Source organism: Gopherus evgoodei, chromosome 1 (genome assembly GCF_007399415.2).
Source record: "Gopherus evgoodei ecotype Sinaloan lineage chromosome 1, rGopEvg1_v1.p, whole genome shotgun sequence".
In the NCBI taxonomy this organism is placed as follows: domain Eukaryota; kingdom Metazoa; phylum Chordata; order Testudines; family Testudinidae; genus Gopherus; species Gopherus evgoodei.
The window spans coordinates 125,674,037-126,211,120 of record NC_044322.1 but is presented as its reverse complement, the minus strand read 5'-3'; the positions used below and the strand labels follow the sequence as shown (position 1 = coordinate 126,211,120).

At 42.5% G+C, this 537,084-nt stretch overlaps 2 protein-coding genes and 1 long non-coding RNA gene across 15 annotated transcripts; all 3 read left to right on the top strand.

Moving 5' to 3' along the window:
- Positions 1–147,201: 147,201 nt before the first annotated feature.
- On the top strand, positions 147,202–175,398 carry ZBED1 (zinc finger BED-type containing 1). Of its 6 annotated transcripts, none has more exons than XM_030571993.1 (2): positions 147,202–147,223; positions 171,250–175,398. In XM_030571993.1, the coding sequence occupies exon 2, from the start codon at positions 171,301–171,303 to the stop codon at positions 173,386–173,388; it is 2,088 nt and encodes a 695-aa protein (XP_030427853.1). In that variant the 5' UTR covers positions 147,202–147,223; positions 171,250–171,300; the 3' UTR covers positions 173,389–175,398. The 6 variants fall into 6 exon arrangements, with proteins under 6 accessions (XP_030427853.1, XP_030427816.1, XP_030427844.1 ...); XM_030571956.1 differs by lacking the exon at positions 147,202–147,223 and adding an exon at positions 164,335–164,421; XM_030571984.1 differs by lacking the exon at positions 147,202–147,223 and adding an exon at positions 165,152–165,225.
- DHRSX (dehydrogenase/reductase X-linked) lies at positions 163,471–397,020 on the top strand. Of its 8 annotated transcripts, XM_030572041.1 has the most exons (9): positions 163,471–164,421; positions 165,088–165,265; positions 208,014–208,121; positions 233,585–233,653; positions 319,066–319,167; positions 339,587–339,794; positions 356,809–357,016; positions 362,126–362,205; positions 396,558–396,638. In XM_030572041.1, exons 1-8 carry the CDS (start codon positions 164,104–164,106, stop codon positions 362,198–362,200), a joined length of 1,266 nt encoding a protein of 421 aa, XP_030427901.1. In that variant the 5' UTR covers positions 163,471–164,103; the 3' UTR covers positions 362,201–362,205; positions 396,558–396,638. The 8 variants fall into 8 exon arrangements, with proteins under 8 accessions (XP_030427901.1, XP_030427892.1, XP_030427882.1 ...); XM_030572032.1 differs by lacking the exon at positions 362,126–362,205 and having other exon boundaries at positions 163,472–164,421; positions 396,536–396,732; XM_030572014.1 differs by lacking the exon at positions 362,126–362,205 and having other exon boundaries at positions 163,475–164,421; positions 396,558–397,020.
- Positions 397,021–470,892: 73,872 nt separating this feature from the next.
- Positions 470,893–472,099, top strand: LOC115646256. Its single transcript, XR_003998975.1, has 3 exons — positions 470,893–471,021; positions 471,498–471,500; positions 472,072–472,099. It is a non-coding gene; the product is annotated as an uncharacterized LOC115646256 (long non-coding RNA).
- The last annotated feature ends 64,985 nt before the right edge of the window (positions 472,100–537,084 follow it).

Here is a 537,084-nt window from a genome sequence, read left to right as displayed (position 1 = left end):
AAGAATATAGTCCTTTACTCCTGCCTGCTTTCCCAGATATTATACAATATTAAAAGCCTATCCTGTAATGTGCACTGCCATACATCAGTAATCCCACTCGTCACTTGCAGTTGGGAGGGATAGCTCAGTGTGGGGAGCATTTAGGGAACTGGGGTAAAAATCTGTCTGTGGATTGGTCCTACTTTGAGCAGGGGGGTGGACTAGATGACCTTCCGAGGTCCTTTCCAATCCTGATATTCTATGATTGAACCATATCTCTTTCCAAGTAGAGCTAACAAACAATATGGAAGTCTTTGTGACAAAATAATTATATTAAGATAAATATCAATGTATAAAGATTACATTCAAATAAGAACAGCCATTGCCTCTGCTGAAACTACTTCTGGCACAGATTCAGGCCTCTAATTATATTTATTCCTCTGTGCAACCAGGCTGTAGGGACTCCCATGTTTATAGTTTACTGCAAGTAAATTTTAAAATAAAGACAAAGCTGGACTACAATAATTTTCTCTTTTTTAAAATTTATTTATTTAGGAGTGGAGAGAAAGGGGATAGACAGATTTTGCATTTTGATCTGCTAGCAGAGACCCCTGTGCATGTGCAGAATCTTGTTGACTTCAGCAGGACTCCCCAGCAGTGGATCCAAATGGAGTAGCTGCGACACTTCAGTCAGTATATGCCCCCAGGATATTGAAGGTCAGATCAGCAGCTGGTCCTTGAGGGCAAGACATAAAACATATATTGCAACATAACTTACTTGTAAACAATCCCCTTCCCTCGCTTTGGCAACAGAAAAATTGTGACAATTGTATTATCTTGTCAGACAACTGTACTGTGGGAAAAACTGCTAGTTCTAGGGGTGCATACAGAATGGAACCCCTGGCCAAATTTTGGACTGAATTGTTCCAACCTTGCTAATCTTTTGTTTCTTCTAGTGGTCTCTGCCTCATGACCTCAGACATATTAAGACACTACAGCTCAAGTGTAGTTCACAAAGTAAGCAGATCTGATCTCTCTACAAAAGCCAGGACTTTGTAACTACATAGTCAAAGTTCTATTAGGAAAAATGTATGCACAGGAGTTATAGAAAAAGAGTAACCCACCTATGTGAATGCAGAATATCAAGCCTACAGAAAGTTTCCCACTGTTGCTACCAACTGTTCCACTCCCCCAGGGGTAACAACAGCAGGAACACTATTGTACCCAAGGCACCGGTGTACGTAATGCAATAGAAAAAACATCTGTGGCCACAGAAACCTTGTTTTCGTTAGTGTTCCTACTGTTGCTGTATCTGCTCCTAAGGCTGTGTCTACACTAGGGAAAAAGGGTATATTTGAAAGTGGTGTTAGTTAATTTGTTTTCTCCACTAGGATTTTAACATGGAAGCTAAATGTCATTCTGCTGTAGACATAGCCTTAGTGTGTGTCCCCTTTGTCCTTCTCCACTTAAAGTCTATTTGTTTTTTTTCCATGCTGCCCCTTACACCAGAAATGTACTCTCTGATTCTGAACACCACAACGTCTTCTGATTCCTTCTTGAGACCACGTTTTTTACACAGCTTTATAAATGATCCCTGAGTTCCCTTTAAAAAAGTGTAATCTTTTCTTCTGTATGTTGTCCTTTTATGATCCCATTGTATTGGCGTAAGTGACCTATCATTTCAAAATCACCTAGAACACATCTAGGTGAACCATATACAATAGGAATTTTATTAAGAACTTAATTACCATACTGCTTTATGAATTACAGTGTTAATTAAATGAAATAGCTTGCCAACACTTTTCTCACAAGAAATATATCTCCATACCACAATGTCACTTTATCGGAAGCAAGATGGTTGCTCTTATAGGAATTGCTTTTCACTTTGCTTCCTGTTGTATTGAACTATAGTTTCCACGCTGTAAGTAATTTAAGCTGCTCTGAGATATGTCTCTCTGAAAACAAAATACACTGGGCTTGATCCTCAGTGGATGCAAATTGCCGTAGCTCCATTGACAGCAGTGGTGTTTTATACCAGCTGAAAATTGTTCCCTCATTGGCTAAGATAAGAGCACCATGATGGCACGATAATACGCTGCTCTCTTTTGCCATCTATTTTAGTACGTAACATGACCTCAAGTATTATTTGTCAAACCACAGTACATATTTAAATAGAGATTCACTTGCTATTCCTACATTCAGGGTATGATAAACGTCTGGGGATTACTAAAGTCAGGCACTCAATTAAATTATTTCTTTACCATTCCAATTAAACTGCCAGTTGCTGTTGGTTCCTTTAATACACAAGACAAGTAAATAAATAACAGAGGCAGAAAGATCTAGCATACCTCTAGAGACTGGTGATGCAGCCCATACATCCTACTCTGCCACAAAGTATTATTTTTAATGTAATAAATCATTTCAATTTGAACGTAATTAAATATCTGAGAGTGACTAATATAAGAGGAAGAAAGAATTTGGAGTTGCTTTTGTTTTTGGCATGGTGTTCTTTCAGTAACAGGATATGTTCCCCGTTCTGCAAATCTGTAATGGGCACCAGAATTAGAAATATATAGTATAGCTATATAATAGAATTTTAACATGAAACAAATTGCTAACTTAGCTTACTGTGCATGTGTCTCTTCTCTCCAACTCTGCTGTTAAATTATATTTTTCTTCCTCTTTCCTTCCTACTTAAACACTGACATGTTGCTTAAAAAGAAAGCTTTACACATAGAATTTGAGTCTTGGCACCTGCCTGTGGTAAGGTGCCTAGACTCAAAGTCTATGTGAAAGTTGCAAATGTTTAAGTAGAAAGAAGGAAGAAGAAAAGTAACCATCACCAGAGAGAGAGAGAGGCAGAGAACACATTGTGTAAAAGAGAACCCTCAGAGTATATATTCTATCTGCTTAGGTACTTATCTGGCTCCCATTACCATAATATCAGAGCAACTCCTGACTCCTTAAAAAGGAGCAACAATAACAATCTCTAACTTCTGTGCCAGTCTGTAAGAGAAATTGCTTGATTTTATAATTTGTGTGTGTGGAGAACTTACTGAGGGAAAACTGAGTCAGAAAGAAGAGTTCTGCGTGTATTTCTGAGAATGGTGAAGCCTTTACTCATACTTAACTTTCCAGGGAGTGAATTAGTCTGTCACTCTCTCTCTCTGTGCCTCTCTTTACTGGTTGACATTGATTGATTTTGTGATTCACCTGCCACACGTGCTGCTTATGGGGTAAGATTTTTCAGAAGTGCTGAAGACCCTTGACTTTCACTGGCACTTAGGTGTTATTGAAAATTTTTCCCCCCTCAGCTGTTTCTTTGTGGGTTTTTTGATTGATTGGTTTTTGTTTTTTAATCTTAATGTCCTAAGGTAAAGTTATCTGGAAATTTCTCACCTGTAAAAACTGGGCTACAGGAGTCTTAAATCTCCCACTGGCATCCACTCCTCCTGTGCAATCACTGCATTTCATTACTAGCTTCCAAAGTCGCTTTTGAATCACACCACAGAGGAGGCCTCCAGTAGATCATGCAACAAGCTAGCCTGAGGCCCACTTCAGCATGCTTCTCCAGATGTGTGGTGATAAGGATATACAATCTAATTTGAACTGTATGCAGAATATCTTGGTTTATGACCAGGAGTCTGAACTGTTGATCCAGTTAGGCATCCTAAGTACCAGAAAGTGGTGCTGAGAGAAGATAAACAGTCTCAAGGTGCTTTACCTAAGGCCTAGGCCATAAACGGGCACTCCAGTGCAGGGAGGAAGGCCTGATCTTTTTATATTGTCTAATGAGAGCTGATTTTTAGTGCACGGGATCCAGTCTTGATTGTGTCAATCTGTACCGTATAGCAGAGAGAACAGGAGGCAGAAGGCACTACCACCGAGTGCCAGAACAAGAACTAGGATGCAGCTGAGATTATGACAAATGTCCCCAGATCTCTTCTCACAGATATGGTGAGGAATGAGTTGGGGAGGAGAAGGACTGGGGAGATAATGGAGCTTTTTACATAGGTCATTTTACTATTATTTTTACTGATTTTCTCTGTGTACTTAGAAGTGGGGGAACAAAGTTCCCGGTTTCCATAAATGGCGCTGTTATTGTTAGATGGGCATTTGCAGCATCACATGAGGGCAAAATCCCCCGCTCCTCTTTGTCTGCACTGCTGTAACAAAAAACAGTGGCACTTTCCCCCTCAAATCCCCCATATAGCAACTCCTCCCTATAGTTTCCTGGCATGGGACACTAACAGTGTGTATTGGACTTCTGCACTATTGCCTCTTCTTTCCTGGTCAAGTCCACAGCATTCCCCCGATACCCTAACCAGGAAGAGAACAGAAACCCAATCACAGTACACTGCATAGCCTGGTAATGAGCCATGTTTTGGTCTGTGTGTGCTTTTTTTTTTATTGCCGTGCTTCGATCACTCCATATATGATTATATATGGCAGTTGGCCTGCACATTGTGTATTAAATAAACTTGGTTTTCACCATTCATCTCTGTCAACATGTCATTAGGTAGAATACCATTAACCTTCCAAACTTTGTCATATTAGATTCTGCTGGGTGCTTGACTACTTCACTATCTCAAACTTTCTCCCCAAAGTCATGCATAATCAGATTATTACTTCATAAAAGACATGCATAGATACTACCTAATATCAAACCTGTCATCTGCAAGTAACATAAATCATAAGCAGCAACAACCAATGAAAAAAAATTATAGTCTTCTGCCTTCAGGGATCTCCCACATTTACAGTCCCCTGCATTTGTGTAAGGGGACTGTTATCCCCTTACTAATATTCAGTGAGGGTGTTTTGGTTGGCTAGCTCCCAGTTCCAAAAGGGGAAGGGTTGATGGGAAATCAGGACCCTGAGATTGACAGTCCCCAAGGGCAATGGGGAGAGGCCAACCCCACAGGTCAGCCTGATTGACAGGACAGGCAGGCTAATCAAGGAGTCAGGAGGCCGGGGGGTCCCATCCTCCATGTGAGCTGGAATTGCCTGGATCAGACAGAGTGGGCTGAGCTCAGGAGAGAGCAGAGCCCCAAGCTAAGCTGCTAAGAGCAGAGCTGCAGCCCAAAAAGCCAGAGCACAGCCCAGAGAGCGAGACCTGCCCTGGGAGGGGAGCTGCAGCAACCAGAGCCAGAGGGGCCAGACAAGCAGCCCAGGGAGCTGGAGGCAGAGCAGCAGCAGCAGCTGTGCTGAGGCAGAGTGGAGCAGTCCGGAGCTGGGTGCGGTGAGCAGCTGGGGAGAGCCAGAGGGACCCTGGGCAGCAGGCCCAGCACAGGGAGATGGCTCAGCCAAGAGGCCCTGCAGGCCAGACTTGGAGGGGGATTGTAACCCTGACAAGGCAGGGGTCGATGCTGAGGAGAAGGGTCCTGCCACCTAGAGCCTGAGAGCGTGTGGCCACCGCCAGAGCAAGTGTCCAACCTGGAGCATCCCTGTAGCACAGCCAGACCCTGAGAAAGAGACCTCAGACTTACAAGGAACAGACTGTGAACTGCCCTGACATTCCAGAGACACTGTTTGTGATGTTCCCTGCCACAGAGCGGGGTGATGTGTTTCCTTTAATCTTTCCCATTTTTCCTTATTCCTTTTTAAACTAATTGTTAATTAAATAAACTGTATTGCTTTAAATCGTATGTAATGATCAGTGGGTCAGGAAAGCATCCAGTGCAGAGAGAGGACCCCGGAATGAGGACACCCTAGCCCCTGACCTCAGTGACCACAGCAAGGTTGGGGGTCGAGCCCCCCAGGAATCCTGGGCCCAGCCTTGTTGGGGTTATGAGGACTCTGCCAGACAGGAGAGTGCAAGGGGAGTCCTTGAGGGTAGGGAGGCCTCTGGGTAAAGGAAGTGGGAGAAAGGACTCAGATCCTTCCGCTTGCCCATTTCACTGGGGTAGTGCAGAAGCCAGGAAAGTTCCCCAGCTGCAGGAAGCTCTGTGGTTGCTAGCTAGGAGCCCAGCTCTGAAGGTAGTGTTGCTTCTGGAAGCAGAGGGTGGCATGGAATTGCCACCTTTACGTTTGCGCTGCTGCTGGAAGTTGCATTGTCTTCAGAACTGGGCACCTGACCAGCAGCTGCCCTCTGGCTGCCCAGCTCTGAAGTCAGCAACACAGAAGTAAAGGTGGCAATACTATGATCCTCCTACAAGAGCTTTACGATGCCGCCACATCACCTATTTTGGGTCAGGACCCCCATGGTTACAATACATGAAATTTCAGATTGAAATATATGAAACTGTGAAATTTATTATTTTTAAAATCCTATAACCATGAAATTGACCACAATGGATTGTGAATTTGGTAGAGCCCTACACATAAGAGACTCTCCTAATTGGCTAAGTCTGCTCTAGTGCTGGTAGACACAAGAAGAAGCTAGCAGGTGAGGTAGTGGAATTTTTAAATCTAGAATAGTTGAGGTATGTTTGACAGAATGGATTAATGGTATGAGCTGAGTGGCTGTTGATCTTGATATCATAATTGAATGTAGAAGAAGTCAAGCAAATACAAGTTTTAGATTACCCCATAATAAATTTATACTGAGCAATGACATACATGAACATAGATAGACTAATGGGAAACCTTGGGCCCCAGTTCTGTTTTGTGAGAAAAGTGCTGTCTACAGATTAAAAGTCAATTAAAGAAAGGAAGAAGGACTAAGCTTCCTGTCACATTTTTCAGTCTATTAATACCAGGAAAGGAAAATAGTTTTCCTCCAATTCACAGCTAATGATGGCTTCTTTGTGTTATAGTCTGTGCCCTCCCAGTTTGATTTGGAAAATCCATTCATTTGTAATAATTGCAGCTAGATCCATAATTTTTTACTTACATACATTTTACCTGTTTTGTCTGTGGACTTGTTGCTAATACTGGGGTTGAATAAAACAAATCTGCAGTAATCTGCTCAGCAAAAGAGTCATAATGCTGTATTCTTTTAATGTTGTATTCTTCTGGTGTTTTCATTCTTCTCTCTTCCCCTACCCAAAAAACAACACAAAAAACAAAAACCCAGAAACTTAATTCCAGCTTATTAAGAAGTTACTATCCACACTAGACCACCCCTAGCTTCCTGAAGGCAGAAAAGTAACTGCTATGATAAGACAGAAAACAAAGCTATGTATGTGAAACACAAGTTATATAGCACATACTTTTCCTGTTTTCAAGTTCAAAAAGAGTGGGGTGGAAAAAGTGAGTAAGGCAAACAATACCATTAAAGTTCTCTCAGAATTTGTGTAAAGAAATACAGACTATCATTATTTAGGCTCTGTTTCTAGCTGCCTGGGGACCACAATCTGAACAATTTCCCCTAGGAATAAAAAGGGTGCATAGTAAGTGTCATCCAAGAAGCAATGATACAAAGAAAAATCTAGCAGAATTGAAGGGCTTGCCTCATCGTCACACCCTTTTTCCTTCCCTTTTTATATGTTGTTGCGATGTATCCCACAGTACTGTTAGTCATCCCCCCCACACCTGTTAAAATTAGTTGGGGTGGGTATGATTTATTGCTTTGAAATCACATTAGTTACAAGATATTTTGATAACAATGGGGCCAGATTTTCACTCATAGTTCTTAGTACTGCCATGTCTTATTGTTTGTTTCTCTCTACTAATCTCTGTCCCTTTCCTTTCCCTTATCACACCTCTGTCCTCTTCTTCCTTTCCTTTCTCCCCACTCCTTTTTTCCTTCTTCCTCTCTTCTTTTTTCCCATTGTGTTGGTCAGGCTCAGTAGCAACATTAGGGTTCGGAAGTGGCCCAGGGAAGTGGGTCTTGACTCCCTGCCAGGAGGGAGACTCCATCTCCCCTGTTTGGGGGGGAGGGTCAATCTATATAGGACCCTGGGCTGGGACTCAGTAGAGAGGGAGGGTCTGGGTCCCCCTAGCTCCCCGCACAGACTCAGAGAACAGCAATCTAGCAACTAGGCTGCCCAGCCACAGAGGACCCTATTACACTTGATGAATTTGCACTAATTTGCCTGCGTATCTGTTTTTTATTTTTACACTTTTATTAGCCACTATTGATCTTTTGGACTAAGGTGTGATTTTTGTGCATTGCATTAAGTATATGTAATGCCCAGGTCCTGCAGAAACCTATGAGTAGTTCTAAAGGGCTAAGCATGTACTTAGATCTCTGCAAGATCAGAGACTAAAACTGACTTTCTACAGGATGTAAAAATGTGAATTAGAAAAAAAAAATTGGACATGGATCAGAAGTCTGTTTGTAAAAAGAATTACAGAAAACTGGATCTGAAATCAACTCTTTGGAAACCTTTAAAATGGTGTATTAAGGTTTACCTATGGCAAAATTAATAAAGCAGAAAAAGATTCAGTACAGAGAAATGTAGATAATTTAAAGACTTTAAGAGAGACAGAATTATGACAAATAGCAAAGCATTAAAATGAAAAAAAAACTATATTGGAGTTATTTAGGGCCTATTGAAGTCAATGAGGCCGAGATCCGCAAAGGTATTTAATGGAAATCAATGTGTGTTGGACACCTAAATATCTGTGAACATATGGGTCTGAGAGTCTTTCAATTGACTTCAAGGGGCTTTGGATCAGGCTCAGGATCTCTATATTAATCTAGGGTGTTCTAATCTTTGGACACTTTGTTCATATAAAGGAATGTCTATTTTTTTCCAGTGTGACCTATTGAAAGGAAATAACTGAAGAAAATATTAGACTGGTAGTCAATGCCATGTGTTTGGGGAAAGCAGTAGGACCCAAGCGCTATCCCACAGAATTTTATAAACCATTGGCAGGGAAGTTAAATCCTGTTTTGAAAAGACTGTTCAGTTCAACAATCTTTCAGAATCATTTTATGAAGTGAAACATGCAATGCTCTTTTAAGGTAATTTGATGAAAATGATGTAGTTTTAACTTCTAAAGAAGGTTGACCTAATGACTAATGTGCTAGTTACTGGCCAGATTTAAATAGTTTAAATTGGCGAACAGATTTAAAAATAGTCTTAGTGATGTATATAGGTCAACTTGGATTTAAGGTGCATAGTTCTGTATTTGCCAAGAGTCAAAATAAGCTAAAATTATGTACTGTCATTAAAGCCTTTAAAAAGTTTGAATTAAATTGGGATTATTTATGTTGAAGCATTGGATTTTAAAAGGTAATTTTTGTAATAAATTCATACTCTATATAGTATCGGAGTGGTAGCTGAGTTGGTCTGGATCTGTAAAAGCAGCAAAGAGTCCTGTGGCACCTTATAGACTAACAGATGTATTGGAGCATGAGCTTTCGTGGGTGAATACCCACTTCGTCAGATGCATGAAAGCTCATGCTCCAATACATCTGTTAGTCTATAAGGTGCCACAGGACTCTTTGCTGCTTTTACTCTATATAGATAGCCTAAAGCTGCACTCAGAATAAATGAAGTTAAAAAAAACCCTCACCTTATTTTGACCTTCAGTTAGATACTAGCCAGGGCTGCTCTCCTACAATCTTGACTATTCCTTAAGGTTTTAGGAATTTAGTGTATAAACTGAGATTACATACTCTTAGGCCTGGTCTACAGGCCTATCTTGAATTTAGCAGCATTAACCCAAATTAACCCTGCACCTGTCCACACAACGAAGCCCTTTACTTCGATATAAAGGGCTCTTAATATCGATATCTGTACTCCTCCGTGCCGAGGGGAGTAGTGCTGTATACAATTCAAAGGAGGGCCGCCACCACTACCCCACCCCTGACCGTGGTTTCCGAGGATGGGGTAATCCGAGCCATACTTGAGGATTCTGTGGACGGGGAAGATGAGAAGGAGGAGGAGGACAACGAGCTTGTGGAGAGCACACAGCACTCTGTTCTCCCCAGCAGCCAGGATCTTTTTCTCAGCCTGACTGAAGCACCCTCTCAACCCTCCCAAGGCATTATCCCACACCATGAAGCCATGGAAGGGACCTCTGGTGAGTGTACCTTTGTAAATACAAAACATGGTTTAAAAGCAAGCTTTTTTTAAATGATTAATTTGGCCTGAGGACTTGGGATGCATTCGCAGCCAGTACAGCTACTGGAAAAGCCTGTTAACATGTCTGGGGATGAGTGGAAATCCTCCAGGGTCATCTCCATGAAGCTCTCCTGGAGGTACTCCAAAAGCCTTTCCAGAAGGTTTCTGGGCAGGGCAGCCTTATTCCATTCTCCATGGTAGGACACTTGACCATGTCATGCTAGTGGCAAGTAATCTGGTATCATTGCATGATAAAGCCTGCAGCGTATGGTCCCAGTGTTTGCTGGTATTCGAGCAACTTCCATTCTCTCTCTCTCTCTGTGTTATCCTCAGGAGAGTGATATCATTCATGGTAACCTGGTTGAAATACGGGAATTTAATTAAGGGGACAGAGGCGGCCGTTCCTACTGGGCTGTTTGCCTGTGGCTGAAAAGAAATCCTTCCCTGCAGTTTGCCAAGCGAGAGGGGCGGGGGGGGGGGGGAATTGGTGCTGAGCTGTTCGCATTTGACTAGCAGGGATCTTCCCTGATACCAGCCATGCGATGGGGGGAGGGGTAAAGCAATATCCCAGAGAATTGGATGGGGGGGAGGTTAGTTTGGTTTCTGCTGCTGCACGTTAACAGGAAAGCCGCAGCACTCAACGGGCTTTGCTTGGTACGTGGGAAAGGAGGGTGCTGGTTTTATGAAGGTTGCAGAAGCCAAAAGACAATGGCTTACCATGGCCACATGCAAGCCGAATTCTGTTGCCCGGACCTGCATCTGTGCTCTCTAACACCAAAGCCTCAGGCATTCAATATTAAGATGCAAAATGCAACCTTGTACTGAAATCACATGTGCTATGTAATGTGAATGGTGTTGTTCACCGTGAAAAAGAGTACAAGCATTGCTCTGTAAAATGTATCTTTTTAAATACTTCTCTCCCTTTTTTTCCTTCCTCCAACACCTGCAAATTTTTCAAGCCTCCCTCCTCCATCCCAAAGGCTATCTCAGATAAGGCGGCAGAAAGAAAGGATGCGAGATGAAATGTTCTCTGAAATCATGGAATCGATCTGCAATGAAAGAGCTCATCTGAATGAGTGGAAGGATGCTGTATCAATGTACAGGAAAGATGCCAGTGAACATGAGGACAGGAGGGACCAACGTGAGGACAGGAGGGATGCTCAAGATGAGAGGTGGCAGAAGGAAGATCAGAGCTGGTGGGATGCAACACTGGGGGCTGCTGCTTGATCAAACTGACATGATCCGGTGTCTGATGCAGCTTCAGGAACGGCAGCAGGATCATAGAATGCCGCTGCAGCCCCTGTGTAACCGCCCTCCCACCTCCCCAAGTTCCAGAGCCTCCTCATCCAGATGTGTAAGAACATGGGGTGGGGGCGGAGGCTCCATGCACCCTCCCACTCCACCCTAGTGGACAATCCAAGCAAAAGGCTGTCATTATTTTCAACTTCTGAAGTGGCCTTTTCCTTCTCTATTCTCCTCCCAAACCCTACCCAGGCTACCTTGTCAGTTCTCTCCCTCTTTTTATAATCAGTTAATAAAGAATATATGATTTTTAAATGATAGTGACTTTATTTCCTTAGAAAGCAAGCTGTGATCGAAGGTGGAGGGTGGGTTGCTTACAGGGAATGAGTCAATCAAGGAGGTGGGTTTTCATCCAGGAGAAACAAAACAGAAGTTTCACACCGTAGCCTGGCCAGTCATGAAACTGGTTTTCAAAGCTTCTCTGATGTGCAGCGCTTCCTGGTGTGCTTCTCTAATCACCCTGGTGTCTGGCTGCACATAATCAGTGGCCAGGTGATTTGCCTCAGCCTCCCATCCCACCATAAAGGTCTCCCCCTTACTCTCACAGAGATTGTGGGTATATTGGTTTGGCTGAGGTCTGAGCAAGTCAGTAACGTGCGCCAGCGTCCCTTTAAACGTCCAAATGCACATTCTACCACCATTCTGCACTTGCTCAGCCTGTAGTTGAACAGCTCCTGACTACTGTCCAGAGTGCCTGTGTATGGCTTCATGAGCCATGGCATTAAGGGGTAGACTGGGTCCCCAAGGATAACTATAGACATTTCAACATCCCCAACTGTTATTTTCTGGTCTTGGAAATAAATCCCTTGCTGCAGCCATTTAAACAGAGTAGTGTTCCTGAAGACTCGAGCGTCATGAACCCTTCCTGGCCATCCCATGTTGATGCTGGTGAAACGTCCCTTGTGATCCACCAGTGCTTGCAGCATCATTGAAAAGTACCTCTTGCGGTTTATGTACTGGCTGCCTTGGTGCTCCAGTGCCAAGATAGGGATATGGGTTCCATCTATCGCCCCATCGCAGTTAAGGAATCCCATTGCAGCAAAGCCATCCACTATAACCTGCACATTTCCCAGAGTCAGAGTCACTACCTTTGGCAGCAGCAGCTCAGTGATTGCTTTGGCTACTTGGATCACAGTAGATTTGGCCACTCCAAATTGATTCCCAACTGACCGGTAGCTGTCTGGTATTGCAAGCTTCCACAGGGCTATCGCCACTCGCTTCTCAACTGTGAGGGCAGCTCTCATCTTGGTATTCTGGCGCTTCAGGGCAGGGGAAAGCAAGTCAAAGTTTCATGAAAGTGCCCTTACGCATGCAAAAGTTTCACAGCCACTAGGAATTGTCCCACACCTGCAACACTATGCGGTCCTACCAGTCTGTGCTTGTTTCCCAGGCCCAAAAATCGGCGTTCCATGGCTAGAACCTGCCCCATTAACAGCATGATCTCCAAAGCACCAGGGCGTGCGGTTTGAGAGAATTCTGTGTCCATGTCCATGTCCTCATCGCTCTCGTTGCCGCGCTGCCATAGCTGCCTCCTCCTCATCTGGTTTTGCAGGTCCTGGTTCAGCATAAACTGCACGAGAATATGTGAGGTGTTTACATCCGTGACTGCTGTCTTGAGCTGAGCGGGCTCCATGCTTGCCGTGCTATGGCATCTGCACAGTTCACCCAGCAAAAAAGGCGCGTAATGGTTGTCTGCTGTTGCTTTCACCGATGGAGGGGTGAGGCTGTACCCAGAACCACCAGCGACAAGTTTTTTGCCCCATCAGGCACTGCGATCTCAACCCATAATTCCAATGGGTGGGGGAGAAGCGGGAACTATGGGTTAGCTATGGGATAGCTACCCACAGTGCAACGCTCCGGAAGTCGACACTAGCCTCTGTACATGGACGCACACCACCGAATTAATGTGCTTAGTGTGGCTGTGTGCACTCGACTTTGTACAATCTGTTTCCAAAAATCGGTTTCTGTAAAATCAGAATACCATAGTGTAGGCATACCCTTAGAAAAGGAGTGTGAGTAGGAGATTTGGCCCACTTAATTTTGGTTCATGAAGTGTCACCAAGTACTCTGTTCCTTCAGTGCTTAAAGTCTTGGGTCCTGAATTTAAGGTCAGCATAGGAAACCAACTCTTATAACTGAGAGAAGGAAATTAATTATTGTAACTGAGGAAAGTTAACAGAAACAAATATCTCAGAGAGACACTACCCTTTTTAGACTGTTGGTAAGAGTTTCAAATGCTTAGGTGTTATATTAACCTCAAAAGTTAAGAACTTATACATAAATAATTATATTCCTCTGTTGGAAAGGACATCTAATGAGCTTCACAAATGGTCTAAACATCTGAACATAGCTGATTGGGAAAGATCAGTAAAAATTATAATTTTAATCAACATTATCTTTTTTTCCTTTTTACCTATTCAATTACTTAATTAAAAAGCGAAACAACGTGAATAAAATCATTTAAAAGCTGGAAGGACAAGTACTCGCCTATCAAGTATGGAACCATGCTAAATTTTGAAGATCGAGATGGGCTATCTTGCCTCAGTTGCAATAGCAGAATCAGATATCTGAACTATGTATGTAAACTTTACAAAAAAGGGAACACACTGCGCTGAATACTTTTGTCAACCTGTCAGAGCTAAGGTTGGTTGTGAGTAGCCTATTCATAGGATTTTTTCCTCTATTCGCAATATATTCTGGCCACAATTCTATTTCATACTCCTGTAGATTTATAAACCATAAGGCAATCTTTTTGAAAGCATCAAGGGGTTTTTTTGGCTTTTTTTGCTTTTGGTTCAGTTTCTACTCTCCTTTTGTTCATTACAAAGAATTATGACAATTTCTACCGTTTGGGACACAAATGCGTATTTGTCATCTCCCCTTGTTCCCTCCAGATGCATCCTGTTACTATAAGTCCAGATAAGAGAACACTATAGAAACAGACAATTTGAATGACTGTGGCCAATGGGTTAGATGGGCTTTGGCAGAATTGTTGGGAAGGCTGCATTTAGCCAATGTGACATGCTTTGAGTCTAGGCAGTATTCTAAATAAGGTTAAACAAGTGACACAAAGAGACATGGATTTTATTAAACTAATTAGTTAATTCTATAGTGGATGGTATGCAAAATATTTTTTTCTGTTTTGGTTAAATATTCAGAAGAGGGGTTCCCACATTATTGGTGAAGTCATGACAGTGATTAGAACTGGGGACTTCAGAATCAGAAATCCATAGTTATATTCCTGGCTCTGACAGTGGGGTGTGGCATTCTCTTGGGCATGCCACTGACTCTCTTCCTTCTATGCCTGTTTCACTAATTGTAAAAAAGGGTTTAATAGGGGCCTACCCTCATGACACCACAATGGGAGAACTTCCTGCAATGCTACAGTGTTTTAATTTACTAAAAATACTTAGATATACTTAAAAGACATGCTCTGGGAATTATTTTGGAGAAGTTCTATGGCCCATGTTATACAGGAGGTCAGACTAGATGATCACAGTGGTCCCTTGTGGCCTTGGAATCTATTAGGGCTGGATCCCTGAGGCCAGTCATGTTGCATCCAGTGCAGGACTGGGGAGGGAATGCATGTGCTGTAAAGGCGGGTGCCCCCTGATCCTGGGGGCAGCTAGATGCTGGTTCAGACCTTGGCATAAGTTAGAACAGTTTTAAGGTTGGTCTGCTACAATGGCCTTCCTAGGGAGTGTTCTGTTAGCTGAGGATCACTAAAGTGCCACAAATTCCTGCCATGCTCCATCACATTCCTGTGCCGTGGGGCACTATATTCCCTAACTGCCAATTGTGTACAGGCCAGTAGCCTATGGATGAGAGAGTGAGTGGCACAGAGCCAGCTCCACCAGCTTTATATCCACTTCAACATTTTCCTACACTAGAGAAATCAAAACATTTTCATGAAATTTTATTTTGTTGAAATTTTATGAAGTGTCAATTTAAAAACTCTTCAGCCAGCCTTACCTTCCAAAAGCACCCAGCTGGCTTTTTAAGTAAGCATTTCTGCTCCTTTTATGTTTACAGAAAGGCAGCAATGGGATGGAGTAGGGCTGAGAATATCTCCCTTACTGTCTACAGTTTGGTTAAAAATCATCTGAAGACTGATCCTAGTTCTTTTTTCTGCTTTATACATCTTTATAACTTAACATTAATGTTAACAACTTACACCTGCCTGAGGAGGAGAATAGACCCCTTAGGATTTTGTTTGTTTGCCTCTTTGTTTTGCAGTAATGAATCTTAAGTTTCTGTATATACTTTTTTCCCCTCTTTTCAGGAGTGACGGAGGGCGGGGCATTAGGAATGTAAAACAACAAATAAACATGCATCAGAATTGACAAGCTCTGTTCCAGCAAAATGTTTAAAAGTTCACTGTATAGACTACACAATTGAATTAAAAGGAAGCATTGACTCAGCATACAAGTACTACTGTCATTTTGTCAGGCTATAATGAATCACTCAGTGATGGATAGATTCAATCTCACTATACCCTGATCTTGCCATATATTTGTCACTCTTCAATTATATTTTTAATTTATATTTTATGTAAGAATTAATCAAGCTGTTGGGAGACACAGACTGTGTTTTGGTGTAGAAAATTAATGGTTTTAGTGAATCACTTAATGCTTTTAATCCATTGTCTCCTTATCCATCATCTTCCCTGTTCCTGTTAGATTAAGGACAAAGGTCATTACTTTAGTTTACAGTATAATTAGCAAATTATCTTCTCTCCAATGCCTAACATTCCCCCATTGAGTCATCATATAATTATGTAACAACATCTGCAAAGTGTTGTGATATTTGTTTGGAATGTTGCATATAAATTCAAGTTACTTTTATTCATATCTATATAAATAGATAGCTATAGATATAGTTAGTAACACAAGACTGAATGCAACTCCACTTGCTAGCATTTTAAAATTATATAATGGTTTAAAACAAACAAAATGTGATCAAGAGTTCTAGCAGTTGAGCCACATAGGAAATTAAAGTGAATTCACGTTCACTACTTGCCAAACCTGTCATCCATTGGCTGCTGGCCCATAGCCCCTTGAGAGACTGTTATTCCGCTTTCACTTGGCAACATTTCTTTATGGTGGAGTTATGTTCAGTCCTAAAAAACTCTGCCTTGCTGGAGAGTGAAGAAGAGGAGGAGGAGGAGGAAATGATTAACCCCCAAAACCAAGGGAGCTTAAAGTTACCATATATTCCTTCATAAGCCTCAGTGGGCTTCTCCTCCCCCCCCCCCAGAGACTTAAAATCTATATATATTAAAAGCTTTTGAGCTGCATAATGAAAACTGCTATTTAAAGTAATACTGATATTGTCGTAGATACAATCTATCTTGAAGCAAAATTAGTTGGTATTGCCTATTTGTTGTACAGTTTGATGAATGTCTCAAGTTTTAAAAAACTTCTTGTATTTCTACACCAGAAATACCAGGTCTTGATTTCTCAGTGCTTGCCTACATGGGAAGTTAAGCCAAATTAACGAAGGGCTTGTCTGTATGGAGAAATTCAGGCTACGCCTACACTACAAAGTCTATGCCCGCATAGCTATGCTGGCAGAGCACCCTAGTGTAAATGCAGTGTACACTGACAGAAGGAGTTCTGCCATTATAGACACACCAGCTCCCCAACTGATGTTAGCTATATCAGCAGAAGCCCTCTGTTTTTGGCACAGTTGAGTCTACACTGGGGCTTTTGTCAACATAGCTATGGCAGTCAGGGATCTGGTTTCATCACAGCCCTGACTGACATAACTATGCAGACATAAATGAAGACCAGGCCTCAGGAATGCTAACCCTAATTAACTACAGGTGTTAAGTCAATGTGGCTAAATCAAAGCATGTTAAACCCCTGCATGGATGCTCTCATTCAGAAGTAAAGTGACCTTAGATCTGGTATACACTACAGACCTATATCAGTATAACTCCGTTGCTCAAGGGTATGAAAAATCTACACCCCTAAGTGACATAGTTATACGGACCTATGTTGGTGTCACTAAGCATAACCCTACGTAACTCGGGAGGGTGGAAGGCCACAAGAGTATGGAGCCTTCCTGGTTTTAGGCCTCAGCAGACAAGAGTCCCTCCATGTTTGAACTTTAATCGACCTAAAAGGCCAGGTGTAACAGCCGTTATCAGTTGCAACAGTTCTAACTGGTCTAAAGCAGAAATAATGAGGCCTGTGCACCTTTAGCAGAAGGACAAGATAACTTGCAGAAGGAAAACTTACTAACGAGCTGCCGCGGCCAAGATTACTTAATGCACCTGCGCTTACGTAATTGCTACAGGGGGAGGAAGGAGGAGGAGGGAGGAGAAACGGGGGATTGCTAGTCAGTGAGAAAAGTTCTCATGGATATAAAGGAACAGACTGCTTGTTTTAGGTGTGCTTGATCTGAGTCAATCTCCCTGCACCGCTTTGAGATCTCAAATAAACTTGGTTTGCTTCTCCACCCTGGTGTGTTTATTGGCGCGGCACACCAGGCGACGGACCTCCCCGCTGTTGCTTGGCCTCAGGCAGTTATCTGCCGGCAACACCTAAACCCCCATGATAGGCTTCTCCTGCCAACATAGCTACTGCCTCTCACGGAGGTGGATTAACTATGGCCATGGGAGAGCTCTCTCCTCTGTCAGCATAGAGTGTCTTCATTAAAGCATTACAGCGGCGCAGTTGCATCAGTGCAGCTGTGCCAATGCAGTGTTTCAAGTATAGACCTGCTCTTAATCTCCACAAGGAGCAGAGAGAACTGCAGCTCAAGTTTGAATTGAAGATCCAAAATACCAAATAAGCAAAACATAACAGATATTGTATGCATTAATTTTAGTTATTCTTAAAATTTCTAAAATAAAACTATAGGTGCCCAATCCAGTGAACTCAGCATCTATTCCATAGATTTAAAAAACCACAAAACCAGACCAATGCCTGCCCATAAATACATCCACCTCAGGTTGTACCCTCCTGGATAGCCTTAGAGAAGAGAGAAAATGGGATTTGAATCATGCCTAGAAGGTTAACAGATCTGGGCTGTGGTGGGCCAAGGTGGGGAATGAGTTGCAAAGCAGAGGACCTCTTACAGAGAATAATCTGCCAGTAACTGTCTCATTTATACTGAGGGAATTCCAACGTGAGTCCCTCAGCTGATCTCAACTGTGGCACTGTGTCACAGGGGCAGAGACAGTCTCTCATGTAAAGAATACATGCATCTGTGTACCTGCACACTTGTAGACTGACGATTTCTCTATGCAAAGGATATTTTACACCGCTAGGTAAAAGAGGCTATCATAAAACATACCAAACAAAAATATCTGACTCATTAGTTTATGAAACTATCAATAGGACTTTAACCAGAGTAGCAAGTTTTAGCATGCAGCAATGCATAAATGAGGTCTCAGATAACCCCCTGCACATTGAGCAAATGCTGTGTTCAATTGTGGTTATGCTTACCCTTCTTCAGACTTTGAGACATGATGTTCTGGGAATTTACAAGTATCTGTGTTTCTTTAAAAATGCTTTTCCAGATTTAGCCAATGGTTGTGGACAAAAGAATAGAAAGCTGTGGGCTTTTTAATAAAGATATCTACTGCTTATCACATCTGCCTTGTGCAATTGTCTGGAAAAGGTCACACACACTGTGCTGCATTTCTCTTCAAAGTGTAACTTGCCAATCCCCCTCACCCTGCATCGGTTTGTAATCCTTTGCTACAGCTAGGAGATGACAAAAGAAGCTTAAAATGAAGGACCTCCAGCCTCATGAACACTCTGCATCTTTCTTTGATTAACAAAATCTAGACATGAAATTGGTGCCAAGATGACTGTGTTGGTTGCAAAATGTATACTCTATAGACAAAAATGTGATTGGAAATGGCGGTTTTAGATTTGGGGCCAGAGCCATGTGTTATTTTGCTGGAATCTTAGAAAGAATTCAGGGTTATAACATCTTCTCTAATTGTTTTCTGTTTTGAAGGTGTTTGTAAAAACAGCCATCTTAGACAGCAATTTTGATGGTAACTGCTCCTTTCTATTTTTGTAAGTTCAAACCATATTCTAAATATGGAGTTTAGCTCAAATCAGCTGTTCAGCTATTTAAGTAGACAGCCACATCAAGACAACTGTTTTGAATTTTGGCCCTTTGCTCCACATCTTGGAAGACTTACACATGTAGGCCCAACATTTAGAAGCATTTATGCATTACATATTTGTATGCATTACAATAGATAGGTAGATATGACACACACAAATTGAAATAAAAAGTGGAATTTGTCAGTTTATTACCTGAACTCTATTCCATTTTGGGTACAGGAAAGAATCCTGACTGGTCTCCACTTTTCAGCCCCTGACTAAGCTACAGAGCGTTTTCACTGCAATGTGGCATGATGTGCACAAACAGAGCATTGGCGTGAGTCTGTCTTACTACCTAGGGAGTTAATGTTGTTGAATCCTGACTAAGAGCCTGTACTGTATAACACTGATTAGGCCATGATGGACTATATAGACACTGAGGAAGAATTGTGGACACACACACCATCACGTGGGGAGCTAAATTATGAAGCAAGAAAAAGAATAATGCACAGTGGCATTCAAGAGTACCAGCAAGTGGCAAGATGGGTTTTAGGAGTCCATCCTGGTATGGAAGGGTATTTAATTGTAGGAACAGAAAATATATTCATTTCAATTAACTAATTAAGCACACTATTATGATGCCTTGCCAATACCTTGCTTTTCTGTGAGAACACTCATTATCTGCATATGTTTTGGGCCAACCAGATTCAATAGTATTTTGCCAGGGCCATACTAGGTCAGACCAAAGGTCCATCTAGCCCAGTATCCTGTCTTCTGACAATGGCCAATGTCATAGATTATTAGGGTTGGAAGGGACCTCAGGAGATCATCTAGTTCAACCCCCTGCTCAAAGGGGAACCAATCCCCAACTGGCCCCCTCAAGGATTGATCTCATAACCATGGGTTTAGCAGGCCAATGTGCAAACCACTGAGCTATCCCTCCCCCTGTCAGGTACCCTGGAGGGAATGAACAGAACAGGTAATCATCAAGTGAGTCATCTCTCATCACTCATTTCCAGCTTCTGGCAAACAGAGGCTAGGGACACCATTCCCACCCATCCTGGCTAGTAGTCATTGATGGCCCTATCCTCCATGAATTTATCTAGTTCTTTTTTGATCACTGTTATGGTCTTGGCCTTCATAACATCCTCTGGCAAGAAGTTCCACAGATTAACTGTGTGTTGTGTGAAAAAACACTTCCTTTTATTTGTTTTAAACTTGCTGTCTATTAATTTCATTTGGTGACCCCTAGCTCTTGTGTTGGGAGAAGGAGTAAACACCACTTCCTTATCTTCTTTCTCTACACCAGTCATAATTTTAGAGACCTCAGTCATATCTCCCCTTAGCTATCTATCTCTTTTCCAAGCTGAAAAGTCCCAGTCTTATTAATCTCTCATACAGAAACTGTTCCATACCCCTAATCATTTTTGTTGCCCTTTTCTGAACATTTTTTCAATTCCAAAATATCTTTTTTGAGATGAGGTGACCATATCTGCACACAATATTCAAGATGTGGGCATACCATGGATTTATATAGAGGCAATGAGATATTTTCTGTCCTATTATCTATCCCTTTCTTAATTATTCCCAGCATTCTGTTTGCTTTTTTGACTACCACTACACATTGAATGGATGTTTTCAGAGAACTATACACAATGACTCCAAGATCTCTTTCTTGATTGGTAACAGCTAATTTAGACTCCATCATTTTATATGTATAGTTGGGATTATTCTTTCCCATGTGCATTACTTTGCATTTATCAACATTAAATTTCATCTACCATTTTGTTGCCCAGTCACCCAGTTTTGAGAGATCCTTTTGTAGCTCTTTGCAGTCTGCCTGGGTCTTAACTATCTCTAGTAATTTTGTATCATCTGCAGATTTTTCCACCTCACTGTTTACCCCCTTTTCCAGATCATTTATGAATATGTTGAATAGGACTGGTCCCAGAACAGAGCCCTGGGGGAAACCACTATTTACCTCTCTCCATTCTGAGAACTGACCATTTATACCTACCCTGTGTTTTGTATCTTTTAACCAATCCATGAGAGGATTTTCCCTCTTATCCTGTGGCAGCTTACTTTGCTTAAGAGCCTTTGGTGAGGGATCTTGTCAAAGGCTTTCTGAAAATCTAAGTACACTTTATCTACTGGATCCCCTTGGTCCACCTGCTTGTTGACTCCCTCAAAGAATTCTAGTAGACTGGTGAGGCATGATTTCCCTTTACTAAAACCATGTTGACTCTTCCTCGACAAATTATGTTCATCTATATGTTTGACGATATTGTTCTTCATTATCGTTTCAGTTGGTTTGCCAAATACTGAAGTCAGGCTTACAGGCCTGTAACTGCTGGGATCCCCTCTGGCGCTCTTTTAAAAATTGGTGTCACATTACCTATCCTCCAGTCATCTGGTACAGAAGCTGATTTAAATGCTAGGTTACAAACTACAGTTAGTAGTTCTGCAATTTCACATTTAAGTTCCTTCAGAACTCTTGTGTGAATTCCATCTGGTCCTCGTGTCTTATTGCTGTTTAATTTATCAGTTTGTCCCAAAACCTCCTCTAATGATACCTCAATTTGAGACAGTTCCTCAGATCTGTCACCTAAAAAGAATGGCTCAGGTTTGGGATTCTCCCACACATCCTCAGCTGTGAAGCATTCATTTAGTTTCTCCATAATGGTCTTACTGTCCGTGAGTGCTCCTTTAGCAGCTCGATCATCCAGTGGCCCCACTGGTTGTTTAGCAGGCTTCCTGCTTCTTATGTACTTAAAAAAAAATTGCTATTACTTTGAGTCTTTGACTAACTATTCTTCATTCTTTTTTGGCTTTCCTAATTGTATTTTTACACTTCATATGCCAGTGTTTATGCTCCTTTCTATTTCTCTCATTAGAATTTAATTTCCACTTTTTAAAGGATGTCTTTTTGCCTCTCATTGCTTTTTACTTTGTTGTTTAGCCACGATGGCTCTTTTTTGGTTCTTTTACTATGTTTTTTAATTTGGGCTATACATTTGAGTTGAGCCTCTATTATGGTGTCTTTTAAAAGTTCCTATGCAGCTTGCAGAGATTTCACTTCTGGCACTGTATGCTTTAATTTCTGTTTAACTAACCTCATCATTTTTGTGTAGTTCCCCTTTCTGAAATTAAATGCTACAGTGATGGGCTGCTGTGGTGTTTTCCCAGCTACAGGGATATTAAATTTAATTATATTATCGTCACTATTACCAAACAGTCCAGCTATATTAACCTCTTGGACCAGATCCTGTGCTCCACTTAGGACTAAATCAAGAATTGCCTCTCCTTTGGTGGGTTCCAGGACCAACTGCTCCAAGAAGCAGTCATTTAAGGTGTCAAGAAACTATCTCTGTGTCCCGTCCTGAGGTGACATGTACCCACTCAGTATGGGGATAGTTAAAATCCCCCATTATTATGAATGAGTTTTTTATTTTAATAGCCTCTCTAATCTCCCTAGGCATTTCACAGTGACTCTCACCATCCTGGTCAGGTGGTCAGTAATATATCCCTATCACTATATTCTTATTAGAGCATGGAATTTCTACCCATAGAGATTCTATGGTACAGTTAGATTTATTTACGATTTTTACTTCATTTGATTATATGTTTTCTTTGACGTATAATGCCACTCCCCCACCAGCATGACCTGTCCTAGACTACCCTAAATGTCTTAATGCCTTAATCTGGCATTGGCCTAAGGACTTTAATAGGCTGACTCTCCTCTCTGTTACACCAGTGTAAATCAGGAAAACCTCCACTGAAGGCAACAGTTGTGAAAAAAGAAATGGGCCCTAACTCTTGTGCAAAAAAAAAAAAAAAAAAAAAAAAAAAGAAGTTATACCCATTTGGCTTTAATTAGTACAAAATGACTCCGATATGAGCACTCATGTTTCCTGCTTGCACGGAGATGGAAATCTTAAAGGTGCAGCTTGCTTTTTCCAGTTACAATGCAGACTGCTCTGGATTTCATTTCAGCAGCTCAGTGGACAGGCAAAATGTTCTGAAGAAAGCAGCACAGATGTCTGCTCAACAAAAAACAAACAAAGCAGGGTAATAGAAGTTTAATTGAAGTACTCTTCTATGCTGGGCATTTGTTATTGTGCATCAGTAAGCCTATTACCAAAGACATTTCAGAAGTGGTTAAGAAAACGCAAGATGTTTAATTGTCTCTGATACTGCCCAAATTTTGGGGTGAGGAGGAAAGTGAAGGTACTTCCAATGAGCAAAAATAAACTGGTGAAAACTCATTTTTCATTATCATCTTGGTGATAAATCCACTCCTTCTACCAGCTAAACCAGTGTTTCTCAAATGCTGCCATTAGGGGCAAAGTAGTGGCCCCACCCCTGTGCTCCTAGACATACTACCTCAGTTTTAGTTGCTCGGGCTGCCAGTGGGGTTGGGCCCTGCCCCCCTCTGGAGACACCTGGGGCACAATGCTGGAGAAGCAAGCAGCCGGTGTGTTCCTCACCTTCCCAGGGTGGTGGTGTTCAGGCTTTGGGCTTCTGCCCCAAGCTCCAGCCACATGGCTTTGGGTTCCATCCCTGGGCCCCATCCTCCAGCTGCAGGGCTTTAGGCTCTGCCCATGGGGCTTCAGGCTCTAGTCCCACACTGCCCCCCCTCATCACCCCTGCTGCCTCCTCCAGATCATCCATCCAGGGCTTAATTATTCAGCCCTGGCAGGCCTGGGGACAAAGTCTGCTATGAAAAGTGATACTTGTATGTTTGTTAATATCACTTTTCACAATAGACTTACTAGCAAGCAATAAATCAATGACAATGATTTGGATGTGCATATTTATTTGGTTCGCCTAAAGTTAATTAATTATTTTAGGAAACAGTGTGAGAGCAGCCACCAGCCAGTTGGTGGCCACACACTGAGGACACCAAAAAATGTGTCCTGAGAACCCTGAGCTAAACTCACGGAAGGGGAGTCTTACTCAAAAGAGCAAGCTAGCTTGTTCATGAGGAACTAGTGCAGCATTCTCTATATGGGAGGAGTGGTGGAATGTGTAGATCCAGGGAAGGAGTTATTGCTATGGAACCATAAGAAGTCTTAGGCACCATGGAAAATGCTGCATCTCACCAATGGCACCTGGGAGATCTATTTGGCATCCTGCTACTCTTCACTCCTTCTAGGCATCCCTCCCTCCAGCAGCATTGCCCACAGGGTGGTGTTACTGCCCTTGGATCCTTGCCTATGAAGTAAATCTCTCCAAGACAGATGAGAGGCATGAGGAGGGAAAGGAAAGTTTGTTAATGCTACATGGAATGTCATGCACCTATATGGCAATTTACTGGCTACTTACTTCTAATGCCCACAGCACAACAAGCTCCTTTTAAGGTTGCCACATACCTTCCACAAAACCCTGTTTTTAGTTGCTCATAGCTTTGCCATTTGGGCTGAGATTTCCCCATGCTCAGTGTCTGCCTCAGAGTGAGTAAATTTTTTAAGTTTTCAGTAAAAAAATTATTTGAGAATGAGACTGGTGAAAAATATTGTTTGGCTTAATTTCTTAAAAATTCCTACACCTGTATCACTAATAAGATCTGGAGCCCCCGGGCTTTGGAGAAGGGACTTTAAATTTGTCAGACTGTGCCTTTTATGGTGAAAATCCACCCAAATTTGGCTAAAATGTAATCCTTTGAGCATCTGTGAACTGAGATTTTTCAGTCAAGACTTTGTTAGCATTTGGAAGCTAAATCTTCTGAAGATTCTGCCACCAGTGAGCATGCTCCAGCCCCACAAAACTCCTACTGTTGACCAGAACACTCATGTGCCATCCCACATAGCAACTGCATATGCTTCAGCCCAGGTCTGAGCAGACTTTTTCCTGAAATTGCTCAAGGCTGCCCGAGACCACAGGACCCAAAACTAGGAAGACACTACTCCCTGACATAGGGACAGTGTCTGTGTCCTAATGTCCCCCATTCTCTTATTTGTGCTTAGTCAGTCAGTGTGGACAGGAAGGAAATAGCCTGACTCTAGCACAGACAGAGGAGGAAGAATGTGACAAACAGAAGCCAGGCAGGAGAATAGACAGAGAAAGAGCTAGAAGTGGTCAGTTTTATTTTATGGCAGGAGGAGCAGCTCTGTAACCAACAAGAGTTCCCTCCAGCACCTTGAACTGAACCTAACATTTCAGTTTCAACATTCCTCACCTATAAACAAACAGTTGTGAAGCCCAATGGCAGAATGTGTATCTTATGCCCCTCCAATGCTGGCCCACATGAAGGTTAACAACCTCCCACAGGTGCTGATTTTTGTCTTAGCTGATGGGTGCTCCTCTCTTCCCTCTCCCCTGCTGTTGTGTGTGGGGCCTTGGGGAGGGGGGAAAATAGGCCAAGTGGAGGCAGGGCATCGAGGCAAGACCACAGTCCAGGTGCCAGGGCTGACAGAAGACCAATCTGGACCTGCAGGTGCTGAGCACTCCCTATATTTTTTCTATGGGTTCTCAAGCCCAGGAACACCCACAGAGTCAGTGCCTATGCAACCTACAATTGCTATCAGTTACTATAAAAGCAGACAGCTGTGGTGTAGACAAAGGTTCCAACCTTGCTGATGACCCCTATTGGGTCAGTATGCTTCCACTTGGGGTATTCTTTTACAGTTGATGTTTTTAAAGTAGAAAATTACATTAAAATGACATAGGCTAAAATAAACAGTACAGTTGTTAAAGTCAAGTGCTCAAAATTTAGGACATGGCAGAATGGGGTTGCCTGTGCAATCCCAGTTAGGTCCCCTTGATCACATACTATTATGATACATATGCACATATAATTAAAGACTAAGTTTTTCAAAAGGTCCTTACTTCATTCTGCAAGATGGACAGTAGTCACTGGATGGAAAGCATAAGCAGCGTGTGAACTACCCATTCAGGGAGACTAGCCCCCTGCCCCACCCCAGGCCCTATCCCTACCCTAGGCCCTGCCCCACTCTTGCCCACTAGGGTCAGAGGAGCCCCAGGCCACTTGCCCAAGCTTCAGCCGGAGAAGCCCTGAGTCCTGGTCAGCTGGCCCTGAGACTGTGGCGGGGAGCATTAGCGAAGGTTTGAGGGGGGGAGCTTAACCTCCATTACACACCACCCATGATAGGAAGCCATTAATCTTCAATATATCCTCATTATTCAGTGTGCAACTCCAGGCCTTATGTAGTGCCCGCTGTTCAAACCCTTCATAGTACAGATTTTTAAAAAATCCCATGAGAAAAATAAGGTATCGATCAAGATAGTTGCTGAGCACTTCACAAATCGTAATGAACTCATCTTCACAACACCCCTGTGAGGTAAGGGCATGGTATTGTCCCCATTTTACAGAAGAGGAACTGAAACACAGCTTAAGATAAAGTGTCCATTAATTTTGGGTGCACAATTTGAGATACTCAAGACCTGTTTTTTCAGCTCCCATTGAGTTCAGTTGCAGCTGTGAATGCTTAGTATTTTTACAAGCCAGACCCCAGGTTTCACAAATTGAGTTGTCAGAAACTGAGGAACGGGATCAGTGGCCATCTGTGAACATTTAAGTGACTTGCCCACCACCATACAGGAATGTGATGACAGGGGCATGGACTGAATCCAGTTCTCCAGAAAGGCATTTGAGTACTTTAACTATGAGACCATCCTTTCTCTTCCTGCAAGTCCCTCAACCCTGCTAAGTAGGCAGAGGTCCTACAGACAACAGCCTCTTTCACTATACAACCCTCATTTATTCCCTAAATACAGTCCATTCTTTGCCCTGAATGAGATATATTTTCCACAGAACCCTAGCAGGATTAATGTATATAAAGGGGGCTAAATTAAAAGTTGCAGAGGAAAACTAAATTATGGTATTTTCTTATTTTTAAGTGCTTGACATTACAACCTTTACAATCATTTAGCAGTTTTAATATGTAATTTTAACATTATTGCTATAGATTAAGTCATCATCTACCATAGGGCACATTTTCCACTCCTTATACATTTATTGGCCCTATGTGTTGTGCATTTTGTCTATGTCGTGCAGTGATGAGGAGAAACTAGCTTTTAAGCAGAGAGTGGCACTCAAGCTAAATAGTCTAAAACAGGGATTGGCAACTTTTGGCATGTGGCCCACCAGGGTAAGCCCCCTGGCAGGCTGGGGTGCTAGAGGGGGTTGTTTACCTACCATGTCCGCAGGTTTGGCCAATCGCAGCTCCGGCCAATCGCAGCTCCAACTAGCCATGGTTCGCCGCTCCAGACAAATGGGGGCTGCGGGAAGCAGCGCGGGCCAAGGGATTTGCTGGCCACTGCTTCCCGCAGCCCCTATTAGCCTGGAGCGGAGAACTGCAACCAGTTGGAGCCACAATTGGCCAAACCTGCAGACACAGCAGGCAAATAAACTGGCCAGGCCCACCAGGGTGCTTACCCTGGCAGGCCACCTGCCAAAGATTGCTAATCCCTGGTCTAAAATGAACCACAACTCCCAGTGTCCCCAGAGGACAAGCAGATCAGAGAATCAGACCTATAAGCAAAGTATAGCAAAACTGCATGGAAGATCTAATTCAGTTATTTGATAGTTTTTTTAAAACTGACAGTGACATAATGCACCTTATTGCTATATACCAAATCTCACTAGTATATTAGTGTAAGTTTGGAAGTACCCATTAGCATTTTGATGGTTTATTCCAGATCAGAATTTGGCTAATATAATCTTTTCAAGATGCTAACAGATTCCCCAAAAAAACCAAGAGTAAGTGTTCCATATTTGTTATAATCTTTATTGTAAACGCATTACTAATGTTTGATCTGCTGATGTATGAAAGGGCATGTGAGATAACTGCTAGTTTGACTATTCAATACACTATTTTGATTCCTGATCATTTATATTAGAGATATATTACTGATGCTTTCCTACAAGAGGAAGCACTGAAATTTACTGTTATGATCACTAAAACTAAACTGTAGTATTATCCTTGCAACTCTATTGTTTTTCCAACATGTGAAAACTCTAGCTAAGTTACTACACAGTAGACCAAAGAAGGCAATTTTAGAGTGATAAGAATTCACATAATTATTTTTGTACTCAGAACAGGCTTGTCATGTTGTGGTTTTCTCTTGATAAGTGATCAGTTGTTTTTTTTTTTTTTAAAGACAATTCTAGCAGTATAAATGCAGTAATGTAAAATTGTACATATCAATAGAGCAAGATGAGGTTGCTGCAATTCAAGATGCTGAATTACATAAAGGGTATTGGATGACATTACAAATGCAGCACTTAAAAGCTAGAAAGCCTGTAAATGTGTGCCTGTTGTGACAGCTGATTTGGATTCATGTTGTATATGGGTTATGGTTAAGTATTGCATTGCAGAGAAATTAAAAATAAGATCATGTGCATGCTCACTATCCCAACCTAACTCTGGACATTCCAAAAGTGAATGGTGCTCTCACTACATGAACTCAGCCATTGAATCACAGATGCGTCAGACTGACAGGAACCTTGACAGGTCATTTAGTCCAGTCTCTTGCACTCAGGAAGGACTATCATGTTGCACTTCCATTTGCTTTGTGGCATGCATCCAGTAGTAAGGTTTACAGTTATCACAGAAAGAAAACCACATTGCACAGGTGGTATTATGCTAACTTTGTATAGGAACTTTAAACAAACAAAACTATTATTGATAACAGCTTTGCATAAAAAAACTGAAGGATTGGGGCTAGTTTTTTTTTTAAATTCCCTTACATATTTCAAAATAAGAATTTTACTGTTGCTAGTAGGACTTGATTATTTGAATTTAGTTTCCCTGTTTTTAAGAGGAGGAGGGAAGGGAAGGAGGGAATCTGCAGCAATGAACAAGCCAACTGTTATTTGTTCAAAGAGCATGAGAATTCTTTGACGCTGCACATGTGCTACAGGTTTTTTGAATTATCAGCCCTCCCTTCCTAACTTTTTTCTGTTCACTCTTGGTACTTGGGCTCTACCAGAGCAATCCTTAATTGATAAGTCCTTGACATTGTGCCTTTTTGGGCAAGGAAACACCTGCTTAGTTGAGTTTTCAAACAAACATGATTGGTTGTGTTTTTATAAGGGAATTGGCAAAACTCTTACCTCAGGCCAGCTGCCACCTGGGCATACCCTCAGGGTGGCCCTGAAGGTGCTCCCTGCTTTGATTTCTCATATCCCAGGAACTTCACACAAGCTTTCCAAATATAAATATACTTTTGTATTGTTAATTGATTATAAGAATCCCACCCCCATAATCCAGAATGTCCCAGCATAGTCCAGACAGTATATTCAAATTTTCAATTCTCAACAGCTTATCAGCACATCAGGTACAGCACTTCTTACACAGCTCCAGCTCTTCAGTATCCTGCACCACACCTCATCCCAGCCCTTTTAGCTAGGATGCTTGTTTCCTTCCAGGTATGGTTCTAGCTTTCACACAGAGAACACAGTCTTACCCCTACATCATTCCCCAGCCCTTTCTGACTCAGAAGGCTTCTCTCTCACTTATCTCAACCTTCAGCTATCTCTGGCTTGCAGACATTTGTGGTGACCCTCCTGAGTGCCTTCTGCTTTCACCAGCCTGATCTGGCTCCACACCTCAACAAGGCACCACTCCCTCCTTCTGGGGAATCCCCTCCCTCAAGTTTTCAATGTAGCTTTGTTCTAAGTATACTCACTTGTTTTCATACAACCAATACTTTCACTCATTCTCTTTCCCCAGTTCTAGGCTCTTTCTTGCTACTGGGCTATCTCTCATTTATAAGTCTCAAAGGCTGTCCCACCCTCCTCATTACACCAAAACTAGGGCACACCTGAAATGGGACAGTAGCGCTAGGCCCAGTTGCATTTAAGGGACCAGCTATCCTGTTACATAAGTGTTTTGCCCTATCAACATTTTCTTTATCATTTTATCATAAGTTTGATAAATTTGAGCATTAATTTTGTTGACTAGGATTTGTTTTCTTTTTTCTGCAGGCTTCCTGACAGTAGGTAATACAGGGGTTCTCAAACTGGAGGTTGTGACCCCTCGGAGGGTCACAAGGTTATTACATTGGAGGTTGCGAGCTGTCAGACTCCACTCTGCCTCCAGCATTTATAATCGTGCTAAACATTAAAACAGCGTTTTTAATTTATGAAAGGGAACATACTCAGAGGCTTGCTGTGTGAAAGAGGTCACTAGTATATAAGTTTGAGAACCACTGAGGTGATGTAGAAAGCAGATTGCAGTGCCTTTTTCATGAAAGAGAGGTGTTGCAGGGTGAGCACCTGCTCCAGTCCTGAAGGGGTTGGAAAAGCCCTGCAGAGGGCTTGGGCTGGGGAAGGTAGCAAAGCCCTGGCTGACTGGGGGAAGTGGCTGCAGCTGGGGCCATGCCCCAACCAGACTAACTGGGCCTTATAAGAAGGCCAAGACAGCCAGAAGCTCAGGAGTTTCTTAACTGTTTGTAGTGTGAGAAAGGCCTGGCTGCTAGGGAGTTGAGCAGGGTACTGAGAGTGGAGCAGGGCTGGGAGAAGGTTAGAGGAGCTGGGGAGCTCTGGCCTGGAAAACCCCTAGGCTGTGGGTCTAAGACCAGTAATGGGGTTGCAGAGGGGCAGCACCAGGGAGTGGGTCTAGATAGTGACTGGTAGTTGCCTTGTACTGAGGCTAGGTGAGGTTAGTGGGTGAGGGTTCCCCTGGGTGGGGAGACCCAGAGTGTGAGGGTAATACCAGGGGGGCAGCAACCCAAAGAAAGGTGTACTGGGGTCCTGGGAGGGAGATAGGGGCTAATGGTAAGGTAGATCACCAGCCTGCAGGGGGTGCCCTAGGATGCTGGAAGAGCTAATTCCCATAGACAGCCAGCAGGAGGTGCTGTAGGGGTGAGTCTGCTCACTTACAAGAGGGTATCTCACATGTTGCATTTGAATGAGATTTCCTGTTTTCTGCTACCCTCCATCAAGTACTGTGCATTCTCAGGTATGCTCCATAAAAGCTATTTAACATCTAAAGACTTCTCAGGGTTAAGTATAGTATTGTTAAAAATAAATAAATAAATCATCTGAACCAGTGTCAGTATAATTTATGCAATCACAACTGTTGAATGTTGCTAGGTTCTTTTTTTGTTTCCATCACAATCTGCACATAGAGGAAATACTGTAGAGAGCCGATTTAAAGAGGATGTGGGCTGCAGAGTCATCATTTACATTGGCAGAAAATTGCCATGATAAGTGGCATCCAGAACACAACAGCAATTGTGAGGATAAATATAAAAATATACCTCGCCTTTCCACAATATCCAGCAGTCTAGCTATTAAAGAGCTATAATGGCTATTATACAAGCAGATTAGTGGATGGTATTTAGACAATGAAAAAAATGTTTTGGTAACTTATTGATTTTCATCCTATAGAAGATGCAGTGAAATGATCACCAATGCTTTAGTGTAGTCATACTCTCTCAAGTTGAATTTCTATAGCTGATCAACTAAGGGCATGTATAGACAAGGACACTCAGGAACATGTGAATTTAAACTGTATTAAGCCACTGTGTGGATGTCTCATTCAGAAGTAAAATGGGCTTAGTTTAGTTTGTTAGTTTAGTTTGCTTTAGTTTAAATCAGCAGTGGCTTGTCTAAACTTACAGTGCTGCATCAGTGCAAGTGCACAGGTACAGCTGTGCTGCTGTAGAACTTAAGCTATTTACAGCTTTCATTGGTATAAGTTACATCATTCAGGGGTGTGTATGTTACACTGAGTGATGTATGTTACACTGATCTAAGCACCACTGTGGGCAGCACTATGTTGGAGGGAGCTTCTCCCATCAACATAGCTACTGCTGCTTGTGGGAGCCAGAGTAATTCAACAGGAGAGCTCTCTCCCATTGGCTTAGAGTAGTGTTCCCCAAACTGTGAGGTGGCCCCCCAAGGGGGGCACAGAAGAACATTTGGGGGGAAGTGGTGGGGCCTGGGCCAGCCCCCGGGGGGGGTGGAGAGGGAGCGCCACTTAGACACTTTCTGCTCCAGCTCAGCTCCTGCCCCTCACTGTGGCTCGGCTCTCAGCTGTGGCTCCCGGTCCCGGTTCTGCACCCACCCCTGGCTGTGGCCCTGACCCACCCCACCCCTGGCCCAGCCCAGCCACAGCTCCACTCTGCCCCCTACTTTGCCCTCATTCCCTCTCTGCCCCCTCACCAGTTCTGCCCCAGCTCCACATTCAGCCCAAGCTCCTCTGCTAAGCCAACTGTGCAGTAATGTAGGGCATGAGGACACAGACAGATTCCATTACTGGTAAAGGGGGAGCCGTAACAGAAAAAGTTTGGGCACCACTGGCTTAAACCTTCTGCATTGCAGCACTACAGTGGTGCAGCTGCACCAGTGTAAGCTCTGTAGTGTAGCCATAGCCTTAGTGAAGACATAGGTACTCCACCTCTCTGAGAGGTGGTAGCTATGTCAACAGGAGAAGTTCTCCTGTTGACGTCACTCTGTCTACACCAGGAGTTAGGTCAGTATAATGGCACTGGATTTTCCACACCCAAGCAATGGAGTTATACTGCCATAAGTTGGTAGTGTAAACTAGGGCCTAGTGACCTCAGCTAAAGCAAACTAAGGCCACTTTAAACCTGTGTGTATGCTCTCACTCAGAAGTAATGTGCTTTAAATTCATCCCTTTAGTTAACTGTCCTGAATGCCTTGTACACACATGCCCTAAGATTCCATTTTATTACAGTCAATTAGTGTCAGGGAATGCATCCCACAAGTTACCAGGAGAAAACATCTCCCTTCATTTTCACACCTACATCACATATTTTACTACACTTCAAGTTTGTTCCCTGTTTGTGAAGTTTTGAGAAAGTTCTGAGAATGCCTTAGGAATGTTCCCCTTTGTCATTGACTTGGCAAGATTAATGAAATGTCACGTATCTACCGACTCACATTATCTTTCTAAGGCAGGTACTTAACAGAAAATTTAGGTTGCTCTTTATAACATACCTAAGCCGTTATTCGCATAGACTAGATTGGAGCAAGGACCAGCTTCCTTTTGTGTTTGGAAGGTGCCTAGCATGTAGTGGGTATTACCAAAAATAAACAGGATAGATATTTCTGTATTAGATCTTTATTTTACTGTTTAATTCAACATATTGTTATATTTCTGATAGGTACATCTTATAATGTCAGCTAAACTCAACTCTATCAAAACCATCTTAATACATCTGCATGGATATGTACATCTGTATTGTAGCACCTGTCTTCAGCTTCCCTCCTTCCCAAAAGACTTCAACACATAGCCAAGGCCTGAGTCATAATACTACCCTTCTCAGGGACTAGTTTATTAATATACATATATTTATTTAGAAAGTCTCTCTCTCTCTCTCTCTCCCTTCCCCCCAGTCTTTCAATGGGGACACAGATCTTCCTCTGAGGTCTGGCTGCTTCACAGTTTCAAAACACAATCTCTCTCTTCCCACTCTTCCACCAGACAGCTCCTTTTTTGGAGGTCTATCTTCAACTGTCCCCAGCCAAACACAGAATTTCCACCTCTCTAGTGGCTTCCCCCACTCTCTCCCCTTTAGAGTCCTCAGTTATCCATCCCACCTAGCCTGGGACTGTGGTCTCACTAAACTTTCACACTGCTCCTTGAAGGCATACCAAGTGCTTTCAGGAGTTCAACACCAGTTCATCCTAGTTGTATCTACCAGCACCACTCCTAACTGTCCTTCTGAAGGCTCAGATCTGTTTATATAGCCCTTCCAAATTCCCTCTGCACAACTGGAGTCAGTTATTATAATTAAACTACCCACACCTTCAGCTGGGGTCACTAATTATCACTGGCTTGACAGATAATCCAAAAGGCTAAGCCCAGTTTACCTTAAAGTGCTAGCCGGCCTGTGACAATTTGACTGCCAACACCAGACAGAGCCTCCAAAATCATGAAACTGGTTTAGAATCATGACACTTATAACAGCAATAGAGCTGGATTTCGTTTTATTTGCTTTCTAGTTTTTGAGCCTGCAAGGGTTCATGTTTCAAGATTTCTCTGCAAATAGGAAGGCTAGAAAAGTTCATTTAACAAAAGTAAACTGAGGTTCTCCCATAATCAGGAGCTAGGATTTTAAGAATAACAATACCTCAAAACTCGTGAGGGTTGGGAAAAAATCGTGAGGGTTGAGAACACTGAATACTAATCAGTCAGATGCTTGAATATATAAATGAGTTGTATACTTTTGCCCTGAAGATCAACAAACTTCTGGACTGTAAGAGGAAATGAATTTTATAATTAAGGACTGCTCCTGAAACCTCCATGGTACGCTTCAGTCTTAACCCACCCGTGCTCTGCTCCCAGAGTTCAAATCTAGGGACTGTTAGCAGAAGTGCCTCCAGATGCTCTCATCTGCCATAATGGCATCTAGGGAGAAGGTCACATAAAGAGCTGAAGATAATTTAGGGAGTTAAATTAATAGCTTTGAAATCCTCAGATGGAAGAAGACGTAAGTACAGACGGTTACTGTTCTTAATTACTCTTTGCTTCCCCCTTCTGAAAGGGGGGAATCCTTAGTAGGTCATCTTCATTTCCTTCAATTTTTCCATAATCTGCACTCTTAGTCCCTCATGATTTAGACCCACCTCCTGTTTATGTATCATAATTAGCAACTGTTTTCTTCCACTGACCCTCAAAGACTACCGTTCATCTTAAGAGGACATCTACACTCGCCACTTGATTCTTCAATCCAGGTCCTCCATGAAGGATTCTGGCTTCTCCTTCCATGATCAGGATGCTGTGGATGACATATGAGGCAAAGAGAACTTGAACAGGATAGAGTCTCCTATAATTAACCTTTGGAGTCAATCTCTTCCTTGTCTCCATCAGCACCACACTAGAGGTAAAACTAGAGGTTGATATCTTTTGGAAGAGCCCGTGATAAATCCAAAGTGGTCTGCATGATACCAATCCTTTCAGAGGCCACGGAAGCCAATTGTCCCTTGAGCTATTCTGCAGACATACCTTGTCCCTTCTGAGGAGGCTGACAATATTTTGAAGTTCCTAGGGCCATCACAAATGACCTCTAGCTCACCTCTAGAATGACCTTTCCTGTGTACTATTGCCAGTCATCAGTAGGCTTTAACTGAAGGCTCCTCATAGGTCTATACAGGGTCCTATTCCCTTTCAGAACTCCTTTTTTCTGTACCTTTCTATTTTCCTCAGCAGGATTTGACATCCAGTTTTTAAAAGATGTCTTTTTGTCTCTAACCACCTCTTTTACCCAGTTGTTTAGCCATGGTGGCATTTTTTTGATCCTCTTACTTTTTTTTTTAATTTGGGGTATTGTCACAGGGTATACAAACCCCACAGTACAGAACAAGAGCAGGTGTCTCAGACTAGGAGTCTCAGCACGAGTAACCTAATGCTAACCCATTTTCTATCACTAATGATACTGAGTAGGGCTGCGTAATTGGTCCAGTCCTGTGTGGTTTCTTCTATGCAGCAATGCTTGATGACTCTGCAAGGGTCCTGAATGTCAAAATCCAATCCTCTGAAAAATTATTCAACCTGAACAGGCTGGGATTTTCCACATCTTTGAGGCAATTGTTCATGAGCTGCTGTATGCTGATGACTGGGCTCTAGAGACACATACTCAAGAAGAGATACAATTGATTATGGACAGATTTTCAGAGTCTGCAAAAAGGTACAGGATAACAATCAATCTAAAAGAGACAAACGTCATGTATCAACCTGCACCAAGAAAACCCTACCTGAAACCAAAAATCATTGTCAGCAACACAGCTGAATGCTGTTACAGATTTCTGCTATATTGGCAGCACATTGTGGAATGTTGCTACTATAGACAACGAGCTGACAGGTCGCATCAACAAAGCCAGTTCATCATTTGGCAGACTATCTGACAGTGTGCCAGCAATATAGTATTAAGCTTCAAACAAAGCTAAATGTTTATAAAGCGGTTCTGTTGTCCAGTTTGTTGTATGAATGTGAGACCTGGACCTGTTACAGCATCGCACCAAGCTTCTAGACAAGTTCCCTTTATGACATCTGCGTGCCATAGTGCACATCAGATGGAACACAGCCACTCCCCAAGGATTGAAGCCATGCTCATCCCAGCACAGTTATGCTGGGCTGGCCATGTATTGAGCGTGAATGACATCATCAGATGTTGGCAGTGTGTGTGTGTGTGTGTTCTCTCTGTGTGCTGTCCCAGCTCTGCGCGGACATTTGGCACAGCAATCCTCAATCGAACTGCCCAATGAGACCACAAGACCCATTTCAGTAGCAAAGGAACTCAGTCAGGTTTATGTCAACAAGGCATGGTATTGGTGTCCTATACTTGCTACAAATACACTCAATACATGTAAGCCCGTGACAATGGACACAGCTCAGTGAATGGTGGGACTTTCCATTCCCCCCCTAGGCTGGCCAAAGACACTCCCCCTGAGACTCCATGTTATATACCAACACAAACAAGTTATGTATTGCCCCTCTGACGTGGTTTGTTACCACCCATTACCTTGTACCTGTTCGTTTGATCAAAACATCTGCATCCAATACACTGTCATTCTGACCTTATCTTTAAGAGAGGTCAGTGTGTTCTTGTTATCTTTGGGGAATGTGTTTGTACCATACGTAGTATTGGGGTGTTCTGGTACAACCCTCCTGGAATGGGTTTGTGTGAGTGTCCTGTGCCTAATACTTCCTAGGAATGTGTGTGTTTTTGCAATACCAACCCTGTTTTTGCCAGGTTCTGTGAGCTTGCAAGCAGGCATGTTTTATAGCAGGACCTGTCTTCTGCTCACAGCCTGACTTTTGCTAACTTTGCTTTATATCAGCAAAGCTTGCCCACTACTTTAGTTCAGGCCTTAGGCCTCACACCTTAAAACAAGGCCTTATGTCTCAGGGTCTCTTTCTACTACAGATGCCACCAGAATGCCAAAGCAGTTGTTGTCTGGCAAACTGAAAGTGGGTAACCACACACAAGGAGGCTGGAAGAAATGCTTCAAGGACTTACGGAAGCAGAACAGTGCAACCCTGACATTGACAGCTGGGAGTACACATCATGCTGGCAAGCAGAAGTCGACATTGGGGTTACTCAGTTCGAGATTAATCACCCTATGGCTCTTGAGGCACAGAGACTGAGTCACAAACAGCAGCAGATTTAGTGGGTACAGACTGTAATTTCTTCCTCACTATCGAGTTACATATGCATTCAATAATTAGGTCCATCAATAGCAATTCTAGGCTCCCAGGGCCATGCCTGAGAGGGTGGGGCCCGGGGCGGAAGTGATGAATCTGTCACTTCTGGGAATGACCGTGCTGAACTATTGCACCAGCCTGTGGGGCCCCCCAAAGGATCGGGCCTAGAGTGGTTACACACACCTAGAAGCCCTGCAGCCCTCCCGGGTGATTTAAATGGGCCCGGAGCTCATAGCCACTGCTGCCGCTACTGCGGCAGTGGTGGAGGCCAGGGGCCCCCAGGCCCTTTTAAATCATTGAGCTCCTAGGCAATTGCTCCCTTTCCCCCATCAGTGGGCCTGCATTCAATGCAGAAAGGATGGCCAGTCGCACATCAGTCTTTTTAGCCACAATTGTACTCAAAAGACATAATACCATCATCAGCATCATCTTTGGTCACATAGGACAACAACACACTCCCACACACATTTAGCACTTACAGAAAACAACATTGTAGAGCTAATAACCTTTAACTGGCCTCCCAGCATGTCTGTAAATGTCAGGGAGGAGATGCATCATACAGAGGGGTTTTCTCCAAAGACAGAAGTCACATGGTACCATCAGCACCTGATAATTGGCATTTCTTGTAAACAGCATGGCTGAGGCATCAGTGATATTTAAATTTTTTGGCTCTTTGTCCTGTCAAGCTTGTATTAAAAGTTCATCCCTAAGCATTTCTGAGGCTGCCAAGACACTAAGCAACACAAGGGTAGGATGATGGAAGAAAATAATTGTACTTATGTTGTGGAGATTGAGAAAGGTGATCAGTCTTCCAATGAAATCTGGGTGTTAACAGCTCTCCTCAGTCGGATATAGGATTAGGCATCCTTCATTTATTGCATTTATTCTTCATCTTCAGTACATCAGAGTTTGCAGACTATATCCTGGACTAAACCCCTCATCTTCCCACTCGGGAAGGAGTAATTTCAAGAAGGAGAAGCTAGGACATAGGTTCACAGAAGCTGGAGACAGCTGCTTCTCCACTCCCTCTCAAGTGGGCAATATGCCTTTCTGGAGGCCTCATCTAGTCTTTTTTAGCCCACCAGCTACATGTCTTTCATCATGACAACCACTGTGGTTGAGGCTGCCATACCAGTATGTGACAGTGGATTCCCTGTGACGGGAAACTGGTGAGTAACACCAACCACCAATTAGCTCCTCATCACCCTACTGCTTGCCCGCCCAGCTTCGACCTGCCACATCATCAATGGGCCCTTCTTAAGCTATTTCAGACTGGGCAACACCTCTATGCAACAATCAGCACTGTTGGGGTCTTTGAGACAATCCAAGCTACAGCTGTGGCACATATCGAATGATACACATTGTCGAGGAGTGCCTGCTAACTAAATTCAGCCATGGGCTCTGAGAGCTCCACTTGGCCACTGAGAATGCTATTGCTTGTGTGGCAAGGCACCTTCTCAGTCTCTCCAGCCTCTGCTGCTTTTAGCCCTAGGGAGACAGGCTTGGGTAATGCAGTCCCCCTTGGGACACAGGGGAAGTCTGCTCCCCGTATCTCCACCAGTCCTATTTAGAGTATTTTTTTACTCCCTTGTGGGAGAGGGTACTGCCTCTCCTCCTGGTGAGGCTCGCTGTCTTGCTGCTCCTACACTCCTGGCAGCAGGGCTCCTTCTCTCTCTGCTCTGCCCTCCTCCTTCCTCCTAGGGAAGGGTTTAAAAAGGTCTCAGGCAGCCCTAAGTTGGAATCAGCTGATACTAATTAACCTCAGGTAGCTCCCCCTCAGCTGATTCTAATTGCTACCTTGGTAATCCTTTCTCAGTTGAACCTGATTGACCTGTAGCAGCCTCCCAGTTGATAAGGAGGAGTGCCTTTTAACCCTCTGGGGGCTTGTCTACATCAGAAAGTTGCAGCGCTGGTGAGGGAGTTACAGCGCTGCAACTTTGAAGGTGTACACATCTGCAGGGCACCACCAGCGCTGCAACTCCCTGTTTGCAGCGCTGGCCGTACTCCCGTTTTGTCTCGGGTGTAGAGGATCCAGCGCTGGTGATCCAGCGCTGGTAATCCAATGTAGACAGTTACCAGCGCTTTTCTTGACCTCCGTGGAAGGAGGAAGCCTCTGGTAATCAAGCTGGTTTCCTTTCCCGGTTTGCTCTCTCGGTCCCGGAGCCAGCCAGCAAACCGCAGGGAAGGAGACCTGCTTGCTCGGGGTTCCGGGACCGAGAGAGCAAACCGGGAACGCCGCGGTTTGCTCTCTCGGTCCCGGAGCCAGCCAGCAAACCGCAGGGAAGGAGACCTGCTTGCTCGGGGTTCCGGGACCGAGAGAGCAAACCGGGAAAGGAAACCAGCTTCGCCGCGGTTTGCTCTCTCGGTCCCGGAACCCCGAGCAAGCAGGTCTCCTTCCCAGCGGTTTGCTGGGTGGCTCCGGGACCGAGAGAGCAAACCGCGGCGTTCCCGGTTTGCTCTCTCGGTCCCGGAACCCCGAGCAAGCAGGTCTCCTTCCCTGCGGTTTGCTGGCTGGCTCCGGGACCGAGAGAGCAAACCGCGGCGTTCCCGGTTTGCTCTCTCGGTCCCGGAACCCCGAGCAAGCAGGTCTCCTTCCCTGCGGTTTGCTGGCTGGCTCCGGGACCGAGAGAGCAAACCGCGGCGTTCCCGGTTTGCTCTCTCGGTCCCGGAACCCCGAGCAAGCAGGTCTCCTTCCCTGCGGTTTGCTGGCTGGCTCCGGGACCGAGAGAGCAAACCGCGGCGTTCCCGGTTTGCTCTCTCGGTCCCGGAACCCCGAGCAAGCAGGTCTCCTTCCCTGCGGTTTGCTGGTTGGCTCCGGGACCGAGAGAGCAAACCGCGGCGAAGCTGGTTTCCTTTCCCGGTTTGCTCTCTCGTCCCGGAACCCCCCTTGAAGCCGCCCAACAGCGCTGCAGTGTGGCCACATCTAACACCACTTGCAGCGCTGGTTGCTGTAAGTGTGGCCACTCTGCAGCGCTGGCCCTATACAGCTGTACTAATACAGCTGTAACAACCAGCGCTGCAAAATTTTAGATGTAGACATGGCCTGGGACTGATGCCTACCCCTCCCTTGCAGCTGTCTGTCCTGAGTTTATCACACTTGGCTTGGCGAATAAGCAAATGCTAAATAAATAAATAAACCTCTTCAGTGCCCTTGTGTTTCTGCAGGAGACATCTTCCCTTATATCCCCTTCTCAGTAACTCCATCACGCTAGGGCATGACACTGTCTTACGACACTGATAATTTATCCTATGTGCCGCTGGGGGAGCCTGCTCAAGCTGACAGCAGAGTTCTGAATGAGGGACAACACAGCGAGTGAGTCTACTCCTACCACCTGTTCCCTTCCTCCACCCAAATTCTTCTGTGATGTTGCTGGTTGGTTGCTGGCAAGAGCATGACTGAGAAGGGTAGGGTGAATCTGTTGTGCTGAATTTTTTTAAAAGGAGAACAACCAGCCCCAGGAACTGGTTTATGTTTTCGTTGAACGTCACCATGACAATAAAAAGGGCTGTGTGCTGCTTCAGCAGCTGTTGTGGGAGTGGATAGATGGATAGGAGGTCAGCTTGAAAAACTGAATCTTTGCAACTTCTGAGCTGAAGCAGCTTTCTGCAGGAAGGACTGTGATTAGGCAACTCTCTCAGCCCCTGCTGGATCCTTGTGGCCTGATTCATCACTGCCCTGCACCTGGTGGTGTCATGTACACCAATGCAAAGTACTGGTAAAATACTGCTATTCTGATCTAGTAGCACTTTACACCAGTGCAAAGTGAGTTTAAACAACTATACCAGGTACAGGTTAATGGTGAATTAGGCCTTCACTCTCCCCTTGCCAAACAAGGAAGCAGAGGAGCAAACCTATTAGTGTGATTCTCCTCTTTCCTCCTGGATTGGTGGAGCCCTAAGCTGCACTCCTAAAAATGTATGTCCTGTTTTAAGTGCCTTAATGTATGTGATCATTTCTCCTTCTAGTGGCTGACCCTGTGATTAACAGCCTGCTACTTATATTTCTCCCTCTAGTGGCTGGCCCATGTTTTTGACGATGAGGGTTCTGAGTCACCAATAATGACTGTAGTGTACGTAGTTATTTTTCATACCTGGTTGGACAATGCACTAAAGAATAATTCTAAATAATCTTGAGGTTTTTTGTTTTACACTATGAGTCATCCCAGCTCCACTGGCTGAAGGGGAAAACTATATCAAGGATCAACTCTGTAAGGATCTGCAACAAATAGTTTTAATGACCTAGCTCGCTGAAAGATTTAAACCACAAGCAAAGTGACAGAGGGAGGAAATAACTGTTAGAGTTCATACAGCAAAATCTTAGTATGAGGCAATCCCCTCCAAATCAGAGAACATGAAAACAATATAATTATTTTATATTGAACTGAATCATTGTGAATCCAATAGACGATATACAGTCTTTCCCAGAAAGTACAGGAGAACCAGCTCTTAATAACAGAATTCCTCCTATCTGTCTTCATCTGTAGTGGAACCCTCAAAAAGCCACTATGGAGAGATTTGCCAGAATGAGACATCATATTAATACTAACTCCAACTCCTTGGAGAGTACAGAAAGAGCAAGAGTGCTTGCATTCAGAATTTGTACACTTGCTGAAAGGCAATGATGAATGTATATTGCCAAGAGAAGCATTTAACAGTCCACTTTTTTTACTGTTCCACAGTACAGAACTATGGATAGACCACATACCACAGTAGTACAGCTGGAAACCAGCTGTTCTCAACTTACAGAACATACATCTTTGAGTCTGTAGCTCCATATAGGACAAATAGTTGCCCCCATAGTTATCCAAATGGGGCAGATGCTTCAGTAGAACTGTCTGTGTTTATAGGGAAATTGTTTATAGGGAAATTGTATCTGGCTCTTACCAGACCTTCTAGTCCTTGTCTTCAATGCAAAACAAGGTGTGTTCTTAATACAAGTTAGCTAACTCAAGCTAAAATCCTAATGAAGACAAAGCAGTTTCTCCCTCCCAGATAGGTTTTAACTCGACCTATGAACTCATGGGGAAACTGCAAATTGACTTGTCTACACTAGGATTTTGAACTAGCTAATTTGTAAAAAAAGGCATGTTCTTAACTCAGTGAAGTCAAGGCCCTAGACTGCAGCAGTAGCTGTATACTCTAAGCCTTCCTGAGCAGCAACAGAGGCATGATTCAAATTACAGACTGGTAATTTATACCCACGTCTTTTCCTTACAGCTTTAGCAACAGCCTTTTTCACTCAGGAAATGGCTTTTGGGTGACAATTTCTCACTTACTGCTTCCATACAAATAAATCCTCCCTTTTTAACTGCAGTATCATAACTGCCAGATTACCTCCTATGCTCTCATCTGTAACATGAATCAAGATATGTATGCTGAAAGAGAAGTTTATTGTATATATGCAACATTAATTTCCCTCCCTCCCCAAAAAGAACCCCAACAACACTGATCTAGGCTCTGTAGCACTGACAGAGCCATGCCAGCGTAGCCCCCTGTAGACACAGTGTACACAAACAGGAGGAGTTTTTCTGCTAGCTCGGGAAAGAATGACATTAACTAAACTGATAGATGCACCCGCCTGTCAATATAACTGCAGCTACTCTAGGGGGTTTGTCTGCATAGCTGTGATGCTAGAGGGTTAGGTTTTTTCACACCCCGATAGACAGAGCTGTGCTAGTATAAGTTTTAAGTGTAGACCAGACTTTAGAGTTAAAGTTGCTCAAATAAATTTCCTGTCAAGGCAATCACTTAAAAAAACCCAGGAAATCACCAATTAAGTCAACATTAACATAAACACTAGCTGAGTTTGTGTCAGTTTATTCCACAGGGCCAGAAAGGAGAAAGATAGGCTTCTCATGCTGACAAAAACAGAAGTGGAGCATTTGCAGAGGTATCTTTTCCAGCAGAAACATGTTTACCACAGTGGAAAACTATAGAGAAAAAGAACCAAGGAAATATGCCATGTGTATGGCTTCTTGCCCTAGTTTTACCAATAGTGTACTTGTGTGACTGGCTTTGAAAACCCAACTACAAACTCACATTAAACTCAATGGAGTATATGTAGCTTAATCCATTAATTGGCTTTAAAATCTCAACCTTTTTGTACGCATACACTAATGTGAACATCCAATAGATGCCACAGTATGAATCAAGGATGTTCCTAGTGAACTACTGTGTCTGGATGTTGATACTTTGGAAATGCTTCTATTATTAACTTGTTACTTCCTTATGTGCTGATCCTACAAACCCCACTTTCACACTGAAAAAGAGTATATGAATAATTAAGAGTCAATCATCCGGAGGTAGTCAATGTCTATCTAAAAAAGATTACTTTTGAGACCAAGAGTTGTTTCAAGAATAAAAAAACAACTGATTCTCACTTTTCATTGGGCCCCAGTTAATGGGTAATTGCTGCCTATCTGGCATAGTTAGGCAAACAAAGTTAGGGAGGGGACAGCTAGCTCAGTGGTGTGAGCATTGGCCTGCTAAGCCCAGGGTTATGAGCTCAATCCTCAAAGAGGCCACTTAGGGATTTGGGGCAAAAATCAGCACTTGGTCCTGCTAGTGAAGACAGGGGGCTAGACTCAATGACCTTTCAAGCTCCCTTCCAGTTCTAGGAGATTGATATATCTCCTATTATTATTATTATTATTAACATTACAGGCCTTTCAAAATCCCAGCTGCTCCATTGGTAATTTCCCTCTGACAACTGGACATTTAGAAAAAAAGTGTTGTGCTTGGCTGAATTTTTGTCTATAGAAACATATCTGATATTAATAGAGAACTGAATTTAGAACCTGACTTGAAAGTTCACTTAGTAAGTGAGGCCTTACTTGAATCACAGGATGATAGTCAAATAATTGTGACTGAGTTGCAGACAAGACATGCAAAATCATAAAAAAGTAATAATGGGCCTTTATCCTTTGCAGTAATTTGGAAAAGTCAGAGAAGACCTATTTGTTTAAGAAAAATTGGCTGGAACAATACAAACACTCAAGTATTATGTTATGCCTGCTAATTTTTTTGATAACCAGGCATTTTGCTACAACCGTATTACAGTTATTAATGCATGGGGCTGACAGCAGGAGCCCCAGCCGCCAAGGGCTGACAGTTGGCAGCCGGGGATCTTGCTGCCCGGCTGACAAAATTGCTGTGGAAGCCTAATATTGTGGAATCCACAATTTCTGCAATATCACAAATTAAGAAGGGGCTTATTTATAAGTTAAATGGTATGATAACGCTATGCGAGTGGTATCAAAATCTGTTGCATTCAGATAGCTCAGGTATGAACTCAAGGTAAGATGGTACTCAGCACAATGTCAAAGTTCTGAATGACTTTCCAATAACTACACCATTAACCAGTTACAAATTGCAATACGCCCTGCAGTATAATAAAATGGGATAATAAAATGACTCTAATTACATTAAAGTATAATCTCATTAGTAATCAAAATATTTGGATGAAAGAGGTATTTTTCTTCTGTTCTTCCTGATAGGTAGTACTTTTCTCCAAATGCTATAAATAATTGTTTATAAGCAAATTTCTCCTAATGGTCCTAGATGTAGGAAAAAAAGGACATTCTGTCATTGAGCATGGGAATGCTCACAGATAGGGGCCAGGAGCCAGTTAATCAGTGTGCATCTGATCTTAATTTCCTTTTGGACATGACCCAAAAGTGCAATTGTGATTATTGACAGAACATAAAAAGCCTTACATAGCGCTGTGCTGACTACAACTGGAAGCATAGCCCTGATAAGGAAAACATTAATTTTTAGATCAGTGGACAGCCTTCTAAAGGGAGCAGTGGGGGCAAAAAACCTAACTGGCTTCAAGACTGAGCTTGATAAGGTTATGGAGGGTGTGGTATGTTGAGACTGCCTACAGTGGCATGTGCCCGATTTATGACTGCTAGCAGCAAATGTCTCCAATGGCTGGTGATGGGACACTCGTTAGGGAGGGTTCTGAGTTACTACAGAGAATTCTTTCCCAGGTGTCTGGATGGTGGGTCTTGCCCACATGCTCAGGGTCTAACTGATCACCATATTTGAAGTTGGGTCAGATTAGCAGAGAACCTAGAGGGTTTTCTCCTTCCTCTCCAGCATGGGGCACAGGTCACTTGCAGACACAGGGCTGGAGCACCCACAGGAGAAAAATAGTGGGTGCCTCTGACTTTAAAATCTATCAGACTGCCATGAAAGTTTTAAAGCTTATTTTAATCAAATGAATCTTATTTATGTTTCAAGAGGAAAATATGCAGTCTTTTTGTATATAAAATTAGGGCTGTCAATTGTAGTTAACTCACACGGTTAACTAAAATTAATCATGATTAAAAAAATTAATCACGATTAATCACGCTCTTAAACAACAGAATACCAATTTAAAATTATTAAATATTTTTGGATGTTTTTCTATATTTTCAAATATATTGATTTCTGTTGAAACACAGAATACGAAGTGCACAGTCCTCACTTTATACCATCATTGTTATTACAAATATTTGCACTGTAAAAATGTTGAAAGAAATAGTATTTTTCAGTTCACCTCATACAAGTACTATAGTGCAGTCTCTTTATTGTGAAGTTGTAACTTACAAATGTAGATTTTTTTTTTTTGGTTACATAACTGCACTCAAAAACAAAACGATGTAAAACTTTAGAGCTTACAGCATGGGTCGGCAACCTTTCACAGTGGTGTCCCGAGTCTTCATGTATACACTCCTATTTAAGGCTTTGCGTGCCGGTAATACATTTTAACATTTTTTAAAAGGTCTCTCTGTAAGTCTATAATATATAACCAAACTATTGTTATATATAAAGTAAACAAGGTTTTCAAAATGTTTCAGAAGCTTTATTTAAAATTAAATTAAAATGCAGATCTTGTTAGTTTAGTGTGATCCTTGCCCTTGCTTTTCCTTGCTGACTTTTCCAGTGTCTGCTGGCACTTATTTGGATACTTTAAGCTGCACACAGGCTTCTGAGTTATAAGCTGATAACCAGCTGGCAGGAGGTTAGCTGCTGGAACCCCAGATCGGCAGCTGAGGTGAGTGGAGCTGGCGGCTGGTAGGGCTGAGCAGGGCCAGAAGCCTGGACGCTGTCTGGCAGGGGGCCTGCACTGTAACTCCAACTGGAAGCAAGGTGAGTGGGGCTGTAGCGGGGACCCTGGCTGGCAAGGGGCCAGCAGCCAGAACCCCAGAGCAGCAGCAGGCTGAGCCGCTGAGCCCGCCACCACTCTGGGGTTTCCACTACTGGCTCCTGTCAGCTGGGATCTCAGCCCACCGTCAGCCTGGGGTTCCTTCCCCCAGGCCAGCAGCGGGTGCTGAGTGGGGCTGTGGCGGGGAGGGACTCATATAACTTTCCTACTCAGATCTGAACCTTAGAGTTCAGAACATGAGAAGCTAGCATGAAACCTCCAAACTGAATTACCAGCTTGGATCTGATATCGCTGCCACCAGCCAGAAAATTCCAGTGTCTGGCTCACTCTGGTCTCCCCAAAACCTTACCTGGGGGACCCCAAGACTCAGATGCCCTGAGTCTCACCACAAAGGGAAATAACCCACTTCCCTTCCCCCTCTTTACCTCCTCCCAGATTTCCCCGCCCTGGGTACTCTAGGATATTCCCTGCTTCAAGTCCTTGAAACACAAGTACCGAGAGATCAAATCTCTCCCTCCCCTCACCCAGAGAGTATACAAAGTCAGGCTTAGTAAATCTAACACAAAGAGATTTTCCCCCTCCTTAACCAATGAAAAAAAACCTCAAACAGGTCTTAAAAAGAAAACTTTATATAAAAAGAAAGAAAAAGGACATAAAAATGGTCTCTGTAACAAGGTGACAATATGCAGGGTCAATTGCTTAAAAGAAAAAATGAATAAACAGCCTTATCCAAAAAGAATAGAATTTAAAACATTCCAGCAACTACACACATGTAAATACAAAAAAAAACCAATATCAACCTATTGTCTTACTATCCTTGTACTTACAACTTGGAAACAGAAGATTAGAAAGCCTGGAGCTAGAGAGATCACTCTCAGAGCCAAGAGGGCCACCGAACCAAGATAAAGAACACCCACCCAAAAACTTCCCTCCCTTGACATTTGAAAAATCTTGTTTTCTGATTGGTGCTCTGGTCAGATGTTTGGTTCCCTTTGTTAACCCTTTACAGGTAAAAGAACATTAACCCTTAGCTATCTGTTTATGACAGGGACCCCAGCTGGCAAGGGGCCAGCAGTGGGAACCCCAGAGCAGTGGTGGGCTGAGCGGCTCAGCCTGCCCCACATGCCATCAAAAATCGGCTCGCGTGCCACCTTTGGCACGCGTGCCATAGGTTGCCGACCCCTGGCCTACAAGATCACTCAGTCCTACTTCTTGTTCAGCCAACTGCTAAGACAAACAAGTTTGTTTACATTGGTGGGAGATACTTCTGCCTGTTTCTTATTTACAGTGTCTCCTGAAAGTGAGAACAGGCATTCACATGGCACTTTGTAGTCGGCATTGCAAGGTATTTACATGCTAGATATACTAAACATTCCTGTTCCTCTCCATCGTTTGGCCACCATTCCAGAGGACATGCTTCCATGCTGATGATGCTTGTTATATATATTTTTAAAACTGCCAAAAGAAAATTAAAGGTTGCAGAGTCAAGTACTTAAAAGTTGGAGCACCCACAGAAAAAGAAAGCCACACACTGATCAGCTGTTCAGAGGGCCACACACTGATCAGCTGTTCAGAGAGCTCTACCAATCACCTCCTCCCCCTACCCCCCAATGCCTCCTTCCCATTACCGATCAGCTGTTCGGTGGTGGGTGGGAGGCACTGGGGGTCTGGGGTGGGAAGAGGTGATGAGAGGGCAGAGCATCAGGGGGAGGGGAGGAACAGGAAGAGGTTGGGCCTTGGGGAAGGGAAAGAATGGGGGCAGCACTTCAGGGCTGAGTGGAGGTGGAGCACCCCTGGGGAAAGCTGAAAGTTGGTGCCTCTGCTGAGGATGAGAATATGATCGTATCATTCTGTCTTTAAGTTGGTATACATTTAAAAATCACAATGTCTTGATTACATTTGTAAAGATTATGATAGTGTGGTAATACTTTGTAAAAATACTGCATTGTTCTAACAGTGCATTCAGTGACTCAGTCAACTCTGTTACGACACAGAATAGATAATGTATGAAAAACAAATTACAACCTTCCTACCACATTTATAGAAATTTGCTCTAGATCTGTTGCAGTGAGAACCAGTCTTAAAACTGAGAATCAAGCTGTGAGGTCTCTCTCTTGTGCCCCATTTGCCCATACAATCCTGCCTCTGGCTCTCACATTTATCATAGCTATTGTAATTATTAGATTTACTCTGTACCCCAAACCTAGGGTACCAGCAGCATGCCCAGTGTACCATGTCTCAAAGGCAAGCACCATAGGTGCTTCAGTAGCTAAGCCTTGTAGGCGCTAGTCCTGGTGGCTCCCAATAATTATTCAGGCTAAAGGAAAGGTTTTTACTAGGTCTGGCAGGAAATGGGAAAGATTGCGAATATCCTGTGTACAGAGGTTTAAACAGTTACTGTTCAAACTGAGCAATGGCAGCTTTTGTTTGGGTCTCTGGGGCAGTCCAATTGAGAGTCAGGGCTCTGCAGGCCTAGTGCTTGAGGTGCCCTCTCTTGTCCAGTCTCGGTTCAAGCAAATAAGCATTTGCAGGTCTCCAAGCTTAGGCTCAGTCAGCGTTTCTCCCTGGGACTCCTTTGCACTGGTTTCCTGCCCAGCTGCTGCTGCTCCCCTATAAGTCCCACACAGCCCTGCAACCAGCTCTGATGTCCAGCAGTCAAAGACTGTTTCACATGTGGCTCTGTACAGTTCCAATTCCCTGCTGCCATGCTGCTTGCACTCCTGGACAGAGCCTGGCCACTTCCTGGTTCAAGACTTTTCCCCTTACCTATTCAGGGGAAGGTGATGTACAGCGGGGAGGGGACTGAGGGAACTTGTAGTCCCCTCTTTTGCAGATCCCTCACGCCGCCCTCCACTCTGAAAAAGGATGTATCCTCACATCCAGCACTAGTTCATGTGGAAATCTTTGTGCCGTGGGGACTCTGCACTCTCTCTCTGTGGCTTCAGGTTCCTCCTTCGCTCTGGATCTCTGATAGAGTCACCTCCAATCTGTGGAGTAGGATCTGTTGCTAGGGTTGACCCCTAGTTGTTCTGTCTCACCTCTCTTCTAAAGGCACACCTGGATATGCTGTACCAAGGTGTGGCCCTGCTCAATGGGACACATACCAGCGCTCACCCTGGTCTGGTCCTTTCCACTGCCCTGGGACTTGACCTCTTAGGGTTTTCTCAATCATTGTCCAGGTCCTGCTGTGGCATGTTGGGCATACCCTCAGTTGGGTCAGGACCCAGGTGGGGTTTGAACCTGTTGAAGTGTAGGACATAACTGGTCCCACTCAGGACAGGGGATAGTTCATAAAGCATCTTTAACACCCAGCTGAGCACCCTGTACAGCCCCCGGTACTTCTGTTGTAACATAGCACTCAAACTCCTCTTCCTCCTGTGATCCTTGACCCAAAACAGCTCACTTTTCCTGTATATCTGAGCAGACACTCTTACATCATAGTGTTCCTTCTGTCTCTGGGTTGCCCTGCTCTGGTGTCTGCTGTACTGCTTGGCTCACAGTGCTGAGGATGCCTGCCAACTGTGTTAGGTACTCTGTGGGATTAGCATACAGTTGTATCACACAGCAATTCTACCGAGGGGAAGTCTTATGCCCAAACATCACTGTATGTGGTGTGTATCTGTGGTCCTGTAGGCCATCATGACATAGGGAAGCAAGCTGGCCCAGTTCTGTTGATTTTCATCTATGATAATGATAACATAGCTGTCAGTATGTGGTTTAGACATTCCACCAGCCTATATTATTGTATGTAGTAAGATGTAGTGCACATCTTATTTATTTCAAGCAGGTAACACATCTCTCCGAACAACTACGACTCAAGTTTTGCCCTTGGTCGACGTGCAAGGAATGAGGTGTGCCATACTGGCAGATAAACTGCTGAACAAACCTCAGCAACCATCTGTGCCTCTCTGTCAGGCAGTGGATGAGTCTCTGCCCACTTAGAGAAGTAGTCTGCTGTCATGAGGAAGTACTGAGTGCCTTTCTCAGTGCCAGGTAGGAGTCCTAGAATATCCATAGCTACTTCTCTAGAGGGCTGTTCATCTGTGTGGTAACCATAGGTGCTCTTGGTGTAATATGAGCTGTCTAAGGCACCCCACAGGTATAGCAAGACTTTACCCACTCCTTAAAAGATTTTAGCCATCCAGGCCAGCAATACCAACTTTGACCACTTTGGGTAAGCTTCTCTACCCCCAGATGTCCCCTAGTTTTGCTTCTATATAACACCTTCAGAATCTCAGGGACCGGTCTCCTTGGGACCACTAGTATAATGTAATGGTAGTGTAATGGCCCATGTACTCCACTGCCTTTAAGTGCTTAACCAATAGCCCTTGCGCTATGTATAAGTCAGGCCAGGCTTCTCTGTATTGGCGTATACCTGTCTCTTCTGGCAGATCTAACAGCCCTTCTTTCTTCCAGCACCACTACTGGAAAACTATTGGGTCTGTGGCTTGTGGCTCCTTCAAAGTTGTGACTTCTTCATCTTGCATCACAGCCTCTACCCGATTGTCACTGATCCTTTCTTCTGGAGTCAACTGTCCTTGGGGCAATTGTCCTTGGGGTTCATGGAAATTATGCAGCTGCTATGAGTGAATGGTGATCTGTCCTTAACAGGAATTCTTTCCCCAGACGGAAGTGCTGGAAATGTTTGGTGAAGGTCACCATTGCCCACAGCTCTTTCTTAGTTGTGTAGTATTTCTGTTCTGCTTTGTTCAGTCTGTCTCAGTGACTCTCTCTTTTTCCCAACCCCCTGCTGTACTGCTAGTACTTCGGGCAACATTTCTGATACAGTTACCTCTGGATGGATGGTACCAACCTCCATACCCTGGTATGTGACTTGGGGTTCCACTGTCACATTAGCAACTCTCACGAGGACACAGCCACTCATATTTTGCCCAGAGTATTATGTCTTGGAGGCAAGCACTGAAAGTGGTTCAGTGGCTAGGCCTTGCTGGCACTAGCTCTGGTGGCTCCCAATAACCACTCAGACACATGGCTAAGGGAAAAGATTTTTACTAGGACTGGGAGCAAAGTGGGAAGACTGCAAATACCTTAGGTACAGAGGTTTAAACAGTTACTGTTCAAACTGAGCAATAGTGGTCCTGTTTGGTCCCCTGGGGCAGTCCAGTCAAAAGCCAAGGCTCTTCAGGCCTAGTGGTTGGGGTGCCCTCTCCAATTCATTCACTGTTCAAGCAAATAGGCATTTGTGGGTTATGAAGCCAGACTCAGCTGGTATCTCTCACTGGGACTCCTTCACTCTGGTTTTCTGCCCAGTTGCTGCTGCTCCCCCATAAGTCCCACACATACGTGCACCAGCAATGATGTCCAGCAGTCACAGCCTGTTCCACACACAGCTCCATCCACCATTCTTGCAGATTCTCTCCAACTCCCTGCTGCCATGCAGCTCCTGCTTCCAAACAAAACCTAGCTACTTTCTGGTTCGGGATCTTTCTCCTTACCTGCCAAGGGGAAGTGCTGTGGAGAGGACACTGGTGGGAATTGTAGTCCCTGGTTAGCCAAGAGGAAGGGGGTGTACATTGGAGAGAGGGCTGATGGGAGTTACAGTCCCTTGCTTTGCAGATCCATCACACTATCAAATGTAGGAGTTTAGATTTGGGACACTGTATTAAATGAGACAGCATTCAGACAGTGTCTTGTAAAAAGAAAGTTAAATTGCTTGTTGAGTGTAATAGACAAAACGGGACATCAATAATTTAAGATCTATATAGAATATGTCACTAAATTATTCTTAGCTTTCAATGGCTATGCTCTTAATGAGTTAGGGTCAGTCTTTTACTTGATTAATGCTTGCCAGATTTATAGCATTGTTGTGTAATGTTCAAGTTCTCATCTCCACTTGTATTATTTCATTGGATTTGGATGTATAATTGTGCAAACCTTTTGAATCAGCCGTCTTCTCATATGCATTTTATCTGGTCCTCTGCTGACCCTCACCCCCAAACAATCCATTTTAACAAAACAATCTTTTTCTCTTTTATAATTATTTGAGTGGTTCAATGAATTACTAATGGGGAATTGCATGGGATGCTTCCATATTCTGAGAATGCTGCAAGGGCCAATTGTGTTTAATAGAAGCTTGGCAATTACTTGCTAAATTGAAGAGTTTTGTCATTGCTAAATAAGGAGAAGACTTAATAGTGAAAAATCAGCACCAGTACAGTCTGCCAGAGCAGGGTTTGAAAGACATACCTGACACCTATTGGCCCCAGGACTAAGCCTACCAGTTAAGAAGAGACTTATCCCATGACACACCATTTAGGCTACCACCTGTCACTTAAAAGAATAAAGAGTTGAGTACTACTTATTGAGTAATATTATATTGTCACATTGTCAGCTTTCTACTGAATGCATGTTCAAAATGTAATTTATTATATCTTGCTTTTGTTTTACTTTCTTTTCTTTTCTGACTTCACTTCACTCTTTCAGTCCTTTCTTTCTTTTTGTAGGTTATTGTATATCTTTTCCTGCCTTATTTTCTGTCTGTTCTTTCCTCTTTCCCTTCTCTCTCCCTCTGCCCATTATATCTCTCCAATTTTACTTAAATTCTCTACCTCCTCTCTTATATTTTGTCTGACCCCTGTTTCCCCTGTGGTGACATTCTAGCCCCATTAAAGTCAATGGCAGAACTTCCATTGACTTCAGTGATGCTGGGATTTCACCTTCTCTCTTGTAAATACATTTACTCACTTGTGCCCCTTCCCTCTCCCAATAAGACTTGAAAAATTTACCTAATATCCCAAGGACTAAATTAAAATGAAGGCCCTCACAGTTTAGGGACAATACATAGGTCTTTCTTAGGTACTTATATAGAAGCTGGTTCTTTCAAATCCCCAGAATGGTGTGTCTGGAAAGAGTCTGGGCAGATGCTCCCTAGAAACGATGATTTTTTTCTTATTGAATATTGGTGCTACATAGTATACAGATGGAATAGGGAATTGCTGGGAGGGAACAGTTTAGTCTTTTACTCATAGCACCAGATACTAAAAATAAGCTTAGTGAGTTTAGCACCTGCATAGCTTTCACATTTTGCATATGTATGCATACATACACAGAAACATTCTTTTGTTCAGCTCTGCATCTACAGCTATATTAAGACTGTTATTAATGAGCTGTGAGGAGAATCTCATTCTGTCCTCTTCGGCTGGAAAGATGTTGACCATGATGACACTTTGAGGTCGGATATTTAAGGTAAAGAAAAATGAGGGACAGGATTCTCAGAAATCTGACAGCGACTTCCCAGGGTTGGCTTTAGAACCAGAAATACAAGACTAGACACATGGGTTTTGATTATTATTACTTTGTGGGAGGCAGAAAAACAGTAAAAGGAAACAAAATAGGATTAAATATTAGTAGGTTGCTAGATTGATTATAGCAGCAACAATGAAAGGTCAACTCAGCAATAAATATTGCACATTTATGTGGCAAGATGTTACTCAGAAGGCATCAGCTGTAAATAAATGATGACAACAAAAGGGATGTAAACTCTGATTCTCTGAGATTAACTAGATCATTTGCTGAACTTGCACCCTGATTCTGGAAATCAAACCTTAAATTGCTCAATATAGAGATTAGAACAGGGCTCTCAGATTCATTCTTTGCGGAATGTAACATTACTTCATGCCAGATTGCCCCTTCCATGGAAAAACCCTCAAAGGGGATCAGGGCAGAATGAAAGCACCGTGATGTTCACCTCAGAGTTTCCTGCATACCATCCTCTCAAGAGGGAGGATTTGGCGTTAATGAAGCCTCTGAACTGCTGCAGGAGCAGGACCTCTCTAGAATCTTGGAGGTAGGAGCTGTGATGAGTTGAATCACAGAACCCCCCTTGGGAGCTGCCACCTGATGTGCCAAGACTACTTCTGCCCCTGCTTTCCTTGCCAGCTCGGGACCCCAGCACCTCATCCTGCTGAGCCAGACATGCCAGTCTGCTCCAGTGCAGACTCAGGGTCTGAATTACTTGCCCCGCAGCTGCAGACTTAACTGAAGCAGCTTATAGAAGTGTTCTTGTCTTTAACACTCAGATGCCCAACTCCCAATGGGGTCTAAAACCCAAATAAATCCATTTTACCCTGTGTAACCCCCAAGGAGATTACCTAGATTCCTGAAGCTCTGTCTGCTGGCAGCTCAGGGAGGGGGAGCCAAGGCAAACTCAGAGTCTGCCTGGCAACCAGTAGGGAATGAGATGCCCCTCCCAGGGAGTTCAGGAAAGGGGAGAAGCCATTTTGGAATCAGTCTGGAGCCAGCCAGGGCAAGGGCAGGACTGGCTGCATGGGGAGCTATTATCCAATGCCTCCTATGGTTCATGAGCTGTTCCGTAAGGTAGAAACTGTTAAAGAGGGAGAATCTGGGCCTCCTCTAGCTCAAATACTTAACCCTGAAGCTGCACCATTTGTCCCCCATCAGAAAGAAGATACACCCTGCTAAGTGGGTGGCGGAATCCAAAAAACCCAGACCTGTCCATCAAAACCTGTAAGCGGATTGGTATTAAAGGAGGTAACCAGGTGGAAAGGGGCGTTACACCTATATAAAGCTTATACAAGGTAAACTCATAAATTGTTCACCCGCTATAACACTGCTAGAGAGATATGCACAGCTGTTTGCCCCACCTCCAGGTATCGATACATACTCTAGGTGAATTAATAACTAAAAAGGGATTTTATTAAATACAGAAAGTAGGATTTAAGTGGTCTCAAGTAGTGAAAGACAGAACAAAGTCAAATAAAATAAAATACGCCAGTCTGTCTAATCCAACTGAATACAGATAAAATCCTCACCAGTTCCAGAATGTTTCCTTTTACAGACTAATCTCCTTTTAGTCTAGGACCAGCAATCACTCATACCCCTTGCAGTCACTGTCCTTTGTTCCAGTTTCTTTCAGGTATCTTTGGGGATGGAGAGGCTCTCTCTTTAGCCAGGTCAAGACAAAATGGAGGGGTCTCCCATGGCCTTAAATAGACTTTCTCTTGTGGGTAGAGAGAGACCCCCTCCTATCAAAGTCCAGCTCCAAGATGGAGTTTTGGAGTCACATGGGCAAGCCACATGTCCATGCGTGTCTCAGAACTACAGGTAGCAGCCATTGTTCACATGCTACCTTGAACGTCCTCAAGTAAACTTCTTATGTGGATTGGAGCATTCCAAGATCTATTGTTCCTTAAGTGCTTCTCCATTGAGCACTTAACTTTGCAAATTCCTTTCTGAAGAAGCTGACCAAATGCCTCACAAAGCTTACTTAGAAATCAAGCAAGTATACAGCCAATATTCTTAACTTCAAGTACAAAAATGATATATGTGTGCAAATAAGATGAACAGATACAGTAGACCATGACCTTTACAGAGATATGTTACATGGCACCAGTAGCATAAAACATATTCCAGTTATATCATATTCCCATAAAGCATTATGGGGTACAGCGTCACAGGAGCCAACCCGCATGTCTGCACAGGTACTGATATGGGTCACAGCACAGTAGTATTTAAGCATCTCACACATATAAAAACATCACAATCATTTTACAGGTGGGAACTAAAGCACACAGAGATTAAGTGACTTGTACAAGGTCATACAGAGACTCTCCAGGAGAGCTGGGAACTGAACCCAGATCTCCTGAGTCCCACTCCAGTGCCTTAACCACAAGAACATTCTTTCACAAGGGATGGCTTTTTGGGGGCAGTTCTGATGATGACCCTTCCTTATTGGCAACAAAGTTCCAGCTTGCCTCATGTTGCCATTGGCTGGGCCCCCCTCCCTCTGCATGGAGGACACCCGGAAGGCATTAATACATCTCCAGGTTGTACATATTCTCATCTGCATTTCTTCATGGAAGGCAGCTATAACTTACACCTGTTACTCGTGGCCACAAGATTCCATTCTGTCAGGCAGAAATAGCCAGAGCACAGAAGTTGTTTTCCCAGCAACATCCCCTATATTTGGGGCTAGCCTAGAACTGCCACACAGGCTCTACACCACCTAGGGATTCCCCTTATGCAAAGGGAATTTTCCAGCTTAACGGTTGATTTACGTTGGTGGAGCACCATGAACAGCCAGAGCAGGGGCCAGAATCTTGGTGCTCCATTAAGTTTTCCTTTCCAGTTAACTTGGTATGCAAAGGACTAAAGTATTGCTTCTGCTGTCAATAGTGAAACAACCTGCAGTTCAGTTTTAAGATTACAGGCGGTCTGGAGGAATTAAACAAGTAGGTTGCATACAACCTGTGAGCAGAGGGATTTGTTAACACATCATTTTGTTTTAGTTCCATCCCAGTATAGTGCCATCCAGTGGTTATTGGGGAAATGCTTAGAAAGCTGGAACATTAGAAGCTGGAAACTGCTGTGGTTATTTTTAAAACATTAGAAACCGAAAATAAGTCACCATAAAATGCTGCTGATCTTAGAAGAGATACTGAATAAGCTATATATTTCAGTGAATAGTTCATCTAAGCATCTAAATCTAAGAACTAAATACTAGAATAACTGTGATAAGAGTCTATGCAGTATTGTAGTAGCTGTGTTGCTCTGGATATTAGAGAGACAAGGTGGGTGAGGTGATATCTTTTATTGGACCAACTTCTGTTGTTGAGAGAGACAAGCTTTTGAGTTCACACAGAGCTCTACTGGAGGATTCAATTCAAGATCTTTCAAGATGCTTAGCTATATAAACAACTATAATTCAAATCTGAAGTACGTGAGTGTCATGAAAAACTGGGGGAATAGGAACAATTTCTCAGTCCTTAGTATTGCCATCAATAAAAGATCACTACAATGTAGTAGTAACCTGATTTCAGAAGACTTTTAGAAACAGTGGTCACTTTCTTCAGATAAACACTTCCTATTTGCAGCCAAACTCAATCTTGCCATAGTATTAGTTTGACTGGAATCAAGGGTGCTGGAATGGAGGCTGGGGGGGGGGGGTGCGGTGGTCCATGGCCTCATCACTTTTAAAAGTGAGAGGGCATAGCCATAAGGACGAGTGAGGGAAAGAAAGGAGTGGAGAGGAGTGAGCAGGGGATGAGCTCTGGGGGGGTGGGGAGGCAGCAAGGGAGGGCCTTGGGGGAAGGGGAAGTGTGATGGAGGAGGCTCAGGGAAATGGGCAGTGCGAGGATGGGGCCTCGGGACTAAAGGATGGCATGGAGACAGAGCTACATTTCGGGCACTGGTGGCACCCTCACTTTTAGGGAGCTTCCACTGCTCCTGACCAGAATCCATAATAAAATGTAATAATCTCTAACCACAATCTTCTAGTGTTTACTTTTGAATTTTAAAAGAGACGAGGTGGGTGAGGTGATAGCTTTTATTGGATCAACTTCAGCTGGAAAAAGAGACAAGCTTTTGAGCTACAAAGAGCTCTTCATCAGTTCTCAGAAAGATAATGAGAGTGCCACAGCTAAATACAAGGTGGAACAGATTGTTAAGCATCAGCGGTTAACACATGTTGCAAGGGACACATTCAAGATGAAGTGGGCATTTAATACCTCTGCAGTCATAAGACAAAGACCTGGTCTACACTACGCGTTTATACCGATTTTAGCAGCATTAAACTGATTACACGCTGCACCTGTCCACACAACAAGGCCCTTTATATCGATATGAAGGGCTCTTTAAACCGGTTTCTGTACTCCTCCCTGACGAGAGGAGTAGCGCTGAAATCGGTATTACCATATCGGATTAGGGTTACTGTGGCCGCAAATCGACGGTATTGGCCTCCGGGAGGTATCCCACAGTGCACCACTGTGACCACTCTGGACAGCAATCTGAACTCGGATGCACTGGCCAGGTAGACAGGAAAAGCCCCGCGAACTTTTGAATTTCATTTCCTGTTTGCCCAGTGTGGAGAGCTCACCAGCACAGGTGACCACGCAGAACTCATCAGCACAGGTAACAATGAAGTCTCCTGAGAATCGAAAAAGAGCTCCAGCATGGACCGCATGGGAGGTACTGGATCTGATCACTGTATGGGGAGAGGATTCCGTGCTAACAGAACTCCGTTCCAAAAGACGAAATGAAAAAACATTTGAAAAAATTTCCAAGGCCATGATGGAGAAAGGCCACACCAGGGACTCAGTGCAGTGTCGTTTGAAAGTTAAGGAGCTCAGACAAGCCTATCAGAGAACCAAAGAAGCAAACTGAAGGTCTGGGGCAGGGCCGAAAACATTCCGCTTCTAAACTGAGCTGCATGCAATTCTAGGGGGGTCCGCCACCACTACCCCACCCCTGTCCGTGGATTCCGAGGTGGGGGTGGTAATCTCAGCCATGGCTGAGGATTCTGCGGACGGGGAAGAGGAGGAGGAGGAAAAGGAGGATGAGCTTGCCAAGAGCACACAGCACTCCGTTCTCCCCAATAGCCAGGAGCTTTTACTCACCCAGACGGAATTATCCTCCCAGCCCGCCCAAGCCACTAGCCCAGACAATGAAGCCATGGAAGCGACCTCTGATGAGTGTACCTTTGTAAAGATAAACCATGGTTTAAAAGCAAGTGTTTTTTAATAATTGATTTGCCCTGAGGACTTGGGATGCATTCGCGGCCAGTGCAGTTATTGAAAAAGTTTGTTAACATGTCTGGAGATGGAGTGGAAATCCTCCAGGGACATCTCCATGAAGCTCTCCTGGAGGTACTCCAAAAGCCTTTGCAGAAGGTTTCTGGAAAAGGCAGCCTTATTCCGTCCGCCATGGTAGGACACTTGACCACGCCATGCATGTAGCAAGTAGTCTGGTATCATTGCGTGACAAAGCCTAGCTGCATATGGTCCTGGTGATTGCTGGCATTCAAGCAACATCCTTTCTTTATCTCGCTGTGTTATCCTCAGGAGAGTGATATCATTCATGGTAACCTGGTTGAAATTCAGGAATTTAATTAAGGGGACAGAGATGGCCATTCCTACCAGGTTGTTTGCCTGTTGCTTAAAAGAAATCCTTCCTTGCAGGTAGCCAAGCGTGGGGAGGAGGGGTGATTGGCGCTGATCATTTTCACGTTTGGCTAGCAGGGATCTTCACTGCTACCAGCCACACGGTGTGGGGGAGAGAAGGAGGTGATTAGCAGTGATCTTCCATGATACCAGCCACGCGGTGGGGGGGAGGGGTAAAGCGATCATCCCAGAGAATTGGATAGGGGGGTGGTTTCTGCTGCTGCATGTTAACAGGAAAGCAGCAGCACTGAACGGGATTTGCTTGGTATTTGGGAAAGGAGGGCACTGTGTATATGAAGGCTGCAGAAGCCGAAAGACAATGGCTTACCATGGCCGCATGCAAGCTGAATTCTGCTGCCCGGACCTGCGTCTGTGAGATCTCCAACACTAGAGCTGCAGGCACTCAATATTAAGATGCTAAATGCGACCTTGTAGTGAAATCACATGTGCTATGTAAGGTGAATAGTGTTGTTCACCATGAAAGAGTATAAGCATTGTTCTGTAAAATGTATCTTTTTAAATACTTTTCTCCCTTTTTTCCCTCCCTTATGCAGCTGCAAATTTTTCAAGCTTCCCTACTCCATCCCGAAGGCTATCTCAGATAAGGCAGCGGAAAAAAAAGACGTGAGACGAAATGTTCTCGGAAATCATGGAAGTAACTTGCAATGAAAGAGCTCATCTGAATGAGTGGAAGGACATGGTGGGAAATTACAGGAAAGATGCCAGTGAATGTGAGGATTGGAGGGACCAACGTGAGGATAGGAGGGATGAACATGAGGAGAGGAGGGACGCTCGAGATGAGAGGTGGAGGCAGGAAGATCAGCGGTGGCGGGATGCAACACTGGGGCTGCTGCATGATCAAACTGACATCCTCTGAAGTCTGGTGGAGCTTCAGGAACAGCAGCAGGGTGCCGCTGCAGCCCCTGTGTAACCATCTTCATCCCTCACCATGTTGCATATCTTCTTCACCCAGACGTGTAAGAACGCGTGGGGGAAGGCTTCATGCACCTGCCCACTCCACCCCCGTGGACAGCCCAACCAAAAGGCTGTCATTACCTTAAAATTTTTTTAGTGGCCTTTTCCTTCCCTCCTATCCTCCTCCCAAACCACATCTGGGCTACCTTGTCAGTTCTCTCCCTCTTTTTATAATGACTTTTTAATAAAGAATACATGATTTTTAAACGATAGTGACTTTATTTCCTTAAGCAAGCGGTAATCGAAGGGGGAGGGTGGGTTGCTTACAGGGAATGAGTCAGTCAAGACGGGGGGGTTCATCAAGGGGAAACAAACACAACAGTCACACCGTACCCTGGGGTGGGATGAAACTCGTTTTCAAAGCTTCTGTGATGCACACCACTTTGTGGCGTGCTCTTCTAATCGCTCTGGTATCTGGCTGTACGTAATCAGCAACCAGCTGATTTGCCTCAGCCTCCCACCCTACCATAAAGGTCTCCCCCTTACTCTCACAGAGATTGTGGAGCACATAGCAAGCAGCAATAACAATGGGGACATTGATTTGGCTGAGGTCTGAGCGAGTCAGTAATGTGCACCAGCGTGCCTTTAAATGGCCAAATGCACATTCTTCCACCATTCTGCACTTGCTCAGCCTGTAGTTGAACAGCTCCTGACTACTGTCCAGGCTGCCTGTGTATGGTTTCATAAGCCATGGCATCAAGGGGTAGGCTGGGTCACCCAGGATAACTACAGGCATTTCAACATCCCCAACTGTTATTTTCTGGTCTGGGAAGTAATTCCCTTGCTGCAGCCGTTTAAACAGATTAGTGTTCCTCAAGACGCGAGCCTGGCCATCCCACGTGGATGTTGGTGAAACATCCCTTGTGATCCACCAGTGCTTGCAGCACCATGGAAAAGTACCCCTTGTGATTTACGTACTGGGTGCCCTGGTGCTCCGGTGCCAAGATAGGGATATGGGTTCCATCTATCGCCCCACTACAGTTAGGGAATCCCATTGCAGCAAAGCCATCCACTATGACCTGCACATTTCCCAGAGTCACAACCTTTCGTAGCAGCAGCTTAATGATTGCTTTGGCTACTTGCATCACAGCAGCCCCCACAGTAGATTTTCCCACTCCAAACTGATTCCCGGAGTAGCTGTCTGGCGTTGCAAGCTTCCAGAGGGCTATTGCCACTCGCTTCTCAACTGTGAGGGCTGCTCTCATCTTGGTATTATGGCATTTCAGGGTAAGGGAAAGCAAGTCACAAAGTTCCATGAAAGTGCCCTTATGAACGTGAAAGTTTTGCAACCACTGCGAATCATCCCAAACCTGCAAAAGTATGCGGTCCCACCAGTCTGTGCTTGTTTCCCGGGCCCAAAATCAGTGTTCAATGGCTAGAACCTGCCCCATTACCAGCAGGATCTCCAAAGCGCAGGGGCCCACGGTTTGAGAATTCTGTGTCCATGTCCTCATGACTCTCATTGCCGCTCTGCTGTAGTCGCCTCCTCCTCGCCTGGCTTTGCAGGTCCTGGTTCAGCACAGACTGCACGAGAATGTGCAAGGTGTTTACAACGTCCACGACTGTGGTCTTGATCTGAGCAGGGTCAATGCTTGCTGTGCTAAGGCATTTGCACAGTTCATCCAGGAAAAAAGTCGCGAAATGGTTGTCTGCTGCTTTCACGGAGGGAGGGGTGAGGCTGTACCCAGAACCACCTGCAACAATGTTTTTTGCCCCATCAGGCACTGGGATTTCAACCCAGAATTCCAAGGGGCGGGGGAGACTGCGGGAACAACGGGATAGCTACGGGATAGCTACCCACAGTGCAACGCTCCAGAAATCGACGCTAGCCTCGGTACATGGATGCACATTGCTGAATTAATGTGCTTAGTGTGGCTGCGTGCACTCAACTTTATACAATCTGTTTTACAAAACTGGTTTATATAAAATCGGAATAATTCCGTAGTGTAGACATACCCAAAGGAGAGTTAGCGGGTTACAGAATGTTGTAACAAGACATAAAGCCAATGTCTCTGAGTCCATGATTTTTAGTGTCTAGCAATGTTGTGAATTTAAGCTCCCCTGCTCGTCTTCTAAAGGTGTTGTGCAGGTTTCCTTTGAGGATGAGGAGTTAGAGGTCAGATATGTAGTGATCATTCTGTGAAAAGTGTTCACCCACCGAAAATAGGGTGTTTTTGTCTTTTATCATTTTCCTGTATGAGTTCATGCTAGAGTGTAGTGATTGTCTGACTTCACCCACATAGTTTTTGTTGGGGCATTTGATGCACTGGATGAGGTACACCACATGTTGTGATAGGCATATGTAGGACCCGTGGATCTTGAAAAGTGTATTGTGGGGGATGCTGATCATCGTAGCAGTGGAGATATGTCTGCAGGTTTTGCCACTGTTGTTATGGAAAGGTCTGGTGCTGCTTTAAGTTAATGTGTCCTGGTCTGTGGTGAGTTGGCTTTTGATAATGAGCTTGGCAAAGATGGGCACCAGAAGAGGGGTTTCAGGAAAGATTTCTTTCAGGATATGGTCCCCATCAAGCATGGGTTATAATTATTTGATTATACTGTATAAGGGTTCCAGTGTGGGGTGGTAGGTGACATACCATAAAGTTGGTGTGGTTTTTTTCCCTCTTGTTTTGAAGCAGATTCTCCTGGGTTATTTGAGTGGCCCATTTTATGAGGAGACCTGCTTCTCTGGTGGAGCATCCTTGTTTGGTGATGGTGGTTTTAAATGTGTTAAGGTGTATATCCAGGACTTTCTCCTCGGAGCATATTCTGTGGTATCTGAGTGCCTGGCTGTAGAGAACAGAATTCTTGGTATGTCTAGGGTGGTTACTGAACCTATGAAGGTAGGTGTGATGATCTAGGGCTTTATTGTATATAGGGATGTGTGGGGTTCCTTTGCTGAAGCTGATCGTGGTGTCCAGGAAGTTGATGCTAGTGGGAGTGTCCCAGAGAGAGTTGATGGAGGGTGGTAGTTGCTGAAATTGTGGTGGAAATCTAAGAGGCAGTTTAGTCATCTGTCAGAGTATGAAAATATCATTGAGGTATCTAAGATATAATCATTGGTGCATTTTTCCAGAATTTCTTTCTTAAGGTGATTCATGAAGAGATAGGTGTATTGGGGAGCCATCCTAGTACCTGTAGCTGTTCCCATGGTTTAGAAAAAGTGTTTGTTGTTGAATGTAAATCTGTTATTGGTGAAGATGAAATGGATACATTTGACGATGTGTTTGTGGTAGATATCTGAGCATTGTCCACTGATGATAATCAAGGCAGGCAGCAATGCTGTCGTGGTGAGGGATTTTGGTGTGTAGGGAAGTGACATCCATGGTGGCCATGCATACAAAACCCATACACTTTTTAAAGATTCACTTTCTTAAACATGATCCATGTTTGCAGAATCCTAACTCATAAATGTGATGACTAAATCCATTAAGACAATTTTCTTCATTTAAGCTTCTGATGAGTCAAAGAATAGACGTAATATTCTTGGAAAAAATATCTGAGGCCAGTACAGTATAAGTCTGGTTGACACTATTCCAGTTTTTGTCTTGGTGGTCTGTTCCCTTGGTCTCCACTTCTATCTGATATTTTTTTCACTTATTACTTGAGACACTTTGAACAGGTTTGATTTTCAGAGGCCAGGTACTGAAGTGGGCTACCCAAAACTTGAGTCACCCAAAATCTTTAGTCACTCAAAGACCCCTGAAAAATTTGGATTTCAGACACTTATCGAACTTGCCAAAGATCCAAATCATCCTGTTACAGGCCTCATGGGTTATGTCACAGAGAGGATACTGGAGCTCCAGCCTGCAGAGTTTCCTCTTTAATCTCCCATTGCTGGAAGCGTGTGTGGGTGCGCAGTGTGAGAGAGTGGAGGTGTGAGATTAATTGTTGGTCTTCATGGAAGATTCTGGGACACCAACCCATCGATTTACCTGGAGCCCCATGAATCTTGAGAGATCCTCTCAAGATAAGGGGCTTTCATACGAAGGCTGCCTGCTCCTGCATTGTCACATACAACCCTCCACCTCACACCACCCCTAATAGCATAAATCCACTAGCAGCTGCTGCCTCTGGACCCAATGGGACTAAGAATATGTTTAAAGGTAAGAACGTGTGCAAGTGCATATAAGATTGTTTCAGACTGGTGATCCTTCTACCATCTTTAAGAATGAATAATGTTTTCCTTCATAATTATATAGTCACATATATATTATATATATATTTTATTAACGTGATTTTAAAATAGAATTGTTCCACTTTCCCATAAGCATCACAATTGCCATATACAAAAACTAATAAAACAATGATTAGTTTTTGTATATAAGTGCCTTATTATCCTTATTTCGCTTTTTGCTAGTTCCTGGACTTGCAGACCATCATGTTCCCTGACTTTGAAGTGAACAATATGTGCCACTGAGTGATGTTCTGTGACAGCACAACTAATACAGACCAATGCTGTGTTATGCTGCCTATATATGGAGTAAAATAAGCCCTTTCTTTTTCCTGTACTACATAGTTGCTTTAGGTTTCGATACACTTAATATTTTATGTGGCAAGTACTGGTGGAACACATATTTCAGAAATCAAAATTGTGTTGGCAGACGTATCAAAGTGTCTTGGAAATTTAAATGAATACCTCAGTCATCCAGTTACTTGTATGTATTCCCAGCACGGCCTTTACAAATCACTTTCTACTCTTTAAAAAACACTAACATCAACAGCGAGGATAACAAGCAATTACCTATTTTTGTAAAAATGAATCATAAAGGGAGTGCTGGGAATAAATTATGATGCATAACATGTTAAAAAGAAAACATTGGATAGGTGTGCAGTAGTGAAAAAAACAGTGGACTGGTGAAATTAAGAGTCAGTTTCTAAACAGCAATGTATTTTGTCATCAATGGATATTTAGTATATTCATTCCATTCAATCCTTTCATTGTCTTTCAATTCAATTGTATGAAAAAGTGATAATATCCCTTCTAAGAACCTAATCCTTTAAGCACTTGCTCAGTGGGGAAATTCTGACCTGGTTGAAGTCAATGGGAAAATGCCCATTAACTTCAGTGGAGCCAGTGACACTAATTCATATATGGGTTTTGCCTAATTTCCTGCTTCTCTAAACAGATTCACTTCAAAGAAATATGATTGCCATCCAGCATACTACACTGATCATTGCAACTTCTATTAAAACTAGTAATCTAAGGCCTGGTCTACACTGGGGGTGGGGGGGATCGATCTAAAATATGCAACTTCAGCTACGAGAATAGCGTAGCTGAAATCGATGTATCTTAGATGGACATAGAATCACTTAGTTCGTGTCCTTGAGGTGCGGGATTGACGGCCACCGTTCCCCCATCAACTTTGCTTCCGCCTCTTGCCGAGCTGGAATTCAGCAGTCGACGGGAGAGCCATCGGGGATCAATTTATCGCGCCTACACTACATGAGATAAATCGATCCCTGATAGATCGATCGCTACCCGCTGATCCGGCAGGTAGTGTAGATGTACCCTAAGTGATCAAAAATAGTAGTAATAATGATATTCAACATGTTCCATTTTCTTAAAGAACATCACAAACATGAACAAATAATCTATAATCCTAATTATTATCCTTTGCATAGTATCTAAATTATAAGAAAATGAAGAGCATAAAGAATAGTTTTTTATACAGGGATACAAAATTATTTTGAAGATATTTATTTTTGTTCTAAGTTTAAATGTAGCAGATAAAACTTATTTGCAGAAAACAGATCCAGCAACAGCTAAAAGATCAATACAGAAAACAATGTCTTTCAGTGCAGACAAGTATACATATGCATATGTATGGAGAGAACCATAAGGTGGGTTATCGTGTACTCTTTGGATATAGACATAGCTGAGATCGGGGCACTGGAACAGGGGAGGGCGTATCAGGGGGCCATGACCCCATAACTTCTTACTGGCCATAAGGGTGAGCAACAAGGGGAGGCAGGGGCAGAGAGGAGTGAGCAGGGTCTTGGGAGGAAGACCCTGGGAGAAAGAGGCGGCATGAAGGCAGAGCCTCAGGGGAAAGGAGCAGTGTGAAAGCAGGACTTTGGGGAGAAGGGGTGGTGTGAGAGGGGGATTCTGGGGGGAAGGGCTGGCACGGGGGCAGGGCCATAGTTCAGGCACCGGTGGCCTCTCCACTTTTAGTAGCTTCTTTTGCTCCTGGCTGAAATCAATATTAAACACTAGTTATAGGATAAATAACATATGTTTTGCCTCATGTCTATCTTGGAAGAATTCAAATTTCAGTATAAATCATAGTATATGCACTTATGCAGCTCTAGATCATATCATCTTATTAGCTCACACTGAGTTGCTACAAAACCATGTTTTTACTTGTGATAATCTAAGATCAACATGGAAGAACTTCATATTCATATCTATCCCTAACATTTGCTATCCCTGAAAAATAGCTGTCTGACTGCCCTCTGAGAATGTGAATTTGTCCCTGTGCTGGGCACTAACACAAAGCCTTTGTGCCTTTTAATACCTGATCTGAGTGGGTCTCAAGAGATGATTAGGCCTCACACTTGGCCTCTGTACAAGAGTGAATTTCACCCTCTGTGTAAAACTGATATGCGGTCATTGTGTCCGCTGCTAATTAACTTTAGCAATCACTGGTATCTTTGCTTTAATTATCACTTTGTAACTGTAATTTCCATTCTAACCCCATTTTTGGTCTTATATAATCATTCAAATTTGTTAATTTTGTTCTTGTCAAAGGAAGTTACTATCAGTAACTTAGCAAGCACACATCATGGCAACTAGTATTCCTGCTCTGTGAAAATGTAAGTTTCACCCTTGGGCTAGATCTAATTTAGAGATCTTAAAGTTGTTAATGATTTTCAATATTTTAGCCTAATTGAATGCACAGTGCTTTTACATTCAAATTGGAATGCACAGCCTGTTGGTAGTTGAACAGTTGTGACAGTGGAATGCAGATCTAGAAATACTAACATTTCTGTGTGTTCACAGACATCACATGATGCATCAATAATGTCCTGGCTTTATTCCACATTGGCCCTAATAGCACAATTCATAGTCAAAATATTCCAGAGTAATGAGTGGCATACCAGTATGGGTGTGATTGCAGATAAACAAATGCAGCAGCCATTCTACAATGCAGAACAGTTCACTGATGGCTGCTTTGGTCAGGGGGTGGGTTTTAAAAAATACTCAGCATTGGCCTAATTCCGCTTCTGTTGGATTCAGTGATAAAACTCCCACTGGCTCCATGCAAGCAGAGTTAGGCTGATGCTGAGTGCTTGTGAGAATCTCACCCTCAGAGCTTTTTTAACTCGAAAAGTAAATATCAACCGGGATCCTGCCACTCTCAGAAACTGCCAGTCATGGCCAGGTTGTGGGTGGTCAGAACTAGTAGTTAGAGGCAGAGTCCACAGTCACGAGATAGGAGTCAACTGGGGCAGGACACCAGGGGATCAGAGGCAGGAGACAAACTGAAGCTTAGAACCACATGTCAGATGCCAGGAGTCACGCTAGGTCAGAATGTCAGAAAATCCAGGAAATGCAGGAAGCTCCAGGCATACAGTCAAAGGCAGGGTGGAACCCAGTTATTCAGATAATTTCCTGAAAATGTAAGTTTCACCATTTATTCAGATAATTTCCTGTTCCTGCTGTTGGCTAAAGGGATTGTGCCAATCAGCCCTCAGGAACGGAATCTCACAGAGGGGCTGGGCTTCATGGGTCCCAGGTAAGCCATTGGAGTACAGCTGCTCCTGTGGGCCCAGGTTCAAGACCTATGGGTCATGACATTGTGCTGGACTATTTAACTTTGATCAGAGTTGGGTACATGGGAACTCCATCTAGCACCTTCTTCAGAAATGCTCTAATAGTTCAGCACCACCTTAGTGCTGCACAGTAGTGTCATTATTGGGTAAAAACATATGCACTGGTGTGGAATATGAACCCATGATCTTCTATTCCAGAGCCAAGAGGGGGACGAATGGCCTTATGAAGGTTATATTAGAATTATCCAGAAACTGGTATTTAATCCCTAGCACAATAGATAGGATTTGTTTCTGTTACTTTAAAGAATAAATATCTGCATCAAAACTGCTGATGTATTTAGGACATGGTAGCATCTTAATCTTAGGCAATTATTGTCTTTAATTCAGAGTAAATAATCTAATCTGATTTGAATGCTTACATTTCATGTTTTCTGAGTTACTAAAGCTAAAATGCACTTCCAAAAGTAATTTATAATCATTAAACCATTGTAGTGTAGGAAATACATTCACAGATGACAACTGAGGAAAGCTATTCTATCATTTCTGCAAGGTGGCTTTCATCAGGGTGATACAATATACTTTTGCGTCATCTTAATTGGTTCAATCTCATGAGCCATTAGCAGGAAAATTTTCCATTTATATCAATGAGAGTTTTGCCTGAGCAAGAAAATATGGGATTGAGCAGCAATGTCTGATCAGACTTTCACTGAAGTCAATTCGAGTTTTATCGAGTTTACTGATGGCAAAATCAGACCCCTGCATGGTATTTCAGAATATGTTGCAGCTTCTGGAGAAGGGACACCAATTTCAGGAATCACTCAGGTCCATGTCAAGGGATAGATCATGCCTCTGGCAGAAAAATCCATGTGAGTGGTCATGAGAATCAGGGAAAACTCCCCTTGTAGAGTAGCCTGCACAGCACGGAGGGGCTTTAGGGCCCCTGGAATTTGCAAAGGGTCTTCCAATCCTCTGGGTCTTAATGATCCACAGTGAGAAGCACCACCTGATCCATGGAGTAAGGAGACACACATGTAGATGGCTGTCCCTGTGTACAGCTCCACTGCTTCTTCCGTTCCTTAGCAGTATAGCTTCTGCTGAGTCACCTTACAGCTGCATAGTGGCTGTTGGAGAGGAGATCCAGACTGAATTAATACAGCTCCACTGAAATCCATCTAGTCTGCAGGAGATGGTGCCATGGAGACCAGCTAGCCATCTGCTCCAGCCCTTCTGACCCTGGTACTAACTACCAAAACCCTATGGAGCCTAACCAGTGACTTCACAGGGAGCAAGGAAAGAGGGATGGTGCACAGCACTCATCAACCCATCTGTACATCTGCCAGATTAGGGAATCCTTCATGGACAAAACCACATGAGATGATCTGGCTCCACGTCACTGGAAGTTTTTGTCTTCAGTTCAGTACAGTAGCTACCATATCAAATAAAGAGATCATCTAGTACAATATTAATCCACAATGAACAAACATGAAAATGACTACTTACAAGAGAGGAGCAAATAATACACAACAAATAACTTACGCAATGAATTCTGCTTTTTTTATAATGTTAAAAAATTCTTAAATTTCTTTTATTCAAAATTCACCACCCTCTTCCATGAATAATTCTGTGAACAATCTGCAAATGAAAACAGATCATTGCAAATATTCATAATTCATGTAGACTATGTGGCATTGTTTCTGTTCTATAACTGGATGATTTATGTAACTAACCAACACAGCATGAATTGTGAATTTTACAGTTGAATCTACAGTTCAAAATTTGCATTTTATCATTCAAGTTAAAATGTTATTAGTGTGAGTACCTGGCTGGTAGAGCCTGAGCCTTCCAAAATTTTCAGAATATGATTTCAATGATTAGGAATGCAGCTGAATCGAAACCTTCTTTTAAATTTCAACAAATATTTGCAGACCCCCCCGCCCCTCCACAGTGCTTGCTCAGCACTAATGGTTACTATTTTAGCACTTAATCCTGCAGTCAGTTACTTTGGCAAAACTGCCACTGGACCAGGCGCTCAGTGGCAAAAGTGCAGTTTAAACGGACATCATGCAAGAACAGTTTGTGTGAAGATGAAGGAACAAGACTACTCTGCAATTTATTTGGTCTTATCTGTTTCACTCTTGAATTAATTTGATCATCATTAGGTCAGTATTACAACCCAAATGGTTTTTAGAGCCTTAATAGTAAACAAACATACACAAAGATCAGTACACCACAACACGCCTGTTCTCTGTGCAAAGATGTACAAGAAACTGAATCTTATAATTACATATTTGTGATTTAATGGCCCACACTTCTCATTTGACCTGAATTCAAAAGTTGCATGCCTCTGCTTTAATGCAACCCCCAAAGGATACCACGCAAACTGCACACAGACCAGCAGGTGCTGCAACACACCTAAACTAAGCAAAGCATAAGGAGAAAAAAGCCCAGCAGGGAAAATGGATGAAAAGCAAGGCATAATACATGGTTAAATTCAGAAAAGCTGGAAAAGGGGCTGCTGTAGGCACCACAGCAGACATAGCAGGTAGAATTAGAAGACGGTTGCAGCACACATAAAAACATCCTAAAATTACTTTTATTTCCTTTTTGAAGGTACTGTATTTCCCTTGGGGTAGCTCTCTGAGGCTAATTGGTTCTTTCCAGGAAACAAAATATTTCAATTCCTAGGGAATTTAGTAGAGTATCAGAATAAACACGATTGTCCTCCTTTTCTAATGTATCCATTTTGTGGCTGCATGGCTTCAAAGCAGCAGACACAGCCTAGCTCCAGATTGTGCTCTCTAGATCAGTGCACAAATCTAATCCTATTTTAGTGCATTGAGAAGGTGCTGCCTCTATGGGGAGGGAGCACAGCATGTCTGGGAGAAACCACTGGGAAGGAAGGTACAAGATTTGGTGCGGGGAGGGAAGGATGGAGGCAAGGCAGAGCAAAAGCTAAATGTATTTCCTCAGCCACAGACAGTAAGTAAGTAAAAAGTTGAGGTGTGGGTTCAGTCAATGGAAAGATTCCCACTCCTTCAAATGAGCATTGAATCAGACCCTTAATGCAGCCTCCGCTTTGCTGACTTTTCCACAGACCTTCTCGTCTTAAAAGCCCCCATTTACAGGAAGTTCCAGGGGCAGAAATCCCCAGTGCAAGTGCAGAAACGTGAAATCTATGCACACAAAACTAGGACTGCCGAGGGTCTTGGAGAATCTGTAGGCTTTGAAAGCAGGATCTTCTGTTTGTTCCATGTGGGTCAAATCCTACCCCCAACAGAATGATTTGAGGAAAACTCTGTGGTGAACCTCACAGTATCATGCTCCTTATTCTTTCACCAGGGTAGCTTTCATTTGTTTTCCCCAAGAGAGAGAATTGTATTTCTTTTTTATTCTGCATTGTAAGGATGGTAGCTGTAGTCATCATGTTGAATAATATTAATCCTCTAAATGCATATGCCAGTCTAAATTTAGATTCCTTGTTCTTCAAAGAGAAAGATTAATCCAGAAGTTAGTATTTCTTTGTCCAAAAAGATGTGGGTGTAGCTGAATTAGTCCTCAGTCTATATTAAACCGAAGTTTTAGAAGGGGTAGGGGGAATAAGAGCCTATTGGGAAAATAAACATAGAATATTATGTAGAAAGAGTGTTTTAGAGTGGATTAAATAGTATTGGATTAAATACTAGCATACATTAAATTTATTTATAGACACCTTTTTTTGTTTGACAGACCAGAGTATACTACATTCTATAAGATCATGGGATAGACAATATAGATTGCACTTCAACTACATTTTACCATCATCTATTTAAAGGGACAATGACAATCTGTTTAGGCCTATAAGCATCACTTATGGATGCTAAATGTTATGCTTGAGCTGCTAAAGAGTCAAACAATACACAAAATATATACACTATATATAATACAGATTTTGTCTTTACCATGGTTATTTTTCTGACAGTTCCCATGGGTTAAGACTATAAGCAAATTTTTAAATATTGACCTTATTTTATACCTGCAATATATGTCACCTAGATATCTAAGTACACCTCTACCCTGATATAATGTGACCCGATATAACATGAATTCGAATATAACGCAGTAAAGCAGTGCTCCGGAGAGGTAGGGCTGCGCGCTCTGGAAGATTAAAGCAAGTTCCATATAATGCGGTTTCACCTATAACGCGGTAAGATTTTTTGGCTCCTGAGGACAGCGTTATATTGGGGTAGAGGTGTACTTGATTTGTGGGGACTATTAGGTACTAAAATATTAGCAGAAATTCTGCACGTAAATCATTGCAGGTGAAACCAGAAGCCAGGATAAAAGCCAGACTGAAAACTTTGGCCCTATATCACCAGAGGTGCATGACTATTCAGGAAATAGTCCATATTGTTAAGAATATTTGGTATCTGTCTTCATTACTATTGGTTGGTGTTTGTTCATGTGTGGATGAGAGAGAGCCAGACAGACGGAGAGAAACTGGAGCTGACTGTGGAAGCTGGAGGGTGACTGTGATAAGTGACATCAGCTGCAGCTCCTTCTTTCTCTGGTTTCAAAATGAGAGTTACTGGGGACACACAGTAGTGACTGAGATGTCTCCATACGAGACAGTGTCCCTAATCCTTCTCTTCCTCTCACCTGACTCTGCTCCTACTTTAGGGGTGGTGGTGACAGAAAAGGACTCAAAGTTTGTATAAGCCCTTGAAACTTTTCACTTCCCAAATACTTCTTCTCCTAAAGGGGCGCAGAGGCACTCACACTCACCTCAAGTATAAAAAAAAAAAAAATTCCTCTCATAAAGCCTGCTACTACACATGGGACTTAAAACTTCTCCCACTATGAAAAGCTGTTCCCGTCAATGGAAGAGGTTCCAGATACTACCAAGTCTCTCTTAATTATGGCTCCTGACAAGGGGAAAGAGATTTCCCTACTGGGGTGGGGAGGAAAGGGAGGAGAGAAAACAATCCTCAGATTTTAATAAAACAAATGCCGTTCAGTTTGGAGCACCATAGCTGTTTAAAAATTTTCTCTTAGATTTAAAAAAGAAATTCCAAAGTAGTTTTGCCAATTCTTGCCATTTTATTTCAAGTCTTATGATGTTTGATGTTTTTTCTTAAAGCCCCAGCTGTTGGAGGTCTGGGATTAGGGAAGAATTTCAGCTTTCATTAGAAAAATAAGTACACTTCTAGCCTTCAAGGTTGCATAGCAAAGCTTGAAAACATGATCTGAGTGCACCCTAAACAACTCAAATACCAAATGGCAATTAAAAAGAACCCCAGATCTATTAATTTAAAGCCAGTCTCATCCATGGTAGTGCATAATTTCAGGAGCTATTTGCTCCTTTGGGAATGTTTTGCTTCCATTGCCTCACAGCCTAGAGTATTAAGTAAGTTGACCCCACTACAGTCACATTACTTATATGAAAATGTTGCATGTCCAGGGATGCTGCACGGAATTTGACTTCCTTTAAGAACAGCCTATCCAAAATGTGGTCCCTGATCCTGTAAACTGATCCATATGGGCAAACCCCTGTGCCTGTGCAGAGCCTTATAGTCTGTCCATGCACAGCTGCTTGCAAAATGACTAGGGACTTGAAGTTTAAACAAACTGACTGTGAATAGGAGGATGCAAATGTAAAATTGGGTAAAACATCTCACATTTAGTTCACTTCAGCGTTCATGGAGCAGCTAACACGAGTAGCCCTTAGTGAAATAACATTGCACTCATGTTGTTTGGGGCTGTATTAAAATAAGAGGAAGCTGAGTCATAATACAGAAAACCTCTGTAGTGGCTGTTCTATATTCAAAAAACCTAGGGATTCGCTTCTGTCTACACCATCCCCATGACACACATCACCCAAAATAAAAAGAAACAGGTACATAGTGGCTGTTGGTGAAAAACCTTAATGGCAGAAGCAGCAAAGAATCCTGTGGCACCTTATAGACTAACAGACGTTTTGGAGCATCCAAAACGTCTGTTAGTCTATAAGGTGCCACAGGATTCTTTGCTGCTTTTACAGATCCAGACTAACACGGCTACCCTCTGATACTTAATGGAAGATTTATTCCTTTTAATCCCATTAGGTGGAGCCATCTGACAAGAGGAAATGGAGTAAAAGTCAGCACAGCAGGCATTGTTTGGAAATATTAGTCCTGTGTTATTCACATATTTTTCTCTGCTAAGAGTTTTCTCCTTATGATATGGTCCATTCTTATCCCAGTAAAAGCTTATCACATACAACTGATATTATTATTGTTCTTTAACCTTCCTGTACAGCTAAGTTTTCATTAGCTTAACACACTATTGAGACTGAGGTGTTCAGATACTCCAGCAATAGGAGTGATATAAGTACCTAGACAAATAGAGAAATAGACATAGAAACAGAGAACTAGTGCACACAAAGAATTAAAGAGAATTAAAAAAAAACAGAATCTCACTAAGGGCAAGAGCTTGCTCCTACTGAAGTTAATGACCAAAGTCCCACGGACATTAACAGTGAAGGATCAGGCTGAAAAGGGGTAATGCCAACATGGTCATAAACAAGTTATCCATAATAGCAATTTTAAATAAGATGTTTAAAAAATGAAAATGAGAAAAAAATTCTGAACATTTCCTGCTTTTAAATTCTAGCTTCCTACATGACTGAACATGAAAACCCACTGAGTCAAAGTATTATTTGATTTATTATTTGTATTGCAGTAGCACCGATGAGCTCTAGTCATGGATCAGGATTCCATTGTACTGGCGCTGTACTAACATGGACCAAAAAGACTGTCCCTGCCCCAAAGATCTTACAATAGAAGTATTGTTTTATACCTGTGTATGTTTTGTATCTTGAAGCTTATTGGTGGTTAAATTGATCGCTCATTTTTCTACAATAAATAGGTAGTTTTCAGTATTTTTGTCAGCTAAATAGCTGTAGTCTACTAAGGGGGCAAATATATATAGTTGACTAGTGAGGCAACGAGTGATTTGCAGATTGTACAGATATGTATGGCAGAAAAAAATCTGCATTGGTTCCTAGAAGACTCGATACCTTATTTAAGGGGAATGACTAACTTAATTTAATCACTTCAAGTGTGAGGAAAGCCTATTAGTTTTATCTTTGCCTTATGCAAATATAACACTTTCATAATGGACCATTTTTCAATGGAGTTTAGCCACTCATCAGGATTTAATTTCTCCTGGGTAAGAAAATCTGATCATTTCATGACCATTGGTCTGTGATGTTTGGAATTATTGTTATTTATATGAATAGAATCTGGCTTATTCCAGTTTTTGCACTTAAACAGTCAAAATTCCTGTTCCATTTTTAGCCTTGCTTTTAGTTTGCATTGCTTTGTACCCAAAGTAAACACTATTTAAGCTTTGTGTTAAGAGAAGACTTATCCAGCAGTTGTGAGACATGAGAACTGGCAATTTTGGTTGTGTGTTGAAATCAGCAGCCCTTATTACCAGGGGGGCTTCGATTTGTACACAGGGTTGGATTTACCCTCATTAACATGAGGAGATGACCATTTCTTCTATCAGTTGGGGCTGGGACACTGCAAGGGGAATTCCCTTCCCCCACCTTAGGAACAAGCAATCTGTTTTACTAACCTCCTTCAGAGTTTTTTGTGGTCAAGCGCCGCTTTAAATTTCCCCAAAGGCTCATCCCTAGTGTCATGGTACAATTCCCCACTCTGAACCTTAGCGTCCAAAAGGTGGGGTACCAGCATGAATTCCTCTAAGCTCAATTACCAGCTTAGGACCTGTAGCGCTGCCACCAACTAGGAATTCCAGTGCCTGGTACACTCTGGTCCCCCCAAAACCTTGCCCGGGGAACCCCAAGACCCAGACCCTCTGGAACTTAACACAAGGAAAGAAAACCCTTTCCCCTACCGTTGCCTCTCCCAGGCTTCCCCTCCCTGGGTTACCCTGGAAGATCACTGTGATTCAAAACTCCTTGAATCTTTAAACTCAGGGCTTGTCTACATCACAAAGTTGCAGCGCTGGTGAGGGGGTTACAGCGCTGCAACTTAGGAGGTGTACACATCTGCAGGGCATCACCAGCGCTGCAACTCCCTGTTTGCAGCGCTGGCCATACTCCCGTTTTGTCTCGGGTGTAGAGGATCCAGCGCTGGTGATCCAGCGCTGGTAATCAAGTGTAGACACTTACCAGCGCTTTTCTTGACCTCCGTGGAATAAGCAGGTATCCCAGCATACCTGAGGAAGCCTCTGGTAATCAAGCTGGTCTCCTTCCCCGGTTTGCTCTTGCGTTCCCCGAACCCCGAGCAAGCAGGTCTCCTTCCCTGCGGTTTGCAGGGTGGTTCGGGGAACGCGAGAGCAAACCGCGGCAAAGCTGGTCTCCTTCCCCGGTTTGCTCTTGCGTTCCCCGAACCTCCGTGCAAGCAGGTCTCCTTCCCTGCGGTTTGCAGGGAGGTTCGGGGAACGCGAGAGCAAACCGCGGCGAAGCTGGTCTCCTTCCCCGGTTTGCTCTCGCGTTCCCCGAACCCCCCTTGAAGCCGCCCAACAGCGCTGCAGTATGGCCACATCTAACACCACTTGCAGCGCTGGTTGCTGTAAGTGTGGCCACTCTGCAGCGCTGGCCCTATACAGCTGTACTAATACAGCTGTAACAACCAGCGCTGCAAAATTTTAGATGTAGACATACCCAGAGAGGACAATTCACCTTCCTCCCTCCTTCTCTTTCCCCCTCCCAGACTCTTCCTGAGAGAGAAAGTAATCCTGACACAGAGAGAAATCAGCCTCTTTCTCCCTCTTCCCTCCTTTCTCCCCACCAATTCCCTGGTGAATCCAGACCCAGTCCCCTGGGGTCTCACCAGAATAAAAAACAATCAGGTTCTTAAACAAGAAAAGTTTTTAATTAAAGAAAGAAAAAACAGTAAAAATTATCTTTGTAAATTTAAAAAAAATGGAATAGGTACAGGGTCTTTCAGCTATAGACACAGGGAATACTCTCCCAGCCTAAGTATACAAGTACAAATTAAAATCTTTTCAGCAAAATACCAATTTGCACTCCTTTCAGCCAAATGCACGTTTGAACTCCTTCCAACCAAATACACATTTGCAAATAAAGTGAACAAACAGAAGCCTAACTCGCTTTATCTACCTAGTACTCACTAGTCTGAACTTATAAGAGCCTGTATTGGAGAGATTGGAGAGAAACCTGGTTGCACGTCTGATCCCTCTGAGCCCCCAGAGTGAACAACAACCAAAACTAACAGCACAGCACAAAAACTTCCCTCCCTCAAGTTTTGAAAGTATCCTGTCCTCTGATTGGTCCTCTGGTCAAGTGACAGCCAGCCTTACTGAACTTGTTAACCCTTTACAGTCAAAGAGATAGAAAGTACTTCTGTTCTATTAACTCTTACTTATCTGTTTATGACACCTAGCAATGCCTCTTCCTTACCTGCTGTTCTAATACGGGTGTGACAGACAAAAGTGTAAAGGCTGAGCTCTATTTCCTGGCTCATATGAGCATAAGTCAGGTTTACTCTTGTCACATAGCAGACTGCTCCTTCATCTTCCACCCACTGTTTAGACAACTGAGGCCAATGGGAGCTAGAGTTGTTTTCAAATTAAATCTGATCTGTAGTATCCACCTGAGTTATTCTCAGGACGATATGAGTGACTATGCTGTGTACTCAGTTTTCCTTTCAAATTTCCTTCTCCAGAGTCATTTCTCTTTCCTAATTATAATATCTACCCAAGGTACTTATATGGCCCCTGTTACTAATCTTTGATGTATGTATCCTCACAACACCCTACCGAGGTAGGGAAATGTGATTATCTCCATTTTAAGATGGAGAGCTAAGGCACTGAGAGGCTAAATGCCTTGCCCAAGGTTACACAGGAAGTCTGTGACAGAGCACAGAACTAAACTTGGGTTTTGTTAATCTCAAGTTAGCACGTTAACTATTGCATCAGCTTTCCTTTCTAATGCATGTTAACATCACAGAATTAATACAGGTCCATTGAAAGCCTCAAAAAATTAACTGAAGGTTATGTCTCAGTCTTAATCTATCCTTCTTTATCTACTGCAGCTGCTATAACCCTCTTCTGGGGAATTCACTTTGTATTGCATACTATCTTATGAGTGAAATTCACCCCTGAGCAGAGTGGTAGCATAGGGCCCAGGCACCTTGAAGTTCCACATAAGTCTTATTTTGTGGCTTTTGTGGTGTGTGCATCTTGTGTTGACCTTCTGAATGGGATGAATTTCACTTTTACATGAGCTGCAATATTTAGGTAAAATACAAAGTGGTTTAAAGACAGAAAACCAGCCTTTGCCTCAGTTTCCACATTTTTCACTAAAATTCATCAAGTTATCATGACTAGGCTTATGAGAAGCGGATGAAAAGCTTTGATGTGAAGAAAAACAGGTGAAAATTGTGATTTTTTGCTTGTTTCACAGTATAGTGGAAAGGCATAGTAAAGTTTTGGAAATCTAACTGCTGTATGTACACAAACTTTTTAGCCATATTTTCCTAGTTTGCATCAAACCAGCAGTGAGCAGACTCCTAACAGGAAGACCCTAGAAAGAAGGTGAACACAAGGTCTCATGACCCACAAGAAAAACGCAACATGAAATGGAGAAAATAAATAAATAAAAACATCAGATCTACAGAAGGACTTTGGAAAATCTGAGGAACCACTTACTGCACCTCACATACTCCAGAAGGGCCACCTCAAACAAGAAATCACCACATGCTGCCACACTCCGGAAGAAAAATATTAGGAAACTTACCTAGAAATCATGCAAGAAACCCAAAATAACTATCAAAAAAACCTGATGACAGCCATCCAACACAAAAACAAAAACTGGAACCAACTACAGCAATTCTACCACCCACAGAACACCAGCTCTAGGGAAACCATGGCACCGGGTTCCACCACATGGATACTACATGACACTCCAACATCATCATTTTATCAGGACTACTCCTAACCAGAGCTGAATAAGCTATTCTTTCCTAGGGACTGAAGTTCTGGCCCACCACAGAGCCTGATACCATACTGACATGTGGAGAACGAGAAGAATTCTTCAGCCAACTCCACCTCAAGAAATCATTTCACAACAATGGCAACACAACCAACAATTACCACATCTCCAACAACAGTCATAAGAAAAAAGAGGCATCTGACTGGATAATCCCACAGTGCACAAAACCACACTTTTGATCATTAAATTGATTGATTCAGGAAAAAAATTGACTGTGAAACCCTTAACAAACTTTGCATCCATCACAATTTCTCCACCACCAAGAGGACAACTAAATAGTTCCAGAAATCTAACCATCGGATAGTGGTCAAAGAAGGCATCACAATAGTTCTCAACTGTAATGACTAAGTTAATTAGGCCAGCTCTCCAACACCACCAACTATAAAGAACACAAAGAAGACTCCAAACCACTATTTACCCATGAATTTAAGGATATAATCAAATCCTTTCCCCAAACAACTCCAAGAGAAACTCTACAACTTAATCCCACATGAACCCCTCCCAGGGACCTTCTACATGCTTCCTAAAATACACAAACAAGGGAACCCAGGCAGACCCATCATATCTGGACATGCAACTGTTACTGAAGGAATATCAAGATTCATAGATATCAATACTCAGATATCCACCCACCACATCCCCAAACACATCCACTTCATCCTTACCCATAAAAATCTTACATTCAACAACAAACACTTTGTCCAAACCATGAGAACACCTATGGGTACTCGGATGCCTCCCCAATATGCCACCATCTTCCTGGGCCACCTTGAGGAAGAATTTCTAGACAAAGGTACCTCAAAATCAATTATATACCTTGGGAGTATCATCAAATGGGGTATCATCAAATAAAATACATTTCTGATATTTTAATCCTCTGGACATTTGACTTAAACTCCATCATCGATTTCTACCAGAACTTCAACAACCACCACCCAACCATTAAAATCTTTCTAGAACACTACTATATTAGCATCTGCCTGGACACCAGAATCAGCTTCAACAATGGAACCCTACGAACAACTACATACAAAAAAACCCATGGATTGCCACACCTACCTTCAAAGATCCAGTAACCACCACAGACACACAAATGAAATCTTTTATCCACAGCTAATCCTGTAGATACAACAGAATATGTTCCAAGGAGAAAGTCTTGGATATACATGTTAACACATTTAAAACTGCCTTTACCAAACAAGGACATTCTACTGGAGAAGTAGAACACATCATGTAATAGGTCACGCAAATACCCCGAGATAACCTGCTTCAAAACAGAAATAAAACTCCCTCCAATCACACACTCCTAGTTGACACCTACCACCTCACACTGTAACCCATATGTGGTTACAATTACAACCCATAGTTGATGGGGACCACATTCTGAAATAAATCTTTCTCTAACCCCCTCTTCTGGCCTTCAAACAACCCCCCAACCTCACCAAGCTCATCATCAGCAACAATCTCCCCACAGACCAGGACACACCAACACAAAGCAGCACAACAGCTGCAAAACCTGTAGACATAACACCATTACTATGATGATAAACAATCCCCTACCCCAAAACACATCTTTCAGGATCCAAACATGCCTATCACAACATGTGGTGTGCCATATCTCATCCAGTGCACCAAATGCCCCAATAGCAATAGTGTTTCTCCCCTCATGACCACATAACATAAGGTATTACTGGGCCACTTCACCTTGAATGTTCCCTTGTACATTAGCAGGAATTTTTTTCAACTGTTTAAACAACAGCTTGATTGTTGATTCCAGTTTCCATCAGAGCACAGTTGTTTATCCAGATATGTGTGCGAGTGGAGCTCTTAACCCTAAAGATCTATTACTTGATTGGTGTCTAAAGGAAAAAAAATACCTTCAGTTGAATGGGGCCTGTGTTGATGTCCACAATATCCAAAATCTGATCTCAAATGCTGTGCTGGGGACATTCCCAACACACACAAATGAGAACACTTCTCACTCACATCCCTTCTAGCATTGGGTTGGAAAACACAGATTATATTTCCTGTAGAAAAGAAGGAATTGAACTGTGCTATGCAGGATCCTAATCAGTAATGTATAATCTTGTAAGAATCTGCCTTACTTTGAGAATTATCTTGTGCATCCAGGTCCATAACCATTTTTTCCTTCCACTCCTGTCTTGTATTTATCACCTGTGTACTCCACCAGGCTCCAAGAAGTTTAGAAACCAGCTCAGCCCTGAAGTTTACTTCCAACAGAGATTTTTTGTCCAAAAGAATGGTGTAGGCAAATAATCTCTAGTTCTCAGTGTAGATCTAAAATTCATAAACATAAATACCAATAGTAGGAAGTACTGATACTCAGGAGTCTGTATCTAGGGTGAATTTACTATTTGGTTCCTCCAATGTGAGAAGCTCTTTGTCTTAAAACAAATGAACAAACAATCCCCCATACCTCCGAAAAATGAATAATGGACCCTTATTAGCTCATGATTTGATTTCCCTTTCCTACACTAAAGGAGGAAAATCTGATTAGCATATTAAAAGTCAAAAGATAAATTTCTCTCTTATTTAGAGTTGCCACGTTCTGAAAATTGTGCCAAATAGGAGAGAGAAGAGGCTATCAATAATTCCTTTTTGAAATCTAATGGTGATGAAGAGTTGGGTGCGTAGAAGTCCATCTGAAGGGCTCTTTATCTCCATACTAACTCAAGCAATTTTGTTCTCTCCTCTCATCCACTGTGCCAAAAAGTATGAAGTCCAAAGCATTAAAATAAACTTGGCAAAACGTCACTCTTCCTCTTTCCTTAGCATCTAACCTTGCTAAATTTAATTCATGTTTTCCAGGCCATGTGGATAAATCTTTCCTAATTATATTATCTTACACTTCTTTAAACTTCACTAACATCTTTTGGTCACTACTGGTTTGCGATTGATATTAACCAATGGGGTGGTGGTCAAAGGTTCCAGAGCTCATTACCAATCCTTTAAGCCATCTACTGCTACTTCCCCATTGTTTCCTTTTCACATTCAGTTATTTATATCTTTTATAGGATTATCTTCAAGACAGTATTTCACTTTTCCCTAAGTTTACTGTGCATTACTTCATTATAGGGTAAAATCCTGGCTCTGCTGAAGTCAATAGTAAAACTCTCATTGATTTCAACGAGGCCAGGATTTTACTTTTAGTCTTATTGTTGTTATGAAAAGAAATATAGGAACATATGACATGTACGTTCATTGAGTACCTTAGACATGGTTATAATACACAAGTGATAACACCCTATGTGGAGTTCTGTTAGTCTCAAAATCATTTTAATGAAATAGATATCTGTTATATTTCTTCTCCACACAATCTCATTGAAACCGAGGAAAACAAAATAACTGAGGTGGATACTATATATATGGAAAGCCTGTAACCAAAGCAAATTGGACCTGATCAGTTCTTGTTTGATTCCCTGGACCTGATCTTCCTCTCATTTACACTCGGGTAACTTCACTGTTGTCAGTGGAGTTATACATGTGCAGACTTTGTAAGCAACAGAGGAATCAGGCTCTTTGAATGTTATTTTAAAACAATGACTGCAGACATTCACCACACCTTTCATCACACAGCACAGCCCAATTTTGAGGATGTACTGACTTCAGGCTGCCCAGCAGAGAGGGGGTCGCGTCTGCTTTGGAGGTACTCTCCACTTGAATATATCCTTTATTGTGGTGATGTAGACCAGCAAAACCCAGGTTTGTATTAGATCCACTGGCTTTATCACGCACTCAAGAAATATTTTTGTTTTGTTTTTTGTAACTGATGCCATTTACGCCTTAGGACATTGGATAAGAAGTGTATTAGAGATAGAGCAGGAATAGAGTTTGGATTGTGTTATTTTGGCTAAGACTCACTATGACATCAAGAGATATTTCAAGCAGCCTATATCAAATGGCTGTCTTGTGTAAGCACATTTTGTTTGGATTTAATTTCAGCACACCTAAAACTACCAACACTACCACATCATTTGCAATTTATCCACACATTTTTGTATGGGTAAACTGTAAACTTTTATTTGCTGTAGCTCAGTCTCATTCTCAAACATAACAAAAGAGAAAATTAAAAGGAGAATGATCAATAGTTTACATCACTACTCTCCTTTAATTTAATATCATCTTACAAGATGGAAATTAAAACTTTTCCTGTCAATGTTGACTTTTTCTAATGAGTAAATATTGATTTCTCTTGCCACTCTCTCTTACTTATAAGGGCTCTGAGATGACTTTTCTGTTTACTTCTTTACTTGTAAACCAGCTTTGTCAACATAAATCAGGATAGTTTGGGCAACGAGTTTGTTAGTCAACTTGTGCTTTCTCTATTTGCTCACTCTCCACCAATGACAGCACATAAAACACAGACAAGCTATATTTTTAATTTTTCAGTGATGCTGTAATATACATATACATATATATATATATATATATATATATATATATATATATATATATATATATATATATATATATATATATATATATATATATATATATATATATATATATATATATATATATATAAATGTGAATTATATGTGTAGAATTCAAAAACTATTCCTACCCAGACTGTTCAAGTTACATTTGGAGGATAAACAGGGTGATGGTGTCCCTTTTAAAACTATATGCACTGCTCTGGTTCCCCCTCTGACAAGTTCTGTAGTATTAAACAAACTGTTTTGTTACTACTATGTCAAATGCTGCTAAGTTTGGTACTACTTGCTGGAGTGCTGTCAAGTTAAGAAAGGCTTCTCCAAGGACAACATAGAATAATGCTGAATGCCAGACTGTGAAAAACAGCCATTCTATGGAACAACTAATTTTCTTCTTATAGTGGAATCTTCCACTAAACAAACTATTACAAGGCCAAGATGAGTTTTAAAGATGCCTTGTTGGTATTAATAGCTGTATGTCCTAAATCTCTAGAATATACCTATTTTTTGAAATAGCATCTACTGCCAGAGTTATCTGTGATAAAGTAATGAGTCATGGTGAGCATGGAATCTATGCTAGATTTCATGAACACATATATTATTTGTATCACAGTCGCACCTGGAAGTGCCAAGCAGTTCATTTTGCAAAGAACTTTATGAATATCCAATCCCTACCTTGAAAAGTTTACACTCTGAAGAGACAAGACTGAGAATGGAAGAAAGGAAGTATTATTGTCATCCACATGTTGCAGGTGGGGAACTGAGGCACAGACAAATTAAGTGACTTGCCCCAGGTGACACAGGAACTATATGGCAGAGGCAGGAATTGTGGGTATTCCCAGATGGCCTGAGTCACCGTCAGGTGCCTCTCTCACAAAACCATCCTTCCTAGATACAAAAAGGGAAGTTTTAAAAATGCCAAGTATCCTTGCTGTTTGCACCCATCAAATATCTGTAGAGTATTCTGATGTCTCCCCAGTTTTTCCTTTATCCAATTACACATATTTGGCTTTTAAGCTTCCCTTCTCCCCCTTGATAACTTGTGTTGCTCTTCTGTGAATGCCTCCCCTTTGGCAGGATATTTCTAATGCCAACCTGTCGTGGACAGAACTGGACAACTGCTAATCCCTTCCGGGGAGGGTCTCTCCGGTTCTGACCTCGCTGGGTGGCCACAGAGGACAACCGCATTCCTGCGTGGGTGGGTGGGTGTGTGTGGCGTGCGTCACCCTTGGCTGGTCAGCAGACTGGCTGAGGCAGGGCGCGCTTGTCTGCTCTCTGCTTTGGTGGGGGCTTTTTTCTTGAGGGCCTCTTAACAAATCCCCCAAGAGACACGGTCCCATGGCATAGCCACAGGGAACCACAGGGCCCCCTTGTCTCAGTTCAGCTGCTGAGCAGCACCTAATACCCCTCCCTCGCTTCACACCCCACTGAGACCCCTTCCCCTCCCCACAAATCCGGGGTCATTTGACGCGGGCCGGCGAAGAGGGTCGATCGCCTCACCTGATGTTCAGCTTCCCGCCTTATTATTGCCAGGGCTGCGGTGCGGGGTTTTTGCCACAACCCCTCAGGGCCTCCCAGCTTCCCGTCCTTTCCCTTCTTTGCCCTGTTCGGTGGCAAGCAGCAGGGGCAACCCTCCGCTAGTCACAGCAGCAGGTCGCCAATGAAGCGTAAGGGCGGCGGGGACGTCAGTTAAAGGGAGGAGGATGTGGGGGGAAAACCCCACTGCACGCCACCCTCTCATTATAGGCACAGCCGCGGCCGAGGTTTCCCTTGGGGAGCAGGGGCGCAGGCGAGAGCAGGAGGAGGGAGCGAGGGGGATGCAGCGAGGGGCGGGAAGGCTCTGCTGGGCGGAATACTAATCAGCTGGGTTCCCAGTCTGCAGCAGCCCCGCGGCCGGCGCTGCAGACACACACACACACCGCGCGCTCCGGCTCTCACACGCACAGCGCCGGGGGAAAGCACCGTGCTCCCGGCAGGCAGACAGGGCTCCCGTCACTTGCACCCCCAGGCTCGCCTCTCCCCCTCCTCTCCTCCCTTCCCCACTGCCCTTTGGTGGCTTTCATTAGGGACCTTCCCAGGAGCCGGGCTTTTCACCCCTGCCCCCTCCGGGCTGTCTCCGCGCCTAAGTTTGAACGCCCCGGGTGCAGCGCTCGCGCCTCCTCCTCCGCGCGGGCTTGAAGAAAGAAGCGAGTGCAGCTGGAGCCCCTGCGGCGCCCATGGCAGGATTATCAGCGTCGCTCCATTCGCCCGCTCTGGCCCCTCTTCTTCTCAACGGAGCGCTGATCTTCCCTGCCGGAGAGCCGCAGCGGGGGCATGTGAGCGCCTCACTGTGCCCCGTGGAGTGAGTGTCTCCTTCGCCACACTCACACGCACACAAGGAGAAGAAGAAGCCCGTTGCTAAAGCGCTGGCAACTCGGCACGAACCAATGCAGATGCACCACCGGTTTTAGTGGGGGCTACTGCTTGCCTGGCAGGGTGGGAGGGGGGCTTCTGCCAGAGACCATCAGGATCGTTGCAATTACTAACTCTTCTCCGGCTGCGGCTCCTGCTGGGTGACATGCAGTCCCTCATTTCTCCTGTGACCAAGGCTATTCTGGTAGCTTTGTTCATCTTTGCCATCCTCCTGATCCTCTATGTGATTCTCTGGTACATCTGCCGAGATGTGGATTGCGATCACGGAATCTGAGCTGGGATGCTGGGCAGCGGCTTAACATAGCAAGTGACAGACACACGAGCCAAACCAAAATCGAAGCCAGCCAAAAGAGCCCAGGGGAGAGAGCCACAGCCGAGGCATAACCTGAGATTGACCTTCAGAGATCAGGGTGACCCGGTGAGTCTCCCCAGATCTTGTGTACAAACGCGGGAGGGGGCGGGAGGGAGAGAAGAGAGAACTTCTTGTGCTTAATTAAGCAATGATTGTACAACAAAACCTTCCAGCTGCACTTCTGATCTCAGAAAGTACTGCAATGTCAGATTGCCTGGACTGCCTTCCACAGCTGTTCCATGGGTGGGTACAGTTACCAAAAAGAAACTGTCCTTTTGTTTTTTCCCGCTGGTGCGGACAATGTTTTCTGTCATTTTTATTCAGAGAACATTTTTTATTCGCGGGGTCTTTCCGCTCAGCCTGTTCTTGCTAGGTCCACCGTTTCTGTTTGATCGTGGGGCACTGTAGATATATACAATAGTACCGAACTATAATGGGATCCATGTCTTTATCTTTGCGGCGAGAACTACTTTTAAAAATGCGTCTGGTTGTTGGTAGTAGGGAAAAGGCTGGAAGGAAAGTAAGACGGATGTGGTGGTGCCTTTTGCAGCCCCACATTGGTATGCAGGAGGTAGCTGCAGTGCTAAACAGACCATAAAGGTGAGTCCATGCGATTGAAAAGCAAACGCTTCATCAATTTGAAGGAGAAAATCAAGGAAGTAATTGAAAATTAGGGAGAACATATATATGATTCACAGGGCAAAAGTACACACGTTTCATGGCGAAAACAAGTTTTTTTCCTCTTTTTTTTTCTTTATTTTTTTCCTTCTTTTTTCCTTTTGTAATAGATTTACCAAAAGAAAAAAATGTGCACTGTAAATTCTGAATGGCAAAAGCATTTGATTTGGTTTCCCCGCGTTACCCTGCGCATGAGGGTCAATGGCTAAGGGTTAAAAACCAAGCAAACCCAGCAGTCTCAGCATATGTTGATAAAGTGTGTAATTGCAGAATCGGTGAGCGTATATTTGAGGTGCACGGAGAACACTCCAGGAAACACATCCTGCGCTATTATTATCCACACCTGAGTGATTTTCATCCATTGATTGCTATTGCTATTATTGTTGTATTTTGTTTTGCTACAAGGTACTATCATACTGGAGTATCAGCATATTTAAAGGCATAGATACATTATCTTTAAAATGAGAAGCCCTTTAGAAATGAAAAAGGTACTAAATGTTCAGACTGTGATGTTTCTGTCCTTGACCAAATAGCGTTGAAGAATGCGAATACACTGCTAACTACAGTATGTGTTTCTTCTGACTGGGATATAGTCTGGCTCTGAGTATATCTATGTCTGTGTGCTGGGGAGTAAGAGAAAACTGAATTTGTTCTTAAAGAAAAGATACACAAGTGTAGTTAAATGTAACTGTGCAATTCAAGGTGATTTGATGCTGTCTGTCTGTGATGGCAAGATAACTCATAAGAACATAAGAACATTAAAAATAGCCCTACTGGGTCAGACCAACGGTCCATCTAGCCCAGTATCCTGTCTTCCGACAGTGGCTAGTGCCAGGTGCCCCAAAGGGAATGAACAGAACAGGTAATTATCAAGTGATCCATCCCCTGTCACTCATTCCCAGCTTCTGGCAAACAGAGGCTAGGGACACCATACTCTTACAACAGAGTTTTTATTTGAAAGGCAATCTGTTGCAAAGATCCTATTTTAAAGTAGATTCGTTTCTCATTTTCAGTTGTGCTCAAATTGAAATTGCATCTCAAAGATCTCCTGATTTGGGTACTGGATCTGCCTGGACATTACCCTTAACAGATCCTATTAATGTGATTATAGCAGCAGTGACATCAGTGTTTACTTACTCTGCAACTACAGTAGCAATGCATTTGTTTACTTCGCTCACATACACAGTGAAATGTCTGTTGCGTAACAATTCTGAACAGCAAAAAGATCATAAATGCATTTTAAATGGTGATGGGTATGTTTTTCAAATGCATCTAATTATTTAGAAATAAAACAATTCCCACTGTCTCCCCTCAAAACTCTCCTCATGTAAATATTGCAGTTTCACTATTAATAAATTAATTCCTACCTAAATAGCAAAGAGCTTTTCATACTTTAACATGCCAAACCATATTACATATCCTCTCCAAATGACAGCAATGCACACATTCTGCCTAAACCACAATGGAGAAAAAATAATTCAATCCAATTATAATAACTCTGTCATTCAGTGTTAATTATTTTACAGGAAATCAATGTCTAAATCATCACATGCAGGGTAGGATGGAGTGGGGCAGATTAAAAAGTTTAGTGACATCTGTGTTAAACATGAATATATGTGTGCATAAATAATAAATATTGAGTTCAAACACTATTAATTATTCATTTACCATGTTTCATAGGTCTGCTCATAACCAGTGTTAATCAGCCTCATGTTTGTAGAGGTTCTGGTAAAGCATCATTGTCTTAGATTTATAGTTGCATTATTCAAAATCACTAGCTACATTTAAGAGCTACGCTTGTTGTCTATTATAATGTATTAACAAATGACAGATTACAAGCAACATCCTAAGAACATGAAAGTCACCCTTGCTATTTCTACAGTCTGACAGAGGGTGAAATTCTGGCCTCACTGAAGTCATTGGGAGTTTGACCATTGACTTCAATGGAACCAGAAATTCACCCCAAATATAAGTTTGTAATAGGAAGGAATAACTACAACTGAGAGAACTGTCAAAAAGGTGGGGAAAAAATGTCAGTTGTAGTGGAAAACCTAAGAGGGATTTATTTTTTTGTTGAAAAGTCTAGAGAGAGTTTGATTTCCATTTTAGTTTTTTGCTAGCAAAAAGTACCCCGGACTTCCTTTTTCCATTTGCCCAACCCAGCAGTCATTACCCAATTATTCACTCCCTGTGTTTTCCTATATCCCCCCAAACTGACATCTAAAAATTAATTTGTTACTGACTGAAGTATTAAGTATATTGAAATGAGATGGATAAGAAGTAAGGCACAGACCTTCAAAAGTATCTAAGCATCTAACTTCCATCCATTTCAATGGGGCAATTAGCTGTCTAAATATGTGCGAGGATCTGGGGGTAACTCCATATTTATCAAGCTCATAAAACAGCTCTTACAACTTCATGATTAGTACCAAAGAACACCTCCTCTGATGGTTGGCTAAAATTCTGATTATGTTCCCATTGAAGCCAAAGGAAATGTTACTGTATTACAAAAGCTGTAGTGTAATATGTTAGAACTGTGTCATTATCTAAACAGAAGTGTAATATGCTATAGAAACAAGTTTTTAAAAGAAAATATTTAGATACATTGCTTAGTTAGTATAAAAATATTTTGAAAATTATCATATATTTTACAGTGAAAGTACAAATGTTACTGAATTTTACCCTTTAACTATTATGACAGGATAGCATGAGTGGTATGTCCCAGGAATGCCAGAGTTCTAATCTCAACTGTCACTCAGGCTTGCTGTATATCCTTGGACAAATGGCTTAGGATCCTATACAACATTGTTTACTCACTCCTTATCCAAGAAAAACCCAGTTCAAGTCTGTGGGAATTTTGCTTGAAAATGAATGGGCCTTAACCTTTCAGTTTTGCCAGCTCTTGGTTTCCTTTTCTGTAAAATGGGGTTAACGTAGGCCAGATACTCTGTGGTGTGCCCATTTAGCATTGCCTGCATAATCCGGTTCTATAGCTGTTTTAACAAACCCATTAAGGATCATACAAGTGTAAAGTGATCAGGATGGAAGCATTAGCTTAGGGGCTTTAATGCCATTCCTCTCCCTGATCTGGCAGAGCAGGGAAAAGGAGCCAAGACCAGAAGAAACAGTGTATGGCCAGGGTGCCTCTATCATACCGATCCTCAGCTGTGTTTTTGGCCCCCTGTGGGCATTGCAGTCATGTGCAAATTGGAAGACCGCAAAAGTGAACGTAAAGCTACCTTTGCACAGTTCCAGCCCAGAATTTATTTATGAGTTCGATACAGGAACCATTTAGTGAAATTCTATGGTCTATGTTATGCAGGTCAGACAATATGACCATAAGGGCCCCTTGTGGCTTTAAAATCTACAAACACATGCATTCTGACAAGCATTTAGTTTTATTTGAGGATCTGGCTTTATATATTTATAAACTGGCTCATGGGGGATTGTGAGTATTAATTAGCTAATGCTTGCAGAGCAATTTGAAAATGCAGAAGGGCCATCTAAATATCAAATATTCTTCTTATTCATGGGAGTAGAGTGCTACATGCTCAGATATATCTATGGCACATTGCATCTGCATCCTTTTCTCCTTCTCCAACACGAATAATGATGCCGCCCTAATAATGTTAGTAAAAATCCCACATGGCTACACAGCGTTCTAAAATGCATCTATAAGTTAGACCACATCTTACTGAAGTCCCACATCAGTTACATACCACTGCTTACTTTTCTGGTGTGTTCTCTATACACCAAATAGTTCTATACTGCTCCACAGAGGGAACATTTGATAAGAAGTATGTTGAAAAGTTGTACTGCCATTTCTCAGCAGATAAAGAATAGCTACATTTTCAGTTTCTTTGATGACTTTTTGTTTGTTTGTTTGTTTTCTGCTTTTTCTCCTAAGATATAATATTTTGAGATTTGACTGCTTAGGACATAGTTTGAAGACAAACTGCACAAATTGATTTTCCTGAAGTGTGCTGATAGTGATAAGAGTATTAGAGAGCTTTCCATACAAATCTGCACTACAACATTTGTAGTAGATAACTTTATATTTTTATTCATAGTAAACTGCTTTTCCTTGTTCAAATAGAGATCCTTTAAAGTAAAAATAGCTTTCTTGTTTTAGCATTCTGCTTTTTGTCTATGTTTTAATGTGCACTAGGGCCCAGATTTTTAAAGATATTTAAGTGCCTAGTATCCAGGTGTTTAAAACTCATTTAATTCAATGAGTGTTAGGCATTTAGGTGCTTTTGAAAATTCCAGTAGCCACCTAAAAACATTAAAAAATCTGGTCCTAAGTGAAAAGATTTGAGTTTAGTCCTGCTACATTTTCTGTGGTTGAGAATTATATCTCTAATTCGGATACTTTGTTAGGGTATTGTGGAATCCTGGAAATACTCTTTGGTGTTACAGCATGTTATTGTTAACAAATTTAGATACAAAAGGGGCATATATCAGTAGAGTGGTTTTTTAAAAATATAAAAATATAATGAATTTGAATCATGGTTGAGGTTTGGATTAGTGAGACACGGGTGGAAAAGATTGCCTGATTGTGTGTTTGTACAAGAGGGAGAAAGAAATGGCAAGAGAGAGCAGAGAAGAATATATCATCAAGAGGAAAGTAGAGAGACTCTAGAGAATTCAAATTCTGAAAAGTGCAGCGAATGTAGAGCAGAGTGCTGGTTTCAACGGACATGAATTGTAACTTCTGTTTAAAAAAGTATTTTTAGATAACTATGGGATTGAGATAGAAACCCATATCACTACAGCTACCTGAGATTTTTTATATGAATGCCTTTGTTCATTTAGGCTTGAAATTAGCTCTCATATACATAAATGAAGTTAACATTGGCAGTTTTTCAGCTACTTCATAGAGAATAAAAGAAAGATGATATTATACAATGGCATTTTAAATGAAATACACTCATAAAGGGAGGACATACATTGTAAACATACTATCCTCTTTCTTTAAAAATGAGTATAGATTCCATTTGCTACAGAAGAACATTGGTTGGTAGTCCATCGCTGCTGCTGGTGATGATATTGTAACAATTCTCATCTATAACTATTCATATGACTCTGAAGTTCAAACCCTAATGCAGAGCTGGTCTCACTGAGGACATGGGAAGTCCATATCTGTGATGTCTGACAATGCAGCTTTGCAGCACCTTTCACATGCAGCCCGAAGACAATTTAATCGATCCCGCTCAAACATGCTGATCTAATCAGAGACTGCCAGTGATTCCTGTTCTGAGCCATTTGCTTGAATTATTTGAGATTGATGCCAGCCCACTCCATACTGCTCTTCTGATGATCTTTTAAGTGCTTATAGGGATGACTCATTTTTCTTTTGTCCTGCCTCAGCTCCCCATACAAGATCTGTTTTAGGAGACGGCAGTCTTCCATTCTGATGACATGTCTAGTCCACCTAAGTTATACTCTCAATAGCATTTCCTCAATTCTGATTTTATTTACTCTCTCTAGGACCTTAATATTGTTCACTCTGTCCTGCCAGTGAATGCTCATTATTGAGAAGAGGAGGTGCATGTGAAATTACTCAAGCTATTTAATGTGCTGTCTATAAAGAGTCCATGTCTTAGATCCATACAGGAGAGATGTTAGAAGCACTGCACTGAAGATATTCAATTTGATGGAGAGACATATGTTGTGTTGGTTAAAGACTTTTGTTTGGAGTCGCCAGGCTGGCCTTACTGATTCTGGAGGCAATTTCCTTATCAAGGGAACTGTCACTTGAGATGATGCTGCCCAAATAATTGAACTGATCCACATTTTTCACTGTTTGCCTTAGTTGAAGATGGCTGGCACTGGGACATTGGAATGAGGAGCTGGTTGGAACAAGAACTCTGTTTTACCGAGACTGATGGTGAGACCAAAGAGCTGAGATGCTTCAGAAAATCTATCAGCGATGACCTGAAGGTCATCATGTTTATGAGCCACCAAGGCGCAATCATCTGCCAAAAGTACCTCAATGAGAAGTCTCTCCAGAATCTTGGTCTTAGCATGGAGCCTTTGAAGATCAAAGAGGTAGCCATTCAGCTGGTAGCAGATGTATATCTCTTGATCCAAGTCCCTTGTGGCATAGCTGAGCACACAGGCAAAGAACAAATTGAACAGCACTGGAGCAAGTACACAGCCTTGCTTCACTCAATTCGAGATTTTGAATGCATCAGAAGAGTCACCATTTGAGAGCACTTGCACTGTTATGTGGTCATGGAACCTTCCTTGGCAGTCCAGTTTATGTAGAATAGCCCATAGACCCTCTCTGTTGACTGTATCGAAAGCTTTGGTCAAGTTGATGAAGATTGCATACAAGTCCATGTTCTGCTCCAAACATTTTTCTGGACCTGTCTTATGACAAAAATCATGTCTGTAGTATTATGACCTGGTCTGAAACCACACTGCGCTTCTGGCAGATTCTCCTCAAGTATGTTTGTAATGAGTCTGTTCAGTATAATGTGAGTTAGTATTTTCCCTGCTGTACAGAGGAGAGAAATACCTCTGTAATTTCTGTAGTCAGCTTTACTGCCTTTGTTTTTGAACAGTGATACAATAATAGCATTTTTTCTTCCTCCCAAATGCTATTCAAGATGTCATGGAACACCTCAATAGCCTTTGGGTCTGCTACTTTGTACAGTTCTTTCTGGACACTTTGACAGAGTTCAGTTGTTTGATGGCTTTCATGACCTCTTCAATTGATGGAGAGAGATTGAGATCCTCTTTGAAGGTTTTCTCAGGTAATAGATCAAGGACATGCTGATTGATTGTGGATGGTCTCTATTGAGTAGACTATTGTAGTGTTCAGCCTAGCTTTGTATGATTCCCTCCTTGTCTTTGATGAGGGTTATGCCATCTGCGAACTTCAGGGGAACTGTGCCAGAGTTAGATGGTCTGTAGGCTGCTTTGAGAGAGTTAAAGAACATCTTTGCGTTGGTCGTATCTGTGTAATGCAGCCTTCCTCTCCCACCACTCATCCTGCATTCTCCTCAGTTCAAACTGGGCCTTGCTCTGTAGGTATTTAAACCTATATTTCTTTGAGATGGAAGTGAGATCATTCTGCCATTCAACAAATGCTTTCTGATTGTCTCTTAGGAGTTTGGAAATGTCCTTATTGTTCTCATCGAAGCAGTCCTGGTGTACACTTTTCTTTGGCCCCAGCACTGGTTTAGCTGTGTCAATAATCACATCTTTAAACTGATTCCATTTTCTGTTGGGTTGCCAGTGATTGGTGGGCATGAAAAAAGCTTGTTATCAAGTGACTGCTGAAACTGCACCTGATAGTCGATGTGCTTGTGCTTTGCTATGTTGAAGGCTGTTTTGTTGAGCTTGGGGTGCTTGCAATATGAGGGGATAATACGCAGGTTGAGCATTGCTCTTACCAATCTGTGGTCTGTCCAGCATTCTGTGCCACATATGGCTCTGGTAATTCTGACATTGCAGATATCTCATTGGTGGGTGATACCAGAGTCTATCAGGTGTCATTGTATGGTCCGTGGGTGCATCCATGGAAAAGTATATTGATATCAAACAGATTTTTATGCTTGATCTTGTTCCCAATAAATTCATTGGGAGCTTTGCCACTGACTTCAGTGAGAGAAGGGGTAGACCCTAGGGTGCTGGGGGAAAAGGTATTAGATAGTTAACTTAGTACGACCATGAAATAAACATATGTACAGAAAGTAGGAAGGAGGGAGTAACGGAATCTTAATATTTATCCTAAAAAAATCAAAGTCTGCACACAAAGGAACATACTTTTCATATTTTCTACATCGTATGTTTATGATGAAAAAGAAGGAAATCTCCTAGAAGACATGAGAGATTAAGGTTATACATAATGAAGCCTGTTGTACAATTATTGTACTTGGTGTATGGTTATATCTCTAAAAAGAACAAACTGTTTGGATATGATTCCTATAAAATCTGTCTGACAAAATGGTTTGATGTGATTGGAACAAGAGAACATATGTGCTAAGTGCAGAAAAATACATTATCTTTTGTTCAGTAGCATCTTTCAGATTAATTGTATTTCAGGATAATAATTCAGTAGATGATGATAAACTTTATCTGCTAATTCAGTATCCATTTCTGTTGTAGGTTGTATGTACTGTGAACTCTGTTAAATGAGTACTTGACAAACCACTTGGAAAATAGACTTATAATGCCTATAGTAATAATTAAGTAAGGTCTTCAGGGAAAATATATTGACACAGCTGACTTGTAGGACACATTTCTTAAAACATTTATTTCAGTTAATGCATTTCTGAAGATTAACATCATCACCCTTGTGAGATATGTGTATCTAGCAGGGATTAAAACTAACTAAAATGATAATCAATTTCTGTTCTAATTACTTTTTTTTATTTCATACTGTAATACCATTCTGGCAAGCCTACTAGGGATTACAACTAAGTGGAAGATTAATGGAATGTTGGTATCAGTGAAGATAAAATAAAGACTCTGTGAGCATACAGAAAGACACACATTGGTATAAGTGGCTGAAAAAGTGTAAATGATCTGGAGTAAGAATTAGGAACTGAGGAATGTACATTTACCCACTGAAAATGGAGACACAGAAGGATGAGGTATTGCTAGACCAAATCTAACCTCCCCTCCCAAAAAAAATCACTCTGTAATATAAAGATTATGCTGGAGAGAGAGACAAGACTGTTGTTGGAAATCAAGGACTTGGCATGTCATGATGTGTGATGAAGGTGAAGTTTGTATGGCCAAATCTTACAAATGCTAGATTACTTCCTGTGAATTCCTAGGAGCACACGTGAGCTACTTCCAGTGAGCAATCAGTTGTATTCAGTGAGGAAAATAATAATTCTTTGCTCTTATATAGCATCTTTAGTCCATAGATCTCAAAACACTTTACAAAGGAGGTCAGTATCATTTTACAGATGGGGAAACTGAGGCATAGGGTGGTTAAGGACTTGCCCCAAGTTCACACAGCAAACAAGAGGCAGTACCTGGGACTAGAACTAAATTCATCTGACTTGGGATCCGGTACACTTTTCACTAGGACACACTGGCTTTAGATTCTCCTACTAGAATACTAGCTGGCCTTAATGTCCCTCTGTCGGCTCTCACGCCTGGTCTACACTACGCATTTAAACCGATTTTAGCAGTGTTAAACCGATTTAACGCTGTACCCGTCCACACAACGAGGCCCTTTATATCGATATAAAGGGCTCTTTAAATCGGTTTCTGTACTCCTTCCCAACGAGAGGAGTAGCACTAAAATTGGTATTACCATATCGGATTAGGGTTAATGTGGCTGCAAATCGACGATATTGGCCTCCGGGCGGTATCCCACAGTGCACCATTGTGACCGCTCTGGACAGCAATCCGAACTCGGATGCAGTGGCCAGGTAGATAGGAAAAGCCCCACAAACTTTTGAATTTCATTTCCTGTTTGCCCAGCTTGGAGCTCTGATCAGCATGGATGGCGATGCAGTCCCAAATCCAAAAAGAGCTGCAGCGTGGACCGTACGGGAGATACTGGATCTGATCGCTGTATGGGGAGACAAATCTGTTCTATCAGAGCTCCGTTACAGAAGACAAAATGCCAAAGCATTTGAAAAAAATCTCCAGGCTATGATACAGAGTCCACAGCACAGTGCTGTGTGACAAGCGTAATGGAAAGCCAAAGAATCAAATGGATGCTCATGGAGGAAGGGAGGGGGTACTGAGGATCCAGCTATCCCACAGTCCCCAGCAGTCTCCGAAAAGCATTTGCATTCTTGGCTGAGCTCCCAATGCCTGTAGGGTCAAACACATTGTCCGGGGTGGTTCAGGGTATAGTTCGTCAATTTACCCCCTCTTCCCCCCCCATGAAAGAAAAGAGAAAAAAAATCGTTTCTTGACTTTTTTCAGTGTCACCCTATGTCTACTGAATGCTGCTGGTAGATGCGATGCTGCGGCAGTGAAGAGCAGTATCCACTCCTCTCCCCTCCCTGGTGACAGACGGTACAATATGACTGCTGTCCGTCAGCCCATGAGTGCTCCTGGCTGGCCTCAGGTGAGGCTGGCCGGGGGTGTCTGGGTAAAAATAGGAATGATTCCCGGTCACTCCCAGTAGATGGTACAGAACGGCTGGTAACCGTCTTCATCATAGCAACTGGGGACTGAGCTCCATCAGCCCCCTCCCTTTCCTGTGTAAAGAAAAGATTCCGTACTGCCTGGACTATCATAGCAGCGGGATGCTGGGCTCCTCTCCCCTGCACCGCTTAATGTCCTGCCTGGACTAATAGCAGCTGGAGGCTGCCTCCCCCTCATTTTGTCTCACTAACAAATCAGTGTTTCTTATTCCTGCGTTCTTTATTACTTCATCACACAAATGGGGGGACACTGCAACGGTAGCCCAGGAGGGTTGGGGGAGCAGGGAAGCAACGAGTGCGGTTGTTGCAGGGGCACCCCCTAGAATGGCATGTAATTCATCATTTCTGCGGGATCTGACATGGAGCAGCTGTGCTCTCTGGTTCTCTAGTACACTTGCCCCATATTCTAGGCAGAACTGACTCTATTTTTAGATACAACATAAAGGAGGGAATGACCCGGGGAGTCATTCTCATTTTTGTCTTTGCGCCTTGGCCAACCTCAGCTGGGGGCACCCATGGCAGCAGCAGACAGTACAGAACGACTGATAACCGACATTTCATTGCCAATTTACGATGGCACAGCAGACGGTACAGAACGACTGATAACCGTCTCTGCTATCATGCAAAGACAAATAAATGCTGCTGTGTAGAGCTGCAGTACTGCCTCTGTCAGCGGCATCCAGTACACATACGGTGACAGTGACAAAAGGCAAAACGGGCTCCATGTTTGCCATGCTATGGCATCTGCCAGTACAATCCAGGGAAAAAGGGCGCGAAATGATTATCTGCCGTTGCTTTCCCAGAGGAAGGAATGAGTGACGACATTTACCCAGAACCACCCACGACAATGATTTTTGCCCCATCAGGCACTGGGATCTCAACCCAGAATTCCAAGGGGCAGAGGAGACTGCGGGAACTATGGGATAGCTACGGAATAGCTACCCACAGTGCAACACTCCAGAAATCAATGCTAGCCTCGGACCATGGACGCACACCGCCGAATTAATGTGCTTAGTGTGGCCGCGTGCACTTGACTTTATACAATCTGTTTTACAAAACCAGTTTTTGTAAAATCAGAATAATTCCGGAGTGTAGACATACCCTCAACCTGTTCCAGGCCAAATAGCCCAAACAGGAGAGATGTCAGCTTTCAAAAGAGTGTGGGTCTGGACCCAGTGACAGGACTTCCTAACCCATACTTGATCAAACAGCTATGCAGCAGCCTTAATCATCCTGAGAGCTTACTCTGTTCAGCAATTCACACATGCCTATCACCTACATAACTCCTCACCTCTGCCATGCCTGAATCTAGAGCTGAAGTGATCTAAATATATAGAAGTGTATCACTGGAAAACCTGAACCACTATAATGAGATATGGAGGGAGAAAGCTGGCTCCAAATACAATACTAGTTCTGGAGTATAGGGTCTAGAATCACTAGGCCTGTATATTTTGTACATCTCCTATACCTCCAGTGCAACAGCTAACACACTTTTGGCACTACAGAACAATAAATCATAATAACTCAGATCATTATATTTTGTGTTGGGCATACTCCTGTGTATTACTATGAGTTTTCTTTAGTGTACCTAGTGTTCTTGCATCATTACTGCATTCTATTAAAGGTGCACATTACTTCTCAAAATACATTACACATACTATAGTTCCCAGGTCATTTGGGCAGTACAGTATGTGTAACCATTTGTACTGTAGGGTTTGCAAGCAGGTAGCACTCAAATCTGACCTGCTTTGAGAAGAGGAGCAACTACATGGGAGTTACCATGAGAAACCAGTGCAAACGACTGCAGTGTTTTACTCCCTTATGTAGATGGAATGTTGGGAATGGTGTAACTTTCTCAGTTGTGCTGTTCCCTTACTGCACTGAGCCAAGAGTGGACTTTAATGAAGATGGGAGTCAGAATAGAGTGGATTACTAAGCTTTTAGCGGGGGAACCGTATACTTCTCTGCCTACATTACTATTTACTCAGAAATTGCAATATCAAGCTAAAAATGGTAGTCATTTTCAATACAACACCAAAATACTGTAAATTAGAGCTGCAGTGAACTAATCATCAGAGATTAAAACTCTGATTCTCTCGGAATAGTTCACAGACTCACTGTCATTCACCCATTAGACTCAAGAAAAGCAAGGCAGAGATGACAATATTTATATTTCTTATTCAATTTATTTTATTTGCAATTATGTCAGATCACAATGAAAGCTGTTTTGAGCCTGGAACAAAATGACTTTTCCATATGTGAATGCTTACATTGTTTTCTTGGAAGTTGACTCTAATTTATCCCCATACAGGCTTGCAAGCCTGGAGAGCTTTTAAATAAAATGAGTAAGAAAAGAGAATGTGAGGCTGCTAGGTGGATTTGTATCAACCCTCCCAGCTCTAAAAACAAGTCATACCTCAGCTAGCAAGAACATATATTGTACTATAGAATTATATAAAGGTCTTTTTTTACATTTTACAGTGTGATAAAATAAGTGGATCAGCTATGAATAATACAGATTTGTAAGCTGTGTTCAAGAATTTATGTGAATTTACCAGACTGTGAGGAATCAAGTTTCTATCTCCTTGGACTATCCTGTTCCAGACACCAAGTTGAGACCAAATTCATTTAACCTGATTCTGCCAGTGGGACTGAATATGGGATCCAGAGATCAAAGGTTAGTATATATAAATTACAAACCAACTGTTGCCATTTTGCTTCGAAAAGCTCTCAGTGTTACCAATGAGGTCAGATGCAGAGTAGAAACATTTTTGGCAATTGCAAGCAGGAATCAGGTAACAAATTCTGAAAAGATTACTTCAAATACTTAAAGTTATATGTGTCTTTCATGACAAAATCTGTTCCCAGTCACACTGGTAAAAAGGCCATTGAATTAAATGAGTTTGCACTGGTATAGCTGAGACTAGAATTTTGCCCACTTTTGGACAGCTCTTTAGCTGATGTAAGTCAGAATAGCTCCACTGAAGTCAATGGAGCTATGCAAAGTTACACCAGGTAAAGATCTTGTCCTTTGTGTAGGAGTATGCATATATGTATACATATTGCATATTTAATTCAAATAACATCTTTAGCTTACAGATAGAGAGAAGTGCTTCTTACTACTTGGTTTTAACTTTTAGAATGGTGTGCTGTACAACATTGTTAGTCAGATTTAGGGCAGATGTTGGGTGACTCAAGCTTGTGCATACATTGTAACTCCTGTTTCTGTGATGTACTAGTATAGTAACACTAAAGTTGCCTTAGATACAGTTCTGAAGAGATATAGAGTTCCTTAGAAATACAGTTCTGGAACAGGTGTTTGAATCACATAATCCTTTATTTTATCAATTGGTTGAATTGATATATTCATGTAAGAAGAAAACCCTATTCACTTTCCTCACAAAATCAGTGGGACTACTTGTGTGAGGAAGATAAGCAGAATTTGCCCTGAAATGTTAGGACAATTGTGCTAGTTAGGACGACTGGTAGCTGTGTTGAATCCTGTAAAGTCTTTATGCACAGAATTCTCATTGAGTCAATGGGAGTTCCATATATGGAATGCATGTGGGATGGACCTCACAGTTTAGACAGGATTTTGGCAATCTTACTTGTACAACTTAATTCTAATATGCAGCCGTACTCCCGCCACCCCAGCTATCTAACAGCCTCGTCCTGCTCCCTTTGAAACTGTTTCTGTGGAAACATGATCAGGCCTGAAGCCTGTACTTATGTTTGTAGAGAACCATAAAGTGGTTTTGTGCTGTGGAGTAGACTGATCTCTGCTAGGGGATAGGTTAAACTTCCCAAAATTATTTTAATTCACAGTCTAATCTTGATTTGAAAATGAGTCTTTGGATTTAAAAGATAAATGCATTAACCCAATGTACCAATAGTTCCCGTTCTCTTGCTGTCACTAGTCAGTGTAGTTCACAGACCTGAATGCCTTCTTTTGCTAGATGGAGAACACTAGTAGAGGAATGCTGAACCTTGCTGTTTCAGCTGTAAAAAGTTAGAGAATTTATGCAATAGCAGCAGCAAATCTCAAAATAAGCGACCCTCCCAGACATTTATATGGCTGTTTATTTCCTTTTTTTGTTTGTTTTTAAAAATGTTTATGTGATACATTTTAAAGGTTTATCACCCAATGTACTTGTCAAAAAGAATTTTTAAAAGTCGAAAGGAGATATTGTCAATTGTCTATTATACATTTCTCTCCCCATTTTTCTATCTCCATTAAAAAAGCCTAGATTTTCCCCTGTTATATTATCTGTTTTTCTGCCTTTCATTATAGTGTTTCTAAAAGGGAATATAGATTGACAGTGCTGAAAAAGGAAAGGTTAGATTCCCCAGCTATTTCAAAGCAGTAGTTAGTGCACCTGATGATATGAAACATAGGTAGCTTTATACTACTTATTCACTCTTCCTTCTGTCTCCTCCAGGGACACTGCTAGAATCTGAAACAATCTCTGTCACAAATTAGAGCAGCCTCAGAGTTGCTCTAATTCTGCTGCTGGATAATGTCCTAGAAAGGTTGCTCCATTGGCAAAAATCACTAGAACACATCATACAATTCTCATTATCTCTCATATCTGACTACATCCCTCCCCGACCCAATCCCTTGCTAAAAAAACCTGTACACTGGGGAAGGGGGGAGGAGCAAAGTAGAAATAACTAACATAAGATTCCCCTACACCAGGGGAATCCTCAGCTGCTGCCTTAAGGCAGTTTTAAGACCCTTTAGCACTGCTGTAGCACAATGATGACTAAAACTGCCTTAAGATGTCAGTAGCTGAGGAAAGCCCTAATGTTGGGGAGTCCTCAGATGGGACAGACATTTCAATGAAGTGTCCTAATTTTAGACATGTCGAACACTTTCATTTTTATACCAATATATGGTTTTAGATGACAAAGAATTGTGGATTAAATCTTTCTGAAATCATCACTTAAAACCTTGTTGAATAAATGGAGAAAATATTTAAAGAAAAGGGAAAATTATTTCGTTTACTGTAGCTTGTTTTCCAGATGTTTCCCTGAAATATCCCTCTGTTTTATTGTTTAGCTGTGCTAAAGGGACATTATATCACAGAAACATGAAAGGCCAAGAAAATCTATGGACAAAAAATGCACTCTCAGAGTAAGAAAGGTAAAGAACAAGCAAAGGTGAAAATGTATTAAGAGTTTCTATGTCTTGTTCATATCACAACTTGTGAAAGCACAAGATCCTTCCTAACAAGCATCTCACTGGCACAGACAATTGCATACTTCGATTTAACAGTCTTGTAGGATTTGCCTTTTTTCAGCTTTTTGTTTACAATGTTAGGGCCAATTAAATGAGGCCCTACTCAGTGCTCAGAGCAAACTACTAATACTTTAATAGGAATTTTGCCTGAGTCAGGATTGTAGGATAGCTTGGAATAAGTAATGCCGGCATGAAAATTTTGAAATGATATTTGTGATATATTTTATGGTGTAAGCTGTACTGGGTAGCATACATTGTGAGTAGTACCAGAAACAAATAGTAAAATAAAGATGATGGTGATGCTTATGTCTATAACTGAGAATGTAGTAGTAACAGGTGTGCATACTGCTAAACCATGGTGCCTGTCCCATTTGATGTCATTTTCTAAACATCTATAAATAATTCTGTCTTTCAGGTTGGATGTGGCACCTCAAAGTTATCTTATCACATCTCCTTATCTCTCCACATGCAAGAAAGCAATAACAACAATGCTAAGATATTATAGTAATTCAAGAAAATAAAATATTTTTGAAAGTGAATGATATTTGAGTACTATTCTTTGTCTCATAATGTCAAAGTAAAAGCACAGCTAATAAAATGACTAATAGCACTTAGAGGAGTTTACTGACACTGAAAACCTTTTCATTTTTAAAGAAGAATAAAGGCAATTGCTAACAGGAGAAAAGTATGTTGTTGGGCAGCGAGGTTAGTCTCCTTGCTGTGAGCAATGTAAGTGGCATGCCTCTTAAATAATATCTCATTCTTTTTTTTTAATGTAAAAGTGAGAGCCAATCCTTTCAATGAAAGAAGACAGTGTCTTTCGACTCAGTTTTAAAAAACCCAAATCAAAAGCCAAACTGCAGATTATATTTTATTAAAATGTGAAAGCCAGAAATGTTTGAAGATATCCCTGACCTTCAAGCTCTTTTCTGAAATATGGGAACAACAGATGGGGATTGTGAATGTTTAAAATTGCATGAACGAACAAATTTAGAAATGGATGGAGTGCTAATGAAGTCTAGAAACATTCTTGTTGGGTTCAGATGGCAGAGCTGCCTAATAAATTAAGGAGCTGCCCAACAAAGGCAATGATCAACCATGGCATGTTGGCAAAGATAAACACAAAGGTCCTTATTAGTGATACAATATAAAAGCAACATCAATTTAACCCCCCTCCCGTGTCAGTAGGCTAAGCTAATTATTTGCCCTTTTACACTTGGAGCACCCTGTTACATAAAGGATCTCCAATCACCTGGACTGGATGTAAAAAACATGACCTAAATGGAATGATGTGGCTATTGTACACTAACTCTTCTTGCTGAGAAATTTGGAAGATAACATATGTGACATGAGAAGGGCTATAATCAATTTAAATGGTCTATTAGAAAAAAAAGACATTTCAATGAAAGCTCTAGGAATCCTTTGTTTCATCCATACAGATATTAATAGTCCATCATCATGTAAGCAACATGGTTTTATGTACTATTTTATTTATTGGGACAGAAGAATGTAAATAAAAGGTTTAACAGGGATTAGGAGTTATTAATATTTTAAAAAAATCTACCTATATTTAGAAATGGTCTATTTGCTGTAGAAATCTAAAGTACTGAAAATATTGCCTCATCTTTTAAATAATGAAAGGCCCTGAATTGATAAGAACAATCCTTCTTGCCTTACTCACGCAAAAGTTCCAGTGAATTTTGCAAGAATAATATAGTCAGGATTTGCTTCCCCCCCCCACCCCCGCCAGTGCATTTATTCAGAAACTATTGCTAAAAGAACTATAGCTGGAATCCTTAAGCGATAAAAATTAAAATTACATCCAGGCTTGCCACCAGCATGCACTCTATTACAAAGGAGTGCAAAAAACTAGCCTTGTCGGTACTATATATGTAAATTATTTTCTAAATGGGAAAAATACCTTTAAAGTGTTTTCATTTCATTCCATCTTGCCTATCCGACAAAATCATATTTGGAAACCTGTTTGCTAGATCTTCGAAATTTCCCTGTTTGTTAAAAGGACACAATTAAGTGATTATTTTTATACCTCTTTGTAGAAGCTCCATTTTCTGTTATACCTCTAGGAAACTTGAAAATGATTGTTTTCCCTACCAATTTTGCCATGGAAATTTACATCAACATTTACAACTTTAGCTTATGATTGTGCCTTATTACCTAGCCAGAATATCTTTGTTTATGCACGAGTATCACTGATGATGAAAACATAGCTCTCAGAATAGTATGCATTAGTGAAGGGTTCCTGCAAAGTTGGCAGAGTGAATACAAAATAAGGGTACAAATGCATCCCTCGGCTAATTCAATTGGCGATACCCTATCAATGAATTTGGCCCACTGTGTTTTTATAGGCATGACATCTCTTGCATTTTATTGTTTTGTTTTTTTTTGGGGGGGGAAGGCTTATGTATTTTTCTATTTAAAAATATACATACAGCCCCTAATGTAACGGGGTCCTGGTCCATGACTAGGACTCTGAAGCACTCTGATAATACAAATAATAGTAATAAACGTAGACAATATAATCAAGTCTAGATGGTACATATTTTATCATGCCTGTGTATCACTGCTATTTTACTGAATGGAATTGAAACCACTAGACTGTGTGCCATAAGACCTGACTTCTGACAGCTAACAGAGATTCTCTTTTAGCTCATGTTGTAGAGACCCAATCTTTTGGAGCAAATGGATCAGAGGTCTTTTTCTGCTGTTGTAGGTAGCCACCAATTTATTTACGATATTGAAGTAACCAAAGTCAGACAGTTTAATCTGATGCAAATCACAGAGTAGAGAATAAAAAGTTAAAAGGTCCAAGCAGTACTATATCATATTCCATTCAGCTGAGGGTCACAGACTCAATGGGTAAAATCCTGATGCCATCGAAGTTAATTGCAAAACTTCAGTAGGGCCAGGAGTTCACCCAATGTATTTATTTATTTTGGTTTTCAACATACAAACATTACCAAGAATGCCTAGTTCAGGCACTAACATATAATCAAAAATACAAAACTAAACCTGTCAACTGGCAGTTGCAACCATCTCTCTCAACGCAAAAAACAACAGCCTACACAGAAAATCCAAACTTCCCTTCTCCTTAGCTCCTGCAGAACACAGATCACTACAATTAAATAATCCACACTCCGAGATAGATTCCTACATGCCAGCCCAAATAGATGGACTTTACAGTGTGCCATAAAACAGTGGTTCTCAACCATGAGTACATGTATCCATGGGGGTACGCAGAGGTCTTCCAGGGGGTACGTCAACTCATCTAGATATTTGTCTAGTTTTACAACAGGCTACATAAAAAGCACTAGCAAAGTCAGTACAAACTAAAATTTCATACAGACAATGACTTGTTTATACTGCTCTATATACTATATACTGAAATGTAAGTACAACATTTATATTACAAATGATTTATTTTATAATTATATGGTAAAAATGAGAAAGTAAGCAATTTTTCAATAATAGTGTGCTGTGACACTTTTGTATTTTTATGTCTGATTTTGTAAGCAAGTAGTTTTTAAGTGAGGTGAAACTTGGGGGTGCACAGGAAATATCAGACTCCTGAAAGGGGTACAGTAGTCTGGAAAGGTTGAGAACCACTGCCCTAATGGTTAATAAAGTTGGATTATTTCAGATGGTGGGAAAGAGTTAATTCCAAAGTGGAGGGGCCCTCGTTGACAGCAGCTCCTCATAAGCTCCCTCTCTTTGCCCTGGACACTACAACTCAAGCACTTCTGCTGATCTCAACAATATTGCATAGCCAGAGATTTGATACAAGTACAATGAAAATAGAATGCACCTATTATTAAATGAGATGTTATAATGAACAAGTTGTAGTCTGAGAAAGAAATATACCAAAGCTAACCCAAGAACTCAGTGTTCATCTTATAGAATATGAAGGTATGTTTCCTGGAAGCATAGATGACATTTTAAAGTTTCAAGTCATTAAATTTTGCTGTTGTTATTGTACTGCAGATCTTCACAATATGGAACAATGTTCACCCCTGGCGGCTGTTTGCAGTCTCCCTGCCATCCTGTTGATGTATCCAGATTTTTCTGTCCACCATATAGTGTGAATCACCAGATCCGCATTGTGCAGGTAGAACTCCAAAAAGGGGCACAGTTTAACCAAATGTAGCTAAATTCATAAAGTTGTGTTGTGCTGTACTCATCTGAATGTGTCAGATAAGGAGCAAATAAAGTGAGCCTAAGATGCTGACGACATCAATCTTACCTTAAGTGTATGAGCCTGCATAAGTATGCAAACAATAGGGAGCCATCTGGATACAAACATGTAACATCTTTATCCTATCCTTCTCCAAAATAATATAGGTTTCAGAGTAGCAGCCGTGTTAGTCTGTGTCTGCAAAAAGAACAGGAGTACTTGTGGCACCTTAGAGACTAACAAATTTATTTGAGCATAAGCTTTCGTGGGCTACAGCCTATGCATCCAAAGAAGTGGGCTGTAGCCCACGAAAGCTTATACTTAAATAAATTTGTTAGTCTCTAAGGTGCCACAAGAACTCCTGTTCTTTTTGCAAAATAATATATGCACACACGTGCTTTGAAATTGATGACCAGTGTTTCACGTCTCTGTGACATGGCTGAAAAAGAGTGCAGCCCACTGTGCATTTCTGTTACAGAGCTCTCATGATTACAATCAGTTGTTCAAAACTTCCTTTATGCCATCAGTACCTCCTATACACTCGCATGTTCAGATCTGAAGGGTGTTGGTTTATTCAGATGTAGACAGCAAGAGACCATATCACACGACATAGCAGACTTGTTGTAGAGATAGCCTTCCCTAGATGATAAAACATCAAAACAAATGTGGCGTAATGCAAATCCCTTTATGTACTCCCAGTGGAAAAATGTCTTGAGTAAGAAAGAGACAGCATGTGGGGCAGGATGCGGGAAGAAAAGCCATGTAGAAGCAAGAGGACTTGAGGAGAACCAAGGGTCAGATGGAAGGGGTGGAAGTTAGTTTGAAGAGCAAGGAGGAACTCAAGTATTCAGCAACATCTGGGAATTCAGGGGATAACTTAAGGGGTGAAGAGTCTGGGAGAGGAATAGTTAGATGGAGGAAGCCTAGAAGATTGCTAGGTGGCAAAAGAGTGAGATGCAGCCTGGGGGAGTTGTGAAAGGGAGGCAGAGCAAGAGGGGTGGCTTGTGGGGGCAGTGGGAGCCTGCAAGGCTTTTAGGGATGTGGGGAGTTTTGGGGTCACCTCTTTCATTCTGTCCCCTTTCTGCCTCTGCACTCTGATCCCTCTCTATTGAGTCGCTTCCCTATCAGCAATGCACAGGGCAGGAACTGCCACCTCCTAATTGCTGAGGCTTCATACTGGCATAGGGACAATTGAGAAGAGATCATGGGGGCAGAGGGAGGTGGCAGAGAGGAAAGGTCAGAGAATCCAGGACCACAGCATAGCCATGGTGGCTGGGAGGCGGAACTACAGTTGCAGTCCAGCTGACAGCATGGTATTGTACATGGGCAGCAAGCAGGTATGACAGAGCTGGCTGCCTAATGTGAGCATGTCTTGTGAAAGACAGATGATACTTGTGTTCCTAGTGAAACCAAAATATGTTGAGGAAACCAAAAGCATAGAATTCATAGCAAATAATTTATACATTTAATTTAGCCCCTTGTCCTGATAACAAAATATCTGTGGTCAAATTGTTGTGCTCTTGAATCTATTAGTTATACAATTAATGTCATTTTCACTGTTTTACTTTATGGATTGATCACAAATACCCATTCCAGATGTGTTGCTTAGATTTGTTTGGTCATGTTGGTCATGTGACAGGGAAAATATTGATGCATACAAATTCAAAATTTGGTTCCTACAAATTTGCAAGTCTCTTTGAAATTCACTTTCTGCGAATATTTGTAAGGTAGTAAAACTTTTCTCCAATTTTCATGGGAACAAAATGTATTTGAAGTAAAATCACGCATTAACTGTGCCAGTCATACATACCTTCCAGAGTACTATCACATGCTCCTGCTCCTAAAGTCTCTTATTTAGTGGCTCAAATTTTAATATATTTTGAACCTACTTTGCATTTTCTTTAGGAGACAAAAGTGTCCTTCTCTGAATGCTGCAGAACTAGCTGTTCCAAAAAGCAATCACTTAAGGTGATGAGAAACTGCTTGTCTAAACCCTATCCCATTGTAACATTTGGCCAGTTTATATGAGGGTAGTTGATGTTCCCCATTATTACTGTTTTATTATCTCTTGTTACTTGTTTGATTTCTCTCAGCAGTCTACCCGTAGTATCATTTTATTGATCTGGAATCTAATAGTACAATACAAGCCTATTGGTATATTTGTTTTCTTATGATATGGGACTTGTGCCCATACACGTTTTGTTGTGTGATGCTCTCCCTTCAGAGGGTAAAATCCTGGCCCCATTCAAATCATTTGGAATTCTGCTATTGACTTGAATGGGCCCAAGATTTCTCTTTCAATTTTTATTTCACAAGATGCAATGGAGTCATGTATGTACATAGCATTATCCCTCCACCTCTCCAATCTAACTCTTTTCTGTATAATTTATAGTCAGGTATTACAGTATCCCATTGGGTTTTTTTATTCCATCATGTGAACTTATTATACTCCTACAAAGGTACAGTTTATGCTTGGTATGATCAAAGGAGCAGAAGAGAATTAGGACTCAAATCCCATTGAATTTCAATGGGAGTTGCACACTTAACAACCTTAGGCACCTTTGAAAATTCCAGCCTATAGTGCAAAATTCTAAAACAATGATGAGGGAGAATAAATTAATGATGACTTTAACAAGACTATAACACTGATCTTCTTTTTCTTTTAAATTTAGAAGGATAAGGAAATAAGATAGAGACTGAAGACAGCAAAGATCTTATAAACAGAGTTATTTAGAAAAAGCAAGTAAGGGAAAAAAGGGAATAAAATCTGCAGGACCAAATGATATGCATTCAGAGTGTTAAAAGAATCAGTTAATAAACTTGGAGAAGTTATCACAAGTTGGGAATGTACCCAAGGAGAAATATATGTTCTATCTATCTAGATATGGATAATTTATCATCATATATTTATAAAAGGATAAATGATAAAAACATGACTTTATAAAAACAAATTCAAGTCAGATAAACCTGATCACTTTATTGGGATAAAATTACAAAATTACGGAGTGCTGTAGATGTAACATAGCTGGACTTGATAGTAAAGCATTCAATATCATCTCCTAGAACCTTAACTTGAAAACATAATGACTGGAACTGATTGTCACATGGACTAATGACTTGCAGATGGACTGTAAAGAAAGGATAGCGAGTAATAAAAAAACCCAAAGTACTAGGCTGAGGAGGGTTTCCAGTGGTGTACCACAGAGATCAGTATTAGGCTCTGCTTTAATATCTTAATTAAGAATCTAGAGAAGCAGTAAACAACATTGAGTGAATTGAAATATGAATGTCTGTATTTTGGCTAACTGACACCAAAGGGAAAATGTGCTTCCCAAACAGCCTACCATGAGGAGTATAAAGAGCACAGAGGGAAAGGAATTATTCAGGGTGCTTTTAGGACAGAGGATCAAATTTATAAACTGAAGAACAGGACACCTGACCCCAGAGAGGAGTTGAACAGGTGAGCAGTTAGGTTAGAGATAGTCAGGGCTACCAGGCTGCTGTGAGCTGGGTTGAATGATATATTGCTCCCTCTCCATCTCCCTCTCTATTTTCAGAATAAAAACTCAAGCATTGTACAGTAAATGGTGAGGTGGGAGAAAACTGTTTGTCCTTTTAATGGTCCTTTTTTGTCCCAACCTCTAATGGTACAGAAAAGCTTTAGCTGAATATCAGGCAGGATTGCCTAATGATGAGATGTGTCTCCAAAACCCTCCTGGAGTAAAGCTTGCAGGATTAGGTCCTGCGAGATCCATTAAACTGAGAAATGATCTTGTAGAAAGTGCTGAAAATCTCATCTGAACCTGAGAGATTTAAAACTGGACTGATCAAATAATTCAGAATGTACTTAAGGTAATTATCCTGAATTCTAAATACTATACGAGTCAATAGCTTTGGTACTCTCCCCAACCCAGCCATTCATTTCTATGATTATATAACTTTAACATACCACGTAGCACTAATTGGGCTAATTTAATAAAAAAATCCTAAACATTTAAAAAAGGCAACCACAATTTATAATTACCTGCTTCTTGTCTCTTTGTCTTTAATTTCTTCCATAGCTAAAACATCCACTTATATTTGATATTCATTAAAATATAACGCTTGTCTCTTCCTATAAAGGGCAAATTCTGTTCTCAGATGCACACAGGTCTCATTGACTTTAGTGAGAATTGCACATCCACCATCTGATGGCAGATTTTGACCCTAAGAAATGATTGATTAAAGCTCCTTCCTCAGCTTGAGACATCCACATAGTGGTGCTATCAATAGTATGAATGATGGGCTGTAGTGACTTTTTTCTCTAGTTAGCTACATGAGTCAGTGGTTTTAAGGTGATTTTCTTAGAATGTCTAAGATTCATTAAATGGCAATATGCCAGACAAAGGATTCTTGTTTTGACATGCATCTGACGAAGTGGGTATTCACCTATGAAAGCTCATGCTCCAATACATCTGTTAGTCTATAAGGTGCCACAGGACTCTTTGCTGCTTTTACAGATCTAGACTAACACGGCTATCCCTCTGATACTTGTTTTACATAGTGTTTTGCTTCTCTGTTACAATGGTACTTGACATTTTAGCTGCCATTTCACAACTTAAGAGATCCTTTACCCTAGGCCTGTTCTCACTGTAAATGCATACCAATGTTCTGTGATTTTCCATAAAAAAGTTAATAACAGTAGCTCTGATCTTGTGATGAGAATTGTGCTGGGGGAACCCTGTGCCTCTGTGGAGATCCACTGAAGTTAGTAGGGTTCTGTGCAGACAGAGGAGTCTTCCTCTGCAGTTCTCTTTAAATGTTTCTCTTCTGTACTTGGGGAAAAAACAGATTATATAGTCTCATCATAGGGTGATAACACTCTTTCCATTCCACTAATAGCTCTGGAGGTTGGTAAAAAGAAGATACTAAAGTTAGCCATTTTAAAATTAGCAAGTCCAAATAACTTGCATCCAAGAGTTTTAAAAGAGCTGATGGGAAGCTTGCTGTATTTTCAATAAGTCTAGAGCACTGGGGAAGTTGCAGAAGACTGGAAGAAATCTAATGTTGTGTCAGATTTTTAAATAAAGGAATGACCTGGATAATTATAGGCCTGTCAGCCTGACATTGATCCTGGGCAAAATAATGGAGCCACCAATATAGGACTCAATTAATAAAGCATTAAAGGAGGGCAATGTAATTAATGCAAATCAACATGGGTTTTATGGAGAATAGATCCTGTCAAACAAACTTGATATCTTATTTTCATGAGATTACAAGGTTGGTTGATAAAGGGAATAGTGTTGATGTGAAATACTTAAGACTTATATAAGGTGTTTGACTTGGTACCACACAACATTTTCATTAAAAACAAAAACAAAAAACCAGAATGGTATAAAATTAACATGACACACATTAAATGGATTAAAAACTCTCTAACTGATAGATCTCAAAATGCAACTGTAAACAAGGAATAGTTATTGAGAGAGTCTGTTTCTGGTGGCATTCCACAGGGATCAGTTTCTGGCCTTATGCTGTTTAAAATCTTTATTAATGACTTGGAAGAAAACATAAAAATATCACTGATAAAGTTGGCAAATTACTCAAAAATTGAGAAAGTTGTAAATAATGAAGAGGACAGCTCTTAGATTCAGAGTGATTTGGATTCAGTAGTAAACAGTATGGGCACAAGCAAACAATATACATTTTAATATGGGTAAAGGTAAATGTATGCATCTAGGAACAAAGAATGTAGGCTACACTTACACAATGGGGGACTCTATCATGAGAAACAGTCACTCTGGAAAAGATTTAGGGGTTGTGGTGGATAATCAGCTGAACGTGAGCTCCTAGTGTGATGCCAAAGCCAAAAAAGCTAAAGTGATCCGGAGATGCATAAACAGGGGAATCTCAAGTAGGAGTAGAGAGATTATTTTACCACTGTATTTGGCACTGGTGCAATTAATGCTGGAATACCATATCCAATTCTGGTGCCCACAATTCAAAAAGGATATTGAAAAATTGGAGAGGGTTCAGAGATGAGCCATGAGAATGATTAAGGCAGTGGTTCCCAAACTGGTTCCGCCACTTGTGCAGGGAAAGCCCCTGGCCAGCCGGGCCGGTTTGTTTACCTTCTGTGTCCGCAGGTTCAGCCAATTGCAGCTCCCAGTGGCTGCAGTTTGCTGCTCCAGGCCAATGAGGGCTGCTGGAAGTGGCCTGGGCCGAGGGACTTACTGGCCGGCACTTCCAGCAGCCCCCATTGATCTGGAGCAGTGACCGCGGCCCCTGGGAGCTGCGATCGGCTGAACCTGCAGACGCGGCAGGTAAACAAACCAGCCCGGCTCGCCAGGGGCTTTCTCTGCACAAGTGGTGGAACAAGTTTGGGAACCACTGGATTAAAGGATTAGAAAGCATGCCTTCTAGTGATAGACTCAAGGAGTTCAATCTATGTAGTTTAATGAACAGAAAATTAAAGGGTGAGACTATTTAATATTTGCTTCCTATGTAGATTCTTATAATGGGCTCTTCAATCTAGCAGAGGTATAAGTCAATCCAATGGCTGGAAGTTGAAGCTAGACAAATTCAGACTGGAAATAAAGCATAAATTTTTAACGGTGAGAGTAATTAACCATGGGAACAATTTACCCTGAGTTGTGGTGGATTCTCCATCACTGACAATTTTGAAATCAAGATTGAACGCTTATCTAAAAGACATGCTCTAGGAATTACACAGGAGATAGATGATCATAATGGTCCTTTCTGGCCTTAGAATCTATGAATCTTGGGAGGATCCAATGTTAGGGCCTGGATTCTGCAGTCAGAACTTCAAAGGGGCTCTGTATGGGTGCAAGGCTCTGTACACATGGATCAAATTACAGGATCAGGACCTAAAAATTTGACTTCACCAAGAAGTACACTTCGATATCCAAAGAGATTAAACAGGAAACGTGAGTCAATAAAAATTTAAGTGGGATGACAGTGAAAGATAAAATGTTAGTGAAAACCACGGCTAACTTTTATGATTTTATCTTACAATATTTGGTGTTTTTCTTAAAGCCCCAGCTTCTGGATTCATCATAGCACCAGACACCCAGCTTTCACTTTAAGGAAAGCAAGTTTCTAGCCTTCATGATTGCAGAAAAAAAGCATGAAAACATGAACCAATTCCACCTAAGGGGATCAAAACCCAGAAGACAAATACAAAGGACCTAAAACGTATATTTTTTTAAAATAATCTCATGATTTTAAGATAATCTCATGGTATTTTGGGACCTGACTCATGATTTTTGAACATTTGGGGTTGGCACTACTGATGTATTTATTATATACATTTTAGGTTACCTTTTTCACATTTGTGTGTTTGCCACTTCAGGTGCTGTTTACATAGATTTCTTGACATTTTGATGGCTTTCATTAAATCAGTAAGCTTTCTGCCATGCATCCAAGAGTTTAATTTTTTAAAAAATCTGTTTTTAATTTGTATTCATTTGTGATAAAACTGATTCAGGTACTGCAGGCCTGTGCAAGACTTCCTGAGACTTTTAAAATAGGGTAGTTCGTGGAATATCTCTATATGAGAGGAATTTGCATTAACTGAGTGCCACAGGATGGGCTTCTGTCTGGCTTATTGGCCAGGCTTGGCCAGTTTTGGAGCCAGTGGATTTTTGCAAGTGTTCCCAACTGCTGTATCCACATAAGCAAAGGGGTTATAGAGGGGTTACAGCTGCTGCTGTGCAGTAGCTTCCCCACAGGCAGTCCATTTATTTAGGCTCTGTAGAGAGGTGTGAATGTCACTTGATATTTGGCTGTTCAGTAAAACACGGAAAATTCCACCACGAGCAATCAACTTCTCTGTGTGAGCATGTCTCAGCTAACTACACTCTCTCAGATAAGCTCATTAAGCTATGGAGACTGACATTCGCTCTTTTAGAAAGTTATCAGGTATTAGAGAGATTCATCTGCTACTTCAGGACAGCAGTTCAGTTCTATTTCAAATCAAAACCAAACGGAGTTGCATTTGTCATGGAGAAAAGGGAAGGCAGGCAAACTGAGAGAAAGGACACCATGATACTGTAAATCAAACTAGATCTGATACCATGTTACTTGGCAGTTGTGAAAGAAATAGCATTCATTACCTCCTGATGCTTAAGCGCAGTCAGCAATGCTCAGCAGTGGCAAAATTGCTTTGGACTAAGTAACAGCTTGCATTTCAGTAGGAGGGTTAGCTATATAAATATTTGAAACTGTAACCATACATGTTTTAATCTTAACTGGCAAAATAATCTTCAAACAGCCAAAAGTTCAGTGTGTGTCTCAAAGAACTGACATTGGCATAGTCACGAAGTGGCAGCTGACCTGGACGTGTGATGTTGCCTAGCAATCCCGCACTATCACATACAACCCAAATGTGGGTAAGAATGATTTACACAAGGAGAAAACAAAATGCTAATTTGCACCAGAAGGTTCTAGTTTTCTGTTGTGATTAGGAATTATATTAATTTACAACACCTCTTTTTTTGCCCTAACACTTTGTAACACATGAAACTGGAATCTTCTGTTCAAAGTCTGTAAACAGGTGAGTTATTTTGTCTTCAATGCATTCAGTTAATTTGTTTCCTCTAGGAGATAACCTTTTTTGAAAAAGGTAAATGCAAAGGAAGGGTTATTCTAATACCATCTGAAAGGCATTCTAGATGCTCAGAATTCTGGATATATCATTCAGACCCTGATCTTGCTGTGAGCTCTGAACATTGACCCCACGTGCAGCCCAGTTGACTTTCAGTGGAGGTTCGTCCACATGGAACTCGCTGCATGGTCAAACAAACAGTTTGGGCAAAATCTCACTCCACAGGGAAAGCCCACAGTCCAAGAGAAGTGTGGAGCTCATGTGTCATCCTATCATTGCTGAAGCAGAGATATGCAGATTTTGGACCTTTGGAGGAAGGTGTTTTGAGCAGGTTTCTCAACCCATGGGTTGGGACCCAAAATAGGGTCACCAGAATATTTCAGCAAAAAGAATGCTCCTCTTCCCCAGGGCTAGCTGGGCTCACCTCCCTGCTCCAGGCACTGCAACCTCTGGGGTCGCAGCAGCACTCAGGTTTGGCTCAGCTCACAGGCGCTGACTCTGTGAGTGTTCCAGGGCTGGTGCCAGGGCTGAAAGTAATAATAAATTCTTACTGGTATGGGGGCCGATTCTGGCCCCTGGAAGGGGCAGGGCCTTGGGCAGAAGGGGCAGGACCTTGGGAAGAAGGGGTGGGCCCCACTGATCAGCACTTCCCCCTATCTCCCTGCACCTCCCATTGATCAGCTGTTTTGCAGCATGTGGGAGGCTCTGGGGGGAAGGGGAGAGGAGAGAGGGTGCAGCATGCTTGGAGGAGGTGGCAGGAAGGGGTGAAGGTGGAGCAGGGACGAGAAGAGCAGGGTGGTACGGGGGGGCAGGAAGAGGTGGAGCAAGGGTGGAGCCTTGGGGGAAGGGGTGGAGTGGGAATGGGAGTGGGGCCTGGGGCAGAGCCAAGGATCAAGCACCCACTGGCACATTGGAAAGTTGGTGCCTGTGGCCCAGTCATCATGATGGCGAGAGTCCAGGTAGGCCAACTGAGTGAGTAGCACTGCAACCCCATGAGCCAGGTCACAACTCCACTCACACAAAGTCGGGGGGGTGGTGGCAAACCTAAGCAAACTGTAACCCCAGAGGTTGCAACGCCCAGAGTGGAGAGCCACACCAAGCCAGCCCCACAGCACAGGAACTGCAGGAGCTGCCATTGTGGGGTGAGTGCCAGGCAGGACTCAAGCTCACTGGAGGAGGCTCTGATTGAAACCATCCCAGGGACTCTACCCTCAGACTATTTACTGGGTCGTGACAGGCCATAACATTTACAGATGGGTTCTGAGCCCAAAAAAGTCCTGAGAACCTCTAATTTACAGGGCCTGGGGAGATCCTTTCTCCCCATACACATACTGCTATATGGTCCATGTCTCATCATTGAATAGTACGAGATACAGGGGCTGTTGCAAAGTTTGATTCAAGGGCCTGATCCTGCTATCTTATCAGCTAAAACTCTCATTGTGTGTTATGAGTGAGAAACAAGAACGTTTTGTCTGCATAGAACTGTAGGATGGGGAGAATGGAACAATGTATCTTGGAACCCCAAGGCCTCCAAAAGGAATATCTCCGCTGTACAAAATAAAGGTGCTGTCCTCTCTGTGCCTGGTGCTATCCTGCCTATTATGTCTGATGGGGAATGTGGGCAGAGCTCCATCTTCTGCCTACCCAGTTTGATATAGCTTATGTCCTGACAACCACTAGGAGAGGAGTATTCTTTGTACTTGTGGACCACAAGGACTGAGACTATGCCTGAACACTTTGTGAGAGTGCTATAGGGGAGATAAACTTCTTGCATTCTCCTCCACCCCCACCTTTGTGTAATGACCACACACAATTTCACCTTTATTGTACTAAGATTTTAGTGTGAGGTCAGTGTTGCATTTGGCAGGTTTAGCTTGTCACACCCTATAAATACTTTTATCAGAGTGAAAGGTGAAGGAGGGGGGGCGGGATAGCTCAGTGGTTGAGCATTGGCCTGCTAAACCCGGGGTTGTGAGTCTAAACCTTGAGGGGGCCATTTAGGGAACTGGGGTAAAAATTTGTCTGGGGATTGGTTCTGCTTTGAGCAGGGGGTTGAACTAGATGACCTCCTGAGGTCCCTTCCAACTCTAATATTCTATGATTCTATGATAACCCTACTGTTGCCTGTGACGTGCCAACTGTGTTGTGCAATGAACTACTAGCTTGGAGCACAGCATTGGTCAGGCTAGGTGGCATGCAGCAATACACAAGCAGGTTTGTGATATGCTGGACACATTATGAATTTCCATGCAGCATACTACCAAGCACTGTAGTTGCCTTTCCAAAATGAGCACAGAAGCTTTTATTTGGTTGAATGCTTTAACATAAGGTGGTCTAAGAGTGAAAGGATTTTAGTACCATACTGCTTAATCCAGAAATCTGACATTTCTAAAGGCTGATGCCAAATGCTTTTCCAGACACATTTCAGAGTTTATTCAAGCTGAGAGGTACCTGTTATCTTTCTGAAATGTCAGACTGCTTACCTGAGGAAAACAGCATTAACCATATGGGAGCAGCACAATGAAACCAACAAGGGCAAATAAAGAGCCTTTGTACAATAAGCAACCACCTAGTCATATATCATCACTTTATATAAGTATCCCCAACATTTCCAGTACACTTTAGTTTGACCTTTTGTTAAAGACTACAGGACTTCTGCTTGCTGGGCAACTGATTTTTGCTAGACTCTTGGGATGTTAATAGGGAACAGCAGTGATTTTTACTACTGCTTTAAATGATTGCAGAAAGAAAAATAAGTAATCAGAATACATAGCTTCAAGAAATTACCAAGCAGTAGTACAAAAAAAAATACCTGAAAACATTTGAGAATCCCCCCGATATGAACTGGATAGCTGTGTGTTCCCTTGAGGCTACCATTTGAACAATAATTTTAACAGGAAACAGCCTGATATGTATCAGGACAGGAAGATCAGAGTTGCAGACAGAGACAGACAGCAAATTGCAGGCAGGAAGCAGCAGGAGATTTTCACAGTTCCATTTATATAAGAAACATAAATAGCATACGGATACATAAACAAATAAAACCCTGGCCAGACAAAACTCCCACCAACCTCCCGTCCCCTGAATAAGCTGTGGAAATATGATACTCCTGTGTCGTGAGCTGCAGCTTCCTGCATCACTGGCATTTAAAAAAATACTTATTAGTTACACTGGATGAAGTGATAGCAAGTGTCTTTCTAAATAATTGCATTTTGCCTTTATTATAGCCAATTTTGCTAAGCGCTGCTTCAACTGTCATTGAAATCAATGACAAAACTTCCATTGATTTCAACAGGAGCAGGAGTAGGCCCTCATTTCAAGACTCTCTAAGGCAGGCCTGCACAACATACGGAGGCTCACTGTGCGGCCCGCGGCCGGGATAAAAAAGGCTCTGAGCTACCCGCAGCCGCGGGGAGCCCAGAGCTCTTTAAATCTCAGCCGCGGCCGGGATTCATAGGACTCTAGGCTGCCCGTAGCCACGGGGAGCCCAGAGCCCTTTAAATCTCAGCCCCAGCCGGGATTCAAAAGGCTCTGGGCTGCCCACAGTGGTGGGGAGCCCAGAGCCCTTTTAATCCCAGTTGCGGCCGGGATTCAAAGGGCTCTGGCCTGCACGCAGAGATTCCCGTTGGTGGCTGAGATTTAAAGGGCTCAGGGCTCCCCGCGGCTGCAGGCAGCCCAGAGCCCTTTGAATCCCAGCTGTGGCGCCAGCGGATGGGCTGGGGCTGGGATTTAAAGGGATCGGGCTCCTCTCAGTGGCAGGAGCTCTGGGCCCTTTAAATCCCTGCCCCGCAAAGCTCCGGTTTCCCCAGCCGCCGGAGCCCTGGTCCCTTTAATTTGCCCTGAGGGCTCCCAGCCACCTCTTCAGCTGAGAGCACCGGTTGATTTAAAATCAAACATCACCTCCCCACCCCCAACCTTCCTTTTTGGCCCACAGCTGTTTTGGTGGGGCGGCACTGGGGAAGGAGGGTTTGTTTCTGCAGAGCTGGGCTGAACTGGGTCGGGGTGTTTCTGTTGGGCCGGGTGGTTTCGGCCCTCAGCTGTTTTCTTTGGAGTAATGTGGCCCTCGCCACTTTACAAGTTGTGCAGGTCTGCTCTAAGGGTATGTCTACACTACGGGATTATTTGGATTTTACAGAAACCGTTTTTTAAAAACAGATTAAAGTTGAGTGCACGCGGCCACACTATGCACAGTAATTCGGCGGTGTGCGTCCATGTACAGAGGCTAGCGTCGATTTCCGGAGCATTGCACTGTGGGTAGCTATCCCATAGCTATCCCATAGTTCTCGCAATCTCCTCCGCCCATTGGAATTCTGGGTTGAGATCCTAGTGCCTGATGGGGCAAAAAACATTGTCGCTGGTGCTTCTGGATACAGCCTCACCCCTCTCTCCGTGAAAGCAGCAGCAGATCATGGTTTCGCGCCTTTTTTCCTGGGTGAACTGTGCAGACGCCATACCATAGCAAGCATGGACCCTGCTGAGCTCAAGACAGCAATCATGGATGTTTTAAACACCTCGCGCATTCTCGTGCAGTCTATGCTGAACTGGGACCTGCAAAGCCAGGCGAGCAGAAGGTGGCTATGGCACAGCGGCGATGAGAGTGATGAGGACATGGACATAGAATTATCTCAAACTGCAGGCCTCGGTGCGTTGGAGATTCTGCTGGTAATGGGGCAGGTTCTAGCCATGGAACACCGATTTTGAGCCTGGGAAACAAGCACAGACTGGTGGGACCGCATAGTGTTGCGGGTGTGGGATGATTCCCAGTGGCTGTGAAAATTTTGCATGAGTAAGGGCACTTTCATGGAACTTTGTGACTTGCTTTCCCCTGCCCTAAAATGCCAGAATACCAAGGTAAGAGCAGCCCTCACAGTTGAGAAGCGAGTGGCAATAGCCTTCTGGAAGCTTGCAACGCCAGACAGCTACCGGTCAGTCGGGAATCAATTTGGAGTGGGAAAATCTACTGTGGGGGCTGCTGTGATGCAAGTAGCCAAAGCAATCACTAAGCTGCTGCTACGAAAGGTTGTGCCTCTGGGAAATGTGCAGGTCATAATGGATGGCTTTGCTGCAGTGGGATTTCCTAACTGTAGGGGGGGAGATAGATGGAACCCATATCCCTATCTTGGCACCGGAGCACCAGGGCACCCAGTACATAAACCGCAAAGGGTACTTTTCAATGGTGCTGCAAGCACTGGTGGATCACAAGGGACGTTTCACTAACATCAACGTGGGATGGCCGAGAAGGGTTCATGACGCTCACGTCTTGAGGAACACTAATCTGTTTAAACGGCTGCAGCAAGGGAATTACTTCCCAGACCAGAAAATAACAGTTGGGGATGTTGAAATGCCTGTAGTTATCCTGGGGGACCCAGCCTACTCCTTGATGCCATGGCTCATGAAGCCATACACAGGCAGCCTGGACAGTAGTCAGGAGCTGTTCAACTACAGGCTGAGCAAGTGCAGAATGGTGGTAGAATGTGCATTTGGCCATTTAAAGGCGCGCTGGTGCACATTACTGACTCGCTCAGACCTCAGCCAAACCCATGTCCCCATTGTTATTGCTGCTTCTGTGTGCTCCACAATGTCTGTGAGAGTAAGGGGGAGACCTTTATGGTGAGGTGGGAGGCTGAGGCAAAACACCTGACCGCTGATTACGTGCAGCCAGACACCAGGGTGATTAGAAGAGCACACCAGGAAGCGGTGCGCATTAGAGAAGCTTTGAAAACCAGTTTCATCGCTGGCCAGGGTACAGTGTGACTGTTGTGTTTGTTGCTCCTTGATGAAACCCACCACCCCTTGATTGACTCATTTCTTGTAAGCCACCACCCCCCCTTCGAACACAGCTTGCTTTCTAAGGAAATAAAGTCACTCTTGTTTAAAAATCATGTATTCTTTATTAATTAATTATAAAAAGAGGGAGAGAACTGACAAGGTAGCCCAGGTGGGGTTTGGGAGGAGGATAGGAGGGAAGGAAAAGGCCACTAAAAAAATTTCATAATAATGACAGCCTTTTGGTTGGGCTGTCCACTGGGGTGGAGTGGGCAGCTGCACGGAGCCTCCCCCCACGCGTTCTTACTCATCTGGTGGGTGAGGAGGCTAAGGAACATGGTGAGGGGGGAGGGTGGTTATACAGGGGCTGCAGCGGCACTCTAAGATCCTGCTGCCATTCCTGAAGCTCCAGCATATGCCGGAGCATGTCAGTTTGATCACGCAGCAGCCCCAGCATTGCATCCTGCCACCGCTGATCTTCCTGCCGCCACCTCTCATCTTGAGCGTCTCTCCTCTCCTTACGTTCGTCCCTCCTGTCCTCATGTTCATCCCTCCTGTCCTCATGGTCACTGGCATCTTTCCTGTAATTTCCTACCACGTCCTTCCACTCATTCAGATGAGCTCTTTCATTGCGGGTCACTTCCATGATTTCCAAGAACATTTCGTCTCGCGTCTTTTTTTTCCACCGCATTGTCTGAGATAGCCTTCAGGATGGAGTAGGGAGGCTTGAAAAATGTGCAGCTGCATGAGGGAGGGAAAAAAGGGAGAGAAGTATTTAAAAAGATACATTTTACAGAACAATGGTTATACTCTTTCACAGTGAACAACACTATTCACCTTACATAGCACATGTGATTTCACTACAAGGTCATATTTTGCATCTTAATATTGAGTGCCTGTGGCTCTGGTCTTAGAGATCTCACAGACACAGGTCCGGGCAGTAGAATTTAGCTTGCATGCGGCCATGGTAAGCCATTGTCTTTCGTCTTCTTCAGCCTTCATATATCCAGTGCCCTCCTTTCCCAAATACCAAGCAAAACCCGAGGAGTGCTGCTTCTTTCTTGTTAACGCGCAGCAGCAGAAACCACTCCCCCATCCAATTCTCTGGGATGATCGCTTTACCCCTCCCCCACCACGTGGCTGGTATCATGGAAGATCACTGCTAATCACCCCCTTTCCCCCCCCCCCCGCCCCCTGTGTGGCTGATAGCAGGGAAGATCCCTGCTAGCTAAACGCGAAAAAGCTCAGCGCCAATCACCCCTCCTCCCCACGCTTGGCTACCTGCAAGGAAGGATTTCTTTTAAGCAACTGGCAAACAACCTGGTAGGAATGGCCATCTCTGTCCCCTTAATTAAATTCCTGAATTTCAACCAGGTTACCATGAACGATATCACTCTCCTGAGGATAACGCAGCGAGATAAAGAATGGATGTTGCTTGAATGCCAGCAAACACCGGGACCATATGCAGCTAGGCTTTGTCATGCAATGATATCAGATTACTTGCTACATGCATGGCATGGTCAAGTGTCCTACCATGGAGGATGAAATAAGGTTGCCCTGCCCAGAAACCTTCTGCAAAGGCTTTTGGAGTACCTCCAGGAGAGCTTCATGGAGATGTCCCTGGAGGATTTCCACTCCATCCTCAGACATGTTAACAGACTTTTCCAGTAACTGTACTGGCCGCGAATGCATCCCAAGTCCTCAGGGCAAATTAATCATTAAAAAATACTTGCTTTTAAACCATGTTTTATATTTACAAAGGTACACTCACCAGAGGTTGCTTCCATGGCTTCATTGTCTGGGCTAGTGGCTTGGGAGGGCTGGGAAGGTAATTCTGTCAAGGTGAGAAAAAGCTCCTGGCTGTTGGGGAGAACGGCTTGCTGTGTGCTCTCTGGAAGCTCGTCCTCCTCTTCCTCCTCCTCCTCTTCGTGGGCGCAGAATCCTCAGGCATGGCTGAGATTACACCCACCTCGGAATCCACGGACGGGGTGGGGTAGTGGTGGCGGACCCCCCTAGAATTGCATGCAGCTCAGCGTAGAAGCGGCATGTTTTTGGCCGTGCCCCGGACCTTCCGTTTGCTTCTTTGGTTTTCTGGTAGGTTTGTCTAAGCTCCTTAACTTTCACACGGCACTGTACTGAGTCCCTGGTGTGGCCTGTCTGCATCATGGCCTTGGAAATTTTTTCAAATGTTTTTTCATTTTGTCTTTTGGAACGGAGTTCTGTTAGCATGGAATCCTCTCCCCATATAGCGATCAGATCCAGCACCTCCCGTGCAGTCCATGCGGGAGCTCTTTTTCGATTCTCTGGAGACTGCACTGTTACCTGTGCTGATGAGCTCTGCGTGGTCACCTGTGCTGGTGAGCTCTCCAGTCTGGCCAAACAGGAAATGAAATTCAAAAGTTCACAGGGCTTTTCCTGTCTACCTGGCCAGTGCATCCGAGTTCAGATGGCTTTCCAGAGCGGTCACAATGGTGCATTGTAGTATACCTCCCGGAGGTCAATAGCGTCGAATTGCGGCCACACTAACCCTAATCCGACATGGCAATACCGATTTCAGCGCTACTCCCCTGGTCGGGGAGGAGTACAGAAATCGGTTTTAAGAGCCCTTTATATCGTATAAAGGGCTTCATTGTGTGGATGGGTGCAGGGTTAAATTGGTTTAACGCTGCTAAATTTGGTATAAACGCTTAGTGTAGACCAGGCCTAAGACAGGAAGGAAATAAAATCTCTCAAATTAAATAAAATTTCCCCAACCTCCATTCATACAAAATCAAGATATATTCCTGACTCCACATGTAATGAACTCTTGGGGGGTTCACATTAGCAGATTTACGTATGCAAAGCTATGTATCTGTACATCTGCCTAGTAGTGAACCCTCTGTGGGCAATGTGAAAGTTTAAAGGGCAAGATATTTTTTGCAAGTGTATTCCACTGATCAGCATGTATTACATGTCCCCCTCTGTACCATATCCACAGAAAAATATTAGGTTTCAGAGTAGCAGCCGTGTTGGTCTGTATCTGCAAAAAGAACAAGAGTACTTGTGGCACCTTATAGACTAACACATTTATTTCAGCATGAGCTTTCGTGAAAGAAAAATATTAGGTTGTTACAGCTGCTTGAAAGGCTGGCTTTTTGGCTTAAGATGTAGTGCCTGATTAGTTTAAGATCCAGAGGTCCACAGTCCAGCCTTTGGTTTGTTGCCCAAGATGGAGACTGTCATATAAGTAGGGACTTGTCTAGGATTTAAACTGCTGAGAGCCTCCAAGGCAGGTGATGAGTTTCCTCTGTCCAGAAGTGTGTAACCCACGGTCAGTGTGCTATGTGTCCCTTATCTATAGAGGATATGGGTCTGTTATAGCCAGGGCCGGCTCCAGGTTTTTTGCCACCCCAAGCAGCGAAGCAGAGGGGAAAAAAAAAGCTGCAATCGGCGGTACGTCCGCTGGAGCTCATTGTGCTGCTCCATTCTTCAGCAGCAATTCAGCGGCTGGTCCTTCAATCCCTCTCTTCCTATTTGGCGGCACTTCAGCGGAAGCTTAAAGAGGAAGAGAGGAACTGAGGGACCTGCCGCCGAATTCCCGCCGCTGACCCAGACGTGCTGCCCCTTTCTTTTAGCCGCCCCAAGCACCTGCTTCCTTCGCTGGTGCCTGGAGCTGGCCCTGGTTATAGCTTTAGTTTGAAAGCCCACCTCAAGTTATAGAGACTCATGTTTCAATCCTCAGTGTGTTGGTCAAGATGCAGCCATCACACAAGATCATTAGAAACTTGTTTTCCCTTACTGTCAAAGGGAGAGGAGCCTTACTTGCAGCAGAACTTTACCTGCAAACAGGTAGTAGAATGTGGAGTACGTTTTGCCTAAGCCATCCTTTTTTCCTACCAAACTGCACAACCTTTTAATGCTCAGTGAATACTAACGTAGAGGAACTGTGGAGCAGGAAATGTTCATTGTGTCAGATTGTGGTCAAAACTACCGTACTCTACTAACATGTGAAAAGTCATCTGACATTAGCCAGCTGTCACAGAGCCATATCTCAAGATTGGAATAGGCCCAATGCCCTTTTTTTTTTAGTTTTGGTTCCAGTAGATGAACTCTCTCCTTACTGTAATAATAGTTCATCATTGTGCTATAATTAAGAGCTTTTCATATGATCATCCCTATTGCTGATTATTTTGGGCTACCTCCTACTGACATTGAGCTCAATGGCAAAATGTCTATTGATATTAGTTGGAGCAACATTGAACCTTCCCTTAGCTAGCTACTTGAAAATACTGTATTTATGATATATTTACTTTTGAGAGTAATAATATAGATCATAATACTGACAATACTATAATACCATTATATAAATGGATAGCATGCCCTTTCCTGGAATACTGTGTCAGTTCTGCTTATTATTTCTAAAAAGACTACATCAGGCCTACAGTACTAGGTGCCCAAAGCTCCAGTTTGGGCCAGTGGGAGCTGTAGGTATTCAGTACCTCTGAAAAGTAGGTCTTTAGTTAGTGACTTAGGTTAATAAACATGAAGGTTTATTTCCCTTATAAATATTCTATATTTGTAACTGTGAATGTTTTTAATACTCATATACATTTCCAATCCTTTCTGAAATCATAAAAAGCTCTTGGAGAGAAATCCAGGGTGCACTGAAGTCAATGGCAAAACTCCCAAGGTTATACCCTTGGCCTCGATGATATGCAGTGGCAATGAGGTTTTTATGCAACATATAATTTGTCTGTGGACCTCCTTTCTTTTATATGTCTTGTTGGTGGTGTGTTTTCCCAGTTTAATTTAATGTAACTTTGTTTTTGGATTAGGAGAAGAGGCAAATAGGAGTGACCAATTCACTTTTGCTATACCATTCATCATTTGATCTATATCTTTCATCTCCGCTCCTATTTTTTCCTGTTTTAACAGGCCTAATCTCTTCAAGCCTGGTTTTAGGCTGACCTCAGGATTGTGAAAAATTTTGTGCCCCATGTGATATACTCAGGTCAGCCTAGCCCCCACTGTAAATGTAGCTAGGTCAACAGAAGAATTCTCCCATCAACCTACTACCTCTTCTTGGAGACGTGCATTACCTATTTTGATGGACAAACCCCTTCTATCGATGTAGGAAGCATCTACACTCTAATGCTACAGCAGCACAGTCCACATCCCAGTCTTTGACACTCATAACCTCTAATTCTAGCTCTTCCACTTTCTCAGTGTTTGATCGTGGATCAAACTTCTCTGTGTCTCATTTCCTTCTTTGTAGAATTGAGGCTTGTAATACTTACCTACTGCACAAAGGTATTGTAAGGATTAATGAATTATTCTTTGTGCAATACTTTAAAGAAATGCTATACAGTATTACTATCAGGTGCTGGGGAATAAAAAGCCAGACAAATGGCATGACCACTTAACTGGAAGGTTGCCATGTGGACTAATATATCATAAGAGGAGATTACTTACCTGTAACTGAAGGTTCTTTTTGATGTGTGGTCCCTATTTGTATTCCAAACATAGATGTGCATGTCCACCAGGTGCCTGAACTAGAAGGTTTTTCTAGAAGTATCTGTTGATCTGCATGTGCACCATATATCCCCTTGTGCTCACAACCGAGGGTATAATAGGCTATGTGGGTTGATGCCTCTCCAGTGACCCTCTTACTACTGAGTAGTCTAGTCCGCAGCAGAGGGGATGGAGTATGGGTATTGGAATACAAATAGCGAGCACACATCTTGAAGAACCTCCAGTAATAGGTAAGTAACATCCTCTTCTTCGAGTGATGGTCCCTATATGTATTCCAAATGTGGTTGAGTAACGAGCTGTGATCAGTGTGGAGGTGAGTGCGAGGATGCGAGAAAAAGTGCAGTCTGTAGTAGGGTGCGGCCCACTGCAGCATCTGTAGCCACCCATCTGAAGGACAAGTCAAATCTCCAAGCGGTCCCTCTTGTGTGTGTATAGATAGAGAGGAGCCAGATTTGGAGGCAGCGCATGTGCAGATAGGTGTGCAGTGTCACAGAAGTACAGGCTGTGTATGGCCAAGGAGGGAAATATAATGGCTGACAGTGGTGCCGGGTTGTGGTGTAGGGCTGCCATTACAACCATCAGCATTGTGAAGTAGTCTGCTGGAAGAAAGGCTCACGCCACAATAGAGTTGAGTTATGTCCCAATAAAGTTGATTATCTGTGTAGGTATGAGTACCAACTTCTCCTTGTTGATGAAAATGCCTAAAGACATTAGGAGTATGCAAAAGGCCAGGATGATGGAGATGAATTCTTGCTGGGATAACGCCACAAGAAGCCAGTCATCCACATAAAAGTACACCGTGTGGCCGAGGTGGCGTATTTGCCCCATGACAATGGCGAAGACCTTTGTGAAGACTCATGGAGTTGTCCCTATGCTGAGAGGGAGGACCTGGAATTGGTAGTGGTAGTGTCCTAGGCAGAAATGGAGAAATTTTCGGTGGACCGGGTGAATGTCAATGTGGAAGTAGGCGTTCTTCATGTTGAGCACTGCAAATCAGGCCCCACGGGGAAGAAAGGGGATAATCAATGCCAGAATTACTATGTGGAATTTGGCTTTCCTGATAAATGTGTTTAACAGCTGAAGGTCAAGGATGGGGCAGTTCCGCCGTTTTTCGAGATGAGGAAGTATAGGGAATAGAAGTCTGTTCCCCCGTAGAAAGGTGGTACCTGCTGTATGGCACGCTTTGCAAGAGGGGCATTTGCTTGTTCTTGGAGAATACATTGATGGGACGGATCCCCTGGAGCTGTCTGGGGGCAGGAGGGCTGACGAGGGGGAAAGGAGAGAAATTCTATGGAGTCTGTGATGAATGATCTGCAGTACCCAACTATCCATGGTCATCTCACCTCAATTGTGAATTGGTCAAGACAGCCCCCAAAGATGACATGGGGTACCATGGGTGACATTAGGGGAGGTTATAGGTCTTGCTAGTTGCATCAAAACTGAGGCTTCAGGTTTTGGTGTGAGGGGGCAGAGGAGATGAGTATAACAGAAGTGGGGACGTGCGGTTGCTGGGAACGATGGCAATGGCGTGGGGTTCCTGCTGGCATTGATAATAGGCCCGGTAGGGTGCATGTGAGTGAGGACATAACTGCTGCCCGGTTGTCTGCAGTGTGAGGCTGGGTATATATCCCCAGGGACCATAATGTGGCCTTGGAGTCCTTCAGAAAATGAGGGGACTCATCAGTCTAACTGGAAAGTGGCTTCTCTCCATCAAAGGGGAGGTCCTCAATCGTAGTTTGGATCTCCCTGGGAAACTAGAGGACTGGAACCATGAGTCCCGGTGCCAGACGATTTCTGTGGCAAGATGATTCTGTGTCAGCCGCATTCACAGCCGCTTGGGGGCCCACCTTGGTGACCAGGCATCCCTCATCCATCAGCGCCTGAAACTGCTGCTGCTGGTCTAGTGGCAGTTTGTCTCAGAACTCCGCTAGCCGCACATAGTCATTGAAATCATATTTGGCTAGCAGAGCCTGATAATTCACTATGTGAAATTGTAGTGCTGCCGAGGAATACACCTTCCTCTCCAGCAGGTCCAAGTGTTTCACCTCCCAGTCCAATTTCTGCAGCTGTTGGCATGCCCATTCAACTATATGAGGGCACAGGAGGCTGGGGCGTGCCACACTGTCCAGGCTGGATGGAGGATGGCCTCGTTAATGGGGAGCAGCACCCTTCATGGTCCCTGAGGCTGGAGAATATCCAGAAGTTGGTGTTGCTGGTCCTGAACCTTGTCCAGTGGTATCCCCAGGTCCACTGCCACCCTCTGGAGCAGGTCTGGGTACTGGCAGTGATTGTCTGGCAGAGATAGGGAGGGAGGAATGAGCACCTTGTCTGGTGAGGAGGAAGCAGCTGTAAGGACTGGCAGAGCTGGCAGTACTGACTCAAGTTCATCCTCTCCCTCTGAGACTGACAGTGCTGGAGAAGGAGCCTGGATGATTTGAAAGTGTGCCTGGGAGGACTGGTAGCACTGTCAATAGGGATCCCAGGTCTCCCAGCACAGATAAAGGGAAGGTTCCTGGGGGTTCAGTGGGCCCCAGGGTTACTGTTAGCAGATGCATTCCACTGGGTCATATGTTGGCAGGTACTGTGGTCGAGGATGTGTGTCTGACCTTTGCCAAGACACTGGGGAGGAGAAGGGTTCTGGCTCAGAGAACTCTTCCAACTCCGAGGATGGTTCCAGTAGCAGGGGAACTGGCAGAATTGGCAGGTGCCAGCAGGGACCTGTCTGGCAATAGCAAGACCTATTCATCTGCCAGAGTGGGGACCTTGTGGGTGACTGGAGGTCCAGAGAGGATCAGAGAGAATGGTTAGGGGAGCACCAGTTCTGCTACCCAGAGACGAGGCTCCAAGCATCTGGGAATCTGAGGGGTGCCTGTGGAAACACCTGAGTCCAGGTGGCATCTGCAAGTCTGGCTGGTCCAAATGGCGAGGTGGTAGCGGTGGGATGGGTGGTACACGTGCTAGTGAGCTCACCAGATGGGCTGGGTACCGAGGTGGCTGCCAGTACCACCGGATCCATTTTGCGCAGAGTCTTTCCCTCCACCCAGGGAAGCTTGGGTGCTGGTGTGGTCATCTCCCTGCACAACATCTTACCCAATCTGTCATGGCTCGGGGCGGAAACATTGTGCTTACTAGCAGTTCACTGAAGGACCTGCTTTTGTGACTATTAGAGTGCTTCTTGCTCTCATGTCAGGATTTGTGTTTAACTGCTGGTATCACCAAATCCAAGGCACAGGAAGTGGTCAAAGAGGCACTCACCACCAGTGATGGTTGCTTTACCGGAAGCTCTGACAGCCCCCGATCCGAATGTGCATGCAGCCGCATTGCTTCCTTCATAAGGAAATTACAGAGGCAGAACTCTTTAGCTTCCTGGGCCCAAGGCAGGAACGACTTACAGACTGAGCAACATGCTGTGATATGAGTCTCACCATTTTATAGAAGCCCTGTGTGTTTCTGCCCAAGTGAGTTTCATCCCCAATTAAGCCTCCCTGCATCCTAGCTCCCCTCCAGGAGCAGCCTATGGCTAATTGGCCTCTCTCGCCTATATTAACTCCTCCAGGGCTAGTGTGGGGTGCCCCATCACGAGACAGACATGACATCTGACAAACTTGCTCAGCTTATCGATAAAAAGGTACTTTGATCTATTTGCCATCCTAGCAACTCAATCTGGTCTCTGAAAGTCAACTGGATTTTTTTCCCCTAGCTCCTGTATCCTCACCAATATTTAAGATTCTGCAGGCCAAATCATTCCCTCTGTTACACCTGTGCATCCCCACTGATACTTAATGGGGTTGTACAAGTGTAATTGAGAATATAATGTGGCCTGCGGTAATAGGGAACCACATGATGCCATTTTTTCCAAAGTCGCTTTTCAAAGTAGAACCACAGTTTAACTATAGAGAAACAGTTAAACAGATATATTGTGAAATGGATTTGGGACATACGTCAATGCTGCTGCACTTTACTGACATAGTCAAAACAACCCCAGTTCAGGGAGAAGAGACCCCAAAAGCATTCCCACATAATGCCTTTTTTTGTTCTTTCCATTGTTAGAATTATAACACCTGCCTTGAGAGGGACTGAGCTAGTCAGTGGGGACAATGGAAAAAATCCTCAGAATTTAAGAGAAAGGAGACCCAACTCCAAATCCTACCAAAAAACAAAACAAACAAACAGCGTAGAGAAACAGCACTAGCCCTTCTCCTCTGAAAATCATATTGTTTCATCAGTGGAATATGATCTCATTGCTCCTGTTTATTTTCTCCTCCTCACCCATCACTGTTGAGCCCACCAGGAGGTCAATTAGCTCCAGCTAAACCCCAACTGCATTCTCAGAGCTGCCTCGGCAGGATCATTACTCAGTCACATCTCTGCATATGTGCAAGAAGGGTCTGATCCAAAGCTCACTGAAGTCAGTGGGAATCTTTTCATGGTATTAATGGGCTTTGGTTCAGACCCTAAGTGAGTAGCTGATGGAAAGGCTCAGTTTCACCTTGTTCATGGACTTGTTACAAATGGCACTGCTATACTGAGGGACAGCATGATTGGTAAGGTTGAAGCTTCATTTTAAACCCATTATTTCCTGTGTCAGTCCAACATACCATAATGAGTATGGTCATTGTCTTGGTCCCTTGCTGTGCTGGGGGAGAGAGACACAGAGAGAGAGAGAGGAGTGTCTCATATTGGTGTCAAACTGCATTGTTATTATTCAGACTGGTAATGATGGCTTCCACAGTGACCTATGCCCAGCCCTCTTTGACCAGAGGGAAGAGGACTGTAACACACCCTGTTGCAGTGAGCACTGAAGAAATCCATGTAGGGAGAGAAGGAAGTAAGAGGGAGAATCTCAAAGAAAAATCGCTTTCTCACAGAACCGGGATTGGTTTGCACTTGCCATTATTATTTAGAGCTTTTCAAAGCAGTGCATGGGAATTTTGTCACATGATTCCCATTGATATTGGTGGATATTTGTCAATGCCCTTTTGATGCTTACCCTTTAATATACAGGTACTTGGAACTCTTTAGTGAGTTGCCACACTAACTAAATGAAAATAAAGGAATATTGCCAGTTTGTTACAGCTCACAATTTTACTATACCTAAAAACACCACAAAATAACAATGTGAGGACTCCCTCTGCTGTCTTGACTAACAAATACTATTGCCAGAGCAGTGTTGGTAATTCAAACTGTTCTTTATTCTGACAGTTATGTTTCTACAGAGTCTGTTTCCCTGAAGAAAAAGCAGACTCCTTATGTGAAAAACCAATGGCTAGAATTCAGATCTTCCTACAGTATGTGTTACAGATAGGAGGCTCATGGCTGTGGAAGAAGTAGAAGACATAGAGAAAGGATAAACACATGCTTTGAGGATTAAAATAAGGAGACGCTATATAAAATGACCAAGTGAACTTTAAAACGCTCACCTTTTGTTTGTGATTTTCAAAATCTGAACCACAGCAAAGGGAATTTTATTAAACAAAACTAGTCAATCTCTTGAGTGACTCTCCACAGAGAAGATATTTGGTAGTTTAGTGTGAAAGTCTTGAAGGAGTTTAACGTATGCATAAGGAAAGATAGCAAATCTTACTGAGGGAGTCTGTGTATATTGTATGCAACATATGTGATATTTCATGCAATCCTTATATTATTTGCCATCAATTTTTTCAAACAAAATTAATATTTGTGAAAAATGTGAAGTGCGTGACAGGGGAAAGCATTTTCTACTACTAGTTAGAGAATAGTTACAATATGGGGAGTAGAAGTGCAAGCCTCTCTGCTAATGTGCCTCAGACTTGACTGGAAGACCATCTTAAATGAGAGGATAGTGCAGCCTCCATGCAAATCCAGTCCTTGACCTTTCAGATGAGCTTTCTGACAAAGGTGTCAGTTGTGAGGACAGTTTATGTAATGTGGACATGTGCTTTAGTCACAGGACTCAGATGACTAACTCACTTCACATAAACCACTTAACAAATATCAGCTATAGATAGCAATGATTTTAGGTAACCAATAATTTGGACGGGTTTTGATTGATGGCTTTTATACAGACTTAGTTGAGAACATTGAAAACAAGGAGGAGGATGCTCTCCTCATTTGTAAATCAGGAACACAACTTCACTGAAGTCAATAGTGTTCCGTTGATGCATAACCAGCTTAAATAAAGGGGAAATAATTTATATTTATACACAATTATAATGCTGAAAGGACAGCATATTCAACTCTGTGCAAAAGGCCTGTATAGACCACAAAAGTCCCACTTAGACACTAAGTAGTGACCCTCCGTTTAGGGGTGAATTTCATTCACAATAAGGAACAAAGCAACAAAATATAAAAAGATTGGAGTTGCTATGACAGATCCACAACAGTGTGTATACAAATGGAAAATAGTCTGGGAGCACCAAACTAAGTGAGGGAATATGTACTAAGTGGTACCATCATACAGTGCACTGATCGGGAAATGGAGCTGAAGGCTATTAAGGGAAAATCATTGAAACCATCAGCTGAGTGCATAGCAGCAATAAAAAGGCAAACAAGATAATAGGTTGCAATAGCAGAGGGATAGAATACAAAATAAAGAGGTAATACTCTGTGATCAAGAACACAAGACTATGCATTTGCCTCTTAATACATAGTAGTAGGAACACTTTCGGTGTGCTGCTGCAAAAGCTCAAATGACTGAATACGCAAGAGGTCTGTGCATTTTCACTAATGATGCTGTTCCTGGAGTGTGTTACATTGTACTTATCAAATGTTTTCTTTTAAAAAATTTGCTTTTTTTCCCTAAAGAAAAATGGATTGAGATGCATATTATCGGCTGGTGGAGTGACTTGGCAGAAATCAGACGGAAGTAATCAGCAAGTTTCCTTCCTCCAGCAGGAATAAATCTTTTAAATCATAAATCAAAACAAGTTATTACAGAGCTCCCACTGCTCTGAAAATTCCATGTAGCAGTAGAAGATAATTAAAGGGGAAAGGTCTGAGCTGAGAACAAGCCTTACATTTAAAATGTTTCATGAATTAATTGTAAAACCTCTCTCCTTCAAGTAGCAAAATAAATAAATCTGAAATTTCAAAGTGTGAAGAAAAATTATTGGAAAAATATGCTTAGTGATACAGTGATCTAACAGGTGAAGAGAGTATGTAGTCCCAAGGTGTGAATAGAAAATAACATGAGTTCAGAACCCTTTCCCACTCATCAGATGGCAGATGGTATCCAAGCCATTTTGTAAAATTAAATAAAGCACTTGTTAGACTCCATCTGGAATACTGTTCGTGTTGTTATTAGTCACCACATGGACTGGCCTCACCCTCTAGTATCATTAGCTGGATGGCTGGAAATAATATACACATGCTATCAAGTGAGAGTTAACAGATTCTTTAAAGGAAAAATAATATTAGGAAAATACTTATTGTATTGTATCTGTCCCTTAAGGTGAAACAAGGACGTGGGCCAGCACTATGTGGCTAGTGAGCTCTCTGCAGAGACTAAGAAGAACACCAGTAGCCCATGGATCACAGCTTAAGAATGTCTGATTTTACTTAACACTAAATATTTTAACTTAGTCCTAGCCTGTACTTAGAATCAAGGCAGAGTTTGGTACTGAAAATATGCAAAAAAATATTTATACCAGCCACTATCTATCTATACCTATTTCAAATTTATTTTCCAGGGTAATAAACATTATACAGTAGGCTTAAATATAAGCTGTCTAATTAAGACTAGATAGCATGTAGATTCTTGTGTCAGATATACAATGCAAGAATATCTACCTGCAACACTTTAAGATCTTCTTAACATGCACAGCGTGGCTCAGGTGGCACGTGGCCAGGATTCATCATCGAATTTGATCCACTGGTTGGATCATTAGTTTCCCCAGCCCGGGTCAGGCACTGACAGGGAGTACAACATGAATGCTGATTACCATGGCTTTTACCAGAGACTTGATTAGCACCCTCCAAGATATTAACCAGCCTAAACTGGAAGGAAGGAAATGAAGAGCAGAACAAAAAGCCATGTATTGGACAGCACAAATTGATCTGCCCTTATACCTTATTGATTTATAAGAATACTGTAACACGGTATATATTTGTATTATAGATTTAGTAACAGATTTCAAAGAATTCTGCCACATCTATATTTTTGAGATCTAAACATTTTTACTGGTGGATGCTGTGCTGGAGCTTCAGAACAGTCAGTATCTAGGATCACAGCTGCTTCCGAAACGAACCAGCTGCTTCTTCTGGCTTATAATATACTGGCTCATAGTACAATTTTAAGAAGACAAAGGAGCTGTGCACAGTGCTTGAAATGACCAGCACGCCTCCTAAACTGAATAGAACATATACAATACTTATAGTCGACAATGTAGTGAAACCACAGTGGTCAGGGCTGGTGCTCCAGCATTTTTGTATATGTCTAATATGAAAGAAACCTTTCCCCATCCATCCTTGCTTTGTACCTTACTCATTCTCTATCTGCAGATTGGAGTTAGTATTAGTGTGGAGCTTATGGCTCATGTTTCCATCAGACCAGTGCCCAAACTGCCCTGGCTACTTGGAATGCTGTCAAATTGTTCCAAAGCTTGAGCATTGTAGCAGTATTTTTCCTGTGAAAGGCATTCTGGGGGGCTTCAGACTGAAGGCAGAGTAAATCATGGAAGGATACAAACACTGGCTCCAGGCTGCTGCATATGAGAGATGGACCATAGTGATGGGTAAAGAGAGGTGCTGAACCAGCACAAGGAAACAAGATCAGACCAAAGCACAGTATAAACACTGAGAGGCAAGGAAGAGGTGCAGATGGAAGAAAACAGGGTTGTGACATATGCTGGAGATGGAGTTGCTTGGGTAGGAGGAGATTGCTGAATGTGTGACTGGGATATTGTTAATTCAGATCAGTATCTTAGGGGAACTGATTTTCAATTACATTAAGCCCCCTTTAAGCTGTTCAGCTCTGATAGTGTAAAGAGGCTTAAAGGGGGCTAAATTGGCCCCTTCAGAATACTCCCAATGCGGGGAACCTCTGTAGCCACTGACAAGCCAGTGTAAGGGCACTGCATCTGTGCTGCTTCCATCCCCATCATAGGATGTGTTAGGGGAAAGGCGAGAGCACACCACTATGGCCCTGGGTAGACCATAAGTTAGAGCAGCTGTGTGGCTGCTCTTACTCAAAAAAAAAAAAAAGTGGGTAGGTCCTTGGCTTCATAAGATAGCTTTTCAGTGGTGCTTAGTCTGTCTCTTCATAAGAACATAAGAGTGGACATACTGGGTCAAACCAAAGGTCCATATAGCCAAGTATTCTGTCTTCCAACAGTGGCCAATGCCAGGTGCCCCAGAGAGAATGAACAGAACAGGTAATCATCAAGTGATGCATTCCCCGTCACCCATTCCCAGCTTCTGGCAAACAGAGGCTAGGGGCACCACCCCTGTTCATCCTGGCTAATAGCCATTGATGGACCTCCCCTAAGATACTGATCTGAATTAACAATATCCCAGTCACACATTCAGCAATCTCCTCCTACCCAAGCCACTCCATCTCCAGCATTCGTCACAATCCTGTTTTCTTCCATCTGCACCTCTTCCTTGCCTTTCAGTGTTTACACTGTGCTTTGGTCTGATCTTGTTTCCTTGTGCTATTGATGGACCTATCCTGAAAGAACTTACCTAGTTCTTTTCTGAACCCTGTTGTAGTCTTGGCCTTCACAACGTCCTCTGGCAAAGAGTTCCACAAGTTGACTGTGCGTTGTGTGAAGAAATATGTCCTTTTATTTGTTTTAAACCCGCTGCCTATTAATATCATTTGGTGACCCCTAGTTCTTGTGTTATGAGAAGGAGTAAATAACACTTCCTTATTTACTTTCTCCACACCAGTCATGATTTTAGAGACCTCAGTCATTTCTCCCCTTAGTCGTCTGTTTTCCAAGCTGAAAAGTCCCAGTCTTATTAATCTCTCCTTATATGGAAGCCGTTCTGTACCCCTAATCATTTTTGTTTCCCTTTTCTGAACCTTTTCCAGTTCCAATATATCTTTTTTGAGATGGAGCCACCACATCTGCATGCAGTATTGAAGATGTGGGCGTACCATGGATTTATTACAAATATTTGCACTGTAAAAGGCAAAAGAAATGGTATTTTTCAATTCACCTATTACAAGTACTGTAATGCAATCTCTTTATCATGAAAGTTGAACTTACAAATGTAGAATTATATTCAAAAATAAAACAACGTAAAACTTTAGCACCTACAAGTCCACTCAGTCCTACTTCTTGTTCGGCCAGTCACTCAGACGAACAAGTTTGGCAACAATTTGCAGGAGATAATGCTGCCTGCTTCTTGTTTACAATGTCACCTGAAAGTGAGAACAGACTTTCACAGGGCACTGTTGTAACTGACATCACAAGATATTTACATGCCAGATGCGCTAAAGATTCATATGTCCCTTCATGCTTCAACCACCATTCCAGAGGACATATGTCCATGCTGATGATGGACATTATCTGCTTGATAATGAGCCAAAGCAGAGTGGACCGATGTATATTCATTTTCATCATCTGAGTCAGATGCCACCAGCAGAAGGTTGATTTTCTTTTTTGCTGTGAAAGTGCTCTTAAAACGAACGGGCTGGGTCATCATCTGAGACTGCTATAACATGAAATATATGGCAGAATGCGGGTAAAACAGAACAGGAGACATGCAGTTCTCCCCCAAGGAGTTCAGTTACAAATTTGATTAATGCATTATTTTTTTAATGCGCATCATCAGCATGGAAGCATGTCCTCTGGAATGGTGGCCAAAGCATGATGGGACATGCAAAAGTTTAGCATATCTGGCATGTAAATACCATGCAACCCTGGCTACAAAAGTGCCATGCAAATGCCTGTTCTCACTTTCAGGTGACGTAAATAAGAAGCAGACAGCAGTATCTCCCGTAAATGTAAACAAACTTGTTTGTCTTAGTGATTGGCTGAACAAGAAGTAGTATTGAGTAGACTTGTAGGTCCTAAAGTTTTACATTGTTTTGTTTGAGTGCAGTTATATAACAAAAAAAAAATTACATTTGTAAGTTACACTTTCACGATAAAGATTGCACTACAGTACTTGCCTGAGAGGTACTGAAAAATACAATTTATTTTGTTAATCATTTTTACAGTGCAAATATTTGTAATAAAATAATATAAAGTGAGCACTATACACTTTGTATTCTGTATTGTAATAGAAATCAATATATATTGGAAAATGTAGAAAAACATCCAGAAATATTTAATACATTTCAATTGGTATTCTATTGTTTAACAGTGTGATTAATCATGATTATTATTTTTTATTTAATCACGAGTTAATTGCAATTAATCAACAGCCGTGGTTGGGATGATGTTTTCCAATGTGCATCATTTTGCATTTATCAACATTGAATTTCATCTGCCATTTTGTTGCCCAGTCACCCAATTTTGAGAGATCCTTTTGTAGCTCTTTGCAGTCTGTCTGGGACTTAACTATCTTGAGAAGTTTTGTATTATCTGCATATTTTGCCACCTCACTTTTTACCCCCTTTTCCTGATCTTTTATGAATATGTTGAATAGGACTGGTCCCAGTACAGACTCCTGGGAGACACCGCTACTTACCTTACTCCATTCTGAAAACTGACTATTTATGCCTACCCTTTGTTTCCAATCTTTTAACCAGTTACCAATGCATGAGATGACCTTCCCTTTTATCCCATGACAGCTTACTTTGCTTAAGAGCCTTCGGTGAGAGACCTTGTTAAAGGCTTTCTGAAAATCTCAGTACACTGTTATCTGCTGGATCCCATTTGTCCATATGCTTGTTGACCTCGTCAAAGAAGTGTAGTAGATTGATGAGGCATGATTTTTCTTTACAAAAACCACATTGACTCTTCCCCAAGAAATTATGTTAATCTATTTTTCTGGACAATTTTTTTTTTACTGTATTTTCAACTAGTTTGCCTGGTACTGAAGTCGGGCTTACCAGCCGCTAATTGCAGGATCACCTCTGGAGTCCTTTTTAAAAATTGGCATCACATTAGCTATCCTCCAGTCATTTGGCTCAGAAGCTGATTTGAATGATAGTTTATAGACTACAGTTACTTGTTCTGCAGTTTCACATTTGAGTTCCCTCAGAACTCTTGGGTGAATACCATCTGGTCCTGGTGACTTATTACTGTTTAGTTTATCAATTTGTTCCAAAACCTCCTCTAATGGCACCTCAATCTGGGACAGTTCCTCAGATTTGTCACCTAAAAAGAATGGCTCAGGTTTGGGAATCTCCCTCACATCCTCCGCCATGACGACTGATGCAAAGAACACCATGAGTGCTCCTTTAGCATCTCAATCATCCATTGGCCCCACTAGCTGTTTAGCAGACTTCCTGCTTCTGATGTACTTAAAACATTTTTTTGCTATTACTTTTTGAGTCTTTGACTCACTGTTCTTCAAATTCTTTTTTGACCTTCCTAATTTTTTACACTTCATTTGCCAGAGTTTGAAGGATGCCTTTTTGCCTCTCACTGCTTCTTTTACTTTGTTGTTTAGCCCTGGTGGCTCTTTTTTGGTTCTCTTACTATGTTTTTTTTTTTTAATTTGGGCTATACATTTAAGTTGAGCCTCTATTATGATGTCTTTTAAAGGTTTCCATGCAGCATGCAGGGATTTCACTTTTTGCGCTGTACCTTTTAATTTCTGTTTAACTAACTTCATCATTCTTGTGCAGTGTCCCTTTCTGAAATTAAATGCTACAGTGTTGGGCTCTGGTGTGATGTTTTCCCTGCCACAGGGATGTCAAATGTAATTATATTATGGTCACTATTACCAAACGGTCCAGCTATATTCACCTCTTGGACCAGATCCTGTGTTTTACTTGAGACTAAATGAAAAATTGCCTCTCCTCTTTTTGGTTCCAGGACTAGCTGTTCCAAGAAGCAGTCATTTAAGGTGTCAGAAAACATTATCTCTGCATCCCGTCCTGAGGTGACATGTACCCAGTCAATATGGGAATAGTTGAAATCCCCCATTATTATTGAGCTTTTTAATTTAATAGCCTCTTTATGCTCCCTGAACATTTCACAGTCACTATCACCATCCTGGTCAGGTGGTCGGTAATACATCCTTACTGCTATATTGTTATTATTAGAGCATAGAATTACTGTCTATAGAGATTATAAGGTAGAGCTTGGTTCATTTAAGATTTTTACTTATTTGATTCTATGCTTTCTTTCACATACAGTACCAGTCTCTTAACAGGATGATCTGTTCTGTCCTTCTGATATATTTTATACCCTGGTATTACTGTGTCCCATTGATTATCCTTATTCCACCAGGTTTCTTGATGTGTATTATATCAATATCCTCATTTAATACAAGACTGTCATACCTTTAGTCCCAGATTTGGACCTTAGCATCCAAAATATGGGGGTTAGCATGAAAACCTCCAAGCTTAGTTACCAGCTTGGACCTGGTACTTGCTGCCACCACCCAAAAAATTAGAGTGTTTTGGGGCACTCTGGTCCCCCTGAAAAACCTTCCCTGGGGACCCCAAGACCCAAATCCCTTGAGTCTCACAACAAAGGGAAATAATCCTTTTTCCCTCCCCCCCCTCCAGGTGCTCCTGGAGAGATACACAGACACAAGCTCTGTGAATCCAAACAGAGTGACTCCCCCTCTCCGTTCCCAGTCCTGGAAACAAAAGCACTTTCCTCTTCACCCAGAGGGAATGCAAAATCAGGCTAGCAAATCCAACACACACAGATCTCCCCCTGATTTCTTCCTCCCACCAATTCCCTGGTGAGTACAGACTCAATTTCCCTGAAATTTCCCAGAAAAGAAAACTCCAACAGGTCTCAAAAAGAATGCTTTATATAAAAAAGAAAGAAAAATACATACAAATGGTCTCTCTGTAATAAGGTGACAAAATACAGGGTCAATTGCTTAAAAGAAATATGAATAAACAGCCTTATTCAAAAAGAATACAAATCAAAGCACTCCAGCACTTATATTCACGCAAATACCAAAGAAAAGAAACCATATAACTTACTATCTGATCTCTTTGTCCTTACACTTAGAAACAGAAGATTAGAAAGCAGAAACTATTTCTCCAAAGCTCAGAGAAAGCAGGCAGACAGAAAACAAAGACCTCAGACACAAAATTCCCTCCACCCAAAGTTGAAAAAATCCAGTTTCCTGATTGGTCCTCTGGTCAGGTGCTTCAGGTGAAAGAGACATTAACCCTTAGCTATCTGTTTATGACAAAGACACTCTAGTTCACCCATTTTATTATTTAGACTTCTAGCATTTGTATATAAGCACTTTAAAAACTTGTCACTTTTTCGCTGTCTGCCACCATAATGTAATTGAATGGGACTTTTTTTCATTTGACTGTTTCTCATCAGATCCTACCTGTATTTCATCATTGTCCATCATCTTCTCCTTATTAGGACATAAAGAATATCCATTAATAGATCCTCCCCTAAGGGAAGTCTCTGTCCAAACCATGTGCTCCTCTACACCTCTTGGTTTTCTCCCAACTCTTAGTTTAAAAACGGCTCTACGATTTTTAATTTTAAATGCCAGTAATCTGGTTCCATTTTGGTTTAGGTGGAGCCCATCCTTCCTGTATAGGGTCCTCCTTTCCCAAAAGTTTCCTCAGTTCCTAATAAATCTAAACTCGTCCTCCCTACACCATCATCTCATTCATAGATTGAGACCCTGCAGTTCAGCCTGTCTAACAGGTCCTGCGCGTGGAACTGAAAGTATTTCAGAGAATGCTACCATTGAGGTTCTGGACGTCAATCTCTTACCTAGCAGCCTAAATTTGGCCTCCAGGACCTTTCTCCTATCCTTCCCTATGTCACTAGTACCAACATGTACCACATCCAACTATGGGATCATTTCCCCGTGCTCCAGTTGGATGTTCTTCCCTGAGACTTTCATCCTTCTCAATAGCACAAAGGATGTCAGACTGGGGGTGGGACCTTTCTACTGTGTCGGAAAGTCTCATCTATGTACCTTGGTGTCTCCCTTAGCTCGTCCAGCTCAGCAACCCTGTTCTCCAAAACCCATACATGGTCTCGGAGGACCAGGAGCATCTTTCACTGAATGCACACATATGCCACCTGCCCATAGGGCAGGTAATCATACATGCCGCATTGGGTGCAATAAACTGGATTACTCCCACTCTGTTGCTGGACTGCTGCCTGCATTTTTTTTTATTCCTGAAGCTCATTCCTTTGTTGTTGTTTTTTTATCAGGTGGCGTTTTTGGCTTTAAATTTAAAGAATGTTAAGTGTATCAACTTCTTCACAAAACTCACCTGTTAGCCACTGCTGTTCACTAGCTCCTTTGGTCACTTAGGAGCAGGCTTTTTAAAGCTCTGGTCTTCCTGAGTAGCCCCACCCCCTGGTTAAGGGTTCATGGTGCTAAAGGGCTTAGGGATCAAAGCCTCATTAAGAAGCTCACAGCCTTGCCTGGCAGGCTGCTAGGTTCAGCACATGGTTCCCCAAACAAACAGACCACACGGTATATTTCAGTCAAGCAACAAGCACACCACAAACACACACACTACAGACAACAAACTTACCCCAAGGGTCTTTGTAGCATCTTTCCATTACAATCACTGTGTATTTTAGTGCCTTCAGACTTGGTTCCATATTTATCCCAGATACAAGTTTACTGTTTTGCTGTAGTATCTCATAGTAGCTGGTGCAAAGTACGTTGATGCAGTGATGGACAAGCCTTCTAAAATCTGGTGGATCATTTCAAACAAGTTCCAACATGTTTGGAAGCCTTTTTAAAGTTTGTGATTGTCTCTTCATTGTCACTTCACTTTGCCCCAGGGTAGCCAGCTTTTTCTCCATTCCTGCCAATCTCATCTTCCTTTCCTTCAGACTCCGCCAATCGCTGTTTCTCACCATCTGAATACAATCAGTCAGTGCCCCATTCTTCTGATCATATCTGGTTGTCAGTTCTCTAAGAAGATTATATATACATTGAATTTTGAATTAAGTCTTAACTTGAGGTCCCATTACTTTAATAAATGAATGGTTGCCCTGTTATATAACTTGGTTGTGTTTTGGATTACATAGCTAGTGATTTGGATTTGAGGACTCCTACATCTTTCCATTAATAAATTAAATGCAAAACAACTGTGCAAAAATGGAAGACTGAGGGATGAATGAATAGAATAAGAATGCCTGGATTAAAAAAATTTACTGTAAAACTAATGGGCAACCAAGAGGAAAGAGGAGGCTGGCCAGCCAAAAATCACATGACATGACAATGGTAAGGAAAGAAATTTGAGAATCTGTAGCTTCCTTCCTGGCCTCAGGGAGAAGTAGGTCTCTCTGGACACTGGTCTTTTCATTTGTTATGCTACTTCTGTCAGTATAAAGAGAAATCATAATGTAATCACAGTTCCCAAAGAGCCTTAAAAATAACAGCAAAGAAGCTTCAGCAAGACTCAGATCATGAATGTCTTCGCTCTGACACTTGACTATGAGGAACCAAGAAGTGTTCAGAGAATATAGTTTGACCTTTCAAATATCTGCAGTACAAATAATTGAAGAATATTCAGTTCACTGGATAGATTCAAATAGAATGCTGCAAACACTGGAGAAAAGTGGCAGCAAACTAGGACTATTGCTAGAACATGATTCTCTAAGATCCTTAAAGACTTTTGAATCCAAATTGAAGTATGTGATATTTGTCTTTATTTTTTTCAAAGGTGCAGTGATTAAATTGGCAATTAAGTATTACACCTGTATTACTGCTTATGCTTATTTAATTACAAAAGCAATTAAAAGACAATAGTTTAATTCTGATCCAATGTCATGATCGTATCCCACTATGTTTAGATATTGTAGAATGAAAGATCATTGTTTATTTTAAATCTCAAGCTACAAGCCCATATAATATATAATAGGGTGGTGAACCTGATCTGTTCTTAATGCCTTCAATTCCCACTGGCTGCATTGGAAATAGAAGGTACTCAGCACCAAATAGGCAGCGTATAGCAACTGTCAGGCCCAGGGCCAACTGGTCTGGGCAGAAAATGGTAAGTTAAAGATACTATACTATGTCCTTGGTTTCAGAGCTGTGTACATCAATATCAAATAGTTACATTTAGTGACTTTTAATTTGGTGATGCTAACCCTCAAGCAGCTGAACAGGAGATAGCAAAGTTAATTACACAATGGACATAGTTTTTAGTGTTGCTATGTATTTTTTTTCATCATTGATATGTCATAATTAAAAATATTATAAAAAAGCACAGGGAGTGCATGTAACTAAAAAGCTTTCAATATTAAAAATGCAGTCTGCTTAAACAAGTATTTTTCATATTGAAAAAGGCCTTAGTCCACATTAATCAATAACTCTAAGTAAAGTTAGTTTTTTAAAACTAGGCCATGTTGTCTTGAGAGTTGCAAATGAGCAATCCTATAATGATTCACTGCTTTCTATTTTGGAAAAAGGGCTTTTTCTAGATAAGCTTCTTTACTACTGCAGAACATTTTATCCCACAAACCCAAACAGAAGATGTTTTCTCCATCCCCTGAGTATACTTCAAAGCAGATTTATCTAGGACCTAAATGGTAAGTAACTATAGTACAACCTAACTTATTTTTAATGAAAAAAGAACAGGGTCAAAACAAATTTACACATTGACAGCGTAGTGCTGTCAAGATTAGTTAAAATTTTGAAACTCTACAGTATATGGAGATTAGGGTGGAAATACCTGTTAAATTCCTTTTATGCTGCTCATTCATTCTCTATTTTTGAGGCTCATTATGGAAGAGTTTAATAGGGTTTGTGTCATACTGTCACATCTACTCTAAAAATGAAGATCTCCTGTTTTTCTTGTATGATCTATTACTGTAGTTTGCTGTATTGTTATGGCTGTGTTGGTCCCAGGATATTAGAGAGACAAGGTAGGAAAGGTAATATTTTTTATTGGACCAACTTCTGTTGGTGAAAGAGACAAGCTTTCAAGTTGTCACCTACAATCCCACATTGAATCATAGAATCATAGAATATCAGGGTTGGAAGGGACCTCAGGAGGTCATCTAGCCCAATCCCCTGCTCAAAGTAGGACCAATCCCCAACTAAATCATCCCAGCCAGGGCTTTGTCAAGCCTGACCTTAAAACCCCTATTGGAACCCATATGGGGTTTCATTAAACAATTACAATCCATACTTAAGGGGGACCCCCTCCTGAAAGAAATCTTTCCTGAATCCCCTCTTTTGGCCTTGAAATAACTCCCAGTCTCACTGAGCTCTTTATCAGAAGCAAGCTCCCCACAGACCAGGACACAGCAGATCAAAGCAGCACCAGATCCTGCCAGAACAATAGATGCAAAACACGAAGACATATTGTCACTGCTACAATGATCAGTGCAGCCTGCCCAACACACCTTTCCAGATTCAGGGGTCTTACACATGCCTATCACAACAGGTGGTGTACATCCAGTGCATTGAATGCTCTAATAACAACTATGCAGGTGAAACCAGATGATCACTATGCTCTCAAATGAACTGTCACAGAAAAATGATAAAAGACAGAAACACTATATTACCTGCAGGTGAACACTTTCCACAAAATGATCACTCCCTATCTGAATCTCAGTCCTTATCCTCAAAGAAAACCTGTACATTTTCAAAAGATGAGCCTGAAAGCTTAAATTCATAACTTTAATAGACACTAAAAATCATGGTCTTAATAAAAACACTGGATTTATGTTTTATTACAACAATCCGTAACCCACTAATCCCCGTTTTTTGTCCTATTCCTGCAGAGGTGTTAACGGCCCACTTCTCCTGGAAGGGTCCCTTAAACTGTGTGTTAACTACTTATGCTAAACAATCTGTTCTACCTTTTATTTAGCTGTGACACTCTTGAGTACCTTTCCTAAACCAAGAAGTGCTCTGTGTAAGCCCAAAGCTTGTTTCTTTCATCAACAGAAGTTGGTAAAGATACTGCCTCAACCACCTTGTCTCTCTACTACTGTATTGTTACTTCCACAAGTGAAAAAAAAAGAGTTTAACTAGGCTCTAAAGAGTACAGATTTCACTTCCCCCAACCTCCTTCAATTTAACATCCAAGTGGACATGACTTTTCTCTGTAACATCCTACTGTGGTGTTTAAAATACCAAAATACCCACATGAAATATACTTGACTTGGAAATACTTGAGTATGACTCTGATTACAAGTACAAGTCACACCAAGGTGCTGACCCACAAAACATGGCTAAGAATTGGTCAGACTCATTTATTGTTTCAGTTTTAACTAAGCTATATAGCGAGGGGAAACTTTGATGAATTAAAAAAGTTATTTAAATATGTGTGTGCTACTGGAGATCAAAGTATGGAACACAGGAATTGCTAGTCTGGATCAGACCCAAGATCTATCTAGTCTAGTATCGTGTCTCTTAAGTGGCCAATACCATATGCTTCAGAGGAAGGTGTAAGAACCCTCCAGTAGGCAGGGATAATCAGCCACCCTGTTATCCCAAAAAATAGGTTTTTGGGGGACCCCTAGAATAACCTGCCTATCGCCACCTTAATCTGTTTTTCCTGAGGTATGGGTCTCCAGGGTAGTTAAGGAAACACTTAAAAGACATATATATAACCTTCCAATAAAAAGATTGACACAGGCAGTATTTTCCCCCAAAACAAAGTATCTTTTTATTAATGTAACTAATAAATTCCTAATACAACATAATCTAAAAACATGAATCAGGTGCAAATTCCTTATTGCAAGTTGAAGAGCATTCAAACCACAATAACATACAGTTTAAATGATTTTAAGTGTGTGCACTCTGTCACAGATGGCCGGTCTCTAACAGATCGCTGACAGGAGTTCTTAAATTGTACTTTTAAGTTTCAGATAAATAAATTACAACTAACATTAATACACTCATACATCACACAGATTCACATACTAATACTATACTACACTATCCTATATTAATACTATAATTAAATAATAACTGGCAGGCTCGCTTACTCTGTCTGTTGACTTTGCTCCAGGACTCCCCCAGTTGCTACCACTTAGTCACTGCCACTGATGCTGCCGTTGCTGCTTCTTCAGGTCTGCCACTGCTGTTACTGTTGCTTCTTAAACTATCAGCTTGGTCAGATCTCTTCAGCAGCTGTACACTTCTTCTGTCCTCTTGGAACTCCCTCTATCTCCAGCAGTTCTTCTTGCTGGCTCCTAACTGAAAACTGCATGCTGACTGTTTGCCTTTTATGCTATCAGACCTCTATTGAGCATGCTGTCCAGCATGCTCAGCATACCTCATTCCAGTTTATCTCATGCTACCAGAAAAAGCAGCCTCAAACCAGTCCAGTGTAGAGCTGTTTGACCTCTCTCTATCCTTGTATCACACATGCTCATTTCAAGCATTACCTCATTCTGCACATGCTCACTGCCATTGTTTTTACCTCAGACTCATGAATACCTCATCCAACTTTACTGCCTTTGCTCCAGATGTAGCCTACTTCTTAGCCATACTTCATTTAGTAACCTACATTCCATTGGGCATGCTCAGCCCAGAAATGCGTCATGGCCATACCTCATTTTACTCTCAGCTCTGGTCACGTGACCTACAGCATGCAATGGTAAGTGACCTACAGCTTTCAATTAGTGAAGTGACTCCTGCTTATTTGAAATGAAAGCTAGGAACACAAATTGGAGTCTGAAGGAGTCTGGGGAATTTTTCCAGTATCAACCCATATTAGATCTCATCCAGATCTCTAATAGTTATTGATTAGCTTAAACTCTGAAGCATGAGATTTAATATCTCTTACAAATATTTTTGTTATTGTTAATATTGACAAAAGTGGATATTTTTATATAAAAAAATCTAACCCTCCCTTTTAAATCTTGCTATATTCTTAGCATCAACAGCTTCCATTGGCAGTGAGTTCCACATCTAATTACACATTGTGTGAAAAAGTATTTCCTTGTATTGGTTTGGAACGTCCTAACTTTTAAATGTCTTCTTGTTCTTGTATTATTATGAGAGAGAGGAAATCTACCTTCCCTTGATCAGTCATTGCATTTACATATTTTTATCTGGTACCTTCAGTCTTATTTTAAGATAAACAACCCCATTCTTTTCAATCTCTCTTAATATGAAAGTTCTTCCAAGCCCTTGATAATCCTCTTGGCTTTTCTCTGATCCTGTTCTAATTCAGCAGTATCCTTTGGCATAAGGGGTGACTGTATTAGTGATGAGGGTACCCCACTCATTTATATAAAGGCATTGTAATATTCTTTGTATTATTCACCATCACATTCCATGTTAGCTTTTATGACCACAGCTGCACATAATTGGCAGAAATCTTCACTGAGCTGTCGACAGTGTCACTGAGTTTGTATAGTTAATATAGAACTCTGTAAGGGGTATAAGTAGTTTAAATTTTTCCCTCCAAAGTGCATAATTTTGAGTTAATCAACATGGAATTTCATTTGCCATCATGTTTCCTATTCACCTAACTTGTTTAGGTCTCTCTGAACTTCCTCAGTCTTCCACTAGACAGGGTATACATTACTTATATTAATCTAAATAATTTTGCCATATGCAAATTTTGCTATCTCACTAGTCACCTGGCTTTTCAGGGCATTAATATATTAACAACACAGGACTTAGTACAAAACCTAGAAATATCCCACTGTTAACCTTTAGCCATGATGAAAATTGACCAATTAACCGTTTCCTAGCCAGTTTTTGATCCATGACAATATTTTGGCTATCATGCATGACTACTTAGCTTCTTCAGTAGTGCCTTGTGCGGGACCTCATCAAAGGCCTTATGGAAGTATAAATAAATTATGTTGACTGGTTCTCCTTTATCCATTGTGTTAGGGGGCTTATTCCTTCACCCTTGCACTTCCCTGGTCCTTCTCACAGGAACAGAGAGTAACAATACCCAAAGTCCAAAGGTGCAAACAATTCGATGTTTATTGGGGTCAACTACCAGCAAGCATGATTCCAGTTTCCTTCCTCAGTGTCCCTCTTCCCAGCTCTGACACCACAGAGCCTTGCCTGTGTCCCTGTTCTCATTCCCTGTTCCCATCTCCCCCTTAGCAAAACATGATTTCAGTTCCCCCACCCTCATTCCCTGTTCCCATTCTCCACCCCGACTTACTTCCTGATTGACTGCAGACTATATAAAACTTGAGTTCTGATTAGATGTACCTTAACCAATCATTTTACTACAATTTAACTAACCAATCCTACCATATTGTAACATGATTATTTAACCAGTTATATCCCACCGCCTTAATTGGTTTACACCCAACAAAATTAATTATACAGCAGACAGAAACAATCACAGAACCAGACAGAGATTATACAGGCAAACAATAGGGAAGTGAAGACTACAATGATAGAACAATACGGAAATGAGGATTTCACATTCCAGCTATTGATGAGTGAGTTCTTCCCAGACAGGATGCTATCAAACTAAGTTTCCTTTTATATCTTCTAAGCTCTTGGCTTTCTCTGGAGGTGATAGGAATATCAGGACAGGATTGTATTCTTAACAGCCCAATAGCACCTTATTGCAATGTGACTAGTTTGGAATGTAAGGATGTGACTGTACATTTCCCAGTTTATGGCTGGCCTCTGCTACTTAGCCGAAGGCTTAGCCTAAGAACAAGGCCTCAGACTGTCACAGTAAGAGAAGGCGCTTACACCGGCAGACAGTGATTTTGATTCTTTCTTTTATACTTCTATAACTAGCTAAGTGATAAGAATACACCTACATTCTTAAAGTATAGGCCTTTGCAGACAGAATATCTATATCCTAACACTCCACCCTTTTCTTTTTCTTTTGGGATCTTCCTGCCCAGGTATCCCTGGAAAAGCATAGGACATATGGCGACACATTTCTCAATAGGGCCAGGCATCAAGGTGGAAGGTGTCGATATTCCATTTGTCCCACTGCCTCTTGTGTATTATAGTGTCCTGCACCTTCTCTTGTACCACACCAGACTTCCCATTATATTGGTCCCGAGAAGGTTAGGTCCGAGTTGTCTTGCACACTGCGGGGTGGAGAGGGCTTACCACATTACTTATAGGTTATCTCCAAATGCAACGTAACACAAGTACAGTTAACAATTGACAATCCACAGCAACACTGAGTCCTGACCACTGCAGTATTGTCCAACATCCAAGCCACCACCAAAATGCTGCCTCTCCCCCTTTGACAGGGTTAAGATCTTAATGTGTCCAGTTGCTGGCAGTTGCAACAAGTTGCCCCTGCAGGTTTTACATGCTTCTGTCCACATCATAAGTCCATTGAATGTCCACAGAGAAATGAGTTATTGTCCAAACCAACTTAACCACTTGGTATGGAATCAGGCCATATTCCCCGGTTCAATTATTCACAGCAATAAGATTTACAGATCCATTTGTGCACTAATGTCCAGATAGCAGCATGTAGATGTGTGTAGTTTGGTTATGGGCTGGTGTAATTGTGCTCCCTAGTAATATGAACATTTTCAGCAAAACACCTCATACACAGTACACCCAACTGTTCACCCATAGGCCATTGATCCTGCTCCTTCACAGTCATAGGAGAGGGGCACATCCAAACATCTTCTCTGGATAGTCACCATTTCACACACCCCTCCATTGCTTCCCAGTGAGCTCCTCTCCTTCTCATTATTCCCATAGGGCTTTTGGGGCCCATCTTAGTTGCCGTTCTATTTCCATACACCATGGTAGCTATTACACAGGTACTGGCCTCCTAGTTGAGCATTTTGCATTCCCATGCACATCTCCCCCCCCTCCCCAGGTCAGCCTTCTGAAGCCATCCTGCACCCACGTCATGAGGTTTTTTGTTCATTGAAACACAACAATGCTAGCAACAAGACAAACACCACAGACAAACAACACAAAACACAGATCCATGGTATTCTGGGTTATTCTTCTGCTGGCACCAGCATGCTTGTAGAGTGTCTGAAAAACAAAAGAAACAATTTCCACCCCCTAGACAGATTATTGCTTAATAATAATACCAATTTCTTTTACAACTTTCCTTGCTAATTGCAAGAAAAATGGAAGAATTACCTCCAGGCTGTCCTTATTTTGTTCTATAGTCAGGCTAGTGAATTACTCCACTCACTGGTCATTTACGAAATTCATGAGGTGGTGTGCCTCAGTTTCTCCTCTTGTACAACAGACCAGGTTTGCAATAGTTTCTCTGCTGTACCAAGTGTCATAAACAGATAGTTAAGGGTTAATGTCTCTCTTACCTGTAAAGGGTTAACAAACAGGGACCCCAAATACCTGACCAGAGGATCAATCAGAAGACAAGCTACTTTCAAATCTCTCAGGGAGGGAAGCCTTTGTTTGTGGGTTTTGGGTTTGGCTTTGTTCTCTCTGAGTCCTGGACGGGCTAGAGGTGTAACCAGGTTTCTGCCAATCTCCCTGCTACAGTCTCTTATCTGTTCAGAATTGTAAGTAGAAAAGGCGGTCATAGTCTTTTAATTTGTTTTCTTTTTCATTTGCATATGTGTACTTGCTGGAAGTAGCTTAAATTGTGTTTCTGCTGGAGAAAGTTTCTTTCTATTGTTTATAAGTTGAAAGACCCTGTAACTTTTTACCATCTAAGTGCAGAGACAAGTTTTATGTTTTTCTTCTTTTATTAAAGTTTCCTTTTTTTTAGAATCTAATTGATTTTTTCTGGTTATCTTTTGTAAAACTCCAGAGAAGGGAGTCTGCACTCACCAGGGAATTGGTGGGAGAAAGGAAAGGGGAGGAGGGAAGGAAAACCTGCTCTCAGCGTTTATCTGTGTATCTCTCTCCGGGGAAGAAGGGAGGGGGAGTGGTGATTCAAGGAGTTGAATCAGGTGATCTTCTAGTGTTCCCAGGGCGGGAAAAAGCTGGGAGGAAGAAAGGAGGGGGGAAGGGAAATGGTTTATTCCCCTTTGTTGTGAGACTCAGGGAATCTGAGTCTTGGGGGTCCCCAGGGAAGGGTTTGGGGAGACCAGAGTTTATCAGGCGCTCTAAATAAGTCTTGATTGGTGGCAGCCTAGCAAATCTAAGCTGGTAATTAAGCTTAGGGAATTTCATGCTAATACCCATATTTTGGACGCTAAGGTCCAGAATTGGGAATTATATTATGACACCAAGCTTTAAGTTTATTCTCAGGTAATAGCTCAGAGACAGCTTTAGATTTCTGCTCTGTGTACTCTCACACTTAGGGTTAACCTGTCCTCCTTATTTTCAGGCTTGACTTGTTTTTTCACCTCCCTTTTCTGGAGGGCCATAATCTGAGTCTTCTGGTCGCTTGTTTGCAGACCAGATGTATTTATTATTTGCAGGTTCTTTGTGCAGCTACTTATGAGTAGTTTCCTCCTTCCCCCGTTAGCTAGGTAATTTGCATCAACACAGAGGCTTTCTTGGCTTGCTTTTGGATCCAAAGCTATCAGCAGCTCAGAGACTGTCTTAAAAGGGACACATTTCACTTTCACCAGAGTTCTGTTTGCTTTTCATTTTCATCTCCTGATCCAAAACACACAGAGCTCTGAAAAAGAAAGCACAATCTATTGTAGCTCTTTCTGGAGCCCTATTAGGATTTTAATTAAGTACCATAGATTCATAGATTCTAGGACTGGAAGGGACCTTGAGAGGTCATCAAGTCCAGTCCCCTGCCCTTATGGAAGGACCAAATACTGTCTAGACCATCCCTGATAGACATTTATCTAACCTACTCTTAAATATCTCCAGAGATGGAGATTTCACAACCTCCCTAGACAATTTATTCCAGTGTTTAACCACCCTGACAGTTAGGAAGTTTTCCCTAATGTCCAACCTAAACCTTCCTTGCTTCAGTTTAAGCCCATTGCTTCTTAGAGGCTAAGCTGAACAAGTTTTCTTCCTCCTCCTGATAACACCCTTTTAGATACCTGAAAACTGCTATCATGTCCCCTCTCAGTTTTCTCTTTTCCAAACTAAACAAACCCCATTCTTTCAGCCTTCCTTCATAGGTCATGTTCTCTAGACCTTTAATCATTCTCTGTTGCTCTTCTCTGAACCCTTTCCAATTTCTCCACATCTTTCTTGAAATGCAGTGCCCAGACCTGGACACAATACTCCAGTTGAGGCCTAACCAGTGCAGAGTAGAGTGGAAGAATGACTTCTCGTGTCTTGCTCACAACATACCTGTTAATGCATCCCAGAATCACGTTTGCTTTTTTTGCAACAGCATCACACTGTTGACTCATATTTAGCTTGTGGTCGACTGTAACCCCTAGATCCCTTTCTGCCGTACTCCTTCCTAGACAGTCTTTTCCCATTTTGTATGTGTGAAACTGATTTTTCCTTCCTAAGTGGAGCACTTTGCATTTGTCTTTGTTAAACTTCATCCTGTTTACCTCAGACCATTTCTCCAATTTGTCCAGATCATTTTGAATTTTGACCCTGTCCTTCAAAGCAGTTGCAATCCCTCCCAGTTTGGTATCATGTGCAAATGTAATAAGCGTACTTTCTATGCCAATATCTATTTTTTGCATTTCATTTACCCTTTTTCCAATATACACTGCACATGTCCTGGAAAACAGTTTAACCTCCATAACATTATATTAGCCATATTAATTCTACACAAGGTGTAACTGCCTCCCCTATGCCCACAGTTTTCATGCACCCCCGCCAAAGTGACCTCAAGGCTCAGTGTTCCCATCATTGCTCCCCTTTTCCTTTTTTTTTCCCTGTGCACACACACAAAACATCCCTTGCACTGTGATTACTCTTTTGCCTAACATCCCTTGCACTGTGATTACTCTTTTTTACACAACTGTATCCCAATTACACTCCCATCTTGTACAACCAGAGACAGCCAGGGACCACCAAGTTAAGTTACAATAGAAACCCCTGACATTACTTTAGTGATTTTGATTACACTACCCAGCAGTCAAATAATTTTGATCAGATTATTTCTCCGCCTGCTGCCTGCAGCAGTCCCTTATAGACCATTTTTGTGGGGAAAGGGCCCATTTTCCCTCAGAATAGCTGTAAAGGCTTCTGGGGACAGTGGTGGTAGTGACCACTGTACCTGACCTCCTGGTATAATTTAATTACCAATCTTCCATCCAATGTGACTGCACAGAGTTGCACATACAGTTACATTTATATAACTGGGTTTTATTATCAAACCAAAAACTTGCTTCTTAGAACACCACAATTGTTACCTTTTATCATTTCCACAACTCCCAAATGTTTACTTTCCTCCAAACCCTGTATTATTAATTTTTGCAAAAGGTATTTGTAACTTTTCACTTGCTTTTTTAAATCACTGACTCCTACATTTAGTTCAAGGTAGTGCAATTTGTCTGTAACAACTTAGCCACCAAGTACAATTATTGCCACACAGCTGCCTTAACCTGTGCTGTCTTTACCTTGAGACTGTTCAAAAGGCAGTAAAACATTTGTCTCCATGGTTACCCATGGATCTTTTACTCCAAAAATTCCAGTGGAATACAGCAGACCTTCATCATCCGTCGTTCCAAACAAAACAAAAAACAAAACAAAAACCAGAAACATTTCACATAAGTATCCAAAGTATCCTCCATTAAAACTTCAGAAAAGTTCAGAAAATAAAAGTGTGGAAAGGCTGGGAGATCAGAGTGGGAAGAGGTGGAAAGAAACCAAATTAAGCCTGCCAGGTCAGTTTAAAGTAGAGGCTACCAGCAGCAAATTAAGAAAAATGAGGAAAAAGAAGGAGGAAAAGAAGAAAAGGATATAATTAGCTCTGAACTAAGAATAAGCTCCCTGGGTTGAAACAGTTGGGAACCCTTACCCCCAGGTTCTCATCCTGGCTCTGGGAGAAGAATGGGGGTTTTTATCTGCTCCTGCAAACCCTGTCATTTTTCACTTTGAAACTTTTTTTTTTGAAGGTGCAAACAATTCGATGTTTATTGGGGTGAACTTCCAGCAAGCATGATTCCAGTTTCCTTCCTTAGTGTCCCCCTTCCCAGCTCTGACACCACAGAGCCTTGCCTGTGTAGCTGTTCTCATTCCCTGTTTCCATTCTAAGAGATTAGTGAGACATGATTTTCCTTTGCTGAAATGGTGCTGGTTAGTACAGCTGGGCAAAATTTTTCGGACAAATATTTTACTCACTGAAAAATGTAGTTTCCAGTCGACCAAAACTATTTGTGAATTCTGCAAATAGACTTGGATGGAAAAAATATTTTTTTTCCAAAAAAAATCCCTGTGTGTTTTAACATTTTCAAAACAAAATATTTTTACCTTTCATTTCAAAATGACATTTCATTTAGAAATTTAGTTAGATTTATAGAAAGAAAGAAACAATTTATTTATTTAAAGAAACAAACAAAAAGGATAAAAGACACCTGAAAACTAAATGAAAAAAATATATAAATATCTTTAATAAATAAATAAATAAATAAATACACATTTTTTTCCCCACTTTTTCATATTGGCAGAAAAAACATCAAAAATCTGTTTGGGTCAACTTGAAACAAATGTTTTTGTGGATTTTTTTGTTCAGCCACAGTTCAAGTTGTTAATCCCTTTCATATAATGATCTTCAGGTGTTTCATTATTCTGTTTTAAATGATCATTTCAGCCAGTTTCCCAGGTGTAAAGCACATCTATCTATAAACCCCTACATATTGATTGATCCATTCCCTATTGTCCAATCCCAGCTTCTGGCAGTCAGATGGACCTAACCTCCATGAATTTATCTAATTCTTTTTTGAACCCAGTTATACTTTTGGCCTTTACAACATCCCATGGCAAAGAGTTCCACAGGCTGACTGTGTGCTGTGTGAAGAAGTATTTCCCTAAGTTTGTTTTAAACTTGCTGCCTATTAATTTCATTGGGTGACGCTTATTTCTTGTGTTATGTGAAGGGGTAAATAATACTTCCTTATTCACTTTCTCCAAACAATTCATGATTTTATAGACCTCTATCATATCCCTCCTTAGCCCTGGTCCACACTACAAATGTATGTTGGTATAACTACGTTGCCCCTGACCGATGCAGTTATATCGATCTAACTTCCGGTGTAGAAGATGCTATGTCAACATGAGGGCTTTTCCTGTTGTCACAGCTACCACATCTCAGGGAGATGGAGTACCTACACCAAAAGGAGTAGGTAGTATCTTTACTAAGTACTGCAGCTACACCGCTGCAGCCCTATAAGTGTACACAAGCTCTTAGTTGTCTCTTTTCTAAACTGAACAATCCCAATCTTCTTAATCTCTGCTCATATGGAAGCTGTTCCATATTCCTAACCATTTTTGTTGCCCTTCTTTGTACTTTTTTCTGATTTCAAGATATCTTTTTTTGAGATGAGGAGACCAGAACTTAATGCAATATTTAAGGTGTTGGTGTAACATGGATTTATATAATGGCATTATGATGTTTTCTGTCTTATTATCTATCTCTTTCTGAATGGTTCCTAACATCTTGTTAGTTTTTTTGACTGCTGCTGCATATTAAGCAGATGTTTTCAGAGAGCTATCCATGATGACTCCAAGATCTCTTTCTTAAAAGAAAAAAGAAAATTTTTTTTAAAGACTTCTTAGTTAAATATACTGCTAAAAGTCTATCTCTATTGAAATTATTGTGATCTTAATTCCTCATGTCATAATTTCTTGTTATGTAAACCGGGAATGACCCCTATATTTCTAAAGCAACTTGAGATCTGTGGATGAAAAATGCTAAGTATTATTATTAGGGCTGTCAATTAATTGCTTGAGTTAACTGTGATTAACTAAAAAAAATTAATCACGATTGAAAAAATTAATGAGATGAATCGCAGTTTTAATTGCACTGTCAAACTATAGAATTTAATTTTAATCTATTTAATTTTATTAAATATTTTGGGATGTTTTTCTACATTTTCAAATATATTGCTTGCTATTACAACACATAATACAAAGTGTACACTGCTCACTTTATGTAATTATTTTTTATTACAAATATTTGCACTGTAAAAATGATAAACAAAAGAAATAGTATTTTTCAATTCACCTTATACTAGTACTGTAGAGCAATCTATCATGAAAGTGCAACTTACAAATGTCAATTTTTTTGTTACAAAACTACACTCAGAAACAAAACAATGTAAAACTTCAGAGCTTACAAGTCCACTCAGTCCTACTTCTTGTTCAGCCAATTGCTAAGACAAATAAGTTTGTTTACATTTATGATAGCTAATACTGCTCACCTCTTATTTACAATGTCACTAGAAAGTGAGAACAGACATTCACATAAGACTTTTGTAGCTGGCATTGCAAGGTATTTATGTGCCAGATATGCTAAACATTTGTATGCCACTTCATGGCCACCATTCCAGAGGACATGCTTCTATGCTGATGATGTTAGTTAAAAAAAAATAATGCATTAATTAAATTTGTGACTGAACTCCTTTGGGGAGAATTGTATGTCCCCTGCTCTGTTTTACCTGCATTCTGCCATATATTTCATTTTATAGTAGTCACAGATGATGATAGCTCAGTGGTTTGCATATTGGCCTCCCAAACCCAGTGTTGTGAGCTCAATCTTTGAGGGGGCCATTTAGGGATCTGGGGCAAAAATCTGCCTGGGGATTAGTCCCGCTTTGAGTAGGAGGCTGGACTAGATGACCTTCTGAGGTCCCTTCTAACCCCGATATTCTATAACTCAGCACGTTTGTTTTAAGAACACTTTCGCTGCAGATTTGACAAAACGCAAAAAAAGGTACCAATGTGAGATTTCTAAAGATAGCTACAGCACTTGACCCAAGGTTTAAGAATCTGAAGTGCCTTCCATAATTTGAGAGGGATGAGGTGTGGAACATGCTTTCAGAAGTCTGAAAAGAGCAACATTCCGATGCAGAAACTACAGAACCGGAACCACTAAAAAAGAAAATCAACTTTCTGCTGGTGGTATCTGACTCAGAGGATGAAAATGAACATGTATCGGTCTGTGCTGCTTTGGATTGTTATTGAGCAGAACCTGTCATCAGCATGGACGCATGTCCTCTGGAATGATGGTTGAAACATGAAGGGACATATGAATCTTTAGTGCATCTCGCATGTAAATGTCTTGCAACACCGGCTACAACAGTGCCGTGCAAATGCCTGTTCTCACTTTCAGGTGACATTGTCAACAAGTAGCAGGCAGCATTATGTCCTACAAATGTAAACAAATTTGTCTGAGTGATGGGCTGAACAAAAAATAGGACTGAGTGGATTTGTAGGCTCTAAAGTTATTTGAATACAGTGTACAGTTATTTGTTGTACATAATTCTACATTTGTAAGTTCAGCTTTCATGATAAAGAGATTGCAGTAGTTTATTTTGTTTTTTACAGTGCAAATATTTGTAATCAGAAATAAATATACAGTGAGCACTGTATACTTTGTATTCTGTGTTGTAATCAAAATCAATATATTTGAAAATGTAGAAAACAAACAAAAATATTTAAATAAATGGTACAGTATTCTATTATTGTTTAATTGTGTGATTAATCATGATTATTTTTTTAATTGCTTGACAGCCCTAATTATTATTATTAATTTAAGACTTCTGATTAGCTGCTCCCTGGAACTTAGAATGATAGGAATATAGGCTTTGTCATTCTGTCTCAAGTGATGATCATGTAAAAAAAATTGAAAACTGAGGACAACTTGCAGCTTGCTTCTATGAAATGCGGTCATATTGAGATATTCTGGTCACATGGCTGCAATGAAATTTAGTCATCTGTTGTGACAGAAACTTGTGGGTAGTGATTCAAAGCTATGTAGTACTCAAATTAGAAGGCAAAATAAATTAACAGATTTATATGACTACTTGGGCTGCTGCAGTAAGAAAGCTAACTCAAGGGTGTCTGGTTTCAGAGTGGTAGCTGTGTTAGTCTGTATCAGCAAAATGAACGAGGAGTTCTTGTGGCACCTTAGAGACTAATAAATTTATTTGGGCATAAGCTTTCATGGGCTAAAACCCACCTCATTGGATGCATGCAGTGGAAAATACAGTAGGAAGATATATATACACACAGAGAACATGAAAAAATGGGTTTTGCCATACCAACTATAACGAGATTAATCAATTAAGGTGGGCTATTATCAGCAAGAGAAAAAAAAACTTTTGTAGTGATAATCAGGATGGCCCATTTCCAACAGTTGACAAGAAGGTGTGTGTAACAGTAGGGGAAAATTAGCATGGAGAAATAGTTTTACTCATCCAAATTTTGCCTGAAACGACCAATGTTTTTTTAATTGAGACAAAGCCACTAACTTGTGTTTCAGAGTTGTTTACTAATGAGGTAACTTGGTAAACCGTTTTTAATCAAGCAGCAGATTTATCATGAAGATGTTGGTTTAGCTTAGCATAAGCTATGCCCATTCATTCTACCAGGTAGATATTTACAGTAGATTCCACAGTGATGGACACTGTATTAAAAACAAAACAAACAAAAAACCCCAGATCATTGGATTGATTCAAAAAAAGCTCCTATTTCAGATACTGAGAACTCTTGTTGCTTACATCTTTGGCTTACATGATTTACAGAAATTCCATTAGGTGAGATTGGGAGCAGAACTGATGTTAAACTTAACATGGCAAAAACTTAAGTCTTGCTCTTTCCTCCCAAATGTTCTCTACTCTTTTCTCTGTCACTGCTGACACCACTGCTATGCTTTCTGTAACTGAGGCTTGTAATGTGAGAATCATCTTTGATGCCTACCTGTACCTTATCCTACAAAGCCAGACTGTGTTCAGTTCTTGCCACTTCTTCCTCCAAAACACTTCTACAATGGACCTCTTCTTTCTGTCCACACAGCAGGACCTCTTGTGCAGACGCTCTTCATTTTCTGTCTTGATTACTGTAACGTCCCCATCTCTGAACACCCTGACTCTGGTCCCCTGAGCGCTCCAATCCCTTTAAATAGCAGCTGCTTGGACTAGATCAGGGGTCTTAAACATACGGCTCGCGGGGCTCTTCTGTGTAGCCTGCCAAGCTCCCCACACCTCCCTGCCCCCCTCCAGGCCAGGGGTGGGCAAAATACAGCCCGCGGGCCGAATCCGGCCCATGGGATTGCCGCCCGTGGCGCCGCAAGCCCTGCACTGCTCCCTTAAGCGGCTGGCAGTACGTCCCTTTGGGCCGGAGGGGAGGGGAGAGGAGGCAGAGGGCTCTTGCATTGCCTTGCTTCAAGGTACCGCCCCTCGCAGCTCCCATTGCCCAGGAACAGGGAACCGTGGCTAATGGGAGCTTCGTGGGAGGTACCTGGAGCAGCAGCAGCAGAGCCCTGTACTCACCCCCGCTCCCCCGGGGCCAGTGGTTCCGGCTGCTTCCTAGAGCGGAGCAGCATGACATGGGGCCAGGAGCCTGCTCTGGCCCCGATGCGTGCCGCTGCCACCCCAGAGCTGCTCTAGGTGAGCAGCACTGGGCCAGAGCTCGCACCCCGAACCCCAACTCCCTGCCCTGAGCCCCCTGCCGCACCCCACCTCCCTGCCCTGAGCCCCTGCTGCACTCCGCATCCGTCCTATACCCAACTCCCTGCCCTGAGCCCCTGCTGCACTCCACACCCCTCCTCTACTGAACTCCCTGCCCTGAGCCCCCTGCCGCACCCCCTCCCCTCCTGCACTCCAACTTCCTACCCTGAGCCCCCGCTGCACTCCACACCCCTCCTATACCCAACTCCCTGCCCTGAGCCCGCTGTTGCACCCCACGCCTTTCTTGCATCCCAACTCCCTGCCCTGAGCCCTCTGCTGCACCCCACACACCTCCTGCACCCAACTTCGTGCCCTGAGCCCCCTGCCACACCCCACACCCCTCCTATACCCAACTCCCTGCCCTGAGCCCCCTGCTGCAACCCACACCGCTCCTGCACCCAACTCCCTACCCTGAGTCTCCTGCCACATCCCACACCCCTCCTGCACCCAACTCCCTGCCCTGAGCCCCATGCTGGATCCCACACTCCTCCTGCACCCAACTCCCTTCCCTGAGCCCCCATGCCGCATCCCGCACTCCTCTTGCACTCCCTGCCCTGAGCCACCTGCTGCACCGACCCGCTGCCACACCCCTCACCCCTCTTGCACCCCACACACCAATTCCCTGTCCTGAGCCCCCTGCTGCACCCTGCACATCTCCTGCACCTCAACTCCCTGCCCTTAGCCCCTGCCATATCCTGCATCCCTCCTGCACCCCCTGGTGACAGGGAAGGGGCAGCGTTGGGGTGGGGACTTTGGGGAAGGGGATGGAAAGGGGCAGAGAAGGGGTAGGAAGAGATGGGACGGGGCAGGGCCTCATGGAAGGGGTGGAGTGGGGGCAGGGCCAGGGGCAGTGAGGGTGGGAGTGTCAGTGATGTGGCCCTCAGGCCAATGCTCTAGACCTCATGTGGCCCTTGTGGTCATTTGAGTTTGACGCCTGGACTAGATGATCCTGGAAGTCCTTGACAATCTTGTTTTCGTGAGTATGATGTATAAGATCATAAACTCCAACATTATAATATGTCATGATGGAACATACGGTCACAAATAGAGGCAAAAAGGAAGGCGCAGATGGGGGAGGTGCATGGATAAGGTGATGGGGGCAGCATTGTTCAGTTTCACTGGGTCACATAACACCTAAATTCTGTACAGTAACTCCTCACTTAAAGTCGTTCCAGTTAACATTGTTTCATTGTTATGTTGCTCATAGGTGCCAACTCTGTGCATGCTCCAGCCCTGGAGCATCCATGGAAAAAAACTGGTGGGTGGCAGCTACTGTGGCCCCACTTCGCCCCCCTGCTCCAGCTCACCTCCATCTCCTCTGCAAGCCTGCCGCCGGGTCCTGCTTCTCCCCCCTCCCTCCCAGCGCTTGCACCACAAAACAGCTGATTTGCGGGGCAGGAATGGAGTGGTGAGAAGGGGGAATGCGGCGTGCTGTGGGAAGAGGCAGGGCCGGGATTTTGGGAAGGGATCCAATAGGGGCATGTCATAGCATTCCCTCTCAGATCTGAACCTTACAGTTCAGAAAATGAGATACTAGCACCTGAATCCTCTAAGCTTAATTACCAGCTTAGATCTGATAACACCGCCACCACCCAAAAATATAGTGTTTTGGGGCACTCTGACCTCCCAACCTTCCCTGGGGACCCCAAGAACCCAGATCCCTTGGGTTCTTAAAACAAGGAGAAATAAACCATTCCCCCACCTTTCCCCCTCCCAGAATTTCCCTCCCTGGGCTATCCTGAGAGATACTGATCCAACCTCTTAAATCACCATACAGAGAAGCATCTCCCTTCCCTTCCACCAAGAGGCAAACAGATTCAAGGAAAACAGAGAGAGATTCTATCTCTCCCCCCTCCCGTCTCCCCCACCCGTCCTGGTGAGTTATCTCAATCCCCTGGAATAAAACAAGGGAAACAAGAAAAAAAAATCAATCAGGTTCTCTAAAAAGAAATCTTTTAATAAAAGAAAGGAAAAAGTAAAGAATTATCTCTGTAACTTCAAGATGTAAATATTACAGGGTCCTATAGCTTACAGACACCAGAGAAACTTCCCCTCAGTACCAATACAAATCAAAAATTCCCAGCAACTACACATATAAACGTTAACCAGCCAGATCCACAATTGCAAATAGAGTAAAACAATCAAAAAGCCTAAACGGCCTGTTTTTACTTACTATTTGAAAAGAAACTTAGAGAGCCTGTAGTAATGTCTGGTCTCTTTCACACCCTCTGAGAGAAGAGCACATAATGGACAGAGAACACACACAAAAACTTCCCTCCACCCAAATTTAAAAGTATCTTGTCATCTGATTGGTCTTCTGGTCAGGGGTCCCGTTCCCTGCTTGTAACCCTTTACAGGTACAAGAGACATTAACCCTTAACAATCTGTGTATGACAGGGCAGGGAGGGGGCAGAGTTAGGGCAGGGACTTTGGGGATGAGGTTGAAATGGTGGTGGGGCCATGGATGGGGACAGGGTGGAGTCGGGTGCGGGGGCATGGGCACCCATCTGCACTGGAGAAAGTTGGCGCCTATGATGTTGCTGATGAATTTGAGAACATGCTCGTTTAAAGTTGCACAATGATCCTTTATAACGTTGTTTGGCAGCTGGCTGCTTTGTCCACTGCTTGCAGGAAGAGCAGCCCATTGCAGCTAGCTGGTGGGGGTTTGAAACTAGGGTGGACTGGCAGCCCCCCTATCAGCCCCCACCCCCTTAAGTTCCCTGTGCAGCAGCTGCCCAGCAGGCTATCAATTGCCAGCAGTTCAGCTGTCCCTTTCCACACTGCCATGTGCTGCTCCTGTCCTCTGCCTTGGAGCTGCTCCCAGAAGCCTCCTGCTTGCTGTGGGCGGCAAGGAGGGGGGGACTAATGTCAGGGTGTCCCCCTCCCCCCTGCTCATGACCCATGCTTACCCCATCTTCACAAAGCGGGGGGGGGGACACAACAGGGCTCAGGACGGAGGGAGTTTGCTGACAGTAGCTGCTATCTCAACTTGCTGATCTACTTAAAAAGGCAATATACTCAGAGTGGGATCAGCGTACTTAAAGGGGCAATGCATGTCTCTCTCTGTCTCTCTCACACAAAGGGTGTGTGTCTCTGAGATGCTGGCTTCCACCCTCCATTTGTGCTACCTTGTAGCATGTGAAGCTACATAAATGTGTTAACCCTTGATGGCTCAGCCCAGTGCTAGTCCATCATTTAGCTGAAAGGCATTTTCTAGGAAATATCCCACCCTCTGATTTCACCACCTCAACCAAGCTTCACAATCATTGCTGTGTACAGTATTGTTTGTTTAAAACTTATACTATATATATAAAAAATAGTATCTTGGACGGTGAAAAAATTTCCTTGGAACCTCCCCCCTCCCCCATTTGATTCTTATGGGGAAATTAGATTTGCTTAACATTGTTTCGTTTAAAGCAGCATTTTTCAGGAAAATAACTACAACGTTAAGCGAGGTGTTACTATATTATCACACATCCAAGGGTAGAAGGGACCACTGTGATCACCTGGTCTGACACCCTGCGTAACACAGGCCTTGGAACTTACCCAAAATAATTCCTAGAGCATTTTTTTTTAAATCCAATCTTGGTTTAAAAGTTGCCTGTGATGGAGACTCCACCACAATCCTTGGTAATATTGCTCTTAGGGTTTATTTCCCTGCCTGTTAAAAATATGTGTCTCATTTCCAGTCCACGCAGTTTATAATGTAAGGGCAGCAGGCCCTGGCCTCATTTTCATGGCTGTGGGGGCCCAGGATCAGCGCTCCCTTTCAGGAGGCACCCACAGGGCCCCATTACTTTCCAGCTGCTCAGTTCTCCAGCCTGACTCTTCAGCAAATTCAAAAACAACCCGGTCCCCGGCCAGCTGGGCCCGGCACCTCCCGCCTCCGTGGCATCTAGCGCAGCCTTGGCTGCGTCTCTTCCCCAACTAGAGTGGCACCGTCTCCCCCCGCCCGCCCGGCGCCTAGGGCGCTGCCGGAGACATGGGGCTCAGGGGCCGCTCTCCCCTTCCCCCGCCCTGACGCTGGGTGGCGGCGCACATGCCCAGAAGCGAGCGGCGGAGCGTCCGGGCCGTGCAGCCTGTGACAGCGGCGGCGCTCTCCGTTCTGCTGGGTGTGAGCGCTGCAGCAGCGCCGCGCCCGCCCAGCCCGGGAGCGGACGGACACACACACACACACACACACACACGGAGGCGCGCCGAGGCCCCGTCCCCGCTTCTCCCCGCGCCGAGGGGCGGGAAGCAGCCATGTCGCTATTGTCCCGGGCGCTGCCCGCGCTGCGGCTCTATTGCATCGGCCTCGCCGTCGCCCTGCACCAGCTGCTGCGCCGCCTCCGCCCCGGCGGGCCCCCCGCGCCAGGTGAGAGCATCGCGCCCCGCGCCCGCTGCTGCCCAGCGGCGGTCGGGGCCGCCCCGTGCGGAGCGCTGCTGGCAGGCCCGGGAAGCCGCGCAGTGGCACCAGGCGCGGACCGCCGGGCACTGAGCCTGCTCTCCTAACGGGGCAGGGGGAAGAGCAGGAGGCCGCTGCCTCTCTATCGCCTCCCCCACCCGGGCCCCGCTCTCCCCGGGGGGGCTGGGCCATGACCTTGGCCCCTGCGCACAGGGAGGCTCTGCAGCGCCGCCCCCGGGCTCCGGCTCCTGCGTGTACGCAGCCTGCCCTTCGGCCGCACGGGGGGCGCCGCTCCCTGCCAGGGCTGCAGCACCACAGGGCCTGGCCCTGGCGCTCCTCCCCCGGGAGCTGCACACGCCGCGGCTGCTGCTGCGCCGGGCCACCGAGCTGCGCGCTCCAGCCTCCCCTGGGCCGCTGCGCTGGCGCCCTCTGCCCGCGCCTGGCTGCTGGGCTGGGTCCGCTCCGGGCTGCTGGGCCCTTTCCCCTGCTGGCTTCGCAGGCAGTTCGTGGGCTTGAGCCTGCCTGGTTAGTGCTGGCATACTAGGTTACTGGGAGACACCTGCACACGCCCCCTCGCTGCTTGAACTGCATCCGTTCCAGTGCTAGACGCATAGTCTCCCTCTCTCCCCCCACCAGTTTCTGCACTTGCCCCAGGCCGCTGCGTTAGGCCCTTGCATCCCTCTCTGTTGCTGGACCCGAGTGGCCTTGTGCTTCAGTTGCTGGACAGACTCCGGAAATCTGGTTTCAGCTCCCTGCATTGCCTCAGATTCAGGCGTGAGTTTTGATCTGTTTGTGCCTCAGGTCCCAGCCTCATGTGAGTGTTGAGGATTGATCAGTGTTTGTGATGTGCTCAGATACTGTGGTGATAAACCTATAAGAAATCAATCCCCTTACTTCTCCTGCTGAACAAGAACTGTCTGCTTTGCCTGGCTACCTTCCTCTGTCCTGATCCTGCACCTAGATACTAGGCTAGAATCCTCCCTGTTCTCCTTGCCCGCTTTTGAATTCTGCAACTCAAGTAAATTCCTCCATCTCTGCTAAACTTGGGCACTGGAGTTTATTCTTCCACACTCCTGGCCACTTGATTACATCCTCTCTAAAATCACTCTTCCAGTATTGATAGTGATGAACTTCTTCACTGAATCCAACTCTCATAGACTGCTAGTCTTTTCTTCCTACGCAGCCATTGGGGGGAGAGTTGGTGGACACATTCTATATGCTGAATATATATTGTTATTAATTGCCAGTATTTCAGGTGACAGTTCATTTGTGTTACATTTTTAAATGATTTTTGTGGTCAACAGAAAACTTAATGATGTTCTGTTTCCCCACATTAGGTGTCTATGAAGGAAGCTTGAGGTTTTAAAAAATGATTAGTCTGAGAATCTCTTCAGGCCAGACAGCAACACAGCAGAAATCTTAAATTTAGGACACAAATTTTTAAAAACACTTCTTAATTTGTTGGTGCTTCTAACAGCTCCCTGCAACTTGGGAGGGCCTGAAAACCATGTAATGAGTGACAGCATCACTGCAGCTCACTGGTTCTGTTTATTTTCTCTGACTAGCTTCAAATGTGGCTCTTATGGAAGTGATGATGGCTTTAACAAGAATAACAACAGAACTGCAGGTATAGGGATGCAGTTCAGTGAGATTATTTAAAATATGAGGCCCAAATCAACTTATTGTATAGTTGAGGTACTAGGGAGGAGTGAAAATAAATTTCTGTGTCAACCATTAATTTTTGTAAAATTAATGCAAAGACTGGACAGCACAGATTTTCACACATGGATTCATTGGGTAATGTTCTTCCATACTAATAATTCTAATGCAGATTTGAGTTTTGCTCTCATTCCCAAAAACATATAACATGCCAAAAAGAAAAAAAAAGCAGATGTGTGCCTACAGTTTTATGTCAGCTGAGCATTCTTCTAGCATTAGTTTTTCTTGGCAGGGTAAAATTGTGGATTATGCCTAGGGTGTGTAATGCTGTCAAAATAGTTTAAAACTGAACAGAAATATTATGACAAAGATTGACCCAAACATTTTATTTTATTGTAATCTTAAATATAATTAACAAATCAGAAAATATCAAGAATGTATTTGAAACAGTGTGATTAAAAAACAAACCAGCTTGTGAACAGGGGTGTTTTGATATGGACGTTAGTCTAGTCTAGGTAAGATTTCAAAGTAGTGATCATAGTATGACAAAAACAACACTTTAAAATGTGAAAGTAATTATATGTGTTGTAGAATGGACATAGTTAATCTTGGATCAGTAATCTGCTACTTTTATTGGAATAAAGATGCAACAATTGTGTCAAGAAGTTAGTAAACTAAAAATATTTTAAAATACAGAAGCTGAAAGCTTTTTTTAACCCTTGTAGTCCTCAATTCTCAAAAAGATATGGTTACTGGAATAAAAGGTGCATAAATCAGGTATCAATGAGAAACATTTAAAAAAACATTGGGGGGAATAGGAGAGAGCCAAAGATTTGTAGTTTAGCTCCTCAGGTCTCCATGTTCTGGAATTTGGACCTCAAACCTACTTGGCCTTATCTACGCTGGCAAGCCACATAGCCATAATTCAGCATTGGTGCAGCTCCATGGTGGAAGCTATATTATAGAAAGCCATCTGGCATCCAGTGATTGATCTGCCCTGTGTTGAATTAAGGGTCTTAAGTGTACTAGTGTAGCTGTAGCCCTTATATCGTCAGAAGCTGCATTCATTTAAAAAAAGTTTGTTATACTATTTCACAGAAATATTCAGGAGCTGCAGTCTAAAGTAAACTAAATTAAATTAGTCCTCTTTTCCTGAATTAATCAAGGTTGTATGCTGTTTTCACTCCACAATTTAACTTGTCTTTCTAAAAACTAACTCCTCTCCTGCTACATCCTGCTAATATTTGTCTAATTTTAGAGATATTGTTTAGGATGGTATGTATGGAAAGGACAGTTTGAACTGTACAGATGAGCGGCTCCAGGGGCAAAATATATTGCAGTAGTTTTGATTTGTGAATTGAAAACACAAAGGTATATAACATGAAGGTGCAGACATGAAGGTGTAAATTTCACAGCATTCCAGGGTAGGAATATCAGGAAGTTTGCTTCAGACTCTGAAACTGAAACACAGAAGGAGGAATTTCAATGCAGGTTGTGAATTTAATGTAGACTTCACAATTAAGTGCAGTGCTGGATAGTAAAGGAGGAAGAGGAATAATATGAATTAATATTTAAACATTTCTCAATACTAATTGTATAAAATAGTATAATTAAAGATCAGTATGGTAATATATATCTGTTAGTGCTGTGTGTACAAAAATAATTAATTATTCAAATAGATGCACTGCATGCATATTCTTCTCCCACTGCTTAACTTTAATAATTAAAATAAATGCTCGTACTGATATTTTAATGTAAGGTGTGACTTTGCCTCAAAATCAAGTTTTAAAAACAAAAATCTAATCAGTGAATTTACAAAAGATGAGCTAGCTAATTGTGACACCAGGAAGTTAATACAGCAAATGTGGTTCCAGCCCATTGAAAGTCATCTAATTGTTTTTTATCTTTTTAAAATCATGCTCTGTCTGACACTAATTGTTTCACAGAATACGATTTTCTGTGATCATGTTGAAGAGTTGTCAGAAAATTTTTGTTTTTTCTCATGCTGCATTTGATCTTTTATTGCATAAATCGTTTCACTGAAATTTGGCTTCAGACATACTCGATGCTGCATGTTTTGTACTTGTAGAGAAGACTTGTTAATGTTTATATTTGGTACTTGAGAGATGTAGAAAGTGACTTAGAACTGAGTGCTAATATTACTCATTCATGTTTTTAAAAACATCTTTTAACCTGAGATAGACTTTAAATGTGCCCAATTTTCTTTTTCTAATTAATCTAAATGAAATTATTTTCTTCTGGCTTTCATTATAATTTACAAAACTATTAATAATAGAGAACTTGGGTCCCCCTCAGTTTTGATTCAAGTATTAACATCTTTTATTTCATACGGAGAACGTATTATAATAGATAGAGGATGCTGTACTTCCTGTCTTAAACGTATGTTTCCCAGTTGTTAAAATGGTTTCACTCCAGAGACAGTTTGTGATCCATTGCTGGTGAAGTGATTCACATATATGAGAGGAACAATATCTGGGATCCATCAAGATGAAAGGAACTATATATAATGTACATGTAAGATATTATTAAATTATATTCAGAAAAAGTCTACATTTAAAAGAGAGCAATTTAGATAGCAAAGTTATGTGTGGTTCAGTATTATAATTAAGGTGGTGGTATGCTGATGTATCTTTAACTGTGGCAATGCTACGGTGTACCGCTCTAGTTAAACGTTGAGTCTATATACAAATGATAGAAAAGATCTTACAATCATAAAATCAGGTGGAGTGAGCCTGGACACTCATTCACTTTGAATGAATGTGTGTTTTCTTGTTCTATGACAGGATCTGTAGGTTGTAGAATTTCCCTCCTTAATTTTAAATATTAAAGGCACATCACCTGTTTTATTATGCTACTTCCTCTTTGTGTCCAGGAACCTCTGTGTTACAGTAAAGGATACTCTGGGATAAAATGAAATTTGTTGAGTCTGTATGTGTATCAGAAACACTGTGACATGGCTTGAAATAGAGGTATCTGAAGCAATAATAACAGCAAATACTGATATGGTACATCATGCCGTTGCATAAGATGAAGCTATTAAAACCATCATCTGTAACATTATACTGTATATACCTCTCTTTCAAATTTATATTTTCATACAATGAGAATGCATAACATGGAGTTATTAATATAGATCTTTGGAATGATACAGCACAATCATGTTGGGTCAGTATTTCATACTGATGACTGAAGCACTGAAAATAGTTATAGCAAAGGACATACCTAAATTCAGAGCACATTTTAAAAAACAGAATAGTTTTACCTCCTGATGCAAAATGTTCAGATGTAAATATTTAAAGAAATCAACCAAACCAGAAGAATCTGCAACTCCCCCCATCTGTTACCTTCAGTAACCTTGTCTTACTATTTTATTAAAAAAACCCAAAATATTAAAAAATAACTAGAATAGTTAAAAGGAACAAAAGTCCCTTACTCCATAAAGTCAAGTATCAGAGGAGTAGCCATGTTAGTCTGGATCTGTAAAAGCAGCAGAGTCCTGTGGCACCACCTTATAGACTAACAGAAGTATTGGAGCATGAGCTTTCCTGGGTGAATACCCACTTGATTGTATTGGTGCATGAGCTTTCGTGGGTGAATACCCACTTTGTCGGATGCATGTGACATGCATCCAACAAAGTGGGTATTCACCCACGAAAGCTCATGCTCCAATTCATCTGTTAGTCTGTAAGGTGCAACAGGACTCTTTGTTGCTTTTCTGCATAGAGTAAGCCCACAGGAGCAACTGCACTGAAAAGATACGCACAAACATTCCTGCAGGTCTGCAACAATGTCATGAAAAGCCTACTAGCTTGTTTTACTCATCCAGAGCTTTCTTTTTCTGTTTTCTGGCATGGTGCTGCCACTGACAGGGAATGATGGGTACATGTCCTCTTCCCCCAACTTACTGATTTGTTGACGTCCCATTCTCAGTAGAATGCATCATGAATGTATTCTCAACTCTGGTCTTCTCAAATTTTTGTATGTGCCTGCACCACTGTTCCCTGATGGCTCCCGTACCCTCTCCTTACTGATCTTTTTGTTACCCATTTACTAGGCATTTCAAGAATGGGGCTATTTGTTGTTCTGAGGGTCTGTTGGCAGTGATCTGGCTAGATTGCAGCCATGGTAGAGGTAGACAAAGCAACATCTACCAATGCAGTCTCAGCCATGTGTAGTGGTGCACTGGTGCAGAGAAATGAGCTCTGGCAGGTAGTTGCTTGAAGGGAGACTGGTGGCTTTATTATACTTTTCTGGGAAAAATATTTTGCCCCATGCAAATCTGTAGGTATAATTTTCCAGAGCACACTCTGTAGAAAGCTCTTACATTTGTTCTTCTGAACAGCTAAAAAGAATGTTCAAACTGACATATTTCAATGCATTGATAGAAGTTCCCCTGCGTGCCTCTCTTCCTGTAATTATAAGGTGCTGATATTCCAGGAGCCAAGAGCTCTGAGCAGTAATTCCACAAAGAGGCAGGCAGGAAAGTCTTCAAATGTATATTGTTGCTGTGCATGAGGGCTCTGATCCTACTTTAACTGAATCCAGTTGGAAAATGTCCTTTTGATTTGAGCAGAGTAGGATCAGTTCCATAGTTGTGATGTATAACTTAAAAAATTAATCTCTAACAAGGTCAAACCAATTTAACAAAATTGGTTTCAGCACATTTATTCCTTGTTTATCAAATTTCTGCTGAAATAGCAGAAACAGCAGAGTTCAATAATTCTTGTGCAAAGGGATGTTGACTCAAGCTTAAGTATAATTTCAGGATAGGAGACTACTATAACAAATGTCTAATGTACATGACGATAACGTTCTTAAACTCTACAGTGATTGTTATACTTTCTCTACCAAGAATTTTCGTGTTACTCAAGAAACTCAGTTTTTCTTGGTTGTACTAGCTCAGTCACAGCATCGCTTCACATATTAAAACACTTTTATTTTTGACATTCTAATGGGTCTTCCTATAGGTCACACTTCCTGTAAACTTCATCTTTAATTTTTCAAATGTAATTAGTAAGATAGGTTTCTTGGTGTATTCACAAAAGCACTGATATCACATACTTGAGTGTGCTCGACGTGTGCTTTCTCATTGTATCTTTATCTTACTGCCTTTATCAGGTACTCATTAATGAGTGAAGGATCAAAAGGTGGGACGGTGGCCAAGAAGCAATGGAGAATAAAAGCTTAGAAGGCTCGCCATCAGATCTAAAGTTAGTGGCTCATCCAAGAGCAAAGAGTAAAGTATGGAAGTACTTTGGGTTTGATACCAATGCAGAAGGATGCATATTACAGTGGAAGAAAATCTATTGCCGCATCTGCATGGCCCAAATTGCCTATTCAGGAAACACGTCCAACCTTTCATACCACCTTGAGAAAAATCATCCTGATGAGTTCTGTGAATTTGTGAAAAGTAACACTGAGCAAATGAGGGAAGCGTTTGCTACTGCATTTTCAAAACTGAAGCCAGAATCATCACAGCAGGTTGTTCAAGACACTTTAATTATGAAGACCAGCCACAATTATGAAAACAAAAAGCATCAAGAATTGACTGCTGCTGTGATTAGCCTAATTTGTGAGGGCATGTATCCTTCCTCCATTGTTGATGAACCCACATTCAAGGCACTTTTGAGAACAGCAGATCCTAGATATGAACTTCCTAGCAGGAAATATTTCTGCACAAAAGCAATTCCTGAAAAATACAATGCTATTAGAGAAATTGTGTTAAAAGAACTTACTGAAATTCTATGGTGTGGCATATCCACTGATATGTGGAGAAGTGAAAACCAGAATAGATCGTATGTAACACTTGCAGTTCATTTTCTGAACAGTAGCCCTTCTAACTGTCTGGCTGTTAACTCCCGGTGTTTAAAAACATTTGAAGTGCCAGAGGAAAATACTGCAGAAACTATTACACGAGTCCTCTATGAAATCTTTATTGAATGGGGGATCAATACAAAAGTCTTTGGTGCTACAACAGATTATGGTAAAGACATTGTGAAAGCTTGCTCTCTCCTAGATATTCCAGTACAAATGCCTTGTTTGGGGCAGACTTTTAATGCAGGAATACAACAAGCTTTTCAGCTTCCAAAACTGTGCAGCCTCCTTGCCAGGTGCCGAAAACTGGTGGAATATTTTCAGCAATCCACAGTCGCAATGTACATGTTAAGTGAGAAGCAGAAGCAACAAAATATTCTCCACTGTATGCTTGTAAGTGATCGTGTTTCCTGGTGGGGAAGCACACTTGCCATGTTGCAACGTCTTAAGGAACAGCAGTTTGTAATTGCAGCAGTTCTTGTGGAGGACAGCAATAACCACCATCTGATGCTGGAAGCCAGTGAATGGAATACAATTGAAGGCCTGGTGGACCTACTTCAACCCTTTAAACAGGTTGCTGAGATGATGTCTGCTTCAAAATATCCAACAATAAGTATGGTGAAACCCCTCCTCCACATGCTTCTAAATACCACATTGAACATCAAAGAGAATGATTTGAAAGAAATTAGCATGGCCAAGGAAGTGATAGCCAAAGAGTTATCAACAACATACCAGCATACACCTGAGATAGACATGTTTCTCAATGTTGCAACTTTTCTGGACCCTAGGTACAAAAAACTACCTTTCCTTTCAGCATTTGAACGGCAACAGGTAGAAAACAGAGTGGTGGAGGAAGCAAAAAGCCTTTTGGAAAAAGTAAAAGAAAACACTTTCAGGCCTGAAGAAAAGTTCTTTACAGTGTCAGAAGAGCCACCTGTGAAAAAAATAATCATCTCCTCTACTCCTCCCCCTACCAGCGCAATCAATAACATGCTTGCGGAAATCTTTTGCCAAACAGGAGGGGTGGAAGACCAAGAGGAATGGCATGCTCAGATTGTTGAGGAATTGAGCAACTTTAAGTCACAAAAGGTTCTTGGTCTAAATGAAGACCCACTTAAGTGGTGGTCTGACAGACTAGCATTATTTCCTGTTTTACCAAAGGTACTTCAGAAATATTGGTGTATTCTAGCCACAAGAATCTTCCCTGAACGCCTTTTTGGTTCCTCTGCTAATGTTGTAAGTGCTAAGAGAAATCGGTTAGCCCCAGCTCATGTTGATGAGCAGATCTTTTTGTACGAAAACACTCGCAATGTGTCTGAAGCAGAACCTGAAGATGAGGATGAAGGCGAGTGGGGCTTGGAACAGGAACAGATTTTTAATTTAAATGACACAGTAAATGTAAGCAGCAATTTCTTTAATATCCGAGACAGTGGGTTCATTTAACAGGAATACTATGGTACATTAAATAACAAAGAAAAGGTATTTGTCTTAAGTTACCAAAATTGTTCTGTTTGATGCTATGAATACTGTAAATACTGAACAAGCGTAAAGACTTGGTTTAAGCTTTTATTGTATATGTCTTGCCCACTATCTTAAAACATGAATAATGTGTGATTATATAGCACTGAAATGAACAAGGAAGTAATTCTGCAAAGACCATAACTCCTGACTCTGGCCCCAATTTCAGGAAAGCACTTATGGATGTGTTTAGTTCCTGTGTACTTCAGTGGGACTTGAATGTGCTTAAGTGCTTTCTGTAATAGGAATGTGTTCTGAATTTGGACCCTAAACAGAGAAGTTTTAAAGATGTACAAATCCACTTCTGAAGCCAACATGGGTTAGGATTTCAAAGTTTAAATTCCTAAATTTAAAGTTGATTTAAAAATCCGTAAGTCAGATCTTCAGAGACTCTTACAAAAATATTAGGAAGAAACTAGACAATAAATAACTTTGAACCTGATTTTGTCACTACCTCATACTTTTGGCCTCGTCTACACTGCAAGTTCTACTGGTATAACTACATCAATTAGGGATGTGATTTTTGTATTGACATACAGGTATAGGCTCTAGTGTGGATGCAATTATACCGATATAGATTTTTTGCTTCCCAAACCCAATAAGCTATATTGGTATAAGCACTTTTATGCCAGTATAACTGCATCCACACCGAGGGACATTTTGTCACTTAGTCATATTAGTATAGTTAAAGTGGTAAAACTTTCTAGTGTAGACAAGCCCTGATGTCACCCTTACATTTATACTAAGTAGATGGAAATCACAATCACATCAGAATTGTGGCATTTTACACTCACTTCGTGTGACTCTAAGTCAATGGTTCTCAAACTTTTGTACTGGGGACCCCTTTCACACAGCAAGCCTCTGAGTGCGACCCTCCTTGTAAATTAAAAACTCTTCAAAAAGTATTTTACACCAATATAAATGCTGAAGGCAAAGCAGGATTTGGAGTGGAGGCTGACAGCTCAAACTCTCCATGAAATAAACTTGTGTCTCCCTGAGAGGTCACAATCCCCAGTTTGAGAACACCTGGTCTAAGTGGTGGCTGCACAAGGTGTAAAGCAGCAAAGAATCAGGCCCCTGAAGAATGGGGGAAGTAGGGAGATTGGAAAATGGCAAGGATCATAGTTGTTTTTATTTGTTTTTATACAAATTGTTTTAATGGACTTTGACCAGGGGATTAGAAAGATCTTTGGTAGAAAAAGCCTTTCAAAAAAGTAAGCTTTAATTTTTTGTAAATGTATTTAAGCAGGGAAAACAACCCTCATACAAGTTGTTAGACTTTGATAATGTTTCTTGTTATGTCAGCACTTAAAACTTCCTTTTCCCCTTCTTCCCTTTAGAGTCAGTTTGTAGAGGGCTTTGGTCTGGCCCACCTCAATACTAGTTCTGATTAATCATTATGTGTACTGCAGTAGCTCCCCCTGTGTCTCTATGCCTAAATATTTTAACTCTTTTTGAGTACTTAGCAAAATAAAATATTAAAATGCATCTCTTAGGAAGAGCTGCATGTCCAAAACAAGTCTATAGTCCACTTTTTGCCTGAGAGTGGGGAGGCAGCCAGCATATTTTGCTTATGCACAGGGGGACTTTTGGAACTACCATATTATAGGCAAAGTTTTTTTTTCTTTTTTCATTTCCCAATTGGAAATGTTCTGGGAATATCGCTCTTACCGAATAGAAGACATATTGTCATTAGTCTACAACAGAGATCGGCAACCTTTGGCATGCCCTGACAGGCCGGGCCGGTTTGTTTACTTGCCGCGTCCACAAGTTCGGCTGATCGCAGCTCCCACTGGCCGTAGTTCGCTGCTCCGTGCCAATGGGGGCGGTGGGAAGTGCAGGCCAACACATCCCGCACCCCGTGCCGCTTCCTGCAGCTACCACTGGCCTGCTGCATCCAGTGGCAGCCGTGATCGGCCGAACATGTGGACGTGGCAGGTAAACAAACTGGCCTGGCCCACCAGTGCGCTTACCCTGGTGAGCCGTGTGCCAAAGGTTGCTGATCCCTGGTCTACAATGTAGCATGAAGGCATAGGTGGGACTTCCCCTGAAAGTCTGTATATCATGTGATCTTGGAAATCATTCAGCTGTTGCAGAGATCAGAGACATTCACTCTGTTGTCTTAGTCTCACTGACTATGCTATAAAATGTATGTGTACATATAGCACTCAGATACTGCGATGATGGACAGCAGTATAAAATGCTAACACAACATGTATATGTGTGTGTCTGTGATTGTCTTACGCAACATTGATTTGGAGAGATGTTCACCAGAGACAGTTCAGTGTATTATTATGGGATCATTATTTGGAATTCATAATCATAGATGGTTTTATAAAGGGGCTGGTCAAAAGTAACACAAAAGTGAGATTTACAGTGATATTTAATATGCTGTGTCACTTGTACTATCAAGCTGTGTATGTTTACATTTTGTTTTTATAGTTCTCATCAACCGATGCACAGTATGATCATTTGGCAGTAGGTGGGGAGAGAGATTAGAATCATGAAACAAATCAAATGGTGTAAATTATCCTGCAGCCTTTCATTAATGAAAAATGACTGTAAATGGTGGTCTAACTTGTACAGACTTAGCATTCAGATGGCTCAATTCTTCACTACCTTGCATCTTGTGTAATTATTTATACTCCCGGAAAGTGCATGTAAAATGCACCATTCTGATATGATATCACTGTACATCCACTTTGCACAGATGTACATGACTACAGAACGTGCAAGGCTGTAGGAGATTGGGCCCAGAGAATGTGCAAAACAAGTGTAGCTTACATGTGTAGGAAGCATAGTAGAATAATTAATTAACTGGAGGGAGAAAGTTAAAGCAGGCCTCTTAGCTGATTTTCCTTTTACACCTGCTCAGTGTATAAGTTACCCTTATTTTACACATTGATTGCCAAGCTGATGTAACTTACACTACCACATCAATTTTAAGAGTAACTTTTACCACAATTTGTCACCTAATGAATTTGTATCTAAAGGAGCTGAAGCTATTAACATAGAGCTTAATTTGTGCCAGGGTTGAGCCCCAGCACCTCTGGGCTTGCCACGTGAGGAATGAAAGTAAAAAAAAAAATTCTTGAGACCTGGCAATTCTTTCATTAAAAACTAAGCAGTGTGTTAACACCAGAGGTTTGAATCTCCTCTTACACTACTGTAATTAGGAGTAGCTTAACTGAAATCAGTGGAGTTACACCAATGTAAAAAAAAAAAAAAAAAATCAGCCCGTCCTCTCCCCCCCAGGTCTGAATTCAGCTTCTCCAACCCGTGTTTCCATGTAGACCATCTGAAGGCTAAAATTATCATGCAGTGCAACCTGTTTTCTCCCCAAATCGCTTTCACCAATACCAGTGCAATGCACTGTTTTGCTCCTTCTGGCCTTTTAATTTTTGGTATCCAAAATAAAATGGTAATTGGTTCAGTTGACATGTCTCATTGTTCTAAGACAAAGCCGTTGTTAATCCTACCCATTGTCTGTGAGTTTTTATTTAATGTGCTAAGCTTAGAATATTGTTAAATAAACCAGAGAAATAAATTAGCTACTAATTTATTTGTCTGATGTGTGTTCATATCTTCAGCACTTTATGACATTGAACTCTCCAGCACCAAGGCCACATTTATATTTCAAGTTTTTCAAACTATGTATAACCCCTCTGTAACTTACTGAAGTATACTATACAAATTGTTCTGATAAAAATATATTGAGATCAATAATACCTCTCTTATTGAAAAGCTTAGACAATTTCTCTTCATGAGAATTACATGCCATTTTCAGGCAACAGTACTGCCATGTGGGTGAGCCAAGTTGCAACACTGTCCAGCATGCTGCCACAACATGAGTAAACGGTTCATTATTACTGTGGTGGGACTAGAGTTTGTTACTGAATTGTGCTATAGCCCTAGCTATATGAACTTAAGTCTCTTAAATTCTATATGAATGTACAATCTGGAATTGTTTGTTTTGTGACACATGAAGAAATGGTGATGCGGGAGGGTGACGAGCAGGGATGCAACTTTGGATTTTGCTTCTTGTCTGGAAAATGATTTTAATTTTAACTTCCTTAAAAATTATATTTATGATAAAAGAAGACAAATTACCTTGAAATTACACATCTAAATGTCCTAAACTCAACATTAAGACGTCATGATAGGAATCAGGATTGAGAAGGCAACTGATAATTTAAGTGCTTTTGGAGACAACCCATATTTAAACACGTTATGACCTAGAAGGGTAAAGGGCACTATGAAGAACCTACAAGTAGAAAACCATTTACATTTTTAGCAGAATATATTTGTTTCCTAGTTTTAAAAGTCCCACTTACAGATTAGAAAAAACTACTCTATGTAAGATGTAATAGAATTCCCCATTTTGAAAGTATAGAACACCTCTGAAAATGGTATTATTACTTTGTATTACTATAGGGCCTAGAGGGCTCAACTAAAATGAGGGCCCCTCCACAAGACATTCCCTGCCCTGGAAAGCTTAGACTTTAAATACTCTTTCAAGCCAGTGGATCTTTGTATGGGCAGCCACTGTAGTTTTTCTGTTTAGCTTTTACATGTTTTACGTTTTTTTCTAAAAGTTTCACATTAGTAAAAGGAGTGTTGATTTAGTCTTTAGGTTGCACAATGTCTCACTTGTCTTTAAGATACAAAACATAATTAGAAAAAGGATGGTCTAGTGGTCAGGGAGTTAACTTTGGACTCCATAGTCATGGATTCTGTTTCTTGCTCTGAGACAGACTTCCTGTGTGACTTCAGGCAAGTCACTGAGGCATGAATCCACAAAGATATTTAGGCTGCTAACTTCCACTGAATTCAGTGGAAGTTAGCAGCCTAAATACCTTTAAGGATCTGGGCCTTAATGTTCTGTGCCTCTGTTTTGATCTATAACATGAGGTTAATAGTTTTTTCCTACTCCTGAGAGGCGTTGTGAGGCTAAGTACATTAAAAATTGTGAGTTGCTCTGATACTGCAGTAATGCGGCCCATAAAAGTACTGCAGAACAAAGTACTCTATATATAGACCACATGGTACCATATCACTTTCACTGGTAATTCCACTGGTCTTGAGACTGTACTGTCTTGCACCTTGTGTCTTGGTGCACCCAAAGATAAACTTAAAAAAAGTATTTCCCATCAGTTCGGATGATGAGAGCCTTAGTATAGACAAGGCTGCTGTGACACACCCTGGTTTTACCGCTGTATTAATTAAACCTGCTAAAAGTAAGTCTGACTTACGCAGTGATAAAAATGGTTTTGCTGTGGGACTTCGTTTTATGTTATGGCATTCGCTGATTCAGCTGAAGAGGTGATAACACGAGTGGGAATTTTTTTGTCTGTTTCTCAACTGTAGACAAGATGGAAGTAGTCAGTTGTACCCGGGTAAAGAGATTGTACAATGCTACCAAATCTGAATAGTTCAGTGGTTCCCAAACTTGTTCTGCCACTTGTGCAAAGAAAGCCCCTGGCGGGCCAGGCCGGTTTGTTTACCTGTCACGTCCGCAGGTTTCGCTGATCGCGGCTCCCACTGGCCGCAGTTCACTGCTCCAGGCCAATGGGAGCTGCTGGAAGCGGCGGAACAAGTTTGGGAACCACTGGAATAGTTCATTCAAACACATGGTACTTTATTAATACTAAAGTGCAAAGCAATGGAGAATCAGATCTATTGATTTTCACTGAGTCAGAATGAAGTCCCAAATATTAACCCCCCCTCAAAAAAAACATTACCCATGTGTTTAATATCTTAGTTATTAAAACTGAAGAAAATAATATTCTGGTTTACTTTTCCTTTGTGTTCTCAGTTTACCCACCTTAGGGCACGTCTACACGTACAGCAGCACAGCTGTACCAATGTAGCTGCCCTGATGCACCGAATCTGGTGAAGATGCTCTCCCACTAACATAGAGCACACCCTATTGTGTGAGAGGCTGTACAAATTGAACAAAGGTGGACAAACTTGTATTGATATTTACTTTGTAAAATACTTCTTTTGCAGACCTACATTTTAGGTCCAGTTTGACATACCTTCTTATGCTAGTAGGATAATGGTAACAGGGTGTCTGAATAATTTTAATGACGGAATCATAGAGATTTAGAAGACTTTAGTTCTAGATTAGAGTTCATAAGTTTTCTCATCTCTTTAGAGAATGATTTAAAGTACAGTGCATAGTCACACTTTTTAAACAGGTGTAACACATGTTAAGGTATACTTGTACATGTTAAGTTATATGTGTATTGGAAAGAGAATAATATCCTTATGCAAGCTCCACATATTTTACTCCCTCCCTGCTATTCTTTCCATTTTAATATTTCCTTTCAGAAGATCTTGTGATCTGGCTTTTCAAGTTACTACAAGGCTAAATATACAAACCAAGCATGGGTTTTTTTGTTACATTGAGAAGGCTCAGTGCATCTGGCTCTCTTTCCTGGGATGGTTTTTTTTTTTTTTGGTCAACTAAGATATAGTTTGGTGTCTCGTCTTATTACCTCTGGGCAACTGCTTTTCTGCTAAGGTTAAAATTTACTTTATGTGATGGAAATGGGCGAAATTATAAAATAGTTCCTCCTCTAATATAAATAATATTACTAGTGCACATTTTAAATTATTTTAAAGGTACAGTGTCATTTTAAATATTTTATATTGAAAACACAGTTCTTTACCTGGAATACTAATAGCTACTTAGATTATTTTTAATTTTTTTTCAGTATTTATACATTCACTATGTTGTGGTTAGTTGACACAAGTAAGCACTTGCTTCAGCATGGAGAATAAAAATCAACTAAATAATCTTTGCTTTTGATTTAGGTCTTGTCATTTTCAGGCTCAGTACTCATGTGATTGGATTACTAATACAACAGGGAATTTTAAAACAATGTCCACTGTAATTGCAAAAAATATGGAAATATTTCCATTGATCTTGGAGGTTTAAATACATGTTTTAAAAATTACTATAAGTAAAATATGAGTTGTCATAAATAGAAAGGAAACTACAGAGATTTTTTTCAAGCAAGGTTTATTCAGAGTCTGAAATGTCAAAATGACGATTTTGAGCACAGTATTCCTGCTTCTCTGTTTCCTTTTAGGATGTAATATCTTATCTCCCTGTCATACGTAAAGGTCAGTGTTCAGAAATGAGGACACTGCTTTCTGTAGCATTTCGATGCGATAATCTGGCCTATTTTCTTGGGTATGTTATTTCCCATTGCTCTTCCAATCCTTTTTTGTTTCCATTGAGGTTAAAGAGTCCAAATCTGCACTGCTTTGCATCTTGTGTAGTTATTTACACTTGTGCAAAGTAGATGCAAAACAGCACTGTTCTGATTTGGTAACAGTTTTACACCTACTTTGCTCAAGTGCAAGGCCCTGATTAAAGAACATATTCTTAGTCTGAGGAATGGTGCTTAAGCACATTCATTTCAATGAGATGCAAGCATGTGCTTCAAGTGAAGGGATGAGATTCTCATCCCGCCTCTGGTCCCTTTAAGCCAAGTAAAAAGGACCCCAAAAGCCCTGTATCTGGCCTGGGCAGGATTAGCCTGACACAAACACTGTGGGAAACAGATATAAGACTGTTACAAGGACCCCCTCGAGAGCCTTGGCATTGGAGCAGGATGTATGTGTGTGTGTGTATCTGGGTAGGGCTGCACCATGCAGTAATTCCTGCTAGAGCTGTAACCCACTGGGACACTGTTGTAATTTAAGCCCCCTATGCTTTCTAAAGTAAGGTTGCCACCTGTCCAGGTTTTCCCAGGATCATCCCTTTTTTGACATAGCTTCTCCTGGGGAATCTGTAAGGGTGATCAGTATATGCTGCCAGCTGTCCAGTTTTATGGGCTCAGGATCATCCTGCATGTCGTGTTTTATTTTGTACCTCAGAGATGGCAACCCTCGTCTAAGAGCTTGTCTACATGGTGGGGTAGTACGCTCTACCGGGGTGTGATTTCTAAAGTGCACTAATGTGGTGCACATCGATTGGTCCTATGAGTGCACTTAAACTAGTGCTCTTGGAAGGAGTACTACGTAAAAGCACACTAAAGAACGTAGGGTCTACACAGACCAGTTAATCTGCAACGTGTTATGCACTTCAAAAATCGCACCTCCATAGAGTGTAATACCCCACCTTATAAACAAGTGCTTTATTACATGGTGGACCTCTCCAGCCACTGTAGCAGAGTGCAGTGGTGGCTTAAAGCCACCGCAGTACATCTTCCCTCATTCCTACTCCAACTGGGCTATACATTCTATGCTGTACCTCTTAAAGGCACATCACAGAATCTCACCCAAGGAGTTAAAAAGCACATGCTCTAGTGCTTCCCTGACCTGGGCCCAAATTACTACACAAGGGCAATACTGAGAGTAGGAAACAAAACAACAGTAAATCAATTCATAAGGCAAGTTGATCATTCTTCATACAATTGTTTTATGTTAAAATAATTTTTACAAGTACTCTTTAACCTGCCCTCTTGCTGAAGTCTCTCATCCAGAAACTTGGTGCTTGCATAATTGCTTTTATATTTTCGATTTCACATGACAGGCAGCTTTTTGTGACACTTGATGTGTAGACGCTAAGTGGGTACTGTAACTTCCACTCTGCTCACTGCCATGACATTTACTATTTTGATGCATGATATTGCAAGCATTTTGCTTGTAGCGGTACCATGGACTTTAATACATAGAAAGGGTTTTCGGAACCAGGTTAGGCTAACCTTTTTTCAATTTTTAGTCATCCCTGGAGCTGGAGATAGGTGCTTTTAATTAAACATGAAATAAACCCAGTAATGTTATCTTAGTTGTGTATGTGTAACAGTAATTCCCCAGACTGCAAAATGTGTGTTTTAAAAAAGTGTCCTCTATAATTAAGCAGCTTTACTAAGTTCATAATTTCACATTATGTAATTGGTCAAAATATTTACTGTCTTGAACCATAAATTCATTTTGTCATTTTATTTTATGGGTTGGTGCAATTAATTAAAAAAATTCCACATCTTGCTTGTTTTTATTCTAAAAAATATTATTATAGGCCTTTTGTTTGAATTCTATTTGTGAATATATATATATCCTGACTGGTGGAAAATAGGATTGACAGTATTTTTTCTTTTTTCTTGCTATATTTTTGAGAGACAACAGTAGTGTTTTTATAAATAACAACATAACACTTTTACAAGGATAAGATGTCAGAAACACTCACTTCACAGACAGCTTTATTCCGTACCTTAAGCAAGATGGCCCATTTGCAAGCTCAATTTTTTCGTATTCACAATGCATCTGCACCTTAAATTAAAAAAGGTGCATATATTTTTTTTAAAGGATAAATAAGAATTTCTAAACAATGGATAATTCTGTTTTGTGGGTGATTTAAGTAGGCTACTAAGATTTCTTGTAAAGGAGCACAATTAAGGAGTTTAGGCCCAGTACTTAAATTCAGTAAACATACGATGCTACAAACCCTAATGTAGAAATAGTTACAAATATAGTGCTTTGTTAATTAGAACAAAATGTGAAATTAAAAAGTCTAGTTTCTCTGTGCAAGCTGAATGAAATGTAAAAACCAGTAAAAATATTGAAAGTAAAATTATATTTTAAAAAGTTTCTTCAGTTTTCATAATATAAAGTGTTATAAGTGAGGAATTAAAGTAAAACTTCTGTTTAAACAGTGATTGTTTTTAAGATTCTTGGGATGGGAATCCCATCAGCTCTTTTCCTGAGTTCTGTGGAGCTTTTTTAAAAAAAAATAATTTCTATCAACATGTAAGTGTCATGTTGTATGCTGACAGGGCATTAACACGTGCTTTTATATTTGCATGCTTAAATAGATTGGGCTTGCAGGAAGTGGTTAGTACTTCTAAAACACACTTTCATTCAGTCATTACCACAATATATTGTCTACTTTATCCCTTCTTTTGCCCTGTTCTTGCTGCAGAATGCAAACTGGGTTCTCTCATTTTTTCCCACCTGCAAATACACTGATTGTCACCGTAAAGTAGGAATGTTCCTGTCCAGAATACATTTATGTTTGTGTTGGAAGACCACAGTCTCAGTGCCTGATAGTGATGGCTTTAATGTTACACACACTGTGCCCATAAAACAGTCTGATATGTTTTTATTATTGGATAACTGTTTACTGTAATTCTGACATAGCAATACAATATGCATACTTGACACTTTATAGATCAAAACATTATTTATGAGGTGCACTATTTTTCAGCATCTGCCATGTGTCAGGGCAGTGAGATTCATTTTATATAGTTGCTGATTAGTTGTGGTATGGTCCCAAAGCTGTGTAATGACACCAGAAACTTGTGTGGTAGAAAAATGTGTGAGCCATGGCTAATTGTCACTGATTTTTCTTCATGACAATTAATTTATGAATAGGGAAGATGGCTGTGTCACTGAAGTAAGATTAAAACCAGCCACTGTGGAAGAAAAAAATTGAAGCTCTAATTCATTTGATATCTAGATTTGTTAGCATATTCTTATTTACAAAAATGTTTCTATACAACATTGCATGCATAAGGACTAATATTTCTGCTTTAAGAAAACTGACCTGAATAAACCTGTTAATCAGTATTATTTGCTAAGTGAAAATGTATTTACAATTTCCCCCATCCCCCCCCCCCCCCCGCTCCCCGAGCAACTGGGCTCAATTATTATTTTAGTGATATTAGCACTGATAAGCCCCAGATCAGATCAGAGCACCATTGCAATAGGCACTGTATGGCCACACAGTAAGAGAGAGTCCCTGCCACGAAGAGCTTGCACTCTACATAGACAAGACAGCAGAGGGTGAAAGAGATGCAGAGAAGTGAGGGGAAACAGAGGCATAGAGAGGTGAAGTGATGTATCCAAGGCCACATAGCAGGTCCATGGCTGAGCCAGAAATAGAACCACCACAAAGACAAAATGTCACTAGACTACAGCTGCCTCTCATCACCAACTGATCGTGATGGCCTCTGAGTCTAACCAACTTTCTGATGCGATAACTTGCATACTTCACCTGTACAATTGCAGAAATCATGAGGCATTTTGAGTGCTACTGAAAAGTGTTATCAGGGCACACGCACAGGTCTGTGTACTGGTTCTTTCATTTGTTGAGTGTTGTATTTCCTTTACTGGCTTTCAAAGGGCCCTTTCTGAATCTTGTGTATGTACCTGTGTTACTGTGCACATGTATAGTAGCTAGAACAAGCTTCATTGACAAGTTTGTGTAGTTTCTGACTACAGTACATTAGTTATGAATGCCAGAGTGAAGAAAAGTCACTGGGGGGTAAAAATTCTGGAGCAAATGAGTACAGATGAAATTAGTATGCTATTTCTAAATTTTTTTTATTTGAGCTCTGCAATTTTTCCATCCCTCTTCCCTGAAAAAGCTATTTCTCTTGTTAACATATTTGCTATTGAAACAATATGGAAATACCTGAGCTGCTGAGGAAATAATTCAGTTTTTCATGGTCTACAAGTCAGACATTCAAATTTACAGTATATATTTATCTAAAGATATTTACACTTGCTGATTAAATGTGTATGAGTTAGGGTTGATATTTATTACCAGGCACAACTAATGAATGTACTGTTGACAATTCTGCTAGTACGTATTTAGGTGTCTGCTGAGAGGAAAAAATAATGCATCTGAGCCAGCATAAGAACATAGGAGGAGTTCCTTTGGTGAATGAGATCAGGCATCCTGTCCTCAGTAGTGGTCAAAAACTGAAAGAAAGTTTTAAAAACGAACAAAAAAACCCAAACCGACTCCCCTACACTCTCCCCCTGTAATTAACTCCTCTGGAAATATGCCAGATACTCTGCCAAAGTTTGCTGACATTTTAAACAAGACTTTTTTTTTTAAATGCAAGTTGACAAAATATTAACTATTGGGTAAATTTTAATCTTTAGTTTTACATATGCTTTCATGGTTCTTTGTGCAAAATTAGGCTTTGTGAGGATCTGCATTAGGGTTGATGGGAGATTCTTCCCTAGCTCAGAGCCTCCGAGGTATATTAGCAGCCGCAGCATGGTATGCTCCCTTTGAGAGGAGTTGTTTAATTTGTACTGCAGACCATGGGCTATGCTACTGGCCTATCTCCAAGCCCTTATTTCTCTTGGTTTGTTTGCAGTCTTTGGAAGTGCAGCAGTGCTTATTCAGAAGGCTGCCCATGCACAAACAGAAGGGGTAGCGAGTGCCTAATACGGTGGTTAGGAACTCTAGTTTTTCATTAGAACTTGTGCAAGTAAATCATTAATTCACTTCAGAGCTCAGGATTACACCCGTTGTGGGCAAGCCTCAATCCTATCTTTCTTGTCCTATGCCAGTGGAGCATGCTGATGCAGGGCCAGCCCTGCCAGCCTGTACAGCTCAGTGAATGATACAAACATAAAGCTGCTCCTGTCCTTGCTGCACTCCCTCCTGTAGTTGCTGCTTTCCCTATGCAGTACTTTCCAGTTATATCCTCTCTTCTCCTCTCCATCCAGGTGTTCTCCTTCCTCAACATAGGATGAATCACCTCTGTTCCTGTGATTTGCCCAAGCCTGATCAGATTTTCCCCTCCATCCTTGCTGTCAGTCTAAACTTGAAGAGCCCTCAACTCTCTTCTGACTGCCATGCACTAATTAGACTTCAGTGGTTCAGGAGCCAAATTAGCAATGTGCATTACCCAAAAGAACCACAGTAGTGTGAATTCATTCTTTTCATTTTCTTTTTCTCTCTTTCTTTCTCTCTCTCTCTCTCTCTCAAATTATAATTTAGTGATACTCAGACTGAGGCTCCCGAGCTGCAAGTGGCTGTTTAATGTGTCTCCTGTGACTGTTAGCAGCACATGATATTAAAACACTTTGATTTAATTATTAACCAGTCAGGATGCTTTCTCGATGTTATGAACCAATTGTAGTTGATAAAATAATAATACTTAGTCATTTTGCTATGAGAATATATATATGACTAAGTATTATTATACCTTGCCTAACTAGAAGTGAAACATTTGGACCATGTGAGTGCAAACTTTTTCAAGTAACATATGCAAATGTTACCCGGGGTGTTCCAGAACCCAAAGCAATGATAGATAACTTAACTGTTTCTCTCCAGGTGGTGTCATGAATAAATCAGTGGAAACATAGCACGTCTGTCTGATAAAGAATTGATACAAGCAAGTCTGCTCTTATCTAAAACTACTATTTATTAGATGGTAACCACACGCGTGCACATAGGCAATAGGTTTAGGACATTCCCAGATATAGTTACCCACAGTCTGAGATGGTTTCGAGTGATCACCATCTGGGCTTCCAGGGACCCTCTTTCCATCAAGCTGATGGGGCTTTTCGATGTCAGCTCCTTGTCGAAGAAAAGTGCCCTCATACTGCTCCGAGGCATTTACTTTACCTAATCTTTTATAGCTAGCTAACAGTCATATAGCTGTCTTTGTTAAATTAGCAAACTCTGTGAATTCAATGTTAAAATTAATAGGGAAAAGGTCAATAAAGGAAAAAGGTAAGTTTTCTACAGATACATTGATTCAGTCACATTGGGCAAATTGTTGATTTTGATATTGAAAGGGAAATCAACTTAAATCACACTTCTCTCTGCAAATTTTGTACCTACTATAACATGGGAAGTCATAAGAAACGTTCTCATAGCAGTTTATATATGCATTGGGTAGCACTTTATCTCAAGTCTGGTTCTCCGGTACATTTGCAAAGTCAGTTTCGTGTGTGTGTGTCCGTCCGTCCAGCAGCAAGGAGGAAAGAATTTATTTTAAAACACAGGAAAAGGTTATTGTTAAAACAGATGGGGAGTGTCTGGCAGATATACCTAAAATTACTTAACTTTTTTAACAGACTACATTTCAAGTCGGCGCTGGCTCTTAAACAATGTAATGAGTTATGATTACCCAATCATATGAATCCTTGTGCCAGTAGTTTGATGACTTTCCTGGAATGGCTCTGGGTCAAACAAGAATGCGAAATATATTTTTGTAGAGTAATATGTTTTTTCCACCTCCCCTCTCCCATCCTTAAAAAACCAAAAATCTGAAGGGATTTTCCTTGAATATCAGTTTGTTTTTAAGGTCAGACTGCAACAAGAGTGAGGGGGAGAGGTGTTTCCAACCCTTCTCTCACTGGCCTCATGCTTGCAGTTGGCCATTTTATTCTTCTTGAGGAGTATACTTGCTATGGAATGGAACAATCAATTTGACCTTGTAGTCACTGGGAAGATTGTGTGATGGCTGGAGTGCTGAGCTGCTGTGCACAGTCAGGTTTCTGCATTCTGAACCAGCTGGAGCTTTTTGGGGGCAGGCAATGTCATTCCAGTTGCAATGTATTGCAGTCATAATTTGAAGGGCACAAAAGCGTGAGTGTCAGTGTCATAATCTGCATACACTTGGAGGAAAAGTATTCCTGTGGCTAGGTGGGATTTGGAAGAAAGGACACTAGGAGCTACTCGTCCATGTCATAGCAGCAAAGAGTTAGGGTGACCAGATAGCAAGTGTGAAAAATCGGGACAGGAGGTGGGAAGTAATAGGAGTCTATATCAGAAAAACACCCCAAAATTGGGACTGTCCCTATAAAATCAGGACATCTGGTCACCCTACAAAGAGTTCAGGAGGAACCCGAGACTTTGAGCTGTCTTCACAACCTGAAGACAGACCTCCCCTTCTCACATGATAGTGATTGCATGGGTTTGGCTAGTTCTTCAGTTTCTCTCCTCATACTAGCATCACTTCCATCTTGCCTGGGTTTGGCTTTAGCCAGCTACTTTTCACCTAATCACTGCTCTGGCTTAGGCACTGGGACAGCTGTGAAGTGGTGCTGTGACATTTGATCCCTCCCTGTCCTTCCTCTTTCATGATTCCAAAGATGCCTCTTCATTCCTCCTTGCTACTTTCCTTCTCCCTTGCTCACAGCACAACTCCCAGAGCCAGATCCTTTCCTTATTCTCTTCTGTACACCTTCCTTCCTTCCACTCCCTCTCCAATATTTGATTTTTTTCACTATTTATTTAAAATTTGAGTCAAACTAATTGGCAGAACTCAAGATTCTTCAAAACTCCAAACACTGTATAAGTTTCAGAACTTGTCCCTGTTCAGGGCCGGTGTGGGAGGAGGGGAAAGGTCCAAAAATGTACTTGTTTATAGATTCTAATAACTACCACCATAGCTTGGAGGTGCTCAAAATTTGCACCCACCATGAAAATACATCTCTTGTGCCACTATACCAGAGCTCTAAAAATGCCTGTCATCTTGTTGAGAGATAATACATTGAAGGGTGATAAAACAATGCCCAAGCTTCCTGACTGGATATCAAATAAAGTATAATTGAATTAAATATTCATTGCACATCACTTTGCAAATGATTAAAGTAGAGTTTGAATTGTAAGGGAATCTAAAAGTTAGGATTCTAAGGCACTACATCTTTGGGTGACATCTTTCAAATTATCAGGGAAAACTCAATATGTGATGCAAGGCATACATTTGAAGTGCAGCCACATGACATTCATGGAAAAAGCCCTGAAGAGAGAGAAATTGTGAACAGCAGAGAGATACTGTAGCGTACAAGCCAGTACAAGCTCTCAGCCTCGTTTCCTCAAGCTTTATCATGCTTGTTTTCTTGCTAAAATTAAATTGCTTTATGTTGCCTACCAGACAGCGTCATTCAAATCAGGCTAATTATGTAGCATCAAACAGAAGTTGTGTGTATTTTAATATAAATATTGTAGGCAAGGATGCACTGCATCAGGTTTGCATATGCTTTCCTCTAAGAAGTGTTCTTGGATATCTAGACTGCATGGGAAGTTGGTCATGAGTTTGATGTATTTTAAAAATTGGTCTTCAAGGACTGATTCTGGTAAAATAAAGATTGTGCTACAAAAAAGGCTTAAAAGAAATCATTCCTTGAATGGATAAGGGTATTGTACAGATTGTGTTGCAGGAAGGATAGTTTCAAATGTAGTTACAACAGAGTCATCTGTTATGGGTTTGATCAAAAACATCTGGGCTGAAATCCTAGCCTCTGGCTGGACAAAACTCCAGTATATTTTTGAGGCCAGAATTTCACCCCTTGCATTTGTGTTCTAAAGTATGGAAGGGGTATTAGATTCCATTTGTCAAGAAAATGATGTATTATTTAGAAAATTAATCAGGTCTTTAAACTTTGGAAAGATGTTTATTGGAGAGATTTAGAATGAGGAATAAAGACAGGAATGGAGATTATGTCATATTCCTTGAGAGCATTGCTCTTAGTGCAGTCTTTGGGTTTCATTTAGTAAACAGTTAAATTTCTTCAGATCAGAGTGATACATTCTAACTAAAGCATTAATAGGAGGTAAATGTTACTATAGACTGATAGCCTCTCATGTCAAGACCAGAGGTGGCTCTAGGCACCAGCAAAGCAAGCAGGTGCTTGGGGCAGCCGATTTGTAAGGGTGGCAGCCAGCAGGGATCCAGCCTGGGAGCTGAGAACCAACAGGGGGGCCTGGGAGCTGTAGTTCCTTGGTTAGCTCACTGCCAAAAAACCAGCCCTGGAGCAGGGAAATAACTACATTTCCCAGCATTCCCTTGGTCGCTATCAACAGGAAAGGGAGTGGGAGGGAGTAGGGTAGCTCAAACCTCATCCTGCAGCTTGCTGTGAATGGAGAGCGCACCACTAGAGCGGGATGGCACTGTGAATGGGGAACAAGTGTGCCTACGGAGCAGAAGGCTTTGGCCCAGATATCCCTTTCAAAAGACGTCCCCAGACTGGATTAGGGATACTGGTGTGACTTCACCTTGCAGCCTTCAAAGAAGAAATTGGGTGGACTAAATGGACAGTGCCGCTCTCTATCTGAATCCTAGCAAGGGAGGTATGTGGATCCCACTAGCATTTAAAATGAAAATAAGGGAGGGGAGGCTCTACTGGACCTGGGCAGCTTTAGATACCGTACCAGGCATGTAGGAGGATTTCCACTTCTGAGCCAAGAAAGCAGAAATTGACTTTTCCATTCCAGATTTAGGTAATATTCAGAAAGGAAATCTAGAACCTGCCTTCCAGATTTGAACACCTCAAAATTCAGAAGTGCTCAAGCTCAATTTGGGCAGCTGTTACTTCATTTCTCCCAAATCAAATACACTGATCCACAATTTGCTGTAGAAAAAGTAGGATAAAATTGAACAAGAAATACAAGAAATGGTTTTTAGGACTGGAATTGCTATTTTCAACAGCTATTGCCTTTTTTTTTTTTTAGTTTTTTATTTGTTTAAAAGGAAGCCAGTGGTATTGCATTGGCAAATTCCCCATAGAAACAAAGGGTGGAACAAAAGAATAATAAAAGCACCTCAACTTTTCCTCATTTATGGAGGACAGTCTTATAATATGCATCCAGATATCCTCCAATCACACAAGCTGAAAATTGTTCCACTTTACTACAGTTCTGTAACCATATGGAAACCAATCCTGTCTATGTTCTGTGCACATCCAAAATTTCCGCTGAATGACCTGCCATGGGAGCAAGTTACCAGTGACCCATGGCTGGGGCAGAAGGAGGGTGCAGGTGTGTGTGTAGGGGGGAAGCCCAGGGCTGGGGTGGCAGGGGGTGCAGGTGGAGGGGGCAGAGACCAGGGATGGGGCGGCAGGGTGTGGGTGGGTGGGCAGGTGAGGGGAAGGGGAAAGCCCAGAGCTGAGGCAGCATGAGGTGTGTGTCGGGGGAGAGCTTAGGGCTGGGGTAGCAGGGGGGTGCGGGTGTGGGGTTAGATCCCAGGGCTGGGGCGGCAGGAGGTGCAAGTTTGGGGGGGGGGAGAGATCCCAGGGCTGAGGTCAGGGCAGCCAAAATTTTTTTTGCTTGGGGTGGCAAAAAACCTAGAGCCGACCCTGGTCAAGACACAGCTGAGGAGCTTTTAATCTGCATAGTAATTCTACATATTAAAAATCTTTTACAATTTTGATGAAAAGTAATTACAGGGCATGCACAATAGTTGTTTTTATAAGCTAAACAATTCATCAAACCCAATGAATCCACATTAGACTAATGGCCTATAGCATTTCATCATACAAGTGAATGTTCATTTTATTAAAGTGATACAAATGTCTAATTTTTAAAGCCTCCAAAAACTACTTGCACCACAACCTTGTGAGGGAAGAACATTCTTCATTGAAAACTAAATGCATGCCCTCAAATGGCCAAGGAAGGTAGAAGAAAAGTGGAAGGAGTATTGGATTCCAGGATAGCTTCAACAAGTCTTAAAATAAATGTTTAAGAATGTTCTAAGAGACCATGACTTCTCACATTAGAGGACTATCACCTCAAGTGAAGGAAACAAAGAAGAAATTGGTATCTATTTTTAGAAAACAATTTTTTGAGTCATAATTTAGATGGATATTTTTAAGTTTCATGTAGCTCACCAAAACAAATCACTTTTACTCATCAGAGCTTTTGTGCCAAATTCCAGGTTGGTGAAATTTTACAGGAGAATTTCCACTAATAGTTAAAGCACTGACGACCACAGTAAATGAGAGAATAGCAAGTCCAAATTCCATGACTAATTCTAATTCTTAATAGTCCTTGTTTTGCATTTTCACTAATCAGTGTGAGCACAGTTTACGTTAATCCACTTAAATGCCCCCAAAACATGAATCCACTTAAATAACCTCCCACTATATCGATATCAAATATCCAGTTTTTCCATTATTATGTCGAAAGGTACAACCAGCAAATAATCATTGCATAATGTTATCAAGATTCAAGTTGGTCCTTCAGTAATTCTCTCCATCTGTCACATACATATACAAAAAAGTATTTAGGCAAAGCTGAGATGTTCAGTTTTGAACAGAAGCTGTTATATAGAAACTAGCACTCTTTCTATTTATTTTATTAGTATTTTACCAAATACAAAAGAAAAAGGAAGCTTTCCAAAGCTAAATCTCAAATTAGGCAGCTGAAACTTCCTTCTTGCTGAAGGGATGATAGATGTGACTGTGATATGGGTGGGTTTAATCTTGGAGAGACAGTATGCAATTGGAAATGAGCAAATGTATTTTATTTTCTAAAATGTATAGACAGAGGGATTCTTAAACCTTTTTTCTGTGCAGTTATGAATGGCTAAGCTGTTTATGATTATTTTGTCCTTTTTTTTCACACCACGTTGTCTGCTTATCAGGGTTCATTGTGATATCTGAGCACCTCACAAATGTTAATGAATTTATCCTCACAACACCCCTGTGAACGATCAGAGTATTAATTCTGTTTTAAAGATGGGGAAATGGGGCACACAGATTCAATAACTTCTGAAGGTCTCATAAGAATTCTTTATTGAATTCTTGGCTCTGCTACAGATCTCATCAATCCCAGTGCAATGTCAAACTCACATGATCATCCCTTCCTTTCTCACACACTGCTTGCTTGTTATGTGCACCTGAATCCAAGATTTGGGTAGCCCACGTAGAGAGAAGGGAGAGGCTTACATTCCTGGGCCCCACTATACGGGTGGGTAGGCTAAGAGACAATTGAGCTCGAAATGAGATGAGCTGTTAAATAGAAGAGAATGTTATAAAGCACCATTTGAACATTTTACCAGACACCTGCTTGCTCGAGAGCTAAATTTATTAGCCAGAGATAAATTTGAAGGATAGGGTAGTAAGGCTGAGGAGCAATATAGTTGAAAAGACTGTGGGGAAGGAGGACAAAGGGGAAGGTGGGAGGAGGTGATGGGATTCCAGTTTCATCTTCTGACAATCTGGTATCTAACTTCTACCAATGTTTTATATTGTGGCAAGTTTGGACTTATTAGCCTTTTGATGCTTTTAATAACATAAGGCCTTTCTGGTGTTTAAAGATGAATTTGATGTCAAAATATCTCCCCCTCACTTTTGAATACTGATTGTTTCCTATACTAAATTTCCACTTATCTTACTTTTCCCAAGAATATTGAATCATTTGCACCATTTATACTGACTAATTATTGGAGCTGTGTATATTTCAACATGCACTTCAGTTCAGAAGTGATTGCCCCAATCTTGTAAAGTGAAGTACTCCAGCAACTTTCAATCACTTAAGGTTGGATTCCTAAATTGTAACTTTGTAAAAATGAAAATAGTTTCACTCTTAACAAGGTTTGCTTTAGACAGATTGAGTGATAACAGAATGTTCTGCTCTTTAGGAGAAACAGGATGCTCTTGGTCTGATTGGAGTATGGAAGTGCAATTTCCCCATCTTTATGAAGAGAGAGGATGCAATTTACACTGATCGAAAACAATCTTGCCCACCTTTCAGATCGGAATGGAATTTTAGCCACAGCTTCCTAAATGAAAGGGGCTTTGCAGGCTTTTGCTTCCTCTGAATGGTTATAACACTACTAGGTGGGTTTTGTGCAAGCACTCTTTGAGAAGGGTGGATTTAGCTATAGAGTCTGATTTTTATTCTCAGTCTCATCTGTTACACCAATCAATATAAGTACTCGGTGCCGAAATACCTTACAGAATCGGCTGAAACAGCCTACTAAGCCATGGTATGGCTACGGTAGAGTAATAACTACAAATTCAGGGAGACCACTGATATGTGAAAACAAAGGAGATCAAAAAACAGACCCTTTTAGGTTACAGGGCTCCTGAGTTGGAGACAACTGACAAGCACAATTCCTTATATTAAGGAACTCAGTCTGTGGCATATTGCAGGTATTCAGATAAATCTATTACAGTAAAGGGTTTTCTGAACTGAGGAAGTTGCAGAAAACACTAGTTTGTACCTGTCTTTGAGTCCAAACTGGTTTTCAGTTGAATTAAATGGCAAAACTGACACTGAATTCAGTGGGAGTAGAAAGAACATGGTTGTGCATGTAATTGGTAGAAATACCGTAAGTAAAGGAGGAAGGCTTAAGGTTAAAAAGCCCTGGTACAGTTGAAATCTGCGAGAGTCTTTCAGTTTATTTTATTGGGAGCTAGATTCAGCTTGAATAAAATTTTATCTGCCACTCCCATTCCTGGAACTGAAATCAGTTGGCTTGAATGGGAATGTATGGCAGTGATTCTCAAACTTTTGTACTGGTGACCTCATTCACATAGCAAGCCTCTGAGTGTGGCCCCCTACCCCCTTATAAATTAAAAACACTTTTATATATTTAACACCATTATAAATGCTGGAGGAAAAGCAGGGTTGGGGTGGAGGCTGACAGCTCCTGCCCTCCCCCGCCATGCTCCTCCATGTAATAACCTCACAACCCCCTGAGGGGTCCCAATCCCCAGTTTAAGAACTCCTGATATACCGTGTTTCCTTACATCTTCCCACTTACCTCTTGTCACCTTGATTTATGAATGAACTTTGTGAGATTAGTATCTGAACTGACTGAAATTTCAACTGAGTATCAGCTAAAGTTGGACACATTTTTAAAAAAAACCTGATCCATCATATATAAATTCTTCAAATTACTCTCTCCCTCTCAGCCTCATTGAAACACTTTTACCCAGAACTTTAAAGGTACACATCCACTAACATTACACATCCTCCACTAACATTCTGCTGTTTCTGTATACATTTTACTTGACACTTACTTCTCATATGCATTGGTTGGTAATCTGTATATCTCCCTCCACACTCAGAGTGAAAAACGATTGACTCACTACTGGAACCTTTTAAATTTTAATAGCTAGTGAGCAGAAAAAGGAAAGATTTTAAAACGTAAAGGCAATAAAACAACTGAAGAGAGGATATTTTGTGGAATATTTAGAGTTTGTAATATATTTTAAACTGTCAACAAATGTGGTAATAGAGCCATGGAAATTAGAGAAAATCTGTTAGCTTCTGTTAGATCTTTAGTGCAGGATTATTTCCTAAAGTATAATTTATAGTGTTTTGTCCAGTTCTGTTTTAAATCACTGTAGTAATAATGCTAAAGCATAGATAGCCATCCAGCTGTATTCCTGGTTCTGTCATGGATTTCTACTGTGCAACATTAGACAAGTCATTTAATCATTCTGTGCCTCAATTTCCATGCCTGAAAAATGGCAGTGATAGTATTTACCTCAGAAGTATTATGAGTCTTAACGTTTGTAAAGCGCTATGAAATTTCTGAGAAAAAGAGCTAGGAAAGTGTTGTATTTTAGCTTAGTGCAGCTCACTGTGTTATCACGGTTTGTCTGCACTACATCTGGGAGCATGCCTCCTAGTTCAGGTAGACAGCCGTATTAGATCTGCTTGAGCTAGTATTCTAAAAATAGCAATATGGACACTGCAGCATTGCTGGCGGCACAAGCCCATCTGACCCCCTGGGTCTGTAGTCTGATAGCTAGCCCGTGCCGCTGCCCCAGCATTCACATTGCTATTTGCAGTGTGCTAGTTCAAGCTGAGCTAGTGTGTGTCTGTCTGCCTAGGCTGGGAGGCCCTTTCCCAGCTGCAGTATAGACATACCCTTAGTCATAATGGATCTCAGAGCAAGACAGCATTTCCTGATACTGATGATACATTTTATTGTATTTGTTGTTTGATTTGTAAAATGTGACAATTGCTGGGGTTTCTGGGCAGAGATGATCCCATTACCCCATGTTATATCACCTGGGACCAAGCTCGCTCTTCAGCTCCTGTTTTTACAATGGGAAAGACATAATTACAAGAGGACATGACTTGCAGAGCAGAGAGAAGTTTTACATAAAATAATTTCATTTAATATGTACAATACATGGGGTAGCTCAGTGGTTTGAGCATTGGCCTGCTGAACCCGGGGTTGTGAGTTCAATCCTTGAAGGGGGCCATTTAGGGATCTGGGGCAAAAATCTGTCTCGGGATTGGTCCTGCTTTGAGCAGGGGTTGGACTTGATGACCTCCTGAGGTCCTTTCTAACCCTGATATTCTATGAAAAGGGTCTGGTTGTGAGAGAGAGCATCAGTATGATATGTTCAAGAGAAAACTACATGATATTTCTTATTGAAAGATACACCTGTATAACATCACTAACCTCAGTAGAGTTACTCCTGATATATATCAGGGTAAGGTGGAAAAGAACCAGGCCCACAGAGTGCAGATATCATAGATAAATAAAAAGAAGGATGAAAAGTAAGCGGGACAATGAATAGAAGGCACATAGAGCCTGTGTCTCTTTCTGTGTACTTGGGATTGTATTTTCTCATGTAAGGAAAAACAAGACTGTTAAATGCACTGTTTCGATAAATGCTTATGAAGGGAGCGGTTACTTGTTGGTGTTAGTATCAAATTTTCTTTCTTCACCTTTTCAGCAAATTTCTGAAAACCTTTAGCATATAAGGTGTTGATTTGCTGTGTACGGTAGGTAATTACCAGGCTTTCTTCACACTTTTAGCAACACCTCCTTCTCCTTGTCCTTATTTCACTTGGCTGGGTGTTAGTTTTTTGTCAAGTGCTTTTCCTGTGCCAACCTATGGCTGCAGATACCTCCAGGAATCCCTTTAGTACAGTGGTCTCCAGTTACTTCTCAGGAGCAAGATGGTGCAGTGGTCTCTGTGCTCTGCAAGCCTGTCACATCTGGAGGCATGGCTACAAATTCCTTCATTCTCTTACAGCTGTAAAGGAGTTAGTTGGCATTTGTCCACGTGACAAAAACATTACTGTTCCGCAAAATTTCCCGTCTCTGGCATAATGCGAGCATAGTGCTGTGCAAGCCTCCCTTCAACCTCAGTCCTTATCTGAGACATCCTTTTTTCTCCAGCCTCTCCTAAGCAAAAACTAGCTGAAGAGTGGAATAGCAGAGATGTTTAAGACTGGAGGGCAATGGGAGAGGTTGCACGGTGTCTGCCTGCACTCTACCTAGCTTTCAGAAACACTAACTTCACTCACAAGATTAGAGTATAAAACAATTTGTCCCTTCTCCTGTTATTCTTTGACTGTTTCTGAGGGCCTGCCCCTATCACTCTCATGCAGGCAAAACTCGCATTGACAGCATAACAATAATGAGTATGGGATCACCTGTTGTCCTGTGGAGCTGTTAACATTTTTCCCATTTGTCTGATTTCTTTAATAGTATATTCTGTTTCTCTTTTGGGCAGTTCTAAACATACAGGTTAGACTCTCCAAGCACCATACAAGCCTCGGCTAAAGGAAGAAGTAAAATGGAGTTAAGGTTTAAGGCTATATTACAGCTTAGGAGTGTACAACTGTATCTTAATGTTTGCTCCCTTTTTTCGAGGCCTCTCCGTATTTGCTGGGCCAAATTCTCTTCCTTAGTAGCTTAGTCTGAGTCAAAGTCACCGTGGATTTGCATTTTGAAAAGATGGGATCTATGATGCTGGATCAGACCATTGTTCCATCAAGCCTCTAATGCTGTTGTGTAAGGGCTTGTCTACACTGGCACTTTACAGCGCTGCAACTGTCTCGCTCAGGGGTGTGAAAAAACACCCCCCTGAGCATTGCAAGTTTCAGAGCTGTAAAGCACCAATGTAGACAGTGCACCAGTGCTGGGAGTTGTGCTCCCAGCGCTAGAAGCTATACCCCTCGTGGAGGTGTTTTTTTTAAAGCGCTGGGAAAGTTCTCTCCAGCACTATGCTGTGACTACACAAGCCACATTAAAGCCCTGCCGGTGAAGACGCACCCTTAGAAGACTGAAGTAGAAAGTGAATTTAACTTTTCTATTATTTAAACATTCTCATTAATTGCCCCCTATGTCTTCCCTCTTGGTGGTCTCAAAGCATGCATGCAGATGCTTTGTTCCTTTTGAAACGTATCCTATCTTTCTGCATCATCACGGTTGGCTTTGATTGCAGTGAGTCCATTGTGGTTCTACAGTGCGGGAGGGGTGAGGAAGGGAGGCAGCCTGTGGAGAATCTGCACAGAGGTACAGGAGAAAGGGCATGAAGACAGATGTGGAGGTCCTATTTAAATTGTTTGAAAATTGGGTCCTAATTTTTCGTTATCTTTTTCTGTTTAAGCCTTCTGCCAGGTGGTTAACAGCAGTGAAAAGAGCAGGGTTTAATATACCTAGGGTCTCTCTTAAAACATAATTAAGCTGGATTGATGCCTGCTCCAGAAACCTGGGAAAACTAAACACCTATGAGACTGTGTACAAACAAGGGGATCTCTATTAAGGGAAAGGGAACACAGTCATAGCCTTGGGAAAACACAGCAACAGAATATATGTGCAAGTTACAAGTCAAATACCGTCCTTCTTCTGGTAACTTTCACAATAGTCTAACTCCCTTCGCACCTGCTGGTGAGAATATCCTACCAAAATCCAAGTTTATATATAGTTATGGTGACCTCCTAAGTGTCGCTAGGGGAATTGTGGATGAATAGCCTATGCAAATGAACATCTCTGTGGCAGCACATTTCACCAATAAATGGAATTGAGAGGGTTTTTCCCTTTGGTTCTAGTCATAGGGCTTATATCTGTAAGTATCAAAAGAAGTTTCTCTCAAAAGCTGTCATTTATGTTATCAATATATTCCTCATGCAAAGGGTATTTTGATGTTCCATTCAGTCAGTTAATAATTAGGTAGCTAAATCACCCATTATTATTACCATTGTAGCAAATTATTTTGTAACTTCATTTCTAACATGTTGATCTCTTAACATGGTAAGGTGTTCATCTGATTTTTATCTGGAGGCCTCTGGTATAATCTTAAAATTAAATTAAAATTTAGCACTAACAATGCTTATCATCACTCATATCGTGCTTTACAAAGTGTCCTACAGATGTCTCCCAACATTCTCATAAGGTAGGTGAGAAGTATTTCTTTGTAAATGTGGGGAAACTGAGAAAGCGGTTAAGCGACTTGCCCAAAGTTGCAGAACTGGGATAGAATTCAGGAATTTCTAATTCTGGCTCCTGTGAGTAGCTTGAGTCCCCTCTGCAAATGTTACCTATTATTATTTTTATTTATTATTTCCATGACTAGTGCCAAGGAACCTTAGTTGTGGACCAGGACACCACCATACTAGGCTCTATGCAAACACCTCTGTCTCCTAATACTCATGCTGGAATGTATATTAGAAGAGCACACAGAAATGTTGTAGAAATACAGCAGTGGTTGCTTTGTTTGTTCATTTTTATTGGCATTTTGAAGGTGTCATAAGCCACTAGTTCAGAATAGCTAGTTTTACCATGTTTAGGTCTTCTAAATTTTTATGGGTGCCATTTCTTTCTCAGTCAGTAGGATCAGTAAGAGTTGGGAGTGCTCAGCACTTTGTAAGATTGGCTGCTTTGTTTATGAGAGCACAGGGCTTTTCCAGTTACTATTTCTGTCCCAGATTATCATCCACACACAGGGAGGTATCCTCTGGGTCCAGTGCGAGGCTCTAGTGAGAAGCCCCAGTCTCCTGCTGGCAAAAGGTGCTGTTATTTCTACTGAAGCCCTATCCCTGGATCCATCTTTTATATCAACCTTTGTGTAGTAGGTATTGGATAAATTCAAAGTCTAGCCCCCTCAAGCTGCTGGAAGAAGGGAAAGTGTTTTTTTCTCTGTTCACTCATTTTGGGAGCCATCTGGCTGTTATGGCTCTTTTAGAAGCGCTTTTGGGTGTTATGGGATTGGGGGGAACACATCTCCACCAGCTTCTGCCACAGCCTCTTGATTGCTACAAGGGAGAGGAAGAAAGAAGTTTCTGCTATTCTACTAGTCCTCAGCCTACATTTCTTTGCCTCTTCTGCCATAAAAATCTCTAGTGCCAACCTCTGCTGCTCACCGTTCTGTGCATGATTCACAACTTGCCCACAGGTTTCTAAATAGTGGGAGTAAAGCCACTCCAAATCTTATGGACTTTACTTTGTTGTTGCTTGGCAAAGTTGTGACAGGCAGAAGAGGTATAAGAACTGTCTGAAGACTCAGTCTGGAAGATTACATTTGGAATGTTCTCCTCACAACCAGGAGGGCTAGGAACTTTTTTTTCTTTTAATGAAAGTTTAAATTGTGTAGAAGCTGAAGGCTCAAGCCCCCACACTTGCCATGGAGTGATTTGCACTTGGAATAATTATTTTCTTCCTTGGTTCTATTTACTAGCTTTCCACAAGGGCTAGAACTTTCTGAGAACTGTCATTTGGACAGAATTATCCAGTAGCCAGGTGATTACAACCAGGAATAGCAGTGCAGATGAATTCTTTTGTAATATATCATTTTAAAGTTGGTGAAAATGCTTTAAAGCTCTGCATTGTTAACTTATCCATGTAAATAAAAATGTAGGAAAAGTATTTGAATGTTTAGGATGAGAAAAGCTAGAGAATAATGTTGTAGTCGCCTGAGCTCACTATACTATTTCCTTTACCCAACTTGAAAAACTTGATTGTGTTGTGCTGTGTCACAGTGAATTATATTGTGTCTGGCAACAACACTCATCACCCAACGTTCACCTTCCTTTCAACCTGAATATTGCTGTACGAAAACAACTCTGAACTCGATACTTGTCATCCTGTCATCAAGCTAAATATTCACCTTTCTTTTGTGTCTCTACCAGTCAAGGCCTATGCTCTTACATCTAAGGTTTGTGACACAAGTGGAGCAATTAGGTAATAAAGCAAACCACAAAAGCCAGCACGCTAGGCAGGCAGCTGTCTATGCTAGCCAATGGGGGATACCAATGAGAGGAGCATGTCCTATGCCCCTCCTCTCTCTTTGAGATAGGTACCTTCCTGCAGTCTGGACTTAGGTGCTTATCTCTGCTAGCCATCCATGAAAAGGAACCCATCTGCAGTCAGGAGGCTCAGGGTATGTCTACACTGCAATTAAAAACCCATAGGTGGCCTGTGCCAGCTGATTCAGGCTCTCAGTTCTCAAACTGAGGGGCTGTTTAATTGCAGTGTAGATGTTTTGAGCTGAGGCTGCAGCCAAGCCTGAATGTCTACACAATTAAACAGCCCCTTAATCTGAGCCCCGTGAGTTTGAGTCATCTGCAGTGGGCTAACCATGGGTGTGTAACTGCAATGTAGACATATCCTCAGGCACTTATGGCCTTTCTTGCAGGAATGCCTTAGCTGCCTGCTGCACTCCACACAAAACAGCTGGAGGAGGAGATGGTCGTGCCCACCTTATAACTTTTAGATCAGTAGTTAGAGTACTCATCTGGGATATGGAAGAGGTTGTTTCCCTTCCTCCCTGCAAGGGAGAAAGAATTTGAACAGGGGTCTCCCACCACTCAGGAGCGTTCTCTAACCACTGAGCTATGCGATGTTCTGATGCAGGGCTTCCTCAGTCTGTCCTGTTCTAGCTGTTCCACTGTGGATTAAATAATGAAAGAGAAATTGGAGCAGGGGGACAGTATCCACTGTACCCTAAACATTAGGGTAGAGAATCACCCCCTGCCTCTTCAGGCCCAGTGACTATTTAAGTATTTATTCACACTGGAACGGTCATTGGGACAGGACAGAGAAGAGACATCATGGATTGCTTTGGGGCCTAGGTGGGAGACAGGTGTCCAGACACCTAGAGGGAGGCAGCAGTACACATATAGAAACATAGGCGCTGAGGGAACTTTTGCCCTGAAAACTTAGGCACTGAGTGAGTTGAGGCACCTACAGGGTTCAGCAGGAGTTTTGTGGATAGCAATGGAGCCTAAAACTGTGCCTTACGTGCCTAAACCTGAGATTTAGGCACCTAAGTCTGGGATGTAAGTATCCAAGTACCTTTGTGGATTGAGTGATGACTGGGCCTGATGACTGGCCTGTCAACTTTATAAACCCAGTTCTGGTGAGAGAGTTGGGTTTTTCCTTTCCCATTCCTCCAGCATTAAACACCACTCCACCAGCTTCTCTTGCTCATCACGTGTCCAGCGTCTGTCACTTTTCTGACTTCTTCCCATCTATCCTTCCCTCTCTCTCTGCCCCTCCATTTTTCTCTCCTCACAATCACCTCATTCTCAGTGACTTCCACATCTACTAAAATGTAGCAAAGTTAGTTCAGTGAACAAACTAATAATGTAGTTCAGTGTTTCTCAAACTGGGGTTGCTGCTTGTGTAGGGAAAGCCCCTGGCAGGCTGGGCTGGTTTGTTTACCTTCCCCGTCCGCTCCGACTGGCCACGGTTTGCCGCTGCAGGCCAATGGGGGCTGCTGGAAGCAGCGACCAGTAAGTCCCTTGGCCCACGCTGCTTCCAGCAGCTCCCATTGGCCTAGAGCAGCCAGTGGGAACTGCAATCAGCTGGACCTGCGGATGAGGCAGGAAAACAAACTAGCCCAGCCTGCCAGGGGCTTTCCCTACACAAGCGGTGATTCCAGTTTGAGAAACACTGATGTAGGTCATTGAAATAAGTGATGGGGATGTGTATCCGAGATATTAAAAAAAGAGTGGTAGGTTGAAATGGAGGACATGAGGAGAAGGGGAAGGAAGCAGGAGGCATATTTAGAGTCAGAGGAGGTGGAAGATAATATACTTGGGGCTAATGGAAAGGAGTCCCATCTAAGGAATTTTTTTTTTTTTTTGGAACATCACTACAGTTGAAACTGCAAATATCAGTACAGAGAATGAAGGAAAATGGAATAAACCTGAATTTACTGAACAGACGGTTGTGGAATAAAAAGAAATTGTATTTGTGTAGGCTTCCTCATCACTCTTCATAGAAGTTGTGTTGGATTGGGATGGATTTACCTCTGCTGGGGGCTATTTTCAATGTACATTCCTATTTAATGAATTCTTATTTATCTAACTTTGTCAGATGTGCCCATTAAGTAGGCACATACATATGTTTGTGCCCTGTAATTTGTCTTTACACATGCATATAAATTGTAGCACTGTCTACAAATGGATCATCCTGCCCCTATCATCAATAAAATCCTAATACTTCTTATCTCAACTCATACCAAACCCCTGAGGAAAATCCTAAGGAATTGATCTTGAAGTGCAGGCTCATTTGGGCTAAGGAATGTTAGCTTAGAAAGAGTTAGTTATTGTTTCTTTGTGAATGTTTTGAAATGTTGGAACTAAAAGATTTCCAAAATTCTTCAACTGGAATTACTTTTAAGGAACTCAGGCCCTGATCTAGCAAAGTGCTTAAACATATGCTTAACTTTAAGTATACGAATGGCCTCACTAAAGTCACTGGTATGAAATTGGAACAATACACTGGAGAATCAGGCCCCTTGATTCTGTGCTGAAAGCTGCTTTGTGGCAGGACCTTTTTGTTATTCATGCATTTGCTGTATTCTTCCTGCTTGTCAAAGTCCCATCAGCACTGGGTCCCTTCTTGTTCCCTTGATCCATTATGCTGTAGTCCACCTCCAAATTGTTGTCCTCAGCCGTTTCATCCATTGTTTCAGATTGGCACTTACTGCTGTGTCATGTTACAAAGAAATCATCCAGTTGCTGCTTTGGTGACCTTCCTCCTTTCGTTTGCACCTTCAGTGATCATACTACCTTCTACCATATGCACCTGTACATTGAATGAGACAGAATTTACCATAGCATTTTGATAGAGTCCAAAATGCCACACAAGTTACAGTGCCTACATAATGTGATAAGCCTGATATTTATAAACCATTATTGTTATTCCTTTTTAGCAACTCTAACAATTCTGCAAAGTCAAACTATTTTCAATGGATGGCTGAAAGGAACACATGTGGCCTAGAGACTATTTCTTTGCCAAATTACAAATTTCTGCCTTGTCTTGTTTAGGCACAAAAGCTGTTCCTAGAAAAGTTGGAATTTCTTATTTCATTCTGGAAAAAAAAATCTTTTTTTATAAACTTTCTTCATTTTCAAAAACTGCAGGGGCATTTTTGCTCAACATTTATTTTCAAGTGTCCTCATGAAGAGAGCAGACCTGGAAAACATCAGCCAAAAAGGTAAAAGCTTCGCAAAGTAATAAATGCCTGAAAAAGGTCTTTGGAATAGAAAATTTAGTTGACTACTGAGTGCTCACTCCAGCTGTAATTTCAACCTTAGCTCTTAGGTCCTGCTTGTGGGCCCCTTATTTGCAGTTATTCAGATAGGTAGTCAGTGGGGCTACTCCTGTGAATAACTCCTCTCCCAAGTGAATAAGATGGGGGAGGCAGCATAATCTAGCCTTTAGTGAATTTTTAGTTACTGGAGAATATATTTATTGGAGCAGGTAGACACACAGCTCTCATTTAAAAAAAAAAAACCTTTTTAAAAGGATGTCCTTTCAGTTACAAGGAAAATTGTGAATTTAAGATACCAAGGGTGGAACTCCTGGCCTTGTTGAAGTTAATGAAGTTTTGCAATGGACTTCAGTGAAGCCAGGGTTTACCCAATATGTGTATGGGAAGAGAGAACTCATGGGAGCAGCACAAGTAGTGTGTTTAAAGACTACTTAAAAATATGGGATTGTTACTACATTTTAGGGGGTTGCTTTTTAGGTAACACAAAGTTAGATAACTGTTGGACAGATCAAAGCCTGCTGCTTTTTGAGCTAGTGTGAGACTATTGTTTATTTGTTCTTTGTATTATACTAGTGCCTTGCAGCACGAGTCATGGAACAGGATTCCCTGGAGCTAGCTGCTGTACAAACAGGGCCTTACAAGCTAAGAATAAGATAAAAGACAGCAGATGGAGACAGACAGACAGACGGGGAAGTACAATTAATGAGACCGTATTGGTCAGCATGGTATGTGGTGGTCTTGGCACACTTGCAGCTTCACTGTTGTCAAGTTTTTTATAGACCTGACCGCAAAGGAGTTTTCAGGAGGAATTTGAAGGTGGATAATGAGGTAGCTTTGTCAATGTTTATGGAGAGTGCCTCCAAACCATGTGGGGCAGCACAGGGAAAAGTGCAAATATATTTGTTTGAAAATGGGGTAGTGGAGGCTGGCATGACAGGCTGATTGAAGGTGAGCACTGACAGCTCAGTAGGAATTGAGAAATGACTGGTAGGGCAGGGACTGACTGTGAAGGTGGTGGTATCTACTCCACTCCGTAGGGACACGACTGCTGCAGACTAAAATATTCAACACAATTTTTCTTCCTGAGCATCCAGTAGTTTACTCTCAAAAGAGAGAGAAACCCTATTAACTTTACAAATGCCGCATTTTCTTACCCTAAAAGGCTCCTCACACCTCTGATTTTATTTTATTGCTGTAATTTATTTTTTTCCCCCAAAGCAATTAAATTGAAGTCATGGCTTGTTCAACCTTTCTTCTTGTTTAGCTGGAATTTCTTTTCTGTTGCTGCTGTTGGGGTTTTTTCATATAAGGCTTAATTGTGCAACCTTTAAACCACATTGATGTAATCCCTATCCACATAAAAAGTCCCTTTAATTAAGCCAAGGTACTGTCCCAAATTGATGTGTCAATAGAAGAGGCTTTAGAGCAAACTGGTAAACTGAACAGAAATAAGTCACCAAGCCTAGATGGTATTTGCCCAAGAATTCCAAAGGAACTCAAATATAGAATTGCACAACTATTAACTGTACTACATAACCTGTCGCTGAAATCAGCCTCTGTAGCAGATGACTGGAAGGTAGCTAAATGCTTATTTTCTAAAAAAGGGCTCCGGAGGGGATCCTGGCAGTTGCAGAGCAGTGAGTCTAACTTCAGTACCAGATGAATTGGCAGAAACGATAGTAAAGAACAGAATTATCAGACACACAGATAAACATGGTGTGTTGAGGAAAAGTCAACCTGGCTTTTATAAAGGGAAATCATGCCTCACAGCCTGTTAGAATTCTTTGAGGGAATCAACAAGCATGTGGATAAGAGGGATCCAGTCGATAAAGTGTACTTGGACTTTCAGAAAGCCTTTGATAGGGTCTCTCACCAAAGGCTATTAAGGAATCTAAGTAACCCTGGGATAAGAGGAAAGGTCATCTTATGGATCAGTAACTGGTTGAAAGATAAGAAACAAGAGTAAGAATGAACTGTCAGTTTTCACAGTAGAGACGTGAACAACGGGGTCCTCCAAGGATCTGTACTGAGACATCTGCTATTTGACATATTCATTAATGATCTGGAAACAGTGAAAAGTGAGGTGGCAAAGTTTGCAGACAGTAAAAATTATTGAAGATATGTAAGTCCAAAGCAGCCTGTGAGAAGTTATAGAGAGATATCACAAAATTGGGTGACTGGGCAACAAAATGACAGATGAAATTCAACATTGATAGGTGCAAAGTAATGCACATTGAAAAAAAAATCCCAGCTATAGATGTGCAACGATATGTTCTAAATGAGCTTTAACCATTCAAGAAAGAGATCTTGGTGTTACTATGGATAGTTCTCTGAAAACTTCTGCTGAATGCCCAGCAGTGATCAAAAATGCTAACAGTATATAAGGAACTATTAGGAAAATGATAGAAAATAAGACAGAAAACATGCCTACACTATATCCATGGTGCGCCCACACCTTGAATATTGTGTCCAGTTCTGGTTGCCGCATCTCAAAAAGGATATAATGGAAGTGGAAAAAGTTTCAGAGAAGGGGAACAAAGACAATTAAGGGTATGGAACAGTTTCCATATAAGAAGAGATTCAAAAGATTAGTGCTGTTCAGCTTAGAAGAGAGATGACTAAGGGGGATGATGACATTATAGAGGTATATAAAATCATGAACGCGTAGAAAAAATTATTAGAGAAGTATTATTTACCCTTTCAAACAAAACAAAAAACAGGTTAGCTGATGAAATTAATAGGCAGCAAGTTTAATACAAACAGCAGGAATTTCTTTTGTCACACAAATAACCTGTGGAACTCATTGTCGTGGGATGCTGTGATGGTCAGAAGTATAACTGGGTTCAAACTGGATACATTAATGGAGGATAGGTCCATCAATGGGTATTAGCCAAGATGGTCAGGGACACAACCCCATGCTTGGAGTGACCCTAAACCTCTGACTGCCAGAAGCCAAAAGTAGAAGACAGAAGTGGATCAGTCCATAATTGTCATGTTGTGAACACTCCCCCTGAAGCTCTGGTATGGGCCACTGTTGGAGATAGGATGCTGGGCAAGATGGACCAAGGTCTGACCCACTGTAGCCGTTCTTATGTACTTATGTGAGTAGGAGTTGCACAGTTCTGCTCCTAATGAACAAAATATGGACTAAAGCAGATAAACCCTCAAATATTTACAGTGACATATGTTTTTATATGTTTTTAATATTTTTATATTCTATAGACTAGAGTACAGAAATGTTGGGAAGTGGACACCAGGAATTTTGTTTTTACATTTTTTCTGTTTCAGCTTATTGTGATTTTGCTCCCTGTTATTGGGGAAGCAAATACAGAGCCCCTTTCCAAAGGGTCTGAAGGATATCATGCTGCTAACTGAAAAATTCTTATATTATCCCTGTATGCGTGTTTGACTAAATAAGCAACCTGTAAATTGACTTGCAACAGCTGCCATGTGTCTTTAGACAATAGAAATAGTTAAGCCGAAAATCGTAAAGGACAGATTGTTGCAGGACAACAACAATAACAACAGAATGCATGCAAATAGAAACGACTACATTTTTCTAATTGGACATCTATCATTTGTGTGTCATCAGCCTCAGTCTTTTGTGAACTATTAATACTAGAAAATTATACTGTGGTTGATAAACGTAAGTATTATGTTCCTTTAATTGCCTACCAGGTTTGTTGTTGCATTTTTTATTGGCCAAAGTTGAGTGTATGTATGTATTTATAATATGTACCTTATATCCTTATCTGTATTGCTACTGTGAATTAATGCATTATTTTTTTCTCTTCATGTAGTTTTCCCTACACAAAATGGAAATGTCGCTATAGTGACTGGAGGTGCTAAAGGAATTGGTTATCATACTGTGAAGCATTTGGCAAGACTTGGCATGCATGTTATACTAGGTACTGTCATTATTTTGTCAATACAAATTTATATTGTGCCTCCGGGACTAAAATCTTAAAGAAATATCTGCCCAGCAGTATAACTAAAAATATGCCTGGTTGTTACGGAGCCAAATCCTGCCAAGCCTTATGTTATTTAAAATGTTTATTACGGCAGTGCCTTGGGCCGACCAAGAGTGGGGCCCCAAGGTGCTAGGCCCTGTACACACACAGAGAGGTAGATGGTCTCCGTTCCAAAGAGCTTACACAAATCTCTTTTGTACAAGTTCTAATGCTTAGCCCCTCTGAATATTTGGCCCATAGTTTATGTTGCAAGCGTCTTTAAGAACTAGTACTGGAATCCTTTCATGCAAAAAGCAGTCAGTGTGAGCACATATATAAAACACACACTTGACCATGGTAATTTGAAATACATTGTACACTGGGCACACTTTAAAATGTTCTTTTTACTGATTTTTAGGCAAAGTGCTACTGTTATGAGAAGGTATTCCTCCTACTTAGGATGTGGGAGACAGTAAAACTTTTTTAAGGTGTCCATTCTACATTAAGAGGAAATATTATGAAAAATTTAAAGGTATTTTTTGGTGTATGGGGAATGGTTCATGTTTTGTCCCATATAATGTAACGCAAAAGAAGTTAGGAAAATTGTTCTAAGTAAAGCAAACATTGAATTATCCACACACAAAAAGATTAGTGAAGATTTTGAGTAATCTTTCACTCCAATTCTGGGGGTTTCTTGGATTTTTTTTTAAATTATATAATGTTTAAAACACTACAATATATTGCCTAATCTTTTCCTGTTGCTAACCCACTAGCTTTTAATTTAAAATAATGTAATTTAGAGCTATTCCAAGATTACTCTATCTGTGTTTAATTATACTTCAGCAATCCAGAAATTTAACTTTATTCAGATGGAAAATATGCCTATATTAAGAGTGAAAAGCTACTAGCAGTGGTGGATCAGTCTGTTCTCAGTCATGTGGGTGGGAATGCAGAGTACCTCCATTAACATTAAGGGAGTTACTCTGTCTTAGTACAGGTGTAATGCAGAGAAGAACCTAGTTGTACATGTTTTAAAAGTCACATCAAAATCAAGGATCTGAAAACACAACTAGGTGCTACTGTATTCTAGCTAATGTTGTCACTATTGCTATTGCGCTCAAAGTATCTTTATATATTTCTAAGGTGAATTGCAAAAACTTTACTCAAAAAAAACAACCCAGTTCCTGTGTCATTTTTTTCCCCCTTTCTTTAGGAAACATACAAACAAACTTTTGGTTTTGTTTTCAAAATAATTTTATATCATTTAAGGTAGAAATGGTGAGAATTATTTCAATCAAGTGCAATATCTGAGCCAAACCCTGACCTAGGCAGGGAGCCCAATCAGAGCTTCACAGCCTGGATGGGTTCTGCATCCATGGAGCCCTCCAGAAGGGAGAGGCCCCCTCAGCAAACTCAGCAGTCACTCTGGCAGGCGAGCCTTGCCCTGTTTGGCAGTGCACCGACATTTCTGCACAGAGGCAAGAGGAGAGGGGGCAATGCATCTACCCCTGGTGTCTGGCCAGAGAAAGAGTTAGAGGACTAATAGATCCCCTCACAGAAATGTCTGACAGCTGCAAAGGAAGCTATTGACTGGTAACAGTGGACACCATCATGTGCTGACTTATCATGGTGATGGGGCAATATAAGAACCTCAACAGAATCCCAGGAGTCGGTGCTGGAACTACGGGTGCTGGGGGTGCTGCTGCTCCACCTGGCCTGAAGTGGTTTCCATCATATCCAGGGTTTACAGTTTGGTTCAATGGCTTTCAGCACCCCCACTATACAAATTGTTCCAGCACCCCTACCCCCTGGGAGGGCCGGCTCCAGGGTTTTTGCCCCCCTCAGGCAGTGGGGAAAAATAAAAGCCACGATCGGTAGCAGCTCAACTGCACCACTTTCTTCTTTGGCGGCAGGTCCTTCCCTCTGAGAGGGACCGAGGGACCTGCTGCCGAAGAGCCTGACATGCTGCCCCTTCCCCTTGGCCACCCCAAGCACCTGCTTGCTGAGCTGGTGCCAGGAGCCGGCCCTGCCTCTGGGGCAATCAGTGCGGGAACACAGTAGTGACCTCTGGATGCTTCCATTCACCAGATATGCTTTCTGAGCCCTCAGGTTCCCTGCACAAGGGAGATGGAGAGGTATGGCTCTTGTCACTGTCATTTTCTCTTATCCTGTTGTCCCTCCTCATCAGGAGATTTAAAGCAAATTCCTATTCTGATTTCATGTCTTTATTCACCAATTTTGATCTATAACGGCTTCTTCACCTTCTGCAGCAAACTGGAATTCTGCACAATGTGTTAATTTCTTTTGGGCATAGAGAAATCTGTAGGGGTTAAAAGAGAGACATGAACACTAGATAGTGCCGGGAAAAACTTGACCCCTGTGTAGTCAATGAGGGTTTTGCCATTGGCATCAATGACTCCAGGATTTCACCCCAGACTTTGATACTAAAATGCTTAATTATTAGATCTTATTCTCAATATATCTGTGACCACAAAGAAGCTTTTCCATATACTTCCGCTGTTGATGCAAGAGCCTTCCCCTCTTCTGTAGTTCCTGCTGTCTGGAACAGCTGTCATGTATGTCATGGCCTTATTATGGGCTGCCATCTGCTCCCATTAAAGTAAATAGCAGAAGTCCTAATGCCTTCCATGGGAGCAGACTGTGGGCATATCTATATTACCAGCATTACTATACTGTTATAACTCCCAATTTGGACATTATTTGGAATAATACTGTTAATGCACAAATTCAGCTACACTGAAAAAAAAAGGTTGCTGTAATTCTGAGTAAGAGTGTCTATACAGTGAGTTATACTGGTATAACTATAATGGTGTAGTTCATCTCATGTGAAAACTCAATATAATGTAATATGACACCATTGAGAGGGTTATCTGCAGCAGGAACTACATCTCTGGATCTAAAAGCATGAGCCTCTCCTGCCAGTTTTGTCATCTCAAAGGTTGTAGGGATTCATAAACCTCTATGTGATCCAGCCACTAGGAGGCAGAACCACATTGTGAGTATGTCTACTCTGCAGTCGAGAGGTGTGATGGAAGCTAGGGTTCACATACCTGAACTAGCTTTCATCGCATGGCAGCTGCTGGACCATGTACCCAGGGTTCCAGGTGGGTGGGGTTAGTTTGAGCAGCCACTTATGCTGCTGTGGCTTCCCTACTATTGTTAGAAATTAGGTCACCTCAAATTGTGAACCGGAGTTTAGACTGATTCAAAGCTTGTGTGCTTTAAGATCTGCCATGCCCCCTGGGTGTTCCAGCTTAGGAATTTAATAAAATATTTTGCTATGCATGTGTCAAAAATTCTGACTTTAAATACTTAGAACTTTAAGTTGGTCTCTTCCTTAAATCTCAGTGAGTTAATAAAATAAGCCTAGCATAGTGATTCTAATTTCAGCTAAGAATCCTGTGGCACCTTATAGACTAACAGACGTTTTGGAGCATGAGCTTTCGTGGGTGAATACCCACTTCCTCAGATGCATGTAGTGGAAATTTCCAGGGGCAGGTGTATATATGCTAGCAAGCAAGCTAGAGATAACGAGGTCAGTTCAATCAGGGAGGATGAGGCCCTGTTCTAGCAGCTGAGGTGTGAGAACCAAGAGAGGAGAAACGGGTTCTGTAGTTGGCAAGCCATTCACAGTCTTTGTTCAATCCTGAGCTGATGGTGTCAAATTTGCAGATGAACTGAAGCTCAGCAGTTTCTCTTTGAAGTCTGGTCCTGAAGTCTTTTTGCTGCAGGACGGCCACCTTAATGTCTGCTATAGTGTGGCCAGGGAGGTTGAAGTGCTCTCCTACAGGTTTTTGTATATTGCCATTCCTGATGTCTGATTTGTGTCCATTTATCCTTTTCCGTAGAGACTGTCCAGTTTGGCCGATGTACATAGCAGAGGGGCATTGCTGGCATATGATGGCGTATATTACATTGGTGGATGTGCAGGTGAATGAACCAGTGATGGTGTAGCTGATCTGGTTAGGTCCTGTGATGGTGTCGCTGGTGTAGATATGTGGGCAGAGTTGGCATCGAGGTTTGTTGCATGGATTGGTTCCTGAGCTAGAGTTATTATGGTGTGGTGTGCAGTTACTGGTGAGAATATGTTTCAGGTTGGCAGGTTGTCTGTGGGCGAGGACTGGCCTGCCACCCAAGGCCTGTGAAAGTGTGGGATCATTGTCCAGGATGGGTTGTAGATCCTTGATGATGCGTTGGAGGGGTTTTAACTGGGGGCTGTATGTGATGGCCAGTGGAGTCCTGTTGGTTTCTTTCTTGGGTTTGTCTTGCAGTAGGAGGCTTCTGGGTACACGTCTGGCTCTGTTGATCTGTTTCCTTATTTCCTCGTGTGGGTATTGTAGTTTTGAGAATGCTTGGTGGAGATTTTGTAGGTGTTGGTCTCTGTCTGAGGGGCTAGAGCAGATGCGGTTGTACCTCAGTGCTTGGCTGTAGACAATGGATCGTGTGATGTGTCCGGGATGGAAGCTGGAGGCATGAAGGTAGGCATAGCGATTGGTAGGTTTTTGATATAGGGTGGTATTAATGTGACCATCGCTTATTTGCACCGTGGTGTCAAGAAATTGGACCTCCCGTGTAGATTGGTCCAGGCTGAGGTTAATGGTGGGGTGGAAGCTGTTGAAATCGTGGTGGAATTTTTCCAGAGTCTCCTTTCCGTGGGTCCAGATGATGAAGATGTCATCAATGTAGCGTAGGTAGAGAAGGGGCGTGAGTGGACGAGAGCTGAGGAAGCGTTGTTCCAGGTCGGCCATAAAAATATTGGCATACTGTGGGGCCATGTGGGTGCCCATAGCAGTGCCACTGATCTGGAGATATATATTGTCATCAAATTTGAAATAGTTGTGCGTAAGTATAAAGGCACAGAGCTCAGCAGCCAGTTGTGCTGTGGCATCATTAGGGATAGTGTTCCTGACAGCTTGTATTCCATCTGTGTGTGGGATGTTTGTGTAGAGAGCCTCTACATCCATGGTGGCTAGGATGGTGTTTTCTGGGAGGTGACCAATGCATTGTAGTTTCCTCAGGAAATCAGTGGTGTCACGGAGATAGCTGGGAGTGCTGGTGGCATAGGGTCTGAGTAGAGAGTCCATATATCCAGACAGTCCTTCAGTGAGAGTGCCAATGCCCGAGATGATGGGGCGTCCAGGATTTCCGGGTTTGTGGATCTTGGATAGTAGATAGAATAACCCTGGTCAGGGCTCAAGGGGTATGTTGATTTCTTCTGGTGTTAGTGTAGGGAGTGTCCTGAGTAGATGCTGTAGTTTCTTAGTGTATTCCTCAGTGGGATCTGAGGGAAGTGGCCTGTAGAATTTGGTATTGGAGAGTTGTCTGGCGGCCTCCTTTTGGTAATCAGACCTGTTCATGATGACAATGGCACCTCCTTTATCAGCCTCTTTGATGATAATGTCAGGGTGGTTTCTGAGGCTGTGGATGGCATTGCGTTCTGCACGACTTAGGTTGTGAGGCAAGCGATGTTGTTGTTCCACGATTTCTGCCTATTTCTAATTTGATGACAATATATATCTCCAGATCAGTGGCATTGTTATGGGCACCCACATGGCCCCACAATATGCCAATATCTTTATGGCCGACCTGGAACAACGCTTCCTCAACTCTTGTCCACTCACGCCCCTTCTCTACCTACGCTACATTGATGACATCTTCATCATCTGGACCCACGGAAAGGAGACTCTGGAAAAATTCCACCACGATTTCAACAGCTTCCACCCCACCATCAACCTCAGCCTGGACCAATCTACACGGGAGGTCCAATTTCTTGACACCACGGTGCAAATAAGCGATGGTCACATTAATACCACCCTATATCAAAAACCTACCAATCGCTATGCCTACCTTCATGCCTCCAGCTTCCATCCCGGACACATCACACGATCCATTGTCTACAGCCAAGCACTGAGGTACAACCGCATCTGCTCTAGCCCCTCAGACAGAGACCAACACCTACAAAATCTCCACCAAGCATTCTCAAAACTACAATACCCACACGAGGAAATAAGGAAACAGATCAACAGAGCCAGACGTGTACCCAGAAGCCTCCTACTGCAAGACAAACCCAAGAAAGAAACCAACAGGACTCCACTGGCCATCACATACAGCCCCCAGCTAAAACCCCTCCAACGCATCATCAAGGATCTACAACCCATCCTGGACAATGATCCCACACTTTCACAGGCCTTGGGTGGCAGGCCAGTCCTCGCCCACAGACAACCTGCCAACCTGAAACATATTCTCACCAGTAACTGCACACCGCACCATAATAACTCTAGCTCAGGAACCAACCCATGCAACAAACCTCGATGCCAACTCTGCCCACATATCTACACCAGCAACACCATCACAGGACCTAACCAGATCAGCCACACCATCACTGGTTCATTCACCTGCACATCCACCAATGTAATATACGCCATCATATGCCAGCAATGCCCCTCTGCTATGTACATCGGCCAAACTGGACAGTCTCTACGGAAAAGGATAAATGGACACAAATCAGACATTAGGAATGGCAATATACAAAAACCTGTAGAAGAGCACTTCAACCTCCCTGGCCACACTATAGCAGACCTTAAGGTGGCTGTCCTGCAGCAAAAAAAACTTCAGGACCAGACTTCAAAGAGAAACTGCTGAGCTTCAGTTCATCTGCAAATTTGACACCATCAGCTCAGGATTGAACAAAGACTGTGAATGGCTTGCCAACTACAGAACCAGTTTCTCCTCTCTTGGTTTTCACACCTCAGCTGCTAGAACAGGGCCTCATCCTCCCTGATTGAACTGACCTTGTTATCTCTAGCTTGCTTGCTAGCATATATATACCTGCTCCTGGAAATTTCCACTACATGCATCTGAGGAAGTGGGTATTCACCCACGAAAGCTCATGCTCCAAAATGTCTGTTAGTCTATAAGGTGCCACAGGATTCTTTGCTGCTTTTACAGATCCAGACTAACACGGCTACCCCTCTGATACTAATTTGAGCTGTTACTTATATGAAAAAAAGTCCATTTAGCATATGTGGGGAACAGTTGGGTGTTCTTCCCCACCCTTGTCCTTGCATCCAACTCATATACGCGTTCACATCCATAATTCAAAACAAATCTGTACCAACTTTGTTCAAACCAGGGCATAAGTAGTGGTAATTCTAAAACACCACCCCTTGTAGCACTTAAATGAGACATCACATGCAGTAAATTGTGTAGCTCTGTGATTCCCCTCCCTTTTCTTACATGAGGAGCAAGCAGTTACCAGTTCTGATACTTGAATTAGCCCTAGGCTTCTCAGTTAGCTCTTTACTGACAGGAATTGGGCAGTTCACACTACTCAGAGCTATTGTTCCAGATTCTCTGTAAACATCTTTTCATCAGTTACGAGTCACATTTTTTAAGTTTTCTTCATAACCATTACATCTGTAAACTGAACTATTTAAAGGAAGCTGAGATTCTGGATCATGAGACCAGTTTCAGAGAAGCGCCAGGATGCCACAGATCAGCTCAGTCTTAGCCCAGGTTCAAACTTGCAGAACATTCTATTCACTGAGTCCAAGCATGGAAAACTTTAGCTAAAAAAAAATTTGTATCCAAAAATTATGAGCAACTGAAAAAAGGAGTTTTAGAATGGAAGTTAGAACTCGCCTTACCTGTGACAGGCACTAGTTACTGAATAACTGTCTTAATATAGACTTGCTGTTCTACTTTGCAATTCCACACATATTTACTTTTGAACTTCCCCCTTTGTAAGGGCTGGGGGTACTAAAGGAAGTGGCAAATTTTGATTTGAGTGGCAGTATCTAATATGAAAGCTCTCATTCTTCACAGATTTGCACCGTCAGTGAAAAGTGAGCATAAAACACAAAAGTTCTGATTTGGCAGCATTCTGTGCATGCTGGGCACAGCTGAAAACACAAAGTAGTGGAAAATCAGGCCCATACTGTGCTTTTGAAGTGTAATCATACTATAAGTACACTTAATCTATTGGAGCCTCAAATTTTGTTTCAGATTAATAAAATTCCACTGAGAAACCCAGCACTTACTTGAAACCCCTTCAAGTCCAGCTGCAACCGAGAAAGCAAATACACCTCTACCCTTGTCATGGTATAATTCCCCACTCTGAACCTTAGCGTCCAAAAGGTGGGGTACCAGCATGAATTCCTCTAAGTTCAATTACCAGCTTAGTACTTGTAGCGCTGTCACCAACCAGGAATTCCAGTGCCTGGTACACTCTGGTCCCCACAAAACCTTGCCCGGGGACCCCCAAGACCGAGTCCCTCTGGATCTTAACACAAGGAAAGTAAACCCTTTCCCTCACCATTGCCTCTCCCGGGCTTCCCCTCCCTGGGTTACCCTGGAAGATCACTGTGGTTCAAACTCCTTGAATCTTTAAACAGAGAGGAAAATTTACCTCCCCTCCTCCTTCTCTCTCTCCCTCCCAGACTCTCCCTGACAGAGCAAGTAATCCTAACACAGAGAGAGAATTAACCTTTCTCTCCCCCTTCCCTCCTTTCTCCCCACCAATTTCCTGGTGAATCCAGACCCAGTCCCCTGGGGTCTCACCGGATTAAAAAAAAAAAACAATCACATTCTTAAACAAGAAAAGCTTTTAATTAAAGAAAGAATAAAGGTAAAAATTATCTTTGTAAATTTAAGATGAAGTAGGTACAGGGTCTTTCAGCTATAGACACTGGAAATACCCTCCCAGCCTAAGTATACAAGTACAAATTAAAATCCTTTCAGCAAAATACAAATTTGAACTCCTTCCAGCCAAATACACATTTGCAAATAAAGAAAACAAACATAAGCCTAACTCACTTTATCTACCTAGTACTTACTATTCTGGACATATAAGAGACTGTATCAGAGAGATTGGAGAGAAACCTGGTTGCACGTCTGGTCACCCAGAGAGAACAACCACCAAACGCTAACAGCACACATAAAACTTCCCTCCCTCAAGATTTGAAAGTATCCTGTCCCCTGATTGGTCCTCTGGTCAGGTGACAGCCAGGCTCACTGTTCTTGTTAACCCTTTTCAGGCAAAAGAGATATGAAGCACTTTTGTTCTTTTAACTCTTACTTATCTGTTTATGACAACCCTGTTATAATGCGACCTGATATAACATGGGTTCGTGTATAGCGTGGTAGGGGCGGGGTTCTGGCGGCGCTTTAAAGGGTCTGGGGCTCCGGCTGCTACAGGGAGCTCCGGGCCCTTTAAATCCTGCTGGAGCCTTGCTGCTGCTACCCTGGGGCTGCGGCAGCGGGGCTTGCTGGCAATTTAAAGGGCCCAGGCTCCCCACAGCAGCTGGAGCCTGGAGCTCTTTAAATCAGCGCTGGAGCCCCGCAGCTGCTACTCCGGGGCTGCGGCAGCAGGGTTTGCCAGAGATTTAAAGGACCTGGGCCTCTGGCTGCTGTGGAGAGTCCCAGGCCCTTTAAATCACTGCTGGACCCCTGCCACCCCTACCCCGGGGCTATGGCAGTGGGGCTCCACTGGCGATTTAAAGGGCCTGGGGCTCCCCTCAGCAGCTGGAGCCCGGAGCTCTTTAAATCACCACCGGAGCCCTGTGGCCCCTACCCTGATATAACGGGGTTTCAGCTATAACGTGGTAGGGATTTTTGGCTCCCCACGACCGCGTTATAGCGGGGTAGCAGTGTATCTTTGTCAACTCTTTCTGTTTTGTCTGGTTTCCAATTTTTAAGTTAGACTCCTTATGCTCTAAATCGGTCCATTTTAATACAGTATGTTAAAAGCACAAAGGTGACTTTAGAAGGATAATTAAATCCTATCAAGAGGGTGCAGTTTTTCATTTTCAAAGATAGTTTGATTTAATTTTAATTACAGAAAATTTATGTACGACACTGTGAGTATGTCTACGCTGCCTGCCGGATGATTGGCGGGCAGCGATCGATCCAGCGGGGATCGATTTATCGTGTCTAGTCTAGACGCGATAAATCGACCTCCAAGTCCTCTCCCATCAAGTCCTGTACTCCAGTGCCACGAGAGGCGCAAGCAGAGTTGATGGGGGAGCGGCAGCAGTTGACTCACCACGGTGAAGACACCATGGTAAGTTGATCTAAGTACGTCGACTTCAGCTACGTTATTCACATAGCTGAAGTTGCATAACTTAGATTGATTCCCACTCGCCCCAGTGTAGACCAGAGCTAAGTCTCCTCTCACTCTAGATTGTTGCTGAGAGATATTTGAGTTCTAATATCTGAAGGAAAGCATTTCTCTTCCTAAGTGAGGCATATTTTGTTAGGATGGTATGCATGGTAGAGTTAGAGTTGAGCAGTTTTTCATACTTGAGAGCTTGTTTTCTTATTCTCTTATGAGCGCTTAAAAACATATAGTTGATTGCCTAGTAATGATCTCACTAATATTTTACTACAGTGATTGCACTACAGTGAAGGCTACAAGAGGTTCAGCTATCACCCTCTATTTTTACATACACACAGCCTTCCAAATCATTCACGTTTGCTGAAATTTCCCCAGCTTAGTCTGTTTAAAGACAATTAAAAAGTAAAACCTGAACAAAGGCCCCATTCCTTTGTTTGGTTAGGGTTCGCTCTATTGTTTTGTCCCTAGTCAAACAGAGCAGAACGTGAACTGAGTGTAAAACCATCAATTGTGTGTATTACAAGTCAAGAGGTGGAATGTCTTCTCTGCATTGCCCTGTTCTAGTCATTTTAATTGTACCTGGTATACTTTTTTTGGAACTTCCTGGTTTCATTTCATTTCTGCATTTCTTTTTGTCAGTAGTTAGGAAATTTTCCAAGTTGCCAACTTTGGTAACAACATTTCTTTTTTATTCTAGGCAATCTTAAGCTTTGCAGGTTGTGACATCATATCTGAAATGTTTTAAGTTTCCTTTTTTCACCCAGAAATAGTTTCTCCCATTGTGAGAGCTGTTCAAGAAAGAAAATATTTTTATAGGGCTGTCAAATATTCACAGTTAACTACAAAAATTAATCGTGATTTGTCATAACTGTAAAGGGAAGGGAACAGCCCTCCTGTGTACAATACTATAAAATCCCTCCTGGCCAGAGACACCAAAATCCTTTTACCTGCAAAGAGTTAAGAGCTCAGGTAACCTGGCTGACACCTGACCCAAAGGACCAATAAGGGGACAAGATACTTTCAAATCTTGGTGGGGGGGAGGGTTTTGTTTGTGCTCTTTGTTTTGGGGTTGTTCGCTCTTGGGACTAAGAGGGACCAGACATCAATCCAGGCTCTCCAAATCTTTCTGAACCAGTCTCTCCTATTTCAAACTTGTAAGTAACAGCCAGGCAAAGTGTGTTAGTTTTATCTTTGTTTTCTCAACTTGTAAATGTTCCTTTTTGCTAAGAGGATTTATCTCTGTTTGCTGTAACTTTGAACCTAAGGCTAGAGGGGGTTCCTCTGGGCTCTATGAGTCTGATTACCCTGTAAAGTTATTTTCCATCTTGATTTTACAGAGATGATTTTTACCTTTCTTTCTTTAATTAAAAGCCTTCTTTTTAAGAACCTAATTGATTTTTCCTTGTTTTAAGATCCAAGGGGGTTGGATCTACACTCACCAGGAATTGGTGGGGGGAAAGGAAGGGGAATGGTTAATTTCTCCTTGTTTTAAGACCCAAGGGTTTGGATCTGTGTTCACCAGGAACTTGGTGGAGAAGTCTCTCGAGGCTACTGGGAGGGAGATAGTCTGTGGGGAAGGTAGACAGAGTTTCCCAAATAATTCTTAAATGATTTGGGTGGTGGCAGTAAAACCAGATCTAAGCTGGTCATTAAGCTTAGAGGTCCCTACATCTGCATCCTAGAGTTCAGAGTGGGGAAGGAACCATGACATGATTAAAAAATTAATCAAAATTAATCGCAGTTTTAATTGCACTGTTAAACAATAGAATGCCAATTGAAATGCATTAAATATTTTGGATGTTCTTCAACATTTTCATATATATTGTATTCTTTGTTGCAACTGAAATCAATGTATATTATTTTTTATTATAAATATTTGCTCTGTAAAAATGATAAACAAAAGAAATAGTATTTTTCAATTCCCTTCATACAAGTACTATAGTGCCATCTCTTTGTCATGAAAGTGCAACTTACAAATGTAGATTTTGTTTTTGTGTTACGTAACTGCAATCAAAAACAAAACAATGTAAAACTTTAGCGCCTACAAGTCCACTCAGTCCTGCTTCTGGTTTAGCCAATCTCTAAGACAAATAAGTTTGTTTACATTTACAGGAGATAATGCTGCCCTCTACTTATTTACAATATCACCAGAAAGTGTGCATGGCACTTTTGTAGCTGGCATTACAAGGTATTTATGTGCCAGATATGCTAAACGTTCGTATGTCCCTTCATGCTTCAGCCACCATTCCAGAGGACATGCTTCCATGCTTGTTAAAAAAATAATGCTTTAATTAATCTTGTGATTGAACTCTTTGGGGGAAAATTGTATGTCCCCTGCTCTGTTTTACCCACATTCTGCCATATATTTAATGTTATAGCAGTCTCGGATGATGACCCAACACATGTTGTTTATTTTAAGAACAATTTTACTGCAGATTTGACAATACGCAAAGAAGGTACCAATGTGCGATTTATAAAGATAGCTACAGCACTTGACCCAAGGTTTAAGAATCTGAAGTGCTTTCCAAAATCTGAGAAGGACGAGGTTTGGAGCATGCTTTAAAAAGTCTTAAAAGAGCAAAATTACTATGTGGAAACTGCGGAGATATAGGAAGAAGGGGACACGCATCAGGGCCCAAATGGGGTTCTGGGTGATCACTACTTCCCACCACCCAACACAGATGTAATGAGGTTAAGTGGTGTCCATATAAAGAAATTAAAACTACTGATTATTCCTCAAGAAAGGCTTTTAATGACTTATGGCTATAAGTGCAACACAGAAAACAAGCACAAGTACAAGTAAACTTTTACTACTATTTAATACTGCAGCGTTAATATAATCTGAGATCAAGTTATCCTGACACTACCATTTTTAATACTATAGTGTCAGTACAACTTGAGATCAAAACAGCTCGAGCAACCCAGACTTCTTTACTCTGTTACCTTATTCTTCATGCAGCCACACTATTTTACTTTAAAACCTTACCTTGCCGAGAATATGTTACCCTTTAGTCGACCGCTCTTTGCATTGACCAGGTACAGATAGTCGGTGTGATTCAGATTTCCTCGGTTCAGGGGATGTGGGTCAGACGGTCAAGGAGAACCACATCCTAGACCAAGACACACACGCACGCTCACCTGAGGCTCTAAACATTTATTCTTATCTGCCTGCTGTGTTTTGAAGCAGGTCAACCAATCGGGTTAGGCCAAATCTTTAATGTGATTAGAGTTGGCTGTATAATTCATGCTTATTTTCTTGTAGCCAATTGTCGTTTTAGTTTTATAAGTTATGCACAAGGAGATAACTTGTATCCATATAGCCCATTATCTCAACTGTGGTTTGTCTAATAGCCAGATGTTCTAAATATGGTCAATGTGGGCTAGACAAACTGTGCCCGGGGGGGTACAACTTATCTCACTTTACAGGAGTTAGCATAATGTAACAGGTAGCAGAGCGTCTTGACCACAAGTCTGTTTTCTTTTGCAAAGCTTGCTGCTTAAAGCTAATACTACAGTGCTCACTTTATGAGTTTCTGGAAGTTTTAGGCCTAATACTGTCAATACTATTGTTCATTTTAAGCCTGACAACACTCTTGTTCAAATTAATCACAGAAACTACAGAACCCAAACCACCAAAAAAGAAAATCAACCTTCTGCTGATGGCATCTGACTCAGATAATGAAAATGAACATGCATCAGTCCACACAGCTTTGGATTGTTATTGAGCAGAACCCGTCATCTGCATGGACGCGTGTCCCCTGGAATGGTGGTTGAAGCATGAAGGGACATATGAATCTTTAGCGCATCTGGCACATAAATATCTTGTGATGCTGGCTACAGCAGTGCCATGAGAATGCTGTTCTCACTTTAAGGTGACATTGTAAACAAGAAGTGGGCAGCATTATCTCCTGCAAATGTAAATAAACTTGCTTGTCTGAGTGTGATTGGCTGAACAAGAAATAGGACTGAGTGGACTTGCAGGCGCTAAAATTTTACGTTTTTTCTTTTTGAATGCAGTTTTTTTTTTTTACATAATTCTACATTTGTAAGTTCAACTTTCATGATAAAGAGATTGTACTACAGTATTTGTATTAGGTGAATTGAAAAATACTATTTGGTTTTTTTTTTTTACAGTGCAAATTCTTGAAATTAAAAATCAAGTGACCACCGTACACTTTGTATTCTGTGTTGTAATTGAAATCAATAGATTTGAAAATATAGAAAACATCCACAAATATTTTAATAAATGGTATCCTATTATTGTGTAACAGTGCGATTAATTTTTTTAATCACTTGACAGCCCTAATTTTTTATTTTGGTTACTTTTTTCTACAGCCAGGTGAATAATTAATTCCCTATGTTTACAAAGCACAAATCTAGCTAGAAAATATCCCAGTCTTTCATTTGGATCAGTCAATCCTGTCTGTAAATGGTGAACATGATTAAAATTATCCTTTCTGAGAGATTCCAAATCCATTTTAAAAAATTCTGAAAAGCATACATTCATACATGATATTCCAGCCAGTAGGAAATGGTTCATTTGCAAAGAGTGATGCTGAATGCAGGTTAAATTGAAGAAGTGGAGCTTTATTAAACCCTGTGCACTGGTCTCTCCATGTGGCTGAGTTGCTTTCAGCCTAACTCCATAGCATTCCCTGTATCCACTAGTGTGCCATCACTAACGGGCCCTTCAAGGAACATGGGCCCCCTGACTTCAGTTCCACTCATCATGATACATCATCCCTATTTAAAAACATTTTAATATAAACATTTAAAACAAATTATTGATGCCCAGACCCCAATCTGTTTTCCTTCGTCCAGAAGTTGCTAACATATAGCCAAATTGGAGTCTCATCTTTACCACAGACTTAGTTGTTTACATTTTCTTGAAGATAATTTGGTCTCCTCAACAGGTGACCACCCTGGGAATTACCCATCTCCTCCTTCCTTGTGGGGCTGGTCTCTGAATAATTCTCTGTTCTGTGATGATCTCTCTAGGCTCTCTGGCTGTTGTGTCTACTGGCTTGTAACAGCCTCCTGTTCCTTTGGATCACTTGTCCCTCTTACTTATCTTATATGATCTGATGCCACTGCACCCCTTCAGGATCTTTTAGCTGACTCTTTCTGGTGTCTCTCTAGTGGCTGGATCCTCACAGGAATGCCTGTTTCTAGGGCCAGTAGGTCCTTAGCTGACCTGTCGTGCTCTAGTGCCTACATTCTCTGATTGTTGGACATCTCTTCTCAGTGGTGTCTCCATCCTTCTGATTGCAACAGACCTCCTCTCATTGACAGCAGGATTTTAGTTCTTCATCCCATCAGTGCCTGTCCCTGACTGTTTTGGGACCCTTCTGATGGGGTAATCCTGTGTGCCAAAAATGTTAACAAGGGGTCTGAACTAGAAGAAACTGCCTTATGTAACAGACTTTTAGCTGTTTTTCCAATTGAGTCAACTGGTGGGGAGGAGGTAGGGTCGTCAAATTCCCATTTGCTTGCAAATTACTTTGAATTTTTCTGAGGCAAATTGGGAGCTGCTGTTGGTGAATACAGTGTTCAGAATGCCATATCTTACAAAGTTTGGCTTGCTTCTTGTATCAGGCAGGGCACTGACATCCCTAAAATTTGAATAGCAGTTCACTGTAATCAAGTGCAGCTTTTCACTGAAAGTAAATAAGTCTGCTTCCACCTTTTTCCATGGTAAGGTGGGCCACTTATGTGGTAAGAGTCTTTCTGCTGGCATTTATCACATGACTATCAGGCATCACTCATCTATCAAGGAGCAGAGCTGTGTATTTGTTCCCACCCAATAAACACATTCTAGGGCACATTTAAGTCAGCTGTCAATACCCAGGTGTGAGACATGTATTTTTCGCATGAAGTCCTTATGTAATGAGGTGGAGACAACAGCTCTTTGTTTAAAAAATATGATTGCATCCTACACTCTTAGCTAATGCGAAAAAATAGTTCTGCCCCTACTAGTACTTGGCTTTGGTAGAATTGCTGTCTTTACTGCCTATAGTTGGGTGTCCTTTTCTATAGACTATTTGATTCTCATCAGTTTCACTGTTAAAACTGGGAGACAGTACAGCATGTTAAAGGATTCAGTGTCCTCATCTTCTCCTCCCAACTTGCTGATTCTGGGTATATATGCCCTGCTCAGGATGTTAACTAACACCACTTCCCATCTGGGAACAATGCTGGGTGAAACTTCTCTGGAACGTCTTTTGTGCTGGCATTATGCATATTGGCATGTGCAGCCATCTATAACTGCCAGATAGTGTTGCAAGTGTTGTCGTCATGCTGAACTCTGTCCTGGTTTCTGTGACCAAACCCAGTCCTCATATCACAGACTGTCCAAGATTCTGGCTTTGGAAAGCTCTGACAAGATGTCATCATGGATAGTGGCATCTTTCCAATGTCGGGTTCAGTGGCATTGGGTCTATGCAGATGCACAGTTTGACTGATGGCTTCTTTGCCACCACTGTGGTACTAGGATACCCTTGCTCTGCAGACTTTCAAACTTCTTGTGTACTCCCTAGTGCCACTGGAATTTTCCTTCGTGGTAAGCACACAGGTTCCACTTTGGGAAATTAGGTTGGATATTAGGAAAAACTTTTTCACCAGGAGGGTGGTGAAGCACTGGAATGGGTTACCTAGGGAGGTGGTGGAATCTCCTTCCGTAAGGGTTTTTAAGGTCAGGCTTGACAAAGCCCTGGCTGGGATGATTTAGTTGGGAATTGGTCTCCAACCCTGATATTCTATTCTATGATCTGTTTCCAGTCACAACTTTTCTTTGAGGCACCCCAGTTGCACTTGAAAACATCCCTCCTATACTTTTAAAATTATCTACACTGTCTTGTTCCACTGCCGCTATAAAATTCTGAATCTGTACCCTGATCAGATCCATGACTTGTATGGATGTATTGTCAAGAAGGGTGTGTGGAGCTCACCACCCATCACCACAAACTTCTGTAGGTACCATCTGTTATTGGTTGGGTTAGTTATTATTAGATCACATTTTCCTATGGGTTGCATTATGTACTCATTGTACGTTATTAGATTGTGCCTGCTCTTTATAATGAATGTGTTCAAGTCCAATTAATTCTGGGGAATCACACTGCAGGAGATTCCATGATCCTGGAATTGTGCTGGATGTTTCCCTCAAAACATTGTGCATGCATGGAGGTTGGTATTGTACCCTTGTTGCTTTCCTGTCAGGACTTGATATGCTCTTAGAGTCAAGGAGAGAGTCATGATGTCATCCCTGCTGACTGATGTGCAATCTGCCTCTTGTACAAATCTGACTGACTCTTTCTGAGACCTTCCTCTGCTCTTGCACACACTGCTAAAATGGTTCAACTGGTCACATTCCTTGCACTGCTGTCCTAGTGCCAGGCACTTTTCCTTCACCCACTCATGTTGTCTGTCACAGTAAACGCATCTCACTATGGATGTGGAACCCTGGCCATCTGCTCTTCTTTGCTGTTGTCTTTCTGTACGTAGTATTGGGGGTGTTGTGCCTCCTAGGGCTTCCATCCTTTCTCTTGAGGCTTCTGCTGCACTTCCAATGTCTAAGTATCTATCTGATGTGAGATTGGCTTCCCTGCAGGTGGTTATCCCAAGTGCTGCAAACTATCCTGTTGGACATTAGGGAAAATATCAAGTCCCCAAAATTGCATGTGCATAAGGTTGCAAAATAGGGGCCTGTTCCATTCCATTCAGAGTCATCTCTAGTGAAAAGCCTGTGCCATGCCGTAGAATCGTTCTACTTTAGGGAGCAATGGGTCCCCAGGGCTCCTAAGATTGCTGTGTAGCTTGAGGCAGCAGTAAGCTCCAGAGTGCTGCAGCCCTCTCAGCCTTTTTCCTGCTGCTGTTGTCCTCCTGCATGGCTAGGACTTTGTACAGCTCCAACTCCACCTTCCACTGGGTCCATTGCTAGGCTAGATTTGAGAGTGAAAGATTCAGGTCTCTGAGGGGACTTCAGAGTGAATTCTATGACTCATGCTGCCCTGCAGAGAACTTGCAGCTCAGAATGTGCCACCATGTTTCCCTCACAAAGAGTGAAGCTGAATGCAGGTTAAGTTGAACAAGTGAAATTTTATTAAACCCTGAGGACTGCTCTGTCCATGTGGCTGAGTTCCAGCCAAACTCCCCATGTTCCACTGGTGTCTTGTCAATAACAGTTCCTCCAGAGAACATAAGTCCTCTGACTCCAGTTCCACTGATCATGATGCAAAGGTAGAAGCAGCTCAAATGGGGATTGCTGCACTGAGGGGAAGGGAGTAAAATAGGGCCCAGCTGGAGGCACCCCTTTCTTCCACTGTCCCCCAGAACTCAGCACAATGTAGGGGAGACACCTCCACTTTGGGGGTATTAGGACCCAGACGATACCTCTTCTTCCTCCCCAGGTGATCTGCAAGAGCAGACACCTCCCCACCAGACATTCAGGCAGGCAGGAGCAGAAGCAGCCTTTGGAGATTCGGAGAACTTTCTACAGCTTAGGCTGGACTTTCTCTGCCTTGTGCTGATTCACTGTTTGCTCCAACCCTTTCTCTCCCCATTGCTTACAGTCTCTTCACCTCAACTTCACTCCAAACCCTCCCCTCCTATCCTCTCTTCCCCTGACCTGTCCCCCTCACCTTAATTCCCTTCCTGTTTATTTCCATTTAGCTGATCCCCTCTTAAGAATGCCAGGCACTGTCCCCCCAAAAATAGAACTAACATGCCGTTTACTGCTATCACAGTGCTCACTCTGCTTGTGTGTTCTAATTCTTTCCCCATTCTGTGTCTGTCTTGTCTATTTAGACTGTTCTCTCTTCAGGGCAGGGAGAATCTACTACAGGGATCGGCAACCTCTGGCACGCGGCTCACCAGGGTAAGCAGTCTGGTGGGCCGGGCCAGTTTGTTTACCTGCCGCGTCTGCAGGTTTGGCCAATCACAGCTCTCACTGGCCGTAGTTCACCGCTCCAGGCCAATGGGGGCTGTGGGAAGCCACGGCTGGCACATCCCTCAGCCCACGTCATTTCCCGCAGCCCTCATTCGCCTGGAGCAGCAAACCGCAGCCAGTGGGAACTATGATTGGCCAAACCTGCAGACGCGGCAGGTAAACAAACCGGCCCGGCCCTCCAGGGTGCTTACCCTGGTGAGCCACGTGCCAGAGGTTGCCAACCCCTGATCTAGTACTCTGTATTTGTGTAGTGCCTAGCACCATGGGGTCCCACTCTTGCTTGGCCCTAAGGCACTACCATGATAAATGTGTTTTAATAATAATAAATAAAACATTAGTTCAGAATCCTCTGGAATACCTGGATAACGCATCTGGAGTACCAATAATGCATACAATCATTCAACTGTGTTGAATTACTAAGACCAGATTTTGTTTCACTTAATTAAACGGAATAATATGTTGCTCTGTGGTAAGTCCCACTGAAACGACCTTCAGAGTGAGGTTCTTCTCAATGTAAGATGGCAGAATCAGATCCAAAGCCCATTGGGTCATGTAACCAAATGGTTTGACATGCAGTGTTTATATATGTAAATGAAGACTAGGGCAATATTTTTAACTAAGTTTATACTCTAGCTTTATTATTTGCTTTATACATTATTAGCTGTAGTGTTTCACTGAGAAATAGAATTTTTCATCCCACTTCAATCATGCCTTATTTTATGCATTTATTCAGTCAAATTTGCATGACTAGTTTTATTTTTTGGACTTGATTGCTGAAAGTATCTTTGAAAAATCAGTCTCACCTGCATTTATTTCATTATTTACATGGCACAAAGTAGAAGAAATAAGTCAGAAAAGAGATAGACCAGCTTCGCATACATTATTCCATGACCAGCTGTATTTTTTTTATTCCCTCTAAATATTATGCATTTAGTAGAGAAAGGAGAAGTGGGGAAAGTGTTTAAGTAGCTTAGTAGTCTAAGTTCCCAAGACAGTTATTTCTTCTAAGCAACTTTTCTCAAAGTTCTTTTAATGGATATGAACATGCCAAACTCTCCCAAGCTTTTTGAATCTAGGGTAGGCAGTTCTTATCAAGTGAAGGCTGCTCACCTCCAAATTCTCATGGCGAAATTCAGAAGTGGTGAAAGTGAGCACAATTTCATTGAGTCAATGAGGAAAAAAAATCCAGGAAGGGGACTCTACTGTGGGTCACAAAAGTTCGAAGAGGTCATTTACAAACATGTTAAAACACAACATTGTGGCTGTTTATACCATGTCTGAATTTAGTCCTCATACCATATACTCTCTCAGGTCTTAAACGTCTCATTCTCTAGTTTAGAATACTACATCTGTTTTAGCAATGTGCATCTTTCTGTATTTGAATGCCAGCCCTGTTTGTGATACACAACATTCTCTCCTGTTTGGATTTTCAATAACCTGACTCTGCTAAAATAACTATACTTAGTTCTTCAGTTTCTTTGTTGGGCACCATCTTTTAAGGCCTGATCCAAAGCCCATTGAAATCAGTGGAAAGCTTTGTCTTGACTTTAGAGGACTTTGGATTGGGCTCTTGGTTAGTAAAACAAAACCTTGAACAGCATCTTTTACATACGTTTTCACTCCAATTTTTCACTCCAGCTATCTGTATGATGTCGGCTACACTGCTGCTTTCCTTCCCTTCTGTAACCTTTTACAATATCAGTCAGATACAGTATATATTGATTCATTCTGGAATGTATAGATTTAGGGCCAGATGCTGCTCCCATTAAAGTTCCATGAAAATGTTGCCATTGACAGCAATGGAAGCAGGATCAGGCACATACTGAGAGAATTCCTTGTTGCTGAGTGGTCTAAATTGTCCTCAGTTTTCTACCTCAAAGGCTCAATAGTTGGAATGACTGAGAAGATATTGCTGTGGAAAAATTATAGACCTTTTGAATCAGCTTTGGGTTTGTTTGTTTGTTTGTTTGTTTGTTTGTTTATTAATACAAAGCACAGTGCTAAGTCCTTTTTTTAGCTTTTGTTTTTAATAGTTTTATCGTTTGCATTCTTTGTTTTTTGGAGACCACTTAGACACTTGTCATTTTATCTTTCTCCTTGTGGCAGCTCAATTTTTGGCTCTGTCACTGACCTTGGGCAAGTCACTTTGCCTCTCTGTGCCTGTGGTTCCCTGAATCCCTACCTACTCTTTGGCCTGGTCTACACTGGGTGGGGTCAATGTAAGATACCCAACTTCAGCTATGGGAATAGCGTAGCTAAAGTTGACATATCTTATTTTGACTTACCTCCCATCCTCATAGCACAGGATCAATGGCTATGGCTCCCCTGTCGCCCTGGTGGAGTTCCAGAGTTGACGGTAGCGCATTCGGGGATTGATATATCGCGTCTAGATGAGATGCAATATATCGATCTCCAGCAGATCGATCGCTACCTGCCGATCCGGCGGGTAGTCTGTACGTACCCTTTGTCTGTCAAGTCTATTTAGATTATAAGCTCTTCAGATTAGGGCCTTTCTCTTACTAGGAGACTGTACAGTTTCTAATGCGATGGGGCCCCGATCGTATCTCTCCCATTTAGAGTCTACCGTAATATAAATAAAAATAATAAACATTGACTTTTTACGGTCATATAGAATTTTAATGCAGATTAACCTCTAGTTAGACATTTAAAACCAAAGCTATTATTTTGCAGACATACATATTTCTCTGAAATTGTATGGAATATTTTAAAAATTCTGTTGAAAGGATATTATACTCCATTATATTCTGTGGTTGTTTATCTTGATTTCTGTGGAACCCTTTAAAATTTAGAATTTTTTTTTTGTTTTCATCCTTATTACATTTTATAGGACATTTCAGTAAGGATATTTCAAATGGTGCTTAGGAGTGTTATGACCTGTCCTTTCTTTGAGTATCAACATTCCTGGTGACTACAGCACAGCTTTGTTTGAAGAGTCTGCAGTGAGAGGATGTAACATATTTTGTGTTTTTGTCTAGGTTCTACATAAAACAGATGATAGACTTTGTGCATATGATTCTTAAATATTGCTTGGTGACTTTGAAAAATAAAATCAGAATTTACTACCACACTGGAACATTTTAAATTCGCGCTCAGAGGAGCTGTTCTCCTTTGTGTGCACTGCTCACTTTACTTGTGGGTTACAGAACTACTTGCTAGACAGCAGTACAATACAAGGAACTGGGATGTGTTCCTGGCTCTGGAAGGGAACTGTGGTCCAATGTTTAAAGCAGGAGACTGAAAGTTAGGACTCTTAGCTATGAATTATTTGATAATGATGCTTTGCATTTACATATAGGACTCATTCAATTGTGGATTTTAACGAGCTTTTTAAAGGTGAGCATGCAGGAGTAGATCTGTTTTGCGAACACAGTAGCCAAGCACATAGATTTGGCATGTTCATTCTAGGTGGCAGCATGTTTAAGTAGATGAGATTCAGCTACACATGAAGTCTACTCCCAGTTCTGCCCAAAGTGATCATATGAAACCTTTCAAAATCTTGTTAACAGTTTTTAAATGAGGGAGCATTTTATCTTCTTGTGTGTTAAGGTAGAAGTAACCCTTCCTCAGTAATAAGGGTTATAAGTGAGTGGAATATTGAAACTAGTCCATGGAAAAAGTGAGACGAGAATTCATGGTCTGGTTCCCATCCCAGTGGATCTTCCAAACAGTATTTCAGTGGAGCTGCTGCTTCCTGTCTTTAATCCTTTGTAGTTGTTTGGTGACAATGAAGGAGTATCATTGGCTACTAGCCAGGAGGGCAGGGATGGTGTCCCTAGTCTCTGTTTGCCAGAAGCTGGGCATGGGCGACAGGGGATGGATCACTTGATGATGCTAAGGTAAAGATCAAGCATGGAAAATTTCAGAGCAAATCGTTAGTTTGTTACAGTAAAAGCAACTGAAACAAGGGATTATAATGGAATGTGTTTATCAGCTTTGACTATAAATGTTGCTATTGCTTTGCCCCTAATAAGTAAGGAATCACTCATCTCTTTAAATAAAATCAGAAGTGTAGATTACTCTTACCATATTACTGTATCTTTTTGTGATACATTACTTTGAACTTTTCATAAGGATATTGTCACTTATTCAGTCTCTTTAGTCATCCCTGAAGCATTTGCTTTGCAAAATTCATTTCAAAAGCCTCCAGCACACAAACAGCTTTGGTCAAGGCAATTTTTAATTTTATGATGTTCCTAGCTCCTAGACTCATGTTTCCAAAACTCCCTCTTATGCTAATATGGAAACAGTTTTGAAGCAGCTATTTAGTAGAATGATTCTTTTGTCTCAATGGTCTTGAATTAAAATATGCAAATAAGATAAACTGAGCTCGTTCGGAGGGTCCTGAGCTTTAATGAGGAACCATTAATGTAACAGTGAAAATAATGTGAATTAAAATTTGTTGTGCAATGCAAGTTCTTTGAAAAATAAATGAACATACTGAGAGTTAAATCAAGTCACTGGAGGTTTTAATATGCATATTCACTGTGTGATAAATGCTGAACGAAAGGAGGATCAGATGGGACCCTCACAGGGCTTGCCACAGAAGTCAGCTTTTAACATAACTGTATCTTGCACTGTGACACACTGATTTTTGAAACCCCATTATAGGAAATCACTTAAGCTGAAAGAGTGAGGAGAGCTGATTCCTTGCCCATAGCGGCTTTGTGTAGAGTTCCACAGACATGGTAGTTTCACTGTAGGCTTTGTTCTTTGACACTGCATCTATTTCCAGAAATTAGGATCAAGCTGAATGTTTGTGTGTCATAAAACCCCAGATGGATTTTGCAAAAAACAAATACTACAAATGAGTGTTTCTTTGCTTTGTTTCAAAATGGTTCATAAGAGGAGGTCAAAAACAAATTGAAAAGCTGATCTAATCTGTACATACCATTATAGACCAGTATGCTTGTGGGTGTTTAGAGGCAAGCCGTCTTCCCATTAACAGTTTTAACTGGCAACATTGCCTGTTTCAACTGCTTTCATATAAAGAGTGAATCTTCTCCTTCCATTTCATGAACCCCTCCATTTGTCACCTCCAGACAGAATATTGTAACTCCCTGTACCTGGGGCTAAATGTGGAAGCAACACAGAGGCTCCAGCTTCTGCAGAATGCATTAGCCTACCCCCGCAGTGGCCTGGGAGACATCACCCCTGTGCTGGTCTGATCCCTCCACTCGCTCTTGGACTGTGTCGTTTATACAATCCAGAATGAAGTGTAATGAGGTCCCAGAGATAAAATATTCTCTCTCAAGGGCGTACAGGGAGCTCCCAGATGAAGTCAGACTAATCCTGTCTAACTGAACTATTCAGCATGCCACAGTAAACTTTTCTGTGAAAGATCTCTCCCTCAGTAACCAGAAAGAGAAAGGAACAAATAAATGGAAGATAAATAAGCAAAATAAATGCATAAATAGCCTAATAAACAATGACAAATCAAAAAAGGGGGAAGAAAAATAAAACCTTCCTTATCACCCAGGTTTATAAAAATGCAGGCAGTCTTTCTATAACTAGAGGCGTCAGAAGACTTTTTATCGTTTATTAGGGGGCTTCCTATGTGCATCTAATTTACCTCGGAAGGACTCAAATGCTGTGACGATGGGTGCTAGGGAAAATCTCTGTATCTGTTGATGGATAGACAGAATGATAAATTCAGCTTTCAAAATTAAACTGTTATGAAGCACAGTATTTTTTTTTTTTTGTTCCAAAGCCAGCATTGTTACAAAGCAACTGCCAAACAGTGAGTACTATCCAATTGTTAACTAGATTGTCTCCTGTACTTCAATAACATGAGGGCAGAGTCTCTTCTCTATCTTTGATGTCTAACACTTATTTTCTATTAATGCTAGTAAGAACTGTGCCAATGCACTGAGTCAGATGGACTGGACATTTTAGTGAGTATCCACCAAAATACTCAATGAAATCCCATCAGTTCTTTTTCGTTTTGGAAAAAGAAATGCTATGCAGTCCAAGCATATTGCTTTATGACTGTTTCAGACTCTGTTTCTGAAATGTGCTTCACTTGAATCACCAGATCTGGTTTTAACTGCAGCTGCTTAAGCATGTGGCTGTCCAGCCTTCATGCAATAACTAGAAGAGACAAAACAGTCCAGTCATGTGTGAATAGCAATATATTTGTATGGTGCTTTTTGAAACCTCTGTTAGTGTGATTGCAATAAATAATTCTCTTGTTGTTCTCTTGTTGTTTGCTTTCTGACTGTGGCATTTTACATTGCGGTCAACCCATACTTGTGGGATGACTGGGTACTCAACAGTCTTTAAGATGATTGCATTATTAATTTTGCATTTTCTTGATGATGACAGCTGGAAACGATGAAAGTGAAGGCCAAGAAGCAGTGAGGAAGATAAAAGAAGAAACTGTGAATGGAAAAGGTACGATACTGTATGCATCTGTAAAACAGCTGCTGTTATACTTCATGGCAATTTTCTTCCTGAGTTACAGATTAATCCTTTTCCATGGTATTTATGTGCAAACAAATAAGCATGTGTGATCGTGTGCTCTTGAAGTGTTGCATTTTGGGAAATGAGTTCCTGAATCATCCTGTCTGATTTTATGTAAAGATACAACAGAACTGGCTGTCGGTTCTGCAGAGCCTGTGTGGACTGCAGTACTTCACTGTGTGTGTGTGTGAGAGAGAGAGAGAGAGAGTTTGCCCACATCTCTTCATTCGTGGTGCGGGAAATCACAGCAAAAAGGTGTGTTTGGGAAGAGAGTGCTAACAGTGAAGAGATATAAGATATGTGGGTTCCTGTCCAGCCCTGCTCACTGGCACATGACTAGAGCTTACAGACATTAGTAACAAAATTCTGTTTTAAAAAAAAACTTTCAAGGTAAGCAACAAAAACTGCCAGGCGATGCAGTGAAAAGTAGCAGCTAGCACTTGAGGAGAATTTAAGCTTAGAGCTCTAGCCTGAGAGAATGTTGATTCTCTGATCTCAACAACTGTGTACCTTTAAAATGCCTAGATATGTCAAAGAAAAGAGAGTTTGTCAGTAGTGTCCTGGGTTGCTTTAATACAGCAGTTTGAACCATAATAAATCCATCTTATGCAAAGTGTTTGATCTGTACGAGTCAGAATCCTTGAAACTTCACAAGTAGAAACAATTTTTCTACATTCCAACGCACAATCTAATTGATTGGCTGGTAGAACTTGATAGTGTTGATTCATTATAATTTTTTAAACCTCTTAAAAAAGACCTCTTAGTTTTCAAACCTTCATCAACTGGTTGAATTAAGTTCTACTGTACCCAAAGGAGACCCTGATATAGTCTGAGCACTAGTCTGTTTAAAAAAGAGAAGACTGGATTTGTGTGGACACAGCTTTATTACAGCTGGAATCAAAGTCTAACTGCTTCACCATGAAATTTATGATTACTTTAGCCATGTGCTTTTGAAACTGTTGAATGAGTGATGAAGTAGGGCTGTAAGAAAAGGAAAGTGGCTTTATTTCTGAGAAAAGTTGTATAGCAAACTCTGTTTCCTGGCAATTCTAGTTTGCAATTTATTCTCTAGGCCATTCTCTCAGTTAGTTTTATGTTCTGAAACCACTGGGTGTAGTTCTTCCAAAGTAATTTGTGGTTACTCACTATAACTGCTTTGATGTATAATCTCATGGCCAAAAATGCTGCACAGATACTGGAGTGTTGAACTCCACCCTATTGAGGACCTTCATGGCTTCTTCTAAAAGCTGATTCTGCTTTTGATGCGTCTTTAATATTTACTGTTGTGATAACTGAAAAAAACAAAAACTTTCATTAAGGTTTATCTTTTGATTTTTTTAAAAAAGGGCACCCATCATTGCCTCAGAATGCATCATAAATTAACAGTCAGAATCATTAAAGAAATAGGGTAATTGCTATCTTCTCTAAACATTTTCCTGGATGTTTCATTTCTGAGAAAGACCAAATCATTTTGACTAAGTTATATTGGTAAATTTACACCCCATTTGAAGAATCCAGATCTCTTATCCCATTTATGCAATCCTAGAAATTCCTAGGGCCTTGGACTCACCTAACCTTCTGAACTAAGGAAGCTCTGATTTTGGGTGATAAACTGTTTCAACCTACAATTGATAGAACCAATAGTTTCAGTAAGCTGAGGCTGTACCTAAAGATGATATATATTTCAAGTCTGGCCTACAGTACATGATTAAGAGGCATCAGTAAATTTAGATCCTAATTGGTCAGTATCCGAACAGACTATAGAAAATTATTAATTTAATTTTGAAAATACGACCTAGTTTGGAGAGGATTTTTATGTATAGCTACTCTATGTTGTACAAGTACAAGGAACAAAAGGTAGAATCCTGTTCCTGGTGAAGGGGGCAGGGGGAACACCATTAGGATTGAAGATGAATGGAAAGAGAAAAATTCTGGCCCCAGTGAAATCAGTGGTAAAACTCCCATTGACTTCAATTGGGTCAGGATTTCACTTGAAATATATATTGAAAATGTTTTCTTGGACTTGTGCTTATTTTTCCTCTTCATGATAAAGAATGGTATTTTTTAAAGTTAGAAATACCAAAAAGGTCAAGTCCAATCTTCTTTGGTGTTGCTGGGAGACTTCTGGGAAGGCTCAAGGATGTTTACTGTAGAAGCCAGAATTATGTCAAAGTTGTAGCAAGTGAGTGAGTATTCTTCTTATTTATTCTTTATATTATCGTACAGCCTAGGAGCACCTGTGATGGACCAGGACCCCATTGTGCTAGACATTGTAGGGGTCAGTGTCTTAATAAGCAAGCAGAGTGACAATGTGATGGCAGCAAACAACATGTCATTCCATGTATTTTTTTTAACTTTTTTTCCCTCTTTAGGTGGGTATATAAAGGAGGGGTAAGCTAACAGGAAAGAAAAGGGAAGGGATGGCAGACATTGCTGGGAAGGGTGGCGGGAAGAACATAGCAGGGCAGGGGAGAAGAGGGTAAGAAGAGCAGCTGTGGAATGGCACTGAGGTGAAGAGACTGTGAGGTAGGGGCAAGTGTTGAAGCAAACTTCCAATCAGCATAGGGCAGAGAAAGTCCAGGCAAAATGGTAGAACATTCTCCTAAGGACAAAGGTCCCTGCTTTGGCTGCTCCTGCCCCTACCGGCTGGAATCCCTGGCTGGCTCCTCATTATGGCTTTATCCTAACACCACATGTTGGAGGGGAGAGGAGGGAAGGGAAGGCAACGTGTGGATCCTAGTGTCCCCAGAATGTGTGTGTGTGTGGGGGGGGGAGTGGTCTCTCAGGCACAGTTTGCTCCACCTGGTTTGTACCACATTGACAGTATGCTCAGCATCTGAGTCACTCGAGCAGTCTGTCTGCTGCTTCAGGAAAACAACACTTTTTTTATTTATGTTCAGTTCATAGTGGGAAGTTTATCTTACCAACCATAAGGCTGGAATTTTTAAAAATTGATTTTGTATTATTAGTGTAAAAAAATATTGATATTGCAGCAGCATCCAGAGCTCACAATCAGTACTTGGGCTCCATTCTGCTGGGTGCTGTAAAAACACATACAAAGATATGGTCCTTGCTCCAAAAAGCTAAGATCAGGAACTAGGGAAAGCTTTCTGTCATCAGACACTGATGTCTTCAGTCTCCCCTTTCCCCCTTACCCCCACCACCCCATTTTTCAGGGAAAAGTTCCCATATGAACTGATGTGACAGCACCATCTTGGCCAGCACACCAGAAACTGAGCTGGGGACCTCCAAGCTAAAAACATAAGTCTCTACAGTTTGACTCACAAGCTAAGGCTCTCTAGATAGGACTGTAAAAGTCTCAGATCCTTTGCAAGTTGGGCACAGAGGCATCTGTAACACACAACACACACTCACAAGTGGGTTACAGGGGCAATTAGATTTTTCAAGATCTGATGTAAATCCAGAGTAACTCACTTGATGTCAGTGAAGTTACCTTAGATTTACTTGATGGCAAGCAGGGGCGGCTCTAGGAATTTTGCCAGCCCAAGCACAGGACCAGCTGACCCTCCGCAGGCATGTGGGAGGTCCACCGAAGCCGCGGGACCAGCAGACCTTCTGCAGGCAAGCTGCCGGGGGCAGCCTGCCTCCCACCATCGTGGTACTGGCAGAGCGCCTCCTGCGGCTTGCTGCCCCAAGCATGCGCTTGGCATGCTGGGGCCTGGAGCCGCCCCTGAGTGCAAGTGAGCACAGAATTTGACTCAATCGCTTTGCTGTGTATGCTATCTGTGAATTTGGCAATTTGATTTCAACTGAAGTATTCTGTGAGCAGGATTCGATCCTATTAGTATGCCAGTTTTTCAAAAGATGAAATTTGAGACCTATTTATCCACTCTGTAATGATAATCGTTACTATCCTGATAATCTTCTGCATAATTAACTTTCAAACACTTTTAGTGGCATATATGCACTAAGCAGATAAAGTCTAATGAATGTATTGCTTAGAAAAAAAGTTTCATTAAAAGGGAGCTGTTCCCATTTAGGATAATTTATAATGGAAGAACATTTCAAGATTTATTGCTAAACAGATAAAGAAGATGTTTGAACAAAAGCCACATTGTAGCGACATGACCATGAATTAGGACTTGTAGGTTGGGAACGTCTTAATTTCAGCCAATAATATGCATGAATGCCATCTATTTGCTTTCCTAGATGTCAAATTCGAATGACTAGGAAATATTTCTCTCTCATTAGCAGGCAATCTTAAGGGATTTCTCCTCTGAAATAGTGGAAGAGGTTGCAGTGGTAAGAGATGTGACTGGAATTAATCAAAAAAATTCTCTGTTGTGGAAATTCCTTTCCTAAATAAAATTTTATCATGAGTCTAATCTATTAATACAGGGAAAAATTTGCCTCTGGCAATTGCATGGTGTAAGGAGGGAGCCAGGAGCCTTCTTCTGTCCATTCTACCCACTGTGTACAGCCACAAAGACTGCTGTCTCCTAGCATTTTAGGAGTGCATGTCATACCAAAGAGGAGGAGAGGCTGGGCAGATGCATGCAGATCACAACATCTTAAGGAGAGATGAAGTAAGGATCGTGCCTCTGAAGATACAGAGCTCCCCCTAATGTGGTACATGTTCACCCAGCCCGGACTGACTCTGATTGGGAATGATGCAATCTGGTGCATGGCTATTACTTAGCGGTCTACTGCATCTTTCGACAGTGATAGAGAGCACCTGTTCTCTATCTCTGCTGCGGTTTTCTTACTACTCATCAATTCTGTTTATAATCTGTGTTCCAAATAGCAGTCCAATTAATTCTGTGGATTTAGTGTGCCATGTGTTATGATCATATTTTAATTTGAATTAGTTGTCACAGTAAATGTTGGGAAAGATAAATCACAAACCTCTCCTTTTCAAGCTGTTTGTGATTAACGTGGTTTTACGCCTAATTTTCCCCTTAACTTTTACATTTTTCCCCTTGAGCTTAATTGTTTTAGCTCCAGGTCCCACACTGTGTTTATGAAGGCCTTCCCTTGGTATTATGCTACGTAAAAGAATTCATGTTTATGTATAAACTTTTGATAATTTACAATTCCATCTTCATTCATTAATACAAATGGAGCATGAAAAGAGATTTTGTTGATATTTTTATATTAATTTAATTCTTATGTATCTTTGTGTTCAACAGGTCAAAGCCCATTTCATTTACACAGATATAAACCCAGAGAGACCGGGTTAGTAGAGTTGCTCTATATTTTTGCTGGCATCACCAAGAGCAGAATTTGTGCCAAAGACTTCTAAATTCCCACAGATCACTTGAGTATGTGCATTTAGGCTATGTCTACACTTGAAGCTAAAGGAGTGATTCCCTCTTGCTAGATCTCATTGAGCTACTGTGATGTGGTAGCATGGGAAATGGTACAGGCTAGCCGCGCTGTGTACGCACACCCCTGAACCTTGTGGGCATGTGGTCGGGGTGGATAGCCTGCTCACTACTGCCATGCTACGCTATTATTTTTAGCATGCTATTTCAATGAAAGCTAGTGAAAGAATCCCATCCCTAGCTCCAAGTATTGATATGACTTTACATTTCATTCAGTGCTGGTAATTGCATGTAAATATGAATCAATATATTTGCATTCTCACACAATTAGAACATCAGTGTGGTGATTTCTAGCCTAGTGCTGGATTTTTTCAACCATATAACTACTAATATTAACAATACAAGTAAACATTTTAGCAAACATGTCCAATTAGCTACTATGAAATATTCTGATTCAGCAAAACCTCTAACAGGATAAGCTTATATGTAAGTCTTTGTAGAAGCTTGACCAAAAAATGTATGATGGTTAGAACCCCTGTAAAGTTGAAAGAACTATGGATGGGGCTCTGCACTTGACCCCTGATGCCACTGACCCTACAGTTGAAGAGCCCTTGATCTGTCAGGCAGGGAATATTTTAAGCAAATAAAAAGAACTTCTGATGGACCGAATGACAAACAAATCAATTTTCCCTGCCTTTCTTCCATTTTACATAATACTGTAACATGAAAACATGTTCACTGTCAACAAGTATGTCTGTTTGTATGTGTTTGTTGCTTGCCTTTTAATTTTAAACTCATCAATTTTTAGGGAGTGTTTGAAACCATTTAAAAAACTTAGAATTTTCTGTTTTTTTCCATGAGCCTTTTAACTTCTTAGAAATTAAGATGTGATGTTAATAGGATGGCAGTTCAAACACTAATAGAATTACACATATGGTTCATAGAGAGAAAAACAAGCTATAAATCTGGAGAGATAAAGGCAACATCTTTCAAATATAAAATGTATTCATAATGCAGACACCAGCTATAGCCATCAGTTTCTATAATTCCCATTTCCATTGGAAATGTGAAATGGAATTCATTATCAAGCTATGCTTTAAAGAAACCTGATTTTCTTTTATGTATTTTTTCCTAACTGATACTTGGAAATAACAAAACAAACCCATAACAAACAGTTATAGCTTTAGCTAGAGAAACAAAGTTCTTTAAGATATATAGAAATTATTTTCATATCCTAAATCATTGTGATGGGGTGGACTAGGTTTGGATTTCCCCTGCTGCAGGCCTCATGGCCCTTCCTCACCCTGCCCCAGAAAAGAGCAGAGGAGAAGTCCTCCAGGTGGCCTAGAGTGTCTGCAGAGAAGCAACCAATCAGAGTGGGTGCTGGAGTGACCAATCAAAGGCCATAAGGGCCATATAAAAAGAAGCAGCAGAAGCAGAGAAATCAGTTGCTGCCTGGAGCTTGCAGAGGGAGAACGGGATGCATGACTTGCTGGAAGAGCAGCAGGATCAAGGACAGCTCACTGCAGGCAGGACTGAGCCCAGGAAAAGCTGCTGAGGATCAGGTGCCTGGCTGGCAGAGCAGCAGGACCATAGACAGGTCAGTGCAGGCAGGCTGATCCCAGGGGACTAAGCCCAGACCCTTGCCAGACCAGGCAACAGTGCCATGATGGACCCTGCTGGTCTGGTTGAAGACTGAGCCCAGAGAAGGCTGCCGAAAGGACACCAACTGAGGGTACTAAGATGGGCCCCTGGTGGGCTGTTAAAGAAGGCAGTGTCTCCAGGGGGAAGCCTTGGTGCTACGGCCCCATAGCAGGCCTGTGAGAAAGAACTAGAGATTGTATACCCCAGAATGGGGGACAGTGTTTGTGACTCGGCCAGAGGACTGAGTCACTAAAGACCTGCCGAAAGAACCATTGGCTGGGGGGGGGGGGGGCCTCGCAAGAGGTGGGTGCCAATGTCGTTGCAATCACATACATCTTTGTGTAGATATTAGGGGCTAATAATGTCCTAATAGAACCAGACTCTGGTGTTTAGAATTTCGCTGATCACACTGTTCTATTAGAGATGGACTAGGGGAAAGTAATTTAAAAATGAAATCACCTCTGGAAGACTTGAGAATTCTTCTGTTTCACTCTTCAAACACTTTGGTCCTCTTTTCCATCTCAAGAGATCTAGTGTCATGCAGGTGACCTTCCCGCTGATGGAAATGGTGCTGGATTTCATACCCTCCAAAGTTTGTCACTCTTTTTGAAGCCCTGGAAGCTCTCACAAGAAAACAATGTGAGATACTCCAGACCTACCAGTTCAGAAGGAGATCTTAGTAGGGTCCTGAAAGACTAAGAGAGAAAAAAGGCAATTTTGTTTTGGTTTTTTCCTTCCAGGTCTCTTCCAAAGGCTGTTTTATATAGTCCTGTCTTCCATGGGTTATACACAGGGTTTGAAAAGTTCACTTGTCCATAGAAATAGGAAGCTTTCCTGAGCAAATGCCTTCAACTTCTGCAGAATCCAAGCTTTCATTTTTTTAAATATTAGGAACCTGAGTTTCAGAAGTGTTGAGCATTCACAACTCTAAGTGAAGTCAGTGGAAGCCACTGGTACCCAGACCTCTGAAAATCAGATCTTCCTACACTAGCACTAGTGGTTGTAAAGATAATATTCCAAATGTGAGCTAAAAGCTAGGTTTGCATAGAGATTTAGGTGTCTGCCTCATTAGGCACCTAATTTCAACATTTAGGCACCACTGACATTCACAAAATCACTCCTCAGCTATTGCCTAACTCCATAGGTGCCTAAATCCCCATAGGTGCCTAGGTTTCCACTGATGAGCAATTGCCAAGACATCTAAGTCCTGATGCCACACCACAGCTAATGAGCTGCTTGCTCACATCTAAACCACAGCAGGATTTTCAAATTAAGCTCTCTCCCACCTATCTTACCAGATCAGTCCCTGCAAGCAGGTGTGATGAGAGCACATGTAACCCACACAGAATATAGATGTAGGGGTAAGTAGGCTGGGAATTTTTTAGGTAAGCTATCTGGCTGCAATGTGTATGTTCCAGAACACCCAATAGCACAATGATTAGGGTACTCCCCTGGGATTTGGGAAACCCAGGCTTGAATCACCACTCTGCCTGATTTGGAGCAGGGAGTTGACCCTAGGCCTGCCCAGGAGAATGCCCTAACCCCAAGGCTATTGGTATTTTATGCGGTCGCTCTCAATTTCTCTTGTTGAAACTGTTCCACATTGCATAAATAGCCAGTCATTGGAGCAGGGACTTGAACCTGACTTTCTCACATACCATATTAGTGCCCTTGCCATTGGGCTATAGCATCTTTCTCTCTCAATTTCAATGAATATTGAGGTTTTTGAAGCCCTGGCTATATATACAAGTTCTTAGATTGTAAGTTGTTTGGGGCAGGGACCCTCCTTTAGTCCTGTGTTAGTACAGTACCTAGCACAATGGGGTCTGGTCCATGACTGGGGCTCTTAGGCACCACCATAATCGGGTGGCTCCAGGCCCCAGCACGCCAAGCACATGCTTGGGGCGGCAAGCCGTGGGGGGTGCTCTGCTGGTGCCGCGAGGGCGGCAGGCAGGCTGCCTTTGTCGGTGTGCCTGCGGAGGGTCCCCTGGTCCCACGGCTTCGGTGGACCTCCCACAGGCATGCCTGCAGATGGTCTGCTGGTCCCGCAGTTTCGGAGGACCTCCCGCAGGCACGCCTGCAGGAAGTCCGCTGAAGCCCCGGGACCAGCGGACCCTCCGCAGGCAAACTGCTGGAGGCAACCTGCCTGCTGTGCTTGGGGTGGCAAAATCCTAGAGCCGCCCCTGATCACAATAAAAATAGTACGTTTTGACTATAATACAGCCTTTGAAAGCAGACTTTGGAGAAGGTGAAAGGACTTTGGAGAAGAAGATTAGGATTATATGAAGCATAGAACCTTTGCTCTAGTTCTACATTCCTAATGGCAACTGGGGTATTCATTTGCACTTCTAAATCCCTCACAGGCTATCTAAAGAGTTTCAGGAAATCAGTAATAACTGAGCCTCCATTTTGCAGTGTTTTGTGAACCCCTTGACTATAAAACTGAGTTGGAAGAGAAAATCCTGCTAATGATATTTCCTTTAATGAAGCAGAAGAAACCTTGTGATGTAACATGAGTTGCATTGGATTCCTAATTCTAATGTCTGGATTTGCATTTTTGCTGTTTCATTGTGTGATGTTTCTGGGGGTGCGGGGTTGATGTCAACAGTCACCAGGGCCTGATTTATTTTGATTTCATACCCTTCATCCATATCTTGGTGGCAGACAGTCATTTATTTAACATTCTATGTACTTTAACCAAGATTACTATTGATTTCATGCTGTTTGACAAGAGTAGCTCTTCAGTACTGACCTGACTCAAGGTGACAAAATGAATCAAATCATTTTTCAAACATTTAGTTTGACCTAATTGAAAAATAATTCTTGTCAGTGTTTTATCTCCCCAGTACAGAAATCTATAGACTTTGTATCCAGATACAGTGCAGATCTCATGTACAAAGGGGACTGTTTGTCTATACCCTGGCGAAGAGAGGGGTAATCCTCAGAGAGGATAGTAACCTCCACAGGACCCTTTTCTCCTCCTTCCATCTCTCTACTTATGAGAACAACAGATCTCAAAGAACTGAACAAAGGAGGGAGTGGTCCCAGGAGCGAGTGGTCCCAGGCTGGAAGGGGACCCAGCCTGTGAAATGTATTGCAGCTCATGCTGAGACAAACCTCTTGCTTTTAAGTCTATTTAGCCTGATGACGTTTAGGAATTAGCTTGCATATGTTTATCCCTTTATTTCTTTTGTAACCAATTCTGACTTTTATGCCTATCTTTCTCTAGTTGATAACTTGTTTTATTATTTTATTATTTTATCTAAACCGGTGCGTTTGAAGTGTTTGGGAAATTTCTACTCAGGTCAACAGGGCTGGTACATATTCGTTACCATTTTTGGAATGATGGACTATTTATGAGCTTGGACAGTTCAGTGGGCTACTGCATGGTACAAGATGCACATTTCTAGGAGGCAAGGCTGGGACTGAGCGACATGTGGGTGTTGCCCTATATGTAATTCATGAATGGCTGGGCATAGCATTCAGGTACTTAGCTGGGAGTGACTTTGCGTGCTGGCGGCTGAGAGTGAGCAGAGCCTGGAGGGGTTTGCTGTTCACTAGCAACACAATGTAAAAAGCATCCTAGCCTGGAGTTAAGGGGACACAGCAGTTCAGATTGCACCCTGGGGAATGTCACAGTAGCTATAGAGTCAGTCTCTCTCTCGCGCTCTCTCTCACACTATAGAGGCCTGGACCCCTGAAAAGCTCATGTTAGATCCAGAAATGGGCATATCAATGCAATTCCATTTTCTCAAACACGTCTGAAAGCTTTTTTTCAAAATTTATTGAGAAATGGATGTGTTCTCCTCTGGACAGCACTACCTTCAAGTGAGGCTAAGCCCAGTTTCAGTCAAACCTGGCCATATTTTATGGCTCTTGCACTGAAATCATGGAAAATTCATGATTTTGCATAGCTTCGAAGGAAAACTAGGGAAATCCCTGTGCTTTCACAGACTTTCCCTTTGAGATTTTCTGTCTGAACCCAAAGTTCAAAGGAAATCTTGAGTGTTGTGAACCCATGTATGTTGAAACCAAAGAAAATGGGCAAATGGAAGGTGAAAGATGGCAGAAAATCCTCTCATACTATTAATGTTGAGCATCTTTTCCTCTGTGTACCCTATTTTTAGGCTATAATGCCCCCATCAGACTTTCTTCATCAAAGAGAACAATTTAAGCTAACAGCCACAGACCTACACTAGATAATTATCTCAAGACAGTGATATATATAAAATGATGAAATCTAGGTTTCAAATGGGATGCTTTTATACTACCAAGTTTGAGAATGTGAATATGTTTTGACTAAATCTGTAGGCCTCATGTTTTGGAGTGTTGAAAATGTCATTTACTCATTACGGAGCAGAAAGGGATTTACTTTCAGCTGTTTGATAGCCCACATTGAAGAGGAACAGGTATGGGACTTAAGGCATCTGTTCATGGCAGGTTGCATCTTCTGTGTGTTGCACAGCTGTAAAGGGGTTTTCCTGTTCCCCAAGGCAGTGGGTAATTCTCGGGTAGGGGAAAAGACTTTCTGGCCATTCTCCTTACATCAAATCCCCAATACACTTGTGCAAGTGGGTTAGAGATCATTGTGGCCTGGAGAACAGAACAGGATCAGTGCTCTGTGTAAAGGAGTTTCCTCTCTTCTGGGTCCTTCAGATCCCTCCCAAACCTAGCTGTTCTCTGCAGTGAGATGAATCCCACTGGGAGAACTAGCGATCTTAGTCATCTTTCTCTATTTGTATTCCCATCTGAATGCCGAACAGCCACATTCTTTAGAGTTCCATTGAATTTATGAGGATCTGGTCCATTTTTATGAGTTCTGCGTGAATACAGTTGTGTGAAAGTATAGCCTGTAAAGGCTACATTCAAAATACAATCTCTTCAGTTTTATTCCCACCCCCCCACCACACATTTATGGGGATAATATTTTGAAACAAAACACCACTTTCAAATTTCCCACCTTCAAATTATAATATGTATAGACCATGTCCTGAAGTTGGCAGGTAATGAATTAACCCCTTTCCTTCAGCTGGAAGAACTGCTGCCTGCTCTGAGCCCAGTGATTTGCAAAGCAGTAGGGCTGGGCTTGCTATAGGGAATTAATTTCCTTCAGCACACAATAAAAGGCACATGCTGTGGAGAGTTCAGGCTCAGTCTGGCATGATGAGTCTGAGAGGAAGATAGCATAGGAAGTAGGCAGGAACCTGCGAACTAGGATTTGTGCATTTTGTACAGCTTCACCATATCCCCATCCAGCTAGTCAGTGAAGATGGGTTTTGATTCTGCAGATTGTCTTCACTGTTTTAGTGCCTCTCCAGGCAACTTCAGAAGCTCTTTAGGCATTATTGGCACAGCAGTCCAGCATGCAGCCAATGAAAACAGCTTAATAATGTGAAAAACATATATACATTGGCTTATTTGAATACTTTATGGGGTGAAACTCAAATCTAGGGGACAGTTGTTCTATGAAAATGTTGTTCTTATTTGTCTATAACCCATCGACCATCCTTTCCAAATTGAGCTCTTCATTCTGGCCAGATTCTCTCCTGGTATAACTCAGTTGACTTCATTGGGTCCAAGCAGGGGCTGGCATCCAACCACACTAAACAACTTGTAGAATTAATACAATTCTTTCTGTTTATGTCAGTCTTTCACAAAGGAGAAGTAGAGGGAAAAAATGTTTAAAATAGGAAAAGATGGAAAACCCATAAAAACTGGCAGGGGAGAGGGGGCAGGATCAGAGGCAGATGTAGTGTCTGAAAGATCTTCTAACTCTCTCTTTCTTTCTTTTTTTTTTTTTTTTTTTTAATCAGCTTGATTTCAGGTTAAGTGTGTCCCTCGGTATTATCTAAAGAAATTAGGCCTTTTAATAGTTAACTGCAGTGATCATTGCCTAGCACACCGAGAAAAGGCCGCTTCTAACCCTTAATATTGTTTCTTTCTGTTTGACCACATGTAACCACCAGATAGTGATTGGTGATGTCAAAGGTATCCTGTATCATTGGGGTGAGGTAAATTTGTGTCCTGCGATAATATATTTCCACTATTTAAAAAGTGACAGTTTTACTAGGTTTATTATTGTAATACTATAAATCGATTTCCTTGATCAGTAGATGAATTAAAGTTATTTATGTATTTTATTCATATTATGGTAGTGCACAAAGTCAGGATTGGGGGCCCATTGCACTCATCTCTAAAAAGAAGACAAGGGGCCAGATTTAAAAGGGTGTTGCCTTTATAAATCTCTGGTCCATGGTCCTTGCCCTAAAGACCTCACAATGTAAAGAGACAAAATGGGCTGAAGATGAGAGGAAAGGAGCACAGCATGCAAACAGAGTACTCGGAAAGAAAGGTGAAAAACACCATGTTAATCCTATGTTCATTCATTGGTCATTTTTTAAATTGTATTTTTAAATCCAAGCAGGATGAGGGAATGGGGAAGGTGGGGAGGGACTGAACTGGTAGGAGCAAAGGATTAAAGAAGAGATAGGGAAGAGGGTACAAGATGAGAAGGGTAAAGAAGGAGGGAAAGAGCATGTGAGTTGAGGGAGGGAACTTGTGGCAAGACCGTGAGGGAGACACATGGGAGGAGGCTGGAGCAAATAGCTACTTAACAGAGAGGAAAGAATATGTGTTGGTAATTTAACATGCACAATTTCTGAAATTTGAGGAGGCCCATTGTGTTTTGTTCCAGAGTGGATGGAGGAGCAGACAGCAAGGAGTATGCGTGTGGGTGGGAGGGATGGCAGAGCAATTTGAACTAGCAGGTATTGGACACATTTTTAAAATTGTACTTTTATGTGCTGGGTGAAATTCACTCAATTCAGAGAACTAGCACAAAGCTCTGTATAAATCCTACATAAGCCCTCAGGGGTACATTTAAGACTTTGTTCTAGCCCTCTCCTTTAATATCATACCCAATTTAAATAAGACAAATTTTACATCTTTCTTTCCACTGCCTCTTGTTTCACATACTGTAATTTTTCTGTATTCTAAATTGTTTTGTATCCCTTGCATCATCATAATGTGTCCATTCCTCTTTTATTATTTATTTGTGAATGAGAAATCTGTTCTTTCTAATATCATCATTTAAAAAAAATGCTGTAAGATATGTAAGTTACCTATCAACACACTTATAAGAAAGATTCCTGTACATACTCTGTTTTATTTAATGCCAGCATACAGCAAATATTGCTGGAAACAGCCTGTACTTTATTTCACTCATTCATTTCCAATGCAAAATTGATCACAATTTCATGGTCAGAAAATTATACATTCTTTTGATATGAGAACCATGTGGTTTGCCACTCTGCATGTCACTTCCAATTTCTTAAGTTTTTATTTAGCTGCTGTTCCGCTGGATTCTCAAATGGAGGCATGAATATATAAGCTAGCCATTAGAAAGAGACTCCTTGATCATTTCCACAGGATTTTTGTGGTAACACACTGAAGATATGAGTCCCACGATAGTCTTTGCTTTGGCATCTATTCTATCAGTTAATTTTGTAGCTGTCACATTTCAAAAAAGAAAATAAGGGAGAGACATATCATGTCCAAAGGATATGTTTGTCCTGGCAAGGAATGTTATTCCTTTGGTGGCCAAGAGGCAGAAATAACTTCAATTAGGTTTTAATTGGAAACCACCAACCTCTGATTAAATCACAGCTTCAACATGCTGAAAGAAACAAACTTTCCCTGAAATGGAAGGCAATAATTTATTATGTTGCTGTGTTTCTCTTTCCTATCCTCCACTTTTTTCCTGTCTGTATCTTGAGTCATCTTAAGTCTTTGCATATTCATGGATTTTCCTCAGCCTCACTTCATATAACAACACCCTTTAAAGTGTGTTGGGATTCATCCTCTGAAATGCTCTCTGGCATGTTTTCCTTTCTTATTTGCCCTGTCTTTTTTTCTCCTTTGGTCCTGATCTCTTTCCTATTGAAGTTCATGGAAAGTTGCCCCTTGCTTTCAATGGGCTTAGGATCATTTCCATTGTTCAGATCCCATTCCCGCCTAACATCTTCTCCATTATCTCTACTTTCAATTCCACAGTCTCTACTTGTCTGCTCATGCCAGTCATCTTCTGCTGCTCCTTCCTAGTGCTCAGCTCTCACCTTCCTCTTATCTCTATTTGTGCTTCTAGATTGTTCCGGGTGATGCCATCTTCTTATTTACAGGTCAAAATACTGAGTGACATTGCCAAAAATAAGGTAGAAATGGATCAAGAGGGAATCTTGTTCATTAAAAAAGGTTCTTAAAATGGTGTATTCTAGAGGCCACTTCTAAAGTAGATTGTGCACCCAGAAGGCCAATATCAGGAAGAAATAATGAGCCAGCACTTGGACTCATAAACCTGCCCTTCCAGATACAGTTATTAATCCCTATGTTTTCGGCAGTGCCCTTCACCAGTTCCCTGTAAACCTGGATCCTCCCATGTTTTGTCCTCAGAGCTCTTGTTCTCATTTACTGCAGCAGTGGCAGTGATACTCACCAGAAATTTTTGAGTGCTGTTTTCACTGTAGCTTAGTGCCTCTGCAGGTGATTTCAGATGCTCTGGAGGTATTATTAGTGCTGCAGAGCAGCATGCAGCAAGTGAAAAAGCTTAACAGTATGAAAAACATACATACATTTTAGGGGGACCCCCAATGTGGCGGGACAGTTCTACTCTGCAAATGGTGACCTTGTTAGCTTATGGCAAATAACCATCCTTTCCAAAGCTCCAGCCTGGCCTCTTCACCATGGGACAAATTCTCTGTTGGTGTAATTCAGTTGATTTCATTAGACTTACACCAGCAGAGAATCTGGCCTGCTGAGTTTCTGTAGTAGCCAGGCAATCTGCAGGAATGTACTTGAGACTAGCAAGTTCCTCTTCTGGCTCTATCGGTGAACTCATAATATTGTATTTCATTCGTTTTTATTTTCTTGTAATGTGGCCACCTTTACAAATCATTAAGATGGGAGGGGGAAAAAACACACACTAGTGAAATGGCAGATACAGTCAGGTAACCACTCAAAGGGATGTTGTGAGGGTAAGTGCCCAAGACACCTTGTCTGAGCATGTGATGTGAAACTACAGTGTGTCCCTAGAAATTCAAAACACAGAGGCTATGGCCTGGTTACAGGCAGTGTGGATTTGAGTGATTAAGCCAGGAGAAGCAGTTGTGTGACCCTGAAAGAAAGCAAAGTCAGAGAGGCAACCTTTCCTTGTGTACAGTAGAAGCTGGAGGGACCCACTTGGAGTTTCTGAGAAAAGAAGCTGTCTGTACATTGCTATTGTTGCTTGGGAAAATGAGACTTTATGTCTGTACTTGTGAAGAAGCAGATTAGTGTCACCAATCTCTCATCCAGTCAGAACTACCTCACAATGCACTGAATTTCAGGTTTTCGTTCAGCCTAAAGAGGCAACAATATTAAAACTACAATTCCTAACAATAACATAAGCTATAACAAAGACCTCAGAAAACCAGTAGCTGAGCTTACAAAACCGAAGCTTACTCAGAAAACGTAACTTAAAATCTCCATCTCTCAGTTTCCCCAAGAATCTCCTTTCCCTAAACACTTACTCATCAAAACAGTTCTGTAGAGTCTCATCAGCATACTGAAAACACTTCAAACTGTATCTCCTTACTACCCCTTGTAATTACCTCATTTCCACATTGAATAGGAAGGGTGAAAGAGTGGAAACTGTGACTGCCTTCTAAAAGTTCCAAGGTGGCTGAGGTTGACCAGAAGTATCTTTCAGTTTCTTTCTTGAGAGAAAATAGAGTGTAGCTCAATTCCTCACTAGCAGGGCTCAGGCAAGTCAAAAGCACCTCCTTCATAATCAATGGCATCAGGCAGCTGATAGATCTAATAACGTGTCCAGGGGCACCTGACCTTCATCCATTGCCAGGAGGAAATCTTCTTATGGATTTTGCATCCAGAAAACTATGATTACAATGGATAATTTAACTATTAGATTATTGTATCTAAATAGTTACTAACCTTTTGGAAGACGAGTGTCTTGCATTTTACTTTCTTAAATTACAGCTTTTCAGGTGCAATCCCAGCTTCACTCAAATCCATGGCAAAACTCTCATTGACTTCAGTGGAGCCAGGATTTCACTGCCATAATTTAGGAAGGTACAATGCATCTCCAGGTCATCCAGGATCTTGTCATTATCAGGCAGTTATGCCAGGTTTATTAGAGAAAAATTAAACTTTAATAATTTACCTGGACAATTATTCAATCCTATATCGGAAAGGATAGAATTTCTGATCCCAGCTGGCTATTAATTTATGCTGTGAAGCATGAAGTCTGATGGCCTTTATAATTTGAATCATAGTACAAGTACATGCAGATGTTATCCTTATTAAAGTACATAATTATCACTTAAAAAAATTACAAACCTAGATGTCTATTTTCTGAGGCAGTGAGATTTCCATTTCAACTGTACATTGTATGTCTTTTTTTATATTTTCAATGTTAAAACAATTTACAGAAATTGCAAGATTTTTGAAAAATCGAAACTAGGGCTGTCGATTAATCATAGTTAAGTCGTGATTAACTCAAACATTAATCACGATTAATTGCAGTTTTAATTGCACTGCTTAACAATAGAAAACCAATTGAAATTTATTAAATATTTTGGATGTTTTTCTACATTTTCATGTATATTGTAGTCTATGTTGTAATTGAAATCAAAGTGTATATTCTTGATTACAAATATTTGCACTGAGATTTTTCAGTTGACCTCATACAAGTACTGTAGTGCAATCTCTGTGTTGTGAAAGTGTAACTTACAAATGTAGAGTTTTTTTGTTACATAACTGCACTCAAAAACAAAAATATAAAACTTCAGAGCCTACAAGTCCACTCAGTCCTACGTCTTGTTCAGCCAATCACTAAGACTGAACAAGTTTGTTTACATTTACAGGAAATAATATTGTCCTCTTGTTATTTATAATGTCACCAGAAAGTGAGAACAGGTATTTGCATGGTACATTTGTAGCCAGTATTGCAAGGTATTTACATGCCAGATATACTAAACATTCGTATGCCTCTTCATGTTTCAGCCACCATTCCAGAGGACATGCTTCCATGCTGATGATGCTCATTAAAAAAAATGTGTTAACTAAATCTGTGACTGAACTGCAGAGCCCAAGCCACCAAAAAAGAAAATCAACCTTCTGCCTGTGGCATCTGACTCAGATAATGAAAACGAACATACGTTGGTATGCACTGCTTTGGATTGTTATTGAGCAGAACCTGTCATCAGCATGGATGCATGTCCCCTGCAATGATGGTTGAAGCATGAAGGGACATATAAATCTTTAGCACATCTGGCATGTAAATATTTTGCAATTGTTGTTTGTTTTAAGACCACTTTTCCTGCAGATTTGACAAAATGTGAAAGGTACCAATGTAAGATTTCTAAAGATAGTTGCAGCACTTGACCCAAGGTTTAAGAATCTGAAGTGCCTTCCAGAATTTGGGAGGGATGAGGTGTGGAGCCACGGGCGGCTCTAGACATTTCGCCGCCCCAAGCACAGCAGCATGCCGCGGGGGGCGCTCTGCCAGTTGCTGGGAGGGCGGCAGGCAACTCTGGTGGACCTCCCGCAGGCGTGCCTGCGGAGGGTCCACTGGTTCTGCGGCCCACTGGTCCTGCTGCTCCGGTGGACCTCCCGCAGGTGTGTCTGCTGAGGGTCCGCTGGTCCACAGGAGCCACGGGACCAGCGAACCCTCCACAGGCACACCTGCAGGAGGTCCACTGGAGCCGCCTGCCACCCTCCCAGCGACCGGCAGAGCGCCCCCCGCGGCATGCCGCCCCAAGTACGCGCTTGGCATGCTGGGGCCTGGAGCCGCCCCTGTGTGGAGCATGCTTTCAGAAGTCTGAAAAGAGCAACACTCCGATGTGGAAACTACAGAACCTGAACCACGAAAAAAGAAAATCAACCTTCTACTGGTAGCATCTGACTCAGAGGATGAAAATGATGCCAGCTACAGCAGTGCCATGAGAACACCTGTTCTCACTTTCAGGTGACATTGTAAACAAGAAGCAGGCAGCGGGATAGCTCAGTGGTTTGAGCATTGGCCTGTTAAACCCACGGTTGTGAGTTCAATCCTTGAGGGGACCACTTAGGGATCTGGGGCAAAAATCAGTACTTGGTCCTGCTAGTGAAGGAGGGGGCTGGACTCGATGACCTTTCAAGGTCCCTTCCAATTCTAGGAGATAGTTATGGCTCCTATTTAACTTTTTTTTTTTTTTTTTTTAATCTCTTGCAAATGTAAACAAACTTGTTTGAGCGATTGGCTGAACAAGAAGTAAGACTGAGTAGACTTGCAGGCTCTAAAATGTTACATTGTTTTGTTTTTTAATGCATTTTTTGTATGTAATTCTACATTTGTAAGTTCTACTTTCATGATAAAGAGATTGCACTATAGTACTTGTATTAGGTAAACTGAAAAATACTATTTATTTTGTTTTACAGTGCAAATATTTGTAATAAAAATAAAGTGAACACTGTACACTTTGTATTCTATGTTGTAACTGAAATCAATATATTTGAAAATGTAGAAAAACATCACAAAATATTTAAATAAATTGTACAGTATTCTATTATTATTTAAGAAAGTGTGATTATTTTTTTAATCACTTGACAGCTCTAATAGAAACCTGAAGTTAGGCTCCTAAATCCTTTTTAGGCTCCAAAATAAGTGGTGTGATTTTTCAAATGTCCTAAACACCCAGTAAATCTAATCTGCTTCAATGGGATCTGCTTTTTCAGCACTGTTGAAAATCAGGCCCCTTACACTGGTGTCTAAATAAAGACTTAAGAGCTTAATTATGAGTTTTTATTTTCAAAAATCGTGGCCAGTGATGTTACCTTTTAATTTATTTGAATCACCTCATGTTCGTGTAGTATTGGACCGAGTGCTTGACCCTCAACTGTGTTAATTTTCTTATCTCTTCAGCGTGGGCATAAGCAGACTGGAGTCTATCAGAGTTGTGCCTTATGTTCTGCGGCTGAATTCAGCCTCAGCCCTTTTAAAATAAGTCTTATTCTTATTAGTTGCATTGCCCTAGTACCTAAGGAACCATATCATGGTTCAAGCACCATGGTGCTAGGCACTGCCACCCCATCCCCCCACCAATCCCCTCCAAGGGCTCTTAGGGAAGTCTCCCTTCCCTTATGCGTGCAATGATTTTTGTGACCTTCTCTTGCTTGGGACTATTTATACTTCTGCCCTATTTATACTTGAGCACAGATTCACATTTTTAATAACATTTTCTTTTTTACAGTACTTTTATCCCCATCCCCACCTTGTCTTCTGCATTTTGGCAGCCAACATCTTTAGATGAGCTGTTTAGATCTCTACCCTGAAAATGACACTAATCCAGAACTTTGGTTGTTTAATTTGTTCCTTCAACTGTGAAATACTTTGCACTTGTCTGCCTTGAATTTTATCTGCCATGCGTTGCCCAACTACCTGATTTTGTTTGGTCCTTCAGAAGTGCCTGACGATCCTCCCCAGTATTGACTAAACTGCACATTTTGTAAATTGTCATCAACTTTCACTACTTATCTATTTAGCCCATTTTACAGATAATTCATATTATATTTATTTATTTATTTTTTTTGGCAGAGATCCACTTGCTTAGGCACAAAGCAACTAAAGCACCATTTCCCTAGAGAGTGTCAAGCCATTCAGGAGTAGCAGCAGACAGGAAATTGGTCCATTCCCGATGAACATCATCATTAGTCTTTCTTGAGACTCACGTGCAGACTGAAAGGCAGCTGCGGCTCCCCTCAGGGCCCACACAAACATTCAGTGAAACTTTCAAAACCTGACTTTTTAGTTATGTGCATACATAATATTCAAATAAACCAAATGCAACCCCAACAAGACCAATTTGTCTGTCTCAGATCAGCTTTTGCTTTTAATCACAGGCTCCTCCTTGTGAAAATTTTGGCCTTGGCCCTTGCTCTTGCTATTGAACTCAATTGCAAAATTCTAATTGAATTCAGTGGTGCCCAATCAGGCCTTTAGAATCATAGATGAACATTTTCAGCCCTGGATGTACATATATAGGTTCCTAAATAGAGGACTGACTTTCAGAAATGCTGAGCACCCACAAATTCATTGAAGTCAGCTTTGCTCCTCTTACTTTTAGGAGCCAACCTGTACATGTAGCAATCTAACTTTAGGCACCAAGGATTGAAAATGTTGGCTATGCATGTTAGGGATAGAACAAAATTTGATCATGTAGGGCCTTCCACTGAAATTCAGGATTGTGGCCCACAGTACATTTTCTCAAGATTTGTCCAGACTAATCTTAAAAGTCACAAAAAATAGAGCTTTACCACTTGTCTTTTGTCTTGCACAACTTAAAAGATCACAGTTTTCAGGTCATTTTTCCTCAAATTCGGCCTAAAATTTCTCTCCTTTAATTTCATCCTTTTACTCCTAATTCGAACACCATGGATTATAATATAAAAAGCTGACATCTCTAAGGTAGAGTCGCTGATTCAAAAGGACACTTTCATGTCCAATGAATTGGTTGGAAGCATCAGGAGAGGGATAGGAATGGGGAAATGAAACACTGGGAACACTTTGTAGGGTTGAGAGAGGTTGGCCTATCTAAATCAGTGGTTTTCAACCTTGTTTCATTTGCAGATCCCTAAAAAATTTCAAATGATAATGCTAGACCCTTTTGGAAATCTTAGACATAGGGTACGTCTACACTACGGGATTAGTCTGATTTTACATAAACCGGTTTTTTAAAACAGATTGTATAAAGTCGAGTGCACGCAGCCACACTAAGCACATTAATTCGGCCATGTGCGTCCATGATCCGAGGCTAGCGTCGATTTCCGGAGCGTTGCACTGTGGGTAGCTATTCTGTAGCTATCCCATAGTTCCCGCAGTCTCCCTGACCCCTTGGAATTCTGGGTTGAGATCCCAGTGCCAGATGGAGCAAAAATCATTGTCACTGGTGGTTCTGGGTAAATGTCGTCACTCATTCCTTCCTCTGGGAAAACAAAGGCAGACAATCATTTCGCACCCTTTTTCCCTGGATTGCTCTGGCAGACACCGTAGCACGGCAACCATGGAGCCCGTTCAGCTTTTTTTTTACTGTCACCGTATGTGTATTGGATGCTGCTGACAGAGGCATTACTGCAGCGCTACACAGCAGCATTCGTTTGCTTTTGCATGAGAGCAGAGACGGTTATCCATCATTCTGTACCGTCTGCTGCCATTATAAATTGGGAATAAGATGATGGTTATCTGTCGTTCTGTACTGTCTGCTGCTGTCATGGGTGCCCCTGGCTGAGGTCGGCCGGGGGCACAAAGGCAAACCTGGGAATGACTCCCTGAGTCAATCCCTCCTTTATGGTTTATAAAAATAGTCAGTCCTGCCTAGAATATGGGGCAAGTGTACTAGAGAACCAGTGTATCAGAGAGCACAGCTGCTCCGTGTCAGATCCTGCAGAAATGATGAGCTGCATGCCATTCATGGGGGGTGCCCCTGCAACAACCCCATCCATTGCTTCCCTCCTCCCCCAACCTTCCTGGGCTACCTTGGCAGTGTCCCCCCCCGTTTGTGTCATGAAGTTATAAAGAATGCAGGAATAAGAAACAGTGACTTGTTAGTGAGATAAAATGAGGGGGAGGCAGCCTCCCACTGCTATGACAGTCCGGGCAGGACATTAAGCGGTGTGGGGGAGAGGAGCCCAGCATTCTGCTGCTATGATAGTCCAGGCAGTACAGAATCTTTTCTTTACACATGAAAGGGAGGGGGCTGATGGAGTTCAGCCCCCAGTTGCTATGATGAGGACGGTTACCAGCCGTTCTGTCCCATCTACTGGGAATGACCAGGAATCATTCCTATTTTTACCCAGGCACCCCCGGCCAGCCTCACCTGAGGCCAGCCAGGAGCACTCACTGGCTGATGGTGACAACGGATAGCAGTTAAATTGTACCGTCTGCCACCGGGGAGGGGAGAAGAGCGAATACTGCTCTTCACTGCTGCAGCATCACGTCTACAACCAGCATTCAGTAGACATAGGGTGACATTGGAAAAAAGTCAAGAAATGATTTCTTTCCCTTTTCTTTCACATAGTGGGGGGAGGGAGTAAATTGACGAGCTATACCCTGAACCACCCCGGACAATGTGTTTGAACCTACAGGCACTGGGAGCTCAGCCAAGAATGCAAATACTTTTCGGAGAATGCTGTGGACTGTGGGATAGCTGGAGTCGTCAGTACCCACTCCCTCCCTCCATGAGCGTCCATTTGATTCTTTGGCTTTCTGTTACGCTTGTCACGCAGCACTGTGTAGCCTGGAGATATTTTTTCAAACGCTTTGGCATTTCGTCTTCTGTAACGGAGCTCTGATAGAACAGATTTGTCTCCCTATACAGCGATCAGATCCAGTATCTCCCGTATGGTCCACGCTGGAGCTCTTTTTCGATTTGGGACTGCATTGCCACTCATGCTGATCAGAGCTCCACGCTGGGCAAACAGGAAATATAATTCAAAATTTTGCGGGGCTTTTCCTGTTTACTTGGCCAGTGCATCCGAGTTCAGATTGCTGTCCAGAGCGGTCACAGTGGTGCACTGTGGGATACTGCCCGGAGGCCAATACCATCGATTTACGGCCACACTAACCCTAATCCAATATGGTAATACTGATTTTTAGCGCTACTCCTCTCATCAGGGAGGAGTACAGAAACCGATTTAAAGAGCCCTTTATATCGATATAAAGGGCCTCGTAATGTGGACGGGTGCGCTATTAAATCGGTTTAACACTGCTAAAATCAGTTTAAATGCGTAGTGTAGACCAGGCCATAGTCTGCGGACTCCCAGGGGTCCGTGGCCCACAGGTTGAAAACCACTGATCCAAATGATAAAACTCGGAAAGTGAAAAGAATGAGTCTCTTTTTCTTGTGCTCATTCTATGCTAGACATTTTTCTTTTTTGTAATGTTTACATTTACCTTTGTGACAGTGTCTGAAAGCTACATTCGTTAAATGAAGCAGAAAAAAACATAAATTAATATTAATTATGGCTGTGGAATTTTTCTCCAGTTAACTGAAAAGAGATGTTCACTAAATTGATAAGCATTGTTTTATTTCTTCAGGAACATGTCAAGATTCCCAAAGATAAGCTTTTATTGACCTTTCTAAATCCAGTTTTTGCTGCTTTATTTACCTTTTTTAATTAAGAGTTGGCAGGAGAAAAAATAATATTGACTCATTTCTGAGTTGATACAATCTTAATGGAGAGTGCCAGTTCTCATGCTGACATTGATAACCTTATTTTCACAATATTAAAGCTAGTTTAAAAGCCATATCATACTCTCCCATGGCAGAACACACAGGCAAGAGCTCAGAAGTGTTCACAAGGTTTGCTTTATGGTATTTACACAAACACTCTGCAATAGGGTGTGGTTTGGGAACCTGTGGAGGAAGTCCAGGAGCCACCCTACAAACTCCTGGACATTCTACAGAGTGCTGGATCTGGTAGGGTGGCACTCCCAGTAAACCAGGCTCTCCTAGAGCCAGCTAACGCAGTGTGACATATTCCAGCTATATGGACAACTACACTTAAGAGGCAGAGAAGAGATGCTTTGGCCCAGCTAAGAGTGCAGAGTTTTTGTTTATTCATCCTGCCCCAAACTTCTTGGTGGTGCAAGCCACCATGGAAAGGAGAAGACAACAGCAAAGCAGATCTACCCCTTCAGCTAAGGAAGCATAACACCTGGATCTTCTGGGGAGGAAGCTATTTTCATCAATCAACTTGCACTTCCGAGTAGCTAGTTATCAAGCTTTACTGCTAAAGTATGATTTTTGTCAACTAGTCCAAGTTTTTGGAATTTAGAGGCAAGCTCCCGCAGGAAGACAGCATAATTCCAGGTTCTTATTGAGGAAGGTAGGCTGGTGGTCAATCATCTCTTCAGGCAGCAGGAGATGCAGCTGATACAAGATCAAGATCAATGGCAACTGCCATTGTGATGTGACAGGAGTCTTGGCATCATGTCTCAGAGTTCCCCAGAGAAGTACAAGTGACTGTGGAGGACTTACCCTTTGAAGGGGACTCTTTTTGAGTCATTAGATTCATTAAAAGACTTAAGGATGGTTCTCTTTACCTTGGGTAAGTACAATTGAGCTCCCAAGAGGAAATAACAGACCTAGGATGCCAACCCAGCCTTTTTACCATCAGAGAGGGCACAAATGCCTGAAAAGAAAATGGTTCTTCCTCTTTTCATCCTCCATCACCAGGGAAGAAATACTTTTGACGGGATTTCTGAGAGTTGTGAATCAAGCCAAATGTCATGTTCTTCCAGTCTCAACATTCAATTTCATGGCCAGATGGCCCAGTTTCTCCATATATGGCAAAAAATAACAATGGACAAATGGGTTCCCTTTGGTTACCCCACAGAATTTCTCTCCCTTTTCTCTCCAAAATCCTCTTCCATTCAGGGACAATTCTCAGGAGGGATGCTCTTATAGGAAGTACACTTTAATGAGGGACCACACAAAAAATACCACCCCATTACCAGAGAAAGGGATTTTATTCCAAATACTTCCTGATCCCTAAGAAAAAAAAGGGACCCATCTTAAACTTTCATCACTTCAATATTTTTTTGCCAAAATTAAGATTCAGAATGGTTACTCTGGCATTGAGAATCCTACCTCTAAACAGAAAGGAATGGTTCACAGCTCTCGACATGAAGGATGCCTATTTTTACATTGGCCAAACTGGACAGCCCCTATGTAAAAGGATAAATGGACTCAAGTCAGATATTAGGAATGGCAATATACAAAAGCCTGTAGGAGAAAACTTCAACCTCCCTAGCCACAAAATAGCAGATTTAAAAGTAGCCATTCTGTAGCAAAAAAAACTTCAGGACCAGACTTCAAAGAGAAACTGCTGAGCTTCAATTCGTTTGAAAATTTGACACCATCAGCTCAGGATTAAACAAAGACTGTGAATGGCTAGCCAACTACAAAAGCAGTTTCTCCTCCCTTTGTGTTTACCCCTCAACTGCTAGAAGAGGGCCTCATCCTCCCTGATTGAACTAACCTTGTTATCTCTAGCCTGTTTCTTGCCTGCATATTTATACCTGCCTTTGGAAATTTCCATTACATGCATCTGATGAAGTGGGTATTCACCCATAAAAGCTTATGCTCCAATACGTCTGTTAGCCTGTAAGGTGCCACAGGACTCCTTGTTGCTTTTTACAGATCCAGACTAACACGGCTACCCCTTTGATAGTTCTACATAGATACCCTTTTCTCTCGCAGGAGGCTCCTGAAGTTCGTGATCGGTACAAGTCATAATCAGTAGATGGTGCTTCCCTCTGGACTGGTAACACTCCCCAGAGCATTCACAAATGTGCTTGCAGTAGTGGCAGCTCACTTCCATTGCCCTGGCTCAATAGTCTTTCCATATCTAAACGCTTGGCTTCTCATAGGGAGGAGAAATAATGACATCGACATCACCCTTACTCACTCTCCTAATGTCACTAGGAATCTGCATAAATTTAGATAAATCCACTCCAGCTTCAACACAGGCCATAGTTTTCATTGGAGCAACTCTAGACTCAGATCCAGAGCCTGCCTCCCCATGGATGTTTCAATCAATGAACCATCTGATTAATCAGCTCAGAAAGAGTCCACAATCATTGGTTCAGAAATGTCTCACCCTCCTGGATCACATGGTGTCTTGCACCTACATGACCCCATTTGCAGGACTTAACTCTGCTGCCTACAAGCTGGCTTCGGAAGGTTTACATGCCAAGCATGCACAGTATGAACAAGTTGAGTTCTGATCCCTGCCCAGTTATGAGACGCTCTAGCTTGGTGGCAGGACAAAGAACAGATGTGCCTGGGAGTTCCTTTCCCTTCACCCCACCACCTCCACTTTCGTGCATCTAGTGACTATGCAGTGTCTGAAGGGTTTACACAGAATCTTTCCTCCAGTAGCTAAACATACTCCAGTTTAGGATCCTAACCTGGTCCTTTCAGCACTACCTAAGCTACCGTTTGAATGAGCAGAGACATGCTCACTGTCTCATTTAACTGTGAAGGTCTCTGATGCTAAGAACCCCTCAGTGCCTACTTGTAAAGGGCTCACTTTCATATAACAGCAACTCATCTGAGACCTGAAAAACTCACTACATATAACACACTGCTGTCATGGTAGTTATCTATAAAAAACGTCATGTCAGGTATCAAATGAAAACTGATAATGTACCGATAATTAATATCTTTGTGAAATGTGTGTATTGACACTATATGAGGGATTATGAACACTTACTGATACTATGCTTTAAAATCTGTAACCAAACAAAGGGAGAAATAAGGTATTTTTTTAGAAAGGTAGTTACCTCCTTCTCTCTAATGGGAATTAACCAGGCATAGGCAAAGACAATGGTAATTATGTTTGCATATTGAGTCAACAGGAAAAGTAAATGAGCCAAGATGCAAAAATACTGGAGTCTGAACCCCATGGGTTCATCCTGACTCTGGAAAAAAACACAATAGATTTTGGGAAATACAAGGAGAAGAAAAAGAATCAGTTTGTTATTCATTTCACTGAGGAACACTCCTGGCAGAGAGGAATGATTCAGAAAAAGCTGTTGATTTTCAGTTAAATCAGGATTCAATCTCTGCAGAAAAGAACTTTGAAGGTGAGAGAACTGCTTTGACCAAAGAATTATAGCTTGTTAAGTTTAGTCACTAGAAAATGTGTTTATCCTTTTGTTTTATTTTTGTAACCATTTTCTGTTTCTATTATCTTGGCTTAGTATCACTTAAATCTGTTCTTTATTAATAAACGAATTCTAGGTTTTTCTATAAATTCATGTCATTGCAATATGTTAAAGTGTGCATCATCAGCTGAGCTAATACTGATGAGTATTATGTCTCTTTGGAGACAGTGGACTTGGTAATTTCTGAGAGTGTTCAGTGACATGGGCTGCATATGGCCGGGCCGGGCAGGGCAATATTTTTCTAGGGAGTTCAGGAACTGAAATGCACCTATGGTTACCTGCAAGGGGAAATAGGGCTGGCAGGGTCTTGAGGAGTTTGTTGGGCTGGCTAAACAGACTGGAGTGTTGGAGCCGACACACAGTTTAGCATCAGCAAATCTCTCACATGGAGGCAGAGGGGTAGCAAGGTGACTTACATTTCTGGATGCCTAGAGAAAGGGCCACAAGGTTGCCTTCCTAGTGGCTATCACTTTGGCTAGAAGTGGAGGCAAATTGGTGGCCCTGATGGCTGACCTACCTTATACTGTATTCCATAAGGATAAGGTTTCCTTAAAAGTTCACCCTAATTTTCTCCCCATAGTAGTCTTTGTTTTCCATGTGAATCAATCCATATAATTACCTGTTTTTTTCCTATACCACTAATGAGTAACAGCGACTCCATTCCTTGGAGCATGGGCATTCTATCTTCAGAACAAACCCTTTCAGAGGTTGCCCAGCATGACCCTAAGATAAATCCTGTTTGACTATGCCAGTGTGACACCCAGGCTCTTTGTTGCCCTTGTGCAATGCATGAAAGGCAAGTGGTCTTGTTGCAGACTGTCTAAGTTGATCTAGGGTAGTATTTTGCTGTGTCACCAGTGGTTGGAGACTTCCCTACCACAGAGAGTGAGGGTGTACCCATCAGATCCCCGGTGATCCTTATATGTATTCTGCTGCCCATCTGCCTTCCTCTCTACTTTGGATCATAGATATGATTCACAGTAGAGAAGGAACTGGAGAGGTGGTCAGTCCATACAACCTCTCCCTTTGGTCCAGAGCACATAGAGTGTAGGTATGGACCAATGGACACTGTTAGAAAGAATTGTCCCACCCTTTGCGGCAAGAAAGAACAACTTTTCTCCAACTTCTTTATGGCAGCCTTTCAAGTATTTGAAGACTGCTGTCATGAACCCCCTTAATCTCCTCTTTTCCAAACAAAACATACCCAGTTCCTTCAGCCTTTGCTTATATGGCTTGCATTCCATCCCTTTGATCATCTTTGTTGGTTGCCTTTGGAGTCTTTCCAGTGTGTCTACATCCTTTCTATACATTGGTGACCAAAATTGGACACAATTACTTGAGCTGAGGCCTAACCAGTGCCGAGTAGAACAGTATTATCGACTCCCATGACTTGCATGCTGTGCCTCTGTTAAAGCAACCTAAAACTGCATTTATTTTTTGCAACAGCATCGCATTACTGACATGTTGAGATTGTGATCCACCACAACTCCTAGATCCTTCTCAATAGTGCTGCTGCCAAGCCAGTTATTTCCCCATTCTGCATTTGTGCATTTGGTTTTTCTTTCTTAAGTGTAGCACCTTACATTTGTTTTTATTTTATTTCTTTTTGTTGTCTATAGCCCAGTTCTCCAATTTATCTGGGCTCTATCCTCCAAAGTATTGGCAGCCACCCCCCCCGAGTCTTGTCATCTGCAGATTTTATCAGTATGCTGTCTATTCCTACATCCAGAACATTAATAGAGATATTAAGCACCACTGGACCCAGAACAGAGTCTAGCCTATTGGGACTATTCACACAGTGAAGTACTATTCACTGAGAATAAGGAGGGCAAAAATCTGGCCCCAATTAGTTTCCACTTAAATAAATAGAGAAACTGGTATAAGAAACATGTGCAGAGGAACAATGTACTGTTTTTTCCATCACATTCGCTCCTAGCAATGTCTGTTGGGATAAGTGCTTTCAACAATCCTAATCTTCTCTAGCATTCTGGAGTGACTAAGGGTGAAAAAATAGAATGTAGCCAAGGGAAGCAGACAGTTTGCTTCTGTAAAATTATGGTTAGTAAACCTTTCGGGAGTTTGTGTCACTCATATCTGAAATGCTCTTAGTCATGAAAAAGAGAGGCATGTCATGTGGTGATGAAGGAGCCTTCTGGGTGTATGGAGGAGCTGTTGATAAAGTATCTTAGCCAAAGAAAGGGAACTAGTCACAGCTCTGTGTGGAAACCTAGTAGTATTCATTATCTATTCCAATGTATATTTTTAAGATTTGGAAAGCATCCAAACGAGAAGCTACAAACCTAAATTGCTAAATAAGAAACACATGGTACCCTTGTCACGGGGCAGCATGGTCTAGCGGAAAGGGCATTGGACAGAATCAGGACACCTGAGTTCTATCTAGAGCTGGGTGACATTTTTCAGCTGACAATTTTTTTGTCAAAAAATGCAATTTCAGGTCAACTGAAGCATTTCATTAACTCATATAAATTGCAGTGAATTGTTTCAATCAAAATGAAAAAAAAACAACAATTTGGAAATACTGAAACGACTCATTTTGACATTTCCTAAATGAAACATCTAGATTTTTCAGGCTGGATTCACAAGTAGGCTCTGGGGCAGGATTTGGTGTAGGAGGCATAGTCCACACATTTGTTTACATATGACTCCTGGCTTGGCAACTTAAATTATGCTGCCCCTGGCCCTTCTGTCTTTAGCCAGGATACTCTTTGGAGGTAGAGTGGAGATTAGGGAAACTGCAGTTTAGAATGTGGGCATACATCACTGCTTTTAAGATTTGGAAAGCATCCAAACCACATTATGGTTCTAATGTGTGCTTCTTTCATCTCCTTATTGATGTACATTATTTTGTCATCTTCTTACCCCTCATCCCATCAGTTGGGGTTTGGTCCTGCAAGGATCGAGCATCTTCATCTGTCTGAGGCAGCAGTAAGATCCACCTGCTTACCATCATCTTTGATGCAATCCATCTATTTCTTCTTCGGCTTTCCTTGGGGTCTCTTTCTTTCTTCCCTTTCCTGCCATACTATCTTCACCAGATCCCCCTTCATTCATCCTCTGCATGTGTCCAAATTAGCAAAGTTTGTGCTTCATGAATTTTTGTCATCCATATCATGGGCTTTGACTTCCACCTGAATACGTTCATTTTGAAATCTGTGTAACTCCTCCTGTGGCATGAAGACCTCTCCTCTCAAACACCTGGAGGTGTTGATCCTGCCATCTCTTTATTTCCCATGCTTCTGCAGCACACATCATTGGAGGGTGCACCATTGTTCTATGACGTTTGGCTCTTAGTCTCAGTGGCATATGTTTGTCATATGCTACTTCTGGGAGGTCATTCCACACTGTTCCAGCACTCTCCAATCTAGACTGTATCTCATACTCAAGTTTGACATCTTCCGGGACCCAGCTGCCAAGGTACTACAACTGGTCAAGGTACTACAACTGGTCAGTCTGGTTTAATCTCACTCCATTAATCTCTCTATGTCCAGTTTCTTTGTGGTACCTCTACTGACCCCCCATGACCTCAGTTTTAATCATGCTCATTTTCATCCTGTCTGCTCATATATCAGTGGTTTAGTATTTCCTCTAGGTCATCTTCTGAGAATTCCTTTATTGCTATTGGTGTACAATATTTCACCAGCCCATACTTCACACACATTGCTGATTAATGGCTTTAGCTAACTGTTCGGCAGTGGAAATATTTTATATACAGTAAGACACAACAAATGGATGTTAAACGCATATTCACATTCAAATGTGTGTGCTCTGACTATTTTTTGCTCCGCCACAATTTGTTTGTTTTAAATAAAAATGATGGATTGCTGAGATTTTATTTAGATCATCACATTGCACCGTTCTTCCTTTTTTGTTGCTGTTAGAAATGCCAATCACAGGACCCAGATGCCAAGTAGGAGTGGCAGCTGGCTATATGGCAGATCCCTAAGGCTGCAGCTGTGTGAATGCTTCTCGATTTACTTGGACTGTATCACATAGACGGATTGCAGATTATTTGTCTGAGCTGTCTTGCCTTCCAAAAGCCTCCGGTTCCTTTCTTTCCTTCTCCTGATCAAAAATATATGCACTTTTATGTTGTTGGAACTGCAACCCTGGGTAAATCTCTCTTGAAATGTGTGAGCATTATAGGCAAAAAGTGTTGTTTAATTTTAACTGTATCATTCTGCATGCATAAATTCAGTTAATTCATTCAGTTAATAAATAACATTAAATATTTTCAATATAGTACTAGATTAAGGATGCATCCTTTCCTTGAATGCCTCCAATCTATTCTCTCCTTGTTCTGTTTATATAGAAACTTGGTGACGATAGGGGTCCTGTGTGAAAATCAAAGCAGAAATATTAATTCAGACAGGATTCAGTTCTGTTTTTAAAATAAAGTTCTCAATGTTTTTAGGCTAAATTGATTGACTTTATGTGGAGCAAAGTATCACTTAATGTGAGCACTGGTGGTAGAATATGGCCCTAGGTTTTTAAAAGAGAACAAAGGTTACTATTCTGAGGCTATGTCTACACTACCACAGTAAGTCAACCTATGCTACACAACTTCAACTACATGAATAACGTAGCTGGAGTTGACGTACCTTAGGTCGAGTTACTGCGGCGTTTACACCGTGGGGTATCAACCAGAGAAACTCCTGTTGACTTACCTTACTCTTCTCATCAGGGGTAGAGTACCGAGGTCGACTGGAGAGCGATCTGCAGTCAATTTGGCAGGGCTTTACTAGACCAGCCAAATCGACTGCCGGTGGATTAATCTCAGAGCGTTGATCCCGGCTGTAGTCTAGACCTGCCCTGAGAAACAGCTTTCCACCCACACAAAGGAACTGCAGCTAGCACTTTGAAGGCCTGGAACTGTCCAACATCTTATATAACCGGTTGTAGAATATGTAATAATTCTGTAGCCATATCAGTCCCAGAATATTATAGAGATGGAGTGAGTGAGGTAATCTCTTTTATTGTATCGATTTCTGTTGGTGAGAAAGACAAGCTTTCAAGCTACACAGAGCTCTTCAAGTCTGGGAAAGGTGTAGAGAGTGTCACAGTTAAATACAAAGTTGAACAAATAGTTTAGCATAAGTAGTTAACACATATTCTAAGGCAGTGTTTCCCAAACTTGGGACGCCGCTTGTGTAGGGAAAGCCCCTGCCGGGCCGGGCCAGTTTGTTTACCTGCCCCGCTGATTGCGGTTCCCAGTGGCTACAGTTCACTGCTCCAGGCCAATGGGAGCTGCTGGAAGCGGTGGCCAGTATGTCCCTTGGTCCACAGCCCGTATTGGCCTGGAGCAGCGAACTGCAGTCAGTGGGAGCCATGATTGCTGGAACCTGCTGATGGGACAGGTAAACAAACCGGCCCAGCCTGGCGGGGGCTTTTCATACACAAGTGGTGTCCCAAGCTTGGGAAACACTATTCTAAAGGATCATTCAAGGTGAAGTGGCCCATTAACATGCCTGCTGTCACAGGGCAAAAATTGGGGGTAGTGGATTGTAGATTGGATTTATGCTTTATTACAACAGTCTCCTTTTTTTTAAAACCATGATTTTTAGTGTCTAGTAAAATTAAGAATTTAAGCTCCCAACCTCATCTTTTGAAAGCATTGTGCAGGTTTCCTTTGAGGATGAGGACTGAGTGATCGCTTTGTGAAAAGTGTTCACTCACAGGCGATAGGGTGTTTTTATCAGTTTTTCCTCTGTGTGTTCATTTGAGCGTGTAGAGATTGTCTGTCTGGATGTAGTCCACACATTTGTTTATATATGACTCCTGGCTCAGCAATTTAAATTATGCTCCCCAACCCCTCTGCACAAATTACTGTTCTTAGGACCCTGTGAGGGAGAAGGATTCCAGAGCTCAGACTTCAGCTCAAGCCTGAACAACTACACTACAGTTAAACAGTCCCTTAGCCTGGACTCCGGGAGCCCAAGTCAGCTGGCACAGGCCAGCCGTAGGTTTTTAACTGCAGTGTAGACATACCCTGTGTATCTTGAAAGCTTGTCTCTCTCACCAACAGAAGTTGGTCCAATTAAATAATATTACCTCACCCATCTTGTCTCTCTTGGATGTAGAACAGTCAGCACCAGGTACATCACAGTGACAAAAGGTATTGGAGCCAGTGATGAAATTAGCCCTTTATCACAAACATAATACTCCTTCCCTTCTTTGACAGCATCAAGAAAAGGGGATTGCTCCAAATTCATAGACTCATAGACTTTAAGGTCAGAAGGGACCATTATGATCATCTAGTCTGACTTCCTGCACAGTGCAGGCCACAGAATCTCACCCATCCACCTCTACAACAAACCCCTAACCTATGTCTGAGTTACTGAAGTCCTCAAAGGGTACATCTTCACTACCGGCCGTATCGGCGGGTACAATTGATTTGTTGGGGATCGATATATCGCGTCTCATCTAGACGCGATATATCCATCCCCGAACGTGCTCCTGTCGATTCCAGAACTCCACCAATGCAAACGGCAGAAGCGGAGTCTACAGGGGGAGCCGCAGATGTCGATCCCGCGCTGTGAGGACGGTAGGTAACTCGATCTAAGATACTTCGACTTCAGCTACGCTATTCATGTAGCTGAAGTTGCGTATCTTAGATTGATTTCCCCCTCCCAGTGTAGACCAGCCCAAATTGTGATTTGACAAAGGGGCTATCCAAATGGCCTAACCGTGCCCAGGCTCTGCTTAACTCACTGCTTATTTTCTTAAGGCTTTGGAGGACAGCTGCTAAAATGAGCTAAGTGCTATATATTTTTCATCACTTTCCCATCACATCTTCCCAGAAACACTGCTTATGCTTTGAGGAGCTACTGGTGAATATTACTGTTACACAGAAATGACTTACAGTAGGGATTGCAAATGCACAGTATGCAACCAAAGGCAACTCCACAATCATTTATTTTAAAGCTGCTGCATTATCCTTATGTCTTTTTTTACAGTGACTGCACTATATCTGTTTATAGCTCCTGCATTGTCTAGTTAAATGGCACAGTCAAATAACATTTCACTTGTGCGACTTTCTCCAGCTGCTTTTGCATGACCATCAGTTCATGTTGTCACTTCCTATTCTGACAAGAGCGATGCAAATAACCAACATTTCAGTAGATGAACCGAAGAAAAAAAATAGTTTCAGGTTGACGTGAAATGAACATTTTTTCAAATTCTTCAGCAAACCAAAAAGTCAAAATGTTTTAATTAGAGATGTTTTACCTTTTAAAAAAGTGAAGTAAAATTAAAATAAAAAGTCACAATATTTCATCTTGAAAATGTTAAAATGAAACATTTTGTCTTTTGAGGAATTTTGCCTTTTTTTTTTCTTGACAGTTTGGCTACTTCAGCATGAATTCACTAATTGTTTCAGTTAATGCAAATCTGCATTTTTATTTTATTTTATTTTAGTGGGGGAAAAAAAGTTTCTTTGCCAGCTCTAATTCTGAACTTTCAGCTTCTAAAGACATTTGGTACTCAAAATGATCTCCAAAATAGTCCTGCTAAAGGAATTGCAGTCTCTTTATCGGTGTTGCCTTTCTTTTGATGAAACCATGAACTGCAGACTGATTGCTCACTTGTTGTGTCACTTTCCTATAGGAAACAAGTTTCTGTTTGGCAGCATCCTGTATTTTCCTCGCATTGTTAGTTGTTAATAGATCCTCTCTTTTGCTTTTGTCCCTATAGTGGCTATTCACCCACCGTTACAATTCTGACTTGTGGGGTTGTTCAGTTCCTTTGACCTTAATTTTTTGCTGTTTGTGAAGGTCCTGTTGCATCTGTCATCCTTCCAATTGATAGGATTCCTGACATTTAGGCTCACACTATTGTTTGATAAAATGTGCTGGCGAAATGTCTTGTCTGCCCCCTCCACCCCCCCTCCCCCTAGTCTATTGCAAACCTGGCTGCTGAAAATTAGCTATTGCTGGCAACAAATCAGCGTCAGAAAGCAAATATCCATTTTTGGCTAGACAATGTTTCTTCATGCTCTGTCCCATTTCATTCAATGGATGCATCTTCATTCCTGAGGCTTCTGTGTTTCTGTTCTGGTGTTTTATTCTTGTTTCTGTTTGTATCTGTTTTTTTTTTTTCTGCTCTGTTTCTGCTTGATCCAAACATTGTATTACATAACATCCCAGGGGGCCTGACCCAACAACCATTGATGTCAATGGAAGGAATATGCAAGGTATTTGATTTTGGGGACCTGTACTGACCTCCTTGGGTTGAATATGCAGATTGAGCTGGGTAATTTCATTGCTAAGCCATCATATATAGATATCTCAGTCTCTTTAATCTGTTCCTTAACTCTTGTATTTTTGGTCTTAATTACAGTCAGTCCAAATCACAGCTGCCAAGTATATCTTCTCTCAGTTTTCCAATAACATCTCCCTATACTTAAAACTGAGTCTGCACGGGCCCCCTTCTTTTACATGTTCGGTTCAGTTTTCTCTGCCTGTAACCTATCCTGTGCTGTATGCTGCTGTCATAAACAGATAGCTAAGGGTTAATGTCTCTTTCACCTGAACCACCTGACCAGAGGACCAATCAGGAAACAGGATTTTTTTTCAACTCTGGGTGGAGGGAAGTTGGTGTCTGAGTCTTTTGTCTGTCTGCCTGCTTTCTCTGAGCTTTGGAGAAGTAGTTTCTGCTTTCTAATCTTCTGTTTCTAAGTGTAAGGACAAAGAGATCAGATAGTAAGTTATATGGTTTCTTTTCTTTGGTATTTGCATGAATATAAGTGCTGGAGTGCTTTGATTTGTATTCTTTTTGAATAAGGCTGTTTATTCATATTTCTTTTAAGCAATTAACCCTGTATTTGTCACCTTAATACAGAGAGACCATTTGTATGTATTTTTTCTTTCTTTTTATATAAAGCTTTCTTTTTAAAACCTGTTGAAGTTTTTTTTTTTTTACTGGGAAATTTCAGGGAAATTGAGTCTGTACTCACCAGGGAATTGGTGGGAGGAAGAAATCAGGGGGAGATGTGTGTGTGTTGGATTTGCTAGCCTGATTTTGCATTCCCTCTGGGTGAAGAGGAAAGTGCTTTTGTTTCCAGGACTGGGAACGGAGAGGGGGAGTCACTCTGTTTGGATTCACAGAACTTGTGTCTGTGTATCTCTCCAGGAGCACCTGGAGGGGGGAAGGGAAAAAGGATTATTTCCCTTTGTTGTGAGACTCAAGGGATTTGGGTCATGGGGTCCCCAGGGAAGGTTTTTCAGGGGGACCAGAGTGCCCCAAAACACTCTAATTTTTTGGGTGGTGGCAGCAAGTACCAGGTCCAAGCTGGTAACTAAGCTTGGAGGTTTTCATGCTAACCCCCATATTTTGGACGCTAAGGTCCAAATCTGGGACTAAAGTTATGACAGCTGCACTCAAGTCTTTTGGCTGCTTCTTGTCATTTTGTCTACATCTAAGACTATGCCTTCCTCCACATCATTCCCAGTGCTTGCAACAGTCTCACCATTAAGATTTGCTCAAGCTCCTTATATTTCCTCCTTCAGATCATTTCTAAAGACTATTGGCTTGTTTTTATTGCTCCCTTTGAAGTCAGTAGAGGTTTTGTTATTGACTTCAGTGGAAACAAGCTCAAGCCCTGTATATATAATCCCATTGGCTATAACTAACGTTCGCAATACTCTGCCTGTTCGTGCTTTTCAGATTAACACTTTGGAGTAGGAGCTCTTTCTCACATGAGCTACTTCATGAACTTCAGTGTGACAGTGCCAACGAGTCAGGACCACTTCCATGAGTAAAAGTTTGTAGGAGCAGACTCTTTGTTCTGGTTTTCTTTAGTATTGTTAAGAGCCATCCACAGTGCTGCAGAAATGCTAATAATCACCTGAGCAGCCTAGGTGGAGTCAGTCAAGGTTTGGGCTTCAACTTTCCTTTTCCTTGGCACCAACAAGCCTTCTTTCTCTCCTCTTGTATCAAGGGCTGACCCCAGGGCCCACATTCTCCATCATGTGTCACAAGGCAAGGCTTTTCCCCAGCTCGTTAAGGACTCGCTACCACACCACAGCCTCTTTTAAGCAGCTTTATTTTTCAAACAAAACCGAACGGATCTTTGGCTCCTCTTTTACGTCTCAGACTCTCACGGCCTCCTCTGGCAGTGGCAGCCACTGCTATCGCAGCCAGTTCTAACTCACCGGGTCTCTCTCGGCCCCTGTATAACCTCAGGTGCAGTCCCACCCCCCCTTAATTGGCCCAGCTGGAGGCATTTGTTCTGGCACAGGGCATAGAGGAGCTGGACTTGCATCAGTTACAGAGGACAGCCACCTGTGATGCTCTTCCTGAAGGGTGAGGTAACTTTTGTCATGAAGGGATAGAGAGCCCAGGGATGGTCTGTTGATCAAAAGGTTTGGTTTTCTCTGCCTTTCTAGAAGAAGATGAAGAAGTAACAGTAAAATACATATATACATACATATAGTATTTTAACAAAATTATGTATAATCACTGTAAATTACACAGCAATTTATATAGTTTACATTTCTCCCCTTGAAGAATATATAATCTAAGTTAAAGCAGAGAAAAACAAGTTGATGGGCAACACTTTATGAAGGGAGGTACAGAGATAATCGCTGATGTGAAGAAGGCGAGAAGGGTTGTTTGAAGACATAGGGCTTAAGGAAGGATCTGAGAAGGGGAGAGAGATGTTCCATATGGATACACATAGGGTTTCTACAGGGCTGCAGTATCATGTGTCTGCTTCAATAAGGTAGAATAACTGTATGACAGTGATGGAAGCAGTAATTCATAGCTACTTGCAGCATTAACACTAGCAGAACCCATTATCTGCAAAGCACTAAAAGTGCTATGTGTATCGGTTGTTACCCTGACTGCTCATGAATTTGTGGCACTGGACTTCGTCATGGAATTCTGCATGTTTTTGAAAAGTTCACTTTCATGGCCTATGGACATACTGTCTGTTGTAGAGCATGATGAAATGCTGCCAAAAGAACTGGGGGAAGCAAAGGGCAGCTGCAAGCGTGGGCACGTGCCTGTCCCCAGCAGTGCAGACAGATCAGTTTGAGCGCCTGAAGCACCCAGTAGAGACACAAATCACCATTGGGAAGGGAGGGCTGGGCAGTCATATGTGTGAGAGAGAGAGACACTCTGTCCCTCTCTCTTGCTATTGCAGCATGCTCAGCATGGAGGGGCAGGGCTTTGGGGTGTTTCTGGGGAGGTGGGTGTGAGGCAGGCTCTGTCCCTTCAGGCAGAGCTGAATGGAGCAGCCTGCCTGCTTAGTGAATTATTCACATTGTTCTTATTGAATTCCCCTCGGAGTATAAAACAGGTGTAAAAATTTTAAGGCTCCTTTACATTGCCAGAGTGGTGTGAAGAAGCCTTATTGTAAAGGACAGTATGGCCTTATAAATGCTTATGATGCTTTAGTGAAGGGGTAGGCAACCTACGGCATGTGTGCCAAATGCGGCATGCGAGCTCATTTTCAGTGGCACTCACACCACCTGGGTCCTGGCCACTGGTCCAGGGGGCTCTGCATTTTAATTTAATTTTAAATGAAGCTTCTTAAACATTATAAAAACCTTATTTACTTTTCATATAACAATAGTTTAGTTATATATTATAGACTTATAGAAAGAGATCTTCTAAAAACATTAAAATGTATTGCTGGCACATGAAACCTTAAATTAGAATGAATAAATGAAGACTCGGCACAGCACTTCTGAAAGGTTGCCGACCCCTGCTTTAGTGATTAGAACTGGTCTAAATTTTTGGACTAAAAAAAATTCCTATCAGAATGTGCTCCATGAACTGTTTGCTACTGACCTCTCTGGAGATGGTCAGTAGCCAATATAAATTGTGAGTTCGAGTCCCCAGCCCTCGCTTGCTCTTCAGTTGCTTATAATGTAACAATGAGCATATGGCTGCATATATTTGTTGACTAATAACTAGAAGTGAAGGGTCAATACAGCTACATTACTATTAGACAGAGGGGGTTTGGGGATATCCTCCAGTGCTCCCCACTCCCATTCTCCATCCATTGTAATGTATTTTAAACAAATTATCAAAGTAATTGAAACCAGCTTGATTATATTGCATTATTTTAACAAAATACGCAGAATTTTGCAGAATATTAAAATTTTTGGTGCAGAATTCCCCCAGGAGTACAAGACCAAAAAGCCACAGGAGTCTGCAGCTCGAGACTGCATGTAGTCAGGGAAAAGAGAAAAATAAATGAATTAAATAAGTAAAATAACAGGATACAGGATGGAGCTAGACAATTCACATGGCAGAAACCAGATTATTTATTCAATGACCATTTTGATTGCCTGCTGGAGTTCAGCTCTCTTGTGAGTGATATTACCTGGACAATTAGAGGCTACTATATCCTCATTCTCCATTAGAGTAAAGCAACAAAGCAAGGAAAAGCCCTGAGCTAATTTGAATAAAATATAGAGAATTGCTTGTATTGTGAGCAGTATTCTGTGACAGTCCTAATGCTGTGGAAGAACGCTAATTTAATCTCTTCAGTAATGTTGGTAAGATTTCTAATGTCATTCAGAACCATTTTCTATTAGCATTTTCTCCCATTTGAATGCATTTTGCACAGGATTTCCCCCCCCACACACCTCCCCTATTAATCAGTGGTGTCATAACCATTGAGAGAATATGAATGACTGCTGCTGGCATTGTGGTAACCAAGTGATAATGTCAGATGGTCTTGTAAAGAAACAAATTGGATATTCCATTTGAAATGCTGGCATGATTCTGCATGAAGCCACAACGGCATACAACTTCCTCCACCCTACTTCCCTCACCACCCTCTTATTCTCCCCTAATTTTGCACTAGACGGGATTTATTTATAAACCCCAGTTAGAGAAAGAGGGGCCTTTGGACTATCTAGCAATATTTACCACTTATTCTATAGCTACCTATAAAAAGCATCTAATGAATGAACGTGTATATAAAGTATGTATGTAGACCCATAGACCAATGCTCTCTACTGGATGGGAACAGAACTACTCAACTAATCAACTGCACCAGGGTCTCCTCCCACAACTATTAACTATAGGATATGATCTGGGCCTTGGGATTTGCACCACTCCAAAGAAGGTATAAAATGATAGCAGATCAAAATGGTAGTATTTTTACATCCACATTGCAGTTGCTTTGCATGAGTGTAAATCACTGCAAAAGCTGAAAGGCAATAGAGAATCAGGCCCATTACATTATGGCAAGGATACGATACGGAAAAATAATACCACTTTCTAATTCTGTCCCGTTACCTCATTCATACCTGAATGTTGAATAATCTAAAACCAGGGGTGTTTCTCTACTGCGAAGTGATTGCCTCCATTTCTGTATATTTACACTTATCTTGATGTAGGTGCAATTAAAACTTGCTACTGCGTATCAAAATCATTATAGATGAAAGAATGAAAGTGCACAGAAGTCTCCATTGAAAAGTCATCATTGGACAACACTGACCACAAAGTAGTATCAGGGCTACAGCAGTTCTAAGGGCTTGTCTTCACTACTGGGGTAAGTTGACCTAAGTTATGCTGCTCCATCCACATGAATAATGTAGCTGGAGTTGATGTAGCTTAGGCTCACTTGCCGCGGTGTCGCTGCATCGATGGGAGATGCTGCCCAGTTGACTTCCCTTACTCTTCTCAGAGAGCTGGAGTATCGGGGTTGACTAGGGAGCGCTCTACCGTCGATTTAGCAGGTCTTCACTAGACCTGCTAAATTGACCCCTGCTGCATCAGTTGCAGCAGCATCAATCTCCCCATAGTGAAGACAAGCCCTAAATATGGAGAAACATTGTGGCCCCTGAGATGCCACTAGATGCGATGAGCCTAATGCTGTCTTTGTAAGGGCGGGCACTTAATATTGTACTAGTCATAGGAGAAAGTAATACGTGAAGGAACAGAGTCACGGTGGAAGTCAGTGGAGCAATCACAACATATGCCAGCTGAGGATCTACGCTGAAATCTTGCACTAATGCTGATATTTTTGTTTCCCGTCTGACAGCCAGATTGTGCCTGGATCTTATGTGGGTTCATAAGATCTTATGTGTCTAACAATATGGGGAACCCATACTACATAGCTGGCTTCCTAATAAACAGGTTTACTAGCTATATATACAACCATGCAAGGCCTAGCTTTATGTATGCACAGTTGCTCCATTAGGATCTGGTGGCGTCTACAATCAAAGACAGAGAGGCTCACTAGAGAACTGTCATGTTATTTAAAGGGATACTGCCCGGTTCCTATACTCTGCAATTGGGAAGGTAAAAGGTGTTGCCTTCTCACTTGCATAACCAGCATAAGGATCAGGCACTATTGCTGTCCCATTTTCCCCAGGGTTTGCAGTGCCCAAAAGGGGATGGTGAGGTAACTGGATCAATCCTCTCCTGTACCAAATTGTGGAGGAGGGCTGCCCCAGAGGGAGAGGACGATAAGTTATACATCGTGCAGAGATGTTGTAGCTGGTCTGCTCCCTCATGAACACGGGCAGAATTCTTCCCCAAACTCCCCTAGGAGCATTGAGGCTCCACGCTATTTCTGAAGGTGGGGCTCTGCCTAAATGGCACAACTGAATCCTAATTTTCCATATTTATATATTAAAATATATGCATTCATCTTAATGAACTAGGCAAGTGTGTTAAGTAAAGAGAATTGAATAGACTTGAACAGAATTGCTTTGTTTAAATATGTGGTAGCTTTTGTTCACATATAACATGGCTCACCTTTGGCAAAAACTTAATATCCTGTGGTGATTGCTCAAATGTGCTGTCGTAGCCTAGAGCCTAGAAACTTGTTGATGCCGTTGCAGCTTCTCTAGTTAGTACCATAGGAGAAACTGAACTATACATTATCATGCTTCAAACCCCAAATGACTGTTGCAACTCCAGCAATTCAAAGGTTGGAGAGTCACTGTCCATTTGATTTATGTAGGTGTAATTCACTGTCCTTTTTAATATGTATATTTAGCAAAAGGGGATCAACCGATTTCAGAACAATGAACATCACTACTTCCAAACATGCATGTAGGTTGATTATTTTGGCCCGCAGTTGAATCAGCTGTTTATATGTAAGATAGCCCTGTAGGAGTTTTAGCTTAATTAACTTAGATTAGTTAATCTTCAAAGCCCTTTACAAATATTAACTGCTAGATCTCCGTACTGTAGGTTAAGCAAAGATGAGTAGCTTTTATTGTGAAAAGTGTTTCTGTGACTTTCTGGCATTGTCAGCAGTTTTGTTTTCTGACTAGGCAATGGCACATCTGTGGCTGCGATTTTCAAAGGAGCCTAAGGGAGTTTGGCAGCAGATACCATTGACTTCTGTGTCTCTCATAAAAGCTGATGCCCTAAATCATATCAAATTGGTTTGAATCTGAGGGTACGTCTACACTACGGGATAATTCTGATTTTACATAAACTGGTTTTATAAAACAGATTATATAAAGTCAAGTGCACGCGGCCACACTAAGCACATTAATTCAGCGGTGTGCGTCCATGGTCCGAGGCTAGCTTTGATTTCCGGAGTGTTGCACTATGGGGAGCTATTCCATAGCTGTCCCATAGTTCCCGCAGTCTCCCCTGCCCCTTAGAATTCTGGGTTGAGAGCCCAGTGGCTTATGGGGCAAAAATCATTGTCACGGGTGGTTCTGGGTAAATGTCGTCACTCATTCCTTCCTCCAGGAAAGCAACGGCAGACAATCATTTCGAACTCTTTTTTTCCCTGGATTGCCCTGGCAGACAGCATAGTACGGCAACCATGGAGCCTGTTCAGGTTTTTTTTTTTACAGTCACCATATGTGTACTGGATGCCGCGGACAGAGGCAATACTCCAGCGCTACACAGCAGCATTCATTTGCTTTTGCATGATAGCAGAGATGATTACCAGTCATTCTGTATCGTCTGCTGCCAGTGTAATTTGGCAATGAGATGACGGTTATCTGTCCTTCTGTACTGTCTGCTGCTATCGTGGGTGCCCCTGGCTGAGATCGGCCGGGGGCGCAAAACCAAAACTGGGAATGACTCCCCGAGTCAATCCCTCCTTTATGGTTTCTAAAAATAGTCAGTCCTGCCTAGAATATGGGGCAAGTGTACTAGAGAACCAGTGTATCAGAGAGCACAGCTGCTCCGTGTCAGATCCCGCAGAAATGATGAGCTACATGCCATTCACGGGCCCCTGCAACAACCCCCTGCAACAACCCCACCCGTTGCTTCCCTCCTCTCCCAACCTTCCTGGGCTACCGTGGCAGTGTCCCCCCCGTTTGTGTCACGAAGTTATAAAGAATGCAGGAATAAGAAACAGTGACTTGTTAGTGAGATAAAATGAGGGGGAGGCAGCCTCCTGGTGCTATGACAGTCCAGGCAGGACATTAAGCGGTGCAGAGGAGAGGAGCCCAGCATGCCACTGCTATGATAGTCCAGGCAGTACAGAATCCTTTTTTGCACAGGAAAGGGAGGGAGCTGATGGAGCTCAGCACCCAGTTGCCATGATGAGGACTGTTACCAGCCGTTCTGTCCCATCTACTGGGAATGACCAGGAATCACTCCTATTTTTACCCAGGCGCCCCTGAGGCCAGCCAGGGGTATTCAGCAGTTATCAAGCACGGGCTGATGGTGACGACGGATAGCAGTCATATTGTACCATCTGCTACCGGGGAGGGGAGAAGAGCGGATACTGCTCTTCACTGCTGCAGCATCGCGTCTACCACCAGCATTCAGTAGACATAGCGTGACATTGAAAAAAGTCAAGAAACTATTTCTTTCCCTTTTCTTTCACGTGGTGTGGGGAGGGAGTAAATTGACGACCTCTACCCTGAACGACGCTGGACAATGTGTTTGAACCTACAGGCATTGGGAGCTCAGCCAAGAATGCAAATACTTTTCGGAGACTGCTGGGGACTGTGGGATAGCTGGAGTCCTCAGTACCCCCTCCCTCCCTCCATGAGCGTCCATTTGAGTCTCTGGCTTCCCGTTATGCTTGTCACGCAGCACTGTGTAGCCTGTAGATTTTTTTTTTCAAACGCTTTGGCATTTTGACTTCTGTAATGGAGCTCTGATAGAACAGATTTGTTTCCCCATACAGCGATCAGATCCAGTATCTCCCGTATGGTCCATGCTGGAGCTCTTTTTGGATTTGGGACTGCATTGCCACCCGTGCTGATCAGAGCTCCACGCTGGGCAAACAGGAAATGAAAATCAAAATTTCGTGGGGCTTTTCCTGTTTACCTGGCCACTGCATCCGAGTTCAGATTGCTGTCCAGAGCGGTCACAGTGGTGCACTGTGGGATACCGCCCCGAGGCCAATACCTTCGATTTGCGGCCACACTAACCCTAATCCGATATGGTAAATACCGATTTTAGCGCTACTCCTCTCGTCGGGGAGGAGTACAGAAACCGATTTAAAGAGCCCTTTATATTTATATAAAGGGCCTCGTAGTGTGGACGGGTACAGCTTTAAATTGGTTTAACGCTGCTAAAATCGGTTTAAACGTGTAGTGTAGACCAGGTCTGAATCCTATCACACAGAATGAAAACTGACTGAAAGGCCACAAATAAAACAATTAAGTTGGGGAAATTTGGGTAGTGGGGTGCATTACAGATTGGTGATACGGTTCATCTGATTTAACATCTTAATGATGGGTCATGAATGCATGTTGACTAAGGCTGAGAGCCTATACTATAACTGACTCCATGTGGGTCCAAGGGTCCATGACAGACCCTTGGATCTCCACTGAGCCCCCTTGACTTCAACTGGGTAAATGTGTGTGGGCCAGTCTGCAGAACTGGGGCCTAATATCTCCCTTTAGGGAAGTATCCCTATTCAGAAAAGCACTTAAGCATACGTTTAAAGTTAAGCACATAATTAAGTATCTTCCTGAATCAGAGCCTCAATTAGGAAGTATTATGAACAGCAGTGAGAGCAGAAAAAAATAGAGACATAGAAAAATTATAAATAAGGGCGGAAAATAGCAAAATGTTATACCAAATGGCCAAAAGCAGGCTAATACACCTCTACTCTGCTATAACGCGACCCGATACAACACAGGTTCGCATATAGCGCGGTAGCAGCGGGGCTCCGGCAGCGCTTTAAAGGGTCCGGGGCTCCAGCTGCTGCGGGGAGCTCCAGACCCTTTAAGTCACCGCTCGAGCCCTGCTGCTGCTATCCCGGGGCTGTGGCAGCAGGGCGCACTGGTGATTTAAAGGGCCAGGGCTCCCCACAGTGGCTGGAGCCCGGAGCTCTTTAAATCGCCGCTGGAGACCTGCTGCTCCTACCTCCAATATAACGGGGTTTCAGCTATAACGGTAGGGATTTTTGGCTCCCCACGACCACGTTATAGTGGGATAGAGGTGTACATCTGAGAAAAAAACAATCTGAAATGCTTGATCTTCAAATGGGAAGAAAAAAAATCTGGAAAGGAGTAATAGGAGATGAGATTTTAGTGCAATATGAGATAAATGAGAGATGAGTTTGTAATGTGATACTGTAGTTATAAACAACCCAAATGCTACATTGGGCTGCCCACACTGTGGCGTCAAGTCAAGGATCAGGGAGGAGACTCCTTCCCTGGCATAGGTCTGGCAAGATCACAACTGGAATATTAACTCCTATAGAAGTATCCTTCGGCTCTCTCAGTAATGGTTCCTCTCAGTGAAAGAGTAGCTCATTTTTTTTTTTTCAATTAAAATATTTTCTTTTTCAAAGCATTCTTTGAAAACACAAACACACAGACAATCTTGTTAAATTATGCTGCTTGTTCCATCAGTGTCATCTGATATCCATTTAAAATATGAAAATACTGAGTGTTCAGTGTAAAGTTTGTCAATGAATGTACCAAACTGATTATACTTCTCTATAGTTTTACACACAGGATCTTTTAAATTTTGATAAACAAATACTCATAACACACAACGCAACTAACTCTGAAGTATATACACAATAATTGTAGTGCATGAGAAATTCAAATAATTTAGCACCACAAATACATAACTAGATTTTAATCTGTCTACAAAAAATAACAGCTGTGGTTCTGAACTGATGTGTAATCAGAGAGCTGTAACAATAACAAACAATAGCATGGTAAAATGAAATCTCAGAGTCTAAGAATGCACTTTTTTCAGAAAATAATACAGGCTATATAACTGATATACTTTCCTTAGCAAAGGTTTATGTATGTGATACAATCTAAGAATAAAGGGAAATTTTTGCTTAATAATTTCTGTTAATTTAAACAACCAACAACTTATGGATATTTATGCTAATTAGAGCAAGCCACTGATTGTACTAGCTACACCTAACAGACAGGATTTAAATCTGTTTAACAGCAGATTCTCCATCCTGCCTAACCAGGTTCTTTGGTGACCTTGAAGAGTCAATTTTTTCTTTTGATACAATTTTTGAAAGCTGTGGATATGATTTGTATGTACTTTGGCAATCAGTCAGTTTTATTGCTTGGCTGTCTTCCCAGTTGCTGGTTGCCTGTACAACTTAATTTTGTATGGAACAAGCAAATAAATGTTCTGGTTATATATAAAGAAGCCGCTGTTTTGATTGTCATGTTTTGAATTCTTAACAACAGTTTAAAGTATTACAGTTATCAGCATATTGTGGCAAGTCTTATGAATTAATTTCAGTAATGAATGCCAGGAAAATGCTACTAAAACCCTACGGTACAGCTCTGACATATTTTCATAGCCGTGGTTGATTTAACAATATTTCTTGTAGCTTCCACGTAATGATGATTACTGTTCGTGAAACTAGGGAATATAGTGCACAATTTAGTTCCTGCATAATTTTATAATCTTTCAGAATTCCTTTAAAGAGAGACAAAATCTTACTATATTTTGAATCCTACAGTAGTCCTCACAGCACTTCCTTAGCTTTAGACTTTCAGAGACAAATACTTACTCCTGCCACCTCTGCGGAAGCAAAAGGATCCTGTTGTAGCAGAACCAGTATATTTCTGCTGTGCAAAAAGTGGGACAGGATTTAGAAAGCCCATGCACACAGGCTGTGCATTCTCAGTGCACCACAGAGCCTAGCACTGATTGCTGGGGCTACTTGAGTGTAGCTCAGCGAAGGAAATTTGGATGCACACATTGTATGCATGCAAACACATGCACATACACCAGTGGGGAGAAAAAGCATCAATAAATTGTGTCTGCTGCTATACTAATAATAAGAAAAGATCCAGGTGTATTATAGCAATTTTTGGTCTATGTTGCTACATCCAGTCTTTCCAGTAATGGAGATATATTGCAGTTTTCCCATGCTGCTCCCACTGTGGCTAAGGCAGATTTCTGTTTCCCATTCTCACCCCCCTCCACTCTCCACCTTTCTTTTCAGTTGCTTATATCTTTCTTAAGCAAATTGCTTGAGCTTTGTGGCTGAAATTTGCATGCTTGATCTCATCCCAAGGTAAATTATTCTGAAAAGTTCAAGTAAATGGCTATGCAGCCATTTATGAGTTGCACAGTTGGGAGGAAGTGAGGAATTTACTCTCCCAAGTTGTTTAAATTCCAGTGCTTGGGTTCACTGGGCTCAGAATGACATTACGCAGCAACTTCACGTTTGGCCATTTTAATAGTCATTATAGCAGAAGCAAATAAGAAAATTAATATGTGACTTGATTACAGTGTACAAGTAATTTCAGAGGAGAAAATATTAGGTACCAAAGGGCTCTTTAATCTAGTGGAGAAGAGCATAGCAAGAGCAATGGATAGAAGTTAAAGACAGACGAATTCAAATTAGAAATAAGGTACATATTTTTACCAGTGGAGGGGATTAACCCTTCACCAAACTACTAAGGGAAATGGCATCAATGGAGATGAAATCAAGACTGGACCCCTTTCTGAGCTATGTTTTGTCAAACAGCAGTTATTGGGCTCAACACAGGAGTTACAGGATGAAATTCTGTGGCCTGTCTATGTACTGGAGGTCAGACTAGACGATCTAGTCGTAAGGCTTTGAAATGTCTGATTGTGAAGGGGCATGCCCTCCTCTGGTGGAGAAGAGACTAACAAGTCTCTCTTCTAGGCCTGTTCAGCACTAACTGCAGCCAGTGGGAGCCTGGATCAGCCGAACCTGTGGACATGGCAGGTAAACAAACCGGCCTGGCCCCCATGGGGGCTTATCCTGGTGAGCCGCGTGTGAAAAGTTGTCTATCCCTCCACCAGACAAACCATTGTGGATCAACAGTGGACAAAAGACTTTGTTGATTATTTTCCCGACACCTGTGAGGAGGAGATGTGCACAAATGCTCATCCTATCACAGCTTGAAGTCTGGGAGGAAGGGAGTAAAAATCCCTGTCAAGAGGAAATTGTGATCACTGTGATGCTTGGAATTTGGAGCGGGCAATATTTCTAAGTATAAGCGAGGGACCCCTGTGTGTGTGTGTGTGTGTGTGTGTATGTTTACTGGCTTTAACCCTGTAAAACACTCTTGTTTCTTGTTCTTAATTTATATATTTAGTTATTTTATTACAGGATTGGCTACAGACATTGTCTTGAGTGTGTGATCTGAGGTTCAGTTGACCTGGGATAAGTGAATGGTCCTTTTGGGACTGGGAGTATCCTGAATACTATTGTGATTTTTGGTGTAGGGACCATCTACCACAAAGGCAGGTTTGCTTTGGTGATAAGATAGACCAGAGTGTCCAAGGGGGACTGTATGTGGCTCCATATTAAGATTGTTGCAGTGCTTGAGAAATTCACACTTGATATTTGGTTGGTGAAATGTAATTCTAGAACACACAACCAGTGTTCCCTCTAATTTTTCCCACACGTGTGAAGAATTAATTTTGTTATATGTGATACACCACCTCCATATTGGTGCACATAACAAAATTCATGTGGGGGGGCAAGGGGTTGGAGTGTGGGAGGGGGCTCAGGGCTGGCGCAGAGGGTTTGAGTGGTGGGGGGGCTGAGGGGTCCAGCTGGGGGTGTAGGCTCTGGGGTGGGGCTGGGAATGAGGGGTTTGGGGTGCAAGAAGGGGCTCAGGATTGGGGCAGAGAGTTGGGGTGTGGTGGGGTGAGGACTCTGACTAGGGGTGCGGGCTCTGGAGTGAGGCCAGGGATGAGGAGTCTGGGGTGCGGGCTGCCCCAGGGCTACAGCGGGGAGAGAGGACTTCCTCGCATCTCTCTCTCTCTGCAGCAGCACTTGGGTGGGATAGGAGCATCTCCCCCAGCTGCAGCAGGTCCGGGGCTGGGTTGGGGTTGGGAGGGGGCCCTGGCTGTTGCAGGTCTAGGCCTGGGCTAGGGGAGAGGGAGCCTGTCACCCCGGCCGTGGCAGGTCCAGGCTGAGACTGGGTTGTCCAGGGCTGCACTGGGTTGGGACTGGGGGCAGGGGCGCCTTTCACCCTGGCCACAGCAGGTCTGGGCTAGGGCTGGGTTTGGGCCGGGGGAGGGGTGCCTCTATCCTGGCCATGCTGGGGCGAGTGGGGAGAGGCATCTTTTCCCGCCACAGCCTTGAGCACCTGCATGTCACTTAATAGGTTGCTGCGCAGCAGCACAGCTTAGGGAGAACTTAACACACAGCCAATTTAGGGTTTGTGCCCTGGTTTGTAACAATCTGCCCTGAGGTTGGCACCCACATTTGCGAGACACTCCAGACATCCTGACAGTCACTTCCTAAAAAATGTGGGATATTTTAAAAATAATCCAGCCAGTCAGCCACATTTTAAAGCTGTTCCTGGAACAATCACCATTTGTAGATCCTGTGGTAGAAGTAGAATTGCAAGCATAGCACATGCTCTCTGCCACGAACAATATCGGTTCTATGGGAGGCCTTCTATTACTGTGTGATCCTGGTTTCTATTAAGCCACAAGAGTCTTCCAACTCATTTAAAACACAGCTAATGTATTGATTTTCTTTTTATATTAATATATTTAATATACTTAATAAAGTCAGTAGAATCTTCATAATAAAACCAATGGAACAGAGAGGTTTTCAAAAATGGAAACATTTAGGGATTTTCAGAAGTTGTTAGGATTGGCTGAATTCTGATTTTATCCAAGTTAATGGCGAAATGCCTGTTTACTTGAATGGGATCAGTTAGGCTAAGGCTGAGCATTTTTGAAAATTTCACCAATGTGTTAGGGGAATAGGGAAGGAATAATCCAACACTAAACAGTTATGCGTTGCTCTTTTTAAGGCAATAGCTACACTGGCAATTGAACGACAAAACTTTTGTCTTTCAGAGGTGTTAACCCCTCCCTGAAAGACAATGCAAATGCCAGTCGTGGGGGGTGGAAGTATTTCATCGGCAGGAACGCCGACAAACAGCGGCTACACTGCATGACTTTTAGTGGAACGGCTGTAGCGACACAGCATGTGTAGACATATGACATATGTGTAGACATGCGTAGACATAGCCTAACTAAAAATGACATAATTAATTCACAGTTTTTCAGCAGGCCATAATGATGAAGGAAAACATTTAGTTAACTACTTTGTTATTCAGACTTTTGATAATAAACGTCTAGTTTAATGCACTCAGGCCATTATGCACAACACTTACAGCTAATGTATAATTATCTCTAATTTTCAAATAACTCATGCTTCTTTCCTCTATGCATTTCATTAAAATGCTTTCAAACATAATGGAATTTTGTTAAGGAAAAATCAACTGTATAACAACTTATTTATGAGTTTAAATGTGTCACATATTCTTCATTAAAGTCAATGAGACCTTTATCAGAGTAAAGACACACCCAGGAGATTCACATTCCAATATCATATCCTGAAAAAAAAGTCAAAATTGGACCCATTAGCTGTAAGAAAATGTTGCTTCTGAAAAAAGCAGCCCAGATAACCAGCAAAATACAGTGGAGGTTGGTGATGTGGATACTCCTTTTCACACTGTGAAAAAATAAAATAAAATAATTGGAGATACACCAGTCTCCTAGAACTGGAAGGGATCTTGAAGGGTCATTGAGTCCAGCCCCCTGCCTTCACTAGCAGGACCAAGTACTGATTTTTGCCCCAGATCCCTATGTGGCGCTCCCCCCCCCCCAAGGGCTGAACTCATAACTCTGGGTTTAGCAGGCCAATGCTCAAACCACTGAGCTATCCCTCTCCCCCACTGTATCTGAAAGACCCAGTGGAAAGAACATGCAGCAAGATGTGCAGATTTATAGATGACATGAAACTGCAGGGCAGACCGGTGCCAAAGGTGAGGCAATCTGAATATAAAGGTAACGCGAAAAACTGAGGGTGTGGGCTGGCAAATAGCTTGTGCAAATTTAGGTTCCAATCATGTAAAGACTAGTCAGAACTATACATGGTGCATAAAGTAAAACATGTAAGTCTCTGCAGGATGCCTAGTGTGGAAAAGTCTGTTATAGATACAGGGTTGAAAAATGGACAAGAGGATTTTGCCTTTAATGATCAGACACTTCAACCTATGACATGATAGTGGAGAGAAACTTACAATCGCCAACTGTCTCTCTGACCATCACAGAGAGCCAATAGAATGTTGGGATGTGGAAATGAGAAGAATGAAACACAAATCAGAAGAGATCATAATGGATCAGTGTAGAGTTAGTGATGTGACAAACTCAACCGGAGGACGCTGTGTGATTGTGGCAAGGCAGGAAGTACGGGGAAGATTTTATTCAAAGTATAGGATATGTTTGTAGAGGGCTGAGAAAACTGTCTGCACGTGACTAATAGGTAGTAAAGATAATTACACATATTTAGTATTAAGACACCAAGGATAATAGCAAATCTCTGTGTTTATAGCTGAAGATAGCTTTGGAAAACTAGGCCTGCATTCAATTTGAAGAGAAGCTTTTTCCTGGCCGCTACACAGTCCCAGGATATTGTCTAGGACTTGCCTTCTGTTACCTTAGCCAAACCAGGACAATTATATGAATGCAGTGGGCCATTTGTAAACGTAGTGTATTCTCTGGTACACTTTGGTTTCATTGGTTAGAATGCAGGTGACAAATAAAAATTGTAGCTTTTATAGACTAGGTGTGAGTTTTTAAGTATGTAAATATTAAACTCTATCTTCATAAACATTTACAGAGAGATTGGCTTGGTTCTGCAAGGTAGCCCAAAGTCAGAGTAGTAGTATTATTTCATGTGTATTGCAGTAGTGCGGAGCACCCTCAATCAAGGACCAGGACCCCATTGTGCTGGCCAGGTACAAACAGAACACAAAGACAGTCTATCGTGAGTTCTAATGGTGTTTCATGGTATCAAAGGCATTTTTCAGAAAACTTGTTTGGAACTTTGCTGTGTATTTTAGCTGCCCTCTACTCATCCTGCTGCTTAGATTCTATTACCTCTGCTGCTGGTGTGTTTTTCACTATGACTATATTACTTGTTTCATTCTTGTCACTGAATGTCTCAAACAGAGAAGAACGACTGAAACATGACATCTGTCAACAGACTTTCTCCTCCCTACATCATATTCCTATCTTCCTGCAAAGACCTAGGAAGAGTTAGGGGCACTGTGCTAGAATGTCTCCATGATTTATAGTGGTGACTTCCCTCTGTGCCTCATGCATGAGGAAAAGGGAAGCTTTGACAGTGAACTTTTTCAAGGCTGTCATAGTTGATTTTTCTGTTCCCCATGTTGATATAATGAGACTTCAAAGAATTGTAACGGTAGATTTTCCAGTTTGGTTCAGACAGTACTTTGGTATTGTCACATAGACTCCAGTCCCATTTAGTGCAATCAGTTCAGCAAAGGTATGGTTTGCTGATAAGAAAGTGCAGAATGTTAGTCCTAGAGATGATCTTTCCCCTCTTGGCTGACATGAGATCCACTAAAAGTCATCTTAGGAACTAATTGCATAGATGGTGTTTGTGCATAGTCCTGTACAGTAAATTGTATATGCTAGAATTTCCAGTTTCTTTGCACTGCTTTCCGTGCACACGGAGCACACACAAACTTTGAGTAGCATTTTATTGTTATTGATTATTATTAATAATAATCATGTTTAGTACAGTACTGCCTAGAAAACAACCAGGACTGGGGACCTATTATGCTAGGCACTGTACAAACAGAGTAGTAGATCGTTCCTGCCTCCAACGAATTTAAATAGAAAAGAAGCAATCTGTCAACTACCTCAAAGTATGTCATCCATTCAATGTATTCACCTGATTTCTAATACTGACATAGTAGTGTGATTGACTCTTATAAGTGCACTTTAGTCATTTATTGCAGAATGTTTCTAGTACAATTTTTATTATAGGTGTAGCATATAGCTACAGCTATATCTAAGTTGCACAACTTACTTCCATTCTAAGGGGCTATTTTCATTTGCTTATAATATTTTTACATTCTTTAATCTTTCTGGCAGAAATATAGCAAGTTGTTTTTCAGTTTGGAAGTTGGCAAAGCTCAGAAAGCTTCAGTTCATAGGATAAGTGAGATTATGTGTGTAAGAAAGTAAAGGAGACCTGCCCTTTCCCACAGGATACAGAAATGTATTCCTGGAATAAGGCTACAGTGCTTCCTGGGAGAATTCTGCACCAAAACATTAAAAATTATGTGTACGATATTTTGAATTTTGCAAAATTTTTGCATATTTTATTTGTCAAAATAACACAATATAATCATGCCAGTTGTAATTAGTCAGCAAGTATGTCTGTAACAATACAGACAACAAAAGAGTCAGGATTTTTTTTTTTTGACAAATAGATTCCTTACTTGGAAAATCAATACAGAACTTTGAGTATTAATTCATTTAAACTACAATACAGAAACATGTTTCCTGCACCCCTCAGAAGCAGTGCAAAGGCTTGGGGGAGTCAAGAGTAATGGAGGAGCTAAGGAAGAGGGAAGTAATTGCTGGGAAGAAGCCTAGGAGGAACCTAGACGATTGTTGGGTGTGGGTGGGAGGAATATGGAACAGGTTTTTTGGCAGGGGGAAGGGATTGTTAGGTAGTTGGGAGCCTCCCACATGCAGACCTTGGTTGACCCCTAGCCTCTTTCAGGCACATCTGCCCCTATCCCAATGTGTCTTGACACCCCAGCTCAGCCACCCCCTTCCCTTTGTAAATGCATTATGGCTCAATGTGTACTATTTTTTCTGTAGACTTCCTGCTTCATTCAGGTGAGGGTTGTGTGATATTGAGGTTCTCGAACTGAAGTCTATGGATCACTCACTCCTGATCCATGAGGCACTGGCTGATTCATTCATAGATTCTAAGGCCAGATGGTATCATCTAGTCTAACCTCCTGACTAACTCAGGCCATAGAAATTCCCTAAAATAATTCCAGGGGCATATATTTTAGCGAAACATCCAGTCTTGATTTAAAATAGTTAGTAATGGAGAATACATCATGACCCATGGTAAATTATCCCAATGATTACTCTCACCATTAAAAATCTGTGCCTTATTTCCAGGCTGAATTTGTCTAGCTTCAACTTCCAGCCCTTTGATCATCTTATACCTTTTTCTACAACAGTGGGAGGAGGGATAGCTCAGTGGTTTGAGCATTGGTCTGCTAAACCCAGGGTTGTGAATTCAATCCTTGACAGGGCTACTTAGGGATCTGGGGCAAAATCAGTACTTGGTCCTCCTAGCAATGGCAGGGGGCTGGACTCAATGACCATTCAGGGCCCCTTCCAGTTCTAGGAGATAGGTATCTCTCTCTCTCTATATATATATATAAAATATTTGTGTCCCATATAGGTAAGTATAGACTGTAATCAAGTCACCCATTAACCTTCTCTTTGTTAAACTCAAATAGCTCAGCCTATTTAGTCTATCACTAAAGCATGTTTTCTAATCCTTTAATCATTCTTGTGGCTTTTTTCTGAACCCTTTCCAATATATCAATGTCCTTCTTAAACTGTGACCAATAGAACTAGACATAGTATTCAAGTAGCGGTCACACTGGTGCCAAATACAGAGGTAAAATAACCTACTCCTATTAAAGAGTCTCCTGTTTATGCATCCCAGGATCACAGTAGCTCTTTTGGCCACAGCATCACACTGGGAGCTCATGTTCCTTCTGGCCTTAAAATCTTAGACTCTCTGAAGGCTAATATTAACCTAATTATTTTGTGACTTCTGAGTACACTATTTTACTTTGCCACATTTAATGTTCTTTTCATGTAGTATTTTGTATGAAATTATAACTGTTATTTGAACTATCTACTGTACTTAGCACAGTGAGCCAGGAATGACTTTTACACGGCTTTTAACCTATATTTTTGTTAGGCACCAGCCTGTTTAACTTATTATGGTAGACTTTAGCCAGTTTAAAAATGCATTTGATCAGAATTTAAAAGTATCTATTACTGTATTGTCTAGCTGCTCGAAACACTTAACATTCTTCTCACTAAAGCTAGTGCATCATCATTTGATTCTGTGCTCTGTTTTGAATCTGATATTCCTACCGTTATTTATCATTATAGGCTAAGTATTTGTCTTTGTCAGCTCATCTCTTCTTGTGCATGTTAGTATACTATATTGATGCTGAGAAATGCAGAGCTGTGAACAGATAACTCAAAGATGAAACATTTGTTGTCATTTAGCCACTTCACTTATCTTTCAAATAACAGCTCATCCTCTTGCTTGATAGGAATTCCATTAAATAATAAGTGCACATTAAGAGTCTAAGGAGGGTCTGCATATTTAGAAAAAGCAGTTTTCTTCTGCTCCTTTTCTAATCATGTCATATTTTTACCATATGAGAAATGTTGCAAGATAATCTCTTTTGACTCACCTGGCTACTAAAGTGAGGGTTATTAATGATCTCATGACTTTGCTAATCTGATCTGTTGCAGTGCTTTATATTACATTCTTTCCTTCCCAATGCTCAGGGATAGGCAACAGTGGTTTAGAACAGTGGCTCTCAACCTTTCCAGACTACTGTACTCTTTTCAGGAGTCTGATTTGTCTTGCACACCCCAAGTTTCACCTCACTTAAAAACTACTTGCTTGCAAAATCTGACATAAAAATACAGAAGCATCACAGCACACTATTACTGAAACAATTGCTTACTTTCTCATTTTTATCATATAATTATAAATCAATTTAGAATAGACCCAAACCAGTGGGATACAGGAGTCTGGTAGAGGGCAAATATACTGGTCACTGGGTGAGTAGTTTTCTGTTCCCTGAGTGACCAGAACCGGGGCTGCACTAGAGTAATCAGGAACTTGCTAGAACCAATTAAGGCAGACAGGCTGATTAGAACACCTGCAGCCAATCAAGGCAGGCTAATCAGGGCACCTGGGTTTAAAAAGGAGCTCACTCCAGTCAGGTGGGGAGGTGCCAGAGGAGAAGAAGTGCATGTGAGGAGCTGGAAGCAAGAGGCACAAGGAGCTGAGAGTGAGAGGGTGTGCTGCTGGAGGACTAAGGAGTACAAGTGTTATCAGACACTAGGAGGAAGGTCCTGTGGTGAGGATAAAGAAGGTGTTTGGAGGAGCCCAGGGGGAAGTAGCCCAGGGAGTTGTAGCTGTCATGCAGCTGTTACAGGAGGTACTATAGACAGCTGCAATCCACAGGGCCCTGGGCTGGAACCTGGCGTAGAGGGCAGGCCCGGGTTCCCCCCTAAACCTCCCAACTCCTGATCAGACACAGGAGAAGCTGACCCAGACTGTGGGGTAGATCACTGAGGAGAGTAAATTTGCCAATAAGCCCAGGACTCACCAAGGTAGAGGAGGAACTTTGTCACTATATATATATATATAATAGTACTTACATTTCAGTGTATAGTATATAGAGCAGTTTAAATAAGTCATGTCTATATAGTTGAGAACAACAGACAAAATGCTCTTCTTCTTGAGTTCTGCTAAGCTTCCTTGAGTTTTAATTCTAGGCTCAAGTTTTATTTCACCACCACCTCCCCTCCTTCCTCCAGCCTCTCAAGTCTTTTAAAACTAATGAGCTTCTATTGTGTGATTATGATTTTGCAAAGCTTGGCAGCTTTTGAGACGCTTGTGCATGAAAGATTGTGCAAATTGATAACATTAATCATTTATTGGTGATAAAGTGATTCCTAAAAATCTTTAGAGTTTGAATCCATCATCTGATAAAAATAGGTTTCTTCATCTAAAATTGCTACAATATGCAGAACATTCTTGGGAGAAACAGAAGATATGCCTTCACATGTGAAACTGGAGACCTTCATAAGTCTTTCTTTAGTTCAGTGGGAAGTTTTGTGTTATCCTCCATGATAACATCATAGTTTCCCTTTCCTTTTAGTAACTGAAACTGGAGTATTGTGCATGCAGTGGCATTGTCCCTAATTCCATGTATTAGCTTATTTGTTCCAGAAATTCAGAAGTTAGCAGTGTTTTTTCTTTGCAGTTTGCACCTTCTGCCACTATGAGGAAGTGTTCTGAATTGTTGCCATGCATTGTACTTTCATTTTGATCAGCTTCAATTTTTTTCAGATATAACTTAAGAGTTCTCTTGAAAACTCACAAACCACTCTCTGGCTGAGGTGGGCAATTGTTACTTTAAAAAGAGTAATCAAATTGTCAGCCATGTCTAGTCTGTAGTTTTCAGAGTCTGGTAACTGTGGTTGGCATCTTACTGTTACACACGTAGCTTCATATTAAGTGAAAAGTAAGGAGAACACTTTTTATTTAACCTCTTGCATCCCTAAATGCTCTTCTAAGGAACCAAGGCTTGCAAATAGGGAACAAATTATGAGCATCTGTTATCTCATAGGTTGACAATTCTGCTAACAAGAGAGTAAGAAGGATCCACTCATCCATCCAAAAGCAAAATCTGGCCCACAGTGATTCAAGTTATAATGAAAGGGCATGACAAAAGATTAGTTATTAAACCCAAAGATATCATCACTGCAGAGTTACCTCAGGCTCTTACTTGGATGTTATTCCTAACCTGCCTCCCATCCACACACACAATCCTGTCTCCTGGGTTTGATGATGCTTTAAACCTGGGCCAGCTGGCCCAGTGGAGTTGTTGGCAAAAGCTGGTAACCCCACCCTCTTTGTAATGACAATGCAGGCTAACTCACTTGAATGTCGATAGTCTTCCAGTTCCTTCCCACAATTCCACTCAGGTGCCCAGAAGGACAGACAAGTTCTTCCATAATTCACTGGAAAAGAATCATAGAGCAATTGATCATGAGCACAAAGGATCATGGAATATGCTCCCAGAAATCTAAGTGACACACATAGGGGAGGGCAGCACCAGTAAAGACACAGTAACTTGAGTATGGCTTTCAATGTGTCTGCTCGCTCTCAAGTTAGGCTAATTTGGGTACTCAGGCCCAGGAGCCAGCCAGTGAAGATACATCCCCAAGAGACCATACTGTAACCTGCACTATGTTTAACATATAGCTTCAAGCTGCCCCATGAAGGATGTTGGTTTGAGCTTTCCTTATTTTCCTTATTCTTTATTCAAGGACATTGGTTTGCTCTTTCTTTATTCAAGGGCTCACTTTAAAAATTAAAGTGAGCCCTTGAATAAAGAGAGTCCCTTTTCTTTCTTTGCTGACATCCTTATTTGAACGCTCACTTTTTCAGAAGCCCTCTGCAGGCATGCTTACATTTGGATAACATAAAAATATAGGAGTGTGACAGAGTAAGCTGCATTTTCCAAAAGGAAGTGAACCTTGTAGAAAAGGGGGAGCGGGGATTAAAGAACAGCTGTCAGAAAAAGTTAATTCAGAGATGAAGAGTGTAATCCTTTGGAATGAACAAGCCAAATATTTTAAAGTTTTGTTTTCTGATGGGAGATGTATAGTTCCTGAAAAGCATTGCCAAACCCTAATGAGTTCTTTACTGCCAGCAAAATGAAATGGTGCCGAAAACTGATGTGGCACACAAACAAAATAATATTCGACATTGTTCAAATGTCTAAAACCTTCCTCTGTAGTTTGGGCTTCACATTTTTGTTTGTTTGCCAGAAGTGAGGGCCAGGATCAAGGAGGTTTGCTGTGAGGAATGCAATTGTTTCCAAAATGAGGAAACAAAGTCTCTGTGAAAACAACAAGGAGTCCTTGTGGCACCTTAGAAACTAACAAATTTATTTGGGCATGAGCTTTCGTGGGCTAAAACCCACTTCATCAGATGCATATGGGTTTTAGCCCATAAAAGCTTATGCCCAAATAAATTTGTTAGTTTCTAAGGTGCCACAAAGACTGCTTGTTGTTTTTGCTGATACGGATTAACACTCTGAAAAATATCTGTGATCACTTACCATCTCCTTCATTACACTCAGAACAGCTTAACAGGGAATGGCTATTACTAAGCTTGCAGTCATTCCAGTTCACCTCTCACTGGGAAGGTAACTTTGAAATGGATCTAAAGTCTGGGTACTGTTGAAAGTCAATCTTAAAATATATAGGGTGAAGGGTATTTTATGAAGCACAATACTGTGTCCGTTCAGTTACAATTACAATTTGCTCAGTGTAAAGTGCTGAAACTGTTAGGATATATGTTATTACACCAATATTGAACCAGTTGTTTAGAGGTCAGTACCTCCGGCTCATAGCTATAAGCTAGTCATATTAAAGATAACATATCAAAACACCTGAAATTGAAGGACCTGTCCTGTTACATATTTAAACCTTAAGGTTAAAAGCCTGGCCATTTAAGTCAATGGGAGTTTTGCTTTACTGTAGTTAAACGCCAGGATTTCAACCTCAGTCTGCAGTTTAATGGACTAAAATATTGTATATTACAACGTGAAGGATTAATTGGGCTAGGCTCCTGTTAACGCTAGAGGCTTGACTCAAAGGTGAGAGACAGTAGGTCCACCAAAGGGATGGCCAAGTCAAATAGGAAAATGTGTGATATTGATGATGGTGCCATCTGGCTGGCTGCATATCACCTGACTAAAATCAGTACGTTCATTTTCAGGGGGCAACAGTAGATCCTCCTAGGCTGATTGTTGATCCAGTAGTGTTATCTCATTGGCAAGGAATAGCTAGAGGAGTGCAGACCAGTTTCTCCACTAGTGTCATGAACTACTGTGCACCCTCTCTTTTGCAACCAGAGGTGAAAGTAAAATGCAGCTCTTACCGGATCTGGGCTGCTCTGCCCCCTCCTCCAGAAGGGGCGGGGCCATGGGCAGAAGGGGCAGGGCTGGGGTCAGTGTCCCCCAGCCAGTCCATCTGTGCTCCCTGGCCCGCGCTGAATGGGGCTTCAGCAGCGATTTAAAGGGCCCGCGGCTCCGGCCAGTGCTGCTGCGGTAGTGGCAGAGGTGGCCGGAGGCTTGGGTCCTTCTAAATCGTGGCCCTGGGGCAGCTACTTCTTTTGTCCCCCCACCCCGCTTCAGCAGCCAGGGGTAGAAGGGGCAGTGCTTTAACATCGCTGCCCCTTTTCCCCACCCCCATTGGCAGCCCTGTTGGTAGGGATCTGGCGGGGGCACAAAAGGGGCAGCGATATTAAAGCGCTGCCACAGCGGTGCTTTAAGCAGAGTTCTTAAAGTGCTGCCGCAGCAGCGCTTTAAAGTCAGTGGTACAGGCCGGTATTGGTGGCTACCTTTTACCGGTTCACTGTACTGGCTGGTACCCTCTTACTTTCACCTCTGGTTGCCACACAGGATACTCACTGACAAAGGGGAGTGCAACCCTCACCAGTTACTCCCCACCTCAAGATCCTAAGCCCTGGAGAGAGGAGAATAGCCCAATTTTCCTGCCATTCTGCTTCCTTCCCTGTACATTAGGAAGGATAAAACTTCCCAAAAGGTGGATGTCTGTCTAAAAGATGTGATGGAGCTGAACCAGAAGTCATAGTTTCAGTACGGGAATTATTGGTTAAAGTTCTGTGCTGTGTTATGCAGCAGGTCAGATTAGATCAGGGGTGGGCAAACTTTTTGGCCTAAGGGCCACATTGGGTTTCCAAAATTGTATGGAGGGCGGGTTAGGGGAGGGTGTGCCTCTCCAAACAGCCAGGTGTGGCCCAGCCAACACCTCCTATCCGACCCTCCCGCTTCTCACCCCCTGATGGGCCCCACCCCGGCACTCCTGCCCCATCCAATCCCCTGTCCCCTGATGGCCTTCTTGGGACTCCTGCCCCATGCACCCCCACTGCTCCCTGTACCCTGACTGCCTCTGGACCCCCCCACCCCTGACTGCCCCCCGCTTCCCCATCCAATCCCTCCTGTCATTCCTGACTGCCCCCATGGGACCTCTGCCCCGTCCAACCACCCCTTCTTCCTGATCACCCCTGGAACCCCTGCCCCTGACTGCCTTCCGCTGCACCATCCAACCCCTCTTCTTTCATGACTGCCCCCTGGGGACCCCTGCCCCCATTCAACCTCCCTGTTCCCCACCCTCTGACCACCCTGACCCCTATCCCTACTCCCTCCCCCAGACCATGACCCTGAACTCCCCTGCCCCCTTACCACGCTGCTTGGAGCACTGATGGCTGGCGACGCTACAAACGCATCACCCAGAGCACCAGGACAGGCAGCTGCACCACCGTGCAGCACTGAGCACTGGGTCAAGCCACAGCTCTGCAGCTGCCCTGCCCCAGGAGCTTGCAGCCCCGCTGCCTAGAGCATTGTGCCGGCGGTGCAGTGAGCTGAGGCTGCAGGGGAGGGGGAATACAGGGAGGAGCCAAGAGCTCAGGGGCCAGGCAGGAGGGTCCCATGAGCCAGATGTGGCCTGCAGACTGTAGTTTTCCCACCTCTGGACTAGATGATTGTAATGGTCTCTTAGTGTATTAAAAATCTATCCATTTATGAAGCACTCACCCAGGACAAGACACTTCCCTTACTAGGAGCCATGTTCTAGAAATAGTGTCCCAGTGGCATCTGTCCCTTCTCTTAGCTTCAGGCTCTGTAACTTGGTCCTCTCTTTCCTGGGTTTTTAGGTTTTTTGATGATGTCTGGTAGGCAGATAACAATCCCCCTTAGTCTTCTAGTTGAAGATCTTTGAGAGGAGTGTAGCCTGCACCCCAGTTCTTCTGCGGTGTGGGATCAAGAAACACTGCCTACAAGTCCTGCAGATAATGGCCCTTTAATTCTGGACAGTGGGATGTGTATAGTGCCGCTGTCTCTAGAGTATTGAAGGTGTTCTTTCAGCAGGTACTGGAGGAATATTTCTTGGTCTTGTCGTAGAAAATTAGAGTGAGGAAGTGGGTCAAGCCGCGCATCCCCCCAAAGAAGATTTATTTTCTGTTCTTTCTCTGTGTGTGTGTGTGTGTGTGTGTGTGTGTGTGTGTGTGTGTGTGTGTGTGTGTGTGTGTGTGTAAGGTGATTAGCTGGGACTTAGCTTACCACCTTGAAGACTTTGGAGGTTGAAAGTAGAAGAACTTCTGGTCATCTCCTTCCAGTCAGAATGCAGCCCTAGGTATCTGGGGGGTGTGAACTAGATGCATGATGGAGAGGGGAATCCAGTGCGAGAAGTCTGTTGCTGAGAGGCCGATACTTGGATAAAATGAGTACTGGGGTCCTGATGTCTCTCATATCAGGAACCGCAAACAAATTCCATTAGAATATTGACTGCTTTGCATACTTTTACCCAGCAGTATATAAGAGCAATCAAAGAAGATTATGAAATTATAGAGAAAATAAATAATGATTTGTATTAGTCTTTCCCACAGAAGATTATGGTGAAATCCCTACCTCAGGTTATCTTACTGTAAATAGTGAAGGTCTGCTATTGTTGGAGACTGAATTGTCAACAAACGGGGCTTTGTAATAAGTAGAGAAATTAGACTGCAATAAATCACAAAGAGTAGATGACAGGCATCCAAGCATTCTGGAAGACCCAAGCGATGAAGCTGCTGAGCTGCTAACAAAAATATGTAATTCATCATTAACCTAGAAGCTTTCCAGTGTCTTCTACCTGTCTTATAAAAATGTGCTAATGTTGATCCTGAGAAGTATTATAATCCAGTGAGATTTACTGTAATACCAGAAATAGTAGCTGAGAAAATCATAGAGATGGTTTATCACTTTACAATTCAGTGCAAGGAAGGAGCAGGGGGAGGGACCGCTCAGTGGGTTGAGCATTGGCCTGCTAAACCCAGGGTTGTGAGTTCAATCCTTGAGGGGGCCATTTAGGGATTTGGGGCAAAAATCTGTCTGGGGATTGGTCTTTCTTTGAGCAGGGGGTTGGACTAGATGACCTCCTGAGGTCCCTTCCAACCTTGATAGTTTATGATATGCAAAGCAGGGACTGAATCCTCATGGAGCCACAATTCAGTCACTGCTTCTCCACATTTTTCCATGGGATAGCAAGCTGCAGAAGCCCGTTCTGAGCATAGTTTACTTTCCTCTCCACATCCGGTCAGCTGTGCTTCCTTGCTCAGCTCTGTGAGAGGGGAAGTAGTAGCCTATCAGCAGCTGTTCTCCGCACACAAGGTCTGGTGATGCTGTAGACCCCACAAGGAAGTAAGGAGCCTTCTTAGGCCCTCTCAGTCAACTCAACTCCATAGGCACACAGCAAGGCTCACTGTAGGGTCCTAAAGATAGAATGATGAAGCATCTACAGTAGGTAAGAACAAATAGCATGGTTCTGTAATTTATTAACAGGGCCCTGTATATTCTGCAGCATACTGAACCCAAAATTTGCAGGAGAGCCTTGATTCTGCAGGTAGAGCTCTGCAGCAATTGAAATACCCCGAAAAACATTCACATAAAAGAGTTTTTTCTGAATGAAATGAATAACACTATAGATTGTGTAAACTATACTATCTGAATGTTTTCCAATGCATTTTAAGATGCTATGGAATTATCACCTGATCAAAGAATGCAAGTCTGACACACAGAAGAAATCAGAGGATCTTGATAAAGCATATTGTGCCACAATTATATATGTTCGCACCTACTTTTCATAGTTATTAGGAGACTATGATGTGCTCCAGCTCCTTCCAAGTCTTAGGGCTAATCTACACTGGCAACATTAACGTGGCCTGTGTAGTCGCGGCACAGCACTCTAAAAAAAACCACCTCCATGAAGGGTGCTGTCTACACTGGTGCTTTACAGCGATGAAACCTGCTGCGCTCAGGGGAGTGGTTTTTTTCACATCCCTGAATGAGAAAGTTGCAGGGCTGTAACGTGCCAGTGTAGACAAGCCCTAAGTAACCTCTCTCTAGTCAGAGGTGGTACAACATAAATCATCTAAGGTCCTATCACTGATGATTAGGGGAATGCATAGATTTTTTCCTTTCCCCTATCAAGATCTGGCACCTACTAATCTGTTTCTCTTTCATACCACGCCGGATGGAGGACTGATGATGGTCAATATATTTGTGAGTGAACTCAGGGACGAAATAGTGAGTTAGGAATGTTTGCAAGTGACCTGACATTATTGAGGGTAGGAAAGAGAGAGAGTTGGGATGCAGAAGAAAACTTCAGGTAATTGGGCAACAGAAGAAAATTAAGCATAGAAAAGTGCAAGGCACTTTGGAGCGAGAATTTAATTTACTGTCATATTATCATGGTTTCTGAATTAGTTGTGACTTCTCAGGATAAAGTTTTAGTCATCACTGTACAACATGAGATCATCTGGTTAATGTGTCCTGGCAGTCAGAGAAAGTAAAGATGATGTTTTTGGTATTGGTCTTTTTTCGTATGTGTGACTGAGCTGTAGGAAATTTTGCAATAGATACACTTTGGTTATCATTATTATGGTAGCACCTATAGAGCCCGAGTAACACTTGGGTTCCATTGTGTTGGCACTGTACAAACACATCGAGCAGGTGACATGGGGTTGATAGGTGAAGTGACTTGCACAAGCCCATATAATGAGTCAGTGTCAGAACCAGGAATGCAATCCAGGTCTGCTGACTCCCACTGGACTATGCTACCTCTCAGCTTATACTTCAGTACAAATAAATAGTTATCATTACAGTATATTAATGTTATATTCTTTTCCATTTTTTCTTATTAATATTGCATCTAAAGTTTTAGAAGAACAAAGCTTTAAGACAAGTTTTTTGTGGCTTCTTTCCTCTATGGTTACTTTACTTGTTCCCCTTTCCTTCTTCTCTTCCCATCCTCGGCTCTGTTTTTCTGTTACTTTTTTCACCAGGTCATTCTAGTGCAGTGCCCATTTGTAGGGAGGGGCTTCAAAGGAATTCTTTCTCAGAACAGTACCCGCTAATGTCAGCCATGAATTCAAACAGTGTAAGTCAGGTCAGTGGAGCAGGAATTCATATGCTGTTCTCTTCTGCTTCTAGTTATTTAATTTTGAGGTTATTTTCTTTCTGCTTAGAGGCAAGTGTTCTACTGAGCATTATGGAGTTTCTGAGTAATTCTTGCTTTCAGGACCATGCATCATCTGTATTGTCTAGTATCAAATCATGCTGACAACAACTTTCATTAGAAATTTTACAGACACTCTCCCTTTGTCCAGACTTCAGCTGATCTCATGATTACAAAAATAGCTGTAGTCAGGTTTACCCAGAAAGGTACATTTTAATCTGGGGAAGATTTAGGCAAGAATGGGCATTTCCCACTAAATAAAATCTATATCTATATCCATAGAATATATTGTTTGTGAAAGGTGCCAGATCAACACTGCTGGAAGCTAAAGTCCTTCATCCATTCAAGCAAACAGGTTCATTAATGACAGGAGCCATTCAGGCTCCCACACACTGTCTTGCCACTTTACTTTCAGCTAGCTCAGGAGGAAGATCCACCTATATAGATGAGAGCCGTGTCCCTATAGATGACAAAGCACGTTTTTTTTCCCATTTCTATTTAGTCCTTGACACCTCTGCTGAGGCTGCTACCAATCAAGCATGCCAGTGGGTTCTGTGATATAGGTGCTTCTGAAAAGTTTACGCGATCTCACAGAACCTATTTAAGAAGTAGGCTCACACCACCAACTCATGTCATGTACAGCTAACAGCCATCAGATAATCTGACGTAGTGGGTATTCACCCACGAAAACTCATGCTCCAATACTTCTGCTAGTCTATAAGGTGCCACAGGACTCTTGGTCGCTTTTTACAGATCCAGACTAACACGGCTACTCCTCTGAATCTTTTTTGGTCACTTCTGTGTTGGGAAAAATTCAAACCAATGACCTAAAAATTTCAAAATCTTTTTATATTTCCTGTGAGCCAGCCAGCCAACTCTCAGTGTTTTTGATGCAAAGACTAAACTGAGTAGTTTCTGAAATAGATTATCCTTCCACATTTTTTCCCTTTTTTTTTTTTATTACTACTTAGTAGCTTTCCATGAGTCATGTTCTGCTATCAATGAGGCTACTTAATATTTCACAGTTGATATTTTAGTTGTTGTTGGGTGATAGAAGTCTGGCAGGATGGGAAGCCACACATGCTGTAATGCCCTGCAGGTCTAGAACCCAGACTTGCACAGCTACCAGGCGGCTGTCATCTCTTTGCTATCACCTAGCAGCAGTTGTAATCAGCTTGCGCTCCACTGCCCATGACCCTCTATTGACACAGACCAAGGGAGGTACACCTCAAGGGGTCTATAGGCAGCAGTCTTATGACTCCTGATTGGCTCCCTGTTCTATATAAACTTAAGGGGTGTTCCAGGAAGTGTCCAGGTAGTAGTGTGGATTTCCTGTAGCTGCCACAGCCATTCCTTGCTCAACTCCTGAACTCTTGGCTTCGACCTTGGTTTGATTTGGACTTCGCCTTCTGATTCGGACTCTGACCCTTGGTGTCGACTCTGGCCTGGAACCTGACTATGAAATCCTTTGCTACTCTCTGTCTCAGGTTTGCCCCTACTCTGACCTTTTGTTCCTGACTGTATGTGTTGGGATCCTGACTCAAGCCCACATTCAGAGCAAACAAAATGGTCTCCCTGAGATTACAACAAAGTGGAACTTACTTAGGGATAGAGCTGGTCAAAAATTTTCCGTCTAAATGTTTTTTTAATTGTTTTTGATGGAATGTTCAATTAAATGGAAATTTCCCCACAAAATGCAGTTTTTGTTGAAAACTTTTGAAATTTTACCAAAAAAGTGGGGGGAGGGTTGGGGGGGGTCATTGAAAACCTCAAAAAATGGTGAAAATTTAAAGTCATTTTCAGTGACTTTTTGCAGGAAAAAAATTGTTTTCATACTAGCGCTACTCAGGGCAATGGTCTTCACCATCAGGGCAAACATTCAGCAGACCCACATCTACATCTTAGTGGGACATGTAGATACTATCAGAATAGCCATACTGGGTATGACCAATAGTCCATGTAGCCCAATATCCTGTCTTCCAACGGTGGCCAGTGCCAGATGTTTCAGAAAGAATTGACAGAACAGAGCAATTGAGTGATCCATCCCCTGTCATCCAGTCCAAGCTTCTGGCAGTCAGAGGTCTAGGCACACCCAGAGCATGTAGTTGTGTCCCTAACCATCTTGGCTAATAGCCATTGGTTGACCTATCCTCCATGAATTAATCTCATTTGATGAATCAGCAGAGGGTACCAATAAGTCCAGATCAAACATCAAAGCTAGAATGGGTTGAAATTTTTCAAACAAAACATTTTTTTTGTCAAAACATTTTTTAATTATATTTTTTGGAAGGACTGATATAGTTTAAACTTTTTTTGTGAAACATGTCATGTAATTTAAGAAGAAAATTAAAATATCCTTTGTTATTTTCATTCCTAAGCAATCATCATCATTTAAAGTAGGCTACATCTTACACTTCTTATGGAATGTGGAGCTTGCCAAGCCAATTTGCAGCAACCTCATCATTGAAATACAGAGCCCTTAGACCCCCATGAAATCTGGTCAGTGGGCAGTCACCACCCCAGTGTAAGCAGTGTGTAGTGTACATGTGGTTACATGCTGCAGTGAAAAGCAGGCCATGTTCCCACTGCAGTATGTAGTTACACGTCAAACACTCTGGGAGCTGGGAGGCAGTGGAGAAACTGTTCAGCAGCTCCCTGCTGCCAGAGTCTTGCACTGTGGGGAAGAAAGGCTCTGGCAGGGCAGAGGCAGCAGGGAATCCCCCTGCCAAAGCCTTTCCCTGCTGCCAGAATCTTTTCCTGAGGCAGGGAGAGACTCCAGCAGCGGGACACTACACTTCTAAAAATAGTATGTAGACAGGGAGGCTTGGCTTAGGAGAGTATAGCGCCATTAGGGTATGTACTTGTGTCTTTACTCTACTCATTTAACCTGTACTAGGAGTGCTAGGTGCATATGTTCTCTACATGCCATTGAAGGAAGCATGCAGTGTAGACGTACCTTTAGTGTTGTCATAATTGGGCCTACAAATTTACCCTAATTGTAAGCTCAGTTGTAAAAAGGACACGAAAGTTCATAAGATGTTATAACAACTTGTAATAACATGTTGATGAAAAGCGGGTCAAGTTGCTTTCAGTAATGAATGTTTTAAACAGGTGCAAGAGAACCTGAGAGACTAAATTAGTCTGAAAAAAAGGCCACACTGCTATGATTCAAGGACTATGTTGAAATCATGCTTGGTAAAAATAGAAGATGTGGAATCAGAAACCAATAAACCAAAATTGGTGTTCTGGATATTAGCTCAGATTGGTGGACAAAATAATGAGGGGATGGACTATTCCGTGCATCACTCCCTTTGTAGGCTCTTAAAGAGAGACATTGGGAGGACAAGAAAGGAAGAAGAGCAGAGGTTACTGGAGCAAGCTTCACAATCATGACCTGCACCCCCACTATTTCCTTATAATCCAGATCCTAAGAGATGTCTTGACTAACCGGGGTCAGAGAGAGGGATTGAGATGACATTGCCATCCCTGTCAGCTCCGATCAATTCCAAACACCAGCTGAGATGAAATGGGATTGGAGTTGAACAACAGCTCCAGCTCATGTAAACTTCTCTTTTATCCGAAAGGACAGTTAATACCATTTAAGACAACTGTCAAACAAGTATCAGAGGGGTAGCTGTGTTAGTCTGGATCTGTAAAAGCAGCAAAGGGTCCTGTGGCATCTTATAGACTAACAGACGTATTAGAGCATGAGCTTTCATGGGTGAATACCCACTTCGTCGGATGCATGACAAACAAAAGGGATTTTTGCTCCTAAAACTGTCTCTAGCTAAACAGAAAGGGAACAAGGGACGTTATTAAAATGAAAGCTGTACTTAATACTTTACATTTCAAATGCTTTACCTGGTTTTTCTTCTTTTCTGTATCTTGAATAAAGGGTTAAAAGGATTTTTAGAATGTATGTTTGTGCCATGGTACCAAAGAGGCTGAGATCTCTGTATACCAAACCTTAGTTACCACTGTTTAATGTGGGACAGTGATTGGGTTATACTAAAACCTTTTGCTCATTTATTCTGTCTAAATCAGTGTCTCTCAACCTTTCCAGGCTACTGTACCCCTTTCAAGAGTTTCATTTGTCTTGTGTACCCCCAAGTTTCCTCACTTAAAAACTTACAAAATCAGACCTAAAAATACAAGTGTCACAGCACACTATTACTGAAAAATTGCTTACTTTCTCACTTTTACTGTATGATTATAAAATAAATAAATTGGAATATAAATATTGTACTTAACTTCAGTGTATATTTTTATGTAGCCTGTTATAAAACTAGGCAAATAGCTAGATGAGTTGACGTACCTCCTTGAAAGGCCTCTGAGTACCCCAGTTGAGAACCACTGATCTAAATTAATGCAATGGTATTTCCAAAGAAAAATGATATTCTTGGATGACCTCTTGGGGCAGTGGCTCGTCAAACTGGCCTGTACATGGAAGGGAACGCATTCTTCCCACTGCTTCAGATGGCAAATTCTGTCGCTGTGTTTATTCCAAAGAAAGAACAAGGAAGGCAAGAGGGATGATTAGTTTAAACATTTTTGTCTATCTACTGGTTGCTGTCTTAGGTTCTCCATCCCCCCCTTGGCTGGCCAAAGATACTCCTTCTGAGATACGTCTTTACACCCTGAATCTAACTAGCATTGCCTTTGACACAGTTACTGCCCCCCTGACATGGCTACTTATTACCTTGTACGGGTTGGTTTGATTAAAACATTTTTATTTTGTTATCCTGACCTTATCTTTTAGGAGGGGTCAGTATGTTTCCCTTATCCTTGGGGAATGTTTTTGTACCATCCTTGATATCGGGATGTTCTGGTACCACTTGATATCGGGATGTGTTTGCGTGAGTACTCTGTGCCTAGCACTTCTTAGGAATGTGTATTTCTGCAATATCAGCCCTGTTCTTGCAAGATTGTGTGAATAGGTTCTGCCTTATACCAGGCCTCTGCTTATGTCTTAGGCTCTCTTTCTATTTCATTTGCTTCATAAATAAGCAGCTGTCTTTCCCACTATCAACTGATTGTGATTTTCATGCACAGAAATGTGGAATGGCCACATGTATTTGCCATGTATGCAGTAAACATGGCATAACCTAATGAAAGAGAGGAAGGATGGTCCCATGATTAGGGCACTAGCCTGGGGCTTGGGAGACTGTGATGCAATTCTCTGTGCTTCAGCACAGGCTTCCCCTGTAAGGTTGGGCAAGTTGCATATTCTCTGTGTTTAGTTCCCCATTTATAAAACAGGGATGATAGTACTGCCCTACCTCCTAGGGGTGTGTTGTGAGGTTAAATACATAAAAACATAGTAATGGGGGGCCAAGAGAGATAACCAGATAGTCTTTCTCTGACTTGGACTGGCTAAAAACATTCTTTTGTCATTGTCTTAGAGAAAGAAATGCTCCCTTGGCCAGTGAGAAGGGGAAGGAAATTGAAGACCTCTTTCCTCCCCCATCACAAAAAGTTAGATTCCAGATCTTCTACGTGATAGTAATTAGGTATCAGTTCTACAGTACTTCTGCTAACTAGAGTGGAATGAAAGGCATTCCGAGTATAGCAGCATGTATGAATATGTTTGGCTTACTTAATGGGGAGGAAGCTAGAGCTAGGTTAAAATGTTTTATGGTTGCAACATTGATCTGTCTTTTTATGTACAATAACCTCTTAAGGAAGAGGGAGAGAGAGTAGATAGCCCCTTGTCTGCTTTAAACTAAGGTACAAATAAATGGAGAAGCTTGATATTTTTCCATGTGATTCAGTTATATAAGAAACATAACACACATCCAGAAAGACCAGACCTCTTTCTGGTTTTACACCCTCTGTATAGAATTATTCTTTTTTAACCTTGTGAACTTTTTAATGCATTGTTTAACAGATTTAGATAATCTAAAGATCCCCCTGTTCCTACCCCAAATGATGATAATCTTGTTTCTAACGTGTTATAGTTGTGAGGCTAGTACCAATATTTCCAGCCAGGAAAAAATATATATTGTTGATGAAGTAATCACCTAGCATATTTTTTTCTTGAATAGGAAACACTTTCCAAAGCCACATTTGTTCAGGTATGGCAGTGTTTTGCACTTACATGTCTTTCTACTCTCAAAAGGTAATTTAAAGGGAAAATAGTCTCTTTGTGTGTCTTGTCAGTTTCAAATCGGGCACAGAAATTTTGAACATATTGTACCTCCCTTAAGATATCTTTGCCTAGAGTGAAAAAATATTGCATTTTAATCATTTGTTTAAAAATGATTTGACCTCCACAAGAGAATTTTTGATTTTTGAAGTATTACGTATAACTATAATCAACCTACTTCTGTTAGGTCAGAGATCACAAACTCCAAGGTGTTTTGCAGATGATACAGAGCTGTATTACAATAATGCCTATACACAAAGAAGATTGCTCTTATCATGTGGTGTTGAAAGGCTAAACAGTTGCACCTTTCTGTATTTCTCCAGTATTGTAATCTCTTTCCAGGAGTTGTAGCCAATGGGAAAACTATCTTGCCATCATATAATGGTTTTCTTATCTTAAAACTGAACACCATCTTGAAGGTGTAAGTGTGAGATTTAGACACAGTGTTGACTACAGGTCTTATTAAGAGTGAATTATTGTAGCTCTCCAACCTTATTTGCTGTATTTGTCTCTGTAGAGAAACTTCTGTTCAGCATACTAGAAAAGATTTGCTTGGGTTCTCCTTTGAAAAGAATATATTCATGTTTTCAGTTCCATTACCAGCTAATTTGTCTTAACTTGTATTAGTCTAAATAAGCAGACCTGCTACATTTAAGGATATAATTTTGTGTGGTTTAAAAAAAAATCAAGAACATGGGGCAATAAATTACACCTACAGGAGGATCTATCTAATCCAAACTTCAGTAAAGCCTCCTTCTTCGTAGTAACAGCCAAGACAAGAGAATAGAAGCATCATCAGTGGCAACAACAGAATTTATATGGCCAAACTTGAGAAATGTGTGAGCACTGTGACATCACTAGCATTGACTCCATTCCTGCAATCCATAAACCTCACTAATCTTCATGGGAGCTTCCTCATCTAAAGGAAGTTCTGATGTGCTAATATAGTGAATACTACAGCTAAGCTTGTAATTAAGATGTCCATTGTAAACTCCTATTTACACACATCCATAATTTTCTGAAAAATTCACTTTTTTAGCTAACTTCTCCTCTTCAGTCTCTGTCCAAAAATGAATGCTTTTGGGAAGTTTGGACCCTTTCTTTTTGAGTTAGGTGAGGTGCCCCATCTTAATAAAGGTGTACTGGAATTAGAAAAGGTTCAGAAAATGGAAACAAAATGATTAGGAGTGTGGAACAGGTTCCATATGAGGAGAGTTTAATAAAACGGGGATTTTTCAGCTTGGAAAAGAGATTACTAAAGGGGGGATATGAGAGAGGTCTGTAAAATCATGACAGAGAAAGTAAATAAGTATTATTTACTCCTTTTCATAACACAAGAACTAGGGGTCACCAAATGAAATTAATAGGCAGCAGGTTTAAAACAAATAAAAGGAAGTATTGTATTCACACAATACATAGTCAACCTGTGGAATTCTTTGCCAGAGGATATTGTGAAGGCCAAGGCTATAACAGAGTTCAAAAAAGAACTAGATAAGTTCCTTCAGGATAGGTCCATCAATGGCTATTAGCCAGGATGTATAGGGATGGTGTCCCTAGCCTCTGTTTGCCAGAAGCTGGGAATGGGCGACGGGATGGATCACCTTGATTACCTGTTCTGTTCATTCCCTCTTGGGCACCTGGCAATGGCCACTGTCAGAAAACAGAATGCTGGGCTAGGTGGACCTTTGGACTGACCCAGTATGGCTGTTATGTTTTTTATGAAGGAAATCACTTTATTTTTAAAAAAAATCCTAACACTCTTTGGGGGAGGAAGGGACTATGGAGCAGGGATACAAAAAAGATGGCTGAAGTTGAAACCTGGTATGTAACTTGTCTTAATTGGGGACTAGAGGCTTTGCGAGCTTAGCAGAAAAAGTGGTTTTGATTTAATAAGTGCATGCATACTTGCAAACTGCACATTGTGTATACAGAAAACACAAATTCTGTAAGTCTTAGAGATGAACACTTTGTGAGAAGAGCTGGGTGCATATTTGGAGTATGTGCACTTTTCATGAAAGGTTCTGAAGTCTTGATTGTTACTTTTTAAACCAGGCCCTCTTGCTCTCTGTCCAGCTCTCTTATTCCTGCATATATCTCTATTTTTTAGAAATCTTGATCAATAGAATATATATATGATTCAAATGGTAAGTCTATACTTGAGCTGTAGGTGTAATTTCCAGCATGTGTAGACATATTTGCACTAGCTCTGATTGAACTAGCATGCTAAAAGTAGAAGTGCCAGCGGCAAGACCAGCTAGCCGCCCTGAGTGTGTGCCTGTGATTTCAGATAGGATCGTGCTAGGGCATGTTTCTCATGGCACTGCAGCTAAACTATTTGTAGCATGCTAGTTCAATCAGAGCTAGTACAGGTATGTCTACCTCCACTGCAAATTACATCTACAGAGCCAGTGTCGACATATCTAAAATGTCTTAGCTTTTGGGCTTTGCACCCAGAATGCACTGCAAATTGCAACTCTAGAGTTGGGAAATTTAAAAGAGATGATAGAGGTTGTGGTTTTCAAAGTTTTTGAGCTAGAACCTCACCTGATATCGTTGGGCTGAGCACCATTGACTCACTGAACTTCAGCAATTTACACCGTTTTAGGATTTGGCCCTTTGTCTGGGTATGCTTGACTGTTATTTGGTCAATCTGGTTTTGTGTCAGTCCTAGCTAACTGTGAAGTATAGTTTCATTTTGTCCTGCTTCTGCCCTGCTGATTTTTACCATCTTTAATAATATATACCTGTGCTGGATGCTGATTTTTCTGTTCAACCTCTCAAGGGGTAAAGATGAGCTTTTTTCCCCACAGGTTTTTTAAACTTTTAGCACATTGTTGGAGAAACCTATAATCACTTTAAATGTTTGATGGGAAGGAACAAAAGAGAATTTCTCATACCTTATTTACCTTCAATTTACAAGAACCTGTTCTTTTAAGTTATTGTACTTGGTTTGAATTTTATACAGCCATGAGAACAAACTAACAAGAATCAGCAGGGATCACTATTTCTTTTCTTTTGTATTGTATTTGGTGGCAAATACCTATGCATTGCTTGGAAAAAGTTTTGCTTATAAGTGAAATTCACGCCTCTATTAGGGGGAAGAGGCACTACAAGGACAATGCACCACTTATGCCCCACATTAAGCCCTATTTTTCAGGCATAAGTGGAATGTAAGTCATGCATAGAGTAGGTCTTGTGCTGGCCCTCTGCACAGGGGGAGGGAATGTCAACTGTGGAGGGGAAAAAAGCAATTTGCAGCTTGCTAATTATAGGAATGAAAAGAGTCCATACTCACTGTTTCAAAAACCCATTCACCAAACTTTCCCAGGTAATAGGGGCGATGAGATTCCAAGCAATCAATTTTTGCAGTTTCTTTCTTTCAACAAGAGATTCCCTTTTGACAGAGGAATCCTCAGCGGCTTCATTAGAGCACCTATAAGTTCCCTTTGTACCATCCCGGTGATGCAAATGGGACTTTTCATGCCAGATCCTTGGTCCAGGTTGTTTCTAACCCTTTTGGCTGTGGAGAAAATTTTCCAAATGTGAACTGATGCATAGCTACCTTCCTGAGTTTTCTAACAGGCAACTCCGGTGCCCCTGCTGCTGCACCTACTTTTGCCAAACCACATCTGCGGAGTGAAACTGTTAAGTCTCTGGTTATTTTCACTCTGGTGCCATTCAGAACCCTGTGGACAGCTGCAAATTTGACAAAGCCTTGTCAATTTCACACTAGAGCTACAGAAAGGTCAGAAACAGATCCTAAAGACATCCAGGAGAGAGGGGGACCCCCCAAAACCAGTCTGGGGAAGGGGCAGAGCTACAGAAGCTCCTCCTAGTAAGCAAGAGTCTGGCAGGATAGCAGAGACCACCTGCACCTTTCACTGCAGCAGGGACCTGAGTATAAGGAAAGCAGGGGACATACCCATCAACCAGGAGGCTCTGGAATGCGGGGAGGGGACAGAGAGCTCCGGCTTTCCAGCAGCCATAGGAGTGAACTTCAGATGTAATGGCCTTCTCATACTCATAGGCTGTTATGACTAATCAGGGAAAAAATCCCTCCCTAGAGGAACCCTTTTCTCTTGCAGGCAGCTGAGGCAAGGCTTCTTCCCCAGCTTTCTCACCATGGGACTGCCCCTGGACCTTGCAGGTGTCATCCCTTCCTCTCATTTTTTGTATCTGCCTCTGGCTAGTAGGTTTAGGCCTCTGATTAGATGGTGGCTGCTTGGTTTTTCAAGCCCTGTCTATATTGAGCTGCAAACATATGCAACTATCATATAGCAAGGCAGTGTATTTACACGTGTTTATGAAACACGTGCATACTGTACTTGTAATGTATACATTTTGAGGGGAAAAAAGCTTGTTTCAAGTAACACACAATTTGTGGTATAAAAAGATTGAGGCAAAAATGCTTGAGTAGTTCACAGCCTTTATCTGAACTACTTTTTGCACCACCATTCTGTGTTATGTGCTCTGGAAAGGTGACTGAACTGTGAATCAGTCTGGAGATTCTGTTATGATGAGGTACTATTTTGGCAGTAAGTGGAGCAGTTGCTAGTGATGGAACTTGAAAGCAGAGCTCTTGTTCTAAATTTTGCTTATTTGAGGACCAAGTGTTGCAGTAGAACTAGCTGAATTTAACACACAAGAGGGTCAGTGGACTATGACATTTAATTCTGCTACACTCTTTTTTTATATATAAATATAGTCACCAAGAAGGTTAAGTTACAGGAGGTAAAAATGGGTAAGTCAAGCTGCACTTTAAAAAAAAAAATCCTTTCAGTTTTAGCCTTTTAATTTTTGTTAAAGTAACTCCTGAAATGTAAATCCTGAAAGTTTTTTTTCCCCCTTCCCTCTTAGTACAGTAAGTCAAAGCTATGTAGTTAAGAAGTGACGCTATAAACTGCTTTTTCAGTTGTTTCTTTTGAACAGACAATGTTCAAACAGTTCTGGAAAAAAGTATCTGCAAATAATTATCCACCAAGAATTTCTAAATACAGTATTCCTTAAACACTCCCCACAAAAGTCATATTGCAATGAATAGGCTGGAGAATGCCACTATTACTGATCTTAACCAAGGACTTACAGTATACTGTCTTGGAAAGTTCAGAATGTCTACTTATGCACTTTGGCATGCATATTATGACACCACAAGGGTGCACTTTGACATTTGGTGAGTTTGGATTTTCTTCTCAGAACATTACAGAAACCTGTTTAAACAAGAGTTGATCTGTACAAGGATCAATTTTGGTTAGCTATATTTGTTAATGATCTGTAAAAGGTGGGAGAGCAAAGAGTTTCCTTAAGACCATTTAGCTTGAGGTGGGGGAAATTCAAAGCTCCTTACCTTCCATAGAGCATCCAAATGTACTGGATAAAAGTTTGAAGGTGGATGTGCCACAGATACAGGTGAGATTGTGCTTGCCAGATTTGTGATGACCATTCTGTCCTCAGCTATGTACATTTTGCAGTTTGTTGTTAGTCATTTTGTTTGTTTGTTTTTTTTGATGTACAGAAGATTTAAAGCAGACATTGTTATGAAGTTAAGGTACAGGCAGTACTTGCTTAAGCAAAATGCTACAATAGAATAAATGTATGTTAAAAACTTGTCACTTTGGGCAAAGCAGCAATATTGATAATATCAAACATGCATGTCTGGGTGTGAATAAGCACAGAATGAATTCTGGTCATCTTTTTGCTCCATTACACTCCATTTGTATGTAACTAGCTAATAACTTTCTGAGTATTGAGTTAGGTGAGCTGAATTTAACACACAAGAGGGTCAGTGGACTATGACATTTAATTCTCCTACACTCTTTTACAGCAAAGTAATAGTCAAATTTTTTTTTTCATTCTGTGTGAATATTTTAGCTTGCATCTGACAAAGATGTAATTGCTTTGCTTTTAGTGAAGGTATTACATAGATCAGAGTGTCAGACATATCCACACAGAGGAAAGAAATACAGGCTCATGTGTCATTCTAGAAGTGAATGTCTGTGTGTGAAAGAATAGTAGAAGGAACTGCTGAATGGAATAGTGTTAGAAATGATTATGATGATTCAGCAGCATTAGCTGCTAGTGTTCTTCTTCCTAAATTCCAAATCCTACGTTCTTGCTCTGTTTTTGTTTGAGAGTTTGAAAGCCACATGCAAAGCCAAGGACTGATTAGTTTTAAAGACCTATTATGCTAATAAACTTAGACCGTAAACAAAATTACACTTGCTAACAATTCTGGAGACATGAATGATTTGAGGCCTAATGGACTGATAAACTGAAAATGTTAAAAATAATTTTTGCCTAATATTGGCATCAGCTTTAATTTGGAGAAGTATTGACTTTGTTTGTATTCCATCAAAGCTGATGTTGGCTTTCTTTGCCCAGACCTACTAGACATGAAAAACTTCATGAGCTGTTGTTTCTCATTATATTGGGCAAATAACCAAGCTATTGCAAAGTTAAGGCTTAACTGCGCAGTGGGGTGAGTGCACTGACATGTAGAAGACTCATGACTGCAGGTTAAGGGCTTCTCTACACAGACCAATAAATGTGCATCACATTAGTGCACTTTAGAAAATACAACTCCTGTAGAGCGCATTACTCCACCATGTAGAAAAGCCCTTAATCTGCAGTCATTTTTCTCATCTTTATTGCTAAATGTTGTGTTTGGTTAAAGGGTAGTTAAAAAAAAAAATATGTGGGTGGTAAATTTGACTATACTTAAAACTGTTATAATCTAGCAGTATCATTTAGATTCTTAATATGCAATTCTTTAATCTACTATTCAGGCTAAAAGAACAAACCATTGCAACTGCTTTGGAGGACAGGGTCAAAATTCAAAATGATCTGGACAAATTGGAGAAATGGTCTGAGGTAAACAGGATGAAGTTCAATAAAGATAAATGCAAAGTGCTCCACTTAGGAAGGAACAATCAGTTTCACACATACAGAATGGGAAGAGACTGTCTAGGAAGGAGTATGGCAGAGAAGAGATCTAGGGGTCATAGTAGACCACAAGCTTAATATGAGTCAACAGTGTGATACTGTTGCAAAAAAAGCAAACGTGATTCTGGGATGCATTAACAGGTGTGTTGTAAACAAGACACGAGATGTCATTCTTCCTCTTTACTCTGCGCTGGTTAGGCCTCAACTGGAGTATTGTGTCCAGTTCTGGGCACCGCATTTCAAGAAAGATGTGGAGAAATGGGAAAGGGTCTGCAGAAGAGCAACAAGAATGATTAAAGGTCTTGAGAACATGACCTATGAAGGAAGGCTGAAGGAATTGGGTTTGTTTAGTTTGGAAAAGAGAAGACTGAGAGGGGACATGATAGCAGTTTTCAGGTATCTAAAAGGTTGTCATCAGGAGGAGGGAGAAAACTTGTTCACCTTAGCCTCCAATAACAGAACAAGAAGCAATGGGCTTAAACTGCAGCAAGGGAGATTTAGGTTGGACATTAGGAAAAAGTTCCTAACTGTCAGGGTAGTTAAAAACTGGAATAGATTGCCTAGGGAAGTTGTGGAATCTCCATCTCTGGAGATATTTAAGAGTAGGTTAGATAAATGTCTATTAGGGATGGTCTAGACAGTATTTGGTCCTGCCATGAGGGCAGGGGACTGGACTCGATGACCTCTCGAGGTCCCTTCCAGTCCTAGAGTCTATGAGAAAGGAGATCTGGTTTCTATTCTCTGCTCTGCTACTGATGCACTGCAAGACCGTGGGCAAGTCACTTAGGGCCATATTCAGACATTCTCATGTGGAATAGCGCTTTAATCTCCAAAAAGTTCCATTTATTTCATTAGAACTACTATCAGAGTAAGGTACTGCTACACGTGAGTAAGAATGTCAGCTTCTGGTCCTTAATCTCTCTGCCTTATGAGCAAACTAAGATTAATGTTTCCTACTTTGTGAGGATTAGTTTATTCATTTGTGAACTGTGTTGAGATCTTTTGACGGAAGGAATTTTAAAATGACGAAGTTACAAAATACCATTATACATTTGCCAAGAAATGAGCCTGAAGCAAGAAAACAATATTAGTAGTACTTGTGGCAATGCCCAGAGGCCCCATTCATGGATCAGAGCCCCATTGTGTTAAATACTTTGTTTGTCATTGTCATTCTGAATGACTATGAAGTGCTGCTATGAATGGCTGTGAATAGTCATTGGTCCAGGGGAAAAGAGTGAGACTGGCTCTATAGCTTGGTGGTTAGTACCCTTTCTGAGAATGTGGAAGACCCAAAATCAAGTTCCTGCTCCAATGACTATTTAATTACTTATAAAAAGCAAAACCGCTTCAATAGGACTGAGAAACACCTATGGCAGAATACTTCAAAGCCCAGTGGTTAACGCATTCACCTTTCTCCTCGTTAGTTAAGAGGGGGAAATTGAACACCCACATCCCAGGTGGGTACCCTACCCACTGGGCTAAAGACTATAAGGATGATGATGTTCTTTCTTCCTCACCGCCCTCAAGCCATTTTGTGAATCTAGTTCCCCTTTGCTTTTGTTAAAATTTTGAATTGGGTCAAAATGAAATGTTTTGTTTTAACATTTTAGAACCATTGCGATTTCTCAGTCTGGTCAAAACGTTCAATGAACTCAATGGTTTTTGGTGTATAGTTTATTCACCGAAAAAGTGTTGCTCAGCTCTAGTCACAAGTGCTTTGTGTCTGTTGTTATATTGTATTAAAAGGAACTCCTCCTTTCATGGTGCATGCATATCTCTCCCATGGAAGAGGTGACCATTCTTTTCCTAATTCTCTTCTATTGGGGCGCTAGAGCCAATTGGAGAAATAAAAAGCTACAGTAGATTCCGAGTATTTTTTGATATTTCTGTTTGCACACATAAAGGAAGGATCGAGATGGTAGTCAATACTCTTCAGAGTTATAACCGTACATTATTAGTTACTAAGTAACAGAACACAACAGGTAGTAACTACCTGGGAGATTATAGCATTGCTCATGTGGCTTTATACAGCAAGAAGGCCAAAGAAGGAATGGCTGTATCCACTTTCAGTGTGCAGTAATCCTCTAGAAATATGCTGCCTGTTGTGTCTCATTGTCACTTGCAAATACAATATACAAATAAAATCAAGGAAAGCAGCCAGATCTAAGGGCTGGTCTACACTACGGGGGAAAATCGATCTCAGATACACAACTTCAGCTACGTGAATAACGTAGCTGAAGTCGAAGTATCTAAGATCGAATTACTCACCGTCCTCACAGCGCGGGATCGATGTCCGTGGCTCCCCATGTCGACTCCGCAACTCCTTTGGGGTTGGTGGAGTTCCGGAATTGATATAAGCGCATTCAGGGATCGATATATCACATCTAGATGAGACGTGATATATCAATCCCCAAGGAATCGATTGCTACCCGCCGATACGGTGGATAGTGAAGACGTAGCCTAACCATATATAGAGTGTTATTGACAATAGTCTAACATAATTGACAACCACTTGGAAACTTCATTTATGTCTGAAGTTGTAAAGCTGTTTTCAGACTGGAAAAGTATTCTGCTGTAATGAATTTGAATGTGTTATTACTGTTTTTTTTATGTGGATTGCTGGAGTTCCTAGAGGCCCCAGTCAGGGGTTAGGGCTTAGCTGTAATGCACTCTGTACACACAATCATACCCCAAGAACTCTCAGTCTATCTTATGATCATATCAAACATGTGGATTAGATGAATAAGTGGGCAAGGGAACAATGAGTTGTGGCAGGAGGAAAGCCTGAAACATAAGCCCTCATATCAGAGTCCTGGTATGAGGCAGGACCTACTCACAGAATCAGGCAAGAAGGGAGCTGATATTGCAGAAATACACATCCCTAAGAAGTGCTAGGCACAGAGTACTCACCCTGATATCAAGTGGTACCAGAACATCCCGATATCAAGGATGGTACAAAAACATTCCCCCTGGATAACAGAAACATACTGACCCCTCCTAAAAGATAAGGTCAGAATAACAGTAAGTAATAAAAATGCTTTAACTAAACCAACGTGTACCAGGTAATACCTAGCCACGTCAAGGGGCAGAAACTGATTATGTCAAAGAGTACAAACATAACTTGTTTGTATCAGGATATAAAGATGTATCTCAGGGGGAGTGTCTTTGTCCTGCCAAGTGGGCAGTGGAAAGTCCCGCCATTCACTGAGCTGTGTCCATTGTCATGGTCATAAATGTCTTAGTATCCTTGTAGCGTCTACCATGTGCTATTACAGTGTTTTGTCAACAATAAATCTGGCCTGGTGCCTTTGCACTTTAGTGGATCTTGTGGTCATCGGGCAGTTCATTCGAGGTCTGTTGTACTGTCTGTCTGCGCAGAGCTGGAACAGCACACAGAGAGGGCACACACAAAACTGAACATCTAACCACGCTGGTGGCCCACATGTACAAGGTAATAAAACACATGCACACAGCCAAACATCTAATGACTACAGTAAAGCTGAGTATGTTACAGTACAATAAATAGTAATCTCAAATCTCTAAGCGGCTAGCCTAATAGTCCTGTGTCATTGGCACAAATTGTCGTTTTATGTGTAAGAAACCAAAAGAGAGAAGAAAGAACACACACTTTAGAGTATAGTTGAACCCCCCCTCTATGTGTTTGTCAGTCTACATTTTTTAAAATGGCATTCAGTTTTCATAGCTCTTCTAAAGGGAGCCTGCAAAAAAGGGAGGCTGCACTTTTTTTCTTCTGCCTCCTTTTGATGTATAAAAAACATCTGAAAGTTTTGCTTTAAAAATAAAATGAATGAATAAATAAAAGTTTGATGGGTGAGGGGCAAAGGGGGAGCTGAGTTATTAGTTTTTCACATAAGACATCCAGGTCTCGTCTGCCCTGTAATATTCTAGACAAGAGAACTGGTGACATCAAAAAAGTCAAGAGAGTGGGAGTTGAACAACTGAAAGGGGAAGCAATTTTTAATCAGACTGTCTAAAACACATGGGAGGATTTTGGTTCTTTTGTGTTTGAATGTTTATGAATTTTGTTGACACCTATTTAATTACAGATTAACAATGAATAAAAGACATTTTTGTTAAAGATTCAACACTCTTTCTATTAAGGTATGATATTTCACAATAAATATGCTCTGAACAATTCCACAGATACCTTAGTAAAACAAGAGAAGACCATACTTGACATTCCTGATTATTTAGAGGGTGAAAAACCAAGAACTTGAAAAACAAAAGCTGAAAGAAGGGGAAAAACCTGAACAAATACTTTGCCTCAGTTTTGAATGAGTCTAATGAAGAACTTAGAGGTAGGGTAGTGTGGCTAAGGGTAATAAGGATATGGAGGTAGAAATTATAACAGGTGAGGTAGAAGTAAGCTCAAACAGCTTAAAGGGACTAAATGGGGGGCCTGGATAATCTCCATTCAATAATATTAAAAGAACTGGCACATGAAATTGCAAGTTCAATAGCAAGGAATCTGTAAACTTGAGGGTGGTACCTTTTTGAGAAGAGAATTGCTGATACAGTTCCTAATTTTAAGAAAAGGAAAAAGTGATCCAGGAAACTACAGGCCTGTTAGTTTGATCTCGGTTGTATGCGAAGTCTTGGAACAAATTTTGATAGAGAAAGTAGTTCAGGACATAGAGGTGAATACAGTATGGTTTTACAAAAGGTAGATCTTGCCAGACCAACCTGATCTCCTTCTTTGAGAAGATAACATACTTTTTAGACAAAGGAAACACAATAGATCTAATCTACATAGATTTCAGTAAGGCATTTGATACAGTTTCACATGGCAAATTGTTAGTTAAATTAGAGAAGATGGGGATTAATATGGGAATTGAAAGGTGACTAAGGAACTGGTTAAAGGGCAGACCACAATGAGTCATACTGAAAAGTGAACTGTGAGGTTGGAGGAAGGTTACTGGTGGAGTTCCTCAGGGACTGGTCTTGGGACTGATCTTATTTAACATTTTTAGTACTGACCTTGCCACAAAAAGTGGGTGTGTGCTACAAGTTTTTTGCAGATGACACAAAGGTGGGAGATATTGCCAATACAGAGTAGGATCAGAATATCATAACAGGAAGATATGGATGACCTTGTAAACTGGAGTAATAGAAATGGGATGAAATTTAATAGTGCAAAGTTCAAGGTCATGCATTTGGGGGACTAACAACAAGATTTTTTTGCTATAAGCTGGGGATTTATCAGTTGGAAGTGACAGAGAAGGAGAAAGACCTGGTATATATGATCATAGAATGACTATGAACAGTCAATATAATATGGCCAAGAAAAAGGCTAATGCAGGCCTAAGATGCATGAGGTGAGGTATTTCCATTAGAGACAGGGAAATGTTAGTACTATTTTACAAGGCACTGGTGAGACCACATCTGCAATAGTGTGTGCATTGCTGGTCTCCCATGTTTAAGAAAGATTAATTCAAACTGGAACAGGTGCAGAGAAAGGCTCCTAGGAAGAGACTCAAAAACCTTGGCTTGTTTAGCCTAACCAAAAGAAGGCTGAAGGGAGATACGATTGCTCTCTATAAATACATCAGAGGGATAAACATCAGGGAGGGAGAGGAGTTATTTAAGTTAAGTGCCAATGTTAACACAAGAACAAATGGATATAAACTGGCCATCAACAAGTTTAGGTTCAAAATTAGGTGAAAGTTTCTCACCATCAGAGGAGTGAAGTTCTGGATCAGCCTTCAAAGGGGAGCAGAGGAGGGGAAAAAACCTAACTGGCTTCAAGATTGAGCTTGATTATTTTATGGAGAGGATGGTATGATGGGACTGCCTACAGTATGTATGTGGCCCATTGGTGACTGCCAGTAGCAAAAATCACCAATGATGGGACACTAGATGGGGAAGGCTCTGAGTTACTACAGAGAATTATTTTCCAGGTATCTGCCTGGTGGGTCTTACCCTCATGCTCAGGGTCTAACTGATCACCATATTTGGGGTCAGGAAGGAATTTCCACCCAGCTCAAGATTGGCAGAGATCCTGGGATTTTTTTTTTTTTTTTGCCTTCCTCTGCAGCCTGTGGCACAGGACACTTGCAGGTTTAAATTAGGGTAAATGATGGGTTCTCTGTAACTTGAAGTCTTTAAACCATGATTTGAGGATTCAGCCAAAGTTTGAGTCTATTACAGGAGTGGGTGGGCGAGGTTCTGTACACTGCAATGTGTAGGAAGTCACGATGATCACGATGGTCCCTTCTGACCTTAAAGTCTCTGAATCTGAATAAAAGAACATTTTCGGCCCTCCTTATACATTATAAAGAATTTTTAAAAGGGCATGGGCCAATATTTATTTAAAATCCCTTTCTTTGTAGGTCACACTCAAGCATAATGGGTGAGATTGTGATATATAAATTTGTATTTTGTTATATTTCACTGTAAACTGAGTTCACTGAGTGTTTTTTCTGTTTCTTTCCAGTGGAGTTTTTACATTGTGATTTGGCTTCAATGAAATCCATACGGCAATTTGTGCAACAGTTTAGAGCAAAGAATTGTCCACTCCACGTTTTGGTGAATAATGGTGAGTTCTCTTTCACCTTCTCAATGCTTACTGTAAGATTTTGACATACTGGGTTCTTTACATGTGCTTCACATTTCAGATACTTTATTTGAACCAAACAACAAGATAGCAATTGACTCAGTTACTGCTTGCAGCCTTGTCAGCACTTCAGTACATTTTAAGAGACATCTCAAAGTTTGCCAGCTCTTTTGATTGTAGTGCAAGTGTCATGATACTCGTGTTGTTTTTTTTAATTAAAGCCCAAGCTTCTGGAGACACGAAAGAGAATTCCAGCATTCATTTTTTAAAAGTTTCTAGGCCTCATGGTTGTGGAAAAAAACTGGAAAATGTGACCCTAAAAGTTAAAAAATCCAAAGGCAGATAAAAAACCCAACTTGTGTGTTTGTTTTTTTTTAAATCTCAAGATTTTTGGGGACTGACTTTTGATATTTTTGAACACTAAGATTAGCAGTTCTAACTATCTAATGTTTTTATAACCATGGTGTCTTCAGGATCCAGCCCAGAAAGAGATTTTTTTTCTTCTGGCATTTTTATTTTTAAAAAGCCCCCTTTGTACTAAGCACTCTGCTATAAAGGGAACTTTTCATATAAGCATTTAACCAGAAACAAATCATCAACAAACCCATGCCTCTTCCCCACTCACTTGGGGCTATTGTCCAAACCCTTCAGTGCTCACGCACTTTTTTCTTTCCCCCCAGTTATTTGCCTGAACTGTCTGTCAGTGAAGACACAAGGGAGGAAATCGAGAAATCCAAAAGGGCCCACACTGTTTCCTCCTCCCATACAACTGTCCTGCCCTGCTGAGGGCAAAACAAACTAATAATTTCGCCTGCATTACATTAGATGATTTGCTACATGCACTAATGTACTATAGGACCTCTTGATAGTGCAAGCAAACTGTAGCTTACACAGTATTAAAATGAAAATTTAGAGTTTTATAATGGAGTTAATATAAACGTGTGCCAAATCTTAACTCCTTAGTTCTTCTCTTCTGCAAGTGTCCATAAAGACAACCCTCTCCCCCTGCTGGTCATCTACAAGAACAAAATTTTGACAGCAATGGATGGGATTCTTAAAGTGGAATGGATCTTGGTGTTCTTTTAAGAGAAGAAAAAACTTCCGGATTTCATAGAATTGTATGCCAGAAGGGGCCATTAGATCTATTAGATCTATTCAGGATTGAAAGGCTAGCTTCCACCCTAGCTGCAGCCTGTGCAGTAAAAATGAACATCCATACTGTAACTGTGCATTCTTGAAAAATGAACAAGAGTACTTGTGGCACCTTAGACTAACAAATTTATTTCAGCATGAGCTTTTGTGGGCTACAGCTTACTTCTTCGGATGCATAGAATGGAACACACAGACAGGAGATATTTATACATACAGAGAACATGAAAAGGTGGAAGTATGCATACCAACAGGAAGAGTCTAATCAATTGAGATGAGCTATCGTCAGCAGGAGGAAAAAAAAACCTTTTGAAGTGATAATTAAGATGACCCATAGAAGGTGTGAGGAGAACTTAACATAGGGAAATAGATTCAATTAGTATAATGACCCAACCATGTAAATGGACACAAATCTGACATCAGGAATCATAACATTCAAAAACCAGTGGGAGAACACTTCAGCCTCTCTAACCACTCAGTAACAGACTTGAAGGTGGCAATTTTACAACAAAAAAACTTCAAAAACAGACTCCAAAGAGAGACTGCTGAACTCGAATTAATATGCACATTAGATACAATTAACTCAGGCTTAAACAGAGACTGGGAATGGTTGGGTCATTACACTAATTGAATCTATTTCCCTATGTTAAGTTCTCCTCACAACTTCTATGGGTCATCTTAATTATCACTTCAAAAGTTTTTTTTCTCCTGCTGATAGCTCATCTCAATTGATTAGACTCTTCCTGTTGGTATGCATACTTCCACCTTTTCATGTTCTCTGTATGTATAAATATCTCCGGCCTGTGTGTTCCATTCTATGCATCCGAAGAAGTGAGCTGTAGCTCACGAAAGCTCATGCTGAAATAAATTTGTTAGTCTCTAAGGTGCCACAAGTACTCCTGTTCTGGTTGTGGATACAGGCTAACTTGGCTGCTACTCTGAAACCTGTACATTCTTGCTCGTCAGAGCAGATAAAAAGCATTTATAGGCACAATTTTTCAAATGTGGATGCCTAAAGTTAAGCATCTAAGTAATTATTTATTTAAGCATCTGAATAAAAATGGCCTGATTTTCAGGGGTGTCCAGCTCCCAATGACATCAGTGGTATTTATGGATGCTCAGAAATTCTGAATATCAGGCCACTTTTACTCAGATGCTTAAATAATGCACCTAAGTTTGAACATTTGTCCATAAACTATGCAATTATTCAGCTGATCTCTGGCATCTTAATAATAATATCTAGCTCTTCAATAGTGGTTTTTCATCAGTAGATCACAAAGCTTGTTACCAAGGAGGTCAGGATCATTATCTCCTTTTTGTAGGTGGGGAAACTGAGTCACAAGGAGGAAAAGTGACTTGCTCAATGTCACCCAACTAACAGCAGTGAAACGGGGATTAGAATCCAGATCTTCACAGTCAGTCCAAAGCACAATTACTAGGCCACACTGATATCTGAGACAAGGTTGACAAAGGAACAGTAGGGAGAGAAGTAAGAAATACATGTTTGATCTTGCAAATACTACTGAGCATATTGCTCATAACTTTATGTAGTTCCGTTACTGCCTTGATTAGTCCCACTGAGTTATAGGACAACCAAAAGCACGAATCACTACACTTGATAATATAATTGTGTTTGAAGGATTAGACCCTAAAAGAGTGGCTTTGGGAAGATGATAGCAAGCATCTGATTTTCAATGCTGTTACATTTTTGCTGTATCACTACATGGGAAACAAGGAGCCTGATTATTACATCAAAGTCCATCATCTTAAAAATGTTATTCTTTGATGAGCTTAATAGAAAACGGGATATGACACCAAAGCCTCAAAGTCCAAAATATAAACTTTAAAGAGGCTTGACATACAATGCCCTGAACTAATTTACATTTTCATGACCCCCAAGAAAGGCGTTTTATTTAATTTATGCTCAGTTACTATTGCCCAGATAAATTATCTCTTTAAGAAAATCCTTTCAGAAGCTGTAATGAAATGGATGGCTTAACTTTGCCTTTTATGAAGGCTGTAACAGAATCACAGGAATAATCATCTCCAGAGCCACTGTAAAGGCTCTCTTCTAATAATTAGGTTAGCCTCCGACAATCACATGGTGAATTACCAAGCTTCCGCTTTTGGGGGCTTGTTTTCCTATTCTGTTCAACATCTGGTTTAGCTCCTGTAAATAATCTGGCATTTGGCTGACATTAAAAGGGAAAGTCGGTGGGTTCCAACACAGTGAGCATCTGATCCTTTGACACCAAGAGAGAGGCTCCCAGTGACCTGGGATTAGTGCTGAGTGCATAATTTTGCCCATAGAGCCATTGAAGCTAATTGATTTTTATTTTCTTTTTTAATTTTGCATTCCAGTGTCTTCACTGAAAATCCATTCAGTGTGATTTGTACTGTGTTTAGGGAACATGATTCATTCATAGATTTCAAGGCAATAAGGGACCAATATGTTTCTAGTCTGTGACCTCTCTCCACGCTCAGACGTTGTTGTTCTTCTGCCTCCCATATTCAATTACAAAAATAACAGTCACTAGAACAAGGGCAATGCCGGCTGTCATTCTGCTTTGGACTGGTTCTGATTGGATTACAAAGATGTGTGTTAGCATGTTTTTTTGTTAAAATATTTGATTGTCAAAACACAGACCTTTTTAGATGAATATTAAGCAGTTTGTGGAAAATTAATTTTCTCTGGGGAAACTTTGTTAATGTGCAGATCTAAAATAACCCATTTGTGAAATTGTAGAGTTATCTATATTGTCAAATATTTTTAGTTTAGCATTGAGAGCCAAATCCTGAAAGTTTTTTCTCTGTGCAAAATTCCGATGCATATATGGGTTATGGTGCACTTTTAAGTGTCCAATGCAACACCCTTTGGAGATAAAGAAAAGACTCCAGCTGAGCTTTGCATGAAGGCCGGAGGAGGGGCTCAGAGGGCTTTGTATCAGGCCCTAACTGACTTTAATAGGAGTTCTGCATGCAGAGCACTTACTGAGTTAAGAATTATATGATCAAGGACCGTAAAATGGGGAATGAGTAATGCTCGGAAATATTGTTAGATTTAATGCAAAATAAATTACTTCAGAGTATTACTTAGTTTATTTATTCCAGTCTCACAAGGTCTTTAAGTTAGTTTAGTTGCTTGAAATGAAATATTTAACTTTAAAATATATAGTTTCATTTATTATACATTATTCATATTTACATGATGTAATTGTATGATTATGCAATACATTTATACTGGGTTTATGCATGTATCTATCTATACACACATACTTAATACATTATTTACTTTAAATAAAAGTTATTGGGCCAGAGAGACAGTGAGAGTGACTCTATAGCTGAGTGGTAAAGACACTCCCTTGAGAGATGGGAGACTTGGATTCAAGTCCCTGAATATTTTATACATATTTTATTCAGAGTGATCCACCACAGAAGTCACTGGTTAGGGGACTCATCTGGGAGGGAGAAGACCTTGGTTCAAGTCCATGCTTCAGATCAGGCAGAGGTGGGAATTGAACCTGGATCTCTCACGTCCAGGGTGAGTCCTTTAACTACTGAACACTTTTTTTTTTTTTTGGGTGGGGGGAGGAGGAGCAGTTCCTCTTTCTTTTTTTCTTTTTTTTGTTTTAAACAAGAAAGGTCTGACTTGGCTTGGCTGTCCAACTCAAGGAGAGCAGAATGAGGTACCTCCCTAAGGCCTTTGAGGGTTGGGGCTTAGACCATGCCTCTTTCCTTGGCAAATCCTCTTGATTTGAACCAGGGACAAGAGCCACTGGTGAACCTTGGCCCACACAATTAGCACCTAAGCTCACCCAAATCTGAAAAAAATGTCAACGTTGAGCCAGGCCACTGAGGGGCACAGTCTTTTAATGCAGTTGCTGCTGCCTCAAACTGCTCTGCTCAGCTCCGCTTCCCCATCAACATGGGCTCCAACTCTGCACCCTTCCCCTCCCCCCCAGCTCCAGTTATTGTCTCCCTTTTTGCTGATTATTTCTTCGCTCCCAAACAACCTGGTTTTGGCCAATCCCTCTCCTCAGCGGTGGGCAGGAGCAGGGCACACCTCTCCCTATGGGGAGGAAGCAACTGTATGGCATGAGATGGAGTTGGCACCTTTGTCAATGGAGAACAGAGTGGAGCCTGGGTCAGGGAGCAGGAGCCCATGTACTGGGTTACGATGCCGCTCATTGGCCCAACCACCTCTCCATCACTGATGCAGGGGAGGGGCTCCACTGTTACGCCACCCAGCTCTGGTTATTGTCTTCCCATTGGCTCTCACAGCCAATCTGATTATAGCCAACCACCCTCCCACCATACACACCCCACCCCTGGTCATGGGCAGGCTGGGATGCATTACACCCAGTCAGGAGGCAGCAACCAGATCTGGTGGTGTACTGGTGGAGCCCCTTCCAGGCTGCCAGGGCAAATTTAAATGACATTGAGATGTGGTGCTCGGGGTCCTGCTTCTCCCCCCTGGATGTAGAGTCTGCCATGTCAGGTGGAGCCTGGGATTGGGAGCAGGAGCCAATGCCCCAGATCACAATGCTACTCAGATTTGGCTTGGCCATCCCCATCATATCAGCAGGAAAGGGGCTCTGCTGTTTTACCACCCAGCCCTTGTTGTTGCCTCCCCATTGGCAGCGATCTGCCCTGACATGTCCTTGGCCAGGTGGGTGGGGCTGGCCGCAGCCAGATATGCAACAATATATAATAATATACAATATTATATACAATATCAGTGATTTACTGTGACGTCAGACCGTCGGTCATTGCCTGTCCACCAGAAGTTGGGGCCCACCTATGTTTCCACTCCTAACTATGTCATGGCTGTGAATCCCATTCTTGGGCATCTGACTCTCCCCATGCATTGTGGGCACTTAACCTGAGCCATGGATTCCATGAGGCTGCACAGCACCTACCATAGTGATACAATGTTGAGCCTTCTTCTCCTTTCTGGATCTAGCCAAGTTACTTGGGTACTTTAGAAATGTGATCTGCCATTTAGAACTCATCCCATTGCACAGATCTAATCCAATTTTGATTTATTATATCAAAGTTGGGAGTTTCAAAAGAGCCTAAGGGAATTAGGTACCCAAATCCCATTGAAATTCAGTAGGATTTGACCAGTTAACTCCCTTAGGCTCTTTTGGAAATCTCATGCCAAAAGGATAGCCATTCCAAAGCGAAATGGGATGAGATAAGGGCAATGAGGCAATCTCATCCATCTCCTTGCTATAGCTGATTTAAATGAGAACCTGAATGCTATCATAACATAATTTTGGTGTTAATTTAAGGGGGGAAAAGCGTGTTGAAAAAATGTGTGATTTCATTTGGCAAACATACATCAGCCCTTTCATTTCTATGCTTTTTACTTTGCTTCCCGGGCTCCTCTTTGCTATTCCATGTCATTCATGCTCAGCAGTTGATTTTCAAAGTGAATCAAAAGGAAAGAATATTTTTTTAAAAAATGCAAATGGTACATTGCTTAAACAAACAATTTAAGTTTTTAAAAATTATTTGGGTTGGCATATAACACATGAGCTAATGTGCGTTTTTTTCCTACACTTCCATGAAAAACATCATGTAACTCAAATAGCCAGTCTACAAAGTTATTAAAAGAGGAATTTGTAATTTAAAAAAAAATCTGATAAAATATTAACTAACTAAAGGTGCATAATAAGTGCAGTTTATCATCTAGACTTACAATTCAGTCTTGGGTATCAACACCACAGTCTTTTCAGGCTGTAAACTCTTCTTGGGACTGCGACTGTGTCCTTTGTATGTTTGAAAAGCATGCGGCACATTATGGGCACTACCACAATATAAATGTTAAATTAATAGTAATCACGTATAGAAGAGGCATGTATTAAAAAACCTTAGGATCTGGCAGTGTCATTGTATGGAAATCTCTAGAGCTGTAAATTGATGGTATTATTTCCCACTTAAGAGATCTTTTTTTTCCATACCAACTTGACAGTTGTCTTCCTTGTATGCTACAAATGCTTTTCAATATATTTTAAATACACTTGTTTCTTTATTTTATTCTTTTGCTGTGGTGAGTGATTCCACTGATCAGTAAAAGTAATGGGGACATTACAACAACCTTAATGAAAACAGAGTATCCACACATACCATCAAAGATGATTAGATACAAATTGCCAGTCTTGAGGGACAATGAAATACTGTTTGAGACTACCTGAGTGTCTTTTTTGGCACTGGGTTGGGGAGGAAGGGAAATCGACAAGACCTTGAATCCATTTCTTGGTAGAATTGGAGGTTGAGAGATTTTAAAATATTAGCCCATTCTAGGCAGATCACTAAGCTAATGAATTTCAGGCTGAACACTTTCTAAGGCTTTAAAATCAAACAATAATTGTGAACTATTGACTGGTTCAGAAATTCATCATTGCACATTTTGTAGGTGAGTGCAGAAATTTATTTCTTATTATAATATGTAACCCTCTCTAAACCTGCTTGTTTGTGGAGTACGGCTATATGATACAATCAAAATTATAGAGACAGATATGTTTATGAGTTATGCAAGTGTGCTTGTGTATATACCACATATATATGCATACATACTTATATACATACACACTTAGACTCTGATTTGGCAAACACTTATACATATGAATAACTTTATGTAGGTGAGTAGTCCCATGGAAGACAAGGGGACTAATCACTTATGTAACGTTACTCACATGCTTAAGTAGTTCACAGGATCAAACCTTAAGAAGAAAACTGATATATGATGGGTAGGGGACAAAGAGATTCAATCAAATATACATACGATTTGTATACACCTAAAATGTATTACTAAATTACAACTTACTTTAGCTATTAATATTATATTATGGTGCCACCAAGCAGCCTGAGTAAAGATCCTGGCCCCATGGTGCTAGTCATAGGCATCGACTTCCCCTCTGCCCTGTGAGTGCTCGGCCCTCACCCCTGACCCGACCCTCCCTGCCTCTTCCTGCCCCTGCGCCACCCTCACCACACCCCCATTCCACCTCTTCCCCAAAGTAGCTGCCCCATCCCACCTTTTCCCACCCCAGCCCTGCCCCCTTCCCACCCCCATTCTACCCCCTTCCCCCAAGTCCCTGCTCTGCTTCTTCTCTGCCTCCTCCCCCAAGCGCACTGCATCCCCACCCCTCCTTTTCCCTCCCAGAAAGTCCTAAGCACTGCCAAACAGCTGTTAGGCATCGGGAAACGCTGGGAGGGGGAGGAGCGGGGATGCAGCATGCTCAGGGGAGGAGGAGGTGAGGCAGGGGGCACGGGAGCTTGACTGCTGGTGGGTGCAGAGCACCTGCTAATTTTTCCCCGGAGTTGGCACCTATGGTGCTAGGTGCTGTACAAATACATAGAAACAAACAGCACCTGCCTCTAAGAGTTTACAGTCTAAATATACAAGATAGACAGTATGGGAGAAAGGAAGTATAGTTATCCCCATTTTACAAATGAGAACAGAAACAAAGAAACTTAAGGTGAAATCCAAACCCCATTAAAGTCAGTGAGGAGTTTTGCCATTGACTTCAATGAGCACAGATTTTGCCTAAGTGACTTGCCCCAGGTTATACAAGAAATCTATGGTTCAGGAATTGAAGCCAGATCTTCTGAATCTTAGTCCAATGCTTTAATCACAAGACCATCCTTCATCTCCTATGCCCTATATTACCACCTACATTTCCTCAGAGCCAACTAGCCCCACTTGCCTTTCACCCGGTGGTTAATTAGCTGATTTCTTACAGGCATCATGGCAGAGCTGGGTCTAGGGGAGAACTTTGAAGGAGGAGAAGATAGTGACTTTCTGGATTAGCTCAAAGAGGGTCTTCCATGTATTATTGGCAGCACTGAAGGAGGCATAAGGATATTTGTGTGTAACACTAATTTGTTGTATAAATGTGAGATTCACGGAGAGCTAGATTTTCAGACATACTCTGCATCTAACAGCTACCATTCAGTCTCCCACATAAGTGGTTGGATTTTCAGACAAGCTCAGCTCTTAATGTAGACATCTAAATTAAGTGCCCAGATTTTCAATAGTAGTCTGTATCCAGCAGCTGCATCCTTCAGTGGTATTGTTGTCAGATGAAATGATATGTACAAACTTCACCTGATAAATATATCAGAACTATTCTAAAAGGTCTATATGTTCATTATAATAACAAGTCAGTAACAGTGGCAACTTGCTCACTCAGGATAGTCCTGGCAGTCAGAGAATCCACATCGCATACATTGAAATCCTGACTTTTTTGTTTAGCACAGTCTTGTTTTTTCCTAATTAGTTTAACAGATTTTTCTCATCCCATGATGTCAAACACTCTATGAAATTGTAAATATCTGTCTCCACAGGTGACAAGTTCACCACCTTTGGTTTCATGTCTCAGCTGCAAATTAATGATGACAGCTTGACCAATAGAACATAGATGCAAAGCTCAGCTGCAGATGTGCTGTATTGCTTAATCTTAATCTATTGAAGTCTATGGGACTTTTGCAATTCAGTTCAGTGGGAGCAGGATTGGGTCCATAATTTATTTTTTACCAAACCCTTTCATTTTGTTCTATATTAATTTATTTTTAATGCAAATCACACAATAAGAAATTTCACCATCTAGCAGCATTTCTTATTGAAGTAGGATGGTGTGGCTGCTTTATCTGTTTTCTGATTGAGATTGTGAATGCTTGTCTTGAATAATAATGCACTGGGGGGAATGTATTTTCAGGAATAAAATGTTTTTCTGCAGCCAGACCCAACCAAGAATGCTCTATTTTGTTTTTATGACAAAAAATCCATTATAAAACAATGTATTAAAATTAAATATGAATTTGTAACTTGTTTTTTGTGTTTTCTAGAAAGCCAGGTTGGGTTTTATGTATTTTCACTATACACATAAATCAACACTCTGTTATGCCCCATGGCAGAATTCAGATGTGTCAAAAATCAAATCAGCCCTTAAGGAGAATATTATATTTATAGGCTTTTCATTTTTCAAAAACCTGATGAGTTTCAGTTATTGCATTCAGTTTGTTGCATTTGGGCTCTCTGTCTCCCTCTCCCCCGCCCCCGCACCTGATAAACCTAAGCCTTGTCTATGCTAGAAAGTTGTACCATTTTAACTATACAGGTAAGTTAATCTTCTCTACTGTGGATGCAGTTACTATAGGCAGGACTGCTCGCACCACCTATTATTAAGGTTGCCTGACACATCTCATTATAAGACCCTGTTTTCAGTTGTTTATAACATTGCCTTACTTAACTGTTTAGGCTGAAATTTTCGATATTGTGTGTTAGCCTCAGGCTGGATTTTTATTTATTTTATTTTATTGGAAAATTTCAGCCAAAATTGTTCAGCTGTTTCTGACAAGGAGGTGAGGGGAAAATTATTTTGCCCAGTGTAAAAAAATCTAGCAACCTTTTTTAAAAAACAAAAAAATCTCTCCAGTGTTCCCATGCTTTGGAGCAGGGACTTGAAACTTGGCAGGGGGTGTCCTTTGTGTCAGATGTGCCTTTTGCCATCTTTGTGAAAATCTACCCCAGTTTGGCTAAATTATAAGCCTTTGAAAAATGGCAATTCACACATGCTCAGTAGAGACATCTTAGATTTTAGCATCTAATCTCCCTGAAGATTCCATCTGCACTATGCTTGCTCCATCTCAGGGCTAAGCAAGACTTTCCTGCAATTACCACTGGTCTACTGCAGGCTGTGCCAGGTCCAGATCTGGGCAGTTGAACTGAGAGCAGGGAGCCTGTCTCTCCTGTGTTTTCATTGACCCCCATGCAGAGAAAGCAGAATGGAAGAGGAAGCTGACTCATTCAAATACAAAGGGAACAAGAGCTAGACCCTTTGAGGGAAGAGGGAGGGAGGAAAGAGATTAGGACAAGGAGTCTGGGTGAGCAGAAACTGCAGTAGGAGGGAGAGAAAATGGGAGTTGAGATGGGAGGAGTTTAGGACTGGCTGAGCAAAGGGAACTGGAACTGTGCAGCAGCAGGGAGGAGAGACAGCCCTGAGGAGCTGGAGTAGTGGGGTGGGACGCTGAGCAAAGAAACAGGGACAAGAAGTTGCAGGCACAATGAGATTGGATGAGGAGCCCAGGAACAGAGATTGGGGATGGGGAACATGAGTGGGGGAGAGGAAGATTATTGGAGGTAAGAGTGGGGGAAATGATACAGATCAGATCAGGAGCTGGGGAACTGGGTCTGTCTGGGCAAGGAAACTGGGAGGTATGGTGAGGGGTGACACTAGATCTGGCTAAGTGAAGAGAATGAGACAGGGATGAGGAATAGGGGAGAAGAAATAGGACTGGGACAGAGACAGGTTGAAGGTGAAGGGTTCAAGCTTGAAGTTAATGGCCAGAAGAGGCACTGCCCACTAGAGAATACTCCTCCTCCAAGCATCCCTGAGATTCAGCATTCTTCTGCTGTTGGCAAATTTCTCTGAAACCCCATGGCAAAGTGGCCCATCATGCTCTGATCCTGGCCCACATAGAGGATAACAACCTACTACTGTTTTCAGTTACACTGTTAGCTCAAGTGGCAGAGGTCTATATGGTGGATCTAAATGTTCCAGCCTTGCCAATGACCCATGTGAGTGTCAATATGATGCCACACAATGGAATTTCTGTATTTTTAGTTTGTTTGTTTGTTTGTTTTTTAATCTAGAAAATTACATGCAAAAAATTGTTAGGAAATGACAGAATTAAGGTTGCCTGTGCAACCCCCTGTAGAAAAAATAGTATGTGATCATTTAATTAAAGACTGTATGTATCATAATGTATAGGCACAAGTAGGCCAAATTATGATTCCGCAGGTAACTTTCATTCTGTCATTTCCCAGCTTTGGAGTGACTTGACTTTGAAACCTTAATAATGTTCTTTTAACATAGATTTTGTGTGTAGAATATCAGTATAAAGATGCCAGTATAATTAAAGCAGTACAACCCCATAGTGTGGATGCAGTTATCCTGGCATAAAGGTGCTTATGCTGGTATTCCTGTACAGAAGGGAAACAAGCTATACCAGTATAAGATACCTGTTTACCAGTATAATTGTATGCACAATAGGGATTGCACTGGTATAACTATTTTGGAATTATATAAATTGTAGCAGTGTAATGGGCATGACCATGTTAGTAAAAAAAATCACATCCTTAACAGAAATAGTTACACTGGTATAAAAACTATGTGTAGACAATGCCTTTGTCCTCTCATGTGGAACAGCCTTTTGTTCATTGTTCCCCCTAGAATTTCTTTTTTAGAAGATATTCTTCCTTTGTAAACCAGAGGAAGGCCCATCTGGGAAAAATATAAAGCCTGAGAAAAATACTTTGAGAGAGAGATTCAACTTCTCTGCAAGGTGACTTGCATGTAAATATGTATAACTGAGCCATCTCAATGCCCAGCTTTGCCTTGTGCTGCCGTGGATGGAGACTTAGGTGCAGTAACAATGTCCTCAGAACTGGGTGACATTTTTTGTCCGTAATTTTTTTATGACAAATGCAAATTCAGCAACACTGAAACATTTCATGAATTCATGTTGGGTTTTGTTTCAATCAGGGAGAAAAAAATTCTGAAAAAATCAAAATGTTTCATTTTGATGTTTTTTAAATTTAAACATTTCAGTTTTTCAGTGTGAAACAACTTTTTGTTTCATAATTTCCTTTTTATTTTTATAGCCAAAACAATCAAATGTTTAAAAAGGGTAAAATAAAAATCAAGCATTTTAACTTTGTTCAGTCCTAAATTAAATATTTTACTTTTCAATTTACAAATAAAAATAATTGTATTGATTCAACCAGAAATTATCCCCACCCATCAGCAAACTAAAAAACCTGTTATTTGCACAGCTCTCCTTGGGACTCCTGTTCCCTGAGCCAATTGAAAACAGGAAGCCAAGGGGGACATGTTGATTACTCCATGGGAGAGAGAGAGAGAGAGAGTTTAAATCTTTTGTGTATTTGTGCCATGCTTGATTTATTTAAAGTAAAAATTGAGAAATATAAATATCTTTAAAACAAAACAAATTGAAGTAACCCTTTGTAAATAACAGTCTTTCTTTAATAAATCCTTTGTTTTAAAGTTTAAAGGGTAGTTAAAAAATATAAAGCTTCTAAAATACATTTACTTACAAGATTTCATTTCTCAGCTCTAGTACAGCCAGCCACTGTGCAAGTTCTGCATACAGTTCTGTGAAGTTTCCTTGGTCCCGACCTGTAACACTTATTATGCCACTCCTGAACCTCTTGTTATGCCATGTGCACTATGGACTAGTATGAGATAAAGCCAGCCTTTTAATATAAGGCTCTTTTTCATTGGCTTTCTCTCCTACCGCCCCCGGCCAAGGAAGAGGTTCCTGTAGAAAAAATACAAGGCAATTCACAATGCCATTTCTCATTGGGCAACTGTATATCTCAAAACTTAGCAAAAGCTCTCCATTATTCACCATTCATAGAAGATAATCATTATAAATGCCTCCTTGTTAAGTGTAGCTAATTAAAACATTTATGTATACAACAATATATCTAAATGCAATTTTGTAGAATATAACTATCTTTACAAGAATGGTCTTTCAGGGCAGTTAATGAAGTACAATATTTTTGCTTGTGCTAATTTATTATTATTAATTATGTATTTTGCAGAATCTCATGGCAGCATGGCATTTTATGCAATTCTCAGTATGCATGCTGTCAGTTCTCTGCTTGGATACTTCAGTAATAATGGTTATTCAATCACAAAGCAAAAGCCCCATTAGCAACTTAGTTATTAATTCATTTTCTAATGTCATGTTTCTATTGGTGATGTCTGTTTAAACAAAGATTTCTGGAGTTACTCCAGCTGAATCAGAGAAAATAACATATCAGACAGTTGAATCAAAACAGAGATTGTGAATGCTAATGGTCTGTATGTTGCCATTTCTTCTTTAAATCCACTTTCAAAGACACTCTAAAAACACTGGGGAGAATTACTAGTCCCAAGGCAATTTGTAATAAAACAAGTCTGAAAGATATTGTTAGGATCAGAAGAATACTAATATCCCTCTCAGCTCCAGGTAGTTTGCAGTGAGGATATGAGAAGGAAATGCTGCATGTTCTTGGCATCAAATAGTCTCTGAGCTATTGAAAAAATAGAAATAGCTTTTGTTCTTTTACTTCACCCCTTCAGGGCCTATGAGTAAAGCTGATGATGTGTCTGGACAAAAGAAAATCGATAGTGTACCACTTAATACCTACTGAATGTTGGGTAGTTAATAATTTAAAAAAAGAGAGCTTGTTACACTTGCGAGGTTTACCCTGTTGTCAGAAAAACGACCCGGGTCAGTTGTTCGCTGTACTTATGCTCTGTCTTCCTGTAGCTATGGACATTAAAACTGCTCTTCCTCAAATTGCAGGAAAGGTTTTTCACTGAGCTTGATGTGAATCTCTTCAAAGCCTTTAGGAGAATGGGGGAAAATATTTGTTGAATACTGATAAAATCTCAGTTTGTCAAACTTGTTGGATTAATATTAGTTAACCAATTCTTTTTAAAAAAAAAAAGAGGTGGAGGAGGAAGACATTCTAGCAGAAATGACTGCCTGCTCAAGGACTGAACAAGAATTTCTGCAAAGAGGAAGCTCTTAAACAGTGACCAAAATAGTTTGATGGAATTTATACTTTAGAAATTACACCCTTCAGTGGATGTGAGCGCTCTTCCTCCTCCTCAGGATCACAGGCATAGGCTCAGATTTGGTGCTGTGCCTCCTGGAGGTGCAGCCCGAAAGATGGACCCCAGTGCGGGGGTGGACTGCAAAGGCATCTCTAAGCCCCCTTTGCACTCACCGAATTCAATGTATTTCCTGAGCTCAAAACATCTCCTGGTGCAGCCCTGGAGCTGCTCTAATTGAGCTGGTTGAAATTTTCATCTGAAACATTTTTTGGCAAAAAATGCAAATTCAGCAACCCTGAAACATTTCGCGAACACCTGTTGGTTTCGCTGAATTGTGTGTGTAGAAAAAAGAAAATCTCTGACAAAGTCAGATGTTTCATTTTGACACTTTCTAATGAAGGCATTTCCATTTTTCAGTTCTAACCAGTTTTCATTTAGGCCATGTCGACATCTAAAATTTTGCAGCGCTGGTTGTTACAGCTGTATTAGTACAGCTGTATAGGGCCAGCGCTGCAGAGTGGCCACACTTACAGCAACCAGCGCTGCAAGTGGTGTTAGATGTGGCCACAGTGCAGCGCTGTTGGGCGGCTTCAAGGGGGGTTCGGGGAACGCGAGAGCAAACCGGGAAAGGAGACCAGCTTCGCCGCGGTTTGCTCTCGCGTTCCCCGAACCACCCTGCAAACCGCAGGGAAGGAGACCTGCTTGCTCGGGGGCTCCGGGAACGCGAGAGCAAACCGGGAAAGGAGACCAGCTTCGCCGCGGTTTGCTCTCGCGTTCCCGGAACCACCCAGCAAACTGCAGGGAAGGAGACCTGCTTGCTCGGGGGTTCGGGAACGAGAGAGCAAACCGGGAAGGAGACCAGCTTCGCCGCGGTTTGCTCTCGCGTTCCCCGAACCACCCTGCAAACCGCAGGGAAGGAGACCTGCTTGCTCGGGGGTTCCGGGAACGCGAGAGCAAACCGGGAAAGGAGACCAGCTTCGCCGCGGTTTGCTCTCGCGTTCCCGGAACCACCCAGCAAACCGCAGGGAAGGAGACCTGCTTGCTCGGGGTTCGGGGAACGAGAGAGCAAACCGGGGAAGGAGACCAGCTTCGCCGCGTTTTGCTTTCGCGTTCCCCGAACCACCCTGCAAACCGTAGGGAAGGAGACCTGCTTGTTCGGGGAACGCGATAGCAAACCGGGGAAGGAGACCAGCTTCGCCGTGGTTTGCTCTCGCGTTCCCGGAACCACCCAGCAAACCTCAGGGAAGGAGACCTGCTTGCTCGGGGTTCGGGGAACGCGAGAGCAAGCTGGGGAAGGAGACCAGTTTGATTACCAGAGGCTTCCTCGGTGATGCTGGGATACCTGCTTATTCCACGGAGGTCAAGAAAAGCACTGGTAAGTGTCTATACTTGATTACCAGCGCTGGATCACCAGCGCTGGATCCTCTACACCCGAGACAAAACGGGAGTACGGCCAGCGCTGCAAACAGGGAGTTGCAGCGCTGGTGGTGCCCTGCAGATGTGTACACCTCCTAAGTTGCAGCGCTGTAACTCCCTCACCAGCGCTGCAACTTTCTGATGTAGACAAGCCCTTAGAAATTTCCTCAGATTTATTTTTAAAAATTCAAAAATGTTAAAAGCTCAGAATCTAAATAAAAAATTTCCTTTTTCATCAAATGAAATGTTTTATTCAGGAAAAATATTTTTAACTTTTTGATTTGCTGAAAATATCGCAATGTGATGTTTTGGTTTGACACAAAACACATTTTTTTCCCCTGAGTTTTCAGAATTGCCGGTGAACTGAAAAATCCATTATTTGAACAGCTCTAGCTCTAAGTTATGACAGCCTCCCTGGGGCTGCCTATAGCTTGTGACAGAAGCAAGAATGTCTATAGGAGCAAGCGTCACAGCTCTGTCTTCTTCTATCTTAACACACACCCTTATGTCTGGGCTGGCAGGGGGACAACATACAGCTGCCTACATTAGCCCACTGGTTAGGGTTGCCAACTTTCTACTTGCACAAAACTGAACACCCTTGTCCCACCCCCTGCCCTGCCCCTCCTCTGATCTACGCCCCGTCATGCCCCTTCTCTGAGGCCACGCTCTCCACTCACTCCATCCCTCTGTTGCTCGCTCTTCCCAAACTCAGTCACTTGTTCATTTTCACCAGACTGGCTCAGGGGGTTGGGGTATGGGAGGTGGTGAGGGCTCCAGCTGAGAGTGTGGGCTCTGGGGTGGGGCCAGAAATGAGGTGTTCAGGTTGTGGGAGGAGGCTCCAAGCTGAGACAATGGGTTGAGGGTGTGGGAGGGACTACGGACTCTGGGCTGGAGGTGCGGGCTCCAGGGTGGGGCCAGAAATGAGGGGTTCATGCGGGAGGTGGCTTCGGGCTGAGGCAAGGGGTTGGGGTGCGGCTGGGGGTATGGGCTCAGGTGTGGGGCTGGTGATGAGTTATGTGGGGTGCAGGAGGGGGATCCGGGCTGGGGCTGAGAGGTTTGGTGGGCGGGAAGGGGATCAGGGGTGAGGCAGGAGTGCGGGGGGTGTATGAATGCGCTGGCTTGGGTTGCAGACTGTAGGGTGGGGCTGAGGAAGAGGGGTTTGGGGTGTAGGAGGGTGTCTGGGCTGGGATTGAGAGGTTTGGAGGGCTGGAGTGGGATTCAGGACCAGGGCAGGCGGAAGGGGGCATGGGGTGCAGGCTCCAGGAGGGAGTTTGGGTGCAGAAGGGGGTTCCAAGCTAGGACAGGGGGCTGTGGCATAGGAGGGCGTCAGGGGTGCAGGCTCTGGCCAGCGCTTACCTCAAGCAGCTCACGGAAGCAGCGGCGTGTCCCCTCTCCAGCTCCTACACAGAGGTGTTGCCAGGCCAATGGGAGCTGCAGAGCCATCGCTTGGGGCAGCGTAGGAGCTGGAGAGGGGGATATGCCGCTACTTCTGGGAGCTGTGCAGAGCCACAGCAGGCAGGGAGCCTGCCTTAGGCCGGCTGCGCTGCCTACCAGGCTTTTAATGGCCCGGTCAGTAGTATTGGCTGGACCCACTAGGGTCCCTTTTCTACCAGGTGTTACAGTAAAAAATAGGACACCTGGCAAAGCTACTTGTGTCTGTGCCATGATACTTTTCCCTGGCCCTGTGGGCTGTGTATGATTCCTACATGCTGAATGGGGAACAGAATAATCCAGTTCAGTTCAGAAGGAGTGCTTGGAGTTTCACATTTACTTCATTTTGGATGTGCAAGGCCCTCTGTGATCAACCTCCTGCCTTCTGATCCACTTTAACTGTTGTCAGCATTGCTGGAAACAAAACTATCACTAGTTAGCAGGACTGTCACTTCTCTCTCTTCTCCAACCCAAGCATGTGTCTGAGCTCCACTGCTCCCATGTGATGGGACTCGCCATTCCTGACACTTTACTGCAGCTGGGACTCAGATTGGGACCCCAGCTTTACCACGTTGGCCCAAAATTAAGCCTTCCCCAACTGAGCCAATGGATTCTGCAGCAAGCTTGTCTCAGCTTGAAGTTGCTCTAACCTTCCTGCCAGTGCCCAACCCAAATGGCTGGACTGGTTTATGGGGTAGGGAAGGGGGAATCCTCCTCCCTTCTCCAGCTTCAGGGCATCTCCACAGCTGCTCCATGGAGGACACCAGCCCTGAATAACAATGCTTCAGTGGAGCTGAGGAAATAGAAGAGTATAACAGAAGCCCCGCGGTCTGGACACCGCAGTTATAAAAAATATGAATTGACTTGCAGATGAACTGCAATGAACTGGCTATGGAGTGCTCCTCCCATTTGGGGGATCGCAGAGAGTCATAAAAATATCAGAATAACCTGCCAAACAGGGTCTTCATAGAGCCCAAACAGATCACTTCTATCTGGTTTCTTTATGCCATCAGCCTGCAAAATGAGAGGGACTTTACTGAGGTTCAGCCTATGTCTTCCATATAGTAGCATGTTACATTGCTTCTGAGCTACTCACTCCTTCCACTTTGTTCTTTTCCCCCCTACCCATGCTGTGTCTTCCTTCATCCCTTCCCTCTACTCCTCTTTCCACCTTTCTCTTGCTTCCTCAGCTCTGCTTTCCTTTCCTCTGCATTTTTCTTTTCCCTTCCACTATTGCTCTACTCCCCTCCTCTTCTTCCTCCTCTCTCTCTTCCTAACTGTGTAAAAGAGTTGTACATAGAAATAGTACAATTATTTATCTCTGCTCTTACAGAATGCTCATGCCCCATTCCAGATTGTCACACGCAGCCATCTATTTTTCACTGTATAGGCCCATTAAGGAGTAGGAATTACATATGTATTAGAAAAAATTGCTACAGGAGCTTGCCATACAAAGAAAAAAAAAGTACTCCATTATTTCTAAGCATCCTGTAGCATAATGACATTGTTTGGCAATTGGACTCCAAAAAGGAAGCAGTGATACAAAAGCACAGTAGGAGCAAGTCAGATTGGGAGGTTCGTATGCCATCATCAGTCTATCTCTTGGTAAAAGATTTTTAATGGAAACGTGAAACATCGTTGGGAGGAAGCTGATATTCTTTCATGTCAGAGAGCACAGTTAACCTTCCCATCATATGGTACTTAGTGTTTCAGTGAAAAAGCAGAAAACCTTCAAAACTATTAACCACATTAACAATATGCATCTCTGATTCTCTCAACATTGAAATCCAGTTGTGCAGGAATTAAAAAAAATGAAATGTATTTCATAACTTTTGAATTCAATTTTTTTCTTGTTTTTATACATACCCCTTCCATATCACCCTGATACATGTAGCATTTTTGAAGTTGGGTGCTTCAAGTTATGCGCCTAAATCCATAATTAGGCACTTAAATAGAAGCTTTAGGCTGATTTTTCCAAGGTGTTGAACAACCTGCTTCCAGAGAAGTTAATAAGAGCTGCAGCTGCTTGAAAATTAGACCACTTTTATATAGGGACCTAACTATGGATTTAGGAACCCAACTTTAGGCATCCAAGTTTGAAAATACTGTGTATATAGATATACACAGTATGTATTACCCTAATGATTCCTAATAAAACTCTTTGTGTGTATACACTGTTTTGTTAATACTTATCAGGGTAGATTTATTTCTGCTCCAGCTCCCCCCCCACACATGGAGACAGCTGTTGGGATGGGGGTTTACCCCTAGGGGAAGGGAGCTTTTAAAACTCCAGCCAGGATTCAATAGAAAAGTTGCCTGGAAGAGCACATCTGCTGATTAGCCTGGCCCTGCCTACTGGTAGGGTGGCAGGGAGCAGTTTGCATTTCTGCGTTCCCACTCCAGATGGACTTACCACTGCCAGGGGCTCACAGTGTTGAGAGCTGGTGCAAACCCAAAGGTTAAATTGACCCCATCATTTTCAAAACAGCTTACAAAAATTAACTAATTCATCCTTACAATGCTGGAGGAAGGGAGGGATGATTCTATCCATTTTCTAGATCGATAAACTGAGGTCTGGAGTTTGACATTTTTCTCCGGGGAGTCAATCAGTGTCAGTTTTACAGTTCACAATTGCAATCACCAATCATCCGGCATGCTGAAAGTTGTGTTTAAGATGTGTAGTAGGAGTCTTGTGTTGCTTTTGTGTCAGGAATTCTCATCCAGTCTCTGAAGTTATCACACTTTTTCTGCACTTTCTTCCTTAGCGGGGGTGATGCTGGTCCCTGAAAGGAAAACAGAGGATGGATTTGAGGAGCACTTTGGCTTGAATTACTTGGGACATTTCCTGTTGACTAACCTTCTCTTGGAAACCTTGAAGCAATCAGGAACTCGCAGTCGCAATGCTAGAGTCATCACTGTCTCATCAGCCACGCATTATGTAGGGAGATTGCACCTTAATGATTTACAAAGCAGGTACAAATATCTTGTTTCTATTTGCACTGGCCTGCCATAAGACTGCATAGATTAGAGTCAGTGTAAATTGTCATTTAATGTCAGCTGTGATTTTCGTTAACCAGAGGCTCAAATAATTGCTGATACCATTAACTTGCATAATGCTGTGATAGTTTTTGGCTTGTGCAACTCTTGTGCAATGCTTCCAGTCATGTACCAGAAAGAAAAATAGCATATAAACACATTTATAAATTAAGCCTGTTTTACATTAGGCCTTGAAAATCTTTGGGCCCATTTCAGTTGTTATATAATTGTGATGAATGTGATATAAAAAACATTAGACTGACTCCATAACCAGGGCATACAAGATTCTGTGTAACTGGGGCATTGTAAAATGGCATAGATAAATACTAATGGATTCTGGATTCAGGTAATTGTCCTGCAACCAGATCCACAGGCAGATGCCGGCACAGTGCCCCATCGTAATTCCCCTCCAGTGTAACGCACCACTGTTGTGGTATGCCAGAGCCATTCTTAGCTTTAAGGGTTTCAGTGCTTCTGGGCTACTGAAACTTTGTGATCTGCCAAAGCCAGCCACTCCTGGCTGGCTGGCTTTTAGCTTCTCCTCCACCCACACACTGTCTGCCTCTTCTTCCTTGGCAGCTCCACTGGCTGGCACACAGGTCTTCTCTAACTAGCCAGAAGCACTCTGTATAAGCTTCTCCTCAGAAACCCTGCCAGCTGGCTGCCACTGCATCATGTTGCAGATGGCATTCCTCCTGCTCAGGTACCATAACCCAGCCTTCTGCCTGCTTCTCCTGCTTTCCACCACAGGTAGCGTACTATATCCCTGCTAAGTCTTTTGTCCACCCTGCCTGTTTGCCTTTTCCCTAAGTGTACATCTACAGCTGCTGCCCAGCTGCTCCTGTTCTCTCTCCATTGTCCTTCAGCTACACAGTACTCCCACTCCGCACACTGTGCCAGCTTTCCCTGTTCTACTTGCAGCCTTACTGATCAGCCCCTGTTACTGACTGCAACCATCTACCCATACCCCAACATACCGGCTATGCCCCTTTGCCTGCCTCCTAGCTTTGTCACCCCCAGTCTTCTGACCTTTCAAAAAATGTTGACTGATTAAGGGGTTAACAGAATCCAAAAGTATATTAATGCCTTTTTTTAAGCTGGGCAAAGGTGCTGCATAGGAGCATTTTTCCAAATAGTCGACAATGTGACTCTCTCTGTTTTCTCTTTTGTGCAAGCAAATACAAATCTTTATGCTAAGTGAAACAGGGCTGCTTGTATCATAAGTAACTGCCTAAAATTGTTTGTTTAATTTTGAGAAAGAGAGAACTGTGTTTCCAAGCACGATTTACTAACTAATTCAAATGGCTTTAACCTTGCAGTCAAAGTCATAGAGTTTCAGCTAGTTTCAGTATGAAACCAAGCATTTCACATAATTTCCACCAAGTCAGATTTCATTCCCTGTGGCCCTTGAGGCACCTGGTCTGAGTTTTCATTTTAGAATGAAACCTTAATTCAGAAGGCTTGTGTCTTAATTTGGGCTAGTTCACATGTGAACACCACATTAAACTTGTCAAGACTTCCTATCTGATTTCTGATTTTATTCTAGGCTGTTCATTTCATCACAAGTATATTGCATAATCTCTGCAGAGCAATTGTAATTCATTGTCTTTGATCTGGATGATGCCATTTAATGCAGCTCTACTATGTGTCTAGATAACAACAGCTTCCTTTATTACAAAGAAACCTTGTACGTTGCCTCTTTAGTTTAGGATGTATTTTACCAGTAGTTCATTGTTATTAACTCTTTTTTTCAGGGAGATATAAACATAAATGTTTAATTTAGAAAAGCTGTGGCTTAATGTGTGTAGGAGAAATCTTGCAACAAAAGTGCCAGTGAGTTTTAGTATGCAGTCTTGGTGTTGCACGGTTGTAAATGAGGACATAATCTGGCCAGTTGTGTGCATTTCTATCGCACTGGGAGTTCTGCCTGAATAGAGAGTTCTGACCTACTATATATATATATATATATAATATGCCCACCAATGATTTCAATCTGTGAAAAGACAACCTTCTCCCCAGATAGGAGAGGATCTCCACTTATTTTTCAAGTGCCAGATGAATAGTTACTCACACAAATTGCCCCACTCAAATCAGTGAACTTAGTTGTGTATGAGAGAGAGAAACTGCTCACCAATGTAAGGGAGTTCAATAACCTGGCCCTATGCCAGCATGGAGAAATATCAAAAATACACAGAAACTGACTATACTACACGACTTGAAATGCATTGATTAAGAGTAGGATATAACAACTTTCACAGCTATAATAAATAAATCCCAGAATAATCATTATGGTATCGTTCATTGTGCTAATTCCTAATGATTTCCCTCATTTCTTTCTTTTAAAAGTTTTTTAAAATACTAAAGTCACAGATTATGGCTACTTTTCTGATGTAATATAATGACTTAAATGCATAGAATCAAGGTTAAAGTAGTCATACCACCCTTACCTCACCCTTTCCTGCCTACATGTTGCAGTAACATTCATGGCTCTTGGGAGATTTCACATCACAGGACTCTTAAAGCTCCACAGCACACTACTTAGGACCACTGTCTTGGCCTTAACCTGATGAGGAGTGAGTCCCCATAGTGTTTTTAAAGATGCAAATACTTTATTTGTGGTTTTTTTAGTCTATGTATGTGTATGTATATATATGCCCCAGGAAAGCAAGTTAGTTTTATGGCACTGTGTTTCTCTGTCCTCTTGTTCTGCTGAACTGCCACAGTTTCCAAGAGACCGTGCCAAAATCACCTCTTGTTTTTGCAGTTAAGATGACTGAGAAATCTGTGAGGTTATTTTTCACATACCTTTTGGTAGTTTTGAGCTGTCTTTAGTTGGTTCTGATTGGTCATATGATATTGGTTCTGCTTTTCTGATTGGCTGAACATACCCCATATTATCAGGAGAGTTAGCAATTTACTCAAAGAGAGATGATCTATTCTGTGTGCTGTCTCTGAGACAGTCTGGTAGAAATGTCGATAGAAGCAGGGATAACTGTTTACGATGCACTCATCCATCTGAAGACATCTCCGAGATTTTAAATTGGTGGTGCCCAACCTGGTGACCCATTAATAACACCAGAGGAGAGACCCATACCTCCATTTGAGACACCAGAGAGAGAAAGATAGAAGGCCATCACTACTTTGGTGCACGAACACCAGGTAGGGAACTAGCCAGGGAGCTGACCTTTGTTAAATTCTCTGCTCCACCAGACTTCCTCTGTCACCTTTTCCATACTCTGTGGACTCCTTGTTGAATTTTTCTTCTGTTTCTTCCTTTTTTTTAAATGGAACACTTCATGGATTTGCATGTCATTCTGGTGCAGGGGCCATGCTAGTTGGATATACTCTGTTTTATCTGCTCTATACCTCTGTTCTCTTGCTCCAACTGCCCAAAATTCTGGTTTGAAGTCACAAACCACATCCAGTACACTGGACACAGAACACTGGGAGGAGAAATGATTTAAAACAGTCTCTTTCCTGTGTATAAAGTTACAGAAAATATATACAGTGGCCCTTGTTATGTTTCTTTTCCTCATATTTGCACTTCTAGTGCTCTGACTTCTCCATGTTTTCTCCTGTTCCTTTCTCCCTCTTATATACAGTATCTATTAATATGCATCTTTTTTTCTTTTGATTTCTTTGTTGTATTACATTCTTTTTTCCTCCTTTATTTTCTCTTTTTAATCTGTTTACTTGATTTCTAATTTTACATTTTCATCTTCTTTTCTTTTGTTCATTTGTATATTTATTTCTCTATCTTCTTGGTCTTTTAGCTTCTGCCTCCCTATTATCCCTGTCTGCTTGTTCTGCTTCTCCTCTCCACTCTCTTCTCCATTTTCACCTCCTCTCTATCTGTTTGCTTCTCATCCTCTTGCCCTTCCACCCTCCCCCCAACCCGATTCCTCTCTTCTGAATGTTTATTTCCCACTAACTGGGCACACTGTCTGGGTACACTATGACAAGACAAAGCTTGTTCCACGTTGACAAAGCATAGCTTGTTTCATGTGTTTTTTTGGAAAGGTAAACTCACAAGAGCAATGACTGTTCTCACAATCCTTTTGCTGAAGAACATACTGAAGAATATCAAATGTGTATGTGGTCTTTCAGATCCAGTCCGTTTTCAATAGATCTCACGTGAGCCAACATAGGGATCCCTAAGGCGAATCATACTCCATCATCCACTTTTTGAGTAATACTTCTTTAAAGAGTAGTGTACTCCATGAGTGTATTCTCTGCATGTCAGAAAACAAAGTTGTGCCTGGAGGTGGGTGGGAAACAGTTTACTTGCCCCATGAGAATTGTTGAGATTTTGAATTTTTCCCCATTCCAAATGGGATGAAAAATTGCTAGCTGGAAAGAAAGAAAGAAAAAGAAAGAGAGAAAGAGAAAGAAAGAAAGAAAGGCTGTTAATATGAGCAAAACCATTAAATTGGGTCAATCAAAATGTTTCAATGTACATCTACACTCGGAGCTGAAGATGTAATTCCCAGCTTGAGGAATATTAGAGGGGTAGCCATGTTAGTCTGGATCTGTAAAAGCAGCAGAGAGTCCTGTGGCACCTTTATAGACTAACAAACGTTTTGGAGCATGAGCTTTTGTGGGTGAATACCCACTTTGTCTGACGAAGTGGGTATTCACGCACGAAAGCTCATGCTCTAAAACGTCTGTTAGTCTATAAGGTGCCACAGGACTTTTTCTGCTTTTACAGCTTGAGGAGGCATACCCACACTAGTTCTGATCAAGTTAGCACACTAAACATAGTGTAGTTGTGATGATGCGAATGGTGGAATGGGCCAACTGCCCAAGTATCTGCCTCAGAGGGGGTCATACTTGGGATGTCTAGCCCCTGACACCACTCACACTGTGCCAATTTATTCATATCTTAAAATAGTTTGGTTTTAGTTCAGTTAAAAAAATACTGGAGAAGATTTGGTGAAGGTATAGGGGGGAAGATGGGACTAATTTTTTATTTTATCCAAACTATCTGCCTGTGAAGTTTTAAATTAAACCAGAAAAGGCACCTAAGGTTATCTCTCTCAGAATAACTGGGACTAGTGTGTATTTTTAATTGCTCATATAAGACTGGTAGAAACATTTCTCTGCCAAGTCTCTTGTGTTTTTTACTACAGAAATATTTTTTGTAAAAGGCATCTGTTTTCAATAAAAAATTTCAAATTTTAATTGAAAACCCAGATGCCAGAAAAATGAGCTATTTTAGCAGAAAACTGTAATATTTTTATTTGGAAATACTGCCATAATGCCTCCTGTGAATTGTAGTTCGGTTGCTTCATATCCCTATTCTTCTTCATGGGATGGGCTCCCTGGCCGGACTACATCTCCCATAATGCACCATCACAGTTCTCTGAGGGGGTTGACTTTTGTGCATCATTGGAGTTATAATCCAACCAGGGAGCCCAGCCTACGGAGGAGAATGAGAGCTTGAGGCACTGGAACTACAGTTCCTATGAGACATTACAGCAGCATTTCCAACTCAAAATATTTTGGATGATCTATTTTGGTTTTCAGCTGAAAATTTTCAGTTTTCAAATTACCACTGAAAATCAATTTTCCATAGATAAAAGCCCCATTTTTGACCAGCTGTATTATATAAGAACATAAGAGCGGCTATACTAGGTCAGACCGAAGGTCCATCTAGCCCAGTATCCTGTCTTCCAACAGTGGACAATGCCAGGTGCCCCAAAAGGAATGAACAGAACAGGTAATCAAGTAATCCATCCCCTGTCACTCATTCCCAGCTTCTGGCAAATGGAGGCTAGGAACACCATCACTACTCATCCTGGCTAATAGCCATTGATGGACCTATCGTCCATGAATTTACCTAGTTCCTTTTTGAACCCTCTTATAGTCTTGGCCTTCACAACATCCTCTGGCAAGGAGTTCCACAGGTTGACATGCATCTGACGAAGTGGGTATTCACCTACGAAAGCTCATGCTCCAAAATGTCTGTTAGTCTATAAGCTGCCACAGGATTCTTTGCTGCTTTTACAGATCCAGGCTAACAGGGCTACCCCTCTGATACTTGACAGAGGTTGACTATGCGTTATCTACTCAAATGTTTTTCCCCATAAAGGAACAAATCATCCTGCGTCTAGATAGTGAGATTCCCCAAGCACAATAGAAAAGGTGCATTTGTACATTGAGGGTGAAGGAGGTGGGATTTGGAGACACCATGTTGGAAGTAGGACACAGAGATTCCATGTGGTTTCCTTGAGTGCTCTAATATAGAGAGGTTTGGTAACAAGGGAGGAGGAAGGCCCAGACCAGTGGATCCATCACTAAGTTGCCTGATCAGCCATTGTCTTACATGAAAATGAGCTTAAGAGCAATGTGGACTACTGAAGCTGCAAAAATTTGCAGCAGCAGCAGCCATGAAGTGGCTACATGGCCAGAGAGAAGGGTGTTTTCTCCCCAGCACTTGTGGAGCATCATGTTTTACAGCCCAGGTACGTATGCTATATATTGATTTTCAAGATTTGGCCAAGAAACTTTTAAAATATTGTTTGGAAGCATTTATAAGCTTTGAGGAGTTACTCTGCCTACTTCATACATACCTTGTTGGTCCTGGCTTTGATTGAAATGCTCATATGTAATTGCACATTCTATCTCCACTTTCCACCTTGCCGCTGTTTTTGGAAATAATTGGTTTTTCATCACAAATCATGCAGGGATCAGTTTACTGTGATTCAGTGTGACAAAGTATTTTGGAAATGTAAAACCTACTGGATGGGAGGAAGGTGACAACAATACTTCTTTCTCCCTGTCTCCTGTGGCAGCAGTTTTTGAAATGCTGGTTATAGACCACTTGAGCTGCACTGCATGGCCCAGGCTCTCAAGACAGATATATGAATCATAAATGATATTTTTAAGATTTTGGTGAGGCTGGATTATTGGCTTTATACAGTTTGAAGCGAATGTTAGTGTGCTACAAATATTTTAAAGTCGAGCCAAAATTATTTGATAGAAAAGACTGCGCTAAACAAGACTCAAATCAAATATCATTCTGCGTAAGGGAAACATTTTATTTTTTGCTTTTACTGTCTGCTGAACTTTGCCATTTTAGACTTGATAAATAAAAATCCCCTCTGCACAAGCTATTTTCCATTTTCCATACTTTTATTAATCCCATATCTTTTCTGACGGCTGGATGGGGGACCTCTGGTGACCTGCAGCTTTGTATAACTAAGGCCTTCATAAAGGCATTGCATGTGGGAAGTGGATCATCCTTTAGGTCCAAAAATCTCAGGCATTTGAGTTGTGTCTGTGCCTGTTTCAGCTGTATTCCCTCCTTCAGCCACCTATGTCCTAAGAGGAAGTGGGTTTTTCATGAGATTTCTTGAGTGTTTTTAGTAAATCATTTTCTCCTCTGGCCATTATCTTATTCTGTTACTAAATGAACTTAATAGGTTTGGTGGCTGTGTACCTCTTTGAGTCCTCAGCTGTATTCTTACCCAGGGTATGTAAAAACAAACTTTGAAAAAGCAGAGATAATTAAAAAGAAAAGAGCAGGGTTTTTTTTTTAACTGCTACTCTTAGAGACTGAAGTTTTTATTGATAGTGATAGTGCAAGTGTTTCCTCTATGTCCTGCCAATGGTCCTCAGTGCTTTTTTTGGAAATAGCTCTGTGGATGGAGAGTCATTCAGTCTTAATGCCATTCAAGCCTTGACCTTTCTGTTAAGACAGCCTGGTTAAGTCAATGGGAGCTGAGGATGCTCAGCAGCTCACATGGACCATCCAAAGGTAATAACCAGGGGCGGCTCTATGTTTTTTGCCGCCCGAAGCAGAACAGTCAGGCGGCCTTTGGCAGCACACCTGCAGGTGGTCCGCTGCTAACACAGATTCGGTGGCGTTTCCGTGGGTGATCTACTGCCGAAGTCACGGGACCGGCAGACCTTCCGCAGGAATGCCACCGAAGGCTGCCTCTCTGACACCCCTCACAGAGACTGGCAGCGCTGGTGCCTGGAGCTGCCCCTGGTGATAACTGTTGGTCATTATTAAGCTGGCTGGATTTGAACTGGCAACAGCATATTGTTCATCACCAATCTCCATTGCCTTCCAGATCCCAATAAGAAAAGAAAAAATATATTTAAGTTCAGGATCTGTATTAGGCAGTGCAAATAACTCAAGAAGTGAGTTAATTTTAATATGGTTTACTAAATGGAAAATGACCATATACAAGAGGTTAGATACTGTTTTTATTATTATTGGCCTAGCCTGTATCCTAGTAGAGTTGCTATCTTTGAAATGCAAAAAACAACAACCTGGCACCCCTCCCCACAAGACTAGTCTGTGGCAACCTCAACTACAAGGCAACTCTGCAACGCCCCCCTTCAACAGTTACTTATAGTACCTAGAGCAGTGGTGGGCAACCTGCAGCCCGCGGACCACACACGGCCCGTCAGGGTAATCTGCTGGTGACCATGAGACAGTGTTTACATTGACCATCTGCAGACATGGCTGCCTGCAGCTCCCAGGGGCTGCGGTTCACCGTTCCGAGACAATAGGAGCTGTGGGAAGTGGCACAGGCTGCAGGGATGTGTTGGACGGTGCTTCCTGCAGCTTCTGTTGACCAGGAACAATGAACTGTGGCCACTGGGAGCTGTGGGAGCCCATGCCTGTGGATAGTCAATGTAAACACTGTCTTGTGGCCTACAGGCAGATTACCCTGACAGGCCACATGTGGCCCACGAGCCGCAGGTTGCCTATCACTGATTTAGAGAGAGAACACACAAATAGGTAAGACTGATACCATCATTGTCTCACCTGTGTCATTTTTACCCAAGCTGCTTTTTTGTGTCCATCTTCATTGAGATTATTTTTCCCAAACTGCCTTGATTCTATATTTTAAATATATATTTGAATGTGAACATTTTGGAACTTTATACATAAAGAAAATCCAGAGTCTATTTCTTGAATTTGTATTTGCCATTTAATTTTGCCTTTTCCAGCAATTTCTTATTTTTAATGATAACGTCGTAGAATTCCAAACGGGAATAGCTGAGGTTGCATATAATGCAAAGCTACTTTTGACCACTTCAACACTTGGGCAATTCCTCTTGTCAATCCAAAGGTTTGGTAGTGGACGGGGAGACTGCTGTATTTTCAACACCTTTGATCTGTTATTGCTTAAGCTACAGAAATGGGAACACTGCAGCATCTTTAGCTTGACAGACATTTTTAACATTAGATATCCCAGTATATTGTGATAAAAATGCAAATCTTTAGACCCATGTATAAAGAAACGGGCTGATTAAATTATTTTTCTGCAACTGACAAATCCTTAAAAAAATTCAACAAGGCTGATCAAATACCGGCCAGGTGGTAACCCTACATCCTGGCTATGATGAAGCAGCTATTAGGAACTCCCTTGCTCCCTGGTGCACAACCAGCACTGCTGGAGTGTGAAGGAACTTCCACAGAGGCCTTGTTCTCCCCTCCATATGGGCAGGGAGTGGGCAGTACCCTGGCAGTACACCAGGGGAAGAAGTCTGTACCACGCATAAGGATTAAGCAGATTACTCCCCCTGAGGTGAAGGGGAAACCAGGAACTAGATTGTGACCCTCAGAGTCCTGGTCTGCTCCTGGGACAGTGCGGCTGTGCACTGCCCTTTACAAAGGGCTTGCCATAACTAAGCATACTATTTATTGTGTGGATTTTGAATTGAACAAATGAGTACTGCTCATGTTTCTTATTGAGCAACTTCAAATGGTAACAAATAGTTCAAGTAATCATTTCTGAGCTTCTGTTTTTTTGTAGAAAATGGGTATTTTGTAAATACTGACTTATGCCAATATCTAGATGTGGTTTTGTTTCCTGTGAATATGGGTGTCCTGTAGTTACTCCAAAAACTGCTCATTACTGTTCAAAGGTAGATAAGGAAAGGGTATACATTCATAACTACCTTTCTAAAAGCGACAACTCTACTGTCCCTTTGAGGGATCTGGCCTTTGTTGTCAAGTTGCATAGATTTCAGACTTCAGCCCATGATTATGGAAGTGGGAGAGTGGAAGGAAGCCTCTCAGTGTCTTGCTGTGGTACTTTAAAAGGAGGACCCAGGCATATTACAATGATGTGTCCTTTCCATGCTGGCAAGGCCCATTCTGATTTATTTTGTTATTAATACTGGTTGTAATATGGTGCCTTAACATTTATTTCCAGGCTGCAGGTTTACGAAAAGAGAGAGAGGAATTCACTCTTCATTTCCCACATTATAAATGAATCTGTGTATGAGCAACACAAGGCATGGAGTGACTGATTTCAGAGAGTGGGACAAGCTCTGAAACTTGATCATTTAATTCCTTCCTTTCTTTCTACTGCAGATCAGAACAAGGGCTCTGACTGGACTGGTTTACGAAATATACTCTGCCTCTGGCAGTTCAAGAAATCCTGGCCATGCAGGACTAGGTTTTCAGCTGGTATAAATTGATGTAGCTCCATTGACTTCTCTAACCAAACTAACATCAATATTTTCAAATTCTGGTATCTGAACATAGGCACCTACAACTACATTTTCAAAATATTAAGTGTGTATATAACATTTGCACAAGAAAGTGCAGGCTGAGCACTCGTACTCATGCATGCAAAATGGATAACTGTGCAATTCCATGTGTGTGGTAGATAAAGTCGGTAGCAGGACAGGTACAGTACACATCTCTGTGATGAAATATAGGTAATTTGGTGTATCAGTTCCTTTGGATTTAGTTCTTTTTCATTATTGTATATCATGGAATAATAGAAATGTAGGACTGGAAGGGACCTCAAGAGGTCATCAAGCCCAGCCCCCTGCCCTGAAGCAGGACCATGTAAAAGTTGACCACCTCTGACAGGTGTTTGTCCAAGCTGTTTTTAAAAACCTCCAATGACGGGGATTCTAGAACCTCTCTTAGAAGCCTATTCCAGAGCTTAACTACCCCTATAGTAGAAATCGTTTCCTAATATCTAACCTAAATCATCTTTGCTGCAGATTAAGCCCATTATTTCTTATCCTACCTCCAGTGGACACGGAGAACAAATGATCACTGTTGTCTAGTCTATATAACAGTCCTTGACATATTAGAAGACCATTATCAGGTTTCCCCCATAAGTCTCCTTTTCTTATGCTATTTTTTTTAACCTTTCCTCATAGGTCAGGTTTTCAGAACCTTTTAGCATTTTTATTCCCCCCTGGACTGTTTCCAGTTTGTTCACATCTTTCCTATATGTTTGTTTTTTCAATTACTAAGACATTTTTTCAGCCGGAATGTACATATTCTCTCAGATCCTCCCATTCTGCCCTTTCTTGGTTTGTGGTTTCCTTTACTTACATCAATGGAAAATGACTCATCAGTTTCTAAGAAGTGATTATACAGGATAAAGAGATGTAGCACAGACAAGTAACTTCCATAAATATAATGAGCAATATTTTGGACTCTGACTTTGGTTTATCATAAAAAGGGAAATGAAATATTTATAACAAATAGCCAGAAAAGATGCACCTAGGTTCTTCAAAGCATCTATGTAGCTTTGTTAAAAAATAAACAAATTGTAAAGTCTTTTAAAAGTCTTAGGGCTTGTCTACGCTGCTGCTTAAGTCAGTGTAACTTATGTTGCTCAGGGGTGTGGAAGACCCACCCTCTGAACAACATAAGTTACATCAACTTAAAGCAGTGTCTACACCGCATTGAGGTGGAGTAATTACATCGCCGGGAGAACACTCAACATAGTGAGTGTTCACCAGATGTGCTACATCGGTGCAGCTGCACAGTAGTGAACACAAGAATACTTTAAACTCTTGCATACCATTCTTTGTGGGGGACAAAATCTAAAAATTTGATAGCACTGTCGGTGTCTCTTAGATTCTTGACTAAGCAACAGTGATGTATTCAAGGCTAAAACATAAATCATTTAAGAAGTTCAGTCATTTTAATAGATCGTGCCTGCTTTTGCTGTATAAACTGATTCTACCGAAGACATGCATTGCAGTTGTGCATGTGGTCTTTCATTAAAAACCACAGCATGTTACCCACATTGTGCAGCAGTCCCCAGGTTTTGATAGAGGACACAGCTATCTGGCTGTACTGCAGTTTGATCTTAGGGCACTGTGCCCTGTAGCCAATTAAACACACTGGGAATTGAAGGAGCATGATAGGCGAGGGAGAAGGCATCAGGGGTTTGACCTGTAAAACAATACAATGGTTAGGTCAGAAAATCTGAACTTCCTGCACCAATGAGGTTAAATATAGCTATACTCATGTGCCTCTCTGAGGCTTTTGCTTAAGCAAGAGGGGGTGGGAAAGAAAGCATTCAGGATCTTAGAAATGACACTGAGAGGACATTTAATGTGTTATTCTAACTAGAACTGGGCAAAACACTGATTTTTCGTTTCACTGGTAGTTCCAAAAAAAATTGGTTTGGGTTGAACAAAACATTTCATTCAACCTGTAATTAAACATTTTGCTTTAGGTACTTTTAATAAAACCAAAGGAAACTAAGGACTAGAGTCAGAAAACATAGCTGGAGGAGGAGATGATGGTAGTGGTGGGACTTTCTTAACATCTCCTGTTGAAGTTGTTCCACTTTGTATGAAATAATTAAATATTCATTGAGCCAGAAAGAGAGAGAGAGAGAGACTGACTGTGACCCTATAGCCTTATGTTTAGGACATTCATCTGGAGGTGTGTGTGGAGGGAAACCTGGATTTGTAGAAAAACAATGATTTACCATGATGCTAAGGAGGCAGCTGTTGGAGATAGCCCCATATGGATGATTTGTTATAATTAATTGGAAATATTTTTTATTTCACTGCAAATTTAGACCAAACCAAACAAATCTTTCATTAATTACCCCAAACCTTTTGGCGAAAAAATTGGGTTTCCATCTAAAAAACAAAACAAAATAGTTTTTCAGTGAAAAGTCAAAAATGTCCATGGAAAACAGATTCTTTTTGTGACAAAATTGTTTAGTCAAAAACTACACTTTCTGTTGAAAAACAGTTTAAACAGAAAATTGTCACCCAGACAGACCTAATGCTGATCAGTTGTGCTCACTGGAGATTCCAAAGCATTTTCGTAAGAGTAACATTTGTTCATTCTAGTGTCTTTGATTCATTTGATTCTGTCTACCTTACTTTCCCTTGTAGTTTCAATTAAGTAAACTGTTCTTTCTTTCCACTACTATGTAGTATAGCTGACGCAGAATTCCCTCTAGAGAGGATTTCTTTTCACTGGTGGGAGAAATAATCACTGTGTAGGTGTAACCCAACACACCTCCTGAGTGTGGTGTTTTGTCCTCTCTAGTGGCACCGAGACCATTTAGAGATTAATGAGTCTGCTCTAAAGCCTTAGCTAAGAGGCCTCTCTGGCTTTTGGCTCATGGAACAGAGGCTCATGCACTAGACTCCAGAGGTCCCGGGTTTGATCTCAATAAGCAGCATCTGTCAGTGTTGCCCGATGCTCTGTGAAGTATTTTGAGATCCTTCTGGCTGAAGGATCTCAACATTTGCTCAATTTTCTTGCACAGTTTTATAAAAGATACTACAGAGAGAACAAAGAGACAGTGGGAAGTGCACAGAAGAGCAACTAGGGCAGTGAAAGGTTTACACTGAAATTGACAGGCTTGCAGGCTAAATTCAGGGAGTTAAATATATACTGTAGTCCCTGGAATATAAGGGATACAATTATGATACATGAGCACCTATGAGAAGGGAGAGGAATTTCATTAGTTAGCAAAAGTAAGACAAGAAATAATGGACTTAATAGTAGTAATTGGGTTTTCAGGACCTGTGTCAAATGTTTCATTAATGTTCAATTTAAGTCCCTTTAATTAAGATTATTTTTACCTCATTTCCATTTGATTAGAGAAAACCAATCCAATGTGTTTTCATTACATTTATTCAAGACCGTAAACAACTATTAGGTAACTAACTTGTTATATTTCTCTAAAGTTCTAAACACTATGAAAATTAGATTGAGGTTACAATGTAAATCAAGTTAGTAAATCAAGGAGTTAACAATAATACAAATTAAAATTGGTTAACTAAACAGAAAATAATTTGAACCAATAATTGTTCAGACAGGCACATGAGCACAATCAGTAATCAAATTATAAAGTTAACACATGACTGAGTGGTGTACTTAGTCTTTTTGTCTCTGTAGAGTTGATTTAGCATCTTATACTTTCCCTTATGGAAATAATGTGTTAAGGTTAGATTTCTTTTCATACCCAGAGTGACATTACGTGATCTGCTTTGAACCTAGGTTAACTGATGCCCAGGGGTAACTTGTACTATGACACACACACACCCACCCACCCACCCACGCTAAAGTCGCTACGACAAGTCTTTCCTGGCAGGCATCCCTGAAGAGGCACTCATATCCTCTCAAAGAGACCAAAACAAAAGAAAGAAAAAACAGTTACTTAGGACAGGTCTGCAATACAAGTTTACATTGGTGCAACTGTTTAAAATGTCAAAATATGTGTGAAGAATAAGGTGACATTTTGAGTATTTTAGACCAGACATTAGCAAATCTAAACTATAACTGCACTACTTTGACTAACTCAGTCACTTTTATTCCAATGCAGTAACACTTAAAATGGTTTTTATTCATTATTAAGAAGTCCTAGTCCACTTCTAGAGTCAGCTGATATCTTTATAATGGTTGAGCTACTTTATCTATTATATTACAGCTCAGGCAATTGACTGATGTTCTGACACTTTATATCATCTTCTTTATTACTATCTCACAGCTAAATACATGGTGGAACAGCTTGTTTAGCATAAATAGTGAACGCATATTTCAAGGGACCATTTCAAGTGGCCACTTTACTTTGAAATGTGTTAACTGCTTATGTTCCATCTTGTATTTAGCTGTAAGGCTCTCAGTACATTCCCTAGACCCAAAGAAGAGCTCTGTGTACCTCAAAAGCTTGTCTCTCTCACCAACAGAAGTTGGTCCAATAAAAGATATTACCTTACCCACCTCATCTCTCAAGGTTGTACTGTCATTTTGTTTTTGTTGCTACTTGATTTTTTCTTTTGGACAAATATAGAAACAATTAAAGAAAATGAACTGGAGAGCTAATATTCTTCTTCTTTACTTCCTGCAGCTGGAATGAAAGTAAGGCCCTTTGCTTTCTGTTGTTATTTCTTTTCTTAAATTTCCCTGGAATTTATCGGTATTTGTTAAATTATTTTTAAGGGTGAAAAATCTGTAAAAAACAAAAATGAAGGGCAGCTGGCGTGGGGACAGGGGTGTGGGGGAGAGGGTAGGGAAGGTTACTCACCATGTGACAGTCAAGAAAGCCTTCTGCTTCCTGCAGCAGTTGGGTGGTCTTGGCTGCTGGGGCCTGGCTCCCTGCCCTTCTCACTCCTCCACTGGGCAGAGGAAGCAGACAGGAGCCATGCTGAAGGGGCAGCATCAGGAAGGGAGCAGAAGGCTGCACCCCGTGAGTGCTGATAGCCCTGTCAGAGAGAACCCCCTTTTCTCCCCGGCCCTGGGATCAGGAGAGTATTCTGTCTGTCAAGGGGTGCCAGTACTCATGAGGTGTACTGTTCCACTCCATGAGGGCCCGTCACTGCAGTGGTTAGGTCTTGAGTGCCGGGACCTGGTTCTCTTCCTGTCTGTCTTCAAGAAATTCCCAGGTCCTGCAAAATCCAAAATTCAGGTGAAAACTGTAAAATCCAAATACTAGCTTTTTCCAATAGCTGGAGATTGTCTGAGAAAAATTGGTAAATACTGAAAACAAAGGGACTTGGCTATTAGAGTAACCATTGCTTCTGAAAGTACCTGATTGTCCACATTGTCGGCATCCAAGCACTGCTAACAGTTAGATAGCTTCAGTGGACTTCTAGATCCGCATGAAATGAGTGCTTGCCAGAGGCCTATTCTTCTACCTCAAGGCTGAATAGTCAAGTGTACAGAACATTAAAAGCCAAGTATTACATGGGAAATTAAGAAAAAACAGAATTCTGAGAAACCATTACCATTCAGTCAGCACATACTCTTTTGTGCATAACAAAACACAGAAAATCTTCCTAGGCATTACCCTTGGCTCTGTGAAGTGCAGAGAGATTAAATGAAAGGTCTGCAGTAATTACAGAAGCAGAGTTGTCATGGAAGTGGAATTTATGGAAGTGAAGTTGAAACCCCAATCTGGGGGAGTATTTTCAGTGACATACCTAATAATTTGCTTGACAGCAGCATTCTTCATTCAGACAGAATTTAAAAAAATGAAGTGAAACATGACTAATCAGCAACTGCTAACTAAGAAGGTTGACTTTGAGGAATTTGAAGACCAGAACTTCCAACAGCTGAGTCACAGAACAAGCACATGGGTTCTTAACATCAATGTTTTGACATAGATTCTATCATTTTTATGTTTGCATTACATATGACGTTTGTAATGGTCTCCACTTAAACTGTTGTTCTAACCAGTTATCTTCCAGTGTTAAAGGTTTTATGACTTCTGTAGTGCAACTTTTAATTAGCTTGTCACCATGCTAACCATCACACTTTTGCCTGCTTATCCACCTATTGTATCTTGTCATAATCCTAGACTGTGATCTGGGGCAACATAATGCAATTGTGATCAGGGCCCAATAGGTGCTGCAGTAGTATAAATAAATAATAATAGGGGGAATGAGACTGAACCATTCTGTGGCTCGATATTTCAGCCTTTCCAGGAAAAACAATACCTACCATAAATTGTTTGCAGCATGGATTCTGATCACATGTATGTTTATCTAAGATATTTTCCCTAAAGCAGTCATTGAATCTAGTGAAATAGTCACCAGAACTACAACAAGCAATCTGCTTTCAAGCGATAAGGCTTTCATGTGCCTACTTACTGTGTTGCTGTCTACTGCATAATTTAGCAAACTGGCAATGCATGTGATATCTGTGCTACAACATTTTTCTTCTGATTATTTTCCTGTCTCTCTCTTTTCTATGCAGATGTTCTTATTCACCCCATGGAGCCTATGCCCAAAGCAAACTTGCCCTTGTATTGTTTACCTATCGACTACAGCATCTCATGACCGCAGATGGGAGCCATGTGACTGCTAATGTAGTGGACCCTGGAGTAGTGAACACCGAGCTCTATAAAAATGTCTGTTGGGCTACAAAAGTGGTGAAGTGGATGACAGCCTGGCTATTTTTCAAGGTACATGATTATTTTAATGATTTTGGTGTCATGTTTTTGCATTGCTAGAGCTGCAATCTGTGCAGGACTACAGAGACTTTCAGGATTATCATTATGTGTTTTTGTTTTATTATGATAGTTTCAGTGCTGATAAAGTGCACAGACCAGATAAAGTCAGTCTCTACCCCAGAGAACTTATTTAGATGATGGAGAAAAGGACTAGAGACAGAGTGGGATCGCTTTGTTTGTAATTGCACATATGGATACTCCTGGGGGAATTCTGCTCCAAAACATTTATAATTCTGCACACAATACTTTAAAATTCTGCATACACCTTTACCCCGATATAACACTATCCTCGAGAGCCAAAAAATCGTACTGCGTTATAGGTAAAACCGCATTATATCGAACTTGCTTTAATCCGCCGGAGTGCTTAACTTCCCTGTGACATTATTGATATAAGCTGGTACCATATAGAACATGGTTGCAACCAAAGTCCTGTAGTGGCACCAAATCTTATGTAAAGAGGTCGTATAAGGTGTCTAAGACCGGATTATGGGTTGCTGGTTATGATTATGCTGTCTGTATGCATGTGTCATTTTGTAGTTGAAGTTATGAATATTGGTTCTATACTGTCTGTACTTCAAACTTACGCTATGCGTCTGGGACACATCCCAGACAAGTTGGTATTAGCTCTGCCTAGCCTGCTTGATGACCTGTTAAGGACCATCAGCTATACAATTGACCCATTCAGAGAAGGCAGATACACCTTGTAACTCAGCAAAGTATGTAGGAACTTGCTCATGTGACTCCAGACTCCATTTTGCTGTAATTTTCCACAGTAAGGACAAAGAGGTTCTTACACCTGGGAAAAAATCTATAAAAGGCTGATGCCTTATCTCCATCTTGTCTTCAAGCCTGCTTCTTACCTCTGGAGGAACTTTGCTAAAAACTGAAGCTCTGAACAAAGGATTGAATGACCCATCCCAGCGGGGGATGTACTCCAGAGACTTGATTTGAACCTGCAGTTTATTCTATTACTGCTACAAGCCTGAATTAAGAACTTTGCCATTACTGTATGTAATTGATTTCATTTAACCAATTCTAGCTCTCATCTATATCTTTTTCCTTTTATAAATAAACCTTTAGATTTTAGATTCTAAAGGATTGACGACAGCGTGATTTGTGGGTAAGATCTGATTTGTATACTGACCTCAGTCTGGGGCTTGATTCTTTGGGATCGAGAGAACCTTTTTCTTTTATTGGGGTGTTGGTTTTCATAACCATTCATCCCTAGGACTAGTGGGACTGGTGTTGATACTGGGAAACTGGAGTATCTAAGGAAATTGCTTGTGTGACTTGTGGTTTTAGCGAGTGGGGTGAGACCAAATTCCTCTTTGTCTGGCTGGTTTGGTTTTCCTTAGAGGTGGAAAAACCCCAGCCTAGGGCTGTAACTGCCTTGTTTAAGCGATTTGTCCTGAATTGGCACACTCAGTTGGGTCCCGCCAGGACCGCATCATCCTCCCGGAGTCCTGCTTTACCATGTTATGTCCAAATTCATGTTATATTGGGTCGTGTTATATCAGGGTAGAGGTGTATTTTATTTGTCAAAATAACACAATATAATCAATCCAGTTTCAATTATTTTGATAATTTCAGGTATGTTAACAAGTATGTCAACAATGCACACAACAACAAAAAAGATTCCCCCAGGAGTAGAGAGTTAAATAAACCCCTAAGACCACCCAGTTCCAGTTGGCGTTTGCTGGAGGGAGCTGTGTGGGGCCCCCAAAGCACAGACATCTGCACCTCTCTCCCCCCAGAGCCCAGCCGTGAGGCACCCCCAGAGCCCACATACCCACAGCCACATCCCCTTCACCCCAGAGCCCAGCCGTGGGGCACCCCTTCTGGCCCAGACACTTACACCTCCAGAGCTTTTAATCCCCCCAGCTTCTTTACTATCCCACCGTGGGACACGGTGTGGTGCGGCCCTGCTCATCTCTCACCCTTTGCCAGAACTGGGTCTCCAAGGCCCTCTCCAGTCCCCAGGAGAATGAGAATCAAGCCAGGCTGCCAGAGTATGCAGCCTCTATCCTCAGTTGCTACACTCACTGCAAGCTGGGCTCTAAAGAGTCCAGCAGCCCCAAGTGGCGGCCAGCAGCTCTGCAGCCCCAATTCTGCAGGGAAAACGTGGAATTCTGTGCAAATTCTGCATTGTGCAATGGTGTAGAATTCCCCCAGGAGTAATATGGATTGGGTGTAATTATAATTAGTGTGGACAAATAAAGAAAAAAATAGATTAGTGTAAGCTTGTGGAATCACTTGCTAACACGGAGGCCCAAATATGCAAAATGCTCTCATAAAGCATCTTCCATGTCCTATCACATTCTGAGAACAAGAGGCAAGCTCTAATAGCGGTGTGTGCTTTACTTGCTTATGTGATGTGTCCGTCACATGGGATGGCATATTGCAACAACCATATGCTATGTACACGTGAGTGGAAGGAGGAGAGAGGCAGGGCAAATGAAAAATAGTGGTGAAAAGTGGCCCAATCTCCAACTGATGTGGCTCTGTTTTGAATGCGTGCTTCCAGTCCCATGTTGTATTCTAGGCCTGCTCCATGTTGGAAAAGTGCAGCTGTGTGACTAAATTTATTTAAAATCGATCTCGTTACACTAGTACAACCCCCTTATGAAGATGCGCTTAAACCAGTTCAAATGTCATTTAAATCCTATCTTTATTAGGGGGTTGCACTGGTGTAATTACATCAATTTTACATTGGTTTAATTACACTGGTACCAATTTTCTAATATAAACAAAAGAGCTGTGAAGAGAGAATTTTCTGCTTGTGACTCATTCCACGGCTTTGCAGGTAGGATTGGATTAAGTGAACTAAGCCTGATTCCAATGGAAAAGTTTGTTTTCCAAATTAAAATGAACCACTTTAGATGATCTAGGAACAGATCCTCAGTCCCACCAAATAAAATAATTTAAAACTTTGATATGGAAATAGTGTTAGTTTTAATGTTTAATAAAGAGCCTGGAGTCTGAAGGAACTGCTGTAAAAACAGAATATAAACAAATAAAACCATGTTATAGAAACACTTTATAGTGTTTAAGTATAGTATTTATTTTTTCACTTGCATTCTGCTAGCAAAAATTGTAAGGAGAACACTCATATGGAATGCAACACACCATTATAAAAGAAAGAGAATCTCATTTTACTACATTTCATGTCTTGTCTGCCATTTCTTTTCAAAGTGCCAGACTCTAGTTTCATTGTTTGTTTCCTTCCTATCTAACTTGCTAACATAAATTTTCTTTAGGGTGTTTAAGTACAGCTCAGCATTCCATGCACAGCCACAGCAAAAATTCTCTTTCTCAGAAAGGAAGTAAAATATCTTATTGTTTGCAGCACTCACTGCCGCTCAGCTTTATTGTTGTGTCAAGGGACTTATTTGGGTACTATACTGACAATATTTAGAAACTAAACAGGATGTCACTGAACACAGATAAAGTGAGTTTGGATTTATCACAGAAGGGAATCGAGTATTTACAGCTGTAATAGTAATGCCTCCTACAGTCCCTCATTCTCTTTTATTCCTTATGAGATTCCAGTCTTAAAAAAAGCTGTTCCACTTTGTATTTAGCAGTGCACTCTGAGTTAGTTTCCCAGACCTTATGAAGAGCTCTGTGTAAGCTCAAACGCTTCTCTTTCACCAATAGACGTTGGTCCAATAAAAGATATTACCTGACCCACCTTGTCCCTCTAAGGCTACGTCTAGACTACCCGCTGTATCGGCGGGTTAAAATCGATTGCTCGGGGATCGATATATCACGTCTAGATGAGATCACATCTCATCTAGACGTGATATATCGATCCCCGAGCGCGCTTATATCGATTCCGGAACTCCTCCAACCCCAACGGAGTTGCGGAATCGACAGGGGGAGCCGTGGACATCGATCCCGCATGGTGAGGATGGGTGAGTAATCCGATCTTAGATATTCGACTTCAGCTACGTTATTCACGTAGCTGAAGTTGCATATCTAAGATCGATTTCCCCCCGTAGTGTAGACCAGCCCTAATATCCTGAAACCAACACAGCTACACCTACACTATGTATATTTAACCAAAAAAAGCAAAGCTGTCTTATATCAGTGGATGAAGGAGAGATCGTGAGTTGCTTGGAAGTGCTGTACTGAGAGTCTGAAATGAGAATCCAGCAACTGAGGGGTTGCTTTTTGAGTCAGAATGTACTTTGTGTGTTTGTAGCAATGCTGCACTTTTCCTCTAAAGCAGTGGGGGCGGAGGGAGGACAGAATAATAAAAGCCGTCTCTATGAATTGTATCTCTCCCCCCCTCATTAGCTGTCTGTATTGTACCTTACTTTACCTTCTTCTTTTTATTGCTTAATTTTTGACAACATGCTTTCTTATTTGGGGCCAAATTCTGCCACTCTGTCCCACATTGAGTTGCTGCTTATTCCACATATGGTCCAATTCACTGCTGTGGGACTGTATGTACACCCATGCAGAGAGCCAGGACAAGGCCAACATACCACTTAAGCCTTTAAAATAAATGGTATGTGATAGTCCTCTACTTAAGGGTGAATTTCCCCCTAAAAAAGTACATGAGTAATGATGGCAGAACTGGCTGCCTTAGTTACACCTAATAAGAGTGGATATTATTTCTTTCTTTGTGGGTTTTTTCTTCCCTCCCCCAGAATTTCATTTCTGAGTTGGTAAATGTGAGTCTGATTTTTAGGGTTGCATGGCAACAACACATTGAACATGGGGAGGTTTGTTATTAATATCGGGGTGTGCCTTTCATCCTAAAGGATCTCAGAGCACTTTGTAAACATGTACAGGAATTCCTTCACTCTCTGTAACCTGACACTGATGGATATACACCTGGCCCAACCAGTTCCCAGACAGGAACCATGGAATGGTTTTGTCACCTCTTACATTCTCTCATTTTGTTTGTCACCATTTTGTTTGATTCCATTTAAGGGCCCAGAAGCTCAGATAGAAAACATCCAGCTTACTGTATTACTATCTTCACTAGCATTATGTCCATTTTCTTTACATCTATGAGCTCAAACTTCTGAAAAGACAAATATCTCCTGTAAGGTGCCAGCCACATTCAGCTCATCACCTCCCAGGAGATCCTCAGCACTTTGCAGCTACAGTCCCTGGCCTGCCTAAAAGAGGTATTTATGTGCCTGTTTTTAACTCTTAAACAGCCAAGTTTAAAAATATGCCACTGCATGTTCATTTAATTTTCTTTAAGTACTGACAACTGAAGCTGCTTACAGCATATGAAATGTCTTCTGATTACTGAATAAAACTCAGAAAAAATCTCCCTAACATTATTAAAAATCACTCTCCAACACACTGCAGTGATGCGCCCCAGTGTAAAACCATGGATCACTGAGTATTGCCAGCTCCTTTAATCTTATAAAAAAATGCTAGACTCATGTCCACTCTCAAGTAGTGACTGAGAGGCTGCTCTTGAGAAGTGCTGATCATCTGCAACTCATATTTTCTGTCAAAGATGCCACTCCCCACTGTAAAATTTCTTCTTTAAATACATTATCTCCATTACAGTTTATAGATTTTTTTTTTTCCCTTGCAGGAGGTTTCAATACATGGTCATTATCCCTGTCTCTCTGTGAGAGAAATCAAGTATTCCTTCTTTAAAATGTGAATTCATTTTCACCCTTATGACTTGCTAGTAGACAAAGGCTGATAGAACTCTCTCTAGAGTTCAATCAGAAGTTATCCCTTAGGAATCCTTAATGGATAATGACTTCAGTTTAAAGGATTACAGCCCCAAACTGTAAAAAGTAACAGATTAATAGAACAATAATTGACTAGTCAACAGGACACTCATCAAACCCATAACTGAAATATAGTCAACTCTGTGGTCAAACACAAGAACTTCAGAGAAGGATACTGGCTGAAACTCAAGCAGAGAAGGTGATGCATTTTGTCCTCTCCAGAACTGCCTCTTCCCCTTTAGAATTTGAAAGTTCTTTCTAAATCCAAATTCCCTAGTCTAATATAATAAAAACTCCCTACAGAAAGAAATACTCCACCACTGGATGGAATCACTGAGAAGTCTCCATAATATCCACTTTCAAAAACAGTTCCACTGCATGGGACTTCATTGTGCTGTGGTGGAAGAAAGGAATTAATTTTATTGCTTTCTGCATAGCTGCAAGATTCTCAAAACTCTTTATGGTGCATTTGGTTGGACTCATTCTTTGCCACTGGAACTCTAGGTGTCTTCACTCATGCTTTATCTGTCTCAGACCATCTGTCTATTCCAAGGTGTCCTGTAAGGATGAAATTGAGGAAGAGGTTGTCCCTCTGTTGATTGTCATTCATAGATTTTGTCCCATATAAATAAGAATTACTGACTATTAAATCCAAGCAAAGAAGAGACTGAACATAAGAATTCATGACCTGTATTGATTTGGGATGTTGAGGGGAGTGTAGTCAGGCATAGGGACTGTAGCAGTCAGTTAGAGTGAACTACCCCATTTCTTCCAACACTTGAAATAAACTTAATCTAAGGCCTGGTCTACACTACGTGTTTAAACCAAATTTAGCAGTGTTAAACCGATTTAACCCTGCACCCATCCATACAACGAGGCCCTTTATATCGATACACAGAGCTCTTTAAACTGGTTTCTGTACTCCTCCCCGACGAGAGGAGTAGCGCTGAAATCGGTATTGCCATGTCGGATTAGGGTTAGTGTGGCCGCAAATCGACGGTATTAGCCTCCGGGCGGTATCCCACAGTGCACCATTGTGACCGCTCTGGAAAGCAATCTGAACTCGGATGCACTGTCCAGGTAGACAGGAAAAGCCCCGCGAACTTTTGAATTTCATTTCCTGTTTGCCCAGCGTGGAGCTCTGATCAGCACGGGTGGCGATGCAGTCCCAAATCCAAAAAGAGCTCCAGCATGGACCGTACGGGAGATACTGGATCTGATCGCTGTATGGGGAGACAAATCTGTTCTATCAGAGCTCTGTTACAGAAGACGAAATGCCAAAGCATTTGAAAAAATATCTCCAGGCTATGATACAGAGTCCATAGCACAGTGCTGTGTGACAAGCATAACAGAAAGCCAAAGAATCAAATGGACGCTCATGGAGGGAGGGAGGGGGTACCGAGGACTCCAGCTATCCCACAATCCCCGCAGTCTCCGAAAAGCATTTGCATTTTTGGCTGAGCTCCCAATGCCTGTAGGGTCAAACACGTTGTCCAGAGTGGTTCAGGGTATATCTTATCAATTTAGCCCTCCTCCCTCCTGTGAAAGAAAAGGGGAAAAAATTGTTTCTTGACTTTTTTCAATGTCACCGAATGTCTACTGCATGCTGCTGGTAGACGTGGTGCTGCGGCACTGAAGAGCAGCATCCTCTCCCCTCCCTTCCCCAGTGGCAGACGATACAGTGCAGAATGACTGGTAGCCGTCCTCGTCATCAGCCCATGAGTGCTGCTGGCTGGCCTCAGGTGAGGCTGGCCGGGGGCGCCTGGGTAAAAATAGGAATGACTCCTGGTCATTCCCGGCAGCTGGTACAGAACGGCTGGTAACCGTCTTCATCATAGCAACTGGGCACTGAGCTCCATCAGCCCCCCTCCTTTCATGTCTAAAGAAAAGATTCTGTACTGCCTGGACTATCATAGCATTGGGATGCTGGGCTCCTCCCCCCACCCACCGTTTAATGTCCTGCCTGGACTATCATAGTGGCTGGAGGCTGCCTCCCCCTCATTTTATCTCACTAAAAAGTCAGTGTTTGTTATTCCTGCATTCTTTATTACTTCGTCACACAAATGGGGGGACACTGCAACGGTATCCCAGGAGTGTTCGGGGAGGAGGGAAGCAATGGGTGGGGTTGTTGCAGGGGCACCCCTTAGAATGGCATGTAGCTCATCATTTCTGCGGGATCTGACACGGAGCGGCTGTGCTCTCTGGTACACTGGTTTCTCTAGTACACTTGCCCCATATTCTAGGCAGGATTGACTCTATTTTTAGATAAACCATAAAGGAGGGAATGACCCGGGAAGTCATTCCCATTTTTGTCTTTGCGTCCCTGGCCGACCTCAGTGAAGGCCAGCCAGGAGCACCCATGATAGCAACAGATAGTACAGAATGACTGATAATTGTCATCTCATCACCAATTTACAATGGCATGGCAGACAGTACAGAAGGACTGGTAACCGTCTCTGCTACCTTGCAAAGGCAAATGAATGCTGCTGTGTAGCGCTGCAATACCACCTCTGTCAGAGGCATCCAGTACACATACGGTGACAGTGACAAAAGGCAAAATGGGCTCCACGGTTGCCATGCTATGGCGTCTGCCAGGGCAATCCAGGGAAAAAGGGCGCAAAATGATTTATCTGCTGTTGCTTTCACGGAGGAAGGAATGAGTGACGACATTTACCCAGAATCACCGGCGACATTGTTTTTGCACCATCATGCTTTGGGATTTCAACCCAGAATTCCAATGGGCGTGGGAGACTGCGGGAACTATGGGATAGCTACCCACAGTGCAATGCTCCAGAAATCGACGCTAGCCTCGGTACATGGACACACACCGCCGAATTATTGTGCTTTGTGTGGCTGTGTGCACTCGACTTTATGCAATCTGTTTTACAAAACCAGTTTATGTAAAAATCAGAATAATCCTGTAGTGTAGACGTACCCTTAGGGGTTTGTTTGTTTTCTTTGTTTTCTTCATTTGTTTGCATTTTTAGATTGTTGTAAAGAAATCTTACAAATGCTCAAGTGATGCTGGAAAACAAAATCCGAACAAGCCGGATTTATCTTTCATGCCAGCAGAATTTTTGCACAGGACTTAGTATTACATTTGCTATTCAGAATGAGGCACTTTTTCCTTTTGGCACTTTGAATGTAGCAAATGCATTTCAGCTTCCTGCTTGAGGTGTTAGAAAACAAGCACATCACCACATATTAACAGCAGCTGTACAGAATTAGAATAATTACATTCTACAGCTGAAAGTAACAATACATCAGCATCAAAACCCACTCTCTATGAGTGTCTGTCCCTACAAGATCATAGAATATCAGGGTTGGAAGGGACCTGCAGAGGTCATCTAGTCCAACCTCCTGCTCAAAGCAGGACCAATTCCCATGGCTCGTTTTACCCTGAAATATGGCCTAAGAAAACCCAGGATAAATCTACATTTTTTGTACAATAGATGAAAGTTATAAACAAGTGAGGAGTGTATTGACAAAGCTCTAGTCTTTTATAAAAGAAGATATCTATTGTTAACTTCTGTGTGGTAAAGGATAAACTCTCAAATTCATTTGATTTTTATCCATGCAAGTTTTTTAACATACCTGAAAAGATACAATTCCAGTAGAAATCAATGAGGAAATACTCTTTGTAGTGCCCTAAGGCATGGACAGGATATGGCATAAAGAACATTTAAAACCTTACAGCAGGTGCCAAAGATCATTATCTCTTTGAAGAGAAGACACATTAAGTTCTTCTGATGGTGAAAACATTTTCATATTCAGTATTATAGAAGTTGAAGATGGGGAAAACTTACTAGATCATTTAGTCCACCCTCCTGGGGCATGTGCAGGATTATTTTCAATCATATATTTTCCAGTGAGTGTTCAGTCTTGTTCCAATCAGTGGGGCATCTGCCAGAGTTGATGATGAAAGTGGAACTACGGCTAATGGAGCAAGATCATTTGGAATGGATCAAATATAGTTTCAACTCAGCAAGTGGACTCAAAACGATCTTTTAATGAAACTTCTGGATGATAAGCATTTGGAAGAGACTACCCTAAACTTTCCTTTGTTTCTCTGAAGAAGGATTGTGTAGAAATGCTGTATTGGAAATTCCAATTCAAATACAGCATTTTAGCAACATGGAATAAAACAGGGCTTGGGGTAAATCTAGATAAGATCTAGTCACAAAAAAGGCTCTATGGAACAGAGAGTTTTAAAAACAAATAAAGAATATCCACAGCTATTACTAAATCTAAATGAGTGTCTATATAGCAAGTTAATTATTTTTTCCCTGAGGAATGCATCTCATCATGATTTCCCCTTCTGGTAGCAAGTGGTTCAAAAATGAAGTATTAGCTTCTAAGTCAGAGGTAGGCAAACTATGGCACGCGGGCCACATCTGGCCCACAGAACCATCCTGCCTGGCCCGTGAGCTCCTGGCCAGGGAGGCTAGCCCCCAGCCCCTCCCCCATTGTCCTCCTTCCCCACAGCCTCAGTGTGCTGCACCACCAGTGCTCTGGTCCACTGTTCCTCCGGCTGCTCTGAGCAGCATGGTAAGGGGGCAGGGGAGGGGGGGTTGGATTTGGAGAAGGGCATCCCAGGGGACAGTCAGGGGATGGGAAATGGGGGGGATTGGATAAGTGTGGGAATCCTGGGGGGAGGCTGTCAGGGGGCAGGGATGTGGATAGGGGTTGGGGCAGTCAGGAGACAGGACGCAGGGGTGGTGGATAGGGGGTGTGATTCTGGGGAGCAGTTAGAGGTGGGGGTGTGGGGGTCAGGGTAGTCAGGGGACAGGGAGCAGGGGGGTTGGATAGGCGTGGGAATTGAGGGGGGGCTGTCAGGGGCGGGGCTGTGGATAGAGATCGGGGCAGTCAGGGGACAGGGAGCAGAGAGGGTTACATGGGTGTGGGGTCCCAGGAGGGGGCAGTCAGACGACAAGGACCTGGGGTGGAGGGGGGAATGGTCGGGGGTTCTGAACGGGGCAGTCAGGGGGCGAGAAATGGGAGGGGGTTGGTGACCAGGCTGTTTGAGGAGACACAGCCTTCCCTACCTGGTCCTCCATACCTTCCGTACCTGGTCCTCCATACCATTTCACAACGCCAATGTGGCCCTCGGGCCAAAAAGTTGACCCACCCCTGTTCTAACCGCCTCTTTGTGTGTGTCTGTACACAGAGTGCCCTTCTCTGGGTCACTCTGTGAAACAGTCAGAGGATTTCCATTTGCTATTGTGTTAATTCCTCTCGCCATTCTCCAGATAGCAAGTGTTGTTTTTTTCTGTATTATGTCTGGTCTCCATTAGGTAGCCCCCAAAACAAAATGCCAGGCCATCCCTGACTCCAAGCCTCCTCCAGGATAGTGCTTCTGCTCCACTACCAGGACAGCTTACATTTTATGGATCTGTGACATTATTCATTCAAAAACATTAACAATGCAATAGGTATTGTGGTAACAATACTGTAATTATATGTTCTCATAGTTGTGTGTGTCTAACGCTTTGCAATGCAATGTGCTCTCGTAAAGAGCTACCATCTTTTTCAGGCAAGTTTCATTTCATTAAGACATTATTAGAATGCTGTCCCCGTGGCCTAGTAGCAGCATTCACATGTTTATTTTTATTTAAAATGTTATAAAAAGACACCTGGGATCTTGCATATGTGCCCTAACATCTTCAGTTAATTATACGGTGCAATAAAATCTCAGCAACATTAAAATAATCATTCCAACAGGAACTCAACATCATTCTGATGGAACACTACATATGCAGTACTACATACTCCAAAGCAGGAGTTTCCAAGTTCCTAGTCTAACTAAGGCAGGGAAGCTGCAGATAGTGCAGGCCTCCAACTCCGGGGTAATAAAAGGTGTTTTATATTTTAATCCATTGGCCACAAGGCAGAGAGTGGTTGCTACTAGGCTTTCCCATTAGGACAGCTGCCAGGACACCACCTGCTTGAGCTGTTAGAGGGGAAGAGTGGGCCACTCAGTATTCCCTCTGACTGAAACATCCAGCAGCCAAGGAGAGAGAGAGTATCAGCGAGCCTTCACTCCACCTCATCAGGAGGCACAACTGTGAGGCCAGGGAAAAAGCCATTGGCCTCTCACTAAAAAATCCTGTCATGCTACCCTGAGTGGAGGAGCAGTTATGGGACATCATCATCAAAAGTAGGGAAGATGCAGAGGAATAGTTTGGATGGGGTGTGTGCAGATAGAAACTACATGAAGGTGTGGTGCGATATACAGGTTTGCTGAGACAAGGTGAGTGAGATAATATCTTTTATTAGGCCAGCTTCTGTTGTTGAGAGAGACAAGCCTGCCAGTTTACATAGAGCTACAGGTTTGCTAGCATTCATTTGGGCACGACTTGCATAACTCACTTACTATGTTGCCACTTACAAACAGTGCAGCCATGCCAAATTGATGCTGATAAAACTTATTCCATCCGCATGTGCCATTTATTTGACAGAAAAAATATTTTTGGAATGTTTTGGAGAGTTATTTGCACTGTTTCCCACCTCCCGCCCCCAATCTCTGTGCCTGTAAAGCCAGGTGCCTTAGTTACCATGAATCCAAGTGTACAGGGCTCAAAGCATGACAGAAAGAACTCCATACGTAATCTAAAACAGCATTTCCATAGATAAACAGACAAAACTCTGAATCTTTATCTCAGGCCTTCAAGGAGGAGCAGCAGTTGCTGGGTCCCACTGGAAAGACATGACAAATAAGAAGCCAATTTCTGGTCTCGGTTAAACTCACTGAAGCTCATGGAGTTTCACTGGTGTAATTAAGTACAAAATTTGGCCCAATATCCCTTGCTGTGTGTTCCAAGAGTACCATAATCCTGGGCATCCCATAGTTACAAGTAGTCAAAACACATATCGGCAGGTGAGTGGTAGCTTGTCAGTTGATATGCATTATTACACTGTGTAAATATTTCCTTCGAAATATATCAAGTCTGTAAGTCTTCAGAGGGCACATAGTTACATTTGGCAGTCCTGGTTTTAGTGTTGGAACGTGTAAGCTCACAACTAAGCTGCATGACCATGTTCCAGCTGTGTGGGAGGAAATGCAGGTCACCAGTGACAGAGGATGTGCATGAGTCCTAAACAACATGCAATAAAACCACAATGTGCTTGCACAACTTCCCAGGGATGGAATTTACTTAAGAACATAAGAATGGCCGTACTGGGTCAGATCAAAGGTCCATGCAGCCCAGTATCCTGTCTACTGACAGTGGCCAATGCCAGGTGCCCCAGAGGAAGTGAACCTAACAGGCAATGATCAAGTGATCTCTCTCCTGCCATTCATCTCCACCCTCTGACAAACAGAGTCTAGGGACACCATTCCTTACCCATCCTGGCTAATAGCCATTAATGGACCTAACCTCCATGAATTGTGCTGATTGGGGCTCTTTCAGACTGAGCTAGTTCTCTGTCACTGGATGAGATGGAGATGGCTCTCCCAGTCCAGTGTTCAGATGTGCTTTTAAAAATTAAGAGTTGCCCAAAATGTTTGGGATGTTTTTGGTTTGCTGTCTTGAGCTATGGAGCTTGCAACCTTTGACCTAGAATCCTTTCATCATTTACTAATAGTTTAGCCAGGGTTGGTGTATATGTTTTGAGAAATGATATTATTCTGATTCTAATGTAACCTTATTCAGTATCTTTGCCTGCTGAGCTTTTAGGAAACATTGCTTTCTCAAATAACTGTGATATTACTTGCAGCATATTGTGTTCAGATGATTAAAGGCAGAGAGAGAGGCTCTCATTTTTGGAATTTAATCTGTTGAAAATAAGTAATTTTTAAAGAGAAGCTTTGCTCTGAAGAATGACTGTAAAGATGACATTGTGGGATGCCATGTTTACTGTACATATCCAATGTATTCACTTTACAAACACGTTAGACCTGTAAACTTAGCCTGCATTCTGAGACAAACTGGATATTATCTTCTCACACATTATTAACAGGACTACAGGTTCTGAAAGCTAAACTACAGCCTATATGCAGCCCCACTGTCTTCAGATGATATCTTCTATGGGTACTTCAGTGGTTCTGCATAGGTGTAACTGAAGACAATTTTGGACAGGAAAATTGATCAGCATAGCTATAGCAAAATAAGTTATTGCGCTATAGCCATGCCAGAATAACTCCCAGCATGGATGCTCTATTCTGGTATAAAAGTGACTTTTATTTGGGAGTAGAATGTTTACACCAGGAGTTGCTGTTTTGCTATAGCTACGCCAGTTAACTTCCCCATGCAGACAAGTCGATAGTAAAGTAAACAATCAGGCTAATGATGCACAAAACAGAATAGAATTCAGCTCACGCTCATCTTTCTTTTGGCTCTTATAGAAGTAGTGCTTACCCAGTCTGGCTCTGGGACCTGCCACAGCCTTAGTTTCTCTAATTAAGAAAACTTTGCACTGTGGGTGTTTTCTCAGTAACTCTCCCCTTCTGGGAGTCTGGTTTATTAGCGTAAAGTTCAAAATAACACAACTTTCAACAAACCTTCCTAATTGGCTGCTGCTCTCTACAGACTTGTATTTCCCTGTCTGTCCCCTGGGAACTAACTTGTATGTCTCTGAATTTGAAGGCTGGGATAAAGCAAGATTGTGCCAGTGCTATGGTAGTTGCCATAAAGAGCCAGCATTTACCAATGAAATCCTGTGCTAGTTACGGTACTTCCTATTCTAAGAACCATTCTGTGATAGCTGTCGGCAAAGGCTGACTTTTTAAGAGTGTCTATTGCCAGCATATATCATAAATGCGGGAATCTACAAGCACAAAGGTGTTTATTGACATGTCATAAACCAAAATAAATAGGGGTAAGTTTTGTTTTCTTCTCTCATGCTGGGAATCCTTTTCTTTACGCTCACATTGTTTTCTGTGCCATTCTTTCAATGCCTTTTTGACCAAAAATGGGGAGAGGGTGCTTATAGTAAGACCCCAAGTAAATATTTAGGCACCTAAATAAGTACCCTGATTTTCAAACCAATCAGCTCCTCCTTTTGAAAACCTCAGTCAAATGTCCTGCTTATTGGCCTTTCTCATCTCTCTCTGCTGTGCTTTTCGGAATAATAGTTCTTCCTGTTGGCGATTGACAAGAAGAGCTGATTCCCACAGTGCTGATATAGAACCATAACGGAAAGTATCGGGCTATGTGACTAGAACTCTGAGTGGAGCAGCTTTCAACCAAAGCAGGAACTTATTGTTCATATTCAGGTGTAATGAAAGCCGTGGACATCACATAGAACAAATTTGTCTAGGTAAAATAGGATGTGTGGCAGCAGTAAGTACTTTTGCCTTTTTCGCTTCCTATTTGGATTACCATAATGCGCTCCTGGAGATTAGGCAGTCCTTGGAGGTTCCTTAGAAACTTCAGCTAGTGCATCATTCAGAAGCCAGGCTGTGTGGAGGGGTTGATTGAAGTACATTAGTGCTTCCATAGGCTGCCTTGGTTTCCTGTTCATTACCAGGTGTAGGTCAAGTGCTGATCTTGATCTTTCAAGACTTATGTGGTTTGATTTGTGGCTCCCTTAAAGACTGTAGCTCTTCTGGTATCCTGCTGTGACACTTGAGGTCAGCGGATGAACTCTGGCTAACCATCGCTAGAATGGACTGCTTGAGGGCTAAAGGGAGGTGTTTGCCCAGTATCCTTAACTCTGGAATCACTTCTCTCAGTGGCCTCAATAAGCCTCAATTTGTTAACCTCCAGAGCACTGAGCAAATACCATCGTTATGTTCAGGCTTTTGTATGAGAGGCTGGGAGAGGTATTTTTATATTTTTGTTTTAGTATGGTGAGTCTGCTTCATTTGAACTGATGCTTGTAACACTAAATCTTGTATAGTTTTTATATACACTTGGAGAATTAATAATGGGCACATTTAAAAAATTGAAAAATAAATGTGCTGCTTCCGTGTTTTTTAGTGTGTGTTTTAAAAACATGATACTGTAATTTAAAGCACGCAGGGTGAGTTTATAGTCTTTAGTGTGCTCTTGGACTCCAAGTTATAGGCCTGTGGTAAACCACTGACCCCTGATCCCTTATGATAGGTAAGATGTGTTAACAGTGCACAGAATTACTGAGCTATGTGTTTGCCTTCTGATGTGAATCCATGTCTAGATTTAAAAATGATAAATCCTTTGGATTATATTGAAAATTTGAACTGTCAAGATACAAATGGTGCACTACACTGAAACATAGGTCTCTTAAACTGCCCTGCATTTAGATGCAATTCACTAATCCCTCATGCACTTTTCATTGCTGTTGGCAGCATGAAGGGTTTCTCTTATATTTGTGATGGAAACAGCTGTGTACGAATCATGTCACTGAGATACGCATCTTCCTTATTGGTTCTCCAAGGTATTAGGTAAATAGCACAGTTCCTCTGGTAAACATCGCTGCATTGCAGACTCATGTGCACCAGGAAATTTTTGTTCATGTACATTTTTCTGCTGCTTAAAAAAATCCCTTATTTTCACATATGGTAGCCATGAGATATCGCAGTGGAATACACGTAGCTCTAGCTCTCTATTTGCCTTACTCACAGTATCAGCTTGTATCTCTGGTTGATGGTGAATATGTATTAACAGAGCTTTGCAGGCATTTTATTACAACAATTATACAATGCCATTATCATGGAATAAGATGGGAATCTAAAACTCAGCAGGCTAAGGCACTCTGCATGTTATCAATAGATTCTAGGTAGCTTTCATGTTCACATATTACTGTTATATTCTGTTATTTTCCACATACTACATTATGTCCATGAACCAAGTCATTTATATTTTTTACCATATGCTAAACAGGAAGGTGAACTGTCATTCTAATGTGGCGAATAATAAAATATTAGGGTTGGAAGAGACCTCAGGAGGTCATCTAGTCCAATCCCCTGCTCAAAGCAGGACCAACACCAACTAAATCATCCCAGCCAGGGCTTTTTCAACCTGGGCCTTAAAAACCTCAAAGGATGGAGATTCTACCACCTCCCTCCTAGTGAAATAGTGTTTCCTAATATCCAAGCTAGACCTCCCCCACTGCAACTTGAGATCATTGCTTCTCGTTCTGTCATCTGCCACCCCTAAGAACAGCCTAGCTCCATCCTCTTTTTTGGAACCTCCCCTTTAGGTCATTGAAGGCTGCTATCAAATCCCCCCTCACTCTTCTCTTCTGCAGACTAAATAAACCCAGTTCCCATAGCCTCTCCTCGTAAGTCATGTGCCCCAGCCCCCTAATCATTTTTGTTGCCCTCCGCTGGACTCTCCAGTTTGTCCACATCCCTTCTGTAGTGCTGGGACCAAAACTGGACACAATACTCCAGATGTGGCCTCGCCAGTGCCGAATAGAGGGTAATAATCACTTCCCTCAATCTGCTGGCAATGTTCCTACTAATACAGTCCAATATGCTGTTGACCTTCTTGGCAACAAGGGCACACTGCTGACCCATATCCAGATTCTCATCCACTGTAATCCCCAGTGTATATTAAATTTAAGTCACCTACCAAAAAATAATATTCCAGTATAAACTTAGTTATTGCACTGAAGACAAAACCTTGAGAATGCTGGCAGCTTACACAATCCTTTAACTTCCACATACTATTTGTCATTGTCAGTGCAAATCATGGAGCAGAAACCTTGCAATTATCCTCCAGTTAATGTACTTTCAAATCAAAAGAAAGGGCAGATCTGTGGTACGTCTGACAAGCAATCAGCTCACCTTCATTCCAAGGAAAAAAAAAAAGCTCTTCAGTGGGGCTTCTTAATGATGAAACACGTCATGGCAGGTCTGCTAACAACACTTAGAATAAGAAAGATGACGGTAACTTTTTCTTTAAATTAAGCCAGAAGCTTGGGAGCAGACAGTGCAAGGTGCCCAGATATGTGCTCTGTGGTAGTATAGTAGCTTCCTGCCCTGCCCTTCACATTATGAATGATTTAACAAAGAACAAAAAAATTAAAAAAAAAATTAAAAAAACCAAACGGCATTGCAGTATTATTGATATTCTTCTCTCAGGTTAATACCCACTAGCCTGCTACATTTCATATCAGTCGGAAATAGGGAAAAAGTACAGATTTTGTGTGTAGACAAGACCTGTGTTTGAAATGTGTGTTTTGACAAACACATGGGTATCATCTTTCATTTATAATTAGGCAAATATTATCAAAATTCAAACTTAGATTTGATTATATTTTAATGGAGAAGTTCATAACAGTTTCAACTATTTCCTGTGGTAGTTTACTAATTAAAGAAACATTTAATACAAACATTTATACTTAAAGGTTATATTTAAACTTTTCTGAGCATGGTTATATTGCTTCTGCATTATGCTTGATCATTTGTGGATTTTTACAGCGTATTCTCAGCATTTGTTTAAACTAGAAGAACAGTTTGCCTCTTTTTTTAAGAGACCAAATAGCTTTTTCCCCTCTATTATCTTATCTTATATTTACAGTTATTGGTGCTTATTGGAGGATTTGCTAACTTCACAGATTCACCCTGTGGGTTGGGAAACAGCCCGGTGACCTTCCCCTCTGGTAGAAGCCACAGTCCAGGTCAATTCCTCCTGTGTTTGATCAGGAGTTGGGAGGCTTGGGGGGAACCCAGGCCCACCCTCTACTCCGGGTTCCAGCCCGGGGCCCTGTGGACTGCAACTGTCTAGAGTGCCTCCTGGTACAGTTGCGCAACAGCTACAACTCCCTGGGATACTTCCCCATGGCCTCCTCCCAGCACCTTCTTTATCCTCACCACCAGATCTTCCTCCTGATATTTGATAACACTTGTCCTCCTTAGTCCTCCAGCAGCACACTCTCAGCTTCTTGCACCTCTTGCTCCCAGTTCCTCTCACACACCTCCTCTCCTCCAGCTCCCTGACTTCCCCTTGGGGTGAGCCCTTTGATAGCATCAGAGTGGCCTTAATTAGAGTCAGGTGCTTAACAGCCTCACCTGACTCTTAGCAGGTTAATTGGAGTCAGGTGTTCTCATTAGCCTGGAGCAGCCCCTGCTCTGGTCACTCAGGGAACAGAAACCTGCTTCTCCTGTGGCCAGTAGATATCCCTTCTATTCCTCTGCTGTAGAGGGTAGGAGGGAGAGGGCTGCTGCTGCTGTTCCTGCTGAGCACCGGGCCCTCGCTGCTGCTGTTCCTGCTCCTGCTGCTCCCCTGGCTGGACTAGACACCACCACCCACCCCTCTTTCTGCTTTCTGCTTACTGGCTGGGTGTAAGATCCCCCTCCCCCACTCAGTTACTGTCGTTGCTCCACCTGCAGCCCTTGGGTGGGGGGGGGGCTGCTGGCCTGCTTCCCAGAGAGGAGGGAAGTGCGGGACCCCAGCTCTTGTTGCTGAGGACGCCATCTGAGCGGCATCCCTCCTGCCTGGATGCCAGACCACCACCACCTGGAGCTGCTGGGGCTGCTGTGGCTGTTGCTAGGGAGCTGTTGGTGCCCAGAGGAGGAGGAGGAGTAGAAGAGGACCACCTGCTGCTGGAGACCGCGTGAAGACCACTGTGGAGGAGGCATTCCTGGACTGAGTCTTTTTCTAACTGTGCTCTTGTGGTGGGAGTTTGGACTGTGTCTGTTGGGACACTGGGGGTGTGGCGTGGAGCCTGCCCCCGGTCCATCCATGTTCCCTTTTGCCCCCACCACCATTGTTGCCCCCTCCAACACCCCCACTGGCTGTTTTCCTTCTGCTTCGGCCTCCTGCCTTTGGGACTGAGCTGCTCGCCTGGCTCACCACGCCCTCTTCCATCATTTGGGCCTGCAGCAGCAGCAGCCACCCATTGACTTTTTGACACACGTGCCCGTGAGCGCACCCCCTCACACATGCACCCTGGGCTGACCCTCTCCCCTTTGCCACATTTGTCTGCCCCACCCATTTCCCTCTGCGGCCCTGATAGTCCTGCCCCAGCCCTGCAGCTGTTCCCACGGTCCCTCTACCCATTCCCAGGTCGCCCTTTCCCCCCCCCACCCTGTGCTCCCCCAGCCCTGATTGGTCCCTCCCCTTGTGCGCCCACGCCCCCTCCCATGCACTTGTGCCCTTCCCCATTTGGTTTCCCCTTGTTCACTGCACCCCCCCCGCCATTTCCCCCCCTGATCCCCTAGTGCAACTAGAGGAGCCGGAACTTCCCTCTGTGGCGGTGTCCTGAAGCCCTCCCACCCCTAGGTCCTCAGTTGCTCCCCACGCCCCTTTAGCCTTCCCTTTCTGACACCCTTCTCCCCTGCCTGCAGCCTAGCGGAGAGGGGTGGTTGCCTCCTCTCTTTCCCCTTCCCTCGCTGTTTGTCCCCCTTCCCGCTCTCGTTATGGCGGGAGACGCGGCGGGGGAGACCCCTCGTGATGCTCCCACCGCCCCTCCTGCACCTGCCCCTGTGTCCACTGCCCAAGCCTCTACCTCAGCCGCCGCTGCCGATCCACCTACCACTGGTCCTGCTGGTGCACTGCCGGCGGCTAGTACTGGGGAGACCTCCACTGCTGCCACGTCCCTTGCCCCTTCCAATTCGGGGGGAGCTCCCCCAGCCGGTGGGAAGGGTTGGGGCAGGAAGAAGGGTAAGGGCCCCGCTAGAAAGGCCAAGTCCTCCATGGCGGAGACTGCCCCCGCTGCCGCAACCCCACTACCGGCCACGGCATCCCTCCCTGCTATTCCCTCCACCAGCTCTGCAGGTGTCCCTCCCCCAACCCCCAGGGCGTATGCCCAGGTGGCGGCGGCCCCCCACGCCTGCCGCCACTCCTTCGACCGCTGCTTCCACTACCATCTACAGCGGTCGGGGCCCCTTTCCCACTTTGACCAGGAAGCACGGCGTCCGTTGCCTCCTGGTGCCCGCCTCGCCCCACGTGGAGACCTATGTGCAGGCGTTGGCGAGGGTGGTGGGGCCCACAGCCATCGTGGCGGCCTCCAAAATGTACAGGAACGTGATCTTCTTCCCGGCATCGGAGGCTGCCGCCCAGGAGGCAATAGAGACAGGCCTGGTGGTGGGGGGCGTGTTCGTCCCCCTGGAGCCCTTGGAAGACCTGGGGGTCCGCTTAATCCTGACCTCCCTTCCTGCCCAATGCCGCCCTGCTGCCTGCCCTTTCTGCCCTGGGACGCCCCATCTCTGTCATCAGCCCTCTCCTCTTGGGCTGCAAGGACCCCGCCCTCCGTCATGTTCTCTCGTTCTGCTGGCAAGTGCAGCTTCAACTGCCGCCGGCGGCGCATGGCGGAGAGGCGCTCGAGGGGTCCTTTCTGTTCCCCTACCATGGTGCCCACTACCAGGTGCATTATTCAACTGGGGAGGCCCGTTGCTACAACTGCCGGGCGATGGGGCACATCTGGAGGGACTGCCCCTTGGCCCAGCATGGAGGAGTGTCCGGGACCCCCAAGCCCCGGCAAGGCACTGGCCCTGTCATTGCCGGTACCCCTGGCTGCCCGGCACCCAAAGCTGCCCCTCCTCCTCTTTCTCGGTCCACCACTGTGGAGGAGGGTGTGGCAGAGATACCGCCGGACGTGGGAGAGGGCTTGTCCCAGGGGGGATCCTCCCTCGCTTCTGCTGTCCCACCACTGCCTCCCCGAGTCCCTGAGCCATTGCCCTTGCCCCCCAACCCGACCCCTGTTAGCCAGCCCCCGGATGATGCCATGGAGGGCTGGTCTTTAGTGCAGGATAAGCGGGGCAAGCAGACGGCTCGAACCTTGTTACATCCTTCAGATTTGGAGGCCCCCCAGAAGAGCAGGAAGGGGGGCACCGATGGCGAGCCTTCCACCTTGCCCCCTGATGACTCCCGTTCTGTGGTGCCGGCTGGGGACATCGTGACAGCACCGGAAGGTAACGCCGCCCCTCCTCCAGGATCCCTTCCCGTGGAAGCCCCCGAGGGAACCTCTCTTGCCCCCTTCCCACTCGACGCCTCTGTGAGTGCCGCGGTGGGTATCGCCTTGGGTGCTGGCGGGGAGGGCCCTGGGGTGGTGGATGGTGATATCCCTTCAATCTACGAGGAGATTGAAGCCCTGGGTCTGACTCCAGTCATGCAGGGGGAGGACGACCCTCTGCTAGAGGCCTTGATCTGGATGGCTTCACCACAGTCCCCCTGTCCCCATGTTCCCTTCCCCTGACCGCTGCTTCTGCTCCCACCTCTGAGGGTCCCCTGGATTCTTCCATCAACCCAGCTGCGCGTGGCACCCTGTTGACTGCCGCCGAGCCCCTTGGGGCAACGGCCAGTGCCCTGCTGCCAAGACCCGCTTCCCAGGGGGTGTCCCTCTTGGGTGTGGAGGACTCGCCCTCCTTCCTAGGCAGGGACCCCATTGACAAACATCTGTCTTTGGATGCCGAGGCTGCAGCACGTGTCACAGTGACTGAGCCCAGCATTGTTAGGGGTCCCCTTCCTACTTCCCAGATCCCTGAGCCTGGCCAGGAGGAGCCACCATCCAGCGGCTCAACTATAGAGGCTCAGAATCCTGCCTCTACCCCCTTCCCCGATTCTCTCCCTGATCCCCGCCCTACTCCTGTTAGCCCTGTCCTTCTACCCCCACCTCCTTTGATGCCAGTGCCGCCCCTGGGAATAACCCCCAAGGAGCGGCTTCACTAGTTTTTCCTTGTCCCGACCCACCAGGGCCTGCTGTTCTCCTTCCGCTGCCCCTTGTTGAACCGGGGAGCAAGACAGGTAGCGTGGCTTCGGCCCATCGGACGCCACTTCGGGGGTCTGCCCCCTGCCTGCCCGCCTCGGTGGGCCACAGGGCTGTGACGGGGGCCCCACTGGGGGACAGTCATCCATCAGTGACCCTGCCCCCACATGCACTGAGGGAGGAGCTGCGGGAGTTCCTTGAGGACATCCGTGGCTCCCATAACAAAGTCCAGCTTGCGCTCCGGCGGTGGGGGTATTTCCATCAGGTCCTCCGGGCCATGAGGGCCCTCATGGGGGAGGGTAAGAGGACCGGGAAGCAGGCCGCCGCGGCCTACCAGCAGGTCCGCCCCTTCCGTGACTCTTTACTCACCTACGGGGTAGGTCACGGATTGCTGTGCCGCCTGCCGGAGGCCGTGGGCATGTCTGCCGGCGAGGATCCCCCCCCCAGCCCTCCTCATGGCGCCGATCATCTTTGCCACTTTAAACACCCGGGGCTGTAGGATGGGTCTCCGCAGGAGCCAAGGCTCTCCTTCCTTCGGGAGGGGGGGTACTCTGTGGTTTTCCTGCAAGATACCCATACGGATCCGGCCGCTGAAGCTAGCTGGCGGCTGGAGTGGGGGGACGGGGCCTACTTTACCACTTCTCGGTTTGTGCGGCTGGAGTGGCGGCCCTGTTCTCCCCTGACCTACGGCCTGAGGTGCTGGGGGTCGCGACCACCACCCGGACGATGTCTCGACGTTCACCTTCGTCCGGGTGGAGGCCCATCGGTCGCGCCACTCCCAGCTGGACCGTATTTACCTGTCACGTTTCCACCTTTCACGGGCCCACTCCTCCAGCATTCGGCCGGCCCCTTTTCGGATCACTACCTTGCTACCGTGACAGCCTCTCTCTGTGCGGAGAGGCCGAGGCCGGCCTATTGGCACTTTAATAATAGTTTGCTGGAGGATGCGGCCTTGGTGGCATCCTTCCGGGAGTTCTGGCTGGCCTGGCGAGGGCAGAGGCGAGCCTTTTCCTCAGCGCGGCAGTGGTGGGATCTGGGGAAGGTGCGCGCCCGGCTCTTCTGCTGTGACTACACCCAAGGCGCCAGCCGACGGATGGATGTGGCGATAGAGCAGTTGGAGCAGGAGGTCATGGAGCTGGAGAGGCATCTGGCCACTAGCCCCGAGGATCCATCCCTCTGCGGAGCGTGCCGGGAGAAGCAGGAGGAGCTCCGGGCCCTTGAAGGCCATGGGGCCTGGGGTGCTTTTGTTCGATCCCGCATCCACCTCCTTCGGGAAATGGATCGCGGCTCCCACTTCTTCTATGCCCTGGAGAAAAGGAGGGGGGCCAAGAAGCACGTCACCTACCTCCTGGCGGAGGACGGCACCCCCCTCACGGATCCGGTGGAGATGTGCGAGAGGGCCAGGGCCTTCTACGCAACTCTTTTCTCCCGGATCCGACCGATCCTAACGCTTGCAGAGTGCTCTGGGACGGACTCCCGACGGTCAGCACGGGCGACTGGGACTGGCTAGAGCTGCCTCTCACTCTGGCCAAGTTCTCGGAAGCCCTCGGTCGCATGCCCACCAATAAATCTCCGGGCTTGGACGGGCTGACCGTGGAGTTCTACCATGTGTTCTGGGATGTCCTCAGCCCAGACGTGGTCACCGTCTGGGCCAAGTCTTTGCAGAGCGGGGTCCTCCCTCTCTCGTGCAGGTGAGCCGTGCTCGCCTTATTGCCGAAGAGGGGGGACCTCCGCGACTTACGGAATTGGCATCCCGTCTCACTCCTCAGCAAAATTGTTGCGAAGGCCATCTCGATGCGGCTAGGGTCCATGCTGGCGAACGTGGTCCATCCAGACCAGACCTACACCGCCCCGGGCCACACCATCTTTGATAACTTGTATCTGGTCCGGGACCTTCTGGAATTAGGGTGTAAGGATGGTCTGTCATTCGCCCTCTTGTCCCTGGATCAGGAGAAGGCGTTCAACAGGATGGATCACAGGTATCTCCTGAGCACTCTGCGAGTGTTCGGCTTCAGACCCCAGTTTGTGGGTTTTCTCCAGCTGCTGTACCCTTCTGCGGAGTATCTGGTCAGGCTCAACTGGACCCTGACCAAGCCGGTCAGCTTTGGGCAGGGAGTGCGGCAGGGGTGCCCCCTCTTGGGCCAGCTGTACGCTCTGGCGATCAAGCCCTTCCTCTGTCTTCTCCACAAGAGGTTGACGGGGTTGGTGCTTCGGGAGCCGGAGCTGCAGCTGGTCCTGTCGGCGTATGCCGACGATGTGCTCCTTGTGGTCCAGGACTGGGGTGACTTGGTGTGGATGGAGGCTTGCCAGGCCATCTAGTCGGCAGCCTCCTCTGCCTGGGTCAACTGGGTCAAGAGCTCTGGCCTGGTGGTCAGGGACGGGTGACAGGCAAGCTCCCTTCCACCCGTGCTTCAGGCCATCTGGTGGAGCGTGGGTCCGCTGCTCTATCTTGGCGTTTTACCTTTCTGCCACGCATCCGTCTCCGCCGGAGAGCTGGCACGGTTTAGAGGGCAGGGTGACGGAGCGGCTTCGGAAATGGACAGGAGTACTCCAGTGCCTCTCCCTTCGAGGGAGTGCGCTGGTGCTCAATCAGCTAGTCCTGTCCATGCTCTGGTACCGGCTCAACACCCTGGTCCCGGCCCCGGGTTTCCTGGCCAACCTCCGGACGACGATTCTGGAGTTCTTTTGGCCAGGGATGCACTGGGTCTCTGCAGGGGTCCTCCACCTGCCCCTGGAGGAGAGGGGGGCAGGGCCTGAAGTGCCTACACACTCAGGTCCATGTCTTCCGCCTCCAGGCCCTGCAGAGGCTCCTGTATGGTGCAGATAGTCCGATGTGGAGCGTATTGGCGCATGCCTTCCTCTGCTGCTTCCGAGGGCTCCGATACGACTGGCAGCTCTTTTACCTCCATTCGAGAGGTCTTCCGCAAGACCTCTCTGGGCTGCCGATCTTCTACCAAGACCTCCTCCAGACCTGGAAGCCCTTTTCAAGGACCAGGTCCATGGTGGCCACCGTGGGGGTCGATCTCCTCGCGGAGCCCCTGCTGCACAACCCCCAGCTTCGTGTGCAGGTGGCGGAGTCCCCCGCGGTGTGCCAGGCTGCAGCACGTGTCACCGCATCAAGGAAACATCTGTACACACTCATGCTCCACACTCTCTTCATTTCCTCATCCTCGCATCCTGCCCCGACATAAAGTGGCGGGACCTTCTGCCACCTCGTGAGGGTGAGACGCCCCGGTGGGCCAGCTTCTACTCTGCCCTGGTCCTGAGACCCACCAGGGATGTCAGTTGGCAGCTCCTTCATGGGGCCATGAGCACGGGCGTGTACTTGGCGCGGTTTACCCCTCTCCCAAACACCTGCCCCTTTTGCAGCATGAAGGAAACCCTGGTGCACATTTATCTAGAGTGTGCCAGGTTGCAACCCCTTTTCCGATTCCTCTTAAATCTCTTCTTACGTTTTTGTTTGCACTTTTCCCCTCACCTGTTCATCTATGCGCTCCCCATCCGTGGCCTCACAAAGTCGCGAGATCTCCTTATCAACCTCCTCTTCGCCCTGGCCAAACTAGCCATCTACAAAACCAGGGAGAGGAGGTTGGCCGACGGGATTTCCTGCGACTATAGGGCCTATTTCCATTCCTCCGTCCGTTCACACATCCGGGCAGAGTTCCTCTGGGCGGCGTCCGTTGGCTCCCTTGACGCCTTCGAGGAGCAGTGGGCGTTGTCCGGGGTTCTCTGCTCAGTGTCCCCATTCGGTTGTCTTCATTTAGCCCTATGACCTCACTCCTAATTCTGTTTTTTTCATTAGTTGTCCCCTGTACTTTTTTGGTATCACAGACCTGTGGATCCTCCCCTTAGGCTGGGGGGAGTTCCTTTAGCAGTGGGCGGGCTTCGCCCACCCACTTCCTGGATACCAAAAGGACTACTCTGCTGTTCCCCACTGACCTGAATCTATCACAGTTCTAAATAATATACGTAAAGACCTGATTGTCCTAGTGAGTACTTGGATGGAATACCTACAAGAAAATACCTGAAGGGCCTGATTCTCATGTTGCCTTGAACCTGGAGTCAGTTATAACTGGGAACTGTATGTGAAAAATTCTACTGATGTGAGTGAGCAGAGAATTCTAATTTAGAAGCTTTTTCAGTTTTATGACTGCTTTGTACTGGATTCACATAGGTGTAAATGACCACCCAAGATGTTAGAGAATTAGAGAATTAGGTCTATTATGCTTTAAGAAGTGGTGGTCATGATTCAGAAGGTAGCAGAGAACCTACTAAGTCAGTGATAAACCTCTGTTCCAGGATACTCTTAGGAGCCATTGGGCCAGATTCACTGACACTCCAGCGGTTTTGTGCTATTCAAGCTATTCCAAGCAGTGGTCCAGTGCATCTGGGATATTGCTTTGCTGGAGAGGGCTGTCTTTCGGAAAAGACATAGGACCTGAGTCATAAAGTCATAGATTCTGAAGTCAGATGTGTCCACTGTGATCACCTCATCTGACTTCCTATATAACCCAGGCCATAGAAATTCCCCCAAACTGTGTTACTCCAGGTTCATGCTGAAATAACGCCATTGGCTTCGGAGGAGGAACACCAGCATAAAACTTGAGTAATGCAGTGATGAGCCAGGCCTGTAAAAATTGAAATCCTGACCATTTTGTGGTTATTAAACATCCCTCGGAATAAACAATAGAACACAGCGTGCCAAATTCGCAGTATCACAGTGATATTTCTAAGCAATCCTGCCACTGAGAGTGATCAACTGCAAATCACACAGGTTCATTTATGTTTCAAACTAATGTTGAGTTGTTATATATTCGCAGTATCATGGCAAAGAAAAAATGCACCTCAGTCTAAGAAGGAAAGCAAATATTACTGTAGAACTCTTAAATAGTGTGCATATTTCTTCTGGGTATAGATTCACATGCTTCATGGCTTCAGTAATTATTTATGAATTAGAGCCAATTTTTTTCTCAAAATGGAGCTCCTACTCGTTAAGTATAGTCATTATCAATGATTAGCTTTAAAGTTATTTTCATGCACCAGCGGTTCAGATTAAGAAAAATAAGTAACTTATTTCACAGTAACGTGTAACAGCTGTTCAGTGTTTATTAATAGTCAACAGGGTTCTTTGGATTTCTTTTTAATTACTATTGAAAAGAAATTGTCAACCTTTTAAATTGCCACAAATCCCAGAATGACTAGAACAGTCTTTGTTTTTTAAATGTCATGTTATCTCAGGCCAGAGCTGCAAGAAGATGAATTTGTCAGTTTGATGCTGATATAATTTGCTGGTACTCAGTGTACATGAGTCTCTTCTTAATCCCAGTTGTGCTGATTTCTGTGTAGTAGACAATACATTACTTTTTCTGATGAAATGATGAGAATAGTGATCTAGCAAGGAGGAAATAATTAAAACTGTTTGTCTTGCAGACTGTCAGAGGCTGTTAGGGATTACACAAATAAAAATTAACTTTTTTTCTGTCTGTTACAGTCTCTGCAAAGTTCACAAACAATTGTAATCCTCTTTTACTGAGTACAGACTTAAAAGTAAAAGGTCGATTATTTTTCATTCATATCATTAAGGGTAGTCTTAGATTAGCGAAAAGCAAATATTTTATTATGAAAATGTGCTGATCAGAAAACTGCCTGGCTCCAGATTCTGAGCTGTATTTTGGCCTCTTTATGCCACTTGGGGACTAAAAACCAGCTGAATTGCCTCACCAGCAATCCCCAGAACTGTGTAGGCCAGCAGAAAGACCCTCTGCAACCCCTCGATGTAGCCCCCACACAGGAGTATGCCTGAGGAAAGAATGTTTGTGGCTCAAGCACTTAGCACTCCGGCTATGCTAGGGCACTCGACAGTAATTTGGGGTTGTTGCAGCCAGGCCAGAAGTTAAAGCAGCCCTTGGGGCTCCCAGCAGTCCAAGAATACAAAAAGGAAAAACACTTTCATCTCCGCTCTTGCTAGCACAACATATTAGAGTCACTTTCACCTCCACTCTTGCTGGCTTGTGCTTTTCACAGGACGACCTGCACTTTCTGCCCCAGTCTGTATGCATGACAGCTAGTGCACTCTCCCCACCTTCAGGGCCAGCTGTGAACACCTTTCCTTACACGTGGCAGGGTTGGCTGGGTCAAGGTGCTGGCATGCATTCACTTGATGTAGGTCTGTTCCTCCTTCTGTTGAACTTATTCCTTCCCACCAAAATGTTGCTACTACACCCCACCACCACGCATGTTGGCTGCCACTTGTGTCTGCTCCAGAGACTGGGAGAATGGAGTCTGCCAGAACAGCTGATCTACTGCAGCCTTCCACATATCCTGCACAAACTGATGGAGGGGTTGCAGTAGTGATAGTGGTATTCTGAGGAAGGGAGTTGCTAGGATGGCACTGAAGCCCCCTGGCTCCTGAAGCGCTGAGGAGACCTCAAGTTCCATCCCACTCCACCATCAGAGGTGAACTGAGCGTATTTATCAAATGAGAATGTCCTGAAGAGAGTGATAACTTAAATGGGTTGTTTGTTTTACAGTCGGTGGCAATGGAGCTATATGGCAGTGAGTTATCATTTGTGGGCCTTGTGGGCTTTCCAGAGGATATGAGGGAAGGGAGGGTGGATGCTTGGCACACTGGGGTAGGAACGTTATTCTAAGCATGGGTGAGGGTCAGGTGGCAGCATGGAAGGAGACATGAAAAGGAAATGAAGGGAGGGGTGATGCTGGCATCTCTGGTGAAACAAAAGGGTGATGGGGGGGTCATAATGAAGAGTGAGCTGAGAAAGAGATGAAAGTTTAGCATGTGAACCTGTTTGCATGATATTACAGTGCAGCCCTGATTGAAGCCCCTGGGTTCTGCTGTACAGTACATACTAAATAATAAATGGATGCAGATTTGTGCAGAGACTTCAAGGTGAGGATCAGAATTTTAAGCATGGTTCAGTAATCGCAGGGGAGACAGTGGAGGGATTTGAAGCACAGTGCCAGCTGATTCAGAATCACAGTTCAAACCTCAGTTCAAGTCCCTGCCTTTATTTTTATGTGTTAAAAACATTTGCTGAATCACAACACACAACGATTTTCATTCATGAATTCAATTGGAAATTTTCCCTAGCAAACAAAGGTTTAATAATCCAGCACACCCCTTGGCCTGCGCCACTTCCCGCAGCCCCCATTGTCATGGAACAGCAAAGCGCAGCCAATCAGAGCCGCGATCGGCCAAACCTGTGGATACGGCACGTAATCAAACCGCCCCAGCCCGCCAGCAGATTTTCCTGACGAGCCACCTGCTAAAGGTTGCCGATCCCCGCCCTAGACAGTTATCAGCCTCAATTCTTGCCTCTTTAGAGTCGGTCGAAAGGAGAATGAGAAGAATGGCTGAGACTCAATTGCTGAGCCTAAGGGAAAAGATTAGTACCAATAGATTAATCTCTCTCTCTCCGTCTCTCTGTCTCTCTCATGTAACAGCTATTGGAGAGCCATCCAAAAAGAAAAATGCTGGCTGTCTGGGTGGCTGGCTGGCTGGCAGTCAGATATAAAATCTCACTGGTCTAGGGCACCAGATGTACAGCTGTACGTGTCTCCTGCTTATCCATTTGCAGAATGTTGTTGCATGCCAATTGCTATACTTGAAGAGGAGTGAATGGAAGGAGGATCCATTAGAGTCCACACGACATTTTTTAAACAAATGTTTTTTTCCTTCTGATTTATTTCCTCTTCCCTGGTGTTTTTCCTTTTTCATGCTATTAGAGGAGTGCAGAATGCTTCGATGTACTTACAGCATCATGCAATCATCTGGGGCTAGCTTGCTTATCTTACTGAATGAACACTAGCCACACACACTTTGAGCCCAGTTCTTTCTTATCCAAGTGAGTTGACTGACTGACTTCAGTGGGACTAGGGCTACAGGATCAGGTCCTTTACCAGGCACCTCAGAGGTTAGTTTATCTGTTTACTTTCTGGGTATTTAGGGCTGAAGGCTTACTCAGTTCCAGTACTGACACCGCTAGGTATTTACTTGGAAATGGTAGTGCTCTTGAAATACCTGGTATTCTCTATATTTTTGGAGTAGTTAATAAATTACTCTGCATGTTTTTTGTCTCATGCTTTATCAACCTGTGATGGTTTACCAAAAGATTTCCTACACTAATACTATCAAAACATTAGAGTGCTTTGTATGTTCTGAGCATCCTATAGAGATTAACTAATTGTAAAGTATGTGAGAAGGTATCGTTATCTGATTTTATAGATGGGGAAACTGAAATAGCAAGGTGAACCGGCTTGCCTTAGGCCAAGTCTATATTACAGACCTATATTGGTATAACTGTGTCACTCAGGGTGTGAAAAATCCACACCCCTGAGCGATGTAATTATACACACCTAACCCCCCTGTGAAGACAGTGCTATGTCAACAGAAGAACTTCTCCCATCAACATAGCTACTGTCTCTCGGGGAGGTGGATTAACTACACCTACGGATGAAGCTCTCCCATTGGTGTAGTGGTGTCTTCACTAAAGATAGATCAGATATAGAGCGATTGCTTTGTGAAAAATATTTTACATCATTGTGTGTGATGTGAAAAGTCATTCTACATTACATAGGTGTGCATTTAATTAAGAAGAAAATAAATTCCAAATCCACTGGGAAACATCTTTATTAGTTAGGACGTTGCTTGTCCTCGTAACATCTTGGCTTGGTAATAGTATAGCAATCAGTGTAAGTTAAAGACTACTGATTTGCTGTGGTGTATCATTATGGTTGCCCAGAGCCTGGCATTCTTTGAAAGAATTCACTGAAATGGGGATAAACTATAAATTGGCATGAGACAATGCATGGCAGAATTATAAATTAAAAGCTTTCAGGAGGGGTTTGTTGTTTTGATTCCTCTTTTAATTTTGATCCATTCACTCTTTGCTTCATATTTAAATTGGTTTCCCAACAAAGGGAAGGGAATGTAAGTCATAAGATGAAGCAGATGTTCTAGCATTAAAAATCAAAGAGGCTCTCTCTCAAGTAGCTTTGTTGTGTTTACTGAGGGAGGAGCTGTCTTATGTTGTCAGTTTTATATGACTCAGATAATAACAATGATAGCTGAAAACTCTCTGTAGAATTAAGGCATGATTAATAGGAATAACAGTATTGCTCTTTAACATAACAAGTCTCTAGTGTGAATACTAAACTATGATTAAGTATTCTTAGTTAATGATAGATCAGTCTATATTTAGGAGTGAGGAGAGGGTTAAAAAAGATCTGTACTTTTTCTCTTATAATTAGGTGCTTGCATGCTATGGTAATGAAAGCCATAGAAATGGCTATAAATAAATGAATGACATTATATTACAAACTTAGAGAAGAAAGACAAGCATGGACTTGATGGCTAGGATGCTGGACTGGGACTCATGGGAGCTGGGTTCTACTCCTATCCTCGATCTGTGACCTGAGCAAATTACTGACTGGCTGTGCCTCTGTCTCCCCTCCCACCCTTGTATACTTAGATTGTAAGTTCTTCTGGGAAAGGACTGGCTCTAACTACACCTTTGTCCAGTAGGACAATGCAGTTCTTGGGGCTGAGGCCTCTAGGCACTATTATAATCTGGAGGAATTTGTGTTACCTTTACATATATATTGATTACATTTTGATTGTTAGTGGCTCGGTCTGAGATGGTAACAATGAAATAGGGAGACAGGAGTAGTCAGGCTTGATTGTCTTTATTAATAAAGTTGCCTTTATTATTTAAGAGAAGCACATAATAAGAATAGATATACAATACCCAATCCAAAGCTTGCCAATGCCGGTCTGATCCCAGTCCTGTCTGAGCCAACCATTAACTCAAACTTGCAATCTTTTATAGATAGGTTGTTAACAAGCCATAACTTCCTTTTTTACACGTGACAGTTACACATATCCCCTTTTGTCTGGAACATAGTTGCAAATTTCTAAGCACATAGTGCAATATCCAGACTTACATCCTCATGTGGTTAGTATGTATTGTGGTTAAAAAAGGAATATTATATTAAACATTAAGAAAATAAACTTTCCATTCTTATTAAACTAAATTTCCCTCTTCATAAAGGTTACACCACTTGACATTATTATTGAAAATTATTCTTAAAACTTCAAAGGGGTTTGGTTCACTTAACAATATGCCTTTTCTTAGCAACAGACCCTTTGGCTTAATGGTTATCGTTGTTATGTTGGGAATCATCTTCACTAGGACTTCTCACTGGATAGCCTTGTGTCCCCATGAGAAACATTTCTAATGAGCAGATGTATAATTAGAAACATTTCTAATGAACAGATGTATAATTTTAACTGTAATGCTGCAGTCCAATGAGTTATACATAGCCTGGTATGCTGCCAAACAGGCCTATGGAGTTGGGACAATACAGTCTGCCATAGAGAGAGGTTTAGGCTCTTGTTTGACTAGCACCTAGAACAGACATGGTTGCAAACGTCAACCATTATGGCTCAGTCTATATAGTGTTGTAGAAGGAGCAAACTAATAGAAACAGGACAAGAAGAAACAGTTCATATACCTTCTAATGGTATCACTATGAAGGGAGTCTCATAGTCCAGATAGACACATTCACCATGAGACTTATTAGTACTATTTATTATTTGTGTTTCTCTAACACCCCAAAACTCCATTTAGGTTTGAGGCCTCCTTGCACTAGATGTTGTATTAATACATGAGAATACACTTTTCCTTCCCTGAAGAATTTATAATCTAATTTAAATCAAAACATAATGAACCATAAGAGGGATGGGATAGGATAAGGTTAACAGTAATAACTTTATGCTTTCCATAGGCCTGCTATCCTGGGGGCATCTGGGGAGCCACGTTAGCTCCAAGTGTAACTCAGAATAGCCTCAGGGCTGCTCTACCTTATCTCAGTTTATGACACTCCAGAGGTTGTTATTTTGGCAGGGATCTCTAGAGTGCAGCATTCTTCAGTCTTCCTCCCAACATAATCCCTACGTTGGGAGGTTAGAAGGGTTTGGAGTAGAACTGGCTATGCTGGCTTGATGCCATTCATAGATTCCAAGGCCAGAAGGGACCATTGTGATCATTCAGGGCCCAGCTACATGATTAGGGCATCTTTAAGTTCTATTTGCACTGCACACAACCATATGAAACATACGCATTGGTAGCACAAATTGTTGGCATTGCCAGGCTTCCACTCAATATGTGTCTGATCAAATGAGTGCTCATACCTCAGCAAGTTGTAATCCTGTGGTGACAGATGGCTAAATTTGTTGTGCAGAAGACTAGATCCAGCATCAGATCATATGTGTGAGACACATAACATGTTACTGTTGCTGGCCTCAGATAAAAGTTATAATATAATTGGAGATATACCTATCTCCTAGAACTGGAAGGGACCCTGAAAGGTCATTGAGTCCAGCCCCCTGCCTTCACTAGCAGGACCAACTATTGATTTTTACCCCAGATCCCTAAGTGGCCCCCTCAAGGATTAAGCTCACAACCCTGAGTTTAGCAGGCCAATGCGCATGCCACGAGCTACCCCTGTATAGTCTAATAAATATATGTAGTTCTTTGGTGTCACACTCACCATTGCACTGTGCTGAAAACATATTTGCCAGCATTGCATCATACATCCTTTTAATAATTCACTTAAATCAATGGGAGTTAGGTACCTAGGCACTTTCAAAACTCCCACTAAGTACCTTTTGACATTTTTCGGTCTCTAAATACTTCTGAAAACCTGTCTCTAAGGCCAGAAGTTTCAAACATGACTGTGTAAGGTTAGCCTTCTCAATCCATATTTAGGCTGTTAAATGAAAATGGCTTGATTTTTCAGAGCTTCTGAGCACCTATATAGCTCCTACTGATTTCAGTAGGTTTCAGAACTGTGGCCATACTCCTCCTAAGTACATGTTTGCTCATTTAATAGTTCAGCTTTGTTTCTGTTTTAAGTGACAAACCTAGAGTCTGATAGAATAGATATCAGAAGGCTTCAGAAGCTTTCTCAATTTTCTAGTACTAGAATTTCCAGGGAAAAGCCGGCAGTAGGTATCAATTATCCAAGTTAAAACATGTGTTTCTCTTGCTGTGCCTTCCACACTTCAATTTTTTTCTTTGAAACCAGATTCACAACTAGTTCAACCCAGTACTGCATCTTTTACTATATATTAATATTAATATCTCGAATTCCAGAATAAATTATCCTCTGCCACAGCATTGTCCTGGAAAGGGCAGCACTTTTCAGCTCTGTCTCCTCTGTTTTAATTGTCTCTCTTTTTAAAAAGTGAAACTTAAACCATTTTAATATTGAATGAACCTATTAAAGTCTTCACTTTTTGCTCGAGGTTAGCAGTTCAAGTGGTCTGAAATTAATTTGGTGGTGCTGGCTAAGTCTTTATGTAGAACAGTATAGTATAGTGTATGAAACATCTCCAGATCTTTCTTGGTCTCTGATTGAGGCAGAACAAAGAGAAGAGTAGAAACAGAGGAGTAGTGGATTAGAGGAGAGAAAATGGAAGGAGGGAAAAGAGGAATGCATTAAGGAGAAGAGTAGAATAAGGCTTTTTAAGTCAAGGATGAAGTCTCTGGTCTTGAAAGCTGTATCACAGATTCTTGTCCTGTCTATTTGTGTATCTGACATTTTGTATTAACATTAGATGTTGTCATTGTTATGAGCCCAGCTATTTACTTAGTGACCACTGTACATGTAATTATGACTACACAATAGTTTCCATTCAAATTTTCAAATGAGTGTTTTCAATCACTCATAATTTTCTGAAATGCTCACTTTTGGGACTGAAACTGTCCAGGGTTTGAGGTACATAAAGAGCATTGTAGCTACACTAGGAAAGCTGCAGAGCAGGTCCTGCAGAACAAGTCCCGGTGAAGAGTCTAAGGTTGACCACCATCGGCTAACATATTTTAAAGATTCGTGCAGGCAGACCTCTGAGTCTGTTCAGAGCCTGTTGAAGTTGATTGAACTCTACACAAGTGCAAGGGTACCCGCACATGTAGCTCCATCACGAGCAGCTTTCAGGATTATTTTTGGTTATTTTTATAAAATCATATTATTTTAGTCATGAACTATCATCACTGGAATTTGTGAGTCACTAACATTTTTCCTTTACACTTGTTGAACTCAGTAACACAATGTCCAATGACCCATCACATGAGTAATAGGCAAACGGTATCACTAGCTTTATAATTAAAATACAGATAATACCTTAAGACTCAATGCTTTCCTTCTGACAGATGTAATATATTAATGAAATATTAATGATTACTACTAATTACTATCCTTCTGCTATTCAGAAATTTAATTTGTTGCTATTAGTGACAATGATTTGTTAGTTATCCAAGGTTAGAAAATTTAATTGAGACACAAGCCTCTTTTAGGAGGCGGTTCTGGCTAAGAGTTAAGCCCTTATTTGGCAAAGAATTATGTACATGCTTAACTTAAGGCAGTGTCAGTAGTGTCTTTGAAGCCAGTGGAACTACTCACAGTACGTGAAGTTCAGCATGCACATTAATCTTTGCAGTATCAGGGCCTTATTTGGTTTTACTGTTGCCAATGCCTTCCCAGTGCAAAGTGGTTTTCATTGAAACATCAACATTTACCATTACTTGCCTGGGCTGGATTTTTTTTTTACTTATGTAGAGTAATATCTTAACCTGTGAATCCTCTGTTATATGATTACCATAATATTTTACTATGCTATCTTTGGACTAGGAAATAGCTGTGATGCCTTAAATAACAAGTCTTTGTGGGATAATTGATAATAACTGTTGACATTTTAATTGTGATCAGTGCAATGTTGTATACTAATGGCCTGATCCAAAGTCCATGGAAGTCAATGGGAGTTTTCTTGTTGACTTGAGTGTGTTTTGAATCAGGCCTGAAGTGGAGAAATTGGGCCTTATGTTCACAGTAATACATATGTAGAATCCTCAACAATGTAAGATTCTAACATTAACTTAAATTTCTTCTTCAAGTAGGTGAATGATTGTGTTGCTGAGCTTTGTTCCAATTAAAGTATACTGTTCACAATTATTCACATTATGAGGAATGTGCCTGGAACACGGTTAGAGGTCCTGGACAGCTCCTAAGCTACACAGTTTGTTCTGCAAAACTTAGCTTCAGTCCTAATGGCAGCCATCTGCTGTTAAGGCTTCTCCCACCTCTTTCCCAGGATAGTGCTTTGTCCACAGCTGCCCTTCTGCTACTGCAAGCTCTGCATTAGAGACCTGTGCAAGTATTATAGCCAGCCAGCTGCCAGGCTCACCTAACACTGTCACATAGATCTCAATTTGCTACATTATTCAGCATGGCTCTGACACATATATTGGGGAAGTGGGGCCTCAGCACCTAATTTATGCCCAATGAATCGAAAAGTATAATGGTTGCTATTAAAACATTTATGAGATTGCCACTGCAAGCAGATAACATTACTGCAGAATTTGTGCTACAGTGGGAATACCGTTGAATGAATATTGTTTTAAAAGTGTCTATTTATTAACAAAAATCACAAAAAAATTCAAATAAATTAGGTGTGAATATATTTGTATGAATCCACCACCCTGCTCTATAGCATTTTGATTTACATTTAAAATACTCATTGAATAAGATCTTAAAAATATTAGGGCTGTCAATTAATCGCAGTTAACTCACGTGATTAACTAAAAAAAATGAATAGTGATTAATTGCAATTATAACAATAAAATACCAATTGAAATATTTTTGGATTTTTTTGTACATTTTCAATATTGATTTCAATTGCAACACAGAATACAGAGTGCACAGTGCTCACGTTATATTATTATTTTTATTACAAATATATGTACTGTAAAAATGATAAAATAAATAGTATTTTTCAATTCACCTCATACAAGTACTGAAATGCAATCTCTTTATCATGAAAGTGTAACTTACAAAGCAGATTTTTTTCAGTTACATAACTGCACTCAAAAACAAAGCAGTGTAAAACTTTAGAGCCTAAAAGTCCACTCAGTCCTACTTTTTATTCTGCCAATCACTAAGACAAACAAGTTTGTTTACATTGACAGGAGATACTGCTGCCTGCTTCTTATTCACAATGTCACCTGAAAGTGAGAACAGGCATTCGCATGGCACTTTTGTAGCTAACTTTGCAAGATATTTATATGCCAGATATGCTAAACATTCTTATGCCCCTTCATGCTTCGGCCACCATTCCAGAGGACATGCTTCCATGCTGATGATGCTTGTTAAAAAAATAATGCGTCAATTAAATTTGTGACTGAACTCCTGGGGCGAGAACTGTACATCTCTTGTTCTGTTTTATCCACATTCTGCCATATATTTCATGTTATAGCAGTCTTGGATGATGACCCAGCACCTGTTTGTTTTAAGAACACTTTGACAGCAGATTTGACAAAACACAAGAAGGTACCGATGTGAGATTTCTAAAAATAGCTACAGCACTCGACCCAAGGTTTAAGAATCTGAAGTGCCGTCCAATATCTGAGAGGGACAAGGTGTGGAGCATGCTTTTAGAAGTCATAAAAGAGCAGCACTTTGATGTGGAAACTACAGAACCTAAAGCACCAAAAAAGAAAATCAACCTTCTGCTGGTGGCATCTGACTCAGATGAAGGAAATGAACATGAGTCAGTCCCCACTGCTTTGGATCGCTATCAAGCAGAACCCATCATCAGCATGGAAGCATGTTCTCTGGAATGGTGGTTGAAGCATGAAGGGACATATGAATGTTTAGTGCATCTGGCACATCAATATCTTGCAATGCCAACTACAACAGTGCCATGTGAACGGCTGTTCTCACTTTCAGTTGACATTGTAAATAAGAAACGGGCAGCATTATCTCCTGCAAATTGTAACTAACGTTGTTTTTCTGAGTGATTGGGAGACCAAGAAGTAGGACTGAGTGGACTTTTAGGCTCTAAAGTTTTACATTGTTTTATTTTTGAATGCAGTTTTTTTGTACATAATTCTACATTTGTAAATTCAACTTTCATGATAGAGAGTGCACTACAGTACTTGTATGAGGTGAATTGAAAAATATTTTTGTTTTGTTTTTACAGTGCAAATATTTGTAATAAAAATAAATATAAAGTGAGCACTGTACACTTTATTCTGTGTTGTAATTGAAATTAATGTATTTTAAAATGTAGTAAACATCCAAAAATATTTGAAATAAATGGTATTCTACTGTTGTTTAACAGTGCGATTAATCACAATTAATTTTTTTAATCGCTTGACAGCCCTAAAAATACTATCACATTTGTCAAAAAAGTTTTTGAGAAATGCTATCCAATCAGCTTTAGCAATACTGTGAAATGACCACTGTACTGTTAATTACTTACAGAAGCAAAATTGTGAAGATTAAAATGATTATGTATGAGGCCTTGATCATAATCTGTATCACTAATAAATGCAAACATTCAAAATAAATCTGTACTTCAGTGCAAGTTTAAAAACAACAAAAGCTGGCATCATTTCAATGGTGAATGTGTGTGATCCCTCTGTATGCAGTCTGGAGAGTGTTTTGGGTTCCCTCAGGACAAAAGGTGTTTCATGAAATAAGGTATTAATTTGATTTAAACATTTATTTCATGCTAAATGTTACAAAACTTCTACCATTTTATTTTCTGACAGCATTATGTTCTATGCAAAATATAATAATCTGGTTTACCTTTCCTGGTTGGATTAAACACCAGAATTTTAATTTGCTGTTGTAGATGTCCTGGTCTTTTGCTCATGCCACATGATTAAAAAGTGTGCTTTATCCACACAGCCTACACTTTCATCTGCTTAGAGCAGATTAAAGAACCTGTCCCTATAAAATGAATAATTACACAAGCGATTTTAATATTTTTGTTTGCTCTTAGAAATGAATTAACTACCTCCCTGAAAAACAAACTTCGTATTGGTTTATTGCTGGAAAGGATGGGCCTGGCCCAAAATCCTGGCTCTAAATATCTCAAAGTTTTCCGTGTGCATGTGAGAGTTTTGTGGCTTGATGCTGTCTCTAAATAGATTGTTAGTAAAATGCTGTACTGGGCTGGCTGGATACATAGCCTTTTTCCTCCCCTTCCTCATCAGAGTGTGAATAAAACCATAAAGCTTGCTACAGGACAAGGGAAGTTCTTTGATATTGGTAGTGTATAGTGATGAACCAAGTTCTTTATGTATATGCACGTCTCATTTAGCTTTGCTTTCTACTGGCTGCAGACTCCAGAGGAAGGAGCCTCTACATCCATCTATGCAGCTGTCTCACCAGAGCTGGAAGGAGTTGGTGGCATCTATCTTTACAATGAGCAAAGGACAAAATCTACTGATGTATCGTATGATGAAGAGCTGCAGCGAAGGCTCTGGACTGAAAGCTGCAAGATGACAAGGATTTCTGATGTAGGTAGCAGAGATCTCTAAAAGTAGCCACTTCCAACTGGGTGAATGAAATGTGTCCAACAAGCATCCTTACCTGACTTCATGCAGCATGAACCACCATCCTGAAATTCACTGTTCAGTTCCAAAGGCAAATGTGAACAGTGCTGCTTTTCACTTGAACCCATAGTCTGCTAGGGAGTCAAGGGGAAATATTCCCACAGAAATGTGTATAGGGTGGTTTTAAATTTAACCATCAGTTTTGTAATCATGATGTTTTGGTCTGTGATTAAAAAAATTGTTAACCTTGTGCAGAATTGTGTTTTTCCCTTTTTATGTAACAAGAGGAGACTGTCCCTTGTGGGACTGTTCTGTCTGAGAAGCAGCTCTGCAAATCTTGCAAATATAACTTAATCCACTTTTTATCACTTCTGAAAATTTAGAGTTTCTTTCCTTAAACTTCTTAAATCCTGTCAACACTTTATAATAAGTAACAGATCATTATAATTCATTCTTTTGGCCTTCATGATCATAGTGTATCCATCACTGGAACTACAGTATAGTACAACACCTTTTATCCAGATGTTTCAGTGGAAACCAGACACGTTTAGAGAAAAGGGCTTTAAGATAGGAGGGTGGGTTAGAAGGCTTTGAAAAATTGTTGAAAACTTGGAGAGGGTTCAGAGAAGAGCCACAAGAATGCTTAAGGGATTAAACAATATGCCTTATAGTGATAGGCTCAAAGGCCCTGAGCCACAAACCCCAGACTGAGGTACCGAAGTCCCAGATTTAGGCTCCACAGCAATCCACAAAACTTCTCCTGAACCCTGTAGGTGCCTAAACCCACTGAGTGTCTAAGTTTTCAGGGTAAAAGTTCCCCTCGCCTATGTTTCTGCTTCTAAACATGTCCACTGCTGCATCTCTCTAGGTATCCAGGGGACTATTGCCCACCCAAGCCCCAGAGTAATCCACATACCTAGGGAAGATAGGTGCTGTGATGAGTGGTGGTGCCACCCAGTGGTGCCCATCTTCTAACTTTTAGCCCTATGGTTAGAACACTTGCCTGGGATGTGGGAGGCCTGGTTCAATTCTCCCCTCTCTGCCTGCAGGGGAGAAAGAATTTGAACGGGGGTCTTCCACCTCTCAGTGGTGCTTTAAACATTGGGCTGTGGAATATTCAGATGTGGGATGTCCTCAAGTTCCCCTGTTGAAGCTGTTCCACTGTGGATAAATAATGATAGGTGATTGATTAAAGCGGGGGGACTAGACCCAGGGGTTTCCCACCTCCTAGATGAGTGGACTAATCACTGAACTACAGAGTCATTCTCTCTGTCTCTCACCCAATGACTGAATGTTTAGTGGAACAGTCAACCTCAGGGTAAGTGATCTTTGGTTAACAAGAGGCTGGTAAATGCCTGGTGTATTTATGTTGCCTGCCTGATACATCCACTCAGCAGAATCTCAAAGGGATGGGTTTTTTTGTCCGTTTTGTTTTAAGAAAGTTTTTATCCCTCATGGTTACAAAGAAAACCTTTTCAATGTGAACGGAGTGTTGTCTCCAGACGGCCTGAACCCTGACTCTTTTAGTGGTATGTACTCTACCGTACTCCCACCTCACGAATCAGATCTCAAAAGCAAAATGATGACACTTCAAATGTCAGCAATATTTCATTGCTAATTTTTTAGTGGATGGGATTTTAGAAGGGGGAGGGAGTGAAGGTCACACTGTGGGATTGAGAGTTGCTGCAGGAAAAGAACTACAGAAGAAAGAAAGACGAGTCACAAAAGTCTCCTGAGAGAAAGGGGGATGGGACAAGAAAACTGGCAGAGAGGAGAAATGTCTGTGGTCCCAAAGAGGATCATATTTTCCCTCTGGGCTGTGAGAGGTGTGATCTAGCCCTGGGTGTTTGCATTTATTATTTGTAATGGTTAGCAGCAGGCAATTTATCATCCAGTCACTGTAGCATTTTCCCTATGTCACTGGCTGATTTTTTTTGGAAGAGAATGTAGTGCTTGTGAAATGTGCCAGACGGACACGTTGGGAACTAAATTCCTCCCTTTATTCACAGATCAGGCACAGAATGCAGTGGAGGGTGTTAGCTAGCCAGCATTTTATATTGCAATATTGTTCCCATAGAATATCATGGTTGGCAGAAGTACTTCCTGAATTTACACAGAACAGAAGGGACCATATGAATCCCCATTGTAATTCCATTGAAGCCAAAGGAGTTTGCCCCAGGGTGACCAGGAGACTGCAAAATATTTATCTTCAAGGGGAATTCTTTCCCCATATCACATTTTAAAGTTATTTTAAGATGCTTTAAAATAATAGAACTTCAGTTGGGATTGTTGGTCTCAAATAATTTCAAAGTTTGGTTTATATTGTAGTGGGAATCAATAGCTCCTGCTTCCACTTGCTGTTTCAGATGGGAGAAGGCTCCTCCAGTTAGAGGAGCTCCTAGAGGGCTACGATGGGCAGAGTCCTTGATTGGCAAGTACTTTGCCTATGATATAGGACTCTTCTTCTTCGAGTGATTGCTCACATCCATTCCAGTTAGGTGTGCGCGCCGCGCGTGCACGTTCGTCGGAAACTTTTTACCCTAGCAACTCCAGTGGGCCGGCAGGTCGCCCCCTGGAGTGGAGCCGCCATGGCGCCCAATATATAACCCTGCCGGCCCGCCCGCTCCTCAGTTCCTTCTTACCGCCGTGTCGGTCGTTGGAACTGTGGAGCGCGGCTTAGCTGTCCTCCACGTCCCTAGCTCTCCTTGTTATCTCTCGATTTTCTCTCGTACTGTTAATTAGATTGTTGAGTGTAGATAGTAGTACTTAAGTTAATAGGTTGTAAATAGTTCTTCGCCGGGGGCTTAGCCCTTCACGGCACCCGGCACCGGGCTCATGCCTGGTTCGTCGGGCTTCAAGCAGTGTGCGGCCTGCAAGAAGCCTATGCCCACCAGCGACCCCCACGACGCGTGCCTGAGGTGCCTGGGGGAATCGCACAGATCGGACAAGTGCCGCATCTGCAAGGCGTTTAAGCCAAGAACAAAGAAGGAGAGGGATCAAAGACTCCGAACTCTCCTTATGGAGGCGGCACTTGACCCGGCGGCTTCGCAGGCCGTGATCTCGGCGCCGGCACCGGCTCGCACCGGCACCGAAAAGACTCCCCAGCACCGACCTTCTCCGGCACCGGGGACAGAACCGAGGCTGTCGAAGTCTACTACTCCGGCCAGGCAGACCCGACTGGAGCGCCCGGCCTCAACACCGGCCGCGGCGCCGCCGGCACCGTCGACTCCGGGCCCGGCGGGTCCGTCGAGTCCGGTGCCGCCAAGCTCCCCCATGAGATCTGAGACTCCCGGCACCGAGTTGGTGGCAGGTCCCGGTCTCGGTCGACCTCCCGGCACCGAGCTGGTGGCAGGTCCCGGTCGACCTCCTGGCACCGAGCTGGTGGCAGGTCCCGGTCCCGATCCCGGCACCGAAGCGGCGACCGGTCCCGATCCCAGCACCGTGATAGAACCCGGTCCCGGTCCCGATCCCGGCACCGTTTTGACTCCCGGCACCGGTCCCCGGCACCGAGACATTCGTCCATGCCGTCCCGCACAGACCCTTACCAACCAGGGTCAGCTCCGCCGTGGCCTTCTAGACAGCCGTCGGTCTCTTCCCAAACGGACAGTGGGTATGCGCTGGGCACCGACCGGCAGGCGGCGCTATTTAGCGGTCCGCCACAACAAGACCGAGGCCCGCAGCAATGGGGGTTCTGGACACCCTGGGCATACCATCAAGCCCAGGGGCCCCAACAGCTCCCTGCTAGGCCTGCGACGGCGGAGCGCAGGGCGCCAGAAGCCTCTTTGTCTCGCCCCCCTCCCTCCCCGGATCGGGAGGAAGGGTCCAAGCAACAAGACTCCGCTCTGGCTCCTGAGGCAGAGGCGAGGGCCGAGGGAGACCCTCCATTAGACACTCTCTTGCCGGGGGTCTCCTCATCCTCCTCCCCTGATGAAGAGGTGGCTGGTACCTCCTCCAACAGCCCCCCCCCCTCTGGACCTCAGAGCGCACCAAGACCTCCTCCGGCGAGTAGCCCAGAATCTGAGTCTGCAAGCCGAGGAGGTCTCGGAAATAGAGGATCCGATCGTCACCATCCTCTCAGCAGATGCTCCCACCCGGGTCGCCCTGCCCTTCATAAGAACCATCCAGGCCAATGCCAACACCATCTGGCAGTCTCCGGCCTCCATCCCCCCTACTGCGAAGGGCGTCGAGAGGAAGTACATGGCCCCTTCTAGAGGCTATGAGTACCTCCATGTACACCCGACGCCGGGTTCCCTGGTCGTTCAATCGGTGAATGACAGAGAGCGTCATGGGCAGGAGGTTCCAGCCCCCAGATCCAGAGAGGCCAGGCGAATGGACCTCCTCGGCCGTAAGGTATACTCGGCTGGGGCGCTGCAGCTCAGGGTTTCGAACCAGCAAGCCCTGCTGAGCAGATATGCCTTCAACTCCTGGGTGGCAGCAGACAAATTTAAGGAGCTGCTGCCGCAAGACGCTTGCCAGGAATTTGCAGCCATCTTGGATGAAGGCAAGAAGGTTGCACGCACGTCCTTGCAAGCTTCTTTGGACGCTGCAGACTCGGCTGCCCGTACCCTCGCGTCGGAAGTAACGATGCGTCGCATCTCCTGGCTGCAGGTTTCTGGCCTTCCGCCGGAGCTCCAGCATACCATCCAGGACCTCCCCTTTGAAGGCCAGGGCCTGTTTTCTGAAAAGACAGACCCCAGACTCAGGAGTCTGAAAGATAATCGGGTCATTATGCGGTCCCTCGGGATGCACACACCGGTAACGCAACGCAGACCCTTCCGGCCACAGCAACAACAGCAGCGCAGGCCGTATTCCCAGTTCCGCCAGCGGCAGGACCTCTACAGGCGCCGCGGCAGGAACGGAAGGCGCAGGCATTCGGGGAACCAAGGAGGGCAGAACCAAGGCTCCTCTAAGCCCCCGCCTGGACCCAAGCCTTCATTTTGAAGGTGCGCTCGAGGGCGCAGTAACAGTTTCCCCCATGGATCCTCCCCCCCCCGTTTTCCAACCGCCTTTCGTTTTTCTTCCCGGCGTGGTCCCAAATAACATCGGACCGCTGGGTCTTACGCACGGTGCAGACGGGATACCGCCTGCAGTTTGTATCATTTCCTCCTTCCCGCCCCCCTTCCTCGTCCCTCTTCAGGGACCCCTCTCACGAGCAATTCCTTCGGCAGGAGGTGCAGACGCTCCTCAGCAAAGGAGCTATAGAGGCGGTTCCGGAAAACGAGAAAGGCAAGGGGTTTTATTCCCGCTACTTTCTGATCCCCAAGGCCAAGGGAGGCCTCAGGCCTATCCTCGACCTGCGAGAGCTCAACAAATACCTGGTGAAGTTGAAGTTCCGCATGGTATCCCTGGGGACCATTATCCCATCCCTGGATCCGGGAGACTGGTACGCCGCCCTCGACATGCAGGACGCGTATTTTCACATTGCCATTTGGCCACACCACAGACGTTTCCTGCGCTTCGTGGTGGGCCTCCTTCATTACCAATTTGCAGTCCTTCCATTTGGCCTGTCCACGGCCCCGAGGGTGTTTACAAAATGCATGGCAGTGGTTGTGGCGCATCTTCGGCGCAATCGTATCCACGTGTTTCCTTATCTGGACGATTGGTTGATTCGGGGCACGTCGGAACAACAAGTCTGCAGCCACGTCCGCGTGATCACCGGCATGTTCACCACTTTGGGCCTCTTGATAAACACGGACAAGTCCACCCTGATTCCCACGCAGAGGGTGGAATTCATCGGGGCCGTGCTGGACGCCACTGTGGCCAGGGCCTTACTGCCATTGCAGAGGTTCCAGGCCTTGTCGGCGATCGTTCAACGACTGCGGACAGCCCCCTTGATATCAGTGCGGACATGTCTAGCCCTGTTAGGCCACATGGTGGCTTGCACCTTTGTGACTGGTTACGCTCGGCTCCGCATGAGACCCCTCCAGTTGTGGCTCATCGATCATTACAGGCCGGCAAGGCAGCCGCTAGACATGCTAATCACAATCCCCCAAAGGGTGTTAGATTCTCTCGACTGGTGGCTAGACCAGTCTGTGCTATGTGCGGGACTCCCTTTCCACCCACCTCAGCCCTCGGTGTCCCTGACAACGGATGCCTCAGATCTAGGCTGGGGGGCCCACCGAGGGACCCTGAGAACGCAGGGCCTGTGGTCCCAGGAGGAGGCGGGGTTGCACATCAACATGCGGGAGTTGCGAGCGGTCCGCCTTGCTTGTCAAACGTTCTGCCATCAGCTTCAGGGTCGTTGTGTCACAGTCTTCACCGACAACACGACGACCATGTATTATATCAACAAGCAAGGCGGCAACAGATCCTCCCCCCTGTGTCACGAGGCGATGCGACTCTGGGACTTTTGTGTAGCCCACTCCATTCACCTCACGGCTTCCTTCCTCCCCGGAGTACGGAACATGCTGGCGGATCGATTGAGCAGATCCTTCCTGTCACACGAGTGGTCCCTTCGCCCGGACGTCGCCCTCTCCATCTTCCGGAGGTGGGGTTATCCCCGGGTGGACCTCTTCACGTCCAGAGGGAACAGGAAGTGCCAAGCGTTCTGCTCCTTTCAGGGCAGGGAGCCCGGGTCGATAGCGGATGCCTTCCTTATTCAGTGGTCGACCCACCTGTACTATGAGTTTCCCCCGTTCCCTCTGGTCCACAGGGTCCTTCTGAAGGTGCGCAGGGACAGGGCTCACGTAATCATGGTAGCCCCGGCATGGCCCAGGCAGCACTGGTACCCCATGCTGCTGGACCTGACCATAGCCGACCCAGTTCCCCTGCCCCTTCACCCGGACCTGATTACCCAGGAGCACGGGACCCTCTGTCACCCGGACCTGCAGTCGCTACACCTAGCGGCGTGGCTCCTGCGTGGCTGACTGGTTCTGAGCTGCGCTGCTCCTCACCGGTGAGGGAGGTGCTTTTGGGCAGCAGGAAGCCTTCCACAAGAGCGACATATTCGGCCAAGTGGAAGCGTTTCTCCTGTTGGTGCGTGGAGAGAAATCTCCGCCCTACGGAAGTGTCGGTGGCCGACATCTTAGACTACGTTTGGTCCCTCAAACAGCAAGGTCTGGCCATATCGTCGTTGCGAGTCCACCTGGCAGCTATCTCCACCTTTCACCCGGGTGCGGATGGTCGCTCTGTTTTTTCTCACCCGACGGTGTCTAGATTCCTTAAGGGGATGGAACGTTTATACCCTAACGTCCGTCCCCCTGTTCCAACCTGGGATCTTAACCTGGTGTTGTCCCGGCTCATGGGGCCCCCCTTTGAACCGTTAGCCACTTGCTCCCTGCTTTTCCTCTCTTGGAAGACTGCCTTTCTAGTAGCTATCACCTCAGCTAGGCGGGTGTCGGAACTCCGGGCTCTTGTGGTAGACCCCCCGTATACAGTCTTCCACAAAGATAAGGTGCAGCTGAGACCACACCCTGCCTTTCTTCCCAAGGTAGTCTCGTCCTTCCACATCAGCCAAGAGATATTCCTTCCGGTTTTTTTCCCGAAACCTCACTCCTCAGGCAGGGAGCAGCAGCTCCACTCGCTTGATGTCCGTAGGGCTCTCGCGTTCTACGTGGAGAGGACTAAGCCCTTCCGCAAATCCCCCCAGCTTTTCGTGGCGGTAGCGGACCACATGAAAGGGCTTCCTATCTCCTCCCAGAGGTTATCCTCTTGGGTGACGTCCTGCATCAGGACCTGTTATGACTTGGCCCATGTCCCTACGGGCCGTGTGACTGTGCATTCTACCAGGGCTCAGGCGTCGTCACTGGCTTTCCTCGCCCGTGTGCCCATCCAGGAAATCTGTCGGGCAGCGACCTGGTCATCGGTCCACACCTTTGCTTCCCACTACGCCCTGGTCCAGCAGTCAAGAGAGGATGCGGCCTTCGGATCTGCAGTGCTCCATGCCGCTACTTCTCACTCCGACCCCACCGCCTAGGTATGGCTTGGGATTCACCTAACTGGAATGGATGTGAGCAATCACTCGAAGAAGAAAAGACGGTTACTCACCTTTGTAACTGTTGTTCTTCGAGATGTGTTGCTCACATCCATTCCACACCCGCCCTCCTTCCCCACTGTCGGAGTAGCCGGCAAGAAGGAACTGAGGAGCGGGCGGGCCGGCAGGGTTATATATTGGGCGCCATGGCGGCGCCACTCCAGGGGGCGACCTGCCGGCCCACTGGAGTTGCTAGGGTAAAAAGTTTCCGACGAACGTGCACGTGCGGCGCGCACACCTAACTGGAATGGATGTGAGCAACACATCTCGAAGAACAACAGTTACAAAGGTGAGTAACCGTCTTTTTCTTTGGGCTTCCCTTTCTCTGGCTGCTGTAGAGGATCCCCAAATTTCACAGGCTGAAGGACCTGGCAGACTTCCAGCTGCAAACAGGAAAGGTGGGGGCATGGTCACAAGCTGATCTGCCAACTGCCTGAATAGAGTCGTTCTCTTTGTCTGTCACCCAGTGACTAAGTATTTAGAACTTCTCTACACTGGCAAGTTTCTGCGCAGTAAAGCAGCTTTTTGCACTCAAACTGCAGACATGTCCACACTGCCAGGCCACTTTGGGCGCAGAAATCCTCAGTTGCAGTGCTGCAAAAAACCATAAGGCTGTTTGCAGAGGCTCCAGCACTCTATTGCCAGTGTAGACACCTGATTGCTTTGTGCGCTGTAATTGGCCTCCGGAGCTGTCCCATGACTGCTCTGCTCGTTGTTTTGAACTCGGCTGCCCTGGAGAAATGTGTCCCTCCCCTTTCAAAGCACTGCTTCTGACAGCCCTTGTGTGCTGTGCTGATCTGCTGTGGGACACAAAGCAAACCGTTAATGTGGAATGCTCATGCTGTTGAACACAGAGGCAGGTGTGTGTGTGAGAGAGAAAGCGAGAGAGAGATTGCTGTGCAGAGAGCCCAGAGAGGGAGGCGGGGGCTGATGTTGGAGTTTCCCCCCACCTTGCCTCAGGACTGGTTGCTTCCCGCTGCTGTCTGAACTTCCAAGACAGCATGCTGACACACTCTCTGTCCCCCAAAACACACTGTCTCTCTCCTCCTCTCCATACACACACACAGTCCCTGTCTCACACTCTTCCTCGCCTCCCACCCCCACTTCAGTTGGAAAGCAGCTGGCAATGTAGTGGGATGCACATGGAACAATGGGATTGGGAAACCTGCATCATGTGATGCTGTGCCTGCCCCATGAGGCATTGCAAACCCTTCCCAAAGCACTTTGCAGCCAGTGGGATAGCTACCACAATGCACTGTTCCCTTTGCCGTTGCAAGAGCTGCTAATATGGATGCACTCCAGCGTCACAAGACGCACAGTGTGGACACGCAACAGCAGTTTAATTCCAGCGTTTTAATAAAAGTGGTATAACTTGTGGTGCAGAAACTTGTCAGTGTAGACATACCCTTAGTGGAACAGTCCATCTCAGTGTAAGTGAATTTTGGGGAGGTGTATCCCCAAACACTTCTTGCCTTTGTGTGTCTTTGGCAAGAGAGTAGCTGAGGACTTTGGGAGGTGCTCTGATGCTACTTCCCCATCTTCATCATCATTAGGGATGGGAATTGCTTTCACTTGACTGGTAGCAGCAGATCTGTATGTTACACTGATGCTGTTTTAGACACAGGGTTCAATGACTGTTTTCCCAAAAATAATGAGCTTGGCAGCTTTTGCTATTGGCAGTAAAACCAAGTCTGATACTCAAAGACCTTTCACATTTACAACTTTGCCTTTGATAAAACATTCTTCTGCTTGTGTAAACCCATAAGCTTTCACTTGAAGAGTTCGATGTTTTCTTTCATAAAGATGGATGATTGGTTTCCAAATAGAGCTGTGATCCCTCCTTTTATACATGTCCCAGACGCCTTTGCCAGCTCCTGTGACAACTCCTTGAAAGTATGGTAGCTGACACTCTGGGGTATATTTGGTCCAGGGGTGCCGGAGCCATTTTTACTGTGAAGGTGCTCAGAGCCATTGAACTAAACTGTAAACCCTATATATGATGGAAATCATTTTAAGCCAGGGGGTGCTGCAGCACCCCTAGTTCTAACACCTATGTTTTGGACTGAGAAAAGAGAAAAGTCAGGGCATAAGTGATGGACCCACAAGAGAGAAGAAAGGGACATGTCCTGCTGCCTGACTCCAGAGAGCAATGCACTTTATCTCATAGACTTTAAGGCCAGAAGGGACCACGATCATCTAGTCTGACTGCACATTCTAGGCTACATAACCTCACCCACCCATTCCTGTAACACGCCCCTGACCTCTGGCTGAGTTACTGAAGTCCTCCAATCATGATTTTAAAACTTCCAGTTACAAAGACCTACCATTTACTCTAGTACAAAACAGCAAGTGGCACGTGCCCCATGCTGCAGAGGAAGCCAAAAACAAACAAACCAACCAATCCTAGGATCACTGTTAATCTGACCTGACTGCAAATATGGCGATCAGTTAGATCCTGATGGTCCCATCAGCCAGACACCTGGGAAAGAATTCTCTGTAGTAACTCAGAAGACTCCCCATCTAGTGTCCCAGCTCCTGCCGTTGGAGGTATTTGCTAGTAGCAGTCATGGATGGGCCATATGCCATTGTAGACAACTTCATCATACCATCAACTCTATAAACTTACTAAGCTCAGTCTTGAAGCCAGCTAGGTTTTTTGCCCCCACTGCTCCTCTTGGAAGGCTGTTCTAGAATGTCACTCCTCTGATGGTTACAAACCTTTGTCTAATTTCAACTATAAACTTGATTATGGGCCAGTTTATATCCATTTTCTCTTCTGCCAACATTGACCCTTAACATGGGTCATCACCCTCCTTGGTGTTTATTGTTCTGATATATAATATAGGTAGCAATTGTATCTCCCCTCAGCCTTCATTTTGTTAGGCTAAACAATCCAAGCTCCTAAAGTCTCCCCTCATAAGGTAATTTCTCCATTCCTCTCATCATCCTAGTAGCCCTTCTCTTGAAAAGAAAGCTGGGGAACAAGAAACCACCACAGGCAAATCCCAGCAGGGCAAGGACACAGAAAAATAATGGTGAATCTCTGGCTGCAGCAAAATGATAAATCCCATGGCAAAATTCTCCATTTCATGGTATCATGAAAAAGACTCAGATTCCATGGCCACAGAATTGCAAAATCCACAGGGCATTGATTTGGATGAATGGTTCGGTTCACACCTCTTAGAGCTATTGTTTCTGTCTGTCTGCAGGTTCAGGCATGGATCACTACATCTGTTTCTATTTGGTCCATTTCTACCACTGTCTAACTGAAAAAGGCAGTGACTTTACCATGACATGTCTAAATAAGGCACCCAAATACCACAATGACGGGTGCCAATAAAGAAACTAGATCGAAAGAAATTTAGGATGGACTAGAACAAAGTGGATCTGATACAACACTGTATTACTTCAGTTTCATGTGGACGTGACTATGTTTAGTGTAATACAGTATTGTATTAGCCTCATTAGCTGTAATATACATCCCCCAAAACTGCAATTTTGCTCAGAGCTGTTATGTCTGGGACATAGGTGGCCACAGCTAATGGCTGGAGCAGGAGTCAGGCCTAGTAGTTTGGAGCAGGAGTTGGGAGCCAGGAACCAGAGCCAGCAGTCAGAGGAAGAGTTAGGATCTAGCAGTCAAGCCATGCTTAACTTAAAGCCAGAGTCAGGAGCAAACAGCAAACCAAGGCTGAAGCAGAACAGGGATGAGACTGGGACCAAGGCAGGCATAGAGCGATCACAACTGTTGGCATACACTTTGAGCAGCCAGCAATCTGCTGCTGTTGAGTTTAAAAGCAGGCTTGCTTGACTCCTGTCAACCAGTCAGGTGGGCTGGCCAATCAGTTGGTCCTACCACAACTCAGCAGAGCCCTTTAATCTGCTTGGAGGCTGGGTTTGCTAGTCCTCAGGTTCAACTGAAGGAGCTCACTCCTGTCAAGAGGTTTGACTGAGCAGTACTTCAAGCTGTTTTTGCAAATAAAACTTTGTTAAACTGAAGTTAAGTTGAGATCACAGGTCAGAGATTTAAAAACATAACAGTGATGTACTCTCCAAAACCATCTATCATTATTAGAAGTAGTAGTATTGTAGAACCTGGGAGTCCCAATCATGGACCAGAACCACATTGTGCCAGGTGCTGTACAAATATAGAACTAAAAGACAGTCCATGCTCCAAAGAACTTACAATCTAGACAGACAGTTGGGGGAGTACAAGTCAAAAATGAGCCAATACTGGTCAGCATCATAGGCAGTGGTCTCAGCACAGCAGCGGCAAACAGTCATTACAAATCTAAGCACAAGTTTTAAAAAAATCTAAAAATATTAAGGTATAGAAATGCAGAGCTATGGTACTCAAATAACCTTAACTATGCCCTGTAATGACACCATGCCATAAATATACAATTATAATTAGTTCACAGTAGTGTTTATAGTTCTCGATTCATTAAACTGATTTTTAAAGACACATTAGGTTTTTTTCTTTTCTTTTTCTTCCTGTGGATGTCATAATCTCTATACTGTTAGGAGCGCCCATATTAACTGAGGGCAATTTGGCTTCACTCCTATTAAGGGTAATGGGAGGCAGCTGCCATTTGGAAGAGGGCAACCGTATCTTCAGTCCCATTGAAAACAATAGGAGATGGCAGCCCTTTTTAAAGAAAGCAATTTTTTCATGGAATTCTCTATAAAAGATTGTTATTTGTCAGCTCCCATTGAAGAAGAAACTTTTAGTTATAAAGAATAACAGCAAAAAATGACCATTAATCCGTATAACAAAATTACCATTTGTATAAGCTTTCAGTGAATTTTAACTAGGTTGAAGTTTGAAGTGTCAGAATTATTATTTAATTACTGAGATTATTCAGGACAAAAGAAAATGGGTCTGACACAAAGTGCTAAATTTCTTAACAGACCTCTTTATAAACTAATTTTAAGTCTGAAACTAACTAATTCATTTGTAAATTCTCAGAAAAAATAGTTCTATACTCAAATAATTAGTGCTGTCATTTCAGGGAGGCTACACTATGTTCTTCATGCATAACGAAGTGGTTCATATATAACAAAATATTTAATCCCCGCTTTATTGCAAAACTCATGTCAACTTTAGCTATATAAATTCAAGCAGCACTTCCATAATGTAATTTTGTAAATAACTGAACGTTTTACTGTTCCTTAATGAAGAAAAAGAGTAAGTACCGAACTATATATATAACTATATATATATAAAACTAATGAATGTACTTTATACTTCAATTATTTTGCACATCTATCAAATTGCTTTCATACATGACCAGAACTATGTATGCTACAGTCACAAAAGACAGTCTTTAGGACTGAGCATCAGGTTTATAGAGGTCTGGTAGTAATGTATGGCACTGCAAGCCTTAAACACAGTAACACTTCACAAATCCCTGAACTGAAAAGGCAGTCATCTTCAAGCAAGGAATGACTCTTGTACCGTTCTGGCCTTAGATTGTTCCTGTTTGTTATATGACATTACTTATGCTCCAGCAGCTACATGGGAGAGGCAGCAAAGTTAGCATTCCTTTGTTGCATGAGCTCTTCAACTCAGGTGGGATAGAAAAGTCTGAGATTTCAGATAAATAATTCTTAAAAGGACACAGGTGGACAAAATAAGAGCATCAGCACATTGACATTTCTGATGCTACCCACATGGACATTGCAGAACTTAAGCACACTGCATGGTACCAGCCCACAGGAGGCAGGTACGTCACTTTAAAAAAAAATCAGCATTGTTTGATTTTCCAACTTTAATTTATTTTTATTTTTTTTAAAAAAATACAAAGTAGCTCCATGCTGCAGTAGTATTCTCTGGTGAATGAACGCATAGCCTAGTGGACACAACATAACACCACTTGTAATGTGCTGACCACCATGGACCCTGTCAAAAAAAAATGGAAGTCCCAAGTTTGTGCTGAATGGCCTTCTCAGACTGTCTTGTTGAGGGCAACATAGGTTTCATGTCTCCTATTAAGTCTTTTTAAGTATTGTTCACAGAAGAATACTCAGCAGATTTCTTCTAGGCAAAGGAGATAGATTAATTTTAAGGTGATGAGTGAAAGGAGCAGAAGGGAATGGTTGGGTGCTGTAAATTTTTAATATTTTTAGGGGAATGAAATGCTCCCAAAAGATCTTAGAATAATATCCTTGAGGGCTAATGTATCCCGTGTATCCACAAAGCAGATAAAGCTTGGGCCATTGCAAACTTCCCCTCATTTTCTGCATGTGTCCTAATCATTGCCAAGGAGTAAGAGGGTAATGTAGTGTCCAAGTCAATGCAGTCTTTAACCTCTCTCCTGAGGCTTCCAACATGTGTTGACATCTGGCCTTCAGGAAATGGACTGAAGCCAACAATTCATTTCACACAGGTCATTTACAGCCTCTAGATGGTAATGCCTTTCAGTCATTTATACAAAGGCAGGCTGCTTTGAAACCAGTGACCTAGGGGTGAAAGTCTCCATATCCCAAAACCCAGACTGCAAGTTATACAAGCCACTTGAGTCCTTTTAAATTTAATTACCAGGCCTTCATAGACGTGGGTGGTTTGTTGAAAGCTCACTTCTTCAAAGATAAACAGCAAGTAGTAGAAAGATGGCCAGGGTACTTACACCTCCCTTTCTAAGTGTATAGACTCAGAAGCATGGCATTTTCCTCCTGCCATAAAAAGCTGTGTAGTGCTTTATGCCTTGGCTGAAATGTTGGCCTTGAGAGGCATCATGCGCAGAGGGTGTAACAGAAAGGCCTGATTCATTCTGACTCATCTCAGTCTGCCTACTAGTGACATCTGTAATATCTCTGGATGGCCAGCTTTATCGATATGATGATCTCTGCAGAGCTAGCCTGTGTAGCTCCAAGGACCGAGACTGTCTCCACTCCTTAAGGTATGGTAGGGTGACCAGACATCCTGATATTATTGGGACCATCCTGATATTAGGGGTTTTGTCTTGTATAAGCAACTATATCCCCACCCAAAGAAAGTGTCTTGATTTTTCACACTTGTTATCTGGTCACCCTAAGGAGTGAGTTACCAATCCTGAAGAAGAAAATTGTATCTAAACGCTTGAGATGGCTATGGGCCATGTCCTGTATTCCCCATTCAGGCAAAGCTCCCATCCAAGGCAATGACAGCTTGATCTGAGAAAGGAATAGAAGATTGTGTTTTATAAGGTTAGATTATGATATTTTTTGTGAAGTTCTGCCCTCTGCCCTCTACACCCTCTGCTGAAGTCAATGAGATAGCACAAATTCTGAGCTAGAATAGTGAGCACCTTACTGGAATAGTATAAAAAGTCATGAAAATATGTATTAGTAATACGTAGTTTAGTAATACCTAGAGGTCTCAGTGACATAAGACTCCATGGTATTTGGGACTAGACACACATATATTAAATGATTGTCTTTCCCCCAAAGATATTATAACCTGAAAGATCTGCAATCAAAGGGCTTGTCTATGTGAACATTTACATCCTGGCAAGCTGCAGTATGACTCTATCCCACTCTAACATGCCACAGACTAACTGTTCATGTGAGCCCTGCTGATGCACATTAGCAGTTGGTTAATACACTTTGATCCAGTCCAGTTTCAAAGAGGACTAGATCAAAGCACATTAACAAACTGTTACGTGCATCAGCAGGGTCCACATGGACAGTTAATGACATGGGAAAGCAAATACATGAAAAATTCCATGGAATCTAATTCTTCAGCCACAATTGGTTTGTTTATTATTTTATAACTTTTTTTGTCCCTCGCCTTCTTCCCCATCCTTTGCAGCTTGTCTGGGTTGGCATGCAGGTGAATGATTTCTTCCAAAGGTGACTGTCAAGGCCCATAAAGGGGCAGTCTGATCTACTGGTCAGGAGTGGAGTCAGGGTTGTGTTGAGGAGTCACATCAAAAGTGAAAGCCAGCGTCAGAAACCATGTCAAGAGTTGGAGTCGGAGCCAGGATGAAGCTGGAGTCAGAAGTCACGATAACAGTCAGAGACAGAGTCAGAAGAGGGGTGAAGATGAGGAACAAGGTGTGCTAGCAGCAGTGGGGATGAGGCATGGTAACAGGAACAAGATGTATCAGCGGAAGCCAGGAACAGGGACTTGATCTCAGGAGTGTAGACAGCAGTAGACCTAGCAATTAACTGCTCAGACGGGGGTGAAACAGGAAGCTTTATACCCAGTGGTGTTAGGGTTGCCACCTTTCTAACTGATGGTAACCGAACCCCTTGCCCTGCCCCACCTCTTAGAATCATCACAGAATCATAGAATATCAGGGTTGGAAGAGACCTCAGGAGGTCATCTAGTCCAATCCCATGCTCAAAGCAGGACCAATCCCCAGACAGATTTTTGCCCCAGATCCCTAAATGGCCCCCTCAAGGACTGAATTCACAACCCTGGGTTTAGCAGCCCAATGATCAAACCACTGAGCTATCACTCTCCCCTCAAGACTCTGCCCGTGCTATGCCTCTCCCCCAAGGGCCACCCCCATTGCTCGCTTCTGTGCCTTGCTCCTCACTGTCTCTCACTGGATCATCTCAAAGAGCCTGCCTAAAGGTAGGAGGCAACCCTTGCTGAGCAGGTGCTGGCATGGGTTAATGATCTGGTGCCTCCCTCTCCTCACAGTAACTGGGCTTTTGGTTTTGGTTGCTATTTAGGGTTGCCAGGTTCCTGAAAACCAGGCACTTGGCAACCCTAAATGGCACCCAGACACAGAAGCCAAAAACAAGACTGTCCGTTTATAACCCAGACAGGTGAGAACCCTAGGTATTGTGCAATCAGCAGTCTGCTTTGCTGAGTTAGCAAGTGTAGCCTGTGGTGGTGGGGCATTAGCTGCAGTTTCCTCATCAGACCTTGCAATGTGCTGATGCAGCAGGCAAAGGTCTTGCTTTGCAATCCTGCAGGGCTGCGTTTGAGACCTGTGGCACCTGATGTTGACAAAAACAAGGTTTTATACTGTACATCAGCATGGCATGACAACACTCAGCATGACACTCTTTGCTGTGTTGGGTCCTTTTCCTCGAAGGCTAAATTCTGGCTGAAAGGGTACCACCTTTCTTTTTTGGATGAGAATTATTTTTATATTCTGTACCGTATTTCCCACAGTATCTAGATAATACAGAACTCAATTCAAGCCTTGCCATATCATGGCAACACAGCAGAAATCTGCCTTGCTGATATTTCAGCTCCTCCTTATTCTCCAGAGAGCACTAAAAGTAGAGCTGCCATCCTGAGGGAAATTCCAACATTCTTAAACTTCCTTTCATCTGAAAGCTGGACGACAAGTTGAAAATTTGAATGTTACCATGGAACAGCAGGTCTGAAATACCAGTATTTTGATTTGGTTTAATAATGTTTCATTTTGATAATGTCAAAACATTAGACTATATAATATTATACATTAAATACTTTACATTATAATAGTTGTATAATATTAAAATTGATTACAAGTTTTAAAGAAGTTTTTGAAAATTAAATATAAAAACAATTGTGAAAGTCAAAACAACAGTCCATTTCAATTCAAATTGTTCAAAATTGACACATTCCCATGAAACACTGAGATCTAAATGAAACTGCATTTTTCTAAGGAAAACTGTTGTGCTGAAACAAAATGTACCAGCTCTAACTTGAAGCATTTAAGGCAAGGCAATGCTATAGCCTTCTTTCCTGTTCTGAAAATAAAAATCTTCACCTTTAATTCTTGGTTAGAGGAGATTTTTCTATCAACAGAGGATTAATTACACAGAAGTCCTTTTACAATACAGTTGATTCCATGGCCTCATCTCTTCTGCTGCTGTTGCTGGGACCTATCAGAGACTTGGTAAGGAGAAGGATTCGGTAAATGTTTTTCTTGTTGTTCCTGCTATGAAGTCTACATCCAAAACATAGAAAGAAAACAAGATGGGGGACTCCAGAGGCTACTGTGAGGGAAAGTGGTGCATCCAACATATAGTGAAAAGCCAAAGCAGCAGGGCCAGTGCAACCATTTAGGAGACCTAGGCGGTTGCCTAGGGCACTAGGATTTGGGGGTCGGCATTTTCTTCAGCAGCGGCTGGATCTTCGGCCACCCCAGTCGCCACTGGCATTTAGGTGGAGGAAGCTGGGGCAGAGGACCGTGGGGAGGGCTGCCTGCAGCAAGTAAGGGAGGGGAAGTGGCACGCAGGGGAACGCCCCGCCCCCGCTCACCCCTGCCCCGCCTCCTCCTCTAGCCAATCAGCTTAGGTGCCGCAAGCCTGGGAGGCAGGAGAAGTGAACCAGCGACGGTGTGCTCGGAGTGGAGGTGGAGCAGGGGACAACTGGGGTGGGGCGGGATGCCTCAGGGCGGCAGGTGGGGGGTGGGGAGCTGCCGCAGGGGGAGCGCCTCAGGGCCGAGGGGAGGAGCTGCTGTGGGAGAGGGGGCTCAGGGCAGGGGCTCAGGGATGAGGGAGGGCGCAAGGTGGAAGTTTTGCCTAGGGCACGAAACATCCTTGCACCGGCCCTGCAAAGCAGTGATCCAAATCTTAATCAGACCAAGCATGTCTCATCCCTGCTGTGTTCGGTCTTCAGAGCTCTGTGAAACTCTGTCTAATACCCTCCTTCGATAACTCTGAATGTCACAAGAGTTGCTGTCAGCAACGTGAAAGATAATATAAGTTCCAGCTAATAGGGGATTTGCCTTAAATGACTCTTTTATATTTTTCTTTCATTTTCTACACTCTTCTAACCATAATTTCCTAATAGATGGTAGCACACAGTGATTGAAATCTTCATCATGGCTGAAAAGGTCAGATTCTTAGTGATGGCACTTTTGAAACTTCATCAGCTTAATTCATTTACAAATACAGGGAACATCATTTTGGTTTTATTTCAAAAACTTTCAAGCCGGATAACATACTCTGTGACTTTATGCACATTTTGAGCCTGCGAAACTGTGTAGATATTGTGTTCTCCCAAATCAAAAAACAGATTTGGTTCATTTGTCAACCTAAATTAACTCGACTTCTGTAATTTTGCATTTCCTGGGAATTCCAATGACATTAATTAATTCTAGTGACTGTATATGATGTGTTGGGCATTTCATTCAGACACAGACTCTTCCTAAAGCCCCAGTTCAGTATGCGCTTATCTTTAAGGAGAAGCTTGAGCCCATTCCTATTCAGCAAAACACTTTAAAGTATATTCTTAAAGTTAAGTGTGTGCTTAAGTTCTTTGCTGAATCAGGACTTTAATGCATATCACTGGAGTTAGGGATAGGTTGACAGAGGATAGAATCACATTCAAGAAGGTAGGACATAACAGCAGAAACAGGAACTGATGCATCCAATATCCATAAACAATTGGAAGGGACACACATCTACTCCATGCTTGAAAGAGGCTGCCACAAATGCCAAAAGATGTTTTTCTTAACATTATTCCTCAGCCATTTACTTCACTACTGCAGTTTAGTCAGTAAGTCTTGCTGTCTGCATAATGTTTGCAGATGAAAACACCAGGGACACTTAAGTATTTTTTAAAAAATCACACTGCTCCACTAGTAAATCTGTATTGCCACCGCACAAGCTTACTAGGGATAGAGATCACAGAGTGTGGTGAGAAGGCCTTCTGTTGGCAAAGTATTATAAACGGATGATTGTTATTTGCATATACTTGATTATATACAGTATTACAAGAAAATTGAAAGATCTACTCCCATTTACTTTACAAGAATGAAGATTAGAGAGTAATTACTCTATGTCAATAGAAAATTGTTTATTTTCATGAATGGAAAATAAATTCAGGGCTGTTTGGACTTCAGATGTTGGAAATGGAGCTCATTTTCTGAATGAAGATAAATGACTAGATTTTCTTTTATTTTTTTCTTATTTCTTCTTACATTTTTAATAAGATTTTTGTTAACTAGATCTGATATATTGCACTGAATGCTCAGCACTGAAGTGACAGAAGATTTAGAATACTCCTCTTGAGAGAAAATCATAATTTATTATTATTTTTTTAATGGGATTTGTTTTCCTTCTAAAAACATAACTGAATTTCCAAAAATCTCAAGCTAGCAGAATAGAAACATTTTTCCCTCCTGATTGCAAATTGCCACTTTTAAAATGGCATAGCAGTGGCATTCAATACTAATTGCTTACAGCTGGCTTTTAACTTTCATTTTTTTATTAAAATAACACTATATTCATACTGTTATATTTTCAATATAGCATTTCCAATACTGAGCACAAATTATTAGACATCTTTGTTAATTGCTTGCGTATTTTAGGGAGAATCAAGGCGTCTTACTATTTCTTGAGGCCAAGCAAAATTCAAAAAGCCCCTTCTATGTTGGCCCAAATGCACTATGGACTTGATGCGGCAATATACTAAGCAATGTAGCCTGATCCAGAAAAAATACTTAAGCATATGCTTAAATGAATAAAATTAAACATGTGAGTAGTCCCACTGACAATGGAATGAGTAGTCCCACTGACAGTGGGTTGTGGTATTGTTGGAGTGGGCTAGAGTGCACAGCATGATTGACTCCTATGGCTGGTTTTTTGGTTTACCCTATCATTAGGGCCCTACCAAATTCATGCCCATGAGAACGCTTCACGGACCATGAAATCTGGTCTCCCCTCATGAAATCTGGTCTTTTGTGTGCTTTTACCCTATACTGTGCTGATTTCATGGGGGAATACCTTGTTTCTCAAATTGGGGGTCCTGACCCAAAAGGGAGTTGCGGGGGGGGTCACAAGGTTATTTTAGGGCGGTGTCGCAGTATTGCCACCCTTACTTCTGTGCTGCCTTCAGAGCTGGGAGGCCGGAGAGTGGTGGCTGCTGACTGAGGGCCAAGCTCTACAGGCAGCAGCACAGAAGTAAGGGTGGCAATACCATACCATGTCATCCTTCCTTCTGCGCTGCTGCTGGCAGCGATGCTGCCTTCAGAGCTGGGCTCCCGGACAGCAGCTGCCGCTCTCCAGCTGCCCAGCTCTGAAGGCAGCAGTAAGTAAGGGTAGCAGTACCACCACCCCCTGCCACAATAACCTGTGAGCCCCCCACAACTTCTTTTTGGGTCAGGACCCCTACAACACCATGACATTTCAGATTTAAATAGCTAAAATCATGAAATTTATGATTTTTTAAATCCTATGACCGTGAAATTGGCCAAAATGGACCTTGAATTTGGTAGGGCCCTACCTATAATAGAGGGGGTTCATTTATACCTATTTATATGATTTTTTGGATGTCAGTGATAGGTTCCTAGTCTGACAAGAGACACTTCTAACATTCAATAACACTAACTCTTTCCTTAATCACCCACAAGGATGTAAACACTAAAGCACTGATCCTGCAAACACCATTCTTAGTATTAAGCATGTGAGTAGCCCCTTTGACTTCTCTGAGACTACTCGTGGGCTTAAAGTAAAGCATTTGCTGAACTGTTTGCAGGATACAGTTTGTTTCCTGGCCTATGGCACTATATTTCAGTTCTATTCTTAGTACTTAGTACTTAGCTCTTCAGTATTCAGTTTCACCAAATTTCCTCTCTGTGGCTCTGGAACAGCACAACTGAGGAAAAACATTTAACTTGACTTGAAATCTGTATTCTTTATGTGAAGCCCATAAATCTGTAGTAATGGGAGCTCCTCACTCACCCAATATCTTGATATTAATAGACCCAAACAAAACTGTAGGCTTATTAATGACCTAAAAGGAAAATGACTTAAGAATCAGTAGACCAAACTTTATTATGGAGGGAAATGAAGAACATTTTGATACTTTGCACAAACTAATTTTTCACCAACAAACGCACCACCTTCATTAACTGCTGTCTCCTGCAGAAGTTGTGCTGCAATGTTTGTTTAGGAGCACTGAAGAGCAGAAGGATTATTTTATGTTTGCAGCAGACCACACCAGTGGAGGAGGAGGCTCAGGGTGGACACAGCCAGCTGGTTACTTCTTGCAGCAGGCAGTGCTCCACGGCTGCTGCGAACCCTCCTGCTGTGGTAAAAGATAACCGTTATGCTCTTCTTGATACAGGAGAGAAGACATCACCCCCAACAGTTAAGGAGGGGAAGCCTCGTACCCCTAAGGCTGGGAGGTCTGCTGCCACCACTGATAATAAGAAACGTAGGGTAGTGGTGGTTGGAGACTCTCTGCTGAGGGGGACGGAGACACCCATCTGTCGCCCTGACCGTTCATCCCGGGAGGTATGCTGCCTGCCAAGGGCCTGTATCCGAGATGTTACAGAGGCATTGTCGAGGATTATCCGGCCTTCTGACTACTACCCCATGCTACTCATCCATGTGGGCACAAATGATACTGCGAGGTGTGACACTGAGCAGATCAAGAGTGACTATAGGGCTCTGGGAGTACGGGTTAAGGAGTTTGGAGCGCAGGTGGTATTCTCTTCGATTCTTCCTGTTGAAGGTAGGGATCCGGGCAGAGACAGGTGCATCGTGGAGGTGAATGCCTGGCTGCGAAGATGGTGTCGCCAGGAGGTCTTTGGCTTCCTCGACCATGGGATGCTATTCGAGGAAGGACTGCTGGGCACAGATGGCGTTCACCTTTCGAGGAGGGGAAAGGCCTTATTTGCACACAGACTGGCTAACCTAGTAAGGAGTGCTTTAAACTAGGTTCGACGGGGACAGGTGAGCAAAGCCCACAGGTAAGTGGGGAACAAGACCTGGGAGATGGGTTGGAAACAGGAGGGAGCACGGGCTATAATGGCAGAGACGAAGGAGGGTCAGGGCAAAGCTGGGAGGCAAGATCAAACCAGTATCTTAGATGCCTATATACAAATGCAAGAAGTATGGGTAATAAGCAGGAAGAACTAGAAGTGCTAATAAATAAATACAACTATGACATTATTGGCATTACTGAAACTTGGTGGGATAATACACACAACTGGAATGTTGGTGTGGATGGTATAGTTTGCTCAGGAAGGATAGACCGGGGAAAAAGGGAGGAGGTGTTGCCTTATATATTAAAAATGTACACACTTGGACTGAGGTGGAGATGGACATAGGAGACGGAAGTGTGGAGAGTCTCTGGGTTAGGCTAAAAGGGGTAAAAAACACAGGTGATGTCGTGCTGGGAGTCTACTACAGACCACCTAATCAGGTGGAAGAGGTGGATGAGGCTTTTTTCAAACAACTAACAAAATCATCCAAAGCCCAAGATTTGGTGGTGATGGGGGACTTCAACTATCCAGATATATGTTGGGAAAATAACACCGCGGGGCACAGACTATCCAATAAGTTCCTGGACTGCATTGCAGACAACTTTTTATTTCAGAAAGTTGAAAAAGCTACTAGGGGGGAAGCTGTTCTAGACTTGATTTTAACAAATAGGGAGGAACTTGTTGAGAATTTGAAAGTAGAAGGAAGCTTGGGGGAAAGCGATCATGAAATCATAGAATTTGCAATTCTAAGGAAGGGTAGAAAGGAGTACAGCAGAATAGAGACAATGGATTTCAGGAAGGCGGATTTTGGTAAGCTCAGAGAGCTGATAGGTAAGGTCCCATGGGAATTAAGACTGAGGGGAAAAACAACTGAGGACAGTTGACAGTTTTTCAAAGGGACACTATTAAGGGCCCAAAAGCAAGTTATTCCGATGGTTAGGAAAGATAGAAAATGTGGCAAAAGACCACCTTGGCTTACCCTTGAGATCTTGCGTGACCTACAAAATAAAAAGGTGTCATATAAAAAATGGAAACTAGGTCAGATCACGAAGGATGAATATAGGCAAATAACACAGGAATGCAGAGGCAAGATTAGAAAAGCAAAGGCACAAAATGAACTCAAACTAGCTATGGGAATAAAGGGAAACAAGAAGACTTTTTATCAATACATTAGAAGCAAGAGGAAGACTAAGGACAGGATAGGCCCACTGCTCAATGAGGAGGGGGAAACAGTAACAGGAGACTTGGAAATGGCAGAGATGCTTAATGACTTCTTTGTTTCGGTCTTCACTGAGAAGTCTGAAGGAATGTCTAGTATAGTGAATGCTTATGGGAAGAGGGTAGGTTTAGAAGAGAAAATAAGAAAAGAGCAAGTAAAAAATCACTTAGAAAAGTTAGATGCCTGCAAGTCACCAGGGCCTGATGAAATGCATCCTAGAATACTCAAGGAGTTAATAGAAGAGGTATCTGAGCCTCTAGCTATTATCTTTGGGAAATCATGGGAGACGGGGGAGATTCCAGAAGACTAGAAGGGGGCAAATATAGTGCCCATCTATAAAAAGGGAAATAAAAACAACCCAGGAAACTACAGACCAGTTAGTTTAACTTCTGTGCCAGGGAAGATAATGGAGCAGGTAATCAAAGAAATCATCTGCAAACACTTGGAAGGTGGTAAGGTGATAGGGAGTAGCCAGCATGGATTTGTAAAGAACAAATCGTGTCAAACTAATCTGATAGCGTTCTTTGATAGGATAACGAGCCTTGTGGATAAGGGAGAAGCGGTGGATGTGATATACCTAGACTTTAGTAAGGCATTTGATACAGTCTCGCATGATATTCTTATAGATAAACTAGGAAAGTACAATTTAGATGGGGCTACTATAAGGTGGGTGCATAACTGGCTGGATAACCGTACTCAGAGAGTAGTTGTTAATGGCTCCCAATCCTGCTGGAAAGGTATAACAAGTGGGGTTCCGCAGGGGTCTGTTTTGGGACCGGTTCTGTTCAATATCTTCATCAACGATTTAGATGTTGGCATAGAAAGTACGCTTATTAAGTTTGCGGACGATACCAAACTGGGAGGGATTGCAACTGCTTTGGAGGACAGAGTCAAAATTCAAAATGATCTGGACAAATTGGAGAAATGGTCTGAGGTAAACAGGATGAAGTTCAATAAAGATAAATGCAAAGTGCTCCACTTAGGAAGGAACAATCAGTTTCACACATACAGAATGGGAAGAGACTGTCTAGGAAGGAGTATGGCAGAAAGAGATCTAGGGGTCATAGTAGACCACAAGCTTAATATGAGTCAACAGTGTGATACTGTTGCAAAAAAAGCAAACATGATTCTGGGATGCATTAACAGGTGTGTTGTAAACAAGACACGAGAAGTCATTCTTCCGCTTTACTCTGCGCTGGTTAGGCCTCAACTGGAGTATTGTGTCCAGTTCTGGGCACTGCATTTCAAGAAAGATGTGGAGAAATTGGAGAGGGTCCAGAGAAGAGCAACAAGAATGATTAAAGGTCTTGAGAGCATGACCTATGAAGGAAGGCTGAAGGAATTGGGTTTGTTTAGTTTGGAAGAGAGAAGACTGAGAGGGGACATGATAGCAGTTTTCGGGTATCTAAAAGGGTGTCATCAGGAGGAAGGAGAAAACTTGTTCACCTTAGCCTCCAATGATAGAACAAGAAGCAATGGGCTTAAACTGCAGCAAGGGAGATTTAGGTTGGACATTAGGAAAAAGTTCCTAACTGTCAGGGTAGTTAAACACTGGAATAGATTGCCTAGTGAAGTTGTGGAATCCCCATCCCTGGAGATATTTAAGAGTAGGTTAGATAAATATCTATTAGGGATGGTCTAGACAGTATTTGGTCCTGCCATGAGGGCAGGGGACTGGACTCGATGACCTCTCGAGGTCCCTTCCAGTCCTAGAGTCTATGAGTCTATGAGTCTATGTTTTAGCACTGAGCTGGGACTCAGGAGACCTGGGTTCAGGTACTGGCTCTTCCACAGGTCTTCTGTTTGACTTTAAGCAAGTCACTTAGGCCAAGATTTTCAGAAGTGATTTTGGGTCCCCAGCTAGAGACACCATTAAGATGTTCAGAAGGTGAGGCGCATCCAACAAGTGCTCAGCACTTGACCTCTAAGACTCCTTTCAAATGTCTCGAATTCAACACCCAAAATCATTAGTCACTTTTGAAAATCTTGGGCATAACTTCCTTTTGCTTTGGCTCCTCCTTAGTAAAATGGGGATAATACTTTCCCCCCTCCTCTCAATTTGCCTTATTTATTTGGATAATTCCCTGCCCCAAAGTGCTGTAAAAGTCATAGTATGTGTCTGTACTGTGCCTAGCACAGGGGTCAGCAACCTTCGGCATGAGGCCCATCAGGATAATCCACTGGTGGGCTGCAGGACATTTTGTTTATGTTGACCATCTGCAGACACAATCCCCTGCAACTCCCAGTGGCCACAGTTCACCGTTCCTGGCCAATGGGAGCTGCAGGGGACTGTATGTGGGGAGGGTCAATGTAAACAAATTGTCTCGTGGCCCACCAGCAGATTACCCTGATGGGCCCTGTGCTGAAGGTTGCCTACTTCTGGCTTACCACAAAGCGGTCCCATTGTTACTTGAGGCCTAAAGGCTCTCCTGTCACTCAGCTGATAAGTAATAATTAATAACAAGTTTCTCTGCTCCCCTTGGAAGGTACTGTCCCTAATGTATGCTATTCAGAGATTCTTCCTTAGTGGATGCTCTCCAGAGATTATGCTCCCAACAGGAGTTAATAGTAGATTCAGTTTGCGGATACAGATTGCTTCCACCTTTTGTTTGGAGCCCATGTCTTCATTCTCTAGGTATAGCTCCATGCCCACGTTGTCACAGGTTGTACCAGTCCATCTAAGAATATGAGGGAAGCCTCTGGAGCTCCATTATCTTGTTTTGGAAGACAATGAAGGAAGTGGTGTCAGAAAGGCAAGGAGTATAGGATTTAGAAAGGCAGACTCAAATTGCTGTCTTTTTTAGGGCCCCAGCACTAACTCACCTAAGAGTAGAATGAACTGGAGCTCCCCTCACCTGCTGGTAAATAGGAAGCTCCTGGAAGACAGTCTCACTGCTGCTGAGATTTGTACACTACGCTGACAAGACATACTGGTGTGGAGGAAGGATATAAAAGAAGCTTCCTTCCTTTCAGTAAAGAGACTATGGGAGGAATTGTAGCTGCTGAGAGTCTTTCCTAGAGGCAGGGAAATATGTTTGGGTTGGGCCCTGGGTTTTGCTGGGGAAGAGAAAAGCCTGGGAGGTTTATTTCATTCATTCGGGAAAAGTTCATCAGCTTTTGAAAGGACTCTGCAGACATGGCTTTTTGTTGTTGATTGTTTGACCTTCTACACACACTTAAGGCACTAATAATCCTGAGGACAACCCCACAATTATGATAACTTGGACAGAAAAAAAAGGATTAAAAAACATTAGAGATATAATGCAAGATGACAGACTGGCCTCCTTCAATTACATATATAACAAATATCAGCTACCAGTGTCTCACAGTTCCTTCTTTCAATGGTTGTGCTCAAGGATTCATGCAAGGATAGGGAATAATTGGTCTGTTTCAACTCTTGCTCTCTAGAAGAACATGTTAAGAAACATATGGAAACAAAAATCACTTTGTAGGAATTACTAATAAGTAATTATTATTACTCAGCCTCAAAGAACAAATAGTAAAATTAAGATCTTTTTACTATCCCTACAGAAACCTGGGAGGATATCTGGCTTACTGGGAAAGATATTTCTAGTTCTTCATCCTTGTTTTTCTTCCAGAACAAGATATTAAACAGGTATTATTGGACTCCAGAACATTTGTTTAAGACTAGAATGGCAAAACACAGTGAATGTTAGAGATGCACATAGCCCCATGCCATCCTTTCATACAACCTCTCTATACCTGTCAAAAGTGCATGTTTAAATCTGAATCACCACTTTCAGTGCTCTCTCAAAAACTTTGTTCTGCTTTTTTTGCTTCTCCAAGCTTGTGTATTTTAGGGGTTCAGGATGAGTTGGTATTACCTGTTAACATTGAGAAATGGATTGCAGTAAGTATTTTAGTGGCCAAAAGTGTTACTGTGAGAAAATGGAAATTTGCAATTCTTGCCTCATACACAGACTTAGTAAAGTCTCTACTACTACATTAATGGAAAAAAAATAACTCTGTCTAATAGAAACACTTGGAAAAAATGTGAGGATGGCTGGTCACACATGAAACTATTGCAAACTTTTTGCAGTTTAGCATCTATTAGGCCTTGATGTTCAGAGGTTATGGTCTCACTTATTTATCTATTTAGTCACTTTAACAATTGATGCCCTGCATGATTGCAATGGGTTCAGGGCTTTTTTTTGTTTTGATTTGTTTGTTGGTTGGTTTGTTTTCAGCCTTTACAAATACTTGAACGCTGAATTTTGTTATTTCCATCTTGTGCAAGTATTTATGCATGTTTTGTTTCGGTATGTGTTTATATTTTGTAAACAATAAAAATATAGTTTAACTCCCCCCCCCCCAAAGCTACGAGTATTCTTTATTACTTGTGGTGAGCATGATGAGCCTGTAAGGTAGTCACAAGCAGTTCAGCACACATGCCAGCACCGTGGTTCTGCCTTTTCCTTCTACGCACATCCCTGTGGGGGAAGCCAGAATTTGGATGTTAGTCATTTTGCCATGCACTACAGAAAAATCAATGCGGCACTGCTAAGTTTGTAGTTGGAGGTCTGATTGAGAAATATCTTCATTACCATCTCGTACATTAACAATATTCCCTAAACACACAAAGAGCACAGGAGAGGGTTCTGAACACATACCAAACACTTCAAAAGCAGCAGAAATATTATCATCAAGCAGAGAGCCACAGGGGAGTAATATGAAAGACTGACTAGGCATTAGTGTCTCCTGGTGTTGCTGACAATGTTAATCCTGCTATTTTAGTAGCCTTTGCTCCTCCTCTTCCTCCAAAGGCATACTAGACAACTGTAATTACAGATGGCACCTATGTGGAACTGCTGCAATGTCCAGATGTTAAATGCTTGAATGTTTCCTGCAGGCATGGTACAGTGGTTGCCCTTAAAAACATTCAGTTTTTTCTTGCAACTAGATAATGGTATCACAGTCTTTGCAGTAGGTCCCATGCTTTCTGTGAGGGGTGCTTAGAAACTATTGTATGTATTCATGCATGTAAGGATATTTAGTTACGAAGACAATGGGAAAAGGTTTTAAGTTTGACTGCTCTATACAGGCCTTATGTGCTGGCTATTCCACTTGCCAGTATTGACTCTGCCAAAATCTTGTAATGAAGAAAATACAACTGAACTGCCATCCGTTTTACCATGGTAAGCATGTTAGTGGAAAACATATCCTTCACAAATCTCCATGAGATCCAGGTCAGGATCATATTACTGTGGTTAGGAGTCATTTCAAATCATATAGGCTTCTAGTGTGAACATTTTCCATCTTATCTCTTATTATTTTCCAACAGTGTGCACGGAACTTGTAGGGAGGAGCACAGGTTACAGGAAGGAAGAGTTTGGAGGAGTTACCAGGAAGCCAGTCTGTGTGCACATGGCTAGAATGTTAACTGTAGTTGCATTATCTCTGTAAACAGTTATCTTAATAAACTGCCAATTTAGTTTTACAAACATGGAATCCACTCATTTTAACCTAGAACTCAAAATCTGAAACAGTGATGACAATCTGTTGTGATTATAAGCACGGTAGAATATCACCCTGCAACTTTGTGTATATCTTAATCCATTCCCTGGTGAACCAGTTCTCTGGTGTGTTAAAGATTTATTCTCAAATCTAGTCCTTTCCATTACATTATGATAGTATTAATTTAGCTTATCCCTACACAATCCTTAAGTGATGGGTTTTGGATCTAGCCTTGAGTGTATTTAGTGACAGCAATTCCACTATCCTTGACAGCTGTTTCCATAGCTGGAGATCAATTAAATGGAGGTGGATTGCAAAAGGAGGAAGAGAAGATAAAGATAAAGAGATAGGGGATCTGGAAAGAAAAAATGGGAGAGGGTTGAGAAGGAGGAAAATGGTTTAAAAATAAGGAAGAGAAGAAATAAAAGAAAATAGAGGAGTCTGGGAAACAGAGGGAGAACACAGCAGGAAAAAGGAGAAATACAGCCCAGAAAATAAATATGAATGACACTAACAAACTAAGGAATACAATAGGTGATAGCTACAGAAAGGATACATAAGTGCCAAATAGAGAATGTAAGACAGTGAAAAATATATGAAACAAGGCTCATGGAAGATGGGAGAAAAGAAATCTGCAGTGAGTTAGGATAGAAAAGAAGCTGCAGGAAAAGAAGAAACAAACAAAGATTAAACAAAAAACAAATGGGAAGAAGGCAGTGTAAATAAAAAGCACAAACCAAATTTTAAAAGCTCAGCAAACTGATACATATCACTAGCTGGAGAGAGATGTATTTTGCCTGTTGTAATTTTCAAGTAGCAGAAGCAAAAGGTTCTGTTTGTTCCTTCCTTTATTCTTTGTCTTGGAAATATAACTCCTAAGCTTTTTGTGTTCATTCTGTTTACATGTGTTAAGTAAAGATGACCACCACTAGGATGTCTAGGCATCGGCTTGAAAGCAGAGCTCTGAAGTGAGTTTTACTCCCCACAACGGTATCCCAGAAGTTTTGGGCAGGGCTGGCTCTACAGTTTTTGCTGCCCCAAGCAGCGCGCCCAATTGCTGCCGTGGGCAGCGGGGGCACTCTGTGTTCCCTTAGGCTGGCAGGTGCGTTTCCGCGGTGCCAGCAATTCCGCGGCAGCTTCTATGTTTAGCTGAAGCCTCCCTGGACAGCTAAACATAGAAGCTGCCACCGAATTGCCCCTGCTGCGGAAACGCGCCTGCCGCCCTAAGGGCACACAGACTGCCCATGCTGCCCATGGCGGCAATTCGGCACACTGCTTGGGGGCAAAAGAACAGGGACTGCCGCCCCTTGAAGATTGCTGCCCCAAGCACCAGCTTGGAATGCTGGTGTCTGGAGCAGGCCCTGGTTTTGGGACCACATGGGTTTTACTGAAGAAACGACATTGTTTTACTTTGCATAAACAGGCAAATGAAACTACACCCTGACACTGTAGCAACTACTAGGGCCACATTTTTTAACTCGGGAACCTCAAGTGAGGTACCTAAATAGATATTTAGGGACTTAAATCATCTGTAAGATATTTGACTTAAATCAGCTGTGGATATTTAGGTGCCTAATTTTAGGTGCTCCATTTGAGAATGTGGCCCTAGCATGTGTGAGGTTCAACCTATTCTGAGGGTCCTTTCTCTTCTGTCCCTAAAGAAGTTGCTTATTCAGTGCTAGCTAGCTTTCCTCTGAGTGCCTATTATGTTCTGATTCATTACTTCATCCTGTACACCTGTGAGAGATCTTGGCAGGAATCTAACTGCCCACCTGCTGTTATTCCTCTGGGACATCTCCACCCTCTGGCAATACAGCACATACTCTATGTTTAAATACAGTGATAAAGCAAACAAGTTCACATATTGAATCTTCTGCTGCTGCAATCTGAAGATCTTAAAAGAAGGGAAAATAAATTAATCACACACAAAATTATAAATCTCCTGAGCAACAGCAGACTTTCCCTGCATGCACCCAGGGCACAATCCAAATTTCTTCAGAGACACTCTTTGATGATTAAAGGGATAATAATAAGAAAGCCTGGTAAGTCATGGAGGCTGGTTTTGAATTCTCTGTGTTGCATTTCTCACTGATCTCTTTGAAATTAAGCTAGCAGGCATCAGAGAAAGTTTGTCTCAGCCTAGTCCAGGAGATGAAGAAGGTTTTTCACCTCAGAGGAAAGAGATCTAAGGCTTGATTCTGACCTTGATTACACCATGTAAATGAAGAGATACTCCACTGAAATCTATGGAGCTACATTGGTGTAAAACCAGTGTTAATGAAATCCTATTTTTTTTCACTCTGTACCTAATACATACAAACCATGTGGGATCCTAAGAATATGTGACACAACAGCCTCAATACCCCATAAATAATAAAATGTCAGAGGCTTTCCCATATATCTGTCAGCCCAGCTTTTTCTTCCCCTTCCCCTTCACAGCTTTGGGGAAAAAATGTTTGTATACATGCATGACATGAAAGCCGCACCGTTATTCTTATCTATGGACATAATTATTTTGGATGAAGATATCTATAGAATACCTGTGGTTTGTCAGTATCTGAGCCATCCTTTATCCCATCTGTGCTCTGCCATCAGAGAGTCCCTTGGTGTTATTCTGTGGAGGCTGTGTGAGACTAGGCCCTGCTATTTTAAAGTTCTTTATAAAGGCACATTTCTATATTCTGTCTCTATTATGAATTCACAGCACAGGTGTAAGACCTGCTACTGGATAAAATACTTCCCACAGTGGGGGTATTCTCACATAACAACAATAGCCTTGTGAAAGAGCTGAGCTGCCTTAAAGGTCCAAGCTCAGAAGAATAGCAAGCGCAGCCTTTAGAAATAGTGAGGTATTCAGAGTTTCTTTTGTAAACCTGTTTCCCCTTTTACGTGGGCATTCTCAAGCCTACTGTTTTTGCCTTGAAAATAGACTGTACTGAGAGTTCATGGACCACATTATGCTCTTGCATTGTTGAGAAAGCTCAACACCTATCTCTGTACTGATGTCAGACAAGTACAGCTGTGTCTGTATGCCAGTCATGTCCCTTTATCATCTTTGCTGTTCTGCCCATCACCAGCGCACAGGAAACTGCTTAGGGGGGTTTAATTCTGTTTAAAAGTCTGTCACTGAATCACCGAGAGAAAAGACAAATCGCTGGTCTCATAGCAGTATTCTGGTGCCAAAAAACCCCAGACCCTTGCAGTGGCAGGAAATTATTTGAGAGGATTATCGAGGTGCTACCTGTATCACTTCCTTGAGGCTAGAGGCAGGCATGCTAATGACTTATATATACAGAAACGCACACTCACATGTAAAGAGCATATTCAGAAAGAGAAGCTAGCACATCTATTTCTGACCCTGCCAGATTTTATTCATCAGAACTTCTGCATAACAAGTGCCTGCCATCTGAGTCTACCAGATTTGTATATTTTCTATAGGGTTTCTCTGTGATATAGTAGCTATAATGGGCAGTTTATTTGCCTGAACACTTCTTTCTTGTGGCGGTTCAAAAGATGCATAATTTTGTATGGTCTTAAAGAAGCAAAGTATTCATAATATAGACATATATGCTTGTCATAAACAGATAAGTAAGAGTTAATAGAACAGAAGTACTTCATATCTCTTTTGCCTGTAAAGGGTTAACAAGATCAGTGAGCCTGGCTGTCACCTGACCAGAGGATCAATCAGGGGACAGGATACTTTCAACTCTTGAAGGAGGGAAGTTTTTGTGTGTGCTGTTAGATTTTGGTTGTTGTTCACTCTGGGGGCTCAGAGGGACCAGACGTGCAACCAGGTTTCTCTCCAATCTCCCTGATACAGGTTCTTATAGATTCAAAATAGTACTAGGTAGATGAGGCGAGTTAGGCTTGTGTTTGTTTTCTTTATTTGCAAATGTGTATTTGGCTGGAAGGAGTTCAAATTTGTATTTTGCTGAAAGGATTTTAATTTGTACTTGTATACTTAGGCTGGGAGGGTATTCCCAGTGTCTATAGCTGAAAGACCCTGTAACATATTCCATCTTAAATTTACAAAAATAATTTTTACTGTTTTTTCTTTCTTTAATTAAAAGCTTTTCTTGTTTAAGAACCTGATTGTTTTTTTTATTCTGGTGAGACCCCAGGGGACTGGGTCTGGATCCACCAGGGAATTGGTGGGGAGAAAGGAGGGAAGGGGGAGAGAGAGGTTAATTTTCTCTCTGTGTTAGGATTACTTTCTATCTCAAGGAGAGTCTGTGAGGGGAAAAAAGAAGGAGGGGGGAAGGTGAATTTTCCTCTCTGTTTTGAGATTCAAGGAGTTTGAATCACAGTGATCTTCAGGGTAATCCAGGGAGGGGAAGCCTGGGAGAGGCAATGGTGGGGGAAAGGGTTTACTTTCCTTGTGTTAAGATCCAGAGGGACTGGGTCTTGGGGGTCCCCAGGCAAGGTTTTGGGGGGACCAGAGTGTACCAGGCACTGGAATTCCTGGTTGGTGGCAGCGCTACAAGTACTAAGCTGGTAATTGAGCTTAGAGGAATTCATGCTGGTACCCCACCTTTTGGACACTAAGGTTCAGAGTGGGGAATTAGACCATGACAATTCTACTGGAGTGTTTTGTAAGGTTGTGACTTGAGTGTAAGGCTCTTCAGCAAGTAACCATTGCTTGGTGTGAACAGCTGGATCAGAGATTCTTCAGTACAGTTATGCAGCATAACAGGATTTACAGTAGCTGTATGATTTAGAATTGTCTAAGATCCCTGAGACTACGATCAGTGATTTTAAAAGCCACACTCAGGGTAAAATTGAGCCTTCTGCTGAGGGCAAGCACAAGGCCAGTGCACTATTTAAATTGCATGAAAATCCTCAAAATAAGGTTTAAGTGGGACTAAAGTAGGATATAGATGTACTGGCTTTCTGCACACAAGTGAATTTCACCCTCAGAGAAGGCATGGAGAAAATCTCCTTTTAAATTACTGTTTTATTCAACTCTTCGTCATAAAGTTAGTACACGTGAATGGAGAACACTCAGAGAATGCCAACAAAAAACCCCAAAACAATTGCAGATAGGTGGACAGTGTATGATGGCATTCGACTAATACATATCCGTTCTTTATATTAATGAATAGTTCCTGCCCAAGAACAGGTAGATACCATAAAACTGTGCAAGTTAAGCTATAGGCTTAATGCAAGCAAATGGAAAAAGAAAATAAATGAAATCTCTTTTTGAAGATTACTACACTTAACTGTTTGCAATAGGTGCAAGATTAGAACAAATAACCTGTTGCCAGGATCTCTTAGTTCAATAAGTTGTTGCTGCCTGATAGGCTCTTTTAGAAAATGACAGATCATAAGATTATCCCTCTTGTTTTTAAATGTTGATATTGAACTTTGATGGAAGCCTTTTGTCTCAACGTACTGCAAATGACTGCTGCTCCCTAGTATTCAACAGAGCTTAAATTGGATTGATGTTGAACGATTAGATTAGCCAGTGAACAAGTTGTCCTTGAATTATTTTCCAAGGTTCTCTGTCTACAGACTTGTGCTTTGCCCTTCTTATGTCCTTTCTCACTAGTTGAGAAAGAACTTTTTGTTTTACTGTTTGATTTGCAAATTAAACAACTTCATAATTGTATGTATAGCACCTAGCACAACAGAGCCTCGATCTCTGATTGGGGACAGTAGGCACAACTGCAATGCAAATACCAACAGAAATTGCTTTGTGCCCCGGATGAGCATCTGCACTGAAAAAACATCCATCTAGAATTGGGCTTCCTCCCTTCCCCCAATAAAGTATATTTGATGGGAAAATCACAAAAAATGAACATTTTTCTTTTCATTCAAAATTTTGGTGACATTTTAAATTTTGTGTTAAAAACAATTTGGTTGCATTTTGATTTTAGTTTTTTGGGCGGGGCAGGGACTTTTTTTTTTCTAAAAAGATGTTTTTGTTTTTGGGGTTGTTTCCTGCCCACACACTTCTACTCCTTACCTCCTCCCTCGGAACTGGAAAAGGAGAATAAAAATGTGAAAGCATAAAAATGTTGGGTTTTTCCTGCATACAAAATGACAATCTAGCTATTTTCTGTCACATAAACAAAAGTTCTGATGGAAATATTTTGACCATCTGTAGTTCCACCATCCACAGATCCCAGCCTTACACTTTATGCCTTATGTGGCAGTATTCACACTTTTTTTTTTCTGGTAGACCCTGGGTTGTAGAATTTGTTGCCACTGAAATTCATCTCAGTCCCCCTCTCCCTCTTTTAAAAAGCACCTATACAAATTACTACTGTTGGGCCCCAGAGTTCTGTCTCTTTCCTCCCATTTCAGGTTTTCACTTTTATTGTTCTAAACCCTTTGGGGCCACACACTCAGCTGCTGTAAATCACCAAAGCTCAGTTGATTTCAGTGGACCTGCACAGCTTTCCAGTAGCTATATGGTCCATTCCTTTGAGTTTGCAGAGGTTGGCTTGCAATTGTGGTTTTATATGGCTATTTTGTTTTGTACAGCCCCCTGAATTCATTAGCAGGGTTTAGTAGTATGGAAGAAGCGTTATAAATAAAATTATATTAATATTGTATGGAAGCACAAAACATATTATGCCCAAGAAAGAAGGAGAGAGAAAATTATTTTGATTTGTGTCTCACAAAATAATTGTAGGCTTTTTAGAAGCACAAATGAGTCTGCATCCTAGGAACAGTCTACAGCACTTGGGGAAAAGCACAAGATTACAGTCTAATTTTATTGGACTGTATTTGTACCATTTGCTACCTTTGTTATAATCAAAACCATTACACTGAATTAGTTTAGTATTGTGCCATTTCATCTTGTTAAAATCTATGTCAAGAGACTAAACAAGAAGGGATGGATTCATCTGATGCCATATGTTATACAAAGGTTGGTAGTATCTTATGGAGTGGCTTGGAAAACTATTGCTTACGGTAGTGAAACTGTAGTGTGTTAGGCTACGGTACGTTAGTGTTTTCCATAGGAATCATTAACATTTGGGTTATGTTGTCTTAGCCATAGGTGTGTGTAGCTCCTATAGACCCCTTGATGGTTATGTCATTGGGCCAAATATTAGAGACCCTGCATGGGTGTGCAAGGAGTGGTGTTAGTTGTGGCTCTCAACAGCCACTGTTTAAATAGGTGACTAGCTATTCATCTTCCACCTGGCTTTGTGACTCTCTGTGCATTCAGCACAAAACAAAGCCTCCATAATTAATGTGGTTGATGGTTCTTTGGCACTGTGGAAGTAACTTTTGTAACATGGGGAAGATGGGAGCAAGGAAGTGAGTAATGAACATACATGGGGGCATGAGTAACATTCCTGCTCTTTTCAGGGCCCGTTGCTACTGGCAATGGGGCTGTAATCTACCTTTTGGTTTGGACTGGATTTTGTATACACTTTTAGTTGGAAATCAGACATGTACATTTATTTTATTTTTGAAATTGTAGGCTGTGTAATACTGGAACTTGCCAGTCAAGGAACTGGCACAATTCTGGGTTGATGGAGAGTGGCAAATTAAGTCCATTTCACTTCATCCTGCAAAAACTTACTGCTGGGCGTAATATTAACTATGCAGTCTCATTAGTCTACAGGAACAAATACAGGGTTAATCAGTTGTAAAGCACAAACAGGAGTGTCAGAGCTCAGGAATTTATAATGGGCTAAATATGTCCATGGGGATACTGTCTTAAACCACAGAGATATTTCCTTTATCAATGGGAGTCCCTGAGGAGTAAGATACTTAATACTTAGGGCATGTCTACATTACAGCTGCTACAGTAGCACAGCTATGGTGCTGCAGCTCTGCTGTTGTAGTGCCATAGAGTAGTCATTTGACTCATTTCCTACATTGATGGAAGGGTTTTTCTCATTCAGTGTAGTTAATCCGTCCCTCCAAAATGCAGTAACTACATCGTCAGAAAAATTCTTCTACCAACCAAGCTGTATCTACACCAGAGGTTAGGTTGAGCAGCTACTGTGCTCAAGGTGCAAAATTTTTCACAGCCCTGCATGACATAGCTTCGTCACTCTAATTTTTAAGTGTAGACCAGGCCTTGGAGTGAGTCAGAGTAGCAGAACAGAGTCTAAGATTTCTATTTACTTCTGGATCTTATAGGAAAGCCTGCTACAAACATCTACTATAACAGGGGTTCCCAATCTTTTTCTTTCTGAGCCCTCTCTCCCCTCAACATGCTATAAAAACTCCACGGCCCACTGTGCCACAACAATTGGTTTTCTGCATATAAAAGCCAGGGCTAGCATTAGGGGGGAGTAAGTAGGGCAGTTGCCCAGGGCTCCATGCTACATTGCTCAGGCTTCGACTTCAGCCCCGAGTGGCAGGACTTGGGGCCCTGGGCTTCAGTCCCATGTAGTGGGACTCTGGCTTTCTTCCCTGAGCCCCAGCAAATCTAACTTGTCCTGCTTGGCAGCCCCCCTGAAACATGCTTGTGGCCCCTTAGGGGACCTCAGACCCCTGTTTGAGAACCACTGTACTATGTGGGAACCGTGAAAGAGATTTTCATGTGCTTTTGTCCATCTGTATATGTATTTTCATACTTTCTCCACAATGAGAGTAATGGCTCATGACAGAGGAAGTTTCTGTCTGAGAACACTGCTGAGGAACACTACATCTCTGTGAGAAATTCCCTACATGTCTCTGTGACTTGACTGGTATTGTCTTGTTTAACTGATATTCAATATATTCAATTAATATTAATGACAATTATTCCTCCTTTTTTGAAGTTTTACGCAGTTTAATTCTATAAGGGCCAAATAAGTAGCCCTTACTCTCATTTAAGGCCTCACTGCATACTTCAGTGTCAGTGGTTCTGTTTCCTTCAGCCTTGGTCCCTTTGATTACTTCAGACTACTGTAGACCACTTGGAAACATGATAATAGTAAGCCCCACCTCCTCCACAGTGGTAGGAGCTGGGAACATCTGTAAAGCACATATGCCATCCTTACCAACATCACCATAAAAGTCCTCCTAGAGACTCCGACTACAACCTGGCTGCTGAAAGCAGAAGGGGATAGAAGGGGCTGCCTGTCCTACTCCCTTCACCAAATTAGGCAGCAATTGCTTTGGGGCAGTGGCTTTCCATAGGGAGTAAAGCAGAATGCACTGGTAGTCCATGAAAAACCTTAATGTCCCCACTCGTACCTCACCCTGAGACTAACCCCAGTTCCAGCCACCAGTATGAAGCAGATAGGGAGAGAGCCTCCAAGTTCAAAGCAAGTCTCACCACTAGTGGACTTTTCTCCTTTAGGACTCATTGCATCTGCCTATATCACAATGCATCTGCTGCTCTACCTCACTTTCACCTGTTCTCAGGCCTTTCTACTTTTATTATCCCCTTCCTGCTCTCTTTGCATTTCTGCCTCCTTTCCGTTCTTTGCTGTCCCCTACTTTGGTCAACTGAATGTACAACCCATCATTTCACTGCGTTAGCCATAGCCCCTTCTCGCTAACACTGTCTCCCATGCATTAAAGCCATCCCCACCCCATGCAGCATCCATTAACATTACTTTAGTTTTTTAAAACCATAACTATCATTTTTAACCTTCACTGTCCTGTCACCTTAATGCATGCACAACAGCACTAAGGCTGGTTGTTTCACTTGGTTTTATTATTTTTTACTGTGTTCATTTTATAATGCTGCAGAAAGCCTTTTGCACAGAAACTAATTTTAATTTGTAGAAGCTACCTAATGAGAAAGTGACTTTGCTTGCCATGCCATCAAAACAAAACAAAAGCCTGTTAACATGAAAGGACAGCACATCTCTCACCTTCTATTAGAAAAGTATGGTTTAAAATGTGCACACAGGGGAAGAAGAAAGAGGCCTGAGTGGAACGGAAAGCAAATCAATCATCTTGCATTTTCTTTGTCTTTTCTGCCTTGCTCCTAGAGGAAAATGTTGTTTTCGAGTTAATAACTAGACAAGACCTATACAGGAGATAATTTCCTGATCATTTACTTATAAATTTTAATGGGAGTTCTGAAGAAAATGTAGAAGTGGAGCAGATTCATAGTCTCTTGAGCGGGCAAATGTGTATAAGTTCCAGGAACAGCTTTATCAGTCCCATTATTGTAATTTAAAATTGAAATCACTCAGCTGACTAGTCATATCCTGTTTTCTCACCATTGCAGACTTGCTCTGCAAGAATCTTAGAGGGCACAAGGGAGGGTCTCTGAAAAAAACAGTACTAACAGATCATATCAAAAGTGTGATACCCAGCAGTAGACTTATGTAACTCTGTTGTTGCCCTGTAATTACTTCTGCAGCAATTTTAATCTTCCTTGATGAAGATTTCAGCTTTCCTTATTTTATGTTTAACATTAATACCCTGGGCCACATCCTTATCTGCGTAAACTGTCGTAGCTCCTCTGAAACCTCTGAATAATTTAACTGGCTGATTGCTGCTTTGTCTTTTGTCAGAATCTGACCCAGAGCTGCTTTGGTGGTGGTTGGTAGAAGTCAACTTTGCTGCCAGTATTATTTGCTTCTGGGGAAGGAATTTGCTTTGCAGACTTCTTGAGCTAGAATCAAATGTGGTGAAAGATGTAACAACCAGACACCGAAGGAGAAAACAAACTCCAAGGCTCAGATTCACACAGGTACTTAGCTGCTTAAAATACCAGATTTAGGCACCTAAACTCACGCAGGCCGTGAGTTTTCAGGGTAAAAGTTCCCTAGGCACCTATTTTTGTGTCTCTGGACATGCACACTGCTATCCCACTCTAGGCATCTGAGTACCTATCTCACACCTATGCCCTAGCATGATCCATGATCCAGGGAAGATAGGTGGAGGCTCTCTATCTTATCTGGGAGGAGGTCTGATGGTGCCTACTTTATAACTGTTAATCCAGTGGTAATAGAGCACCCACTGGGGATGTGGGAGATCCAGGTTCAATTCCTCCATCAAGTAGAGGGCAAGAGGGGATTTTAACAGAAGTCTTCTACTTTTAAGGGGCACGCGCTAATCACTGACTTATGGGATAGTCCAGGAAGTGGGGGCCTCACTTAGTCTCTCCCGTTAAAGCTATTGTACTTTGCATAAAAACTTTGTCAGTGAGAGAGAGAATGGGGAAAATGACTCTATAGCCTGGTGGTATGGGCATTGAACCTGGGGATGGGAGACCCTGGTGTGTCACTCTGTACCCTAAAGCAACACCCTGTCACTCCCATATTTAGCACTGTCATATAATTGACATGTTTTGTACAAAGTGAGATATCATTTTAAAAGTCTTGATCTGTGGAATATTATTATCCGGTTGGATTGTATCTGCTATCATTGTATGTGGAGTTATGAAGTTTTGCTATGTGTGTGTTACCGAATCATGTTCATAGAATCATAGAGACATAGACTTTAAGGTCAGAAGGGACCATTATGATCATCAAGTCTGAACTTCTGCACAACACAGGCCACAGAATCTCACCCACCCACTCCTGTATCAAACCCCTACCCTATATCTGAGCTACTGAAGTCCTCAAATCATGGTTTAAAAACTTCAAGGTGCAGAGAATCCTCCGGCAAGTGACCTGTGCCCCGTGCTGCAGAGGAAGGCGAAAAAGCCCCAGGGCCTCTGCCAATCTGCCCTGGAGGAAAATTCCTTCCTGACCCCAAATATGGCTATCAGCTAAACCCTGAGCATGTGGGCAAGACTCACCAGACAGACACTCAGGAAAGAATTCTCTGTAGTAACTCAGATTCCACCCCACCTAACATCCCATCACAGACCATTGACATATTTACCGCTAATAGTCAAAGATCAATTAATTGCCAAAATTAGGCCATCCCATCATACCATCCCCTCCATAGTTGTGAAGTTAGAAACACCCCCAAACAGCCTTTCAGGTACAACAGTGGGGCAGCCAGACACTGATGGTGGCCCATTAAGGGAAATACACACTCACAATGACTACCCCAGGAATTATATACAATGGATATCTCTCAGAGAGAGCACATAAACAATGGACATTGTTTGACTCATGTTATAGCAAAAGATCTTTCCAGCAAGCTGGAGGAATTTATAAAGGAGGAGAAGTGACAACATCATTTGACCTCACTCCCCCCACAACGCAACATCTGGAAATATGTCTGGAAGACACAGACTGAACTGGGGAGGTAGTCCCAGGCTGGAAAGGAAAAGCCCAACCCGTATATCAAGAAATGATACCATCAGGGTAAAACACTGCTTGATTAAAATACTGTCTAGTTTATAGAACTCAGATTGCAATTTTACTTTTATTTCTTAGGTAATCAACTTTGATCTGTATTCTTACTGCTTCTAATCACTTAAAATCTCTTTTTCTGTAGTTAATAAAATGTTTATATTTTACCTAAACCAGTGTGTTTTGCTTGAAGTGCTTGGGGGAACCTGCTTGATGTACAAAAGCTGGTGCATGTTCACTTTCCTTTGTAGAAGTGGCAGACTGGGTAATAAACGTACACTGGTCAGGCTTCTGACCAGGACAAGACAGTACAGCTCTGGGGTCCTAGGCTGGGGAGCTGTGGGAAATTGGCTGAAGCCTTTCTATTATTGGGTCATGAGTGGCTAGGAGAAGCATTCATGTAATTCAGCTGGGTGTGTTCCTGCCTGTGGATGGTTGTGTACATGCAGGCTCTGGAGGGGTTCTAGCTTGTCACAGCATCATAGTGTGAGAGGGAGCCCTGGTTGGTGAGACAGAGGACTCAGCAGTACCCCAGTTCTAGGCTGTACCCTGGGAACATGTCACACCTGTGTCCAGTCCCCCTACTTCAATCACTTTCATTATTTATCCAAAGTGGAACAACTTCAACAGGGGAGACTGAGGGAACCCCACATTAGACTATCCCATAGCTCAGTGACTACAGCACATTTCTGAGAGGCATGAGATCCCATCAAATCCTTTCTACCCATCAGGTAGAGAGGGGGAAATTAACCTGGGTCTCCCAGATAACTGCTCTAACCACTGGGCTGAAGGTTGTAAAGTGGGCTCCTCTTCCTCTCTCCATTTTCTGTGGAGAGAGGCAGGCACTTAACTCATTCTCACAAGAAACACCTGAACCACCTGACTCTAGGATAGGGGTACCCAGCTGTGGATCACTAGCCGAGATAGGCACCTCCCTGCAGCCCAGACTTCAGGGCCTAACTCCCTTAAGGGGTGGGGCTTGGGACAGACTCGTCTTATTGGTATCTCCCATTGGTTAGCCTAGGCAGCGCTCCACTTAGCATGCTGGTGTTTCTGGGGCCCATTCTAAGATGCCTATTTCTCCCTATTCATTCTATAAGGAGCTTAGGCACCTAATTCAGGCTTTGGGGATTGCAGTGTTGTTCCAGAGATTTTTCTAGGCACTTGAAAGTCAGGTGTTGCTACATTCAGCGTTGTAATGCCTAAGTCCCTTCATGGATCTGGGCCCAAGAACCTTAAGAGGTTAAGTGTTTTCTGTGGGCCAGATTTTAAAAGAAAGCGCTCAGCACATGGCTGCTCCTATTAATCCCAGAATTAAACGGCCAGATTTTCAGAACTGCTTAGTTCTCAGAAGTACCTTTGAAGAACAATGCACCCAGTGAGAATTGCAGGGTGCTGGACACTTTTGAAAATCTGGTCTTATGTTAGTGGCTGAATTAACTTCACCTTTATTCCCATACTGTGTGAACAGCTAAAAATAGAAATTGCCACACAATAAGCCACAAAGTCAAAGCAAAGCTTTTTGAGAACCAGAAAAATCTTAGCTTTGTGGCAAGAGGGAAACACTGGTGCATATACAAGAGAGTTACCAACAGCTGAACCCTGCCATGGCGGAAACATCTCAGGGTCAGAGCTGCTAGATGCGAGTTCTAATTGTCTCCCGTATGTCAGTCAGAGAGAGAGGAACAAGAGAGCAAAGCCTTAATGAACAAACACAGAGACAATAGAACTTGACAGTTCTCTTGTTGCCATCTGCTACCTCAAGTTTATTTTTAAATTCACACACTCAATATAATTTGGATATTAAATCTTAACAGTCAGTAGAGCTGGTTGAAATTTTTCCAGCTGAACAGTTTTATGTTAGAAAACGCTCATTTGACAACATTGATCTGTTTTGTGGGAACTTACCAATTTCATTGCAATTTTCAATGGGAGATCATTGAAAATGTTTTATTTTTAGACTTAATCATTTCAACGAAGCATTTTGACCTTATTCAGCTATTTTGTATTGATTGTTTCCAAAATGAAATTTGTATGTATATATTTTTCATTTAATGGTCAATTTTGACTTTTCATTCTGATTCGGGAAAAAAGGAACATTTAGAACAGGGATCGGTTACCTTTGGCATGGGGCTTGCCAGGGTAAGCACCCTGGTGGGCCAAGGAGTTTGTTTACCTGCTGTGTCTGCAGGTTTGGCTGATCGCAGCTCCCACTGGCCACAGTTGGCCACTTCAGGCCAATGGGGTCGTCGGGAAACCGTGGTCAGCACATCCCTTGGCCTGCACTGCTTCCCACTGTCCTCATTGGCCTGGAGTGGCAAATCGCCCCCACTGGGGCTGTGATTGGCCAAACCTGCAGAGGCGGCAGGTAAACAAACTGGCCCAGCCCGCTAGAGTGCTTACACTGGCGAGCTGTGTGCCAAAGGTTGCCGATCCCTGGTTTAGAATGTCACAGTTGCCCATGAAAAGGAAATGGTATTTCTCAACCAGCTCTAGTAGTCAGGCCTAGATAGAAATCATAAAGACATTCTTAGATATTCCTTCAATAATTGCCAGATTCTTCCTGCTTTGTAATGAAAGAGTTAAAAATACAAAAGCCCAGCAAATAATTTGGAAGGCTTATGATTTCCTGAGAATTTATTTATTAGTTGTAATTGTGAGTAAACTTAATTTGACATCCTTGTCTACCGAAGGCTTATTCTGTGCCAGAATGGACCCTTTCCTCTGCCTGTGGCATCTCCACAGGTTGAGGTCACAGCCTTTTCCCGCACTTTTCTGTGAATTTAGGTCTCTACAGACCAGTTTATTCTATTTGTTCTCTCTCCTACAAAGAGTAGAGAGTAGTTCATCTTCTGAGACATTCACTTAGCACCTCTACATCCACATTAACTACCAAATCCAAATTACAACTGCCTTACACAGGAGAGGAAACACAAAAAAACATGAGAAGCATTTACATTTATTTTGGTGTAGTTACCTGGGGCCAGATCCTCAGTTGGTGTAAATCAGCATAGATCTAGCCTTGCCGATGAAAAGCCACTACTGTGTATGAAATTTAGGAGCACAGCTTAAAGATGGGCAAGGGTAAATCTCAGGTGCCAGTAGCTCTCTCTCAGTTCAGAGTTCCCCCAAAGCCTACCTGTCACCACTATGCTAGGTTCGGCATCCTCTTCTTAAGCATGTTAACTCAGCATGCCAGTTTTTTAGCCTCTAAAACATAGTCACTGTAGTCCAATTTACTGAATACAAACTGGGCTGAATAACTCAAGTTTATATTGTTTTAAATTCAGCATATTTTGTAATTTCAAAGATGTTTCCTATACGCTCTTTGAAGATGCATAAGTTGTGAACCAGCTAAATGAGTTTTCTCCTATGCTGCCTCTTTTGCATGGGAGGAGCTCCCTGTAAAATCCACAAAGCCTCCTACAAATCCCTTCATAAAATTCTCCTCTGCTGTGATGCCAGTTTGAGAGTGGTTAGGCAGCTGTACTTGCTACTTTACATGCTGACTGGTATTGTCTCATGGTTCCTTTGTGCATCCATTTGTTATTTCCACCTGCAACCTATAGTCATATAGATTGTAAGCTCTTTGGGGCAGGGATTGTCTCTTTATTTCTATGCCGCCAGTCCCCCATAACTACAGCTAGGCCCTAGTTGCTGCAACAACAATAAAAATAAATAATAATGTCCTATTAAGAAGGCACGTTGTACACAAGCCCTGCTGTAACTTTAGAAAAAACTGCATGGGGATAACAACACTGAAATAATTCTAATTTCTAAAACAGAGACTGGTATTGATTTGTAAAAGCAGCAAAGAATCCTGTGGCACCTTATAGACTAACAGACGTTTTGGAGCATGAGCTTTCGTGGGTGAATACCCACTTCCTCAGACATGCATCTGAGGAAGTGGGTATTCACCCACGAAAGCTCATGCTCCAAAACGTCTGTTAGTCTATAAAGTGCCACAGGACTCTTTGTTGCTTTTTACAGAGCCAGACAAACACGGCTATCCCTCTGATACTACATGAACATTATTATTTCTGCTAATCCATAAGTGTGCGTTTCACATTTAATTAAGTGCATTTCACATTTAAGTTGCTAAAATTATCCATTATTTGTGCTCAATCTGAAGCAAGCTAGTCATAGTAAAATGCATAATTGCAACTCTGCAGTCACATTCAGAGTTAATATGTCCGTGGTATGCGTTTTAGTAGTTTAGCAAGGTATGAAGGCTTGGATGTCTGAGAGTGATGCAATTATATATGGCATATAATTAGAGACTGAAAGCCCAGCTAAGGTCATGGGCCTTTGTAAAGGTAGCTATTACAAGTACACATGGGGAGTGAAAAATAATGACCATTAATGGTCAGAAATCATAGGTGTAATTTGATTTCTATATTTGGGGTTGCAGGGAGCAGCTCCGGTCAGGCCAATGGGGCCATGGGAAGTGTGGGTGGGGAAATTCTTAACCTGTCCAGGGCTTGCAGTTTGGGGGAGCAGGAGAAGAAGTCTTTTCTTAATGTGTTGTATATACAGCATCTAGTACATGGGGGCCTTCATCTCTGTTTGGGGCCTCATAGTATTACCACAACCCAAATAAGTCATAATAGCTACCTGGGAGGTGGTCAGGTGAATAGTATTTCATCCCATTCCAGCGGTAGCCTCTGGCCTGCAGTCTCCTGTCCAGTGCTGCAGCCCCCACTCGCATAGCAGGTGTGAATAGAGTTTTACAGGAAAAGGTCTTTGTGAGCTTGAGCTTGGTCAGCAAAATACCTGGAGAGTTTTTCAAAACCAGTAACTCTGTGGGGCTCACCAGCCCTTCACTTACATACTAGAGCCAGTGGAAATGTTTTTGACAAAACTCATAGAAAATGCCATTTTGTGAAAAGAGAAACCTATCATGGAAACATGCTGATTTCAACAAAATTTCTGTCAGGAAGATTTCTTGGGTCTAGGATACAGTTGTGCATATGAGAGAGAGAACAGCCAAGGACACTGTCTAAGGAGACCTATATTCAAGTCACTGCTCCAGACCAGGGACTTGGGTCTCCCATTTTTCAGCTGTATGCCCCAACCACTGGGCAATACAGTCAGTCTCTCCTATGGGAGTTGAATTTATATTAAACATTAAATATTTATTGGGCCACGAAGTGAGAGAGTGATTCTATAGCCTGGTGTTTAGAGCACATTCTTGAGACACGGGAAACCCAGGTTCCCCCATCAGAACAAAACAGATTCCAAAACCTAAATATTTTTCATGAACTAGAATTGTTGTGGGTTGTGTTTTTTTACCCACATCCCTATATTTCAAACTTCTTTTGATCCTGACTTCAACAGTGACTTCAGTGACATTTGGGGTCAGTCTGAAGTGTTAGTGCTACTTTATAATTGTGCTTCTATTTCGCCCACTGGTATTATTTTTGTAGCACTGAGCTATTATTGCTTTTTGAAGTACTGTGCAGTGTTGAGGAACATGTTCCATTGCCATGCCCTGAGCTACTGTGTCTCCTGGGCTATCTGGAAGCTTTTAAAAATCTTCAGTATATGTGAAATTTAAGAAGATTCACAGGAGGAAAAGTCATTATATGCAGTCACCCCTGGCTCTGCAAGAGTCTTGGAGACAACTTCAAAGACTCCAAACACAAAATTCAAAAGTGCTCAAGGAGCATTTGCGTGAAAATAAACTTCTGATCAATTGGCTTCCCTAGTCCTTATGATTAGCTGCCTTTCTGGTGAAGAGAAGAAATAGGTCAAAAATAGGTCACTTGCACCAAAACCAAGCTTCTCTAGCAGTCATTTTTTCTTTTGAATTTATATATATTATATTTAAATTCAGTGTTTAACTAATAATGTCATAGAGGACAAAAGCTTTTTTGGGGGGCAAAAAGAGAGAATATTTTGAAAATATGAAAAGAAGAGGAGAAGTATGTGAAAACTATCATGAAAATCTGGTGCTCAACTTGTGAAGATCCCATTTTTTTGGTATGAAAACAGGGCTAAACATGACTATGAATCAAACACAGAGAAGATTCTGGTCTAACATTTCCTTTGTTTCAGAAATCAACAAATGATGCCAGCTTATTTTCTACTGCCACTGGAAAGCGTACAATATGGAAATATCTTGATATAATGCTATACACCAGGGGTCAGTAACCTTTCAGAAGTGGTGTGCTGAGTCTTCATTTATTCACTCTAATTTAAGGTTTTGCATGTCAGTAATACATTTAAATGTTTTTAGAAGGTCTCTTTCTATCAGTCTATAATCTATAACTAAACTATTGTTGTATGTAAAGTAACCAATGTTCTTAAAATGTTTAAGAAGCTTCATTTAAAATTAAATTAAAATGCAGAGCCCCCCCGACCAGTGGCCAGGACCAGGGCAGTGTGAGTGCCACTGAAAATCAGCTTGTGTGCCGCCTTTGGCTGGGAACTGCGGCCAATGGGAGCTGCAAGGTTGGTGCCTGCAGACAGGCCAGCTTGCAGTCACCTGGCAGCACCTCCACGGAGGAGCTGGAGAAGGGACATGCCTCTGCTTCTGGGAGCTGCTTGAGGTATGCACTGCCCAGAGCTGGCACCCTGACCTCCCTGCCCCACAAATCAACCCCCTTCCCCAGCCCTGATCCTCCTCCCCCCTGCCCTCCTTCCCAGTCCACAGCAACCTCCTGCACCCCCAACCCCTCAGCCCCACCCTAGAGCCCGCACTCCCAGCCAGAGCCCTCCCTCCACTCCCCCACACCCCAACCCCCTGCCCGAGCCCAGAGCCTCCTCTCGCACCATGAACTCCTCATTCCTGGCCCCACCCCAAAGCCCGCATTCCCTGCCAGAGCCCTCATGCCCTCCTGCACCCCAACCCCCAATTTAGTGAGCATTCATGGCCTGCCATACAATTTCCATACTTAGATGTGGCCCTTGAGCCAAAAAGTTTGCCCACCCCGGTCTAGAACCTATATTTCGTCTATTGTGCTTGTGTCTTAAACATGGTCTTTCCGGATTTCACTCTAAATTATCTGCCAAATAGTACAAGGCATAATGTCATATAAACTGGAAATGGAAAGTATAACACAATTTCTTATATAAACTTGTGTACAGTAAACTATATGTAGTTTCTATTTACACAGCTACTACTATGATCTAGGAGCTTTGCAAACACTCAAGAAGGATGTCTTCTGTTCACACAAGCTCGGAGTCTGAGTGTTTATATTTTTTTCAGGCTTTGCTTGATTCCTAAGTCCTATCAAGAGTTACACAACCTATCCTGAAGGACGATCCCTCACTCTTGCAAACCTTGGGGGACAGGCCAGTCCTTGCTTACAGACAGCCTCCCAACCTGAAGCAAATACTCACCAGCAACCACAGACCATACAACAAAACACTAACCCAGGAAACAATCCCTGCAACAAACCCTGGTGCCAACTCTGTCCACATATCTATTCAAGGGACACCATCATAGGACCTAACTACATCAACCACACCATCCGGGGCTCATTTCCCTGCACATCTTCCAATGTGATATATGCCATCATGTGCCAGCAATGCCCCTCTGCCATGTACATTGCCCAACACAGACAGTCTTTATGCAAAAGAATAAATGGACACAAATCTGACATCAGGAATCATAACATTCAAAAACCAGTAGGAGAACACTCAACTCAATAACAGACCTAAGAGTGGCAATTCTTCAACAAAAAAACCCTTCAAAAACAGACTCCAACATGAAGCTGCAGAACTGGAATTAATTTGCAAACCAGATACCATCAGATTAGACCTGAATAAAGACTGGGAGTGGCTGGGTCATTACAAAACTGAAACTTAATTTCCCCATTATTAATTTACCCTACTGTTACTCATACCTTCTTGTCAACTGTCTGTAATGGGCCACTTCCTTACCACTTCAAACATTATTTTTCCTCCCTTGGTATCCTGATGTTAATTGATTTATTTCATTAGACTGACATTACACTTGGTAAAGCAACCCCCATCCTTTCATGTATTTATACCTGCTCCTGTATTTTTCACTTCATGCATCTGATGAAGTGGATTCTAACCCATGAAAGCTTATGCCCAAATAAATTTGTTAGTCTTTAAGGTGCCACAAGGACTCCTCATTCTTTTTGCTGATACAGACTAACACAGCTACCACTCTGAAACCGGAGAACATGTCAGTTGGAGGGACAATCCCTCTTGATATGCAGATAGTGAGCAGGATTTTGGGTGGAAACCACACAAACCTTGGTCTTGAATAATTTTGTGCCTTTGGCATTTTGCCTGAGTTTCATTTTCAGTCTCTTGGATGATGATGATGATATTTTTTTTTTTTGCTCATTTAAGCCTGAAGCTCTAAGCCAAAGTAAGGGGATGCAAATCAAAGAAAAACGTTTGCATCACCCGCCTATGAATTAAAAGGAGAGTTATACACCTCAAGTTATAAATATCATCTTGAGTCATAAAAGTTAACATGTGTAATTGGCCATCACATCTTCTCTGTTTGCACTATTATGCATCAAAAATTTCCACTCAGTTTGTATTGACTAACAAAGAATGCAATTTATCTCGAACTTAAAAGGCCCCTATTCCCCCTGATATTTCTTTCTTTCCCGTCCTCCATATTTTTCAGTTAACTTGCTGCTTTCTTCTAACATTACTCTGTTGTACACTGAATTTATGAGCCTCAGACAATAAAACTAAGAGTCCTGCTCTCTTTAGGTTCTGGCTGCTGATTTAGCATTTTGCGGATATTTGTTTTCATGTTTGAAGTGAGAAAATGAGTCTATCATCCTTACTGTGGAGAATATAGTTTCCCTTGTGACAAGCAGCTGTGAAAAAAACAAACAGTAATTACACACTGAAATAAAACAGGAAGTTTTAGGAATTTTTCAACAATCACCCATGTTCTACTCTATAGTGCTACAAACAAGCAGAGACGGACACATTGTTTTTAGAATACTAAATCCAGTGGTAACGTGAATTTACAATTAAAAAGGTGAAACAAATATGATGGGCAGAAAATGTAGCTCTGCTCAAGGTTAAGGAGGAGCTGGTGCTGGATAAAAGTGAAACAAGAAGAGACAAATATTTAATTTGACTTGAGTGTTGCTTTTATCCTCTGGTCCTCTCCAGTAAATGTTTTTATATTGGGGAACCAAGCAGTTCAACAATAAAGTGCTTGAATCCCAAACAGAATTTACCCCTGTAATTTTTCTGACCCATTTTTTCCCCTGATATTAATATTTCTTATGTCTCCCTTGATAGCTTGGTTTATGCCAGTTCCAAGCAAATAAGAATTGTGTTTAATTATCATTCCAAGAAACTAGGATGTCTCATATTTCTGTGAGGGGGAGGAAACCTCCTGAGTGCACCGAGCGTGTTAGACTAATAAAGCAGATTAAGAACTAATATCCTAAAATGAATCAATTAGGACTTCCTTTGATAAATATCATGAGCCCATCCTATGTAGAACCACGCTGCTCTCTGGTCCAAAATGACACATGAATTTAAGATATCATGTCTTATTACTTGGATTACTAATAAGACCACAGCTGATCCTGGTTCTAGGCCCAATATTCCTGTTGCTTTTTTTTTTTTTTTTTTGCCAGACTTTTTTTCCCCTTCCAATGCCAAGCAGGATATTCAGGGCCATGGAAGAAAATCATATATATAGTGTATGCGTGTATGAGTTTGCACAATTGTCTTAGATGGGGTTTTACAACTTCATCTCAAGCATCTGTAATAGGATTCTGGACTAGATAAATCATCGGGCTGATCCATTATGATCATTCCTATGGTCCTTTTATCTGAATAACTGACATACACACACATTCCCACCCTTGAACTGTGCCAGTCCAAACCATCCTTGGATTTGATTCAAAGGGTGCTGTTTTGTCACTGTAGGGTGCCTGGGGGGCCACTGACAGACCGCTTTCAAATCCTTCTGAACTGGTTGGGTCTCTCGCTTTCTCGCTAATGAAAAGATTTCCATGTAACAGAGAGGAGAGAAAACTGTGTAATACATATTTAGAGTTTGGCTGCAGAAAGGGCAAAGAATCCATGTGAAATTCTTTTTCTCATTCTGATACCCACTGATGGCACAATTGAGATATTCTCCCACATCTCTCTCTCCCTCCCTCTCTCTCTCCTCTCTTTGGGCAGAAGTCTAGAGCAAAGTGCTCTCAGCTAGTAAAAATAAAAGCTGCCCACAGAAACAACTAAGCGTCAGATTCACTCAGCATCATCTGATAACCCCTTAGAACAGGTGATCAATATTAATCAGTCTCACAATTCCACTTCTAGTGATGGTTAATGGGCTGATAATGCCATCTTCCTTGGAGCCAAATCCCATCAGGGACCAGACAGCTGGAGCTAAAGGAGAAAACTTATCAGAACTGGCAGTAGACAGATTAGGCAGCTAAAATTAACCTTGCACCATTCACAGAAGGAACTAATTGTTTGTGACTGCTAGATTCCTGCCAGTGGTAAAGGTTTATTGCTGCACAGATCTTATCCTAATACAAGTTTCTGCACTGCAAGACAAAAGAAAAAATCCAAAGATATTTTAAAAACACATGAATAACTCTTAACCAGCTAGTACTTGGTAACGTTAAAGATAATTACAAGTTTAATTTGTGAATGATAGAATGATTCAGATTGCTTTGAGACTTTAAAATGTATTGTGAATTCAATGCCAGATATGGGCTATGATTCAAAATCATGACCAACCAAACTGTTCTTGGTTATTCCCACAATATTGGTCTTACTTTACTCTAAAAGTTCTAGTGACACCATTTCCCCCCTGCCATTCTTTGTGAAAAGCCATCAAGTTCCACCTAGTGGTGTCACATTCAAAACACTGTAAAATCATTGCTTCCAGGTGATTTTGATTAATAATCACAAATAATTATTATTTTTATTATCAATTGCATTATGACTGCACCTTCAAGTCCTAGTTATGAGCCAGGACACTAAGAGGCTAGGGGGGCTGTACAAAGACAGAAAGAAGAGACAGCCTCTGTCCCAGAGAGTTTACAGTGAAAGGATACGACAGGAGACAAGAGATGGAAATGAAAGACAGATGGAGGAGTACAAGGAAACAGTGAGCCATTATTGGTTAGCATGAGAGGCAGTGGTCTCAGTACACCAGCGGCCTAATTGTTGTCAAGTTTTTTGTAGGTTTTCCAGCAAAGGAGAGTTTTATGGACCTGAAATAGCAGGCAGGATGGTGGTGTTATCCGCTGTGATCAAGACAGGAGCTAGTGGGTAGGTCTTGGTAGGGGAAGATTAAAAGCTCTGTTTTAGCCATGTTGAGCTTGAGCTGATGGCTAGTCATCCACAAGGAGCTGTCACATGGAAAGGCTGAGATTTTAATTTGAACAGAAGGAGATAGGTCTGGAGTACAGAGGTAGAGCTGTCAGTTGTCAGTATAATGACAGTAGTTGCATTTTTGTTTATGGCTGAGATTACCCAGAGACAAGATGCAGAGGGAGAAAAGAAGAACAGAGCCCTGTGGAACTAGGGTGATCAGACAGCAAATGTGAAAAATCGGGATGGGAGTAGGGGGTAATAGGAGCCTATCTAAGAAAAAAAAACCCAAAATCGAGACTGTCCCTATAAAATCAGGACATTTGGTCATCCTATTTGGAACCCCCACAGAAAATTGGAGAATGGGTGTGGGGGGATCTTCTGAAGGACACACTTGAGAGATTAAAGAGGTAAAAGGAAAAATCACAGAAGCCAGGGGAGGACATGGCTTCAAGAGGAGTATGGTTAACAGTGCCAAAGGTGGCTGACAGGTCAAGGAAGATAAGGATTGAGTAGCGGTTCTGAGATTTGGCAAAGTAGCCTAAGTTCACCCTAAAGATTTGTGAATCTTAATTAATCATTCAATGAACATGGTTGAGTTTAAAGTGTATAGTGAAAAATCAAGAACCAAAATCGGGCGTGTCTCCTACTTTGTTGTGCTTCTCCACAGTTTACACATTGTGAACATTTTCACTTGTTTAGGTCAGCATGGAGAAGTTTTGAAACTCATCCAAGCCCATTGTAGTTTTTTAAGGACTCCTCTAGCAGCTCGATAGAATAGGACAGGTGTAGGCAACCTATGGCACAGTTGCCAAAGGCGGCACACGAGCTGATTTTCAGTGGCACTCACACTGCCACCAGTCCAGGGGGCTCTGCATTTTAATTTAATTTTAAATGAAGCATCTTAAATGTTTTAAAAGCCTTATTTACTTTACATACAACAATAGTTTAGTTATATTTTATAGACTTATAGAAAGAGACCTTCTAAAAACGTTAAACTGTATTACTGGCACGCAAAACCGTAAATTAGAGTGAATAAATGAAGACTGAGCACACCACTTCTGAAAGGTTGCTGACCCCTGGAATAGGGTGAAGTAGCAAAACTGTCTTTAGAGAGAGGCCAAAGAGAGCAGGCAGGAGTCTCTTCTCCACTCCCAGCAGGAACAAACATTTGTGCTCTCCTCTTCCATTTCCCTAGGAAAACTTCATTTGAGTTGCTGGGATGTTTTCTGACTTAGTGGGAACAGGACATGGGGACCTTCTTTTCCTTTCCCTACAGAGGGGGAGCTGATCAACTGGAAAAAGGCCGCTGGACTAGCTGTGGGATGAAGCTGAAGGGTAGTGGAACACAGGGAATTTGACCTTACCTTATCTATCCATGCCTTTGTCACCATTAGGTCCAAAATAACTGCAATGTGTAGTTCCCTGTTTTGCACTGGATAATTTCTGGATCTGGGCTCTTGTCATTTGGATATTATGTATCTTAGACTTTATCTGCTCTGAGCTTTTAGCCATTGGTATAGTTACACCAATGTAGCAGGGGTAAACTTGTACAAGATACAAGAGATAATTTACAGTGGGGACTTGCACTGGTGCATTTACACCAGTGACCAACCCCCTTCCCACCCCCCAACCAACTCCCTCCCAAAAAACCCAAACAACCACCTCCCACTGTAGGTAAGATCTTAGAAAGCTGGTATCTCCTATATTATCCCAGCTGTTGAGATCAGCAGTATGGATGAACTGACAGCTCTCAGTTGCATTCAGCCGGGAACTGGCAGCAGGACATTGTCAGTAGAGGGGCATTGACGTTGGAATTTGTTACCCCCATTATTATGATAGTGCCTGACTGGCGACTCCCATCTATTTATTGATACTTTTCTGAGTGACTTTGGTAAATGGGTGGAGTGGGTGGTATTGGTTTTGACAGCTCGGTTCAGTTTACATGTAGGCCTTCAGTCATCTTGTACCCTCAGAAAGGCCTTTCCTACTGCCATTCCCTTTCCAACACTGAAATAGAGAAGTCACAGCACAGTTAAAAAAAGTGAAGGGGGGAGACGAAGAATTTCAGAGCACCAAGGGTAATGATTCCTGGGCGGACATAGTACCACTTCCTTTCCAGCAAAAAGAGAATCTGAATGGAAAGGAATTTGAACAGACTCATATACTCAGACATTTTTTTCTGCACCCCAGTAATCAGCAGCAAAATGAACTCATCCAGTCCCAACCTCTGCTGGAGAGGTCACCATGCATACATTTTCCTGGGCCAACCCACAGACCCAAACATATGTGGCCACACGTACATATTGTTCCTCTTATTTATATTGTGATAATGCCTAGGAGCCTCAGTCATAGGCCAGGATACCATTGTGCCAGGTGCTGTACAAACACAGAAAAAAAGCCTGCCCAGGACCCAAACAGCCTGCAGAGAAGCTTTCATATGCGTGTTGATGGTACTAAATGAATAACGTGATAACAATATGGTAATAAAAGAACCCAGGCCATTATATTCCGGGAGATGCTTCCAACCCCCTTCATGCCCCAGCTTGGAAAAGCAACAAAGATATTTATGAACTGCATTGGCAAGGAATAGAGTGTGAGGCTAATGCTAGAGTACTAATAACTATGACTCAAATAAGTAAGTAATAAGCAGTCACCCCTCCTGCCCATCGCTTCCACCTGGAAACATTAAAATTACAATGTTGCTAAATACAATATCACAGGAGGAAGAAATCCTAGTTTGAACTAGACAATCCCAAGAATGGTTGGAGGTGTGCTGGGCTTTAGGCAGTGACACAGTGCTTGTAGCGTGCCAGAAACAAAGAAAATCAACACTGACCTTTTGGTAAATTACACAGTGCTCTAGCTGGGAAGATGTCATTTATAGACTGCGGACGCAATGACAATTTATACCAGCTGAGGAGCTGGCCCCAGATCTCCAGTAAGAGTTATGTTCCTAACCACCCTCGGTGCCTTTGAAAATCTCCTTCTGAATAAATGACACCCGCAGCCTTACCCTAGTATTACAATTGTGCCCCAAGCCCCCATGTATGTCCAGCCTACGGTATATATAAATATCCACAGTTCAGTGCTGGAGCCTTCCATTGCTCTCTCTTCTGCTAGAAGCTCTGTTTTTATTGCTGGAACTCATTGTTATTAATTGCTTTCACCCTGAAGGCAGGGAGAAAGGCTTTAGGAATGCAGCTGACATAGAACAGTGGCTCTTCAGTTTTTCATTCTGCAAGTGACTTTGTGAGACAAGTATCCTCTTGGTGCTAAATCCACAACAGGGACCTAGGCACAGCATTGCAACGACTAACTTTATAAGCCCTGCCATCCAGTGGCATTCAGAGCCCTGAGTTAGGCACCCAGGCTTTCTATTCAATACACTGGAAGAGTTGGTGGGCCAGAGAGAATGACTCTATAGCCTAGTGATTAGAACAGGAGTATTTGTGGCACCTTAGAGTCTAACAAATTTATTTGAGTAGCACTCACCTGGGAGACCCAGATTCCAGTCCCTGCACCAAGGAATAGTTAAGCATTTTGTACAAAGTGCAATAGCTTTGATAGGAGAGCCTAGCACCAGACTACTCAATAGCCTCTGGTTAGGGCACTCACCAATGAAGTAGAAGATCTATGTTCAAGTCATTGCTCCAACTCAGGAAAAGTGGGGATTTGCGCCAGAGTCTCTGATATCCTAGGTGTGGGCTCTAACCCAGTGGACAACAGGAAATATAGCATGGTACCACCCTGTATAGTATTTTCATCAGGGTTCAGCCTGGGAGATGTTCTCTAAGATGGCCTCTGAGAACACTTACCAGGTCAGGCCACATTGGGGAGATAGCCAGGGGAATGCCTACCTTGAGGATCCCACCGGGGTTAGGTTAGGCAGAGTCAGCAGCATCAACATAAACATTCACATAAAGAATTGGACACATCACAAAAGGGCAGACAAATAAACAGTGACAAGTTTTTAAAGTGCTTGTACACAAATGCTAGAAGTCTAAATAATAAGATGGGTGAACTAAGTGCCACATGTTAAAGGAGGATATTGATATAATAGGCATCACAGAAACCTGGCGGACTGAGAGCAATCAATGGGACACAATCATTCAGGGTTGCAAAATATATTGGAAGTACAGAACAGGTCGTCTGGGGAGGTGGCACTACATGTGAAAGAAAATGTTGAATCAAATGAAGTAAAAATCTTAAGTGAATCCATATGTTCCATAGAATCTCTATGGATAGTAATTTCATGCTCTAATAAGACTATAACATTAGGGATCTATTGTTGACCACCTGACCAGGACAGTGATAGCGACAATGAAATGCTAAGGGAAATTAGAGAGGCTATCAAAATAAAGAACTCAATAATAGTGGGGGATTTCAATTATCCCCATATTGACTGGGAACATGTCAGCTCAGCACGAAATGCAGAGACAAAATTTCTCGATACTGTGAATGACTGCTTCGTGGAGCAGCTGGTATGGGAAACCACAAGGGGAGAGGCAACTCTTGATTTAGTCCTGAGTGGAGTGCAGGAGCTGGTTCTAGTGGTAACTATAACAGGACCATTTGGAAATAGTGACCATAGTATAACAACATTTAACATCCCTGTGGTGGGAATCTCAACAGCCCAACATTGACATTAAATTTCAGAAAGGGGAACTATGCAAAAATGAGGGGGTTAGTTAAACAGAAAAAGACGGTTACTCACCTTTGTAACTGTTGTTCTTCGAGATGTGTTGCTCATATCCATTGCAGGTAGGTGTACGTGCCGCGCGTGCATGTCTGCCGGAAACTTTTTACCCTAGCAACTCCAGTGGGCCGGCAGGTCGCCCCCTAGAGTGGCGCCACTATGGCACTAGATATATACCCCTGCCAGCCCGCCCGCTCCTCAGTTCCTTCTTGCCGGCTACTCCGACAGTGGGGAAGGAGGGCGGGTGTGGAATGGATATGAGCAACACATCTCGAAGAACAACAGTTACAAAGGTGAGTAACCGTCTTTTCTTCTTCGAGTGATTGCTCATATCCATTCCAGGTAGGTGATTCCCAAGCCTTACCTAGGCGGTGGGGTCGGAGTGAGAAGTCGCGGCCTGGAGCACTGCCGAACCAAAGGCCGCATCATCTCTGGACTGCCGGACCAGGGCGTAATGGGAAGCGAATGTATGGACCGATGACCAGGTCGCCGCCCGACAGATCTCTTGGATCGGGACGCGGGCGAGGAAAGCCAGCGATGACACCTGTGCTCTGGTGGAGTGAGCAGTCACACGGCCCGTCGGAACTTGGGCCAGGTCATAGCTGGTCCTGATGCAGGAGGTAACCCATGAAGATAACCTTTGGGAGGAAATCGGCAGCCCCTTGACCCGGTCCGCTACAGCCACAAATAACTGGGGAGACTTGCGGAAGGGTTTGGTCCTGTCCACATAAAATGCTAGTGCTCGATGGACATCTAGCGAGTGAAGCTGTTGCTCCCTACGTGATGAATGGGGCTTGGGAAAGACGACTGGGAGGATAATCTCTTGGTTCACATGGAAAGCTGAGACCACCTTGGGAAGAAAGGCAGGGTGAGGTCTCAGCTGTACCTTATCTTTGTGGAAGACGGTATACGGTGGGTCCACTGTGAGGGCCCTCAGCTCTGACACTCGTCTAGCTGAGGTAATGGCCACAAGGAAGGCGGTCTTCCATGAGAGGTAGAGCAGGGAGCAAGTAGCTAATGGCTCGAATGGAGGGGCCATGAGCCGAGTCAGGACCAGATTGAGGTCCCATGAGGGGGCCAGAGGGCGAATTTGCGGATAGAGCCGCTCCAGCCCCTTCAGGAATCTCACCACCATAGGGTGAGAGAAGACTGAACAGCCGTCCACTCCAGGATGAAACGCAGAGATGGCGGCTAGGTGTACTCGGAGGGACGACAGTGCCGGACCCTGGGTCTTAAGGTACCAGATATAGTCTAAGAGAGTGGTGACAGGAGTCTCCGTAGGACGAAGAGCTTTCTCTGAACACCAGCAGGAGAAACGCTTCCACTTAGCTGTGTAAGTAGCTCTGGTGGAAGGCTTCCTGCTGCCCATGAGAACCTCGCGAACCGGGGTGGAACATCGCAACTCAGAGTCTGTCAACCACGCAGGAGTCATGCCGTCAGGTGAAGAGACGGAAGGTCTGGGTGACAGAGCCTGCCGTGGTCCTGAGTGATCAGGTCCCGATGAAGGGGCAGAGTAACTGGGTTGGCTACTGAGAGGTCCAGCAACATGGGATACCAGTGCTGTCTGGCCCATGCTGGAGCTATGAGGATCACCCGGGCTCTGTCTCTGCGCACCTTGATGAGAACTCTGTGAATCAGTGGGATGGGCGGGAAAGCATAACACATGTGGGCTGTCCGTGGGATCAGGAATGCATCCGCCAGAGATCCTGGCTCCCGAACCTGGAAGGAGCAGAATGTTCGACACTTCCTGTTCACCCTGGACGCGAAGAGGTCCACCTGGGGACGACCCCACCTCTGGAAGAGTGAGAGGGCGACATCCGGACGGAGGGACCACTCGTGTGAACGGAAGGATCTGCTCAGCCGATCCGCCAGGGTGTTCCGCACTCCCAGGAGATAGGAGGCGGAAAGGTGAATCGAATGGGCTATGCAAAACTCCCAGAGACGTATTGCCTCGAGACAGAGAGGAGAGGACCTGGTGCCGCCCTGCTTGTTGATGTAAAACATGGTCGTTGTGTTGTCGGTGAAGACCGCGACACAACAACCTTGAAGGAGATGGACAAACGCTTGACAAGCAAGGCGGACCGCCCTCAACTCCCGTACGTTGATATGGAGGTTGATCTCTTGTGGTGTCCACAAGCCCTGAGTTCTCTGGGTGCCGCAGTGAGCCCCCCATCCCAGATCGGAGGCGTCCGTGGTCAAGGATGCCGAAGGCTGGGGCAGATGGAACGGAAGCCCCGCACAGACTACCGATTGGTCCAGCCACCATCGAAGAGAGTCCAGCACACTCTGAGGGACGGTGACGACTGTGTCTAACGACTGTCTGGCAGGCCGATACTGCGCAATGAGCCATGATTGAAGAGGTCTCATGCGGAGTCGAGCATATGCTGTTACAAATGTGCAGGCTGCCATGTGGCCTAGGAGGGCCAGGCACGTTCGTAGAGAGGTCATCGGGGCCGCTCGCAAACGTAGAATGATGTCCGACAAGGACTGGAACCTGGGCAAGGGTAACAAGGCCCTGGCCAGGGTAGACTCTAGAACGGCCCCGATAAACTCTATCCACTGCGTGGGAAGTAGAGTAGACTTGTCCACATTGATTACGAGGCCCAGGGTAGCAAAGAGGGTGCAGATCCTGTCGACATGGTCGCGGACCTGTAACTCTGACGTGCCTCGGATCAGCCAGTCGTCCAAGTAGGGGAAGACGTGGATGCGGCAACGTCGAAGATGTGCGACAATGACTGCCATGCATTTTGTAAAGACTCTCGGGGCCATAGAGAGGCCAAACGGAAGGACCGCAAATTGGTAATGGTGGCGGTCGGCCACGAAGCGGAGGAAACGCTTGTGTTGGGGGGCAATCGAGATATGAAAGTAGGCGTCCTGCATATCGAGGGTGGCGTACCAGTTTCTGGGATCCAGGGAAGGGATGATGGTTCCAAGGGATACCATGCGGAACTTCAGCTTCACGATATACTTGTTGAGTTCCCGCAGGTCGAGAATGGGCCTGAGGCCGCCCTTGGATTTGGGGATTAGAAAGTAACGGAAATAAAACCCCTTGCCCTTCTCGTTGTCCGGAACCGCCTCTATGGCTCCCTTGGCAAGGAGCGCGTGCACCTCCTGACGGAGGAATTGCTTGTGAGAGGGGTCCCTGAAGAGGGACGGGGAAGGTGGGTGGGAGGGTGGGGGCGAAGAAAACTGCAGGCGATAACCGGCCTGCACCGTACGCAGGACCCAACGGTCCGACGTTATTTAGTTCCACGCCGGGAGGAAAAAGGAAAGGATCCGGAGGGGAAACTGGTACTGCGCCCCCAGGCGCACCTTCAAAATAAAGGCTTAGGTCCTGGAGGGGCCTTGGTGGAGCCTTGGTTCTGCCCCGTTTGCCCACCAGACTGCCTGCGGCGGTTGTTCCTGCCTCGGCGCCTCGAAAGATCCTGCCGTGGGCGGAATTGAGAGTATGGCCGCCGCTGCTGCTGCTGGTTTTGTTGCCTGAACGGCCTGCGTTGTGTCGCCGGGGTGTGCATGCCCAGCGACCTTATGATGACCCTGTTGTCTTTTAGATCCTTCAATCTAGGGTCTGTTTTATCTGAAAACAGGCCCTGGCCTTCGAAGGGGAGGTCCTGGATTGTGTGCTGGAGCTCCGGCGGAAGGCCAGAGACCTGCAGCCAAGAAATCCGGCGCATCGTAAGCCCCGAAGCTAGGGTCCGAGCGGCCGAGTCAGCAGCATCAAGGGAGGCCTGTAGCGATGTTCTTGCTACTTTCTTGCCCTTGTCCAGGATGGTGGAAAATTCCTGGTGTGCATCCTGGGGCAAGAGCTCCACAAACTTCCCCGCCGCTACCCAGGAATTGAAGGAGTAGCGGCTGAGGAGGGCCTGTTGGTCTGAGCCCCGGAGCTGCAGTGCCCCCGCCGAATAGACCTTGCGGCCCAGGAGGTCCATCCGCCTCGCCTCCTTCTACTTCGGGGCTGGGGCCTCTTGCCCGTGGCGCTCCCTATCGTTCACTGACTGGACCACCAACGAGCAGGGGGTCGGGTCAACATATAAGTATTCATAGCCCTTTGAGGGGGCCATGTATTTTCGCTCCACCCCTCTAGCCGTCGGAGGGATGGAGGCCGGTGACTGCCAGATGTTAGTGGCATTAGTCTGGATCGTTTTTATGAAGGGCAGGGCCACCCTGGTGGGAGCATCGGATGAAAGGATGCTCACCACTGGGTCCTCAAGTTCTGACACCTCCTCCGCCTGCAAGTTCAGGTTCTGTGCCACTTGGCGGAGGAGGTCCTGGTGCGCCCTCAAATCCAGTGGGGGGGGGGCTGGAGGACGAGGTGCCCGCCACTGCTTCATCCGGCGACGAGGACGAGGAGACCCCCGGCAACAAGGTGTCCACGGGGGGTTCCGTGAGGGGCTGCACCTCCGTTTCCGGAGGGAGCTCTGAGTCCCGGTGAGTACCGTCCGTCTCCGGGGAGTGAGGGGGTCTAGAAGCCGCCGCTTCTGGTGGTCTGCGCTCCGCCATAGGGCGGGGGGTAATGTGTTGTGGACCCTGGGCCTGAGAGTATGCCCATGGGGTCCAAAACCCCCACTGTGGAGGCCCTCGTTCTTGTGGTGGAGGATCTTGGAACAGGGCCGCGTGCCTGTCCTGTGCCATGGCATAGACACTGCCAGTGTGGGAGGAAACCGACGGCTCCCTAGAAGGCCAGGGGGGCGCCGAGCTTGGTTGATATGCAGCCCTATGCGCCGTGACTGACGCTCCCCTCGGTGCCGAGGCTCGGTGCCGCGACCCACATCGGTACCGGGATCGGGACCTGGAATGGCGTGATGATCTGTGCCGAGATCCCGACCGGGAGCGGGAGCGATGACGGTGCCGGGAGCGGGACCGCGACCTTCTGTGAACGCGGTGCCCGGCCGGCAGCGGAGACCGGGACCTACCACCAGCGCGGTGCCGGGAGGTTGACTGGGTTCGGGACCTGCCACCGGTTCGGTGCCGGGAGGTCGACCGCGGGGCCGAACGCCGAGGCGAACGGCTCCTGGAGTCTCGGTGCCGGTGGTGAGATGAGCCCGACCGGGACCGTGCGGATGGTGATCGGTGCCACGAGTACGACCGGTACCGTCTGGGCGACCGGTGCTGGGACTCCGAGTGGCGCCCCGAGCGTGAGCGTGAGCGTCTCCGGGGTGATTGGTGCCGGGACTCGGGAGACAGCGCTCGAAGCATCGGCTTACCCCTGGAAGTTATGCGTCCTGGGGGTGCCGGCTGAGGCTGAGATGGCTCCGTAAGTGCAATTAAGTCCCGAGCCGAGGCGAAAGTCTCCGGCGTCGATGGGACCCTTAGCTCAACCCCTGATCTTATGGGGGAGCTAGGTGGAGCTGGACTCGACGGACCTTCGGGGCCCGGAGTCGACAGCAGTCCTGCAGGCGGTGCCACGGCTAAGGTAGGTGCCGGGCGGTCCGCTCGGGCCTGCCTTGATGGTGTCACAGACGCCGAGGGACGTAGATCTGCTCCCGGTGCCGGAGATGGTCGGTGCTGGGGAGTCTTGCCGGTGCCGGCGCAGTCCGGTGCCGTAGTAGAACTGGTGGACTGCGCCGCCGGTGCCGGAGACAAGGCCGCTTCCATGAGGAGAGCGTGAAGTCTTTGGTCTCTCTCCTTTTTGGTGAGAGGCTTAAAGGCCTTGCAAATGCGGCACTTGTCGCTGATGTGCGATTCCCCCAGGCACTTAAGGCATGCATCGTGGGGATCGCTCGTAGGCATCGGCTTTTTGCACGCCGAGCACTGCTTGAAACCCAGCGAGCCAGGCATGGGCCGGTGCCGGGTGCCTGGGAGGGCAACGGCCCACCCGCAGGCAACGTCCGATAACTATTTACAAGATTCTAACTAACTACTAGACTAAAGAACTATGTACAACTCAACTAAGAACTATCTACAATCAAACGACGAAGACGAACAGGAGAGCTAGGGATGTGGAGGTCAGCAAGCTGCACTCCACAGTTCCAGCAACCGACACGGCGGTAAGAAGGAACTGAGGAGCGGGCAGGCCGGCAGGGGTATATATCTAGTGCCATAGTGGCGCCACTCTAGGGGGCGACCTGCCGACCCACTGGAGTTGCTAGGGTAAAAAGTTTCCGGCAGACGTGCACGCGCAGCGCGTACACCTACCTGGAATGGATATGAGCAATCACTCGAAGAAGAATTAAAAGGTACAGTGACTAGAGTGAAATCTCTGCAAGCTGTATGGACACTTTTTAAAGACACCATAACAGAGGCACAACTTAAATGTATACCACAAAATAAGAAACACAGTAAAAGAACTAAAAAAGAGCCACCGTGGCTTAACAACCATGTAAAAGAAGCAATGAGAGATAAAAAGGCATCTTTTAAAAAGTGGAAGTCAAATCCTAGTGAGGTAAATAGAAAGGGCATAAACACTGCCAAATTAAGTGTAAAAATGTAATAAGAAAAGCCAAAGAGGAGTTTGAAGAACAGCTAGCCAAAAACTCAAAAGGTAATAATGAAATGTTTTTTAAGTATATCAGAAGGAGGAAGCCTGCTAAACAAGCAGTGGGGCCTCTTCATGATCAAGATACAAAAGGAGCGCTCAAAGATGATAAAGTCATTGTGGAGAAACTAAATGGATTCTTTACTTCAGTCTTCACGACTGAGGATGTTAGGGAGATTGCCAAACCTGAGCCGGCTTTTGTAGGTGACAAATCTGAGGAACTGTCACAGATTGAAGTGTCACTAGAGAAGATTTTGGAATTAATTGATAAACTTAATGTTAACAATTCACTGGGTCCAGATGGCATTCACCCAAGAGTTCTGAAAGAACTCAAATGTGAAGTTGCGGAACTATTAACCATGGTTTGTAACCTGTCCTTTAAATTGGCTTCTGTACCCAATGTCTGGAAGATAGCTAATGTAATGCCAATATTTAAAAAGGGCTCTAGAAGTGATCCCGGCAATTACAGACCAGTAAATCTAACATCAGCACCGGGCAAATTAGTCAAAATAATAAAATTGTCAGACACATAGAAGAACATAAATGGTTGGGCGAAAGTCAACATGTTTTCTGTAAAGGGAAGTCGTGTCTTACTAATCTTTTAGAGTTCTTTGAAGGGGTCAACAAACATGTGGACAAGGGGGATCCAGTGGACATAGTATACTTAGATTTCCAGAAAGCTTTTGACAAGGTCCCTCACCAAAGGCTCTTTCGTAAATTAAGCTGTCATGGGATAAGAGGGAAGGTCCTTTCATGGATTGAGACCTAGTTAAAAGACAAGGAACAAAGAGTAGGAATAAATGGTAAATTCTCAGAATGGAGAGGGGTAACTAGTGGTGTTCCTCAAGGGTCTGTCCTAGGACCAATCCTATTCAACTTATTCATCCATGATCTGGAGAAAGGGGTAAAAGTGAGGTGTCAAAGTTTGTAGATGATACTAAGGTGCTCAAGATAGTTAAGACCAAAGCAGACTGTGAAGAACTTCAAAAAGATCTCACAAAACTAAGTGATTGGGCAACAAAATGGCAAATGAAATTTAATGTGGATAAATGTAAGGTAATGCATATTATAAAAAATAACCCCAACTATACATACAATATGATGGGGGCTAATTTAGCTACAACAAATCAGGAAAAAGATCTTGGAGTCATTGTGGATAGTTCTCTGAAGACGTCCACGCAGTGTGAAGAGGCAACCAAAAAAGCAAACAGGATGTTAGGAATCATTAAAAAGGGGATAGAGAATAAGGCGGAGAATATCTTATTGCCCTTATATAAATTGATGGTATGCCCACATCTTGAATACTGCATACAGATATGGTCTCTTCATCTCAAAAAAGATATACTGGCACTAGAAAAGGTTCAGAGAAGGGCAAATAAAATGATTAGGAGTTTGGAACGGGTCCCATATGAGGAGAGATTAAAGAGGCTAGGGCTTTTCAGCTTGGAAAAGAGGAGTCTAAGGGGGGATATGATAGAGGTATATAAAATCATGAGTGATGTGGAGAAAGTAGATAAGGAAAAGTTATTTACTTATTCCCATAATATAAGAAATTAATGGGCAGAAGGTTTAAAACAAATAAAAGGAAGTTCTTCTTCACACAGTGCACAGTCAACTTGTGGAACTCCTTGCCTGAGGAGGTTGTGAAGGCTAGGAGTACAACAGCGTTTTAAAGAGAACTGGATAAATTAATGGAGGTTAAGTCCATTAATGGCTATTAGCCAGGATGGGTAAGGAATGATGTCTCTAGCTTCTGTTTGTCAGAGGGTGGAGATGGATGGCAGGAGAGACATCACTTAATCATTACCTGTTAGGTTCACTCTCTCTGGAGCACCTGGCATTGGCTACTGTCGGTAGACAGGATACTGGGCTGGATGGACCTTTGGTCAGACCTAGTACGGCTGTTCTTATGTTGTTATGTTCTTATGTTCAGGAGCCATGGACCACACCTGCTCCAGCCCACCGTCCAGGGACCACTGATGGGGCCAGTGGACCATGGCTGCTCTGGCTGGCCGGGGACTGCTGCCCAGAGCCACGGACCACAGCTGCTCTGGCCATCCCAGGATTACTGCTGGGGGCTGCTGGAGCAGTGGCTGGTGTGGCTGTCCCGGGGGGACTCCTGAGCAGGGGGCCCCGGAACCAGCTACTTGGTGGCCCTGGGGTCAGCCACACTGGCCCCTGCACAAGTCATGGAGGTTGTGGAAAGTCATGGAATCTGTGACTTCTGCGACCTCCGTGACAGACATGGAACCCTAGTTATAAATGGAAACATAGGCATCAGGGGAATTTAGGCACCTAAATGGTTAGGCAGCAGCTGACACGTGTTTTGACTTAGTTGCCTAAAGTGGCAGCTAGACACCTAATTCCCTTTGTGGATCTAGCCCTGGGGGGGCAGCTTCCCTCCCAAACCCTCCATCCTATTCATTGCTTGGTTCTGAGTACGTCTCCTTTTATGAACTGCAAAGAAGCACAGGCTGTAGTTTGAGACCTTCCACACCATTGGTCATTGATGTATATACAGCCCAAATACGTGCACACATATACTTGGATAAAATGATGTTGCACCAAATACCTGTGTTCTTTCTTGTACATAACAATGCCATGACTAAAACCTGCATCCATCATTGTGTATTGCTCATATATACTATATATATATTTCACTTGTGTACTTACTTGTAGATAACCCTATCTTACCAGAGTACTGACTACAGTTGGTTGAAAGGTAAGTCTCATAAAAAAGTTGGGGGGAAAAATCATTTCATTGGAAATTTTTCTTTTTGAATATTTTTGTTTCATTTTGGTGGGAAAAATCCCACACTCTTTGAAATCATTTGTTTTGAAATTTCACATGAAACATATTTTCAATTAATGTTTTCCATTAATAAATTTCAATGTGGCCAGATTCCCATTTTTCAATGAAAAAAAATATTCACGGAAAACAAAGTCAATCAGCTCTGCTAATGATCCATCAAAGATGTACACTTTTCCTTAGCTATATCTTTATGAGAACATAGAATTTGCCTTATAACAGTCTGTATGCTCTGATAAACTGAAGCGTCCAGTGCTGGATACCTTGAGGTACAATTTCCCAATACGGTTTCATAATTAATTTTGTAGAATTTGGGTCTAGATGCCCTGTAATGTTTGGAACACTCAGTCTTAAGATTAGGTGTTAAAACCATTTTCTGTCATGCTGCTGGGTAATTTTCAGCATAGTACCAAAAATTTCACAGCTGCACTTGAGCTATTGAGAATCAAAAAACACCCTCCAACATGCTAGTTTAATGTAGTGTGTCCGCAGACTTATTAAATATGATATTCAAAGGGGTAAAGGACTTTAAGAGAGCTTCTTTTCCTCTACTTAAAAAATAGATTTACATAGCACAGTGAAGGGAAACAAACGTAGCACATGAAAAAGAGAAAGAATTGTAAAATAATGTTTTAAAAAAACAGCGTATCCTGCATATTCAGCATATTCATTCTTGACCTTCTCTGTCTGCTAATTTTCTCCTACTGCTCTAAATCTTTGCTAGATAAAACATTTGTTGGCAAGCATTTTAAGAGATTCAAAGGCCAAACTGCCAAGAACAGGTTGGCTTAATTTCTTTATCATTCATTATTCAAGCTGCCGCTTGTAATATTTATATGGGCCATCCAGATTATAGCATCCTATTGCAGAAACTCATTAATGGTCATTAGAGCTGTAGCCTCTACCCCCAGGGAAGGCTAGCTGAATGTGCACCAAGGGCCTGACTTCAGAAATCAGGATGCCGCTGATCTGGTTGATGGCATCGCCATTTAATAGGAACTGGCATTGGAGTCATCAGCCAGTGGTGTCAGAGTTGTATCTTCAGCTCCAATGCGTAAGCAATGGGTTTCACCTGCCTCTGAGAATAGTATCAATTTATGATACAAACAAGTCATTAAACCAGTCAGCACATAAGCATTCATACGTCCTAGTGCAAATTACTAAGGGGGACAGGTTTACTGGGGAAGAGGACCAAGAAAAAGAGGAAATGAAATACTCCATAAAACACACAGAAAATCAATCTCTTTACCCTATCAATAGCTCCTACATCCCCCTCTGGCCAGCCACTCAGGGCTCTGAGGCTTCAGAGTGTGACTTTACTAGTCCTGCCAAAACATACCTGCTTAAGCAGTTTTGAGAGCTTCTCTAGTCTATAAGCCCAGTGCTGGCGGATGAGTGAGAGTGCAAAAGGTAGAAGAGACTTTCAGTAATTTTCAGGAACTCAAATCCAGCAATAGTAACAAGAAGTTGAATGCTTCTTATCAAGACATAGACAACAATCTTGTGCCTAAATTCCAGGGCATTTAAGTCCAATGAAAGGTGAAATCCAGCAACCAGGCTATCCTCAAGAGTTCTCTGAACCTGCCTGTGTAGATACACAATGGCTGCAGGGACATCCCTTGAAGTTCTCATAACAGCTGCCACTGTGCATATGCTAAGCTACATGGGCATTTCAGGAATGGAAGCATGCAGCTTTCTCCCTTTGTTGTTTGCACTCCGTCTTGTTCACTCTTCCCTTTGTTTTAGCTGGGGGGAAAAAGGAGGAGAAACAGGTCACAAGAATAATTTTCAGGAAATGCTTTGTGCTAGAGCAGAAGAATTTACTCCACAGACACTGACTGTGCAAGACCTTTCATAGGAGTAAGTGCCCCCCTCCCCACAACCCATTTGGAAGAAATATGTCCTTGCCATTGTCATGGATTCACAGGATCTGGTCTATACCCCAGTCTGTAATGAACCAGTCCCTGGGGTGTGACCCCTTTAATATGGCAGACCGCAAGCATCTTCACAGTTCTGCAGGGCAGGCCCATGGCCTCCACACCTCCGAAACTGGGCCTTTGGATGCCAGTGACCTCTGTGTGGCTACCTGCAGTGCATCTAAACAAGCCACATTCCCGGGAGGAGTCTTGTTCTTTCACCTCCAGGGTGCAATGCTCTCAGTAAGGGTATGTCTACACTATGGGATTATTCCGATTTTACAGAAACCGATTTTTGGAAACAGATTGTACAAAGTCGAGGGCACGCAGCCACACTAAGCACATTAAGTTGGCCGTGTGCGTCCATGTACCGAGGCTAGCATCGACTTCCGGAGCACTGCACTGTGGGTAGCTATCCCATAGCTATCCCATAGTTCCTGCAGCCTCCCCTGCCCATTGGAATTCTGGGTTGAAATCCCAATGCCTGATGGGACCAAAAATTTGTCGCAGATGGTTATGAGTAAATGTTGTCAGTCAATCCTCCCTCTGTGAAAGCAATGGCAGACAATCATTTCGCGCCCTTTTCCCTGGATTTCCCGGGCAGATGCCATAGCACGGCAACCATGGAGCCTGTTCAACCTTTTTTCACTACTGTCACCATATGTCTATTGGATGCTGTTAACAGACGCGGTACTGCAGTACTATACAGCAGCATTCCCTTGCCTTTTGCAAGTTAGCAAAGACGGTTATCAGCTCTACTGTACCGTCTGCTGCTTTGCAAGTTGACAATGATGGTTACCAGTCATACTGTACCGGCTGCTGTTGTAATGGGTGCTCCTGGCTGGCCTCGGTGAAGTCGGTCGGGGGAGAATGGACAAAAATGGGAATGACTCCCCAGGTCATTCCCTTCTTTAAGTTTTGTCTAATGGAGAGTCAGTCCTGCTTAGAATATCAGGCAAGCCTACTAAAGAACCAGAGAGGCAAACAGCCGCTCCGGGTCAGAGCCCCAGCTATACCGCAGAAATGATGAGCTGCATGCCATTCTAGGGAGTGCCCCTGCAACAACCCCACCAGTTGCTTCCCTCCTTCCCCACCTGTCCTGGGCTACCGTGGCAGTTATCCCCTCATTTGTGTGATGAAGTAATAAAGAATGCATGAATAAGAAATGACATTGACTTTATTACTTCTGCAAGCAGAGATCAAATGGGGGAGGAGAGGGCAGTTGGCTTACAGCAAAGTAGAGTGAACCACCATTCTGCACTTACTCAGCCTATGGCTGAAAATGGGAATCTGTGACAAGCACTAGGATAGAAGCACAGGCAGGACTGAATCTCCATTTGTGTGTGGGCCTTTGGTTGACACTGGTAAAATACAAAATGTCCCAGGGTATGTATGTTGGCGGACAGCTCTAAATGGCAGCTTAAATTTTTTATTTGCAGCAAAATGTAGAGGTCTAAGTATCTGATTGTGATCCCTGGTAGCAAGGGGTAGGCACGACCGTGCGGTGCTGCTGACTGGGGAGAGCAGCCTAAGGCAGAAGGCTCCAGCTGCCATGATATTCCAGGCAGGACTGAATTTCCATTAGACAAAACTTAAAGAAGGGAATGACCGGGAGTCATTACCATTTTTGCCCAGGCACCCCCAGCCAACCTCACCGAGGCCAGCCAGGAGCACTCACGGGACGACGATGACAGATATCAGTCCTACTGTTCCATCTGCCATATGCAAGGCAAGGGAAGGGAAGGGGATGCTGCTGTGTAGCACTGCAGCACTGCATCTGCCAGCAGCATCCAGTAGACATACGGTGACATTGAAAAAAGGCGAGAAACAATTTTTTTCCCTTTGCTTTCATGGGGGGTGGGGGGGAGGGCTGACGATATATACTCTGAACCACCCGTGACAATGTTTTTGACCTTTCAGGCTTTGGGAGCTCAGCCAAGAATTCAAATGGTTTTTGGAGAGTGCGGAAACTGTGGGATAGCTATAGTCGTCAGTCTCCCCTCCCTCCGTGAGCCCCTCCCGTCCATTTCATTCTTTGGCTTTCTGGTACGCTTGTCTCAGCTCCTTAAGTTTCACACAGCACTGTGTTGAGTCCCTGTTGTGGCCTCTGTCTATCATAGCCTGGAGATTTTTTCAAATGTTTTCGCATTTCGTCTTTTGGAATGGAGTTCTGATAGAACAGATTCATCTCCCCATACAGAGATCAGATTCTGTATCTCCTGTATGGTTCATGCTGGAGCTCTTTTTTGATTCTGGGACTGCATGGTCACCTGTGCTGATCAGCTCTCCATGCTGGGCAAACAGGAAATGAAACTGAAAAGTTTGCCGGGCTTTTCCTGTCTACCTGGCCAGTGCATCCGAGTTCAGATCGCTGTCCAGAGCGGTCACAATGTTGCACTATGGGATAGCTCCCGGAGGCCAATACCGTCGAATTGCGGCCACACTAACCCTAATTTGAAATGGCAATACCGATTTCAGCACTACTCCCCTCATCAGGGAGGAGTACAGATATCGATATTAAGAGCCCTTTATATCGTAATAAAGGGTTTTGTTGTGTGGACGGGTACAGGGTTAATTCGGTTTAATGCTGCTAAATTCGAGATAAACTTGTAGTGTAGACCAGGCCTAAGTATCTGCTGCCACAGCAGGTAACCTTTTCAAAACAAGATAATTTTTTAGTCCCCTTGCCTACAGAATCTGAATTCCTTGCATTATATTATGTGACCCAAGGTAACTAATTCAGAAGACACACCACCTGTTGGGCTTTGAATGGATTGAGAATTAGACACACTGTCTTAATACAAATGAATTTAGTACAGTGTTACTATATCACAAATTTCTTAAACAGTATTTCTGTGCAGTCTTCCTTCTAAGCTCTAGAAAAAATAAGCTGGGTAGAACGTTAACTTGTAGCAGTTTGCTAGATAATGCTGTTGTTTTCCTTTTTTTGGACATGTTGTTTCTCCTGTGACTTAACCAGGGTTTGCAAAGTTATAGAAGAAAGATTACATGAAATGACTGACAGCATATTGACAGTTCAAGCAGCTTCTGCTCACATTCTAGAAACTCAGGAACATCAGACTGTGAGCAGCAAATTGATTTAATCCCCTACAGCATTCAAAGCAAGCAAGGAATAACTACAAAATAGCTATCCTATACTATAACTCATGTGCTTAATAATGATAATCAAGTCACTGATTGACTGATAGGACCTCATTAGACTTGGAAACCTTCCTTTAACCCCCAACTATATTTTGACGTGTCGACTTTCAGATATTCAGCAATGGAATCTTTTCTGCTAATTGTTTGGATATATTTGGCTAGCCAAAAACTGCTGATATCCATGTTATTAGGAACATTTTTTATCCAATTGGGCCATGTCATAAACAGATAGCTAAGGGTTAATGTCTCTTTCACTTTTAAAAGGGATAACAAACAGTGACCTGAAACACCTGACCAGAGGACCAATCAGAAAACAAGACTTTTTCAAATCTGGGTGGAGGGAAGTTTTGGGTATGAGTCCTTTGTTCTTGGGCTGTTCTCTTTCTGGTGTCTCCTCAGGCCCAAGATCCTATAGAACGGCAGATCCAGAACATGCTACAGATGGGTATAATACGATCATCTACCAGTGCATGGGTATCTCCAGTGGTTCTGGTACCCAAACCAGATGGGGAAATACGCTTTTGCGTGGACTACCGTAAGCTAAATGCTGTAACTCATCCAGACAACTATCCAATGCCACGCACCGATGAGCTATTGGAAAAGTTGGGACGTGCCCAGTTCATCTCTACAATAGACTTAACCAAGGGGTACTGGCAAGTACCGCTAGATGAACCTGCCAAAGAGAGGTCAGCATTCATCACCCATGCAGGGGTGTCTGAATTTAATGTCCTTCCTTTCAGGCTGCGAAATGCACCCGCCACTTTCCAGAGGCTGGTAGATGGTCTACTAGCAGGACTGGGCAAATATGCAGTTGCCTACCTCAGTGATGTGGCCATCTTTTCTGACTCCTGGCCCGAACACCTAGAAAAGGTCTTTGAGCAAATCAGACAGGCAGGACTAATGGTTAAGGCCAAAAAGTGTCAAATAGGCCAAAACAGAGTGATTTATCTGGGACACCAGGTGGGTCGAGGAACCATAAACCCCCTACAGACAAGGTGGATGCTATCCAAAAGTGGCCTGTCCCAAAGTCAAAGAAACAGGTTCAATCCTTCTTAGGCTTGGCTGGGTACTACAGGTGATTTGTACCACACTGCAGCCAAATTGCTGTCCCACTGACCAACCTGACCAAAAAGACCCAGCCTAATGCAGTTAAGTGGACTGATGAGTGTCAAAAGGCCTTTACCCAACTTAAGGCAACGCTCATATCGGACCCGGTACTAAGGGCCCCGGACTTTGACAAACCATTCCTAGTAACCACCGATGCATCTGAGCGTGGTATAGGAGCAGTTCTCATGCAAGAAGCAACGAATCATAACTTTCATCCTGTCGTGTTTCTCAGCAAGAAACTGTCTGAGAGGGAAAGTCACTGGTCAGTCAGTCAAAAAGGAATGCTACGCTATTGTGTACGCCCTGGAAAAGCTACGCCCATACGTTTGGGGACGGCGGTTCCAGCTACAGACCGACTATGCTGCACTAAAGTGGCTTCATACTGCCAAGGGGAACAACAAAAAACTTCTTCGATGGAGTTTAGCTCTCCAAGATTTTGATTCTGAGATTCAACACATTTCAGGAGCTTCTAACAAAGTAGCTGATGCACTCTCTAGTGAAAGTTTCCCAGAATCCAGTAGTTAACAAGTGTTCTTAAAATGTAAAAGTCTGTTAGTTATATACTTAGTGGTATATGTAAAGGTGCATGTGTTGTATTACTCTGTTTATTTTAGAGTTCTAGGAAGAAATCGCCGCCAGTGAGATTCCCCACTGTCTGCGATTTGGGGGGCGTGTCATAAACAGATAGCTAAGGGTTAATGTCTCTTTCACCTATAAAAGGGTTAACAAACAGTGACCTGAAACACCTGACCAGAGGACCAATCAGGAAACAAGACTTTTTCAAATCTGGGTGGAGGGAAGTTTTGGGTGTGAGTCCTTTGTTCTTGGGCTGTTCTCTTTCTGGGCTCTGAGAGTGACCACAGGAATCTCCAGGCTTTCTAATCTTCTGTTTCCAAGTTGTAAGCACAAGGATAGTAAGACAATAGGTTTAGATTGTTTTTTTTGTATTTACATGTGTGTAGTTGCTGGAATGTGTTAAATTGTATTCTGTTTGGATAAGGCCGTTTATTCATTTTTTCTTTTAAGCAATTGACCCTGTATATTGTCACCTTGATACAGAGATCATTTTATGTCTTTTTCTTTCTTTTTATATAAAGCTTTCTTTTTAAGACCTGTTTAAGTGTTTTCCACTGGTTAAGGCTAAGAAACGAAGGGAGGGGGAAAATCTCTTTGTGTTAGATTTACTAAGCCTGACTTTGCGTACCCTCTGGGTGAGGGGGGAGAGAGATTTGATCTCTCGGTACTTGTGTTTCAGGGACTTGAAGCACGGAATCTCCTAGAGTATCCAGGGTGGGGAAATTTGGGAGGAGGTAAAGAGGGTGGAATCCCTTTGTTTAGATTCACGGAGCTTGAATCTGTATATCTCTCCAGGAACCCAGGGAGGGAACACCTGGAGGGGAAGAGGGAGAAGGTGTCATAACATTTTTCCCAGATCTGGACCTTAGCATCCAAAATATGGGTGTTAGCATGAAAACCTCCAAGCTTAGTTACCAGCGTGGACCTGGCAAAGCTGCCACCAGCCAGGAATCTATACAGTGCCTGGCGCACTGTGGTCTCCCCAAAACCTCCCTGGCAGACCCCAAGACTCAGATGCCTTTAGTCTCACAACAAAGGGGAATAAACCATCTCCCTTCCCCCTCCTCCCCTCCAGGTGTACCCTCCCTGGCTTCCTGGAGAGATATACAGACACAAGCTCCGTGAATCTAAACAGAGGGACTCCACCCTCCCTATTTCCAGTCCTGGAAAACACAAGTACCGAGAGAGAGCTAATTTCTCCTCTTCCTCCCTCACCCAGAGGGTATGCAAAGTCAGGCTAGTAAATCTAACACAAAGAGATTTTCCTCCTGACTTCTTCCTCCCACCAATTCCCTGGTGAGCTGCAGACTCAATTCCCTGGAGTCCCCACTAAAGAAAAACTCCAACAGGTCTTAAAAAGAAAGCTTTATATAAAAAGAAAGAAAAGGACATAAAAATGGTCTCTCTGTATTAAGGTGACAAATACAGGTCATTTGCTTAAAAGAAAAAAAATGAATAAACAGCCTTATCCAAAAAGAATACAATTTAACACATTCCAGCAACTATACACATGTAAGTACAAAAGAAAACAATATAAACCTTATTGCCTTATTATTTTTGTACTTACAACTTGGAAACAGAAGATTAGAAAGCTGGAGATAGAAAAATCACTCTCATAGCCGAGAGGGTCAGACCCAAGACAAAGAACAAAGAACTCACACACAAACTTCCCTCCACCCAGATTTGAAAAAGTCTTGTTTCCTGATTGGTCCTCTGGTCAGGTGTTTCAGGTTACTGGTGTTACCCCTTTACAGGTAAAAGAACATTAACCCTTAGCTATCTGTTTATGACAGAAGGGAAGTGGGTTATTTCCCTTTGTGGTGAGACTCAGGGCACCTGAGTCTTGGGGGTTCCCCAGGGAAGGTTTTGGGGAGACCAGAGTGAGCCAGACACTGGAATTCTGGCTGGTGGCAGCGATATCAGATCCAAGCTGGTAATTAAGTTTGGAGGTTTCATGCTAGCTTCTCATGTTCTGAACTCTAAGGTTCAGATCTGAGTAGGAAGGTTATGACAGGCCATCCCTTGATTTTGGCCTTTTATTTATTATTATACTCCTCCAAATGTGTAAGATGCTTCACAAACACACAAAGATCGATGGGCTGTGTCCCCAAATAGCTTTCAGGCTTAGGCCCTTATCTTTTAAACACTTATGCACATTCTTAACTTTAGGCCTATAAATTGTGTCACTGAAGTCAATGGAATGACTCAAAGGTGTAAAGCTAAACGTGTGTGCATTTTTAGAACCAGGGTCTACACACAGATGTACCAAAACACGAGAGAGTAATCAATAAAGTAAGACAGAAGTAGACAAGGTTCACAATAATAAAACCATGCGGTTTCTCATTTAAGGCATGTACACTTCTTGATTATTCATTTATATTAATGTGGATTGGCATTTGCTTGTTTTTGTGGGGTTTAGACTGGCACACATTGCTATGAATTTTATCAACCAAGGTAATTGTACACAAGGAGTCACATGATATTGGACCAAGTGTACATACATTGCAATCAATATTTATACCCAACTCCAGTTCATCAGATTATTTTGAGCTTTTGTGCATCCCATCAAAAGAAAAGCACTGCAGAATTAGGAATAATAACTATTTAGTATTAATATTGTAATATCACCCAAATGCTTCAGTTACAAGCAGGGACCTATTGTGCTAGGCACTGTACTAACACACTGGAAGATTTGGTTCATGTCACAAAGAGGGTGATCTTGCACATTTAATGTTATTCTAGTGCTTTGATGATACTCCAATTAAAAGTACTCATGGGTGGAAGCTCCCTGCCAATTCTGAAAAAATACAGTACAATACAATAAAAAACCAAAGACCTAACGTTTCATCATGAGTTCACATGGCAAAAATGATTTTTAAATTGTTTCATTAAGAAAAGAAAAATAAAAACCTCTAGGCTAAGGGATTTTTCCCAGCACACAAATTTCTAGAAGAATGCAGAGATGGATGCATCCAACTGCTTATGGTGGCTGAGATTAAAGAAGGGTTTTGAAATTGCTCTTATTAAACTGATCTAACATAAAAGAAGTAAACAGTGGATTTTAATGACAAATTAAACAAATGGTTTAGCTTTGAGACAGCTGCTTTATACCAACCCTTTGATAATATGTCTTCATTTTGTCTGTCCTACAATGTTAGGGTCAACAAGGCTTTTGTGGTGCACAGCTAATGAATGCAGGGAAAATGTTTTTGCACTGCAGTAACTCAGATTAGATTTTAATATTTCATTTTAGAACTAATCTCACCTCTTCAATTTGATTTTATTGAAATGACACTACAAAAATACAAAAAAAAAGTTTCTTTTGAACATTGAGTTTGCATATGGGAAACAACATTCTCCACTCACAGACAGATAAAGAAGAAATCTGTGCTGAACAAAAAGCCATGGAAGCCACAGAACTGAGGTCTTCCCATAGGTCTGCATAGCTTTTTGAGTTCACTAAATTTGCAAAGTTTTTAGCCCTTCCATATTCAAAGGTCACCTTGACAATGCAAAAAGTAAGCATTTCTGCATCCTGACAGAATTAACCAAGAATACTAAAAAAAGAATTAATTTCCCACACTCATCTTGAAGGAATGTTAACTAGGAAACTATATATCAAGGGCCTGCTGCTGGTCCCCTAAAACCAATAGGAGTTTTGCAATTTACAGTAATAGGAGTCTAACTATTTATGTTTTTCAGATTTTAACCCTGTTAATCACTTCATTGCTGAATGAGAAACCAGATCCATCAAACAGATGCCCTTGCCCAGTACAGAGGAATATATCTTTCGTATCCTGATAAAAAACTGATAGAGGAATGCTTGCATCTTCAATCAGCTTTGAGGGGAAAACAGCTAAACAGCAAGCTGTGTCAGATGGGGCCATTGTTTTTATCCAGATTATGGAAAATAGACTAGAAAAGACGAGAATGACAATTCAATAGAGTGAATCAAAACAAATTCTAAATTTATCTCTAACCTTTAGTCTAGATAGGTTTCACAATTTCAGTAAATCCTCTTACACTTCTTGACTGAATGATGGCAGGCAAAACTGCAAAATCCCCCCTCCCTTTTTTAGCAACCCTTTGTTGTCCTTGTAAACCACTTAGTTCAAAACTGAAACATATAGCTGCCCAGAAAATGGAAATCCCTTCCCATAGAAATGTTGGGTTTTGCAACTAGAGGATTTTTCACTGGAAAATCATTCAGATGAAAAATTTTCAAAGTTCTACTTACAGCAAACAGTTAGGACTATTTACATGTTCAAATTGCCTGTTTATCTAATAACATAATACTAGGTCAAGCCAGGTGAATTTTCAGATTCTTATGGTTAGATTATGCATGAAGTAACCACATATCAACCATCAGGTAAATCCTTTTGCACATCTGTTAGTGCTGGAATCCTTGTGCCACTCAATGAGGTGGAATAATGGTAGACCTTTTTTGGCCAATTTCAAGCCAATACAGCTTGTTGAGAGGAGGAAACAGGGGGAGAGGGAAGAATTGTGATGTTTTCTGAAAGCCAAATTTCCAAAGGTTGATTTTTTTTTTCAAATTTGGAAGTGTGAAATTTCAAAATTAGAAACATTTCACCAGTTCTAGAGTTGGTCGAAAAATAGCAAGACTGGAAAAAAAAATGAAAATGCCATTTAAATTGTTTTCTTTTCACCAAATGTTGAAATGTCATTTTTTTTTAAAAAATTGACCAATTCTAGTTGAAAAATTAGAAAGATGGAGGAGTCTAACTGTTTACTACTCCTTTGTGACATCTAGTCCCCAGGACCAATATTTTCTCTCACTCTTGTCCAGCAGTCTAGTCTCCCTCAGATTCAGCTGGGATCCAATTTCTAAACCTGTAGGAGCCAAGACTCAGAAGAATAAATCAGTAGGATGTGTGTTTACTCTGTCACTGCTTGGATTGGTCTTGGATAATGAGGATCTCCAACTCCTAAGGTCTCCAGACTCACAGACTTTAAGACCAGAAGGGACCATCATGATCGTTTAGTCTGACCTCCTGCACATTGCTGCCACAGAACCTCGCCCACTTACTTCTGTAATAGACCCCTAACCTCTGGTTAAGTTACTGAAGTCCTCAGTTTATGATTTAAAGCCTTCACATTATAGAGAATCCACCATTTACACTAGTATAAACCTGTGAGTGACCCATGCGCAACGCTGCCAGGGCATGTAGTACAAGAATAAAAGCCAACATGGTCCAACTCTGCACCCCAAATGCCAACAGTCATAGGTCCATGTTCTCCTTGGTCTTTCCAGCACCTTTTGCACCTGCAGGATGCATCTGGATTGGAATAAATCACTGCACAGAGTTCATTTATCCATTTCAAGTGTCAGTGTTTGCCTGTGACATGGTCCAGCCACTCCCTGAATTGTCCAAAGGATGGATGCTCTGCAGTACTTGATAGCACTAAGGAGAGCAAGAGCTGAAGGTTGCATTGGAGCCTGCAGTCTGGTAGTCAGTTCCAGTAAGTGTTGCAACAGCTCCTTCCTCTGCACTCTGTCTGTTAAGGGTGCCTCCCTGCACAGTTAACCAGCAGTTATGCTCCATGAATCTATCTGCCAAATCTCTCCTCATGTTGTGCAGCCTCTGTCTCTCTTTCCACTCTGTGAGCATCCTTATTGAGTTGGGCCTGTTAGACTTGGATCTGCTGATTCATTTTATCAAGCAGGGCTCCCATCAGCTCATCTCAGATGTTCTTTCTCTTCCCCTGCAGTAGGGTGGTCTGAACATGCAGGCTCCAGTTGCCATGTGTTCCTCCTGGTCCCTTATGTTGCTCTGATGAAGGTGAAAGGGCCTTGAAAGGAGTGAGACAGCTAACATTATTGTCTGAGCATGGTTAAAAAATACATTTTTCAAGGTCAGATCCTCTGCCAGCAGGCTCTCCTCCGACTGAATTTCTCATAAAAGAGGGAGGACTACAGGGAGTTCCCAGAGGTTAGCATCTTTGATTATTTTTGGTAGTTTGTATTCAGTCACTTGATCTGCTCTCTGCATTGATCTGCTGTCCTGTCAATCCCCAACACTGCCAGCTGCTCTGATATCATTTTATACGCATGATCATTTCTAGTGCTCTTGAGTCAATGCCTCATCAAAGGTTAACCAGAATGTCACTGTTTTTCTCTGGGGCACTTGATGCAGGACTTCATCTTATTGCTTGCTGGCTATTAGAAAAGGGCAACAAAATTGATTAGGGGTATGGAATGGCTGCCGTATGAGGAGAGATTAATAAGATTGGGACTGTCCAGCTTGGAAGAGAGATGACTAAGGGGGGATCTGATTGAGGTCTATAAAATCATGACTGTTGTGGAGAAAGTAAATAAGGAAGTGCTATTTACTCCTTCTCATAACATAAGAACTAGGCGTCACCAAATGAAATTATTTGGCAGCAGGTATAAAACAAACAGAAGGAAGTATTTTTTCACACAATGCACAGTCAACCTGTGGAACTCCTTGTCCGAGGATGTTGTGCAGGCCAAGACTGTAATAGGGATTCCAAAAACAGCTAGATAAATTCACGGAGGATAGGTCCATCAATGGCTATTAGCCAGGATGGGCAGCGATAATGTCCCTAGCCTCTGTTTGCCAGAAGCTGGGAATGGGCGACAGGGAATGGATCACTTGATGAGTACCTGTTCTGTTCATTCCCTTTGGGGCACTGGCATTGGCCACTGTCTGAAGAGAGGATACTAGGCTAGATGGACCCTTGGTCTGACCCAGTATGGCCATTCTTCTGTTCTATGAGTTGGGCACCTAAATACCTTTGAGGATCTGCACACTAGTCCCATCCACCATCACTGCAATATCATTTACTTTTCTACATGTATGTTGCAATTTACTGATTAAATTTAGACCTGAAATGAGATGACTTAAAGGAGATTTTCCTGAGATATTCAGAATCATAAAGAACTTAAATGGTATATTTTTCACACTGTCCCAAAATGAGAACAATGGGGACACTCAAGTTAAATTAGTGGCCATTAAATTTAGAACTAAAATGAAATATATCTTCACACAGTAAATAGTCTTTGATCCAAAATGTCCACTGGATAATTTATTACAAATAATAACATTAATAGTTATGTATCAAGGCCCATACCTGCAGCTAGCGTACATCTCATAGCTCCATTCAAGTCAGTGCTTTAGGGGGGCAAGTTCATCATCGCAGAGGTTAGGCAGGAATACTTTGTCCCATATATTCCCCCAGTCTACAACAATAGCTGAGATCATTGTTCTTTCCCCCTGTCTCTGAAGCTTCAAGTATTAGCTGCAGGATACCATGTTTAATGGTACAGGGGCCTGACAAATCCAACCTTCGTATGGTAACAAGCAGTTCCAGACTTTGGATCCTGTAGTTTCAATAGTTTCTAATCTCTTTAGTTCAGCTCCTCCAAGGTATTTGGTGCCTAACTCCCATTGAAACCACCTCTTCTGTTGGCTACAGCAGGCAAAAGAGTAGGAACAACAGGCCTAGATTCTCCAAGGTCTTTAGGTACCTAACTCCCATTGATTTCCACAGGAGATTTTTGGATGTCTGTAGCCAAGAGAAGATGATCCACTGTTTTATGCAGAAACAATGCCAGTTCTTATATTTTGCCTCCTTCTCTCTCCCCTGCCAATCATAGGTAAGCAGAGACAATATGAGTCAAGACTAGAGGGGGTGCCTCACTTTTTTTTTTTTTAATAATTGGAGATATACCTATCTCCTAGAACTGGAAAGGACCTTGAAAGATCATCAAGTCCAGCCCCCTGCCTTCACTAGCAAGACCACACACTGATTTTTGCCCCAGATCCCTCAGTAGCCCCCTCAAGAATTGAGTTTACAACCCTGGGTTTAGCAGGCTAATGCTCAAACCACTAAGCTATCCCTTGCACTTCTCAGGCCTGGTGCAGAGTCTGCACCTTGACTCCTTTCAGACTGAGCTGGTCCCCTGCTGCTGTGATTGCCCTGGGCTTGCCTGCACAATGCCTCTAGGCTTGCCTGCACAATATGTTTCAACACTCAGTGAGTCTGAACAAATTTCCTAGGCACCCACTGAAATACAATCTGACATTCTGGTGATCACAAATGCTGCGTCATCTATTCCTCCAGCATTCAGCCGTTCTGATATGGCAGAGGTGTAATCAAGTGTAAGGAGGCACATGTGTCACTAATATAGCATCACTATCTCTAAGGACGGACTTTTTTTCAGAAGGCTTGTCCTTAGAACTCAAACTTTGATTAGTACCAAGGCTTTGGTGAGAAACATGCACTTCCCCATATGTACCTGTGGAATAATTGTGTTAAGGGAAGCTGGGTTTCCAAGAGTCACTCTTATAATATGTTGCTGTTCTAGCTCGAGTGAACAGCATTAAAGATCACAGTAGAAAGAAACAGTTATCAAGGGCAGAAGGTGAAGTCTACTGGATAACAAATAAATCAGGATGTAACAAGATAATATAATGAAGTAATCATGCTTTCAGTGGTAATATCTCAAGAAGATCCTAATGATTAGCTAGGAGGGAAGTTTATGTGGACCTAGAGAGCCTAGTTATCAGACCTCAGCCTCCATTAGTGTGCAGGCTCCTTTGTGAGCGCACACAACTGTGTTTGCATTTTTATTAAGCTAATACCTATGCATATTCATAACATGCAGTGCGGGTTCTGTCACAGGTCCAGTCAGGTGCTTCAGCTTAACCACTGAGACTGCTGTGAGGCAACCCAGAAACTAGATCCTATATTGCCCACAGACAACCTGCCAACCTGAAACATATTCTCACCAGTAACTGCACACCGCACCATAGTAACTCCAGCTCAGGAACCAATCCATGCAACAAACCTCGATGCCAACTCTGCCCACATATCTACACCAGCGACACCATCACAGGACCTAACCAGATCAGCCACACCATCACCGGTTCATTCACCTGCACATCCACCAATGTAATATATGCCATCATATGCCAGCAATGCCCCTCTGCTATGTACATTGGCCAAACTGGACAGTCTCTACGGAAAAGGATAAATGAACACAAATCAGATATTAGGAATGGCAATATATAAAAACCTGTAGGAGAACACTTCAACCTCCCTGGCCACACTATAGCAGACATTAAGGTGGCCATCCTGCAGCAAAAAAACTTCAGGACCAGACTTCAAAGAGAAACTGCTGAGCTTCAGTTCATCTGCAAATTTGACACCATCAGCTCAGGATTAAACAAAGACTGTGAATGGCTTGCTAACTACAAAACCAGTTTCTCCTCCCTTGGTTTTCACACCTCAACTGCTAGAACAGGGCCTCATCCTCCCTGATTGAACTAACCTCATTATCTCTAGCTTGCTTGCATATATATACCTGCCCCTGGAAATTTCCACTACATGCATCTGACGAAGTAGGTATTCACCTACGAAAGCTCATGCTCCAAAACCTCTGTTAGTCTATAAGGTGCCACAGGATTCTTTGCTGCTTTTACAGATCCAGATTAACATGGCTACCCATCTGATACTAGATCCTATATGTTTTTTAAGCCTCCAGCCAGCCCAGTTCCTCTGTCAGGGGATTCCCAGCCTCCTCAAGTGATCCCAGACTCCTACTAGGTGACTCTGCTGGCAGGTGACCACTCTCCTGCCAAACCATTTCTTCTGAATGGGAGGCTCTCTATTGCCTAGGATGTTTGAATTTGAATAGAGGACCTTCCCAAGTTAACAACCCTCTATTGTCAGACCACATCTTGGAATTTGAGTCCAACATGGAAGCAAAGAAGCTACAGAGAAGGCTACCAACCCCCAAATTCAAAATGGAGTTTGCAGTTTGGTAGAGTGCAGAGGGGATGCGTGGGGGGCAGGGTCGAGGGCAGAGTTGCCCCCCCACACTCTGCTCCCCCCCCCACTATGGGCAGGCATGGGTTGCCTCTGGTAGAGTGAGTTCATAATCTGACACAAAAATAAAAAATTGTACAGATTCTCAAATCATCACAGATTCTAAGGCTGCATTTGGAGACTTCTCCAAGCCATTGCACTGGAGTAAACTGTGAAGAGTGGCTCCTCTGACATTACTTGAGCCTCCAGGAGAAAATTCTTTTCGCCTCCATGGTTTTCCCCAGTTTTAATCTGAGATACATGCAGTGGGTGCTGTGGAGTGTATCAGCCCCAGAGGGACATTTAATTTTTTAAGTAACCCAGTTTTGCAGGAAGTAGCAGTGAAAGGCAAAATGATTAGGAACTGCCTTCAGCAAATGTGGGAAGGCAAGCAACAGTACTAACGAATGGTAGCACTAACATCACACACCTACTGCAGCACTGTGGGTGGGGGTATGCATGTGTTCACAGTGCCATACCCATGTCTAGCACAGCATATGTGGACTCTTAGACATGGGTATGGGAAACACGAGAGCATTACACAAACCACTACTTGGGTTTGCACGCAAGTATAGTCATAGGCTAAGGGTGAGACAGTCATTAGTCTCAGTGCCTATTCAGTTCAATCTTTAATCCCCCTGCTGAGGTTACCAACAAGGTTGTCAACATTGCTACTCGTTGTAGTGGTTATTTTTATGATGTTGTCATAAACAGATAATTAAGGGTTAATGTCTCTTTTACCTGTAAAGGGTTAACAAACAGGGAATCTGAAACACCTGACTGGAGGACCAATCAGGAAACAAGATACTTTCAAATCTTGGTGGAGGGAAGCCTTGTTTGTGTTTTTTGGGTTTTGCTTTGTTCTCTCTGGGTCCTGAAAGGGACAAGACGTGCAGCCAGGTTTCTTGCCAATCTCCCTGCTAGAGTCTTTTATATATTCAGAATAGTGAGTATTAAGTAGAAAAGGCGATTATAGTCTTTTGATTGTTTTCTGTATTTGCAAATGTGTATTTTGCTGGATGGATTTTGACTGATATTTTTGTGCTGGGGGGAAACTTCTTTCTAGTGTTTATAAGCTGAAAGACTCTGTAATATTCTATCTGGATTTTACAGAGATTTTTTACTTTTTCTTTCTTTTATTAAAAGCTTTTCTGTTTAAAAAACCTGATTTCTTTGTGTTGTGATTCAAGGGGTTTGAATCACAGTGATCTCCTAGTGTACCCAGGGCAGGAAAGATCTGGGAGGAAGAAAGGAGGGGGAGGGGAAATGGTTTATTTCCTTTTGTTGTGAGACTCAAGGAATTTGGGTCTTGGGGTCCCCAGGGAAGGTTTTTAGGGGGACCAGAGTGCCCCAAAATACTATATTTTAGGGTGGTGGCAGCCTATCAGATCTAAGCTGGTAATTAAGCTTAGAGGAATTCATGCTGGTACCCCATCTTTTGAACTCTAAGGTTCAGACTGGGGAATTATACCATGACAGATGTGGACCCTAGTCAATTAAAAATGGAATATAAGTTTTTCTTATAAAAGGAATCAGTACAGCACTACAACAATTTTGGTCTGGACAAGTAAGTTAAATCTCAGTACATAACAGAGAAGCAGGAGAGCTTAACAAATCAATATATGACTAGAGCTCATCAAACAGTTGAAGATTATTTTTGCTCTATATACCTGCAGTCTGACTTTATATAAATGTTTGTGTGCACGAATTGTTTTACACAAAGACAACTCTATAGATGTAAAACTGAAGAAATTGAGATTAGAGATTGAGTTTGCTTATCTAACGAAAGGCTAGTATTGAAAGAGACATAATTCAAAATGTAGCTATGGGATTACTCGTGTTTAAGATTAAGCAGATCTGTAAGCATTTGCAGAACTGAGGTTTATGTGCTATAGTCCACATAAAGTTTATAAAATCCTATATATGATATGCAAACACCATCATTTTGGTACTAGTTCATTTATCTTTGTATATAAAGTATTTCACTTGTTGATAAAGACTTTAGTTGGTAGTTCTCATTTAATAAAAGTTCCTATAGAAAAATGAAACATCAATGTACAATAGAATGATATACAAAAATAATAATAATAATAATCTTATCCTAAGTGACAGCAGCCCAAACCCCACACTTTCTCTTGAAAGGGTAGTTAATTATTACATGTAATGTAACTTAGGTTTAATTTATACAAGTCTGTTCTCTTATTTTAGAGAAGCAAAAATAAGAAACAATGGCCTAGTTATAAATCTAGTAATTTTATCTGTCAACATTTGTCTTCTTGCTGTGAAACTCTTTTACAAGCTTAATTTCAATTGAAAGGAGAAGTATGCAAATGTAAAATGAAAGTGCTATGTTTTCAGTTCTTTTTCTAATAATGTGATAACAGAAGTATAACAGTATACAATATAAGCTAATGTTTGGTTATTATTAGTTATTCTTTTATATACAATAAGGGCAACCTATGATACTTTATACTGGAGATGACTCAGTGGAATATATGAAAATCCAGTATATATATTAATCCATGGGTTAATCAATCACATGGGCAGGACTGATATCAGAGTTTTTTCCCATAGAGGCTCAGTTTATCATCCTCCCCATTAACCTATTTTCTAACTTCCAAGACTGCAACATCTCATCATATAGGTCATGCTCCTTGAAGAATATGGAGTTCAAAAGACAGTGCTAAAATAACGTTGTTGACACTGACATCACAAGAAGAAACTCCAGCCAGTGGTGGACAGCAGGGGCAGCAACTAAGTCATTTCTGAATATTATGGTGCTTCTGATTTCTTCAGTGGGTGGCAAGACTACTTAGGAAAAATCTTTCCCTTTTTAAAATGATGTATCTAGATTTTTTTTCAGGTTTAAACATCTGTCCCTCCAATTTTCACAAGAGATGACTAAACCTAGAATTTTAAATGATTAAGATCAGCATCCAAATGTTAGTCATCTCTTGTGAAAAGCCAAATGTTTGGACAGTGATCTGTCACTCACTGGGCTAGAAATCACACAAACAAAAAAAATTTCAATATGTAAAAAATTAAGCTTAAGTCCTCCCAAAATCATGCAAAATGTGGTCGTGAGAAAATTCACACAACAGAAAAATTACACAGCATTTTTTAAAGCCCCTATTTTTTTTAGTTGATTTGAATGATACCCAAAGGTTTGTATCCATTCATTCTTATTTTATCCAAACGACTCACATATCCCTAATTTACACCTCAGAGGATGAAGCTGATAGGATGGGGGCAGGGGCAGTTGTGTTGATGACACTGATTCATTGGTTATGAAATTCTTTCTCCCTCCCTTCCTGTGAAACGTCGGAGCTCTTTCCTGAAACCCCAGTGAAAATATCTTTGTGAAGTCTTAGTAGTTAACTAATTTTTTATAGAACACTTGTATGCCACATATGAATAGCCATGCTGTATGTCTGTCACCCTCAGCGATCCATGCGCATAGCAAGTAATCTGTTACTCGGTCGACTTAGGGCAGGCTCTTCGATCTCTAAGTTATTAGTTCAAATCTAGCCCTGAAAGTTTCAGCCTTGTTTCTAGCACACAAATGTCAATCACACCACAACACAAACTAATTGGAGTCCTTGGTGGAAGTCTCTACAGAGAGCTGGAGGTTGAGTGGAATGGAGAATGAATCTCCCCTCACCCCTAGATGTTTTTCTTCCAACATGAATCCCAGGCAGAAACCTGGTGGTGTGAGGAAGTCTGCATTAATGCTACTTTCTTCTGTGGATAAAAAAGTCTCCAAGGTTGTGCACTTTTCCTAAGTAGTAAATACACAGAAAAGTTAAAAGAAAGAAAATATAAAATAGACTTAGTAAGGCAGTCTGGAAAGGAGATCAAGGAGAGAGTCCACAGCCTTGTGATAAAGGAATATATTCTTCTCACTAGTACCATTTCATCTCTTCTACCTCTCAACCCGATTGTTCCATCTCTGCTCACCCTAGTGAACATTTACTCATGTAAGCATTCCCACTTGTAGTACAATTAGTCCCCTCATGTGTCTGTGGTATATTTCTTGTGTTCTTTGTGGGAGAAGTAGGGTACTGATAAGTTATATCAAAATGGCATTTTCGTAAGGCAGTCATTTTCATGTAAGATAGGTATTAATTATTAAACATCCACCCTGCACTTTTCCAAGTACCAGGCAAAGCAAGTCACCTTGCTGCTTATGGGTATTTTTGACTGCATGTTCAAGTAACCAGGCAGGCCATTTATGTAGTCTGCCTTTCCTCACACCAGGTACAGCTAAGTCTACCTTTCATTTACCTCTGGGTACCATAGAGCAATTTCACAGCGACAGCACTAACCAGTATATAACCCAGCCATGCAGAACTGCAAAACTCAAGAACAGTGAATCATCATTTACATAACCCACAAACTTTAGCCTTGTGCTAAGAATAAGTCAATCTGCCTATATAAAGTGTTGTCCACAAATAGATTCTGCCCTCTAAATATTTTCTACTTGGCTGGCATTCTCCAAGGACTGACTCGTTCTTTTATTCTCTTGAAAGTTCAGTGATGAGAGAAAGGTCAGAAGTACTAGCAATAGTTTAAACTATGAAGAAACGTTTTTGTTATAATTCCTTTAAATTTGCCTGCTCAAGGAATTCTCCTAAACCTCACCTCCTTGGAATCAATTTTACGAATAGGCACTAGGTACTCTTTGACCTCACTTCTAGTTCTTCAAAGTGAGAGCATGTTCTTTAAGAGGTCCACAATTCAGAAGTAACAATTAATTTCAGTTTGAAATTAGGCACACAAGGTCTCATCTCAGGAGTGAATTTAAGAGAGTTAAGTCCCAGGCAGACCGCAAAGAGCTACAAAAGGATCTCACAAAACTGGGTGACTGAGCAACAAAATGGCAGATGAAATTCAATGTTGATAAATGTAAAGTAATGAACATTGGAAAACATAATCTGAACTATACATATAAAATGATGGGGTCTAAATTAGCTGTTACCACTCAAGAAAGAGATCTTGGAGTCATTGTGAATAGCTCTCTGTAAACATCCACTGAATGTGCAGCAGACAGGGCCGGCTCTAGGCATCAGTGCTCCAAGCATGTGCATGGGGCGGCACTTTCCAAGAGGTGGGACTCCAGCTCCCTTTTTTTTTCCCACTTGGGGAGCAAGAGGCTGGGAGCCGGCCCTGAGTGGAGGTGAGCTGCGGTGGTGGGGGGTGCGGGAAGAGCCGCAGGAAGTAACCCGGTGGGTCAGAGGAACCGCTCCCCTCCCGAGCTCACCTCCGCTCCACTGCCGCCGGCTTCCCCGAGAGTGCCGCTGCTCTGCTTCTTCCCCCTCCCTCCCAGGCTTGCTGTACGAATCAGCTGTTTAGAGGCAAGCCTGGGAGGGACGTGGGGGAAGCGGAGCAGCGGCGGCATGCTCGGGGGAGCAGGTGGCATGGAGGTGAGCTGCGGCAGTGGGGGGGGGCGTGGGGAGGGCTACAGGAAGTAACCCGGGGGGGAGAGGAACCGCTCCCCCCAGCTCACCTCTGCCTTCGCCCCTAAGTGCACCACTGCTCCGCTTCTCATGCCTCTGGGAGGGAGGGGTAGGAGGGGAAATGTGGAGTTCCTGGGGGAGGAGACAGAGCCAGGGATTTGGGGAAGGGGATGGAATGGGGTGGGGAAGGGGTGGAGCTGGGGCAGGGCTGGGGGGATCAAAAATCTTGGGGCCGGCCCTGCCAGCAGCAGTCCAAAAAATAAACAGAATGTTGGGAATCATTGAGAAAGGGATAGATGATAAGACAGAAAATATATTGCCTCTATATAAATCCATGGTACTCCCACATCTTGAATACTGCATGCAGATGTGGTTGCCTCATCTCCAAAAAGATATATTGGACTTGGAAAAGGTTCAGAAAAGGACAACAAAAATGATTAGGGGTATGGAGAGAGATTAATAAGACTGGGACTTTTCAGCTTGGAAAAAGAGATGACTAAGGGAGGGTATGATAGAGGTCTATAAAATCATGACTGGTATGTAGAAAGTAAATAAGGAAGTGTTATTTACCCCTTCTCATAACACAAGAACTAGGGGTCACAAAATGAAATTAATAGGCAGCAGGTTTAAAAGAAAAAGAAGGAAATATTTCACACAACGCACAGTCCTTGCCAGAGGATGCTGTGAAGGCCGAGATTATAACAGGGTTCAAAAAAGAAATAGATAAGCTCATGGAGGATAGGTCCATGGTGGTGTCTCTAACAGAAGCTGGGAATGGGCAACAGGATAGATCACTTGATGATTACCTGTTCTGTTCATTCCCCCTGGGGCATCTGGCATTGGCCCGTTTCGGAAGACAGGATACTGGACTAGATGGACCTTTGGTCTGACCCAGTATGGCCATTGTTATGTTCTTATTTCAATTAGTTTCAAGGAGTCGACCAGTGATGTCTGTGGAGGAAGATTATAGTATGAACCTGACCTTTGTGCGCAAACATGGACTTTTCATTTATTGTAGAATCTAATTTACCCACAAAGTAAAAACAAAAAAAAGGCCTTAAAACACCCAAGGTTGTTCAGGAGATTCTTGAAGCCATTGGCAAAATCCAAATACCCAAACCCAGGTCTCAGTACCTGGTAAATGCAGAAATACTATATTTGCCTGATTATAAGGAAGGCTTATTTTCTTTTTTCTTTCTTCGCATAAGTAGACATAGGCCTAAGTCAACCCCCTAAACCTAAATTCCTTGAATTCAGGCGATGTTCATATTTGGTTTGTAAATTGTAATTGGCTCTTAGCTCTACAAAGAGCTAAGCTCATAAATCCCAGAACTGAATATCTCCTCTCCATTTGGAGAAGGTTGGATCCTGATCTAAACTTTGCTTCTCAGGCTCTTTTCATACATACTAGAATAAATTCATACATTAAAAGGATGTGAGGGACCACCACTGTGATCAACTAGTCCGACCCCCTGTATAGGAGCCCTTAGAACTTTCCTGAATTAATTCCTGTTTGAATAGTTGCATACATTTTAGGAAAACATCCAAATTTGATTTAAAAGTTTTCAGTGAAAAATCCACCAGAAGCCTTGTTAAGTTGTTCCAATGCTTAATTACCTTTGCTGTTAAAAATATGAACCTTACTTCTAGTGTAAATATCTAGCTTCAACTTCTAATCATTGAAACTTGTTACATCTTTGTCAGTAAAAAGAAGAGTTGCCCTGAACTGTCACACTTCAGGGCAACTGCACCTGTGTTTTCCCTCAGTGGTTCAGCTAGGCCACCCACTGTCAGGTTTCCAGATCTTCAGCTATTACCTTTCTTGTGGGGAGACCCACATCTCTCTCCCTGCTGATCAGGGTATTTACAGGCTAACCAGATACCTGCCATCATTGTGTTATTCCCAGCAAAAGACAGACTGCCTAAGCAGGCCTAAGCAGGACTGTTTGCTTTCTCTTCAGAGACAGATAAAACAGTAATTGCCAGAAATTATAAATGATCACACAGCACTTCCTATGCAAGCTTATTTATTCTCATGGTAAACTCATTGCAGAAAAAAACATATTAAAACAACAACAAAAAACCTACATGCACAGCTTACCAGGAATCACCCCACCAATCTCCAATATGGGCTCTGGCAAATGAGTACTTCATACGCCCCTCAAGGGATCACTTTTGCATCTTCCTAAGAAGTTTAGTCCATCCTCTATATAGTTTGGATCTGCAGTTTCCAGGGTTACATAATCAGCCAGTCAATGGGTCTCTGCTCAAAGTGCAGCTTCAAAAGGATGAATTCAAGCTGGGTCATTTGCATTTCTCTCATCCCCTACCCCGAAGTATTTCCTAGGAAATCCATTTCCCGCATATTGTCCAAAAAGTCCTTTGAAGTTACTAATATTTTCCAGACATTGCATTAATCATGTTCTTCCTCCTAAAGACGTTCCTTACAATCCCACAATAGTGCATAAACATTTGCATTTTCAACACAATGTATTCCCAAAATATTTAGACTTAATTCAGTAAGGTTTAACTTAATTCCATCAGGTTTGTTCAGGCCAATGGGGGCTGTGGAAAGCGGTGGCCAGCACTTCCTGCAGCCCCCATTGGCCTGGAATGGCGAGCTATAGCCAGTGGGAGCTGCGATCGTCTGAACCTGATGAGGCAGTATGACCAAAAAGTATATTGTTTTTGCTCAACTTAACAAGCAATCCTAGTAGTTCTGTATCAGTGATCAGTCTCCTTTGTTATTAACCAGTATTTTGATCTTTTGCCACCTCCAAAATTTATCCATAATGATTTTGTTCATTGATTATTGATAAAAATGTGAAACAGTATAGGGCCAAGAACGAGTCACTGTGAAACTCCATTAGAAACACACACACTCAGTTATTACTCTCCATTTACAATTACATTTTGGGACCTATCAGTTAGCCAGTTTTTAAACCATTTAATGTGTGCTGTGGTTATTTTGTATTGTTCTAATTTCTAAAGCAAAAGGTTGTATAGTACCAACTGACATGCCTTACAAAAGTCTAAGTATATTACATCAATATCAACTAAACTTTAGAATTGGAATTTCAAACTTGAAATCTCAAGTGGACCCAGATGTTTATTATTAATTATTATTATTTTGCTAGTCTATAATCAGGGGAATTACAGAGTTCAATATTTATACTGTACATTTTGTCCTTGTGAATATTCTTTGGCCTTGGTATTGCATGTACTTAGGTAAAGTACATCCACATTAAGGTTGTCAGACTGATGCAGTCATACAGACATGAGAGATTTATTTAAATTAAAGAAAAGTGTATTTTCTCCTCACTGATGTTAATGGGCCAGTACATCTTCATGAATCATAAAGGAACAAAGTGCTCTAATCTATGCAAAAGTCTAGCTGTGTAGCACCCTGAGGATAGCTTGAGAACAAGGGGAAAACGGTGCCAGAGTGAGAGTAAGTGACCAAAAGTAAGCTCTGGGTGAACAGTGCAATTGTTTAATACCAAAAAGTTGGATTATTCTAAACTCGTTGGAGGCTCCAGACTAAAGATTCATGCCCCTGTACCAGTGGTGTACAGGCTGGGAGGATCTGCTTGACCTCTGTGAGACTGGACATGGATGATCTTGAATTCCCTGCTGGTTGATAGAATACAAATTGGCCTCAGACTTAGAGGTCACCTTTCATTTGCTTTCCTGGCTAGTGGTAAGATACGGGTGTACTGGAGAAGGAGGAGGGGCTAGCACTTTGAGGTGAATTCAGCTGCAGTGAGAGCTCACACTGGAACCATGAATAGTAGGATGCCAGTATATAAAGTTATATTTAAAATAAGCATTTTGCTGATACAATCTGTGGTGGGGAAAACTAGAGATCCCCATCAACTTTACACTGAACTTACTGAACTGCATATATACCTCATTTTTGTGCACAAGTAATATTCTTACTATTTGTTGAAACATTTATTAGACAGTGTGGGCTTCTGTTTCAAAAGCATCCCTTTTTTTTTTGAGGGAGGAACTAAGTTTTTGAGTGGCCAACTTAGAACAACTAGTTTTCCCAAGATGGGCACCCAAAAATGAAGACAGCCAATATTAGCTCTATTGAAAACGTAGGTGTGACAGATATGATAATTTCCTGCAACATACTTGGAAGACTTTATTGAATTATGTTTAAACATGTTTGGGATCCATTGTATTATATGAGTCATGGGCGCCAACTTTCCCCTTCCCGGCCCTGCCTCCTGCCCCAACCGTGTCATGTTCCCCTTCCCGTGCAAAACAGCTGTTTAGCGAAGCCAAGCGCTGGGAGGGAGGGAGGAGAAGCAGAACCTGGTGGTGAGCTCAGGAGGAGGTGGTGGCGGAGCGGAGGTGGAGGTAAGCTGGGGCGGGGGGCTGGGTGGGGAGCTGCTGGTGGGTGCAGAATACCCACCAATTTTTCCCTTTGGGTGCTCCAGCCCTGGTGAACCCATGGAGTAGGCACCTATGATATGAGTAGTTTAAGTATTATTCTGGGCATGAATTGTATGTCTCTCTTTAGGGGGAAGATGGGATGTGAACCCTCTGAAATTCAAAGGACTATACTGAACAATATTTCAGACAAAGATTAACTTTTGAGACAGTGTCAAGTGATTTGCCTATTGAATCTCTAGGTGGAGTGAATGCAAAGTGCCCACTTTCATTTATGCAGAAACTCAGCCTTTTGAAGCTATGCCCTGGGAAGGGTACCGTTGTCTACTGATTACCTGCTCCCGGAGTCTCAGGACCAGAGACCCAGGCTGTATAAAGGAAAGACTGACTTATTCATGGGTGTGCGAGTTCTGAGCTAAGGCTGTTTCAAACCTGTAACCATGGAAAAACCACTTGGTAGGGTTTGAAGGACCGACTTCAATCAGAGCCATTGCTGGAGTTAGGGTGATAGCTGGTAAGCTTACTAGCATGCACGTAGGTTCTTTTATTGCTTTACTACGTTTTTGCAGTAATGCTTTCACCTTAAGAGTAATTGGCTTGTTTATAAAGAGCTGTGTGGTCACTTATAACTGCTGGCAATTAGGCTTTTCATAACCCCTGGAGAGAAAGCAAAGTGCAGACGCCAGTCTGGTTAGGCAGCCTGACTTGCAGGAGTTTCTCAGTGTAGGCAGGGAACTGTGCAGCCTGGAAAAACCCTGTTCAGGAAAGGTGACTGCTGAGGAGCCGGCAGCCTACAGTGAGTTGCCTCAAGGGATCACAGAGGAGGAACTGAAGTGCAGTTGCCCTGAACTGTGTCAGGAGGCAGATACAGGTAACATGGGGCCTAATTTCCCTGGCGATTGGCACTTTATAATTATGTAAGACGGTGAGGTAATTGGATGTGGTAGGAAGAGAGAAAGTAAAATATTCCTACAAGTTATTCACAAAAAAGGAGAGCTAATGCCCTTTGCTGTGGGATAGAGAGCTGTGTTAGAAAGGTGGGAATCAGGGGAAGGGGACTGCAGCTGTGTTGCCATCTCTTTATGGGCAGCGGTGCCTCTGCTGAGCCCTGCTCCAATTCCTCTCCTCTTCAGCGCTCTCCCCTTGCACTCATAGCAAACACACAGTTTGCAAGCCCTTCTGATCAGGCTTCAGGACCCAGGCCCTTCTGGCTAGACTGTGAATCCTTTTTCATTTTCCCAATGCAACAAACCAAAACTGAAAACAACCGCATAACAATTACCCTGCTGGTCTTGAGTTCTGGGGTCTGCCCTTCCACAGCTTGCTGCCAGACCTCATTCCTCTAGCTGTCTCATAACCCCCTTCACTATGCTGTCCTGCTGCTTTTTATACTGGGACCACCTGATCCAGCCCCTGTGTTGCTCTTTTCTAATCAGGGTTGGCTAGCTGTAGGCCCTCCAGCCTTTAAAGGCAGGCCACCCAGGCCTTGTTACAAGGACATTACTCTAGGAGGAAGCAGTGCAATGAAATATTGCTTAGATTTTGGAGGAAGTACAACTGACACCACTACCAAATGAACTGTTTTTTTGTCATTAATATTACTACAGGTCCCAATGACTACATTATTTTCAAAGTGTCTTACTGAGCGAAGCAGGTGTACGGGGGGGGACTAAGAAAAACAATCAGTCTGCATGAGTAACTGTCTAAGAATGTTTGAAGAACATTTAATCAGCAGGAGACACTTATATTTACAAGGTAATCTGAAATTTCCTGTGGCTTTGTAAGTAATTTGGCCATCATTAAGGCTTTGTATATTTAGTGCTGCAGCTGAGCAGTATTGCTATCAAACGAATCTTAGTTAAAAAAAAAAAAAGAAAAAAGAAGTCAAAAAAGTAAGTTGCAGCACTTCATTTGCCTAACGGGAAATTCACCCAGACCTAGGGAGCCCTTCTGGGTACAGTTGGTTGGGTAATTACTCTTTTTTTCCCTCCCCATGAAATTTTTCAACAAAAATGAATCAGTATTTGTTTTTTTTGTTTTGTTTTGATTTTTTTTTAAATGAGGGGGGTGAGGGAATAACTTGTATTGGACCAAGTTATGTTGGTGGAAGGTAAAGCTTCACAGAGCTCTTCATTAGGTCTGACTTCAGGGGTTCTTTTGGGGATTTTTTTTGGCAAAAACCCCAAACCTCCAAAACCAAAAATATGTTTCAGTTTAATGATTTTCAGGGACTGAAAAATCATGGGTTTTGTATTTCCATTATTTTTTTAAAAATGGATATTTTTGACAAAAACAGATTTTGTTCCAAAATAATTTTCAACAAAAATTTCTGTTCTTCCTCTCTTCCTCCTGCTCCTTCAAAAAAAAAAAAATCCCACAGTTTTTTTTGGACCACATCTATCAATTGAACCCTTAAAATCATTTCAGCCTGAAGGTGGGATGTGTGCAGTAGACTGCCTGCAGAGAACGTAACATATGGGCCACTTAGGAATCTGTGGCAAAAATCAGTACTTGGTCCTGCTAGTGAAGGCAGGGACTTGATGACCTTTCAAAGTCCCTTCCAGTTCTAGGCAATAGGTATATCACCATAAACAGGTCTCTGTACTGGCCCTGCATAGGACAGCATAGAGGGTGATGTTGGGAACTGAAATTAGGTGTCTATTGGCTTTAGCTCTCTGTGTAAATGGCATGGAGGTATTGTTATTAATGTTTCAGTTTATGGGCTGCGATTGTTGCTGTCCTCGTCTTGGGTTGAAGGGTGGATTTCCTTCCACTTCATCCACACAAAATGTTTTACTCAGGTTTTATGTAGATGAAATAAATGTTATTCCTTGGGAACAGATTCATCTGAAAATGACAATGCTTTCTAGTGCTGCCCTAGTCATGTAAGATTTGTCCTGCTCCTCCTCCTCCTCTAGCTAGTAATGACATTTCATCATTTTGGGGAGAGGTTTGGGAATGAAAATAATATGTTGTTTTTCAAATTCTGATGCAACTGTGAAGTATCATCTTAGGCATCATGAAGTATCACCTTCTGCATGGTGCTGTGGTGTTATATAACACCAGGGAAGCTGATGCAGTGCGACGCAGTGAAGACTTTGAACCATATTGTATCTGACATTTAAACAAACATTTTTTTTCTGTGTTTTACTGTGATTTCAATTATTCCACTTGAGGGTCCAGATGCTCCAGACTGCAAAATCCCCTAGATCCTCTCAAGCTGCTCACGTAGCTTTCTCATTACTATTTTGGCTTGCAGGAAGAGTCCATCTCTTGTGATATACCATATTTTATTTGGCAGAATGCGCAAAGATCAGATTTCTTGGGCAAACTAAAAAACTGAGAAAATAGGTTTTGCAAACCCTACTCCAAAAGCAGCAATTCACTTTAGTACATCCTTAACTTTAAGCATGTGAGAAATCCCACTAAAGCCCTATTGAAGTCAACGGCACTTCTCATGTACTTAACATTAAGGCTGTACTTAAGTGCTTTAGTGGATTAGGGCCATAACTACCAGAAAGTTTACCACTGAAAATGAATATAGGCAGGAAAACAAACCACACAGCAGAACTAGGCTTAGTTATTCACACCCAAAGCATAACTGGCAAATTGGATATAAAATGTTTGGGCCCTTTACACAAATTGTTTCAATGATTAAAGTAAATTTTGGGGATGAAAGCTGCTTTCTCTATACAATCCTGCCTGCAGTGAGGATCACATTACATTTTGGCTTCACTCCCCATGCCCCCAACAAGCCCCTTCCCAGTCCCACAAAATTTCCTATTGCATCGGTGACATGAAATGAGTGGCCATCCAGGGAATCCCCTCACATCAACACAATTCCCAGTTGTTCCATTGGCTCAGCTCTCTAACCTCTTTGGACTGCCCAGAGTGGCATAAATAGGACAGAGCCAGTGGTTGGGATCTGGCCCAGAATGCTCACAATGTGTCATCATACAATATTCTCCACATAAAGCATGCACAGTGTCCTGGTTTTTATAATGCACATTGAAAAAGAGAGTAAGAACTTTGGAATCAGAGCACAGATAGGGTGGAAGGCCCTTGCAGTCATCCTTTGCTTAGGCAACTTTTGTAGTAAGAATCACTGAGCAGTGAGCCGTGTTAGACATAAAACTCCAGAAGGTTCTTCTGCAGTTTAGTTTCTCAGCACATCTCTCAGTATTTCTCTTCCTTCCAACATTAATTGCTTAATCAGTATATTACTAGATTGCATCATGATAGCTGAAAACAAGGCAGAAAAGCAGGGGAGTAGTAATTATATGTTGACTTGTTAATTAATTGCTATACTGTACACTGGCTTGGTTGCAGGTTTTCCACCACAGGATTTTAGTGCATGGAGTTGATAGATTCATTACAAAACCATGCAAGCTCATTTTTCAAAAGTGACTAGTGGTATGGGGTACCTCCATTTTTGGGTGTCATCTATAGGCCAGATTTTCAGAAAATACTGAGGATTATACTCTGAAAAATATCAGGTCCCTTTAAAGTCTCCAGTTAGCATTCAAAAATAAAGGCACACACTTTGGAAAATCTTGGCCATAACATTTTACACATTTTAAACAAAGTGCAGTAGAACTCAGCTATTCTGGATGAATTTTAGGGACTATTTTGACACTATGATATTAACTGGGTATTTTGCCTACTTGACTGAACCACTGTTCAGCACCATCTCCAAGTTACAAGCCAGACTGGAACATTTTTCCATCAGAAAATGCTGATGTGTCACTAGTGAAATATTTCATAGAAACACATCATCCTCAGTGAAAAATATATTAGAAAGAAAAATTTTAAAAAGCATTCTGATAAGGTCAAAATTTTCTATTTGACTTTTCAGAATGGAATGTTTTAATTACCTATTTCAAAACAATTATTAATTTCAATTTTTTAAAATGTTATCTGTTATAATATAAAATAGAACTGTCAAAATCTGAATGAAACATTGAAATTTTGTCAAAATGAAACATTTCAAACTAAAATTTGTTTGGATTATTTTTTCTGGAAGTTTCATTTTTTGTTCCATTTTGGAGGGGAAGAAATGTTGAAATCCTGAAATTTCCCTAAAGCAAAAATTCTAGTTTCTGTGCAGCTTCAATGAGAGGGCATATTATGCCCCGATTTTTAAACCCATTCGATACCTACCTTTATCAGCATGGAGAGCAGAACCTCCATTGGGGCTACTATGTCCTCTCCCACACATGTGGATAGGGAGGATATGGGGAATGGGTGCTGCCTGGGAACTGCCCCCAGGCGCTGGCCAATGCAACTGCATTGCCTAGGATATATGCAGCACAAGGCATAGAGCTGGCTAAGTGTACATTCCTTCCTCTCCCAGAACAGGAGATATTGAAAGGCAGGTAATGACTTTGAATCACAATATGCTTCCTTGTGTGCTCCTGGGGCCACAAAACTATATGCTGCCCCATACATGGGACAGGAGTGCATGACATCACTACCATATATAGCACTTAATTTTGTTAGGCATGACCGAAAAGCATTGGTGGCTCTTGAAAGATTACCATATACATAGGAAGAGAATGCTTTGGGAGCATTCTTGGGAAGCCAAACATATCCTGGCTAAGCTTTTTAAAAGTGCCTTGCTATCTTAGTTGCTTCAATTTCTGGACACCAAAAAGGTGCTTTATTTTCAGAAAATTCTAAGTACGTGTATGCTTAAAATTAGGCCCCTTCATGATGCCTCAATTTTGAGCCCCCCAAAACTAAGACACTTAAAATCACTAGCCATTTTTGAAAGACTTGGTCATGGCACATAAATCCTGGCCAATCTGCATTGGAAAGAATCAGATGACATTATTTGCGAATGCTGCATTGGTTGTGTAGATGGTCATTAAAAGGAGTGGATGTGAAAAATTAAAGGCTGGCAGAGGGACTTCACTCAGAAAAAGAGGAAGTGGTTTGATGGACTAAAGACACATGTTGTCTGTCCAAAATGATTCTCTGATACTCCTTTGGAGCTAACCAGGCAGAAGACTAGAGTGAGTTCCCAAATGGATAGCAATCAATTTTAAGCAATGAACACATCAGACTGTGTAGTCCTGTAAATTAAGGTAATGCTGATTAATGTCGTTTGCAGGTGGAGAGTGAAGAGGTAGGTAAATCAGAATATATCTAGTCTGGGGAAGGAACTGAAGCAAGAAGAGAATACGAAAAATATGATAGGTAGGGTCATAACTTTCTTTGGCAGTTGAGAGTCCTACTCTGAGATACACAAGCACAGATGACTATTTGCCTTGTGAAATCTGGGACACATACAGTACATAGGCTGGCCTGAATCTTCTTTTTGATTAACATGTAGATAAATTAAGAGAAACTGTAGGATTTCTAATATATAGGTTGTTTGAATAGTAAAGTTGATGCCAGTGTATTACAGCACAAAGACACTATAGTGCTTCTGTTAGGGCAAAACGACCTGGGGAAAAGTACTCTCCTTGCTTGCTGCCTTTAGCTCCACTAAGAGCATGAAATGACACAACTGATGCATATTTATGGTTTGGCATCATTTCCAAACTAAGTAGAAGACTCAATTTTCTGACATTTTGAAGAAAATTATCACATTAGTTCCTGCCTTATATGTTGCCAACCTAAATCTTTTACTGAAACTGAATTCTCTCTCTTGAGGATACTTTGGGTGGTTGCTAAAACATGGCCCTTTTTGCTATTTGTACTTTAATAGATAGGATGTAGTTTACTGACCCATCAGCTTTCTCTTTTGTAAAACTTGCCTTCTTCTTCCAGATCCTCAGCTGGTGTAAATTTTCATTAGATAATTTACATCAGCTGAGGATTTGCCCCAGGAGTATTATCTTCTCTGGTCTACTCAGAATTGCTATCATGTAAAGAATGTATCAGTTCTCCATGACCTTTATTCCTCAGTGTCCTCAGCCAGGTTAGTGAGGTATGGCTTATTATACCATGTCTATATTTTTAAATAGGACTGTAGTCAGGGCCGTCCTTAGCCACAGGCAGAACAGGCAGCCACCTAGGGTACCACTAGGTCTGGGGGCACCACTCTGCCGGGAGCCCAGACAGATGGGAAGCAGTGGAGAATGTAAGAGCAGGGCTGCTGGGTCCTAGAGAGAGCCGAATGCAGCACAGTCTGAGAGAGGGGATTGGCTGCTAGGAAGTCTCTGGGGAGGGGTGGGGGAAGGAACTCACCTGTGAGCATGACTCTTTCTCGCGGTGTGAGGGCTGTCAGGGCTGTGTTGGGTGAGGTGCTGGGGGGGAGGTGAGGCTAGCTGCCTACCTGCTGAGAAATGACAGTGAAAGTAACTCACTTCCTCACAGGCAGCCAGGATTGGAATGGTTACACACGGTTGGGCTGGGAATAGCCAGATAGCATGTGAGAAAAATCAGGACAGGGGGTTGGGGTACGGCGAGCAGATGTCCCACTTTTATAGGGACAATCCCAATTTTTGGGTCTTTATCTTATATAGGATCCTATTGCCTCCCACTTCCTGTCCTGGTTTTTCACACTTGCGGTCTGGTCACCCTAGGTGGGGGTAATTGGTGCCTATATAAGACAAAGCCCAAATATCAGGACTGGCCATATAAAATCAGGATGTCTGGATCTGGTCACCCTAGCTGGGGAGCGAGTCTCTCCCCTGGGCTGGCACTGATCCATCTCATCTGGGTGGAGCTGCACAGGGCAGGATGAGCTGCTGTGGCTCCATAGGTGCCCCGTCCTTGAGATCAAATGCTGTGCTAACTTCACCATGGTCTGTTGGGCTGGCGGTGGTGCCCATTGGCGTGTGATCGGACCTGAGGGTTTGCTGCTGCTGTTGCCACTCTGCACCCCAAGAGGTGGATTTTGAGGTCCTGCAGTTTTCCACCTATCTCCTCTTCTACTGCAGCTGTTGAACCAGCAGGCTAGGGGGGTGAGCCAAGCATGACAGCAGCATTGTGTTGCCATTTTGATTGTCATTGAGCAAATCTGTTTGCCAAAAATGCTTGCTAACAATCCTTAATTCAATTTCAATATATATATATATTTAAAAAAAAATCAATATCTTAGCCAAAAACAGAAAATTAAGTTATTTGTGACAAGTTTGGTATGGGGAAGGGAGTGGGCCAGTTTTCATCAGAGAAACAAAAAATGTTGACTGACTTTCCTATAGCCCTGTTACTGCTAAATAGAGCCCTCCAACAACTGTAATATGCTCATATCCTTACTAGTGTATAGAGTAGGGGTCGGCAACCTACGGCACATGTGCCAAAGGCAGCACGCAAGCTGATTTTTGATGACATGCAGCGGTGGGCTGAACGGCTCAGCCCACTGCTGCTCTGGGGTTCCGGCTGCTGCCCTATTGCCACTCAGGGTCCCAGCTGCCAGCCCCACTCAGCACCCGCTGCTGGCCTGGAGACCCCCAAGGAACCCCAGGCTGGCAGCAGGCTGAGCAGGCCGGCAGCCGAGACCCTGGCTGAGCCACTCAACCCGCTATCAGCTTGGGGTTCCATTCACTCAGCTGGCAATGGGCTGAGCAGGACTAAATTAAACGAAATAGGAAAACAAGAGCAACTAATGACAAAGTGCAAGAACCTAGAGCAGTGGTCCCCAACCTTTTTCGTCTGGCGGGCGCCAGACGAAGGACCGTGGTGGCGGATGAGCATCCACCGAAATGCTGCCGAAATTTGGTGGCAAGCAGTGTCATCCAGAGGCATCGGTGCTGAAATGCTGCCGAATTTCAATGACATTTCAGCAGACGCTCCTCCTCCTGCCAGTACGTGGGTGCACTGAGAGGCCCCTGTGGGCGCCTTGGTGTCTGCGGCCACCACGTTGGGGACCCCTGACCTAGAGAGCCTCCTGAAGCATGGTGATCATTTTGATTTAAATGGACTTGAACTGTATGAAGAATTGAGTTGTTGCCACATGCAAAATCAATTATGGACATTGTACAGTTTATTCATACCAGCAAACTTGCCACTCATATTCTACTGACAATTCCTGTAACAGTAGCTTCAGGAGAATGGAGTTTCTCAAAACTAAAGCTCATTAAAAACTATCTCTGCTCTACAATGAGTCAGGAACGCTTGACTGGTCTTGCTATTCTTGCAGTTGAACAAGACATCACTTTGTCTTTGTTATACAATGACATTATTACTGGTTTTGCAGCCAAAAAAGCCAGAAAGATTGTTTTTAATTAAAAACTAAACCTTGTTTCAATACCTCTTCATATAAATTTCCAATAAAATGTTGACAAATTAAAAAAATTATATTATTTGCATCATTCTGTCAAATCAGAATTTTTTCTATAGTGCTACTTTTTAGTGCTAGTTCATCAGCATTACAATGTGCTTAATTAAGTTAAACTGGTTTCAGTAACATGCATGTGGCAAGTTTTCCAATAATGTAAACTTATGTTCGTGTTGCTAAGAGCAAGACTGGCACAGGGGCACCAGTTTAATAATCTCGCCTAGGGCACCACAAATCCTAAGGACAGCCCTGACAGTAGTTGAAACCAATATTAGGTATTGCTCAGGAATATGGTGTAAAAGAAGCTCTTCAGGGAGAATGGAGTCTGATTTTCGTACAATAGACATGGACAAATTGTTCTAGTGGACCAATATAAAAGATGAACATTAGTATACCCTTCATGATAATGCTGCTGTGTGAATATAAATGGGAACAAAAATAGGTCAGACAAAAAGCCAAGGAGATACATTTTTTTTTATGTCTAAACATGCAGATTTGATTCTCCCTAGGTGATTAAAATTAGTCTGGACATTGCAAGTGTAGGTTAGCACAATCAACAACAAAAAATAAAAGATTGGTTTTTGCCCTTTAAAATGCATGCTACTGAAGTCAGAATGTGAACAGTTGCCAGGAGCTTGTGATGCAGCACTAACTGCTCTTTATTCCAAGCTCTATGATCTACAGAATTTGCAGCAGACACTGATGAGCAGTAGCCTGGAACTGACACAACTGATGCTTACAGAAAATCCAGGTTAAAGTTTGGTGTAAAAAGCCCATATCTTCTATGTAAACTCCTGGGGTTTTTTGTCTTAGTTTTTTTTCAAATCACTGTAACCCTCCCATGGTTTACTCCTGATAATTTACAAAAGACTTTTGGCTCTTTTCTAGTGTCTTCTCTTCCTAGACTTACATATTAAGCAGACAAAAAAGAAAATTAATAAGTACTCCAGCAACAGAGCCTCATTTTTGCAAAGTGCAACAACTAATGTTCCATTGCATTGTCTTATCAGAGTCATTGTCTTTTAATTAGAAATGTCATGCTCCAGTGGCATTAGAACACATGCCAGTTCAAGCCATTCAGTGTTGTCCCATAATCTTACCCTTAAATTAAATGAGCAATAAAGGCCTTTTCATTACCAGGTTGGAAGCATGACACATTCCTCTACTCTGCCTTTTAAAAAAAGATTTTTCTTAATGTTGCAAGCACTAAATCACAATCCCTTTATCCTTGGTGCCAAATCTTCTCACAGAGCAAAAAACAGGAGCTATTCATGCTTTGAGAACACAGGACTTTCTCAACAAGTTCCCAGGATTGTAAAATATCTAAGAAAGAAATCACTGCCTCTTCTTTAATTGCAGGTTTTAGTTGTGGAGAACAGATACATGTCAAGATATTAATCTCTTGAAATATGGAGGAAAGCCAAAAATAGACAGAAGGTTACTTATAATCCATCATATAAACTAGGAGCTAATATTATGGAGAATAATTTAAGGATTGATATGAAATATTTATTTAAAATACATGGCACTCTGCTTGGTATTCATGGCATTAAAAACCAGAGGGAGGTGGTAAATTACTGTACAAAGGCCAGGGACTATCTGGAAAGATGAACCCCAGTATGTGCTTTTCAAGCTAATATGTGAAATAGACAATCATTTCTATTTTCTCTGGCTCCTAATCCCATTGCTAACTGACGCTGTCCCACCAGACCTCTTGACCTGCCAAGCCCCAAATTTGAGACATAAGGAGTGAGAAAGATCCAAACTTTCTGGACAATTTTCAGCCCCTGTGTCTTATACACAAACTGTTCATTTTGGCTACTTGCTATATGCTGTGTGTGACTGGTCACCTAAGTCACATTCCAGCCTCTCTGACTGACTTTGGGCCTGCTGTTTGGGTACATATATGGAAAAGCACAGCCACCTTTGTGTGATTGTAACTCACGTAGGGCATCATGAATCAGTGTTATGCTCCTTTATATACAGCACTGTAGTTCTGTTTTATTTTTAGGTGTGATTTATGACCACCATCATTCCTGAGCTGAAATGTAAGTCGCCATCTCAAAAGCCTAATCTTGCCTTTCTGGATGCAGCTTTCCTCTGGCTCTCACAGCTAGCCCCTTCAATAACAAGCACCAAGAAAAGAAAATTCTGATGAAGGCCATTCAAAAATAGCTATTCTCTGACTTAAAAATCCATCTTCCCATGAGGCTTGAGGCATAGTTCAGCCAGACTACTGATGGACCAAACTTTCTTATCACAGCCAGACTCAAGAAATCCATCCAATCAGGATTAAGAAAATCACCTGTACCAAGGAACCAACCTGTTCTCTGAAGTCTCTTAGCTTAGAAGTGTCTGTTTTGCCAACAGTGCATAACTCACCATGTGCATGATGCCCTAGTGGACATATGCTGAGGTAAACATCTGATCTATGTGTATGCATACAGATATTTGCATGCATAAATTAGGCAAATACAATTGTGTGTGCCTCACTTTGAAAATCTGACCCAGAGAAGCTAGGATTTGTTGAATTATCAATGCCTGTGATGATCTTAAAATGCATTGTATTTAAGATTGCCTGTTTGCTTTTTCAGATTGATTTATTTGACAAAAGTCTTGGGAAATGTGGCTAGTTTTTAATGAGTCTCCTGGTTTCCTAATGACAGTCAGGCTAAAGTACCCTAGTTTTTAAAGTATTGGGGATCCTCATTTTGCTGTTTTGAATGCAATGTTTTAAAAACTCTATTTGGGAGAGCCATGGTGGGTTGTCACCAATTTTGTTACTAATATCATTTTAGAAACTTAGCAAAGGGGTGTGGATATCATAGCAACAGCAAAATAAAATAATAAATAGTCAAATATTAAACATGTTTTTGAACATTTTTCAAAGTCACCTTGAACCTTACAATTAGCTAGTCTCTTGCTTTATGTAACCTCAGCCTGGGGTATGAGAGTCTAACTAGGTTCTTGCTTTAGTGTAGAATTTGAAACTACACAACATATAAACTGCCTTCTCACTGACATGCACATATTCTAGCCAGAAATTCTGTTTGAGTCATATGTGACCCTGTGACTTAAGTTTTGGTACTGTGGTAAAATCTGAATTGCACATTTGAACTTCTTCATATTTCAAGTAAGGTGTGATTCAATTCTGGGACCAGCCACGAGGAGGCACTGCCACACATTCATTCATACTCAAAGCCAGTGCATTATGGTCTGAACACTGCCAATGTGGCCCTTTTTCACTCTATTATTTATTTTATAATACCCTTAAATATCTTCATGGGAAATATGTCAGACTGCCCCTAAGAGTTCACACCTTAACTTTGGGACATGACAGAGAAAGAGAGAATATAAAATACCAGGAAGGGGAGATGGAGGAGCAGAAGGACATTATAGAGGTTATGGAAGGGGGCGTGGTGGCCTGAGACTGCTCCAGCAGCAGCCAGTGTGCCTGGCGTAGGGGCTGCCTGAACTGCCCCTGAGACAGGCACACCAGCCGCTGCAGAAGTCACAGAGATCACTGAAAGTCATGGAATCCACGACTTCCATGACAAACCCACAGCCTTATACAGAAATGCTTCCTACTCAATAGAATCTCAATCTCTCTCTTTAACATTTTATTGGTTTGCCAGTTGAAGGAGAATATTTATTAGTTTTTTGGACTTCTGTATCCTTCTCCTCTAGTACAGTCTTTAGGGTAAGTTTCATCAGTATAAGTTAGGAGCAACTTTGTTGGCTTTATTGACACTGGAGTAACAAGAGTATAGTGTAGCCCTCTTCTGCAAAGGCAGTGCTTTTGTAAAGACTCATGCTCAGTTCAAAGCACACTGGGGAAAATCTCAATGGGCTATACAGTGCCACTGATTTTAAAGAGTTAACTATGGAGACTTTTCTTTAAAATGCTATAGTATGATATGGTCCGATAGTTTGGTGAAAATAAATGGTTCTAATCTATTTTGTTTATTATTTCTTAATCTCAATGGACTGCTCCATATGTGCCCTGCACATCACAACTAGAGCTGGACAGAAAACATGAATTTTGTTTCGTGAAAAATTGAGACCGATGTTTTTTTTCATTCCCCGCTGGAACAAAAACTAGATCTTTCAAGATATTTTATGGAGAAACATAAGCAGGACACCCACCCCAAAATAGCCCAGTGGGTAAGGTACAGACTTAGTGCCTCAACCAGCAGGCGGTGTGCTGGGTCTTGTTCTCCAGTTTTGGCCAGAAACCATTCTGGAAACTGAAAGTTTTTGTCAAAACCAATAGGATTTTGACAAAATTGTCATTTTCTAATGAAAAACATTTTGCTGAAAATTTTCCCAACCAGCCCTCATCACTACACCATTCTGGAACACAAGCATTTTGAATGCTTTTTAAAGGTAATTTGATTAGACCTCCTACTTCAAATGAGATGGTTGCATGTGTACAAAAGTCCTATAAATCAGGTCCATAATTGTGCTTCTTGAGATGAAAATCAGATCATCACCTGGCCTTTACAATAAAATGAAACAATTGCATTCTGCTAGTTCCCACTGCAACACATTCCTCACAGTCTGTTCCATTAAAACTTTTCATCCTCCTAAAGGGTGCAGGAATTGAATCTGAGAGATAAATAGCCCATGATAACTGTGCACAATTTAGCTTCTGAATGAAGCCTAACATGATTAAAATAATAAGCCTCATACTGTGCTCAGCAAAATTTCAACTAGAGTAACTAGGGTATACAACATTAAACATGTCTCTAATGCAAAACAATTTAAATGAAAACAGTAACAGCCAGTTTGGGAGAACATCACACTGTGGGCCAGATTGCTGTCAGTTCCTGATTAGGGGCTGGCTAAAAATGGAGCCTTTGTCCTTTGAGAACAGTAAGCCTGATCCAAAGCCCATTCAAGTTAATGGAAAGACTACTAGTATCAAATGATGTGGCAAATTGAAAATTTGTGGTATTCATGACAGATGTCAATTTCCTGCAATATCCTGGATGAACCTCACTTGAATTAAGTTAACACTTATGTATCATTATGGATCAGGGATTTTATGTAATTCTGTGGGGAAGGGGGAACCGCAGCTCTCCAGGAACTAAGATCAGTGGGGGCTGGTTAGCAAATTCACTCACCAATAGACAAGGAATGGACTTTGAGTTGAAACTGACTCAGGGCCTTTTTTCTGATCCAAAAACCAGATGGGATGTCTGGGAAGGTTTGGAAAGATTTGACCAGTCTGCTTGCTGGTGCTGAGCCTGAGGAAGAGCTCTGTGTAGCTCAAAAGCTTGTCTCTCTCTCCAATAGAAGTTGGTCCAATGAAAGATATTACCTCACCCATCCTGTCTCTCTTGCATACAATGCCATTTGGCAAATCTAGTCATTTCTCTGGCATGCACTTCCCTTCCTGTTATGTTTGTCTCATTCCAGATGTTGTCTACTCTGTCTAGTTCATAATAAATATGATTATAGTCATATTTTTGATTATTTTACACTATATAATTAATATAACCTTTCTGCCAGGTGGAGTCTTCAGCAACAAGTACCAGATTAATTATCTAGGGGTTTCTTTTGACAACACAACACAAAATTGACTTGAGCCCACACCCAATAATCTGGGAAAACTACACACCACCCTGGACACCTCCAAGAGGCAATACTTCCCCACTCACAAGCACAGAGTCTGTGTATGGAAAAGAAAAGAAAGCTTTTAATAAAAGGGGAAAGGAACCTGGCATTAATTTGGAAAAACAACCACAATCGTGGTTCAACAACATATGACCATGAGCAAGGCCTCAGCTTCTGCATCATTCACTCTGCATCGCTCACTATGCCACCGGCTGCTCCACTGCCTCACTCCATCACTTGCCTCTCTACTACAGTGGCTAGGATGTCTTGAGATCCCCCCATACTTTATACAGCCCTCCACTGATTTCAGCTGTTAGTGAGGAAGCCTCACTACTAATGCAGGCTGGGCAGTTTCTTTCACCAGACACACTGTCCCCTAAGCAGGTCTAACTCTTATCAGTTAGACCTGGTTATCAGTGATTTGAGCTCTATTGATCTACAAAAAAGGACTTTTAATTGAGTCTTAAACAGTGTAGAAGAAAGCATCATATGGTCTCTAGGATCCTTAAGTAGAGCCCATACCACTAAAAACAAACACTTGTCCTTCTACTCTCACTCATCTCCAGTGGGCTTTGATACCCTTAGCCTCTGCTTAGTGAGTGCACTTCAGTTGAGGGTGATTGCCCTCAATCAGGGCATGTCAAGCACAGTTCTGCTTCCCTCTGTTCACACAAGGATGGCACTTTATTACCCATACACCCAATAACAAAGTGACTTGTAACCTAATACCAGCCAATAGTAGTCATTTGGGCAAAGCAGCTCCATCACGGTGTGCACCTAGGCAGAGTGGGTGTGTCTATGCAAACAAGGTCAGTTTCTGAAGCCTTCTTCCCAAGCTCATCACTAGATGTCAGATGAGAGCTCAATCAGACCCTGCTTACTTCAATAACAAACATTTTTATATTTTGATAAAGTATATTGCATATTGTTCATGAACCAAAGACCAATGAAATAGCCTTTTTTATTTTTAAGATGTTACAGATTTGGCAATGTTTGCTTGGAACAAATCAGTCTGGTAACAGGTATTGATTCAGCTGACTCATGATGACAGGTGGCTCATGTCTTACCTAGCTATGAGGGAGGTTGTTGTGACTTTCTAGAGCAGGGGTTCTCAAACTATGGGTCACAGCCCTCTGATAAGGTCATGAGGTTATTACAGGGGGTCATTAGCTATCAGCCCTGGACATGGGGGGGCTGTTAACCTGAGCCCCCAGCTCCATCCCCAACCCTGCTTTGCCACCAGCATTTAAAGTAGTAGTAAATATTTTATACAATGTTTTTAATTTAAAAGAGGGGTTGCACTCAGGGGCTTGCTGTGTGAAAGGGGTCACTAGTACAAAAAATTTGAGAATCACTGTTCTAGAGAGAGAAAGGCTCTAGGGTGTGGGCTGAGCAATTCTGCAGCAGAAACTCTATGAGGTGTCAAACATGTGAAGAAAAATTGAGCTGAATTTTAGTGTTAATTTCTTATTTCACAAAGCTAAAACCTAGAAAAGAGATTAGTTTTTGACTATACACAGTGTGCGCATGGACTTTGTTTTAGGGCAGGCTAAGAACAGTACCACCTCACAATCTTAACACAATATTTTAAAGATATATTTAATCCAAGGAATAAACTGAAATAAAAATAAATATGTATATATAAAAAAATCTGTCTGCTCTCCCTTAATGAATCTGGCCAACGTAGTCCAAGCAGTGCCCAAGCATCTATACACTGTCCATGAGTAAAACCGGTCAGACGTGGTAGTCTGCCTGTCAAGAAGTGCGTTTAGAACCTTCACCTGCCTATGGTGGCACAAGACTTTAGCAATGTTCTCTCCTGATTTTTGCTGCCAACTTTCCTCATCCTGTGACAATGCTATTGGAGTGGATGGAGAAGCTTGGTAGTAGCTATGACAGAAATGTAGTGAAGGACTCATTAGTTATATCTAGACTGTGCTTTGAAGAGGTGGGATTAAATTAAAAAATGGGCATAACTCCATTATTTGGCCAGTGAAGTGATAAACATATATTAATCATTAAATTATTATTACATTTATTATCTGAACAGCTGGTTCAGTGAGAAATACTGTACATATGCAGCATTTGTTGTTTCATCACTACACATTATGTGGTGACTATTTTGAGTTAAAACCAATTCTCTGAGACCTGCCAAATCAGTCATGTATTGTTTTAAAGTTTGTACAAGTGAGCATCTGGTTACATTTGAGTGGAGCAGAATGTTTTAGGATTTCAACATCCCTTCTTTGACCAGTGTAACTAGTAAGGCTCCCTAGCTGGATGGCATAACATCTGTTTGCTTGCGCAGTGGCTTCTCCATAGTGCACTCTGAACACTTGCTCTTACATATTCAGTGTTATGAGGGCTTGCCTGTTTACACGGAAAATGGCTTTCCATGTCAGAATCCAAAAGCAAGAGAGTTAAAAATAAGGATACTATTTTCTGTGGTGGTCATTTGGTACTGCTCCAGGAGGAGAAACACTACCACAGCTTGTTGATGGTGTCATTAGGGTGCTATGGGCGGTAAAGCTTTTGCATGCACCTGGTCAACATCCATATGATTTGAATTTTTCCTAGTCTTCAGTGCCATCTTGTTCTTCATCCTAGGCCTTGTTAATTGTTACTTCAAGCCACAAAGTGCCAGATGTTGTAACATGGCATGTGGGAGATGGGTATTTACACCCTGCAATTTGCTTATGGAGTTCCTTAGTGACCATATACTGTGTGTCAGTGGGAACAAACAAAACTAGTTGCCAGGAGGGTTTGTTTGTTTCTTTTTGCTGTTGTCCCCAAAGTACTGACAGCTGAACCAAATATGCTACATGTTAAATAATATAGTATACTAATGTCAAAATGATGAAAGTAGTTTGTAAACAAGACCTGTTCAATCTGGAAATTGCTGACTGAATTGTATTTCATATCTTCCACTCTTCAACTATTTCAAATATGAATTAGATGATGGGAGCAAATGGTGAGTTCTAAACTACTATGAACATAAACAATTCAGTAAAATTCAGTGCCAAGGATTCAAGTGGACACAAAGCATTGTCATTAAGAGACCTGGTTGTTTTAGTCGTCAAAATGATTCCTCAGCAACAAGATGCAAAAATCTGGAGAATGAGAGAAAGTTGAGAAAAACATATGGGCCAGATGCTGCTTCTTGGTGTTGGTGCTGTGGTGTAAATGGACCATAAACTTGTCCTTAAAGGGACACCTGGGGATTCTGCTTCCTTAGGGGAATTATCCCCCGTAAGACACTTCCTTGGAATAAGGAATAGGTTGGAGGGAGGAGAAATTGTGGCAGGAGATGTCATAACTCTAGCGATCCTGCCAGTTTAGTGATTTTTGCACAAGCCAGTAAAAATTAGACCAACCCTGAGGCTGCTCTAATTCATGCCGGGGGTTCTACCAGGCCCTAGAATCATGTGACGGCAAAAAAGTGTCTTTAAAGCTATGTTTGAGCCCTTCTCCCTCCCCAGTGTGCTGAGCCTAGCTCTGACAGGACAGATGTGGGCCTTTATGTAAAGTTCTTTGCAACTCAAAATGTTGTTTCTGTGCCAGCATTAATAATGGGTTTTCAAAAGTGATGTATTTATCTGGCACACTCTAGAGCTGCCTTTTACCTGAACTCCTAGGCAAACAATAAGCAGGAACAAAGTAATTAATCTAAGCTAATGAAAAAAAGCAATTGTGCTTCTACATCCATCATGCTTTTTTGAATGGATAGATATTTCAAAGTCTTGTATTTGTGGTATGGGTCAAACTCATTGTACTGTGCATGGACACCTGAGGAAAAAAAGATAAATTCTAGTAACAGACATTCAGGAGGCTTTTAGCATGAAAAAAATATGTGACTTGATGTCTACATCTAACTGCCTTTATCTATGGCCACACACTATTCTTTCCAATGGAAGTCATGGTTTTCAGTAACATGCCCTATCAAATGCTGAGATCTTAAGAGGTATTTGGTATAGAAATTATCCTGCAAATGCTATGATTTAATTTAAAAACTATGGTTTACATACATTGTCTCTTTTGGGGTTTTCTGTCCTGGATATGTTGTCACTTTTTTTAGCAAAACTTTAAAATCAGGAATTCTGAAAAAAAATCCAAATATTGAAATATTATTAAAGATACTACCTAACTGATGCTTCATCTAATCTATAAAAATCTGTACAGATACAGAGCCTGAAAAAACTCTGAGATGCAACACCCCTCGAATATATTCTCTATTCCAAGAAAGATGGGCCATGAGGTCATGGAACAGTTTACCATTGGGACATCTTAACAAGGGTCATGATAGGTTCTCCATCTCTGACAATTTTAAATCAAGATTCGATGTTTTTCTAGAAGATATGCTCTAGCAATTATTCTATGGACTTTGTTCTACAGGAGTTCAAACCAGATGATCACAGTGCTCCCTTCTGGCCTTGGAATCTGTGAGGTCTTTCCTCTCAGCAGTGGCCACCTAAGTGCAACCCTTTCCCAAGAGGAGAATCTAAGATTTCACCTCCTTACGGTTGTCATAACTCTCCTACTCAGATCTGAACCTTAGAGTTCAGAACATGAGAAGCTAGCATGAAACCTCCAAACTTAATTACCAGCTTGGATCTGATATCGCTGCCACCAGCCAGAAAATTCCAGTGTCTGGCTCACTCTGGTCTCCCCAAAACCTTCCCTGGGGGACCCCAAGACTCAGATGCCCTGAGTCTCACTACAAAGGGAAATAAACCACTTCCCTTCCCCCTCTTTACCTCCTCCCAGATTTCCCTGTGTTTCAAGGACTTGAAGCAAATATGGAGAAATCAAATCTCTCTCTCCCCTCACCCAGAGAGTATGCAAAGTCAGGCTTAGTAAATCTAACACAAAGAGATTTTCCCCCTCCCTTCGTTCCTTAGTCTTAATCAGTGAAAAAAACCTCAAACAGGTCTTAAAAAGAAAGCTTTATATAAAAAGAAAGAAAAAGACATAAAATGGTCTCTGTATCAAGGTGACAATATACAGGGTCAATTGCTTAACAGCCTTATCCAAAAAGAATACAATTTAAAACATTTCAGCAACTACACACATGTAAATACAAAAAAACAATATAAACCTATTGTCTTACTATCCTTGTACTTACAACTTGGAAACAGAAGATTAGAAAACCTGGAGATAGAGAGATCACTCTCAGAGCTGAGAGGGCCACCGGACCAAGACAAAGAACTCAGACCCAAACTTCCCTCCACCCAGTTTTGAAAGTATTTTGTCTCCTGATTGGTCCTCTGGTCAGGTGTTTCAGGTCACTGTTTGTTAACCCTTTTATAGGTGAAAGAGACATTAACCCTTAGCTATCTGTTTATGACAATGGTAAGTTGCAGGAAATTATGGTAGGGAAAGCACTCAGAACTGCTACAGGGCAGTAGTAATTCATTGTGAACAGAAACTCAGTGGCAAATTGTGAATTGGGAAAGAAGAAAGGGTTTCTAATTTCAGTAACTTTGTTCTTCATAAGATACACATCCAAATCCTCCACAGATCAACCCTGAGTGATCACATGTCCTGCAACAAGCTGACAAAACACAATTCAAAACTATTGGGGGAATGTATTCATGGCCTTCTGTCCCAGCATTCTAGAACCAAAATTTTACAAGCCCCACCATCCTTCAGTTCTGCTCTAATTTCAGGCACATTCTTTAAATCTTTGGGGTAAAATCCTTGTCCTGTTGAAGTCAGCGGAAACACTCTCACCGATTCATATAGGGTCAGGATTTTATCACTGAAGTTTGCAGCTCAGAATGGGTAAACAGGAGAAAATCATAAGCTATGCTTATAACTCAGCCCACAAAGTATTTGATAGATTAGAGCAGCATTCCCAGCTTTCCCCATGGGAAACAGAACTCATGCTAAGGGCAAAGTAGAAAACTCGTCAGCTGACAGTATGGTTTTTGTGTGTCTAATATTTCAGTACCAGGTCTGTAAACTCAGGTCATAATATGCTTGTTTAAAATCACCCTATGCAATCACTGTAAAGGAACAGGCACTGGTGACACTAAAATTGTTCACTAACTTCATAGTTGTATAAATGAAATACAGAATGCAATAAGGTCTGGGAAAAAAAAAGTCCTGCAATTGTTTTCTATAAATGCAAGACGCTGGAGAGGAATAAAGGTTGCTCTGTTATGTCCTTTAATACCAAAACTCTTATTTATCCACTTATTTGTGCACTTGGTAATTAGCAGGCTATTATTCCAGGAATGCTTTGCTTCTTTCTGACTTCTAACCAGTCTAATTATACCCAATAACTAATTTAATGACATTTGGTGAAAAAGATGCTCTAGACCTGGTCAAACAATTATTTTAGAAAAGGCTGATCCTCTTATTACTGTTCAAGGGGTTTTTTTGGTTGATTGGAGAAGTGGCAATGATGCAGTATATTAATGAAGTAGTGGAGATGAATGGCTCGGTGAAGTTTATAATGATGTTTCTTCTGTTTCTTGAATGACAACTAAGCAGAAACCTGACTTACAGTGGTGACAGAAAGTATTTGTCAAGTTACCATGAGTCAACATGAAGATATCATTGCTTCCAATGGAACTGCCAAGTAGTTAATGAAAAAGGCTGTGTGACGGTTCACAGTACTTCAATGAATATTGCAACTCATATTATCTCTGTGCACACTGTATCATCTGGGATTACTCAACTGCTGCTTTTGCTCCTCTGTTGCTAATTGTCATGAAGGGACTAAAGCTAAATTACCGACCTGTTTTCTGGATACACTTGTGACAAACCCCAGATCCTAACTGTTGTTGATTTAAACAGGTTGTTCGTAGATTCAGTATCAATATGCATGCAATGGATTATAGACATACAAAGAGACTACTTGCAGAGTGAGGTGCTACTCAAGGTGAGTAATAGAATCAGCCCCATACGATTGCTGTTATAGGACAAGAGTGACTAGATGTTAACGGTGCTTTGGTACTGTCTGTTCAGGAGCTGAACTTGTGTGTGTTCAGTGATGGATGCCCAGCATTAAGAAGGGAATCTATTCACCCTTAAGTGAACTAGATGAAAATATTACTGCTATAGCACTGTCCAGATTGGTCTAGTCCTTGTGTAGGGAAGGCGGGAGAAGGGAATGTCACTCTCTTCATGCAGCCAGCCCAAGGACAATCACAGTCCTTACCTTCAGTGGAGCACCGGGACTTCTCCTCCAAGCACCAACCAGAGCACACATTCCTCAAAGGGAATGTAAGTGGGTATGGAGGAGGAAGAACCATGATGCCCTACACTGCTCTGTGGAGTGAACTATTCACACCAGAAAGAGCATTCAGTAGCATCCTTTAGGCACAATCCTCACCTTAAATCCCCTTTCATGCGGTGTGACTCCGCACCACCCTCAGTTCAGGGCTCTGAATTAGTCCTAAGGATTACCTAGCCCTAAGTTCTTATATTCTTATTGTCGATATTGGGGGGAGGGACACAATTAAAGGTTGGGGGTCATGTGACATGGCACCTCTGCTGCCTATCAGACCTATACATGCTCCCCTCTTCAAGGTCCTCTTCCCACTTTACCCCTTCACCCGCCACCAGCCCTGCTGGTCCTCCATAACCCCCCTGCAGGGCATGTCCCTGGGAAAGCCCAAGACCCTCCTACACAGGGTGCTGCCCAGAAGAAGCCAAGCCCTGCATGTGCCAAAGCCGCCCGGTGCAGCACTAGGTGGACACTAAACCAGGCAAGGGAGCCTCTCTTCCCTTCAAATAAGCACTGGAATATGGAGGGGAAGTGATTTCCAGCCCAACCTGCAGGCTCCTCAGCAGCCCTCCAGGTTGACAGCCGCACTGTCAGAGACATGATACTGGATTAGGTGGAGCACTGGTCGGCACCTTTATGGCAATTCCAATTTTTATACTGCCTTAGTTTGGTAAAATGATACATTTGACAAATAGATTGCATGAAGTAATACAAGCAAAATGTTACTTCATCATACTTCGTTTTTGTCCTCTTCACACTCCTCCCTGCGCCATTCTGGGTCCTGTTGGCTCCAGGGAGTGCAGGGCTGCTCAGTCCCCTAGGTATCCTCCCCTGTTGAGCCAACTCTGGCAAGACTCCATGGCCCCTGGAGCCCCTGCAGTCAGGTTTCCTAGGACTCCGGTGCACAATGCCTCCTTAAGGCTTAACCCTTTCCTGCCTGCTCTGCTGCTGGGGGACAGGAGGAGACTGGGTTATGTCAATGGCTAGCAGCAGCCTGGAGGTGTTAGCTGCTTTTTGGGGCTATGTGGGCAGGAAGGGACAGGAGCTGCTTCCAGCAACAGGTGGGAGGAGGGCATGAGCTCTGCAAAGACACTGGCCAGGTCATCCCTTCCCCCACCTTCCCTCTGTGGCTGGAAGTAGCTCCCATCCCTGCCTACCCCCATAGTGCCGAAAGGCTGCTGCTGACAGAAATCTAGGGAGGGCGTGTGACCCTAAGTGCCCTCCCATGCATCATCTTTGCTTTTTGCCTAATTTCTATTGGAGTCACTAGGAAAGCTAACATGAGAGGGATTTGGCCTTATGAATTTGTGCAGTACCATGAAGGTGTAAACAGCTACACGTCATACATGCTAAGTATTTAACCAAAACTTTCAAATCATAAATTCTCATGCTTCATTCAGAGCACAAGCAAAACACTAACTGATGAGTGTTAAGAAGAAACTTGCCCTATGGGCAAGATATTCCCTACATGTCCATTGTAGGGTTGTTGCACCTTCCTGTGATGCATCTATTACTGGCCACTGTCAGAGACATAATGCTGGATTAGGTGGATCCCTGTCTGTATGGCAATTCCTATTGTTAATACTTCCTTATTTTGGTAAAATGATACATCTGATAAATACATTGCGTGAAATAATACAAGAAAAATATTACTTCATCATGCTTTGTTTTTGGTAACTGATAGCAACTTGCATTCAGTAATATCATGACAGTGATTATCAAGTATGGGGATTTTTCTATGCTCATTAACTGACTGATCCCAGCTTTCCTGCTCAAATACAAGTAGCTTCTTGACTGCCAGTCTGCCTTCAGCCATGTATATACTTGATTTTGGGGTTCTGATTCCAGCCCAAAATAATCCTTTGAAGTGCTAGGAAGGATCAGTGATCTTATTGCTTATAGAGGGCAAATGAAATATTCAGCAGCTAAGCGCTTACAATAATTCAGGATGACAAATCTTTGGGCTATTTGAAGCAAGTTTGTTGCTTGCTTGCAAGAGAATGTCAGAATAGGGTAAATTTGGAAAGATCTGAGGGACGAAGTTGTAACCTACTGAATATTCCTGAAAGAACACAGAGTAAAATCTGCTTTTAAAAGTACAAAGAAACACAGATGTCTTTGACATTTTGTAAGTTAAAATACAAATAATTGGTGCCAATGAGAATGCAGAATGGGTCAAAGGCAATTGGAGGGATAAACGACATCTTTTTAAAATCATTGCTAACAAACATTTTGAAAGTACAAAGAACCCTTGCAAACCAACACTGAAGAGGGAAAATGGATCAGCTGGGGAAATAGTCTCTTGTGGATTCATGATGAATCAATTAATTAGATCCTGGAAAATTAACACTTTTTTTACATAACCTTTACAGAAATATATATTTCAGTAAAGCATTTAGGGCCTGATCCTGAAACCACTAAAGTCAATGGTAAAAGCTCCCATTGACTTCAATGATGAAGGGTCCTTGAGAAGCACTTCAATGAACACTTCTTGCCTGCAAGCCTTTCTGACTCCATATAGTTGCCATCTTATTTCTTTGTGAGACTCTGATGTTTTAGGGTTCAGCCCAGACCAGTAAGGGATTGTGTTACTCCTGCCCTGCAATTCTGTGTCTTAAATGCTATGCAGCTGTGGCTCTCATCCCTGATTCCAACAGCCAGCATACAAGCATTCAGCTCACACCCTGGCTTCCATCAGACTTTGTTACTTCCTGCACATTGACCCCAACATCCTCCCAGTTCTGAATTTCCCCCAAATCACTTGTTTTGTCACAATTTGCTGAGGTTTCCAGAAATGCGCATTCCTGTGTAACCCCTCTCAGCTTCAGCAAGTGAGAGCTTTGCTGCTGCTAAAGTCCCTGACACACCAGCTTGTTTGCCTTGCGTCAGGACTCTACCAGTCCAAATATTGCCTTCCAGGGAACAAAAAGTGAACCTTAACTCTCAAGCTCCCCAGATATGTCTCCCTCCAGTGTCCAGCACACTCCTGGAACACTCACAGAAGTTAAGTTCATCGCTCCTTTAGGGTACGACTATACTACCTGTCGGATCGGCGGGTAGTAATCAATCCATCAGTGATTGATTTATTGCATCTCATCTAGACTTGATAAATTGATCCATGAATTGACACCCATACTCCATCTCAGCAGAAGGAGTAAGCAGTGTTGATAGGGGAGCTGCAGCAGTCGACTTGCCGCCATGAGGACGGCCAGGTAAGTCGAACTAAGATAGTTCAACTTCAGCTACGCAAATAGCATAGCTGAAGTTGCGTATCTTAGTTCGATCCCCCCTAGTGTAGACAAGCCCTTAGAGACAATACTTTGAGCTCATTCACTTGAACAAACACTAATTTCAATCACAGCACTGAATTGGTTTATAGTAAAAGTAAAACAAGTGTATTAAACAAAGAGTCATAGGTCTGTAGTGAGGAGGCCTCACTCCCCCCCACGCCTGAGAGGAACAAGCCAAAACAGGCGTGGCAATGGGCGGAGCCACCACCGCCTGTCCCTGCCCCCTGGAAGTCAAGGGGTGGAACAGGAAGTACTGGGCCAACGCTGCCTGTCCCTGCCCCCTGGAAGTCAAGGGGCGAGACAGGAAGTACTGGGCCAACGCCACCTGTCCCTGCCCCCCAGAAGTCAAGATGCAGGACAGGAAATATAAAAGCCCGGCCCCAGCGCTCAGTTTGGAGTAGGCTGCCAGAGAAGACAGATGCCGGTGCCTGAGCTCCCGCTGGACCCAGCCTACCCCATGCCCGGTACCCAGAGGAGGTTTTGCCTGACCTACCCCGTGCCCAGTACCCAGAGGAGGGCTGGCCTGACCTACCCCGTGCCCGGTACCCAGAGGAACTGCCTGAGCTTCCCGACGCCTGGTACCCCAAGGTGGGGCCGGGACTTCCCGACGCCCGGTACCCAGAGGAGTGGGCTGGACCTCCCGATGCCTGGTATCCTGAGGAACCCATGGTCTGGGACCCACCAGATGACACCGGCGGATGGCAGGTACCAGTGAGGGAGAGGTTGGAAGTGACCCGGGGGCAGCTGGCTCCAGTCAGGCTGCTGAGTCACCTGAGCCGATGTCAGTGTGTTTCGGTCAGGATCCCCACTGACCACCAGCGGTGTTGACCGCTGCTAGGGCCCCGGGCTGGAACGCAGTGGAGTGGGAGGGCCTGCATTCCCCCTGCCACCCCTTCAAGGGTGGCAGACTCCCCCTCCCCTGGCCTGATGAGGCCATTTATGGTGGTTGTTTGCTCCGCCCTGCACCCGAGGGCCTGAGCCACCTAATAACTGTGTTTGTTTGCTCAGCCCTGCAACAGAGCGTCTGAGCCCCACCAGTGACGGTCCGCCGCCGCACAGCCCTGAAGCAAGGGCGGGCCTAGGCCGACAGAGTGTGGTGAGCCGGCGTGGCTCTCCCCCTTCCCCCACCCTCAGGGAGGGTTGAGCCCCGGTCTCACTCTTCTACAAGGTCTAAGTGACACCAACCATAAGGCGTAAAGACAGAAATGGTAACAAACAAGCAAAAGTAAAATTACATGTCTAAGGCTAAATCTTAAGTTACAATCTTTGCCCAAGCAGGGTTTTCACTTATATTCAGTTCCCAAAGGCTTTTACTCCCTTGGCTGAAGGATCCAACATTCTGTGATTCCAAGAGCTGTGGCCTCTTGAACTCCCCAAGTGATAGACAACTCAAATGCCTTATTGCCCCCTTGTATCACCCCAAAGTCAATTCTCTTTTTCAAGAACCAGGAAGGCTTCCTGCTGTTCTTATTTTCTTGTGCGCTCCCATCCCCCTGCTGGTTTGTATATACATGGGATTGATTGTTTTGATTCCATAATTGTTAATTTACATTGGAGACAGGTAAATAGAGCTACCTTCCCTCCTGACTGGGAGAAAACCTGTTTCCTTTCTGTGTTTGGTCACAGATTTTAAAGCACAATATCAGTGAGTATCCATAATTCCTTATACAGAGGTAATACATACATTTCATAATGCTATTAATCACCAGTGTATCATGGGCTTTCACAAAAGGTCTTACTTGATGTACTTTTATAATATGGTATAAAATCAGTTGATTCAATTACTTATCATTTGAAGTTTAGATCACCTCTTTCCCCCCCCTCCCTCCATCTTTATAACTCAGTAAACTTTTGAAATGTATTCTTTGAAAGGCAAGCCCAGACAAACCTTCTTTCTCCTGCTAAGGTGTGGATGCCATGCTGTCTTCCCAAAGTTTCACTGACTCTGTGTCAAAAGACTGGAAGGCTCCCTGGGGGTGCAGTCTCCATTCCTTGAGATTGTTAAGTGTTCATCTTTTCCCACTTGCTCTCCTGATGGCTTTGTTTGGTCAGATCTTCTCTAATTTACATTGGAGACACACTGAAGCAGGTGGAACCATGTTTTTAACTGGAACATGCATGGCTTAGGCCAGAGGTTGGCAGTCTCTGGAACATGGCTTGCCAGGGTAAGCCCCCTGGCAGGCCAGGCCAGTTTGTTTACCTGCCACGTCTGCAGGTTTGGCTGATAGCAGCTCCCACTGGCCGCGGTTCACTGCTCTGGGCCAATGGGGGCAGCAGGAAGCCACGGCCAGCACATTCCTAGGCCCAAGCTGCTTCCTGCCGCCCCCATTGGCCCGGAGTGATGAACCACGGGCAGTGGGAGCCATGATCGGCCAAACCTGTGGAGGCGGCAGGTAAACAAACTGGCCCTTCCTGCCAGGGTGCTTACTCTGGCGGGCCACGTGCAAAAGGTTGCCGACCTCTGTATTACACCTTTTTTACCCATGTCTAATGTAAGACAAATGTTTCATTTACAAGTAATTCTTCAGAATGCAATAAAATCTATTAAGTATTCTAAGTGTTTATGCAAGAATTAAAATAAAAATATTCTGTATTAATCAAAAACAATTTTTTGTTATGAGATAATTATGGCAATCTACAGTTTAAGAAACACAGCCATCTATACTAAAAGATCAGCTTCCTTAAGAGACCACTTTTCCCCAAGCTTTGGAATGGTTGCTGGATACCATTTTTGATGTATAGAGATTAAGGTACAGTTCTGCAATTTATGCTGAGTAAAATGGACTCTAGTGCATTTTAGTATCTGCATGCCTGACTGAATAGCCCAAATCGTGATTCTTCTATTAGTTAGAATCTGAAAATGTGGGGGTATAGGCTCAGACCAAGCATGAAAGTGATTTGGGTATTGTTTCAATAATTCAATCCCTCTTAAAGTGGCTGCATCTACGTGGTCTACAGAGAGGGCAGAAAAGCTTTACTGTGAATTGAAACAATGCTAGTAGAGTTTGATTGCACAGTCAAGTTGTGTTCCAGACAAATTCTTTGATTTTGGAGCAAGACAGTCATTTTATTGCCAATTTTAAAATAAATTACCATGTACTATAATATGAAAGTGTAAATAATCATGTAAGAACAGCGACTGCTACTCTCAATTCAATTTCTGGTCAATATCATTGAATGACAGAATGAAATAAGCCAATACTTTAACAGCAAGTGCATTGTAATTGAATTGTACATTGGGATTTGAATGCTTTAAAATGTGATAGCTTTATGGTACGTACTTTGCACAGGTAATTTAGATCAAATGAGACATAATTTGCAGACCTTTCCTGGTGCTGTAAACGGGTTGGGACTCACCAACCACAGCTCCTCCTGCTGGTGATTTCAGGAATTAACTCGATTCCAGTGGAGCGCCCCCTCCTGGTGGTTTCCTGTCCGTTGTTCTGCCCTCTGCTGTCGCTGGACCCGCATTGCTCCCTGCTCGGCGGCATCCTCTTCGAGGCCACTGCCCTCTGGCAGTGTCCCTTAATCCATCTGGACCCCCTTCCGGGGGTCGATGATCAGCAGTCCGACATTCCAGCCACCATATGCAACCACACACCCCAAAGTCTAATCCCTCTTGTCAGGGATCGGGCGTAGTCTATAATGGCCACTCCCTACAGCTAATGGCTGGGTGTACTGCAAGGAGGGGACCGAAGCCTGCCCTCTACTCTGGGTCCCGGCCCAGGGACCTTCTGGCATCAGCCTCACTGTCCTCTTTCTTTTGCCTCCTCTGTCTGTTGCCCTGGGCCGCTTCCCCTACGGTCCCTTGCACCCGCTAGGCCCTTCCCTTCAGGGCCTGCAGCCTGGCAGCTATGGGCTAGAGCCTTCTAGCCTCCCTGAGCCTGCCCAGCACTGCACTGTCCGCAGTGCTAGTCTCCCCCTTGGAGACTGACCTTCCCCTGTCAAAGGCCTGGGACAGACTGACTGCTCCTGCTCTGGGCAGCCTTTATATATGAGTGAGCCTGGCCCTGATTGGTTCCCTCCAAACTGGGCCCTGATTGGCTCACAACAAGCCCTTCTCGCAATGGCTCCCCGGTCTGCGCAGGCCCCCTGGCCTGCCGCAGCCCACTCTCACAGGGAGTGGGGCAGTCCGCCCTACTACAGCGCAGATCTTAGAGTCTTGAATTCAAGTATACATAACTCAGTTGAAAACATGCAATAAATAATACATTGGGAAAAACTAAATGTGTGCACACAGGTTAAAACCCAACATTATGATGATTTTATTTCTATACAATCATAAGTGTTTATGCTGCTTTACAGACAAATACAGGAAGACAAGTTCCAGCCACAAGGAACTCAAAGAGAGCTTTACAGCCATGATTCTGTAATTGATAGCACATAGGTGGACTGATATGTGTGAGTGGAGAGCCCTTGAAGCTAGTGGTGTATTCTTTAGGTACAGAAGCCAGCTCACATGGTATCAGTTGTAGTTCTGGGCCCTTGGACCTTGATCTTGCTCTCATCAAAGTCAATAGGCATTTCACTGTTGACTTTGGTGGATGCTGGATCAGATTCAAAGTCAGACAACATACAGCCAAAGGAATGAGGGATGGATACCACACAATGGGACATATTGTAATATACTTTGGATCTGAAAGCACTTTACAAAGATAGAAAAATTCTGTTATCCACATTTCACAGGTAGAAAAACTTATTAACGGATTATTATAACATATTAACTTATTTATAGCATAAACCTGTTCAGAAAATTGAATTTCTGGTCAGCGGCAAATTCCAACATATTGAAATGTCATCCTCAATCAGAATGAAAAGTCCAAATTTCAAATTTTTTTGTAGAACATAAATTAGTAAAAACAACAATAACATTTGGAAACTTTGACCTTTTTAATTTCCCTGAGTAAATTGTTTTGTTAATATCCAAATACTATAATATTAAATGTAATATATATTAAACAGCATGTATAAATGTAATATATTAACATTTATATTGTAATATAAAAGTAAATAGAATGAATTGAAATGACAAGTCGAAAGAAAATGTTTGATATTTTTCAACCATAAATGTTGAAATTGACACATTACGTCAAAGAGTTTTGCTTTTGACAAAACAGCATTTTCTGAGAGAAAACGATTCTGTCTAAAAAAAAAAATTTAACCAGGTTTAGTACAGACTGTGACTGGTCCTTGCATGAATGCACAGCAAGTAGGATAGGGCACAAGAAACCTTCAACTCCTTTGCAAGGGCCAGTCACAAAACAAGCACTACATAAGCAGAGGCATAGGGACTGCTCAATGCTTGTATTTCTGCGGGGCACACAGTGCATTAAAAAGGGTTTGGTGGGTAAGAGTAGGGAAAAGGTGAGCATGGCCCATGTCTTATCAGGCCACAGACCAGGCCTAGTGCATCAAAGAGAATTAGATGGTGCAGATTACAGTCTCTATGGACTGCAAGCTTAGGGAAGGATTGAGCCTTCCTGAGCTTCTTCTGGAGCTGTGTGGGTTTGCACAGTCCTGTCTTCAGGACTGTGCCTTAAGCATACTAATCTAATGCTTAATGATTTGCCCAAGGTCACACAGACACTTATCCAGAACAGCACTTAAGCACATGCTTATCTTTAAGTACACAAGTGGTTTCACTGAATCAGTGGGCCAATTCACATGCATAAAGTTAATTACATGCTTAAGTGCTTTGCTGGATTGGAGCCACCTTGAGTGGCAAAATCAGGAATAAAACCTAAGTCTTCTACCTCCCAAGAGTAACTACACTATGTTTAGTATCAGAGTGGTAGCCACGTTAGTCTGGATCTGTAAAAGCAGCAAAGAATCCTGTGGCACCTTATAGACTAACAGACATATTGGAGCATGAGCTTTCGTGGGTGAATACCCACTTCATCGGATGCATGTAGTGGAAATTTCCGGAGGCAGGTATATATATATATATGCAAGCGTCAGGCTGGAGATAACGAAGTTAGTTCAATCAGAGAGGATGAGGCCCTCTTCTAGCAGTTGAGGTGTGAACACCAAGGGAGGAGAAACTGCTTTTGTGTTTCAGCATTTCCCTCCCAGTCATTGAGGAGAATTACCCTTGTGTCATTGATTCTACCCTCAACTCTTTCCCTCTTTAGTGCCTCTTTTCTTCCTTCTCTTTCTGTTGCATTCTTCCTGCTTCTTACATTATTTTCTATTTCATTTTGTTCTTTCCTGTCCTGACTACCTTACCACCTTCTTGCAATGCCCAGCCTTTCTTAACTGGTAACACAAAACAGAGTTTTCATACAGCTTGGCAATTGTAGGTCCATCCTCGCAGAAATATATTTTGCTTGAACTATTAAATGACCAGCTCTGCTATTATTTCTGCCAAAACCCAAAGTGTAATGTTACATTGAATCTACTATATCTATACCCACAAGGGGTAAAAAGCCACTTTCCATTCTACAGCTCCTACTGCCATCACCAGTTCAGAATAAACATTGGTTCCAACAAGATTTAAACATGCTTCCTCATATGGAATTTTATAATTGCAAATGGGGGGTTAAATACACATTTTTACTTAGAGATGGTAGAAGTATTAGTTGCATGCAATTTATCCATCAACTTTTACCATTTTTCCTGTTCTCAAATTGTCTGTAAATGGATTGCAGTTTATAAATTAGTGTGTTATTCCAAAAAAATGATGGATACTTTGTTCATGTTATTTATTTATTTATTAGGCTATTTGGAATTTATATGCTGACTTTATGAATGGCCACCTATGCCACATGGTATTGTTTCTGTTCTCTGATTAGAGATCCTAACTTTTATAAACAGGAGGCTCCCAAAGAAACCATTGGAGCTTTGATTCTGATTAGGGAGAACTGGGTAGCATTTTAGACAAAGACAGATAGCTGGAGTAAAGCTGGCCTAGGACATTTTTGACACTTTAAATACTTTGACACTTTTCCTTTCCTCTCTTCCACAAGGAAGAATATATCTGACTACATACTTCTTCTTAGCAGATGTGTAACGTGCCTCAAGTGACATATGACCAGGATTCATCACTGAATTCAGTCTACTGGTTGGATCACTAGCTTTCCCAGGCCTGGGCTGGGTGCGGACTAGCAGCGTGACATGTAAGCTGATCCATGCCCTCCACTACATACTTGAAGCCAGGCACATCTTACTGCGGGTGTGGACTGGGCTTTGGACACTTCCTCCCATTTGAGATCCTTTGCAGGGATTTGGATGAATGTGTATCAAGTAATCTGTCGTTTGGAAATCAGTATGCCAGCCTTCAAGCAAATTGTTTTTTCTCAGCAGACATTCCTACTAAAACCAAAGGGAGGCATGACACATGATGAGAATGTGGCTCATTGGCATAACAATCACTAATTAACTGTTAATTTGTGAAAATATTAAAATTGTTTGTTTGTTCTCATTGTTTGACATGCTTTTGTCTAGGGAATAAAGTTTGATTTACAGTGTTTTTCCTAAGATTCAATATTACAATTAACTGTTTTGCTGCTGACCCTCTACTCTAACTGCACTATTGCTGCCTTCCTTTGATAGCAAAGAAGCATCAAGATACAATCAACAGTAGTCAAGTGTTTGCTGAAATATCACTCTAACAAAGAATCCTGTGGCACCTTATAGACTAACAGAGGTTTTGGAGCATGAGCTTTCGTAGGTGAATACATACTTCATCAAATTTGCAGATGTAGGAGAACACTTCAACCTCCCTGGCCACACTATAGCAGACCTTAAGGTGGCCATCCTGCAGCAAAAAAACTTCAGGACCAGACTTCAAAGAGAAACTGCTGAGCTTCAGTTCATCTGCAAATTTGACACCATCAGCTCAGGATTAAACAAAGACTGTGAATGGCTTGCCAACTACAGAATCAGTTTCTCCTTCCTTGGCTTTCACACCTCAACTGCTAGAACAGGGCCTCATCCTCCCTGATTGAACTAACTTCATTATCTCTAGCTTGCTTGCATATATATATACCTGCCCCTGGAAATTTCCACTACATGCATCTGACGAAGTGGGTATTCACCCATGAAAGCTCATGCTCCAATACGTCTGTTAGTCTATAAGGTGCCACAGGATTCTTTGCTGCTTTTACAAATTGGTTTCAATCTCCCTGTTTGTAATCATTCCTAATTTTCCAAACAATTGTAAGTTTGAGGAAAATTTTGTGCAGTCATTTATTTTTTAAGTGTGAAAAGAAATATATTTTTTATTTAACCGCGATAACTCAACAACAGTTAAACCTCAGAATTAGACAAAATGATATTCCTCAAGGAGGGGACTGTTCCTCAGGGAAATGTGATAGAAAGTTAACAATATTATGAATGTTTGAAAATGGGGAACTGAGCATACCCAGTGGAAAATTTCAGTAACACATACTTCACCTTGGTGTGTTTCACTGATTTTCCTATCCCGCTTGCTCAGTTTGGAAGTAAAAAGATGCTTTTTTTCTACCTCACAGCTTCACAGCCTCATCCTGGGCTTTGATTGTCAAGCTGGATTCTTTCTATCTCGTGCATCATCTATAGGTCAAATTATGTCTTATTACATGTATGCAAACATTGTCTTCCCATTATACCTCCAGTGATCCCTGAGTAGAACTCCCATCCTCCTACTAGCTGTGTGAGGATTTTCACAGGAATTATGACACAATCTGCAGACAATGGGTGGTTGTCAGCGATAGTGGAGGGTGAAATTTGGTCCTTCTCAAAATTTGAGCACAACAGATGTGTGAACTGGAAAGAAGTCAGCATAACTGTTGGAGGCCAGGGTGAGTTTATGGGGCTGGGAGTTAGAGAGCACCTTTTTCCTTTCTAAAAAGAGCAAATGCAACATGGAAAAATCAGTGACACATTGATTATGGAAAACCACAACACCGTTTAACAGAATTAATTTTTAGGGCAGAACTGCACTTCAGTTTTTGCAGTTCTTGGTCCAAAATTAATCCATGTTGATGATTTCAGTGAAATTACACCATGAAAATATTTATTCCCCTATCTCACTATGTGACTAAAATTGTGCAATTCTAAAGTTTCAGTAATACACATTTTAAGGGTGTAGGTCCAGACCCTCATAGGGATTTAGATGCTTAATTCCCAGTGAAATCAATGGGAGTTCAGTGCCTAAGGACCTTTGGAATCTGGGTCTTAGTTCTGTGACCTTAACCCTCACAAATAGCAATCTTCACACAAGTTGTGAGTAAGAGCTGCACAAATGAATCTTTAATTTTGAATAAAATAATTTGTTTTTATAAAGCAACAGTAGAATATCAGGGTTGGAAGAGACCTCAGGAGGTCCAATTCCCCTGCTCAAAGCAGGACCAATCCCCAACTAAATCATCCCAGCCAGGGCTTTGTCAAGCCTGACCTTAAAAACCTCTAAGGAAGGATATTCCACCACCTCCTTAGGTAACCCATTCCAGTGCTTCGCCACCCTCCTAGTGAAAAAGTTTTTCCTAATATCCAACCTAAACATCCTTCATTGCCATATGTATGAGGCCACATGCACCACGTAAGTCTTCAACATGAGAGAGAACAAACCATATCTGACAGATATTAGTTACAGATAGGAGCTGGTTGGTAATTTCCCTTTGTTTCTTCATTGAAAAATGCCGATTTGTCAAAACCAAAACTATTTGCCAAGCAGAGAAGGGTTCAACAAACTTCCTAACTCAAAAAAATTGGGAAAAACATTTTGAAATTGTCAAAATATTTTGTTTTAATATGTTCAAAATCGAAAATTCTGGCATGCCAGTTCAAATTGACTGTTCATTTAGCAATTTAAGCCAATTAAACCAACAAAGAAAAGGTTACAGGAAAAAGGTTGAAATTAACCTGAAATGTTTTTAAATTATTAAATATGTTTTGATTGACCCAAGCTATTTTTTTCAGCTTTTCTGTGTGCAAATATTTTCAAGATTTTGATTTTTCATCCCTGATTTTAAATGGAAAAAAATGTCAAGCTCTCAAAAATATTCATGAGATGGGAAACCTGTTTCCCATCCAGTTCCAATCAGATCAGTTAATGCACTCTTGGAAGATGTTCAGATAACACAGTAAGGAGGGCAGTATGAAGACCTATATGGTATGCACTAGAAAAGAACTGAAGTGTATAGGACCTTGTGAAGGCCCAATTTAACCCTCAGTAAAGGGAGAGCTGCACAAGACCATAATTCATACCAGTTAAGCCCCATGTAATAATGAAATTCACTCTGAAGCAGTGATCAGCAACCTCTGGCACATGGCCCATGCTGCTTCCTGCAGCCCCCATTGGCCTGGAGCAGCGAACCGCGGCCAGTGGGAGCCGCAATTGGCTGAACCTTCGGACGCGGCAGGTAAACAAACTGGTCCGACCTGCCAGGGTTCTTACCCTGGCAAGCCGCGTGCTAGAGGTTGCCGATCCCTGGTCTAAAGTAAAGAGTTTGGGCAAGGCCCAGTGCACCACTTGAAGCTCCCTTAAATCCTTTACTCAGGCTTTAGACTTGCTTAATTGGCACACAGGGCTCTATGTGGACCGTCTGTACTAGGCTGACCTTTACTCAAAGTGAGTGAGCCTGGTTGCTGAATGCACTGTAGATAGGGCAGAAATACTGTAACCCCTGCATCGCTGTAACAGACACAGAAACCTCCCCATTAACCAGCCTTCTGTTCTAGACAGTATAATTCACAGCAAACAATGACCAGAATAAAAGCAGTAAACAAAACACAACCACCTGTCCCCTTCCAAACCTCCCCCCTTCCCTCGCCCAGCTAAGTGCTATCTTAGACATGTCTGCAGCACTAATGAGCACTGTATTACTCACAGGACAGTTCTATTTCTTTCCAGGGTCAATACCTATCACATTGTGCCTGGAAAGGCAAGGCATTTATTAATTAAAGCAGCACTGCAGTCAACCACTCCAGTTCCTCCACAGTTTGTTTATGCCACTTTCCATTTTATTTTCCCTGATGGAGAGAGAAGTATTACTGGGCTATCTGTGGTGTCATTTATTTTTAAATTTGACTAAAATGATTGTTTCAAAGTGTCTTGGATGGAGAAGAAGAAAGAGAAGTTAAAAGCAATTCCACTAACACAGCTGCTGAGCTATGGGTGGGGGGCTTAGGGAGTGGCAGGTGGTTGGTTGTTGGATGCCAGTTATAATTTTAAAGTAATGTATTGAACCACCCTCGCAAGCACAGGCCAACACTGGCTCTGTCACTAGTGAGTTTTTCCTTTTCTCAACCATTCCAAAGCTACAGCACCATTAATTTGTCAAGTACTGTCATGTTTCCCATTTCCATTTTGATTATACCTTTTTTTTCATAAAATGGGTCAGTTATTTGGGAGTCTGAGATCAGACAGCAGATGTAGCAGTGATAATCTGCCTCAGTCTTCCCTCTTTCCCCTCTGCTCCTTCCTGATTCAGCATGACAACCTGCCCAATGCCTACAGCACAGAACATAGCCCTGTCTGCATTTGCTGGTATAAAAATCAGACGTGTGAGGTCGTTCTGTGGTGCTAACAGCTTTAAGTAGAGCTGCTCTTTGAACTGTTTTCTGTAAGATTTTATGTTACTCTTTTCCAAGCTACCAATACTCTCTTGTCACTGCAGTTTGTCATGATTTTTATGTGGCTGCTATCTCAGTGAAGTCTTATCTTCTCAACCCACTGACATAGCCTGCTAATACATATGGAAAAAGGTATGATCACAAAGGACAAAGTTAACGAGCATTGACATGGATCCTGTTCCTTCAGGCTGTGTAACTTCACCCAGTGCTGAGTTAAAGGGGCATGCTTTTGCCCTACTCACTGTCTGCTGTTACTGTTAACTACTGGTACTCTCCAGCAAAAGAACACCCTATAGCATGAAGATATAGAATAGCAACAAAGGGTCATTTCTTCATCCTTCTCAACTTCTACTAAACCCGACCGTCATTAGGCTTGATGTAGATATAATGAAGAACCAAGTCTCTTATAATGTGCAGAAGTCACTCAGCACTATGCCATCTGATTTTCCAATCAAATTCCAAGCTGAACATCTTAGCCTTCCTTTTTTTTTTTCTGTGTGTCGGTACTATTGTAAATAACACAGAGTAGTTTACATAAGGCTATCTCAGAGGCTGGTCCAGAGCCTATTGAAGGCATTGGGAGTATTTTCAATTACTTAAATTGGGTTTGTGTCAGGCCTGTGGTCACTTAGTGTTTGGTAGAAGGGAGACAATAAGCAATCTTAGCGAGATGGGTGAATAGCTCTTTGTGTGTCTGTTGGTGCAGCATCTGGGAGGAATCCTCCCAGTATCCAATTGCTGATGGTCAGCTGGTAGATGTAAAAACTGGGCTAGATTTTCAGAAGAGCTCAGGTTCCATTACAGTCAATAGAAAGACTCAGAGCCCAGGTCAACTGACTCAGGCTTGTGGGGCTTGTGCTATCAGGGATGAAAAATAGCAGTGTAGATGTTCCTGCTGGGGCTGCAGCCTGGTCTCTGAGACCCTCCTGCCTCACCAGGTCTCTGAGGCCAGGCTCCAGCCTGAGTGGGAATAGATATACAGCTATTTTTCACCCCACAGCATGAGCCCAAGTCCATTGACCAAGGCTCAGACTCACTATCACAGGGTTTTTTCACTGTAGATGTACCCTTAGGTATTTGAAAGAAGCAGCCAAATTTTCACAAGTGCTTAGCACTCAGAAATGCCTATTGTTCTCAATGAGGGATGCTGAGCACTAAAAGCTTGTTAAAATCTGCTCATTCCATTTAAGTGCCCAAATGGCAGAGGAGCTCTTTTGAAAATCTGGCCAGTCAGAGCTACACAATAGTATCGGTTCTGAACTTTTATTTGTTCCCTACAGAAAAACAGGTCTTTCCCTTACAGTTTAGATTATGGCAAAACAAATGAAGAACAAATATTAAACTGTCTGCACAAGAGAGAGAATACAGAATGTCTCTCAAATTGTAACATCCTCCAGCTTGAATTGCCTCACAGCTTTGTTCCTCAGAAAATAAGCACCTTTACTTATCTCTTTGTTTACACTTTGCAGTCCTTTCATTTAGGCCAGGTTGGGGATTTGAGGAAAGGATTCAGTATTCAAAGAAGTCTCAGATGTGCAATTTTGAAAATGCAAAAAAGAACTCTTGCTCAGAAAACAGCACATACAAAAATAATATGACATTGCTGAGTCTACTGCTATGGATCATGTGAACCACCTCAAAACTAATAACTGAAAAAAGTATAGCTGGAAATTCGACATGGCCAATCTAACATTGCCACAGCTAGGGCATAGCTGCAAACAGTCCCAGTGTGGCAGCTTTTCACAAATGGGCCTGATACCCAAGGGCATGAGAGAGAGACTAACTGAGTCTCTGTCCCTGGGGGCATTGTGCAGTCAGCAGTAGCTATGGCAGGGTCCTAAGAGGTTGGTGGGAATTTCAGTGAAGGGTAGCAGCTTTATTAATACTCAGAATTCCTGCTGTAGCAGGGCAGTTATTGTACTAAATAAATGGGGACTTTGAGGAGAATAACCATTTTGGGGAAGAATTAATTTTGGGGAAGTGATTTCTCATTAATTGGGAACACACAAGGAGAAAATGGGGGGAAATGAAGAAATAAAGGATAATAGGCCTGCTGCTTCTCCTCAAATATGTTGTATTTGTGTGAGAACTGCAGACATCTGGGTTTCCCAAAAGAAGGCAACTGCAGGTAAGTGGGAGTCATTTATTGGAGGTGAGGCCATTAGGAAAGCAATGTTTGTCCCTCTTCAATTAGTTCTAATTTTTAGCTGAGCCCTCAACATTTTGTAACCCTGAGAGTGGAGATAGCTTTTTATAATAATCTAAATTCCCTAGGCAAATGCCTCCCTCTTCCTGGGCAGCTTCTGGGACAATTCTGTAAAATTTTTGTAAAATTTTAGCACTTATGCTCTAACAAAGGCTGTATGTGCAGTGATAGATGCAAATATTGTCTGGATGGAAAGAACAGAACCTAAGATCAGGAACCATTGTATTGAATAGCACTTGGAAAAATGAAGAAGTGCTATCTCTTTAAGTTTTACTTAGCAACTGCAGAGCGTTTCCGAGCTGACCCTGTAATTATAATAGTGTAAATTCAGATGTGAGAGGTTATTGTTTAGCACTAACACTTCACACAGACTTGTACTATGAACCTTGTTTTCCTGCTGGGAAAATTAATTGTGATAGTCTCTGCTTGAAATTAACACAGTCCTAACGTTTTCACATGAAGAGATCAAACGCTCCCATATGACTTGCAAATTACTCCTCTAAATGAGGGTCTCCTTCCTCCCCCATAGAAATAATTAGTTCACTTTGGTATGATATATTAGTACTATCATTATTCAATTCAAACATTCTGGAAGATTTTCTTTTGTTCTTTTTTTGTTTGTTTTGGTATTAAAGTTTTTACTAAGTTTGATTAGAAAGTGTGCAAAGTACCTAGGATAAAAAAGATTTCTCAACACAGATCCCAATCCAAATTTACTGTGCTTATTTTGTATGTAAATAATAAAGCATAAAAATTATTGCAAGGTTGTCATAACTTTAATCTTTGTATTTTATATATGCAGTTTACACATACATGCACAGGAATACACTCACTTGGGTGAGTGGGTGAATATATGTGTGTGTATAGATAGACAATCTACATTATAGTTTTCAGTGGTAGCCATCTTAGTCTGTATCAGAAAAAAAAATAGAGAAGTACTTGTGGAGACTAACATTTATTTGGGCATAAGCTATCATGGGCTAGAACCCACTTCATCAGATATATGAAGTGGGTTCTAGCCACAAAAGCTTATGCCCAAATAAATTTGTTTGTCTCTAAGGTACCACGAGGACTCCTCGTTTTTTCCCCTACATTATAGTGTTTCTTGCCATTTTTTAGTGACTGGCAATTGATTTCTATGTTCCTTCTGAATTAGAATTAGGGCTGGTTGAACATTTACCATTAAAACCATTTTTCAGTGGAAAAATTGGGTTTGCAACTAAACATGTGATCTCTGTGGAAATGTTTAATTTTTCATTAATAACCCAAACACCACAAAACCTTTTTTTTCACAGAAATATGTTGGTCAAGAAGCCCCCATGGTGCATCCTGGGAATCATAGTTCATTTGTCTCACATCCCCATTCAGCTCCATGTGCCATACTCCCCAGTTGTACTCCATTCCCCATGATACATCGCCTCCCCTCACCAAGAGTGATATCAGAGTGGTTGAAAGAGCCCTGATTCAAAATAAATTAGAAGGGTATTTCTAGAAGAAAGTAGCCTGAACAGGATATGCTGATGGGTGTTGAAGGGAATTGACACTCATGGTTGCTAATGGTCTAGGCTGGGTCCAGCAAGGGTGGGAGGAAATTCCCCTTCTGTGGCCCCTGCACCAACATACAAATAGACTGTTCAACCCGGGAGGGGTAAGAGGAGGAATCATGGACCAGCAAGAATGAAAATATTGTGTGTCCCTCAGAAGGAACACTCTGATCAAACAGGGGAAGACATAATATGAGGCGGCTGGATATCTGTTTTGTTTTGTTAGACTTTTTGTCTACCCCCTGAAAGGGCTGAAAGGCTAAATTGTTTAAAAAACCAAGAGACAACCAGCTTGGGGAAATTGAGGCAGCAATGAAGTCTGATGCCAGATCAGACAAAACCTTGTTAAAGAGCCACTGAATAAAAAAAGAACGTTAAACATGGTCTAAATTTGACCTCTCTCTTTGTTTTTATCAGATTTCAACCTTGGTACAGCATGAGAGGGTTACAATTTACAAAAATGTATTAATTTGTTCTGTATGGTGATCTAGTTAGGTATGAAACCTCCAATGAGAGAAAGGATCATCAGACAACAACAGTTTTATCCATTGTATTTTGCAGAATTTTCAATAAATATGTTTATTGGGTAGATAATAAAATTACCTTTGTTTCAGTGGACCTCAGCTTATCCCCTCCCACAATCATACACATGAAAGGGAAAAAAATCTGTTTAGATCCCATGGACATTCTCCCTACATTATTTTGCTTGGGGCTGGCTTGCAATGAGCAGTAGTTCCACCTTTACAATCCTGTGGATCCCAGAATTCTACAGGACACCATGGCTATGTAGCAGGGTGGACCCCTGCTCCTGCCCTGAAGGGGTTAAAAACAACCCTGGGAAGGGGCTGTGGCTGGAGAAAGCAGCCTTTAGGCTGGGCTGATTGGGGAAGTGGCTGCAGCTAGGGCCACACCCCAAACTGAGCAACAGGTCCTCATAAGAAGACCAGGGGGAGCTAGAAGCAGACAGTGTCTCTTTAGCTATAGAGGGAGATGGGCCTGGCTACCGGGAGCTAGAGACAAAGTACCTGAGGGGAGCAGGGCTGGGGAAAGGCAGAAGAGCTGGGGAGCTCCTGCCTGGAAAGCCCCAGGCTGCCTCCTAGCATTAGGCCAAGAGATACTGAGGGTTGCAGGGAGCAACCCAGGGATAGGCAAAGGCAGCAGGTCCAAAGCCCTTTGCCTATGATGAGTGGCTGATACTGCAGTCTGCCCCAGTGAACAGGGGCTAGGTGGAGACTGGGCAGTAGCCTATACTGAGGCAAAGAGGGGATAGAGGGTGGAGAAGGGGAAATCCTCAGAGAAAGGGGTGACTGCTTGGGGGCAGCACTCCACATAAAAGGGCTCCGGGTCCAGGGAGCGACATGGGGCCAGAGAATAGGTGGATCACCGGCCTGCGAGGGCGCTCCAGAGCTGGAACTGAGCTAATTCCCAGAAGTAACCAGCAGGAGGCGCCGCAGGGGTGAGTCCACATGTCTACAGGCTATCTGTGAAGATGTCCTGGGAATAACCAAGATCAGATGCCAAATCAATGACTACATAACCCAACTCTGGCTAGCTGACATCATGCATCTGTTGAAGCCATTTAAGACAGCTTGACTGCCCCTTTGCACTCTAGGTGCTGCATTACAGTAGAAAAATAAAAAAAAATGATTAATGTACAAAATAATGCATACATTTCCCAGACCTGAAGAAGAGCTCTGTGTAAGCGCGAAAGCTTGCCTCTCTCACCAACAGAAGTTAGTCAAATAAAATATATTACCTCACTTACCTTGTCTCTCTAAAACTGAGGCAGATCCTCAGCAGATGTAAATTGTCATACCTTCATTGAAGTCAATGGAATTATGACAGTGTACATCAACTGAGGAAAGGGATGCTAGAACTAAGGGTGCAGGCTTGAAGTAGTTTCCATCATATACAGAATTTACAATTTTGTTCAATGGCTTTCAGGACCCCCACTATCCAAATTGTTTCAACACCACTGGCTGAGGATCTGCTTCAATAAACTTAGGTTAGAAACCAGTCCCTTATACCAGCTCGAAATTTAGCATGTTTCTATCACTTGCATTTCCTTCTCTCAAGAAAAGGAACAAGTTTAACTTGGGGAAAACTCACAGTACTTCCTTTTCCAGTATCATCTTTGTTACAGGTAGGATCATCCAGTGGGAGTGGTAAGCAGAAAGGTCCAGTAAACCATAGCCCCCAGAAACTCAATGGTGTAAACCCAAGATGGGCTACCTACACACACACACACACACACACACACACACACACACACACACACACACACACACACACACACACACACACAGCTTAGTAAACTAAAGTGACAAGAAAATTAATACACACACACACACACACACACACACAGCTTAGTAAACTAAAGTGACAAGAAAATTAATACATATAAATAGTTTGATTTAAACATTGGCTTACAAAGAATCATACCATTTTGTTTGTTCTAACCTAAACTTACCTTCTAATTTTGCCTTTCAAATACTTAAAGCACTAAGCTGGTGTTTAGCAATATGATTTCCATCCACTTTAAGGGAATAGCATGCTAAAACCTCACACATGACTTTGAAGATATAAAGGGGAAAATTTGAGTTTGCTTCACAAAAACAAATTAGAGATAGCATTAGACATATCAGGAACACTGATGTTTGCCAGTGGCAATGATACAATTTTCTCCTTATTGGAAAAATGTGAATGCCCTATTAAAAACTAATGGGAGTGGAGTAACATTTCAGTATTTCTGCACGGTGCCAGTCCTGGCACCTGTTAAACAATGTAAAAACAACATAAAATATTCTGTATCATGCAACAGACAAGGGGCAAGAAATCTGTACACAGAGATTGAGGATGGATGTGTTGTCTTATTTATATGTTAAAAACATAATTATCGAACGCAATACAATATGTACAATATAACTATGTGTAGATAGAGGGACTGAGCCTCATTTTCTTCCTTTAAAAATCCTTCATGCAAATATCAAAGTGGAAAGTTACAAAAACATTTTTTCCTCCAGCAGATAATTTTGCACAAACTCCTAAAAATCAAAGTCAAGTCAAAAGATAAATGACATCTGAGCTGACAAGGCATCTTAGCCACTTGAGAGCCCCAGAGGCATCCCTAGAGCCAACAACATGATTGCCTGTGGAGCTGTCAAAGGATCCAGATGGCAGCACTGAAAGAAAACTGTGTGATGACAGACATTCAGACAAAGAGTCACCTGTGGCCTATGTTTTTGTCTGAGTGCTGCTGACATCAGTGCCAGAGGAAGAAAGATGAGAATTAAAGGGAAGGTATATTTTTCCATTATCATTCCAAGGTCCAAACCTGAAATCATTACACATGCAAGATCCCCACTGAAGTCACTGAGTTTCATCTGCATCTTCATGGCAGAATTGGGTGCCAGTATTGTACTGAATTCTTTTAGTTGTCTTTAGCTGACCAACATGTACAACTTACCAAAACCAGTGAAAGGCCCTGAAATGTCTAATAAGCACTCAGGAGTCAGGTATGTCAGAAGGCACTTCAACAGCCTAACCACCTGGCTCAGTCTGAATCAGTCATGGCAGCTGGACACTTCTAGGTCACACCAGGCATACCCAATGCTTAAGACAGGTATTATTTAATCGTTATATTACAATAGCTCCTTGAGGCCCTGGTCAGGATTGGAATGTTTTTGTGCTAGGTGCAACACAAAACCAAAGGAAGAGATGATCCCTGCCCCACAGTTATTTCTGTAGTCTAGTCCAGCATAGTTGTTCCCTCGTCCTTCATGTAATCACTTGATTCAATGTTCCATTTTGAGCCCAACGCTAGTTAAAGTACTATCAGAATAACATCTCGTAAACAAAATGTAAATGAAATACAAGGGAAAATGCACTTGTATTTAAAGTGATGGATCTGGCAGAATACTAAGAACGGTTATTGCAATGCCCTCAGGCATGCTCTTTTTTCTGTGACTAGGACAAGGCACAGTCAGACCTATTGCACAACTAAGATAGTTCTATAAATATTATGCAACATTCACTGAAAAAGACAATTACACTGTAGCACAGCACTTAGTAAAATGTTAGAAACCTGAACCTGTAATAATCCTGATGTTTCACTTGCATCAATTTGGGGTTCTGAAATTGGTTTCCATACAAATAGTCCACCTAGCAATCAACATTTATGCCTGCAGTAATTCAGAGATGAGATAGTGATTTAAGACAACATCCTCCATAAAAACCGATATATTGAAGCCCCATATATTTGCAAATGTTGTTGAAATGCTGTACAGGACTTCACTATACTTAATTCCCAACAGCATCTACAGGTAGGTAAATAACATTGTGATGGGGCAGAGAAGTCCCCACCAGCAAAGAAGGGGGTAAGGAGAGCCAGTGGGCCTACCTAGGCTCACACTTCTATACCTGCAGCCAATGCCAAGCCTCGAGAGAGAATACAAGGGGAGGAGCCTGGCTTTGTTCAGGGCTGACTGGCCAGGAAGGAGGGGGGAGCTTTGCCTTTCTTCCTGAAGGAACCCTCACCTGCAGTGTTGTGGATAGATGGGCCTACTCATTGAAGCTGCCCTTAGACCCCAAAGAGTGAGCAATGCATGAATAAAAGACTGTTAGGGATCCAAGCAAAACCTGAAGGAAAGGGCAGGAATGCCCCCTGGAAGACTGAAGGATGTCCCAATATTGATTTATGTTTTTACTTTTTATTATAGAACATTTTGGGGCTGAGTCCTCGATCCCACTCAGAAGAGGACAAGACTGAAGGGTCAATTAGCCGGTGGGCCACAGCATGCCTCAGTGAATACTAGAAATAGAGACTCATACTCTCCCCTGCCCCAGGGCAGGAATTATAGCTGTATCAGGGTGCCTGGAAGGTCCACAAGGGGATGCTACTTCAGCCATGCTGCTACAAACTCTGGAGTGAAAAGCGATAACTGTTAAACAATGTATAGCAGCACTATACAACTGTGTAGGATTCACAGATTTCAAGTCAAAAGGGAACACCGTGATCACCTCGTCTGGCCTCCTGTATAACAGGACAATAGAATTTCTCCAAAATAATTCCTAGAGCATGTCTTTTTTTAACAAATCCAGTCTTGATTTAAAAATTGTCAGTGATGGAGAATCCACCATAACTCTTGGTAAATTATTCCAATGGTTACTTACTCTTATTCTTTAAAAATGTACACCTTATTTCTAGTCTGAATTTGTCTAGCTTCAGCTTCCAGTCATTGGAACATCTTATATCTTTCTCTGCTAAATTAAAGAGCTCATTATTAAATATTTGTTCCTCATGTAGACACTTATGGACTGTAATCAAGTAACCCTTAACCTTCTCTTTGTTAAGATAAATAGACTGGGCTCCTTGAGTCTATCACTATGAAGCCTGTTTTCTAATCCTTTAATCATTCTCACAGCTCTTCTCTGAACCCTCTTCAATTTATCAACATACTTCTTGAATTATGGGCACCAGAACTGGACACAGTATTCCAGCAGTGGTCACACAGGTGCCAAATACAGAGGTAAAATAACCTCTCTACATCTCTGTGAGATTCCCCTCTTTATGCATCCAGGATTACATTAGCTGTTTTGGCCACAGTATCACACTGGGAGTTCATGTTCAGCTGATTATCTGTCAACCTTTTTCAGAGTCCCCCACTGTGTGAGTGTGGCCTAAATGCTTTTTTCTTAGATATATACATTTGTATTTAGCCATATTAAAATGCATATTGTTTGCTTGCACTCAGTTTACCAAACTATCCAAATTGCTCTAAATCAGTGAACTGTACTCTTCATTATTTACATTTCCCCAATTTTTGGGTCATTTGTAAACTTCATCAGTGGTATTTTATGGTTTCTTCCAGGTCGTTGATATAAATGTTAAATAGCATAGGCCCAAGAACTGATCCCTGTGGGACCCTTCTGGAAAAAGATCCACTCCATGATGATTTCCTGCTTTGCAGTTACATTTTGAGACCTATCAGTTAGTAAGCTTTTAATCTATTTAATATATGTCAGGTTAATTTTATATTATTTAAGCTTTTTAATCAAAATGTCACGGGACCAAGTCAAATGCCTTACAGAAATCTAAGTATTTATGTCAATACTATTAATTTTATCAACCAGTCAGGATCTGAAGTTAGCTTTCCAAATTCAGTTGAAACTGCAGTGGGCAGGCAGAATTTAATTGCCCATGTTGGTAAAGTAATCTACTGTTAAGAGCTGCAAAGAGGAAGCCATTTTCAGCAAGCAATACTGATTCTATATTATCAACAGTTGATCTATAAACTAATTATGATGGTGCAGGTAGCAACACCTATAGTTAAGGTTGCCTGTCATCTGCCATTGTAAAAACCTGACTTTCAGTTGTTTATTACTCTGCAAAACTTTTACCATGTCAGCTGAAATTT

Bases quoted from the DNA above. Each gene is read 5' to 3' on its own strand.
- DHRSX (XM_030572014.1), top strand. From the start codon at position 164,104: ATGCCCAGAAGCGAGCGGCGGAGCGTCCGGGCCGTGCAGCCTGTGACA. The intron at 165,266-208,013 runs GTGAGTGTTGAG...CTCTTCATGTAG, and splicing joins GCCTCAGGTCCCAGCCTCAT to TTTTCCCTACACAAAATGGA. The intron at 357,017-396,557 runs GTACATGATTAT...TACTGGCTGCAG, and splicing joins CAGCCTGGCTATTTTTCAAG to ACTCCAGAGGAAGGAGCCTC.
- ZBED1 (XM_030571993.1), top strand. From the start codon at position 171,301: ATGGAGAATAAAAGCTTAGAAGGCTCGCCATCAGATCTAAAGTTAGTG.